Raw genomic sequence first — 490189 nt, 5'->3', positions numbered from 1 at the left:
TCATGTTATATGTTGTTGTTGTTTAGTCGTTTAGTCGTGTCCGACGCTTCGTGACTCCATGGAGAACACTGTCCAACCATCTTGTCCTCTGTCGTCCCCTTCTCCTTGTGCCCTCCATCTTTCCCAACATCAGGATCTTTTCCAGGGAGTCTTCTCTTCTCATGAGGTGGCCAAAGTATTGGAGCCTCAGCTTCAGGATCTGTCCTTCCAGTGAGCACTCAGGGCTGATTTCCTTCAGAATGGACATGTTTGATCTTCTTGCAGTCCATGGGACTCTCAAGAGTCTCCTCCAGCACCAGAATTCAAAAGCATCAATTCTTCGGCGATCAGCCTTCTTTATGGTCCAGCTCTCACTTCCATACATCACTACTGGGAAAACCATGGCTTTAACTATACGAACCTTTGTTGGCAAGGTGATGCGTAGCCAGGATTTATGTTAGATGGGGCAGGATACCCCCCTGCCGTCTTGTTCTGTCTAGCAAATTCGGAGTGAAATATCTCAACAACAGTTGCTTTATGGCCAGGGCACACCGTCGAGATGAGCGCATGGGAGAGACTTTGGAAAGTAGATTTGTAATTTACTGACTTCATGTTATAGACCTTGCGAGAAAGCTTTATGAAAATGATGTATAGGTAGTACTTAACCCCGTATAAACTAGTGTTCGTTGGTTAAAAGGCTGCTGATGAATCACCTCTAAATTCTTTAATGGGCTGCCTGCCTCAAACATGGAGCAGGATCACACCTTGCATTGATCCCATGTGACCACCAGAGGGAGCTCTGAAGCCACGATTGTCTCCTTGGCATTCCTAGAAATGGTTAGCTGGAGGCAGAAGCTCTGTATCACTTGCGTAATATTATTATTAATCTGTTACAGGAAAAACATCATTCTGCTTATTGCATTCTGAGAATCCAAAAGAAGTCTCTAGGCACCTCCAGCCTCCTTTTCTGGGTGGATTTCCCTTCTTCCGCTCTGCATCAAATGTTCACTTACTCATCTCTGTTATGTTATACTTTGATAAAGCCAGTTTGCAAATTGACTTCCCTTATGATTTGATTTACTTTTCTAGAAGAGAAAGGAGAAGAGAGCCCTACGTCTGCCTGACCTTGATGTACATCAAGGAAGCTTTAAAGCCAGGATGGGGAATCTGTAACTGCCCGACCACATTGTTGGACTACAACTTCCATCATCCCTGACTGTTGGTTGTGGATGATGGGTGTTGTAGTCTAACAACATATGGAGGGCCACATAGTAGCCATTCCTTGTTATTGATTGATGGATGGATTGCATTTCTAGTCAATTGTTTCCCAAGGAGCTGAAGCTGGTATACGTGGTTCTCTTCCCATGGGTGTAGCCAGGATTTGGGGGGGGACAGGACTTGCCCCCCTTGATTATGCCCATGTCTCAACCTGTTTTATCCTCACAATGTCTCTGTGCCGTAGGTTAGGCTGAGAAGCAGTGACTGGCCTGAGGTCACCCACAGACCTTCCTGGATGAGTGAGGATTTGAACTCTGGTCTCCCTTGTGGGATCTCCAGGATGACAACAGGCATTGATGGACATTGGGGAACGCAACCGGGAAAGGGGGGAGGGAAATTTGGAATCCAAAGGGTGTTAAATTATATTTTATTCTTTGTTCTATTTTCTTTTATTTTAATCTGTTCTGCATATTAAAGAGGGGAACTCGTGGAAGGGAGCGGGGTAGATTTTAGGGGATGGAAAAACATTCTTAACATTGGGTTAACTATAATAAGTTTAAAATTTGGGGTAAGAATTTGCTGAATCTATTTGAAGGAATTGGAATACAAGAGGGGGTGGGGTGGGGAAGTCCTGGCAAGATGCTAATGAAAATAAGGTTATAAAATGGATGTTTTTTTTTTTAATTTTTTCTGTTATATTTGAAAATGTTCAATAAATATTATTTAAAAAAAAAAAAATGAACTCTGGTCTCCCAGGTTCCAGTCCAACACTTTAACCACTAAGCCACTATTGCCTCTTTGGAACAAAAGAAACAGTTTGCGCATCCTGGTTTTAAAATGAAATGTGCGGAGTGTTTGCAGTTCAGCGTTTTTAATTTAATTAAATCACAATACCATCGTGACCACAGAAACGGTGTTTGCTTCTGATATCCTGATGCTTAAACACATTTATCTGGGAATCAGCAAATTAGGGAAGTTTTTAATGTCTGGTGTTTTATTGTTTTTTTAATATTTTGTTGGAAGCCGCCCAGAGTGGCTGGGGAAACCCAGCCAGATGGGCGGGGAATGAATGAATGAATGAATGAATGATAGCACTGTTTTGTTGCAGGGGCTTTTCACTCGTGGCTCCCCCTCTGTGGAATGCTTTCTGCAGTGACGCCTACTTGGCACCTTCATGTACATCTATTTGGTGATGGGTAAAGTGGGTGGTGCTGTGGGACGTGGGTGGTGCTGTGGGTTAAACCACTGAGCCTAGGGCTTGCTGATCAGAAGGTCAGCGGTTTGAATCCCTGTGATGGGCTGAGCTCCCGTTGATCGGTCTCTGCTCCTGCCAACCTAGCAGTGCGAAAGTACGTCAAAGTGCATGTAGATAAATAGGCGGGAAGGTAAACGGCGTTTCCGTGCGCTGCTCTGGTTCGCCAGAAGCGGCTTAGTCATGCTGGCTAAATGACCCGGAAGCTGTACGCTGGCTCCCTCGGCCAATAAAGCGAGATGAGCGCCGCAACCCCAGAGTCGTCCGTGACTGGACCTAATGGTCAGGGGTCCCTTTACCTTTACCTAAAGAGTTACCTCTCTCCACCCACCACCCAGGCTCTGGATGCCCTTGAGATGATGTCTGCAGTTAATGTGCTGCCCAGACTTCCTGTGACCAGGTGGCGGCGGCTTGATTTTCTTTTGTTGTTTTGCGTGCATGGCACAAATTATTCCTGAACACATATGATTACATTGCAGATGTTTTATACAAATTCTTTAAGTGGTATCATATATTTTTGCTGGTGCCTTTAAATGGGTTGGCTTTGGGTAACAAGTGTCTAAGAAGTCTATTATTATTATTATTATTATTATTATTATGGCTTTTCTTCAGCCAGAACTCACTGGAACTCAGTTCCAGCCCCTCTCAGGTAGGCAGCATTGCCATTATAAGAGAACAAGGGAGGCATTCATGGCAAGTTCTGGCCCCTCTTTCTCTAGAAAAGTACCACTGATGATGATGATATTTTTATCCTAAATAAACATGTGCAACTCCGGCCACTTATCTCTGTCTATAAGATATGTATTTTTAAATCAGAAAGGGTGAACATAGCAACCTCTGTGGACACACCAGGCCAACTGCTGCCGGTGGGCCTGTTTGAACATAGGAACAACAGAGCATCAAAAGCTGCCTTTGACCAAATCAGTTGGCCACCAGGGATAGCTCAGAGGGCAGAGCATGAGACTCTTATCTCAGGGTCCTGGGTAAGGGCAGAAGATTCCTGCATTGCAGGGGGTTGGACTAGATGATCCTCAGGGTCCCTTCCAACCCTACCATTCCATGATCTCAGAGCCTTGTCTACTCTGACTGGCAGCAGCTCTCTGTGACCCTCCAGTTGCTATTGGACTCCAACTCCCAGCAGCAGCAGCCAACAGGGCCGTGAGGCAGGGGTGATGGGAGTTGGAGTCCAGCAGAAGGCACAGAGCCACGGGTACCCTATTCTTGGGGTAGGAGCCTTTAGAAGAAAACCCAAATTCTCCCATTCGACCCCGGAAGCCTCCGGCTCGCTCCCGGGGCTGTTCGTTTGGCGGAGGGCGAGAACAGCAGCGCAAGCGCTCTGTGCATGTCCAGAGGCGCTCTTGACGCTTTTCTTTCACAGGTCCCGGCGCTTGTTTGAAACCTGGCCCGGATCCAGATAAGGTGGGAGGAGGGGAGAGAGGGAGGGAGAAAGAGAGAGGGAGAGACGAGAGGACCGGCTGGCTGCGGTTTCTGGCCGCCTCCGTGGGAGGGGCGAGGGATTCCCCCCCCTCCCCTCCCCTCCCCTCCGCTCGTTCCCACGGCTGCATCCAGCCTGCGCCATCCGGAGCTGGTCGCGGTACTAGGTAGGTGAGGTGGCGGGGTGAGGGACGCGCGCCCACCTGGAGGACAGGTGGCGGGGTGGGGTCTCTGCGGCAGGACGAGGCAGCCCCCCCCAGCTGCTAGGAGAAAAGCGATCTGCCCACCCCCTTTCTCTCCCCCCCCCGCCTCTAAAAACCTCCTCTTGACACACTCTCTCCAACAAACGAGGCGTTTTTACGCTTGGAACCGGGAGGGGAGGGGTGAATGGAGCTGTGGCGAGAGGGAGAGGGGAGGAGGCGATTTCGCGGCGATGTGTACAGAAGCTGATTGGGCCCCTCTTGGTCCCCCCCCCATCGTTCTCTCACCAGCACCCCCTCCAGCAGCGATCGGCTGCCCCCCTCCCCCCAATTCTCCTTTGTGTCTGGCTCTTAGAATTTCACCAGCCAGGTAAGAAACAGCTGGGAGTCCTTTCTTCTCTTTGTCGCCCCCTCCCCGCCCGCATCTTGATGCATTTTGGGGTATCTCGCCCCCACCGCCGCCTGTGTGATGTGGGCAGATTAAGCAAGGGGTGGGGGGTGGGGAGAGAGAACAGGAGATAGCATTCAGGAAGCCTCCCCCAACCACCCAAGATATTTCATTCTACCAGGCAAGACAATGGGCAGGTTTGGTTTCTGGAGGGGGGGTGGGGGGAGGGGGGAGGGTGCCAGACTGGCAGATAGACTGGCAGACCCAGCCACCTACTAGACAGATCATAGCGGCAGGAGAGGAGGTGCCACCACTGCTACCCGCTTGCCATAGGAAAGGGGGGGGGGTGCGTCGCTGGAGAGAGGAGAGTTTCCTCCTGACGTGAATTCATCATCCTTATTGTGGTTCCTTTTTCCCATTCCAGGCTGGCTCCCTCCAGTCCTTGCATCAGGCAGATTCGAAGGACCAGACCGAGCTGCGGAAAACAAGGATGACACAGCCTGGGCTGGTGGCGGGGGCGATCCCTGAAAGCCGGTGGGCTCTCCCCTGCCTTCTGCTCTGCTGCAGACCTCTGGTCTAAAGCAAGCAGCCTCTTGACCTGGGTCTCGCCTGTCGCCACCGCAGGCCTCTGATCTCCAAACCCTGTCCTTCTAGCCTGTTGTTGTGGCTGAAAGGGTGAGGACTCTGCCACAGACTGGCCTTAGGTTGGATCTGGCCCCATTCCCTGCAGAAAGCTTTGCCCTCTGAGGCCACAGGATCCTACGCAAAGGGTCAGTCTTCTGTCTCCATTTCTGCAGTGGGGGTCCCTAGAGCTGAACCTTGGAAGACCAGGTCAGACTGTGGGAAGCGTTGAGGAAATCTCTCGGGATGGAAGGGAGCTGGGCCGCCTGAAAACAAGACCAGGAAGGGAAAACAGGAGAGTCTGCTGAGAAGTCTTGGAGGCCTTGAAGGAAAAGACTGGAGCTCTTCATTCCCAGAGAAGGAGGTCTTCAGTCACCAGACTGAAGGCACACAAGGTGAATATTAAGATCTTCAGTGCCCCTGACTGTAGGCGAAGCTCAGAGGCCTTCGCTCCGCTGGACCGAAAGCACACAGAAAATTCACAGGCTTCCCCAATAATTTGGGAGATGTGCATTCATTGATAGCAGCCTCTATCACCACCCTCAGTGGTGGCCTGAACATCTCAGCTGGTCTGCTGTTGTTGCCATTTGGGGTGATTGAGACATTGCTCCTCATCGCCACATAGTCAGACGTGCCGCAAAAAACAATAGTTTTCCGACAAGACTGGCTCGCCCTGAAGAAAAGGTCACAAGCTCTCATCCTGCAAGGACTGTGTCTCTTGCTCTGCGTTCCTCAAGCCCCAGGTGACCTGGCTGTGGTAGGAGATGCAGCCTTCAGAACTGAGGATCACACTCTGAGCCCTGCAGGCGCTCCCAAACCAATGAGGGGGAGGGCACCCGGTTGGTGACCCCCGCCTGCCTCCCATGCCAGGCCGGCAGGGTCAGGCACCATGGCGCAACCTGGCACAGGGACCCTGGTCTTGGCGAACGGTTGGGGCTTCCCTCCCAATAATGTGGCCCGCGTCGTGGTTTGGGAGTGGCTGAACGAGCATGGGCGCTGGCGGCCCTACACGGCGGCCGTGTGCCACCACATAGAGAACGTCCTGAAGGAAGATGCCCGGGGGAGCGTCGTCTTGGGGCAGGTGGATGCCCAGCTGTCTCCGTACATTATCGACCTGCAGTCGATGCACCAGTTCCGTCAGGACACAGGTAAGGTGTAAAGTCACGCTGCTTTGTCCCCTTCGAGTAGGAGGGAACGTCATATGATGACTTTGGGGGGGGGTGAGGCTGTCCTGGATCTGCACTGGGTAGAAACAAGTGGCAACGCTTTTAATCATAGAATTGTTGAGTCGGAAGGGGACCCTCAAGGATCATCCCCACCCCCTTGGATGGCCAGCCAAGCTGTGTTTGAAAACCTCCAACAGAGGACAGCCCGCAACCTTCTGAGGTAGTCAGTTTCACCACTGAGCAGCTCCTCCCTTCAGAAAGTTCCCTCTAATGTTTAGTCGGAATCTCCTTTCTTATCATTTGAATCTGGTGGTTCTGGTCTGGAGCACCATCCTCCACGTGACAAGCCCTTGAGATATTTGGAGATAGCTATCATATGTCCTCTCAGTCTCCTCTTCTCCAGGCTGAACACACTTAAGGCCCTCAAACTATTCCTTGTAAGGCTTGGTTTCCAGACCCTTGATTATCTTAGTTGCCCCCCCCCCCCGCTCCACGTTCCAGCTTGTCAATATCCTCCTTAAATTGTGGCGCCCAGAAATGGACACAGGATTCCAGGTAGGAGATGAGCAAGACAGAATAGAATGTACTCTGACTTCCCTTGACCTGAACACTATACTGCTGTTGATGCCGCCTAGAGATGAAAAAGCTTTTTTTTTTTTTTGCTGCTGCATCACACTGTTGACTCTGGGTTGAGCACTTTCTATCGCAAGTGGAATCTATAAATATCTGCCAATTGCATAGAAAAGCAGCACATTGGGGACAGGTCTATGCTGGACCCCTATTCCCTGACATGCTAGATTTCTACATGCATGGAGGTGTATCCCCACACACACTCCAGTTTGGAAACATTCAAATGTTTGGGCTTCCCTCTGCAATCTGGAAGCAATACAGTCTGACTCAAGCTTCTGTTTCTTGAGTCTACTGATTTTATAAGTTGGCCCAGAGGTTCAAAGGTGGAAGCTGCTTTGGAAACAACTTAGGCTGCCAATATCACCAAGAATGATGTGTATGTGTGTAGGATTTCAGGCTTCTTGGATTTGCTTTGGGCTGGTTTTTTTTACTAGAACAGCCCCCAAATCTATCTATCTATCATCTATTTATATCTATCTATCTATCTATCTATCTATCTATCTATCTATCTATCTATCATTCAGAGTGAAGTGCAAAAGGCAGACACATGCCTTCCAACATTTCTCCAATGAAAATAGGGATGTCTTATTCAATAATAATAATAATACCCCAACTGTCTGACTGGGTTGCCCCAGCCACTCTGGGCAGCTTCCAACCTATATAAAAACACAGCACATTAAAAAAAACTTCCCTATACAGGGCTGCCTTCAGATGTCTTCTAAAACACTTCTAGTCACTTATCTCCTTGGCTTGGGGGTCGCCTAACTCTGTACCTTGCAACATTTCTCCTGTGAAAATAGAGATGTGCTTAGGAAAAGCAGGACATTCCAGGATCAAATCAGAAACCGGGAGGGCCTCTGTCCCTGAAAAATAGAAACACTTGGAGGGTCTGCCTGAGATGGTTAGGATGAAAATGCAGAGGAAGGTGCCTCTGGTCACATTCTTGGCCTGAGGGATTTGTTGTTGGGACTAGCGATGAGCTGAGCCCAGAGTCCTTTCTTCATTTCAGCCGCCTCCTTTGGGAAGGGAAAGTTGTTGTCGTATTGCTGCCGTTGAACCGTGGGGAGTCAGAAACCCGCTCTCTCAAAGGGCTGTGTTGGCTACCAGCTTGGATGGCTTTAAAAAAGGACTGGGCAAACTCTAGAAGGGGGCTCTCCACAGCCGCTAGCCACAATGACTCTGCTGCCACTGTCAGATGCGGTGAATGCCGGACAAGTGGGGAGCGTTGTTCTTATGCTCAAATCCTGCTTGCATCTGGTTGGCCACTGTGAGAACGGGGTGCTGGACAAGATGGGGCCATGCTCAGATCCGGAGGGCCTCTTCTGATGTCCGTTATGATCTGCAAATATATCCTGATTTACTTTCTCTTCACCCCTCTTTGCCACACAGGAGTTGATTTGAAGTGGGCTTCATTTTTTCAAAACACAGCTCTCTAATCTTTTTCTAAGCACCTCAGACGTTTCCGGGTGGGCAATGAACTCAGGGGAAATTGAACTGGAGTGAGGGGCAGTGATCTGGCTACTGGATAGGATATTAATTTGGGGGAATAAATTATTTTGAGATTACTAGGAGGGTCATGGCTGAGGAAAGCTGAAGAGCAGAGGGATTTATTTGGAGCAGGTTCCATCAGGAAATTCACTGGGGGTAAATAAATTGCAAAGGAGCTGATCTAAGATGGCTGGCAAACTAATTGAAGATTTTATCTGGGGCAGTTTGGACGGCTTGCCTTTGGTGACATTTAACATTCTACATTTGCATAGATATGCATTAGCATATGCAAACTTTGTGGCTTGCACTGTTGGTGTGTAGCTCCAGAGTCTTCTTTTCAGTGCCAGGGCCAGAGAGGGCATGTTATTGGGCAGAGTATTAAAATGCAAGTAAATGAAATAAATAAAAGGCAGGAGTGCCTCTGGGGAAATGCAGAGTGCTTTTGGCTTACTGCTGAAGATGTGCCCTGAGTCTCCATGTGTCTGATATGAGCTCTAAGGGTGAAGAGCAAGGGTGGGAAATATTTTCCAGCCCGAGGGCCGCATTCCTTGCTGGGCAACCTTCTGGGGGCCACCTGGTGGGTGGAGCCAGAGGCAAAAGTGGGTGGGGCAATGGATCTAAATGCTACTTTTGTACAGTAGGCTAATTTCTGCACACATCCCTGCCCACCCTTTATCCAGCCGACCAAGAGGCCTGGTCAGAGTTCAAGGACACATTCCAGCCAGGCAGAAACACTTGAGGAGGATGTGAAGCAGGGCTGGTGAGGGGCGTGGCCTGGGAGAAGGGGCGTGGCCTGGGGAGAGTGCGAAGGGCCTGATAGAGAGAGCCACCTTTGGTCCCTGGATGTGAGGATACTCATTCATGGTGCAGAGGCAAAAACAAAGAAACCAATTTCATCCAGAGTCGAGCTCCAGCATATGCATATTCAGAAATGCTTCTGAATACCAGTTGCTGGAAATCTCAGAGGAGGGGAGAGGGCTCTTGTGCTTGGATCCTGCTTGCAGGTTTCCCACAGGATTCTGGTTGGCCACTGTGAGAAAAGGAAGCTGGACTAGATGACCACTGGCCTCACCCAGCAGGGCGCTTTGTATGTTCTTCTGCACCACTGAGCCAGCGTTCGAAATTCACCAGGCGCATTTTGCACCTTGCTATTGGCCACTTGTGACCAGGCGAAGATGACTGGGTGCCAGGAAGGCGCCTGACGTCTCCACTCTTTCGAGGTGCATGCCTGGGGGTCCTTGAATCTTGACTCTTTCCACACGCTAGCAACACATCCTGTAGCGAATTCTATCATTATAGTCTATCTGCACAATCAGAATGAATTTCAGGAACCAGAAGGTTGTGTTGAAAGAAATAGGTTTTTCGAGCCATCCGGGCCCAAAATGGCAACTAAGCATTCCGTTTTGGCGACTGCAACCCCAGTTTAAGGAGCCATTTGGCACCCAGCTTATATATCTGAGTTTCTAACACTGTGCTGAGCCTGTGCTTCTGTTTTTAGAGTGTAGTACTAGGAGGAGAAGGGACGCGGGTGGCGCTGTGGGTTAAACCACAGAGCTTAGGACTTGCTGATCAGAAGGTCGGCGGTTCAAATCCCCGTGACGGGGTGATCTCCCATTGCTCGGTCCCTGCTCCTGCCAACCTAGCAGTTTGAAAGCATGTCAAAGTGCAAGTAGATAAATAGGTACCGCTGCGGCGGGAAGGTAAACGGCGTTTCTGGGCGCTGCTCTGGTTCGCTATAAGCAGCTTAGTCATGCTGGCCACATGACCCGGAAGCTGTACGCCGGCTCCCTTGGCCAATAAAGCAAGATGAGTGCCGCAACCCCAGAGTCGGCCACGACTGGACCTAATGGTCAGGGGTCGCTTTACCCTTTACCTTTACCTTTACTAGGAGGAAAGCAACCCAAATCTTTCATTCACCCAGAAGCTCCGTGGGAGATCTTGGGCAAGTCTCTCCCTCTCTCTGCCTGACCTACCTCTCAGGCTTGTTGTGAGAATAATTGTTGGTGGGAGAAAACCGTAGCTCTTGCCTTTTGCTCCCTGGAGGAAGAGTTGGGCAAAAATGATACAAATAAAAGGCCTCGTGATCTGGCGTTTGTTCGCCACTCCCTTCCCCCTCCTCCCCACACAGAGTTGAGCCAAATCAACAGAGGCGTTTGTTTTCCTTTTGCAACCCAGGTGCTGCAGAGATCCAGAGGGACCTGGGTGTGTCATCACCTGAGCCTCCAGTGAAGGCCTTTTGATTCCTTAGCCTAGAGACAGCCGGCTTGTTTTTTTTCTTTAAAGAGAATGGGAGGCAGTGCAATAAGGAAATCCGCTTGTTGATAAGGACCTGCCAGGCCAGTCGCCCCCATTCCTGTACTTAGGCCACAAGGGATTATATTCTGAAGCCACACAAGACAGTTGCCTTGCTGCCGCTCAGCAGGGTTAGGCTGGATGGGAGTCCAACTGGGACCCCCTTATACGAGTTCAGCTTTGAGGCTGATGGTGGTTGGACAGTTAGACATGGGAGTCATGGGTTTGTTATGAGAAAAAAAAACTGCTCCCTTTCCCTTATGGGGTATTCCAGAACCTGCATAGAGTCCTTGAGGGTTCCCTATCGCTAGGAGGAAACAACAAAAGCCAACCAGAGTACAGTGAAGGGGGAGAAGTATTTGATCCCCTGCTAAATTTGCCTGGTGGCCACCTACAAGAAACGTCTGACCTCTGTAACTGCCAACAAGGGTTTTGCCACCAAGTACTGTCACCTTTTGCAAAGGGATCAAATACTTATTTCACTCATTATAATGCACATCAGTCTCCGACTTTTGTCTTCTGGGTTTCTGGAGGTTTTCCTGTTGTTATTCTGTCCCTCACAGCTACAATAAACCTACCATTAAAATTATGGACTGGTCATTTCTTCGTCAGAGGGCAAACGGGCAAATTTAGCAGGGGATCAAATACTCCCCTCCCCAGTGAATATTGAGAAGCAAAGCGGCTAGTAAGCCTGATCTTTATTGAACTGTTGCAGCTGGGTCCCCACTCCCCACATGCAGGAGGGAGGAGAACCCTGAGCAATGGCGCACAAGCCCTTATATAGACTTTTGAAATTGCCCACCCTGTAGCCCAAGACTACCACTCCCAAAACATCATGCATACATCACAGAAGGAGGCGGTCTACAGCAGAAATCCTGTCTGCCAGGATACCTGATGATGGTGACTGATTGCATTACCTGAGCAGCCTGGCCATTCTGTTGTGATGGTTAATATTTTAGTTCCTGAGCCCAGGTCACAGGCTCACCCTATTCCTACGCAAATATGCTCTTAAGACAGGATTTGCAAGCAAAAAGACAATGGGAAGGCTTTCCCCATTTGCCTCCCTTACTGCAGAGGAACATTTGAGGTCACTGGGAGAGTCAAAATGGCTTCAGGATTGCTCTCCTGTGCTATTTCAGACACATGGTTTATACAGTTAGATATGTGTGCATTTATGAATATTCTATATTTGAGACCTTAAAAGTCTTATAACAGGTTCAAATCCACTCTCAGCCAGGAAACTCACTGCGGGACTTTGGGCCAGTCATTTCATAGAATCATAGAATCATAGAACTGTAGAGTGGGAAATAGGGCTGCCATACACCCAAATTTCCCTGGACATTACCGGGATTTCAAAGGCGGAATTGACGCTTTGTCCTGGATCTTGGGCAAGTTAAAGAAAAAGTGTGGGGGTTTTTTGGCGTTTCTGTAACAGCTTTTGGGGTCTTCCTAAAAAAAAGTTCAACAACTTTCAGGGCGTCTTGGTTTTTCACTTATTGAAATATGGCAACCCTGGTGGTTAGGGCCCTCCAAGGGTCATCCAGTCCAACCCCCTGCAATGCAGGAATCACAGCTAAAGGAGCCCTGATGGATGGCCATCTAACCTCTGTTTAAAAGCCTCCAATGAAGGAGAGGCCACCACTTTCCAAGGGAGTCCATTCAAACCGCTCTCAATGTTACTTAATGTTTAGTCGGAATTGCCTTCCTTGTAATCTGAATCCATAGGTTCAAAGTCCTGCGCTCTGGAGGAGCAGAAAACAAGTTTGCTCCATCTTCTGTGCGACAGCCCTTCTTATCAGCCTAAGCTACCTCTCATGGTTGTTGTTAGGGGTAATTGAACCTCTCTCATCTTTCCCATGTTAAGTTCAGTTGTCCACATTTTCACATCCATTTGCAGTTGTTGTGGTTGTTTCAAAAGCCCCCATGAAAATTCACCAGCATTTTAGCATTGTCCCATGCCCCCCCCTTTATTACTCCTGAATCTTCCACATTCAGCTTCCTTTTACCTCCACAAGTTCTAGGGCTATTACAGAGGGAGAAAACAGACCCTCCAAGTGTCCCTATTTTCCAAAGACACCCCAAATCTACAGAAGCTGTCTCAGTTTTTGATTTGATCCCAGTAGGTCCTGCTTTTCCTTAGGATGTTCCTATTTTCATTGGATAAATGTTGGAGGGTATGGAGTTATGCAACCCCCAAGCTAGGGAGATAAGTAACCATACAACCTTTAGAAGACATCTGAAGGCAGCCCTAGTTAGTTTTATGGTGTTTTTATATGTGTTGGAAGCCGCCCAGAGTGTAAGTATTATCATTATTATGGAATAGGACGTCCCCACTTTCATCGGAGAAACGTTGGAGGGTATGCAAATTCTGCAACAGTCGAAGTTTCCAAACTGTCCTGGGAGGCAGCCCTGCATATAACGCGTTGCAGTAATCTATCCTCAAGGTTACCAGAACATAGAGGGCAGAAGTTAGGCTATCCCTGTCCAAATAGGGGCGCAGCTGGGCCACCAGCTGAAGATGGTGGAAGGCAATCTTGTGCCACCAAGGCCACCTGAGCCTCGAGGGACTGCAATGGACCCAGGAGTTTTCCCCAAGCTACATACCCACTCCTTCAAAAGGAGTGTAACCACATCAGAAGCAGGCAACCTCCCATCCATAAGGCAGCTTCCCTATGTTCTTATCAGGTTACTCCAGACCCAGAACATAAGAAGAGCCTGCTGGATCAGGCCAATGGCCTGTCTAGTCCAGTATTCCATTCTTACAGCAAATACTGAGAAGCCTGTAGGAAACCTGCCAGCAGGACCTGGGTGCAAGAGCCCTTTCCCGTCCTGTGGCTTCCAGCAACTGGAATTCCTTTTTTAAAAAAAGTTTTTTATTGATACAACAAGAAAAAAGAAAAAAACACAAATCATAGAATCATAGAATCATAGAGTTGGAAGAGACCACAAGGGCCATCGAGTCCAACCCCCTGCCAAGCAGGAAACACCATCAGAGCACTCCTGACATATGGTTGTCAAGCCTCTGCTTAAAGACCTCCAAAGAAGGAGACTCCACCACACTCCTTGGCAGCAAATTCCACTGTCGAACAGCTCTTACTGTCAGGAAGTTCTTCCTAATGTTTAGGTGGAATCTTCTTTCTTATAGTTTGGAACCATTGCTCCGTGTCCGCTTCTCTGGAGCAGCAGAAAACAACCTTTCTCCCTCCTATATGTGACATCCTTTTATATATTTGAACATGGCTATCATATCACCCCTTAACCTCCTCTTCTCCAGTCTAAACATGCCCAGCTCCCTTAGCCGTTCCTCATAAGGCATCGTTTCCAGGCCTTTGATCATTTTGGTTGCCCTCCTCTGGACACGTTCCAGTTTGTCAGTGTCCTTCTTGAACTGTGGTGCCCAGAACTGGACACAGTACTCCAGGTGAGGTCTGACCAGAGCAGAATACAGTGGCACTATTACTTCCCTTGATCTAGATGCTACCAAATACCAAATTACACACAAGAACACATAGACACATAATTTTCTTAGCAAACATTAAAACATCTATTGGTCTTAACACTAAAGACCCAACTTCCCGTCTATTCCATATTTCAAATTCATATTACTTATTGCCAGAACACAGTTTTATCATGATTAAACTTATTCTTAGTAAATCTAATTTCTTATATCTACCTTGCAACCATTACTGAAGTTCCTCGAATGCTGCAACAGAATTTAAACTACTGTATTTATTTTTCAGATATTCTTTAAAAACCTCCCATTTTGAAACAAATTCCTCTTTTGATTTAGTCTTTATTTTTTCTGATAAACCGTCTAATTCTGCATATTCTGTCAGCTTTTGGATCCAATCTTGTATAGAGGGGATTTCATTACTCTTCCATTTTGCAACGATCAAAACTCTAACCAGCAACTGGAATTCCAAAGCATTTTGGACTCCAACTGTAGAGGCAGAGCATAGCCATTGTGGCTAGTAGCCAAAACCAGCCCTCTCCTCCGTTATTTTCCCCAGTCTCTTTTAAAGCCCTCTATCTAGGCAGCTGCCTCCTGCAGCAGTTTAACGATGCAATGCATGAAGAGCTCCTTTCTTTTCTCTGTCCTGAATCTTCTCACATTCCACTTCGCTGGATGGGTTCTGAGAGAGGGAGGAAAACTTTTCTCTGTCTACTTTCTTCATGCTACGCATCATTTTAAACATGAACGGAGGGCAAGCTTCCTTGGCAGACCACTCGCCCGTTATCACTAATCAATAAGTTGGGTGCGCTCCAGGGCGAAGTGTCAGTTCAGGTGGCAGAATGGAGAGGCCTAGCAGGTTTAGCCAGGAAGCCCCTGAAAGGCAGCATCTGCGTCAGCCTTATTCAGGAGTTTGTCCTCGTCCCCCTGCATGTATTTCCTCACATGGGTGGAGGGAAGATTAAGGATGAGGTTGTCAGCAATGCCCCTTTGTCATATACTTAACAGCCTGGCCCTGCTGCCCTCCATGCCTTAGGGCTTCATGTCTGCAGACGGGGAGCTGTCTTAGTTTGTGGGCATAATTTAGTACCCTGGTACTCCTCTAGACTAGACTAGAGGGACGCTGGTGGCGCTGTGGGTTAAACCATAGAGCCTAGGACTTGCCGATCATAAGGTCGGCGGTTCGAATCCCCGCAACAGGGTGAGCTCCCGTTGCTCGGTCCCTGCTCCTGCCAACCTAACAGTTCGAAAGCACGCCAAAGTGCAAGTAGATAAATAGGTACCGCTCCGGCGGGAAGGTAAACAGTGTTTCCGTGCACTGCTCTGGTTCGCCAGAAGTGGCTTAGTCATGCTGGCCACATGACCAGGAAGCTATACGCCGGCTCCCTCGGCCAATAAAGCGAGATGAGCGCCGCTACCCCAGAGTCGGTCACGACTGGACCTAATGGTCAGGGGTCCCTTTACCTTTACTCCTCTCTGGACTATGGTTTGGGGGAGAGCCTACCTCACAGGGTTGTTGTGAGGACTGGTGGAGGAGGGGGGAAACCAAGCACACCACTTTGAGCTCCTTGGAGAAAAAGTGTGATGCAAGCACAACAAAGAACCGAAATTCAAATTTCTTTGTGTCTTAGTGAGCAGCTATCTATCAGATGTCAAGGAGATAAAGAACTACATAACTTTTAGAAGACATCTGAAGGCAGCCCTGTATCAGGAATTTTTTAAATCTTTGATGTTTTTTATATGTTCAAAGGCCTCCAAAGAGGCTGGGGCAAGCCAGCCAGATGGGCAGGGTATAAATATGGTTGTTGTTGCTGCTGCTGCTGTTATCCGCGCTCACCTAAACACAGTTATCTTTCAAAATTTGCCCTTCTCTGAATTTTGTGGTGAAGTTCTCCAGCCGGACGGTGTTTACCCAAAATGCTATACTGGGGGTGGTAGAAGAATGCATAAAAACAAATACATTAGTGAAAATAACATATCACATTAGGGGAAAGTGGCTTGCAAATTTGGAAAACATCTTGGAAATGAAGAGAGTTCAAACATGCTCTGATGTTGCTGCCTTTGATTCTGACCTGTTCATCTCCCCGGGGTATCTCAATTACATGGTCTCATTAACATCCTTCCTCCTGAGGCTGCAGGGAGATTCTCCTGGATCTCTGTGTGTTTCCAGCTCTGTCCCTGAAAATAACAAATACAGTAGTAATCCATCAGTCAGGGTGGGCCAGTCTGCTGGGTTAATATGAAGGAGCCAGGAGGGAAGAATTGATGGTGAACGACCCCATCATGAAACAGATGGAGAATCATGAAGATGGGAGACAGCTCTTGCAGGCTTCCTTTTGAGGAATCTATGTGGGTATTCCTCCTGACCCATCAAGGCTAAAGCATGGTGTAGTGGTTAAGAGTGGTAGACTCGTAATCTGGTGAACCGGGTTCGATTCCCTGCTCCTCCACATGCAGCTGCTGGGTGACCTTGGGCCAGTCACACTTCTCTGAAGTCTCTCAGCCCCACTCACCTCACAGAGTGTTTGTTGTGGGGGTGGAAGGGAAAGGAGAATGTTAGCCGCTTTGAGACTCCTTAAGGGGGTGATAAAGCGGGATATCAAATCCAAACTACTCTTCTTCTTCTTCTTCTTCTTCTTCTTCTTCTTCTTCTTCTTCTTCTTCTTCTTCTTCCTTTGGGAAGCAGAATTGAGAAAGTTACTAGTGGTAAGAACTCCCAACTACCATAGTTGGAAGCACTGTGTCTCTGAATAGCAGTAATCTCAAATTGGGAAAGTTGGGTGCTGGACTAGGGGAGCCTTAGGCCATCTGGGAGAGCTGCCCTTATGTTCTCATTCATCATTCTCTCCTCGAGGAGCTTTAAAATGGGATTAGACAAATTCGCGGAGGATAAGGTGATCAATAGGAGAAAAGTACTCATGGTAAGAGCGTTTCCACCCCCATTGCTCAGCCCAGACCCTGGGGTCCAGCTCTGAGGGCCTTCTGGCTCACTGTGAGAAGTGAAGTTACAGGGAACCAGGCAGAGGGCCTTCTCGGTGGTGGCACCCGCCCTCTGGAATGCCTTCTCATCCGAAGTCTTCTAAAAGTTGCATCATTATTTATCGCCTTGACATCTGAAGACAGCCCTGTATAGGGAAGCCTTTAATGTACGATGTTTTGTTACGTTTTTATATCTGTTGGAAGCCGCCCAGAGTGGCTGGGGCAAACCCAGGCAGTTGGGCGGGGTGCAAATAATAAAATGATGGTGGTGGTGATGATGACCAGCTGCCATGACTATGTTCTTTTTTCTTCTTCAAATAATCTTTATTAGTTTTTGAATTAGATACTCCACACACACATATTGTATTACATTTATACTTACTCTTCAGAGCTGACTTCCCTCCTTCCTTCTTCTGTTTTTTTATATCACATATAAATTTATCGCATTATTTTCTTCCATTTTGTATATTGTTATTCATTTTCCTTATTTGTCCATAGTATATCCATAAACAAATAAGTCCTCATGTTTATACAATTCTTGTTGTCTGTCTGTATTCATTTACAACTGCTGTTAGTTATATTAGTTTCCTGATACATTTTGCTTCTTATTATTTTCATTATCCATCACTTTTCTAAATCTTTCCTGTTATGAGGTTTATTTCCAATTCTACTGGTTTCATTATTTCATCTTATCTTTCCTATATACAACATAAATTTTTCCCATTCTTTTTGAAATGTTTCCTTGCCCTGTTGTCAAATTTTCCCTGTTAATTTGGCTATTTCTACATATTCCATTAGGGGTGCAGGTGGTGCTGTGGGTTAAACCACAGAGCCTAGGACTTGCCAATCAGAAGGTCGGCGGTTCAAATCCCCGTGACGGGGTGAGCTCCCGTTGCTCGGTCCCTGCTCCTGCCAGCCTAGCAGTTCAAAAGCACGTCAAAGTGCATGTAGATAAATAGGTACTGCTCTGGCGAGAAGGTAAACGGTGTTTCCATGCGCTGCTCTGGTTCGCCAGAAGCGGCTTAGTCATGCTGGCTACATGACCCGGAAGCTGTACACTGGCTCCCTCAGCCAATAAAGCGAGATGAGTGCCGCAACCCCAGAGTCGGTCACGACTGGACCTAATGGTCAGGGGTTCCTTTACCTTTACATATTCCATTATCTTCTGTCGCCATTCTTCTACTGTTGGTAATTGCTCCCATGGTTATGTTCTACCTCCCTCGCTGTAGGTATTATGCTTCTGAATACCAGTTGCTGGAGACCACAGGAAGGGGAGAAGGGCTGTTGTGCATCATGGACCATGTTTTCTGGCTTTGCAGAAGTATCTGGTTGGCCACTAAGAGAACAGGATCCTAGACTAGATGGACCACTAGCCTGATTCCAGCCAGACTCTTATCTTCTTAAGAACCTGATTTTTCTTCTACCCACCCCTAGCTAATGTCTGGAGTTTGCCAGACAGGAGTTTGCCATTGGCCTGATCCAGCAGGGCTCTTCTGATATTCTTCGGTGGGGAAATGGCCAAATTTGTCTAAAGCAGCCTCAAAGAATGGTTGAGTTGGAAGGAACCCTGAGGCTCATCATTCCTGCAATGCAGGAATATGAAGGTGTCCCTTCCGGGGATCAAACCTGCAACCTTGGCATTATCAGTGCCCCACTCTAATAAACTGAGCTATACTGTCAGTAGCTGAGGCTCTCCAGATCTTTTGGACTTCAGCTGATGGGAGTTGGATTCCAAAATATTTGGAGGACCCAGCGTGGGAAAGGCTGGTCTAAGACAAGCGTGGGGGACTTGGGGAGCTGCAGATGGTGTTGGACTCCAACTCCCATCAGCACCAGCCAGTATGGCCCAACAGCCAGGGGATGCTGGGAGTTGTAGTCTGGCAACATTAGGAGGGCCACAGGTTCCCCAGTGCTGTTCCAGAAGGAAGGAAATTCTGCTTGAACAGAGCTCCCACACTTGGGCAGTTGGAACTTTTTATTTTTCCATTTTGCTGCAATTTGGAACTTGGCCACTTGTGAAGGAAAAGCAGCCAGCTTTCTTTTCTGATCTGCAGTATTCCTTCCTGGCTCATAACATCTTGGACTGGTTTTAAAATTTGGACAAATGAGTTCACTCTGCTGTTTGGGATGAGCGTAATGCATTTTACGCATCATTTTCAGATGACTGCTGTAATTGTGTTTTTCGTGCAGCTTCTCTTAAAGCATGCAGAGCTGTTGCAAAAGCTTTTGGGCTAGGTGGCCAGGTATGGGGAAAAAGGAGAAATGGTTAAGATGTGAGCAGTAAAATGTAATAAATACATAAATAATCTTTAAAAAGCTGTTAGGTTCCTGTAAACTGCAAACCCTAAGCACTATTTAGGATTTAGCATGCAGGGAGTTGGACTAGAACAGGGTTTCCCAAACTTGGGCCTCCAGCTGTTTTTGGACTACAACTCCCATCATCCCAAACTAGCAGAACTAGAGGTCAGGGATGATGGGAATCGTAGTCCCAAAAACAGCTGGAGGCCCAAGTTTGGGAAACCCTGGACTAGACAAAATTCTTCCTATCCAGTGCAGCCAGAGTTGCTTCTGAGGACCCATGTGGAGGTGTGGCTTGAGTGAGTGGGTGTGGCCTTGGGTGGGTGTGGCCTGTGGAGAGGGTGTGGCCTGGGAAGAGTCTCCAGGGCTGAATATCGAAGCATTCTCTTTCTGCGGGGCTGAAGCTTTAGGTCAGGGGTCACCAAACTTTTTCAGCAGGGGGCTGGTCCACTGTCCCTCAGACCTTGTGGGGGGCTGGACTATATGGGGGGGGGGAATGAATGAATTCCCATGCCCCACAAATAACCCAGAGATGCATTTTAAATAAAAGCACACATTCTACTCATGTAAAAACACGCTGATTCCCGGACTGTCCGCTGCTCGGATTTAGAAGGCGATTGGGCTGGATTCCGCCCCCGGGCCTTAGTTTGCTTATCCATGCTTTAGATCCCTGATCTTGAAGATCCCAGACTGCACAATCCCGTCAATAGAAGCCTCCCAGCTGCCCTTGCAAAACTATGGTTATGTCCACACCAAACCTTTAAAGTTCATAGCTTCCCCTAAAGAATCCTGGGAACTGTAGTTTGTTATGGGTGCTGGGAACGATAACTCCGGGGGGACTACAGTTCTTTGGGGAAAACAGTGTGACTAGATGTGCATTAAGTGCTTGGTGCAGATGTGAAGTTGATGCGGCAATTGCCCTCATCTGCCCTCTTTTTCTCTGCCTTACTAGAGTTTAGCGAGAAATCAATGGGGTTTAAAGTTGGAAAAATGCCCTGGCAGTTTGACGGGGCGTTGTTCAGTGTGCTGAGTTAATATTTTGCCTCCGGGAGGACCCAAGCACAAGAGCACTCTCACCTCCTGTGGCTTCCAGCAACTGGTATTACTGCCTCCGACAAGGGACAGTGGGTTCATTGTGGGACTTACTCCCAGGTAAATGTGTCTCTAATTAGAGCCTTAGCTAAAATCAGCCTCACAAAGGACTGAATGGCAACATCACCGGTAGCATTCTTATCAGCCAGCGTTGTAGTAGTATTGTGCAGTGGTTAATGCAGCAGACTACAACTGCAGAGACCTGGGTTTGGATCCCGCCCCCCGTCAGCCACTAGAGAACCTTAGACCAGTTGGTACCTCACACGGTGGTTGTGGTGATGAAATAAAGGAGAGAGGAGCATGCCTTGAACTCCTTGGAGGGGAAAAGTTGAGCGAAAATGTCCAAAGCAAAAACAGCATTGATCAGGATTTCATAGAATCATAGAATTGGAAGGGACCTTGAGGGTCATCCAGCCCAACCCCCTGAAATGCAGGAATCTCAGCTGTGATGAAAGAAAGAAATTCAGAAGTTTGGGGGCTCCCTTCAAAAAAAGAAACTCGAAACTTATTTGGAGCCGTGGGAAGGGGATACGGTGCCCTCCCTCTCCACCAACTTTTAGGACAGGATATTTGAGCTGAGGGCGAGGCTGAGGAGCAGAGAGGCTCTCTGCATGCGGCTGCCGGCACGGCAGGGAACGCATCTGGTGCGAGGAGAGTTGCAAGCGGGCACCTGAGTGCTGCATCGCCTCCGCTGCCAATATTGCAGGGGCTGCTGGCACGCTCCCTCTGAGCTTGGCTGGGAGGCCTGGGTCACCGGAGGAAGCTGCCAAGGGCTTGTTTTCAATCTGATGTTCTTTGGATTCCACCCCGAGCTCAAGTTCCAAAGGGAGATCACAGGATTTTAGAGCCCGAAGGGGGCTAACAGAAGTCACCTAGTCCACCCCCACCCCCACGCAGCTTGCTCTACGCAGGAACTGCAATGCGTGATGCAGAATTACAGCGTCCCTGAAAGGAGGTCACCCAGCCTTTGCTCAAAAGACGTGCAGGAAAGGAGAGCCCCAACACATCCTGGGGCAGGCAGTTCCGCAGTCCAAACGCCCTTTGTCGTTAGGAGGTTCTGTGTAATGTTTAGCCAAAATCTCCTTCCCCACAATTTCCATCCCCTTTTGCAGTCCTGCCCTTGAAAGCAACTGGACGAACATGGGAAGAGGCTGAGCATCTGTCTCGATACTGTCTGCATGGACTGACCAAAAAGAGGACAACTAAAGATGGGGGCAAAGCGGGGGGGATGAGAGAGCAAATTGGCAAAATCATATCTCTCTCCTTGAAATAACGGTTCTGCGCTTGGTTCATTCCTTTATTTCTTTTAGAGCACGAATCTGAGCCATTCTCCCGTTCCCCCACCCCAGAACACCATCAAAGGACTTAAAACAGCTGATTTTGGTTTTTTTAAAAAAAAAAAAAACAGCAACAAATAAATTTATAAAATAGTTTAAAACGTTGCAGCGAACAAGCGAAGCAGGCCATAACATTAATCTTTTGGGAAAGCTCCGGCAAACGTGCTGGAGAGATTTTGCTAATCCACTGCAGTCTGTGACCTATGCAAATGAATTGTTTGACATAATTTTCTTCTGCTTTGCTGATTAGGACAAAACACAGAGAGCTATTGAGGACACCAAAGCCCAACCCTCTAGAAATGTGTTAACTTCTATTCATTACATTTATATCCCTTTAAGGAGTTGAAGGTGACATAACACAGTTATTTGCTGGCCACTGCCATATTCATCTTCACAACAACCTTATAGGGTAGGCTAGATGAGTTGTCTTTGGCCTTCAGATGTGGAGCCCACTTTTAACTGAGGGATGTAAGAAGGCAGTGATTTCCCCGAAGACCTGTGCTTGTCAAAATCAGCACTGTTTCCCTTTTGCTGCAGTTCACTTTCTGCCAATGACTATACAGTGGTACCTCTGGTTGCAAACGGGATCCATTCCGGAGCCCCGTTCGCAACATGAGCAGAATGCAACCCGCAATTGTTCGTGCGCGGGTCGCGATTCGCCACTTCTGCGCATGTGCGTGACGTCATTTTGAGCGTCTGTGCATGCGCGAGCGGCGAAACCCGGAAGTAACCCGTTCTGTTACTTCCAGGTCACTGCGGGGCATATCCTGAAAGAATGTAACCTGAACTGAACGTAGCAAGAGGTATGACTGTTTTGGCTGCTATTTAACATGACCTAAGTAATTCCTTAGGGATGCGGGTGGCGCTGTGGGTAAAACAGTGCCTAGGACTTGCCGATCGCATGGTCGGCGGTTCGAAACCCCACGGCAGGGTGCGCTCCCGTCGTTCAGTCCCAGCGCCTGTCAACCTAGCAGTTTGAAAGCACCCCCGGGTGCAAGTAGATAAATAGGGACCGCTTACTAGCGGGAAGGTAAATGCCGTTTCCGTGTGCTGCGCTGGCTCGCCAGATGCAGCTTGTCACGCTGGCCACATGACCCAGAAGTGTCTGCGAACAGCGCTGGCTCCCGGCCTATAGAGTGAGATGAGCGCACAACCCTAGAGTCTGGCAAGACTGGCCCGTACGGGCAGGGGTACCTTTACCTTTACCTTTAAGTAATTCCTTACATATTTATCTCCACCTGAGCTCATTTCAGTGTAAAGTAACTGCCCAAACAATGTAAAAAGAATGGCATTAATTGTGCATTGTTTGTGGACTGAAAAACAACAAGAGCCAGTGTTTGTGTAGTGGTTTAGAGTGCTGGATCTGGGAGACCAGGGTTCAATTTATTATTAGTAGTAGTAGTAGTGCCCCACCTATCTGACTGGGTTGCCCCAGGCACACAACCATGAAATGCTCACTGGGTGTCCTTGGGCCAGTCACGGTCTCTTTCAGGCATACTTTTGCAATCCATAAGGACTAGAAACTTGCTTTTTAAAAAAAAAAATGAAAGAGAGTGGAGGTATCTGAATTCCATAACTGTTTCTGGCACATTTTCACCCACCGTAACCTTGACTGTAAGCACCTACTTGCTCCAGAATGTGGCCTGAAAGAATCGTCCATGAAAAACCTTGTGATGATGAATAATCTGGTTACAAGGGTCACCTCCAGGCCGAAGCATCCCTCCCAGTGGCCTCGATGCAGCAGCGTTTGCCTCGTAGGCCATCTGGCTTCCCTGGTCTTCCTCCTCCTCCTCTTCCTCCTGAGGAGCGCTGTCTCAGCAAAATGCGCTGCTGCCTGATTCAATTCCTCCCCTTGGGCTAGGCAGGCTCAGAAGGCAGCTGATTAATTGCCGTAATTATGGTAATTAATCGGGCTGGACAAACGGGCAGGGAGAGCTTTTTTGCGGGGATGTGGACGCCGAGTTGTGCGGAGGTGGACCAGAGCAATGTTCAGGCCAGGAGGAGGTTGTTTATGTGAGCTGAGCTTTGTGATACCCCCCCCCCAAGCAATAAGACTGGCGCTTTTTCGGTTGCCAACAGTGTGGGGAAAAGCACCTTTTTCAAATGCCAGCTCGCTGCTTCCATTGTTTAGGGCAAAACAGAGAAGTGGAAGGAGACATTGAGCAAACAAAACTACCAGCAGGCTTCCAGACTTTTACTCTCCCCCCCCCCATTTCTCTTTTAATTTGTATGCCCCCTTTCTATATTACTGTACGCAAGGCGGTTTGCAGCAGCAAAATATACGTCAAAGCTCATGCAGCTCATAATAATCCGACCCAGTACAAAATGAATAATAATCATAATGAACCGTAGCTTTAAAACAAACAACTTATATCAAATAAAGTAATGAAGATAATGGTACACAATGGAATTAACTCTCGAAATATCAGCAAATAAAAATTAATCAGGAATTCACTCTTAACAAGTACAATAAATAGCTACTAAACTGTAATCAGTAAAAATAACAGCAAGTCACAATGCATAAGATGCCACGATACATGCAAAACCGTGTTAAAGGGTCAGATTGAGAAACAAAGACACACAGCTTATGAAATTATTTATAATTTGCAAATAATTCCGCATGCAAATAGGCGCTCTGCCACTGAGGTACAGTGGTACCTCGGGTTACATACGCTTCAGGTTACATACGCTTCAGGTTACAGACTCTGCTAACCCAGAAATAGTGCTTCAGGTTAAGAACTTTGCTTCAGGATAGGAACAGAAATCGTGCTCTGGTGGCACAGCGGCAACAGCAGGAGGCCCCATTAGCTAAAGTGGTGCTTCAGGTTAAGAACAGTTTCAGGTTAAGAACAGACCTCCGGAATGAATTAAGTACTTAACCTGAGGTACCACTGTACAGCACATCTGTTAGGAACATAGAAAACTGACTTAGTGGTCCTTCCAGCCCAGTATTTCCTGCACTGACTGGCAGCAGCTCTCCAGGGTTTCAGTTAGGGGACATTCACAGCTCTACCTGCATATGGGATTGAACCCAGGACCTTCTGCATGCAAGGCAGATGCTCTATCTCTGAGCAATGGCCTTCCCTTAAGACCTAGGGACATAAGAAGCCACCTTCTAGGCAGTCAAACCCTGGCCCATCTAGCTCAGTATTGTCTACACTGACTGGCAGTGTCTCTCCAGGGTTTCAGACAGAGGGTGTTTTCCAGTGACCCTGGTCTCAGTTATAAATTTAAAAATGTGTTATAAAAATGTGGCACCAGAGGGCGCTGTAGAGCAGCGATACATTACCAATGGTAAATTGCATTGAGAGCTATGTTTTTATAGCGTTTCTCATCAGTGTAGATCCAGCCTCTATCTGGAGAAGCCAGGGACTTCTTGGATTCAAGCTGATGCTCTGCCCACTGAGCTATGGTGAGAGCAAGATTCTAGTCCTCAGTGTTCTGAATAAAGGGTGAATTAAATAGGAGCATAGGTAAAGGTAAAGGGACCCCTGACCTTTAGGTCCAGTCGTGACCGACTCTGGGGTTGTGGCGCTCATCTCGCTTTATTGGCCGAGGGAGCCGGCGTACAGCTTCCGGGTCATGTGGCCAGCATGACTAAGCCGCTTCTGGCGAACCAAAGCAGCGCACGGAAATGCCGTTTACCTTCCCGCCGGAGCAGTACCTATTTATCTACTTGCACTTTGACATGCTTTCTAACTGCTAGGTTGGCAGGAGCTGGAACCAAGCAACGGGAGCTCACCCCGTTGCGGGGATTCGAACTGCCAACCTGATCGGTAAGTCCTAGGCTCTAGGAAGCTGCATTATTCTGAGTCAGACCTTTGGTCCATCTAGTTCGCTAATCTCTATATTGACTAGCAGCAGCTCTCCAGGGTTTCAGACACTAGTCTTTTCCTAGTCCTACCTGGAGATACTGGGGGTTGAACCTGCAACTGTCTGCATGCATACAGCTCCATATCTGAGCTGTAGCTAACAATGGGTAGATCTGCCCATTTTAGTTTCTCTACTTTTTCTATTCTTCCAATCTTAAATTCCGTTCTCCCCATCAGTTTGTGACTCCCAATTCCCAGAGTGATTTAACAATGAACCCCTCTTCCCAGAGAACTTTCTAGGTCTGTGAGAGGAATAAGGGATCCCCTAATAAATCTCAGCACCTTTACCAAATTACAGCTCCCAATATTCTACGGGGGAAGCCATGGGTGGTTAAAGTGGTATCACAGCGCTTCAAATGTGTGGTGTGAACATGGCCTAGGTGGGCCCCGAATCAAACTGCTTCTTCTCAGCCTAACCCCCCATCTTTTATCTGCAAATAGGGATAATAAGTCTGTCTTTAAGTCTGAACAAAATGCTTGTTTAACCTGGAGGTAGGCTGTCTGAATTGTGCATTGCTTTGTAACGATTTGTTGGGTCTCTGGACCGTAATAAAGATTGATTGATTGATTGATTGATTGATTAATAATCACACTGGTCTACCTTGCAGGGTTGTTGAAAATGTTTTTAAGATGCAACACATGCCAATGTGCATCTCAAAGTGCTATATCAATGCTATTAGCGTTCATAGTGATTTATTACATTTGACCGCAGAACAGTGGCATTTGCACAAAGCATTACGTTTCTCGCCAAAGATTTACTGGTTTTTAAGCAAACTTATTCTCACGGAACGATAGGCTTGGCAGTCATGAACAGGAAGGGCTCACGGCAGACTTTCTGTTAGCAAGGCCAGTGATGACTCAGACCCAGGTTATGTCAACAACAAAATGAGGCCAGCTAGCAAAAACGAGGCAAACTCAGTTCCATGTGTCAGCAACACCAGTGATTTTGTTTCCCTCACAAGGACCCTGTGGAGGAGGATTGCTTGAGAGCATGTGAGAAAACCGTCCTAGACCCTCCAGATGTCCCGATTTTCCAGGGACAGCCCCCGCATTTACAAAAGCCATCGCAGTCAAATCAATCTACCATGCCCTCCAACATTTCTCCAATGAAAATAGGATGTTATAAGAAAAACTGCTTCCTTTTCCTTATGGGGTATTCCGGAGCCCGTATACGAGGCCTTAAGTGGGTTCCCTGTCAGTAGGAGAAAATAACAGAGGCCAACCAGAGTATATTGAGAAGCAAAGCGGCTAGTAAGCCTGATCTTTATTCAAGGAACTGTTGCAACAGGGTCCCCACTCCCCACACACAGTAGGGAGGAGAACCCTGAACAATGGTGTGCAAGCCCTTATATAGACTTTTGAAATTGTTTACCCTGTAGCCCAAAACCATCATCTCCAAAACACCATACATACATCACAGAAGGAGGCGGTCTACAGCAGAAATCCTGTCTGCCAGGATACCTAATAATGGTCACTGGTTGCATTACCCGGGCAGCCTAGGCATTCTTTTGTGATGGTTAATATTTTAGTTCCTGGGTCCCAGGTCATAGGCTCACCCTATTCATACACAAATACACCCTTAAGACAGGATTTGCAAGCAAAAAGACAATGGGAAGGCTTTCCCCGTTTGCCTCCCTTACTGTAGAGGAATATTTGGGGTCATTGGGAGAGTCAAAATGGCTTCAGGATTGTTCTCCCATGCTATTTCAGTCACATGGTTCATATATTTAGATATGTGTGCATTTATGAGTATTTATCTACATTTGAGACCTTAACATTCTTATAGAGGGATATTCCCATTCCATAATGATATTTTTTACTATTTATACCCCACACATCTTATTGGGTTGGCCCAGCCACTCTGGGCACTTCCAACACATATAAAAACATAATAAAACATTAAACATTTTAAAAAACTTCCCTATACAGGATTGGCTTCAGATGGCTCGGGGATTGGATAACTCCATACCCTCCAACATTTCTCCAATGAAAATTGTTGTTGTTTAGTCGTTTAGTCGTGTCCGACTCTTCGTGACCCCATGGACCAGAGCATGCCAGGCACTCCTGTCTTCCACTGCCTCCCGCAGTTTGGTCAAACTCATGTTCGTAGCTTCAAGAACACTGTCCAACCATCTCGTCCTCTGTCGTCCCCTTCTCCTTGTGCCCTCCATCTTTCCCAACACCAAGGTCTTTTCCAGGGAGTCTTCTCTTCTCATGAGGTGGCCAAAGTATTGGAGCCTCAGCTTCAGGATCTGTCCTTCCACTCAGGGCTGATTTCCTTCAGAATGGATCGGTTTGATCTTCTTACAGTCCATGGGACTCTCAAGAGTCTCCTCCAGCACCATAATTCAAAAGCATTAATTCTTCGGCAATCAGCCTTCTTTATGGTCCAGCTCTCACTTCCATACATCACTACTGGGAAAACCATAGATTTAACTATAGGGACATCCTAAGGAAAAGCAGGACATTCTGGGATCAAATCAGAAACCGGGACGGCTTCTCTAAATCAGGGACATCCCTGGAAAATAGGGACACTTGGAGGGTCTGTTTTTCTCCCTCTCTCATAGCCCTAGAACTTCTGGATGTCCAAGGAAGCTGAATGTTGGAAGATTCAGGACTGATAAAACAAAGCCCTTCTTCATGCAACATGTAGTTAAACTATGGAACTCACTTCCACAGGAGGAAGTGATGTCCCCCAACGTGGATGGCTTTAAAAGAAGATTAGACAAATTCAAGGAGGAGATAGGGCTATTCCAGGACCACCCCTGGAAAATAAGGATACTTGGAGGGTATGTAGAAGGCACCTTCCTGCATTCACAAGCCAGGCCAAAAGGGGAGGCAGTGAGGAGGACTTGCTGGTGCCCCTTGCGGCCTGTTCCAGGAAGACATTCGGTGCACCTCTTTTTGCTGGCGGGTGACTTCCTCTTCAGCAGTGCTGCAAGGCAAGAGCGCCAGGAGCCCTGCCAAGCCGGCCCTCGCTGAAAGCAAACACCACGGAAACCGCTGGCGTACGGCCGTTTAGCTTTATGAGTCTCCGGGGAGGGATGCATAGTTAACGTAACACTTCAAACATAATTATTGATTGCGCACACAGCCTGCTGTTCTGGCTGCAGCATCAGCATGCAGAAGGGAGAGACGAGATAAGCTGGGCAAGGAGGGCTGGCTCTGTGTGTGTGTGTGTGTGTGTGTGTGTGTGTGTGTGTTGGTGCCCTATTACATGGTGCCCTGGTGGGTTTCAGGCATGCAGGAGTCTCTTCCATGCCTATCTGGCCCATCTAGCTCAGTACTGGCTACACTGACAGGCAGCAGCATTCCGTGGCTTCAGGCAGGGCTCTCTCCCTAAGTGTTCCCACTAGCGCCTTGGGCCTTGTACCCTTTGCTATGAGGACAGCACTGCTGCACTCAGGTCCTAATTGTCACTGGGCTAGGTGAGCCTTTGGCCTGGTCCAGAATGGCTCATCTTACATTCCTATTTAGGGATGCAGATCTTGGCTAAGCAGTAAGAGACGCTTCCTAATGATGAGAGCGACTAACCATCTACGTTCTCTGTAGGGGTGCGGCTTGTGCTGTGGTCTAAACCACTGAGCCTCTTGGGCTTGCCGATCAGAAGGTCGGTAGTTTGAATGCCCATGACGGGGTGAGCTCTGTCCCAGCTTCTGCCAACCTTGCAGTTTGAAAGCACGCCAGTGCAAGTAGATAAATAGGTACCACTGTGGCAGGAAGGTAAACGGCGTTTCCATGTGCTCTGGTTTCCGTTACAGTGTTCCATTGTGCCAGAAGCGGTTTAGTCATGCTGGCCACGTGACCCAGAAAGCTGTCTGTGGACAAACTCCGGCTCCCTTGGCCTGAAGCGAGATGAGTGCCACAACCTTTGTCTGGACTTAACCATCCAGGAGTCCTTGACCTTTTTATGTTCTCTGTCCACTGTCAGAGGCAGCATGCATCTGCATACTAGTTGCTAGCATTCACAAGTGGGGAGAGTTGCTTTTGCACTCAGCTCCTGCTTGCAGGTTCCCACAGACATCTGGGAGGCCACAGAGAGATGTGCTTGTGCTATACTAGTTGCTGATATTTAATTTTACTACTACTACTACTACTACATACTACAGTGGTATGCTTCAGGTTACAGACGCTTCAGGTTACAGACTCCGCTAACCCAGAAATAGTACCTCGGGTTAAGAACTTTACTTCAGGATGAGAACAGAAATTGTGCTCCGGTGGCACGGCAGCAGCAGGAGGCCCCATTAGCTAAAGTGGTGCTTCAGGTTAAGAACCGTTTCAGGTTAAGAACGGACCTCTGGAACGAATTAAGTACTTAACCCGAGGTACCATTGTACTATTACATTTCTAACCCATCTTTTCTCCGAGGAGCTCAAGCTGGCATACCTGGTTCTTGCCACTCAACCATTTTGCCCTCACAACAACCCTGTGAGGTTGGTTAGGCTGATAGATGGTGTCCGACCGAAGTCTCCCAGTGGGCTGAGTGAAGATTTGAACTTGGGTCCTCAACGCTCTAACCACTAGGCCACATAGGCTCTCAGTCACAACTGGAGAGAGCTGCTGTCGCATTCAGGTCCAAGTGCCTGGAAGAAAATGGTCCAGTTATTGCCTCCCGTCAATCTGGATCATATTCCTGAAAGAATCCACCTCCCCCCTCCCAGTTGCCCATCACTGTCTCCAGATAGGCCTGTGTCCAGTATATGTGTGCAGGTATAGACTTGCTGATCAGAAGGTCGGTGGTTCGAATCCCCGCAACAGGGTGAGCTCCTGTTGCTCGGTCCCTGCTCCTGCCAACCTAGCAGTTCGAAAGCACGTCAAAGTGCAAGTAGATAAATAGGTACCACTCCGGCGGGAAGGTAAATGACGTTTCAATGCACTGCTCTGGTTTGCCAGAAGCGGCTTAGTCATGCTGGCCACATGATCCGGAAGCTGTACGCCGGCTCCCTCGGCCAATAAAGCGAGATGAGCGCCGCAACCCCAGAGTCGGCTACGACTGGACCTAACAGTCAGGGGTCCCTTTACCTTTACCTTTATATGGCTCATGAAGTGGGGCTGCCCAGCACCTTTTCTGAAATCAATTAATCCTGCCATATCTGACCTTTATCTGAACTGGAATATCCCTTTTCCCAAGCGTGTTAGCTCTGTTCACAGGGTGAAAAGGGGAGAAGGAAAAATTCTTTCCTAACAGAAAAAGAAAAAACTCCAGCTGTGGCCTCAGATGGAATCTGCTTAGTGGTGTCAGATATAAAACGGAAAAGGGATCAAACGGTGTGTGTGTGTGTGTGTGTGTGTGTGTGACATCGGCTGGAAACATCCAGAGAGAAAGCAGAGACTACTCCCGAGTCTGTTGGGTCCATGGAATAGGTGAACAGGAAGGCTCAGACTTGCCCCGGGCTGTCAGGAGGGCTTCCTGATCATCGAGGGGGAAACTGAGCAAGAACAATGGCTGGGCTGGACCGCAGGCTGGGCTGCGGAGCATAATCGTGTGACTAAACGTGGCCCGGTCCAAATTGGCTGAGCAGCTTGTGTTGAGAAGGGAGGACATTTGGGATGGGTGGAACCTGACACAGCACAATTAGTGCTTGCCTTAGCACCACAGTGCCAGCAACTCTGGGAGTGATGCAGGTAGCAAAGATATGCCCAGAATGCATTGCCAGAAAACGGGAAGGTGTTAAAAGCAGCCCTAGCAAGACCTCCCTTGCTAGGAAGAAGGGGAAAAAAAAGGGCTGTGGATCTACAATCGATGCAAGGAAATAAGATGAAACTACAGTTACATACCCTCCAACATTTCTCCCAGGTCAATAGTTTTCAAGCCCCATCATCATGGCCTAGGTTAGAGCCATAGATTGGTAGAGGAGCATTTGATTTTCATGCAGAATGTAGGTCTCAGGTTCAACAGGAATCTTAAATCCCCATAGTAATATGGTTCAGCTTGCACCTTTACCAGCTGCTCTGTTAAGACAATGCTGTTTCCAAGATGGCTTAAAAAACAAAACAAAACTAGAACCCCAAAAAATCTACCAATCAGAGTGAAGTGTAAAAGGCAGGTGCACACTCTCCAACATTTCTCTGATGAAAATAGGGATGCCAATAATAATAATAATAATAATAATAATAATAATAATAATAATACTTCACCCATCAGATTGGGTTGCCCCAGCCACTCTGGGCAACTTCCAACACATATAAAAACATAATTAAACATTAAACATTGAAAAAACTTTCCTATACAGTATAGGGCTGCCTTCAAATGTCTTCTAAAGGTTGTATAGTTATTTATCTCCTTGGCTCGGGGGCCACATAACTCCATACCCTCCAAAATTTCTCAGGTGAAAATAGGGGCATCCTAAGGAAAAGCAGGACATTCCAGGATCAAATCAGAAACCACGACGGCTTCTGTAAATCCGAGACTCCCCCTGGAAAAATAGAGTAATATTCTTCTTAGTTATATGTTTATGAAAATAAAGTTCCTTGGAATATGAAGAATCTGGACACTGTAGTCTTTACAAAGAAGCTATCAGTCACCTAGGAGTTATTTAGGTTCCTAGCTGTAAGCTACTCTGCTACTTTGCATATCATCAAGATTTATTTTACATACTGTCAAACCTCGGCTCCCAAACGCCTCCATTTTGGAATGTTTCGGCTCCCAAATGCTGAAAACCTGGAAGTAAATGCTCCAGTTTTCGAACGTTTTTCGGAAGTCAAATGTCCAACACGGCTTCCGCTTGAGTGCAGGAATCTCCTCCAAGCAATCGGAAGCTGTGCCTTGGTTGTCGAACATTTTGGAAGCCGAATGGGCTTCCAGAATGGATTATGTTCGACAACTGAGGTTTGACTGTACAGTGGTATCTGGGGTTACAGACGCTTCAGGTTACAGACTCCGCTAACCCAGAAATAGTACCTCAGGTTAAGAACTTTGCTTCAGGATGAGAACAGAAATCGCGCGGCGGCGGTGGCGCCATGGAGGCAGTGGGAGACCCCATTAGCTAAAGTGCTACCTCAGGTTAAGAATAAATAGTTTCAGGTTAAGAATGGACCTCCAGAACGAATTAAGTTCTTAACCCGAGGTACCACTGTATACGTAACACATGAAACTGCGATTCCCCACCTCTGATCCATTCCTTCTTTCTCCTTTGTTCTCTCCCAGGGACAATGCGCCCAGTGCGAAGGAACTTTTACGACCCCTCCTCTGCCCCCGGCAAGGGGGTTGTGTGGGAATGGGAAAACGACAACAACTCCTGGACTCCGTACGACATGGACATCTGCATCACCATCCAGAACGCGTACGAGAAGCAGCACCCGTGGCTGGACCTGTCCTCGCTGGGGTTTTGCTACCTGATCTACTTCAACAGCATGTCTCAGGTGAACCGCCAGACGCAGAGGAAACGCCGTCTAAGGAGGCGCATGGACTTGGCTTATCCTCTCACCATCGGCTCCATCCCCAAGTCCCAATCTTGGCCTGTGGGGACCAATTCTGGGCACCCTTGTTCGTGCCAGCAGTGCCTGTTGGTCAACAGCACCCGGGCAGCCTCCAACGCCATCCTGGCCTCCCAGCGCAGGAAGGTGTATTCCGGGAACGGGAACGGATCGCTGGCCGTCCGGCAGAGCAATACGTTCAACGGAACGGCGATGTGGTCGCTGGGCACGGTGCAAGCCAGCGGGACGGGCAAGATCGAGCAGGTCCGTTCCGGCAACGGGATGCAAGTGGCCACTTTTTCCCGGAGCCAGAGCGCACCCAGCCACACCCAGCTCCCCGGCCAAAACAACCTGAACCGGCCCGGTACGCAGCGAGTGGCCATCTTGAGTACTCGGGCTTCCATCCCACCAGGGTAAGTAGCTGAAAAGTATTTGCCACTTCCCCCTTTTTATTTTATTTTACCTATAATGAATATTAGGGATGCGGGTGGCAATGTGGGTTAAGCCACAGAGCCTAGGACTTGCCGATCAGAAGGTTGGCGGTTCGAATCCCCGCGACGGGGTGAGCTCCTGTTGCTCGGTCCCTGCTCCTGCCAACCTAGCAGTTCGAAAGCACGTCAAAGTGCAAGTAGATAAATAGGCGGGAAGGTAAACGGCGTTTCCGTGCGCTGCTCTGGTTTGCCAGAAGCGGCTTAGTCATGCTGGCCACATGACCCGGAAGCTGTACACCGGCTCCCTCGGCCAATAAACCGAAGAAGAAAAGCACTGACAGTGTGTGTGTGTGTGTGTGTGTGTGTGTGTATTTGCGCGCACACAGACACACACACAAACACAGAGAGAGCATTTTGGATTGCCATTTTTATCCAACGCTATCCCTACTCAGAACCCACTGGAATTAGCAGGCATGTCTAACTTTGGTCCATTCATTTCGGTGGGCTTACTCTGAGTAGGACTAGCACTGGGGTTTTCAGGTTAAAGAGTCAGCCTGTCTATCTGTCTGTCTGTCTGTCAGAGCCCCACACAATCACCCTCTACTCTCCTCCCCATCTTTGTCCAGCCGGCCAGTGTTGACATAAACAACAAAACAGGGAAGAAGAGGCCTCTGAATAGCAGCCCACCCAAGTCGCGAAGGAGACCGCCACACATGATTCCTGCGCGGTGGAGTTGGGTGCTCTCTGCCTCCCCTGCTCTGGTGCTCAGGGTGGCAGAAGCTGACGTCGCCCGTGGTTGCCCAGACACCTCGCCTGAGCGGCAGGCGCACCCAGAAGCAATGTGTCAGCTTTGGCCAGAGGAGAGCGGCCTTGTGTTGCCACGGCAACCAGGTGGCAGCGCTGCAGATTCTCTGAGAATAATTGGAGCCTCTGGGGCAGCGCTGGGAAAGGGGTGGCAGGGGTGGCAGGCTCTTTCCTCTCTGCTGCTCCCTCCTGTCATTCCCTTCCTCGCATTTGGTGTCTCTGGCTTTTATTCTCTGCTTCTCTTTCTGCCTAGGAAGACTCAGAGAGGCCACATTCGTACCCTGCACTGGAAGCATCACTTTAAACAGTCATGGCTTCCAAAGGAGTCTGGGAGTCATGGTTTGCTAATCCAGCCAGATGGGCGGGGTATAAATAAATTATTATTATTATTATTATTATTATTATTATTATTATTATTAGTGCGGAGAGTTGTGGGGAGACCTCCCCCTATTTCCCTCACGGAGCTACAATTCCCAGAATGGTTTAAGAATCAGTCCCTCTTTCCAAGGAACTCTGGGAATCGTAGCTCTGGGAGGGGAATGGAGGTGTCTCCTAAAATCTCTCAGCACCCTTAGCAAACTACAGCTCCCAGAATTCTGTGAGGGAAACTGTGACTGTTTAAAGTGGTGCTTTATGGCAGCATCCTAGTGTTTAAAAGGTATGGTGTGAATGTGGCATCTGTCTGAACCCTGAATTCTCATGTAACACTTGGTATTTGGGTACAGATATCTTGGGGACAAAATATACCTGATCTCATTGACCCTTCATGGAGGTCACCTGTGTGTTAAGAATGGCTGTTTTCCCACCATTTTTTTTAAAAAAACTTGAAAATATTTTTTTTAAAATCGATGTCAACGCTGCACTCTAAGGCTGATTAATCTCACCATTTGAAGTCTCTAGGGAAATGAGTCCATTTTTTCCACCTCAAAATGCTCTAAAATAGGGTATCCTATCGCGGTCGATACTGATTTGATGTGATTCTGCCAGGGGTTAATAAAGACCTCAGGGTCGATAGGGGTCTGGGCTTGAAGAGGCATAGTGTGAAAAAAAATAATTAGGAACAATGAACTTATGAAATCAAAGCCATGGGCATGTACAGAGTGTACTTCCTTTGCCCCTACTTTTTTTTTTTACTTTTATGATTCTTAGTCATGTTGATCAATGACAAATAAACCTGATTATACATTTATGTTTCTTATTCCATTTACATTCCTAAGAATCTGGGCTGGTGACAGCTTGGCAAGCTCATTGAAGGGTCAAGGGACACAGAAATTTGGGGGAAACCTGCTCTGAAAGACTTCTTTAGTCCTTGGCTAGAGAACATCAGACATTTTTAGCTGGTCCTCTGGTCACTCCCCACATGGCCACACACCGCCTTCCCAGGCCGCATTTCTTACCAGCCCTCCCAGTTTAAGCTTTCCAGGGAGGGGGCATGAAAGGGCTGCATATCGTGGCCCCCTGCTGGCCCACGAGTCAGTAGCAGAATTAAATGGGCACGTGGGCTACAAACACCTTTGCAGCGGATCTCAATCACACCCAGGAACAGCCAGCAAAACCATCTGTGTGCTGAGCTGCGGCTGCAGTTTGCATGAGCTTCCTTCCTCCTCATGAGTTTGCATTTTATTTCGTTTTTTTTTTTTTTTTTTTTTTTTGCTTTTACTGCTGGGGTACAGTAGTTTCTCACACATCAGGGAAGAGAGCCTCCTCACCTGCGGAGTTTGAGATGCCCACGGACAGGTAGGGTGGTCCTGTAAATGGCTGTTCTAGTGAGGGACCAGGCAGGTTAAACTTTATATGTGCTAACCCCCAGGCTGTCAAACGTTAGGGCCGGGGACCTCTGGTTCCTTTCGATGAAAAGAGAATGTTTGGGTTGGGGAATATAAGGAGGCTGCCTTAAACTGAGTCAGACCATTGGTCCATCTTGTCTTAACTGACTGGAAGAGGGTTTCCTGCAGGGAACATTCCCAACCTGCAGATGGCCAGGGGTTGAACCCAGGACCTTCTGCTTAATGCTGAGCTTAATGCTGCATTAATCTGAAGAGATTCATCAAAAATCAGAAAATATATGGAGAATATTTCTGTTCTCATCCTGAAGCAAAGTTCTTAACCTGAAACACTATTTCTGGGTTAGTGGAGTCTGTAACCTGAAGTGTATGTAACCTGAAGCGTATGTAAACCGAGGTACCACTGTATTTCTCTCCCAGAGAAGCTACTATTTTCAGAGTGGTTTAACAGCCAGCCCCTCTTCCCAGAGAACTCTGGGAATTGTAATTCTGTGAGGTGACCACACAACCTCATGGGGGAGGGGAGGCTCCTACTGCGATTGCAAAGATCAGGGCTGCCCTTCAGATGCTGTGGGACTCCAACCAGTTCCCAACATCCTTGACCATTGACAATGTTGGCTGGCAGGGTCACTGAATTTCCCCACCCAGAGAGAGGGGGGCGGAGAGTACACATCATTTCCTCTTTCTCTGTAATGCCCTGACTTTGTTTACTCTGCATGAACTTCTATCCTGCTGATTTGGGAGCAGAAGAGCGGAGTGTCTAACTCCAAGACACAGAAATGCTATACTAGATATACAGCAGTGAGTGGGGAAACAGAAACAGCCCATAATTGTCCTGTTATTATAAACATGTCAACGCATTTGTCAACAATGGAACGTCAGCCCCAGGGCATTGGAAGTGCAGCATGTGCATGACTTCGGTTTCCGAGCGCTTCTGCTTGTGAGTTCAGGGAGGGGCTGTAGCTCAGCAGCTGTGCACATATCTCAGATTCTGAGCGAAGGGAAGGGCCACCCTTTGTGAATGGTACCCTGGAGCACAGGACAAGTTGCTAAGTACCCATGTGGCTTTGAACCAGAAAGTCTGGCCCTCCAGGCCTCTCTGTTTGGCCCTTGTGACTCTTCCCTGGCCACGCCTCCTCTTCCCTGGCCACGCCTCCTCTTCCCTGCTTTGCACTCTGAGCGTTTTGCTCAGAGCTGCAGAAGGAGTCCACAAACTCTAACAATCCCTCCTGCATCTCTGAATGGAGGATGCAGAGCTGGAGGTGTGAGCATGTGTAGAAACTAGCCTATTGCACAAAGGCAAACTTTGCACCTCTTTTAGCCCTGGCCCTACCCACCACTGGCATGTGGGCCTCAGAAGGCACCCCCACTCCTGCCCTAGTGGGAGGGGCTGTTGGCTGGGCGGCTGCTTTGCACGCAGAAGGCCTCAGGTTCAATCCCTGACAGCTCCAGCTAAAACATTAGAGAGCGGGTCTTAAGAGTACAGTAGCTGGAGAGTAGCTGGCAGTCAGGGAAGGCTGTCCTGTTGCATGCAGATAACCCCTGTCTGAGGCAAAATGAAACTAGCGATTTATTAGAGACATGCCCCAGAAAACCAAGTGCATCCATAGGTGTCCAAGGAGCCTGTGCTCCATTAGAACACTCTGCTGGTGGTATATTCCGATGTGAGCCTTGAAGAGTACAGGCAGGGGACATAAATAGCTCTCCTTATAGGATTACCGCAGACAAGGCAACATTCTGGGACTGGGCTATAAGCTGGCACACATCACGCTACTACGTTTCACCTAAGACTATGCAGCTGACACAAACAAGATACGTAGCAAGAAAGTCACGTAGGACTCATGGCTGCAAATTTCTTCTGAGAAGTTGGAATGTTCATGAACATTCCTTGACCCCCTCAGCCACTGAGCCAGTAGTCTGGTTTCTAAATACTAATAGTCATTAGCAATGCGGATCTATCTATCTATCTATCTCTATCTATCTATCTATCTATCTATCTATCTATCTATCTATCTATCTATCTACTGTCTATCTATCTATCTATCTCTCTCTCTCTCTCTCTCTCTCTCTATCTATCTATCTATCTATCATCTATCTATCTATCTATCTATATATATCTATCTATCTATATCTATCTATCTATCATCTATCTATCTATCTATCTATCATCTATCATCTATCTATCTATATCTATCAGGCTGTATTTATCTCAGATTTGTATATATGTGGTAAAGCAGACTGCAACTTTTAAAGCAGATATGTAGGGCATGATCTGTTCCCAGTTAAGCACTTCCAAGACCAATTTATTTTGGAGCAGGTGAGACTTACAAGTGCCTAAACCACCGCCACCCCATTCAGATCAGTGGGGCTGGCATGTAGCAGAATTGTTGCCTATAGCCAGAAAAGGCTCCACCTTTTTTGCCGTCTGCTCTCCTAGCTCCACCCACCTGTGAAAAACCACCCCATCCTCGTAATCTCCATCCATTATCAGCGGTTGGCCTCCCCCTCCCCATATCCACCCACTGATGCATTACAAAGCCTTGAAGCCACTGACAGAGGAGCTGCGCTCTTCTGTCACTTTCAGAAGCAGATTATGCTCCTTTCTTAAACCGACTGACCTGCTGGTCTCCTAATCCCAACCTAGAGGGGCCACCCAGCCTGTTTTCTTTCTCAAAGGGGTGGGGAGACAGCTGTAGGAAGGAGCCATGAAGTCCAAGCTAGCAATCAGGTGAGTTTGGATGCAGCGTGTAGATGTGGGTTCAAATCCCGCCATGGCCAATTGCTATTTTTGTGAGGAGTGGCAGAACATCTTTGCATGCAGGAACTCCCAGGTTCAATCTCTGGATAACTTTCCCCCATACATCTCCCCTCGGTAATGACTCTCCTTACCTGGGCACTGCTGAGAGTCCAGCATGCCCTAGACATGCACATTGTCCATACTAAAAACTAGGCTTTTGGGGTTTCAGCTCCAGCCCTCTAGAATCAGTTACTGGGTAAAATTAGACAGAAATCCAGTATAATGATATTTAGGTGCCAACAGAAGATGCTTTTTGTTTAAGAAAGCTTTCCCTGAAGTGAGACAACCCCTAGGAATGGTTCTATTTGTGCTTGTAGGAATGGTTTTAGTTGTTTTTAGAATTCGTTTCCTTTCTCTTTGTGTGTTTTATTTTTGTGTATCACTTCAATGGCCACTGTGAAGCAGTTTACAAATTTGTGAGATAAATGAAATCCTCATATAGGGCTGGGGAAAGGTAAAAAAAAAGGGTAAAGGCCCCCTGGATGGTTAAGTCCAGTCAAAGGTGACTATGGGGTTGCGGTGCTCATCTCGCTTTCAGGCCGAGGGAGCCGGCGTTTGTCCACAGACAGCTTTCCGGGTCATGTGGCCAGCATGACTAAACTGCTTCTGGCACAACAGGACACCGTGATGGAAGCCAGAGTGCACGGAAACACTGTTTACCTTCCCACCACAGTGGTACCTATTTATCTACTTGCACTGGTGTGCTTTCGAACTGCTAGGTTGGCAGGAGCTGGGACAGAGCAATGGGAGTTCAACCCGTCGTGGGGATTCGAACCGCCAACCTTCTGATTGGCAAGCCCAAGAGGCTCCATGGTTTAGACCACAGCGCCACCCGCGTCCCTACTGCTGGGAAAACACCTCTGTCTGAATCCTTGGGGAGCCTCTGGAAGACAGTGTTGAGCAATACTGAGCCAGATCGAAATCAGGATCGAAATCTTGTTGGCCAGCTGAATGCCGGTTATAGCCAAGACAACAAGCGAGCGAACAGGTTGAAGCAAGCAAGCAAAGATAGTCAGAACAGCATGGACCAATGGTCTGACTCTGTGCAATAGACTCCTCCTGTGATAGGGGAAGGACTCCAGAACAGTGGTAGAGCATCTGCTTTGCACAGGTTCTGGGTTCAGTCTCCAATGGCAACTCTGGGTATGTGAATGGCTTCTTGTTTGAAATACTGGTGAGGCGCTGCCATTCGTGTGCTAGATGGGTCAATGGCATGGCTCAATAGACGGCAGCTTCAGAAGACAGGTGAAAGGCAGGTAGAAGCTGGCAGAGGCACCTGTCTTAAACTTCAGTCTGTGTGAGCAGGACTGAGCCAAATGAGCCAATGGTCTGTCCTCTTATGTCCCTCTTTAATGCAGCCATTTTTCAAAGAAGAAGCATAAGGACTAGAATCTTGATGTTTGTTTAGGGGAAGTGTTGTAGCTCAGTAGGAAAGCCTCTGATTTGTAGGCAGGAGATGCCAAATTCAATCCCTGGCATTTCTAGGTAGGACTGGGAGGAATTCCTGCCTGAAACGCTAGAGGGATGCTGTCAGTCAGGAAGGCAAACTAAAGCCTGGGGGCCGGATCCAGCCCAATCGCCTTCTAAATCCAGCCCATGGACAGTCTGGGAATCAGCGTGTTTTTACATGAGTAGAATGTGCCCTTTTATTTAAAATGCATCTCTGGATTATTTGTGGGGCATAGGAATTCGTTCATCCCCCCCCAAAAAAAATATAGTCTGGCCCCCCACAAGGTCTGAGGGACAGTGGACTGGCCCCCTGCTGAAAAAGTTTGCTGACCCCTGGTGTAGACAATGCTGAGCTAGAGAAACCTCTAATTAAGGCAGCCTTCTGTCATGTTGACAAGGTCTGCCACTGAACGGTCTTCATCCCAATGTTTATTTGCCTCCTCCCACTTCCTTTGCAAGTTTATCACAGCAGGGACATCCCTCTGGATTAACCTTCATGCGGTAATTCTAGAGCACTAAAATTGGTCCCCTGAGAAGTTAGCAGTTACCCCCCCCCCCGAAATATTGAAATATCAGCTGAGCCATGCACTCACCGAGTGCCCATAGGTAACCCTACACCCCCTCTGACTCATCTGCCACCCACATTTAATAATACAATCCTCTGATAAGATCGGTCTCTATGTGTTACTGATGATCTGTTATATGGAGCGCTTTGATTTCTTCAATCCTTGGACTGCAAAATGTAGTTGTCTGCGCAGGAAATACTGTCGGCGATCAGAAATGAGTCCTGTAATGAAAAGTCACCAGGAAGGGTTATAGCTCACAGGGGGAGAGCATGTGCTTTTGTGTGCAGAAGGTTCCAGGTTCAGTCCCCAATGTCTTCTCTAGGTAGGGCTGGGAGAGTTTCCTGCCTGAAATCCTGGGATGCTTCTGCCTGTCAGTGTAGAAACAAATGGTTCCCAAACTTCTTTTTTACTCCATTCAGGGCTCAAGACAGTATCATCTATACTTCAAGTTCAAACCATCAGTTGATTGAGATCTCTTGTTAAAAAAAGAAAGAAAGACATATTTTCCCCCTTGGCCCATAAGATTGGACCCTATTATTGTTTATTTCCCCTTCTTTTGCACTAGTGTTTTACTGTCTTATGTTAGTTTTTATTAATTACCGGTAGTTTGTTTGAATGATATTATTTATTACTTTTTATGTTGCTATTTTATGTTGATATTTTGAACATTTCAAGTGGATGTTTTTGAAAATTCCAAGTGGATATTTGTGCAATTTTCAAGCAGATATTTGTGAAAATTTCAAGTGGTTTGGAAATGTGTTTAAATAAATGAAAGCAAGAAAAGTATGCTTCCCCCTTCAGAATTTTTGTTTTCTTCATTTGCAGATATATGCATTTTTAATTGATTGCTTAATTGGCTAAAACCCATGCTGCCAATCAGCTTTCTTTCGTTTTAGAATGCTTTTAATTGTTTTTTAAATGTACTGAATTGTTTTTAGAATGCCTTTTATTTTATTGTTGATCTATTTGCAATCCTAGACTCCTTTGGGGAGGGAGGGCATGACAGAAATAATTACAATAGTGTCAGATGGCAAGGGTGGTTGCTCACGAGTAACCAGGCAGGACTCCGACCTGTCTTTTACAGGTTTTATTTGGTGCAAAAACTATTTACAGTGCAGAACCCCAAATTTCATGTCTGCCTCAATCGCTAACAGAATCCGGGAGTGGCTTTTTCCGGTTTTGTCCCCAACATAAGAACTTCGTCATCCCCAGCCTTTTTCTTCCTTCTTTGCGCTTTACCCCTATGCGCAAGGTGGGCAATGGAAGAGGCGTGTTTCCCTCCTGGCTGTGGGGCTCACAGCAGCATCCACTGATCCCTTTCCCTCTTCCCCATAGGAGGTGTGGCTTTCCCCACTGCAGGAAGAGGAACTGCTTTGCAAGACATTCAGAGGATCCCTGTATCCCAACGGCCCCTCTACCTCCCTTCCATGTTCCGATGGCAGATCCCTGACAAATAGCAATAACAACAACACTAATACAGTGGTGGGGATGCGGGTGGCACTGTGGGTTAAACCACAGAGCCTAGGACTTGCCGATCAGAAGGTTGGCGGTTCGAATCCCCGCAACGGGGTGAGCTCCCGTTGCTCGGTCCCTTCTCCTGCCAACCTAGCAGTAAGAAAGCACATCTAAGTGCAAGTAGATAAATAGGTACCGCTCCAGTGGGAAGGTAAATGGCATTTCCGTGCGCTGCTCTGGTTCGCCAGAAGCGGCTTAGTCATGCTAGCCACATGACCCGGAAGCTGTACACTGGCTAATAAAGCGAGATGGGCGCCGCAACCCCAGAGTCGGTCACGACTGGACCTAATGGTCAGGGGTCCCTTTACCTTTACTAATACAGTGGTACCTCGGGTTAAGTACTTAATTTGTTCCAGAGGTCCGTTCTTAACCTGAAACTGTTCTTAACCTGAAGCATCATTTTAGCTAATGTGGCCTCCTGCTGCCACCGCGCCACCGCTGCACGATTTCTGTTCTCATTCTGAAGCAAAGTTCTTAACCCAAGGTACCATTTCTGGATTAGCAGAGTCTGTAACCTGAAGCGTATGTAACCTGAAGCGTATGTAACCTGAGGTACCACTGTAATAGAGTTCAGTGTGGCACACTGCAACATAAAGCACTACAAGCTATCTGAAAGACCGTATTCCTTCATACGAACCTGAGATCTTCAGAACAAGTGGAGACCTTCTTATTCCTACGTGCTTTTGTGAATGAACTGCTTTTAATGAAAGGGCGGTGCTGTGCTGTTTTTATTGTAAGGATTTGTATATTTTAATAGATCTGAGGAAGAAAAAGAGAGAGAGTTGTAATTCTATTAATTTTGGGTTTTTTTAATGCTTTATCTCCTATGTTTTTAGCTGTTCCTATTTGATCTGTCTCGATAAAATAGGGAAAATATATGGGATAGAAATAAATAATCAACAACCATAATATTAATATGTGGCCATAGGATTGCAGCCCTGTGTTTCTTAATGGAACTGCATCGCTGATAATGATGCAAACTTAGAATCATAGAACTGAACCGAAATGGCGAAAATAACCGGGAAAATCAGAAACCAAGAAGATAGAAACTTTAATAAGGAATTGGGATTTATAGGTTGTTTAAGAGAAGACTGTAAACAACTAAAAACTTTGGCAGGATTATAGCAACACTTGCAATGTATAAAAAACTAAAGTAAAAATGGATTTTTAAGAAAAATGAAGAAGTTATATGATGCAGTAGAAAAAGTTTGATAATGGAAACCATGGAAGGATGGAGGGAAGTCTAAGGATTCAGGGAATCCTATATGTTTAGGATTATGATTATTGTTTGAATTCAAATGCATGTTGTAAATAAATAAATAAATAAAGAATCATAGAACTGAAAAGTTGGAAATGACCCAAAAGATCAACCAGTCCAATCCCCTGCAGTGCAGGAAAGTAAGTAGATGTTAAGTACAGTGGTACCTCGGGTTACATATGCTTCAGGTTACATACACTTCAGGTTACTGACTTCGCTAATCCAGAAATAGTACCTTGGGTTAAGAACTTTGATTCAGGATGAGAACAGAAATCGTGCAGCGGCGGCGCGGCGGCAGTAGGAGGCCCCATTAGCTAAAGTGGTGCTTCAGGTTAAGAACAGTTTCAGGTTAAGAACGGACCTCCGGAACAAATTAAGTACTTAACCCGAGGTACCACTGTAGATACTTATTTTCCCGCAGTTGCTGTTTATGAGAAGTCTGTGTCGGCATGCAGAGGGCCAGGAGGCCAGCTGGCTAGCCCCGGCTGGGCCGTCTCCTTCCATCCGTCCCGCTGCAAAGACCATCACTTCTGCTCTGACATAAATCAGTGACCCGAGCTTACTCAGCCAGGGCACGCTATCAGCAGATCGAACTGTGCACACAGAATAGGCGTGAGGCTTGTGGAAGCATACTACAACTACAGATTTATTAATCATAAATCAGGACAAAGAAACATGTCGTCTCTCTCTCTCACGTCGTCTCAGAGAGAACAGTCAAAAGCTATACACAACTGAAGTTCCCAGCAAGCTGTGCTGGAATGTAAACAGGCATGTGACACACAATTCCACACATCTGCCCCTGTGGAGTGGAAATGTCAACAGTCTGATCATGCCCATCCCTTCTCCTTTGTTTCTCTCGTACAGGGTTCCTGCCCTTCCAGTCAAGAACCTGAATGGCACTGGCCCAGTGCACCCTGCCCTGGCAGGTAAGAGCAGCAGGGACGGTCCTCAGCCTACCTTGATATGTGGAATGTTGGTGAATGTTTTCAGTTTATCGCTGGTTTTAGTCTTTTGAAGGTTTTAAATCAGTGGCTCCCAAAGTGGATGGTACCACACTCCCCTGGGGTGTGGCTTATATTTGTGGCCTTACGTATGAAGCCAGGAGATTGGGACAAACAGCATCGGGAGCGTGGTGAAGCGGTGCCCGCCCCATACGTAGTCCCCCATCCTCTCCCCCAAGGCTGGGAGGGGCGAGAGTGAGGAAAGCGAAAGGCCATCGGCAACGCAGCTCGGTCCCCCCCCCCCCAGGATGAAGCCAGGAGCAGCGAGGAAGGGAGCAGCTTATATTCAGATATTTTTTCCTTTTTCCTTTTCACCCTCCAATTTTAAAGCTGCAGCTTATAATTGGGCCAATACGGTATCTATCATATATCTATCTATCTATCTATCTATCTATCTATCTATCTATCATCTATCTATCTATCTATCTATCTATCTATCTATTATCTATCTATCTATCTATCTATCTATCTATCTATCTATCTATCATCTATCTATCTATCTATCTATCATCTATCTATCTATCTATCTATCTATCTATCTATCTATCTATCATCTATCTATCTACCTTATCTCTTGACTTATCCACACTTAAAGGAAGAGGTCTATGCTTGGTGTCCAAGCGCTATTGTTCTTGTTGTTTGCCCTGAGCTTTCCCCTTGAAAACCTGCTCTTTACAGCTGAATCAGAGCAAACGCCAATTTGGCTTTCCCATGAATTGACATTTGCTCCAATTCAGCTTATTCATGGGAAAAGTTCCAGAGCAAAAAAATATGGAGGGGTGGGGGTGGCATTCAGAAATGGAGTTTTAAATTGCGGGCTGTGCCTGGAAAGAGCGAATGATAATACTTCTCTCTCTTTCTCTCTCTCTTTCCTTGTCTTTATTGGGACCAGGGATGACAGGCATCTTGATGTGTGCGGCAGGCCTGCCTGTCTGCCTCACTCGAGCGCCAAAGCCCATCCTGCACCCACCACCTGTCAATAAGAGTGACATGAAGCCGGTGCCTGGAATCACTGGGATCTGCCGGAAGACCAAGAAGAAACACCTGAAAAAAAGTGAGTGAGTTTCTCTGCACCTCTCAATGAGGCCCTTGCCCCATATCTGACTGATACCACAAATACCTAAATTCAGGGCCAGGACCAGGGTCAGTTTCCAACATTTGTGGCCAGGCCCCAAGTCTGTGAGTCTGGGCGTCGCCTGCCATTGTAAATATCTGGTTTGCATATAATGCTAAACCGTGGTTTGTTGAAGCACACATCTCACGGGCGACCAGACAAACCATGGCTTGTTTCTCCCAAGTTTGGTTTGTTTTCCAGCTGCTCTTGCCTTGTAGTTCGGTGAGTGCCTGGAGTGAGATGACCAAACAAACCATGGTTAAGTAAGGGTGCCGGGTTTATACTCACAGCTGTCCATGGAGGCACAGGTCAATTTTGTGTCCAGGGCAGCTGTCTATCATTTCCATCTGGTACACAGACTGAGATCCTACCTGCCCGTGGACTGTCTTGGCAGAGTAGTGCATGCTGTAGTTATCTCCCGCTTGGACTACTGCAATGCACTCTACATGGGGCTACCTTGGACGGTGACCCAGAAAATGCAACTAATCCAGAATGCGGCAGCTAGATTGGTGACTGGGAGTGGCCACTGAGACCATATAACACAGGTCCTGAAAGACCTTCATTGGCTCCCAGTACGTTTCTGAGCACAATTCAAAGTGTTGGTGCTGACCTTTAAAGCCCTAAATGGCCTCGGCCCTGTATACCTGAAGGAGAGTCTCCACTGCCATCGTTCAGCCCAGACACTGAGGTCCAGCTCCAAGGGCCTTCTGGTGGTTCCCTCATTGCGAGAAGTGAAGCTACAGGGAACCAGGCAGAGGGCCTTCTCGATAGTGGCGCCCAGCCTGTGGAACACCCTCCCATCAGATGTCAAGGAAATAAACAACTATCTGAGTTTTAGAAGACATCTGAAGGCAGCCATGTTTAGGGAGGTTTTTAAATGTTTGATGTTTTCTTATGTTTTTAATATCCTGTTGGAAGCCTCTCAGAGTGGCTGAGAAGGCCTGGCCAGATGGGTGAAGTGTTGTTGTTGTTAATTGTTATTGATGTTGTTGTTGTTGTGTTGTTGTTGTTGTTGTTGTTGTTGTTATACAGAAGGCTAAGCCATGGTTAAAGCAAACCAAGGTTTGTAAGCCGCCCAAGACTTCACGTCATGGTTTACTAGGGCAGGAAATAAATCATAGTTTAAGGTGCTGACCGAATTTTGCACATATTGCTAAATGCCAAGCCAACATAGGTGAACCTACATTGCAGGGGTGTGGTGAGGATAAAACGGGGTGGGGGGGGCGACCATGCATGCCAACTTGAAGGGGATAGAAATGTAATACTGTTTTTTCTTATAAGAAAGGAAGGCTATATAATAGAGAATGATCTAGTTCCGGTGCTCTTTTATTCTGTACAGGCAAGAACCCTGAAGATGTAGTGAGACGCTACATCCAGAAGGTGAAGAATCCCCCAGATGAGGTGAGCTGGCTGCTATCTCTCAGTCTAACCTACTTCATGGGGTATCCAGTTATGTCACACTAAACTCCTTAGAAGAATACAAAACGTAAGAATAAAGACCCTGGGCAAAGGGCAGGCTAAGATCACAGAGAGAAGCCTGTGTAAGAATTCTTTCCCCTGATCCGAGTGGAGAGGGATCTGGAAGCCAAACTATATTAAGAAATGGCTGGAAGATCTGGGTGTGTTTGACCTGGGAAAAGAGGTGACTAAGGGGTGACATGGAAACTGTCTTGAAATAGCTGAAGCAGTGGTGTAGCGTGGGTTGCCAGCACCCGGGGCCACGTGGAGGGATGGGTGAGTGAGAGGGAAATGGATGAAGTACACATTCAACTCTCTAATGGCGTACGCATCACCCAGGAGATCACAGCCACAGAGATAAGAAAAGAAGAGTTATTCTGTTGTCTGGAGAGGCGGCTTCCTGGTTCGCACGGAGAAGTCATTTTCAAAGGAGCTCAATGGCGGAAGAGCACAGCCTTGTTGAGGCAGCACCGGGTGTTGAAATTTTGCACCCCTCACAATTTTTGCAAATGGGGCAACCACCCCTGTGCCCCTCACCCAAATGCTACACCACTGAGCTGAAGGGTTTGTCATGCAGAAGATGGAGCAGAAGAGCTCCAGAGGGGCAGGATTGGAACAAATGGGAGGAAATGGCAAGGAAAGCAGATTTCAGCAAAACATTGCTGGCTGTGGAACAGAGGTGTTGGGTGCCCCTTCCCTGGAAGTATTCATGCTGAAGATGTGCCTGCAAAAGAAGGAGCAGAAAGAGAGGGGTATCTCCTGGCTTCTTTCAAAATTGAAGACAGCCCTAGAACCCGTTTTATCCCCTGTGTTTACCACTCACCAGTGTTTGAAACTCCCACTGTTCTAGGTGCATTTTGCGACAGGGAGTTTCATTAGGGTGAGCAGTTTCTGAGCTCTGGGCGCAATACTGTGCCTAAGATTTCAGATTAAAACTGCCGAGTGGAAGGAAAGGAGGACCTTTTTCTGCCTCCCCACTTCCAGCTACTCCCTGAAGTCTGGAGAAGAGACCCTCTTAAGAATATTAGGGGGGTAGGCAAGGGAAAGACTAGACCATGTGAAGAATGAACATAATATTTTAGCTGCAGTTCATTCATTTTCAGTGTTGTATTCTTGTTATTAAAAAAGCGCGCCTAGACGTTCCGTTGTTGCTCCCATAACCTAGGTTGAAGGTACCATTTAGCTCCTAGCTTTCATATCTCGGTTGCTAACACTGCCACTCATGTCCCCAATTTGTCTCTCTCCAACAGGACTGTACCATCTGCATGGAGCGGCTGGTGTCCTCATCAGGCTACGAGGGGATCCTCAGGCACAAGGGGGCCAAACCAGAGCTGGTGGGAAAGCTGGGCAAATGCGGGCACCTCTACCACCTCCTCTGCCTGGTTGCCATGTACAACAATGGCAATAAGGTGAGAGACCAGAGGGGAATGGGTGGTTGGGTGAAGGGCATGAGAATGGACTTCTCCCTCCCAACACACCTTTCTCTCGTTTTAAGCCACACAATTTTCAAGGCCTGTTTTCTGCAGTAAATACAGTCGTACCTTGGAAGTCGAATGGAATCCATTCCAGAAGCCCATTCGACTTCCAAAATGTTCAGAAACCAAAGCGCGGCTTCCGATTGGCTGCAGGAAGCTCCTGCAGCCAATCGGAAGCCACGAAAGCCCCGTCGGACTTTTGGATTCCAAAGAATGTTCACAAACCGGAATACTCACTTCCAGGTTTACAGTGTTCAGGAGCCAAAATGTCCGATTACCAAGGTGTTCAGAATCCAAGATACAACTGTAAATAAATAAGAGTAGGGTTGCCACCTTTGGTCAGGCAAAATATGGGACAAGTTGGTGGGGGAATTGGGGAGCTAAAAATTACTTTATTTGGTGCAAAAATGACAATGGGTTGTTTCCAGTGTTGGTCATACTCAGAGTAGACCCAATGAAATGTATGGATCTAAGTTAGCAATGCAGGACGTGGGTGGCGCTGTGGATTAAACCACTGAGCCTAGGACTTGCTGATGAGAAGGTCAGCGGTTCAAATCCCCACGACGGGGTGAGCTCCTGTTGCTCGGTCCCAGCTCCTGCCCACCTAAGCAGTTCAAAAGCACATGAAAGTGCAAGTAGATAAATAGGTACCGCTCTGGCGGGAAGGTAAACGGCATTTCCGTGCACTGCTCTGGTTCACCAGAAGCGGCTTAGTCATGCTGGCCACATGACCCGGAAGCTGTATGCCGGCTCCCTCAGCCAATAAAGCGAGATGAGCGCCGCAACCCCAGAGTCGGTCACAACTGGACCAAATGGTCAGGGGTCCCTTTACCTTTACTTAGCAATGCACATTAATTTCAATGACTCACATCCTCCCCACCTGCTGAATTTCTGCCTGTCAGAAGAATGGTAAATGTAGAGAGTTTTAAGCGCCTTGAAGTCCATGGCTAAAAAAGCAACCTGAAGAATGAGCTTCTTCTACATCTGCCTGTTCCTCTTTCTTCTCCCACCCTGTCTTCCTTTTGCCTGGCAGGATGGCAGTCTGCAATGCCCCACTTGCAAGGCCATCTATGGGGAGAAGACCGGGACTCAGCCCCCTGGGAAGATGGAGTTCCACATTATTCCACACTCGCTCCCTGGCTACGTAGACTGCAAAACCATCCGCATCGTGTATGACATTCCTGCAGGGATCCAGGTGAGAGGGATGGGGAAGAGAGAAAGAGAAAGGGAGAGGAAAGGTTGTGGTTGTTGGTTCTTATTTATCTACAGTGGTACCTCGGATTACAGACGCTTCAGGTTACAGATGCTTCAGGTTACAGACGCTTCAGGTTACAGACTCCGCTAACCCAGATATAGTAGCTCGGGTTAAGAACTTTACCTCAGGATGAGTACAGAAATCGCGTGGCGGTGGCAGCGGGAGGCCCCATTAGCTAAAGTGGCACCTCAGGTTAAGAACAGTTTCAGATTAAGAATGGACCTCCAGAACGAATTAAGTTCTGAACCCGAGGTACCACTGTACTTACTTATTTCATTAAATTTATATGCTGCTTGATTTTTTTTAACCCCACAACCTCAAAGCAGTTTACAGAAAAGATAAAACAATAAAAACTATCAACGACAATAATTTAAGATGTTTGAAAAGTTAAAATAACAATAGACTAAAAGCAGACAGAAACTCACATGAGCTTTCTAAACATCAGGGCAGGCTTGTCTACACAAAAAATGTTTTTAGCAGGTGCTGATAAAAGTACAGTGGAGGCACCTGCCTGGTATCAAGAGGCAGGGAGTTCCAAAGTGTATGTAGGTGCTGCCACACTAAAAGACCAAGTTCTTACAAATGCCAAACAGGTACTATGTGGTAGCTATAATGGTGGTACTTCCGCCGATCAAAGCAGTCGAGTAAGCATCTATGGATTGAGGCGATTTTGCAGGTAAACTGGTCCCAAGTTGTTAAGTGCTTTATATACTAAGAGGTACACTTTGAGCTTGACCCAGTAGCAAACTGGCAGATCGCTGTGTTGATAGCAATTGTGCTGCAGCATTCTGCACTAATTGCAGCTTCGGCCCTCCAGATGTTTTGGGACTACAATTCCCATCATCCCTAACTAACATGACCAGTGGTCAGGGATGATAGGAGTTGTAGTCCCAAAACATCTGGAGGGCTGAGTTTGCCTATGCCTGTTACAGATCAAATGCAAGGGAAGTGCCACATAGAGTGCATTGCAGTAACCCAGTGTTTGATTTGTGAGTTGCAAAATACAAAATATTTCTAGGCAACTTACACACACACACACACACACACACACACACACACACACCATATCAGCCCGAATATAAGCCGTACCCGAATATAAGCCACACCTTTAAAATTCAAGGGGGGGAGAGACAATACCCGAATATAAGCCGCTTCCTTAAAATTCCACAGGCATTCACACCCGTTCTGTTTTACCGTATGTCTGTTTCAGCAGTGATATCTTAAAAGCCCATTTTTGTAAGGCCGCAAATTTAAGCCGCACTTTAACTTTTCACAGTCAGAATTTGGGGAGCGGGGAGTGCGGCTTATATTTGGGCCAATACGGTATAATTAATGAACTTTTCACAATATACCCAGGGGCAGGAAAACCGTGTTTCCCTGGCAGAATCCAAGACCAGGGAGATGAGTCGGTAGAAGAAGATTGGAAGAAATTCAAAGACTACTTACAGAAACACTGTTAAATTAAGGAATGTTAGAAGGATGCGGGAATGAAGTTATGTGGTTTTAGCAGTAATGTTATAGAATTAGGTAAAATTGGATTATGAATAGGTGAGAATGTAAAGTTACAATATATTAAGATAAATTATTAAGACAAAAAAGCAAAAATGGAAAGGATTTGCTGAAACTGCTAATTGAATTAGAATACAAAAAAGGGAGGTGTGAGGAGGTCAGGGAAACAAGTAAATGAAAGACAAGACATAGAAAGATTGAAATGTTTTTAATTGTTTTTATTTTTCTGTATTTTGTATTTTTCTTATTTTCTTTTTCTTTTTCATTTTTGTAATATTTATGAAACTTTAATAAATATTAATAATAATTAAAAAAAAGAAAACCGTGTTGCCCTTGCCCCGTGACTTTTGCTGGCGCAACATGTAACTGAGACCTCTTGCTTCACCAGGGTCCCGAGCATCCAAACCCTGGGAAGAAGTTTACTGCAAGAGGCTTCCCTCGCCACTGCTACCTTCCTGACAACGAGAAAGGCAGAAAGGTAGGCAGCTGAATTTCCCATGGGCTCTGGGTGGGGCCTTCAGTACAGAGGAGAACATTTCCAAGCTTCCCCTCGAAATCCAACTTAGCCGAGCGCTGAGTTTCTGGCATTTTGCTTCTTCAAGACCCCTTTGGGGCCAAAGCCCAAAAACCTGCCTCTGCTTTTCAAAGCCCATTTCTGAAGCCATGAGGACTAGGTGCTTGCCCATTTTGTTTTAAAAGGTCAGGATCCTCAGGGTACCTCATTTTGAAACCAGCCGAGTCATAGATCTTTGTTCCAAAGCTGTGCTCTTAGGACAGCAGGAAATGGTTGAAAAGGCACTGGTGTGCAGGGCCCCCGATCCAGCTAGTGCATAAAGGTGGTGGAAAGGATGCCTGCAACTTTGAGTGATGCTTTTAGTGTCAGGCAATAGTTTGGCCTTGAGCTAGCTACACCGATCATTTTCTGGGTGGGCTGCCTCTTGTTTTCTATCTGGGTTTTTATTCCCTGCCTGTGAAATAGTAGTTGGGCACCTGCTTCGTATGCAGAACGTCCCAGGTTCAATCCCTGGTATCGCCAGGTAGGGCTGGGAGAAACTCCTGTCTGAAACCCTGGAGAGCCGCTGTTGCTCAGAGTAGACAGTGCTGAGCTAGATCTACCAATGGCCTGACTCAGCGCTTTTTTCCAGCCTCTGCCGTGTCAGGGTTGGGATGTACGCAAGGGACAAAAGAGAAGAGTCATTGGTTTGGGAGCTGGTTCATGCCGGGCTGGCTCAGTGCCAGGAGTTCTTGTTTGTGGGCTCCGGAAAACGGTATCGGAACTGCACTCAAAGCCCTGGTTTGACTCAGTTGATTTATTTATTCTTTATTTATTATTCCTGCATCTTTTACTGTAATCTGTCTATTGTATAATCATAGTACAGTGGTACCTCAGGTTACATACACTTCAGGTTTAAGATGCTTCAGGTTACAGGCTCCGCTAACCCAGAAATAGTACCTCGGGTTAAGAACTTTGCTTCAGGATGAGAACAGAAATCGTGCTCCGGCGGCACGGCAGCAGCGGGAGGCCCCATTAGCTAAAGTGGTGCTTCAGGTTAAGAACAGTTTCAGGTTAAGAACGGACCTCCAGAACGAATTAAGTACTTAACCAGAGGTACCACTGTATCCTAAATTCATGTTACTTTACAAGTGTCATTCTATTCCTGCCAATGATTTCAACTGTTTACAGTGGTTTCTCAAATACCGTACTTTTCCGTATATAAGACTATGTTTTTTTCTTTAAAAATCATGCTAAAAACTGGGGGTCGTCTTTTACATGGGTAGTGCATAGGGTGGACATTTGATTAGCTGCTGGTGTGGCTGTCAGCTGCTATTGTGCATGTTATTGGTTGCTGTGTCAATGGGTGGTTGGCACATTCTGCTGGCGATGGGACAGAGAGGAGGCAGGTTTTGCGATGTGTGTTGGTGAGAGATTTTTGGCAATTCCTCCTCAAAAAAAGCTCAACAACCCTGGGTAATCCCCCCCCCCCAAAAAAGCTCAACACCTCTGAGCAATCCTCTACTAAAAAAAGAAAGCTCAACAGCTCTGTGCAATCTCCCCCCATTTTCTTAAAATTGAGTCCCCCAAAATAGGGGTCGTCTTATACATGGAGCATCTTATAGACAGAAAAGTACGGTATGTTAGAAAGTTACAGTAATACCTCGGGTTAAATATGCTTCAGGTTGAGCGTTTTCAGATTATGCTCCTCGGCGACCCGGAAGTAATGGAGCGTGTTACTTCCGGGTTTCGCCGCATGCGCAGATGCTCAAAATGATGTCACACGAATGGGTGGAAGCGGCGAAACACGAGACGCGCAGACGCACAGTCGCATGTTACGTTCTACTCAGGACGCAAATGGAACGGATCCCATTCGCATCTAGAGGTACCACTGTATTCCAGTCTTTTAACTTCCTGGTTTCTGATCTTTCCCTTCAGTCTTGCTATTTCTGCATATTCTATCAGCTTGGTCTGCCATGGTTTGGCTCAGTTTTAAGTAAGTCAGCTTCTTACGTTGCAGGTCTTGAAACTCCTGATTGTGGCCTGGGAACGCCGGCTGATCTTCACCATTGGGACATCCAACACGACAGGCGAATCCGACACGGTGGTGTGGAACGAGATCCACCACAAGACCGAATTTGGGTCCAACCTCACTGGCCACGGCTACCCCGACCCAAACTACCTGGACAACGTCCTAGCGGAACTGATGGCCCAGGGGGTCTTGGAAGCCAACCTGAAGGACTGAAGAGGCATCACAGCTGCTCTTTCCCAACCACACTTTTGCCATGGGCGTTGCGTGGAAGCACGAACACTGCCTGAGTCCGTCCGTCCGTCCGTGTGTGTGCGTGTGTGCGTGTCTCTGTTGATCAGCTCTCAACCAGCATATCGGGATAAGCCTGGTCTTCAAGACCTCTCATGTTGCCAGTCTTCACCTCTCCAACCTGGGTCTTCAGCTTGGGTCTTCAGCCGGGTCTTCACTTCTTCTCATGTTCTTGGTCTTCACTTCTCCAGTCAGATCTTCAGCCAGGCCTTCACATGCCATGTTGCTTCTGCTGCCTTGACTATGGACGATCTCCACACAGCGATGCCAGACATGGCCAAAGGAAACCACAAGGCGGTCCGCTCCCTCCAGGACCAAGGACTGTCTAGATCGTTCCCAAGTTTCCCCACTGGAGGAAGACCACCCAAAACTGCGCAAGTGAGCAACTGAAGCAATCTGCTCTCCTTTTTTCTTTTATATATGATATATACATACATAACACAAACCCCTATATATTCTTGGCAGTCTGCAATATTCCTCTTGTCCTGAATGTGTTTGCACATTACACTATCCTATATTACATATCCGCCGCTCTGTAACAGGATATCATATGTAATAGAGGAGATATATGAAGCCAAGTGTGGAAGCGTTGGTCCTCCTGCCCGCCCTTTCCCGGGAAAACTCTTGGTGCTTCCTGCATTGGTGACTCATTTTGCCTTTGTGAGGCCTTTGCCACTTTGCCAGGAGGCAGTAGGAAGGAATTCTGGCTTGGGAAGCTATGGGTTGTTGTATCCACCTAAGCCCTACTCAGAGTAAACCCATTGAAATCAATGGACCTAAGTTAGCCCGGTTTGTTCATTTCTGCGGGTCTGCGCTGTGTAGGACCTGGGATGGCCAAAGAGAGGTGTGACATCTTAATGACGGGCACGGCAGTGTTCCCCACCTCAGCTTTGCAAATTGCCTTACACACACAAGCACGCTGGTCTTTACAGCCAGCCCCTGGAGAGTTTACTGCCTAAAGCAAAGGATGAGATGATGCCGCCTCCTGTTCCATCAACTGTCCGCTAGCATTTAGGGCAAAACCCTCTCGATCTCGCTCTGCTGGCCTTCACCTCTCCAGCTGGGTCTTCGCATCTCATGTTCCTTCGGCTGCCTTGGCCTCCCAGCAATGTTTCTGAATCCCAGTTGCTGGAAACCACGGGATTGTGTTCGAATCCTGCTTGCTGGTTTCCCACAGACATCTGGTTGGCTCCTGTGAGAACAGGATGCTGGACTAGATTAGGCCACTGGCCGGATCCAGCAGGCTTTTCCTTTCAACTGGATCTGATTTCAGCACTGGCGATGGGACAGTGAAGTTGGTTTGGAGATGAGGCCATGTAGCGCTCTGTATTTCTAAGAGCTTGCTGCTGCTGCTCTCCACCCCGCCCACTACAGCATTTGCTGACTAAGGCAGGTGGCTCCCTGTGCCTAAGGTTAGGGCTGGCCCTGTTACTCTCAATCCATGCTATGGGATACCGCGTCCCCCTAAGAGTTGCTGGAAACCACAGGGGGAAGGAGAGGCCTCTTGTGCTTGGATCCTTTCTGGTTTCCTACAGGCATCTGGTGAGAAGAGGATGCTAGACTAGTGGGGACCCCTCTGGTCTGATCTAGAAGGCATTTCTTATGGTCTTAGGAAGGTCTTTGCAAGGGCAAAGAGGGAGTCCTGCACTTCAGATTAGATTCTGATTTGGGCACATTGGCCTTACTCTCAGAGAGGGGGGAAAGGGAATATGGCAGAGGTGTATAAAACAATGTATTCTGTGGGGGGGAATGAATTGAAAGAAGGCTTTCCTCGCTCTCTCATAATACTAGAACCCAGGGCCAGCCAATGAGGCAGAATGTTGGTAAAAACTCTGGAATTAGCTGCCACAGGAGATTACGCAGCCCGCCATCTTGGACAGCTTTAGAAGGGGATTAGACAAAATAATGGAGGGTAAAGGCTATCAACAGTCACTCGTCAGTGATGGCCCCGCATTAGTCCAGCAATTTTTTAAAATGTTGCTTTAATCAGAAGAGATAGTTACCGACACACACACACAAACACAAAACCTTCCTAAGATTGCAAAATGGAGGTTTTTTGAGTTTATAAAAAAGTGAGGTTGTGCAGGGATTTGATAGGTGTTCACGGCATGATGTGGAAGGGAGGGGGTGAAGCTGAATGTTGGAATAGCTAAAGTGGTGCTTCAGGTTAAGAACAGTTTCAGGTTAAGAACGGACCTCCGGAACGAATTAAGTACTTAACCCGAGGTACCACTGTATTTAGGACAGATGAATTGACTTCTTTACAGACTGGGGGACTTGCTCCCACAGGAGGCAAGCCACTCGGATGGCTGCCTTCTCCCAAATTTACTGTTCCTCTTCCAGGATCCACCTCTGCACAGTCTTGGGTGCGCCTGGCTTGACCAGCAGCCCTCAAGTGTTGAGCCTTGCCTGGACAGTCCCCACAGTTCCTACCACGCCCTCGAGCTGCTAGCCTCCTGTTGCCTTAATATGACCAGCAGAAAGGAGAACTGTGGGCAGCTCTGGCTTCTCCAGCCTCCCCAAGTCATTGAGGAGAGAAGCTGCCTTCTCATCCTCACTCCCTGCCACCATTAAGACATGGGTGGGGGAATCTATTTCAGACTGAGGGCCACATTCCTTTCAGGGAAGCCTGCCAGGGGCCATGTGTTGGGTAGGACCAGAGGCAAGAGGCTAGTTTCTGCATACACCCTTCTCTATCCTCCAAGGAGGAGGCAAGATGCACAATCGGTTCAGGGGCATGTTCCCAGCCAGGGAAAGGCATCCAGGGCGGTATGTGAATCAGGGCCAGTGAGTGGTGTGGCCTAGGAAGAGTCCAGAGGGCGAGACAGCCTGGATAGCTCATTGGTTAGAGCGTGGTGCTGATAACTCCGAGGTTGCAGGTTCGATCCCTGTATGAGACAGCTACTTATTCCTGCATTGCAGGTGGTTGATGATCTTCAGAGTCCCTTCCAACTCTGAAATTCTCTGGTTCTATGGTGGGCCAGATTTGGCCTGATGTTCCCCACACCAGCCTTAAAGGTAAAGGTAAAGGGACCCCTGACCCCTTAGGTCCAGTTGCGGACGACTCTGGGGTTGCGGCGCTCATCTCGTTTTATTGGCCGAGGGAGCCGGCGTACAGCTTCCGGGTCATGTGGCCAGCATGACTAAGCCGCTTCTGGAAAACCAGAGCAGCGCACGGAAACGCCGTTTACCTTCCCACCAGAGCGGTATCTATTTATCTACTTGGACTTTGACGTGCTTTCGAACTGCTAGGTTGGCAGGAGCAGGGACCAAGCAACGGGAGCTCACCCCATCGCGGGGATTCGAACCACCGACCTTTCGATTGGCAAGTCCTAGGCTCTGTGGTTTAACCCACAGCGCCACCTGCATCCCTTAGGACAGTGCTTAACAGCACAGCGATCCTCTCGCATACAGGATCTTAAGGTATCTGATGCACAGAAGGGAGAATTGTGGCCGGTGCCCCTTCTCCTTGCCCCACCCTCCAAATACCACTCAGGCCCCTCCACCACCCCATACCCAAGTCCCCCAACTTAACTGCTCTTTCTGCAGATCCAGCAGGAATGGGAAGCAGACGACATGCCCTTCAGGGCTGGATTCACCCATACGCTCCATCGTTTGCAGAGAGTAACGTCCCTGCTGTCTGGAGTTTGCCCAGGCACAGTGCGTGCCCATCTCCCTCTAAACTCATTTCACATTCCTGGTGCTCATAACTCATGCCTGCCCTTTGTTGAAAGACAAGGAAGAGGGAACAGCGGCTGGCGTTTTGGTTTTATAAAAAAATATTATTTCCCCTTTTTGCAAAGGCAGGTTTCTGCTGCAGTGATAAAATCAGCAGGGAACGGATCCACCTTTTTGCATTGAAATCCTGCCAAAGTTATCTCTCACCTCTGGGAGAGAAGGAAGGGGGGCTTGATTTCATTAGGCAACACATCCTTCCCCAACCTGCGCCCTCCAGAAGTTGTGTGCTACAGTTTTCATCAACCCCAACCCAACATGGCCATAAGATGCCAGGGGCTGATGGGGGTTGTACTTCAAGAGGGTGGGGCTGATGGGAATAGGAGTCCAAACACCTGAATGACTCCAGGTTGGCCAAGGCTGATGTAGTAAGTTTGATTGTCCAGCTATCAGTGTTGGGACTCAGCTACATTAGCCAAGAAACAGCGTTTTGAATGCATTATAAACATGCAGCACCAGAGGGCGCCAGAGAGCAAAAAAATATTTCTAAGCCATTTTCCATAGCGTTTTTCTTTTCTTCTGATATAACAATTTAATTTCTTACTTTTTATAGCTTTTTCCCCCTGTGTGTAGATCCACCCTTGGTAAAAAGGCATATATTTGTGAAAATGGAGTACAAGAATGCTTTAAACTGGGGGACGTGGCTTGCAAAGAATGTGTCCATTAGGAGAAACATGCACTAAAATTCAGATGGAATTCCATGAGGGATTTTTTTCAAACTGTGATGAGGGAGCTAGGTATGTTTAGGCAGGAGAAGAGAAGACTGAGAGGTGAAATGAGAGCCATTTTCAGATATCTGAAGGGCTGTCACATGGAAGATGGAGCAAGCGTTTTTTCCCCTGCTCCAGATTGTAGGACCTGAACCAGTCAACTCCAGTTACCAGATTCTGACTGAAGGTTAGTAAGGCCTTTCTGATGATAAGAGCCACCTGACCATAGAATGTACTCCCTCTGAAGATAGTGGACTCTCCTTCGGGGGGGGGGTAGTTTAAACAGAGGTTGAATGGCCATCTGTCAAGGATTCCTTAGAAGTGATTCCTGCATTGCAGGGGTGGGTGGAGTAGATTGCCATCGGGCATCCCTTTCAACCCTATGATTCTAGGATGCAGATTGTGGAGGCTAGACTTAACAACTGGAAAAACGAGAAACCAAGAAAAAACAAACAAAATGGACAGATTTGTCAATCCCTGAAAGGGAGATTCCCAGAATTTACTCCCCATTTGCCAGTCTGGGGCAAGAAAGCATAGGGGCAAGTCTGGGGCAAGAAACCATTTCATCCTCTGTTCATTGGAGGCAAGGCTGTTTCCGTTCTGCTGCAGTTCATTTTCTTCTCAAAGATACATTATTCACCTCACTGTCGTCTGTAGCAAAAATCATGTAACCTGAGACAATTTAAGTAATCAGTTGCATTAATTACATTGTTATTACATTGTTCTACCACATTCATTTGAATGCAGGGGGAACTTAATGCATTTTTTTGTGGGGTGGGGTATAATCAATTATGTATCATTTACAAAATGAAGGCAACAACAGCCAGTTGACTGTTTTCCGTTCTGGATACAGGACCAAAAAGCAAACATAATCAAATTCCTTCTTCATTTCCGTCGGAATTTTCCAACATCCCTAGTTGCAACTCAGACATTTGGGCTGCATCTTTAAACACACACACACACACACACACACACACACAACTCAGCGCAGTTTTCTCTGCTGTTCTTTTGCTGCTCCTGCTGGGCTGTGCACCTGGAGTGATTATTCCACTCCACGTCAAAATTGCCGCCTCCGGCGCTGTGACAACCCCCCACCTTGACCCAGCTGGTCTCATTTGGTGTATGAGAATCAGTATGGCTTGATGATTATATTATTGTTATTACTGTTATTATTGAAGTCTCAAGGTGACTCGCAAATGGAGAAAAGGTACAATGTATGTTAAAACAAGATGAGCACTAAAAAGTGGTCCTCCGTCAATTCCCAAGCATCGACGCTGCACAACATCAAAATGATCATACTAAAACATCTGGCTGAAATAATCCCAGGGCAGCGAGGATAAAAAGTCACCATCAGATGCCCAGGAGAACAGGAAAAGTCTTTGCCCGGTGCCAGGAGTACTTTAGAGTCAGCACCAGGTGAGTCTCCCTGGGGAGAACATCCCATAAATCAATCCCACACACCCACACCCTCCAGGCAAGCAAGAAGCATGATCAGAATTCCTGGGGACACATTGCGGGCAAAAGTAGGGATCAGAGCAGGGCTCATGGGAGGTGTGGCCTGGAGGCAAGGGGTGTGGCCTTGGAAGGAGGCGTGGCTAGGGAGACCTCAGATGATGGTGCCAGGTTGGTTCGTACGGGAAGAGTTGTTGCATGAGGTATTGGGGTCTTGAGCGTATATGAACCAGAGTTTATTTAGCATTATGTTATTTCTCCTCAACCCTCCTTTTCTTGGCTAATAGCAAGAGCTTGAGCCTTGCTTGCAAGAGTTTCTAAGGATGTGCCAAGTGCCTTTCTCCTCCCACTGTGCCACCACAACTTCCCTAGACAAAACCACACATGCCCACGGCTAGATTGGAAGGGCATCCAGGCCACGTCCCTATCAGGAGTACATCTCCTTGGAACTGGCATCTGTGTGATGCTCCTTATGCCAGGTGAAAAGGGTAAGAAACTCCTCTGTACTGTTCCTCTCTTCTCCCTGCTTCCTTAATGGTTAGGATCCAGTTTGTTGCCGGAAGCAGTGACAGTGTTGTCTTCTAAACCAGCAGAGACCAGAAGGCACCCATGCAAAGGACGCTTGCTCCTATGCCAGCCTGAAAGACTTCTTCTGCTACTTATCAAACTGCACAAAAATGTGCGCCAGCCTCACTACTGAACCTGTCAACGGAGGAGTGAGCAAGCTCACTGAGTGACACAGAACTCCTCATTACAAGCCCAGTTTATGCAGGCTTATTCTTGATCCTCCCTTCATCCAAATGAGCATCACCAGAGTCCCAGTTCTTCCCACAGATCACATAGCTCAGTTAGTTACAGCATGGTGCTGATGATGCCAACATCACAGGTTCGATCCCTGTCCAGAACAGCAGCATATTCCGGTGCTCCAGGGGACTAGATGATTTTCGGGGCTCCCTTCTATGATTCTATGAGTTCAAGGATGCTTTTCAGCCTGGCAAAACCACTTGCCCAGGGGTGGGGGGGAGCAGGGCTGGTGAGGGGTGTGGCCTGTGGAGAAGGGGTGTGGCTGGGAAAGGGGGTGTGGCTTATTGAGAAGGGTGTGGCTGGGAAAGGGGGTGTGACCTGTGGAGAGTCCCAAGGGCCCGACAGAAAGGTCTGTCTGGAGGTTCTCATCTGATCCCTAAGTCTGAGATTCGCCACTGTGTCCTATGGTTTGAATGCACATATGACCTGAAGCACAGTAATAGCAGGGGCATGGAGGATCTATGGCCCTGTCAACGACTCCCAACACCCACCAGTCCCAGCCAGCATGGTTGATGCTCAAGGATGATGGGAGTTGTAGTACTGACAGCATCTGGAGGGCCACTGGTTCTCCACTGCTGGGTTATTGGGTGGAGGAGAGTCAAGTCCCAACAGCCTCACATGGGACAGGTGAGAGAGGTTGCATTTCTGAGCATGTCTAACTCTGGGTGGGGCTGCTGGGCGGCGGGGAGGAAAGTTGCCATGTCAATGGCATGGTCAGTTGAGGTTCCTGTCTGGAGATCCCAAAGGGCTTTGTAATTTCCTTGGTGTCTTTCTCTGTTCATGCTCAGCATGTGTTGATGTCTTTACAAATTTATGCAGTAAATGTGGAATCCAAATGCTATCTCTGTGTTGCATTCTTTCCTCTCCAACCGAAAGCACCTTGGCTATGTTCGGCGCATGTTAACTGTCGGGGAGTGGCTGGGTGAGGAAGAGATGTGGGCGCTGCTTGCCCTGGAGTTCCTCAGGGGTGACATAGAAGATGACCTAGACCCTGGATCATGGTGGTGGGACACTGCGAGGCAGTCTGGGAGAAGGGGTGAGCTAGGAAGCAAGTGCACTGCCTTGCCCCTGTGACTGAGAGGGCTGGTGCAGATGTGGATTTGAAACACACACACACACACACCTCCTTTCCCCATTTTTAATTTGAAACGGACAGTTTTAAACACTCCCCAGAGGCTCAGAGAGCAACAACATTTAGAAACAGATAATAAAAAACTTCAATATAGTTCAGTTATTTATAAATATGATTGTTTGTTTGTTTAAAAAGGAGGCACTGACTCCATACATTCAAAACGACATTTAATTAAATTTTGGCTGCCTTGGGTGTCAAGATCCCAGCAGTTCAACCAGCTTTCCAGTGGTAAAATCTGACGTTCAAATTTGCTCATGTGTGACAGAGCCAGCTCCAGGTTTGATGGAGCCCCCAGCAAAAGGGGGTGAAGTCCCTCCCTCATGATATCGCCTCCCCACTGTCCCTATGGGCTTGCGTCATGACAACAGCTGAGAAGCTACCCGCCATTTAAATTCCCCCATGATGCAGTGCTCTGGAGGGATGCTACATTGGGTGCCCAGGGCATTGTTGGAAAATACAAAATGGCGGCGAGCTCCCTAACCACTGCTGCCATTAGTCTGCAGCCAAGGGAATAGGCAGATGAGAGAGACAAAAAATAGCTTCGGCAAGCCCTCATGAGTTACCTGGACCCCAGCAGCTGCTTGAGGGTGCTAGACCACCAATGCTGGAAAGGAAAAGGGGCAAATACTACATTGTCATTTATTCACATTTACAGTCTTCTCTTCTTCTAAGGAGTTCAGGGTAATGTACATGGGCCTCTCCCCTCTTTTTAATCCTCACAGCAGCCCTGTGAGGTAGGCCAGGCTGATTGACCAGTTCAAGGTCCATCATCTTCCCAGCACAGAGTGCGCAACTACCAATATTTCTCTGATAAAAATAGGGATGTCCTATCCCATAACAACAACAAACAGCAACAACAACTTTATTGTTCATACCCCACCCATCTGACTGAGTTGCCCCAGCCACTCTGGGCAGCTTCCAACATATATAAAAACATAATAAAACATTAAACATTTTAAAACACCCCTTATACATGGCTGCCTTCAGATGTCTTCTAAAGATTGTATAGTTACTTATCTCTTTTGGTTGGGGGGGGGGGTCACATAACTCCATAACCTCCAACATTTCTCCAGTGAAAATAGGGGCATCCTAAGGAAAAGTGGAACATTCTGGGATCAATCAGAAACTGGGACTTCTGTAAATCCCTGGGGAAAAGGGACTTGGGGGGGTTTGAGAGTGATAGGGTGTGGAACCCAGGTTTCCCTCTCTGGGCTCAACGGTTGGGGGAACCACGTGACAAGCAAGCTTTGTGCTTTTTGCCATGGCAGCACACATTTGGGTCCCTGGTGGCCTCTCTTGTTAGAGGGGAAGGGTGCAGGACCCAGAGTTGAAGACTTAGAAGGCCTTGTCATAGCTTGCTGGCTTGTTCTCTAAACAACACAACCACAGCTGGCTAGTTGAAAGTTGCTGGAAACCACAGGAGAAGAGATGGCTCTTGTGCTCAGATCATGTTCACCAGTCCCCCAATTTGGGCATTTGGTTGGCCACTATGAGAACAGGAAGCTGGACCAGGTGGCCTGATCCGGCAGGTTCTCCTTAGGTTCTGGACTGGATAAGAAATGCCCAGAGGTTCCTAGGAGATCTTCTTCTGTTCGGGAAGCAGGAAAAAGGGGAAATCATCTCTCAGGGCTTAAAGATTCCCCACCCACCCAAGGGAGACTGTGCCACAGATGCTTTGGTGCAAGCCATGATTTATGGGGCCATTTAGTGCTGCTGTGCCATCAGCTTTTGGCAAGGCTTCCCTGGGGAGCTGGGCTTTGTGGCTTTTGCTGCACTCAGAAACGTGGTTCGTGAAGCTATTATCTCTCTGCACTCCCAGCAAGCCAGGAGCCTGGTCGGACAGCCTTCCCCACTCCCCACTGACCCAAATATCACTCCAGCAGCAAGGAGGGGCTGTGTGAGCCATGTGCCACATTGCAAATATAATGTCCTGCCTGATGGCTCCCCTAGTGCAAGCAAACACCTGCTTCCGGTGGCCTGTCCTAAGCCTGCCCTCAGCTCCCTGGGGGGAAACCTATTTCTGGTCCTTTCACTAGACTGCCCCTGTGTGAGTCACATCTGCCTGCATTTACAGTAAAAACAGGCGTAATGTTTTCAGAGCGGTGGGAGGGCCGCCATCGCTGCCCTCAAAACACAGAGACGTTTCTCTCCAGCCTTGGAGAAGGTGGGGGACAAAAAAAACAGTTGAATAGGCAGGTTTTCAGTGAGATTTGGGTTGAATCAAGCTATCAGGGGGCTGGAGCTCATCCTCTTTGAGTGCAGAAGGTCCCAGATTCAATCCCTAGCATCTCTAGGTAGGGGTGGGAGAAATCCCCTGTCTGAAACCCTGGAGAGCTGCTGCCAGCCTGTGTTGACAATACTGAGCCAGATGGACCAATGGCCTGATTCCGTATGGGACAACTTCCGAAGTTGCTAAACTAGCAGAAAAGGGAAAAAAAAGAAATGGAGGGGAGTAACAAAAAAATGAGAGGGTTGTATCCAAGATACCACTAAGGGCAGATTCATACTGTAATGTTTAATGGTTTGAAAGTGCTGTATTTCCCAGCGCCCTTCACAAACTTCAGTTCCCAGGATTCTGCAAGGGAAGTCACACGCTTTCCATCAGTAGTGGATGCACTTTAAATGCATGATGTGGAATCTGCCCTGAGTTCGTCACTTAGCTTGTTCTGGTAATGAAACATTTTGCTTCGTGGGCCCGTTGCTGCGCAAGAGACAGATGAAGGTGTTTGCTGCACAAAAGATTGTGCGGTCTGTTGCCCAGAGAGTTTGGGCTAGTGCAACTGCTGTGTTGAATTGCTGTGCAACTTTAAAAACTTGGGCTCGTGGGCAGAAACACCGGACAGAGCCCAGAGAGGAAAAGAAGATCTCTTCTAAAACAGTGCAAAGAAATCTCTGTGTCTCAAGGTGTTCCCTGGCCTCCCAGAACCAGCTGCCACCACAGGAAATAGGGTTAGTTAACTGCATTTTGTAATCTGCGCACCGCTCTCTTTGTGGGGGGACAGGTAGTGCTGTTTTCATTTCCCATATATTCCAAGCAGTGGCAGCCAGTGCCCCTTGGCATTGGAGGTCCAACAGTAGGTGGCGCCAGAGCCAATGACAGGCAAAGCAGTTTAATTATAACTTTGTCCACATCCTCCTCCCTGTTAAGTCTTGCAAGGGATAACCGGTGGCAGCCAACACCTTTCCCTGGACTGGGTGTAAGTAAGAAGCCAGGGAGGTAGGAGGCTTGCCAAGGGCAGACTGAGTCTGGCAGGGCTGTGCCCCATTCACTCCAAAGGACCGCCCATCCCTTTCTGAATCTCAGATTCTCCAACAGAGTGCTTAAGTTATTTAAGGCTGAATCCTTTATCTAACAAGACATCACGGCGTTTGAAAGACTGTGTTTGGCTGTACACCAACTAGCTTGTTCTGAATCCACCGGATCAAAGGAGTTCTTGCTGTTTTCAAACTGACAGTCCTGGGCTGTTTGCTTGCTGCAACCGTGTGATCAAATGCAAAGGGGCACTCAATGCTAAACTAACATATGTTATACAGGCGCTGGGGAATCACAGGCTGAACGTTCACAGTTTCCACAAAAGCTTTAACAGGGTGAGGAAGAGGCACACCTGCAGCAGGAGAAACTTTCTTGCACTGCAAGAGTTTGGCAAAGAAACCAGGAGATGTGATCAGGAGGACCCCACCATTGTTGTATTACACACACACTGCTCCTAGCACCGTGGCAAATTGCTGGGGCATGGCCCCAATCCACAGTGGGGCAGAGTTGCACACCAACAAGGGGGGCACACACTGGGGACAAGGAACCTGCCTCCTGTGCTACGAAAGAAACTGCCAATTCTGAGCCGGGAATAGATTCTGCGATCTCAGTTATACAAAATGGCCACAATATCCCCTATTCCCACAGAACATATTCTCCGATGTGCTTTTCTAAAATTAATTTTCTACAATTTATTGCAAATCAGCTACGTGCCCACCAAAAGTGAGATGCAGCGAGACACCTCCTTGACTTCTACGGTTTTGGTGGCCATTGTCTGTGGGCTTTCAAGCCTAACCCTAAGGGATAGAAACTTGTTCTTTTAAAATAAGGATTGGGGAATGTTACTGGAGTCCCAACTCCCATCGTCCCTCACTATGGGTCATGCCAACTAGAACCGGGAGTCGAACAACCTATAAGGGCCACAGATTCCTCACCCCTTTTATAAACACCCAACAGCTGAATTTTTCCAGGATGCTGTGCCCACAATCTGTGCTTCTACAGATTTGTAACATGCACCCCCCCCCCACAAAACCACGGGACTAAGTGTGCCCCATTTGTAAGGAGAAAGTGATCCAAGAGAGGACACTTCAGGAATTACTTGTACATCTGGCACAGATTCACGCAAGTGCCCTCAAGATGCTGTTGAACTACAACTTCTACTGTCACAGACCATTGGCAATGCTGGCTGGAGCTGATGGGAGTTGGAGTCCAACATCTGAAGGGCACCATGTTGGATATAGAGCGTAGACTGGGTGCAGCTAGGAGGAGATCAAAGACATTTGTCCATCCTCTGTCTGTCTGTCTGTCTGTCTGTCTGTCTGTCTGTCTAACCCCCTCTCTCTCCACAACCAACCCAACTCTGCCTCCCAAGCCCCAACTCTGCATCCAAAGCCATCCAACTTGCAAGGCAGGCAATGGATCCCCTTACTTATGTAAACACACCATTACAATACGGAACAAACATGGGGTGCGTGTGTCCCACCTAAGGGTGGTGGGGCACCAGGTCAGTTGCTGCCTTTGCTTCCTCTTCATGGCGCTCAAAGTCATCGTGGGCCTTCTGCAGATCCTGAATGACTTCTAAGAGTTGGGCAGTGGCTGCCATCCTCCGAGCACTTGCATCTGGGGGTGGGGCCAGAGAAGTGGAGGAGAAAGCGAGAGAAGATGCAGAAGATTATTTGCGGCCTTGGAGGTACATATGCTCCATCGGGTGTCCTCTCCCGTCACCTGTCAACAGAGGGCAGCCATTCCACCAGGCTGCCTTGGCAGGAGAGGTGGGAAACAGGTCTTGTTTCATCAGCTCCACCAGGCGCCTCCTGCCCCTGAATTGCACCAGCTGGTCATTGTAAGGTAAAGGTAAAGGTACCCCTGCCTGTACAGGCCAGTCTTGCCAGACTCTAGGGTTTTGCGCTCATCTCACTCTATAGGCCGGGAGCCAGCGCTGTCCGCAGACACTTCCGGGTCACGTGGCCAGCGTTTACCTTCCCGCTGGTAAGCGATCCCTATTTATCTACTTGCACCCGAGGGTGCTTTCGAACTGCTAGGTTGGCAGGCGCTGGGACCGAACGACGGGAGCGCACCCCGCCGCGGGGATTCGAACCGCCGACCATGCGATCGGCAAGTCCTAGGCACTGAGGTTTTAACCACAGCGCCACCCGCGTCCCATCTGCTGGTCATTGTAGGAACAGCTATTTAGAAATCAGTGTCTGAGGTTTTTTAATATACCGTACTTTCCTCTTCCTTCCCTGTCCCTTTTTCCTTGTGTGCCGTGTTGTGGTTGTGGTTGTGAGCCTGCATGGGCAGGGTTGTTCTGACTGCACATAAGCCACTCTGAGGAACAGGGTACCTATGCTCTAAACAAATGAATGAATAATCTTCCAGAGTCCTGATGGATCCGGACACTAACAGGTCATTGCCACAGTAGCCAACCCGGGGCCTTGTTTTGTGAAGATGTAAAAGTAGCATTTACTTACATAATCTAGTTCTTGAAGCAGCCATTTCAGTAGCAAAAATGAAGGCAGGTTCATAACTATTATCTAAGTCACAAAAGTTAAGCTCAAAAATGGTGTCTGAGCTGCAGAGCTCAGACATGCCTATAAGGTCAGCTTGGATGAAAGCACAATGAAGAAAGAGAAGACTGCCTGGGCAGGAAGGAAGTATGTAGTGTCACAGCTTCCTGCTAAGGCAGATAAAGGAAGTGATCTCACAGAGTTCTCTCTAGCATATTTTACAGAAAAGCTCTGTGAGCCTCAGCCCCTTCATGTGCCTATTTGGCAAAACATGAATTGTTGGTTTCACTGCAATGATGTCCCACAAATCCCACACACGGAGTGTGCTGCGAACCGCAAGGGATGAGAGGGCTCCTGTGCTTGGGGTTTTGGTGGCCACTGTGAGAACAGGAAGCTGGACTAGATGAGCCCCTGGCTGATCCAGCAGGCCCTGCTTATGTCTTTATGGTGGGGCAGAGCCCCATTCACCTTTGTGGACCAGTCTCCCTTGGCAATAGTCAATCCTCTGGCACAATATGTGTTATGTACTGAGTTGAATAGGATCCAAAACGAAGCAGTCTGATTGGTCCTAGAACAATAGGACCAATTCAGAATGCCGCAGTCTGATTGGTCCACAGCAGCCACCCAATCCAGAATTGGTCCACAGCAGCCACCCAATCCAGATTCAGAATGCCGCAGTCTGATTGGTCCACAGCAGCCACCCAATCCAGCTGCAGGTGGAAGTCAATCCATAACCTGATTGGCCTACAGGAGAATCCCAGAAATAGCCAATCACGTGGAGCCCATTGTGTAAATAATGTATATAAAGCAGACATTCTGGGGGAACTTCCATTCCTCCTCACCACTATGAGCTGAATAAAGAGCATGAAATCCACTCTCGACTCCGAGTATATTTCAATATGTCAATCTGAGACTGGCCAAATGGACAGAACCTGGACAGAGAACGGTGAAATGCAAGATTCAACTGAGGACGCTGTAGATTCAGATGCAGAAGATGCATCTAAGACACATCTAAGAGCCCACCGGGGATGGGAAGTGGCCTATGTGGCTTCGGTTCTCAGCACAGGAGCTACATCCTGCTGGGCTCTCCTAGGAACTGTCAAGTCTTGTTGAACTTCAGAGAAGCCCCCATCCCATTGGCCCATCGTCAAGACTTTCATCTGGAGGCCACCACCTCGTCCCTCCTTACTACCTCAAGGACGCTTTGCTTTCCAGCCTCCTGAACATTGGTCAACCATCCAGGAGATGGAATTGTTCACACTTGATTAAGGACGCACAGAGCCCTCATTGTCATGCGATGGCAGAGCGGAAGAGACCTCATCATTCCCATGGACCTGGGAGACCCACTGGGGAGGGCCAAGGTCCTTAATTTCCAGCTTTCAGGAAACCGAGGGAATGCTAAGTTGAGAGTTTAGAATTTGTCAGTTGGACACACAACAGAGCGTAAACAACAGAGCCCCACACTACAGCACGGATTGGCCGAGCTGCTGTGATATCACTCGGCTTTCCCAAAGGGGAAGGGGAGAGAAGATCCGGCAACAAAAGGCTGGCAAACAGCAGCTTTTGTGAGGGGAGTGAAAGGTGAATTTGCTGGGAGTGCATCAGCGTGCCTCTTTTTGCTTGGTAGCACAATGGTCTTGAAACCATGAGGCAATTCTTTCCCATGAGGGAGGTGCTGCAAGCATAAAGATCTACAGAGAAAGGAGATCCTGAAGCAAACTGCAGTTTGTTGAGAGTGCTGAGAGTTGTTAGGAGACACCCCCCCCCCCAGAACTACAATTCCCAGAGTTCCTTGAGAAGAACGATTCCTTGTTAAACGACTCTGGGGATTGTAGTTCTGTGAGAGAAGTAAGGGGTCTCCTAACACTCTTCTTCTTGGGAAGAAGCCAAATGGAAGCCCTTGGAAAAACTCTCCCAGAACTACACAGTCAATCAGAGCATGTGCTACCTCAACAAGGATCATGTCAGTGCCTCGTTGCTAAGCAACACCTCCACTCACCGGCTTGGCTAGTTGACTAACACAGAGTTAACCCTTAAGTTGCACTTGGTATGATCTCCGCTGTTCTTAGTTAAGGATTCTAATGACTGTTAGTGGGCTGAGAAGGCAGTAAATTTAGGAGGCCTTTGTTTAAAGCATAGTGATGACCACTATGACCAATGACCACCAGACATCTTCTGTTGAGGACCACCGAGGCAAACCAGGACAGTTGGAGAGAGAGGCAGAGAGAAAGCTGGCTGCGGTAGTGAGACCTGCCAGCAACTCGCATCCTTATTACTCATTTCCTGCTGCTACTCAAAGCAGCTCACAGCTTTACATAACAGGCAGGATACAACAGGGAATAGGAAAAGGGAAATCAGCAGAATTTGGGTCCTGGAGCTGCTGACATAGGCTGCTCTGGGAGGGGAGCATCCAAATGGCAGTGGGTCCCAGGGATGCTGACAGAGGAGGTTTCACTGCTTCCTCTCTTCCATCTGAGGCAGCCAGGTGGACACCAATTGGATCAGACCCTCTACCCAAAGGAGCTGCCCACCTTTTTAGGCCTGTGGGAACCCGCAGAGCTGAAGGAGGAAGTGAGATAGAGTGTCCCTCTTCCAACTTCCTCCTTCAGCTCTATGGGCTTTTTCAGGGGGTGGGGGAGGAGGTAACTATGCTAACTAGTTTGTGACCAAGGGGGCAGGGAGTGGGGTGGGGCTCATAGGCATAAGGAGAAGACCAGAAGAGTGCCACTGTGCCCAAGGGCACCATGTTGGAAACAGCTGCTGGCTCGCTCACTCTTCCTCTTGATACGGAAGGGGGGGGCATGTCTTCTTCACCTTCTTCTTCGCTGCAATATATCAATTTATTTCCAATTGTCAATGTCAAAAGGGACTAAAATTTATAAAATTCATAGAAAATCAACATGCCAGTTTGCTCAATTTCTCTAGGACTCCATCACACCTCCCCTGTCCAGCATAATCCCTCAAGCAAGGTGTTAAGACCCTAATCCTGTCAAATCGCTCTGATCAGCCTTTCCTCCAGGCAATGTCAGGTGGCAGGCTATGCATATTTGAGACCATTGTTTTCTCATCCCCAGGAAGTGTTTATCTGTGCATATCTCCAGCTCTGCATATTCCCCCCTCCCTCCTCCATATGTTAATCTGTGTAACCCAACCTCCCTTTAATATACAGATAGGTAGCCGTGTTGGTCTGCCATGGTCAAAACAAAATAAAAAAATTCCTTCCAGTAGCACCTTAAAGACCAACTGAGTTAGTTCTAGGTATGAGCTTTCGTGTGCATGCACACTTATCTGAAGAAGTGTGCATGCACACGAAAGCTCATACCTAGAACTAACTCAGTTGGTCTTTAAGGTGCTACTGGAAGGAATTTTTTTATTTCCCTTTAATATATTCATGATGTAATCTGTGTAACCAAACCTCTCTTTAATGTATTCATGACGTGTTTTGCACTGTATTCTGGGACATGGAGGGAGTTTCAAAAACTCATGTCACCCCTTTCTCACTGTTCAATCTCGCCTTGAACCTGTTGCGCAATAAACTTGGATCTTCTGCTGCTTGCTCCTGTCTCCGGCTGAGCTCATTTTCCTCCGCAGGGACCCACGGACTTAGTCCGATGAGCTGGGTGGCAGAGCAGCCTCGCACCCAGATTTTAGCCGTAACACTCTAGAGGAACCTTCTAAAAGCAAGTTTTTTAAATCACTATGCTGAGCGCAACAGCAAAAACAGAGACATGAAATCTGATAAGGGTATCAAATTCCACTTCCCCACTTTTGCTCACACAAAAGCTGGCAACGTTTAGTGACAACACCCCTCCCCAAAATGTCACGGGAACTGTTTATTATTTTATTTTAAAGGATTTTAAGCAACGCTGTTTAACCAGAAAGGCCCTCAGGATGATGAGTCGCAAGTCAGCCCCAGTGCTGTGACCAAAAGGAAAAAGGAAGGAGGAGGGAGGAGGAAAAAGGCAAACTCGGGCTTAAAGTTCTTGTAATGACCATAGGAGATGAAACGAGCAAAATCCAGGCGCTATGGCGATGGGTGGAAGGTAGTTCCAGAATGAGCAACGTGAAAGCCTCACAGGCTGAGCCGCATCGCACACATCATCCAAGCATAATCACAATGCCAGGAAGTCTAACCCTGGATTCGGAGGCAGAATTACAGTTTTCTGACTCAACTTACATCTCTGACAACAGAAGAGGAATAGAGACCTACCTTTCTGGGCCCCGCTGCTTTGCTCCTGTGTGGCCCCCGTGCTTGAAAACTCCAGGTATTTCTCCCTAGGGAAAGGCAGGAATAATTTGATACAAGGCTGCAAGCTAATTGATCGGCGCAATCAAACTCCCAAGGGCTGCAACCCAATACACTACAGGCAGGGAAGCTTCTTCAGTCAGGGGACCGTATTCCATTCTGGGCAACTTTCTGAGGGCCACATGCCAGGGGTGGGTGGAGACAGAGGGGAAAGTGGGTGGAGCAATGGATGTAAATTTTACCTGTGTAGAGTAGGCTAGTTTCTATGCACATTCAGATATCTCCATCCCTCCATGCAGGCAAGCAAGAGGCTTCATCAGAGTTCAAGGGCACATTCCAGCCAGGCAAAGAACACTCAAGGAGGGTACAAGGCAGGGCTGGTAAGGGGTGTGGCCTGGTGAAGGGGTGTGGCCAAGTATCAGATGAAGAGAAGATGAATTGACTATTGAGCTCAAGGTTCCCTTCCTTGCTATTTACACTTCCCAGGGAGCCAGTATCATGGAAGGCAATGGGGCTTCTGAGAAAACATGCAAAGGACTGCATTTTCAATCTTTAAATTGCAGGCTTTGAAAAGCAAGCCAACATGCAATAATTATGCCCCCAAAGAAGCCCCAAGTGTCTATTTATTTAAGCTGATTTATTTAAGTTGATTTTTTTTTTTTTTTGTATAAATAAGTGAAAAAATATATTAAAAATTGGGGGGGATCATGCTAGTTCTGTTTTCACGGGAAATAAGTTACCAACTCTAAGAACCACCTTCACTTTAAGGCAAAGGAACAAGGCATTCACACAAACGAAACCCTTTTTATTTAAAAAGAAAAATATATATACTCTATTTCTTTATTGCAATTTTGCATTGGGAAATGTGCTGAAGGCCCAACCATCAGATCTGGCGGCAGGAAGCCATCCGCTCCGCTCGCTTCTCTAGCAGATCGATGCTATCAATCACGCGGCTCATTCAGATGGGAGCGACGTCACAACAGGCGCAACAACAGGAGAATGAAGCAGCAATCAAAAGCTCCATCACTCATAGCCCTGAAGGCCCGGGCCCTCCGATTATCCATTACAGTTTTTACTTGAATTGACAAGACAAGTAATTAAACTTGAGAACCAGAGGAAATTGCCGTTCATTCTACAGCCCAGCTCATGTTCCTCCCTTAACAGGGTGCGGGATGTTACTTCATGGGGAGAGATGACCACAAGCTTTGCATTATGGTTTGCAATGCCAAAGGTTGGATCCCTGCCATCTCTTGCTAAAACGGAGATAGGGACATAAGGAGAGACCTTCTGGATGAGGCCAGTGGCCCATCTGGTCCAGCATGCACCAATAGCGGTTTAGCCATGCTCAGCGTTTTCTGGAGAGGGGGGGTACGCAGGGGTACGCATACCCCTAAATATTTTGTGAATCTTTGTACTTTTGTCCATTTACTGTACAGTGGTACCTTGGTTCTCAAACTTAATCCGTTCTGAAAGCCCGTTCCAAAACCAAAGCATTCCAAAACCAAGACATGTTTTCCATTTGGAAGTAATGCAAAATGGATTAATCCATCCCGGACTTTAAAAAACAACCCTTAAAGCAGTAATTTAACATGAATTTTACTATCTAACAAGACCACTGATCCATAAAATGAAAGCAATCAACAGTGTACTGCAGTCACACAATCAATCCGTAGCTGAACTGGGTTCCAACACAGTCACAAAAACAAAACAAAAGCCGCAAAAACAAGAACGCAAAATAAATAGCAAAAACAGACAAACCTCAGCGTAACACTCAAAATGGAAGCGTGGCCCTCAAAACGGAGCACTTTCGGCTTCCAAAAAGTGTTCGCAAACTGGAACACTTACTTCTGGGTTTGCAGTGTTTGGCTTCCAAGTTGTTTGAGTACCAAGTCGTTTGAGAACCATGGTACCACTGTATTTATTTTTCCCCATTTGAACTATAAAATTGTGATTTTCTTGAGACAAAATGAGAGTACCCCTAAACATTTTTTAAAGAAAAAAAGCACCGGCATTGCTGGCCACTGGCAAAGCTGTCTGTGGACAAATGCCAGCTCCCTCGGCCTGAGCGGCATACTCCATAGTCGCCTTTGACTGGACTTCACCGTCCAGGGGTCCTTTACCTCTACCTCTCAGCGTGGCCAGCCAGATGCCCCAGTGAAAAGCCCACAAGCAGGGCCTTAGCACAAGAGTCCTCTCCCCTCCTGGGGCGTCCAGTGTATTGTGTGGCTGCCACCCTTAGCTGGATGTCCCAGGTGTTTGGCATGGATTATGATGAATTTTCTGTTTCTTTTTCAATAGGTTATTGTATGTATGGCATTTACTGTAATGTATTCCCACCACCACCACCCCAATTTTATGTCATGCTCTTACAATTTATAAAGTCACTTAAAGATTCCTGAAAGGTAAAGGTAAAGGGACCCCTGACCATTAGGTCCAGTCGCAAACGACTCTGGGGTTGCGGCGCTCATCTCGCTTTATTGGCCGAGGGAGCCGGTGTACAGCTTCCGGGTCATGTGGCCAGCATGACTAAGCTGCTTCTGGTGAACCAGAGCTGCGCACAGAAATGCCGTTTCCCTTCCCGCTGGAGTGGTACCTATTTATCTACTTGCACTTGACATGCTTTTGAACTGCTAGGTTGGCAGGAGCAGGGACTGCGCAACGGGAGCACACCCCGTCACGGGGATTCGAACCACCGACCTACTGATCTGCAAGCCCTAGGCTCTGTGGTTTAACCCACAGCGCCACCCGCGTCTTAATATATTAATAAATTAACAATAGCAATTTCAGTCCGAGAAATCCAGAACGATTGAAACTGGCAGGCTGACACAGCCCTAGCCAAGGTTAGTCCAGGATCAGATCTCGTGCACTAAAGCCAACAGTAAGCGAATAAATCTTGAACCATTTGGTGGTCAAATACTGAGCCATCGCTTGGCTCCCTGACATTTTTAACTGGAGCTGCTTTGGGTTGAATTTGGAACCTTCTTAGTACGAAGAATGTGCTCTGCTATTGTGCAGTGATGTTTTCCTCAGGCTTGAGGCCCCCTATGTGATCTGTGATGAGATCTTGACCTTTTGATTTTTGAAAGCCAAATTGCCCCATCTTCCTCTTAGAAAATTGAAGAACGGCTGATGTTGATAGCAGGGGAAATTCCTTAATGAAGAGGTGGCCTCTGGTGGGGACATCTGGTATTGCATGCCTGACTTTGGCTCCCTTAGGGTATATCTGACATGTTTATTGGCACCAGGAAGGCACCTTCATAGAATCATAGAATTGTAGAGTTAGAAGGGACCCTGAGGATCATCTAGTCCAACCCCCTGCAATGCAGGAATATGCAGCTGTCCCACAAAGGGATAGAACCTGCAACCTTGGCGTTATTTGCACCACGGTCTAACCAACTAAGCTATCCTCTTACGTCACCCCTACTTGGTTTGTGCGCTCTTTGAGTTGTAGATGCATTCAAATTAATGGTTAAAAGGTAAAGGGACCCCTGACCGTCAGGTCCAGTCACTGACGACTGGGGTTGCAGCGCTCATCTCGCTTTACTGGCCGAGGGAGCCGGTGTACAGCTTCCGGGTCATGTGGCCAGCATGACTAAGCCACTTCTGGCAAACCAGAGCAGCGCATGGAAATGCCGTTTACCTTCCCGCTGGAGCGGTACCTATTTATCTACTTGCACTTCGTGCTTTCAAACTGCTAGGTTGGCAGGAGCAGGGACCGAGTAACAGGAGCTCACCCCATCACGGGGATTCGAACCGCCAACCTTCTGATCAGCAAGTCCTAGGCTCTGTGGTTTAACCCACAGTGCCACCCGCGTCCCAAATTAATGGTTAGAGCATGGCAATTTAAGGAGGCTTCCTGTTTTGACTTCTGGTATAGTTCAGTCAGTAGAGAATTGAGATTCTTCAATCTCAGAGTCGTGGGTTCAAATCCCACGTTGGGCAAAAGCTCGCTGCATTGCAGGGGGCTGGACTAGATGGCCCTTGTGGTCCCTTCCAACTCTGCAATTCTATTATTCTAAGGCTTTCTTCGTACGCAGGATTTCCTGCAACGGCAAAGGGTTAGACCAGATGTCCTTTGAGGGACCCCCTAACTGTATGATCTCATGATAAATAGCTGACACCACAAAAAGTAGACTTTTGGTTGCGTGTCCTTTTCTCTTTGCCGCACCCATTAACTCCAATGGGTCTACTCCGAGGAGAGCTAGCCCTATGCCTCCAACATGACCACCACTGCCACCAGCATGACTGTGCATCGCCTTGCACACACCTGAGCTTGTCTCTGCCCAAGAGAAGCTGCCGGTACACCATCTGCGCCTCTGTGTCTGGGTCCAGTGGGTCACTCCAGTCGCCGAGGGTCACCGCCGAGTGCGTGCGGCTGCAGCCCCGAACTGTAACCAAACCACAACCCATGAGGGAAGCCATGAGTGGCTGCACAGTGCAGGGCCTGATCTGGATTTGGGCAACTCACTTGTCCCAAAAGGATCTTGTTGGGGGGTGGGGAATCCTTTAAAATAAGGTGGATCTGCCAAAATACTGGTGACCCGGCCTCTGCTCAAGGGTGCTGAATACCTAACACCAGGCCTGGAAGTGGATGGTGCTCATTGGGCAGATGCCAGGGAGCCCAACAGTAGGGGGCGTCAGAGCGAGTGAGAGGTTGGAAAATAATAGTAATACGGTAAATTATAAAATTGTATTTTTATCCCGTCCTCCCCAGCCGAAGCCGGGCTCAGAGCGGCTAACATAAAGTAAAAGTAAAACAGCATTCTAAAATCAATTCATTCTAAAATCAATTCAAAATCAAATTAATGGCAACCATTGGGCTAGAGTTCTATGAGGATTACCAAAGGAGGGGGGTCAGGCTGTGCCTTGGCCAAAGGCCTGGTGGAACAGCTCTGTCTTGCAGACCCTATGGAAAGAGGTCAAGTCCCGCAGGGCCCTAGTCTTTTGTGGCAGAGCGTTCCACCAGATCGGGGCCACAGCCGAAAAAGCCCTGGCTCTGGTTGAGGCCAGCCTAACCTCCCTGTGGCCTGGGACCTCCAATATGTTTTTGTTTGAAGACCATAAGGTCTTCAGTGGGCCATTCCAGGAAAGGCGGTCCCGATTCTAGTTTTAAACCCAACCTCCTCCTGCTGAGTATTACAAGGGGCAACACTGAGAATGAGCTGGCAGTTAGCACCCCTCTCTGGGCTGGTTGTACAGAAGAGGGGCAGGCAAGTGGGAGCTGGCCGATGGCAGCCTAGATCGGTGGGGAAGGGCCTTTGCCCTAACTGTCCACACCTTCAAAGAAAGCAGGTCAGGCGACAACCTTGAGAAGAGGGGTGGGAGGTGGTGAGGGAGAGGGGACAATACCTAGGGAGGGAGGCTCCATCCCAATTGCACAGCAAACAAAGCTTGGTTGAAATTCAGATTTTAAAAACCACAACACCCTGAGAGCCAGCGTGGTGTAGTGGTTAAGAGCGGTAGACTCGTAATCTGGTGAACCGGGTTCGCTTCCCCGCTTCTCCACATGCAGCCGCTGAGTGACCTTGGGCTAGTCACACTTATCTGAAATCTCTCAGCCCCACTCACCTCACAGAGTGTTTGTTGTGGGGGAGGAAGGGAAAGGAGAACGTTAGCCGCTCTGAGACTCCTTAGGGTAGTGATAAAGCGGGATATCAAATCCAAACTCTTCTAAATGCACAAAGAGGGTAGCTTTGCGTTAGCCTCGCTAAGGTGCCTTTGGTGCCCCCAGGCCAGCATATGTGAACACAGGCATGAGCTAAGTTACCTGCTCGGTCGGTCTGTAAACAGCAGGTCCAGCGGCTGCCGCGGAAGGCACCCGGGTGGCAAAAGGGCAGCAGGCACTCGTTGGAGACCATCACTTTCCGGATAGCTGAGAGCCACTGGTTGAGCTCGTTGACGTTCTGCCGGAGAAAAGAGAGCAGCGGTCAGTAGGTGGCGCCATTTCCCCTCACTCATTTATTTGCCACTGGTACAGTGATACCTCAGGTTAAGTACTTAATTCGTTCCGGAGGTCCATTCTTAACCTGAAACTGTTCTTAACCTGAGGTACCACTTTAACTAATGGGGCCTCCCGCTGCCGCTGCGCGATTTCTGTTCTTATCCTGAAGCAAAGTTCTTAACCCGAGGTACTATTTCTGGGTTAGCGGAGTCTGTAACCTGAAGCATCTGCAACCTGAAGCATACGTAACCCGAGGTACCACTGTATTCTTGATTGCATTTCTGGGTAAGGGCTGTAGCTCAGTGGCAGAGTGACTGCCTGGCCTCAGGTTCGATCCCCAACAACACCTCTCTGTAGGGTTGGGAATGTCCCCCGCAGAGTCAGTGTAGACAATATGCAGCTAGATGGACCAAGGATCTAAAGCTCAATATAAGGAAGCCTTCTCTGATAAGGGAAGCTCTCAGTGGTTAGACAATGTGTTTTCCATGCAGTAGGTCCCAGATTCAGTCCCCGGCAACTCCAGGTAGAAGCCTGCCTGGAAACCCAGAGAGCCACTGCCAGTCAGTGCAGGTAACACTGAATTAGATGGACTTGGGATGAGGCCGCTTTCTAGGGCTTCATTCTTCTATGTTCAAACATGCCTGGCAGCAGTGCCGAGGCTGCCATGGGTATCCCAGTGCCCACTGAGGCTGCTGGCGCTGTTCACAGTCACATCCTTTTCCGTATGCAGGGAAAAGCTTTGTTAGCAAGGACAAAACGGAACCTGTAATGAAATTTAACAGAGAAGGATCATAGCGCCGTGCTATGACATCTGCTTCACAAGTGGAAGGTTCCTGGCTGATACCCTGGTGAGCTGCTGCCAGCCAGTATCAGCAATAGTAATAATAACCATAATTTTATTATTCGTACCCTGCCCATCTGACTGGGTTGCCCCAGCCACTCCTGAGCTGGATGGACTACTGACTTTCAATTTTTATATTTTAGAAGCTTATACTTCACCTTCCCTGCTCCCCAAAATGCTTACAAAAACCAATGTGTTGCAGCAGTTATTGTTTGTCTAGGGCAGGCATCCCCAAACTCAGCCCTCCAGATGTTTTAGGACTACAACTCCCATCATCCCTAGCTAACAGGACCAGTAGTCAGGGATGATGGGAATTGTAGTCCCAAAACATCGGGAGGGCCGAGTTTGGGGATGCCTGGTCTAGGGCCTGGGGTACCAGGGTTCGAATCCCTACTGGGCCATGAAGCTCACTGGGTGACCTTGGGCAAGTCACTGACTCTCAGCCTAGCCAACCTCACAGGGTTGTTGTGGGGATTAAATGAGGAAGCAAGAGCCATGTGCGCTACCTCGAGATCCTTGCAGTAAAGAAAGATGACGTACAAATGCAATCAGTTAATCTGTACAGAATAAACTATAGGAAAACATAGATAGCAACAAACTCCTAACGCAAGAATTGTAAGTTCACAGCAAGCCAAGATGCGCAATGAAAACTCCATCAGTTTTATTCGCCACTCCTCCTTCATTGGTAATTCTTCCAGTTTCCATCGTTGGGCTAGTAATACTCTCGCTGCTATAGTTGCATAGAAAAACAGATTTTTGTCCTGTCTATTAATTTCTGTATCTACAACACCAAGTAAAAATGCTTCTGGATGGAGTATGCAGAAGTGGCAAAGTTGACTGGGAGAATCTGGAGCCAGAAAGACCAGGACTTCCTTAAGGATTGGAAGAAATATATGACTTATTTGAAAGACAATTGCATTAATGTAATATTGCTTGTAGGTTTACAATAAGTTTCGTAAGGAGGACTATATAAATTCTTGTAAAATGATTTAGGAAGGAAATAATTAGGAAATGAAGTTTAAAAGCATTAATTATAATAATAAAATGCAAGATCAGATAGCAAATTTGAAAATCACTAGACAGGATTGATGGAAGTCTCAGGCTATAATAGCCAAAATGAGGATGATGTGAAGTTTTGTTTGGAAAACATATGCAAAAATTAATAAAAATTATTTTAGAAAAAAAAGATGAGCAATGAAAAGGGAATTCCTAAACAAAAAGAGCAGCGATCACATTCTCAAAGCCAGATTAACGATGGTCGCATCCACATCCTACCTTGCACTGGATGTACATGGTGGACAGCTGCCCTCCATTTTCCCGCGTTGTGATCTGCATCATGTGCGACTGCTGGAAGGCATTCTCATCCACACGCTCCACGGCGCAGATCTGCTGGACGGGGATGGATGTCCGAACCTGGCCATGGGGGAAGAAACCCAACACACCACCCTGTTCATCAAGGGGGAAACACAGCTCTCGATTCTCCAGCCCTTCCTCAGAAAGCATTTTGCCAATTTACGGGCACCACCCCAGCCAACACGGTGAACTGAGATCTGAAGAAGAGCTTGCAGGATCAGGCTAATGGCCCATTTGATTCAGCATCCTGCCCTCACAATGGCCAGCCTGTGGGAAGCCAGCAAGCAGGATTCGAACACAAGAGCCCTCTTCCCTCCTGTGGATTCCAGCAGCTGGTATTCAGAAGTATTATTTCCTCTGACCATTGGGCCAGAGCATAACCATCATGGCCACTGATAGCCTTCTCCTCCATGAATTTGTCGCATCCTCTTTTAAAGCCAGCTAGGATTGGTGGCCATCCCTGCCTCCTGTGGCAGTGAGTTCCACAGTTCAACTGTGGCTGACGAAGTCCTTTCTTTGCTCTGTCTTGGATCTCCTAGGACACTGAATGTCTGCGATTTCCAGTTGTTATGCGAGAGGGAGAAAAACTTTTCTCTCTCTCCACTTTCTCCACCCAACGCAACATTTTACCAGCCTCTACCAGGTCGCCTTAGGGACACGGGTGGCGCTGTGGGTTAAACCACAGAGCCTAGGATTTGCCAATCAGAAGGTCGGCGGTTCGAATCGCCGCCACGGGGTGAGCTCCCGTTGCTCGGTCCCTGCTCCTGCCAACCCAGCAGTTCGAAAGCACGTCAAAGTGCAAGTAGATAAATAGGTACCACTCCAGCGGGAAGGTAAACGGCGCTTCCGTGTGTTGCTCTGGTTCGCCGGAAGCAGCTTAGTCATGCTGGCCACGTGACCAGGAAGATGTCTGCGGACAAACACTGGCTCCCTCGGCCTATAGAGCGAGATGAGCTCGCAACCCCAGAGTCGGTCACGACTGGACCTAATGGTCAGGGGTCCCTTTACCTTTACCTTTACCAGGTCGCCTTAACAAAAATGCAAAATTTAACCAACCCTTGCCAAAAATGCTTAGGTTCAAAGCAGAGTTTGAAGTGGACTTGCAAACTCGACAAAACTTACCGTGTTTAGTGTTACGATTGAGCCAACTCTTAATACTGACCACATTTCGCTCCAAATACAGGATTTTAAAACGGCTCTTTCCTTACAATGCTATCTATGATCTTTGGCGGGGTGCCAGGAGCACTTTCTGCTACCTGAAATTGCTCCTGGAAGTCCTTTGAAGGAACCAGGCCTTTCAGAACAGCTGAGGTCCTCTCAACGGACTGTGATTTTAACTCCTGTGGCAGTTAAAAAAGGCTTGAGACCAGCTCACAACTCATTGTACCTTTCAACATTTCTCCAATGAAAATAGAGACAGCCTAAGGAAAAGTGGGACATTCTGGGGTCAAATCAGAAACCGGGACAGCTTCTGGAAATCTGGGACTGTTCCTGGAAAATAGGGACACTTGGAGCGTCTGCAGTGCAGATTTTAAGGAATGTGTTCCAGATAGTGATGGGGCTCTTCGGATCTGAAGCCCAATTTCAGCTCTCTAGGCCCCTCTCTCAGGCAACACCCCTTATCCACAAGCCACACCCCTCATTGGCCCTTATTTACACCCCCTTTGAGTGCTTTCGCCTGGGTGGGATGTGTACTTGAACTCTGTTCATGCCTCTTGCTTGCCTGGGCAGAGAACAGTGTCTGTGTAGAAGAACTAGACCACTGTACAAAAGCAAATATGACCTCATTGCTCCACCCACTTTTGCCTTTGGTCCACCACACTTTGGAATGTGGCTCTTGGGGTGTTGCCTGGAAGGCAATGCAGCCCCTGGCTCAGTGGCGTAGCGTGGGGGGTGCAGGGGGGGCCGGCCGCACCGGGCGCAACATCTGGGGGTTAGGTGGTGCAAATCCACGGGTTAGGGGGCGCAAATCCACGGGTTAGGGGGCGCAAATTACTTGCCTTGCCCCGGGTGCTGACAACCCACGCTAAGCCACTGCCCTTGCTGGAAAATGTTTGTCACTCCTGGCCCAGGCGCAGCTCCTGACAAGCAATGCTTCCTTGGGCAAAAGCTCTCTATTATGTATTTCGTGGTCTGTGTTTGCCTGAGCCTGGACTAAAGATTCTGAGCCTCTATGTTCTGATTCGATGCATGATATCCAATCACAGAACATTTCAGGATTTGGGCCTCTGCCATTGGCCCTTAAACTCTGAGTCATGATTCGCAGCTTGGAAGTTTAGACAGCCAATCACGTTGGGAGTGGGAGTGGCCCAGGCTTTCAGAAATGTATATAAGCAGTTGCTTTGCCCCTGTTGTCCAGTTCTGTTAGTTCAATAAAGGTTCTTGCTGTTATCACTGTGTCTTGCCTCGTGGGAACCCACCTGCACTTCACTGCCCTTTGACACACCTTTGAACGGCCTGCAACTCTGAGTTTTTGCCTTCCCCTTGCATCCTCCGCCCTCTCCTCCCCGGAGAAAGGTGCCCACCTGCCACTCAGGAGATTTGGAATATGAAAGGCTCTCGTTGCTCAGCCAGAAGTAGCGTTTTTTGAAGGTGAACCGTGAGACCAAGTGGAGGCCCTCAGCCTTGCGCTTGTTGAGGTAGCCCTCCTTGATGGTGGCCGAGGGGTGGAAGAGCGTCCAGGGCTTCTTCTCACTTGCTCCTGGGAAAAAGAAAGGGGGGCACGCTGATTTCTCAGATGCTGCAAAACCTTGGAACCCTGTGAACACCCCTCCCGTTATTGTTTTGGCCAGAGCTAAAAACCACCCAAGACTCCTGTATAAGGTAAAGGGACCCCTGACCATTAGGTCCAGTCGTGACCAACTCTGGGGTTGTGGCGCTCATCTCGCTTTATTGGCCGAGGGAGCTGGCATTCAGCTTCCGGGTCATGTAGCCAGCATGACTAAGCCGCTTCTGGCGAACCAGAGCAGTGCACGGAAACACCGTTTACCTTCCCGCCGGAGCGGTACCTATTTATCTACTTGTACTTTGAGGTGCTTTCGCACTGCTAGGTTGGCAGGAGCAGGGACTGAGCAACAGGAGCTCACCCCATGGCGGGGATTCGAACCGCTGACCTTCTGATTGGCAAGTTCTAGGCTCTGTGGTTTAACCCACAGCGCCACCCGCGACTCCTGTATACATGCATGCAAATTGTACAGGGCCGGCCCTAACATTAGGCACAATGAGGCAGTGGCCTCAGGTGGCAAATGCTGGAGAGGAGTCCCCTGGCTGCAACTCCTGAGCTCCCGGTCTAGAGATTGAAGAAGACATCATTTTCTGTTCCAACTTTACCACTAAGAAGGGAATAGGTGTCCCCAAAGTAACCCAGGAGTCATAGTTTATTAAGGGTGCTTGCTGAGGGTTGTGAGAAGACCCCTGGTCTCCTCACAGAGCTACAATTCCCAGAGAGGTTGAACAATCAATCCCTCTTCCCAAGGAACTCTGGGAATTGTAGCTCTGGGAGAGGAATAGGGGCCTCCTAACAACTTTCAGCACCATCAACAAAATACAGCTCCCAGAATTCTCTGGGGGAAACCACGAGTGTTTAAAGTGGTACCATAGTGCTTTCCACGTACGGTGTGGATTGGGCCTTGGTCTTGTGGTCTCTGCAACAATGTGTATCTTGGTATATATTTTATTCAGGTGCATGTATTGTTTTGCAAAGTGTGAATTAGGTAAGTTTGCATTTAGTACTTTTCCGAACGCAATTCGAAGGGTGCTGACCTTTAAAGCCCTAAACGGCCTCCGCCCTATGTACCTGAAGGAGCATCTCCACCCCCACCGTTCAGCCCAGACACTGGGCCTTCCAGCTCCGAGGGCCTTCTGGCGGTTCCCTCACCATGAGAAGAGAGGTTACAGGGAACCAGATAGAGGGCCTTCTCAGTAGTGGCGCCACCTTGTGGAACGCCCTCCCATCAGATGTCAAGCAAATAAACAACTATCCAACTTCTAGAAGACATCTGAAGGCAGCTCTGTTTAGGGAAGTTTTTAATGTTTGATGGTTCATTGTGCTTTTAATTTTGCTGGGAGCTGCCCAGAGTGGCTGGGGAAACCTAGCCAGATGGGCGGGGTATAAATAATAAATTTATTTATATTTATATTTATATTTATATTTATATTTATATTTATATTTATATTTATATTTATATTTATATTTTTTATGTTTTTATATGCAAGCCGAATCAAATTCCCACCCGTACTCTCAGTCCCAGCTTCCTGGACACGTGGCCCATTAGAGCTCACCGTTCTCGCAGTCCACGTTGATGAGCCAATCCAGGAACTCCTTGACTTGCCCAATGCTAGACAGGATGAAGGGGTGCAAAGGTTCCATCCACTGCTCCTTGCCATGACCCAGCTGAAGCCCCAGGTTGCCAATGCTCTGCACTGCCTGCCGGGGGGGGGGGGGGAGACAGAAATAGGCAAAGAGGTGACTCCAGGGGAAGGGAAGGACCAGTTCATAAAAGTCTAGTGGGAAGAGTCTCTAAAGCTTGGCCTGCTGTGCCCTCACAGAAACCGAAATGATCAAAGGGATGAAGTGGCTCCCATGCAAAGAAAGGGCACAGCATTTAGGAATTTTTAGTTTAGAGAAAAAGCAAGTATGAAGTGGCATGACAGAGGTTTATAAAATTATGCATGGAATGGAAACAAGTGGTGGTTTTCCCTCCTCTCTTGTAATACTGGAACTTGTGGGCATCAAATGGAGCTGAATGTTGGAAGATTCAGAAGAGAGAAAATGAAGTCTTTTCTTCACGCAGTACATAGTTAAACAGAGGAACTTGTTCCCACATGAGGCAGTGATGCATACCCTCCAATATTTAACCAATGAAAATAGAAATTTCTGTCCAACATTTTTCCAATGAAAATATTGTTGTTTAGTTGTTTAGTCGTGTCCGACTCTTCATGACCCCATGGACCAGAGCACGCCAGGCACTCCTGTTTTCTACTGCCTCCCGCAGTTTGGTCAAACTCATGCTGGTAGCTTCGAGATCACTATCCAACCATCTCACCCTCTGTTGTCCCTTCTCCTTGTACCCTCCATCTTTCCCAACATCAGGGTCTTTTCCAAGGAGTCTTCTCTTCTCATGAGGTGGCCAAAGTATTGGAGCCTCAGTTTCAGGATCTGTCCTTCCAGTGAGCACTCAGGGCTGATTTCCTTCAGAATGGAGAGGTTTGATCTTCTTGCAGTCCATGGGACTCTCAAGAACTCTTCCAGCACCATAATTCAAAAGCATCAATTCTTCGGCGATCAGCCTTCTTTATGGTCCAGCTCTCACTTCCATACATCACTACTGGGAAAACCATAGCTTTAACTATACGGACCTTTGTTGGCAAGGTGATGTCTCTGCTTTTTAAGATGCTGTCTAGGTTTGTCATTGCTTTTCTCCCAAGAAGCAGGTGTCTTTTGGAGACGTCCTATTCCATACCCTCCAACATTTCTCTGATGAAAATAGAGACATCCCCTCCAACGGTTCTCCAATGATAATAGAGACATCCCCTCCAACATTTCTCTGATGAAAAAAGGGACGTCCTAAGGAAAAGTGGGACGTTTCAGGATTGAATCAGAAAGCAGGACAGCTTCTGTAAATCCAGGACTGTCCCTGGAAAATAGGGACATTTGGAGGGTCTGGTGATGACTAACAACCATGATGGTCAGAGGCAGCAATTCTTCTGAGTACCAGTTACTGGAACCCCCAGGATGGGAGAAGGCTCTTGTGCTCGGATCCTGCTTGCAGGCTTCCCACTGGGGCATCTGGTTGGCCCCAGTGAGAGCAGGATGCTGACTGTTACCTTGGCCAAGAGCAGGAGGGTCCGGCTGGTCTGGGTGTCTGCATGCTGGTCTCGGAGGTTGAACAACTTGGGGGTCAGGATGGCCGGAGCAAAGAAGCGGAGGAAGAGGAACCCACTGATGGCAATGTATTTGGCATCCTGAAAGGAAAACAAAGATGCCCAGCGTGGGTCACATCCAGAAGTTAGGACTGATCACAATTATTTAAAAAGTTTTCCATTGCCAAACAGCCATTGCTAAAGCACACCACACACCCAAACTGAACTTTTGGTTGCATCTAAGGGTTCCCTGCAAAGAAGGATTTATTGTTGAACTACTCTGAGAATTGGGATGCGGGTGGTGCTGTGGGTTAAACCACAGAGCCTAGGACTTGCCAGTCAGAAGGTCAGTGGTTCGAATCCCCACGACGGGGTGAGCTCCCGTTGCTCTATCCCTGCTCCTGCCAACCTAGCAGTTTGAAAGCACGTCAAAGTGCAAGTAGATAAATAGGTACCACTCCAGCGGGGAGGTAAACGGCGTTTCCGTGCACTGCTCTGGTTTGCCAGAAGCGGCTTAGTCATGCTGGCCACATGACTCGGAAGCTGTATGCCGGCTCCCTCGGCCAATAAAGTGAGATGAGCGCCACAACCCCAGAGTCGGCCATGACTGGACCTAATGGTCAGGGGTCCCTTTACCTTTACCTTTACCCTTACTCTGAGAATTAAAGCTCTGTGAATGCGGTCTCTTAACAAATCTCAGCACCCTTAACAAACTACAACTCCCAGAATTCTTTGGGGGAAGCCATAACTCTTTAAAATGGTATCATAGTACATTCGTACCTTGGAAGTCGAACGGAATCAGTTCTGGAAGTCCATTCGACTTCCAAAGCATTCAACTTACAAATCACAGCTTCCGATTGGCTGCAGGAAGCCGCGGAAGCCCCGTCGGATGTTGGGCTTTCAAAAGAACGTTCAAAAACCGGAACAGTCACTTCCAGGTTTTGATCGTTCAGGAACCCAATGTTTGAAAACTAGGCTGTTCAAAAACCAAGGTATGACTGTGCTTTAAATGTATGGTGTGAATGTGGCCAATGATGTGCTTACAGAAAGCACAAAGGGAGGGGTAATCACTTTGCTGAAGGGGCCCTGAGCTGTCTCTGCCTATCGTTGGGTCCAGCGCCACCTACTGTTGACCTCCCTAACTGTTGCTTAACCAACCCCCGCAGAAGCAGCTTGGATCGCAGAACGCCAAATCCCTTGGAAACATGGATGATGAATGACCTCCCCAAGACTTGCTGTTTGGCGGAGGGAGTGGTTATGGAATAGAAAATGTCACACCTGATTCTCTGCCTCTGGGAAGTGGTCATCCACTCGCTTGTGCAGCTGTTTGAAAGCCACTCGCATGATGGGGGGACATTTTTCCGTAGAGCTCACAATGGACTCCACAATGTCACCCAGGTATCCTGTCAGCACCTCCAGGCTGCTTTCTCGGATCTGGGCCTCGGACAGGGAGCTTTTGAAAGAGATCCGCCTGAGAGAAATGGAAAATGCAGGGTGGGCGACATGCACAAGAGACCCTTGACCCACCAACACATAACTCAACCACCACACAGTGCTGCCCCCTGCTGATTGTTACAAGCTCCTGACACAGAGAAGATATTGAAACTGAGCTCAGTTACTCAATGGAGCAGCTTTTTGGTATGTGTATGGCTTGTGAATTTGACAAGAGATTAGACTACCTGCTGCAATCGCCCACAGAGATGTTTGCAGAGTAAGAAAATACCAGCTCCATCTGGTCCGCCAGCTATGGCTGTCCCTGGACTCGCCACTGTAAGTTCATGCATTGTTAACCTCAAGGCTGAGTTATTGTAATGCACTGTATATGGTCCCTTACTCTGCTGGTTTTAACCCACTGCAAACCCCTCTCAGCAAGCTGGGTTCCACCCAAACTTCCCTGCTTTTCAGCAGACAGACCCTCAGCAAATCCACGTTGAGCATCCCTGCCAATGTCACACACTGGCAGCATCCCGGAGATGGTGTTGCCTAGCAACCTGCACAAAGAGCATCTCTCCCAGGAAGGCTTCTATCTCTAGAGCAGCCGGAATCCTTTCCGTGAGCCAGCCCCACATCCTCAGTGCTAATGTCCTATTAGCCATTTCAGCAGAAATACCCTCTGTCTGTATGATGCTCTTCTGCAGGCACGACTGAGGCTGCCGTCCATCCCATAACACAAGCATAGTGTACAAATATGTCAGCTGTTAACACTTGCCACACCACAGCGGCCTTATCACATGATGTTGTTCTTATCTACATCCCACCTTTTCCCCAGACCGAGACTCAAGGCAGCTTAACCAAATGAAGACAACACAGATAAAATACAGAAGGCTAAAACATGTACAAAAGATAATTGGAAAAAAAGTAATTAAACTATAGAATTAAAACAAGATAAAAGCAGATTGATTAAAATGCAGCACGCCACCGTTTAAAAGCTCGTTCCTTTTTTTTTTTAAGCAAGTCAGTGATTTCACAAAAGTCTGTTGGAATAAAATAGTCTGCACCTGTTGGCAGAAGGACAGCAAGGAGGGAGCCAGTCTGAGTTCTCTAGGGATGGAGTTCCAAAGTCTGGGAGCAGCCACCGAAAAGGCCCTATCCTGCATCCCCACCAAGTGTGCCTGTGAGGGTGGCAGGACTGAGAGAAGGGCCTTCCCCAAAGATCTCAGAGCCTGGGTAGGTCCGTATGAGGGAATAGTCTTTCAGATAGCTTGGGGGTAGCTTCGTACTTTTCTCAAAAAGCCTTGAACTGTATGAAACACCCATGTATCAACATTTAGAGAAAACAATAGCGGTGGTATCTACCCTCAGTGATACAGCTAAGATTAAATATATGTGTGTCGTCCAGTTCAGAAAGGTCTGCAATGTTTAATGTAGCTAAATTCAGAGAGACGAACATAAGAAGAGTGAAGTGCAGGCGGGTGCTCACGCGACAAGACACAGTGATAACAGCAAGAACCTTTATTGAACTAACAGAACTGGACAACAGGGGCAAAGCAACTGCTTATATACATTTCTGAAGGCCTGGGCCACTCCCACTCCCAACGTGATTGGCTGTCTAAACTTCCAAGCTGCGAATCATAACTTAGACTTTAAGGGCCAATGGCAGAGGTCCAAATTCTGAAATGTTCTATGATTGGATATCATGTATTTATATGAACACAGGAGCTCAGAATCCTTAGTCCAGACTCAAGCTCAGACCACTGAATACATAACAATTAGACCCTGCTAAGTTGTTTATTTCGGTAGACAACATTCTGACAAATTATTGTTGCATGCCACCCCAATCTCTGAGGCGGGTGAGATTCCACGGGTTCCCGACGCTTACCCAGGGTTTGGTTTGCTTGGAATGATGGGCGGTAGAGATTGTGGGTTTTGTGGGATATCAACAATGTGATGCAGTCGCAAAATAGCTAACACGATTCTAGGCTGCCTCAACAGAAGTCTAGTGTCCAGATCAAAGGAAGTAATAGTACCACTCTAGTCCGCCTTGGTCAGACCACACCTGGAATACTGTGTCCAGTTCTGGGCACCACAATTTAAGAAGGATGTTGCCAAGCTGGAACGTGTGCAGAGAAGGGTGACTAAGATGATCAAGGGCTGGAAACCAAGCCTTACAATGAGCGGTTGAAGGAGCTGGGTACGTTTAGCCTGGAAAAGAGGAGGCTGAGAGGAGATATGATAGCCATCTTCAAATATCTCAAAGGTTGTCACATGGAAGAGGGAACAAGCTTGTTTTCTCCTGCTCTGGGCGTTAGGACTCGAACCAATGGCTTCAAGTTCAAAAAAAAGAAGATTCCAGCTAAACATACGGAAAAAACTTTATGACAGTAAGAGCTGTTTGTCAGTGGAACAGTCTCCCTCGGGAGGTTGTGGGCTCTCCTTCCTTGGAGGTTTTTCAGCAGAGGTTGGATGGCCACCTGTCATGGATGTTTTAGCTGAGATCCCTGCATTGCAGTGGGTTGGACTAGATGACCTTTGGTGTCCCTTCCAACACTAAGATTCTATATACAACCTGAGCTGGAAGGGCTCACAGAGTGAACACCCCAAGAAGGCCTTGCTTCTCCCGTAGCCACAGCCTTGCATCCCAGCAGAAATCAGGCATGGCTTTGTCTCTCAGCTGCGCAGCCTGCCTCTAGCTTCTAGCTGTCTCTCACCCACAACTCATTTCTGGCATTTGACCTTCTAACTATAGCTGTCCACCTACAGATTTGAAAATAGGGGACCAGCAGCCTCGAAAATAAGGGATCAGCAGCCAAAATAAGGGATTTTGCTATTGTAAAGAGTTACATACATTGGTAGGATTGACAGATGCTGTCAATCCAGTATGAGGCAGTTGCGGCACCGCCGCGGCCGCTGAAGCGCCGCCCTTCTGCGTCCCTCCCCATCCCCTCCTCTTCCTCCTCCCTCAGGCCGCCTCCTCAGCTGCCACCACCGCTGCCGCCTCCGGGCTCACGGGCGGCGTGGGCGAGAGTCTCTCTCCCTCCCTCCCCCTCTTGGGTGGGGAAGGGCCGATGGAACTCCTTGCGCCAGGACAACGGCGCCAGCGCACGCTCTCTCGCGCAGCGGAGGACCTCGAGACACTACTTCCCTCCCGAGCCAGCGAGCATGAAACCCGGGAAATTTAAGAGACATCATCAATAAGGGACAGCAGCAGGACACGGCGCTGGGATAAGGGAGTTTCCCGCCAAATAAGGGACGGTTGACAGCTATGCTTCTAACCAACAGCTGGGAGGGGGGCATCCATTTGATTTCTAGCACAGAGCCACTTTCTTTGTTACCTTAACGGCCCATACTTAAGGGACCATCACGGCTAATTCAACCATTGAACCCTTGCAGGAATTAGAAGGGTCTCAGGCATGCAGCCCTAACAGACCCAACCTCCAATTCACAACATTATTTTTGGAGTCATAAATCATCTACCAGGCAGGCTCTCTTGCTTCTGTTTTAATTAGCACTGTTGGGTGAGGAAAAAAACCGCTACCTGCGAATGACACCCGTCCCGATGCACCACTGTTTTTTAAACATTTTTCTCATCGCGTTTGGCACCCTACCCCCCATTTCTCAGCAGGCAGCCTCGTCTCTCCTACAGTCTTGCCCTGAATGTCACAGTGATGTGCTCTTCTCACTCCTCCTCTTCTCAAACTCTTTCCATTCCAGCTGTCCCTCTCAAGGAATCCTTTCCTCTTCCCTCCCAGCCGCTTTTCCTTTTCTGTCCTTTGCGAAACACACCTCAGCTCCCACTTGAGTGTTCTTCCTCTTACCTGGTCCGGCTCGGCTCAATCTTGCAGGGATCCAGCTCCACGTACTTCTTCTCCTCAAAGATTCGGTTGATGATGGCCTTCAGCACCTCGTGGAGGTAAGGCATCCCCACCACCTGACGAATCACAGAGATTAGGATTAGGTGGAAAAGAAGGGGGGGTACGTTTTCCAAAACACACATCCGGGTGGAAAGTAAAAGAATGACTAAAAACATCTCATCGGTGCTGAAATGTTCAAAGGGTATATAGATCCTTACTGCAAACTTGTATACTGGATATACATGTTAACTCACATTGTTTACCCCAAAGAATCCAGAGATTTCTTATGTTATTAATAGTCAGAGATCCCACATCTTTTGCCATAGGAACTGCAGTTCCCAGGGCGTAGTCAGAGGAATAGTCAGAGGTTCCCCTTCACTTGCCATGGGAACTCTACAATTCTATGATTACTGTATTTTTCTGTGTATAAGTCGATTGGGGGCTGCGGCAATCGCCCCAAGAAAGCTCAACAACTGCCACCGCTGATTGTCCAGATTTTCACTTCTGTTTTAGGGTTTAAGTAAAGGTAAAGGGACCCCTGACCATTAAGTCCAGTCGTGACCGACTCTGGGGTTGCGATGCTTATCTCGCTTTATTGGACGAGGGAGCCGGCGTACAGCTTCCAGGTCATGTGGCCAGCATGACTAAGCCGCTTCTGGCGAACCAGAGCAGTGCACGGAAACACCGTTTACCTTCCTACCAGAGTGGTACCTACTTATCCACTTGAACTTTGACGTGCTTTCAAACTGCTAGGTTGGCAGGAACAGGGACCGAGCAATGGGAGCTCACCCCGTCGCAGGGATTCGAACCGCTGACCTTCTGATCGGCAAGTCCTAGGCTCTGTGGTTTAACCCACAGCACCACCCGCTTCCCTGTTTTAGGGTTTAGGCAACCCTAAAATATTGTTTTCTTCATTCTGGGTTAAAAATAATAGGGGGCATCTTATTCATGGGGGCATCTTATACACAGAAAAATATGGTATTCTATTATTATAATTACATTGTAATGAGAGAGAGATATTTGCTTGCTCTTTTTTTTTAATAGGAAAGATGCCTTGAAACCCAGACTGGGGGAAAGGCTAGAGATCTCTCTCTCTCTCTCTCTCTCTCTCTCTCTCTCTCTCTCTGTGTGTGTGTGTGTGTGTGTGTGTAAATACAAGCTGATTTGTTCAACGCAACACACCGCCAACACTTCTCCCTTTTCCTTTCACCAAGTGCTTGCAAAAAAAGAGAGAAAAGGGGGGGGGGTTGTCCTGTTTGCTGTGAAAATATATATTTTTTCTTTCCTCTGCAAAGGGTGGTTCATCTCATTTCATGGCAGGTGTTTTGCCACCCCGCCTCCCCCCCCCCCAATGGCATCATTCGCACCCGAAACCAAACCTCATGAAAATGTGGCACATGTTGCAGATTTGTTTATTTACCACCACCCTAGCGGCTCAGGGACAGCCCCTTCTGTTTCACAGAAACTCACACACAGAGTGCAGAGAGGGGGGGGGAGGGAGGGAGATGGTACTCAGCAATACCCACCTGCTGGTTCTTCCTCCGGTATTTACTCACCTTCATGAACTGCTCCATGGATTTAGAAGCCAAGGAGTTGGAACGGAAGAGGGTGTTTGGATCGGCTGAAAGAACACAGAGGGGGTTTGCAATTAGCACCACGAGTGAGAAAATCTACCTGCGAATGACGCTGGCCCCCCTACATTAATGCGTTGGATTTTTCTCACACCATCTGCTCTCCTGCCCACTGGCCAACTCTGCAGAAGCAGTCTGCTCCGTGTCTGGGTCCCAAACCGAACTCTTTAGGGACGGCGAAGATGCTCCCCCAGAACTGCTGCTTCCAAGCTTCGCTCTCTGCAACCTTAGGGGCTAGAAACGTGCTCGTATGGAAGAATGAAAACCAAGGTTTTCAGAAACCCAGGTTCTCTCTTTCGTGCTATGGAATTGCAGGGCTCACACCCAGCCCTAGGCGCCCACCTGGTCGTGCTGCCATAATCCTGGGCAACCAACCTCAAACAGCGCACAAACACACAAAGTGACATATGAAGGAACTACTTACTGGTTCTTGAAACCTCACGGAGGTTCACATAGTCCAAGAAAGGCAGCACCAAGCCTTGGCCAAGGAAGATCTTGACTAATTTGGTGGCTACGTCCTGGCGACTCTCCAATGAGCAGACCTCCTCCAGCAGGGCTAAGGGTGTGACGTCCTCCTCCTCCTGTAGTGAAGCAGAACATCTGCAAATGGCATACATATATATGTGTGTGTATGTAAATCAAATCAAATCCGTTTATTGTGAGGACCATGCCTGTGCACAAAAATCAACACTAAAATCAATAGTTAAAAATATTAAAATTCATTACATACTATGCCAACAAAACCTTCTTCCCACAAAGTAGAAAAGGAGGGAAAACAAACAGCGAGTTAAACAGACGATGAAGGGGTCTTTACATTGTCATTCATAAATCTTTCCCTGGCTTTCATGGCCTTCATCACAAAGACCACTACCACATGGGTAATGCGTGGGTTTGCATCAACTAACAAAAATTTTACTCTGTCTTCAGAACTGGTTATAGAGATGGGTATAATTTGCAGCAATGCGTCTCTAAAGCCCGAGTAAATGGGGCAATAGAGGAAATAATGTGTAAGATCCTCTTTAATTTTCATAGGGCAAGGACATAAACGATGTTCAACTGGGGTTTTTGTGTGTGTGTATGTATTTAAAACAGGTGTGGTGAACCTTTCTCAGCCCGAGGGCCACATTTCCTTATTTGCAACCTTCCAAGGGCCACATGCCTGCAGTGTTAGAAACACAGATACAGTGGTACCTCGGGTTAAGTACTTAATTCGTTCCGGAGGTCCGTACTTAACCTGAAACTGTTCTTAACCTGAAGAACCACTTTAGCTAATGGGGCCTCCTGCTGCCGCCGTGCTGCCGTAGCCCGATTTCTGTTCTTATCCTGAAGCAAAGTTCTTAACCTGAAGCACTTCTAGGTTAGCAGAGTGTGTAACCTGAAGCGTATTTAACCTGAAGTGTATGTAACCCGGGGTAAGACTGTATATAAGTTAGGCCCAAACAGCTTTTTAAATCAGGAATACAGTAGAGTAGCTGCTTAGACCACATAACACCGGTCTTGAAAGACCTATATAGGCTCCCAGTACGTTTCTGAGCACAATTCAAAGTGTTGGGGCTGACCTTCAAAGCCCTAAATGGCCCAATATACCTGAAGGAGCGTCTCCACCCCCACCGTTCAGCCCAGACACTGAGGTCCAGCACTGAGGGCCTTCTGGCGGTTCCCTCACTGGGAGAAGTGAGGTTACAGGTAACCAGGCAGAGGGCCTTCTTGGTAGTGGCACCCACCCTGTGGAACGCCATCCAACATGTCAAGGAAATAAACAACTAAAGTGGTACCTCAGGTTACAGACGCTTCAGGTTACAGACTCCACTAACCCAGAAATAGTACCTCGGGTTAAGAACTTTGCTTCAGGATGAGAACAGAAATCGTGCTCCGGTGGCAGCGGGAGGCCTCATTAGCTAAAGTGGTGCTTCAGGTTAAGAACAGTTTCAGGTTAAGAACGGGCCTCCAGAATGAATTAAGTTCTTAACCTGAGGTACCACTGTATCTGACTTTTAGAAGACATCTGAAGGCAGCCCTGTTTAGGGAAGTTTTTAATGTTTGATGTTTTATTACGCTTTTATATATGTTGGAAGCTGCTCAGAGTAGCTGGGGCAACCCAGTCAGATGGACTATTATTATTATTATTATTATTATTATTATTATTATTATTATATAGGATGTCCCTATTTTCAGCGGAGAAATGTTGGAGGGTATGAATGAATAGTTGCTGTGTGGGGAGTCACACAGTTCAAAAGTAGTGTTTTTCAACAAGACTTTTCGGTTCCTGAAATTCATTCTGATTGCGCAGATAAAATATCACGGGTAGAATTCTACAGGGTGTGTTGCTAGCGTGTAAAAACAGTCAAGATACAAGGATCCCCAGGCATGCACCTCCAGATGGTGGAGACGTCAGGTGACATTCCCCACCCCCCAAATTTCCTCCAGTGGAACAACCCCCCCATTTTTGCACCCATTTTTTCCACAAAACACCCGCCTTGACTGTGCCTGCCTCTTTTTAACCCCGTGTCTCTCTCATGCACAAAAAAGGAGGGTATACCACTAAGTGCCCACCTCTGCTGGGCACATGACGGACTCCACCATCAGGTCTATGAGTGGCTGGTAGTACCGGGAGGGCAGGATCCGATCCTCGGCGAGTCGCACCCGCAGTCTCAGCGCCCCCAGCTTCCCCCTGCAAGCAGAGAGCACAATCTACACCAGGAGGCTTAGTTTGATCAGAATCAATTATACACTTCCGGAGTTCACGCGAAATAGATGACTTCTGGTAAACAAGTCGCCACAGTCACTAGAGGGCTGTGAAAATTTGTGTCCCTTGCTTTTTAAACTCCTCTACCCATGTACTAGCTGAAAACAAAGGGGCGTATTGGCATTATTGAAATATATTGGCATTATTTTGAGCTCCCCCACCCCACCCTTGTTAAATTATCTGCACTGGCTGCTCATCTACAAAGAAAATCCGCCCTGAACTATTTACAGAGCCCTGAGCAACTTAGGTTCAGGGTACCTTAGGGGAAGTCTAATTCATCTGTGGGTGAGTTATTATTGACAAGACTCATTTGGCAGCAACAAGAAGCCGAGCTTTTAGTGGCATCGACCCAGCCGTGTGGAATATCCTGCCAATAGGGATCTAGCAAGCTCCTTCTGTGCCAAACTTTGTACGCCTGCAGAATTTTTTTTCCTGTGCCGCCAGGCCTACGCAGGCAATTAGGAAGCCATCTTTTCATAACGGTTAGCTGATTGCCTGTGGTTTCAAATTTGTATGCATTTTTAATATATAGAGATATCGTTGTAAGCAGCCTTGACTTTTTTAAAAAAATGATATAGCGGTATTTAAATCACTTTACAAACAAAATAAATGCATTTAAATTTTAAAACACAACACTGAAAGCAGTTGAAAATAAACTGAGATTTAAAAACGCAACATTGAAAGCAGTTGAAAATAAATTTAATTTTAAAAACACAATATTAAAAGCAGCTTAAAACAAATTACAACCACAACCCTAAGGTGAGTCCATCTATTTCACCATCCTGTTCTCACAGTGGCCAACCAGGTGAGCTCCCATCCACCTTGGACTACGATACACCCCTGGGCCCTCAGTACCACAGCTCAGCCTCTGCCCACCTAGGATCCTGCTGTTCACCTCTGGCCCCTCAGCCTGACAACCTGTCAGTAGACCCCAAACCTGACCCCTGGCCACCTGGCCACACCGAGCCCTGACATACTTGTCAGTTCGCATTTCTTAGTACAGAAAGTATTGATCTGATGTGTAGAGGTCTTTCCTATTCTACTTAATTCAAGAGGCTTCTGGAAGCTTCTCTGTGTGAAAGAAGCAAGAAGGAGGTTCATGATGTTTGGGTTATTCCTTCAGAGAAGCTGAGTACAGCTGCCTTAAACTGGTTCTGTTATCTCTTTCTGTCATGGTCATGCGGACTATAAAAGTATCTATATCTCTCTTTCCTTCTATCTCTCTTTCCTTCTGGTGTGGAGTTCTGCACATAATATGCTTAGTGTTAAGGTTTAGGCTTATTATAAGTTATTGTAAGTTTAAGTTAAGTCTGCTGCAACTGGATTTCTCATAGACTGTGCCAATCCTGAATGTATTGGATTTGTGATCATTATGCCTTCAGTAGCAGTAAAGCTCTGCTAGATGAAATACAACTGCCTCTGATCTATTTGGGGGGAATATCGGGTCCACTTCTGGGTGGGGCTGGGTTCTGGTGCGGCCTCCTAGACACTCCCCTCAGCGGGACAGTGTCCCGTGTCATGCTGGGGGACACGTCAGGTTGCCAGGTGGCCAATCAGGTCGCTTGGGGAGCGTGGCCGGGGGCGATTTAAGTTTTCACTCTGCTAACTATACATCTGGAATCTACTCTGGATCGATACTGAATAGAATTCCATGACAATGCCATGACCCAAAAAGGCCAGAAGAGGTCCCACATTTACCCTGCATCTCCCTCTGTGCTGGTGAAAGGCAACAAGCGGTACCAGCCTTTGACAGGGGCCTTCTGCAAGGCATCCAAGGAGAACTCAACCTGCATGGATCAGAGAAAGTGACAGGTCAGTGCGGAGGTAAAGGAGTGCTGGAAGTGCAACAGCAGGGATCATTCTGTTTGCGACTCAAGGGTTAATTCAGGTAGGTCTAAAGGCTGGATTGTGCCTCTGATTATACAACTGGCTTGCAGGGATGGAGGCAGTGAAGTGATATGAGACTGTGTAGAAACTACCCTCCTGAGGTAAAATTCACATGTCTTGCTCTGCCCACCTTTGCCTCTGGCCCCGCCCACCGCTGGCAGGTGGCCCCCAGGAGGTTGCACAGAAAGGAATGCGGACCTCAGACCTTCCCCGTTCCCTGATTCAGTTCCTCAAGTTATAGTTTGACCCTAGATAGCTCAGTTGGACAGAGCGTGGTGCTGATAATGCCAAGGTTGCAGGTTTGATCCCCGTAAGGGACAGCTGCGTATTCTTCTTTGCAGGGGGTTGGACCAGATGATCCTTAGGGTCCCTTCCAACTCGACAATTCTTTGACCCCTGTCAAAGCAGCAGCCCAAACCCCTCATGTGAGATGTAACGTCACTGAAGCAGTCAAATACAACATTTCCTGTTTGCCCAGAGTGGACACACAGGGGAATGTTGCTCCAGCCAGGAGGACTTCCTGTCACACCTGGTCTGGAACAGGTGTGACCAGGTAGATGGACGTGACCCTGGCAGGCCCTAAAAAAAGGGCTAGCCACGCAGCCATCTTCTTCTTTTCGCCTTTTCCATTTTTCCTTCAGGACTCTTTTGCTGGCTCTTAGCACATGGCTCATCCTTACAGACAATGGAAGCCACAAGGCAGAAAGTCTGTGGCCTAGCTCATACGTCTTTTCTCTATGCATGTACCTGTAACCACAGTGGTACCTCGGATTACAAACACTTCGGGTTACAGACGCCGCTAACTTGGAAGTAGTACCTCAGGTTAAGAACTTTACCTCAGGATGAGAACAGAAATTGTGCGGCGGCAGCAGCAGGCCCCATTAGCTAAAGTGGTACCTCAGGTTACTGTACAGTACTGTATTAGCTAAAGTGGTACCTCAGGTTACTGTACAAAATTAAAGGCTGCCTTCAGGACCATACTGTGTACTGGATGTAAGTAAACTTTACCATTACTTTTAAAAGACGACTGTTGTGTCATTGTTGTTTTTAAGAGGGAAATAAAGGGGGAATTTACCAGGAACAATCCAATCTGGACAAGCCAGACTGGATTGCTCAACTCAAATGATTCTTACGAATCCATCAACTATCTTCCAGCAATGTGCAAGGGAATGTGCTGTGCTACTAGCTCGCTAATGTGCTTGAGGAAGGATAATATTTAATCAATATATCCTCTCCTACTATCCACATTCCCACACCTCAGAGCTTGCATAAGAGGGACCCAGGCCAGGCCAGCCTCCTGTGCCCACCACTCACCCGTCCCAGGAAGTCATTCTTGCCCACCATGTCCCAATCCCACACTTCTACAATCAGCGGGGTTTCCCCAGAGGTCCCCTCCTCCAGGACAAACTCGAGCATCTCATCCCAGCGCGGGAAGCGAGTTTTCTTGATGATCTGCAGAGGCAGAAGAATGTGTAAATGCAAGCAGATAAATGCCCCATTTAAGAGCAAACTGTTAAAACACCACCACAATCACCCCTGCTGCCTTGCCCATAGTGAGACACCTGCCTGTTTGTGCGCAGCCACGATGGAGTTAGGCAGCTTGTGGTGCAGCGGTTAGATTGCCAGACTAGGATCTTGGAGACCCGAGTTCAAATCCGCCACTCAACAAATAAAGCTCATTGGGTGATCCTGGGCCAGCTGCTGCCTTTCAGGCTAGCCTACTACACAGGGTTGTTGTTAAGAGGAGAATAGAGATGGGGGGGACCCTGTTCCTAGAGGGTGTGCATGTCAAAGACCTGTTAGTATTTCTGCATCAGGATTCCAGCAGGGAGCCTGTTTCCAGCATCCTAGAGATACCAAATCAGCACAAAAGAGGACTTTGTTTTAGCCACTGAGAAGAAGCCTTCTTCTCACCTTTTGTGCTGATGGGAGCAATCAGAATGAAAGGAAGACAGTCAGTCACTGAGGATTGGCTCCTAGGGTTGTTCTGGATAAGGTGCACCAGGAGAAGACCAAGGAGGAGTTGTTCTGCCTGCTCCAAATCTAAGCATTTGGGGACACTTGGAAACACAAGGAGCTTCAGTTTCAAGAGAACAGTGTGCAAGTTATGTTATGTACAGTGGAACATGATGGAAAACGCAGCTGAAGACACCCTTCAAAGAAGATTTTTGGAGCACTCCAAATCATTTGCCTAGGTACTTGCACAGAAAATAGTGAAACTAGCTGCATCCATCTCCATGAAAGTAAAACAAAAATACATTTATATTATGGGAAATTGCTTTGCAAAAATGTGCGTGCGTTGGGCAAAATTGCACCAAAAAAATGTGTATATTAGGAGAAATTCATACTAATATGCTGGTGAATTTTCATGAGGGTTGAAAAAAAGCAAAACTCCTACACACAAGCTAATGCAAAAACATGAAGTACTAAGACAGGAAAAATGAGAAAGAGAGAAACTGAAAATGGGTAAGATTCCCCAGTCCTCACTTCCTGTTCAGACTCAGACTTTCCCTGGGACACAATAGCCTTTCTGGGCTTTGACTCCAGTTCTTATTTCCCAGGTCTTGGATTCAAATCCTACCATATGGTTCTGACACTTGAAACGCATCAGGGGCTATACTTACAGCTGTTTCGAGCACCTGTCCATTCCACAGGACACGGGCAAAGGGGTCTGAGGTTCCAGAGGTGTCCCGCGGAGCAAGGTCTCTATGTGGAGGAAGATGGCAGGCGGATATCAGGAAGTATATTCCAACAGGGTTTTATTTCTTTATTTTTAATTTAACAAAAATGATATGCAGCTTTATCAACAAAACTTCTTAAAGTGGGCTCGCTGCTGAGGTTGACAAAGGAAGGCCTTTCCTGGCATCAGAGGGTTCATTTCAGCCTTAGGTGTGTGGCTGTCTTCTAACAGCAAACTCGAACTCGGGTGCTGAGTGACGATGGCTACGTAGCCAAAACAGGGCTACTGAAAAACCAGAGTAAGGTGTCAACAGGTTTGGGGGAACCTCAAGATTTGCAGAAGTGGAGAAGATGTTGGCAAGGTAAGGGGGCAAAACCACCCCAGTGGTTGTCTGAGCACGCAAAAATTGCCACAAAATTCTGCCTGCAGGTCCTGTTGCTTGTATTTATTCAGCATTATATACATCACAAGTTGAAAACTCTTTTTCAAGCTGCCATAAACTCTCTGACAGCATAACACGGCTACTGCTATCACTACCAACAGACATAGGAGCCAACTCCTAGACACCATGGGGGCTGCGGCCCCCACAATAAAATATTTTAAGGATCTGCCCCCGCCCCAGCTGATGGACATTCCCATTCAAATGGTGTGTGTGCACTGCATCATGTGATTGATTATGCAGGGTGGGGCTTACCTGGGCCCCCACCCTATTTTATTCAAGTTGACACCCCTGCCCATGTAGTGCAGGGAGCCTATTGAATTTGCACAGGGGAGTTCTGGATTCCAAAAAACCCTTTCTCTGACACAAAGCTTCCTGAGGAATCTTGGGCCAATCCCTGTATCTCAGTCTAACCTACCTTGCAGGATTGTCATGAGAATCAAGGGAGAGAGAAATATTGTCTGCTAGCTTGAATTTGTAGGGAGGGTGCTATAAAAATGTAAACAGCACTACAGTTGTACCCTGGATCCCGAACACCTTGCTAGTTGGAATGTTTTGGCTCCCAAACACCGCAAACCCCACTGGTTTGCAAACATTCTTTGGTAGCCAAATGTCTGACGCGGCTTCTGATTGGCTGCAGGAGCTTCCTGCAGCCAATCGGAAGCCGCGCCTTGGTTTCCAAACGTTTTGGAAGTCGAACGGCCTTCCGGAACGGATTCCGTTTTACTTCCGAGATACGACTGTACTACTAACACCACTAATTTTATTTCATAAAATTTATATACTGCTTGGTTATTAAAAACAAAACAAAACCCTCAAAGCAATACACATAAAGTATAAAACAAGGAAATGATCAGTCGAAACAGTTAAAAACTATTTAAAGCATTCAAAAAACAATTAAAGTCGCCGATAAGCTAAAAACCAGATTAAAATACCTGTCAACATTCTACATATGTATCTGAATACTTTTACCTGAAAAAAAGAGTTTTTAGCAGGTGTAGAAGAGAGTACAGTAAAGGGGCCTGTTTGATGTCAAGTGGCAGTGAGTTCCAAAGTTCAGGCCCTGCCATGCTAAAAGATTGATTCCTTACAAATGTGGAATAAGTATTATGTGGCACCTGTAACAGGTATATTGTTCTGTATATTGAAGCAGACGAGTGGACATTTATGGGGTAAGGTGACCTCACTGGTAAACTTGTCCGCAAGCTCTTCCAAGTAATAGTAATAATTCTATTCTGCTCCCCTGTTGTCATACTCAAAAGGGCTTAACAGCAACTGACTAAAGAGGAGTAGAGAACAAGAAAATGTGCCTCCGTCAACAATTTAAAAAATCTGTTTCCAGCCTAACAGAGGTCCCCCTGAGCATGCACAGAGTGCCATTCCCCTTCACTACTGACCAACTCCAACCTGTGCCAAAAACACCTAGAACTCAGGCAAGATTCGCTTTGCAAATAAGTATTCCCTTCTACCTGCATTCTGAGGACTGTGCCAGTTCAAAATGAAGCAGAGATGTGTTTAGGCAACAGGACTTATGTTATTACACTCACACCACTGCCAACCCCTTATTCCTTGACTGCAGCCACTCATTCCATTCCTTTTCCCACTCAGCCCTATGATCCACCCATTTCCTATTGGCTAACCGGTTGCCTAGGTTCCCAGTTGAGCATCCAGGAGAGGAGGATGCTTTTTCATGGTCTCTGACCACCCGTTCCTTTCCCCTAACCCTCTCAGTTCCCACGCACTGAACCCTTCAGCAGCATTGCTCCTGCAAAGTGGAGCATTGAGAGAAAGGCAGCGATCTCATCCAGAATGGTATCTCTTGCACTGAGTTAGCATGAGGTGGTTAGCCTTCTTTATGGTCCAGCTCTGACTTCCATACAGTAGTGATGTATGGAAGTGCGAGCTGGACCATAAAGAAGGCTGATCGCCAAAGAATTGATGCTTTTGAATTATGGTGCTGGAGGAGACTCTTGAGAGTCCCATGGACTGCAAGAAGATCAAACCTATCCATTCTGAAGGAAATCAGCCCTGAGTGCTCACTGGAAGGACAGATCCTGAAGCTGAGGCTCCAATACTTTGGCCACCTCATGAGAAGAGAAGACTCCCTGGAAAAGACCCTGATGTTGGGAAAGATGGAGAGCACAAGGAGAAGGGGACGACAGAGAACGAGATGGTTGGACAGTGTTCTCGAAGCTACAAACATGAGTTTGACCAAACTGCGGGAGGCAGTGGAAGACAGGAGTGCCTGGCGTGCTCTGGTCCATGGGGTCACGAAGAGTCAGACACGACTAAACAACAACAGGAATAATACCCAGCAATACCCCAAGCAATGCTTCGCTATTACCCTGTTTGGAGGGACTACAATGGAAAAGACCTCTCTAGGCAACTGTGTGATGCTGATAGACCATAAGGACATGTTTAAGAGGTTGCTGATTCAATACAATATATGAAGGGTTCAATATTCTCCCAGGGAAGTTCTGCTCTAAAGTCTGTCGTTTATCTGTCTACACAAGCATATATATATATATATATATATATATATATATATATATATTTGCTTTCGTAGATTTTCACGGGTACAGGAATGCAGGTTTTGGTGTCCTCGGGTGTCTTCCCGTGTAAAAGTTGGGGTGTCTAGGCACCCCAACTTTTACACGGGAAGACACCCGAGGACACCAAAACCTGCATATATATATATATATATATATATATATATATATGCTGGAGATCAGTCACTTTCTTCTCTGAAGGCACAACTTCTGATCATCAAAAGCTCCTTCCATCCATCCCAAGCAAGTAGCATTTTAAACATAAAAACACCAGCCATAGGTCAGTGGTTTAAATGTATGGGGTGGAAGTGGTCTTGGAGAGAGTCCTGAGGGCCAGGCAGAGAAAAGTGGGGAGAGCTGCATTTGGCGCCCAGGCCTGAGGCTTGCCATTTGTGAACATCAAAACTTGGACCTCCCTGCATCTTCCTGAGGACTAGCACCTTGACTCGAAAAGCAAAACCTTCAAAAATGGCACAAACCACCACAAGGGCTACCGTTTTGTTATCCATCCCAGCCAAATATCCATCCCAGCTAAATATTTGAAAGAAGTATTTTGTCACAGAAAATCTAAAGCCTGACCCGAAAAGAAAATTCACCCCAGACAACATTTTTTAAAAATCAAGATAAATGTAAGCTGTCCCTAAATCCACCACCCACCCAACCCTCCTGCCAAATCTTTTCACAGCCCCAGTGTTCATTTTTATTATGATTATTCATAAGGTGTTAATTATCTCACTTTCTAAGGGACTGGGAGGCAGCCAAGAGTGCATGAAGATTTGCACTCGCTTTCAGCAGCCACAACACCTTTTTATTACAGCCACCTTTCTTTTTCTCGCTGGGAGAGGGGGAAGTGAGGAAAGTGAACACCTCCAAGCACTCTTCTAGCTTTTCAACTTTTTAATTTTTAAAAATCTAGCATATAGCATCAAAAAAGATGTTCCACAAACAGCCACACACACCCTGACATTTTCTAAGCCTGTGCTTTGGGTTGCATCCAATGTAGCACTAAGTTGAAGCTATATATTCATTTCAAAATGCACAGGCAAGTTACCGGAAACTTTTTTGCATGTTCCTTTCCCCTCCCCCCCCCAAAATATCCTGGGAACCGTAGCTCTGTGAAGGGCATGCTACAGTTCCCTCAGGTTTCTTTCAGGAGATGTCACAACTGACAAGACTGCCAGTGTATTATAGTGGATAGAGTGTCAGTCTAGGACCTGGGAGTAAAGGGACCCCTGACTATTAGGTCCAGTCGTGACTGACTCTGGGGGTTGTGGCGCTCATCTCACTTTACTGGCCGAGGGAGCCGGCGTACAGCTTCCGGGTCATGTGGCCAGCATGACTAAGCCGCTTCTGGCGAACCAGAGCAGCGCACAGAAACACCATTTACCTTTCCGCCAGAGCGGTACCTATTTATCTACTTGCACTTTGACATGCTTTCGAACTGCTAGGTTGGCAGGAGCAGGGACCGAGCAATGGGAGCTCACCCCTTCGCAGGGATTCGAACCGCCAACCTTCTGATCGGCAAGTCCTAGGCTCTGTGGTTTAACCCACAATGCCAGAGTTTAAATCCCCACTTGGCCCTGAAGCTCACTGGATGATCACTGTCTCTCAGCCTAACCTACCTCACTGGGTTGTTGTGGAGATTGAATGAAGAGGGAGGGAACAATTCATGCCACCTTGAGCTCAGGGAGGAAAACAGATGCACAGTTTAAATCGAAGCAAAAGCATTCTAAAAAGCAGTTTTAGTTCCCTCCCAACCAGTGATCTCGGGATGGCCAGGAACAATATTCTTCAGCCACCAAATACCTGGGTTGACAGGGATGTTTTCAAATCCACCCTGAAAGTTAGTAAGGATGGAGACAGGGTGCACCTTGCTAAAAAGGACATTCCACAAGTGAGGAGCCCCCACTGAGAAGGCCCTGCCGTGGGTCAGCAGCAAGCAGGCAGCACCAACAAGGCCTCATCTGCCAGTCATAGGATACAAGATGATTGATATTGAGGAAGGCACTCTTTGAAGTATAATAGTGCTTAGTTTAAATGTAAGGTGTGGTGTGACAACAGAGGCCTTCCATGCAAGCAGATGCTCTCAAGGAGGGCCTGACACAGGGCCTGTGAAGGGTATATATCCAGAAAATAATCCCCAGGCTTCAGATGCACTCTCCCATTTGGAGGGAGGGAGGGAGGGAGGGAGGGAGAGAGAGAGAGAGAGAGTTTTCTATTTTACAATTTAAAGTACTCATTTCTACATCCTTAAGATATCAATGACTTCCCTTCTTCTCTTTCCATGGTTCATTTACATATCATAAGTCCCTGCATATTTTACAGAAACTATACCATTCAGTGTTCCACTATTGCATCCATCAAAACTTATTTACACTGTTGAATTTATCTTAAGCATTTTCAGCTGTACACAGTTATTTCCCATATATTCAATAAACGTTTTCCAATCTTCTCTAAACATATGCTCTTCTTGTTGTCTTATTCTATATGTTAAGTCTGCAAGCTGTGCATATTCTGTCAACTTAAGTTACCATTCTTCTTTGGTTGGTACTTCCCTCGCTTTCCATTTTTGCGATAACAAAACATGGACCGCAGAAGTGGCATACATAAATAACCTTTTTTGACACCTGGGAATTTCAGTCTGAATTCCCTGAAAGGGATCTGGGTTTTTTGGGGGGAAAGTACTTTTTAACATTTTTTTCCAATTCATTATGGATCATTTCCCAAAACTCTTTTACCCTTTTACAAGTCCACCACACATGAAAGAACGTTCCCTCAACCTGTCGGCTTGAGATGCACTCTTGAGCTAGAAAGGGGAGAGGGGGAGAAGGACACACAGAGAGAAAACCCTTCTTCTACCTTGCTTCAATGACATGGCAGCACAGCACCCTCTTGTGGGATTCCTCCACCACCTGCAGCTCCACTGAGATCTCCCCCTGCACCTCTTCGTTGGGATCCACAGGGCTGAGGTTGATCCAGCTGTCAATTCCTGCATTGGAGGAAGAGAGGGGGGGGAACACAGCAGAAGTTTGCAGAAGAACTATACATATATATATATACATGTGTGTGTTTGTGTGTGTGTGTGTGTTTTTCCCTTTCCATATGAAAATTGTTGATGGTCTTGGCAGATAGTTTAGGGATTTTTCTATCTGTTAACAACAACAATTGCTTGTTTGTTGGCATCAACATTTGCTTGTTTTTTTGTTGACGTTTGTTTGCTTGCTTGCTTGCATGCTGCCCATCTGACAGGGATACCCCAGCCCCTCTGGGCGGCTTCCAACAAAAAATAGTAGGAAACACAATACAACATCACACACCCCACCCCCGCAGCCATTGGTCACCCTTCCCACTAGGGTGCCCACTGGCACCTACCCCGAGAGTGAGATGAGATGAAGTCTTTGCTGAGGGAGATTTTGCCGATGGCATCATCATGCCTGCAAGGAGACAAAGAACAGAAATGGTATAAGACGGGACTGAAAGAGGAGCACCGGAAGCTGCCTTACCTGGCAGGGTTGTTGTGGAGTTTGTGCAACTCTGATTTTTAAGCAAATCATTTGCCCTTCCCAGACTAATTTGCAGAGTGGAACAGTTACCCTTCTGTCTTTGCACTCCTCTGAATTCTGCAATGCAATATCTGGCAGATAGATATAACCTACACAGACACACATATCTAAAAATGCCTATACACATACAAAAATGCCCATTTTTTGGTGGTGGTGGGGAATACAAATAATAATAATAATAATAATAATAATAATAATAATAATAATAATAATAATTTATTTATACCCCGCCCATCTGGCTGGGTGGCTTCCAACAGAACACTAAAATACAATAACCTGTTGCTGTTGTTTAGTCGTTTAGTGGTGTCCGACTCTTCATGACCCCATGGACCAGAGCACGCCAGGCCCTCCTGTTTTTCACTGCCTCCCACAGTTTGGTCAAACTCATGCTGGTTGCTTTGAGAAACCTGTCCAACCACCTCGTCCTGTCGTCCCCTTCTCCTTGTGCCCTCCATCTTTCCCAACATCAGGGTCTTTTCCAGGGAGTCTTCTCTTCTCCTGAGGTGGCCAAAGTATTGGACCCTCAGCTTCAGGATCTGTCCTTCCAGTGAGCACTCAGGGCTGATTTCCTTATACAATAACCTATTAAACATTAAAAGGTTCCCTAAACAGGGCTGTGTTGTATCCACTGTATCCACTGTCGTGCTACGTACCTCATCCCACCAGTGAAAAAATTCATGTCTGCAAAATGGAACTTCCCTTTGTATGCCTTCCCCCAGATCTGCCCCACAGAGGGGACCCCTAGGAGAGATGTAACAGGCCTACAGGGGTGGGGAGGAAAATGGGGAAAGTTCCATTGCACAAGATTAAATCCTAGCGCCAGCCAAACAAGTTATCTGGATACTGCCCAATGGGTAGGGAAAATGCAGATTGTTGTCGCGGAAACAAGGCTTTTGAAGAGACGAACTCAAAACAGGCATTGGGAGGAAACAGATGAATCCACCTGTTCCTAGTCCTTCTCATGCAATACATCTTCTTCTCCAGGAGGCGGCCCACAAAAGAAGCCTATTCTCTCCAGAGCAACGCAAAGCCCTGTAGAAGCAGATAGAGGCAGAGGGTCTCCCCTCACAGAGAAGGCTTTGCATCCCATTCAGCCCATCCAAGAACGTTTGAAGGATGTCAAGGTAGGCAGCTCCTTGTGTCGCCTCCAACTCCACCACAGCAGTAATGGGTTAATCAGTCAGTTTTTGGTTTCTGTCCATTTTTCATTTCACCAGCCTTAAATCCAGTTCTTGGCATTTCTGCATCAGTGTGCAATTTTAATTTTTTTAAGGTTTCGATGAAAACTCACCAGCATTTTCATGCAAATTTCCATCCTGATGTTCTCATTTGTATGTGATATTTCTCTTAATATAATGCATTTTTGCAACCAAACTTCCCATAATATTGTTTACTGGTTTTGTATTTGTTTCAAAGCAAACAGAAAATGGTCAAATCCCCCCCTAATATAATGCATTTTCGTATGTTACCCTTCACTCCAGCAAATGTAGTTCTATACACACAACTTGACTGGAGAATAAATCATTGGGCCACAACCTGCAGTACTGTCCAGGGTCCTGAACCTTCCCTGTTCCTGATCAACACCAGCTAACATCCTTACCTTGTGCAGTCTCACCTGAGCCATTGCCTTGATGGGGCGACGGGAACCTTGGTGGATCAGGAAAGTTACCAGTGGCTATTAGCCATGATGGCTAGACATAGCCTCCAAGGACCCTACGGAGGCGACACCCCATCGCTAGCCACACACACTGCATCGGACCAGCAATGCCCCATCCTTGTGCGTTTTTGCCTAGCCAAAAATGTGTCCTCAATCTCTTGACAATGATTCTTGCCTGCCTGGGCGGAGGATAGAGAGCGGCAGGTGAGTGCGGGAAGAAAGTAGCCTACTATACAAAGGTAAATTTTGCGGCCCCGCCCACTTTTGCTGCTGGCCCCGCCCACCACTGGCATGTGGCCCCAAGAAGGTTTCCCCAAGTGGAACGTGGCCCTTGCACTAAGTTAATGAGAGTTAAACCATTCCAGGGGGTGAGGCGGAGAGACAGCACCCAGCCCAAGGTCACCCAGTGAGCTTCATGGCCTAATAATAATAATAATAATAATAATAATAATAATAAATTTTATTTATACTCCACCCTCCCCGGCCAGAGCCGAGCTCAGGGTGGATAAAATTACAATAAAAATATAATGGGGGGAGCCAATTTAAAATACAGGTTAAAATACAATTTAAAATGCAGCCTCATTTTAAAAGGAGCCCATAGATCAAAACCATAAGGGGAGGGAAACATAAGGGTTAGACTGAGTCCAAACCAAAGGCCAGGCTGAACAGCTCTGTCTTGCAGGCCCTGCAGAAAGATGTCAAGTCCCGCAGGGCCCTAGTCTCTTGTGACAGAGCGTTCCACCAAGTCAGGGCCAGTACTGAAAAGGCCCTGGCCCTAGTTGAGACCAATCTAACCACCTTGTGACTTGGGACCTTCAAGGTGTTGTCATTTGTGGAAAGATTTGAATCCTGTGCGCCCCCCCCCCTCAATCCTCGTCTGACCTAACTGCTACACCACACTGGCTTTCTAATTTGCTACCCAAAATGAGGGCTCCTCAAGTTCTCTGCAGGTTCAGGCTGCAAATATTAATTAAGCAGCACAACTTCCTTCTTGCACAATAGGATTACCCTCCAAACTACAACTCCCCCAGCACGCGCATCTCCAAGCATCTGTGTCATCTCCATTGACACAGAAACAGTTGTGCTTACAAGATAATGCAAGAAGCAGAATAATCTCATGGCCTGGTGGTCAGACCTGTGTCCTGGGCCTTAAAATCCAGTAAGGTATTGCCCAGGAATGGGAAAATTTGTGAGTCATTTCATGCCATTCAGTTTAAGCAAAGCTGTTCAGGGTTGTGCTTTGCAGGCACAAACTTATCACCAGGGTAGAAATTGATTTAAATCATAATTTAAATCACTAGTCAATAAGGCTTGATTTAAATCACTAGTGAGGAAGACTGGATTTATTTATTTTTCCTTTTTTTTTACAGAAAGACTCATTCTTGCTGGTATAATCTTAATATTTACAACCAGATGAAGGTTTCATTTTTGGAATAATAAATTTTCAGAGTAGTTTTTACAGTTATATCAAAAATTACTGATTTGGTTATACTATTAGAAATACATAGACTGATAATTATGAAATTATTGTGAGGTTTAATAAGTTAACTGTTTATATTTGGACAATTTTTCTGCTGTACTTTATTGGAAGGAGAAAAATAATAATTTCCTTAATAACAATTTAAACAATTTATTTAACTAAAGCAATAACATTGTAGCAAATGTATCCATGTTTGTTAACTGATGTGGTTAAACTTTTTTTTAAAAAAAAACTTAGACTGAGTTTTAGCACACATGAAAAACTTAAAACAAATCCTTATTTCCTGATGAATAGCCTCTGGACTACTGTATAATGTAATTTAAATAGAAAACTATCTTTAGAAAGATTTTTCCTCAAAAAGCATTTTATTTTAAAAATCCAATTTAAATAAAAAATATCCAATTTACCATAATAACACAAACCAATAAGCAAAACAATACACAAAAACAGAAAAGGAAAAAGAGAAGAAGAGGGGGGAAAAGGAAGGGGGAAAAAGGGGGGAACAATAAATAAACAATAATAACAAACTTAATTCTTCACAAATCCAACTTTTTAAACATCTTGATTGACTTCCTCAAATCCCTCCCTTCTGAGTTTCCTTGTAATTTAAAAGTAACAGCTTTCCAATATCATTATTAAACTAAAACAATTTCCAATTATAGTCATCTTATTCACTGGTGGAAAAATGTAATAAAAATTTATTTTAAAAAATATATCCAATTTTTAAAAAAAATATGATTTAAATTTTTAAAAATCTGAACATGAACATAATTTTGAGATTTTTAATGTGGGTGGATTTGTGGAGGGGTTATGTTATGTTGTAAATAAAAGTCCGATAATTTGTTTTTTAAAAAAACAAAAAAAGAAGGGGGGAAAATCAATTTTAAAAATTTATTTTAAAAAAGAATCATTGATTTTTATCCACCCTGCTTGTCACTTACAGAGCAACTGTAGCTCTGGTGAATTGTTTCATTGTTCTTAAGAGATTTGTAAAGGTGGTTTTATTGGAGTCTGCCGAAAGGATTTCATCACTGTGCTCTCAACCCAGCCTGCCTTACAGGGTTGTCGTGAAGACAAAAGGGGGGGGGCAGGGAAAGACGCATGCCACCATGAGCTCCTTGGAGGAGAGGAGGAATATAAATGCAATGAGTAAATAAACATAAAGTAATGCTACAAGGGAAGTTATCAGTGACTCCTACCCTAAGGGGCTCAGGAAATGCAGTCCTCAAATCCAAGAACAGGAGAGTGTTATTCTGTCATATGTCTTAAGGCAACCAGATATACTACCTACACTAATCACGCTGAGCCTGATAGAACCCATTCACCTTTATCAGTTGTAAGAAGTTTGATCTCCATTGAGTCAAGAGCCATCTCAGCTCGTGTTGACAGATAAACAACAGACTTTAGAGCAGAACTTCCCTGGGAGAATATTAAAACCTTCATATACAGTGGTACCTTCAGGTAACATGTGCTTCAGGTTACATATGATTCAGGTTACAGACTCTGCCAACCCAGAAATAGTACCTCGGGTTAAGAACTTTGCATCAGGATGAGAACAGAAATCGTGCTCCGGCGGCGTGGCAGCAGCAGGAGGCCCCATTAGCTAAAGTGGACTTCAGGTTAAGAACAGTTTCAGGTTAAGTACAGACCTCTGGAACGAATTAAGTACTTAACCCGAGGTACACTGTATTGTATTGGATCAGCAACCTCTTAAACATGTTCTTGTGATCTATCAGCATCACACAGTTGCCTAGAGAGGTCTTTTCCATCGTAGCCCCTCCAAACAGGGTAATAGCGAAGCATTGCTTGGGGTATTACTGAGTATTATTCCTGTTGTTGTTTAGTCGTTTAGTCGTGTCTGACTCTTCATGACCTCATGGACCAGAGCACGCCAGGCACTCCTGTCTTCCACTGCCTCCCGCAGTTTGATCAAACTCATGTTCATAGCTTCCAGAACACTGTCCACCCATCTCGTCCTCTGTCGTCCCCTTCTCCTTGTGCCCTCCATCTTTCCCAACATCAGGATCTTTTCCAGGGAGTCTTCTCTTCTCATGAGGTGGCCAGAGTATTGGAGCCTCAGCTTCAGGATCTGTCCTTCCAGTGAGCACTCAGGGCCGATTTCCTTAAGAATTGATAGGTTTGATCTTCTTGCAGCCCATGGGAATCTCAAGACTCTCCTCCAGACCATAATTCAAAAGCATCAATTCTTCAGCGATCAGCCTTCTTTATGGTCCAGCTCTCACTTCCACACATCACTACTGGGTATTATTCCTACCTCCTCAAAATACAATGGTCTTCTGCATACACAGCCCATTACAACCCACCTTCTCTGGTGCCCATTCCACTACTTACCCAATGGTGTCTTCATCCAGAACATAGAAGGAGAGGTTGTGGAACCCCATTGGAAGGTGCAGAGTATATTCTTCCCCCCAGAAAGGATTGAGGTTCTTCCACACCGTGGCAGTTCTGCAGAGGGGAAGCAGAGAACACTGGATGTGTGGCAGTCTTTTGAGGTGTCAGGAACCCAGATTCTCAAGTATATATATAGCGTGGGGAACCTTTGTCCCTCCAGAAGTTGCAGAACTCATAACTCCCATCATCCCAGACCACTGGCCATGTTTGCTGGGGCTGATGGAAGTTGTAGTTCAGCAACATCAGGAGGGCTAAAGGTTCCCCATGCCTGATATATATATATGTATGTACCCACTTTATTTTTGTAGCTGCAGGTTGTTTTTAATCTTGTGATTTAATGTTGTAACACACCCTGGGACCTTGGGGTGAAGGGTGGGTGAAATAATAATAATAATAATAATAATAATAATAATTTCACTTGTTATTATTATTAATTAATCAACCTTCCTCAAAAGAGCCCAGAATGATATACATAAAACCTATGGGCAAAATGTATTTTTTTATTTTAAAAAAAATTATTAAATTTATATACTGCCCTGTCATTGTGGAAAGATGTGTGGATCCAGAATTGGCCTCCATGGTCACTTATGGACTCACTGTTAAAACTGTGTTTATGGGAGACAATCTTACTTGGCTATGAGTGATCACAAAAAGAAGAAGACGACTGCCGTTCATCATAACATCACAGGGCAGTTCACAGAATAAAATACAGTAAATAAGAAAAACAAAACAGCAAAACAATACCCCCACAAACACACACTTCCCACAGACACATTTAAAAGGTGGTAGAATATGAATCAGCCAAAGGCTTGGTTGAAGAGGAACTTTTTCACATGATGCTTAAAAATATATAATGAAGGTACCAGGTGAACCTCCCTGGGGAGAGTATTCTGCAAATGGGGAGCCACTGCAGAGAAGGCCTGTTCTCGTGTTGCTGCCCCCTGGACCTCACGTAGAGGAGATACACAAAGAAGGGCATCAAATGATGAACACAGAGTCTGGGATGGCTTATACAGTGAAAATACAGCAAAACAGCGCTAAAACCATATGCACATTAAGAAGAGCCCTGCTGGATCACATCAAAGGGGGCCCATCGAGTCCAGCATCCTGTTCTCACAGTGGCCAACCAGGTGCCTTAATAGGAAACCTGCAAATTAGAACTCATAACCCACCTACTTTCATCAGCCAGAAGCATCATAGCCAGACACTGGAGAGACCTGTCATGAGTAAGCATGGACCAATGGTACCAAATAGTATGGGAAACAGCCCTACTAGAAAAATTAACCAATAAACTGAAACTGACACGGGGACAAACAGAAGAAGACGCCTTCACCCCGGTATGGCTCCCCTTTATCACATACACAGCCCAACAAGACGACGACAAAAACCAACCAACAGCACACAAATCAATATGGCTAACCTGATCCAAAACACCCACCCACCCCACTCACACATGAAAACAAAGACCACCACAGCCAACCACAAATGAAAAACCACACCCTAGGCCAACCCCAACCTCTCTCACCACCAAAGGAACACAAGCGAACAGCAAAGAACCTGCGCAAGCGACGCTGACACCAAACCCTACATATAGTAAGTAAAATAGTAATTCTCTCCTCGCCTAGAATTCCTACCAACTGGTATTCAGATGCATACTGCCTCCAACAGTGGGTGGAGAATATAGTTTCAGCGGCTAGTCACCACAGAAAGCCTCTTCCTCCACAAAATGGTCCAATCCTGTTCTAAAGGCCTCCAAGTTGGAGGCCAATTGCTACACCTTGTGTGGGTACGAGTTCCGCTGTGTGAAGCGGGTCTGTCCTGTATCTTTCAACATTTAGGATGTCCCTAAGGACGTGGGTGGCACTGTGGGTTAAACCACAGAGCCTAGGACTTGCTGATCAGAAGGTCAGCGGTTCGAATCCCCGCAACGGGATGAGCTCCCGTTGCTCGGTCCCTGCTCCTGCCAACCTAGCAGTTCGAAAGCATGTCAAAGTGCAAGTAGATAAATACGGTAGGTACCGCTCCGGCGGGAAGGTAAACAGCGTTTCTGTGCACTGCTCTGGTTTGCCAGAAGCGGCTTAGTCCTGCTGGCCACATGACCCGGAAGCTGTACGTCGGCTCCCTCGGCCGATAAAGCAAGAAGAGCACTGCAATCCCAGAGTCGGTCACGACTGGACCTAATGGTCAGGGGTCCCTTTACCTTTTACCTAAGTTCTACTATCCGAACAGTGAGAGAAAAATCATCTCCCTATCTCCATTTTTCCCCACATCATATGTCATTTATACACCTAATTTTATACAGGAAGCATTGCCAGATCATCAGTTTGCAATCTCTCGTGTTTCCTCTCGTTCTTATTCACCATTTTTAGAGCTAACCAGGGAACGCTTTGTTGGAGAGGGCGGTCAAGTCAGGAGTCTGCCCAGAAGGAAGGTTGGTGCTTAATGCCTTCTATGCAACACATTGTTAACCTATGGAACTCCCTCCCACAGGAGCCAGTGAGGACCACCATTTTGGATGACTTTGAAAGAGGACTGGACAAATTTGCAGAACAGAAGGCCATTCAAAGTGTTGGTGTTGACCTTTAAAGCCCTAAACGGCCTCAGTCCAGTATACATGAAGGAGCGTCTCCACCCCCATCGTTCTGCCTGGACGCTGAGATCCAGCGCCGAGGGCCTTCTGGTGGTTCCCTCACTGCGAGAAGCAAAGCTACAGGGAACCAGGCAGAGGGCCTTCTCAGTAGTGGTGCCCGCCCTGTGGAACACCCTCCCATCAGATGTCAAAGAGATAAACAACTACCTGACATTTAGAAGACATCTGAAGGCAGCCCTCTTCAGGGAAATTTTTAATGTGTGAAATTTTAATGTATTTTAAATCTTTGTTGGAAGCCACCCAGAGTGGCGGGAAACTCAGCCAGATAGGCCGATAGGCGGGGTACAAATAATAAATTATTATTATTATTATTATTATTATTATTATTATTATTATTATTATTATCAGTGGCTATGAGAACTGCATGTTGGACTAGTTGGGGCATTGGCCTGATCCAGTAGGCTATTGATTGATTGATTGATTGACTGATTGCATTCATATCCCGCTTTTTCTCTAAGGAGCTCATTTAATCCCCACAACAACCTGGGGATTAGGCTGAGAGGTAGTGATTGACTCAAGGTCACACCCAGTGAACTTCATGGCTGAGTGGGGATTCGAACTCTAGTCTCCCAGGTTGTCCTAGTGCAATTCTCTAACCACTGCACCACCTTGGCTTTCTCTTATTCTTCTGTTCATATGTCTTTTCATCTCTCTCCCCCACCCCTCAGCACAGCCAGGGACTGATTCAACCGCCTCTTCCCAGCCTGGTTAATCGTTCACCATCCTAAGGAGCAAATCTTTACAGAGCCATGTTGCTCTGTCTTCGAGCTACTTATAATGTTGTCAGTTTGCTCTTGATTAAATATTTGAGGAGGGATAAGATGAGAAGGGTGTGTCAAGGCTGGAGGGATCAGACAGCCTGAGGCTCTCTGAGGTTCTTGCCAATTCTCCAGCCCAGGAAGACAAGCACAGGGTTCCTTAACACCTCTGGGCACCGGGCAATGTCAAATGGCTGACAAGCTGTCAATCATGCTAACAAGCTGCCAGTATGGTGACCCTACCACATATTCCACAGGAGAGAAAGTGGAGGATGAAGGAATACTGTAAATGGTGCTAATAGAAGCTATCAGGACCTGTAAAATAAAAAACCTTTTAAATCCCAAAGTACACAGCATCTTTGGGATGGGTTGTAGCTCAGTGGTTAGGACACTTGCTTGGCATGCAAAAGGTTCCAGGTTTGGCCACTGACATCTCCAGGAAGGGCTTGGAGACACCCCCTGTCTGTAACCCTGGAGAGCAGGTGCTAGTGAGTATAGAGCATTGTGGTCTAAACCACAATGCCAATCAGAAGGTCAGCGGTTCGAATCGCTGCAACGGAGTGAGCTCCCGTTGTTCGGTCCCAGCTCCTGCCAACCTAGCAGTTCGAAAGCACACTAAAAAGTGCAAGTAGATAAATAGGTACTGCTCCGGCGGGAAGGTAAAGGGCATTTCCGTGCACTGCTATGGTTTCGCCAGAAGAGGCTTAGTCATGCTGGCCACATGACCCAGAAAAACTGTCTGCAGACAAATGCCGGCTCCCTTGGCCAGTAAAGCGTGATGAGCGCCGTAACCCCAGAGTCGTTCACGACTGAACTTAACTGTCAGGGGTCCTTTACCTTTACCTTTTAAAGCTTGATGGACCAGTGCTCTGATTCACAGAGTTCCCTGGGAAGAGGGATTGGTTGTTAAATCAACTCTGGGGATTGTAGCTCCCAGAATTCTTTGGGGGAAGATATACCATGCTGCTTTAAACAAATGCATCCTTACTTTGATGCAACTTCATCTAAACCATATCCTCCAACATTTCTCCGATGAAAATAGAGACGTCCCAATCCATAATGATAATTTTACTATTTATATGCCACACATCTTACTGGGTTGCCCCAGCCATTCTTGGCAGCTTACAACATATACAAAAACATAATGAACCATTAAACATTTTTTTAAAAAACCTTCCCTATCCAGGGCTGCCTTCAGACGGCTCGGTGAGTCGGCTAACTCCATACCCTCCAACATTTCTCCAATGAAAATAGGGATGTCCTAAGGAAAAGTGGGACATTCCTGGATCAAGCCAGAAACTGGGGCAGATTCTTTAAATCTGGGATGTCCCTGGAAAATAGGGACACATGGAGGGTCTGCTAACCTTCCTGCCCACAAACCAGGAGGAAGACTTGCTAAATGGCCAACATCATCTAAACTTCCCGCAAACAGAGCTAACAAAATCTAGATAGGCCATCAGCCTGATACAGCAGGCTCATCTTAGGTGGGATAACAAGGGCTTTTTTTCAGCCAGAACTCACCAGAACCCAGTTCCAGCACCTCTCAGGTGGGTGCCGTTGACATTAAAAGAGAATAAGGGAGGCGTTCATGGTGACTGCCAGCATCTCTTATTCTAGAAAAAATAGCACCTTGCTTTGATGCAACATTATCTAGTCTCCTTGCAGACGTTATCTGGTCTCCCTGGAGGTGCTACCTGCTCCCTTGGCTATGTGCAGGACCATGGGCCCTTAAAATAACATAAGCAAAAATCCCAACTGAGATGTCTGGCCTCCTGCTCTCAAACATTAAGCTGCGGAAAACCTCGTGGCGGATTAACATTCCTTGTGGATATTAGCGCTCACCTTTTAACGGCACATCTGAATCTCTCCTTTGGCAACCAGGGAGGCTGCCCCACGGCTGCCAACCAGGCACCAACCGCCACAGATCTGCCTTAATTGCCCAGGACAACCCCTTGTTTTCGTTAATCCCCATGGAAGGGAGTTTAATTTTCGGCTCAGGCTTTAAGTGGGGCACGTCATGGACAAAGCCTGGATTTGGAAGCCTGACAATGACAAGCTTTCACAGAGCAATGCTTTTCCCAAGGGAAGCAGAGTCCAGACCCTGTTGTTGTTGTTGTTGTTTGCTGCTGCTGCTGTTGTTTGCCTGCCCTTCACCCCAGGGCAAAGTTGTGAAATTGAAACACAACATCAAAAACAGTTTAAAATAACTTACAGTCACAAAAATATACACCTCAAGTGTCAAAAGCAAAGAGGTGTCTTTTCAGCATCCTCTGGAAGCTGTATAATCAAGGTGCCAGGCGCACCTCTGTGGGGAGGGAGTTCCACAGCTTAGGGGCCACCACAGAGAAGACCCTCTTCTGGGCCGCCATCACCCTGAGCCTCTGAAGGTGAAGGAACTACCAAGAGGACCCCCTCTGCCTGTCTCAGCACCAGGGAGGGTCTGTCAGGATAGATGCAGTCTTTCAGATATTTGGGGCCTGAGTCATTTAGGGGTCTGAACACTGGCATGAGCTGCTTGGGGTGGATCTACACACAGGGGGGGAACCCCCCACTATAAATAAGTCAGAAATTAAATCGTTCTAACAGAAGGGGGAAAACGCTCTGGAAAATTGCTTAGATTTTTGTTTTGCTCGCCAGCGCCATCTGGTGTTGCATGTTTATAATGCATACAAAACGCTGTTTTTTGACTAATGTAGCTGAGTCCTTAAACTGGGCCTGGAACAAAATTCCAACCAGTGCATCTGTTCTAAAACAGGGGTTATGTGAAATCTAAACGGAACCCCAGCTAGTAATCTGGCTGCGACAATCCAGTCTGGAAGTTCACAGAGCACAGAGTACAATGGCCAAGTCACCTCCGTCCAAAAGAGGTCATAGTTGGCAAGGCTTACAGAGCTGGCACCAACCTTGTGCCCTCTGGATGCTTTTGAACTACAACTCCCATCAGCCCCACCAAGCACAGCCTTTCTGGACTACAACTCCCATCACAGCTGGCTGGGGCTGGTGGAGTTTTAGTCCAAACATCTGGATGACATCAGGTTGCCAAAGGACAGTCCAGACTTGAGCACGTTTGTAACAATAGTCAGATAAATCTTAGAACAAGAAGAGTCATAAGAACATCTGGACCAAAATTTCCTACAGTCCTCTACCAAAACCAACAATGACCAGATGGATACTTCTGGGAAGCCCACTATTTGTGCCCAGCGTGTGGCATGTTAGAGCTATACAGGACTGCCTTCGAACATGGAGGTACTGTTTTGCTGCCATGAAGAAGCCTCTTCCACTAATATTTCTGATCCTGAGGCTTGAGATACTGAGTTCAATGATTCAGAAAAGGGCAACCAAAATTATCAAGGGGATGGAGGGAACAACTGTCCTACAAGGAAAGCTGGCAGTGTTTAGGGACGTTTTGAGGAAATCTCTAAATCTGGGAAATCTTTAAAACTGGGAGAGATGTGGGCGTTCCAGTCCTCTCTGCCTCTACTTACCTTGCCACGACCTCGTTGTCAACCTTGATGATGCAATAAGGGTCGCTGGTGCCGGACCTTTGGGAGAGAGCAAAGCAGAAACATGGATGAGAATTAAACGCTCCCCACACCAATGCAAATAATAATAATAATAATAATAATAATAATAATAATAATAATAATAATAATAGGTTGGGGGCATCACTGGTTTCGAAAATGTCACAAAAGCCGTGGGTGGCAGTAGTACTGGTGCCCACTGAAAATCCTGATGGGATTTACCTACAGAGGAGAACAGGAATTTAAGGGAATTTAAGCTTTTTTAGCCTAAGAGTCACATTCCATTCTGGGCAACCTTCAGATGAGAAAACAATCCAGCGGCACCAGTCTCTATGAGAAGAAGTCCAAGCAAAAGAAGAATGGATACAAAAACTTGTGGAATATGCAGAAATGGTGAAACTTACTGGAAAAATAAGAAATCAAGGTAACAAACTTTTTATAAAAGAATGGAAACGGTTTATTGAATATTTACAAACAAACTGTAAACAGGTAAGAACATTGGCAGGATTATTATAATAGCCTGACGTTTTATATGAGTATATATTTAAAGGAGATGAAGAAAGGAGCAAATTAAGTGAATTTGGATACACAGAAAATATTACAAAATAAATTTCAGGAACCGCAGAAAGAGGGGGAAGGAAGTCAAGCTTTGAAATGTTAAAATGATTGAAATGTATGAAATTGAAAAGCATAAATAAAATATTTAAAAAGCAGTACTGGTCTCTGTGGAAGCCGGAAGCTGTGTGAGGGTTCCTGGTTTGCAGCCCCTCAAATTTGTGTACCCGTTGGCCATAGTCCCCCTGCCCCTCCACACTACGTCCCTAAGCTGGGGACAGCATATAGCCTGGTAGGGAGAGAGATTGAAGGGACAGATTGATTCAAGAGCATAAGCAGAGCTCTGCTGGATCATGCCAATGGCCCATCTAGTCCAGCACCCTGTTCTCACAGTGGCAAACCAGATGCTCAAGCAGCAGCTGAGCACAAGATCCCAGTCCTCTCCTGCAACTGGTATTCAGAAGCATCACAGCTTCCAGCAGGCCATGCAGGCAGAACACAGCCACCATGGCTAAAGGTAAAGGAAACCCTGACCGTTAGGTCCCGTCGCGGACAACTCTGGGGCTGCGGCACTCATCTCGCTTTATTGGCCGAGGGAGCTGGCGTACAGCTTCCGGGTCATGTGGCCAGCATGACTAAGCCACTTCTGGCAAACCAGAGCAACACACGGAAACACCGTTTATCTTCCCACCGGAGCGGTACCTATTTATCTACTTGCACTTTGACGTGCTTTTGAACTGATAGGTATGCAGGAGCAGGGACCGAACAATGGGAGCTCACCCCGTCACGGGGATTTGAACCGTCGACCTTCTGATTGGCAAGTCCTAGGCTCTGTGGTTTAGACCACAGCGCCACCCACATCCCTGCCACCATGGCTAGTGGCCATTTATTTATTTTAAAAGCCTTTCTAAACCACTTCCCAGTTTGAAAACCCCTCTAATCAGCATGCGCTATGTACAATGCAAAGAACCAATATCCGTTAACACGCAAATACAGCTGTAAAGTCAATAAAAGAGCATAAAAGCAAATAAAAAGAATGAATTCATAGGATTTGCGCATATAAATCAGAGTCTAATCTTACGGGTCATGAAAAGCCCAGGCCAAAGAGATAAGTCTTTACGAGGCGTCTGACGCAACTGCTGGTTGCTACTTGACACAAGGCAGGGGGAAGGTCGTTCCACAGGATGGAGCAGCCAGGAGGACCACTCATTTTGGTTCTGGGATGTTGAAAATAAAACTGCCAGTATCATAATGCCATTATACAGATCTACGGTGCAACCACATTTGGAGTACTGTGTGTACAGCTCTAGTTATCTCCCACTTGGACTACTGCAACGTGCTCTCCGTGGAGCTACCTTTGAAGGTGACCCGGAAACTGCAACTAATCCAGAATGCGGCAGCTAGACTGGTGACTGGGAGCGGCCGCCAAGACCACATAACACCGGTCCTGAAAGACCTACATTGGCTCCCAGTACGTTTCCAAGCACAATTCAAAGTGTTGGTGCTGACCTTTAAAGCCCTAAACAGCCTCAGCCCAGTATACCTGAAGGAGCGTCTCCACCCCCAACGTTCAGCCTGGACACTGAGGTCCAACTCTGAGGGCCTTCTAGTGGTTCCCTCCCTGCGAGAAGTGAGCTTACAGGGAACCAGATAGAGGGCCTTCTCAGTAGTGGCGCCCGCCCTGTGTAACACCCTCCCACCAGATGTCAAGGAAATAAACAACTATCTGACTTTTAGAAGACATCTGAAGGCAGCCCTGTTTAAGGAAGTTTTTAATGTTTGATGTTTTATTGTGTTTTTAATATTCTGTTGGGAGCCGCCCAGAGTGGCTGGGGAGACTCGGTCAGATGGGCAGAGTTTAAGTAATATTAATAATAATATAGGTAAAGGTAAAGGTACCCCTGCCCATACGGGCCAGTCGTGTCCGACTCTAGGGTTGTGCGCCCATCTCACTTAAGAGGCCGGGGGCCAGCGCTGTCCGCAGATACTTCCGGGTCACGTGGCTAGCATGACAAGCTGCATCTGGTGAGCCAGCGCAGCACACGGAAATGACATTTACCTTCCCGCTAGTAAGCGGTCCCTATTTATCTACTTGCACCCAGGGGTGCTTTCGAACTGCTAGGTTGGCAGGCGCTGGGACCGAGCAACGGGAGCGCACCCCGCCGCGGGGATTCGAACCACTGACCTGACGATCAGCAAGTCCTAGGCGCTGAGGTTTTACCCACAGCGCCACATGCATCCCATTTATAATAATATAATAATAAGTAAAATAATAATAATAATAATAATAATAATAATAATAATATAAGTATAATAATAATAATAATAATAATAGCAACAACAACAACAACAACAACAACAACAATAATAATAATAATAATAATAATATAAGCTCGAATATAAGCCGCACCCGAATATAATCTGCACCTTTAAAATTGGAGGGGCAAAAAGAAAAATACCCGAATATAATCTGCTCCCTTCCTCGCTGCTCCTGGCTGCATACTTGGGGGGGGGGGGAGCTGTGCTGCCTTGCCGGCAGCCTTTCTCCTTCCTCACTCTCTCCCTTCCCAGCTGTGGGGGAGAGGACAGAGGACTACGCATGGGGCAGGCGACACTTTGCCGCTCTCCTGGCGCTGTTTGCCCCGCGCTCCTGGCTGCATACTATAAGGTTGCAAATATAAGCCACACTTTAACTTTTCACGGTCGGAATTTGGGGGGAAAGTGAGGCTTATATTCAGGCCAATACAGTACAGTGGTACCTCAGGTTACAGACGCTTCAGGTTACAGATTCCGCTAACCCAGAAATAGTACCTCGGGTTAAGAACTTTGCTTCAGGATGAGAACAGAAATCGCGTGATGGCGGCACGGCGGCAGCAGGAGGCCCCGTTAGCTAGAGTGGTACCTCAGGTTAAGAACAGTTTCAGGTTAAGAACGGACCTCCAGAACGAATTAAGTTCTTAACCCGAGGTAACACTGTATTACAGTTCTGGTCGCCTCGCCTCAAAATGGATATTGAGGGATGGAAAGACTCCCAAATAAGGAAATGTGCAGCATTTGGGGGGACTTTTTAATCTAGAGATAAGGCAAGCAAGAAGTGACATGGCAGAGGCTTATAAAATTAAGCGTTGCCTGGGTGGGAGGGAATAGATAGAGAAAAGCATTTCTCCCTCTCTCATAACACTAGAACTTGTAGACGTCCAACGAAGCTGAATGTTAGAAGATTCGGGACAGATAAAAGAAAGTCTTTCTGTGGAACTGGTTCCCACAAGTGGCAATGATGACCACCAACCCTGACAGCATTAAAAGAGGATTAGACAAATGCCTGGAGGAGAGGCCTATCAATGGCTACTACTCATCCACAGTTGGATACAGTCACTATGCTTCCAAATACCAGTTGCTGTAAACCGCAGGAGGGGAGAAGGCTCCTGTGTTCGAATCCTGCTTATAGGCTTTCCACAGGCAATTGGTTGGCCACTGTGAGAACAGGATGCTGGACTGACTAGATGGGCCATTGGCCTGATCCAGCAGCCTCTTCTGATGTTCTTAAGCTGCAGCCTTAAATGCTTAATTCTGCCATCACCTCTGGTGTTTTCTCATCTCTGGAGGTTACCATTCCTGCAGTTTTTCTTTGTTTGTTTTTAAATTCAGCGCAAGTCACCCAGAAGCCAGAGAGCTACAAATCGGGAAAATGCAAAATGCAAAATGCCCCTCTCTTCCCAGCCTCGCTGCCACATGCATGGCTGAGTTCTCATCGGCTGCCATCGCAGCGCAACATATCATTATGGCAAACCTCTCTGCCCCCTCTATTATTTATAGATTAATATCAGCCTGGATTGTAACTTGATAACTAATAATAGTAACTTAATTCAGTCTCCTGAACTCCAAGGGGTTAGGCAAGATCGCTGCTCAAAAAGAGGATTGTAGCTTAGAAATTAATATCCAACTAAGGCCTACTCAGAGTAGACCCACTGGAAACAATGGACTGAAGTGAACTGAGTTCATTATCCTCAATGCGCCTTCTCTGAATAATATGAATGTTGGATATACAATCCAATACAGTGGTACCTCGGGTTAAGTACTTAATTCATTCCGGAGATCTGTTCTTAACCTGAAACTGTTCTTAACCTGAAGCACCAATTTAGCTAATGGGGCCTCCTGCTGCCACTGCGCTGCCGGAGCACAATTTCTGTTCTCATCCTGAAGCAAAGTTCTTAACCCGAGGTACTATTTCTGGGTTAGCGGAGTTTGTAACCTGAAGCGTACTCGGGTTACATACGCTTCAGGTTACAGACTCCGCTAACCCAGAAATAATACCTCGGGTTAAGAACTTTGCTTCAGGATGAGAACAGAAATCGCGCGGCAGCAGCTTACCTGGGACCCCTCCACCCAATATTTTATTCCAGTTGGCACCCCTGCCTCTCCCCACACTCTTTCTGACACCCCTTTTCCCTCTCTCTCCCCCTTTGTCTCCGACACACCCTTCTTTCTCCACTTCACCTACTACCCAGTAAGAGCCCTGCTGAATCAGGCCAAAGCGGGGGCTCCATCTAATTCAGTATCCTGTTCTCACAATGGTCAACCAGACCCCGCCCTGCCCAGGGGAAGCCCACAAGCAACAGCCACCATCCCCGCTGGCAGCTCTCAACAACTGCTCTACAGAGGCTTCCTGCAGGTTACCAGAGGCCTGAGCCAGCCAGTGGCACAGGCAGGGGCCTTTTGAAATTCACTCGAGGGCCGCATGTTGCCGATCCCTGCTTTGAAGAGGAACCCTTTGTTCCCTCCTCCCCTGAAATCTTGTTAGCTAGCCTCTGAAGCAAGCAGCTCAAGGAGATGTCACTACATCCATGGAAACAGTAAAATGCCAGGAGCCCGACTCACAGCAGTTTTCTACTTAGCTAGCTAGCTTGGGAGACCGCAAGTGTGATTGTGTGTGTGTGTGTGTGTGTGTGTGTGCGCGCGCGCGCAAGCCCTGTTTTGTGCCACCCCCGCCCCCAAGATCTGGGTTCAGAGCCTGTCCTTAAAAACAGAACTACTTTAAAAACAACTCACATGCTGAGACTGATATACAGTGGTACTTCGGGTTACATATGCTTCAGGTTACATACGCTTCAGGTTACAGACTCCCAGAAATAGTGCTTCATGTTAAGAACTTTGCTTCAAGATGAGAACAGAAATCATGCTCCGGCGGCGCGGCGGCAGCAGGAGGCCCCATTAGCTAAAGTGGTGCTTCAGGTTAAGAACAGTTTCAGGTTAAGTACGGACCTCCGGAACGAATTAAGTACTTAACCTGAGGTACCACTGTAGTCACATTCAGAACACACATTTAAAGCACGTGGCTAGCCCTCCAAAATCCTGGGAACTGTAGTTTATTTGTATTGTTTTAGTTTTAAAAGCAGTACTGTGGTGTATTTTAGTTTGATGTCTTGTTTATTGTATTTGCAAATCTTATTTATTTTAAAAAAGATTTTTATATACACCACTTGACTATAAAACAGCTTCCTATGGTTCTATATCATGGAGGCAAAAAAGGCTAGGCCTGCAACCCTGTACGCACTTACTTGGGAGTAAGTCCCACTGATGTCCATGGGGCTTACTTCTTAGTAGACACATAACATGCCTCTGGACAGGGATAGACTACCATATTTTTCGCTCTATAACACGCACCCGACCATAACACGCACGTAGTTTTTAGAGGAGGAAAATCCGTAGGCATGCCACCCGTAGGCATTCCCTCCATAACACGCACAGACATTTCCCCTTACTTTTTAGGAGGAAAAAAGTGAGTGTTATGGTGCAAAAAATACGGTTAACTACTGTTGTCTATGCTCTGGTAACTTCAAGGTTAGATTACTGCAATGCGTTATAGATAGGGCTGCCTCTGAAGATGCTTCGGAAACTTCAGCTAGTGCAGAATTCAGCGGCCAGGCTGCTCACCAGAGCAGGACGGTTTGAGCATATTACACCAATCCTGGTCTGACTGCACTGGTTACCAATTAGTTTCCGGGCCCAATTCAAAGTGCTGGTTTTGACCTATAAAGCCTTTAAAAGCTCAGGACCGCAGTATCTCAAGGACTGCCTCTTTCCATATGAACCTACCTGGACCCTGAGATCATCTTCGTGTGCCTCCTCCTCGAGAGGTCAGGAGGGTGGCATCACGAGAACGGGGCCTTCTCTGCAGTGGCTCCCTGTCTGTGGAATGCTCTCCCCAAGGAAGTTTGCCTGGTGCCTTCATTACACACCTTTATGTTGTGATCTTTTTTGTGAACCGCCCCGAGACCTCCGGGTATAGGGGAGTATACAAACTCAATTAATAATAATAATAATAATAATAATAATAATAATAATAATAATATTTACTCAAGCATTGGTCTCCATGTGTTCAACAGGGCATGGTAAGCAGACACAGGATTGACCCTTCGGTAACGACCCTTTGGTGGCAACAGGGAACCTGCCAAGCAGTGTTTGAATCTGTGCTGAAGCTGGCATAGAAGCATAGACTTGCAGAGTGTTGGAAGGGTTCCCCAAGGGTCATCTAGTCCAACCCCCTGCAATGCAGGATTGCTGGGCAGCTGCCAAAACTACTCTGCTTCACACCCTTAAAAGTACAGAATTGAGGAAAGGTTGTGGCTCAGAGGTAGGGCAAACTGTTTTGCATGCAATGTCCCAGGTTCAATCCCGGCATGTCCAGCTCAAGGTGGGAGAAGCTCCCTGTATGAAATCCTGAAGAGCTGCTGCCAGTCAGTGTAGACAATATTGAGCTAGATGGACCCATGATCTAATTGGACTTTATATCAGGTGGCCGTAGTGACAGCTGCCAACCTGGGATGGCTTCCAAAGGGGATTAGACAAATTCATAAGGACTATCAGTTGCCTTGTACGACATCCGTCCATCTAGCCCAGAACTGTCAGCACTGACTGGCAGTAGCTTTCCAGGGTTTCAGATAAGGAGTCTGTCCCAGCCTTACCTGGATACACCAGGGTAGGCTGTGGCTCTTCCCTAGAGACATAGAAACACAGAAAGCTGCCTTATGCTGAGGAAGACCTCTGGTCCATCTAGCTCAGCATTACCTACACTGACTGGCAGCAGCGCTCCAGAGTTTCAGGCAGGAACTCTCTCCCAGCCCTACCTGGGAGATTGGGGATTGAACCCGGGACCTTCTGCATGCAAAGCAGATGCTCTACCCACTCAGGTATGCCACCTCCCCTGTCACAGGAGGCTTCCTTATATCGAGCCAAATCTCTGGTCCATCTAGTTCAATGCTGTCTGCACTGACTGGAAGCATCTCTCCCAATTTCTGAACAGGGTTTTCTCCCAGTGCTACCCAGCAGTGCAGGAATTGAACTCGGGACGTTCAGCATGCAAGGCAGATACCACTGAATGACAACATCTTCCTCTTGCCATATTACAGTCCTTAACTAGTGTTGCTTTTACTGTTCTTGCCCCAGTAACTTTTGTTAATAAACATTGTAAGCAAAAAAAAAAAAAATTAAGCTTTCCATCGTCACCCATCTAATTTCTAATGGTAGAGTTGACATGGAGGAACTTTGCATTTGAATATGGTTTGTTTTGGGGGTGGGGGTGGAAACTATCTACTTTAATAATGAACCAAATCCCTCCAATTATGTGTTGTTCTTATTTCTGCACTTTTGGAAATGTATTAACTTAAATAAAAATCCATCTTCAATGGATTGAAGATAAGTACAAACTCTCTACACATAAACAAGTTGTGTACAAACGTAGACTTGCCATGGACAAATTTAACAATATTTGGAATTCGTTGTTATAAATACCGTATTAGATTAAGGTCTGATTAACTACAACTCCCTTTTTTTGTAATGTGCACAATATCTTTTTTTCTGTTTTGTTTGGGTACTATTTCTTGTTTCTTCTTTTTGTGTCTTACTCTGTGCCCTTGTAAGTTTCTACTTTTTATTTCTCAATAAAGAATATGAAAAAGACTATCGGCATTAAAAAATAGTTTAAAACAACTATTTTAAACATTTTTTAAAAAAATAAATAAATTAAAATCACACCCAAACTCAGAGCAACCTCCTTAATATACAGAATCAAACCCGTCAGGACTACACTGACTGGCAGCCATTTCAGGCAGGGGACACTTTGCAGAGATGCCATTGGGACCTTCTGCAAGCCAAGCAGATGTTCCACCCCTGAGCTAAAGCGCTTCCCTTAAGACACAGGAACGCAGAAAGCTGCCTTTTCCTGAATGAGACCCTTGCTCCATCTAGGTCAGCACTGCCTACACTGACTGGCAGCGACTCTCCACAGTTTGAGGGAGGGACTCCATCCCAGCCCTAGCCTGGAGATGCCTCAAATTGAACTTGGAGCCTTCTGCACGCAGAGCAGCAGGCGCTCTGTCAGTATCAGCAGGATGGAGGAAAGCCACCGACAGGACAGCTCAGCCGCGTGGTGCTGATGATGCCAAAGTTGCAGGTTCGATCCCCGTCGGGGGCACCTGCATTATATTATAGCATTTCAAGGACCGAGGGTCCCTTCCAACTTTACGAATCTATGACATTCCTCGGTTTTCTGAGGGACAGGAGGCTGGAGAGGGTCCGGGCTCGCCTCTCGCCTGCTGGATCCCCCGGAAGCCCTCCGCTCCCTCCCCTCGAGGAGATACAGGAGAGAGACCTTCGCTGTGACCCAGCAGCGGGGCTCGTCTTACGCTCCCGAACGGTCGCCACCTACCTCCCCGCGCCCACGCAGTGAGCAAGAACAGAAGGAACTCCCCACTCCCAGCCACCACCTACTCAGCCTTCTGGAGTCGTGGGGATCGGGGACCATAGACGGGGGGGACGACGACGAGGGAGTGGGCGATGGCCAGGAGAAAGCTGCCAACTGAAGTGAGCTTGCCAACACCTCCACCCCGCCCGAAAAATAAACGGGAGTTTGCCCCGGCAGTGCTGCCGTCGGGGGGCAAGACAGCCGCGGCCCTGCAAGACAACCAGTGCCCTCCAGCAGCCGGTCATGGAATCATAGAAGGGATCACCAAGGATCCTCTAGTCCAACCCCCTGCAGTGCAGGTCCAAAAGAGGCGCTTGCTAGCCCTGCCGCCTTCTAGGACCGTCGAGGTTGGGTGGGGAGGGAGAAGAGCCAGGCGACGGCAAAAAAAAAAAAAAACCACTGTGGGGGAAAACAAAAAGAGGCGCCGTCTAGTCGGGTCCGCGCAGTGGAGAGGAACTCGGCTTCGGACGGCAGGGGGGCCGTCCGGAGGGGTTTGGCGGGGAAAGGAGGGGGTCTCGACGGCGCGGGCCGGCACTCACACGTCCTTGGCCGGCAGGTCCCTTCCCTCCACCACGCGGAAGTGCAGCGACGTGTTCTTGGCCATGCCGAGGCCGGCGGAGGCGCGCTGGCAGCGGCCGCTGCAGCAGCGCTCACCGACGGTCCGCGGGCTGCATGGAGCGTTGATCCTCGACGGGCGTCCAGCCGCAGCAGCCGCGCCGCGCCTGCCTTTGATCCCTCCCGGTTTGCAAGGCGAAGGGGCTTTTTCCAGTCAGCAGGAAAGCCGCCTCCTCCTCCTCCAGAAGCCAGGCAGCCAGGCAAGACGGGAGAGAGAGGCAGACAGGCTGGGGAACCGGTCCGGCCAGGTGGCGATCTCCTTCTCCGCGGAGTTCAGCAGGCGAGAGCGCCCGCCTGTCGAGCTGGCTGCCTTCGCTCGCCTTGTTAAATGCCAGGCGCTCCTCGGCTGCCTGGGCTGCGGCTACAGGTGGCCGGGCGGAAGAGTGTGAAGCTGGCCCGCCTCCTAGAGGCCGAAAAGGGAAGCGGCGGAGCTCCGTTCCGTTGGTTGTTGGGGGTGGGGGGCGTTTGTTCCTTTGCTTTCTTAATAATAATAATAATAATAATAATACGTCTGCTTCTTGGGAGAAAAACAATGACAAACCGAGACAGCATCTTAAAAAGCAGAGACATCACCTTGCCAACAAAGGTCCGTATAGTTAAAGCTATGGTTTTCCCAGTAGTGATGTATGGAAGTGAGAGCTGGACCATAAAGAAGGCTGATCGCCGAAGAATTGATGCTTTTGAATTATGGTGCTGGAGTAGACTCTTGAGAGTCCCATGGACTGCAAGAAGATCAAACCTCTCCATTCTGAAGGAAATCAGCCCTGAGTACTCACTGGAAGGACAGATCCTGAAGCTGAGACTCCAATATTTTGGCCACCTCATGAGAAGAGAAGACTCCCTGATGTTGGGAAAGATGGAGGGCACAAGGAGAAGGGGACGACAGAGGACGAGATGGTTGGACAGTGTTCTCAAAGCTACCAGCATGAGTTTGACCACACCGCGGGAGGCAGTGGAAGACAGGAGTGCCTGGCGTGCTCTGGTCCATGGGGTCATGAAGAGTCGGACACGACTAAATGACTAAACAACTACAACAAATAATAATAATAATAATAAGCAACATTCTCCGGAGTGTTAAGAAACTGCCCTGCTGGATCTGATCTCCCAGCCCCAGTGTTCTGCTTCCAGCAAGGGGTAGCGGGATGCCCCCAGCCATGGACTAGGGCTGGCGTGAAAGCAAAACACAGAAAAATCGAAAACACCTTCATGTTTTTTTTAAAAAAGGCAGGGCTCAGGCATCCCGCCAACCCCCAACCAAAAGAGGCCAGATTAGAAGCCAAACGACAGAAAAGAAACAGTTTTGCTTGGTGTTTAAAGATAAGTAATGATGGCGCCAGACATGCCTCCCTGAAAATAGCGTTCCTCAAGAAGGGGGCCACCACTGAAAAGGCCTTTGAGTTGCTGTCCTGTGGATCCTTCCATACAGTGTTATTTTTCTAGAAAAAGAGGTGCTGGAACTCATGGTGAATGCCTCCCTTGCTCTCTTATAATGGCAATGGCACACACCTGAGAGATGCCGGAACTATGTTCCAGCTGAAAAAACTCCCTGCTCCCATAGAAGATGTTCAGAGAGAAGGCCTTCAGAAAATGATCACAGGGTCCACGTTAGAGGCTGCTGCTGTAATGTGTCGCCAGAGGGGCTGCCCTTGAAAAGCTAGATCTGAACAGTTATGAGGAACTATGTGCCGCAGACCAGTCAGGGTATTAGAAACTGCACTGGCTACCAGTTTGTTTCGAAGCTTGATTCAAGGTGCTGGTTGTGGCCTTTAAAGCCCACAGGGAAAACCTGTGCTTCTCCATATGTTGTTGGACTACAACTCCCATCACCCCCTGACCATTGACCATGGTGGCTGGGGCTGATGGGAGCTGGAGTCCAATAACATCTGAAGGGGGGCAGGCTCCCCATCCCTGTTCAGCTAAGCATCCTGGACCTGGACATAGGGTCAGAAGTATGTCAGCAATAGAAAACAAACACTGGTGTCAGTGAATTTACCTTTAATTCAAAGAAACCAAAACAGTGCAAGCCCAGTGATGACAGCAACTCTTCCCTGTAGGTCTTGCCCCAATGAGGCAGTTGCAGTTCCCCTCCTTGCAGTCTAAGGCTCCTTTTTCTTGTCTCTCTTTGCTCCCTGGCTTCTTCAGCAGCCTGCCTCATCTCTGTTTCTTGGCCCCCGTCCTCTCCTGTCTCTGATCGTAGACTGCTCTCTTCCCCAGCATCTACCTGCTCACTAAACCCTGTCGCCTCTTCAACTTCCGACATCTCCTCCTTCCCGTCTGCTCCTTCTTCACCCTCTGATCACTAATAGTCATTCCACCAGCACTCCCCAGGCTCTAAGCCTCCTTCCCCTGGGGGTTCCTCAGCTGGTGACCCCCACCACTCTCGTGCATCCAGCCAGTCCGTGAAAAATCGGTTTTCCAATGACTTCTGCCAACAGATATTCAGTGTTCTGGGTTTGCTAAGAATTCTCAATGCTCACTAGGCTGCTTAGGGGTCAGTGTCCCCCTGGTTTGGTTTTCCCCTAACGTTTTGTATGGCTGTTGCACTAGTGCAAGGGCAAAAGGAATGGTGTTGCAATAGCACTAGATTTCATATTGCAACAATATTCTTCTTGCCTTTGCGCTAGTGCAACAGCCATGCAAAACGTTAGGGGAAAACCTAACCAGTGGAAGTGTGTTGCACAACCAGTTATGCAACAGGGAATATCTAGGAGACAGCAATCTGATGTGTAACCACCCACAAGAGCCATGTTCTTCTTCTGCCTTCTCTTGCACAAGCAATTATCCTAGTCTAGTGCAACTAGTACACCATTAACAGACTTAAACTTAGTGGTATGTTGCATTCCTTTGATTATTAGTATTATTATGAATAGATGAGGTCTATGCATGAGGTCAGGGACGCGGGTGGCACTGTGGGTTAAACCACAGAGCCTAGGACTTGCCAATCAGAAGGTTGGCGGTTCGAATCCCCGTGACGGGGTGAGCTTCCGTTGCTTGGTCCTTGCTCCTGCCAACCTAGCAGTTTGAAAACCTGCTCTGGTTCGCCAGAAGCGGCTTAGTCATGCTGGCCACATGACCCGGAAGCTGCACCCCGGCTCCCTCGGCCAATAAAGCAAGATGAGCACCACAACCCCAGAGTCAGTCACGACTGGACCTAATGGTCAGGGGTCCCTTTACCTTTTATGCATGAGGTCTAATGGACTGCTAATTGTGGTATTTTCTCCTATAGCTGTTGTTCTCTTGACTTATATCAGAGCTGGCGAATCCCAGGTGTAGGGATTGGCGAATCCCAGGTGTAGCCAAATGCAGCCCTCCAGGGACTCTAAGCCATGTCTCCCCACAAGCCACACCCCTCCCCAGTCCTCCTCTGCAATCTGGAGTGCTATTGTCTGGCTGGACTCTGGAATGTCTCCTGGAACTGTGAAAATGGCTTTTGCTTGCCCAGATGAAGGATGGAGAGATGGTGTGTGTGTGTGAGAGAGAGAGAGAGAGAGAGAGAGAGACAGAGAGAACCTCTGTCTTTTGTGTGGCTGGTTCCAGCTGGCTCCAGAAAGGCGTCATGTCTGAAGGACAGCTCCATTGGTAGAGCATGAGTCTCTTAATCTCAAGGTTGAGGGTGCAAGCTCCACTTTGGGTGAAAGATTCCTGCATTGCAGGGGGTTGGACTAAATGACCTTCGGGGTCCCCTTCCAACTCTACTATTCTATGATTCTATTCCTGTGGCTCGGTTCCTGCCAGACCTGGCATGCGGCCACCAAACCATAGCTGTCAAGTGTCCCTTATTTGGCGGGACAGTCCCTTATCCCAGCGCCATTTCCCGCTGCTGTCCCTTATTGATGAGGCTTCATTTGGCTGCTGGCTGGGCTTTCTGCCTTTGGCTCAGAGGGGCTCAGAAGTCGAACATACCTGTGCCTGGAAAATCCCTTATTTTGGCTGCTGATCCCTTATTTTTGAGGCTGCTGGTCCCTTATTTTCAACTCTGTAAGTTGACAGCTATGCCCCAAACAGTTGCCCATGGGGGGGAAATGTGACCCTTGTGCTGACTTCCACAAAACCATTTTGCTACAAAAAGAAGACGTGAAGAGTTAAATTGCCCTTGCTTCCCTTCCAACTCTGTGTTTGGCCCTGTGATCTTTTGCAGGAGGAGGAATTGAAAGGACAAACATCCTGTTTTCTTCCTGGGCCCCGGAATCCATTTCTCACTCATCATTAGTGGCATTCTTAATTGCAGTGCGTGGGTGAGAAACTTTAGAAGACGCACTCAGGCTTGAGACTGGTGTCTAACAGGAGACTTATTAATTTCTGACATGATCCAGCCAGCCTGGATCTCTCAGCTGGGTTTCTCTCCCAATTATCTCTGCTTTCAAAAGTCTGGTGCGAAAAATATTTTGATTATTATTTTGGATTTGATTTGATTTTAAAAAATCACCCTACTTGAAGTGGGAGTAGGCCAAATAATAGTAACCTGCCATTTCCAAATTATTTTAAGTTACTTAATGAATGTATTGATCACACCACTAGAATGATAAAAAGGACATGTTTACCATTACAATAAGCAAATCATTCTAATCTAAGCCTTATATTCAGTCAGACCCATGGTTCATCTAGCTCAGTATTGTCTACACAGACTGGCAATAGCTCTCCAAAGGTTTTCAGACACTTCCCCAGCCTAACTGGAAATACTGGGGATCGAACTTGCAACTTGAACCTCAACTTCTGCATGCAAAGCGGATGCTCTGACCACTGAGCCACAGCCGTTCCCCTACATTCTGAGCTATAAACATTTTGCATGCTTTACATTTTCCTAACGAGTCCCAAAGGAATCTGAGGAGCTTCAGTTTGGTGTGTGTCAATTTTAAAGCGCCCCCCGCCCCCGAATCCTGAGAACCGTAGTTTTCAAGAGTGCTGGGAAGGATAGCTCTGTGAGGGATAAACTACAGTTCCCATGATTCTTTGGAGGGAGTGTGTGTGCTTTTCGTAAACAGTGTGTATTCAGCATCCAGAATTCCCTCTAGGTGTTTGTTTTATTTCACCAGATTTATACACCGCTGCATTGGGGGTGGGGACGGACCTCAAAGCCGTTTACAAATGCTACCAAGCTACAACTCCCATCACCCCTAGCTATTGGCCACACTTGATGGGGCTAATAGGAGCTGTAGTTCTGCAGACCAAAAGGCCATCCACCCCTGTTCTAGAGCGAAACAGCGGTTCTCAACCTGTCTGTCCCCAGATGTTGTTGGACTACAACTCCCATCATCCCTGAGCCCTGGCCTTGCTAGGGGTGATGAGAGTTGTAGTTCAGCAACATCTGGGGACACACAGGTTGAGAAAGGCTGTGTTAGAATGAAGCCAGTTTGGGCAGCGGTGCAGGAAAAAACACTCCGCATTTATAATAGAAAAATAAATGAATAGATGAATAAATGTTTAAAAAGTGTATGCATAATGGGGGGTGGGGGGGGAGAGACTGCGAGAAAGTCGCGCCTTCTTTCGCCATTCAGCTATTTTACTATGTTGCACAAGCGAGGGGGGAAAAAAGACTTCCACGCGTAGCTCAGCTCTGGCGGACGCGTCGCCATGGCAACAGAACGTTGTGCTGGCCGTCTCCTTAGCAACGGGCAGCTGGGTCTCGCGCTGCTCCGGCAATCAAAAAAAAAAAGTCTGCTTCGCTTATTATTGTTTTGTTCCTCTTCTTACACGGGCTGCAAGTTCGGCCGCAGGAGAGGAAAAGGAGACTTTGGACAAGCGGCGATGGATTCGGATTTGGAGGAGAGAGTGCGCGCGGCTTTGTTAGACAAACTGCAAATGATGTAAGTGGGGGTTGGGTTTTTTGGGGGGGGGAAGGGTCAAAGAGAGAACAGGACACTGGCTTGGAGACTGTACTGACTGTACAGTAGCGGGCGAAGTTTCCGCAAGGGTTAAAAGGAAGGGCCTCAGCGGTAGAGCAACGCGCTTTGCTAGTGCAAAAAGTCCCAGGACGCAGCATCGATTCCCAGCACCTTCAAGGGAGGCATGGAAGTAATCATGGGCGGAGCCAAGGGGGAGGGGCAGGGGGAAGCTGCCCCCCCAAATCAGGGGGAAAAATACAAATCAATACAAATCTAAGGTTCTGCCCCCCCCAACAAAAGCTTGCACCCCCAACAAAAATCCTGGCTACGCCCATGGAAAAAATCCCCCCTAAAAACACTTGCAGACTAGGGGTGATTTGGGTATTGTGCATCTGTACCGCTTTAACAAGCAGAGCTTCGCTCAAAGAATGCTGGGAACTGAAGTTCGTTAAGGGTGCTGAGAGTTATTTGGAGATCCTCACTATTCCCCTCACAGAGCTACAATTTCCAGAAAGTTTTTGCAATCAATCTGCCTTCCCAGGAAACTTTGGAACTGTAGCTCTGTGAGGGGAATGGTGTGTGTGACAGCACCCTTAACAAAGCACAGTTCCCAGGATTCTCTGGGGGAAGCCATGACTGTTTAAGTGTCATAGTGCATGAAGTTGTATACAGTGAATGTAGCCTACAACTTTGACAGATGATAATAAAATAAAATTTTTTAATATTTATACCCCACCCATCTGGCTGGGTTTCCCCAGCCACCCTGGGCAGATCCCAACAGAATATTAAAACCACGATAAAACATCAAACATTAAAAACCTCCCTATGCAGGGCTGCCTTCAGATGTCTTCTAAAAGTCAGATAGTTGTTTATTTCTTTGACATCTGATGGGAGGGCATTCCAGAAGGCCCTCTGTCTGGTTCCCTGTAACCTCACTTCCCACAGTGAGGGAACTGTCAGAAGGCCCTCGGAGCGGGACCTCAGTGTCCGGGCTGAATGATGGGGGTGGAGAGGTTCCTTCAGGTATACAGTGGTACCTCTGGATGTGAACGGGATCCGTTCCAGAACCCCGTTCGCATGCTGAGCAGAACGCAACCCGCGTCTGTGCATCTGTGGGTCATGATTCACCGTGTCTGCGCATGCACATGATGTCATTTTAAGTGCCTGCGCATGCGCAAGTGGCGAAACCTGGAAGTAACCCGTTCTGTTACTTCTGGGTCACCACAGGATGCAACCTGAAAAGATTTAACCCAAAGCAACTTTAACCCGAGGTATGACTGTACAGGGCCGAGGCCGTTCAGGGCTTTAAAGGTCAGCACCAACACTCCGAATTGTGCTTGCAAATGTACAGAGCTATAGTTCCTAGCGTCCTTAACAAACCACAATTCCCAGGATTCTCTGGGGGAAGCCATGTGCTTCCTGTGTATAGTGCATGTGACCTTAGACATTGCAGCCTGCAAGATATGTAACAGCAGATGCAGTGGTGTGACGCTAGACCAGCCTGTCTCCCTCGATGCATTTCCTGGACGAAGTTTGGACAGGGCTTTTGACACCCTTCTGTGTGCCTGTTTCAGGAAAATTCCTGAAAGAGAAGAGGACTTTTTGCCCCCTGCTTGCTGTCTGCTGGAGAAACAAAGGGAACTGGCAGAGGTGGAACAAGCTCTATTGGCCCAGAAAGAGGTAATGCAAACTCTTTGGAGAACCACTCCAAACCATCTCTTGGACCAAGTGGTGGTTGGTGTGCCAGTTGGGAGTGGTTGGGGAGAAGGCAGGGAGTCCAACAGTAGATGGCACCACAGCCACTGACAGGCAGGTCTGACTGATCCTATTTTGTCCTCCTCCTCCTCTCTGCTGAGTTCTAGAAGGGCAACACAGAGATGGAGGAGAAGGAAGAAGATGACAGCCAGGGCTAACTTTTGGACTGGTTGTAAGAAAGAAGGTAGTCAGGGGAGAGGACTGATGAGGTTAGTGAGGCAGTTGCTCCTTCACCTCATGGACCAGCCCTCACTGTTTGGCTTCATATAAGAAAGACCTACATCAGGCATTAGGGACGCGGGTGGCACTGTGGGTTAAACCACAGAGCCCAGGGCTTGCTGATCAGAAGGTCAGCTGTTCGAATCCCCGCGACGGGGTGAGCTCCCGTTTCTCAGTCCCTGCTCCTGCCAACCTAGCAGTTTGAAAGCATGTCAAAGTGCAAGTAGATATATAGGTACCACTCCGGTGGGAAGGTAAACAGCGTTTCCGTGTGTTGCTCTGGTTTGCCAGAAGTGGCTTAGTCATGCTGGCCACATGACCCGGAATCTGTATGCCGGCTCCCTTGGCCTGTAAAGCAAGATGAGCGCTGCAACCCCAGAGTTGGTCACGACTGGACCTAATGGTCAGGGGTCCCTTTACCTTTACATCAGGCATAGCCAAACTCAGCCCTCCAGATGTTTTGGGACTACAACTCCCATCATCCCTGACTACTGGTCCTGTTAGCTAGGGATGATGGGAGTTGTAGTCCCAAAACATCTGGAGGGCCGAGTTTGCCTATGCCTGTCTTAGACTTTGGAACAAGCATAGGAACCTGCCTTATACCAAGTCATGCCACTGGTCCATGTACCTCAGTATGGTCTACGCTGATCGGGAGCCCTCGATGAGGGTGGTTTTCCAACCAGCTCCAGCTCCATGTGATGATGTTATTATTTAATAATAATAATAATAATAATAATAATAATAATAATAATAATAATACATTTTATTTATACCCCACCCTCCCCAGCCAAGACCGGGCTCAGGGCGGCTAACAACCAATCATAAAAACAAGTTGATTAAAATACAGTTTAAAAAACAAGATTAAAATACAACATTAAAACATTAGGATGCAGCCTCTTCACAGGAGGAGAAAGGAAAAAGAAAGAGGGGGAGGGAATCAAACTGATTCTAAGCCAAAGGCCAGGTGGAACAACTCTGTCTTACAGGCCCGTCTGTCTTACATTTAGCTTGAATGTGCCCAGTTGGCTAACTATGACAACAACGCAGGGAACTTTGAGAAATGTTGTGCTGTAACCAAGATAAATTACAGTGGTGCCTCGCAAGACGAAATTAGCGGATTAGCGCTATTAGCGGCTTAGCGGCTATTAAAGGCTTAGCGGCTATTAGCGGCTTAGCGGCTTAGAAAAAGGGCGGGAAAGGGAAAAAACTCGCAAGACGTTTTCATCTTGCGAAGCAAGCCCATAGGGAAATTCGTCTTGCGAAGCGCCTCGAAAAACGGAAAACCCTTTCGTCTAGCGAGTTTTTTGTCTTGCGAGGCATTCGTCTTGCGGGGCAGCACTGTACATCCAAAGCATTCCCACCGTCTACTGAGGTAGTAAGCCAATAAGAAAAAGAGAAAGAGAAATCTCTCCTGCCTGACTCCTCCCCGACTGACATTCCTTTGCCCCCCCTTCCAAGGAATTCCAGTTGAAAATGGAAGAGCTGCAGCAACGGCGGAAGGAACTGGAGCTCAAAGAGGCCCAGCTCAAAAAGTCCATTTTAAAGTTTGACAAGTTCCTGAAGGTCTGTAAGTGCTCAGGGGATGAGTGATGTGGTGTTGTGGTTGGCAGGGGTGCAGCTAGGCCTCTCTGTGCGGCTCTTGTGATCCGTAGGCCCATCTCCCGTAGGACAATGATGCCAAGCGGAGCCGGGCTCTGCGCAAGGCTGGCGAGGAGAAGCAACAAGCGGCCCAGAGAGTGGTGGAAGCCCAGCGCCTCAAGGAGGAGATTGCACACCTGCTGGCCGTGAAGGACAAGCTGCAGTGGCAGCTGGAGAGACACAAGGCCTTCCCAGAGTATTTGCAGAAGGTTCTGGAAAAGACGGAGCAGGTGAGAAGGTGGGGAGATTGAGAGAGCAGGAGCCTGAGAGGAGACGCTAGGAGGACCCCCCAAAACCCTCCCCGTGTGAAGTTTGTGGCACAAGTCAAAGCCTTCAGCCAGAACATAGGAAGCTGTGCTATACTGTATTGGATCCATTGGCCCATCTAGCTCAGTACTGCCTGCACTGACTGGCAGCAGCTGCCCAAGTCCTGCCTGGAGTTGCCAGGGATTGAACCTGCGACCTTCTGCATGCAAGAAGCTCTACGACTAAGCTGTGGCCATCATGACATAGGTGGCTGGCTTTTACCAAGTCAGAACACTGCCTGCACTGTATTGTCTGTGCTGAATGGCAGCTGTTATCCATGGTTTCAGACATTCCCGGCTCTACCTGCTGGGGATTGGATCTGAGGCCTTCTGCACACAAAGCAGATGCTCCGGCACTGAGCTATGTGTCCCTGGATGCTTTCTGTTATGTACTGAGTTGAATAGGATCCAAAATGCAGCAGTCTGGTTGGTCCTAGAACAATAGGATTCAGAATGCAGCAGTCTGATTGGTCCACAGGAGGCACCCAATCCAGCTCCAGGTGGAAGGGAATCCGCAACCTGATTGGCTTACAGGAGAATCCCCGAATTAGCCAATCACGTGGGGCCCGTGGTGTAAATAATGTATATAAGTCAGACATTCTGGGGGAACTTCTATTCCTCTTCACCACTATGAGCTGAATAAAGAGCGTGAAATCCACTCTCGACTCCGAGTATATTTCACTTTCCCATGGCTAGTACAGTCGTACCTCGGAAGTCAAACGGAATTTGTCCTGGAAATCTGTTTGACTTCCAAAATGTCCGGAAACCAAAGCGCGGCTTCTGATTGGCTGCAGGAAGCTCCATCAGCAATGGCTAATGGTCAGGGATAATGGGAGTTGTAGTCCTGTACAGACTGTTCAAGGATGCCTTTACTCTCCATCCTCTTATCCATCCCAGTTTCAGGGCATCCCAGAGCTGATTGCCCAGTTCCAGGCTCTGGTGGCCACCCAGGCCACCTTGGCCCAGAGGGAGCTCTTTGGCCAGGAAGCCGTGGAGGAGGAGCGTGCCCGCCTGCAACGCTACACGGAGGAAAGCAGCAACCAGATCTTGCAGCAAAACAACCGGGTGGCCGAACTGCAGGCGCAGCTGGAGCAAGCCCAGACCAGGGTCCTGGAACTGGTAAGACGATGGGATCCAGGATAAACGGTCAAAAACCTTTCTATTCCGTCAGAGATCGGCAGGCTGCCATACATCTGGGTTTCTCCAGATACTTCTGGGAATCACTCAGAAAAATGGTGTTCAGGCGGGTTTTTGCCGAATCGGCAAAATATCCGGGGAAACCCTATGTCAAGTTGAGCTATTTTTGTTTTTTAAAAAATTCTTTAGAAGTTCCCCCCCAAAAGCTGAACAACTCTGTGCCTGATCTTCTCACATGGCATCCCTAGGCAACGTAGAATACATCTTCCCGTAATAGCTAAATGATTTCTAGAATATGATTTCTAGAATGCATATGGGGGATGTTGGGGGGGGTAGTAACTTTTGTGGGGGACACGTCCTGCTCCTTCTGGGGTAGTTTGCTCCCACCATGTACAGCGGTACCTCAGGTTAAGTACTTAATTCGTTCCGGAGGTCCGTACTTAACCTGAAACTGTTCTTAACCTGAAGCACCACTTTAGCTAATGGGGCCTCCTGCTGCCGCTGCGCCGCCGAAGCACGATTTCTGTTCTCATCCTGAAGCAAAGTACTTAACCCGAGGTAATATTTCTGGGTTAGCGGAGTCTGTAACCTGAAGCGTATGTAACCTGAAGCGTATGTAACCTGAGGTACCACTGTACTCAGAAACTCTGTACATAAAAGTAATGTGGCCATTTGGGTAGAGCGGTTAGAGGGTCAGACTAGGACCTGTGAGAGACCAGGGTTCAAATCCCCACACAGCCATGAAACTCAGTGGGAGTAACCTTGGGCCAGTCAAGGCCCCTCAGCCTAACCTACCTCACAGGGTTGTTGTGGGGATTAAAATGAGGAAGGGGCGGACCAAGCATGCTGCCTCAAACTCCTTATAGAGAAAAAGGTGGGAAATAAACAAAATACGCAAAGCCTAGGGACATGCAGGGCAGATGTGGGGTGCCTTTGGCCCTCCAGATGTTTTGCTGAACTACAGCTCCCACAATCCCTGCTCATGGGCCACGCTTGCTGGGGCTGATGGGAGTCGTAGTTCAGCAACACCCGCAGGGCCAAAAGTTCCTTACACATGCATGAAAGAGGCGAGAGGCACCCCTAACTCTCTGTTCTTGCTAGTAAGCTTGATCTTTATTGATCTGTTGCAACAGGGTGCTCCCCTCACCCACAGGAGAGAGGAGGAACCCAGAAAAATGGTGCACAACGCCTTATAGAGACTTTTGAAATTGCCACCCTGTAGATCAAGACCACCCCCAAAAATATCATACCTACATCACAGAAGGGGTGTAACCTAAGACCACCCCTCAGATACATCATACCTACATCACAGAAAAGGCGGTCTAAACAGAAATTTGAATGTTGTTTTTCTCGTGTTGGTGTTTATCTCCTGTCTGGCAGGTTACTTGATTAGATTTCCTGGGGAGCCTGGCTAGTCTTTTGTAATGATAAATACTTAGTTCCTGGGCCAGGTCACAGGCTCACACCCTATTCATATCTTAAATGTGCCCTTAAGGCAGGATTTGTGAGGAAAGAGACAATGGGGAGGTTTCCCACTTTCACCTTGCAGAGAAAACATTTGCTCAGTTTAGGAATCAAAATGGTTCCAGGTTGGTTTTCCTGTGCTGATCTATGTACATGCTTGGTTGGTACACTTATGAACATTACCATCTATCTAAGACCATAAAATTCCTATCGCACTGGCCTGCTGCAGGAGTCTGTCTGGGTTTGCATCCAGAACACCGCGGCCGACAAGACGCTGGAGCTTGGGCGGATCAAGCTGGCAGCTTTAAACCTCTTCCAGATGGTTGCCAAGCACAGGAAGCTGCCAGCCGACGTGCCTATGGAAGACACGGCAGCCCAACTCGATGTGGTCAGTGGGAAGGCACAAGTGTCCCCCCCCCCCTTTTAAGCAGCTCATTGGGAGCTTTGCAAGCAGTGGGCAACTTAACAGGGCCCAGAAAGGTCCATCATTCAAACACCAATCTTGGGCCTCTCTGAGGTTGATGGGCCTGGACTGCTGCCATTTTAAATTCCCACACTGTCCTTGAATGCCCGGCACTGTGCCTGCTCTGTTGGCAGTTTAAAATGGCAGCTTTCCAGCTACCTGAGCCTTTGGTCTGATTCAGTAGAGCTCTTACATCCACTCCTTTCCTCTTTAATTTCCTTATTTACCCCACCCTCTGCTCCTTACCCAAAAAACCCCAAAGCCTTCCCCAAGAATTAGTCGAAAAGAGGTCTTGTTTGTATGAATCTACTTCAGAATGGGGTGGGGTAGGGGGGTTGCGTTTACCACCCCCCACAAAAAAACTGTTCCCTCAGCATGGCAATAGGGTTTGTCAGCAGGGGGCGGGATTTATTCAAATTATTTCATTTCACAAAAATTGGTATCTCAGTTGATTTTTTAAAAGAACCCCAGAAACCCACCCTCAGAGTGGTTTACAAAAAGAATAAAACAACAAAATGTATATACACGTTTAAACAACAACTATGGAAAACATTTAAAAGTAATTGACAATAAGCGAAACAAAAAAAGCTAGTTTAAAATGCTTGCCGGCGTTCTACATATCTGGGTACGCTTCCCTAACCAAAAATATTTATAGCAGAGTATAGCAAAGCACCTGCAGGGAGTTCCCAAGTTGGGGTGCTGCAGCATTAAGATATTGATTTACTATGATGTGCAATCTGCACAATCATGCGAGTTCTGCAGATTGGAGCTGTCAGGTGGGCGCATAAGGAGCAAGTAAACTGGTTCCAAGCTGTTAAGGGTTGCTTTTAAAAATAGCAAACGCCTTGAAGTTGGCCTGGCAGCAAATTGGCAAAATTTAGTCTATTGTTATTTAACTTTCCAAAGCTCTTTCTGTTATTATTTGTTCTTATTGATAATTTTATTCTTTTATCTCTTTAGTTTGTTTTTTGTTTTACAGTCATGAAATAAATGTTTGCCCCAGACTGAATCTTTTTACGAATCTCTGTTGCACTGATGCCAACAGGTTAAGCTTTGTGTGGTGGACTTGAACGACATCCTGGCCAACTTCCGCAAAGGGGAACCCACGCAAGTCCCTCAGCCAGAAACAACAGCAGCATCTCGCTCCGAGACAGACCCCAGCTAACCACCTCGACCGCCTGGGGTGAGTTTATTATCATCACCATCTAATTTATTACCAGTCCTTCAACCAGCAGGCACCAGGGCAGGTTACAGCCCTTTAAAATTCAGAATTAAGAAAAGTTAAAACAGGTTACGAAATTAAAAGACGCCTGCTTCTTGGGAGGAAAGCAATGACAAACCTAGACAGCATCTTAAAAAGCAGAGACATGACCTTGCCAACAAAGGTCCGTATAGTTAAAGCTATGGTTTTCCCAGTAGTGATGTATGGAAGTGAGACCTGGACCATCAAGAAGGCTGATTGCCGAAGAATTGATGCTTTTGAATTATGGAGCTGGAGGAGACTCTTGAGAGTCCCATGGACTGCAAGAAGATCAAACCTATCCATTCTTAAGGAAATCAGCCCTGAGTGCTCACTGGAAGGACAGATCCTGAAGCTGAGGCTTTGGCCACCTCATGAGAAGAGAGGACTCCCTGGAAAAGACCCTGATGTTGGGAAAGATGGAGGGCACAAGGAGAAGGGGACGACAGAGGACGAGATGGTTGGACAGTGTTCTCGAAGCTACCAGCATGAGTTTAACCAAACTGCGGGAGGCAGTGGAAGACAGGAGTGCCTGGTGTGCTCTGGTCCATGGGGTCACGAAGAGTCGGACACGACTAAACGACTAAACAACAACAAAACAGGTTACAGTCACAGGAATAAGGTGGGCCCTGAAACCTCAGATCTCGGCTGCCAAAGGCCAGGGAGAAGACCTAAAAAGAAGGGGGAATGGAAATGAGTGTTCAGAATCCTGAACAAGGGACACTTTGACACACAAGTCCCATTTGCTTTATTTTAATGTCTGTTGCCTTGAGGCCCCCGCTCCAAACCCCAGGACAGAAGCACTAGCATTATAACCAGGAAAACTGATGCACTCTTCCTCATGTCTAAATGCACCCTTATAGTTCTAATCAGAGTAAACCCCCTAGTCTGTCCCCAGCGTTTTCTGTCCACTGGCACGAAGAGCTATTGGACCAGCAGGTGGGCAAGTGTTAATGTTGTGCAACTGATGAACCACGCAGAGCAGCTGTGCTGGTGGGAGCTCGCTGTACAATGGATTGCATAACCCGTTGCTCAAGCAAAATCGCTGGTCCTCTTGCTCAGGCAGTCTCCGTTCTGTTGGCACAAAAACATTTCACCAGCAGAGAAAGTATAAAGCTAGGCAACTTTGCTGTGGCGCTACATTGGAGACAACCCATTGACGTTAACAGACGCCAGATGGCGAGCTCCGTCAATTCCAACAGATACATTTTGAGTGGGACTAAGGTAAAAAGATAAAGGACCCCCGGATGGTTAAGTCCAGTCAAAGGCAATTATGGGGTTGTGGCGCTCATCTCGCTTTTCAGACCGTGGGAGCTGACATTTGTCCACAGACAGCTTTCCGGGTCATGTGCCCAGCATGACAAAACCGCTTCTAGAGCAATGGGACACTGTGATGGAAGCCAGAGTGCACAGAAATGCCATTTACCTTCCTGCCGCAGCAGTACCTATTTATCTGCTTGCACTGGTGTGCTTCTGAACTGCTAGGTTGGCAGGAGCTGGGGCAGAGCAATGGGAACTCACCCCGTCACGGGGATTCAAACCGCCGACCTTCTGATCGGCAAGTCCAAGAGGCTCAATGGTTTAGACCATAGCGCCACCTGCGTTCTGCAACAGGGGCATTCCGATTAGAACTAAACATATACAGGATGAGCACTTCCTCCACGGCAGTTTGCTCCTAAGGGTTCTGCACATAGGTGAAAATCACGTATACCCAAACCCCTGGAGCTGTCCCAGTGGACTGTGGGCAAGGGGCAGAAAGAGAGAACCCCCAGAGCCAGCCTGCTAAGCAGGCCTTGCCCAAAGCAAGCGAGGCTGAGAGCTTCAAAGCTCTCTTTGAGCTGGGTCTGCTGAGGGTAGCTTGCAGGGGCAAGGTGCGCAAAACCCGGGAGGCTATGGATGCTCGTGCCGGGTGTCACATATGCATTCAAGAGCTGGTACACCGAGCAGGCCTTCCCCCCTGCCCCCGAGTGAGGCAGAGAACTTAAAAGCTTTTTCTGCTCCAGGTAGCTCCAAACGGGCCCCAGTGCAAACAGAGCTTTTAAGCTCTCCACTTTGCAGAGATCCAATTTGTGCCGTTGCAGCCGGGTGCATGGTTGAAATTGCACAGGTGAAAACACATGTCAGATGCAGCCCACTGTCTCCCCTTTTGTTAATTTTTCAGTGGTGATTTTTTTTTTTTGGGGGGGGGGGGCTCAGTAACTGATGGAGAACAGGTGAGGGGTGGGGGAGACCTGCAGGATAAATGTTCAGCCCAGGCCAGATTCAAATTCAGGGCAGCAGCTGTGGGTACAGTAGAGGAAGGTTTGGGGGTGGAAGATGGCATCGATCCAAACAGATTAACAGAAAAGGTAGGAGGGAGAGAGGAACACTCGTAGAAGCTTGGTAAAAGGGTGCTTTTAATCTTCCCCAGAGTTTACACAGCAAATAAATGACTGTTGTCGGCGGAGCTCTTGGAAGCCAGCTCACACTGGCTTTGCCCCCGCCTACATCCTCTTCCGCATCTTGCCCTTCTTGGCTGCCCCCCGCCCAAAGGCCGTCTGGCGCATCTCTTGCACCCGCTGCCGGTTGCGCGACTTCAGGCGCTTCAAGCTGCCGCTCTGCAGGAAGCGCTGTTTGGCTGCCTTCTTCCGTTGCCTCAAGATCTGCTGCTTGGTTTTCAGCTCGGAGCGGACCTTCCCCTGCTGGGGGCCGCGGCTGCCGTGGGAAGATGGGGCAGGGTGGGCACCTTCAGAAGGAATCACAAGTGTGTGCATTATTATTGCATTGAAGTACAGTAAGAATGCAGTGTGTGTGTGTGTGTGTGTGTGTGTGTGTGTGTGATGTTCTGGTGACTGTAGGCTTGAAGTGGCCGAGACCATATAACACCGGTCCTGAAAGACCTACATTGGCTCCCAGTACGTTTCCGAGCACAATTCAAAGTGTTGGCACTGACCTTTAAAGCCCTAAACAGCCTCAGCCCAGTATACCTGAAGGAATGTCTCCACCCCCATTGTTCAGCCCAGACACTGAGGTCCAGCTCTGGGGGCCTTCTGGTGGTTCCCTCACCGCAGGAAGTGAAGCTACAGGGAACCAGGCAGAGGGCCTTCTCAGTAGTGGCACCCGCCCTATGGAACGCTCTCCCTTCAGATGTCAAGGAGATGAGTAACTATATAACCTTTAGAAGACATCTGAAGGTAGTCCTATATAGGGAAGTTTTTAATGTTTGATGTTTTAATGTGATTTTAATTCTGTTGGGAGCTGCCCAGAGTGGCTGGGGAAACCCAGCCACATGGGTGGGGTATAAATAAATTATTATTATTATTATTATTATTATTATTATTATTATTATTATTAGGTCCACAATCTGCTGTTAGGATTCCTAGAACACTTGAAAGCTTGAAGAACTACCCTGCCTCAAACATGTTTCTCCATATGCCAACACGACGACCTCTCCCAAGAGCAAAATGTTTTGACTTCTACCTTAAAAGATGGGCCTGCCAAAAGTGGTAGGGTGAAGGAAATATGGTCCATGATGCCTTTTCTTTAGGGATGCTGAAATAGACTCTTAAGTTGTAAGAGGGAGCCAGGGGAAACTACACAGACACACAATTCATCCCCCTTAGACTTGTGCAGTGCTTCAGATGGAGCCGGGGAAACCACTCATATACCATGTCCCCTCCCTGGGAAAACACTCACCCCTGCCTTTCCGCCTCTTCCCGGCTCTGCGATCTCCTTCCCGATCTGAGTCCGAATCCTGATCGTCTATCTTGTTCTTCTTTTTCCATTTGTCGTAGCTGGGGTATGCGAGGTCAGGAAACCACACAGCCAATACTCTTTCCACGCAGTGCACCTATACGGACCGTAGGCTGCTTGCTCACCAGGCACCCTTTCTCCCCAGTCTCATCAAAAGAGTAGGTGGCTTCCCAGTGGGTGCTTGAGGAGCTCAAGAGGGCAGCAGCAACTCTTTTGCAAGTCTTGTGGGGAACTGCTGCCCCTGCCAAACTTCTCTCGACATTAAGAAGCTTGTCCTCTCGTTCACCCGAAATCTACCCTGCTATAATCTAGTACAGAACAAGCCACTGCCCTCTTCAATATGACAGCGCTTCGGGTTCTGAAGAAGAGGACTATCGCCTCCTGTCCTCCATAATCTATTCTCCGGGCTCATTTCCTCTATCCCCAAACCAACAGCTATGTGGCCCCTATCTGCTCGCCCTCTCCACTCTTCTGTACGACACAGGAATTCTATAGGAAGCTGCCTTATACTGATTCGGGCCATTGGTCACTCTAGCTCAGTGTTGTCTTCACTGACTGGCAGCAGCTGCCCAGGATTTCAGACGGGGATGGACCTGGCATCTACTGCATGCTCTACCATGGAGCCATTTGCAGCTGGAAGGATACAGGTTGCCTTTGTAGGAGCTGCTGATGTAGGCACCACTTTCCGTTCGGATCTTCTTCTTATTCTCCTGGCCCGTCTGCCCCACAAACCTCTTCCTTTTGCGATCCCTGGAGAAGAGGAGAGAGAGAGAGACACAAACACAAACACAGTGGGGCCTAGGGTTAAGAACTTAATTCGTTCTGGAGGTCCGTTCTTAACCTGAAACGGTTCTTAACCTGAGGTACCACTTTAGCTAATGGGGCCTCCTGCTGCCGCTGCACAATTTCTGTTCTCATCCTGAAGCAAAGTTCTTAACCTGAGGTACTGTTTCTGGGTCTGTAACCTGAAGCGCCTGTAACGTCTGTAACCCGAGGTACCACTGTAGAGCAAAATGCTCTCCTCAAGGAGATTCGGCTGGCACCCTCATTATACACTTTTATGCGCCAGGAGAAAACATTCCTCTTCAACCAGGCCTTTGGCCAATTGACATCTTTAAATGTGTTTGTGGGGAAGGGACTGTTTGGGGGCGGGAACAGGTTTTATTGGATTGTGTGCTTTTTGTTGTTCTTGTTTTGATTATGTATTTTGTGTTTTCATCCTGTACATTTGTGTTGTGAGCCACCCCGAGATCTACGGATGAACGGTGGTTATACAAATTTAATAAAAAAAATGGACCACCACCTGTTGGTTGAACTGATGGAAAATCTTTTAGGGCAGGAACAGTTAGGCCTGGGGCTCCCTCAAGATGTCGCTGGGACTCCAACTCCCAGCAGCCTCAGCGGGCGTTGGGAGGACAATCATAGCTGTCAACTTTTCCCTTTTCTTGTGAGGAATCCTATTCGGAATAAGGGAATTTCTCTTAAAAAAGGAAAACGTTGACAGCTATGAGGGCAATTGCAACATCTGAAGGGTCTCCTCAACCCTTGCTTTCGGGTCCCACCCCTGTCATTCAAAGGAGTGAACTGCTCACCCCTTTGAAAGAAGAATTTGTACTTGCAAATTAAAAAAAAAAAAGGATTTTTAAAGAAAATAATCTATGAATAATACTAAGAAAAAAGAAGAAGCCACCATCAGTTTGCATTATGGATACACTAACTATCAGTTAACATGCATCTTAAGCTAGGCCCCATTCATGCCATACATTGAAAGCGGGGCAGTACCACTCTTAAACAGTCATGGCTTCCCCCCAAAGAATTGTGGGAGCTGTTTGCTCAGGGTGCCGAGAGGGCCGTCACAATCCTGGCTACAAACGCAAAATGGCACACAAGCAGCTTCAGAGCAACCTAGCAAAGGCTGACTGGAAACCCAGGCTAATGTTTTATGTATCAACAGATGGCCTTGTGTGTTTCCCCCCCAACAGCCCACCAAATTTATTATTCGTAGCTCATTGTGGGAAGTATAAGACGGTGTTTGTTGTTAATCAAGCTTTCACTGAAGTAATAGGTTACCGTTAAAGGTTACCCGCCCATGCCAAACCTTGGAAACCTAATGATGATAAACGATAAAACCATTCAAGGTCATTTGAGAATAGTGGTGATTGTGCGTGCGTGTGCACACACACACATTGTGATGTTCTTGCTGCTAGATAGCACCGACTTCACTGTAGAGATTACCAAATGAGATCTGAGACAAGGTGCGTTGTGGGGGTTCTCCTGCAGCCAGCCAGGCCCTTATCCAGAATACTCCATTACACACACACACACGTACGTTAAAAACCCTGTTTTTCTCCCCCTACCCTCCGAACAGCCAGACGTTTTCCGTAAGCAAGTGGAGTCCTCAAGTAAGCTGTTTTGTCAGGATTTCCCCCAGCTAAAATTTTTATTTCTGAAAATCTTCGAAACCTGCCGATACCATCCAGATGGTGCTGTTTGGGCTACATAATGATCTTACGTAGAATAAGTTTGCTGTACAGCACAGCTCCCACTCCAAGCTGTTTGGTGCCCAGAGTCCCGTTAGAAAATCTAAAGAACTGTTGCGGGCACCACAAAATACCCCACAGAAACTGGAAGTGCTCAGAACCGCCACCGCTCTCCTCCCCACAAATAGGCAGAATACCTACATCTCTCTTTCTCCTCCCCCCCCCCCCCCCCGCTCAAGAGCTAGTATGGTGTAGTGGTTAGAGTGTCGGACTAGGACTCTGGGGGAGCAGGGTTCGAATTCCCACTCAGGCATGAAGCTCACTGGGTGACCTTGGGCCAGTCATCTCTCAGCCTAACCTACCTCACAGGGACATTGTCGTGAGGATAAAATTGGAGGGGGGGGGAGAAGTATGTAGACTACCTTGAGCTCCCCGGAGGAAAGGTGGGATATAAATGAAATAAATAAAAAAGGTAAGACTAAAAAAATCCCCAAACAAACAGGCAAACCTCCATAACCAACCCCTGCAGAACCACATTCAATGTGGGAGGGGGGAGGCTTAAAATATGTGTGCTTGAAGAGATGAAGGAATGTTTCTAGAACGTTCTGGAATGATTGATTTGGTTTTCAGTTGTGGGTGCATTTTCCACCCCAGTCTTCTTCGGTGGTGGCGGGGGAGGACATAAATTCACCATACACAAATTCGGTCCATCAAATATCAATATTAGGAGCCCTCTGTTGACAAAAAATGTTTTTGAACGGTAACATTTCTGCCGCCCTGCCCCACTTACAAAAACAAAACAGAATAGCCAAGCAAACCCCTTTGATTATGAGTCCTACTCACCATTTCAAGAGCTGCTTGCTGTTGCTCATGTTCCGATTCTCGTCTCCCATCAGGTCAAGGACGGCTCCGGAAGCCTGTTGCTCGAACGCCGTGCCTTCCCCACCGATGCACAACCTGGACATTGAGAGGAGGCTGAGGTCAGGAAGTAAAGCCACCAGCTGTACCCCGGGTCAAACCACTCGCCCGTTCTCCTCAAAGCTGTCTGCTCTGACTGCCAGGAGCTCTCTAGGGTCCCAGGTGGAGACAGGTCTCTCCCCATCACCTGGACTCTTTTAACGGGAGAGGGCAGGGGTCGAACCTAGGACTTTCTGCAGCCGAAGAAGGTCTTCTGCTTGGGAGAAGAGCCGCAGCTCTGCAGCAGAACACCTGCTTTGAATGCAGAAGGCCAAGGTTCAATCCTTGGCATCTCCAGGTAAGGACAGGGAAATGCTCCCCTGTCTGAAACCTTGGGCAGCTGCTCCCAGTCTGTGTAGACAACACCAAGTTCAGTATAGAGAGACAGCATCCTGTGAGAACGCAAGCAGAGCAGAGCCCTGCAGGATCAGGCCAATGGCCCATCTAGTCCAGCATCCTATTCTCACACCAGCCAAGCCAGATGCCCAAATAGGAATCTTGACCCCGGGACAAGAGAGGAGGAGGAACACGTTTCTCTATCCCCTTTCCGCATGCTATGCATAATTTGTATTCTTTCGCCTCTTAACTCTCCTGGTCTCTAAGCTAGAAATCCTGCCCTATGTTCTCATGCTTTATCACTGAGCTAGGACCCTTCGGACTGGAGACTACACTAGTGGCTCACAACACCACTTTTTCATATTTTGAGTATCAATGGAAAGATAATTTAATGAAGAATGTAATGCAACAAAGTTAAATAAACCTTGTGGAGCGAAAAGCGTGAATGTATATAGAGTTGTACATATGGTTGATTTGAGTATGTTATTATTGATTATGTATACTCAAGGTATCAGCCGCCTGGGGGGTTTCACTGTTGGGTTTTGGTTGTTGGTAAAAAATAAAAATAAATAAATAAATAAATGGAATGCAACAAAGTTTGTTCAATTACCTGTATTCTATCAAAAGTTATAGCCAAATAACCAGAAAAAGGAAGCACAACTTGCTTACATTGATAATATGCAACAACTTTCCTTCATTTGAATGTAGCCAGTGATCATGGGTGTTTAGAGAGCCGATCAGGTGTTATGAGCCATCAAACCTCGGAAATACACTTTCCCCAAAAGGTTTCCACAATTTTGGCCGCTAGCGTTCTCCCACTGCTGCCACCTACCCTCGTTCGCTCTCAAAGTCCTTCGGCCGGTATGGGATGTAGAACTCTCCTTGCTGCTGTGTCGCCAGCCTCTGCTTCTTCCCGTTGTCCTTTCCATCCAGGGGCTGCTTCCGCTTCCTTCCCACCACGCTGGAGAAAACATCCTGGGTGCGTGTGGAAATGTTAAGAACGGTTAGCAACCCTCGATATTCAGGAAGGTGGGCCAGTTCCACTGGGTACATGGTTCTCTGTGGTTCTGCATTACTCCTAGGGAGGGTGCCATCAGGCCTGTGCTTTCCCCAAGCACACCACCAGGGGCGCCAACTATAGGGGATGAAGGGGCTTCAGCCCCCTCAATATTTTGGGACAGGGGTCCGAGCCCACCCCTCAATATTGAGGGGGCCGCCATCCTACCCCCCGTCTCCAACAGGCGAGTGCTTGTGTGCTGCACAGAAGGCAAACATCACCATCCACGCTTGAGAGGAACACAAACACATCTCCCAGCAGCTTACAAAACTCTCCGTCTGCTATGAACATTTTGAGGACTAGAACCATGATGCTTCTTGATGGGCTGTACTGACCAATTAATGTTTTTGGATTTCTTGTTTTTAAAATTTTACTATAAACTCCCATTGTTTCCTCTAAGGGGTGGGAAAGGATTGTTTTGTCCTGTTAAAATTGAGTTGGTAAAATAATAATAACAATAATTAATTATTTATACCCCACCCATCTGGCTGGGTTTCCCCAGCCACTCTGGGAGGCTCCCAACAAAATATTAAAATACAATAACCTATTAAACAGTAAAAGCTTCCCTAAACAGGGCTGCCTTCAGATGTCTTCTAAAAGTCTGGTAGTTGTTTTTCTCTTTGACATCTGATGGGAGGGCGTTCCACAGGGCAGGTGCCACTACTGAGAAGGCCCTCTGCCTGGTTCCCTGTAACTTGGCTTCTCGCGAGGGAACCGCCAGAAGACCCTCAGCAATGGACCTTCGGGCAGAACGATGGGGGTGGAACCACTCCTTCAGGTATACTGGACCTAGGCCGTTTATACAACAACAACAACAACCCCCACCACCTTTAAAAATAATTTTCAAAAGTCAACGTCAGGTGTAGTCTCTGATTTCCAACCACTGGAGGAGGAGGTGGTGGGACTGTCACCATCTTAAAGTAGCTCTCAGACCCTCGCCATGGTCAGCAGATTAGCGTTAAGGTTCAGAGGTTACGGGATCCAAATTTTCCTACTGTGAAAGTTATTTAAACAATTTATATACTGCTTGACAACAAGCTCAGATCCTGGTGGACATAAGCCATGCATCCAAGCCTTGGGAGACCACTAACAGCAGCTCCCCCAATGACCTCCATGATCTGGCATGGATTTAAGGAATCTGGAGGTCCCTCAGGTGTCCTGGACCAGAGTTGTTAAAGGCCTTGAAAAAGAATGCAAGAACCCTGAACCTGTCCCAGTAGCCTATGGGCCACCAGTGCAGATTTTGGGGCACCAGAGTCACGTGCTGGCAATATGTCTGTCCACACCAGTAGTCCAGCGTTTTGCTCCAGTTGGAGCCTCCAGAACAGGCGTCCAAGGGTAGCTGCAGGCGTCCAAGGGTAGCATTCCAAGGATACGGGTTCCCCAGTCTGTCCTGAAGCCGAGAGGAAGCCCACCAGCCCTGACCGCATCCCTACCTGAATGCGTTCCTCCTCTTCCTCTGGGTCTTGCTCTGCAGTCGCCGGCACAGGAAGACGTTGGACCTTCTCCACCACCAAGGAGAGCCTCTCCTGCTGCTTCCGCTGGTGCCGGTCGATGAGCTGGCGGTCCCGGTTACGTTTGGCCCGCATGATGTCGCTGGCCAGAGTCTTGTTGGTGGCATTGATTTCAAAGATGGTCTAGAAACAGCAGTGGGGGGGGGTGGCGATGTTCGTCAGGGAAAAGCAGAATCGAACCCTGCCCTGGCGCCGGCATGCAGCTCCACCGGGCACGTGCCAGGGCTCCCTTAATGCCAAGAGGCACGGGGTCTGCTGCTAGGGGTCCCTCGCGACACTCACCGCCTTGGAACGGTAACTTTTGATGCTGTCCACGAATTTCAGCCGCTCCATCTCTTCCCCCTCAAAGCGAAGACCTTCGGGGAAGCAAAGCAGGGAGGTAAAGGTTACACCCGTGTGGTGGAGCTGCAGCAGACTAGGAATGGGGCAACTCAGCCAGATGGGTAGGATAATAATAATAATAATAATAATAATAATAATAATAATAATAATAAAAAAAAAAAAAAACAACGTTTATTTATATCCCGCCCTCCCCAGCTGAAGCAGGGCTCAGGGCGGCTAACAACAATAAAATAATACAACATTCTAAAAGCATTTCATTATAAAATTAATTCAAATCAAATTGATGGCAACCATTAGACTAAAGTTCTGTGAAGATTGCCAAAGGAGGGAGTCAGGCTGTGCCGTGGCCAAAGGCCTGGTGGAACAGCTCTGTCTTGCAGGCCCTGCGGAAAGATGTCAAGTCCCACAGGGCCCTAGTCTCTTGTGACAGAGCGTTCCACCAGATCGGAGGAACAGCCGAAAAAGCCCTGGCTCTAGTTGAGGCCAGCCTAACCTCTCTGTGGCCTGGGACCTTCAAGATGTTTAAATAATAAATTTATTATTTTTTGGTAAGCCACTCACTGAACAAGGGGTGGATGCCCAGCAGGCTGAAGTCCATTTCCTTGACCCTCTTAATGGACTCGGGCGATGGAGCAGGCCGCGACTTCAGGTACTGCTTCTGGGCATTGTCAGAGACTCGCCGGAGGCTCTGCAGATCCAGCGAGCGCTCGTGGTCCGTCTGCAGCAGGCTCTCCTCGTCGTCGAGGATGCTCTGGGGGACACGGCCAAAGATGCCATCTGTGTCTGAAAGGGGGGAAAGTGAAGCAGTCAGGGAGCTGTTTCAGGGCCCCTGCCAGAGGAATGGGTGGCTACCATAGAAGGGCCTTATTGGTGGTGGTGCCACAGCTGTGGAATGCTCTTTCCCCAGGTATTCACCTTTTTTTTTACCATCCCAAAATTTTATGCATACATCCTGCTGATTTTGTGTAGCATGCAACCAAAAATGTAATGTGAGGGTCATTCACTAAGTGCAGGAGTCATAAAAAGGAGAAAAATGGTGTATAAAGTTGGGAGGGGAGAGGAAAAGGTTCTCTCTCGCTTTCAAACTACAGTGGTACCTTGGGTTACATATGCTTCAGGTTACAGATGCTTCAGGTTGCAGACTCCACTAACCCAGAAATAGTACCTCGGGTTAAGAACTTTGCTTCAGGATGAGAACAGAAATTGCATGGCGGTGGTGTGGCAGCAGTGGGAGACCCCATTAGCTAAAGTGGTGCTTCAGGTTAAGAACAGTTTCAGGTTAAGAACGGACCTCCAGAACGAATTTAGTACGTAACCAGAGGTACCACTGTACTAGAAACTCAGGGACTTCCAACAAATTTGGGAAGATTCAGGACAGGTAAAAGACAGGTAAACTTCTTCCTGCATAGCTAAAACTCTCTCCCAAAGTGATGGCCACCAACCTTTGAAAGAGCATTGGGCAAATTTGTGGAGGTGAAAACTTTTGATGGCTACTAACCATGAAGGTTAAGGGCAGTAATGCTTCTGAATAGCAGTTGCTGGAACAGCAGGCAAAGAAAGCGCTCTTGTGTTCAGGTCCTGATGCATGCAGACTTTCCTCAGGCATCTGGGTGGCCACTGTGAGAACAGGATTCTGGACTAGATGGGCCACCGACCTGATCCAGCAGGCTTTTGTAACCTCAGGACTAGGTTACCTAAGGGACCACCTCACCCCATATATCCACATCCGGGAACTGCTTTCCTTAGATGGAGCACTGCTGATATCATATGCCCCAGTATTGTTCCCAGTTTGTGTAAAAACAAGGCTTTTAGTGTTGCAGCTCCAGCCCTCTGGAATGTGCTTCCCACAGAAATTAAGAAAGCACCCAACATCACCATATTGAGGAGTCTACTGAAGACGTTTTTGTTTAAAAATGTGACCTAGTCATTTATAAAATATTAATTGCACTGCTGTAAGGATGGTTCTACTGTTTTTAGAATTTGTAGAAGCGCTTTCAATTGTGAGAATTTGCATTTTGTCTTCTTTTAACTGTGTGGTATACTGCTTTGATGGCCTCAGGGGATAAAGAGGTTTATAAACTTGCAAAATGTAACAGAACAAAGGAATAAAACATGCAACACATTGAATGATAGCCCTGTGAGCAATTGCGGCAGCAACCTTTTTTGACCAATCTATTATACTTGCAATAAAGATAAATCAATTCCCAAGGGCACGCCTGCTAATTATTGCCACCTAACGAGGGCAGACCTACCTGTGGGCTTCTCATGAGGATTGGCAAGGACGAGGGGCCGGCCTAGGAAGAGGTGCAAGTCAAAAACATAGGGGGTCTCATCCGGCGCCACCAAGGAGTAAGCCGTACCACTTCTTCCTGCCCGGGCCACTCTGCCTGGAGAGAGCAAAACAGAGAAGATAAATGTTGGATGGAACAAAAGGTTTGTTTAATCTGTCTTCTAAGGTTGAATCTCCAACCAGTGCTGTAAAAAAGAGTGACCATTTGGGCAAAGCTGAACAGCTACAGAGCCACATGGGTTGCAGTCAAAGGGTCCCAGTCTCTATGCAGTTTGACAAGCGCTTCCAGTTCCTGGTTGACAGTAGTGAATGGGGGGTGGAACACTCATAAAACACCATGCAAAGTGTGTGCTTTACTCCCTAAGCTGTAGTTCCTCCCACCTTCTGCACCCAGGCCCCATAGACGCGGGCCTAGATGAACTGACTTAAGGCAGCTTTCACAAGTTAAGCTGCACAAGGTGCCAGACCTCAAGAACTCACCGACACGGTGCAGGAAGAGCTTGGCCTTGGCCGGGAAGCTGTAGTTGATGACGTTGTCCAGGAGAGGGATGTCGATGCCCCGGGCGGCCAAGTCGGTGACGATCAGCACCGAGCACTTGCCATGGATGAACTTGCCTACGTTGATCTTCCGGGCCGTCTGGTCCAGGGAGCTGTAGACATGCGTGCAGTTCACACCCTGGGCTGTCAACAGCTGCAGGGGCATCCGTGAGAGGAAGCAAACTGAAGGTCAGTAAGTAAGGAGAAATCAAAAGTACCACTCGAGTTCCCCAAGTGGGGACTGAATTGGGAATGGAGCTTTAGAACTTCTTCACCCTTTTCTTTTAAAACCCGGCAAGTTTCTAGTCCTCATCGTTTCGAAGAAAATTCATTTTGCTGCTGTGATGTTTTTATTGTAAATGTGTTTTTAATAGATATTTTGCTTGTATACACAATAAGCCTGAAACTTAGGTGGGGGCTATGTTTTGGGGACTGTGCCTAAAGCCAAAATCGTGTGTAGTCAAAACACCTTGGTTTCAATGATGGGTGAGGATTGCCAAAGTCATTTTTCCTGAAACTCTCCATCCCTTTTCTATTCTTTCCTTTTTTTGGCCATGTGCCTAAAGCACATGTGTATAAGTTGTGGGCCTATTGTGTGTACATAAAGAGACAGATAGGTTTAATTTTATTAGTGTTTAATAACTTTTTAATGACTCCCCCCCCCAAGTTTTGACTTGTTTCTATTTTATCTGTAAGCCGCCTTGAGTCTGGGGAAAAGGTGGGAGATAACAACAACAACAACAACAACAACAACAACCTGTCCTTGTCCTGTGTAGACAATCCAACTTTTAAAGGAAACCTTAAAAACATAACCATCAAATATGAAAGGGGTTACGTGGAGACTCAGCCCCATGTCAGTCCTGTTTATTAGAGGATAATATGCCTACCGACCTGAAATCATTAGTAAGGACCTTGCCGACAGCAGCAAAAATGGTGTGAATCGCCATGTGAATGCCGCCAATGACACAAAACTCAAGAAGCCGCATACCTCTTTCAGGTATTCTGTATGATGTTTCGTGGCCACAAAGACAATCGTCTGGTCCTGTGGTCTTACGACTGTCCTCAGCAGGTACAACAGGAGGGCTGGCTTGTCATCAGCACGCACGTGATAGAAAGACAGCTGTGAGGATGATTAGGTGTTTAATTGTCAGCATTGGTGCCTTTCTCCCAGCTTGGAAGGGTCTAGCTCAGTCTTTGCCAGTCTGACACCCTCCCCACAATAAGACATTTTTGACAACTGCAGGGTGACAGATTGGCTGAACCAGGGCTTTTTTTTCCCAGCCAGAACTCACCGAAACTCAGTTCCAGGATCATTGCTATGATAAGAGAACAAGGGAGGCATTCATGGTGAGACTTTTTGCTAGAAAAATTGCCCTGGGACTAACCACTCAAAGTCAACCTAATCTGGTATAAGGCAGCTTTTTATGCCTCCTTGCAACTTGGGATATACAGTGGTACCTCGGGCTAAGTACTTAATTTGTTCCGGAGGTCCGTTCTTAACCTGAAACTGTTCTTAACCTGAAGCACCACTTTAGCTAATGAGGCCTCCTGCTGCCACCGGAGCACGATTTCTGTTCTCATCCTGAAGCAAAGTTCTTAACCCGAGGTACTATTTCTGGGTTAGCGGAGTCTGTAACCTGAAGCGTATGTAACCTGAAGCGTATTTAATCCGAGGTACCACTGTAGTTAGATACACACACATGGGCTGCTACCCCTGCTCACCAACCCCTACCACAGCAGCCAACGTTTCCCTTTTTTTAAAGGGAAATTCCCTTATTCCAAATAGTATTCCTCGCAAGAAAAGGTAAAAGTTGACAGCTATGACCCCCAATTACTCACTGCTTGTCAGCCCCCCACCCTGCCCCATTACATTCCCCCCAAACCTACCATCTCCTCACAGCTACTTCAAGCCCCTGTATTATCTTCTGTGCTCCTCCATCCCTGCTTTCTTCAGACCTCCACTGTTATTTAAAGCCACCATTTTAAAACCTCATTTGTTCCCTACACACACACATGCAAACACCAAACTCAGGGATGAAAACTGGCATTTTTTACAAGTGCCAGAAAAGAATAATAATGATCTGTCAGTACAGCAAAGCCTGCATTTTTTGAAATCCCTGCCCATTGATACTGGGCAGACGCACAAAAATATAGCTTCCTCTCTATCCTCCATTCAGACAAGGGAGGAGCAATATTAAGGGCACACTCCAGCCAAGCAAATAATACCTGAGAGAGCTGTCAAGGCCGGCAGTTGGTCACTGAGGCAGAGGTTCCCCAGCCCTGAGTTAGCAGAACTGCCAAGCTGGCTCAAGCAGACTAGAGGAGCAGCAACAGGGAAGCCATACAAACGGCCACGTGTGCTGCGTTACCCAATTTCGGCAGATCCCAATGCCAAACTCCTCCCCCCTTCCCCAAACTGCCCCTTCCAAGATATCCATACAGTGGTGCCCCGCAAGACGAATGCCTCGCAAGACGGAAAACCCGCTAGACGAAAGGGTTTTCCGTTTTGGAGGTGCTTCGCAAAACGAATTTCCCTATGGGCTTGCTTCGCAAGACGAAAATGTATTGCGAGTTCCTGCGGGTTTTCCCCCCTCCCCCCTTTTTCTAAGCCGCTAAGCCGCTTATCAGCTGATCCGCTAAGCCGCTTATCAGCTGATCCGCTAAGCCGCTTATCAGCTGATCCGCTAAGTCGCTAAGCCGCTTATCAGCTGATCCGCTAAGCCGCTTAACAGCTGATCCGCTAAGCCCCTAAGCCGCTAATAGCGCTAATCCGCTAATGGGCTTCCTTCGCAAGACGAAAAAACCACAAGACGAAGAGACTCGCGGATCGGATTATTTTCGTCTTGCAAGGCACCACTGTACTTCCTGGTTACCTTGAGCTGCTCGCTCAGCTTGGATTCCACATCCAATCGGATCAACACCGGCTCTGTAAGACCTGTAGAAAGGAAAGGCAGAGGGGAAAGAATATGAAGCTACATCTCACTCTGGATTTTCCAGGTGTTCTCAGCAGGGTGGATTTGTTTTAAATCAAATCAATTTACGTCACGATTTAAATGACTAGTCAGTAAGACTTGATTTAAATCACTTTTTTTTTTACAGAAAGACTCATTCTTGCTGGTATAATTTTAATATTTACAACCAGACAAAAAGGTTTCATTTTTGGAATAATAAATTTTCAGAGTAGTTTTTACAGTTATACCAGAAATTACTGATTTGGTTATACTATTAGAAATACATAGACCGATAATTATGAAATTATTGTGAGGTTTAATAAGTTAACTGTTTATATTTGGACAAGTTTTCTGCTCTACTTTATTGGAAGGAGAAAAATAATAATTTCCTTAATAACAATTTAAACAATTTATTTAACTAAAGCAATAACATTATAGCAAATGTATCCATGTTTATTAACTGATGTAGTTAAACTTTTTTTTAAAAAAACAACAATACCAGACTGTGTTTTAGCACACATGAAAATCTTAAAACAAACCCTTGTTTCCTGATGAATAGCCTTTGGACTATAATGCAACTTAAATAGAAATCTATCTTTAGAAAGATTTTTCCTCCCAAAGCATTTTTTTTAAAAAAATCTGATTTAAATTTTAAAAAATCTGATTTAAATAAAAAAGAATCTGCTTTTTAAATTTTTAATTATTGATTTTTATCCACCCTGGCTACATCTCACTGTGGAATGAGGATAAAGGTATTTTCCAGATGCTCTTAGCAATCTAGATCAATGGGACCGGGGGATTTATTTAAAAGGACTCTATGACCACTAAAAACAGTCATGAATCCCAGGAAATGCTGCTTGCTAAGGGTGCAAAGAGACCTCCCCTATTCCCATCACAGAGCTACGGTTCCCAGAGTGGTTTCACGGTCAATCCCTCTCTCTGGGAAACTGTGAGATTGGGCCTCTGGTACGCAAAGGCAGCCCCCGAGACCAGGTCTGTCTCCTTACCAGCTCGAGCAAACTCCACGAGAAGTTTTGGCAGGGTGGCAGAGAAGAGAACGGTCTGGCGGTTCTCAGGCAGCCTCGAGATGATCTCCTGCAGCTGCTCTGCAAAGCCCATTTCAAAGAGCCTGGCAAGGTAAGTGGGAAAAGGCGTTTTGAGGAGACACAGAAAGCAAACAGGAGAAGAACAAGCGGCAGGGCAGAGGATCTGAAAAAATATGCAACAAGATTCAGCCAAGCAAATGCCTGGCTTACAGATGTGGTACAGCCCTCTCCATGTACGTGGTACAGCCCCCTCCCCAGGACTGTAGCACTTCAGAGCACCCACAGGGAATCCTTTTTATTTTTTTAAACAAAGTGTTCTTCTGTTACCTATTTTGTAAAGTTGTTTGCTATGTGTTTATTGATCAAAGTATTTCTACATCTTCCACTCACAAACCACCAGAGCAGTTTACAGCAACATTAAAACAGATTTTTTTTGGGGGGGGAGGGGGGTTCTTAGAATTCCAGAGTGGCGCCACCGTAGAAGAAGTTTCTGGTTTCCTATACAAAGATGGTTGAAGAACAGGGACAGGGTTGGGATGCGAAGCTGTAAGAATATCTTGCAAACCGAAGTTTCATTTTTAAAAAGCCACACACTATGGAAGGAATTCCACGGCAACACATACATCTCACAAAGACAAAAGGTACTTCATTAAAAAGAAAACCTATATAGTTTTAAAGGGTAAAAGGTAAAGGTAAAGGTACCCCTGACCATTCTGTCCAGTAGTGGACAACTCTGGGGTTGCGGCGCTCATCTTGCTCTATAGGCCGAGGGAGCCGGCATTTGTCTGTAGACAGCTTCTGGGTCATGTGGCCAGCATGACTAAGCCGCTTCTCGCGAACCAGAGCAGCGCACAGAAATGCTGTTTACCTTCCCGCCGGAGCGGTACCTATTTATCAACTTGCACTTTGACATGCTTTTGAACTGCTAGGTTGGCAGGAGCAGGGACCGAGCAACGGGAGCTCACCCCGTCGTGGGGATTCAAACCGCCGACCTTCTGATTGGCAAGTCCTAGGCTCTGTGGTTTAGACCAAGCATCCCAGTTTTAAAGGGTAGCCTTCATCAAATCTACAGATATTTTGGACTACAAGTCCCATCAACCCCAGCCAGCTAATCTTGGAATTTGAATGGTTTTGGCTCAGAAGTTCCTTTTCCACATGGAGTACACACACCACCAAGAATTCACAACTGAAAAAAGCCAAAACTGTCACCAGGCTTCTCTTCCCTAAATGGAAGAACCAAGCAACACTGCTCAGAGGCAGGACATCTGCTTTGCATACAGAAAGTCCCAGGTTCAATCCCCGTCATTTCCAGGCAGGACTAGAAGAAATCCTTCTCTGAAATTCTTGATAGCTCAGTCGGTAGAGTGTGAGACTCTTAATCCCAGGCCTGTAAGGTCTAGCCTCACGTTGGGCAAAAAGCTTCCAAGGGGTTGGGCTAGATGACCCTCGTGGTCCCTTCCAACTCTACAAATCCAGGAGAGCTGCTGCCAGTCAGTGTGGAGAATATTGAGCTAGATGGACCAGGAGGCTGACTCAGCATAAGGGAAGGGAAGTTCAGTGGTTAGAGCATCTGCCTTGCATGCAGAGGATCCCTAGTTCTATGCCCAATTGCATCTCCAGGTAAAACTGGGAAAGATTACCTGTCCAAAATCCTGGACAGCCACTGCCAATCAGAGTAGACAATATTGACCCTGATGGATCGAAGGCCTGCCTCAGCAGAAGCTGGATTCCTATGTTCCCGTTTCCGAATGCTGTGGCCTGATCTCCTGCCTGGGAAAATAGGCGCTCTCCCAAGGGGCCAGGAACTCACCTGTCTGCTTCGTCAAAGACCACGTATTCCACACTCTGCAGCTTGAGCTTCATCTCTATGGCCACGTGCATCAGCCGGCCAGGAGTTGCAATGATTCTGTGGGAGGCAAGCAAAGGACACAGTGGCTGCAGGGTTTTCTTACAAGTTCAGAAAGAATACTGCATTGTACCTGTGCGAGCCCAGCAGATCGAAATGGGCATATACACACCTTGTTATGGAAGAGGCATCAGGATGAATGCAAGGGGCACCCAGGAAGCCTGTTAAAATGAGCCCCTTGTTTCCTAGTCACCGGCCCAAGTTTTTAGACTTACACAAGGCTTTTTTGCTTTAAAAAATGTTTAGGGGTACTCTCATTTTGACTCAAGAAAATCACCATTTTATAGTTGAAACTGGGAAAAATAAATACAGTAAATGGACAAAAGCACGAAGCTTCGCAAAATGTTTAGGGGTATGCGTCCCCCCAGAAAAAAAATCACTGGACTTACATATCAGGGTTTTCATGCAGAGCTGCAAACTGGTCTTCCATCCTGGAGGAGAGGAGAGGCAGAAGGCAAATTTAGTTTTAGAGAAAGCAGGAAAACCTCCCCGCCTCCCCTTTGTGCCTAACTTTGACTGCCGCGCTCAGATCTTACGTCACATCTTTTTTTAAAAAATAAATTTTTATTACATATAACAATAGGAATGTTAGAAAGGACAATGGCTTGCCTGCTTAACATCATATGGTCCACAACTTCAGAAACAAAATGTATTGCTTCAACGGCACTTTTAAGCATCAAAGCAGGATATTTATTTTTATTTATTTAGATTTCCTTGTCAGCAATCAACTTTATGGAAGGCTCATTCCCTGGAAAGGCAGGGGGATGAGTTACAATGCTGAATCAGATGGACCTCAAGGCCACAGTCACACCAAAAGTTTAAAGTAAATGATACTACTTTAAACAGTTGTTACTCCTCGCCCCCAAGGATTCTGGGAGTTGTAAGTTTGCTCAGGCCAAGAGTTGTTAGGAAACCCTTATTCCCCTTCCCAGAGCTACAATTCGCAGAATGGTTTGACAATCAATCCTTCTTCTCTGGAAACTGTAGCTCTGTGTTAGGGAATAGGCAACCTCTTAACTACTCAGACCCATTACGAACTACAGTTCCCAGGATTCCTTGGGGGAAGCCGTGAATGTTTCAAGTGGCATTATAGTGCTTCAAACATATCTTGTGAATGTGGCCTTAGTTCTTCAACAATGTGACTTCCTGTGAGGCCTAAACATGGGGCAGGTCAAAAATCTCTCCATGTGTTTTTTAATGTCAGACTTACTTGTCTCCTCCAAGGATCAGGGCCGTTTTCAGGCCTGTGTATCGGCCAAGCTGTAGTGGAAAGTGGGGGAAGAGTGAAAAAACAAACAAAAACCAGTCAAAAACTTGCATTTGGTCCCAAGATATCCTTCCAGCTATCTAATAACCAAAAGAAAGCCAGGGGCTTGATGAGCCTCATGCTTGAACAAGCCCACCTTCACTTGACCCCAAGCCCTGCTAAACTCGCAACAAAATCCTGTGGCGGTATGTTCCTCTGGTCAACTGCACATTGTCCATCGATCTCTGCAGCCTCAGAGAGCTTCAGCGGCTGCATCCAGACATCAGGCTTATAGCGTTCATTTTGCTGGTTATACTGCAAGAACATCTCCCCTGTCTTCTAACCCTTTTGCACTGCCGCACCTGCTGAGTTATAGAACTGCGGCTTTTCAATTAATATACCGCCACGTAGTGCGGTTTAAACAACGAAGACCCTCATATGCTGGGATAACTGCTCCAATTTTTTTTTTTAATGAAACTGCAACTCGAAAAAACTCCCACAATTTCTCAAGCGAACAGGGTTGCAAGCAGATTTCCCCCCCCTGGGAAACAGCACGGATATGAACATTCATTTTACATTGGTATTATTATTATTTATTAAATTTCTATACCACTCTTCATCCGAGGATCCCAGGGCAGTTAACAATATAAAAACGCAAAAATAAATAGCACAGTAACAAACAAAAACAACAACCCCAAAAACCACTATTTAAAAGGCCATACATTGGCTTATTAACCAAAGGCCTGGGAGAAGTGGAATGTTTTTGCCTGGTGCGTACCTATATGTGGGAATTAACAAGTAAGGAAACGTGGGGGAAATGGAATAAAGCACTGCCTAAATACAGCTAGCACAAAGGCTTCTATGTGACCAAAACTGTTTCTGCCACTCTTGAGTCCCATCTTAACCACATCAAGCAACACAAAGGCTAATAATATATTGACAATATTCATATAACACTATCAAACTGTTTCAAAATTCATAAACAGAAGACATGTAATATGTGCAGGGAGTCACAAACAAAAGAAGAGTCACGTAACTATTCCATAAGCAGAACGATTTAAAGGCTTTAAAGCAGCCTTTCTCAACCTGCGGGTCCCCAGACGTTGTTGGACTACAACTCCCATCATCCCTAACTAGTAAGGCCAGAGCTCAGGGAGTTGTAGATGATGGGAGTTGTAGTCCAACAACATCTGGGGACCCACAGGTTGAGAACCGCTGCTTTAAAGACCCTTTAGTCTTTAAAGTCCCAGCCTTCCCTCCACCCATCTTTGGCTTACCTCCTTGGTGAACTTGAGGGTCTGCAAGGCAAGCTCTCTAGTCGGAGAGAGGATAAGAGCCCGTGCCCCCGTCTTGGCACTGTGCACCTTCAGCTTCTCAAACATGGGGATGAGGAAACAGGCCGTCTTTCCGCTGCCCGTCCTCGCCATCGCCACCACATCCTTGCCGTCCAGGATCACGGGGATGGTCTGCAAAACAAAGCTGATTCAGAGTGGAGGCAGGGGAAGTCAAACGACAGCAGCAAACCTGAAGTCAGGGACTATGCGAACTCATCCAAGAGGATGAGGAATCTCCTCACAACTCTCAGAACCCTTAACTACAATGTAGAGTTAGGATGAGGCCTAGGAAACACACAACGAAGTTTACATGCAAAATGTCATGAAGATGATGATGAAAAAACAACTTGATTGTCCACATATTGCAGATTTTGGGGTGAGGGGAAGGAGGCTAGACAGAGAGAGAGAGATCTGAATAAAATTTCATAATATTGTAGAGTTGGAAGGTGGAACAGGCTTTCTTTTACTCCTGCTCCATAGGACTCGTACCAATGAGGTCATGTTGTAAGAAAGGAGATTCCAACCAACAACAACAACAACATTTTATTTATATGCCGCCGCCCCCCCAGCCGAAGCCGGGCTCAGAGAAGCTAACAACAATAAAAGTAACACAGCATTCTAAAATCAATTCAAAATCAAATTAATGGCAACCATTGGGCTAGAGTTCTATGAGGATTACCAAAGGAGGGAGTCAGGCTGTGCCTTGGCCAAAGGCCTGGTGGAACAGCTCTGTCTTGCAGGCCCTGTGGAAAGATGTCAAGGCCCCCAGGGCCCTAGTCTCTTGTGACAGAGCGTTCCACCAGATCGGGGCCACAGCCGAAAAAGCCCTGGCTCTGGCTGAGGCCAGCCTAACGTCCCTGTGGCCTGGGACCTCCAATATATTTTTATTTGAAGGCCGTAAGGTCTTCCGTGGGACATACCAGGAGAGGCAGTCCCGTAGGTACGAGGGTCCTGATCCTGTACTCCACCGGGAGCCAGTACAGCTGGTATAGCACTGGGTGAATATGATCCTGCAGTGAAGACCCCGTAAGAAGTCTCGCTGCGGCATTCTGCATCTGCTGGAGTTTCTGGGTCAGTCTCAAGGGCAGCCCCATGCAGAGTGAGTTACAATAAGCATCTGCTTAGCTTGGCGGAGGTGAAAAAATGCTGCCTTTGTTGTAGCTGCAATCTGCGCCTCCATGGAAAGGGAGGTGTCGAATATTTATACCCCGCCCATCTGGCTGGGTTGCCCCTAAACATCAGGAAGAACTTTCTGACACTAATAGCTCTTTGACAGCGGAACAGCCTCCCTTGGAAAGTAGTGGACTCTCCTTCATTTTTAAACAGAGGTTGGATAGCCATTTATCACAGATGCTTTAGTTGACATTCCTGCATTGTAGGGGGTTGGGAGTAGATGACCCTTGGGGACCTTTCATAAAATCGTAGAATTGTAGCGTTGGAAGGGACCCTGAGGGTCATCTAGTCCAACCCCCTGAAATGCACGAACAGAATATTTCTAAAGCAAAAATGAAGAGACTGGCTTAGATGGACCCTTGATTTCCAATCCAGCAGGACATTTCTTGGGTCCTCACCTTCCTCTGGATGGGAGTTGGTATTTTGTACCCTTTCTTCATGATCCCTTTGAACACAGGGTAGCCCAGACCTAAGGGAGAAAACAGTTAATTGAAATTCACCATTATTTTCAAATCTGGAGCGCAGGGCAGGGAGGACGCTGGACCAGATGGGCCCTTGGCCTGATCCAGAAACCTACTGCCCATGACCCGTACAAAAACCTTATAATGCAATCTCTTATCTGCATCTATAGCATGCCTTGCCAAGTAATATTTCTGAATATGGCTCACTGGAGGTGAACACCCCAAAAGAATCTGGTGTACACATTTGCCTCTGGCATTTGGGCATAGCCTTTGATCACTATCCGCAAGACCCCATAGAATCGGATGCTCCAATCATCAGGTGAGCACTGAGTAGCTGATAATCAGCTACAGAGATTAGATATAGTGTTTTCAGCTAATCGGAACTAAAACTATTCAGTTTTTAAATGAACATTTTCAGCAGTGCCGAGAACTGCTTACCTAATTTCGGTGCATTTCAGCAAATGATTTCTCATTCACTAGCATTGCCCTTCATTTGCCTTCGCTTTCAACAGCCCTCAAAGCAAAATAATTATAAAGAACCGAATTAATTAACATTAGTGTTGAGGCAAAATCCCTTCCTCGCTGCATCGCCACAACTGCATTTGTTTTATTTTGAAATCTTTAAGATAATATTTTAGTTTTCCGTTATATTGCTTTGACTGTATATTTTATATTTGACTTTCTTAAGATTGTTTTGTTTATGTTTTATTTATTTAATATGCTGTAAACAGCTTTGAGATTTTTCTTAAAAATGTAAAGTGGCATAGAAATTAAATCAATAAATAGGCCAACCCACCTAGGAGAGTGGAGGGCACTTTGCTGTAGGCTGCCACAAACCTTGTTCTGGCCCCTGCAAGCATACAAGAACAGCCAATTTTGTAACATTAAAAAAGCTCTCCCTCACTCACCCATGGATTGAAAGCCTCCTGATTTCTTCTTTTTCTTGTTCTGGGCCCGAACCATTTCCTGGGTGTCTAGCTCGACATCAGAAGTGCAATCCGCTGCCGGAAAGGATGGAACTGGCATCTCATAGTCCTTTGAACCACACCAAAAAAAGAAAGAACGAGTGTTTGAATACAGAGCAGCAACAAGAAGAACCAACCCTGAGTGGGCTATAAGTCAGTGTTTTCTCTACCCTTTATTATCCTCACAACAACCCTGAGAGGTGGCTGTTGTTGTTGTTGAGTCATTTAGTCACATCTGACTCTTCGTGACCCCATGGACCAGAGCACGCCAGGCACTCCTGTCTTCCACTGCCTCTGGCAGTTTGGTCAAACTCATGTTCGTAGCTTCGAGAACACTGTCCAACCATCTCGTCCTCTGTCGTCCTCTTCTCCTTGTGCCCTCCATCTTTCCCAACATAAGGGTCTTTTCCAGGGAGTCTTCTCTTCTCATGAGGTGGCCAGAGTATTGGAGCCTCAGCTTCAGGATCTGTCCTTCCAGTGAGCACTCAGGGCTGGTAGGTTAGGCTGAAGAGCTGTTTTCTTTGTTTTGGGCAAAGGGTTGCTTTGCCATTTTCTTACCATTCATGTCCCAACTTCTCCTCCAAGGATGGCTCTACCTCACCTCATTTCATCCTTACAACAACCCAGCGAGGCAGGCTAGGCTGAGTGGGGATTTGAACCCTGCCCTACCAGGTCCTAGTCCGACAAGCCACTATACAGTAGTACCTCGGGTTAAGAACTTAATTCGTTCCGGAGGTTCCCTTCTTAACCTGAAACTGTTCTTAACCTGAAGCACCACTTTAGCTAATGGGGCCTCCTGCTACCGCTGCGCTGCCACTGCACGATTTCTGTTCTCATCCTGAAGCAAAGTTCTTAACCCGAGGTTCTATTTCTGGGTTAGCGAAATCTGTAACCTGAAGCGTATTTAACCTGAAGCGTATGTAACCCGAGGTACTACTATACTGGCCCCAGGTTCCCGATCCTTGCCTAAAGCCCGGCACTTGTGAAGGGAGGGGGTCTCCCACCGACCTGCTGCTCGTCCAAGTCCCGATCCTTGCACCGCCGCTGCCTTTTCCTCCGCCGCCCCGTGGCCTGGGCAGGAGCCATGGCAGAAGCGCCGCAAACAATCTCCCGGCCGAAGAAGTCACTCCGGATCCAGGAAGGCAGGGAGCCACGTGCGTCGAATGGGCGGGGCCCCGGTGATCGGAGGCGGGACATCCATTAAGCCCCGCCTCTTCTCCCTAGCAAGCGCTCCAGGAGTGGCTGGCTTTTCTCTGCCACTCACGGCTTGGACGCCAGGCTCTTTAGAGATAAAAAGGTTAGATCAGCTGATTTCGTGTTTTGAGGAAGGACCTCCGGGTTCAGTTAGAGCCGCGTTTATTTGTTGGTTTTAAACGCAAGCATTTGATGAAATGGGCTCCGATCCATGAAAGCTTTCGCCATAATAGCGTGTCAGGGCAGATCCACACCATATATTGAAAGTACATGGAAGATCCAGCAGACATTTAAAGCGCTTGCCTTCCTTTATTATTATTATTTTGTAAAAATAAATCATAGAAGCGTAGTTTTCCTCACACGGATCTACAATCTCCAAAACACATTCAAAGCATATATAATCCCCAGCATAGGAACTATAGTTTTCACCTCACGGAGCTAGAATTTCAGCATCCTTAACGAACTACAGTCTCCATAATTCTTTAGGTGAAATCAGGCGCTTTAAATGTGCGTTAGATGCGCTATAAATGTCCACTGTGGTCTTTATGAGCCACATACACAAAACTTTATTGTTTGCTTTTCTGCAACAGACCAAGGCTGCAAATCCTAATCCCGTTTACCCATACGTAAACCCATACTGAACTCACTAGGGATTACTTCTGAGTAGACATGGTTAGGATTGCAGTGTTAAGACTGCTACTCATCTGCAAGCTTCACGCCGCGGAAGTGAGAGGTGGTACTCATAGAAATCAATGGAGGATTGCTCACGATAGCCCTGGAAAGGTGTTGGCATTACACTTTAGAGATGAGATGCTCAAATAATCCTGCCCCACGTTGCAGCCAAAGCCAATTGCTTTGCTCCTAGCCCAAACCCGGCGAGTGTTGCATGTATAAGGCTTCTTTCTGCGCTATTGGTCTGCATGTTTTAATATTGCAGGTTAACTTAAAAATAAAAAATAAAACCCCACGTTTCAGAAGACAGGAGAAAAACTGGGAACTCCTGATGGTACTGCAACAAGAAAGTGGAGGGGGCGGCGGCAAATCCTGTCCACACGCCCATCAAACTCTAAAGCCCTACATTTCTCCAGGGATTTCTATGGGACGTTCTTCCTTCCTGTTTAAAAGAGGGGGGAGTCTTGAGCAACCGGAAGCCACTTAGACTATGTGAGTCGATTGATTCATTCTCCTCTTGGGAGTCCTTGTCCCCTCCGTAGAATGGTTTCGCCCAGTCCTCTCTTTTTCCCCCCAGCCCCGCAAGGCGGCGCAGTCTCCACAGTTTTCATCCTACATTTCGGGTTCCGAAGTAAAACTCGTAAGTACTGGAGAGGGAGTATTATTGGTGATAGGAGGCGATTATATTCATCAATATTTTGGGGCGGAATCAAAGGAAATTTCTCGCTGCAGTGCTTTGGAATAATATTTCTACACCAACGGTGGTTGGGCTCTACGTTTGCGTTTCTGGCTGCGAATGGGCACCGGAAAGGAGGTCCGTATTGACCTCTTTGCTAAGGCATTTCTTTGGTTGTTTGCTGTGCTGGGGAGGAGAAAGGAACGGCAAGCAGGACGAGGAGGAAAGCTGCAAATCCGTAAGTCTAGGAGGGGAGGCGACCAGGTTTGCGGGGCCCGTGCCCGGTTGCAGAAATGTGCATTCCTTCATGCAAATTGCCGCTTCGTCTTCTGCAACTGCATTTTGCATTCAGAGCGGGCTGTGATGCTTGCGTCTCCCAGGGAAGCGAGATCCAAACAACGCAGACAGCAGAGGGCAGTTAGACAGATCCTACGTCTGCTTATCGGAGAGCAAGCCCCGCTTGATTTTGACGGGGCGTACTTCCAAGCGTGAGTGACTTGGGAATCAATAAATCATAAATCAGATGTCAAAGAGATAAAACAACTACCTGACATTTAGAAGACATCTGAAGGCAGCCCGGTTCAGGGAAGTTTTAATGTGTGACATTTTGATGTATTTTTAATCGTTGTTGGAAGCCGCCCAGAGTGACTGGGGAAGCCCAGCCAGATGGGTGGAGTACAAATAATAAATTATTATTATTATTATTATTATTATTATTATTATTATTATTATTATTTTGCTGGAAGATTCAGGGCAGATGAAAGAAAACGCCTCTCCAGGCAGTACAGAGTTAAACTATGGAACTCCCTCCCACAGGAGGCAGTGATGGTCACCAACTTGGATGGCTTTAAAAGAGAATTGGACAAATTCAACGAGAGGAGAAGGCTATTGATGGAAACCGGGCAATGCTACTAGCAATGCTTCCAAATACCAATTGCTGGGAAACCCAGAAAGGATGAGTTGGTCTTGCACTAAGGTCCCACTTGTGGGTTTCCCATAGAGGCATCTAGTTGTGGCCGCTGTGAGAACAGGATGCTGGACTAGATGGGCGATTGGCCTGATCCAGCAGGCTCTTCTTATGTTCATCGTAGTGTAGTAGTTAAAGCGTGTCAGACTAGGACCTGGGAGACTGGGGTTCAAATCCCTGCTCAGCCACAAAACCTGGGTGGGCCACAGTCTTCTCTGTCTAACCTACCTCACAGGGTTGTTGTGAGGATTAATCGGGAGGAACAGAACTATGTTCTACCACTTTGACCTCCTTGGAGGAAAGGTGGGGCACAAAAGAATAAGCACAACAAATCTCTGCCGAAAACCGATTCTAAGCAACTCTTCATATCAAGCCAGAGGGTTGAATTTGAATTTCTGCCTCTTGTGAGGCTTTTAAGGAGCCTTTTCGCTCGCAAGCAAAGTGTAATTTGTGTCTAAATCCTATAAGACTTCTCTATTTTGGCCCTCAGGACTTTCCCCAGGCCACATCCTGCATTTGCCCTGGTCGAAATTGTGTCCTTCAACTCTGATCAGGCCAATTTTTTACCAGGATGGAAGATGAAGAGGTGAGTGGGAGCCAGCCTACTGACATTGACATCCATTGCCCCAACCCATTTTTGGCTCTGGCCCTGCCCACCACTGCCATGTGGGCCCTGGAAGTTCAGGGATATTTATTTATTTATTTTTCGCAAGTTGTGTGTCCTTGTTTCTCAGTTTGATCCTTTTACATGGTTTTGCATGTTGTGTGGTATTTTATGCATTGTGACTTGCCGTCATTTTTATTGATTATAGTTTAGTAATTCTTCATTGTAAGCTGTTTAATTACTCTTCGCTGATATTAAATTTTACCATTTACTAATATAATCTAACAGATTGTTGGAATATTGCTTTATTTGATATAAGCTTATTTTAAAGTTATTGTGACTTTCTTTTCGGTATTGGATCTGATTGCTATAACAGGTGAGATCTCTGCTGTCAATTTTGTTGTTTGTTCAGCTTGTGAACCGCTTGTGTAGTGTAATATAGAAAGGCGGTATACAAATTGAAAGCGAAATGAAATGCCAAAATGGCGAAACGTGTCCTCACTTCTGCTGTACCCTATCAGTCTGACTTGGCATTCACCAGTGACTTCTTGCTTCATTCAGATCTTGCTTATGAACCTGTAAGTCTCCTGCAGACCTGGATGGCAGGGCCTGACCCGGCCGGCGTGGCTTAACCGGATCCATGAAGGCATCTGCTGAGCTGGGGATCCAGCCCCGCCAGTTCCAACGCAGTGGGAGGAGAGGCTACAGGGTCACGGCCAAAGCCTCCTACGTAGACGAGTCGCTCTTCGGCAGCCCCGCAGGACGACTGAACGCCAGAGCAGAGTTTGACCCTCCGTGGGTGTGTAAGAAAGCTAGTTCTCCGAGACCCCTTTTGTGGAGTCCCAAGACGACACAATGGGAGGTGGACACCAGCCCCTCGACAGCCGCTCCACCAACCAGCACTCCGAGAAAGGGAAATAAATACAGGTAGGGGAGGTTTTTATATGCCTGTTGTCTTTGTCCATGGAGTTTTCTTGGCAGGGATACTGGAGTGGCTTGCCGGTTCCTGCTCCAGGTGGATGACGTTTGGTCAAAACTCTCCACTATGACCTGTCCATCTTGGGTGCCCTGCACGACATAGTTCATAGCTTCTCTGAGTTATTCAAGCCCCTTCGCCACGGTAAGGCAGTGATCCATGAAGATCCGTATAGTTAAAGCTATGGTTTTCCCAGTAGTGATGTATGGAAATGAGAGCTGGACCATAAAGAAGGCTGATCGCAGAAGAATTGATGCTTTTGAATTATGGTGCTGGAGGAGACTCTTGAGAGTCCCGTGGATTGCAAGAAGATCAAACCTATCCATTCTGAAGGAAATCAGCCCTGAGTGCTCACTGGAAGGACAGATCCTGAGGCTGAGGCTCCAATACTTTGGCCACCTCATGAGAAGAGAAGACTCCCTGGAAAAGACCCTGATGTTGGGAAAGATGGAGGGCACAAGGAGAAGGGGACGACAGAGGACGAGATGCTTGGACAGTGTTCTCGAAGCTACCAGCATGAGTTTGACCAAACTGCAGGAGGCAGTGGAAGACAGAAGTGCCTGGCGTGCTCTGGTCCATGGGGTCACAAAGTGTCGACAAGACTAAATGACTAAACAACAACAACAACAGGGGAGGTTTTGAAGGAGCTGTGACAGTCCGCAAAAGTGAGATTGCCCTGCCAGGTTATTATTATATTTACGGTATATCCTGCCTTTCCTCCAAGGAGCTCAATTTGGCACAACAGTTGTGTCTGCCCCCTCATTTTACTCTCCCAACAATTGGTGGGTCAGGCCAATTTTCTTCAACCTTGGGCCTCCAGATGTCCGTGATGGAATGTCAGAGCTAGCAGTGGTGTAGCGGTTAGAGGTGTCAGACAAGAACCTGGGAGATCAGGGTTCGAATCCCTCACTCGGCCCAGAAGCTCGCTAGGTGTGGTCTTGAGCCAGATAGGGTCTCAGCCTAATCTACCTGGCAGGGTCGTTGTGGGGAACTAAATGAGGAGTGGGTGGCGAGAACCACTCATGCCACCTTGAGCTCCTGGGATAAAAATGCAATAAATAAGTAGCAAACTCCCCATCATCCCTGAACATTGGGGGTAATGGGAGTTCTAGTACAGTAACAGCTGGAAAACCAAGGTTGAAGAATGCTTGGTTAGGCTGAGAGACTGTGGCTGGCTCAAGGTCATGCAACACTGCAAAAAGAAAAAGACAAAAAGAAAAAGAAAATGTTGATGTTCCCCACCTGATTTAATACATGAGTAATTTCTCTTAAGATTTGTCCCAATATTGACTTCTGAGGCCCTTATTTGTGTGCCTCCTCCATGAGGGTTGCAAAACCAGAATGGGTCTTTTCTGCAGTGGCTCCCCGTTGGTGGAATGCTCTCCCCAGGGAGGTTCACGAGGCGCCTTCATTATACACCTTTAGGTGATAGGCGAAAACATTCCTCTTTAAACCAGGCCTTTGGCTGACTGACATCCAGTGCTCTTTAAAAATGTGTTGGGGAGGGAGGGATTATTGGGTTATTCTTGTTTTTTTTTATTATGTATTTTGTGATTTTATGTTGTGAACCGGCCTGAGACTTACGGATATAGGGGACTATACTACTACTACAATGGTACCTCGGGTTAAAAAATTAATTCGTTCTGGAGGTCCGTTCTTAACCTGAAACTGTTCTTAACCTGAAGCACCACTTTAGCTAATGGGGCCTCCCGCTGCCGCTGAGCAATTTGTTCTCATCCTGAAGCAAAGTTCTTAACCTGAGGTACTATTTCTGGGCTAGCGGAGTCTGTAACCTGAAGCGTCTGTAACCCGAGGTACCACTGTACTGTTAATACTCCACCCATCTGGCTGGGTTGCCCCAGCCACACTTTATGCATGGTAATAACTTTGTGGTACTTAGAGTGATTTCTCTAGGCGTGACTCCTGTTTCCAGTAAACATCTCTCTCTTTCTCTCTCCCCTCGTCTTTCAATGAAGGCTGAAAAGTCACACCCCATCCTACTGCGATGAGACCTTGTTTGGACCAAAGCCAGGGGGCTGGGAGCAGGCGACTCCCTGGATGGTGAAGGGGGAAGTGGCTAAGCTCCGTCCTTTGCTTTTGACTCCACCTTCTGCTGCAAGGGACCGGCCAGTCCTTTCCCCTCGTCCGAAGGACACGCCCCTGAGAGCCTTCCATCGGGAGACACCAGACACCCAGGGCAAAGAGGCATTTGGAACCTGGCGTGGAGGAGAAAGTTCTTCTTGGGGGCACCCTGAGAACTGCTTAGACGCAGACAGCCAGGAATTTCTGGGGCAGCCGCCCCCCCAGCCCATTATCCGGCTGTATAAAACTTCTGAGGGTTCCCAGGCTCACCTAAGCAAGCCAAGGACAAGTGTGGAGCAGGATCACCAATGCTCAGTGGCTTCCCCAGGGTCTCTGCCTAGACCACATTTGAATAATTTGTCCGGGTCGTCGTCTGCCAGGGTCATAAGAGCTACAAGCTCATGTAAGCCCAGGCCGCCCTGGAAATAAATAAATAAAAAGATTGCTGTTCTCACATGTTCTGCATGCAAAATGACCACCAAAAGGGCTATGCTGTTTGCCCATGTTCCGTAAGGAATCTTAGCCGGTGGACTAGCTAGCCATAACAGTCTTTGCCTGTTCCTTTCATGCTGAGAGTGGTTGTGACAGCAGTACTGCCCTTCATTCGTAGATTTCAAGGTGGTTCATAATTTAAAATATTAACACAAACAGAAAATGACCTCTCATATCAATCGTATTCCTGCAGTAATAATGATAATAATCCCAAAGGAGCCCAGGATAGCATAACTGTTTAAAACCTTCTCTCAAAACGCTTGCCAGGAACAGTGTTTTTTGGCCATCAAATACCTGGGTAAACAGGAATGCTCTTAGATTTCTCCTGAAAGTCAGTAATAAGGACGACAGACGCACCACACCAAGAAAGGTACTCCACAAATGGGGAACTGTCACTGAAAAGGCCCTGCCATGGGTCAGAGGGGATGATGGGAGTTGTAGTCCAGCAACTTCTGGAGGACATAATGTTGGCCAAGGAGACTGGTTCAGATCCCTGCCTCATGCATGTTGCTTATTGGGATGGTCTCAGGCAGATCCATGTTTCTGTTCAACTTGTTCTGGGCATAAAAAGCTGAACTTCTTGGAGAGGTGAAAAGGATATGAACGAAGAAATAAGAGGAGGTAGGAGAGAAGTTTTTTTTTCATCCCAAGGACCACATTTGCTTCTGGGGGGGCCACATGCCAGGGGTGGGCAGGGCCACAAGCAGAAGTGGGTGGAGCGATGAATGCAAATTTTACTTTTTACAGTGGCCTAGGTTCTCACACCCCCCCCTCTCCTCCATCCATGCAACCAGGAGGCATATCCCAGAGTTCAAGAAGACAGTACAGTCAGGCAAAAACATTTGGGAGTGCAAAGCAGGGACCCTAACGAATGCGGCTTGGGGAAGATTTCTGCATTGCAGGGGATTGGACTAGATGATCCCTTCCAACTCAACAATTCTAAGATTTCTGTGGGCCAGAGAGAGACCTTGGGTTCCCCACCCGTGAAATATGAGTTTTGCCCCTGCAATTCTTGAGCACGGTTAGAACAAGTTCTGTGCAAAGCTTCCCCTGCAGTGTTCTTTCAAACCTGGAGAAAGGAGAGAACAGCTATTTTACAACTTTGCCTACCTGGCTGATAGTATTTATTGAGGAACGACAAACCTCCCTTGGGAGTGCTAAAATACCCATTCTGGACGATCTGGAATGGACTTGGTTGCCTGTGACCGGGGACGGGGCAGGGCAGGAAGCGGTGAAGGCTCACTTCCTCCCTCTCCTCCCTTTGCCCTTCTTCTTCCTCTTGGACCGTAGCAGTGATCTAACCAGGTAGCCCTTCCACAAGGCTTGGATGAGGGTGGCAGCTCGGACCAGGATGGCCAGCTCCTTCTCGGCCTTCTCCTTCTGCTCCTGCTTCACCCTCCTCTCCTCCTTGATCTGGCTGTATTCCTGATCCAGCAGCGCAAACTTCTCTCTCAGCTCTGCCAGCTGTTCCTTCTCTACCACATAGACCACGTCAATCTCCTCGATCTCCTCCTGGGGGTGGACAAAGGCCTGGCATTTAAGCAACTGCCTCTACATCTAATGGAACTGATCTCTGACATATTCTGAACCAATTCGGACATATTGTGAGCTATAGGAGGTGGCAGGATGTGATGCCCCTTGCAGCAAAGTGTCTTGTGGTGCTTAAAGACGAGAGCCCCATCTGCACTGTGCTTTGAAAGTAGTATTATGTGGTGACCACGGCAGGTTCTCAGATTCTCAATTCATGTCCCCAAAGGGTTGGAGACCTCTCCTTTAAGTTGCTACAAGATTTCTGAATTGTGAACCAAGAAAGAGATGGGGAACCAGTGGTTCTGCCCACCGACCTGTTCTCTTACAAGCCCGAATAGGGCAAATAGAGTTTTTTAAGCCCCTCTTACCCAATCTGAGCAGCAGAAAGGGCCTTGGCAAACCTCCTTTTGTAGCCTGAGCGTGCTCCCTAGCAGGTAGCAATTTGCCAATGATGCAGTAGCGCAACAGGACCCTGTATTTGGTTTCCTTGTTAGCCATCAATGAAAAAGTCAAGGACAGGCAACATGGTGCCCTCCAGATGTTGTGGATTACTACTCCCATCATCCTTGACCATGCTAGAGTCCAAAACATCTGGACGGCACCATCCTTTTTTTTTTTTTGCACACCTGTACAAGCTCACATTCCAGCTTGAAAACAAAACAAAACATGAACCGAAGGATGCTTTTGTTGTGGTCCAATTAACCAAACCAGCAATGCCAGACCATCTGGCTGAGCAATTTCAAATAATTTGTGAGGAGGCTGAAACAGCTCGGTTTCCTAGCTAATGTTGCAATCATGGAGGTAGGAAAGGAAACCCGGCTGATGTAAGGAAATTGGGAGTTATCCTACATCAGTGCCCTGGGAGGTTTTGCTGCTTAACGTTTGTGAAATGACCTCTTATGGGCAAAAAGAATTGGCAGAGAAAAGGCTCAGACTTGGGTTGACAACAGTACCTGCTTTTCTAGCATCTCAATATCATACTTCTGGACCCAGTTCTCTATTTCCATCTCCACTTTGTATTTTTTCTAGAATAAATAAGAGAAGAAAATCATTTCCAAAGTTTCAGGGTTAAGCTGGGGTGGCTGGCTATACTAGAAGATGACATTTTCATTGAAGGCAACCAACAGCCTCTGGACAGCTTTAAGTGTTCAGATATTCTGGGCCTGGTAACACAGTCAGCTGGTTCACACAACCACACTGAACCAAACTCTGGCACCATGAGACTGCGTGAAATTGCAGGCTTCTGGGGATGAGCTCAGCTCACAATTACTTGGCTCCCCACCCCCAACCTTTTGGGGGCCAGAGTTTACTACGCTGAGTAAACCAAGGTTTGGGCTTAGCAGGTTGTCTGAGCAGAAACTAATGGTTAAAGCTCCCTCCTCAGTTACAACTTGTGGTTAGTGAGGAGAGAGCTACGATTCTGACAACACACTCAGTCAAACTCAGCACATTTGTGTAGCCTTGCTAAGTCAAGTAAGTGGCTGGCTGCAGTTGCATAGTCATTTAGTTACAACAATGGCAACCAGCTGAGTTTATTAACCTGATAGATGCTGTTTATCCCATTTATATGCACCAGAGATGCCCATCTTCTGTACACTTGTGGTTTCCATTCTACAGCCAGCAGCAGGCCATGGCTGGGTCTTTTCTGGCATAAACGGACTCCTGCAAGACTTCTCTAGAGCCAGAAATGGTTTTGCAGTTGAAGTGTTCATGCAGGTGCACAAAACCCAATGTGTTCTGAAAATGCATGGAGGCCTCCCAAGGGAAAGCTGCTTCTTCTTTTTAACTCATTAATTCTAGCCACCTTCAGAGTAAATCAACTTGTTCAATAGGTATGGAGTTTAAATGCACAACAATCCTTTCCAGTCATAAAGAAATTGTTGTCTTTTACGTTTGGCTGGGAGACAATTTAAAAATCAGAAAGTATTCTTAATTCAGATACTGAGTACCACCACCCCTGGAAGAATGTACAGTTTACCAGTTTGATAACATTGGTTGCAATGGAGGAAGGGGTTTGGCCCAGGTGGCTGTTTGATTCCAGCTCTATCCCAGGCTTGCACTTCTAAGCCACCGTGGCCAAATCAGTCCACCAGATGTATGCTACAACCTGCCATGTGCTAGAATCAGGGATGTCCAACCAGTAGATCACAATTTACCAATAGATCCCGGCTGATCCTGGTAGATCGCGGGATCCTTATCGTGTACAAAAAGTTAAGGGGGGAAAGCTAAAAAAACTCTGCCAAAAAGCTCAACAACTCTGGGCAATTCACCCACACAGGCTTCTCCCTCCAATGAGAATGGGTAGATCACTGCCAGGTTTTTTTTATTCTGGGAGTAGATCAGAGTCTCTTGGGAGCTGGGCATGCTTATGCTAAATGATGCCCTTTCTTCCAGCATCACTTGGAAACACATCTCTATATTAACTACAGAGGAGCTCATTTTCTAGGGCAGGGTTCCCCAAACTTGGGTCCCTGGCTGATTTCGGACTGTGATTCCCATCATTCCTGGCAGGTCCTGCTAGCTAGGGATGATGGGAGTTGTAGTCCAAAAGCAGCTGGAGACCCAGGTTTGGGAAACTCTGGTCTAGTGCGGTTTTTGCTAACCTGGTCTCCTGGTTGGGCTATGTTTGGACTATGATTCCCAGCTGCATTGGCTGGGGCTCATGGGACTTGCAGTCCAAGATATCTGGAAGGCATTGGGTTGTTCTAGTAAGAACGCTCGGACTGGCAGCCTTGTGAATTATTCTCTTCTGAGAATAATTGCTTTGATCACCTCTGCTTACCTTCCGGAGAGCAAGTTCAGACTCCCGGTCCTCCACAATGAGGGCATTTAGTGCGGCTCTGAGCTGATTCAGCTCCTGCTGCAACTTGGCACACTTGCCCTGAGACCCACGTAGCTCTGTCTTCTGCGCCTTCTCTGCTTCTGTTCGGGTGCGCAGGATTTGGTTTTCGGAGACCTTGGAGAGGCTGTGCAAGTGGGTTTTGAGGTCCTTGATTGTGGCGTTCTTCCTGGAGATCTGAATGGCACCAAGCTGGGTCAGCAGGACTTTGCAATCCAAGGCACAAACACCAATTCATTTCAAATGACAACACAAGTCAAGAGAACAATTTAAAATAATGCTGCTGAGGATCTGGGAAGTAGAGACCGGATATGGCAGAAACCTACTGGAAGTAACATGGAGGGCCTTTTTGATATCGGCACCCCAACTATGGAGAACCTCCCTAAAGAGGCTTACTTAGTGCCTTCTCTGTCTTTCTGGCACCTCTTTATTCACTCAAGCTGTGTTTTAAATCTATTTTATTTCCTTGACTTTAATTAGGATATATTATATAATTATTGATGGGCAGCTGCATAAGTTTTAGGAAATCAACAATATCAACCAATGGCACCTCTAGTCTTTATTATACTGGAGCTGTCTACCAATTCTATAGCCCTGCAAAAGGCACAGCTGAAAGCTGAAGCTGGGAGATAACTCCTGTTCTAACAGTGGGTAGCCAATGTGGTACTCTACAGAAGTCGCTGGTCTACAATTCCCATCACCCCTCACCACTGGCCATGCTAGAGCAGCTGGGAGTTGTAGTCCAACAACATCTTTTTTTTCTGCCAGCAGCCTTTCTGGCTGTGTGATATTTTGCAATTCTTTTGATACAGTTTTGGGCTGGATGACTGCTCTGGACCAGTCAAATCCCAAACTGCCTGCCCCACTGCTGCCCCCCCATTGTACCTCATCATCACGACTCTTGATCTCCGCTGCCAGTTCCTCCTCCAAAGCTGCAATCATCTCCGTGTTTTTCTTGTCTCGCTGACTTATTTCATGTATAAACCGATTTCTTTCTCTTTCTTCTAACGGGGTAGTCAGAAGCTTCTCAAGCAGGAACCCCCTGAGCTCCACAAGGCCTTTAATGAACTGTGAGACAGCCAGCTGCCTGAAATTGGCAATATCTTGTATTGCCTGATAAGCTAAGGGATGAGCAAAAAACAGGCGTACAATATTTCGAACAGAAGACCTTAAGCCTTGTATGTGCAAGACAAGGTAGCCACTTGGATCCTCAGTGTCAATGAGCCACCCCCTGGCAGTGCCCTTTTGCAAAACCCCTTCCTCTTCAAGGCGGGTGAGCGTAGCCTCCATAACGTTTGAAAGCCGCAGATGTTCCTTAAGAGCCCCTGTAAGTTCAGGTCCCAACACTGGACTCATATCCTCAAGGTTCTTGATGATGTAAGAGAATGCGCTGACCAGCTCCACCTTAAAGATGGTATCGTCCATCACAGATATAATTCTCTTGGTCTCAACAGTGGATAGCTTTGACCGACCAGGCTCTAGGATCTTCAGGGGCATTCTGAGGTTCACCTTTCTGGTCAGGTTGACATCTGATTGGTTGGACAGTTGGACTACTTGGGTTGCCATGTTTTCAGCCAGGTATCCTCACAGGGTGTGCTTTCAGATCCACAAGTAGCTTTAGTCTTCAGTACCAAGTAAGCAGGTGCTCCGGCGCATCTGACGCTTCAATTTCTGTGGGGAAATGGACTATAAAAAACCCGCACATGCACACATGTTGGTCCCAGAATCACAAATGCAGAATATATAAAAAAGAGACTTGACTCTAGGGCTGGATATCTGGTTTTCAACATCGCAATATATCTCCTGCTAAAAATTGCAATATGTTGGTATATCACAATGTATGGAGCTATGTAGAGGCATTGGCTGGCTTCATGGTTTTCCCTGCATCGTGACTGTTGCACAGCACACACAAACACACATCATGATTCACAATATATTGCTAGGTCAAAAATTATGAAACCAGTATCTCAATACGGACTTCAAACTAGTTTCGGACAATATATTGATATATCGCCTAGCTCTACCTGACGCAAAAAAAGAAGATGAGGATACTATTTGCCATTTGTGGTCCTCATGCAATCCAGGACAGAATAATGAGGAAATATGGTGCTTCATATGCCCTAGAACAGACAACTTAGAAGGGGGTAAGTGAGGAGAGAAACTGAAGAATGGGAAAGCAGAAGAGCTGTAATAGGTAAAGGGATGATTTAGGGTCCATGAGAGGTAAAAAAACATTTACTGGGTATATGGGGCACTACCCTAGAAACCTCGGGCTTTACCCTCAGCCAGCTCTCCCCCTCCCTCCACCTGCTGGCCTTCTTACTTAAAACTAGTCCAGCTCAGTGGTATGGTATCTGTTTTCCTGGGGTGCCACACCCCAAACTTCACTACTGAGCCACTACTGAAACAAAGCCAAAGTACTGTAACTGCATTATTCATCTCTTGCTCCTTCCTTTATCCTTCTGTGGCTCTTCACACACACCACCCTTGTTAAAAAACAAACAAAACCCCCAGTCCTATACAAATTACATTTATTCAGAAGTCCCATAGGGTCCAGGCAGTTCCCGACACAGTCTGATGCATCCAGGAATCCAGCAAGCAAGGCATAAAAGGATAAGCCCTCTCTTGCTGTTGCTCCCCATCCCCACAAACTGGTGCTATACTGCTGCTTGAACATGGAGGTTTCAGCACAGCTAATAACCCCTAACAGACCTCTCTCCATAGATTTGTCTAATCGTCTTTTGAAACCATTAAAGCTTGTAGATATTGTCACAGCGCACAGCAGCTACCCAGTTCCACACCTTAACTTTCTTTCATATATATATATATATATATATATACACACTGTATAGAGTGTTTTCTGGTCAGCACACTCAAGGCGGCTCACAGTTGCAACCTCCTCCAAGCAACAATCTTGCCAGGGAGGTTAGGCTAAGAGATACAGAGAGCTTCCTAAATTTATGCATGTTGCTTATTAAGTTTGTACAGATGCCCACCCATAGATTTCAGAGATAATATTTAAATGTAAAACATAACCTATAATAACAATATAATATACAGTACAAAATATAATAATCTATTATTAAAATAATTTAGACTTTCCTTAAACTCACCCCAAAACAAGCCTTGCACCCCACCCCCCGCCCCCAAATGGGTCACCGCTCCCACCGCCTAGTTTTTTCAAACAAGGCCCAGCTTGCTTGTTGCTTGGCAACTCCAATTAGCGTGGTGGTGGGAGAAGCCACCAATCACATTCTCCGACGCTTCTTTGCCTATGGTTGGCATCATATAAAAGGGCTGTCCAATAGCAGTGCGGAAACCATATGAGAGTATTCTAAGCCCGCCCCCAACCCTCCTTCGACATTCCACTCGCTACCAAGGGGTCATAGACGCAATAGAGCGGCGTTTTGCGGTTCAGGTTCCTTCTTGAGTCTTGACCGTATGGGGAGGGCAACCATAGAGGTGAAAATTTCTAGAACGACACACATACGCTTGAGCGTCCATGGGCGGGCGGGGGTGGGACTTGAGGCTTATGATTCTCTTATCATAGCAAAGGAGCTACTGTGGTGGTGGGGAGGAAAAGAGAAGAAACTCTCTATGGTCTCAGGATGATACCGCTCTACCCCGTACAATCTCTGTGGTGACACCTTTACTTCGAAGGAAGTTCGATTTTAGAACGGAAGTGCCCTAAAGACGGCGCTGGTGGCTCTCAAATTTTCCCTGACCGTATGCCATAGACTTAGAGACTTTGGAAGCAACCAGTTCAGAGATTAGGAAAAGGACACTACGCAGGTGGGGGCAGAGCAGCTCCCCTGCTTAGTCTTCACAGGGTGAAAAGTTTGCTTTGGACTCTCCTTGCCACTCATATGGTGGAGTTCAACATATGAGAACCGGAAGTCTGAAAATTTGTGTCTTACCTCTATACCAGCTCTTTAAGAACTCAGGGGTGGCTCAATAGGGCCATCTCTCGCCTATCACAGAAGAGCTCGGTTGGGTTTTGCGCACGCGTGTAGGGCGGAGCTAAAAAGTTTGCGGGCGTGTAAGCGGATGGTGCGTGCGCACGGGTTGTTTTTCCTTGTACGTAGAGGGCATGGGCGAGGGATTTAGAGGTAAACCATCATGAAATGCATAAGCAACTTCCGGTTTCTACTTATATCCTGCCCTATGATGATTTGGGCAGCAATTCTAGACGGAGGCTGCAATCCTGAAAAACATTCACTTGGGAGTAAGCGCCAGTGAAACCAATGGTGTCTTCTTCCTAGTTGTCATATATAGGATCGCACGTGAAGTTAGCCTTACTCCACTTACGTAGAAACGTAGGATGCTGGCTTTTATTGTTATAATTATTCTAGATTCAGGTAGGTAGCAGTGTTGGTCTGACGCAGTCGAAATAAATTTTTAAAAAAACTGTCCAGCAGCACCTTAGAGACCAACTAAGTTTGTTGTTGTTGTTGTTGTTGTTAAGTCAGACCATTGATCCCTCTTGCTCCCTGCCATATCCGGAGACGCCAGGGATTGAACCCGAAGCCTTCTGCATGCAAAACAAATGCTTTGCCACCGATCCACTACAAGGAAGATGGTCCAGCAAAGAAATAACACAAAAAATATAAAATCATCGATAATGATAACCTTTACTTGAACTTTTCTTATTTTAACCCATGTGTAACTGTACTCACTCCACGTGCCTATTTTAGAGTTTTGTTTCCCACCTCTGTTGTTATAATTGCTCTCTCTGTTTTATATACCCTATAAGATGATTTTTTAAGCTTTCAACTTTCATAAAGGCACCACGAGAAAAAAAACAACCCCAAAATTAGGGCAATTAGGAAGGTGTTCCTCTCCCCGCAGTTTCATATGGCGTGTTTTGTTTTATTTGCGTATTTTATGTGCATGTGTCGCTGTCTTTAAAAGAGCGGTATTCAAGCCTGAGGGGGCGGCCTGAGGCCAGGTGAGGGGCGGCAGCGACAAGCGAGGGAAGGGGGCGGTTTCAGACAACAATCGTGTCCCGTGTCGTCGTCGTCCCAATACTCCCGCCTTCCAAAAAGGCCTAGGAATTGCTTCCGCCGGTAGCAAGAAGTAGGACAGCGGGGAGGGGGAAGGTAAAGAGAGCCCCTTCCCCTTCAGCGGCCTCGCAGGCAAGGAAGGCTGAGCCGCATTATCCCCTGTAAAAGTTCCGACCTTCCATAACTGATAGTAAGAATAAATGGCAATCATATAGTTGGGGGGACGGGACAGAATGGCGTATATACCAAACGGGGTTCAGAGGTTGGAGTTGAAGTGGTGGCGACACGATCCAGGTGTTAAAGTGCCGAAGGCTGGGCGGCACTCTGCCCATGCCTAGAGGGCGTTCTTCTTTATTAAGAGGGCATCGTTTGGCAGGTAAAGGAAAAAAGAGCCTCTTAAGAAGCAATTCCGTCTTAATAAAAGAGGACGCCCAGAGGAGGAAGAGCTGGGGGTGCAAAATCAAAAATTTGAACAGTGGCTACCAAAAGTGGCTTTTAACATCTGGTTAAGGAAAGAGGGGGTTGAGGGCGTGCAAAATCGAAACCAAACAGTGTTGGCGAGAAGGGTACCCCCCCCCCCCCAAAAAAAAACCCAGCCCGGCAACAACAGTAGCCCACCTTTTACTGTTTTAAGAGTAACGCGTGCAAAATAAAAGACGCCTGCGCTTTTATTATACTGGATTAGGGGGGGGGGAGAAAGGGATCTCGTTGCAAAACCGATCGAGCCCTGAAAACAGGGTGGGCGGAAACATTTCCGAGTTCAAGGTAGTCCCGCTGCAATTGCGAGAGGCCTCCCCCTCTTTCCCTTCCCCAAGTTTTGAAACGGATCTCCCTGCTTTTTGCGCGCAGCAATGGACCACCGAGGCGCTGTTCCGAAGAGAGGCGCCTAGCGATGCTGGCTGGCCCCGGGCCGGCTAAAGCAGAGCACCATCTCTTTGCTTCGCCTCCGCTCACTCTCTCCCCGCCTCCCTCCCTTTCCCTCCAGGGATGATCCTCCTCCTAAGTCGGAAGGGCTGCTGAGGTCAGAGACAGACGCCAGCTGAGTTTGGGACGCAGCAGCGACGGCCGAGGCGTTTTTGCGCGGAAAGTGAATGACGGCGCAAGTCGAGAGTTGACGCTCCTTTGGCAACAAGAGCACCCAAAAAGCCAGGCGGGGGACCTGGTGGGGGCTCCATGATGCGGGCCAGGGTTCCGCCGAGATGGGTGCCGTTTCCTCCACGCAGCCGGGACAGTCTCAGGTCTGCAAGATGCGCCTGATCTTGGACGAAGCGGCGACGAGAGCCGGGGTTTAAAGGGATTTCCTGGAGCAGAGCAAAAGTCTTCTTGGGGATGGCTGTGAATCCGGAAGATGACGACGTCCCCCTCATTCTCACCTTGGATGAGGGCAGAAGTCATGGTCCCGATCCGGAGGGGCTACCCAGCGAAAGTAAGTTCAACTCCCTCCCTTCATTTACTTGCTGCACAGTTTGCATCCCCTGCAACGAGGCTGGTGTCCTTTGGCAGTTGCGTAAACACACCGTACTTTTTAAAGCCCATTTTCTCCACCAAAGGATCCTGGGAATTGTGGTTTCTCCATCTTCAGAGCTACATTTCCCAGCGCCCTTGACAAACTACAGTTCCCTGTAATCTTTGGTGGCCACGGCGAAACAAAACTTTAAAAGTATGGTGCATACACAGCTTAGCGGTTGGGCAGATATGTATGACAAGTTGTTACTTTTTAAACGAAGCTTTATATCAAGATTTTGCTGAGATCTCAGGATGCAAGGGCAACCGAAAACAATTTGAGCAAGGGCAAATCAAAATTAAAAACATGCAGAACCACGCTAATGATGAGCAGAATTGATGTTTCCTTACCAGTTAAAAGCCTGGGCAGGGGGAAGAGGGGAATTATTGGCCCCTTGGCTCAAGTGTAATAGACTAGATGCCAGGTAAACAGTTTTGCGGAGCGTGTTCCAAATTCAAGGCACTGCTCCAAGAAAGGCCCTTTCCCCAATGGTGTACATCTCGATGGGGGCACCCAAAGGCCCGTAGCTCGGGGAAAGTTCTGCAGCTCCATGGTAGAACATCTGCTTACTCCATAGAGGCTGGTCCTTTAAGGCAAATGGGACACAGCCCCACCAGCCTGAGTTTGCCCTCAGCCAGCCCTCACCTTCCTGCCTTCTTAGAACCAGTCAAGGGGGTGGTTTTGCCTGCCGTTAGTTGCTCTGGCTTCACTCATTGTTGTTCTCTTGGCCTTCTACCTTTCTAGCCTCCACTGTCTGTTTTGCATTCAGAATTCTGGTCCCAGCTTCAATCCCTGGTGTCTCTGGGTAGGGATGGGAAGGAGACGCCAGTCAAAAACCCTGGAGAGCTGCAGCCAGTCAGTGTAAAAAAAGTACAGTGGTCCCTAGGTTCTCAAACTTAATCTGCTCTGGAAGTATGTTCCAAAACCAAGGTGTGCTTTCCCATAGAAAGTACTGTAATGCAAAACAAATTAATCCATTCCAGACTTTTAAAAACAACCACCAAAACAGCAATTTAACATGAATTTTACTATCTAACGAGACCATCGATCCATAAAATGAAAGCAATAATCAATGTACTGCACTATAAAATAAATAAGACAGTTTTGTAGATGATAATAATAATAACAAATTCTTACCTGCACTGATGATAGTCATTGTTTGGATGGGGGGCTTTCATCCATTTCTGCAGTCACTCAATCAATCAGTAGCTGAACTGGGTTCCACACAGTCGCAAAAACAAATTAATCGAAAAAGCCTCAAAAACAAAAATGCTAAATAAATAAATAAATAAATAAATAAATAAAAGCTCCAGACTTAATCAGTTCCAGAAGCCCATTTGACTTCCAAAATGTTTGAAAACCAAGGCATAGCTTCTGATTGGTGCAGGTGCCCTGGAAATAATAGCCGACAGCCACATTGGATGTCTGGCTTCCGAAAAACTTTGGGGTTTTTGGAGTTTGAGAACCAAGGCGTTTGAGTACCAAGGTACCACTGTACTGAGTTAGATGGGCCAAAGCTTTGCATCTTCCTGTGCTATGCCTAGATTGGCCACTGATGGTGAGCTGCCTTATGGGGAGGTCCATAGAGAGTAGACACTGCACGCTTACTGTTTTTTGTGTACACGTGTCAGGGAGTCATAGCAAGTGAATCCTAACTTCACATTGGTGTGAGCCTGCACAATAGATAGGTTTGTGCGTGCTCGCTCTTGATTTACCTTTCAGAAGCTTTCTATTCTGCCTTTGATGGAATGATCTTCCAGGCAGCTGGCTCTTGTGCTTGAGTCCTGCTTGCAGGTTTCCCACAACCATCTGCTTGGCCACTGTTGAGAGCAGGATGCTGGACTACATGGACCATTGACCTGATGCAATAGGCTCTTCCTATGTTCTTAGATTGCAATAATGCATATAGACACCCATAGACAGATCCCACACCTGCACCATCCAGCCGTAGTTAGTTCCATGGATGGGGTCAGAATGTGCAGCTCTCAGAGTTAGAAACTCAGATATATATATATAAGCTAGGTGCCAAATGGCTCCTTAAACCAGGGTTACAGCTACCAAAACAGAATGCTGAGCCCTAATGTTCAACACGACTTCTGGATTCCTGAAATTCATTCTGATTGTGCAGATAAAATAGAATCATACGGGATGTGTTGCTAACTGTGTGAAAACAGGCAAGACCCAAAGACCCCCAGGCATGCAGCTCCAGATGTTGGAGATGTCTGGCGCCATCCTGGTGCCCAGGCATCTTCACTTGGTCACAATTGGCTGGTAAAGGTAAAGGTAAAGGTAAAGGTAAAGGGAGGGACCCCTGACCATTAGGTCCAGTCTTGACCGACTCTGGGGTTTCAGCACTCATCTTGCTTTATTTGGCCGAAGGAGCCGGCGTACAGCTTCCAGAGCAGCGCACAGAAACACCATTTACCTTCCTGCCAGAGTGGTACCTATTTATCTACTTGCACTTTGATGTGCTTTCGAACTGCTAGGTTGGCAGGAGCTGGGACCGAGCAACGGGAGCTCACCCCGTCGTGGGTATTTGAACCGCCGACCTTGTGATCGGCAAGTCCTAGGCTCTGTGGTTTAACCCACAGCGCCACCCGCATCCCAAGTGGCTGGTAGCCAAGTGCAAAATGCGCCTGGCACCTGGCAAATTTCGAACATTGCTCTGCAGTCTGTGGGCAACTGGCAATTTTAGCTGGGTGCTCTTTCTAGAGGGGCGTAGGGTGTTTAATAAGCTTGTTGTGGCTTGATTCATTACTGGCAGATGGATTAGGCTGATCTCCCCCTTGCTGAAAAGGTTCAATCCTCTCTTCCCTTGTCCCTCCCCAGCCCTTGGTTCAGCAGAGAACCTCTTTCGACCTAAAGTTTCACTTCCAGTTGGTCAAGATGCCATTCGACTTGTAGTGCAATGAAATACTTTTTGCTGATGTAGTCACATTAATTACAGTGAGAATCCCTGGGGTACCTGGCCTGAATTGGGGTTTTCTATTCTGCGTGAGATAGTTAATTAGAATTGGAGGTTAACTTCAAATGTTCCCAGACACTGAAATACATTTTAGTGGATAATGTGGGCAAACTGTAGTGTGAGCTTTGGCTCGCTTGCTGGAGTTATCTGTCCGCTCTGCAGCGGCCAGAGCCACTTCCTTTTACTAGCCAGTCCCTGTGGGTTTTTGTGCTAATGCCTGCTTCAACCTCAATATAGTAATAAAAATAAATCAGGACATTGTGTCCTGCTTTAAGTACATGGGACTAAGAGAGGAAAGTATTTGCGAATATTAATTTTGCTTGGGGACGTGAGGTGGTCATTGTAAAATTGTTCCTTGGTCTTGGGTCTTCAGGGTTCATTTCATGCTCACTGTAGGGATGCGGGTGGCGCTGTGGTCTAAACCACTGAGCCCCTTGGGCTTGCCGATCAGAAGGTTGGCGGTTTGAATCCCCATGACGGGGTGAGCTCCCATTGTTTTGAACTAGCTTCTGCCAACCTAGCAGTTTGAAAGCATGCCAGTGCAAGTAGATAAATAGGTACCACTGCGGTGGGCAGGTAGGCAGCATTTCCATGCGCTCTGGCACTTGTCCTCCGTGCACCAGAAGCGGTTTAGATATGCTGGCCACATGACCCAGTGTGCTGGTCCTGGGGGGAGGTTACCATGGGGTGAGGTCCAGGACCTGAGTTGAGGGTCGGCAGACAGTCCTCCACGGGCGAAGCAGGATCTAAAGTGAGGAGCCGGGAAGGACTGGAACTCTGGGGGAACAGGACTGGGTGCTGGCCGAAACAGCTCTTCAATGACGTTGCTCCCGCAACCTGGGACCGGGCTGACTGGCCTTTATCTTCTCTGAGGCCAGGGGCGGTCCCGGCCCCCAGGAGACCCGCCTCTCCTGGCCTTAAGGCGAGCACTCCTCCTGGGAGAAACCAGTTCCTTCCGCCTCTCTGCCCTGAGCCTCTGCAGTTCAGGAGAGGCTGGAGGGTTACTGGACCCAGGGGGAGACTCACCTTCCTCTGACAGGGCTGGGAGAGACGCACCTGTAGGCACTGTGTCCTCAACCCCCTCCGGAGCCAGAGTGGATTCACCTGGTGCCTGCTCCTGAGGATCCGGCACAGGTGCAGGCGCTTCAGAATCAAGGCCCTGCCCCAGTTCAGCTGGTCCTGGAGGCGGGGACTCCTGTGCAGGCTGGGATTCCTCCAGTTCAGCCTCTGAATCAGATTCCCAGACCATCACACCCAGAAAGCTGTTCTGTGGACAAGCACCGGCTCCCTCAGCCTGAAAGCGAGATGAGCGCTGCAACCCCAGTTGCCTTTGACTGGAGTTAACCGTCCAGGGGTCCTTTATCTTTTTTTTACCTTTTTACCATGCTCACTGTGATGAATGAAGGAGTCCACTTTTCTAGGAGTGACACAAAATGTAAACAGAATCCAGTGTGTGGCAAGCACCTTAGGGCCTTGGAGCACTTGGTTGCAATTAAGATAGGGACCAGCAATGCTGCTGTCAGCAGATATTTTCACTTATCAGGCCTATTAGCAGTGAGGATCTAGACATGCCAAGGATCCAGGTTCAGAAGAAACACAGGGACATGATTGCAGGAAGGGAAGCGATAAATTCTCAGTAGCATTCTCAATAGGGATTGTATGCAGAAGAGAAACCAATGGAACAATGTTTTGTAAGAAAAGAATGGATCTTGGAAATGATGAAGAGTAAGGTGAAATGTGGAAAAGACTGGATATTGAAGAAGAAGGAAATAAAAAACTATCTTCCCCTCCCTTCTAAAGCTGTAGACATGGGAAACTAGGAATACAATTGCAAGTGTGTGTTTGAGGTGGGTAGTTTTGAGAGGCAAGAAAACACAGGAAGGACCTTGGCTCCATTGCATGTCCCCCTTAAATGTAAACAATGTGAGGAAAGCATTTAATATTTTACAAATATTGCAGTAAATGCTTCTCTATAATGTAACATGTAAACCACATTAAGCATGCTTTAATTTTCCCTCTCATATATTTTGGGTCTAATACTTGTGATGTATTGGGATTTTAAAAAAATATATCATGTGGTACTTTTATCTTCTTTTTTAGCTTTGTTTACTAAATACAAGTAAAATAAACAAGAAATACTCTCCCCGATGCTTTTCAACATCTTTATGCGCCCCCTCACCCAGCTTGTCCGGAGCTTTGGTTTGGGTTGCTATGAGTATGTTGATGACACCCAGCTCTATCTGTTGATGGATGGCCATCCTGACTCTGCCCCGGACACACTGATCAGATGTTTGGAAGCTGTGGCTGGATGGTTACGTGGGAGCTGGTTGAAGTTAAATCCTTTGAAGACAGAGGTCCTTTGGCTGGGTCGCGACGATATGGGATTGGGGGGCCAACTCCCATCTCTTGCGGGGGCGCAATTAGTGCTAGTGCTGTCCATTAAGAATTTGGGTGTAATCTTCGACACCTCCCTTTCTATGGAGGTGCAGGTTGCAGCTATAACAAAGGTGGCATATTTTCATCTCCGCCAAACTAAGCAGTTGGCTCCTTACCTCTCTCGCCCTGACCTAGCCACTGTGATCAACACGATGGTCACATCCAGGCTTGATTATTGTACAGTGGTACCTCTGGTTACATACACTTCAGGTTACATACACTTCAGGTTACAGAAGCCCCTAACCCAGAAATATTACCTTGGGTTAAGAACTTTGCTTCAGGATGAGAACAGAAATTGTGCAGCAGCGGCAGCAGGAGGCCCCATTAGCTAAAGTGGTGCTTCAGGTTAAGAACAGTTTTGGGTTAAGAACGGACCTCCAGAATGAATTAAGTACGTAACCAGAGGTACCACTGTAACTCCCTCTGCATGGGGCTGCCCTTGAGACTGACCCAGAAACTCCAGCGGGTGCAGAATGCTGCAGCGAGACTCCTTACGGGGTCCCTGCCATGGGAGCATATTCAGCCAGTGCTTTACCAGTTGCACTGGCTCCCGGTGGAGTATAGGGGCAGGTTTAAAGTGCTGGTTTTGACCTTTAAAGCCCTATACGGCCTAGGACCCTTGTTCCTACGGGACCGCCTCTCCTGGTATGTCCCACGGAGGACCTTACCATATATTTCTAGTTACAGGTAGGTAGCCGTGTTGGTCTGTCATAGTCGAAACAAAATTAAAAAAAATCCTTCCAGTAGCACCTTGGAGACCAACTAAGTTTGTTATTGGTATGAGCTTTTGTGTGCATGTGCATGTATCTGAAGAAGTGTGCATGCACAGGAAAGCTCATACCAATAACAAACTTAGTTGGTCTCTAAAGGTGCTACTGGAAGGAATTTTTTTATTTTGTTTTGACATATAGCATATATTCAACACAAAAAACAGTGACAATTTGTTGTTGACAAAGGACAGCTGGACATTTAAAGGCCCCCATTATCTTCAGTAGCTTAGGGCCTCATCAAATCTAAATCCAGCTCTGGTTGCACACATGGGGAGCCAATACCGAGGAGGCCCTGTTCCAATATGAATGGAGTGCAAGGGAGGAGGAGGAGGAGGAGAAGAAGAAGACGACGACGACAACATTCCAGGGACTAGCCTGGATTATCTCCCTCCTGGCTGACTTCCAAAAGGTACACCTAATATTAGCTTTCGTTCAGACTACCAGCTGGTTTTCAGAAGTATTCATCACACACGCAAACACGAAAGAGTGACGCGTGGATTCTAAGTACCAAGGCTTCCCAAACTAATTTCATGTCCTTCCTGTTCAAAAAGCACAGAAATGCAGTGTTCTGGCTCATAAGCTCGACTTGGAAGGAGCTTGCGCTTGGAACCCCTCAGGCACTGAAAGTGGAAGGATAAAAGAGAAGGCAGCAGCAATCAGCCACAGCTCTAACCACTGGACAGATGTTTCTGTTTGGTTTTTATACAACACTATGTATGGAACTGGGATGGGCAAAATGAGATTTCAAGGCAGGGGGGCTACCAGCAGCAGGATAAATCTTCTGCCTGTTCCTCCTTGGGCAAAGGAGTTTCTTACGAGCGCCCGAGTGACTAAGGCAACTAAATCCAGCAGGCCCATGTTTTGCTTTCATGCTGGCCAAACCCATCGTTTTTCTCTTTAAAAATAAAAAAATAAAAAAATCCAAAATGCCCTGAAAACTGACAAGAAGCAGAAACATGGCAATCAAACCTTGCCAAACGGATGCGTTCCCTTGGAGGCCATGAAAATCTAATCTCTGTTTGTTTTCTAGCCGTTGTTCCGCTCTGTGCGTCAAATGTTCCGAGTCAGCGTCGACGAGCGAAAAGCAGCCAGACGCAGTTAAAAAAACAAAGCCCGTTGTCATCTCAGAACTGCAGTTTGAATGTCTCCTAGTGCTTTGAAAACCTTTTATCGCCTCACAACCACCTGTTCCCACAACACGGAGCAGTTTAACGATAGCAGTCGTATATTAACATTTCTACCCGCCCATCCCTCAGTGCAAGACAGAAAAGGGGAAATTCCTTTTCTTTTTCAACTATAGCAATGGAATGCACTGAAGTATAGTGTTTTGAAAGCGCCCAAGTTATGCTGCCTCTGCATGCAAGGATCCTTTTCCATGTATTCTGGATAAAGTTCTCAAGGACAGCTGAATATGGATTTTGGTCTGTTGTATGAAAGCAACAGCCTATCTAGTCATACCAGTGTTAGAAACTCAGATATATAAGCTAAGGCACCAAATGGCTCCTGAAACCAAGGTTATGTTTGGTTGCCACTGGGGGGTGGGCAAGTCAGCTCTAAAGTCTTATTTTCAAATGATTGACTGTGATTGATTTGCAGTTAAATATCTGGCTTGTTTAGATGGTAGACTTGAGCTAGGTTAGAACTTTGGAAACTCAAAGAAGAAAAGCTAGTTTATCCTGTCCACCTATCTATTGGCCTATTATTCTAACCTCATTTTTTCTTAATGGTGACACAGACCATTCATAATGTAGGGATATTCTTCACAACTGCGAGCAGGGCAGTGAGGTGGAGTAAATGAAGACAAGCTACAACAATTAACGATAACGTTCTTCACTGCTCCTGCTCAGGCTGCACGGAAAAAGCATTTTGGGTTCCTGTGTGGAGAAGTGCTTTCTTTCACGCATTCGCTTTGTACAGCATATTATAGCCTTACTTCATAGTCCTATAAACGCAACACATGTGCTGAATCACCAGGGAATTTTCACCTTTTCAAAGAAGTGGGTGAGTAAAGTCTTAAGTGGCGTGCTGTACTAGAATTTAAACTAGGCCGACAATAAATGAAATAAAAATAGATTTGTTGTCTGTACAGTGGTACCTTGGTTCTCAAATGCCTTGGTACTCAAACAACTTTGAACTCAAACACTGGAAACCTGGAAGTAAGTGTTCCGGTTTGCGAACTTTTTTTGAGTTTTGAGTGTTACTCTGAGGTCTGTCTGTTTTTGCTATTTATTTTGCATTTTTGTTTTTGTGGCTCTTTTTTGTTTTGTTTTTGTGACAAACCAGTTCAGCTACTGATTGATTGATTGTGTGACTGCAGTACATTGTTTATTGCTTTCATTTTATGGATCACTGGTCTCATTAGATAGTAAAATTCATGTTAAATTGCTGTTTTAGGGGTTGTTTGTTTGGAACAGATTAATCCATTTTGCATTACTTTCTATGGGAAAGCGCGCCTTGGTTTTGGAATGCTTTGGTTTTGGAACAGACTTCTGGAACAGATTAAGTTTGAGAACCAAGGTACCACTGTAATTGCAAACATCCCCACAGAAAGATGTGCCTTGGAAGTGTACCGTTGTAGCTGGGATAGATCTTCAGAGTGGTGTTTGATTGAGTAAATGAGCTGGGAATTCCATATAAACAACACCAGCATCTTCATGAATTTAAAAGGTAAAGGTAAAGGACCCCTGACAGTTAAGTCCAGTCACAGATGACTCGGGTTGCAGCGCTCATCTCGCTTTACAGGCCGAGGGAGCTGGCGTTTGTCCGCACACAGTTTTTCCGGGTCATGTGGCCAGCATGACTAAGCTGCTTCTGGCGAACCAGAGCTGTGCACAGAAACACTGTTTACCTTCCTGCCGGAGTGGTACCTATTTATCTATTTGCACTTTGATGTGCTTTTGAACTGCTAGGTTGGCAGGAGCTGGGACTGAGCAACGGGAGCTTAATTTGAACCGCTGACCTTCTGATTGGCTAGCCCAAGAGGCTCAGTGGTTTAGACCACATGAATTTAGGACAGAGCAAAAAACTGGGAGTTCTTGGATTAATGCCTCAAGAGATGCAAACTGTTTAAAAATATCTATATCTGTAGCTACCATTTTGGTGTCTGCCTCCCTGAAAGTTTAAATCCTGAAAGATGCCACGGGAGTTTTCCAAAATAAATCTCTGTGTTGTGGTTCTGTCAGCCAAACAACCGCTTTCAAACAGGTCGATCTGCTTCTGTCATCTTGTCTTTCCTCTGTATGTGTTCAGAAGAAGAAATCCTGACTCTGCGGTGCCAGAGACAAGCAAGCCTGTTGCATGATCTCTCTTTGACAGACCCGCCCAAGTTTGGCCCATTTAGTACAGGGTGGAGAGAGAGAGAGAGAGAGAGAGAGAGAAAGAGAATGTGTATGCTGGACAGAATCGATTGCATTTGGAAAGCAGGAACTATTGTATTTTCCCTTTGGCAATCGTTTCTGCATAGGTTTGAAGAATTCCTGCTTACTTTGGCTGCCAAATTCTGACAGCGAGCTACAAGTACTTCCCATCTGTTTGCATGTACAGTGGTACCTCGGGTTACATACGCTTCAGGTTACATACGCTTCAGGTTACAGACTCCGCTAACCCAGAGATATTGCTTCAGGTTAAGAACTTTGCTTCAGGTTAAGAACTTTGCTTCAGGATGAGAACAGAAATTGTGCTCCGGCGGCGCGGCAACAGCAGGAGGCCCCATTAGCTAAAGTGGTGCTTCAGGTTAAGAACAGTTTCAGGTTAAGTACGGACCTCCGGAACATAACATCAAGTAGTGTTATGAAATACCTAAGTTGATCAAAGATTGTTTTGCCTATTAATAAAATGCAGTAGTCTTAACTGGGAACCATGAGGTATCTGAAAGTCTCAAAACACAATTGGAAAAGGCTGGAGGTTTCTGTGCAGGGACTGATAAAGAAGCAGTGCCCAGTGACATGATAATTTTGTCTTTGTCCTCCACCAATTACTCCATCTCGTGCTCCATCATATGGACAGTTTATTTTATTTTAGTATTCGGATTTATTGCACTGTCTACGTGGCTAGGCGCCTAGACCTAAATTGGGAACAGTGCGTGTAACGTTTTGTTTGAATCTCAAAGGCAGGGGTTTGTTCAGCCTGTTAGCCAGCTGAACATCGTGAGTTAGTAAACATTTGCTTTTCCCTTCCTTTTTTATGACGGCATATGGAAGCTGTTCCTATCTAGAGGCCTGCCAGAACAGCTTCCAACGTTCAGATGAATGGGGATGCTTGCATCCCTCAACTATCATTCCACAGGCCTGGCGTAAGTGAGACAGCTGGCTTGGATAGACCTCTTGGGATAAGTCAGAGGGGCGTGAAGGCAGTGTTGCCATCTGTGCGACGGATCATTCCGCGTTTCCTCGCAGCTTCTCTCCCTGTGTTCCACAAACTTTGCAAGGCTTTAGCTCGGGGGTGGGAAATGATTTTTTTGTGTGTGGGGTGGATGTGGCCAGAGGCAAAAGTGGGCAGAAGAACGAGTGTAAATTTCACCTTTGTTCATTAGGCTGGTTTAAACACACACATACACACACCATTTCCTCCACCCTGTCTAGCAAGCTGCATTGTCAGTGTTCAAGGATGCAGGCTGGTGTCATTGTGGATGCCTTTATAAAAAGTGAGTGAATGAAGATTGGCAATTCCACCTAATAATAATAATTTGCTTGCTTGCTTGCTGCCCATCTGACTGGGTTTCCCCAACCACTCTGGGCGGCTTCCATTAAATTATAAAACCACAATAAAGCCTCAAAACATTAAAAACTTCCCTATACATGGCTGCCATCAGATGTCTTCTAAAAGTAAAATATTTGTTTATCTCCTTGACACCGGACAGTAGGGCGTTCCACAGGGAGGGTGCCACGACCGAGAAGGCCCTCTGCCTGGTTCCCTGTAACCTCGCTTCTCGCCGTGAGGGAACCGCCAGAAGGCCCTCGGCGCTGGACCTCAGTGTCCGGGCTGAATGATGGGGGTGGAGATGCTCCTTCAGGTATATTGGGCCGAGGCCATTTAAGCCCTATTAGGCTTAAAGCGTGACAATAAAGAGACCTTTCCCCTCTCTTTACCCCCTTTGACCCAGATGGAGGCAACTATGACTTGGTCAGTGACACGTCCAGCCCAGCCACTGGGGACTGCCACCCTCGACGGAGCTGTGGAGGACAAAATTGGGAAATGAACTACCAGGAGTCGGCAATTTACCTCCAGGTGGGCCCTTTTCTTTGCATTAGCTGGCAGAGAAAGGAGAGGGTGTAAATTAAGAGGGTGTATGGCTGACAAACTGAATTCCACCTTACAATTCCACCACCTATGATCAAAGGTGCCTTCTTTTCCTTTACATTTCGAGCATACATTTGAGCATGTTTTATACATAAAGGAAGTATTTTCTTTTATCTTCCAATGTTCATCTTCACGGGCTGCCTACAAGTTGTAGCGTTATCAGATAAGGAGAAAAGCTTTTTTTTGTTCACCTCACAAAGTGGTCTGCCAAGACCCTCATGTGGTCCATATGGAAGAAAGGTTTTGGGAACCGCTGACTTACATACTACATTGGGCTTGCTGTCTCTAGCGTATTTATGTGTGTGTGTGTTTTGTTGATTAAAACCCTAAATCAGGAAGGAGAAAACAACGACAAATTCTTCACGCACCCCAAGGATGCCAAAGCGCTCTCTGCCTACCTCTTTGTACACAACCATCCCTTCTACCTAATGGAACTGACCACAGCACTGATGCTCCTGATGCTCTCCCTCTGTGAGGCACCTGCGGTCCCTATGCTTCGCCTCGGTATCTATGTAAGTATCTTAAGAATCAGGTGGAGGGGAAGGGCTTTAGCGGACGTGGGCAGGACATTGAAGATTGGCTATGCAATGCAATTGACGGGCCAATGCAGCCACTGGTGGAATCTAGACACATTAAAAAAACGTTGTGAAAATGCTTTAAAAAAACCCCACATTTTGAAAAATATATTGAATTTGCCATAACTCACCGTTGCCATCTAGTGTCACATTTGTGTACTGCAATTTACAACACACTTAAAATGTTTTTATTTGCAGCTGTATAGCTGAGTCTGCTCTGTCTGTATCTTCAAACCAGGTTTATTCGTAAAATTTGGGTGATATACAGGGGTACAGTGTAACTAAAGGGCCTTGTGCTCCCAGTGTTCCCAAATATTTAGCTCCGGAGCATAGAGAACAACTCCTTTTTGGTGTTCTTCCTGCACACCTCCTCCAGAGTGACCCTAGGAGCCCATCCTCTGTGGCCGACTCACCTCCTTTCTAATTATTATCAGCCTCCCACCTGCCAACAGCTGCTGTTTGAATAATAATAATAAAAATTGGCGTGTTAAATGCAGGACAACATTTAACAACAACGATACCCCACTCACCCGACTGGGTTGCCCCAGCCACTCTGTGTGGCTCCCAGCATAATATAAAAACACAGTAATACATCAAACATTAAAAGCTTCCCAGTGCAGGGCTGCTTTCAAATGTCTTTGGAAAGCTATGTAGTTGTTTCCTTGATATCTGATGGGAGGGCGTTTCACAGGGTGGGTGCCACTACCAAGAAGGCCCTCTGCCTGGTTCCCTGTAACTTCACTTCTCACAGTGAGGGAACCTCCAGAAGGCCCTCGGAGCTGGACCTCAGTGTCCGGGCTGAATGATGGGAGTAGAGATGCTCCTTCAGGTATATAGGGTTGCATTTAACATTGCATATACAGTGGTACCGCAGGTTACATACGCTTCAGGTTACATACGCTTCAGGTTACAGACTCCGCTAACCCAGAAATAGTACCTCAGGTTAAGAACTTTGCTTCAGGATGAGAACAGAAATCACGCGGCGGTGGCACGGCAGCAGCGGGAGGCCCCATTAGCTAAAGTGGTGCTTCTGGTTAAGAACAGTTTCAGGTTAAGAACGGACCTCTGGAACGAATTAAGTACTTAACCCGAGGTACCACTGTAGTTTGGTCTTCTAAAAATGGAAAGGATAATTCATATTGCTAATATATATCCATGTTTTCCGGCTCTGGTGGTGGGGGTGGGGAAGAAGAACAGATTTCTGCAAAATGATGGATTTCTACTTGAGCACTAGGTTTTTAAAATTTTAAATTAGTGAAACAACAAAGCCAGCTTGTTGAACTGATGTTGTTGTTCTTTGCCTGCCTGGTTACAGATCCACGCAACCTTGGAGCTGCTTGCCCTGACTGTCGTGGTGTTTGAGCTCTCAATGAAGATGAGATGGCTGGGCCTTCACACCTACATTCGACACAAAAGGACCATGGTCAAGGTAGACTGCTGGTAACCTTCTTGCCTAACTGATCTGTGCTGTTGCAGGAATCAGAGTGCAACACTCTGGAACATTTTTTTTTTTTAACTCAAAAGCAATTCCCACTCTTCCCCCACCTTCTCTTTCAATTTAAACAATGTATTGCCTTCTAAACCAGTACAGTTGTACCTTGGTTCCCAAACGCCTTGGTACTCAGACAACTTGGAACCCAAACATTGCAAACCTGGAAGTAAGTGTTCTGGTTTGCAAACTTTTTTTCGTAAGCTGAATGTGCTCCATTTTGAGTGCCATGCTTCCGTTTTGAGTGTTTCGCTGCGGTCTGTCTGTTTTTGCTATTTATTTTGCGTTTTTTATTTTTGTGGCTTTTTTGTTTGGTTTCTGTGACTGTGTGGAACCCAGCTGAGCTACTGATTGATTGTGTGACTGCAGTACATTGTTTATTGCTCTCATTTTATGGATCAATGGTCCCGTTAGATAGTAAAATTCATGTTAAATGGCTGTTTTAGGAATTATTTTTAAAAGTCTGGAACAGATTAATCTGTTTTGCATTACTTTCTATGGGAAAGTGTGCCTTGGTTTTGGAATGCTTTGGTTTTGGAACAGACTTCTGGAAGGGATTAAGTTTGAGAACCAAGGGACCACTGTATCAGTTAAACATGAGAATAAGAAATACCTTTAAAACAAGACTAAAACCCCAACAGTGGTAAAGACCCATTTATTCAGCTTGAAAAGCCTGTTGGAACAAAAAATGTCTTCAACTGTTTCTGGAAAGTGCAGCTAGCTTGTTGTATCTTGATAGGAATACCGTTCCTGTAGCCTGGAACTGTTAGTTGCTTCTGAGCCATGTGGTTTGGCAATTTGGGGAGGGGTGTGTGTGTGGCAAGATGTCCCATGCCCTGTCCTTCTGAATCTTAGCTTATCTGAACTAGCCATTTGCACCTGCAGCTCTTTCTGTTCCTACTGACGTTGATGGGTTACTCTGCAGAGCAAAAGGTGGTTTCTGATTACGATTATCAGTTTTAGGTCCAGCCTTTTACTGTCATCTTTAGGGACTCTTTGTTATCGTGTATACCAACCCTCCCAAACAATTGCAACCTTACTTTTGGCCAATTATTTTCAATAGATGCTACTTTTTTCTCTGACTTTGTTTATTACTGGATCAGAGGAACTTATACTGAAGCAGACCATTGGTCCACCTAGCTCAGAAGTTGTCTACACTGGCTGGCAGCTGCTCTCCAGGTTTTCAGATAGGGAGTCTCTCCACAATGCCAGGGATCGAACCTGGAGACGCTGACCTTTCCGCAATTATGTTGGTCCCTGCAGCAGTATATGTCCTAAAAAACTTTGGGTTAAATTGCAAAAAAAACTCGACTACTTTGGTTGGCCCTCAGGCATGTTCACCTCATCAATTCTGGCCCTCTTTTGAAAAAGTTTGGGCACCCCTGAGTAGGGTCTTTGTTGGACTTACCGTATTTTTCGCTCGACAAGACGCACCCAACCATAAGACACACCTAGTTTTTAGAGGAGGAAAACAAGAAAAAAAATATTCTGAATCAAATGTTGTTGAAGAGGCTTTGTGCGGCTATCGCTGAAGCCAGAACAGCAAGAGGGATTGCTGCGCAGCAATCCCTCTTGCTGTTCTGGCTTCAGCGATAGCTGCGCAGCCTGCATTCACTCCATAAGATGCACACACATTTCCCCTTATTTTTAGGAGGGAAAAAGTGAGTCTGATAGAGCAAAGAATATGGTAGGTTTCAACAGATGCCTTCAGTGTACTTAGAGTAGAGAAACCTTGGAATACCTCCTATGGAACGGAAATGCATTTATGAGTGTAATCAGGTTGAGAATATCACACACTATTTGTTGATGTGCCCAGAGAAATTTTTAAATCTCCTACAGTGGTGCCTCGCAAGACGAAAAGAATCCGTTCCGCGAGTCTCTTTGTCTTGCGGTTTTTTCGTCTTGCGAAGCAAGCCCATTAGTGGCTTAGCGGATTAGCGCTATTAGCGGCTTAGCGGATCAGCTGATAAGCGGCTTAGCGGCTTAGCGGATCAGCTGATAAGCGGCTTAGCACCTTAGAAAAAGGGGGGGGGGGAAAAACCCCGCAGGAACTCGCAAGACATTTTCGTCTTGCGAAGCAAGCCCATAGGAAATTCGTTTTGCGAAGCACCTCCAAAACGGAAAACCCTTTCGTCTAGCGGGTTTTCCGTCTTGAGAGGCATTCGTCTTGCGGGGCACCACTGTATTCTTAATTGGTTCTCAGACCGATCCCACCAGGAAGTGATAGTTGACCACTTCGCTGATAAATATCCACAAATTTTGCATCTGGTAGCCAAATTTTCTCTGGCAGCTAAGAAGCTTCGCTCCAGTTACGTTAATGCATTGTAATTCAAAAAATTTATGTCATAATTTTTTATGCTGTAGACTTTTACTCTGTAGACATTCTAGGTTATATGTGTGTTTTCAGAACCCACCCTATTCCTGCGATACTAATTTGTTTAAACCTTCCTCCCCCCCACTGAACTTTGACTTGTTATAGCCTAGCATGGGGCCTGCTTGTGAAGGGCAGGTAATAAATTTTATTGCCACCATCTCTTGTCTTGTTTCTTTGCAGAGCTGTGTTCTGCTGCTGCAGTTTATAGAGGCAATTGTAGTGTTGGTGCGTCAGACATCCCATGTCAGGATCACGAGAGCCTTGCGATGCATCTTTCTGGTGGACTGCCGTTACTGTGGAGCTGTCAGAAGGTAATGGGATGGCCGGCCTCCATTGAACTCTGTGTAGCACTCCTGGCCATAGCTGTCAACTTTTCCCTTTTCTTGCGAGGAATCCTATTCGGAATAAGGAAATTTCCCTTAAAAAAAGGGAAACGTTGACAGCTAGGGTTGGGCATAGAGATGGGAAGGCCTGGAAAAAACCCAGAAAAATTGGAGGGGAGGACAGATTTCTCCCTGTTTTTTTCTGTCCCCCCCCCATGCCTTTTCCCCCAGAAAAACTGAAAAAAAAAATCAGTTTGATATAGTTTGAATATTCTAAACCCCCCCCCCATTTTTCTGGGGAAAAATGGCTTTGGAAAAAGAATGGGGGGGGCCTCCCCCCCCATTTTTCTGGTTTTTCTCCAGGTCTTCCCATAATCTGGTTTTCAGCTTCACAATATATCACCAGCTAAAAATTGCGATGTACCAAAATTTCATGATGTCTGAAATAAGGATGGGGCTATGTTGAGGCGCAAAGGGAAAAACCAGGGGTCTTGCAGACATTGTTGAACTACAACTCCCACTATCCCTGTCTATTTGCTGGGCGGACTTGGGTTGATGAGTGTCAGAGTCCAACCACATCTGGAGGCACCCCACTGGCTGCCCTTGTCGTACAAGCATTGGGAAGGAATATTAAGGAAGAACGTTTTCCTTTGAGACAATTCCTGGTTCAACTTTCATTTCAGGAACCTACGGCAGATTTTCCAGTCTCTTCCTCCGTTCATTGACATCCTCCTGCTGCTGCTTTTCTTCATGGTCATCTTTGCTATCCTTGGTGTGTACCTTTAAGAGTTATCTGTTCATGAGCAGTTTCGCCCTCGCAGACGCTTTCAGCAAAGAAGGCAGAACTGTGTCCGACAGGCACAGGCTGCCAAGGAAATAGCGTCTTTGCCAAGGTGAAAACAGGTTTGGGGATGGGGACAGAAGATGGTGTAAGAGGCTGAAGCTAAGGAGCTCAGGTCAGCAAACAGATAAGTGTTGCTTTTTAAAAAACATTCTAGAACAGTTAAACAGTCTAAAAACCATTACCTTTAAAAGCATCTAAAATCAGTTTCAGATAAAAATATTCTAAAAGCAATTACAGTGGTACCTCGGGTTAAGTACTTAATTCGTTCCAGAGGTCTGTTCTTAACCTGAAACTGTTCTTAACCTGAAGCACCACGTTAGCTAACGGGGCCTCCTGCTGCCGCTGCACCGCCAGAACATGATTTCTGTTCTCATCCTGAAGCAAAGTTCTTAACCTGAAGCACTATTTCTGGGTTAGCGGAGTCTGTAACCTGAAGCGTATGTAACCTGAAGCGTATGTAACCTGAGGTACCACTGTACAGTTAAAAGCAGGCTTCCACCCAACGATTTCAGGGTGGCCAGCGGCGGTATTCTTGAGCCACCAAACGCCTGGGTAAACAGGTGTGTTTTCAAATTCCTCCTGAAGGTTAGTAATGATGGAGATGTGTTCAGGATGGGAGGAGAGGATATATTGTTTATTAATATCCTTCCTAACTTGCACTAGCAAGTTCCTTTATGTAGCATAGTTACATCCCCCTTTTTACATGCACAGTAGATAACTGGTTCCAGGCTCGTGTGAGCCGCTCACTATTATACCATTCCGTCTGTCTCAGATTGAATTGTATGTTCCTGGTAAGTTCCCTTGAATCCCTCTTAAAAGAATAGAGACGCGACAATCTTATTCAAAGTCAGTTAAAGAAGTTTACTCACATCAGTTCACAGGTGGATCCCTGAAGGCAGACTTAGTTACAAATATGTATCTATCTACCTCATATGGGGGAATAACCCCAGTGCTTCTGCTAGCTGAGAGCTAGCAGAGAAGTCCTAGCTAGAAGCTGGTCAAACGAAGAAGGAAGTCAAAAAGAGAGAGATGTGCTGCGTGACTCGTCCTTTTGTTACCTGGACAGGTTAAGTCACACCCACCTTCTATCACATGCAACAGGAAGGATGCTCCAGTCCAGGAGGAACAGGAAGTTTCAACTGGCTGGACCAAACATTCCCTCGCATGTCTTCTCTAGCATTACAAGGAATGTTGTACTTGGCTGCCTCTCATGGATCACATCCCACAGGAGACAGGGCACCTCCCTGAGAGAGAAGTGCATTTCCACAGGCCAAGGAACCCTGTCGTGGGCCTGCATGGGAAATAGATTCCACAAAATGTGTGCTGATTGGCAAGGACTCTCCTATTGTGGGCCAGAACCAACCGGGCCACCCCTGGTGGGTGGCACCGCTAACAAGGTGTCAAAATAAACTTGACGCAGGCCAGATAGATGAGACTCGTTAAAATGATGGTGCAACATTGCTTCTACTTGCCAGCTGGTTGAATGTCCCATTTATGCCTTTATCATTTTGATGCTTATTTTTCCCCCTCTCTCTCTCTTCTCCCCCTTTCTCCCTAGGCTTTTATTTGTTCTCTCCTAACAAGTCTGATCCTGTAAGTAAAGCATCAATTCATGGGCTCTTGAAGGTTTGATCTTTGGGGGTCCTTTGCAAAGCATGATGGGCGCGCGTCAATTGGCAACTGTCTGCAACTCTTGGCTGCGGCCTCCGTGTATGGGGAAGGGCAGGGTTGCCATCCTGCCTGAAACTAGGTGTCAGCAGCTGTCCCTTTTGCGGCCAGAGGGTCTTCTAATTAGGGAAGGAAGCTCTCGCTGTTGCTCTTGCATTTTTGTAGGGGACTTCCCTGCAGTTTGTATTGGAAACAAACGCCATGGGGATTATTATAAACACAGCCTCTAAGGGAGCCCTTGGAAGCAATGTGTTGTTTTATGATTCGGGACGTGTTGTGCGACAACAATCAGCAGTAGTTCCGTCATCTCATAGATGTTCTTCTTCTGCAGTATTTCAGCACCTTAGAGAACAGCCTTGTGAATCTTTTCGTTCTACTGACTACAGCGAAGTAAGTTGCTTGAGCTCGAGAAATGTTTCTTAAGTCACATGTTATTTAAAGCACACGACTAACAGTTGTGGCTCGCCCCCCCCCCCCAAAAAAAAGAATCCTGGGAGCTGAACATTAGAATCCTGGGAACTGAACATTCTTTTAAAGCCATCCAAGTCGGTGACTATCAGTACCTCCTGTGGCAATGAGTTCCATAGTTTAACTTTGCACTGCCGTGAATCTCCCAGCAAACGATTCCTAAGTCACGCATGCTTGGAAATAAGCTCCATCAAAATAAGTCCTTTCTTTTATCCAACCTGAATCTTCCAACGCTCAATTTCATTGGGAGTCCACGAGTTCTAACATTATGAGAGAGGTAGAAAACCCTTTTTCTTCCCACTTTCTTCATGCTGTGTATAATCTTAACAAACGTCTGTTGTGTCACCTCTTACTTGCCTGCTCTCTAAACTAAAGGGGTTGTTTGTTAAGCGTGCTGGGAATTGTAGCTCTGTGAAGGAACAAGCTACACCTTCCACGACTTATTCTGAATAAACTAGATTATCTCTCTTTTGGGTTTCAGTTTCCCAGATGTGATGATGCCCTCTTATGCCAGAAGCTCCTGGTCCTGTGTCTTTTTTATTGTGTATCTTTCCATTGAGCTGTACTTCATTATGAACTTGGTAAGTCCAACTTCTTTGTCCATCACCGTTGAGCTTCCAGTTGGCCACTCTCTTTAGAACAGGGGTGAGGGACATTTTGGCCCATCACATGTTGCTGAACTACAATTCCCATCTGTGCCTCCCCCCACACCAAGAATGGCTAATGGTCAGGCATGATGGGTGTTGTAGTTCAGCAACTTCTGGAGGGCCAAAAGCTCACCACACCTCCTTTAGAACAACTGTTCTTTCCAGACTTGCCGTGATTTCTTGGTGCTTAACTGCAAAAGTCGGGGGCAGCCTTTGATCTTTGGAATAGCTGCAACTTCCAAAGGGGGAGCTGTGTTCATCTGCAGAAGCGAAAATGAGGGCGTTTTGTAGCATCATAAAGATGAGCATACTTCGTTTGGCCTATGCTTTTGCGAACTAGATTCACTTCCAAGTATCTAGTCCATGAGGGGTTATGCTGTAATGAATTTGCAGGCCTTGTATGGTGCCACAAGACGCTTTGCCATATAGCTACTCCTGGATTTTTGTTTTATGGATAGGGCTCATTTCCTCATTTTTTGATACTTTTTATTTCATGCAAATATTCCAGCAAAGTCTGTCATCAGACACTGCTTATTTTTGAACTGTTATGATTTATCAGGTGCCCTCAGAATCCAGCATGCTTGCCTTCCTTCCTTCCTTCCTTCCTTCCTTCCTTCCTTCCTGGGATAACGGTGGCTTTCCATCATGGGGCATCTCTGGGAGATTCCCCTTCAAATATTCTTCAGCCAACCAATTGCCTGATTTGATTTTTTTTAAAAAAAACACATTGATTTCTATCCACCCTGCTCAAAGTGCTTCCTGTTCTGTTGATCAATGGGTCGTTGCTGAATAATGGGGAAAAATTCCTTCTTAGGGTGCTCTTTCCATCACATTCTGGTGCTCTGTAGAACTTGACAGCTGCCAGTTGCAGACTGTAGTTAGACTTCTCCTCCCGCCCCCCTTTGTTTAGCTACTCGCCGTTGTGTTTGATACTTTCAATGATATTGAAAAGAAGAAGTTCAGATCACTGCTGCTTCACAAGCGCACAGCCATACAACACGCCTACCAACTGCTTGTCAGCAAACAGGTATGTGGCTCTCTGCATGTTTGCACGCGTGTGCATGTGAACGAGGTAGCCATTCTTTGTCTGTGGCAGTCAGCACTCTTGCTAAGTACCACTGCTCTTATAAGCTTTGAGTGTTCCAGGAATCCGGTGCTTTCAGTGAATCTGAAGCTCCAAGATGCTCATGGATCTCAATATATAGAGAAGGGTATATTTTACCCTGCTGATGATGCTCATCGACTGATACGGCTGACATCAAGGCAATATAATCAATAAAAACAGTCAATAAATGATAAAATCAGAGCAGTTTTTAAAAGTGTCATTACAGCCAAGATTACTACAAAAAATGTTTTTTAATCCATCACAGAAAAATTTCATTAAAATCCTGGCCTTTGAAAACAAAAAAGGTTGTCACATTGTGCAGCAAATGAAAAAAAAACCTTATTAGAAAACATGCAGGTGAATGTGCTGTTGATAGAAAAATTGTTGTAACTGGCATATCAGTTGTATTGCCAAAATATACAAACAGCCATTGGATTTCTTGCTAGATTTGGTTTCTTCATGTGCACTTCTGTTGAGCGTCTGATAATGTTCCGCTTCATTTATACTTAAAAAAGAGAGAAAGAGGACTTACTTATTTAGCTTTTATAAGCATTCAAACAGTAAGTGTAACAGATCAGTCTGATAGGCAATTACAAGAAATCAATATCATTGATATATGCACAGTCTCATTACAGTAAGGTAGCACAAGGAACTACGTATTTAGATCTGAGAACGAAATAGAAGATAATATGTTTAACCCAAAAGCTCCCTTTATGTTTGATAAACAGTGTCTTTTATCGTTGGTCTCAATTGCACACGCAGTCCTCCATGAGCAGAGTGTTTAGGTGTGTGCCTTTCTATCTTGATGTCTCTGACTGGTTGGATGCTGTGGAATGATGGGAGGAACCAGCTGGGGAAAGAAGACTCAGAGCCAGGAGATTGGTGGTGGGACAACGATGAGTGGTCAGAAGGAGCAGAGGGAAAGGACTGAAGGTGGGGAGGTGTCGGAAGCTGAAGAGGCAACAGGGTTTAGTGAGCAGGAAGAGTCTGGGGCAGAGAGCAATCCAGAATCAGAGGCAGAAGAGGAGGCTGGAGAGGAGGCAGGCCAAGAGGCAGAGATGAGGAAGGCTGCTGGAGAAGCCAGGGAGTCTCCCCCTCCTGCTGCAACCAGCTTCCCTCTTCCCTGGTCTCCCAGAACCAGAAGAGGTATGAAGAGGGTGGAGCAAAGACAGGCTAGAGGAAGGAGCCTCAGATTGCTTGGGAAGGAACTGGGGGAGGAGGAGACTTTGGGAGCACTGGGAAGGCGGGGACCTTCAGTCCTTGCAACTGCCTCATTGGGGCAAGAGCTACTGGGAAGGTTTGCTGTGCTCAATAGGCCTAGCTCCCTGAGCTGCCTTGTTTCTTTGAATAAAGAGTTAACTTCACTGAAGATGTGCGAGTCCTGGCTGACCTGCTCCTTGCAACCGCTCGCCCGACCTAATTCTGAACACGGAGGGCATATTGCTTTGCACATATTATCCTCCAGTTTCTTTTCCTGGGTGTAAAAGGAAGGCAGATTGAGAAGTTTCTGTGGCAACTCACTTAGGGAAACCCCTTTTCTCCCTTCTAGAGACCCTCTGGAATCTCCTTCAAGCAGTTTGATGGGCTGATGCGGTTTTATAAACCTCGGATGAGCGCTCGAGACCGTTACCTTACCTTCAAAGCACTGAATCAAAGCAATACCCCTTTAGTCAGGTGGGGACCCCTCTATTTGTGTTGGGTGGTAGGGGTGGGGCAAAGGGGTGGGAGTTAACAGAAATGGATGCCATGAAAAATTAAAAGAGCATCAAACACCCCTAATTCTGAAACAAAGGATGGTGTTCAACTAAACTTTACTTGGCCTGGTGGCAAATCGGCAACGAGTTCAGGTTTCTGAGCAGTAATGTTAATATGCAGATGGCCTATGCGATTACACAGTAGAAGCTTTCATTGAGGTAGGGTAGAACCTGGCTTTTGCAAAATCTTAATGAAAACTTGAGGGAGCTTCAGCCGAGAACTCTCAGGTCTTTGGACTGGATAACTTAGTGAATTATTATTATTATTATTAATAATAATAATAATAATAATACCCATCTAACTGGGTTGCCCAAGCCATGCTAGGCAGCTCCCAACAAAACATTAAAAACACAATAAAACCTCAAACATTAAAAACTTCCCTGTATGGGGCTGCCTTCAGATGTCTTCTTAAAGTCACATAGTTGTTTATCTGTTTCAGATAAACAACAACAAATGGAAGGATGTTCTACAGGGTGGGTGCTGCTACTAAGAAGGCCCTCTGCCTGGTTTCCTGTATTTTCACCTCTCTCAGTGAGCGAATTGGCAGAAGGCCGTAGGTGCTGGATCTTTGTCCAGGCTGGATGATGGGGGTGGAGATGCTCCTTCAGGTACACAGGGCCAAGGCCATTTAGGGCTTTAAAGGTCAGCACCAACACTTTGAATTGTGCTCGGAAACGTACTGCAATGTGATTTCACAGGAGCGATGCCCTGATTGTAAAATCCAACTCTTATAGAGGTCAATCTTCTCTTTCAGTCTAAAGGATATGTACAATTTCTATGAAGTTGTTGGTTTAAAATGGAAGGTAAGTATTGTTGTTGTTTGTTTATGGGTGTGGGGTAGCTAAGGATGGGGGAGACATTCTATGCAGTTCTTATTTAAAGGTGAAACCTACCGTAATTGATCATCCTGAAACCATACGCAAATCGAAACAAAGCCATCCTTTGAAGTTCACACTTCTCTGAATTTCACAGTGCTGAGTAAAACGTGTACAAAAACGCATATACCAGGGTGAGGTGGGCACTGAAAATAGCACACAAAATGCATGCTATTAAAAGGAATTGCTTTGCAAAAACGTCTACCTGAGGCAAAAATCGCATGCAAACATATATTTTAGGAGAAATTAACACCAAATTGCTGGTTAATTTTCACTAGGACTTAAAAAAAAACCCATAGCAGACTGATGTGGAAATGAGGAGAGCTGAAAAATGAGGAACCGAGAGAGAAAGAAATTGACAGATTTGCCCATTCTTAGGAAAGGGGAAGGATGAGGGCATTGATTTATATACTGTCAAAGAAGAGTTGTGTTGGTGGAGATAGCGGAAACTCCTTGTGCAGTTTTGTTTTAGCTCTTGTTACTGCCAGTAATGCTACAGTGTGGAATCTTAAATAAAGGCTGTTCTGTGGGCTGTTCCATTTCCAGGCTAAAAGGAACCGGGAACATTGGTTTGATGATCTTCCACGGACAGCGTTCCTTATTTTTAAAGGTAAAGGCCTGGGGTTTCAGAGCCGATGCAGTTGGAGGCCCTAGCGTGGTTAGAGTCTTGGACTAGGACCTGGGCCTCGAACCCCCAATCAGCCATGTTGAAATGGGTGACCTTGGCCTAGCCTCTCGCTCTCCGCCTAACCTACCTCACAAGGTTGTTGTGAGGACAAAAAAGAGGAGGGGGAGAGCTATGTACGCCGCCGTGAGCACCTTGGAGATGCAGAGCGATAAAAATGTGATAAATAAAGAAATTTCCAAAGACAAGGCTTCTTAGGAGCTGCCTTCTCATCCTACGTGGGAAGAGGAACTGGCAGGAGTGAGTTCAAGCTAATAATAATAATAATAATAATAATAATAATAATAATAATTTATTACACCCCGCCCATCAGGCTGGGTTTCCCCAGCCACTCTGGGGGGCTTCCAACAAGAGATTAAAAATACATTAAAATATCAGCCATTAAAAACTTCCCTAAACAGGGCTGCCTTCAGATGTCTTCTAAACGTCAGATAGTTGTTTATTTCCTTGACATTCTGATGGGAGGGTGTATCACAGGGCGGGCGCCACTACCGAGAAGGCCCTCTGCTGGTTCCCTGTAACGTCGCTTCTTGCAGTGAGGGAACTGCCAAAAGGCTCTGGATCTCAATGTCTGGGCTGAACGGTGGGAGTGGGGACGCTCCTTCAGGTATACTGGGCCAAGGCCATTTAGGGCTTTAAAGGTGAGCACCAACACTTTGAATTGTGCTTGGAAACATACTGGGAGCCAATGTAGGTCTTACAGGGCTGGTGTTATATGGTCTCGGTAGCCGGTCCCCCAGTTGCCCCATTCAGGACCAAGATGGATTCAGTACAGGTGTTTTCCTTACCCAGCAAGCTCCCAAGTCTTTGTATGATTGCACTGTCTAGTGGGTTCCTGGATGCAGCCCAAAAATGTCCTAAGGATAAGCTCTGAGCCCTTTTGAATGTTCACTTCAGCTTGAGATGGCTTATGAAAGGCTTTCCCAAACTTGGATCTCCAGCTGTATTTTGGACTACAACTCCCATCATCACTAGCTGGCAGGACCAGTGGTCAGGGATGATGGGAATTGTAGTTCAAAAACAGCTAGAGACCCAAGTTTGGGAAGCGCTTGCAGGTACAATAGATTTAGCAGTGCTGCAGACTAAGGTTGTTGTTTTTTAAACCCTATGTATGTATGGAAAGTCGTAGTGGGAAGGAAGGGTCTGAAATCAGGATTCTAAACATGTTTTCCCCTTAACACGTTCCTTCTTTCAACAGGCATTAATATACTTGTGAATTCCCGGGCCTTCCAGTATGCCATGTGTAAGTCTGATGCAAACTCTCTTAATTTCACCCCATTAGCTGCCCAGAAACAGGGTGTTCTCCAGGAAAATTAAATATCCTAAACCTGCAGTAGCTTGTGGAGCTATGTCCTTCAGATGTCACTAAGGAGTGTGGGAATGGTAATGCAATAAAATGCAATATATAAGAAATAAGATGCAATTGAAAATCATATAGCGTCGAGCACAGTGAATTACCATTGCTATGACAGGGATAAAAATCACAAAGGGATCTGTCAAGGTCCTTAGAATTTTTCAAGTGGCCCATGGAGGAAAATAGTTTGGGGACTACTGCTCCAGAGCTCAGCAGGGCTGGTGAGAATCAGCTCTGCAAGTAGAAGATCAGTAGAAGATCTTTTAAGAACTGTTGCCTGACCGTGCTTGTTCGAAAAAATTTATTGACCACCTATTGTCAAATTATTTCAGGGTGGTGTTTGCTGCACCTCTTCCCTCCCCATAACTCTTTCCTTTTGTGTCATGCTGTTTCGACTGTAAGCCTTAGAGGGTAGGGACTGACTTGTTTTGCTATGCAGTGGTACCTTGGTTCTCAAACTTAATCTGTTCCAGAAGTCTGTTCCAAAACCAAAGTGTTCCAAAATCAAGGCGTGCTTTCCCATAGAAAGTAATGCAAAATGGATTAATCCATTCTAGACTTTTAAAAACCCATAAAACAGCAGTTTAACATTAATTTTCCTATCTAATGAGATCATTGATCCCTGAAATGAAAGCAATAGTCAATGTCCTGTACTGTAAAATAAATAAGACAGCTTTGTAGATGATAAAAATTAAAATTATTATTATTTTTTTTACCTGCACTGATGATAGTCGTTGTTTGGATGTGGGGCTTTTATCCATTTCCGCATTCACTCACTCACTCACTCAATCAGTAGCTGAACTGGGTTCCAGACAGTCACAAAAACAAATTAACTGAAAAAGCCTCAAAAACAAAAATGCAAAATAAATAGCAAAAACAAAAGCACCAAACTTAATCTGTTCCGGAAGTTCGTTTGATTTCCAAACTGTTTGAAAACCAAGACACAACTTCTGATTGGTGCAGGCGCCCAGGAAACAATAGCCGACAACCGCATTGGACGTTTGGCTTCTGAAAAATGTTTGAAAACTGGAACACTTCTGGGTTTTCGGCATTTGGGAACCAAGGTGTTTGAGAACCAAGGTACCACTGTACTGATCTTATGTATGCTGCTCTGGGGTCCCGGGGGGGGGGGGGGCTGAAGTGCTTTTAAAAAGCTTAAAAGCTAGGTTAAAAGTGCTTAAAACCAGTCCTAATTTTGGTTCCTGTGTGAAGCTACCTAAAGGTGACATCTTAGCTGAATCCATGTGTTTGGATGTTCTGTGCTGTGTCTGAAAGATGGGCTGATGGGGTTTTGTTGTGTTTTGTAGATACTCTGTTGGCAGTGAACGGCCTCTGGATCCTAGTGGAAACCTTTATGTTGCGAGGTATGGAATAACACGGCTCTCTTCTGTTTGCTGACCCTCTTCCCTATCAAGGTTTCAGTGCCCCCATCTGATATGGTATTTTCCCTCCCCCTCTCTCTGCTTTTTCAGATGGGATCTTCTCACGAGATGTCCCTTGGAGTTACATTGTCTTCCTTACAAGTAAGTCTCGGTGCTCCCTGTTATGATCTCTGAATATACTCCTTCCAAACATTTGTGCTTGTTGGGATATTTGTATGCATTTATTTAAAATATGCATATAACAGTATTCATTTAAAAAACAACAACCCCAGAGTGGTTTACAACAATTGTGCTTAAAACCGTAGAACAAAAACCCTATAAAAAAGTTAAAATCCACACAACCTTTTGCCCCACAAAGGCCCACTCTCTAAAGCGCATTTCTTTTTGTCCCAGAGCTTTCCCCACAAAAATGAGCTCTTTAAATCTGCACCACAACCAATGATAATTGGGGTTTTCTGCAGATAGTTGTTTGCTCTGATTCAGCTTTAAAGAGCGGGTTTTCACGGGAAAAGCTCTGGAGTAAAAACAAGGTGCTAGGACACAGAGTTTTAGACTGAACCGTACCTGGAAACACAGAGGGAAGGTAAGTGTGGATACTGTTATGGAAAGATATATTCTTAATTGCGCGCAATAGAAAGTGTTCAGCAGACCTTTAAAAGTTTGCATGGAAGGTGTCTGCTGAATCTCTGTTGGCAGAGCATCACATGATACTGGGCCAGTTATGAGAAAGGCTTAGTTTCTTGTTGTTTTCAAATGAGCCTTGCCAACTCGGGGAACAACCCAGCTTCTTAAGCCTGTTGCCTGTTGTCTCAGTGGCGGTATCTGCGTTGTTGCTTGAAACTATCCAAGCAAAGCTCCTCTGGGGAAGGGCTGCAGCTCAGTGGTAGAGCATCTGCTTTGCATGCAGAAGGTCCCAAGTTCAATGTGCAGCATCTCCAGGAAGGACTAGGAAAAGACTTTTGCCCGAAACTCTGGAGAGCTGCTGCCAGTCAGTGTGGACAGCACCAAATTAGATGGACTCGACTCTGCATAAGGCAGTTTCTTATGGTCAAGTGGAGGGGTTTTCCTGCTTATACAGTGCTTTTGTGTTTTTGTATGTGCTGGAAGCCGCCCAAAGTGGCTGGGGAAGCTGGTTAGATGGGTGTGATAAAAATAAAATAAAATAAAATTATTATTATTATTATTTATTACACTATGTTAGAAGGTCCTTGTTAGAGGCCCAGTTCTTGATGCCCTCCTCTTTTGAGGGGAGGTGGGTTGAAAGGCAGGATAACTAGGTTGTAAGAAAACCCTTCTAGATCAGTCTTTGGGAGAGGATGTTAAATGACAGCTCTTTGCTTTCACTGAGTCCTAGAAGAGCTTTAATAGAGGTCTCTATTAAAGGAGCTCCAGATTCTTCCATGTTGGCTGCTGGTCTACTTTCCCCTCGGACATGGGTTGCTTTCCTGAGCCAGTGAAGGTGTGTGTTGTTGAATTTAATGCCAAAGGTCACATCTGATCTTCAGCCTGCATGTGAAAGATATTATGTTCTCTTGTGTCCACAGTCTATGGGGTTGAAGTGCTACTGAAGATCACTGGATTGGGGCCTATTGAATACCTGTCGTCTGGCTGGAACCTGTAAGTGTGTGTCGTCATTCTGTGTCATAAACTATTTTTTTTTTAAAGTTTATATTTTATTGACATTATTGTAGTAATTTTTTAAAAAAAGAATAGAGAAAGAAAAAAAAGAGAATATATAAAAATACATTTTAAAAAAGCAGAGGAAAACAGCAATAACAAAATAACTTACATAAAATGTAAGTTTACGAAAATATAAACTTAAGAAATGTAAGTTTACAAAACAGTTATATATGTAGATGAATAAACTAACTGTTTTGGCAAATACATTCCAAATACCATTACATTTGTCCAGGCATATTCTTCATCTGAAAGTGATTCGTTCATGGGCTGCAAGAGCTGTTGTGTCATCTATCCACTGATTGAAGGGAGCTATATTTTTGTCCTTCCATTGTACCAGTATCAATTTTTTTGCCGATGTGAGGGGATAGAGAATCCAAATGTCAAGCCCTATATATTAGGTGCAGTCATACCTCTGAAGTCGAACAGAATACGTTCAACTTCCAAAACATTTGGAAACATAGGTGTGGCTTCTGATTGGCTGCAGGAAGCTCCTGCAGCCAATCGGAAGCCGCAGAACCCGCTTTGGATGTTCGGTTTCCAAAGAACGTTCGCAAATCGGAACACTCACTTCCGGGTTTGCGGCGTTCCGGAGCCAAAACATTCGACTCGCAAGGCATTTGGGATCCAAGGTACAAACTGTATGTAGTTTATGCGTCAGAGACTAAAGCAGGGATAGGGAACCTCAGGCCTGAGGGAGGGGCTGGATGTGGCCCTTTGAGTCTCTCTATTTGGCCCTCGAGAGTCTCTCCCAAGCCACACCCATCACACTTCCTGCTTCGCACACTCCTTGAGCATTTTTGCTCGGTTGCTGCACCCATTTTTCCTTCCGGCCCCACCCACCAACTCCCTGTTGCCCCGGGGGGGGGGGTGTTGCCTATAGGGGAATGCAGCTCTTGGACTGAAAAAGGTTCTCCCCAGGGTCACAGGCTTACAAGTTCATTCCTGAAGATGTTTCTTCTTTCCCCCCTCTCTCTTTTCCAGCTTTGATTTTTCTGTCACCTTGTTTGCATTCTTGGGCCTCCTGGCATTGGCGTTAAACATGGAGCCATTCTACTTCATTGTAGTCCTGCGGCCTCTGCAGTTATTGAGGCGAGTAATTGGTTGAATTTGTACAGAGGGAATGGCAAACCAAAGAGCTGGAATGATTCGTTCCTAACTGAGGTTTGATGAAGGCCTTGGCTGACAGGATGCCGAGAGGCCAGTCTGGGGTCAGGAGAAAGGGGAGAGCAGTTGTATTATTGTTCATTTTAATTGCGTATGGACGCCGTTGTTGCCTGCAAATGGTTTAGAAGCCATTTTGGCATGTAAGTGGTATAGAATAAAGAATGTTAATAATCATATTGCGTCCCAGTTCTGGGCACCACAATTTAAAGAGGATGTTGACATGCTGGGATGGTGTGCAGAGGAGGGCAACCACGATGATCAAGGCTCTGGAAACCAAGCCTTATGAGGAACGGTTGAAGGAGCTGGGTATGTTTAGCCTGGAAAAGAAGAGACTGAGAGGAGATAGGATAGCCATCTTCAAATATCTCAAGGGCTGTCACATAGAAGAGGGAACAAGCTTGATTTCTCCTGCTCTGGAGGGTAGGACTCGAATTGATGGCTTCAAGTTGCAAGAAAGAGGATTCCGACTAAACATCAGGAAGAACTTTCTGACAGTAAGAGCTGTTTGACAGTAGAACAGCTTCCCTTGGGAGGTTATGGATTCTCCTTCCTTGGAGGTTTTTAAGCAGAGGTTGGGTGGCCGTCTGTCAGGGATGCTTTAGCTGAGATTCCTGCTTTTCAGGAGAGTGGACCCTTGAGATGGATGCCTTCTGACTCCACAATTCTATATTGCAACAATTGCATCCTTCTGCAACTCATGCATGTTGCTGCCCACTCCCTTTTTGTTGTTGTTGCAGGCTGTTTAAGCTGAAGAAACGCTACCGGAATGTCTTGGATACCATGTTTGAGCTGTTCCCCAGAATGGCCAGGTAACTGAGAGCGGAAGGCTCAGGAGACAGTGATGGCCACCAACTTGGATGGCTTTAAAAGAGGACTGGACAAATTCATGGAAGATAAGGCTATTGGTGGCTACTAGCCGTGATGGCTGTGCTCAAGAGGTAGTTATGGCCACAAACTTTACATTAGCTTGAAAAAAGATTTGTGGAGGATTATGCTATCATAGGCTACTAGCCATGATGGCCATCTTCTGCCTCTGAATACCAGTTGCTCGAATCAGGTGTGAACACCTCTGTTGCACTTGGGTCTTACTTTCAGGCTTCTGTTTGGAGTGTCTTGTTGACCATGTGAGAACAGGAAGTCGGACTAGATAGGCCTTTGGCTCTTCCTATGTTCTTAAAGACCACAGTAAACAATGTCAACATACAAAAACTCACCAGGCCCTTCTGATGGCAGGTGGCTCTAGGTCAAGAGGGCTCCGAAGCCTTTCTTGTTGGCTCCCTCTTTTTCTCCTGGGATCCCTTCCATGTCTTGCACGGTCGAGCTTTAGAGTCCTCGGGCTTCTCTGCTGAAGGCATAGGAAAGGAGCAGATTTCCTTAGATCACCATAAACTCCCTAACAGAAAAGCCTAGCTGCCCATGATTTTAGCTTCGCTTAACCTTGGCTTTTTTCTCCTTTAGCCTAGGTTTAACATTGCTTATCTTCTATTACTGTTTCGCCATCATTGGCATGGAGTTCTTCTCAGGAAAGCTCTTCCCAAATTGCTGCAAGTGAGTGCCCAGCATTTTCCTTCCGTCTGGAAAGTATTTACCGTGCCTTAAAGTTGGGAGCCTTTAAGATGTGTCTGAATGGAAGTGGGGAGAGATAGGTTAAAATTCTGCATTGTTTATCTTGAAGGATTGTTTTGAGGATTCAAGTGGGCTGGGCTGGGCAGGGCAGAGATGGGTGGGTGGAATGGGAAGAACTCTATACAGCATCCTAAGCACTTTTTGGAAAAGGGTGATAAAAATATCATTAGTTGTCCATTTGTTTCTGGGCCCAATTCAGGATACTCCCATTGGTGTTTAAAGCCCTAAACTTGGGCCCCAAATATCTGAAGACCACCTCTTTCCCTGCAGAACCTATCAGGTGTTAAGATATGCAGAGGGGACCCCTCTTGGTAGGTCCACCTGCCCCTGAAGTTTGGGGAGGGCCCACAGGGGAGGGCCTGGGAGAGGGCCTTCTCTGTGGGAGCCCCTAAGCAGTAGAATTCCTTCCCCACTGAGGTGCTCCTGGCACCTTCACTAAACAGCTTCCAGCCACTGCGGAAGGCACACTGGCCCTCGACACTCACTGCAAGAAGTAAGGTTACAGGGAACCAGGCAGAGGGCCTTCTCGGTCGTGGCACCCGCCCTGTGGAAGGCCCTCCCATCAGATGTCAAAGAGATAAACAACTACCTGACATTCAGAAGACACTGGAGAGGGCCTCCTGCAGGTACCGTCGTATCAGGAGGTCCATTTTGTGTGATGTCATAAACAGGGCCCTTAGTGTGGTGGCACCTATTCTTTGGAACGTCCTCCCTTTGCATATAAGTCTGGCACCGTCTCTTTCTGTCTTTAGAAGGCTTTCCTCTTTCAACAAGCCTTCTAAATGGAGATTTTTAAAAAAAATGCTAGTGGGCATTTATATCAGATGTGAGTCGTCCCCCCATAAGTGGCACAATGTTTTTTCAATTGTGTTTATATAGGTGCTTGTTTTATATAAGTTTTTATTGTCTTGTGAAATTGCTTTGAAATGTTTCATGGAAAGTGATTCATAAATAAATGGATAAGGGTATATTTTCAAGCTACTGTGAGCCATTTTGTAATATTATTTATTATTATTATTTCAAACATTTTCACAATAACCTTCATACCAAATAGTTGCATTGTTTCATCAATTCACTTCCTGCCCCCATTTCCGCAGTGTTTTTACTCAGACCCTTTCTACTGCATTGTATCTTTTATCTACTACACAAATTTTATCATTTTTCTCCCCCTGCTTTTATCTCAAATCCTGCCTGTGATTTCATTTGACTATAGTATTTTTTTTAAAAAAAAATAGTCCACAAAAACATTTTGTACCTGCTTCTCCGTTCAGCGCCAGCACGGTGGCAGATTCCTATCGCTGGGTCAACCACACCGTGGGAAACAGGACGGTGATGGAAGAAGGCTACTACTATCTCAACAACTTCGACAATGTTTTGAACAGTTTTGGTAAGAGCACAAATCCAAGCGCCCTCTGCTGATGTAGCCAGGAAATGCCACTGGGGAATTTGGTAGGGACTTCTGCAAGAGACCGTTGCTGCCCGTGAGCAGGGTGAATAAAAATCAACGATTAAAAAAAAAAAAATTAAATCGGATTTTAAAAAATTTAAATCAGATTTTTTTATTTAAGTCAGGTTTTTTTTATTTAAATTGGATTTTTAAAATAAAATGTTTTTGGAGGAAAAATCTTTCTGAATACAGTTTTCTGTTTAAGTTACATTATAGTCCAAAGGCTATTCATCAGGAAATAAGGATTTGTTTTAAGTTTTTCATGTGTGCTAAAACTTAGGTGTTTTTTTAAAAAAATCGTTTAACCACATCAGTTAGCAAACATGGATACATATGTTATTGTTATATGTCTAATGTTATTGTTTTAGTTAAATAAATTGTTTAAATTGTTATTAAGGAAATGATTATTTTTATCCTTCCAATAAAGTACAGCAGAAAAGTTATCCAAATATAAACAGTTAACTTATTAAACCTCACAATAATTTCATAATTATCGGTCAATGTATTTCGAATAGTATAACCAAATCAGTAATTTCTGATATAGCTGTGAAAACTACTCTGAAAATTTATTATTCCAAAAATGAAACTTTTGTCTGGTTGTAAATATTAAGATTATACGAGCAAGAATGAGTCTTTGTCTAAAAAAAATGATTTAGATAAAGTCTTGTGTTGTGCTGGCTTATGATTTTCCTTTGGCCTTTCCCACCACCAGCTTCTGGTTAAGTAGGATAAACCAATACCAGCTCAGGATGGAGGGAGAATTTGTTTAGTCTGCTTTTTGCAGTGGATCGGCCCAATCCAGCACTCCCAAGCTGAATTGCAGTTCGGAATGCAGCTCCAAGCAGGAGTGCAGATTTTATCTTCTCATAAAACAATGCAGACAAGATGCATATAATTTAAATTTAGAATTTTCATACATTCTTTAAAAAAAATGCACAAAGTGGGATGGAGCAGACCTATGATTGAGCTCTGCTCGGTCCACCCCTAGTCTAGACTTAGATTCCTTCTCCCATCAACTGTGCTGCCTAGGTCTGATGGGAATTGTAGTCTCAGTACATCTGGGACACATCTGGTTGGAGAAGGCTAATCTACATAGATTACTTGGCAGCAGGAGTCTATACAGTCGTACCTTGGAAGTTGAACGTCTTAGTTGTTGAACAAATCGGCTCCCAAATGTCCCAAACCTGGTTTGCGAACATTTTTTGTGTTCCAGTTTGTGAACGTTTTTTGGAAGCTGAACGTCTGACGTGGCTTCCGATTGGCTGCACCTTGGTTTTCTAATTGTTTTGGGAGTCGAACGGACTCCTGGAATGGATTAAATTCGAGAACCAAGGGACGACTGTACATGATTCCTGCAAAACAGGCCCAGCCTGGGAGTTGTTCAGAAACATGGACCATCTCCATGATGGCTGCCCCTGTTGCTTTCCTTGATTGGCTAGTGAGCCAGCCACACATGGCCAATCAGAGATAATGGCCTAGTGCTCAGTTCTCAGCTGGGCAGTGATCCCCGATTCACCACGTGGGATTGGCTCACTTTTGCCCAAGAAGGTCCATTCGCAGGAAGTGACCCTGTGTTCCAGTTTCACATAGCCCCCAAATTCATGACTGCTGAGGGGGAACTGAGCCACAGCAGTGATCATACAAGTGTTTGTTCTTTCCGTCTTTTTTTCCTTTTTGCAGTTACCCTGTTTGAGTTGACAGTCGTCAATGACTGGTACATCATCATGGTAAGTAGCACTCTGCTGCTCCCTGCCAGGAGATTTCTTCTGTAATAATGTGGCTCGTGATTCCTTGGTGTCTGCGCTACTGTGCACTGGTTCATCACTGGCCATTGGTCATTACAGGGAATATGCCAAACAAATGGGCACATGGAAGTGAAAAGTAGAGGGAGCCAGCGCAATATGATGCTGGTAGGAACGCTATACTAATGCTGGGAAGACCTGGGTTCGAACCCGCCACTCTCAAGCCTAAAGTCCACTGGGCGAACTTGAATTAGTGTCCCTCAGTTCACCCATTGAGGGGATGAAATGAGTGTGAGAAGAGATAGAAAGAAAAAGTTAAGTGAGTGAAACCCAGGCTCCTACTGGCCTGACTATTATAGTCAGTACGACCTTGTCAGAAACATAACAGTACCAGTTTAAACCAGCTGTACTCAGCTTCCCAGAAGAAATAACCGAAACATCAGAAACCTCTTTCCTGTTTCTCTCACATAGAAATAAACCTTCTAGAATCCTCCTGAACCAATCAGAATAGGAAAGCTCTCTGCACATCGGATCAATGCTTTCTGCGCTAAGAAATTACAACTGGCAATATTTTCCTTTTCAGGAAGGGGTGACATCAGAGACTTCGCACTGGAGCCGCCTCTATTTCATGATTTTCTATATTGTGACCATGGTAAGTGGAGTTGCCAACTGCGCTATTTTGTGAAGCAGTCCTGTGGCTACAGTCTGTATGTTGTGGTGCAGGGGTTGGGGCCTCCAGGCGTTGTTGGACTCCAACTCCCATCAGCCCCACACAATAGTCAGGGTTGATGGGAGCCGTAGTCCTGCAAATTCAGCAGGGCCACATGCTCCCTGCCCTATTCTGTAGCCTTCACAGTCACTCCCAAGGACCAGAAATATAGTTTGCCAGCAAAGCAGTCAAACTTTCCTTTTTGATTCATTGTCATCTGATGAAAGGTTGTAGCATCATTTATGGTTGATCCTAGAGCAAACTTGGGTCTCCAGCTGTTTTTGGACTACAACTCCCATTCTTATTATTTAGAAGACATCTGAAGGGAAGTTTTTAATGTTTGAAGTTTCATTCTGTTTTTAGTCCTCTGTTGGGAACCACCCAGAGTGGCTGGGGAAACCCAGCCAGATGGGCAGGGTATTTTTATTTTTATTTTTATTATTATTATTATTATTATTATTATTATTATTATTATTATTATCCTTGACTAGTAGGACCATTGGCCCAGGGATGATGGGAATTGTAGTCCCAAAACAGCTGGAGACCCAAGTTTGGGAAACCATGATCTATAGCCTGGTTTGTTCCCAGAGCTCAGAGTGGGCTACATTGTGCTAACCTCCAGTGACTGAACTGTCACCTTACCCTATTCCATAAGTCAGCTTGAGTAGAGCAGCGAAATAAATAATTTGGGTGAGCTGTTTTTGCATTGCACCGACCTTTTCCTTCCCCCACAGGTGGTGATGACAATAATTGTAGCCTTTATATTGGAGGCGTTCGTGTTCCGTATGAACTATAGCCGGAAGAACCAAGATTCAGGAGGTCAGTTGGGTCAGCCTTGCAACCTGTTTGTTTCCTTCCTTATTTATAATAATGTTTTCAGACCACCTCCCAGGCACCATATCAAAATGATGCACAAAACATAAATAAACGTGTGAGTGCAAAAAGCATAAAAAACTGTAAAAACAATGCAGAATAATCGTTAAAGGGGCTGGCTCATCCTAAGAGAGTGGAAACCAATGAACAGGCCTGTCATAGAATCATAGACCTGTAGAGCTGAAAGGGACTCCCAAGTTTTATCAAGTCCAACCTCCTGTGTTGTAGGAGTCACAGCAGGAATCAACTTTTTAAAAGTGCCTTCAAAAGATTCTGTACATTAAAAGCAACAGTGCCTGCTGAAAGATTGGGACTACAGTGGTACCTCGGGTTACATACACTTCAGGTTACATATGCTTCAGGTTACAGACTCTGCTAACCCAGAAATAGTAAGAACTTTGCTTCAGGATGAGAACAGAAATCGTGCTCTGGCAGCGCGGTGGCAGCGGGAGGTCCCATTAGCTAAAGTGGTGCTTCAGGTTAAGAACAGACCTCCGGAAGGAATTAAATACTTAACCCGAGGTACCACTCTAGGGGCATTGAATGGGTGTGGAAGCACTTTTGAGCCTTTTTATTTATTTATCCAACAGCCATTGGCCTTCTATGGGCCACACGGGACAGGCAGGCAGGACTAGCAGTCGCCTGATGTCATCATATATCAGGTCCCCCAAATGTCAAGCCAAAATTCTTCAGCAATGAAGCATCACATTGCGGATGCCTTGTGAGCGAGCTCCCCCATTCTTCCTCTGCAGCCACGTTTTGAACTCCACCTCCCCCCGCTGGGCGCTGTGTGATGACGTCATGTGTATGGCCCGGTGGGCGTGCGTGGCTTGCCCAAAATGGCCCTGTGGGCCAAGTCAAAGAGGCTTGGGCAAGCCTGATTTTGCCTGAAGTTTCCTTGCCACTTTCCCCTTCCGTTACCCAGACAAGCCTTGTCCTTGCCTTTCTCCTCTGCAGAAGACATGGGCATTGTTTTCGAGAGAGAAGTCTCCAAGGAAGAACTGACAGCTGTCGCAGAGCTATATGGAAGGAACTGCATTGCCTCGGCTGTCAGCCAGCTGCTCAAGGTCATTTCCCAGATGGACAGGCACAGGGTGAGTAATGGGGACTGGAATTCCAGCATCTTCTGTTCGCTACTTTCCAGGTATCCTCTCTCACCTCGCCACCACTTGGCTGGTCTTGTTCAGAATGATAAGACTTAAGTTACTTCTGATTTAGAATGCTAGAGGGTATCCCTCTGTGGCCACTGGTCCTTGAAGAGGAAGGTAACAGAGCAATTCAGATTCCCCCATGCTCCACATGTTGCATATTTTTCCAGCACAGATTATTGGGGGGGTGGGGGGGTGGAGATGCACACACTAGAATGCCACAATAAGCATGTACAATGGTACCTCGGGTTACATACGCTTCAGGTTACATACACTTCAGGTTACAGACTCCGCTAACCCGGAAATAGTACCTCGGGTTAAGAACTTTGCTTCAGGATGAGAACAGAAATCGTGCTCCGACGGCGCGGCGGCAGCAGGAGGCCCCATTAGCTAAAGTGGTGCTTCAGGTTAAGAACAGTTTCAGGTTAAGAACGGACCTCCGGAACGAATTAAATACTTAACCTGAAGTACCACTGTAGTAGATTTCTTCAAATAACCACACCATTGTGATGTTTATGGCAACTTCGTTTGCCCTTAGTCATAGCAGTGGCTGCTTGGGGACTCACAAAAGTGGAGTCCCCAAACCTTTATTTTACACAGGATCATATAGAGAGGCATTCCCTTTACACAGGTGTAGAAATTAAGTCCCATTATCAGAGGAAAATCACGCCTGCATTATACAGGCTAGATGCCTGGTTCAGAAGAACAGGATGCATCCTCTATTAAACTAGCCCGAGGCTGAGTTTTTCTTCCACAAATGTTCTCAACACCATTTTACAGTTGGAGTAAGCAGATTCTCCTAACAATATAATTTCACGTACTTGTTTTTACATCCCTTCCAGCATTCGAAACCTCCATTGTTCTAGGCAAATTTAGAGACAGGGAATTTCATTACCACAAGCAGTTTCTGAGCTCTGAGCACAGTACTGTGCCTCAGATTTCTGGTTAAAACTGCAGAATGGAAGGAAAGGAGGACCTTTTTTTGCCTCCCCACTTCCAGCTACTCTCTGAAGACTGGAGAAGAGACCCTCTTAAGAATATTAGGGGGGGTAGGCAGGGGAAAGACTAGACCATGTGAAGAATGAACATAATATTTTATATAAAAGCGCACCTAGACATTTCATTGTTGCGCCCATAACCTAGGTTTCAGGTGCCATTTAGCTCCTAGCTTTCATATCTCATTTTTGAACACTGATCGCTTCACATGTAGGCTATCTATCAAGCATATACTATAATTCCCCCTACAGGCACCAGGTTCCCATAACTTCAGCTTCCTGACAAACTCATGTAGGTGTGTAATATTCACATCTTAACAGTGTGTACATGCCCCGCCCCCAAATGCACACAGAGCTGCATAGGAAAAAACCAAAACCTGTCCCCCTGTTTGGCCTGCGGATTCCAACCATCAGTTTCATTTATTTGTATCTAGTCATCAGAAAATTCCAAAACTAACATTTAACAGAAGGGAAATAGCACAAGGTAACATCATTGGGAGTTAACTCTGATCTTAATAAGGTACAACATGAACAAGTTTAAATGCTGAATTTTAAGCAAATCACACCAATGTTTCCATTTAATTAAAAGGATTGTTCTTGCTTTAACTAATATTAAAATTAAATGAATTTATGCAAATCCGAATAAAATCATGTAAGACATAAATGCCCCCCGTTTTCAAGAATTTATCTCCTCTTATCTGATAGAAAGCCTGCAGCGGTCACAGTTGCGCATTTGTCTTGAGTTCCCTGTAGATAAAGTTAGGGATGTGCTCAGGTCTCTCTTGGTGGCGAGATCCCTGTGTGCTTCTAGCAGCACCTGTATTAACTATGACCCAACTCTGGCACCCTTCAGAGGCAGTTGCCTTCTTCCTTCCTCTTACTGCTTCTCTTCCATCATTTTAGCAAACGTCCATGCTGTTCCTGGGGCGGCGATCGAGGACCAAAAGCGATTTAAGCATGAGAATGTATGAGGAAGAGATACAGGTAAGATGTGTGAAACTGCTCGCATCCTAGTTATGGTTATGCAATGGTCCCTGTAGCTTGGTGGACTCAGGGATCTTCTCGGAGGTGCTGCCAGCCCCATAAAAAAAGGTAAAGGTAAAAGACCCCTGACAGTTAAGTCCAGTTGCAGACGACTCTGGGGTTGCGCCGCTCATCTCACTTTACAGGCCGAGGGAGCAGACATTTGTCCACAGACAGTTATTCCGGGTCATGTGGCCAGCATAACTAAGCCGCTGCTATCACAACGGAACAGCGAAACCAGAGCAGCACACAGAAACACCGTTTACCTTCCCGCTGGAGCGGTACCTATTTATCTACTTGCACTTTTTGGCATGCTTTCGAACTGCTATGTTGGCAGGAGCTGGGACCGAGCAACGGGAGCTCACCCCATCGCAGAGATTCAAACTGCCGACTTTCTGACCGGCAAGCCCAAGAGGCTCAGTGGTTTAGACCACAGCTCCAAATAAATACTGTCTAGGAGAGTGGGCAACTTTCCCTAGCTGCACACCTTTAAAGCAGAGGTGGGGACTCTGTCTTCGCCTCATGCTGTTGGGGCTACACTACCTTTCTATCTTCCCAGACCATTGGCTATGCTCACTGGGGCGGATGGGAGTTGGAGTCTAGCCAGCTGTTCTTAATGTTGTAATGCGCCCTAGGACCTTAAGGTAAAGGATGGGCAATAAATGGCCCAGAACCACAATACCTCAAGGACCGCCTCTCTCCTGGACCCTCAGGTCATATTCTGAGACCCTCCTTCGTGTGCCCTCCTTCATGAAATGTCTGGAAGGTGGTAACACAAGAACAGGCCTTTTCTGCAGTGGCTCCACACTTGTTGAATGCTCTTCCTAGGGAAGTTCAACTGGCGCCTTCATTATACACTTTTAGGCGCCAGGAGAAGACATTCCTCTTTAACCAGGCCTTTGGCTGATTGACATACCGTGTATAAGAGGCCACCTATTTTTGGGGACTCAAAATTAAGAAAATTGGGGGAGATTGCCCCCGTGTATAAGACTACCCCCCTTTTTACCATTATTTTTTAGTAAAAAAAAAACCCCCTGTCTTATACAGTAGCACCTTAGCTTACGTTACCCTTGGGTCATGTAAACGTCAGGTTGTGAAAGTGGCAAACCCGGAAGTGTTTCACCACATGCGCATGCGCAGAAGCGCTCTACCGTGCCATGCTCAGAGGCAGTCCCTCCGGTTGCGGAAACCTTGGGATCTAACTGGAGCTCTGGAACGGATCCCGTCCGCAACCGGAGGTACCACTCTACATGGAAAAGTACGGTACCTTTTAAATGTGTAGTGGAGGGAAATTATTGGTTTGTTTTTGTTCTTATTTTTATGATGTGTTTTGAGTTTTTTAATAATGTTTTTTGTTGTGATGTGCCTTGAGATGATGGTGCTTAAGAATAACAACAACAACAATAATGCTATTATTATTACAAGCAGAATATTGGGTTCGTGCACAATTCATTGCAGACCTTCACGATTTGAGGGCAGGTTGTGGGTGTGGGAAATGAAATGATCCCAGTATTGTTGCCTCTTCCCCCCCACAGGAGTGGTATGAAGAGCACTCCAGGAAAGAAGAAAGGCAGTTTCCCTGGCAGGATGACCAGTCGCTCCATCAGCCCTCGCCGTTTCCAGGCCTCCGCCAGCGCTCTCAGACCATTATCTAAGCCCAGCTAACCTAAGCTGCTTTGTCTGCTATGCATTAACCACCCCATTTACTTACTTTGCAAAGTACGTCTCAAATTAATGCATAGCGTAGCCTGGCAGAAGAAGGTCTCCTAGCGCTCTTGTGTAAGAGAGTTTCGGCTCTCCCTTTTGCAAAAGCTCATCCCTGTACTAGGGCCTTTAAGGCATAACCAGAGTACTGCAAGATGGCTGGGCATTATGCAAGGGACTGGGGCTGGTTAACAGGGTAGCCACAGTGAATGCTTCTGGGATTTGTCTAGTGTAAAGCAGCCTGGGGTTAATTTGGCTATCTTTCCCCAGTACAGCTGGATAAAATAGTCAGCGGAAGTTATACAATCAGGCTGCTTTCCCCCCGGGCATTCCAGCCTCCCAGAAGTGGGTGGTTGGCATCAGCAGAAAAAACAAAACACCACCATTTACTGCCACAATTTGCCTGTCTGTAACTGTTACTAGGCTGCCCAGTTTTCAGCAGGACTGCCCTTTTGAGGTTCAGTTCTGTCCTCATCATCTCCATAATGGTTCAATAAGCTGCTGTGGCTCTACAGCATTTTCCCTTCTCCAACAAGGTTTGTTCCCTGTTGGGCAGAAGTCCTCTACTCACAAACTGGCTGAAACCTGGGAACTGGTGAATGAAGGAATCCTACCACTGCAACTAGCAGAGGGCTGCTCGTCGTGGTGGAAGCAGCTCAGCCTGTGGGCATGTGTTAAAAGCAATAACTTTGAAAGAAGGAAAACTGACCAAGGTGTAATCCTGCAGTCACTGCACAGCAGGGTCCAGGTTGATCCTCATCACTTGCTGCAATTTAATATTTTTTTTTTTTAAATTACCAGCTCCTTATTAGCCGTTGGCTCTGTCTGACAGCCCTCCACCACACAAGCTAGAGGTAAACAGAGATGCAGCAGAGTTCTCGTTTGGTTTGCAATATAAATATTTGACAACATGTAATGCTTGCCGCAAATATGACGGTACTGCAGCCTTCCCAAATTCTTCCCCGGCTTAGAATGTTACTCTGAGCTGGAGAAGAATTCCATGCCTCCCACCTACCTACCTAAACTCTGTTGCTTATAAGCAGGGGGGAAAGGTCTTTCTCCCCATGAACTGTTAATATTCCCAGGAGCACTGGGAAATGGGAGCTTTCCTTCTCCTCTTGACTATATGCCATAGCAGCACAAAGTGAAGGTAAAGGGGAAGAGACAGAATTTCCTGCTGCAAGATAAACAAGTGTGAAGGTGCTTTTATTTGTCCAATTTTAACTTTAGTAGGCTCATAATAAGCCAAGCTATTTCCCAGGTGGTTTTTTGTTTTTTTTTTTTTTAAAAAGAATAAGGGCTTATTCTGAGCAAATCTGTGTTACCACAAGTGAGTAAGACAGCGTAGCGTGTGTTTGCAGAATCCTGAAGACAGATGAGGCGCTTTCCCTATGGTGGTCAGGGAAGATGTTCCCTTGAGACAGAAGCAACCATTGGTCTTGCAGAACCTGCCTCTAGGCAGATTCTAAAACCCCAGATAGTGGCCTGCTCAGGGAAGCCATGCCTGTTTAACTCAGTTCCAGCCTTCCTTAAGGAGAGATCGGATATGTACAGCAGTACCAAGTGCTGCCTAAGATGAGGATGAGAGTTCTGTGGAAGTTTGGGGTTCACGCACTGCAGAAAACATCAACCACCAGTGATTGCTGCTCCTGCCTTTTTTTTGGGGGGGCGCATATAACTTATTTGCTGATGGAAGGCAAATTCCGACCTCGTAATGGTGAAATGGAAGTTTTGTGCCCCTTCGTGTACTAGACCACTAACTAGCCCAAGGCTAGCCAGTGTGTCGGCCTCTAGATGTGGGTGAGCTCCATCAGCCCTGCATGGCCAGAGATGATGGGAAATGGAGCCCATCCACAGATGGAGGGCGCCGTGTTGGCTACCCCTTGAACTAGACTAAGGATCAAACCTGTGTGCAGCATATATCTGGGCCAACAGCCACCTCCACTGATTATAGACACTTGGGGCCACTATTCTTAAAAAGTGTTTTTCTCCTAATAGCTGAGTACAGTTTCTGCTGCTCTACAAAGCTGGAGTCGGAGGCTTTGAGGGAACACAATTGCTCTCTGCAGAATATTGCTGTTGTGGTTTCAGAACCGAGAAATGCTTCCTGAGCTGTACTGCTAACTAACTGACCTGTCACTCAACTTGCACTGTATATGCCCCCCTCCCCAACTCCTTACCAGAATAAGCTAGTGATAATTCCAGAAACTGCTTCTTGCAGGATGGAAGGGAAAACAAACCTCAGCGAGTCTACCTTCTAACTTGTCTTTTCTCCTTGGCTTCCTCCAACACTTAACTCCAAAGACAATCACTTGCAGGAACGTAACACGATGGGAGGTTTTGTTCGCTGCGAGTTTGTATGGCAACTGTAATGATGACGTCTGAAACAGTGTTATAGAGATATTTACAGGCACATTTAATAAACCTTTTAAAGTGTTCCTTTCTTCGTTTTCTGCATTTATTTGCAAAGGGCATTGGGGTAGGTGAAACAGCTACTGAACTGCACAGACCACTTCCTGTGGCCAGAGTGCTTCTTTTCAAAGAAGTATGCAAGCCAAATGTAGAGCTTTCATGTTTTCACAACTGCACATGCCGTCTACTCACAGAAAAAATAAAATAGAGACCTAAGTGTTAAGAAGCCTTTGTCTCCCTTCACCTTCCATCTGCTTACATGTCTGCTTACATTTAAAGCTCCTCCTTACGGAACCTGTTCACCCCACCCTTCCCCCTTTTCCTAAATTGGAGGTGGTTTTTGGTCACTGCCTCTATTTAGTTTGTAAGCCAAAAGCAATGGCTGTTCAATTCTTCTTTTGTACAGTAGCACTACTAAGCAAGCTTAGGCATTTTATGGAGAGTAACTCTTCCTCTACAGTGCTCATGCAGACCCTCCAAGTGTCCCTATTTTCGAGGGACAGTCCCAGATTTACAGAAGCCATCCTGGTTTCTGATTCGATTCCAGAATGTCCCATTTCCCCCTTAGGAAGTTCCTATTTTCATCAGAGAAATGTTGGAGGGTATGGAGTTATGCTACCCCCGAGCCAAGGAGATAAGTCATCTGAAGGCAGCCCTGTATAGTTTTATTATGGTTTTTATATATGTTGGAAGCCACCCAGAGTGTCTGGAACAACCCAGATGGACAGGGTTTAAATAAAAAAATTATGGAATAGGACATCCTTATTTTCATCAGAGAAATTCTGGATGGTATGCTAATGCACAACACACTATTGATGGTTTGCATACTCCTTGCACATAAATCCTCTTTCAGCGTCGGAACTGTGCAGCGGCGTAGCGTGGGTTGTCAGCACCCGGGGCAAGGCAAGTAATTTGCGCCCCTAACCCCTAACCTGCCGCCGCTGCCAGCTTCTTCTTGCTGCTGCCTGGGCTGGGGTATTTACGGTAAGGTAGCCACGGCGGCGGGTCCGTGTCAGGTGATCTGAGGCGAGTTGCCGCTGGTGCTGCCGCCCAAACGACGCCGCTTGCCCGGAGGAGGGCAGAGAGGCGAGGAAAATGCAACATGGCCCAGCAGCTGCAGCAGCGGCGGTGGCGGGGCTGTGATGAGGGGCTGCCTGGCACGCCCTCTGCGGCCCTGACGCACGGGGACCGTGGCGAGCGCTGAGAGCCGCTTCCTGCCGGACGCCTTCAGCCCGGACTCGCGCACAGCTCGTCGGTTACGCAAGACATGGGGCTCTGCTACAGCCTGCGCCCGAGGTTCTTCGGCGACTCTGGAGGCGGCAAGCGCCCCCCCCAGATGTTGTGCCCGGTGCGGCCGGCCCCCCCTGCACCCCCCATGCTACGCCACTGGAACTGTGGTAAAAAGTGAGGTGCGTGGCCTGGACAAACTCCTGTGGACCGGAGACAGGTTTGATTTGGTCTCTAGCATTGAAGTTCCCCAGCCCCAGTACAGCACTGAAGACAAGTAGTAGTAATTGTGTTTTGCCTTTATTAACATACCAGATGTTATGCTGTGCTGAGCAGAGAAAAGGGTTTAACAGGAAGGGAGAGTACTGCATGTATTGGCACCTGATGCAAATGCCTGATATGCAGTTAAGTCTTAAGGTTGAAGGAGATTCCTTAGAATAGCAAGCAACATTCAAGAAAGCACTGGCTACTTTCCTTCAAAAAACCTGACTGTGTATACTTTTAATGATGCACACAACTCATATCCATTTGGGTTCATGGTCCAGAAGTTGATTGCAGCAACTCTTGGCTTCATATAACAACCCTAATCTCTAGCTCCCAGCACCAACAATTCATATAACAAAGCAAATTTTACAACCCACTCCCCAAGGAGATTCCTCAAGCACAGCTTTCTCGCAGCTGTAAGGGAAAGAACAAAAAGAGCTGGCCGAAATCTGCTTAGTTGCCTCCAGTAGGTTTTTAATAACAAACAAATAGAATTGGCCACTCAAACTAGCCCTGTAACAGCTTATACCCATTATTATTCATAGCGATGGCTCAGGGTGAGTTCTCTCTTCAGTGTTATCGTTCTGAGGTAGATTTGTTAAATAGAGACAACACTTGTCCGAAGCTACACTTTGCTACATAAGACGAGAGGGGTTTTAAAAGTATAATCTCCTAAGCATAAAAGAAGTCTACCTTGTTCTGTTGTTTGGGATCCATTACAATTAGTGGTGAGGACATGTGACCTGAAACAGAAGTTTGCTGTCGCTTAGCTTCCAACTTAGAAATGTGTCCTCTCTCTATTTGCCATTTTGGGAAACAGCAGAATGCAGTGGGGATGAAACATTGGGTGGCAGAAAGCAGAACCACTGAAGTTAATGAACATACCTAACTTGGGTTAATTTCATTGGGCCTACTCTGAGCAGGAACTTCATTGAATACAAACCTCCCACCAAAAACAATAAATTGCATGGAGAGCAGCAATCGGGATTCCTTCAGGATTTCTACTACCATTATTTCAGGATTCTCCCAGCTGACAGATTTAAGAGCCTTTGTATACACTGACATAAAAGCAGCAAACCCTTCCAGCTTTCTGTCCTTCAACTACAGGCTGCCATTTGCACCAGCTGGTACCCTGGAGCAGCTATCAGGGCTCCATCAGCATCTGTCAGCACTAATGTCTGACCTGAGAAACCAGATGGGTAGGCAGCCATTTTAATTTCCCATGGTGCTACAGTGTGGGCATAGTAGGGACCCTATCGTAGAGCACTTTGCCAACCCTGTAGTGACTTTGCTTCTGGGTAATGGTTATATGTGATAATTTCTGCATAGGGTTTGCACAGACACAGAAGGATTCCTTGGCAAAACTCCTCAGAACGGAGAATGGTTCTACTTGAAGGTGCACAGAGCTTAAGAGCACAGAACAACTGAGGTACAAAACGGTTGCTATAAAACAAATTGGCAATGAAAATCACAGGGGGAGGAAATATTATAAAAATACAGATGTCTTTGTTACAATAAAATCATCACCATGCAGATAAACACTCCAGTAATAAATCCTGTATGGTATACGTTTTGAATATGCCAAATACTTCCCACCACAAATGTCTTCCATCAATGGTGTCATGTAAAACAAAGAAAATGACAAATAGCTAAAAACATTTTAAAAACAAACAAAAAAACACCTACCAATCCAGGATAAACAAACAAGCAAACAAAACCCAACCTTGGTTTTGGCTCTTGCATACAAAACTTTAGAGAACAAAACACTTCAAAACTTCCATTGAAAACATCAATCTTGAAGAAAACTGTCAATTTCAATAAGTCCTAATTATGCTAATACAAACTTCAGCCTTACCAAATGTCTGCATTAACTTGCAAAGTCTTGAGAAGGTTAAATCTGAATCAAAGCCTACTGGTATCAGCTTGTCATTATTTATCCAAGACGCGCTGACATTTTTAAAGAGAGCTAAATCACATTTATTTATTCATTTCCTTCCCAACCTTCACCCTAAGGTCCCTGGGAGGGTTACAATATTAAAACACAATTAAAAACATATTTAAACAACATGCAATCATAAAAATAAGGTGGACCCTAAAAGTAATTTAGTTTCCCTGATGCTATCTTAGGCCTTTGCAGACCTTTTGTTCTGAAATGTATTTGGCACATGTTGAAGAAGACTTTACAAGATTTGCCCTACTAAGTTCATTACTGGGTGTTTCCTAAATATGATAAATTTTACTGTAATAAAGATTTATGTATTTAATCTATTCTCCCCCTTAACTCTCAGAATCCTTTTTTAAAAACACCTAAAAACATTTTAAAACATCTTTAAAATTGCTGACGTTTCATCAAGTGATAAAATTTGTAGTTTGCAGGTACACCAAAGTAAGGAATAAATGGAGTGTGATACCACTAAGAGCTTCTTCCCAATATATGAGTTTGTCTACTGTAGATGTGAGGAACCTTTAGCTCTTCAGACATACCTGAACTATAGCTCCCATCAGCCCTGGCAAGCATGGTCAATGGGCTAGGGGCTGATGGGAGTTGTAGTTCAGCAAATAGCTAGAGGACCAGAGGTCATCCACCACCCCACCACCTGGGTCTATTGCTTCTGGTTAGTAACATTTAAACCTAATAGCGATACTAGTGAGATGACTTCCTAGAGCAGGGATGGAGGAAACCAGTGGCCTTCCAGAGGCTGTTGGGACTTCAACTCCCATCAGGCCCTCACAGCACGGCCAGCAGAGAAGAATGATGGGAGTTGAGGTCCAGAAACACCTGGAGGGCCCACAGGTTCCTTCATCCCCATCACAGAGAAACACTTGGAAATGGATACAGTCATACCTTAGTTCTCGAATGGCTTTGTTGTCGAACAAATTGGCTCCGGAGCACTGAAAACCTGGAAGTAAGTGGTCCAGTTTTCGAACGTTTTTTGGAAGCTGAACATCTGATGTGGCTTCGACTTCAGTGCCGGAAGCTCCTGCAGCCAATCGGAAGCTGCACCTTAGTTTTTGAACAGTTTCGGGAGTCAAACAGACTTCCGGAATGGATTAAGTTCAAGAACCAAGGTATGACTGTATTCCCCAACCACAGGCCATAAATAATAATTGAATGCCAAGGAAGATACTTATGAGTAAAATAGCATAAGAGAAGCCTGCTGGATGAGACCAGTGGCATATCTAGTATAGCATCAAGGGCCGCCCAGATGTCCCAGTGCGACACTGGCAGCCAGGACCTGAGCATGAAAGCACTTTCTGTCCTGTGGTTTCCTAGCAACTGGTATTCAGAAGCACCCTAAGTTAGCTGGATGGAGTTTGCTATCCAGTTTTCCTTTTGCCTTTGAGTTCTTGTGTTGCACAGCAGGACTTAAAGCGCTGCCCATGTCCAGTTCTCCACCTCCAAAGAACCTACTAGCTGTAACCATTCAGACATTCTCTGTGGTTTTCCCATTGTGTCACTCTGAATGAGGCAAGTTAAAACAAGGTAGTGGGAAAAGTTATAGGTTTCCAAACACTGATGAATGAAACATTCTGAGATCGGATACCAGCAGACAGAATTGCCCAACGGAGAGAAACCGGCAGGGCCCTTTTTTTGAGGAACAACGGGACAGGGGAAAGCTTTTTGGGACGTCTTTGTCCAGTCCCACCGTCTGGGTGGATTAACCAAGCTGGCCAACTGTGCAAGGCTCCCAGACTTCCTGTTGCTCAACACGGGTGCTGAAAAGCTTGTGTGATCCTGCGGCGCATTGGTCAAGAGCTGATCCCAGGAATAAAACTGCCTCGTCATGCCTCTGGCTCCCAGGATGAAAGTGACTGGAAATCAGCAGCGAGTCATCAAATCACATGCAGCAAGATGCACTTGTGCAAACTCAGCTTACAATTTTGCTGGCCCGGAATGAAACAAAATAAAACAGGATTGCTGCAAAAAAAGTGTGTGTGGGGGGAAGTGACAATAACACAGCAGGCCACAACACACACAAGTGCCTCAGGTTGTGCAAACATGCTCATGATGCCACAACTTTTGCAGTCTGTAGTTGTACCCTGGGCTATAATCTGAGTACTCAAAGGGCATCATTTCCACCTCCCAAAAAACCCTCCAGAGAACAAAGCAGTTAATAGTGCAATCCGATCCACGTCTACGTAGAAGTAAGTCTTAATTCAATGGGGCTTGCTCCTAGGTAAAATGAGGTTAGGATTGCAGCCTTAATGATTCAGCCAGCATTCCTCCCCGCTTTTTGAATGGAAATGATCAAAGGCTGGGATGATACAGACGCCCCACTCAGCCCAGATATTCTTAAAGGAATGCCTCTGAGCACGTTAAAAGATAGAAGCAGCTACATCCAACACCAGCTCTACTGAAAGCAGCCCCATTGAAATGAATGGAGCTAAGTGAGTTCTGTTTGATGACTTCAATGGGTCTACTTCTGTGCAGAAGCAGCCTTGGATATGAAAGCCAAGAAGTTTCCTGGCACAATGGTGAAGGGGGTGGGGGGGAGAGGCCAAGAATAAATACGTTTTCTGAAAGGCAGAAAAAGGCATCCAACGTTCCTAGTGAGAGTTTTGACAGAAACCAGAAACGACACACAAGGTTGGAGGCCAGTAACTTATGAGCATGGAAAGTGGAATAGCTATGGTGCCCTTGCATTTAGACCACATCTGGCAAAAGAGGAGGGTTGGGGGGGGCACAAAATACTGACCAAACCCATTTGCCAGACGACGACCACATTGGCACCATTCATTTAAAGCACTATGATACCTCTTTAAACAGTTATGGAGCTCCCCCTCCCAAAAAAGAATTTTATTAAGGGTACTGAAAGTTGTGGGGAGGCCCTTATTCCACTCCCAGAGCTACAATTCCCAAGCTTCCCTGTGAAGAGGAATTGACTGTTAAACCGCTCTCAGAATTGTTGCTCTCGGAAGGGAATAAGGGTTCTCCTAAGAACTTTCGGCACTATTAAGAAACTACAGCTCCCAGAATTCTTGGGGAAGCCATGACTGCTTAGAAGTGCCACCATAGTGCTTTTAAATGTGTGGTGTGTGAATTTGGGTAACAAATGGGAGCATTTCTGCTGAATCCACTACAACGTTGCAGCCTGGAATTGTTCCTGTCCCAGCCTCTAGTCCATTCCCATGTTTTCCATCCCACTTCCAAAAAACTCACAGCACTCAGTGACCACCAATGACATTCAGCTGGGCTGCCTGCAGTCATGGGGACCCCTTCGCAACCAGCAAGGAGGTCTGGGTAACCACTGTTATCTCTTCAATGAGGTTGGTCCATGACAGATCACCACATTAAAGGGGAAAGAATACATTAACTGCTAAATCTCTGTTTTGCTTAAAATTGCTGTACCCTTTCACTCCAACTGTACAACATCTGTGCTACCGAATCTCAAACTTTTGAACTGTTGAAATATATACAACAAAAAATTAATCCATTTGAGTTGGGCGACTCAAATTGGGTCTTTAAACCCGAAAATGTTAAGCAATGTGGATTAAAGTCATTTCAGGGGCCCCTCAGGGATTAGGGGCCCTGGAGCTTAAGCTTCACTCATTTCATAGTACAGTCGTACCTTGGAAGGCGAACAGAATCTGTTCTGGAACTCCGTTCAACTTCCAAAACATTTGAAAACCAAAGTGTGGCTTCTGATTGGCTGCAGGAAGCTCCTGCAGCCAATTAGAAGTGCAGAAGGCCCGTCGGACATTCGGCTTCCAAACATACTTCGCAAACTGGAACACTCACTTCCGGGTTTGCAGTGTTGAAGATCCAAAACGTTCAAGAACTAAGCTGTTCGAAAACCAAGGTACGACTGTAGATCCGCCCCTGGCACTCACTGCTGAATACTGGAAATAAAAGGGTGTTGTGTGAATGGTTGTTTTTTTTTTTTAAATGCAATACCTCTTAGTTGTAAATTTGCAGTTTCCAACCAAAACTTGAGAAAACTAAGAGCCACGAGAAGTACATACTGGGAGCAGTATGCTTTACCATCTTTCAACACAGACAGGATCTAAAAACCACTCCTTGCAAAACCCATCCCGAAAAAACCTGACAATGTTCTTTTCTTTTTTTAAAAAAAGATTTTGTTTAAAACCTAAATAATGCCTTTCCTTATAAGAAAAGTTAATACTGATTGGGGGAACTGGTGGCCTGTCCCCAAGACCAAATGATCCCTGACTTATAATATAGGTCTTTAAAAGCAGGTGGCACCCTTGTGCATTGAAAGACCGCAGCAACCTAACAAGATCTTGCCCGGGGCTCTGCATAAGTTTCCGAGGTTTGAGTTGTGGTCTTGCTTCCCTCCGAGCAGCGGGTAACAGTCAAACCTGACAACCAGGTCCCTTTGGGCACTCGCCGGAGGTGTGTGCTTGTTGCAAGGCACTGTCTTCAAGTAGAGCAGCTCGGTCGCAAGAGGGGGACATGTGCAACCCCATCACTATTCCGCGACAACGTCAGAAGGAGGTCCATGATGAGAGATGTCTTCTTCAGATGGAGGCAAGCCGGATCACTCTGAACTCTGTCAGCAGCGCAACGGTCAAGAAGACTAGGTAGTAGACAATGAGGCAGCAGCCATAGCCATGCCCCAGATGGAAGCACTGAGCCGGCACAGAGAGGAAGGAGAAGATCAGGCTGAGGCCCAGTGCGCCAGCCAGGATCCACACCAGAAGGCCCTCGGATTCCAGCTGCAAAGGGGAGACCGGAAAAGGGGAGTGAGCACACCAGATGCCATGGAGGACTAGACCTCACACAGGACAGCCAAAGTGGGCAAGGGCTGTGGCTCAGTGGTAGAACATCTGCCTTGCACGCAGAAGGTCCCAGGTTCAAAGCCTGGCATCTCCAGGTTGAGCTGGGAAATACTTCCTTGTCTGAATTCCTGGAGAGATGCTGCAAGCCAGTGTAGACATTGCTGAAATAGATGGGCTGGCTCAGGGTAAAGCAGCTACCCATGTTGTGCCCTCCAGATGTTGTTGGGCTACATCTCTCATCATCCCTGACTGTTGGACATGAACATGGCCAGCCTGGCTTCAGTTGTCTATGCTCTGGTAAAGACTATTGCAAAGCACTGTACTTAGGGCTGCCTTTGAACCATCAATTGTCCCTGACTGGGAGTTGGGAGTCTGATAGCATTTGGAGGACTGCAGGTTCCCCCCCAACCCCCGAGTGGAAGGAGAAATGGCAATGAGAGCGCCTGTACCCTCACGACTAGCTTGCTGCTCGTCATCTGAAGGAGGCAGCCGAGTCCAACACCAACGAGCATATCTGCCGGCAAAGTTCAGGAGACAATCTGGCCAGGAAAAGCACTCAATCAGTGACCGACTGTCCTCCCTTCCCTCCCCAGTCCCACAGAGGCCATGGACCTAGCCAGCAAACCCAGGCTGAGAGCAAAGTCACGCAAGGAGTGGATGTGAAATTGAGCCAGCTGGCTTCTTGCTGCTGGAAGCCCCAGGCACCGGTTTGTAACACAGCAAGCAAAATCCACTGACTTTCTCTGACGAAGGCACACAGACCTAGGATCTGCATGCAACAGTTTGTCCAGGGCAGCTTCAATGGAGCCTCTCCATCCAGAAGCAGCATACCTTTTGAGCACATTTACTCTCCTGCAAACAGGAGACTGGGGGGGTACTGCCTCCATTGTTTTGCTCATGAGCTTCCCAGAGGGATATGGCTGATCAACAAAACAAGGGCAAAAGGAGGAAACATGCAGAGTAGGTGTTGGGAGCCTTTGGTCCACCAGTCGTCGTTGGACTACAACTCCCATCATCCCTGTCCGTGGGGGCCAATGGGAGTTGTAGTCCAGCAACATTGGGAGGGCAAATGCGGAGGCCAGTCCCATCCCCAACTTCTCAGCATGTGGCAAGTGTACCTGCTCCACCCAACTTTCCTGGGTTAAGTGGGGAGGTCTTGAGGGTTAGGGTTCTAGGTGCATTCAGACCTTAATGTCAAGTTTGCAGAAGGTGTGCATGCACTCACGTTTTTTAATTTATTGCCACTACTGCTACGCATCCCAGGTCAGTCTTGAGGACCAACACAGGATGCCTATGAAGGCCTTCCAGGGAGTGCAGCCCCAGTCTGGCAAGGCAGACTGCAACCCATCAGGAGATCACCCGCAAAGTCTCACTTTGGGTCTCATAGAATCATAGAGTTGGAAGAGACCACAAGGGCCATCGAGTCCAACCCCCTGCCAAGCAGGAAACACCATCAGAGCACTCCTGACATATGGTTGTCAAGCCTCTGCTTAAAGACCTCCAAAGAAGGAGACTCCACCACACTCCTTGGCAGCAAATTCCACTGATCTGATGTGTAGAGATCTTTCCGAAGTCTACTTAATTCAAGAAGGTTCTGGAACTTCCCTGTGTGAAAGAAGCAAGCAGAAGGTTCATGATGTTTGGGTTATTCCTTCAGAGAAGCTGAGTACAGCTGGCTTAAAACTGGTTCTGCTATCTCAACTGTGTCAAGGTCATGCTGACTATAAAAGTCTCTATCTCTCTTTCCTTCTGGTGTGGTGTTTTGTACACAGTATGCTTAGTGTTAAGGTTTAGTCTTATTATAAGTTATTGTAAGTTTAAGTTAAGTCTGCTGCAACTGGATTTCTTATGGACAGTGCCAATCCTGAATGTATTGGATTTGTGACCATTATGCTCATTTGCCTTCAGTAAAGCTCTGCTGGATGAAATATTAATTGCCTCTAGTCTATTTTTTGGGAATCCCGCAACCTGTTTAATTTTTTACTCTGCTAACTATACATCTGGAATCTACTCTGGATCAACATTGAGTAGAGTTTCAATGACACAAGGATACTGAAGATGATGCCACCAAAGCAGGCAGAAAAGGCCATGCGGGGGTATCCCTGCCGAGCCATCGTGAGGTCTGAGAAGGTGTCTGAAAGACAAGTAAGGGAAAAAGGGGGACACACACACCAATATATATTAACTTTAGCTCCCACAGATTGGATTTGTTGATGCAGGTTCATTTTGTGGGGAGGAAACAGTGTCAGGGTGGGTTCCCAAACTTGGGTCTTTGGCTGGTTTTGGACTACAATTCCCATCATCCCTGACCACTGGTCCTGCTAGCTAGGGATGAGTGCCTCATAGGCTTAGGAAACGGTTTTCAACCAGGCGAGTTTTCGCCATCTGAGCCTAGTATTGTCTACGCTGACTGGCAGCAGCTCTAACACAGCCTCGGTCAGAGGAGAGCCTTTTCCTCTCGCCCCCACTGTCTAACACTTTTAAGCTGGAGAGATCGGGGGTTGAACCCGGGACCTTCTGCATGCAAAGCAGATGCCCTGCCACTGCACCACGGTGTTTTCCCATCAGAAAGCTGTGCTATACATGTGGTCTGTTTGTGGGGCTTCCCAAAGGCATCCGATTGGCCAACTGGGTGAAAAGGATGCTGGGACTGCATAGGCTGCTTGACTGATCTGTCATGCAGCCCATCATAACCAAAGCAGAGCTATTCTGAAGTGGTGATGGGTCGCAAACTTAGGTTTCTTTTTTGAAATGAAATGGTGGTGCAGGGATTAGACAAACTCACAGAGGAAACAGGCTGTCGGGTATGTTTATATTTATATCTGTCAGGGAGCTGCCATCAATGCAGGAGGGGGAGAGCAAAAGCCAGATGGATTATAGAGAGCCTCCAGGGATTGGGAGAAGTAGCTCATCTTCTGGGGAAGAGAATAAACGCAGCTCCAGGAGTCGGAAGTGGCGAGGCGGTCCCAGGACTCCTTGCTCAGGAGAAGCGGGGAGGGAAGGGGTCCTCCGCTGCCCACGCCCTCTTTGCGCAGAAGGCATTCGCGCAGAGAGGGGAGGCGCAGACTGGGCATCAAGGAGCTTCTTTGCTGGGGGAAGTTTAAGAAACGCCCACTCACAGATTCTGCCAGCGATTGAGTCGGCCACGGGTGAGTGGCGCTCCGGACAGATAAAGTTTACTTTGGCAGCCAAGCCAGGTATTCACAGGTATTCACCTATTTGCTGGGTATAAAAGCAGCAGGAGGGGGCTATTGTTCCTTTTTCCTGCTCTGGGGGCCTCCACTGCTTGTAAGTGACTGCGGGTCTCCTCGGGGGTGGGGCAGGATATAAATGCAATACATACATAAATGCCCAAGGCCTCTTTCCCTCACCTCCAATGCTGTTCCCCCAGGCCAGCAGCGTCAGCCCCAAGACAGTGTTGCTCAGTCGGAAGATCACCCCCAAAGTCCTCAAGACGTTCACCACCTCTGTGGCAGCAGCGTTGATCCACAAGGCGCTGACCAGGAAGCCCAGGAAGGCAAATAACTGTTGTGGCAACATGAGAAAAAGATCCGGGGGCGGGGGGGGCGGGAAGTAGAGAATTATCAACAAGAGCCTTCACAAAGCTACTTTCCTTTGTTGTCAGGGGGCAACAAACATCTCCTTGCCCCTTGGTTGTGTCTGGCTGTTAAATGGGCTGCTGCCGTATATGTGACAGTAAACCTGCATCACCTGTTTTATGCTATCTGTAAACCCACAGAATACGTGGTACAATAAGCCCACAATTTACGTGGGGTTTGCATTCCGGGGATCATGCCTGAAGCCAAAACTGCATATACTGGCCCAGTATACCTGAGGGAGTGTCTCCACCCCCATCATTCAGCCCAGAAACTGAGGTCCAGCTCCAAGGGCCTTCTGGCGGTTCCCTCACTGCAAGAAGTGAGGTTATAGGGAACCAGGCAGAGGGGCTTCTCGGTGGTGGCGCCCGCTCTGTGGAACGCCCTCCCATCAGATGTCAAGGAAATAAACAACTATCTGACCTTTAGAAGACATCTGAAGGCAGCCCTGTTTAGAGAACTTTTTAATATTTGATGCTTTATGGTCTTTTTAATATACTGTTGGAAGCCACCCAGAGTGGCTAGGGAAACCCAGCCAGATGAGTGGGGTATAAATAATAATTTATTATTATTATTATTATCATTACTACTGTGGTACCTCAGGTTAAAAACACCTTGGGTTACAAAGACTTCGGGTTACAGACTCCGCTAACCCGGAAGTAGTACCTCGGGTTAAGAACTTTACCTTAGGATGAGAACAGAAATCGTGCGCTGGAGGCACGGCGCCAGCAGGAGGCCCCATTAGCTAAAGTGGTACCTCAGGTTAAGAACAGTTTTCTGGTTAAGAACGGACCTCCGGAACAAATTAAGTTCGTATCTAGAGGCACCACTGTATTCCCAAAACATATTGAGTTCAGTGGCAGGTGTGATTGCTAAAGTCCTATTTTCTGGACGCCTGCCCCCTTTCAGCCCTCTTTCTCTTAAAAAAATAAAGTTTTTTGGTCAAGTGTGTAAAAGCTGAATGCGCACAAATCAAATACACATAAGTTGTGGGCTTGCTGTATTAAACTACAATTTACTCAGAGAAGACCCATTGAAATGAATGAACATGACAAGAGCCACATTTGCACCAAGTGTTTATAAAACACTATGATGCCACTTTACACAATCATGGCTTCTTCCCCCCAACAATACTGGGAGCTGCAGTTTGTTCAGGGTGCTGAGAGTTATTAGGAGACACCACCACCCCTATCCCCCCCCCCCACAGAGCTACAATTCCCAGAGCTCCCTGTGAAAAGGGACTGATTGCTAAACAGCTCTCGGTGCAGGATGAAAAGGTTCACGAGAGAGATTTGAGCAACGGTGCTCACCCAGTGATATCGGGGTGGCTCTTCGTTCTTCGTAGTGCAGAAGACGACAACAGCCAAGGCAGCCGCCAGAAGGACCACCAGGCCCCAAACTGGGAAGACCCCGTGGATTTTATGAAACCCATCTGCAAGACAGCAAGAGAATGGAGACACTAAGTTAGCCTTCTTATATTCAACGAGGTTGATTCATTCCCGTAATTTGAAACGGGGAGGGTGGTGTTGGGGTCAGCAAACTTTTTCAGCAGGGGGCCGGTTCACTGTCCCTCAGACCTTGTGGGAGGCCGGACTATATATATATATTTTTTTTTTTTGGGGGGGGGAATGAATTCTTATGCCTCACAAACAACCCAGAGATGCATTTTAAATAAAAGCACACATTCTACTCATGTAAAAACACAAGGCAGGCCCCACAAATAACACAGAGATGCATTTTAAATGAAAGGACACATTCCACTCATGTACAAACACACTGATTCCTGGACCATCCACGGGCTGGATTTAGAAGGCGACTGGGCCACAAAGCGAACTGGACTCCTTGGTAGGTTTTGAATAAACATTCACAATTTTTTTACTGATAATAATCAGCTAAACAGTTTGAGGATCTATACAACTTTGTAACATGCAGAAAATAGCATTATTGGAGAAACCAAAGACTGGAACTGAGGGAAGTCGGGGGGGTGGGGTGGGCGGATGGGTTCTGTGGGGGGGAGGGAGGAGGGAGGGAAAATGGGGGGAAATAAGGATATGTATTTGGATAATATGTTTTGTTATAAAAATAAAAATAATAAAAAATTAAAAAATTAAAAAATTAAATAAAAAATAGAAGGCGACTGGGCCACACCTGGCCCCCAGGCCTTAGTTTGCCTACCCATGGCTGACGGAGTAACGATGAACAATGGAGTAATGAAGGAGTAACAACATGCATTGCATTCGTACATCACTTTAAGTGGCCCAAAATGCTTAGGAAGCAGCCTTACACCAGATTGGACTGTAGCCTTGTTCAAGCATTCTCTACAAATACACAAAGGGCAAAAAGGGGATCAAAGGGCCACACTGCCCTTGGGAGGAAAGGCGGGTGCTTACATGTGCCAGACTTCAGTGTGAGGATGCAGACAAGGGGCCCAGTGATGAGGTGAAGGCAGTTCAAGGGCCGCCTCCAGTTCTGATCTTCCCTGTCAGGGTCCACAATGGGCACAGTCAGCAGCAGCACAAACTCCACTGGCAGCTGGGGAGGAGAGAAAACAGGGGGTGGGTGAAAGTGCTATAACATGTGGAGGCGATTGCCACATCTGCAAAAACGGGTATATCAACAGCAGGGACTCTTAGGTGCCTTTTTAAAAATTCGAATTTGTTATTTAATTATTTCATTAAATTGACTGTTAAAAAATTAATAAACCTCAAAGCGGTTTTTTTAAAAAATAACGACTAGAACAATAAAAACACTTGAAAGCAACAATTGAGTAAAACAACAACAATTTAAACATTCAAAGAATTAAAATCAGCAAAAAACAGGCTAAACCACATGCCAGCATTCTAGATAGCTAGATAGGCCTGCCTTGAAATGTTTTTTAGCAGGTGCCTAAAAGAGTAGAGTGAAGGTGCCTGCTTGATACAAATAGGCAAAAATTAATGTTTTTAAAACAATGTTTTTAATAATACAGTGGTGCCCCGCAAGACGAACGCCTCGCAAGACGGAAAACCCGCTAGACAAAAGGGTTTTCCGTTTTGGAGGCGCTTCGCTAAACGAATTTCTCTATGGGGTTGCTTCGCAAGACGAAAAAATCTTGCGAGTTCCCGCGGGTTTTTTTCCCTCCCCCCCCTTTCCTAAGCCGCTTATCAGCTGTTCCGCTGATAAGCCGCTTAACAGCTGATCGCTAAAAGCCGCTAGACCGCTAATAGCGCTAATCCGCTAAGCTGTCAATGGGCTTGCTTCGCAAGACGAAAAAACCGCTAGACGAAGAGAATCGCGGAATGGATTCTTTTCGTCTTGCGAGGCACCACTGTAATAATAATCAGTGTTTTTTTCTGGGGGTACGCATACCCCTAAACATTTTGTGAATCTAAGTTTGGCCTCATTGAGGGGCAGTATTTCAATATGAGTAGGAAAATGAGAGTACCCCTAAACATTTTTTTAAGAAAAAAAGCACTGATTAATTATTATTATTATTATTATTATTAATAATAATAATAATAATAATAATAATAATAATATGCCTATCTGAGTTGCCCCAGCCATTCTGGGTGGCTCCCAACAGAATACTAAAAATACATCAACCATAAAAAAACTTCCCTGAAAAGGGCTGCCTTCAGAGGTCTATAACAATAAGGGTGGTGGGGGGGGAATACAAACATGATTTAAAATTCATATGTATCGACCCAAGGGTGGCCCAAGTAATCTGTCACGCCTGGAGTCTAGCCACTTCTGGCCTAGGGGCAAAGATGGAGGACTTGAGGAGTCCAAAAATATACTGAGTAGAGGACACAATCCCCACCAGCCCTTTCCAGTTACGGCCAAGAGACAGGGAAGGGCCGCAGGTTCCTCCATCTCTGGCCAAGGTTCCCACACAACTGTCATCATCAATGTCTAGACTGTTATTTTGTGCTGAGGTAACTTCTGTGCTGTTTCATGCATGTCACAAGGGACATGCAAAAGCCACCAGAAAAGTGAAGTGGCTGTGACACTGTCTGCAGACCCTTTACACCTCAGAGACCATGGGTGTGAAAGTTGGGCTTTAGGTGGTTGTTCATTGCCGCCAGCCATGAAGCAACCTTCTCCTCAGACAAGAGCTTCACAGACTGGGGGGGGGGAGAGAAGGGAGAATAGTGGAAGTAGAAATGTCCCAGTGTGAGGGACATGAGGCTCAGGCCACATTCACACTATGATATCACTTTAAACAGTCATGGCTTCCTCCAAAGGATTCTGGGAGCTGCTATTTGTCAAGAGTTTCTGGAGATTGTAACACTGCGAGGGGTAATACTACAGTTCCCAGAATTCTTTGAGGGAAAGAGCGTATCCTTCGGAGGTGCTTTAAATGTGGACACCACATTCACACATCAAACATTTAAAGTGCCATGATACCACTTTAAACATGGCTCCCCCCAAAGGATTCTGGGAGCTGTTGTTTGTTAGGTGCCCTGAGAGTTGTGAGCAGCATTCCAAGGGGAATAGGGTGACTCCTATTTGAGTTGTTTTGTTTGGCATTATTGTACATATTGTACATAATGTGCAAAGTCCGTTCCTGAATGCCTGTTGCTGGCTGAAAAAAATAAATTGATGGAAGTAAAAAAATAGAAAATAAAAATGCATTTAAAGAGAGTAACCTTGCAGATCTTGAGCAGCCGCCAATAGCAGGGCTTCCTCCTCCATTTTCGGTAATCCAGAGGATTCAAGGAGTGTGTCAGAATCTGGAGGGTGCTCTCTTCCGAAGGCAGCAAAGGTCGGTATTCTTCCCCTATGCGCAGAGAGAGGGTAAAGTGAGATAGATAGAGCCGGCCCAGAAAGGAGAAACTGACAGAGCTGTCAGCCAACTGGAAAATGTTTGCAGGGAGGGTGGCACAGAAATATTATTTATGTGTGGAGGAGGTTGCAAGGCTATCGAAGCCGCTCCCCCCAGTCACACACATTCAACGCACACCAGGAGTTGCTCTATGTGCAAATGGTTGTAGAGCCTCAGTCAGGATGCATGCACAGAACTCCTTCCGACAGATGTTGAAATGGCAGGCACTGGGAGATTATTGGATCATGGCGCAATGGGAACAGTATACACTCCCCCCCCCCCAATTCTTTCTATGCATGGAGGGCTGTTTTATCACCCGCCTCTTGACCCATGAAATTTAAAACAAAATTTGCAGTGCCAAACACCTTAATATAGGCTGCGAAATAGTAAAGAGCAAAGATGGTCCACAAACGAAAACCATACTTTTAAAATCATCATCATCATCATCATCAAATAGAAATATATATAAAAATTTGTCCAGTGGCACCTTAGTTTGTTCTTGGTATAAGCTTTTGTGTGCCACTGGACAATTATTTTTTTTAAATATATATTTCTACTGCGCCAGACCAACACAGCTACCTACCTGAATAATAAAATACATTCATCTTTATCGTTTTTGGCACCATCCCCTATTACAGTAACACACCAGAATAAAAAAAAGCTTCAAGCAATAAGCTAGTGTTTTCTTAATACACAGGTCCCTTAATTATTATCATATCCTCCAACCAATGCATTAACTAAGACCTGTTAGTAAACAGTTGTAAACCGTTAAAATTGTCAGTAGAGTTGGAATATCACTTGTCGTTTAAGGGTGAATTCTAGATACAATGGAGATGTAAAAGATTTGGATCATCATGAAAGATGCAGGAGGAAATGATTAATAACAGGACCCACAAAGGGGAGGATGGAAGTCCAGGAGATTCATTGGAATCTTGTTTTTATGGATCTATGTTTGATATATGACCTTAAAATTTTAATCTGAAAAACCAAATAATTTTATTTTTAATTTTTTTAAAACCTGACTTAGTTTTGATTTTCTGATCAAAGGGTTGCATCACTTGTCGTAAGAGTTGGTGCGTTATCTGTTCAGCCCTCGGGAGAAACGGGCTCAAATGCGACTCACCATATTCGCCTCCATTGGCACTTGAAGTGTCCCCATCTTCAGAGTCTGTTGGCAGCTCTGCAGCAAGACGAGGAGAGGAAAGAATAGTTACCAGTGGTACCTTGGTTCTCAAACTTAATCTGTTCCGGAAGCCCATTCCAAAACCAAAGCGTTCCAAAACCAAGGCACGCTTTCCCATAGAAAGTAATGCAAAATGGATTAATCCGTTCCAGACTTTTAAAAACAACCCCTAAAACATGAATTAAACATGAATTTTACTATCTAATGAGATCATTGAGTCATAAAATGAAAGCAATAAACAATGTACTGCAGTCACACAATCAATCAATCAATCAATCAGTAGCTGAACTGGGTTCCGCACAGTCACAGTCACAAAAACAAAAGAGCCGCCCAAAAAACACACCACAAAATAAATAGCAAAAACAGACAGATCTCAGCGTAACACTCAAATCGGAAGCATAACACTCAAAACAGAGCACATTCGGCTTCCGAAAAAAGTTCGCAAACCGGAACACTTACTTCAGGTTTGCAGTGTTTGGGTTCCAAGTTGTTTGAGTACCAAGGCATTTGAGGTACCACTGTATAAGGGTTGGGAGGGTCTGCATGCAAAGCAAGAGAAGAATTTTCCTACATGTCTCTTTGCACCCCTCACCTGGCTCTGCAGGGCTAGAAGGTCCCGGCCTCTCCCTCCGCTGCCTCTTGTGGAGCCACGTAGAGACGACGACCGTCAGGACGTAGAAGATGTAGAGACAGAGGTAACCTGCAGGGGAAGCCAACCCTTCACAACAGCCCGTTTGCCCTGCTCATCCTGCACCACACCACACAATTTAACACAGGCCCCTGTCTGCGTACCCACAGTTACTTTTAGAGCACATCCGAAGAACATCCTTTCCCTCAAAGAATTGTGAGCACTGTAGTTTACCCGGCAGAGTAAGGGTAATCCACAGCAATCCTTAAACAAACTACAGTGCCCAGAATTCTTTGAGGGAAAGGATGTGTTTTCAATGTAGAGGTCCCAATCCTACCTATATTAAAAGCCCTATGATAATACTTTGAACGGTCATAGCTCCCCACCCCCAAGAATCCTGGGAGCTGTAGTGTGTTTAGGATGCCAAGATATTCTTATTACCCTCACAAAGCTACAGTTCTCAAGAGAGATTTAACAGTCAATCCTTCTTTCCAAGGGACCTCTGGGAATTGTAGCTCTGAGAGAGGAGTAACTCTCAGCATGTGCAATAAACTACAATTCACAGCTCAGAGAGAGTTGGAAGGGACCCCCAACAGTCATCTTGTCCATTGCTCTTGCAACCACTGCCAAAGAATCCCTGGCAGATGGCCACTAAAATCCTTCAGTGAAGGAGAGTCCAAAACCTTCTAGGGTAGATCATTCCACTGTTGAACAGCTCTTGGCATCAAAAAGTTCTTCCTAATGTTTAGTCAGAATCTCCCTTTGAATCCATTGGTTTGGATTCCACCCTTTGGAGCAGCAGAAAACCAGCTTGCTTTATCTTCCATTTGATAGGCCTTCAGATAGACAGTTATTAATTAATTAATTAATTAATTAATTAACAACAACTATTTGTATACTACCATAGATCTCAGGGAAGTTCACAACAAAAAAATCACAATATAAAAAACACCTCTCAGTCCTCTATTCTCTATGCTAAACATACCCAACTCCCTCAACTGTTCCTCATAAGGCTTAGTTTCCAGACCCTTGATCATCTTGGTTGCCCTCCTCTGCACACGTCCCAGCTTGTCAATATCCTTCTTAAAATGGGGTGCCCAGAACTGGACAGAGAAGTCCAGGTCAAGTCTGACCAAAACAGACTAGAGTAGGACTATTACTTCCCTTGGACACTAGAAACCTGTTGATGCAACCTAGAATTGCCTTAGCTGCTTTTTGCTGTTGGATCACACTGTTGACTTATGTTAAGCTTGAGGTCTATTAAGACCCCTAGATCCTTTTTCGCATGTACTGCTGTCAAGCTGGGTGCTGCCCAACCCCTGGATGTACATATATAATCCTGAGACTCCAGTCATTTCTCGATTATCAGCTAGGCTGATGGGATGACACTGGAGAAAGCCACAGGTTCCCAAACGTCCTGGGACTTAGAGGGACCTTTTGCCCGAGCTAGGATGGCACTCGCTTCCCTTGGCCCTTGATATATACTCACTCAGGGCCTCTGCCAGGCTGACCTCCTCAAAGTAGAGGGCCACGAAAGTGAGGAAGACAGCGACCATGTAGAAGATGGCATCCCTGAGGAATGGCCTGGAGGCCGCAGTGAATGGCCTCACCAGGGCTATGCCACCGGCTACGACGGTGGTGACAAAGATACCGGCACCTGGAGAAAAGGAAAGGAAGGGTAAGTTCCCACATAGCTGGAAGACTGGCAAGGCATGACTGCCAAGCAACCAGGGAGCCACGATCAAGGGTCTGCTGTTAGCACAGAAAGCCCTGAACCACTTAGGGCCAGGATACTTGGTAGATGGCCTTCTGCCATACAGAGCCAGGCAATCTTTATGATCGTTGGACAAGGCCCTGCTGGTCATGCTATGACTGGCGGATTTCCATCCGGCAATGGCACAGAATAATAATAATAATTTTTATTTATTTCCCGCGCTCCCCAGCCAAGGCCGGGCTCAGGGCAGCAAACAAACAATAATAAAAACAAGTTGAATGAATACAACTTAAAAACAAGATTAAAATACAACATTAAAATATTAAAATGCAGCCTCATCACAGGAGGAGAAAGGAAAAAGAAAGAGGGGGAGGGAATCAAATTGGCTCCAAGCCAAAGACCAGGCGGAACAACTCTGTCTTACAGGCCCTGCGGAAAGAAATCAAATCCCGCAGGGCCCTGGTCTCCACCAGGCCGGAGCCAGTGTAGGGAAGGCCCTGGCTCTGGTTGAGGCTAATCTATCTTCCTTAGGGCCCGGGACCACTAGGGTGTTGCTATTTATGGACCTTAAGGTCCTCCGTAGGCTGTGAAGGGCTTTAAAGGTCAAAACCAGCACCTTAAATCTGACCCTGTACTCCACCAGGAGCCAGTGCAGCTGGAAAAGCACTGGGTGAATATGCTCCCATGGCAGAGACCCCGTGAGGAGCCTCCCTGCAGCATTCTGCACCCGCTGGAGTTTCTGGGACAGCTTCAAGGGCAGCCCCGCATAGAGCAAACTACAGTAGTCAAGCCTGGAGGTGACCGTTGCATGGATCACTGTGGACAGGTTGGGGCGGTAAAGGTAAGGGACCAACTGCTTGATGCGGCAAAGGTGGAAAAATGTTGCCTTGGCCATGTCTGTAACCTGCGCAGAAGCAGGCCTTGCCCCCCACACTAAGGCACATGGGGGTTTGCAGAGGGGAAACTCTGGCGACACGTACCGAAGAGCGCTCCAACAGCTAAGCCCGCTGTCCGCGGGTCGGAGAAAGCCACGACGGCGCTGAAGACATCAGGTGCGCCATTCCCAAAAGCCAGGAAGGTGACACCATGAAGGAAAGGGCTAAGGAAGAAATGGAGACAGCAGGCCCAGTGGAGGGAATGGGCCTCATTCCAGGATGTTGGCTTTGTTCTTTCAGATTTTGCGCAAGGCCAAAATTCGGTGTGGCCAACGCCTCTCGCCTTTTGTTCTGCTCAACTCGGTACAGTGGTACCTCTAGATGCGAACGGGATCCGTTCCAGAGCCCCGTTCGCATCTAGAAGCAAACGTAACCCGTGTCTGCGCATCATGTTTCGGCGCTTCTGTGCATGATGTCATTTTGAGCGTCTGCGCATGCGGTGAAACCCGGAAGTAACGCCATGGAGTGCGACTCGAACACGCTCATCCCGAAGCACATTCAACCCGAGGCATGACTGTACAGTCATACCTTGGGTTACAGACGCTTCAGATTGCGTTTTTTCAGGTTACGGGCTGCCGAAACCCGGAAGTACTGGAACTGGTTACTTCCAGGTTTCGGCGGTCGTGCATGCGCAGAAGCGCTATATCGTGCTTTGCGCAGAAGCACCAAATTGCAACCCGTGCGTGCGCAGATGCGAGTTGCGAATGTGCATCCCGCACGGATCACATTCGCAACCCGAGCGTCCACTGTACGCCACAGTTGCGATGCCCTTCAGCACCCAGCGCAGGGCTTTGTAGTTGATAAAAAAACCTTCTAACAGATTAAACCTGGGGTGGGAAATCTCAGGCCAAGGGGGGCAAAGGAAGTCCTTCATGCATTATCTGGCCCTTGGGACTCTCCCAAGAACCGCGCCACCAGCTCTATTGTGTGCCCCACCCTCCCTGCCAAAGGATTTTGTGCCTGGCCGAAACTTTGGTGCCTGTCTGTCTGGTGAATGGAGAAGAATGTGCTGGTGTAGAAATCTCCCTGGCTGGTATGGGGCATACTGTAGAAAGGCCAGGAGCAGGGGTAGCCAACATGGTCCCCTCTGGATGCTGTTGGGACTCCAGCTTCCATTAGCCTCAGTCAGCATGGCCAATGACCAAGGATGATGGGAGTTGTAGTGCAAATTTAAAAACTACAGAGCACCATGTTGGCTACACCCGTGGGCTAAGAGTCCCACCTGATGCTCCGCCTTCTTTTTGCCTCTGGCCATGCCCATCCCTGGCATGTGGCCCTTGTGAAGTTGCCCATGAGGGAGAATGTGCCCCCTCCCTGTGTGGAAAAAAAAGGATTCTTCCACCTCTGGATTAAACCATCGTGATCTGGGGGGGGGGCATCAGACCACTCCCAGGTTAGATAACAGGAGACTGAAAAGACCCAATGAGATTCCCCACTATTCCACCCTTCTCTGGTGCCTCTGAGGACCCAGAACAAATTCACCAAAGGATACTGCAACATTGTGTGCCAGCTTCAGCTTGGTGGAGATGGCAGATAAGTTGGGGCAGAAGCTTAAGGGTGGAAGGAAAGAAAAAAAGGTTAAAAGTTTGATGCATTGCTCTTCCCCATATGAAGAATATAGGAAGCTGGTTTTTTCCCAGAGTCCCATTATTGGTTCAGTATTACACTGCAGAATTTCAGACTGAGGTCCCTCCCAACACAACCTGGAGATGCCAAGGGGAATGGACCTTTGCCACTGAGTCATGCTCCTGTGACAAGGGGAATTGCTGTTCAGGAGGGCAGAGTCAGGCCCAGTCTACATGAGCAGCAAACTACAGTTCCCAGGTTTATAATTTTTTTGCAGGGGGAGCCATGCTTGTTAATGTGGCAGAAGAGTGCTTTTAAATGCACGGTGCAGATGAGTCTCGCGACTATTTTTTAGCAGCATGCACTTAATAATAATAAAATATGAATGAATGACAAACTGGAGAGGAAGTAGAGAGAACCATTTCTGAATGACAACATCCCATTTCCAAACAAGCTTATATCCTGTTATGCCCCCCCCCCCCATTGAAGGCCAGGAAGCCACCTTTTAGAAACTTGCGGCGGAAGAGGAAGTGGGAGACAGCTGGCGTTGTTGTTACTTACAATTTCTCGGCTGTGACCCCAAGGATGACAAAGAGATAAACCAGCCACAGAGCCTGCGGGAAACCCAGAGACAATTCCGGTCGTGAAAAAGGGAGGGAAAGGGAAGGACTCCAAAACATTCTGTGGCTTGAACAAAATGTTTTTCAAAAAACTGTACATAGTTCTGATAATCCAAAGTCTCAATAAATCAATCAATTTGCTACTGAACTTAAACACTCTTAGAACTCAGCTGTACCCTAAATTCTCAGAACAGGTGTCAGTCCTTTCCCTTTATCTTATATTTAATTGCAGAATACTAATTTAACTTGTTGCAGAACCTACAGCCCTGGGTCAACTTCTGGGAGTGCAGGAAGCTGTTTTATACAGAGTCAGACCATCAGGCCATCTAGCTCAGGATTATCTGCCCTGATTAGATGTGGCTCTCCCCCAGTCCTACCTAGAGATGCCAGGAATTAAAATCTGGGACCTTCTGCATGCAAAGCAGGTGTTCCAAGCACCAAGCTGTGGTCATCACAAATAAACTCAACTTCTGATCCTTCTTCAGACATTTGGTATTGAACATGCAGATGCCAAGAATATGCAGGCTAACTCTGTCTGCTAAACTGTTGACCAATGTGCTCAGCATGCTCCTCCAGATTTTTATTTATTTAATATATATACATACACACACACACAACACATACACACACTCTCCACTTAATGGGGGAGACCCCTTAAAGTGGTTTACAAAAAAATAAAATAACTATTTAATAAAATGATAAAACTGAAAACAGGTCAAAACATGCATGCATTCTACATATCTTGGCAGGCTTGTCCAATTGTCATACAACTGATCAATTACTAGCCCAAAGGGGTGCCTATGTATCCCCACCATGGGGATAGGAATCCTGGTCAATAACAGTTCCCATTCTTGATTAGATAGAATCATAGATTTGTAGAGTTCGAAAGGACCCCAAGGATTGTTTCATCCAACCCCCTGCAACACAGGATATATATTTTTTGAGCAATGTGGGGCTTGAACCCCCGAGCCTGAGATTAAGTGTCTCATGCTCTATCCTAATGGAGGGGAGCCACATATGCACCTTCTGGGGTGCGCAGGTGGGCAGCCTTTTCACTTCCTTATTCAAAGATGCCTGAGGAGAACTCAGTACAGATCCTGCAAAAGCAAATGCAAGTCAGGCAATTTGCCTCAGGCTAAAGTCACAAGAGGAGATTCTCTGAAAAGATACCAAAATGCAAGTTCTCCTGCTCCACCTTCCTCATTCCTAAGGCTGCCCTTGCCCTGACCCAGCAAACACCCTTAGCTGCAGCGTCATCCCTTCCTGGTCCCTCTTCCCAGAAAAAAAAGGCAGATCCTCTTTCTTAAAAGGAGCCGGTTCCTTGCGCTTGATCAATCCGCCTTCCCACAGCTCCACCACATGTGGCTGCCATTCCTTCCCCCTAAGTAGCTGGCGTCTGTTGCACAGCCAAGCTGAACCAGCTCACGTTTGCTTGTTCTTGCTCAAAATCCCCCAGTGCCACATGCAACCTGTCGGCACCATGTGCAAGACACAGCTAATACAATGCCTGCTGGATCAGTCCAAAAGCCGGAATAGTTAATAATAACAATAATTTATTATTTATACCCCGCCCATCTGGCTGGTTTCCCCAGCCACTCTGGGCGGCTCCCAACAGATTATTAAAAATAGAATGAAACATTAAAAACTTCCCTAAACATGGCTGCCTTCAGATGTCTTCTAAAAGTCAGATAGTTGCTTACAGTGGTACCTTGGTTCTCAAACGCCTTGGTACTCAAACAACTTGGAACCCAAACACTTCAAACCTGGAAATAAGTGTTCCGGTTTGCGAACATTTTTTGGAAGCCGAATGTGCTTCGTTTTGAGTGCCACACTTCCATTTTGAGTGTTACGCTGAGGTCTGTCTGGTTTTGCTATTCATTTTGTGTTTTGTTTTTGTGGCTCATTTTTTGTGTGACTGTGTGAAACCCAGTTCAGCTACTGATTGATTGATTGATTGTGTGACTGCAGTGCATTGTTTATTGCTTTCATTTTATGGATCAATGGTCTTATTAGATAGTAAAATTCATGTTAAATTGCTGTTTTAGCAGTTTTTTTTTTAAAAAGTCTGGAACGGATTAATCCATTTCCCATTACTTTCTATGGGAAAGTGTGCCTTGGTTTTGGAATGCTTTGGTTTTGGAAGGGACTTCTGGAACGGATTAAGTCTGAGAAGCAAGGTACCACTATATTTCCTTGACACCTGACGGGAGGACGTTCCACAGGGCGGGCGCCACTACTGAGAAGGCCCTCTGCCTGGTTCCCCATAACCTCAGTTCTCACAGTGAGGGAACTGCCAGAAGGCCTTCGGAACTGGACCTCAGTGTCGGAGTGAACAATAGGGGTGGAGACGCTACTTCAGGTATACAGGACCGAGGCCGTTTAGGGCTTTAAAGGTCAGGACCAACACTTTTGAATTGAGCACAAGATCACTCTCCCCTCCTGCGGCAACTGGTATTCAGAGGAGTCAGGTGGCCCTCATGACATCTCCCAGGCTCTGCTGTCAACCAGCAACGCAACTAAGGGGGGCTCCTAAAATCCCTTCCCACCCACCCAGATTCCTCCACTTTGGTCCTTACATAGAGGGTCACTGCAAGAGGTTGGAGAGCAGCAGGGAAAACGCAGAAAGCTCCATTGAGGTAGTTGAGAAACCCGCCATCCATCTGGCAGTCTGGGTTGTTCCGGATGAAGAAGCAGCGTCTGGAGATGTTTTCCTTCCCCACCTCTCTGCACTGGAGGGACAAAAATAAAAGAAATAAAATTAAGAGACCAGAAATCCCACCGTGGGGGTCCAGTCGCTGCCAATCATTTATTCACGGAGGGCCAACAGTGGTTGGACAGTCAGATTTTGGACCTGGGAGACCACGTTTCCAGTCCCCACTTGGCAGTGAAGCTACCTTGGTGACCCGTCTCTGCCTCTCAAGCCTACCTCACAGGGTTGCTGTGAGGATATAATAGGGGAGATGGATGCATGCTGCCTTGAGTGTGCTGGAGGAAAACGGGAAACGTAAATGTACAGATAAATAAAAGTTAAGTCTGCTTTTATCTTGGTTAGGGCATCTGTCTTGCAGGCAGAAAGTCCCATGTTTAAATCTCTCATCTCCAGGTATGGCTGGGAGAGAACCCTGTCTGAAGTTGCTACCAGTTTCTGTAGATGGAGCAATGGTCTGACTCGGTTTATGGCAGCTTCCTACGCTCCTGCTGTGTTCTCAAGTCAAATCTACTGCATAGGGTGGTTGTTGTTGTTGTTGTTGTTGTTGTTGTTGTTGTTGTTGTTGTTGGAATTAAGTGAGGAAGGGGAGAACTATGTACGCCATCTTGGGCTCCTTGGGGAAAAAGGTGAGATATCAATCAATCAAAAAATATAACGAATAAAATAAAAGGCCCATAGGAGGGCCTAAGACAAAGGGGAATCTGAATCTCCCTTATATAAGAAATCAAGGGATCCTTTTGCCCTGCTTGGGAGAAGCTCACAAGGAAGAAAATGACGGAAGTGCCAACCTCTCTTCCCCAAGCTTTTTGCACGTTTCACAGGTGATTTGATAATTTTAGATCATTTGGGATCTTAGAGGCCATCCAGCCCAACCCTCCACTCAGTGCCAGAGCTGTAAAAGAACGCCAGATGAAACTACAACAGGAACTAGGAACAGAGGGAAAGGTGTTAACAGCGAGCACCAACAGTTAGGAAACCAAGTTAGCATTTGGGTCCCGCAGTATTGCAAAAAAGCTAAACCACCACCTCGGATTGTTCCCAGGAGAGCACAGGAGGAGCAGCTGACAGACCCCAGAACGCTGGCATGCTGTGTTCCTGGCTGCCCAGCCCCATTGTGAGGCAGGCTGCTGCATTCTACACCAGCTGAAGCTTCCAAACAGTCTTCAAGGGACGCCCACATAAAAGTGCAACGCAGTAGTTCAGCCCTGGGATGAAAGAGGACCACAGAGGTCTTCTTCAATGAATTCCTTCTCATACCATCCCTGAAAAGGGTTACTATAATACACATGCAGAACTACCCCCCAGCTTGGCTCCGAGTAGAGTGAGGCCAGGAGTCAGGACTAATTCGGATCTGGGCTTGAAAGCAGCTGCAAGATAAGGGTGGAGGGAGATCTGTGGGGCAGGCCCTCCCGCTGCAGAGTGAAATAACCGGCTCTGCCACAAACAGGCATTCTTGGCTCCCTTCAGAAGCATTTTCACTGGCTGAGCAGGCTTGAGCTCAGCTAGGTGTCCTTGCTGGGCAAGGGCAAAGCCCCGTTCCAGTCATAATACAATGGCAAGGAAGGGAATCTCCTTAGGACCTGGAAAATTCTGGGAGGCTTGCTGAAGAAACCCAAGTCACGTTCACATCCTCCCTTTAAACCACGGTAATACCAGTGCTTTAAAGTTGCGGCTTCCCCAAAGAATTATGGAAAGTCACGCTGAGAGCTGTTAAGAGGCTATTCCCCCTCCAAGAACTACAATTCCCAGAGTGGTTTAACAATCAATGCCTCTTCCCAGGAAACACTGATCCTTTTGCTTGGAGACTCCCTGTGGGGGCAAGCAATTAATAAATGCAAATAGTCAACCAAACAGCAATTTTGGTGGCTTCTTTCTGCCCCTTCGGCTACTCACGTCCACAGCTCGTCCTGAGCTCAGTATCCTGTTGAGCTGCCCACTGGTGTCCAAGTGAAGAAAAGATGAGATCTTGGGGTCCTCTGAGCTATTGGGATATCCTACTGCGCTGGCCCCCTCGGCTGCCATGCAGGCTACTCCAAAGACCCAGAAAGTCCACATGGCAGCTGGTCAAAATTTTCTCCGTCCAGAACTGAAGAGGCCAGCCACCTTACAAAGCGAAGATGTCCACACTTTGTCCACGCTTTACGGCATCACCTGTCCGGGAGCCGGGGGTACGGAGAGAGGGGAGGGGAGTAAGAGAAGCCCCCCTGCTCCAACCAGCAGGAAATTTCACAAACTGCAGCCGTTGATGGAAATGGAGAAGTAGCCCCCTCTCCGTTCAGGCTGGAGAATTCTCTTGCAGCGGTTTCCCTTTGTGGAGAGAACTGGGACCTGGGGAGAAGCAAAAGGGCAAAAAAACCGCTTTAAAACCAGCAGATCAAACCACCAAAAAGATTTTCGCAACTACTAAGGGGAGAATCGATTTCATCCGAGAAGGTGAAAAGCTAAACCCCTTTTTTTACATTACAGTGAGTCGGGGTTTTTTTTTTTTTTTTTAAAGAGATTCAAGCTCCTTCTCAACCACCAGGGTGGAACACATATGAACATTTCAAAAAATGAACGAATTAAAAATTGGGGAGAAAAAGGAGAGGAAGAAAGAGAAATCATAGGAGTTACAGAAGGAAGACTATGCAGAAGGGCTGTTTCTGAGGGTCAGCAGCTGGCCACTTCCACTTGTTCCTGCACCTTTCTCCCCCTGGAGCAAAGAGGCTGGAATTTGGAGGGTGTCAACAGAGGCTAAAAGGAACTGCCCCTCACTACACACACTGCCATTCCCCTAATTATATCTTTATATGGATTTTAATTATAAGCTGCTTTCTGGTCTAATCCTCTGCTGAAAAGCAAGGCATAAATAACTCATCTATTTCATTTATTTTAGTAAATGTGCATTTCAGAAGGAGCCAGGATGGCAAACACCTACGCGATTTAAAAAAATAAAAAATGCATCTGAAAGCTGTTAAAGGACACAGTAAAACATCTAAAACAAATTTACAAACAGATGTAACCTAAGCAGGTGTCTGGATAGGCCCTGCTGAAACAGGAAAGCTTTCAGCAGGTGTACAGTACGGTGATGGTGTCTGCCTAATGTCAATCGGCAGGGAGTTCCAAAGTGCAGGTGCTACAACATCAAAGGAAGGACTCCTTACAAGTAATAATTGCCCTTTCTGTTCCATCACTGTGAATACCATTTCACAGTTCCAACTGGTGCTTACAGGCTATTTTAGCACAAAGCTTCTTCTCCGGTGGATCAGGAGACACCCTCTGGAGTAGGAAGGGTTAAAAAAATGTTCTGCCCAAGGGCCGCATTCTCTTCTGGGTGACCTGCCAGGGGCCACATGCATGCGGTGGGCGGGGCCAGAGGCAAAAGTGGGAGGAGCAACAGATGTAAACCAACACAGAAGGCTGGCTTCTCTAAGAGGGCAAGGTTAAAAGGGGTGTGGCTTGAGGAGGGAGAGGGGCGTGGCCTGCAGACAGTTCTGAGGGCCAGGTAATGTGGAAAAACCTATCCCTTCCCCTAAAAAAAAGATTCCAGTCCTCATTGTTCCTCATAAAAAGGGCTGATTTAAAAAGGAACACAGGAGGTTGAATTGTCCCGAATCAGATCATTGGTCCACCCAGCTCATCGCTATGCAGTGAGACAGGTTTAGCTGCAACATTTCACCCAGATGCAATCAAACTCTGTTGACACTAAAAGGCATCTTTTCTCGGGGAACTCCTTTCACCACCACCTAGCTAGCAAGGTACAAATTAGCATGAAACCAGGTGGTGTGGAAGGAGAGTGACAGAGGTCACAAAGTCAAATGATCCTAGAAATTCTGGAGGATTTCTTTTTTAAAAAAGAGAGAGAGAGAGAGAGAGAGAGAATTCTTATCAGCCACTTTGTTTACCCAGGCTGGCCTGTTCCAAGATAACAAAGGGAGGGTATTTGAAAACCTGAAGAAGGAGTTCAGCGCATCAGCCCTTCTGCTCCTAACACTATTTTTAAAACACCTTCTTCTGCCCAGACCTCTGTTTACAGCCGGGGCGAGGATTCCGGTACACCTTGGGTTTTATAACAATTTCTTGAGTTGATGAATCACATCTGCTTTTTCTCCAGCCGGTCAATTATATTTTTAGATAAAATGTGCAGATGGCTGAAACCTCAGTAGAAATGCTGGTTGTTTTCCCCCCTGTTGAGGAATTAAGGAAATGCAAAAGAACTTCCTAATGCTTTAATAAAAACAGGGGTAGTTCATCGAATCATAGATATATAGAGTCGGAAGGGACCCTAAGGATCATCTGGTCCAAACCCCTGCAATGCAGGGATATGCCTACGGGGATCAAACCTGCAACTTTGGCATTGCCAGCACCCTGCTCTAACCAACTGAGCTACCCATCTTCACCTGGTGATGTGCTGCGGCCCCAGTTGCCCCCTGACTATTGGTCATGCTGGCTGGGGCTGATGGGAACTGGAACAGAGACACATCAGAAAGGCCACTGGTCCCCTATCACCACCTGTTGGGATTGCCTTAGTTCATATGGATTTTCCCTCTGTGTTCAAGCAAGGAGAAAAGTGTGTGGACTGGGGAAAGATGCCCAGAGGCCTGCTAGAGAGGCTTATAAGGGCCACATTTGGCTGGAAGCTGCCTTACATACAAAGTCAGACTACTGAGTCCATCCAGGATGGGTAAAGGTAAAAGATAAAGGACCCCTGGACAGTTATGTCCAGTCAAAACCGCCTTTGGGGTTGTGGTGCTCATTTCGCTTTCAGGCCGAGGGAGCCAGCGTTTGTCCAAGACAGCTTTCCGGGTCATGTGGCCGGCATGACTAAACCGCTTCTGGCGCAACGGGAAACCGTGACGAGTGCCAGAGCACATGGAAACGCTGTTTACCTTCTCGTCGCAGAGGTACCGATTTATCTACTTGCACTGGTGTGCTTTCAAACTGCTAGGTTGGCAGGAGCTGGGACAGAGCAACGGGAGCTCACCCCATCGCGGGGATTCGAACCACTGACCTTCCGTTCAGAAACCCCAAGAAGCTCAGTGGTTTAGACCACAGTGCCACCCGCGTCCTTAGTGGGTGCATCTAGCTCAGTACTGTCTACACTGACTGGCAGTGGCTCTCTAGGATTCGAGACAAGGAGTCTTTCCCTAGCCATACCTGGAGATTGAACCCAGAATGTTCTGCCTGCAAGGATGCTCTACCACTGAGCCAGGACCATTACCCTATATGTTAAGTTTTCAATGCAGCAGTTAACAAGGACTGGAGTAGGTAATGGGTTAAAATGCACATGTGCAAAGTTTGATTTTGACAGTGTAGGTGTGATTGTGAGAGGAGAGAGAATTGGAATCACATGACCCCTTTCAGGAAGTGGTGGTGGGTTTAACCACTTCCTCCCATACTGCAGTCCTGATGAAAGTCTCCCCCGAGGAAATGAGTTCTAGCAGGGAATCCTCCATTGGGGCCAAATACTCAGAGCAAACTGCATCAGAGGGGAGCAGCTCCTGACAGGACCACGATATGGGAAGAAAGGGTTAGCCCTCCCATCATTCTGCAGGCATTGCAGTTGCTATTTTCTAATTATTATTATTATTATTATTATTATTATTATTATTAATAATAATATTTACGTATACCCTGCCTATCTGGCTGGGCCTCCCCAGCCACTTTGGGCAGCTTCCAACAGAATATCAAAAACACCATAAAACATAAAACATTAAAACTTCCATCAACAGGGCTGCCTTCAGATGTCTTCTAAAAGTCAGATAGTTGTTTATTTCCTTGACATCTGATAGGAGGGCGTTCCACAGGGCGGGCACCACTATCGAGAAGGCCCTCTGCCTGGTTCCCTGTAACCTCACAGTGATGGAACCTCCAGAAGACCCTCGGAACTGGACCTCAGTGTCCGGGCTGAAAGATGGGGGTGGAAACGCTCCTTCAGGTATATTTAAATAACAAAAAATCAGAATTGGGACCCCCCAAATGCATGTTTGGGTTAATGGTGGGTCCTGGGCCTAAAAAGGCTGAGGACTAGTGGGCTACAGCACCTAAATTACTAGAGGCAGAAGAGAAAACACCAGGTAAGAGGAAAGATACAAGAAATTGATCTTTCAGTGTAGCCGCACCCACACTTTGGAATTCCCTGCCTGTTGACCCCAGGCTGGCACCTTCACTGTATTTTTTTTTGGTGCCTACTAAAAACCTTTTTTTATTCAGGCATACCTATACAGTGGTACCTCGGGTTACATACGCTTCAGGTTACATACGCTTCAAGTTACAGACTCCGCTAACCCAGAAATATTACCTCGGGTTAAGAACTTTGCTTCAGGATGAGAATAGAAATTGTGTGGCGGCAGCAGGAGGCCCCATTAGCTAAAGTGGTGCTTCAGGTTAAGAACAGTTTCAGGTTAAGAATGGACCTCCGGAACGAATTAAGTACGTAACCAGAGGTACCACTGTACTTAACATGTAGAATGCATTTTAATCTGGTTTTTGGCTGATTGTTGCTTTAATTATTTTTTGAGTGTTTGAAAGAGACATTTTAAACTCTCTCTCTCTTTTTTAACCAATATTTTTATTCTTTTTGCAAACTGCTCCAGGGCTTTATTGCAATCAAGTGGTATATATTTTATTTTGCAAAATAAAAGAATGAAAATGATCTATAATTGCCTCTATGACTAGAAGGATGATGTACCTTCACACCCACCAAACCCCCTTCAAGTTAGACAGAACTCAGAGACATGAAAGCCAAAAAACAATCCTATGCAGCTTGCAAAGCTTGCATCACCGCCCTTCATACCACTGGCTGGAAAAATACATCCATTCATTGATGGGTCAGCAGCCTGAGTCCGCAGTAATGTAGGTTTCCCGACACAAAGGAAATGCATTATCTCTAAACACACCCCATAATTCTTTTACGTAATTCACAATCACAGGACTTGGCAAGGTCCATTAGGCTTTCAATGACTTAATGTTGCTTCGCTGCCACCATTTGCACCCGCTTTTAACATGCAATTGGGGGGGGGTCACCTGAACCCTTCTAATAATAGGCTAGTTCAGTCTTCCCCAAATTTGGTGTCTTCCAAAAGTCTTGGTATATGGACTCACCAGCCCCAGGCAGCAATAGGGAGTTATGGCCCAAAACGCCTGGGAGATGCTAAGTTGGGGTGGGGAGAGGTAAAATGGCCAATAGTAAGAGCATCCACCACTGCCAGTCAGTGCAGACAATATTGAGCAGGGTGGATCTAACTTGGTACAAAGCAATATTCCCTATAGTTTTTGTCTCCTGGCAGTAGTAGTTCCCATCCACTGCCTAGGTTGTGAACTTTCTCCCCACCACCAAAATATCAGACACTCTGGCCTGAAATACCAGCTAAATTCCAACTGTACCTTTGGGGAGGAGAAAGGAAAGGTGAGCTACAAAAAGAAAATAAATAAAGCGATCTGGCCACAATAGAACCTCCATGGGCAAAAGCAGTTTACCTCTTCCGAGTGTCAGATCCCAGGCACAAAGGGGGCATTCCCCTCCTGTTTTGTTCCCCTTCCCCCAAACAGGCAGAGCTAGTAGCAAACGACCCAGTGGCCTCTACACTAGAGAAAGCCTAACGGGATGAGGCCGTTGGTCTGATCCTGCAAACAAAGCCAAGTGCCATGCGCGCGCGCGCGCAATTTCCCACCCACCGTTTTCTTATCAATGCCCACCCCTGCGCCCATCTCCACGGTCCCGGAAGGCCAACACGCAGCCTCAGCAAGTAAACAAACCCTGCCCCGATTCGGATTGGCATCCATTTCTCCGGCTCTTGCCAAGTAGCAGCCAGGCAGCGGAGTCCTTTGCCCGCCGTCTTCTTTTCCCTCCCGCTCCGCTCGCCTTGGCACGACGCGCGGGGCGCCTCCGACCTGAGCGCGCAAAAGAGGAGCCAAGAGGCGAGGAAGCGCCGCGCGGGATCGCGCCCTCCGTCTCCACGCCAGAAGCTGCGAGGCTCGGTTAGCAAGATCCCCCCGCTCCCGGGCGATCGCCCTTTGCAGCCGGGCGCGCAAGGCGCTGCTCCCTTGCAAAAGCCCTTACCCGCCGCACCTGTGCGCTTCAAGCCACCGGCCTCCGCTGCAACTCACCGGCAGAAGCAGACAGCCCACCCGCTCCGGCAGCAGCAGAAGCACCGCCGATCCCCCCCTGCCTTTAGCCGGCCAAACAAGCCGCAACTCCGCCCTCCCTTGCCAGCTCAGCCCTCCTTCCCTCGCCAGCGGCTTAAAGAGACAACTTGCCTTTCCCCCTTAAAGGCGAACAGCCGTATTTCTGTTGCGTCCAAAAATCCGGACCACGAGGGACGCCTAGCGCAGTCCGCTGCAAAGCAGGCCAACGTGGAGCTCGAAGACTCGAACTCAGGCCCCTGAAATTGAGAGCCTCATGCTCTATCGACTCTCCCAGCAGTCTTGTTGCAGCGCTTGGGCAGCCCCTGTCTCGTGTTTACTAAGATGTAATTTTCTCCGAGTTAAACGGGGCTGGTTAAAACTTAACTAGCTGTATTGACTCTGAGGGATTATTGCAATTATTGCAATTATAATATTTAGTAATACTAGTATAATTATTATAATATCTTAATTATAATAACTTTTTTGTTGTTCTTTCGATTCATTAGTCCCTTGCCAACATAAGAAATTTCAAGCAACTTGCACAATTTTAAGAGCATCTGGTGGACCATTGTGAGAACAGGAGGCTGGACTAGATAGGCCTTGAGCTTAATCCGGTTTATATTGGCCAAGCACCCCTGTTCCCACGGAACACAGTCTCTCCCTGGCCCTGAAGATAAAGGCTATCCATCATACTGAATGGAACTGTTAAATCGTGGATGTAAAAGAAATGGCTTTAATATCACAGTTTCCCAAAGTGGTCAATATTGGCCCCCATGGAGTCACTGTACAGGGGTTGAAAGGGGACTAAGAAAGGCCTTCTCGGTTGCTCCCAGAATTTGGAACTCTCTCTCTTAGGAAATTATACCGACTCCCTCTTTGTTGCCTTTCTTTTAACAGGTGAAAATTTGTTCCAACACACTTTTGGGAACTGGTGCTGTGCTGTTTTTATTGTCATTACTGGTATAGTTTTAATAGATTTTAAATACCATGTGTACAGTTGTACCTTGGTTGTTGAATGCCTTGGTAGGCTCCCGAACGCTGTAAACCCGGAAGTGAGTGTTCCGGTTTGTGAACGTTTTTTGGAAGCCGAACGTCCGACATGGCTTCTGCGGCTTCCGATTGAGTGCAGGAAGCTCCTGCAGCCAATCGGAAGCTGTGCCTTGATTTTCGAACCGTGGAATGGATTAAGTTTGATAACCAAGGTACCACTGTGGTTACCTCGGGTAACACTGTGGTTACCTCGGGTTACAAATGCTTCAGGTTACATATTTTCAGGTTGTGGACCAAGGGAAACCCGGAAGTACCGGAAAGGGTTACTTCCGGGTTTCGCCGCTTGCGCATGCACAGCACCAAATCGCATCACGTGCGTGCACAGATGTGGCACTGCAGGTTACGAACGCTGCGGGTTGCCGACGTTCCTCCGTCATGGATTACGTCTGCAGCCAGAGGTTCCACTGTATATAGTTTTATTTCTATCAATGTTTTTTAATTATGGCTTTTAGTTTTATCTGTAATCTGCCTTAAGTCCCATCAGGGAAAAGGGTGGGGTAATAATAATAATAATAATAATAATAAAAGACATAGTACAAAAAATAATAATTTGGAACCATTTTCACTTGTTTATTTCCCTTTTTTATGTTTTACCATTCCTAGTAATGGTGATTGATGATTAATAAACGTTGTTTATTTCTTAATTTTACTTCACATTCTTAAGGATTAAGATGGGGGGGGGGTTCAATGTGAACTTTGTAAGTCCATCAAAGTGGTGGATGAACTCAGACATCGGGGGAAGCCCTGCTCTGTATGATCCTTCAGCTATATCCTACCAGTCTCTCCCACGCTGCATTCCACCTGATAGGCCAAAAACTCCTGGGAGAACAGGGGCCCTGTTACCTGGGGCTGGTGACATAACAGCCTTAAGAGCTTAAAAGATCAACACGGCATCTTGTGAAATTGCCCCACCAGGATCACATGAGACCCACTGAACTCAGCCACCCACGTTCCCATCGCCGTGGCCTATCACAGCTCAGGAAAGCTGCAGACTTTTTAATTTTTTTGCTGAAATAGCCAAGGGCCCTTCAAAACTCAAGAGTCCTGTGTACTTTGGCAAGGCCGGGGTCTCCGAGTGCAGGTCTCCTTTGGAAGCTGTACTGTTCGCTTGGGGCCACGTGGGTGGGCCACAGAGTTTCTCTCTGCAACGGCAAATCCGTCCTCCCCTGAACAAAAGTCACTCTTTTCCTGAAAGCATGAACTTTGGAGTCAAAACTGCTATTTCTCTCTCTCTTATAGTTAACGTAGATGGGGGTGGGTGGGAATCAGAAGTCATTGGGTGGCATCTAAATCCTTGTTACTGCAAGAATTTTTTCTATACCGCCATGCATCCCAAACGCATCATTGAGACTGGAGGCAAGTCTCACTTCAGTAGAAGTACAGACTTGGCAAAGAACTCTTAACTTCTGGCTCTGCCTAAACTCAAATCCCCCCGGTTTACTATCCCTAGTACTTCAAGACTCCCATAAAAGTGCCTGGCTTAAAACCGTCTATCAAAAACTTCACTCTTGTGGCCTATCCCCACAACACCTACTCACTATGGGCCCCACTAAAGCAAACAGTCTAATTGGTCAATGTCTAAAAGATATCAAGCATCAGAACAACCTGGCCACTATAAGGAAATTCTGCCCTTGGTATGTTCAGTTTCCACCTCTCCATTTTGATTCTGTGGCCCCATATCCGCACAAACTCATTATCCCAAAATACGGACATGCTTTTACACTTGCAAGACTGGATGTTTTGCCATCTGCGGTACTTGAGGGTCGATTCCAAAAGATCCCACCTGAGAAACGTCTTTGGCCCTGTGGAGGTGGTAGCACCAAAACAGCGGCACACGTCCTCCTGCCCTGTACTCTCTACAAAGACCTGAGGAATGAGATCATCACCCCACTTGTACTAACCATCCCAGGGCGCTCAACCACTGCCACAATCTCCTTTCTTCTATCAGTTCAAAATGAGCAGGTAACAGCAAAGGTTGCTAGGTTCATAGCAGGGGCAATCAGAATAAGGGCCACTAACTGACTGCTGATTCAGGACTTTAAATTGTGCTTTTATATCAAATTTCATTTTCTGTGTATATTGTAATGTTTTACTGTTGCTATAGCCATTGGCTAATGCGAATAAAGTTTTTCCTCTCTCTCTTGTTACTGCAAGGATTTACACTTGTACAGCGGAACCTCCCCTTCACATAATGACATGAGAGCCTGCTGGATCAGGGCCATTGACTCATCTAGTCTCATTGGCAGCATCTTGTTCTCACAGTGGCCACCCGGATGCCCCAATGGGAAGTCTGCAAGCAGGAGCTATGAGCAAGAACCCTCTCCCATCCTGCAGTTTCCGGCAACTGGGATTCAGAAGCCAACTGTGGAGGCAGAGCATAGCCATCATGGCTGGTAGACAGCCATGAATTTGCCCAGTCCTCCCTTAAAGCCATCTAAGTTGGTGGCCATCACTGTCTCCTATGGGAGCGAGTTCCAAAGAGCAGGAAAAGTTCTGTTGTGGGAGCAGAAATCCTTGAGCCAATAGCATGAGCAACTTGGCGCAACTTTGGATACCATAATATCCTAGCATATCGTAAGACATCAATTTTTATTCTAGCATATCAATTCCAAATGGAATACGCGCACACACTTAAACATAGTTTTCCTATGGTCACCATATAAAGATTTGCTGTCTATATAAAAAGCATCACTCCCCCAAAACAACAGGCTCTTATTTATGAATATTTCAGTTGCTTTGTTAAACAATAAAAAGTCCAAAGAAGTTAATCAAGCAGGCTGTACCCACAAACAGCTGTTCTTTCCCTTCCTCCAGATTGATAAATATAAAAATAATAATTAAAACTTGCTTGTAAATGGGAACTACAGTGGAACCTTGGTTCTCGAACGCCTTGGTACTCGATCATTTCAGCTCCCGAACGGCAAATACCCAGAAGTGTTCCGGTTTTCGAACGTTTTTCAGAAGCCGAACATCCAATGTGGCTGTCAGCTATTGTTTTCTATTGGCCTGTGCCAATCGGAAGCCGCACCTTGGTTTTCTAATGTTTTTGAAGTCCTACGGACTTGCAGAATGGATTATGTACGAGAACCAAGGTACCACTGTACTGCTCCATGCTGCTTAAAGACACCATTTAAGTTTCCCACAATGCCTCTGGTGTAGGGTTTCTCCAAGGCATTATGGGAAATTTAAATGTCAGCTCCAAGCCAGCCATCGCACTGCCTCAACGCAAGCCCAGCTTACCCTCTGCCAGCCCCACTTCGCACCAGAGATTTAAAGCACTATGAGCAGTTAGAAAGAAGGCTGATCACCAAAGAATTGATGCTTTTGAATTCTGGTGCTGGAGGAGACTCTTGAGAGTCCCATGGACTGCAAGAAGATCAAACCTCTCCATTCTGAAAGAAATCAGCCCTGAGTGCTCACTGGAAGGACAGATCCTGAAGCTGAGGCTCCAATACTTTGGCCACCTCATGAGAAAAGACCCTGATGTTGGGAAAGATGGAGGGCACAAGGAGAAGGGGACGACAGAGGACGAGGTGGTTGGACAGTGTTCTCGAAGCTATGAACATGAGTTTGACCAAGCTGAGGGAGGCAGTGGAAGACAGAAGTGCCTGGCGTGCTAAACGACAACAGAGAAGTTAGGGCTTCCCCCAAAGAATTCTGGGAGTTGCAGTTTGTCAGAGAACCTTTTCCCCCTCCCAGAGCTACCATTTCCAGAGTGGTTTAACAAGCAATCCCTCTTCCTAGGGAGCTCTTAAGTGGATGGTGTGAATGTGTCCTAAATCTCACTTGTTGGCCTTGTTGAACTCAGCAGGGAGGACGATGGGGTCAGAAACAGGCTGGCTCCCCTTGTCCCTGGCTCTGGCAGTCCCTACTGCTGGCCCTCCCACCCTTCTGCTTCATCAGTTCCAATGGTCATCAGCCAACCTGGGTCAGGGAGTCCAGTAGATCCCCCTCAGACAGTCCTAATCCCCAAAGTCTGAATTCTCTCAAAATAATCCAGGAGAAATGAACTGAGATGGAAAAAAATATGTTAGGCACAAGGCAGGAATGTTTGTTCCCAGGCAGGGGCTTAATCACCTAAATTCAGAGCTCTCTCTTTACAGAAGGGTTCTCAAAAAGCCATCTAGTCTCAGTGAATTTGCAGGAAGGCTGCAGCTCAGTGGTTAGAGCATCTGCTCTGCCTGTCTGAAACCCTGGAGAGACACTGCTGGTCAGTGTAGAGTCGACAGTAAGAAACTAGATCAGGGTTTCCAAACTTGGGTCGCCAGCTGTATTTTGGACTACAAATCCCATCATCCCTAGCTAGTAGGACCAGTGTTCAGGGATGATGGGAACTGTAGTCCAAAAAAATTAGCTGGCGACCCAAGTTTGGGAAGCCCTGAACTAGATGGGCCAATGGCCCAACTCAGTATAAGGAAGCGTCCTATGATGACAAGGGAAGCACAGTAGTGCAGTGGTTAGAGCCAGTGCCGGATTTACGTTTAAGCTAAGCAGGCTATAGCTTAGGGCCCCACTTTCTTGGGGCCCCCAAAAAATTTAAAGTAAAAAAACACTGGATGTACATTTCCAAAATATAAGATAAAAAACAAATAAAATAAAACCTATGTACAGAAACAGTGTTTTGTGTTGTGTAGGCTCCTATGCTGTACATATTTTGTTATGTGCAAATGGCTTTAGATACATATTTGTTGTTGTTTAATCGTTTAGTCGTATCCGACTCTTCGTGACCCCATGGACCAGAGCACGCCAGGCACTCCTGTCTTCCACTGCCTCCTGCAGTTTGGTCAAACTCATCCTGGTACCTTCGAGAACACTGTCGAACCACCTCATCCTCTGTCGTCCCCTTCTCCTTGTGCCCTCCATCTTTCCCAACATCAGGGTCTTTTCCAGGGAGTCTTCTCTTCTCATGAGGTGGCCAAAGTATTGGAGCCTCAGCTTCAGGTTCTGTCCTTCCAGTGAGCACTCAGGGCTGATTTCCTTCAGAATGGAGAGGTTTGATCTTCTTGCAGTCCATGGGACTCTCAAGAGTCTCCTCCAGCACCCAATAGATACCTATTAGGTCCATAAATTACCATAGAGCATATATTCAACACAAAAAACGGTGACAATTTGTTGTTGACAAAGGACAACTGGACCTATAAAGTACCCCATTACCTTCAGTAGCTTAGGGCTTCATCAAACCTAAATCCGGTCCTGGTTAGAGCACCTGCTTTGCACGCAGAGGGCTCCGGGTTCAATCTCCAGGAAGCTCTAGGGAAAACGCCCGGGTATGGAACCCTGACTAACTGCTGCCGGTCCGTGCGGGCAATACCAAGCTGGCTCAGAACGAAGGCGGCTTCCTGCGCGGGATTGACGCCCAGGTTCAGCGGCCACAACCTTAAGGTCACCAAGTGCCGAAGTTTCCAATCATCTCACCTTGGGACGGGAGGTAGGCATGTAGACGCGCGCTCCGATCCTTCGCCATCGCGGGCCTGGGGCTCCCCCCTGGGGCCGTCGCGGGGACAGCGCGCCGGTGGCGGCGAGGGGCCGTCTCTCCTCGGCGCTCCTCCTCCTCCGGCTGCATCAGCGGTTCACGTGGGACTTGGACGCGCCTCCGTCCTGGGCCGGTGGGGACGTTCCTCGATCCGGCCATGGCGCGACTTGCGCTCTTGCTGACCCTGATCCTGCCCGGTATCGCGCAGCAGGCCGCCCGGCCGCCTCCCTTCTTCCCCGCCGCCGGCTCGGAACCGACCCGCAGCTGCTCCGTGGTGCTGGATCCCGTCTCCGGACAGCTGGAGACTGTGACTGGCTGGGTCCCCGCGGCCGTCGCCTGGGCTAACCTGACCGAGGGCATCAAGGAGACCGGGTAGGTAGGCAGGCAGGCAGGCAGACGGGTGTCCGCCCACTGCAGCGGGTCAAATCGGTGTCTGGGGCAAGGCTGCGGTCCTAGACGGGTTTCCTTTATTGTTGGGACCACGCCCTATTGGGCGTAGGTGGGCTTACTTGCGAGTAAACAGGCTGCTAGGACTGCCTTGCAAAGGCGCGCGTGTTGTGATGAGCAAACCCAGAGGAAGGCAGTAGGGTTTGCTTCCGAGTAAACGCGCATTGCAAGCGTCCCATTCTCGTGCACGTTTTTACCGGGTGCAAGCTCAAATGAACACCGGGTGTTTTTGTTTTGTTGGAGGGGGTTACTTCCGAGTAAACGCGCAAAGGGGCCGCGTTGCAAAAGCGCGCAGACCCGGAGCAGGTACAAAATGAAGGCAGTGGGGTTGAAGCTCGTGCGTGCCACACTGCGCTGCAAAAAGCGGTGCCCTCGGGGGCAGGAATCCAGGGCCGCGTTGGGTAGAATGAGCAGGAAGGCGCCACTAACGCGAAAGGGTCGGATTGCGACATTTCAAAGTAAACAGTCACAAGACTCAGAAGGGACTTAACATGAAGTCCAGAGTCTTAGTAAGTTATGTGCAGCATTTATTCAAAAGCAGGACGCAGCAGGGAGGAGTGCGGTTTGCTGACCACCAGTAGGACTACTGAGAAACTCTTATTGGGTATGCTGGCACACATTGATTACCACGAATTCGACACTACAGACTGTTCGACCCACATCAATTCAATACAGGGCCAGTTGTGTTACAATTAGGATTAAGACTCTTTTGTTCAACATACTCTTCAGTCTCCTATAATATATAATAATGGACTAATTTTTCCTTTACAGTGTTCATTTTTTAAAATAACCTGTTATCAACACAACTGACTCCATTAGCTAGATCCACATTTCATTTTTCTTAATTCATCTCACCTTTCTTCAATTGATCCTATTTCCCCATAAAAAAGACCAAACCGTTCAATATGTAGTTGGAACTATTCTACCAGATGCCTGGCTATTTTTTAAAACTGTTTTTTGCTAAGGCCTCAGAGTTGTTAGGACACCCCCCCCCCACCTCCCTCCCTTCCCCTCGCAGAACTACCAATTCCCAGAGTTCCCTGGGAAGATGGATTGAGTGCCAAACCATCTGGTTAAATTTCATTACAGTGGACGCTTGGGTTGCGAACGTGATCCGTGTGGGAGGCGCAGGTTGCGATTCGATGCTTATGTGCAAAGCGTAATTTACCGCTTCTGCGCATGCGCGACTGCCGAAACCCAGAAGTACCCGTTCCAGTACTTCCGGGTTTTGGTGCGTCCGTAACCCGAAAAAACACAACCTGAAGCGTTTGTAAACCGTGTGCTGGAGGCCAAAGCGGGCACAGCACACTTACACACCCCTCTCTACTCAGGCAAGCAAGAGGCACGATCAGATTTTAAGGACATATACCAGGCGGGCAAAACAAAACACTCCAGGAGGTTGTGAAGCAAATCTGGGGAGCGATGATGCAGCCTGGGAACGGAGGAGAGAAGGTGTGTTTGTGAAGATGGTATGACCTGGGGACAGTTCCAAGGGCCAGTTAGAGATTCCTGTTGGGCAGGATTGGGCTCCCCCAGGCCTGAAGTTCTTTCACACTAAAGTTCACGTGATGGGTCTTGAGTTTGCATTTGAATTTTCCACACTCAGCAAACTTGACAGCTGATGACCCCGGGTCATGGAGTTGGTAGGAAGCCTTCATACTGAGGACTAGAATAGGCTTCCTCAACCTCAGCCCTCCAGATGCTTTGGGACTACAGCTCCCATGATCCATAGCTAGCAGGACCAGTGGTCAGGGATGATGGGAATTGTAGTCTCAAAACATCTGGAGGGCCGAAGTTGAGGAAGCCTGGACTAGAAGCTTGAAGCCGATTTGAAGTGTGACGGGAGCTCATTTAAGGACTCAAGCAAAAGGGTGCTGTAGTGCAAGGAGGGGAAACTTGACAGATGGATTCCTTCGCCGGTCTTCTCAATACTTTTTATTCTCTCTCTTTCTGTCTCATTTATAGATGGGCCTCCCTGGAACTAACCACCAATGAGAAGTATAATGACAGCCTCCAGGCCTACGCGGCAGGGCTGGCAGAAGCAGCTGTGTCTCAGCAGGTAAGTGTTGGCATATGGCCTCCACCCTCCACGTTTTCCAGCTTTATTGAAGACCCTTATCCCATTGCTTCAGCTCTCTCAGGACAAAACCATTTGAGGCAAGCATTAACCTAGAAATTAACCTTCCATGATGGCACTTATGGAGGGTGAATACAGATGCGGTGGTCTCTGAACAAGGGCAGAGTGCCGGACCCGGAAGCCATTGTTACATGTTACCTGGAGCAGCAAGGAGCTACCCCCTGCCTGTTCTGAATGAACTTGAAAGATTCAGGAAGGGCTTCCAAACTCCCACCGAATATGGAAGGTTTTACTCGGGAGGATATTAAAATTAACATACAGTGGTACCTCTGGTTACTACTTAATTCGTTCTGGAGGTCCGTTCTTAACCTGAAACTGTTTTTAACCTGAAGCACCACTTTAGCTAATGGGGCCTCCCGCTGCCACCACACGATTTCTGTTCTCATCCTGAAGCAAAGTTCTTAACTCGAGGTACTATTTCTGGATTAGCGGAGTCTGTAACCTGAAGCGTATGTAACCTGAAGTGTATGTAACCCGAGGTACCACTGTACCTAACTTAAGTTATAGGTCCCAATCCTGGCCAATGGGGATGAATTAAACATAGGAAGCTGCCTTACTCTGAGTCATACCGCTCGTCTATCCAGTTCAGTATTGTCTACACTGACTGGCAGCAGCTCTCCAGGGTTTCAGACATTTCCTGTCCTACCTGGAGATGCCATTGGGGATTGAACTGTTAGTTTCTGTTTATGCCACTGTGCAGTGCTTGGAGTCATATTTCTCGTCCTTCCCTGCATGCTGGAGACTCTGCGTAATGGGGGAATGTGCCTGGAGCCTCCTCAAAGGCTCAGGTCTTTAATCACATTGGAGGAGCTTGGTCGAACACAAGTCCGACATGAACCGGGGACCTTCTGCATGCAAAGTATGTCCTACTGCTGAGCTACAGCCGCCTTTCGCTGTGGATCTAGCTCAGCCGCCTTAAATGTTTGTGCCTTTGCAGCTCATCTACATGCACTGGATGAACACGATGGTGGGCTACTGTGGGCCGTTCAAGTACCAGACCAACTACTGCCAGAAGCTGAAGAAATACATAGAAGCCAACCTCGCCTGGATGATGCAGCTGATGGAGGCAGCGGACGATTCCGAATACTGGTACCAGGTGCGGTGTTCTGTTCTGAGGCTAGGGTGCCACCTGCATCAAACCTTTAAATCGGTATCATTCCACTTTATAAACAGGCACGGCTTCCCCCAAAGCATCCTGGGAACTGTAGTTTGTTATAGAGTGCTGAGAGTTGTTAGGAGATCCACACACACACACCCTGTTCCCCTCACTGGGCTACAATTCCCATCATTCCCTGGTTAAACAACAATAAAGGGAAATGAAAACATGCCAGCAAAAGCGTGTCGGTTTGTGATACCATTTTGCAGAAGCAGGCACTGTGTGATGAAAACCACGAATCAGAAAGAGGAGAGGGGGTTGAGTGGTGGTTTCAAGGCCCACTTTGTGGGTGGAACTGTGCAGTGAACTTTTAAACAACAAGCCGGATTTAAAAACACAACTTAACTTTTACGAGGATATAATAGAATAAAGAGATGGGGTGCTGTGTTTTTACATGCATTGTGTGTGACTACTGTATATCATAAGCACAAAATGCCTCTTAACAAACAGTAACTTACTAGGTTGCCAAATGCACAAGTTGGCCCTAGTGCTTCTGCTTACTAGGGTTGCCAACCCACTAAAACTAGGTTTAAAGATACAAGGTGGCATCTTAATTGTGACATTGGGAAGGCTCTAGTGGAGCTCATACTGTTGTTAGCCACCAGCTTGGGCTGGGGAGGGCGGGATATAAATAAAATTTATTGTTATTATTTATTATATGACATGCATACCACACAAATAACGCAGGAATGATTGTGCTCTCTGCAACTCTGAGCAAAAGTCCCTTTTTTTGCATGCTGCAAGAGAAGAAAGGGTCCTACCAGCTATGAGAGGACTTGTCTGGTCCTTCCACTGCTGGAAAAACCAGCCGCTTAGCCACTAAAATGCACATATTATCCAGCTGCAGGGTCCCTCCTTCAAGTCCCAAGACACTGGGCTATAACACCTTATAACATGAACATTAATGGTTGCTAATTTTGGTTCATTTCATCTTGTGCAATTGTTTGAATGAATTAATATTCAGTCTGCAAGCTGGCGGGTTCATTGCCTTTCATATGGCAGCGTAATTGCTGTTAGCTTTTTCTTTTTTCCTGATCCGAGGACCAAACTACGCCTCGGATTGTTTCTTGGCTGCTTTTAAGGTTTGACTCTGTGAGTGATTCCTGTGTGTTCTCCATCAAAATGCCCAGGTACGCCTCGCCCTGCTGCAGCTGAAGGGCCTTGAGGATGGCTATAACGGCCGGGTGGCCTTCCCGATCGGCAAGTTCTCCATCGCACCCTTTGGCTTTCTGTAAGTCTGTGGTTCTTTTGCACATGTGAGACAATGCAGGAGGGGGGACATTTCATGGGTGCCTGGATTCTGCACAGGACTGACAGTGACACATGATGTTTAAGCCTGGGGTCATCAACCATTTTGGGCCCATATTTAAACTGTCCTGGGCACCGTGGACATAGCACTAGTGTGCACACACACACTCACGACAACTGCATGCAACACACCCGCACCACAGTCACAAGTACACACATAGAGTCCTACCGCCATCGGCTACACTCCATTTTGAGAAAAAAAGTTTTCGCTTTTTAAAAAACAACCAATTTTTTTGGCTAATTTGGAAGCCTTATTTTTTTTTGACAAGCTGATTTTCCTGGAGACTGCAGCTGAGGAATATTTGAGTTTGTTCCTGTGTAATGTGTGACGTGTTTCTTTTTTGTTTCATTGGCTACGATGAATTTTAAGCCGCTATCCCTCATTAAGAAGCAGCTAGAGTGTAAGGAATGGAACCATTTGGGTCTTTACCATAAGTTATTAGGGTTTAAGTCTTGTTTTTAAATGTATTTGCTGCTTTTGAGGTTTTTAACTGTTTCTAATTACCTGACATGTAAATCTCCTTGAGAGAAGGGTTGAGAAAGGGGTTGGTAAATTAATTATTAATAATTAATTATTAATAATTACAATACAGTTATAGGTAAAAATACATAGGAACATAGGTCAGTAGCCCATCTGATCTCTTCTTTCTTCTTTGGCGATCACTTGTAGCCAAGTAAGATTGTCTTCCATAAACACGGGTTTAACAGTGAGTCCGTAAGTGACTGTGGAGGCCAATTCTGAATCCACATGTCCTTCCACTATGGAGACATAGGTTTCTGGATGGGAGTTGATAATGGTGAGCGTTTGCCAAGTGTGCCTTCCTCTTAGCACATTTCTCCCTTGCGTCCTGAATTCGAGTGTCTTCAAAGCCCATGACTCCTTTGATAAAGGCTGTTCTCCAACTGGAGCGCTCGCAGGCCAGTGTTTCCCAGTTGTCGGTGTTTATACTACATTTTTAAAAGATTTGCCTTGAGAGAGTCTTTCAACCTCTTTTGTTGACCACCAGCATTATGCTTTCCATTTTTAAGTTCAGAATAGAGTAGTTGCTTTGGAAGACTATAATCAGGCACCCGCACAACATGACCATCTGACCTAGCTTCTTGTTCTCACCGTAGCCAACCAGATGCCCCATTGGGAAACCTGTAAGCAGGATTTGTGCAACTGCATCCCTCCCTACTTAACAATTCCCAGTACAGTGGTACCGGTTTAAGAACAGCTTAATTTATGAACAACTTGGATTAAGAGTGCTGCAAACCTGGAAGTAGGTGTTTTGGTTTGTGAACTTTGCCTTGGAAGTAGAACATGTCCCACTTCCTGTTGTGTGTGTTCCATTGGTAAATTGAGTCCCCCGCTGCTATGGGAAAGCACATATTGGTTTAAGAATGGACTTCTGGAATGGATTAAGTTCGTAAACCAAGGTACCACTGTATTTGGGCGTTGTTGGACTACAACTCCCATCATCCCTGGCCATTGGCCACGCTGGCTAAAGCTGCCTATTTCCCAAAAAGAACTACCCTGCTGGATGAGAACAAAGGCCCATCTATTCCAGAATCCAGGTCTCTTAAGCCCCTTTTCCTAAGATCCTCTGAACATAGCTGTCAACTTACAGATTTGAAAATAAGGGACCAGCAGCCTCGAAAATAAGGGATCAGCAGCCAAAGTAATGGATCAACAATTACTTTGGTAAAATACATATTTTGTTGCGTGCAAATGGCTTTAGATACCTATTAGGTCCATAAATTACCATATAGCATATATTCAACACAAAAAAACAGCAACAATTTGTTGTTGACAAAGGACAGCTGGACATAGAAAGGGCCCCATTACCTTCAGTAGCTTATTTAAGGCAGTGTTTCCCAACCTTTTTTGGGCAAAGGCACACTTGTTTCATGAAAAAAATCTCGAGGCACACCACCATTAGAAAATGTTTAAAAAATTAACTCTGTGCCTATATTGACTATATATAAAGTAACTCTCTTTAATAGGAATCAAATAAACACAAAGAAAGTATTTTATAATTACTTTATTATGAAATAGTAAGTACCGTATTTTTCGTCCCATAGGACGCTCCGTCCCATAGGACGCACCTACTTTTTTGAGGGGGGAAATAAAGGAAAAAATTTTTTCCTTTATTTCCCCCCCAAAAAACCAGGTCGGGGAACAGTGGGATGGCGGTGCTGCGCCTCCCCGCTGTCCCCCGAGCTTGTGGGGCTGGCCCATGTCTGCCTGGCGCGAGGGGCGCTCTGCTTCAGGGCGCCCCGCGCGTCCGGCGGCAGGCTACAGTCCGCAGCATGGGGAACCCTCTGTTTCAGGGCGCCCCATGCGCCCCCCGGGTGCGCAAGGCTTGCCAACACGAGCGCGGAGCACGGGGCGTCCTCCGAAGGGCGCCCCGTGCTCCGCGCTGCCAGCTGCCGCCCGCAAGCCTTGCGCTCCTGGGGGGAGATCCCCCGGGTGCGCAAGGCTGGCCAACACCAGCGCGGAGCACGGGGCGTCCTCCGAAGGGTGCCCCGTGCTCCGCGCTGCCAGCTGACGCCCGCAAGCCTTGCGCTCCCGGGGGGAGATCCCCCGGGTGCGCAAGGCTGGCCAACACCAGCGCGGAGCACGGGGCGTCCTCCGAAGGGTGCCCCGTGCTCCGCGCTGCCAGCTGACGCCCGCAAGCCTTGCGCTCCCGGGGGGAGATCCCCCGGGTGCGCAAGGCTGGCCAACACCAGCGCGGAGCACGGGGTGGCCTCCGAAGGGCGCCCCGTGCTCCGCGCTGCCAGCTGACGCCCGCAAGCCTTGCGCTCCCGGGGGGAGATCCCCCGGGTGCGCAAGGCTTGCGGACACCTGCGTGGAGCACGGGGCGTCCTCTGGAGGGCGCCCCGTGCTCCGCGCTGCAGGCTGCTGCCCGCAAGCCTTGAGCTCCCGGGGGGAGATCCCCCGGGTGCGCAAGGCTGGCCGATACCAGCGCGGAGCACGGGGCGTCCTCCGAAGGGCGCCCCGTGCTCCGCGCTGCCAGCTGACGCCCGCAAGCCTTGCGCTCCCGGGGGGAGATCCCCCGGGTGCGCAAGGCTGGCCAACACCAGCGCGGAGCACGGGGCGTCCTCCGAAGGGTGCCCCGTGCTCCGCGCTGCCAGCTGACGCCCGCAAGCCTTGCGCTCCCGGGGGGAGATCCCCCGGGTGCGCAAGGCTGGCCAACACCAGCGCGGAGCACGGGGTGGCCTCCGAAGGGCGCCCCGTGCTCCGCGCTGCCAGCTGACGCCCGCAAGCCTTGCGCTCCCGGGGGGAGATCCCCCGGGTGCGCAAGGCTTGCGGACACCTGCGTGGAGCACGGGGCGTCCTCTGGAGGGCGCCCCGTGCTCCGCGCTGCAGGCTGCTGCCCGCAAGCCTTGCGCTCCCGGGGGGAGATCCCCCGGGTGCGCAAGGCTGGCCGATACCAGCGCGGAGCACGGGGCGTCCTCCGAAGGGCGCCCCGTGCTCCGCGCTGCCAGCTGACGCCCGCAAGCCTTGCGCTCCCGGGGGGAGATCCCCCGGGTGCGCAAGGCTTGCGGACACCTGCGTGGAGCACGGGGCGTCCTCTGGAGGGCGCCCCGTGCTCCGCGCTGCAGGCTGCTGCCCGCAAGCCTTGCGCTCCCGGGGGGAGATCCCCCGGGTGCGCAAGGCTGACCGACACCAGCGCGGAGCACGGGGCGTCCTCCGAAGGGCGCCCCGTGCTCCGCGCTGCCAGCTGACGCCCGCAAGCCTTGCGCTCCCGGGGGGAGATCCCCCGGGTGCGCAAGGCTTGCGGACACCTGCGTGGAGCACAGGGCGTCCTCCGAAGGGCGCCCCGTGCTCCGCGCTGCCAGCTGCTGCCCGCAAGCCTTGCGCTCCCGGGGGGAGATCCCCCGGGTGCGCAAGGCTTGCGGACACCTGCGTGGAGCACGGGGCGTCCTCCGAAGGGCGCCCCGTGCTCCGCGCTGCCAGCTGACGCCCGCAAGCCTTGCGCTCCCGGGGGGAGATCCCCCGGGTGCGCAAGGCTTGCGGACACCTGCGTGGAGCACGGGGCGTCCTCCGAAGGGCGCCCCGTGCTCCGCGCTGCCAGCTGCTGCCCGCAAGCCTTGCGCTCCCGGGGGGAGATCCCCCGGGTGCGCAAGGCTTGCGGACACCTGCGTGGAGCACGGGGCGTCCTCCGATGGGCGCCCCGTGCTCCGCGCTGCCAGCTGACGCCCGCAAGCCTTGCGCTCTCGGGGGGAGGTCCCCCGGGTGCGCAGGGCTGGCCTACAACAGCGCGGAGCATGGGGCGATGGGATGTGGGAGGGAGCTCGCTCCCCGCCCCGCGTGTGCTCGCCGCCCGACTCGCCCGCCTCCCTCCCACGGCACACCAGGCAACGTCTCGCGGCACACTAGTGTGCCGCGGAACACCGGTTGGGAAACACTGATTTAAGGGACATCATCAATAAGAGACAGCAGTGGGACATGGCGCTGGGATAAGGGACTGTCCCGCCAAATAAGGGACGCTTGACAGCTATGCCTCTGCAGCACACAGGAGTTTTGTGTCTTGGCTGATGTACTGTTGTTCCCTCCCAATACTGTACTTAAATCTTAAAAGAATATAAGAAAACCCCTGCTACATCAGGCCAAAAGGACCATCTGCTCCAGCACCCTGCTTTTTACAGGTGCCCCAATGGGAAAGCCCCAAAGCAGGACATGAACACAACAACAACTCCTTGCTTGTGGTTCCCAGCAACCAGCATTCAGGGACATTTACTGGCTCTGGCAGTGGAGGTAGAAAAGTATTGCCTCCCTGGTGTGAGCTAGATGAGTTTTGTGAGCTGCAGTCTCTTGGGCTGAGGGTTGTGTGTTGGGCTCATAGCTTATCTCTCCTAAGATAAGCAGGCAAGCTTGCTGCAGACGCCACAGAGTCCGAGGGGAACTCTTCCAACTTCCCCCACAAATGCAAAGGTTTCCAGGAATCTTGAGTCTGCATCAACAGCCAGGTCAGAGTGGGGTTGGGCAGCTGTGTAGCAAAAGCTTTTTTTAACTCCTGGGAGGCAGAGTGAGGTGGAGGTCAGGTAAAGCTCCCAGGAGACAAGCAAAGTTAAGCAACGAATTCCCCTTTCTAAGATCCCTGCCTATGCTTTAAAATACACGGTTTGAGTGTGGGATGCCCCACCTTAATAATAATCCCTCCTGGAAGAGGCAATGATGGCAACCAACTTGTTATTGTTGTTGTTTAGTCGTTTAGTCGTGTCCGACTCTTCATGACCCCATGGACCAGAGCACGCCAGGCACTCCAGAGCACGCCAGTCTTCCACTGCCTCCCACAGTTTGGTCAAACTCATGCTGGTAGCTTCCAGAACACTGTCCAACCATCTCGTCCTCTGTCGTCCCCTTCTCCTTGTGCCCTCCATCTTTGCCAACATCAGGGTCTTTTCCAGGGAGTCTTCTCTTCTCATGAGGTGGCCAAAGTATTGGAGCCTCCGCTTCAGGATCTGTCCTTCCAGTGAGCACTCAGGGCTGATTTCCTTCAGAATGGATAGGTTTGATCTTCTTGCAGTCCATGGGACTCTCAAGAGTCTCCTCCAGCACCATAATTCAAAAGCATCAATTCTTCAGCGATCAGCCTTCTTTATGGTCCAGCTTTCACTTCCATACATCCAACCAACTTAGATGGCTTTAAAAGAGGATTTAACCTGCCCTCAGGTCTTATGGTAAAGGGCAGGTAAGAAATCAAATATATAATCAACATCATACTTTGGAACTCCTTGCACGTTCAATTTCGGCACCTGTTTAGTTCATCCTGTGCAGACGTGTGGAACGCTGACATGTGATTTAGCCTGGTTTTATCTTATCGTTGATTTTAATTATCTTTTTGAATTCTTTAAAAAAAATTTTTTTTTATTCTTTTTGTAAAACACATTGAGGTTATTATTTTTTTTTTTTTACAATCAAACAGCATGTAAATTATGTGAAATAAATAACAACTAAAATCATTGTCATGTGAATTGCCTCTGCTAGTTTGTTCCAGCTGGGGGGCGATTTGGAAGACCTGGAATCGGCCTTCAACAAATCTGGAAACCACCGGGTCCTTGGCTCTGGGTCCTGCTCGGCATTCATCAAGCTGTTGCCTGGCAACCAGGACCTCCTTGTCTCCCATGACACCTGGAATACGTACCAGTCCATGCTACGCATCCTCAAGAAGTATACTTTGCCGTTCCGGACTTCAGCCCGCAGTGAGTAGCAGGAAAAGGATGTGGGGTGGAGCAAGGGACCTTTGACCTCCAGATGTTGTTGGACTACAGTGCTCATAAGCCCCAGTCAGCATGGCCAATGTTCAGAGATGATCCAGCAGGCTTTTCAAAGGTCTCTTCTTTTTTTCTTTATTTTGACAAAGTAATAATCATAAATAAATAAGAATAAAAATGTGCACCCCGCCACCGAGACCGTTCCATTGTAACTATCCAACCTCCCAAAATTTCAACACCTCTTGCGATGGTTTGACCCCTTTCCATTTTAACAGTACAAATTCTACAAACACCTTCCATATCTCCTCAAAATCATTTCTCCTGCGTATTCCCCATCTTACCTTAATGGCACATGTTAATTTATCATTTAATAGCTATATCCTGCACCTCTTTATACCATTCTTCTATTTTATATTCTGCTTGCCCCTATCACTTCCTAGCTATCATAATTTGTGCAGCTGTCAATAAATTTGTAAGCAAGTCCTTCATTGCCTGCGAAACTTCCACCCCAATGTAAATTGATAATAATGCTACCTCTGGACTTTCGGTCCAGCTTTAACCCAGTGATTTCTGTTATCTCCCTTAACACCCTTTGCCAGAAAGAAAATGTACATATTTACACCCGCACCACATGTGAACATAATTCCCAGTTTCCTGGCATCCCCCCCAACATAACACCAAATATTCCTTGTTTATTCGAATTAATCCGACTGGCGTTAAATACTGTTACAAGAAAAAACTGCTCCTTTTCCCTTATGGGGTATCCATGAGCCCATATAGAGTCCTTAAGTAGGTTCTCTATCGGTAGGAGAAAATAACCAGAGAATATTGAGAATCAAAGCAGCTAATAAGCCTGATCTTTATTAAACTATTGCAACAGGTTCCCCACTCACCACACACAGGGATGGAGGAGAGGAACCCCAAACAATGATGTGCAAGCCCTTATATACACTTGAAATTGCCCACCCTGTAGCTCTAGACCAGCCCCCAAAACATCATACATACATCACAGAAGGAGACAGTCTCCAACAAAAATCCTGTTTGTCAGGATACCTGATAATGGCCACTGATTGCTCCACCTGGGCAGCCTGGTCATTCTTTTGTGATGGTAAATACTCAGTTCCTGAATCCAGGCCACAGGCTCACCCTATTCATACACAAATACACCCTTAAGACAGGATTTATGAGCAAAGAGACAACGAGGAGGTTTTCCCCATTTGCCTCCCGTACTGCAGAGGAATATTTGAGGTCACTGGGGAAGTCAAAATGGCTTCAGGATTGCTCTCCTGTACTATTTCAGACACATGGTTTATATACTTAGGTATGTGTTTGCCATGAACATTTATGAACATTTATTTTCTATTTGGGACCTTAGAATTCTTATAACAATACCATCTCCAAATAATTTATAATGATTTTCTTTTATTCGTATAAGAATCGAAGGTCTTTACTAGAGGGGGCGGGGGGCGGTGTCTGTTGCCATGGAAGCGCTGACGACTGCTTGCAATTGGGCTCCCCAGGTGACAGCTTGATCCCCGGGTATGTCCAGTCTTTCTCCTCCTACCCGGGCGCCATCTTCTCTGGCGATGACTTCTACATCTTGAGTAGCGGCTTGGTGAGTGGCCCCTGTCTCTTCCACTGCTGTCCTAGATAAAGAGTTGTTTGACCTACAGCCAGCATACAGAACCTTCCTCTGCTGCAAATGTCATCCGAGATGGGTTCAAACTGGAACCTCAAGAGACTTGGCTAAATATAGCTAGTAGCATGCAGAATAGTAGGTCCTGCGCTACGACCTGGTGGAATGCTCTGTCCCATGAGACTAGGGCCCTTCAGGATTTAACCTCCTTCCATCAGGCCTGTAAGACAGATCTATTCTGCCTGACCCTTAATTTGAATTCAGCCTGATCTTTTATTTCCCTTCTCTTCCCTCCCCCTCCCCTTTTATGAAGATTACCCGCTCTGAGACCCCACAGCTAATTCTCCCCTGGCCTCCTCAGTGGCCCAAGTAGGACTAATTCAGCCAGCTAGCCCTGGTGATTATCTAATGCTTATTAGATGGATTTCCCCTAAATTGATTTCTGAACTTTGAATTTTATTGTTATTCATGTTTTTATACTGTATTTTATGCTGCTTTTACAATTAAGTGTTTTAAATTTGTTGTTAGCAGCCCAGAGCCCGGTTTTTGAACTGGGAAGGGCGGGATACAAATAAATTATTATTATTATTATTATTATTATTATTAGGCCCTGCACTCAGGGCAAACACAATTCAGTAGGAATATAAAATATCTATTGATTCAGGCCTTTGGTCTATCTAGCTCAGTATTGTCTACACAGACTGGCAGCAGCTTTCCAGGATTTCAGACAGGGAGTCTTTTCCAGCCCAAAGAGAGCCAGTGTGGTGTAGTGGTTAAGAGCGATAGACTCGTAATCTGGGGAACCGGGTTCGCTTCCCCGCTCCTCCACATGCAGCTGCTGGGTGACCTTGGGCTAGTCACACTTCTCTGAAGTCTCTCAGCCCCACTCACCTCACAGAGTGTTTGTTGTGGGAAAGGAAGGGAAAGGAGAATGTTAGCTGCTTTGAGACTCCTTAGGGTATTGATAAAGCGGGATATCAAATCCAAACCTCCTCTTCTTCTTCTTCAATGCTAGAGATTGAACCAGGGACACAATCCCCACTTCCAGATCCCAGGTCGAGAATCAAATTGGTGCTACTGGGACAGTCATAGAATTGCAGAGTTGGAAGGGACCCTGAGGATCATTTCGTCCGACCCCCTGCAATGCAGGAATATACAGCTGCCCCATACGGGGATCGAACCTGCAACTCTGGCATTATCAGCACCATGCTTTAACCAACTGAGCTATCATTGGCCCTGTTGAAGGACACAGAGGCTGCCTTGATGACCTTTGAAAATTCCTCCTGTTTGGGAAAACATCAAGCAAATGGCTTTATTTCTGCGCTTCTGGAAATCACTGAATTCTTGCAGATAAACTCATAGGAACACAGGAAACTGTATTGTACGGGGTCAGATCCATCAGTCCATTTGACTCAGTATCGTCAACACTGACTGGCAGGGGCTCTCCAGGGTTTCAGACAGGGTCTTCTCTCGGCCTTATTAGGAGATGCCATAGGGCAGCCTTTCTCAACCTTGGGTCCCAAGTTGTTGTTGGCCTACAACTCCCATAATTCCCAGCTCGCAGGACCTGTGGTCAGGGATGATGGGAGTTGTAGTCCAGCAACATCTGGGGAGGTTGAGAGGTTGAGAAAGGCTGGCGTAAGGGTTGAACCTGGCACCTTCTGCATGCAAAGCAGGTGTCCTCCCACTGAATTCTGCATCTGGGAACCCCCCATCAGACAACTTGGGGTTCCCAGATGCAAGGCTTGCTCAGGGCCTTTTCCCTCTGCAGGTATCTCTGGAAACCACCATTGGTAATAGCAACAGCAGCCTGTGGACGTTCATCCAGCCCAAGGAGAGCGTCTTAGAGTGGTTGCGCAACATCGTGGCCAACCGGCTGGCAACAAGTGGAATGGAGTGGGCGGCCATTTTCCAGAAGTTCAACAGCGGCACGTGAGTGAAGGAGCCATAGCTCCGTAGATAAAGCACAGGTCCTGCATGCAGAAGGTCCCGGGTTCAATCCTCAATGGCTTCTCCAGTTTTACAGGATCAGGTAGAAGCTGGCGTTGTTAAGGTTGCGAAACAACGAAGCACGGGACGAAGAAATGGATATGTTTCTGAAACAGCAATGGGATATCAGCTCTGCCCAAGGCGTGGTGGAGAACAGCAACAACCGGGGGAAAGAGAGACATAACATTTTACAAGGACAGGAAGAAACACCACAGACAGAATAATTGCCACACACAGGAAGAACAAGGATATAGTGTTGTATTTCTATAAATCATTTAATGTGTCAACACAAATAGAAGTTATTAATATTGCAGTTGTTGTATAAGGGATTATTATTTTGACCGGATTGTAATTGAAATTAGTAAGATTTTGGAACACAGAAATAAAGAAAAACATCAAACCATCGATTCTAGCACGCGGGGGGGGGGGGGGGCACCTAAATTATATAATTCAGTATTTGAATGATAGGTATTAGTAATTGTATTATAATTTGGAATTGTTGTAATGAGGCTATTGGATGGTAATTGAAAATTAATAAAAAATATTATAAGAAAAAGAGAGAAGAAGCTGGTGGGCGTAGCTTGTTGCTGCCCGAGATCCAGTTAGACTACGCAAAATGAAGTAAGATGGATAAATCTTGCTCACATGTGTTTCATCTTTAAAATCTTTACAACAGTCCTGCAAGGTAGACTAGTGCTGTTATCCCTGTTTGCAGACAGAAGGTGTGGATTAGGCTGAGAGGGAGCAGTTTGGTTCAGGGGCCCCTAGCTCACTTTCACACCACTCTTAATTCAAAAAGCATTGTGCATGTTGGCACTCACCTGTTCTGCTTCTTTGCCACAGGTACAATAACCAATGGATGATCGTGGATTACAAATCTTTCGTCCCAGGGAAGGCCAGCCTCCAGAAGGGAGTCCTCACGGTGCTGGAGCAGATCCCGTAAGTGCTCTAAACTGTACCTCATTGGACAAGCAGGGATGCCCAGCTTCGCCCTCATCTCCACACACCTTTAAATATTGCACTTTCCCTGCTTAATAGCTGCCAGGTTCACATGTAACACTGAACCCAGCATCCTGGCTTACTGAGCTAGGATTAGTGCAAGCAGCTGTGAACCAAGAAACTATATTATTATTAGCCTTGCATCGATTTTATAGCCCACACTTTGTCACAAAGCGGAGGAGAGAAACCACATCGCTCAGTGGCAGATCATCTGCTTTGAATGCAGCAGGTTTCAATTCCCAGGACCTCCAGACCTGCTGCCTGAAACCTTGCCTGTCAATAGACAATACTGCACTAGATGAATCAGTGGTCTGACTTAGTATAGCTCAGTGGGTGAACATCTGCTTTGCCCCCTAGTTGAATTCCAGTTATGGCTAGGGGGAAAAACCCTGGCTGAAGCCCTGGACAGCTGTTGCCAGTCAGGGCAGACAGGTAAAGGTAAAGGACCCCTGGACAGTTAAGTCCAGTCAAAGGCGACTATGAGGTTGTGGCGCTCATCTCGCTTTCAGGCTGAGGGAGCTGGCGTTTGTCCACAGACAGCTTTCTGGGTCATGTGGCCACCACGACTAAACCGCTTCGGCCACAACGGGACACCATGATGGAAACAAGAGCACATGGAAATGCTGTTTACCTTCCCACCAGAGCAGTACCTATTTATCTACTTCCACTGGCGTGCTTTCGAACTGCTAGGTTGGCAGGAGCTGGGACAGAGCGACGGGAGCTCACCCCGTTGCAGGGATTCGAACCGCCGACCTTCTGATTGGCAGGCCCAAGAGGCTCAGTGGTTTAGACCACCCGCGTCCCTCAGGGCAGACAATACTGAACTAGATAGCAGTTGTTTGATTCACTATTATTAGACAGTTTACTATTTAATTCAACTATTTAATTTGGCAGTAGCTCAATGGTTCCAGCATTTGCTTTGCATGCAGACAGCCTTAGGTCAATCCCCAGGGATGTCTCCAGATAGGCGAGACCCCCTGCCTGAAATCCTGGAGGGCCGCTGCCTGTCATTGCAGGCAATACTGAACTGGATGGACCAGTGATTTGATTTGGTATAAGGCAGCTTCCCAAGGCACCTGGGAGGAGGTGAGAGCTTTGCAGGATATTCCCAGCACTGAGACTTGAGTGCCAGACTTTCCCCCTGACCTCAAAATAACAATATTTTGATCTCTCCAGGGGGATGGTGGTTTTTGACGACAAGACCGAACTGCTCTACCAAGAAGGCTACTGGGCGAGCTACAATGTGCCGTAAGGATTTAATTTCATTGTCATTTCACTTTTAATTAGTATACCGCCTTTCTCTGTTGCTACGCACGACGTGGCTTATAGCAACAAAATATACAACAAGAACGCACAGCTGATCATAATCCGATCCAATACAAAAAGTCATAATGAAGCATAACTTTAAAATGGATCGACTTATATCAAATGAAGTAATATTCAATAATCTGTTAGAATGTAATAGCACACAATAAAATCAACTCTCAAAATATCAGCAGATCATAATTAAACAGAAATTAACTCTTAGCAATAAATAATTGCTAAACTACGATTGATAAAAAGAACTGCACGTCACAGTGCATAAAAGACCACCATACATACATGCAAAACCATGTTTCTCTTTGCCTCTCGCTAACCTGGCTCCTTCCACTGCCTGATCTGTCTTGCTCCCTTGGGAGGCAAAAGGCAGCTCTGGTCCTGGGCTGGGGGCTACGAGAATCAGTGACATAGCATGGCATCACTCTGAATCCAAGCAGTCTTTGAAATTATTATTATTATTATTACAGATTAAAAACAGTCGAAAATGACAAATGCTGTTAAAACAAGACTAAAACCCTAATAAGCAGGCACTCATGGAAAAGATACATCCATCAAGCTAGGAAAGCCTGTTGGGAAAAAACGTCTTCAGTTGTTTCAAGACAGTGCAGATAGTAGGTGCCTGGCAGGGGCAGCCATGCTAAAAGCCCTACAGGTATTTATTTATTAAATACCTGTAGATTTCAGGGCGGTTCACAGCAAAAATCACAATGAAAAAAACACAGAATACATAATAAAAACAAAATAACCCAATAAATCCCCCCTTCCACAACACATTTTAAAAGGGCATTGGATGTCAATCAGCCAAAGGCCTGGTTAAAAAGGAAAGTTTTTGCCGAGCGCCTAAGGATGTATAATGAAGGTGCCAGGCAAACTTCCCTGGGGAGAGCATTCCACAGATGGGGAGCCACTGCAGAAAAGGCCCCTTCTTGTGTTGCCACCCTTCTTGAGGAGGAGGCACACAAAGGAGGGCCTCAGAAGATGATCTCAGGCTCCAGGTAGGTTCATATGGAAAGAGGTGGTCCTTGAGGTATTGCGGTCCTGAGCCGTTCCAAGTTACTGCAGAGTGGGCTTCTGAGATCTTTGGAACTTGGAACAGAGACTCTCCCACAGACCACAGCAATCTACTGGGTGTGTTAAGGGATAAGGCAGTCTCTCCGGTAACCTGGTCCTAAACTGTATGGGGGCTTTTACATTCATGCCAGCCCCTTTAACTTGGCCCGGTATCTGATTGACAGCCAGTACAAATCCCACGAGCAAGGGGTTACCATATTTTTTGCTCTATGACTCACTTTTTCCCTCCTAAAAAGTAAGGGGAAATGTGTGTGTGTCTTATGGAGCGAATGCAGGCTGCGCAGCTATCCCAGAAGCCAGAACAGCAAGAGGGATTGCTGCTTTCACTGCGTAGCGATCCCTCTTGTGTTCTGGCTTCTGAGATTCAGAATATTTTTTTTTTGTTTTCCTCCTCCAAAAACTAGGTGCGTCTTGTGGTCTGGTGCGTCTTATAGAGCGAAAAATACGGTATATGCTGGCTGAAATTGCCTTACAATTTGTCCTGCCTCTGAGAAACCTTCCTTCAGGAGCTAAGTGACAACCTCTGGATTGAGCCATGATCTAGTCCCACACCAGCCAATGTGTTATAGTGCCAAACTAGGACTTGGAGAAACCTGAATTCAGGTCCCCACTCGGCCGTGAAGCTCACTGGGTGACCTGGGGCCACTTGCTTCCTCTCTCAGCCTAACCTACCTCACAGGGTTGTTGTGAGGATTAAATGGGGAGGAGGAGAGCTTTGTGTACCACCTTGAACTCCTTGGAGGAAAGTTAGGCTGTAAATGCAACAAATAAAGAATAGGCTTCCCTCTAGCCCCCCAACATTGCTCAATGGCTTTTTCTCCACACCCAGATATTTTAAAGAAATCTTCAACACCAGCGGCATTCCTCAGCTAGTTCAGAAATATGGCGACTGGTTCACCTATGAGAAGAACCCCCGAGCCCAGATTTTCCGGCGCAACCAGACGCTGGTCCGGGACATGGGCTCGATGATCCAGCTCATGAGGTAAGACGTCAGCCTGTGCTGCCCCCTGCAGGCTGGGAGTTGCATGAACAAATAACGGATACTACACCACTGTCTCCTTGCTGTTGAAATGGGGTTAGGGTACAAGCTGGACAGCACGTTTTTTGGAGCAAGGCATGAATTGGAGAAAACGTTGACTTAGGAATTGGATTGGGTGTTCACCGGCTCATGTGAAACACTGTCCCTGGTTGGGATGGAGAAGATCTTTGCTTACTTTGCACTGTAAAGTGAATCCATGTAATTTGTCAGTCCCAGGCTTATTTTCAAATCGAATCACAGCCATTGGTTGGATTGCCCAAATCTTCTATTATTATTATTATTATTATTATTATTATTATTATTATTACTACTATTTTATTTATTTATTTATTTATTTTATTATATCAATATTATTGCCATTGCTACTGTTATTGCTGTTGTTATTATTGCTGTTACACTTAAATTTATTAATCGCCTTCTATACCACCATCTCAACATGATTTTCATATAAAATAATTGAAAACAAAAACACATGAAAACATATTTAAAACAAGACTAAAACCATAACGATTGAACCTTCATGGTAAAGGCCCATTTATCCAGCTGGGAAAGCCTGTCGGAAGAAGAAGGAAAAACCAACTATTTCCCGAAAGTGCAGATTGTGGAGTAGTATTGTGACAGGAATATTATTTCGCAGAACAGGGGCAGCCACACTAAAAGCCCCACTGCGAGTTACTGCAGTGCAGTTTCAGGTTGTTGTTTTTTTAAGTGCATTTATCAGAAGAAAAGCAGACAAACACGTGTACTTTGGAAGAGGCGAAAGCCATTGAAAACATGCGGAAATGTGTATTTAAAATGCATTCAAAATGAATGCTTTAGGAGCCACAGGAAACTGCCTTATACAGTGGTACCTCGGGTTAAGTACTTAATTCGTTCTGGAGGTCTGTTCTTAACCTGAAACTGTTCTTAACCTGAAGCACCACTTTAGCTAATGGGGCCTCCTGCTTCTGCTGCGCCGCTGGAGCACGATTTCTGTTCTCATCCTGAAGCAAAGTTCTTAACCCGAGGTACCACTATATGAGTCAGACCATTGCTCTATCTAGCTCAGTATTCTCTGCACTGACCAGCAGAGGCTCTCCAGGGTTTTGGACAAAGGACATTCCCAGCTATAGCCGGCAATACCAGGGATTGAACTCAGGACCTTTTGCATGCAAAGCAGGTGCTCTGTCACTGAGCTACAGCCCTTTCCCTTTGGGGCAAAGTTCATATATTCAAATTCCGCATGCGTTTTTCTGTCTTTTTAAATTGGGGAAAATGGGAGTGGAGGGGCCTATGATAGAGTGCATGTGAAACTGACACAGGAATGGAAATTGACCAATCCACCCACCCCTACTTCCTTTGGCTCAGATGCTGAAAAGATAATGCTCTCCCAATTTTATACTAGTCCATATACGGATTCACGCCGGGTCTCTCTGCTGTAGCAGCTCCTTAGTTTGCTCTTCCCAGTCCACACAAGTGTTTCCCCCAACAAAGACGGGGGTTTTTCACCCCGAAGCTCATCCTGTGGGGAAGCACAGCTCCAGGAAATGTTCAGAAAAGGAGCAGCCCTGTCATTTTTTTTGCTGGAACGCCAGGATAATTGACGACTCCTCCTTGCTCTGTCAACTGAAGGAGTTGATAAGGAGAACAAGCAATACAGTCAAGCAGAGGCTGGGTACTTCTTTCTCTTTCTTGCACAGGGTTCCCGCTTCATGCTAGTGGTATATAGATGGTCACCCTTCTTTACAAGATGGCTTGCGTTTCCAATTAAATGTGAAAGGTTGCGTTTCAGTGGGCTGAGGACCTTTTGTCCAAACTCACTGTGTTTTGCAAGTTAAGTATCTTCCAAAACCATCCAGGCCATAGGCAATAGCTGATCCTAATGAATTTGGTATAATTCCACCTGCTCCATCTCCTTTGGAGCTCTATGTGTGTATATGGACCAATATAGTGGCCAACGTTTTGGGTGAGTAGCTAAGAGCAGTGTTCCCCAACCTTGGGCCTCCAGCTGTTTTTGGACTACAACTCCCATCATCCTTGACCACTGGTCTTGCTAGTGAGGGATGATGGGAGTTGTAGTCCAAAAACAGCTGGAGGCCCAAGGTTGGGGAACACTGGCTAAGAGGGCCATCACAGTGAGCGCTTGCATTTCTGCATCTCCCACTATGCCATCGCTTGAAGCCCTGACTGCCCTGTCCCCATTCACATCCTCCCTGTGCTCTCCGTGCAGGTACAACAACTTCCCGAAGGACCCACTGTCCCGGTGTCAAGGCTGTGATCCGCCACAGAATGGCGAAAACGCCATTGCCGCCCGCTCAGATCTGAACCCTGCTAATGGCACCTACCCCTTTGGGGCCCTGCGTCAGAGGCCACACGGAGGCACTGATATGAAGGTATGGGGTTATGAATATCATAATATCAAAAGAGCCTGTTGGATCAGGTCAGTGGTCCCATCTAGTCAAGCATCCTCTTCTCACAGTTGGCCTAGAATTTTTTGATTTTAATCATGTTTCAATATTAATTACACTTAACGTTGATGATGATGATATTGATTGATTGACAAACAAACAATTTTTATTATTCTTATTAAGAATAAGAATAAGAAAGTACTGTACAGTGGTACCTTGGGTTACATACGCTTCAGGTTACATACTCCGCTAACCCAGAAATAGGGCTTTAGGTTAAGAACTTTGCTTCAGGATAAGAACAGAAATCGGGCTCTGGCGGTGTGGCAGCAGCAGAAGGCCCCATTAACTAAAGTGGTGCTTCAGGTTTAGAACAGTTTCAGGTTAAGAACGGACCTCCTGAACGAATTAAGTACTTAACCCGAGGTACCACTGTATTATTTATACCCCACCCATCTGGCTGGGTTTCCCCAGCCACTCTGGGTGGCCCACAACAGAATATTAAAAATATGATAAAACATCAAATATTAAAAAGCTTCCCTAAACATGGCTGCCTTCAGATGTCTTCTAAAAGTCAGATAGTTGTTTATTTCCTTGGCATCCACAGGGCGGGCGCCACTGCCAAGAAGGCCCTCTGCCTGGTTCCCTGTAACCTCACTTCTCGCAGGGAGGGAACTGCCAGAAGGCCCTTGGCGCTGTACCTCAGTGTCTGGGCAGAACGATGGGGGTGGAGACGCTCCTTCAGGTATACTGGGCCAAGGCCGTTTAGGGCTTTAAAGGTCAGCACCATCACTTTGAAATGTGCTCGGAAACGTACTGGGAGCCAATGCAGGTCTTTCAGGACCGGTATTATATTGTCTCAGTAGCCGCTCCCAGTCACCAGTCTAGCTGCCGCATTCTGGATTAGTTGCAGTTTCCAGGTCACTTCAAAGGCAGCCCCACATAAAGCACATTGCAGTAGTCCAAGCAGGAGGTAACCAGAGCATGTACCACTCTGGCGAGACAGTCTGTGGGCAGGTAGGGTCACAGCCTGCGTACCAGCTGGTAATTTAACCTTGATGATGATGATATTGATTGATAAACAAACAAACAAACAAACAATATTTTAATTATTCATACCCTGGGCGGCTTCCAACACACATATAAACATAATAAAACATCAAACGTTAAAAACTTCCCAATACAGGGCTGCCTTCAAATGTCTTCTAAAAGTTGTGTAGTTCTTTATCTCCTTGACATCTGATGGGAGGGCATTCTACAAGTTGGGTGCCACTGCCGAGAAGGCCCTCTGCCTGGTTCCCTGTAACTTCACTTCTCACAACGGGAACTGCCAGAAGGGCCCTCGGATAGAATATATTAGGCTTGATTTTGTGTGCCTGCATTTTTATGACTTCTACGCTGCATTCCTTCCCTGTCTGACCCTGAAATTGGCGCAACTGGTCCTTTGGGATGTTTTGCTATGTCTATGTTTTGAGTTAACACCAGGGTGAAGCCGAGCATCTCCTTGAGATGTTCCAGGGACACAGATGGGAAAAGAATGTCAACAGCCTCCACTGGTGGCTTGGTTGCTAAGATAACTGAGGTTAAAGTGTGATAGTTAGGGCCAAATGTTTTGGGGGCACCCCAAGGTAATTGCAGGGGAGTCAGTTTTAAACAGCTATTCTTTGATATTCCCATTGCAAATGTAACAGCAAGGAAAAAGGTAATGTCTGCTCATGTTCACAATAAGAATAAACCATGAATCAAGATGGCGGCGGATTGTATTGAAACGTAGACAAAATCCTGCTCCTTCATCTGAGGAACCATCCTGCCAGATTTGGTTTTCAAGTGGTTGGAGGCAGCAATTTTGGGAAACGCTAGCACAGGTCATTGCGTCCGTGACTCTACCTCACCTTCTTCCTTTTGCCAGGTCACTTCCTTTGAGATGGCCAAGAACTACAGTTTCATTGCCACCAGCGGGCCAACCTGGGACAACCTACCTCCTTTCCAATGGACCACCTCTCCCTATCGCAATCTGATACATATGGGCCATCCTGACCTCTGGAAATTCTCGCCCATCCAGGTCCGCTGGGGCTGATGCCTCATGGGCTCTGTGTGTGTCTCAAACTTTTCCCATCATGCTCGACAAGACCCCAGCTGGTGCTGTGGGGCTTTGTGGGTGAGCGTGTCGCTTTTTATTCTCGAAAGGGCAAAGGTGCTTGATAATGAATGGATACAATCGGGGTTATTCAAAAACTGTGATTCCACGGAGACACCAGGAGGGGGGAGCGCTGGATTTGGCTGCCTGCAAATCCCAACTTTCTGTTAGTTTGCTTGTTTGCTTTTCAAAGTTTCTAGTCGTTATGGACGCAACAATAAGCCTTGAAAGAGTCCAGCCAAACGCCTGCTTCCAGCCAGATGGGTGGCTGAATTAAGATTGCTGGTGTTCGCGAGTAAAGTGAATTATTGGGGGTGGGGGAAGAAGAGTGAGGGGAGTGTGAAATCCACAAGCCTCACCTGCTGAACCATACTCCCCTCCCCCAGTTTTAGCCAAATCGCACTTCCCCCTAGAACAGCCTAAAAACAAGAGTTAAGGGGGTTTCTCAAAAAGTAAAAGGGGGGCATTCTTCCATCTCCTACCCCTCCATTAATTACGCCATGCATAATTCCTTGCTATTTCTATAAGAACTTCCAAAAATTACTCAAAATTGCAAGGTCAGCCGTGCGGATTAAGGTGAAACGGCTTGTATCATAACCAGCGCTGGTTGCAAGATTCTGTTCTCTGTGCTGCAGAATATTTAGCTCGTTTTAGCACAAGATACACCGCAGCCCAGGACTTGAGTGTGTGAGTAAGATAATAGGGAGGAAGTGTCCCTGTTTTTCCTCCCCTTGCCTAGGCAAGAGAGTAAGATTTGTTCTGCTTTACCCAAGCTGCTTCTTCCTGCTTCCTGAGCTAAAAACTCCAACCCATCTCCCTGCAAGGTTCAAGACTTCAAACCTCTCTCCTGCCTGCAGGAATCTTGAGCTCCTACAGAGCTGCTCTTGCTAGTTGCAGCTGTTGATGTTGTTATGCTCAGGTGTGAGTCTTGAGCTCTCAAGAGCTTTGTAGAGGGAAGATGCACAGCCCTGACTCCTGGGGATTTTCCTTCCTTTGTGGGTTGTATACCAAAGGTGTGGGTGCCTGAGATCTGCACACTTAACTCCAACCGGCATGGCTTTCCCAGACAACGCCGAATCTCCCATGCAGAGATGGACATAGCAGGGAAGGGTTGTAGCTTAGTGGTAAAGCATGTAGAAGGGCCCAGCTTCAATTCCCAATGGTCTCTCCAGGTAGGGCTGGCAGAAAACGGGCTGAAGCCCTAGGGAGCCTCTGCCATTCAGTGCAGACAATACTGAGTTACATGGTGCAATGGTGTGACTCAGTTTAATGCCATTTCCTGTGTTCCTATGTAAACCAACAGGAAGGGGACACGGATGAAGCATGTGCTTTGTGTGCAGAAGGCCTCAGGTTCACTTCCTGGCATCTCCCAAGTGGGATTAGGAAACACCTCCATCTAAACCCATGAATAGTTGCTTCCAGTCAGCATAGACAGTATGCACTAGATGGACCAGTGGTGGGATTCAGTACAAAGCCATTTATCCTGTGATCCTTGGCACACGCACAAGAGGCTCGGATTCCCAGGATCGTTCTGGGAAGACCTGGGCAAAATCTAAGCCATTTCCTATTTATATAGTCCGTTACCTATTTATATGGATGCTCTTCCTGGGCTAAGCAGCTCTCTCCCATGGTGAGCAAAACGACTTCCCAATTTTCGTATTGCCATTTCTCTCTGATTGTTATGTGTACATACATATGGTTGAAAGTCAGGGTGGAGAAACTCAAGCCACCACGGGGGCCCTGAATGTAGCCCCTGGACCTCTCCTTATGTCCCCTAAGCTGTCCCCAGGACACAGACCCCACCAGCCCTCCTTTTGTGTTTTTGCCTGGCCAGAATGTGCCCTTAGTGTCTGATAATACCCCTTTTTTGTTTGCCTGGATACAGAGGGGTATATCTGAGAGCATGTAGAAACTAGCCCACTGTCCAGGGGCAAAATCTACACTCTGTGCCCTGCCCACTCTTGTCTCTGGCCCCACCCAACACTGGCATCTGGCCCCCAGAAGATTTCCTGGGAGGGAATACAGCCCTTTGTATGGAAAGAGCTGCTCTCTTCTTGCTGTAGATCTCGGCTGCATAGGCCGTTGCAATGATGAGATCCTGCCCTTCTTCGTATTGCTATTTCTCTCCTGCATTTATGTGCATGTGTGAAAGCGAGGTACTTGGCTTCCTGCCTTAAAAGCAACCCCTTGGCATGACAGGAAGCGTTTGCTAACGGTTTGTTTTGCTACTGTTGCCTTGACTCTGCTTCCTCTATCAAATCCTTGGACTTCGTTGCAGAGCAGGGATCCTCCAAGATCTTGTTGATTTGCAGCTCCCTATCAACCCTGCCCATTGTCCATGCTGGCTGGCGCTCCCAGCGACTTCCAGAGAGGCACATGTGTCTCAACCTTGTTACAGAATTGAAGCAAATTCTGCCGAGCATGGGCAAAGTGCCTTTCCTATCATCATCGAGTAGCCACAAATTCCCCCCCGCAACCCAAATATCTGTAGGCGATTAACAGGCATTCTGACAGATAATCTGCCTCTTGGCTGTTTCCAACTGGCTGCATTCACACTGCAGTTTTGGTTCCGTTTTCCAGACACTTCCCTGTTAATTTCTGCATTATATTTGAGCTTTCAGAACTGTAGTGAAATATAGCACAAGTTTGGAGCTTGTTTTCATGTTAATCTGCAGATGGATTTCTTTTTCTCCCCTGGAAGAAAACTTGTGCTATATATTCTAGGAAGTGGCTTCTAGGTCATGTGAAAGCTCAAGGTATAACATGGAAATTGTCAGTTATGGGAATGTTGGGGAAATGGTATAAACCACTCCCGAAGTGCTTTTTATGTCATGTGGAAACTGAACAATAATGCAGGAATTAACATTTAGGGAAATGTCAGAAAAATAGAATCCCCCGTTGTGTGAATGCAGTGTATGGGTACAGAGACCTCTCTACGTATAAAGCACAGAGTTGGTATTTTCTATGCACGGGCATCGGGGGGGGGCAGGCTTTTCAGCGCACAGTGCAACATGGGAGCAGAAAGTGCTGACGTAGAGCTTACTTGTTCCAGCTCAAAGATGAGCAGAAGAAAGCGGATCTGGAACTACTGAGGGATCTCCACCTCTCCAGTTGTTTAACCATAGCAACAACCAAACAACTCCTTCCTCCCCTAAATATATTGCTCAGTTGAAGAAAGCTTGGAGCAACCAGGAGTTGCATTTTTGTGTGGAAGGACTGTAAATTCAGTTCTGTGTGGATGCTCCCAAAAAACTTCCAGGGCTCAAATTTATTTCCCCCCAGTCTCTGTCTTTTGCACTAGTCTCCAGTTGGTGGTTTAGAAAGGGGTGTCTATTTAAACAAAGCTTGCCCACCCCCTGCTTGAGCCAATGTGGGCTTTATATTCTAATTACAAGCATGAAAAACACAAAGGAAAACCCGAAAAAACAATTTGCCTTCAATGCTTAGGAGTTGCAAGGGACGTCTTTCCTCCTTTTTTCCTTATACTTGAGCCAAAAAGGATATGAATCAGTCTGTTGGTAGCATAAACTCTGTCCCTGTGGATCAGGGTATATGAATGTATTGGTCAGCTATATGAAGGGAATTCGGTCTTGCCTTGTATGATCAAAAGTTATTGTTATGATTTATTTTTGGTTTTAATAAATATCAACACTAACTTGACATCCCATGTTCTGCTTCAAGGTCTTTGATATTTTCCCAGAGGAAACAAGGCGGGAATTGTTTGAAATCACCAGTTAGGTGTATACAGTCACATCCCCTCTATCACACACACATGCACACACACTTCTCTCTCCCACACACCCTTGCTTCCTTCTTTTGCTCACACATTTTACCTGTTTCCATCACTCACACACCTTCAGGCCAGTGTCATCTCAGGTTATGCTGGCAGAAACAGGTGCACCAATCTAGAGGAAGTTGGCTGTGCAATTTTAAGATTCTCGGGATCAGAGCTTTTTGTTTCCATGAGCTGGGATCTCGTAGTATTGTTTCATTGTCCCATCAATACAATTCTGACTGTCAGGGACTGAACAGAGAAGGAAGGGTGAAGACACCTCCCCAGCCTGACCCTTCCAGAGAAGAAGATGATGACAGTTCAGAATCACAACAGGGGTTTGAGGGAGATCACGGCTCAGAGGCAGATGAGAGGAAAAGCTGGGAAATAATAGGAGATGAAGAAGCAGCAGCACCAGCTGACGGACTCAGTGTCTTTAGAAAACATTCCAGACCTCACCTGTCCCTGAACCCGGCGGACATTAAAAGTAGGAGAGCAGACGGCTCAGAGGCAGAGGGCACTTTTCAGCAAGCATAGTGATGACACATGAAGAGGAGAGAGGGAGGGGGTGGAGACTCACTCAGGGCAACACCATTATTCCAGGCATTCCCAGGCCTGTGTGAATATTGAATAAAAAGCAGTTGGTAATAACTTTCCCTTGTCTATTTGTGACAACCAGCCGTGGGGGTTGGTTCCTCGGCTGCCTGACGCTGACTGGGGAACTGACTTCAGTCCTGATTTCCTAGGAGAATGTTTAGAAGTTTGAAAGGCTGAAGTGGTGCTGCGAAGAATTCCAGGGCAGCGAAAGCCATGCGCACCCTCCCAATCTCTGGATTATTGCTGTCCAAACTTTTTTCAAAGAGAGCCAGATTTGATGAAGTGAAGGGCCATGAGAGCTGACCAAAGGGCCAACCAAAGTTGTTAACCTTTTTTTTTAGGATTGAAGTTGTTGATTTTTTAAAAAGGATTTTCTCCAGGAAATGAACTGCCGCAGGGGCCAGCTTAAACCGACCAGTGGGCCAGATTAGGCCCCCGAAACGCACTTTGGACATGCCTGCTTTATGGAGATAATCTGTTGCTGGGGGTCAGGGGGTGGGGTGATATTTGTCAGGACTATGGTAGGGGACAAGAGGGCTAATCCCTTTCTACTGAAATTCATCCCCCTCTTTGAAGCAGCTCTTTACCATTTTAAAAACCACCCACATAAGTTTATTATTACTAAAAAAAATATTTAAAAATTATATGCCACCTTACTGGATAAGTTCTCCAGGGAAGTTTACTGGTTAAAACTACATCAGCTGTTATAGAACAGCACTCCCAGAGAGTAACAGTTCAAATAATAAATCCTGTAAGATATAAATCGTTGAAAGAAAAAGAAGTACAAAATCCCCACAGCTGAACATCGTTGGCTATCTAGAAGTCACCTGAATTGGCTTTCTAGAAAGACTGTAGAGCGAGCTGAAAGGCAAGCCAGAAGTTAGGGTTGAAAGGTACATGAGGGCAAGACAGGAGGAAGCCAGAAGTCATTGTGGAAAGAAGCTAGGAGGTAGCATCAAGGACAAAGGTCAAACCGGGAGGCAGGAATAAGCCAGAAATCAGGGATGAAGGTCAAACCAGGTGGTGGAATTCAGGAGCAAAAGATGCTGCAATAAACTTAGAGCTGAGGAAGACCGCACTTCTCAAAACTGCATTGAAGCCCTCTTTTTCTATGCCCTTAGCTCAATTGACAGATCATGAGACTCTTAATCTCAGGGATGTGGCTTGGAGCCCCATATCGGGCAAAAGATTCCTGCATCGCAGGTGGTTTGACTAGATTACCCGGTCTTCCAACTCTACAGTTCTATGATTCCATGGCACTCTTTCCTATTCAGGAGCCAGCCCACACACAGCCTGGGCATCCCATACCGCCCATGTAGAGGCCAAAATGTGCAGTTCAGCAACTCGCCACGAGGGGCAGCTGCACAGAAACCCAAACCACCTCCTGCGAATCTAGCGATCCCTCCTGGGATCTAGTACTCTCGGTTATCTGCTGGCGATCCAACCAAATCCTGAGGCACCAAGGTATATTGCAACCCAGTTTTCCCGTCCGCCCAACTCCTCTGCTCCCACCTGGGGGGTGACACAGAGCTCTGGGAGAGCAGGGTGGGTGAGGCAGCCGTGAGTTTTAATGAGCACACGCCCCCATGGATTTTTGGAGCGAAGCCGCGAAAATGTTGCATGGATTGTTCCATGTTGCCATGGCAAGCTCACACTCCACGAGATCACCATTATCCGAGCACAGCTGCTCCTTCAAGCAATCCAGTTCCTCCAGGGTGATGTTGTTGCCGCCGCACACAATGATGACTATGGATTCCAGCTCGTTGGGGAGTTTACCATCCTTTTGCAGCGTTTTGGTCAGCTCGCAGTAGACGGCTGCCAAGGACGCCCCGCACGCCGGCTCCACCAGCATCCTCTCCTCGTCTGCAGGCAAAAGGGTTGTTTAAGTTTTCTAGATGTTGAATCATAGCATCCTAGAGCTGGAAGGGACCCTGAGGATCATACGGTCCAATCCTTTGTAATGCAGGAATATGCAGCTATCCAATACAGGGATCAAACCTGCAACTTTGGCATTATCACCACCATGCTCTAACCAACTGTGCTGTTTCTCCTTGCCATTAAGGCATGAGTAATCTGTGGGTTAAACCACAGAGCCTAGGACTTGTTGATCAGAAAGTCGGCAGTTTGAATCCCCGCGATGGGGTGAGCTCCCGTTGCTCAGTCCCTGCTCCTGCCAACCTAGCAGTTTGAAAGCATGTCCAAGTGCAAGTAGATAAATAGGTACCGCTCCGGCGGGAAGGTAAATGGCATTTCCGTGCGCTGCTCTGGTTCGCCAGAAGCAGCTTAGTCATGCTGGCCACATGATCCGGAAGCTGTACGCCGGCTCCCTCTGCCAATAAAGCGAGATGAGCGCCGCAACCCCAGAGTCGGCCACGACTGGACCTAATGGTCAGGAGTCCCTTTACCTTTTAATCAGTAGGGGAAAAAAGAAAGAAAAGGTAAAGGACCCCTGACAGTTAAGTCCAGTCATGAACGATTCTGGGGTTGTGGCGCTCATCTTGCTTTACTGGCCAAGGGAGACATTTTGTCCTCAGACAGTTTTTCCAGGTCATGTGGCCAGCATGACTAAGCCACCTTTGGTGAAACCAGCGCACGGAACTGCCATTTACCTTCCTACCGGAGTGGTACCTAATTATCTACTTGCACTTTGATGTGCTTTCAAACTGCTAGGTTGGCAGGAGCAGGGACTGAGCAATGGGAACTCGCCCCGTTGCAGGGATTCGAACTGCCCAACTTCCGATCGGCAAGCCCTAGGTTTAGATTACAGTGCCACCCACGTAATCAGTAGTAGAAGTAATTCATGCCATGCATTTGAAGTGCAATATACCACTTGATCCTCAAAAGAGGATTGAACAAATAAGAGGATTGGACAAATCAATGACTACTGGTATTGCACAGTTGGAAGGGACACAAAGGCTCATCTTGTGCAATCCCCTGCATTACAGTTCTGCACAAACTCATAATAGCACTTGGAGCACAAGAGCCAGTGTGGCGCCTTGTAAGAGTTTATTTGACTCCAGCACCCATCAGCCCCAGCCAGTATGGCCGATGGTCAGAGAAGATGGGAACTCTAGTTCACCATATAAGTGCACTGACTATCCAGACACGGAGAAAGAGTTCACAGTTAGTGCTTTAATACAGGATGGCTGTCTTGCGAATACATACCCAGAAACTTCCCGATGGCTGCCACTGTGTCACAGTCGTTGACAACCTGTGATATGACGGGGTGTTCTTGCGCCAGCTTCAAAGCTTCCTCTGCCACAGTAGCTGCCCCAAGCGTGGTAGCAATGCTGGACCCAGAACAGGAAAAGGAAGATCAGTGGGCTGGATTTTGCTTGTTGGATTTGGCTCAGGCGAACAATGAGGCCATTTTATTTATCTGTTGCATTTATACCCCTCCAGTCTTCCCCTCAAGGTGGGGCATGTGGTTCTCCCTTTCCTCCTTGAATCCCCACAACAACCCTGTGAGGTAGATAAGTCTGGCAGCCAGTGACTGGTCTCAGCCACTGAGCTTCATGATCAAGTGGGAATTTGAATCCTGCTGTCTGACACTATAACCACTGCACTGTCTCCCAGTATTGTATTGTATTGTATTGTATTGTATTGTATTGTATTGTATTGTATTGTATTGTATTGTATTGTATTGTATTGTATTGCATTGCATTGCATTGCATTGCATTGCATTGCATTGCATTGCATTGCATTGCATTGTTTCTTCTGCCCTCCATCAGCCCTCACTTGCCTGGCTATCTGCCACCTCCTCCTTCGTCTCAGTGTTGCTGCTTATAGAACTCCAAAGGGAGAAGGATGGGGACAAAACTAGGAGAAGGTTGGCTCTGCCTGTCATTGGCTCTCACGCCCCCTACTGTTGGGCTCCCTGTCTTCCGCCCTACCAGACCCAATGGGCACCAGCCCGCATCAGCTGTCACACTACCAGTAGTGGCTTCTGCCCTGAGGCAAGTGGTAGTCTTTTACCCTCTTAGTCCCCCACCAAATGTGCTGTAATCACCTGGTAATTTCGGGCAGTGTCACCAGCTTCTTTTCTTCCAAGGAAGCATTCAGACTGTGGGCTCCGCGGGTCTCCATGGCGATGATGGGTACCGTGTCCCAGCCCACCTCCCGGAGGCCCTGGATCACCCCACAGAGCATGCCGCCCCCTCCAACAGAGAGAATAATTGCTCCAGGTTTGGACTCCATCTGCTCCTTCATCTCTGTGACCATGGTCTTGTGCCCTTCCCTGTGAAGCAGAGGGGACCCAGAACATCAAAACCAAATCTCAGGGGTGGAAAAGAGAGAGTTGGGGGGTGGGGGTGCTGAGAGAAGAGCACATTCAAAACTTCTCATTTTCATTTGTGGGGAGGGGGAGAAATCTGGTCTGGTTTTTTCCTTTGCAGAAGTCCATTTTGGCAGGAAATCCCTGCCATATTCCCTGCTTCCTGCACACCAAGCCCCAGCTGAAATTCCGGGGCATTGTGGGGGAAAATAAAATGGCCACCAGGTGGCCAAAATGGCCGCACTTCAGTTCAGGTATTGCTTCAAAATGGCTAATCTGGTACTGTTTTGAACTGAACTGTTATGTACTGAGTTGAATAGGATCCAAACTGCAGCAGTCTGATTGGTCCTAGAACAATAGGATCCAAAATGCAGCAGTCTGATTGGTCCTAGAACAATAGGATTCAGAATGCAGCAGTCTGATTGGTCCTAGAACAATGCAGCAGTATGATTGGTTGGCAGGAACCACCCAATCATGCTCCAGATAGAAGTGAATCCACAACCTGATTGGCTTACAGTAGAATTCCGGAATTAGCCAATCATGGGCAGCCCATTGTGTAAATAATGTATATAAAGCAGATACTTTGAGGGAACTTTCATTCATTCCTCCTCACCACTATGAGCTGAATAAAAAGCATGAAATCACTTTGCGACTCTGAATATATTTCATGAACTGAACTGAACTGAATTTCTCCACTGGAGGAAAAATTACATCACATACCAGATGAGAGGGTCATCGAACGGAGGCACGTAGGTCGAGTTAGAGCTTCCCTTTGCCATTTCCTTGGCTATGTTTTGGCATTCCTGCAGTGTCTAGAGGAAAGGAAGTTTGTTATTAGGCTAGGATTCTAAGAAATATTTATTTGATGATGGTGGTGATTTTTAAAGGCTTCCAACTTTTGTTCTTCTGTGATAAGCCAGGGAAAGGGTTAAGGCTGATCTTCCTTCCAAACTTACCTGTTGCATGCATACCGTGGCTCCCTCATCTTCCATGCGCTCCATAGTTATAGCTGGTGTGGATTGGGGCACAAAGATGATAGCCGGGATCCCCAACTGTTTTGCAGAGTAGGCAGCTGCGAGGCCGGCATTTCCCGCTGGAAGAAAGCCCATTTGACACCACTATGATGCTAGACCTTATGACGGTTGCCTTCCCTCCCAGGCCAACCCAAGTCATACTAGACTTCTGGATATAATCTAGGATGTCCTACCTAAGGTCATCTAGTTTGTGGGAGAGGTGAAATCTGAACTGGGGACTTTCTGATTTGCAGCTCAGCCTCTAAGCCACCATATTGTTGTTGTTAATTTAATTTGTATACTGCCCTATACCCACAGGTCTCAGGGCAGTTCACAATATAAAATCACAATCTAAAAACACAAAATACATAAGAAAAATAAGAAAAAAAACACAAATGATTCCCTGCACTACTTCAATTTCTCTCATTTTTCCAAACTTAAATTCAGCTCTATTTCCATGTTGGCTTGTGGAAACATTTTTCCAAATCCTAGCAAAAATTACCAGCATTTTAGTGTAATTCTTTCCCCTGATGTACACATAAGAACATGAGACGAGCTTGCTGAATCAGGCTAGTAGTCCTTCCAGCCCAGCATCCTGTTCTCACAGTGGCCAACCAAGATGCCCCAAAGGGAAACTTCCACAAGCAGGATCCCCCCCACCCCTGGAACACTGACAGTGTCTACAGAAAACCACATTACCTGAGGCACAGACAAACTGCTGGCAGTGTTTTTCGGCCCACTGTGAAAGCAAAATAATAGGAATGTGTGAACAGGAGCCATCTTAACCCCACCACCCACTGTTCATTCCAGGCAGGTCTGGACCAGATTCTGTCCTCTTGACCTCATAACGAAACCTTTGCAGAATGCCCAAAGAACAGCTCTTACATTAAGGAAGTTTTTTTTCATATGTTTGGTTGGAATCTCCTTTCATGTAACTTGAAGCTGTTGGGTTCGAGCCCTATCTTCCATGTGACAGCCCTTTAGTTGTTTGAAGATGGTTATCATATCTCCTCTTTTCCAGGCTAAACATACCTAGCTGCTTCAACCATTCCTCATAAGGCTCCTAGACCCTTGATCATCCTAGTCACCCTCCTCTGCACACATTTCAGCTTGTCAACATCCTTCTTAAATTGTGGCGCCCAGAACTGGACACAGTATTCCAGGTGTGGTCTGACCAAGGCGGACTAGAGTGGTACTATTACTTCCTTTGATCTGGTCACTATACTTCTGTTGAATACTTCGTGCCTGCTCACTGCCTGATTTGATTCTTCCCAGAAGGAGCCTTTCCCCCAAACAAAGATGGCACCTGCCAGACTGAGGAGCAGCTTGCTTCAAGCTCTTTCCCTAAGCTGATTAAACAAGATCCATTATGTGCAATATCACTTCCCACCAGAAGGTTCCCATCGTAGGAACACCAAAAGCTGCCTTAACCTGAGCTACAGCCTATCCTAGGGCAGTAGAGAAAACCAGAAGCAACCTTCGCCATTCTTTCTTGTCTTATATGGGAATGTACCTTATAGTAAGCCGACAAGAGGATCAGTCTTCCCTACACTCACTGGCAGCAGCTCTCTAGGGTTTTAGGCAGAAGTCGCCACCAGCCCCACCTGGACAGGCTGGAGATTGAACCTGGGACCTTCTGCACTCAAGGCAGCTGCTCTGCCACTGAGCTACGAGCCTTCCCCATTTAGCTTTCTTCTTACCGATTTGCAGAAGTTCCCTATGCCTCGTATCTTAAAGGAGCAAGTGGGTTGGGTATTTTCAAGCTTCAGGTAGACCTTGGTACCAGCCAATTTGGAGAGGTGGGGGCTGACCCGCAGCGGAGTGACCACATGGAAGGGCTTGGAGGAGGCCATTGTAGAAAGCTGCAGGTAGAATGGGGATTAGGTACAGAATAAGCACAGTGGAAGAATAAGGGGGGAAAGACTGTTTTGCTTCCTCCAGACTTCATTTTGACACTTTCTTCATGGCTATGTAGTTAAAGTCCGTTGATACAGTCACAAATAGCCATGGCTGTGAGTGCTGAGATCTTAGAATCTCAAGGCTCATTCTATTTAAATCAATCAGGTTTCTAGTCCTCATGCTACATATACATTCTTGAAAGTGCAGGCAGTCATGGTTGCTGATGCAGTAAGCTGTCCTGCGACTGCAATAAGGCTTCACTGCTTAATTCCTTGTCCCTCTTTGTAATTGGCTGCTAGTGTGTGAATTTAGAAACTGACATTTCCTTATTTTTTTTAAAAAAGAAAACAAGCAGGTTCCTGGGCCTCATGGCTAAAAACAAATGTTTGAAAATGTGAGTACAGTAATCCTTTATTAACTTTAATAAAGTTTCTTTATTTTATTGCATTAAAAACCAGATTCTCCCTGCAAGCAAATTTTCCGTCTTTACCTGAACCTCAATTATCCAACTCTCCCAAGGATCCAAATTTGCAGTGCAAGTGGCCCATACCTTGCTTATCTGGAGGCTAAAGGTGTGCATTACATTATGATGCACATTGTCTAGTAGACCTCCAGCCAGACAATGAGACGCACTTACTTGTCGAGGGTCTTAGAAGAGGCTTTGGAGCTTTGCTTGCAAAGCGGTTGGACAGCAGAGCTGGGTGCTTGCGGTGGTGTTTTGGAGGAAGCCGCTGGTGGACTCAGAGGGGGGTCTCCTCCTTCTCCTGGGGGTGGGCTGCCTGGATGCTGTGCTTATCTTCACGACTCTGGTCTCATTGGGGGAATGTTGGTTTCTCTTGGCCCCACTTTATAAGCCGGTGGTCTTGGCTTGGTGCTGGCCACTTATGGGAGGCGTGGTGCACTCCCCACAACCACTGCCCTCGCCTCTGAGGTCATCTCCCTTCCTCTCCACCAACCAGAGATCCGACCTAAGGGAAAGGAGCAGAATCAATGCTTAAAAGGATGTCAACCAGAGAGGAAATGGGGAATAGTGTGTGTGTGGGGGGGGACATATTTCAGTCGCTCTGATGGAGCAAACGAGGGACAGACAAAGGATTTTATATCTGTATTATTATTGTCTGTAATTGCATTAGGGTAAAGTAACTGCCTTTTGGTTCCAGAGGGTACAGCTACGATTGGTTCATTTAAGCTGCTGTATTTGGATCCTCTGTCTTATTGGTTGCCTCCAAAAGGCAGGACTGTGATTGCCTGATATTGTTCCCTCCAAAATGTATCCCTTCTAGCTAGTTCCCTGTCCCTATAAATGTAGCTCTCCCCTCCTCAGGTTTCAGTCTTGTTGCTTTAATAAAGAAGTGTTACTAGAGAACTGTCTCCAGCATAATATGTCAAGAGAGCTGAAATCACAAACCCCACGTCACAACAACTGGCGACGAAGGTGGGATCCGGAATGCTGAGGAGCGGTTAAACGCAGCCCTGCCTCAGAGTCCGGATGGTAGCTAAGAACAAGACTCACTGGCCAGCTGAGAAGACGACCCTGCCCACAGGACAATGGAGAGTCTAAGGGTATTGGAGCCCTTCCAGCCATCAGAGCCCCACACATGGGAAGACTACGTCGAACGCTTCGAGTTCTTTGCAGTGGCTCGAGGGATAACTGATGCCAGCAAAAGAAGGGCCACATTCCTGAGCTACTGTGGGCCTGAGACCTTCAAGCTGGCCAAGGCATTGCTTGCCCCAGCGAAGCTAAGTGAGACATCTCTCAAAGATATTCTTGCCTGCCTAACAAGCCATTTAGCGCCTACTGAGACCAAGATGGCCCAGCGGATGGAGTTTCATAAGCGGCAGCAGCGTGCTGGGGAGTCTGTATCTGCATTTCTAGCTGAACTGCGGAAGCTCGCTCAGCACTGCGACTTCCAAGATCTGGAAGAGACTCTCCTGGATCGGTTTGTCGGTGGTCTGAGCAGCAAGAAAGCCAGAAGACGCATCGTGGCTAAAGAAGAGGTTACCCTTGCTTCAGCCTTGAAGGAGGCCAGCGCCACGGAGAATTATGAAAGAGAGGAGCTTGATGCCAGTCGCAGGGCCCCTAAGCCACAGATAGAAGTTGCGCATGCCATGGACGAGCTAGAGGCTACTCCGAGCCAGAGCCCAGTCCGTGGGGTCGAGTCAGTGCGTCAGGCCTGCACAGTGCACAAAGATCACCGAGGCAGGTGCCCTGGTTGTGGCGGAAACCATGAGTGGAAGAGTTGTCGTTTCTGGGATGCTATGTGCCGGACGTGCGGAAAGACAGGTCACATCGCCAGGGTCTGTAGATCAGCGGCGTTGGGAGCGACAGGAGCACCTAGACTGGAGCATCGCAGATCGCCCACAGCAAACCATGTTCTAAAGGACTGCCACTACGTAACGGAGATCAACGGGAGGGTCGTGCAGTTTCCAGCGCAAGGCAAGGCACACGTCAAGGTGAAGATTGAGGGTCAGCTGTGCGACATGGAGGTGGACTCCGGATCTGGATTCACTATCGTGTCGGACCAGACTGCGAGGACATTCTTCCCCAGGGGTAAGTTGCCCCCTCTGGAGCCCTTCCCGGCAACTTTGCAGTCATACTCAGCGGGCCGCATCCATGTCATGGGAATGTGTGCTGTGAGAGTACAGTTCCGGGACAAACAGGCGGTACTCAAACTGGTGGTTGCGAAGGGCAGTCGCCCCAGTCTCCTGGGCACTGACTGGCTCCCCGCCCTGGGACTGAGTATATCAGGGCTTAATTCAATCCAAACCTGCCCTGAGATGAGCGAGGCATTATGCAAAGAATTTGCTGGTCTCTTTAATGGAAAACTGGGTTGTTATAAAGGGCCCCCAGTTGACTTCGAATTGGACCCTGGGGTGGCCCCAATCCGACTCAAACCAAGGCGAGTGCCATTTGCACTGCAACCCAAGATCGAAGCAGAGCTGGATAAATTGGTCAAGCAGGGAGTTCTCTCACCCGTGGACTCCGCTAAGTGGGAGACTCCAATCGTCACGCCCCTTAAAGCAAATGGGGAAGTCAGGATCTGTGCTGATTACAAATGTACTATCAATAAGGCACTCAGGGGAAACTCATACCCCATTCCAGTCGTATCACATCTGTTGGCTAAACTGGCTGGGGGCAAGGTGTTCGCCAAAATTGACCTGGCACAAGCTTACCAACAGCTGCCAGTAACCCCACAATCAGCGGAAGCACAGACTATTGTCACACATAAAGGGGCGTTCAGAGTTAACAGATTACAATTTTGAGTTTGTGTGGCCCCAGGGATTTTTCAAGGGCTCATGGAACGCCTGTTAAGAGGTCTGCCGGGGGTCTTGCCATTTTTTGATGACGTTTTGATTGCTGGAAAAGACCCACAGGAACTGGTTGCGCATGTCCGTGCAGTGTTGCTCAAGTTCAAGGAGGCGGGGTTGCAACTAAAAAAGGAAAAATGCAGTTTTGGGGTGCCAACTGTGGAATTCTTGGGGCTTAAAATTGATGCATCAGGCATCCACCCCACAGATGCTAAGGTTAAGGCCATCATCGAGGCACCATGACCACAGAACAAGACGGAGTTGCAGTCATTCCTGGGACTTATTAACTTTTATCATTCGTTCTTACCCCAGAAAGCTTCAGTAGCTGAACCATTACATAGACTGTTGCAGAAAAAGAATGTGTGGCGATGGGGGCAGGAGCAGCAGAAGGCTTTTGACTCCTTGCGAGGAATGCTGAGTAGCAAGAGCGTCCTGGCTCATTATGATGAATTGAAGCCACTGGTCCTGGCATGTGATGCCTCTCAATACGGCCTGGGGGCGGTGCTGAGTTATAGGGAACCGGATGGGTCGGAAAAGCCCATCTCTTTCTATTCCCGTACGTTGTCACCCACGGAGCGCAACTATGCTCAAATTGACAAAGAGGCGCTTGCAATTGTGGCAGGAATCAAAAAGTTCCATGATTATGTGTACGGTCGTCATTTCTCCATTGAAACGGACCACAAACCACTGTTGGGGTTGTTCAACCCGAACAAACAAACGCCACAAATTCTCTCCCCCAGAATGTTGCGTTGGTCTATATTCCTGAACGGGTTCCAGTACACCTTGACCCATGTGCCGGGGAAACGGTTGTGCCACGCTGATGCGCTGAGTCGATTGCCCCTTCCTGGCGGGAGCAATGAGGATCCTGCTCCAGCGGAGCACATAATGATGCTGGAAACACTTCCGGGGGCTCCTGTAACGGCTACTGATATTGCTAAGAAAATGAGGAAAGATGCTGTTCTCTCCCGTGTGCTCACTTGGGTGGGGAGGGGGTGGCCAGGTGGTCCGCATGAAGACAAATTCAGGCCTTATGCAACAAGGCAGCACGAGTTATCCATGCATAAGGGTTGTCTCCTGTGGGGAGATAGGGTGATCATCCCAGCACCACTGAGAAACAGGGTTCTTGAGACGCTTCACATGGGACACCCGGGAATGGTCAGGATGAAGTCGCTAGCCCGATGTTATGTGTGGTGGCCTGGAATGGACCAGAACATAGAACAATGGGTACGAACATGCAAGGCATGCCAAGAGGTGCGGCCAGAAGTGGCCAGAGCACCAGTTCACTGGTGGGAGCAGTCCAGATCTCCCTGGAGCCGGCTGCACTTAGATTTTGCTGGGCCATTCCAGGGGAAGGTCTTTTTGGTTATCGTCGATGCATATTCCAAATGGTTAGAAGTGGCGATGGTCCCTAGCATGGCATCAGCTGCCATAATCAAGGTGTTGAGGCAGCTGTTTGCAACCCACGGGTTACCTGAGACCATTGTATCAGATAATGGGGCAGCTTTTGTATCCCAAGAATTTAGGGCATTCTTGGCTGATAACTTCATAAGAGGGGTCACATCCGTGCCCTTTCACCCATCCTCCAATGGTAAGGCGGAGCGCATGGTAAGAACAGCCAAAGAATCCATTGCGCGCTTAATGGAGGGTAACTGGTCAGCTCGCATCGCGCGAATGTTATTTTTGCAGCATGCAACGCCGTGTACTGCGACGGGCAAGTCGCCAGCTGAGCTGCTCTTGGGTAGAAGATTGATAACGGTGCTGGATTATGTCCACCCGGATAAAATGCCAAACCGTAATTCAAGAGCAAACCCCCAGGCTGAGACTGACACAACAAGGTATTTCGCCCCTGAAGATCTGGTCTGGGTGAGGAACTATTCACGAGGTTCGCGGTGGGTGGCTGGTGTGGTCACCCGGGCTAGTGGACCGGTGTCCTATTATGTGACCTTGGAAAATGGGCAAGTTTGGAAGAGACATATAGATCAGCTGAGGCGCCGGGCGCTCAGCAGGGAGGAGTCTGATAATTCATCCCTGGCTAATGACGCAGAGCTGCAAGACGAGAGTGAAAATGGCCCAGAGGTGCAATCACCAGGGGCTTCAGGAAATGAACCAGGGTCTGCTAGTCCTCAGGATGACGAGGTACAGGTAGGGGACCCTGAGATGTCTGGGACTCCATCTGCTCCTGACGAAACCCCTATAGCAGCCCCCCTACCACAGGTGACACCCAATCCAGAACCGGCAACACCTGTTGTCAGGAGATCAAGTAGAAGTTGTAGGACCCCACAGTACCTGAGAGATTACGTCTGCTGTGCTCACTAGGGGGGGAGGGGTGTTGTGTATTGAGTCAAAGGATTTTATATCTGTATTATTATTGTCTGTAATTGCATTAGGGTAAAGTAACTGCCTTTTGGTTCCAGGGGGTACAGCTACGATTCATTTAAGCTGCTGTATTTGGATCCTCTGTCTTATTGGTTGCCTCCAAAAGGCAGGACTGTGATTGCCTGATATTGTTCCCTCCAAAATGTATCCCTTCTAGCTAGTTCCCTGTCCCTATAAATGTAGCTCTCCCCTCCTCAGGTTTCAGTCTTGTTGCTTTAATAAAGAAGTGTTACTAGAGAACTGTCTCCAGCATATTATGTCAAGAGAGCTGAAATCACAAACCCCACGTGACAACAGAGGGGCTGGGGGGACAGTCTGGGGTGGCTTCTTCAGACAAAGGGCCCTTCACTTAAATGGTCCAAAGCAGGCTCAAACCACACAATTCCTTCAATTCCCTCACACCCAAAGAATCCTGGGAACTGTAGTTTGTGAAGGTAGGACTTTGCAGACAATGAAAGATTCGTTGCTTCATGATGCCTGTAAAATTCAGGGGGGTGGGGGTGGGGAGGCCATGCTGGCAGCATGCTATATTCAAAATAGGCTGTGGTAAATAATACTCCTATCTCCTCCATGGTAAAAAGCCTAGCATCTCCCATTTGAGAACTTTTGGCGGCTATGCCTGGGTTAATATCCCCAAGGCACAGAGAAAGAGTGAAACTGATTTTTGTGGGTTATCAGCCGGACTGTAAAAGTTCCGGGTTTTCTCTTGGCAATGGAAAAGTGGTCCTGAGCTGCAGTGCTGTGTTCTCAGAGCGAAATAACTGGTCCAGAATCCATGCGAATTCGGAAGTAGTTTTGCCTCTCATTGAGCCAGTCCCAGAACCACAGGCCCAGCCGTTACCACGGCAACCAACGGCAAAGTCCTGTGAAACGGGAGACTCTTTCTGCCAAAGCTGAAGGAGAGGAAGAGAGGGACAGGCAGTTACATAACTAAGACAATGGGTAGGCAAACTAAGGCCCGGGCGCTGGATCCAGCCCAATCACCTTCTAAATCCGGCCCGCGGACAGTCCGGGAATCTGCATGTTTTTACATGAGTAGAATATGTGCTTTTATTTAAAATGCGTTTCTGGGTTATTTGTGGGGCATAGGAATTCGTTCATATTTTCTCCCCCAAAATATAGTCCAGCCTCCCACAAGGTCTGAGGGACAGTGGACCATCCCCTACTGAAAAAGTTTGCTGACCCCTGACTAAGACGATCAGAAGGGGCTACCCAGGAAATCCCACCTCTTAAGATATTCTGAAGAATACTCTGTGGGGCAAGTTAAGGTTTGCAGCGTAAATTATGAACCTCAGACTTTTGAGGAAATCCCGCAGCTCCCACCACAACAGAAGGAGCTGTGGTTTGCTGCAGTGGAACAAGAAATGCAATCTCTGGCTGATCACAAGTTTTTCTCACTTGTTGATCTGCCTGAAGGGGAGAAATCTGAGGGGTACCTTTGGGTCCATAAAAGAAAAACCCTAGCATCTGATGAAGTAAAGTTTAAAGCAAGGCTTTGTTGCAAAAGGATTCATGCAGAGAAGGGGTTTAGATTAAGTATGAGAATGCTTTTAACCCTTGCAGCATATTGTGACAGCATATTTAAATGCAGGGTTAAAAGAGGTGGCTTATATATATTTTTTAAAACCTCATGAATTGATCTCTTATTTCTTTCCACAACTCTACCTCCTATGTTAATTGTATTTATGCAGGCTTTCTCTTGCCTTTTTTAAATTTGCCATGCTAATACTTTCCCTGGTTTTATTAGCTTGCTCAAATTGTTTATGTTTTAAATCTTTAATTTACCACTCTATTTCTTGATTTATTATCATTAAAAACTGTGTTTGCAATAATTTAATATCCTGTTTAACTATCTCTTTTCTACGGGAATTTATCAATTCCTTTTCTTTCCTTTTTATTGCTACCTTTTTTACCTTAATGTACAAATTTCTAAAGGTCCATACAGAGTCCATTCAGCTCACCTAATTATTTGTGGGTGAATAAAATGTAAATTGTCTATCCAGTGGGTGTATTTCTCTCCATATATCAACTAAACTGAAATTTTCTGTCATCTGAAAAAAAGCCTTGGGTAGCTTCCCTTGCTTTTGTGTCACATCTTCTTATAGTTCCTATGCCATTCCAGGGAAGCTACACCGTCCATATCTCCCATCAAATTATCTTTTTTTTTCATATATTCAAATAGGATTTCTTCAAGCCTCTATTAAAAGTCATGTTTTTTTCTCATTTGGTACAAACAAACAAATTCAGGAGTTTGCCCAGCACTTGGGGCAAGAGTTCCAGCTCAAAGATTTAGGAGCTACTATAAAGAGTTACCTGGGAGTTGAAGTACAGAAAGTAAATGATGGGAGTTTTTCTACTAAGCCAGAAAAAGAAAATTACACAACTGTTAGAATGTTTTGGTATGCAGAATTGTAAAGGCGTTCAAACTCCTATGGTGACAGACTTTCAAAAAACAGAGAGTAATGTGGAGTTTGAACACCAGGAGCTATGCTACTCTGCCATTGGCAGTTTGTTGTACAGTTCACAGTAGGTCCAGACCAGATGTAAGCAATGCTGTGGGTGTTCTTAGCAGGTTTGTTTCAAAGCCAACCACAGCAGAGTGTTTCACTATTTAAAAGCAACACAGGACTACTGTTTAAAACAGTCATCCTCTGGGACAGAGGAGCTAACGTGTTACTGTGACTCAGACTTTGGAAATGATGTACGAACAAGAAGGTCTACTACTGGAATAGTAGTAGAATTGGGATAGTCTTTGGTGGTTTGGAAATCCCGGAAACAGGGGTTGGTATCTGTGTCTAAATCCGAAGCGGAATATGCTGCTCTGTCTGAATTGAGCAACGAGCATCCCTATTTCATGCAGGTTCTTACTGATATGAATGTAGAATCCAAGCTACCTGTGACAGTTTATGGAGGACAATCAGGCCTGCATTTCCATGGCAGGGCCTGAACAATTCAAGTCTAGGACAAAACACGTGGATATCAAATACAGACATGTTGGGACAATGTGGAACAAGGACTAACAAAACTTGTATATTGCATAGCTGTCAACTTTTCCCTTTTCTTGTGAGGAATCCTATTCGGAATAAGGGAATTTCCCTTAAAAAAAGGAAACAGTTGACAGCTATGGTATATTGTGAGTCAAGCCAGAACATCGCTGATGTAATGACAAAACCCAATAGCTTCGAAAGACACAAATAGTTGAAAAGTTGAGATTAGTGAAGCATACTTTATAAACACTTCACACATGCTCTGGTGCATGTTTTTTCTTAGAATTAAGAAGGGGTGTTGAGGTTCCTTTAATTGCTGTTAAGGAAAATCTGGTGCATGTGCCTCCCTTATCTTGCACCTGCAGGTCTTGTGATTGGTGTTTGAAGGTGACTGCGACTTGGCAACCAGCCAAATAGGTCACTGTGACCTGGCAACTGGCCACGGGTGTGGTCATTCTTGGGTATATTAAGAGGGGGCTGCACATTGCCTCTGCTTCGCTGCAAGGAAGCTCTGCCAAATTGATGCTGAACTCTGTGCTGTTTGTATGCTGTGAGTTGTACTTGCTCTGCATTTGAAGCCTGCACCTCCTACAAGGGATCTAATGGAAGCCTGTATATAGTGAAACTGCCTTAATGCTTTGGACCTGTCAGTAATGGACTGAGCTGACTGAAGAGTTGGGAGTCTGAATGAATATCTTCTGGCGCAAAAGTGCACTGCCACGAACCTACACACTTGGGGAGCTGTACACATTTGGTACATGCCATACGCCAATAGGTTTCTTGTGGACATCTGGCTGGCCAGTGTGAGAACAGGATGCTGGACTAGATGCACCACAGGCCTGATCCAGCAGGACTTTTCTTACATTCTCAAGTCCCATGCTGGGAGGTGGGGACGGGGAACAGTGTACAAACACAAGGTGGGATCTGAAACAAAATCTTGTATTGTATCCCTCCTCCCTTTCCCAGTGAATCAGCTCACTGAGAACAGTTCACTAAGCCCAAGATGTTCTAGCTGCTGGAATTTTAGGTGTCGGCCAGACATATGCATATTTTGCACCTCCTTGAGGTCTGGGAACTTAAAACAAACAGCACAGATTCTCAGAAAGCCGGATTTTCGTAGAGTTTCCATAATCTATGCACAGTCCTGGAGAAATCATCAAACAGCCAGCTGGCTGTTTCCAAGGCTCGGGGGAATTTATGAATTGGTGGTACTTCTTTGTGGTATTCGGTGGTGGTGGTCCCAAGTTTAGGAAACTTGTTGCTAAAGTCCAAGAGGCTTTTTTTAGGTTGATTAGCAAAGGCTGTAAATTTGAATTACCTGGGAGGGGGGCAGTGTTCCCTTGGAGGTCTGAACCGACAGTACAATCACCCAGAGACTGTTCTTAGTGCATCTAGGAGAATAAGGCAGGAGCCCCTAGAGACTCCCAGTGTCTCTGGGCTTCAGGTGTCTGTTACTGCAAAGTAGATTCCAGAATCCCCTGGCTTCTGGTTGGCTGGAGGGGAAAGGTCAAACTCCAGGGATTGTGACATCCACTGACACCAAGGCAACAGAGCCAGGCACACACAGGGGAGCCAGATCAGCAACCTAGGGAGCCCCTTGACCCCTCTAAGCCAGTTTTCATAGGAATATAGGAAGCTGCCTTATTACTAAATCAGACCATTGGTCCATTTTGCTCAGTATTGTCTACACTGATTGGCAGCAGCTCTCCAGGGATTCATGCAGGGAACGTTCCCAACCCTACTGGGAGATGGCACTAGGGATTAAACCTGGGACCTTCTGCATGCAGAGCAGATACTTGTACCCCTGAGCTATGGCCCTTTTGCCTACCTAGATCATCGATCATAGAATCAGAGTTGGGAGGGACCACGAGGATCATCAACTCCAACCAGCTGTAACGCAGGAATCTTTTTGTCTAGTGTGGGTCACAAACTGATGGATCCTGATGTTAAGAGTCATGCTCTACCAACTGAGCTATCCCTTGGGTCTGGGGCCCTCTAGATCGTTTATTTATTTTACCACATTTATTTTATAAATATTATCTGCCGCTTGAGTGTAAAAGCAAACATACACGGCCTCAAAGTTCAGTGACTGGCCACAATGGGCAGCTGCACAGAAACCCAAAGCCCTCCCACCTTCCCCTGGCAATCCCACCAGCCCTGGGATCTAGCACTCTCAGATATTTGTGTGCAATCCAACCAAATCCCGAGGCACCAGGGCCTACGCAACCCAGTTTTCCCATCCGCCCACTCCTCTGCTCCCACCAGGGGGTGACACAAAGCTCAGGGACAGCAGGGTGTGTGAAGCAGCCGTGAGTTTTAATGACCACACGCCCCCAAGGATTTTTGGAGCGAAGCTGTGAATGAGCCTGAGTTGCTTGCATGGTTCCATTTTGCCAGGGTAACCTTGCACTCCACATATTCTTTCATTCTATGGTTCATGCACAGGTCATCCTTGAGGCGATCCAGTTCCTCCAGGGTGATGTTGTTGCCACCGCACACAATGATGACAATGGACTCCAGATTGCGGGGGAGTTTGCACTCCTTTTGCAGCGTTTTGATCAGCCCGCTGTAGATGACTGCCAAGGTCGCCCCGCACGCTGGCTCCACCAGGATCTTCTCCGCGTCTGCAGGCAAAAAGGGTCATTTAAGTTCCCTGGATGTTGAATCATAGCATCCTAGAGCTGGAAGGGACCCTGAGGATCATCTGGTTCAACCCCGTGTAATGCAAGAATATGCAGCTGTCCCTTACGGTTATCGAACCTGCAACCTTGGCATTATCAGCACCATGCTCTAAGCAACTGAGCTATTTCTCCTTCTCACCATTAGGGCACGAATAATCAGTAGTAGAAATAATTCACACCATGTGTTTGAAGTGCAATATACCACTTGATCCTCAAAAGAGGATTGGACAAATAAGAGGATTGAACAAATCAATGACTACTTGCCACAATGACTATTCTCTGCCTCCTCGGTCAGAGGAAGCAATGCTTCTGAATACCAGTTGCTGGGAGCCACAGAAGAGGAGACTGCTCTTGGGCTTGGGATCAGCTTGCTGGTTTCCCATTGGAGCATCTGGTTGGCCACTGTGAGAACAGGATGCTGGACTAGATGGGCCTTTGGCCTGATCCAGCAGCCTCTTCTTAGACAGTCATGACTTGGGATAGCTCCATTGATAGAGTATGAGACTCTTAATCTCAGGGTCATGGGTTTGAACCCCATGCTTGATTCCTGCATTGATTGGGGTTGGACTAGATGATCCTCGTGGTCCCTTCCAACTCTACAATTCTTTGATTCCCCCAAAGAATCCTGGGAGCTGTAGTTTGTTGAGGGTGCTGAGGGTTGTTAGGAGACACTTTCCCCCTCCCAGTTCCTAGAGTGGTTTAACAAACAACCCTTCTTCCAAGGGAATTCTGGGAATTGTAGTTCTGTGAGGTGCCCCACCAACATTCCAGGCCCACTGAGCATGTTCAGTCCTAAGTGGGCAGTTTTTGGGAGTTACTCCTAATCTCCCCCTGCCCCGCACATTAAAGAATGTTGTATTTCTGAGAACCTAGGGATTTGTCTAAACCTGCTGGTGCCTCCCCTCTTGTGAGTGGATAATGCTGAATACATATGGATTTGATTCAATTTAATTATTTGCATTCCGCTTCTCCCAACACCCAGGTTAATCTTGCAGCAGCATTAAACCTTAGCAAACATGTCAACAAATGCCATCATATCAAAAACACTGTTGTATAAGGCAGAACAGACAATTCATATAGATCACAGACTCAGCAGACAATTCATATAGATCACAGACTCAACTGCATTGACTATCCAGACTTGGAGAACAAGTTCGCTGTGCATTAATACAGGATGAATGTCCTGCGAATACATACCCAAAAACTTCGGAATGCCTGCCACTGCCTCCGGGTCGGTGACGACCTGTGATATGACGCAGTGTTCCTGAGCCAGCTTCAAAGCTTCCTCTGCCACAGTAGCTGCCCCAAGCGTGGTAGCAACGCTGGACCCAGAACAGGAAAAGGAAGATCAGTGGGCTGGATTTTGTTGGTTGGATTTGGCTCAGGTGAACAATGTGTGATGACAATGAGGCTATATTATTTTTATTTATCTATCATCATCATCATCATCATCATCATCATCATCATCATCGTCACCTACTATCACTGAATCCCCCAAACAACTCTGTGAGGCATGTTAGGCTAACAGCCAGTGACTGGCCTCACCCAGTGTTCTTCATGGTCAAGTGGGGATTTGAACTCTGCTGCCCCAGGTCCAAATCTGACACTCGAACCGCTGCACTAGCTCCCAGTATTACATTGGTCATTTGCTCTGGCCTCAGTCAGCCCTCGCTTGCTTGCTTTAACCAACCCAGGGAGTATCAGCCTAATCCTCCGTCTCAGCGTTGCTGCTTATAAAAGTCCACAGGGAAGAGGATGGGGACAAAACTAGGAGAAGGTTGGCTCTGCCTGTCATTGGCTATGGCGCCCCCTACTGTTGGGCTCCCTGTCTTCCGCCCTACCAGACCCAATGGGCACCAGCCCACATCAGCTGTCACACTACCAGTAGTGGCTCCTGCCCTGAGGTAAGGGGTAGTCTTTTACCCTCCTAAAAGGTAAAGGGACCTCTAACCTTTAGGTCCAGTCACGGACGACTCTGGGGTTGTGATGCTCATCTCGCTTTAATGGCTGAGGGAGCCGGCATACAGCTTCCAGGTCATGTGGCCAGCATGACTAAGCCACTTCTGGCGAACCAGAGCAGCGCATGGAAATACCGTTTGCCTTCCTGCCAGAGTGGTACCTATTTATCTACTTGCACTGCTAGGTTGGCAGGAGCATGGACCGAGCAATGGGAGCTCACCCCATTGCGGGGATTCGAACCGCTGACCTTCTGATCGGCAAGCCCTAGACTCTGTGGTTTAACCCACAGCGCCACTAAATGTGCCATGTGCTCACCTGGTAATTTTGGGAAGTGTCACCAGCTCCCCCTGTTTCAAGGCAGCATGGAAGCTGTGAGCTCCCCAGGTCTCCATGGCGATGATGGGTACGTCGTCCCAGCCTGCCTCGCGGAGGCCCTGGATCACCCCACAGAGCATGCCGCCCCCTCCGACAGAGAGAACTATCACTCCAGGTTTGGACTCCATCTGCTCCTTCATCTCTGCGACCATGGTCTTGTGCCCTTCACTGCAAAGCAGAGGGGACCCAAAACATCAAAACCAAATGTCAGGGGTGGGAAAGAGAGAGCTGGGGGGTGGGGGCACTGAGAGAAGAGCGCACTCAAAATTTCTCATCATTTTTATTGATGAGGGGGAGAAATCTGGTCTTTTCCTTTGTTGCAAGAAATCCTTGCCATATTCTCTGCTCCCTGCCCCCCAGGCCCCGGTTGAAATTCCGGGGCATTGTGGGTAAAAAAAAATGGCCACCAGGTGACCAAAATGGCTGCACTTCGGTTCAGGCATTGCTTCAGAATTGTTAATTTGGTACTGTTTCAAAGCTGAATGGAGCTGAATTTCTCCACCATTCCAAGTGGCAGAGGTCAGAAAGGGAAGATTTCTGTCTCTTGTTTTTAAAAGCCCTTATCTCCTCTCTTCCCCTTTTTAATATTCCTCTTATTTACAAAAGATGTGTGTCCCTTATTTTAAAAATTATTATTATTTTAGTTTATTACCTGCCCTTCACCCTAAGGTCTCTGGGCAGGTTACAACAATATAAAACACATTAAAAATAATGTTTAAATCTTTGAATTACAACAACAAAAATCTAAGGTGCGTCCTGAAAATATACCATATTGGCCTGAATATAAGCCTCACTTCCCCCCCAAATTCCAACCGCAAAAAGTGTGGTTTATATTTGCAACCTTACGGTATGCAGCCAGGATCCTGGGACAAACAAGGACCAGGAGCACGGCAAATCAGTGCCCGCCCCGTGCATAGTCCCCCATCCTCTCCCCCAAAGGCCGGGAAGGGAGAGAGCAAGGAAGGGGAAAGGCTGCCGGCAAGGCAGCATGGCTCCTTCCCACCCACCCCCAGTATGCAGCCAGGATCAGCAAGGAAGGGAGCGGCTTATATTCAGGATTTTTTTCTTTTTCTCCCCCCCCCCCTATTTTAAAGGTGCAGCTTATATTCAGGCCAATACGGTACATATCAAGTGCCAAAGGTCAGGGTAAAGAATATAAGATGAGAAGAGTTTGTTGGATCAAGCCAATGGCCCATTTAGTTTAGCATCTTGTTCTCACAGCAGCCGACCAGATGCCTGTGAAAAACCCACAAACAGGACATGAGCTCAACAGCAACTCTTCCCTCCTGTGGTTTCCTGCATTAATGCCTCTGGCCGTAGAGGAAGAGTGCGTAGTAGCCACTGACAGGCTCCTCCTCTGTGGATTTGCCTGACCCCTTTTTTATTTTTTACTGTTTCATATTTATATTTTATTGATAGTTTTGAAGTGAATTCGAATGAAAAAGAGAAGAAAAGATCTTCTTTTTAAAGAAACAACCCCCCCCCCCAAAAAAGCAGAGGAAAACAATAACAACGAAATGACAGTAAAATTTAATTAAGGTAACAAAACTATATAGTGATCAGTGGTACTTTGGTTCTAGAATGTAATCCATTCTGGAGTCTGTTCAAGTTCCGAAACGTTCAAAAACCAAAAACTGAAAGCGGAAGTCTCAATACGGAAAACTCAAAACGGAAGCCGCGTTTCTTGTTTGACTTCCAAGCCGCGTTTGAAAACTGAGGCATTTGCTTCTGGGTTTTCAGCCTTTGAGTTCTGAAACGTTTGACTATGGAGGTATTCGAAAACTGAGGTACCACTGTATATGTAAGTCTAATCCCCTTTTTAAGACATCTATGCTGGCAGCCATGGCTGCTTCCTGAGGGAGTTCCATAATTTAAGCGCAGTGTGAACAAGTCTTTTTTTTCATCCTTCCTGAATCTTCCTAAACGGATGTCCACTAGCTCTCACTCACTCATACATCACATACCTGATGAGAGGGTCACCGAAGGGAGGCACAAAGGTCCAATCAGAGTTTCTCTTTACCATCTCCTGGGCTTTGTTCTTGCATTCGTCCAGCGTCTAGAGGAAATGAAGTCATGTTATTAGACTAGGATTCTAAGAAAGATTTGGTGTTGGGTTTGCTTAAGGCTTCCAACATTTTTTCTCCTGTGATAACCTCCCAGACCTACCTGCCCAAAGCACACCGTGGCTCCCTCGTCTTTCATGCGCTCCACTGTGAAAGCTGGCGTGGATTGGGGCACGTAGATGGTAGCCGGGATCTCCAACAGTTTAGCACAGTAGGCAGTTGCGAGGCCGGCATTTCCCGCTGGAAGAAAGCCCATTTGACACCGCATGATGCTAGACCTCATGAGGGTTGTCCCCATTCCTCAGCCACCAAAGGCGTACAACACCTTATGTGTGTTTGAGCAAAAAAACCAGGAATATAAAGAGACCCAGAGCAACAGCATTTATAATAATATGAAGTTGGTCATGTCCATTAAGTTCAATGGGTTTCCTTGGAGTATGACTACTTCTGGATATAATCTAGGGCGTCCTGCCTAAGGTCATCTAGTTTGTGGGAGAGGTAAAATCCGAACTGGGGACTTTCTGATTTGCAGCTCAGCCTCTAAGCCACCAGACTGTTGTTAATTAAATTTGTATACCGCCCTATACCCACAGGTCTCAGGGCAGTTCACAATATAAAATCACAATCTAAAAACACAAAATACATAATAAAAATAAGAACAACCCAATAATTCCCTGCACCACTTTTGCATTTAGACTGCCAGTAGTTTGGTCCCCAAGGCTGTTGTTCGCATCTGTATAGGCACAGTAGGGTTGGGCAAATTGGTCCCTTTTGGTTTCTCTCATTTTTTCCAAACTTGGGTTCAGTTCTTTGCATTTCCATCTTGGCTTGTGGAAACATTTTTTTCAAATCCTTGCAAAAATTCACCAGCCTTTTAGTGTGATTCCCCCCCCCCCGCCCCATGTACACATAAGAACATGAGACGAGCCTGCTGAATTGGGCTAGTAGCCCTTCTAGTCCAGCATCCTGTTCTCACAGTGGCCAATCAGATGTCTCAAAGGGAAACCCACAAGCAGGGCACAAGCAATTGAGCCCTCTCCCCACCTGAGGTTTCCAATTCAGGCACATTGCTGCCTCTCACTGTGGAGCTAGAGTACAGCCATTGTGGCTTCATTTTTATTTATTTATTTTTTTGCAAAGCACTTTCGCCTAATGCATTTTTGTATGTTATTTTCACTCTCTCACACACAGACATGCATTTTTATGCCCATTCCTTAAGAACTGCGTAGCAAAATTCAGAAAAGTGCAAATTCCAGAGGGTGGCTCTGGTTTTGTTCTCGTATTATTTTGGAAAGTGAAAGCGAAATTTGGAGATTCCCCTTTATATGCAAACTCAGTTGCAGTTCTCCTCCAGCCCTCATCTCATCTCGCCATTCTCCATCCTGGAACTAGCTTGCAGGGGGGTTGCAAGAATACCATCCTACAAAGCTGGCGAAGGCTCCCCCTACCCATGGAACCCTGACATTGTCCGCAGAAAACTATATTACCTGAGGCAGAGACAAACTGCTTGCTGCCTTTTTCGGCCATCTGTGAAAGCAAAAGAAGAGGAATGTGTGAACAGAAGCCATCTTAACCCCACAGCAAAAACAACCCCACCACCCACGGTTCTTTCCAGGCAGGTCTAGACCAGATTCTGCCCTCCTGACCTCATTATGAACCTTCGCAGAATGCCCAAAGAACTCTGCTAGATCAGAGCAAAGGCCCATCTAGTCCAACATCCTGCTTCCAGCACTGACTAGGTCCCTAAGATCCCCCAAAGCATGCTATAAATCTGTTAGTTCTTCATGAAGATCTCAGCTTTTAAAACCCCCATTTAAGTCAGGCAGTTAAGGGAGGGTGAATCATGCATGTTTAGTGCCCGATTTGATTCTTCCCAGAAGGAGTCTTTCCCCCAAACAAAGATGGCACCTGCCTGAATATAATTGATGTAATTGAATATTTAGAAATGAAATGAAAAGCAAGCAGCCTTAATGTTTTTAGATGCAGAGAAAGCATTTGATAATGTCTCCTGGGACTTTATGTTGGAATATATGAGCTGTGGAGACATTTTTATAAAAGAGGTAAGGCAATATATATAGAGCAGTCAGCAAAATTGATAGTAAATAATGTGTTAACAGAGAACTGCAAAATAAACAAAGGAACTAGACAAGGCTGCCCACTGCCACCTTTATCGTTTATATTAGTTTTAGAAGTTTTGGCGCAAAAAATAAGAGGTAACCAAGAAATTAAAGGAATAAGGGTGGGACAAAGACAATATAAATTAAAAACATTTGCAGATGCTGCGGTGATATCTGTAGAAGAACCAATAGAGACAATTCCAAAAGCACTAGAAGAGATTAAAAATATAGAGAAGTAGCAGGTCTTAAAATTAACAAAGATAAAATTGAGCTCCTGGTAAAAAATATGAATAATGAGAGGATGAACACATTACACGATATATCTGGTCTAAGGATTGGGGGAGGGAGTTAGATATCTAGGTGTATGATCAACAGCAAAAAATATAAATTTGTACAAAGATAATTATTTTAAAACACCTGGGAGGATATGAAAAGAAATTTTCAAATATCGGGTAGAACAAAACTTTCATTGTTGGGCAGTGTCAACCATAAAAATGAATGTATTACCAAGGATGTTTTTTTTGCTTCAATAAATACTGGTGATCAGCAAGACAGGTTGTTTCAATAAATGGCAAAAATATATTTCTAAATATATCTTGCCAGCGGAAGAAACCGAGAATAAAATATAAAATATTGATAGATGTGAAAGAGAGAGGAGGTTTTTCCCTGCCTGGTATGAGATCATATTATGAAGCTTCCTGTCTGTGCTGGTTGAAGGAATGGTTGTCACTGAAGAATCCACATATTTTAAACTTGGAAGGTCATGATAATATATTTTGGCCGGCACATGTATTTGTGGTATGAAAAGGTGAAAGTATAAAAAGTATTTACAAATCATATAATTAGGAAAAAATTGTGTAAAGTATGGGACAAATATAAAAATGTATTTGAGTCAAAAACACCACTTTGGCTTTCACCACTGGAAGCCGTAGCAGTGAAGAAGAAGGAGATGGTGGAAAATTGGGTAATTTATAGAAATTTGTTAAGAGAGGAAGGTGGAGAATTCAAATTCAAAGAAAGATTCAAAGAATTCAGAGAATTCAAAGAAAGTAAGGAATGGTAACAACATGGATACAATATCATCATTTGAATGAAGTATTCAAAAAAATATGAAATGAGCATTTGGGGGACAAGTATCTCAGTTAGAGAAAGAGACTGTAATGTTAAAGTGATGTTTCAAATGCATAAGATGTTATTGGAATGGGAGACAAAAGATGAACAAGTGACATCTTCAATGATACATTGGGCAATAGATATTGGTCATAACATAGAAATGGAGGCATGGGAACGATTGTGGAATATAGATATAAAATTTACAGATATAAAATTTACAGCACGTTATGCTTTAAGAGAAAATTATATGAAAATGTTATACAGATGGTACTTAACACCTAGCAGATTGGTAAAAATGTATAAATCAAAATTGAATAAGTGTTAGAAATGTAAGGAGAAAGAAGGTACCTTTTCCCATATGTGGTGGTCATGCAATAAGGTTAAAACTTACTGGGAAATGATATATAATGGAATGAAAAAGATGTTTAAGGTAACATTTGTAAAAAACAACAACCCAGAATCTTTCCTTTTAGGGATTATGGGATCAGAGTTACCTAAATAATATAGAAATTTATTTATGTATGCAACAACAGCTGCAAGAATGATATTTGCCCAAAAATGGAAAGAAGAGAGAAGAATGGCTACAGAAATTAATGGACTATGCAGAAATGGTGAAATTTACAGGAAGAATAAGAAATCAAGACAACAAACTTTTTATTCAGGAATAGAAATGGTTTATCAGCTCTTTTTACAAACAAATTGTGAACAGATTAAGACATTAGCAGGATTACTGTAAAAAACCCTCGCAGTTTCTAAAGCATATATGAAAATAGATCAAGAAAAGAATAACTTAAGATAATTGGAATGTGCAGGTAAAGATTAAAATAAATTTATGGAACCGCAGGATGAGGGAGAGGGAAGTTGGGGTTTGAAATGTTAAATTATTGCTGAAATGTTTATTTGCTCTAAATGAAAAATTAGAAATAAAATAAATAAATAAATAAAAAGATGGCACCAGCCAGACTGAGGAGGAGGCTTCAAGCTTGTGGCAGTGAGTTCCCTAAGCTGATTAAACAATATCTGTTATGTGCAATATCACTTCCCACCAGAAGGTTCCCATCATAGGAACACAGAAAGCTGCCTTTACCTGAGCTACAGACAATCCTAGGGCAGTAAAGAAAATCAGTGATAACTTTTGCCATTCTTTTTCATCTTCCATGGGAATGTACCATCTAGTAAGCCAGACAACTGGCTTGTTGTCTACACTGTCTACAGTGTTTTCTCTGCACTGACTGGCAGCAGCTCCCTAGGGTTTTAGGCAAGAGTCGCCACCAGCCCCACCTGGACAGGCTGGGGATTGAACCTGGGACCTTCTGCACTCAAGGCAGCTGCTCTGCCACTGAGCTACGAGCCTTCCCCATATAGCCTTCTCCTTTCCTTACCGCTTTGCAGTAGTTCCCTATGCCTCGTATCTTAAAGGAGCCGGTGGGTTGGGAGTTTTCGAGCTTCAGGTAGACCTTGGTACCAGCCAATTTGGAGAGGTGGGGGCTGACCCGCAGCGGAGTGACCACATGGAAGGGCTTGGAGGAGGCCATTGCGGAAAGCTGAGGGTAGAATGGGGATTAGGTACAGAATAAGCACAGTGGAAGAATAAGGCGGGAAAGACTGTTTTGCTTCCTCCAGACTTCATTTTGACACTTTCTTCATGGCTATGTAGTTGAAGTCCATTGATACAGTCACAAACGGCCAAGGTTGTGAGTGCTGAGGTATTAGAATTTCAAGTCTCATTCTATTTAAATCAATCAAGTTTCTAGTCCTCATGCTACATATACCGTACATTCTTGAAAGTGCAGGCAAGTCAAGCTTGCTGATGGGGTAAGCCAGGGGTCAGCAGACTTTTTCAGCAGGGGGCTGGTCCACTGTCCCTCAGCCCTTGCGGGGGGCTGGACTATATTTTGGAGGGGGGGAAATGATACAAGGGCACCACAAGCCCTGTGTCTTGCAAGCGGCAGGGGCTGGCGGTGGTGGGGGGACGATGAGCGGTGAGCAAAAGGGCTCTGGAGAGGGGCTGCTTAAAATGGTGGCCGCTCGAGCGCTGCTGCTGCTGGCACCAACAAAGACCAGCCCCCCTTCCTCCTCTAGGCAGGGCAGGGAGAAGCCAGGAGGAGGGAGGGAGGAGACACCACCGCTGCCATGTGAGGGAGAGGGAGGGAGAGGGAAAGAACACACACACGCTGACGTCCATGCGGCAATTCCTGGACCCTCTGTGGGCAGGTTCCAGAAGGCAATTGGGCCTGATCCGGCCCACAGGCCTTAGTTTGCCCACCCATGTTGTAAGCTGTCCTGTGACTGCAATGAAGCTTCACTGCTTACTCCTTGTCCCCTCTTTGTGATTGGCTTTTAGTGCTGTGAATTTAGAAACTGAAGTTTCATTATTTTTTTAAAAAAAGAAAACAAGCTGGTTCCTGAGCCTCGTGGCAAAAAACATACTTTTGAACGTCTGAGTACAGTAATCCTACCGCTTTATTTTACCATCTTATGAAAATTCTTTAATAAAATCTTTTTTTTTAAGGGCAGGAATGAGGAAGATTATGGCAAAATGGGACATTGTGCAAATCATCAATTTGCATAATTTAGATACGTCTCAGAATTCATCCGAAATTTTGATGGGGTTTTACTTTTAATTTAAAGAAAGTGTGTACAACCCTGCAGACAGACAGCTGAACTCTCAGCCTGCTGCTAGTGAATTGCTTTTTCGCACCCTTCTCCCTACCCGTTCTGCTCACTTTCACCCTGGCAGTGCCCATCTCTCCGTCTGGGGTCCCTGCCAAGCTCATTTTGGGTGGTTGAGGTGGGGAAACTGCAGGGTGTAAGGGGAAGGCTCTCTGCTGCTCCCCATATCACCTACCGTATTTTTTGCACCATAACACTCACTTTTTTCCTCCTAGAAAGTAAGGGGAAATGTCTGTGCGTGTTATGGAGCGAATGCCTGCGGGTGGCGGGGGGGATCTGCTGCAGTCGTGAGCAGAGGATCCATGGTTCCCCTTCCTTCCCTCCTCCATGTTTACAAAGCATGGATCCACATGGATCCTCAGGATTTTTGCATTGGGCTACTCCAAACTCACTGTCAGATCACGTCTGTGGCCACAGCATGAACCACAAAAATCATATATCCACTATTTTGTTTAGAATATTTTCTTTCTTGTTTTTCTCCTCTAAAAACTATGTGCGTGTTATGGTCTGGTGCGTGTTATAGAGCGAAAAATACGGTATATTAATGGGTGATATATATACTATATTAATGGGTGATGTGCCTGAAGCTTCCTGTCTTAACAGCTGGGTTTGCACACATGCATAGCTCTTTAAAGAAAGCTGACATTCTACCCTTCACAGCTGTTCAGGCTTGGGGACAGTGGGGAGCTGTGATCAGCCCCTTCCTTCCTTCACTGCCAGACATTTTATTTGTCTTTCACATTTAAAAGGCTACAGACACATGCAGCTCTCCGGGTGCTCTGTGTGTGTCGGTTTTCCACGTTGCAATTTGGCCACAGGATTCCGACCATGACGGAGAAGAATTCAAGGCAACTTCAGCACACGGCCCAGGGGTACTTCCGTTCCCATAGCTTGAAGTCATCGTTGGGAGTTCCCAGCTGGCTTCTCTAGTTCAGAAATGGACTTACATAGCCAGGCTGAGAAACACGTCTGGTTGAAATCCTGGGAAGTTATTCTAGGCTTGAGAAGACAGCCCTGGGCAGAGGGTGTTGCCTTATATCAGGTCAGAGGATTTGCTCCTCTTGACCCAGTATTGTCCACTCTGACTGGCAGCATCAGGTGGTCTTTCCCATCACTTGACCCTTTTAACCAGAGATGATAAGAGACTGAACCTGGAACTAGGGACGGGCAAATCTGTTCCTCCTGGTTTCTCATTTTTCCAGTAATAAGTTCAGCTCTCCACACTTTGCATTTTTTTAAAAAGTCCTTTTTAAATTCATCAGCATTTTAGTGCTAATTTTCTCCTCATCTAAATATTTGTATACCATTTTACTTCATGTGCATATATCTTTTTCAGCAGAGAAATCTCCCCTAATCTAATGCATTTTGTATATTGTTCCTCTAATACGTGCATTAATAATAGGCACACTTTAGCATGTGCATTTGGAGACGCATCACAATATTCAGAGAAGTGATGAATTTCCACAGATGGCTGCCTTTCGGCTGGCATATTGTTTCAAAAAGAATGAATTAGATACGTTTGCCTTTGGATGAATTGAATTTGTCCCCCTCCCATCCCTACATGGAACCTTTTTTTAATTTATTGCATTTATACCCCATTTTTTTTCCTCCAAGGAACTCAAGGGATGCAGTGTACATGGTGCTCCCTTTCCTCATCCCTTCCCCACAACAACCCTGTGAGGTAGATTTGGCTGAGAGGCAGGGACTGGCCCCAGATCACCCAGTGAGCTTCATGGCCAAGTCGGGATTTGAACCCTGGTCTCCAAGATCCTAGTCAGACACTCGAACCACTATGCCACACTGACTCTCCACTGGATAACCATCTTTCCCTAGCACCCCACTGTGCTCCAAATCAACCCAAGGCAGTGCTTTAACATTCCTGTCTACAGCACTGCTAAGACCTCTGAGTATAGGGCAGTGTATAAACAAACAGACTCTCCCTGCAAGCAAATTTTCTGTCTTTACCTGAACCTCAATTATCCAACTCTCCCAAGGATCCAAATTTGCAGTGCAAATGGCCTATACCTTGCTTATCTGAAGGCTAAAGGTGTGCATTACATCATGATGCACATTGTCTAGTAGACCTCCAGCCAGACAATGAGACGCACTTACTTGTCGAGGGTCTTAGAAGAGGCTTTGGAGCTTGGCTTGCAAAGCGGTTGGACGGCAGAGCTGGGTGCTTGCGGTGGTGTTTTGGAGGAAGCCGCTGGTGGACTCAGAGGGGGGCTCTCCTCCTTCTCCTGGGGGTGGGCTGCCTGGGTGCTGTGCTTATCTTCACGACTCTGGTCTCATTGGGGGAATGTTGGTTTCTCTTGGCCCCACTTTATAAGCCGATGGTCTTGGCTTGGTGCTGGCCACTTATGGGAGGCGTGGTGCACTCCCCACAACCACTGCCCTCGCCTCTGAGGTCATCTCCCTTCCTCTCCTCCAACCAGAGATCCGACCTAAGGGAAAGGAGCAGAATCAATGCTTAAAAGGATGTCAATCAAAGGGGAAACGGGGAAGGGTGTGCGTGTGATTCATTGCAAAAGGGGGGAAGCCTATTTCAGTCACTCCACTACCAAAAGAAGAGGAGCAAATGAGAGACAGACAAGGCTAGCTGGTGGAGGAAGGAGGGGCTGGGGGGACAGTCTGGGGTGGCTGCTTCAGACAAAGGGCCCCTTAACTCAAATGGTCCAGAACCGGCTCAAACCAGGTTGGCAGGCTGGGTCTGGAATGACGATGAGGCAGCGTTAGGAGTGAGGCGCAGGGAAACACATTGACCCCAGCAGATAGCTGTGTACACACCAGGCATTGCAAGCAAATTTCCTCACACCCAAAGAATCCTGGGCACTGTGCCCTCGGGTTAAGTACTTAATTCATTCCGGAGCTCTGTACTTAACCTGAAACTGTTCTTAACTTGAAGCACCACTTTAGCTAATGGGGCCTCCTGCTGCTGCTGTGCCGCCAGAGCACGATTTCTATTCTCATCCTGAAGCAAAGTTCTTAACCCGGGGTACTATTTCTGGGTTAGCGGAGTCTGTAACCTGAAGCGTATGTAACCTGAGGTTCCACTGTAGTTTGTAAAGGCTGCTGGCGATGGTAGCTCTATGAGGGGGTCAACTACAATTCCCAGGATTTGGGGGAGGGAGACGTTCCAAGCTCCTAATAAGGGGCATTTTGTAGGATCAGCAGAATGAAGGGCTGCAGCTTCTGCAGGGAGAGTGAACTATGAAAGGGAGCACGGGAGGGAATTCACGAACACAGAAACACAGGGAGATGGCTTTTCCTGAGTTGGTCCATCCGGCTCAGTGCTGTCTACACTGACTGGCAGAGGCTTCAAGCAGGGAGTCTCAGTTCTACCTGGAGATGCCGGGGATGGGAGCTTCTCCATGCAAAGCAATTGCTCCACCACTAAGCTATGGCCCTTCCTTTGGAAGCTGCCTTATACGGAGCCAAGCCACTGATCCATCTAGTTCAGTATTGTCTACTCTGACCGGCAGGAGCTCCCCATGGTTTCAGACGGAAGTTGCTGAGCATTGAACCTGGGACCCCTCTGCATGTAATGCAGATGCTACCCCACTGAGCTGCAGCCTTTTCTCTGTGACTCTCCATCCCCATACATAAACAAAGTGTGTGGGAGAATGGTCTCTTTGTTCACAGGGTATAGAATGATCTTCCCTCCCCAAAAGCCTCTTCTTCTGCTCATGCTCCATCCACTGACTAGCTGGGTCACCTGTTTTCCTTGGTTTCGGTGCTTCCCCTATGAAACAACACTTGGCTGTTATGAGATATCTCCAAGCAGTGAGAGATTCCAGCTCATGCTCAGAGTTACATTTGCTTAGAATGAAGGTCAGCAGAGACCGAGGTATCTTTAGGAAATATGGTTCTATTTTCACTTATATACAGTGGTACCTCGGGTTACATACGCTTCAGGTTACACACGCTTCAGGTTACAGACTCCGCTAATCCAGAAATAGTGCTTCAGGTTAAGAACTTTGCTTCAGGATGAAAACAGAAATCGTGCTCCGGTGGCGCAGCAGCAGTGGGAGGCCCCATTAGCTAAAGTGGTGCTTCAGGTTAAGAACAGTTTCAGGTTAAGTACGGATCTCTGGAACGAATTAAGTACTTAACCTGAGGTACCACTGTACAACCTGAGCATAAGATCTTGCTGGGGTGGGACGGGGCGGGGAGGCTCACAACATTAATACTCCAACAGATCTTGTGTCTATGTTCATTACAAGTTTGGATCCAGCACAGAGCGAGCGGGTCTTTGTCTCCAGCTTCCAGCCTGCCTCCAATTCCACTCTCTCACACTTCCACCAAGCAACTAGGTACTGGAGATCAGGGAAGGCCCACCCATTTCTTCTATGGCCACGGGACAACTTCTCTGGTTCTGCTAACCATGGTGCTTAATTAGTCAGACATCGGATCAAATAATTGTAGAGTTGGAAGGGACCCCAGAGGCATCTAGTCCAACCCCCAAAAGAATTCCCGAGAGATGGCCATACAACATCTGCTTAAAAGCTTTCAGCGAAAGAGGTTCCACCACCTTCTGAGGTCACCCACCCAACGTCAAAGAGCTCCCAGTGTTGTGGGTTTGAGTCCCACATTGAGCAATATATTCCTGCATTGAGGGTTGTTGGACTAGATGACCCTTGTGGTACCTCTTTCCAATTCTGCAAGTATATGATTGTGCATCTCCTTGAGATCTGGAACCTTAAAACTGAAAAGAAAAGCACAGATTCTCAGAAAACACCGGATTTTCATAGGGTTTCCAGAATCCAGGAGAATCACGTCTACTCACAGCCCTGGTGGAATAATGGAACAGCCAGCTGCTGGCTGTTTGCAAGGCTGTAAACTTGGGGGTGCTTGTGGTGTTCGGTGGTGGTGGTGGTTCCAAATTTAGGACATTGATTTCTAAAGTCCAGGAGGCTTTCTTTAGGTTGATCAGCAAAGGCTGTAAACTTGAATTACCTGAGACGGGGCAGTGTCCCCTTGGAGGTCTAAACGGACCGTAAGATCACCCACAGGTTGTTCTTAGTGCATCTAGGAGAAAAAGGCAGGAGCCCCTAGAGACTCCCAGTGTCTCTGGGCTTCAGGTGTCTGTTACTGCAAAGGAGATTCCAGAATCCCCCCGGCTTCTGGTTGGCTGGAGGTGAAAGGTCAAACTCCAGAGATTGTGACATCCACTGACACCAAGGCAACAGAGCCAGGCACACACAGGGGAGCCTGATCAGCAATCTAGGGAGCCCCGTGACCCCTCTAAGCCAGTTTTCATAGGAATATTGGAAGCTGTCCTATACTGAATCAGACCATTGGTCCATTTTGCTCAGTATTGTCTCCACCCCCATCATCTAACTCGGACACTGAGGTCCAACTCTGAGGGCCTTCTGGTGGTTCCCTCACTGTGAGAAGTGAGGTTACAGGGAACCAGGCAGAGGGCCTTCTCGGTAGTGGCACCCTCCCTATGGAACACTGTCCCATCAGATGTCAAGAAAATAAACATCTATCTGACTTTTAGAAGACCTCTGCAGGCAGCCCTGTTTAGGGAAGTTTTTAATGTTTGAGGTTTTATTGTGTTTTTAATATCCTGTTGAAAGCTGCCCAGAGTGGTTGGGGAGGTCTGGCCAGATGGGTGGGGTATAAGTAATAAATTACAGTGTGGTGTAGTGGTTAAGAGCTGTAGACTCATAATCTGGTGAATCGGGTTCGCTTCCCCGCTCCTCCACATGCAGCTCCTGGGTGACCTTGGGCTAGTCACACTTTGAAGCCTCTCAGCCCCATTCACCTCACAGAGTGTTTGTTGTGGAGGAGGAAGGGAAAGGAGAATGTTAGCCGCTTTGAGACTCCTTCGGGTAGTGATAAAGCAGGATATCAAATCCAAACTCTTCTGTTGTTGTTGTTGTTGTTGTTGTTGTTGTTGTTGTTGTTGTTGTTGTTGTTATACTGATTGGCAGCAGCTCTCCGTGGATTCAAACAGGGAACATTCCCAACCCTACTGGGAGATGTCGCTGGGGTTTAAACCTAGGGCATTATGCATGCAGAAGGTAACACCTTGAACTTGGCCTGGGAGCAAATTGGCAACCTCTGAGCACAAATGTTCTACTCTGAGAGGGTCTCTTATCAGCAATCACACTGCAGCATTCTGCACCAACAGCAGCTTCCAGGTCAAGCACAAGGGAACAAACAGCACTGATACAATGAAAGTTTCCTGCCCCCACAAACATTGGACACAATTGAGCATCTCAGGATAATGGGTATCACGAGTTCTGCAGAGATGTCATGGAGGGGGTGGGCAGATTCTGAGGTGCGGGGGGCGGGGAGGAGGAAGAAGAGATCAGGAAGCTGGCATTAGACACCTTGCAGGAGGGTCCCTGCAAGATGAGGGGGCAGAATTGAGACCTCAGGAAATGTCAGAGTTGGAAGAGGGAGCCAGTGGTTGGGAGAGTCACAGGCTAGAATCTGGGGAAGGTTCCGAGAGGCGTCCTGCCCCTGTGATGGTGGAATGGTGGACACTTCTAGACAGGTTCCTCCTAAAGGGCCACAACTGACCACCCTGAGGCCAGTTCTGCAAACCTCACAGGCCCAGCCCACTCCCAGAGAAGGGCACATTTCCCTGCCCAGAGCGGAAATGCCTGCCATTTGCAGCACAGAGGCTTGTGCCTGCCCCTCTCTTCAAAATAATAATAATAATAATAATAATAATAATAATAATAATAATAATAAATAATAATTTTTATTTATATCCCGCCCTCCCCAGCCGAAACCGGGCTCAGGGCGGCTAACAACAAAGGAAGAGGTTTGTGTGTGTACAGTGGTACCTCGGGTTACAGATGCTTCAGTTTACAGACGCTTCAGGTTACAGACTCTGCTAACCCAGAAATAGTACCTTGGGTTAAGAACTTTGCTTCAGGATGAGAATAGAAATCGCGCAGCGGCAGCAGCTGGAGGTCCCATTAGCTAAAGTGGTACCTCAGGTTAAGAACAATTTCAGGTTAAGAACAGACCTCCAGAACCAATTAAGTTCTTAACCCAAGGTATCACTGTAGCTTGTTGAATCAACATCTCAGCTACTGGTGCAATTCACCTTGTGTTGCTCAGATCTATGCATTAAAGAATCTGGTAGAAACAGAGATCTGAGTTTGAGTTCTTCATCCAGCAGTGAGGCCCAGGACTATGAGTGCATCCTCATTTTATACTTGACATTGGGGGTCCTCCCCCCCCCATGTCAGCGGTGGGGAACCTCAGACCCAAGAGTGAAATGTGGCTCTCGGGATTCTCCTGAGGCCACACCTCCAGCACCAGCAGGCGCACCGGGTTCTGCCCAACACTAAGGGGGCCTGGAGTGTGAGTGTGGCATCACGCACCTGGGGCACGTGATGCCACACAGTTGGAGGAGTCCCAACAGGGCCTGGCGCAAGAAAGAGGATGGACCACTGATGCCAATGGGCACCCTTTCTTCCACTTGGCAACACTGGAGCAAAGACTTCGTTGCCCTTAGAAGCAGGGTCATTCCCTCCACATTGTCCTCAGAATGCAAGACAGTTCCCTGCATTGGCCAAAAAGTGGCTGAAAGTAATTATGAGCGTCCTTTGTGTTGTCCCCTTTTGTCGTTGGAAGGCTGGGCTTCCTGGCCCTTTGGGTCCTCTTTTGAACATAATAAGACCCTGCTGGATCAGGCCAGTAGCCCAACTAGTCTGGTATCCTGTTCTCACAGTGGCCAACCAAATGCCTGTGGAAAACTTGCAGAAGCAGAGCCTGAGCACAAGAGCCTTCTCCCCTCCTCTGAGGTTTCCAGCGACTGTTATTCAGAAGCATTGCTGCCTCTGATTGCAGAGGCAGAGCACAGCCACTGTAGATCCATGAATTTGTCCAATCCTCTTTTAAAGCCACCCACACTGATGGCCAATCCTGCCTCCTGTGGGAAAGTGTTTCATAGTCTAACTATGTGCCAGAGGTCTGTCTTTTATCTGTCCTGATTCTTCCAATGTTCAACTTCGTTGGACACCCACAAGTTCTAGTGCAGTGGGATAAGAACCTTCCTCTATCCAATTTCTCTGCGCCATGCCTCATTTTATACACTACTATCGTGCCACATGATCACTGCAGATGGTGACAGCAGCCACGAAATTAAAAGACGCCTGCTTCTTGGGAGAAAAGCAATGACAATCCTAGACAGTATCTTAAAAAGCAGAGACATCACCTTGCCAACAAAGGTCCGTATAGTGAAAGCCATGGTTTTCCCAGTAGTGATGTATGGAAGTGAGAGCTGGACCATAAAGAAGGCTGATCGCCAAAGAATTGATGCTTTTGAATTCTGGTGCTGGAGGAGACTCTTGAGAGTCCCATGGACTGCAAGAAGATCAAACCTCTCCATTCTGAAGGAAATCAGCCCTGAGTGCTCATTGGAAGGACAGATCCTGAAGCTGAGGCTCCAATACTTTGACCACCTCATGAGAAGAGAAGACTCCCTGGAAAAGACCCTGATGTTGGGAAAGATGGAGGGAGAAGGGGATGGCAGAGGACGAGATGGTTGGACAGTGTTCTCGAAGCTACCAGCATGAGTTTGACCAAACTGCGGGAGGCAGTGGAAGACAGGAGTGCCTGGCGTGCTCTGGTCCATGGGGAGTTGGACACGACTAAATGACTAAACAAAAAACAACATCGTGCCACCTCTTCCCCACCTTTTCTCTAAACTGGAAATAATAATAATAATAATAATAATAATAATAATAATAATAATATATTATTATTTATACCCCGCCCATCTGGCTGGGTTTCCCCAGCCACTCTGGGCGGCTTCCAACAGAACACTAAAATACAATAACCTATTAAACATTAAAAGCTTCCCTAAACAGGGCTGTCTTCAGATGTCTTCTAAAAGTTTGGTAGAAAGTCCCAAATCTTGCTACCTTTCCTCATGCGGAGGGTCTTTGAACCCCCTGATCATTTGGGCTCCCCTTTTCTGAGCTCCTTCTCATGACTCAGCTGACCTCTTTGAGCTTGCTTCCCTCCACTCCATAGCTGCCTCATCTAAGACCTGGGAGATAAGCAGCAAGAGAGAGAGAGAGAGAAGAGAGAGAGAGAGAGAGAGAGAGACGCATAATCAATATTGCTACTGTACTAAGTCCGGAAACAGAATGCAAATGATTGAGCCCTGTGCCTCTGATTCCGGGAAAGATTTCTCCCGGTTCTTTCCCTTTGAAAAGGCTTAATGAGACGGCAACACGGACAAGTCCAAAAGCTGCATAATTGCTTTTGGATGGATTGCCTAAGAGAGTGCATCACATGGGCAATCAGAGTTGAACGTGACATTACACAACAGCCTGCCACTTGGCTGACCCGTGTGTGTGTGTGTGTGTGTGTGTGTGTGTGTGTAACCCTTGCCAAATGTCTCAGGCTGGGCTGATAGCCCACTTTCTTCTCTTCATGCACATTTGCTAGATGGATGCATTTGTTCAGAGCAGGGATGGGGATCCTCTGGCCCAGATCATGCCCACCTGCTTGTCATAGGTGATGTCAGGCGTAGGTAGGGCCAGGAGAGAGGCAGGAGCCTCTGAGTGCACTCCTGGCTGTGCACTGGCAGGAGCTGGCTCTATCAACTGATGGGCAATAAAACTGAAACCTCAGGAACTTCAACGCCTCCGAAAGCACCTTGAGTATTTTAAAGCATCTGCAAGCACCACACGGCACTTTGAAGTCCCATTTTTCAAAAGTAACCTCACCCAGAGCACATTACAGTAGTCCAAGCAGGGTGCAACTAACACTTGTATCACAGCAGGTAAAGGTAAAAGATCATAGAATCATAGACTTCCGGAGGCGGCGCGAAACAGCGATGGCGGTCCTCTTCGTCGTCTGAAGAGGGGCTCCGCAGAAAAGGGTCGTTCGCTGCGGCATAGCGACGACCCGCTTGAAAAAACCACGGGCAGAGGGAGCCCGTGGCCGTGGGACTCGGCGGGCGCCAGGAACTTCCTCAGAAGTGCGGAAGGGACCCCGTAAGGGGCTCCGGAGCGCGAAAGGGGGAGCGGCGCTGTGAGTTCATCGCTCTTTCTGCGGGAGGCGAAGCCGCGCAGCTGCTGCTGATGAGCGTCGACCTTTCTTCCTGTGAACATCAATTCGGCAAGCAACATACCCGTGAGTAAAGTGAACTACAATTTGGACTTTAAATATCCTTTCTCCGGGTTTGAAAACGGGTGACGAGTAAAAGGAAGTCCGTCTCCCGATACTGCTTACAAGATCAAAAGCAAAAGTACAGAGGAGCGCTGAGGCGCTTAATGGGAACTTTGTAAAGTGGAACTATCGTGCATTTACAGAATTTGCAGTCTTCTTATTTAAAAGATCAAGAGAGACTTTATTTTTTGCCTATGGGATTTAAATTTGGGACTTTATTTTAAGAACGCAAGTCGTCGGGCTGTCAGTATGTAACTGAGCTGTCAAACTGCGGACTACAGTAACAAGATTTTAAGCTGCTACATATATTGAAACTTTAAACGTTTGAAATACTGTTGCAATTACCAGTCTGGCTCCTAGTGGCTTTAGCTTAGAAAGTAAAGGACTCTGCGAATCTTCCTTTTTGTCTTGGAATTACAAACTAAAAAAAGAGATTACAGAAACTTTAAATGGCGGAAAAACCTTTTCCTTCCCTGAAATTTTAAGATACTCCCCCTAGAGGACTGTGGAGCTATAGAGGCCTGGGAAACTTTTTTTTGTTTGGAATTTCTGTGGTTTAATTGTGTGTACTCCGGACTTGCTTTCTCATGGAATAAAGGATAACTTGACCTTGAACAAGAGGCAGGTGTGGAATGAGTGGCACAGGGAAAACAAGAGCAGCCAAAGCTAAAGAAAGAGAAAAAGAAAAAGAAAAAGAAAGGAAGCCTGTGCAACTCGTCCAAACAACTTTAGCTCATCATCGCAGATCATCTGTTCCAACCGTCCTGATAGCACAGGAGGTGGAGGCCGAACAGCCTGCTGAAGAGGACATGGCAACAGGAGGATCTGACACAGTTTTGAAACAAATTCTAGAACAACTAGCAATTTTAAATCAAAAGGTGGACAGTCAATCACTAAAAATAGACCAAGCAACAACTACTATTGGCGTACTTTCTGAAAAGGTCTCTCAGAACACACAGGCAATTGAGAATCTACAAGGAGCTACAGCTGAAAATCATAAATTAGCTGTGGAAGCCTATCAAAAAGCGGAGCAAGCAAGTAAAAAAGTTGATGAGATTAAAGGCGAAATCAAGCCTCTGCAAAGACAGGTAGGGGAACAACAGGCCTACCTGTCGATGGTGGAATTGAGAAACAAGGAGAATAACCTCAGGTTGAGAGCTGTCCCAGAATTGGAGGAAGGCAACTTGGAGGGATTTTTGACACTTTTATTCTCCAAATTTTGGGGAATTGAAGAGGATAAAGACTTCAAAATTGTAACTGCATTTAGACTGGGCAGATCGGTGAAGAAAGACAAGTCCAGAGATTGTTTGGTTATTCTGAAATCAAGAGAGGAAAGAGACAAGATACTAGGCCTACACTTCAAAAAACCTCTAGAGATAGAAGGTAAAAAGGCTGAAATTTACAGAGATATACCTAAATTGTTATTGGATCTTAGAGCCTCATACTTGGAACTGGCAAAGTTGCTGAGAAACAACACAATTCCTTATAGGTGGGAGTTCCCGCAAGGACTATCATTTAGCTATAAAGGAAGGAAAACTAGAATCAGAACACCAGAGGACCAGCAGAAGTTTCTTCACGACAACGGGGAAGACCTCCAGAAAGGAGCAGTTGCGTCTTGGCCACCTCTACCACCAGGAACTAAACAGCCTGGAGCTGGACCATCACTGCCACCGCCGGGAACGGGAGATCTAGACACCCCATTGTAAGGCCTATAAATTGACTCAGGATGTCTCTGCAACTTCTTAGTTGGAATATAAATGGCGGAAATTCCCCAGAAAAAAGAAGGAAAGTATTCCATATATTGAAGAAAGAGCAATTGGACATTATTTGCCTGCAAGAAACACATGTGACAAGGCTTCATCGGAAAGTGCTAATCAATAAAAGGCTAGGCCAAGAATTTATTTCTTCGGACAGAGTTAAGAAAAGAGGAATAGTGATCTACGTAAAGGAGAGCCTGTCACCGAAATTTCTATTTAAAGATGAACAAGGCAGAATTTTGGCTATTGAAATTTACATACATGGTGAAAAATTTTTGATTTTAGGAATTTATGCGCCAAATGATGGAAAATCGGAATTTTTTAAGAAGCTGCATGAGACTTTATTGGACTATTTGGATTATGACAACATTATTATGTTGGGAGATATGAATGGGGTTGTCTCCGTAAATATGGATAAGTCGCAGAGTGTAAATATAACAAAAGAAGGCAGACTACCTAAAACTTTTTTTGAAATGACAGACAATATGGATTTGATTGATATATGGAGAGTCAAGAACCCCCTAGGAAAAGAAGGAACTTTCTTTTCTGAAGCTCATTTGACATGGACACGAATCGACCAAATATCTGATTATGGTCGGGTGGCGGGATTTAAGTTGAACAAGCAAAAGACTAAGGTCTTAGCTAAGAACCTAACGTCTACAGAAACAGATGAGTTTTTGAAAGAGACAGGATTAAATGTGGTTAAAAAGGTAAAATATTTAGGGGTGTTCTTGACTTCTAAAAACTTGAATTTGTTTAAGGACAACTATGAGAAATGTTGGTCAGAAATCAAAAGGGATTTGGAAACTTGGACAAGACTAAAACTTTCCTTGTTAGGCCGAATAGCAGCTATAAAGATGAATGTTTTGCCGAAAATGTTATTTTTGTTTCAGACCCTGCAGATTGTGGACAAAGTGGTATGCTTCGAAAAGTGGCAGAGGGATATTTCTAAGTTTGTTTGGCAGGGCAAAAAGCCCCGAATTAAGTTTAAAATACTAACAGATGCGAAAGAAAGGGGGGGATTTGCCCTGCCAGACTTGAGGTTATATTATGAATCTGCAGCCTTCTGCTGGTTGAAAGATTGGTTTTTGTTAGAGAACACCGATGTCCTAGATCTGGAAGGGTTTGATAACGCTTTTGGGTGGCATGCGTATTTGTGGTATGACAAGGTTAAAGTTCATAAAATGTTCAAAAACCATATTGTTAGAAGAGCAATCTTTATGGTCTGGACAAAATATAAAGACTTATTGGAGAGTAAAACTCCAAGGTGGCTTTCACCGGCAGAGGCCAAGGCACGTAAGAGACTTAACATGGAGGCCTACTGGCCAAAATATTGGGAATTAATAGAAAAAGATGGTGACAATTGGAAGCTGCAGAGTTTTGAAAATGCAAAAAGTAAGGTGCGAGACTGGTTGCATTATGCCCAAATTCGAGAAATTTTCAAAACAGACAAAAAGGTTGGGTTCCAGGTGGAAAAATCGAAATTAGAGACAGAATTGTTAGAACCTAAAGACAAATTACTTTCAAGAATGTATAACTTGCTGCTCAAATGGAATACACAGGATGAGACAGTCAAATCCGCCATGATAAAGTGGGCACAGGATATTGGACATAATATTTTAAAGCATCTGCAAGCACCACACGGCACTTTGAAGTCCCATTTTTCAAAAGTAACCTCACCCAGAGCACATTACAGTAGTCCAAGCAGGGTGCAACTAACACTTGTATCACAGCAGGTAAAGGTAAAAGATCATAGAATCATAGAGTTGGAAGAGACCACAAGGGCCATCGAGTCCAACCCCCTGCCAAGCAGGAAACACCATCAGAGCACTCCTGACATATGGTTGTCAAGCCTCTGCTTAAAGACCTCCAAAGAAGGAGACTCCACCACACTCCTTGGCAGCAAATTCCACTGTCGAACAGCTCTTACTGTCAGGAAGTTCTTCCTAATGTTTAAGTGGAATCTTCTTTTCTTGTAGTTTGGAACCATTGCTCCGTGTCCGCTTCTCTGGAGCAGCAGAAAACAACCTTTCTCCCTCCTCTATGTGACATCCTTTTATATATTTGAACATGGCTATCATATCACCCCTTAACCTCCTCTTCTCCAGGCTAAACATGCCCAGCTCCCTTAGCCGTTCCTCATAAGGCATTGTTTCCAGGCCTTTGACCATTTTGGTTGCCCTCCTCTGGACACGTTCCAGTTTGTCAGTGTCCTTCTTGAACTGTGGTGCCCAGAACTGGACACAGTACTCCAGGTGAGGTCTGACCAGAGCAGAATACAGTGGCACTATTACTTCCCTTGATCTAGATGCTATACTCCTATTGATGCAGCCCAGAATTGCATTGGCTTTTTTAGCTGCCGTGTCACACTGTTGGCTCATGTCAAGTTTGTGGTCAACCAAGACTCCTAGATCCTTTTCACATGTACTGCTTTCAAGCCAGGTGTCACCCATCTTGTATTTGTGCCTCTCATTTTTTTTTGCCCAAGTGCAATACTTTAGATAAAGCACCCCTGGACGGTTCAGTCCAATCAAAGGTGACTATGGGGTTGCGGCACTCATCTCGCTTCAGGCTGAGGGAGCCGGGGTTTGTCCACAGACAGCTTTCTGGGTCATGTGGCCAGCAGGACTAAATAGTAATAATAATAATAATAATAATAATAATAATAATAATAATAATATATTTCTACCCTGCCCATCTGACTAAACCGCTTCTGGTGCAACAAAACGCCATGGCGGAAGCCAGAGCACATGGAAACGCCATTTACTTTCCTGCCACAGTGGTACCTATTTATCTAGTTGCACTGGCATGCTTGTGAACTGTTAGGTTGGCAGGAGCTGGGACAGAACAACGGGAGCTCACCCCTTCGCAGCGATTTGAACCGCCGACCTTCTGATTGGCATGCCCAAGAAGCTCAGTGATTTAGACCACAGTGCCACCCATATCCCTAATATCACTATATCACTGATATCTCATGTGTGTACACACACATACACACACACACACACACACACACAAAATCACTGATATACAGTAATGTATCACTGCATGTTCTTATTAGCTAAACAGCACTCTCCCACCCCAGAAAATATTCTTATTAATGATTCCTGTGACTTTAAATGGATGACTTGCAGTTTCTGTTGATGGACTGTGACATTGTAGGTGTGTGTGTATGTTACATATTAAAAAGGCTCTCACTAGCCCCAGATCTGCTCAGATTCCAAGGCTCAAAGTGCTTTCCAAAGGGGCTGGGATCAAGACTCACAGTGGCAAGTATGATAAATGAAATGAGCAGTGCAAATTCTTGAAGGCCAAGCAAGAGATGGCAGTGTTCACTGTTGCCCTCTTTTGAAGAAAGCTGGGGGTGTCAATAAAGCTCTCCCCCACCCTCTCTATCCTAACAGTCATCATTCCCAGCCTTCTGAGGAGCAACTTTGCAACTCTGCAACTTTGCAACTCAGGACTGGTGAGAGCCGGTTGCTAAGGTTCCTTGAGCACTGCCCCTTGGCATTCTTCCCGGTTCCCTCCTCCAAATAAACTTTGCTCGCACAGCTGAGGGTGGCAGGAACTTTCTGCGAGAGAGAAACTCCTCTGGAACGGGAGAGAGAAGCTCATTGTTTCCTGGGGAGTCCAGATTGTGAGGTACCTCTTCAGTGGTGGACGTGGCCACTTGGGATGGATGTGGGGACAGGGGATCCTCATGGGCTGAATTTCCTAGGCGGGCAGTGGGTGAGGGAAGAATAGCCCGTGCTTCCTGTTATTTGTGCACTTATGTGGCCAGAATTTTAATACAGCTGATTTTAGAGAAGTGGAGAACTCATTTCCTTAGTAGGAAAACAAAAGATTTGCAGGGAAATGTTGTTTGGCTTGAAAAGGGAGTGCCAGGCAGATACTAAATGCTGTGGAAGGAATTATGTTCCCCACGGTCCAGGATCATAGCTGTCAACTTTTCCCTTTTCTTGAGAGGAGTCCTATTCGGAATAAGGGAATTTCCCTTTAAAAAAGGGGAAAGTTGACAGCTATGTCCAGGATGCCAGGTGAGAATAGAAGTTCCAGGCTGCATATGAACTGTAAATTTTAAAGCACGCGACTCCCCCCAAAGAATCCTGGGAACTGTAGTTTCTGGGGGCCTTGGGGGAATTGTATCTCTGTTTGGGGTGAGCTACAGTTCCCAGGATTCTTTAGAGGGGCAAGTAATGTGCTTGAAACGTATGGCTTGTACGCTTGTAGGTGGGCAGGAGCAGGGAGTGAACAACAGGGGCTCACCCCGTCGTGGGGATTTGAACCGGCGACCTTCTGATCGGCAAGCCCTAGGCTCTGTGGTTTAGACCACAGCACCACCAGCGTCCTCTTTTAAAGCTGTCCAAATTGGTGGCCCCTTCCAAATTTGCATCGGATGGTGTGCTTGCAGAGTGCTGGAACACGGGAAGCTGTCCTCTGCAGATCCTGACCGTTGGTCCAGCTACCTCAGTAGCTCCTGGTTTCAGGAAGGGTGTCTCTCCTGGAGATGCTCAGAATTGAATCTGGGAACTTTCCCATCACTGTCTTTCATCTCCGTTGACAATGGAAGGCTGAGAAGCTTTTGCAGCAAATTGCTTGGAGGAGTTGCTGGATATGAGAAGCCTATGGCAACCTGGGAGCCTTTTATAACATTTAGTATTAGACAAGGTGGCAATTTAATACCTCTGGAGTCCCAGAAGTCTTTTGGGAAAGATTTATTGCCACCGCTACTTTCATCGCTATCTAAGGACACATGATCTATGCCATATATTTAAAGCACTATTAGGCTACTTTAACAGTCACAGAGAATCCCGGGAACTGTAGTTTGTTGCAGGTCCTGGGAACTGTAAGGTCTGTGAGGTCAGCACCCATAACAAACTACAGTTCCCAGAATTCTTGGGTCGTGGTGGGGAACCATGACTGTTAAATAGTGCTTTAAACGTATTGCATAGATGTGACCTTAGTTACTTTCCTGCTTTTAGTACTCTAGATATTTTGAATTTGCAAATAACAGGCATTGTTTTGTTGTTTTAATTTAAATTCAGTTTTTAAAATAAATAAATCAATATTGGGAAGGAGTGCACTGGAATTCTGGCTAGGACAATCAGAAGGTGTCTTATACTGAACCAGGACATTGGCTTTCCAGGATTTCTTCTTGGGTTGTTGGTTGCACAGGCTGACACAGCTGTGACTCTCTCAGTGCGTAAAGACCAGACCTTGATAAGAGCTTGCAGATCTATTCACAGTCCTTAGCCCGGCTGCTGTGGTTTTGCTCTGCCTCCACAGCTGCAGGCAGTAACGCTTTTGAATATCAGTTATCAGAAGCCACAGGAGGAGAGAGGGCTCTTGTGATCAGATCTTGCTTGCAGGCTTCCCATCTGGGTGGCCGCTGTGAGAACAGAATGCTGGACTAGGTGGGCACTGGCCTGATCCAGGAGGGATCTTCCTTTGATCTTATGTTTGAAGGCCAGAGCAGTTTCAACAATGAGTCCAATTCACCAATGGTGTGGTGAGCTCTCCCTTGGTGGAGATCTTCACACAGTCAACTGTGTTTGGCAAACAACAACAACAACAACTTATTATTTACCGTATTTTTCGCTCTATAAGACGCACTTTTCCCCCTCCAAAAATTAAGGGGAAATGTGTGTGTTATGTACTGAAGTTCTCACCCTGGGCCAGCAGGGGGATACTGTAGATAGTTATGCAAATAAGGGATCGAAAGTGACGTTCAGTGATTGGATAGTTAGAAAATTGTTACAGTTACATTGTACTGGAGCTCTATATATGCAGGCTGACTGAACCCTTCAGTTCAGTTCAGTTCTGTCCTGGCCTGTGAATAAACAAGAGCTGTTTGAAGAATCGCTGTGTTGTCTGATATGTTCACCCACAACTTAACAGTGTGTGCATCTCATGGAGCGAATGCAGGCTCCATGGTTTCAGCAAAAGCAACACAAAGCCTCCGAAGCACAGTGGGAGCGCTCCCGCGCGCTCTGGAGGCTTTGCGTTGCTTTCGCTGAAGCCAGGAGAACAAGAGGGATCGGTGCGCACCGATCCCTCTTGCTCTCCTGGCTTCCCTTCGCTGGAGAGGCACTGCACAGCTTTCCCTCTCTGTGCAGTGCCCCTTCAGCAAAGCGGGAGGAGAAAGGGAAGGGGCTCCGTTTCTCCTGCCGTTTCGCTGAAGGGGTGCTGCGCAGAGAGGGAAAGAATTTTTTCCCTTGTTTTTCCCCTCTAAAACTAGGTGCATCCTATGGTCGGGTGCGTCCTATAGAGCTAAAAATACGGTATACTTTGCCCATCTGGCTGGGTTTCCCCAGCTACTCTGGGCGGCTCCCAACAGACTATTAAAAACATGGTAAAATTAAAAACATGATAAAACATAAAGCATTAAAAACTTCCCTAAACAGGGCTGCCTTCAGATGCCTTCTAAAAGTCAGATAGTTGTTTATTTCCATGACATCTGATGGGAGGGCGTTCCACAGGGCAGGTGCCACCACCAAGAAGGCCCTCTGCCTCATTCCCTGTAACTTCGCTTCTCACAGTGAAGGAACTGCCAGAAGGCCCTTGGAGCTGGACCCCAGTGTCTGGGCTGAACGATGGGGGGGGGGATGATCCTTCAGGTATACTGGGCCGAGGCCGTTTAGGGCTTTAAAGGTCAGCACCAACATTTTGAATTGTGCTTGGAAACGTACCGGGAGCCAATGCACTAGGTCTTTTATTTCCATCACCAAGCATTCCAGCTAACCTCCATCTCTCCACTTCTGTGTTTTAGGCAATCTTCATGACAGCAACAGGGGACCATTTTGGTGGCAGGGATGGAAAACCATTCCACGTTGTGACGCCTGTCCTGGAGAGCATCGCCCTTTCCCAAGCTGCGGGCACCAAAGTCTATATGAAGATGGAGAATGTCCAACCCGCAGGTTCCTTCAAAATCCGGGGCATTGGCTACTTTTGCCAACAGGTGAGTGGCTGCCAAGTACCCTGGAAGTTCCTTTGTGGAAGAACAGCAGCTTTGACTATGGGCAGCTCCCCAATACAAAACAGCTGATCAACCAACAAGGCAATGTGGTGTAGTGGTTAGAGTGTTTGGCTACAAGCTGGGAGACCAGGGTTCAAATTCTCACTCAGCCATGAAGCTCACTGGGTGAACAACTCAGCCTAATCTATCCTTCCCGGGTTGTTGTGATAACAACAACAACAACAACAACAACAACAACAACAACAACAACAATTTAGACCCCGCCCATCTGGTTGGGCTTCCCCAGCCACTCTGGGCGGCTTCCAACAAAATATTAAAATACAATAATGCATCAAACATTAAAAGCTTCCCTAAACAGGATAAAATGGGGGAGTGTGTGTTGGCAGGTGTAGAACCACATGCCCCGCTTTGAACTCCTTGGAGGAAAGGTGGGATAAAAAGGTACTAAATAAGTGCAGAAATAAATAATAAACTACGTAAGAGAGTCACAAATATGGGGATCCAACCCTGTAATGGACCAGGATAACAAACTCTAACCCATATCTGCTCAGGCAACACTGTTACAGGGCTTAATAACATGTGGCACACTGTGCTCATTTGCAAGCTTATCTTCCAACCTGATGTATATTCTCACAGTAACACAATGTCCTATCTGCATGACACAAATAGAACATGCCAAAATAAAAGAAAAGGACACATTTTTGGCTCGGAAATGGCAACATTCAGAAACCAGGGGAAGAAAAAAAAAGGAAAAAAGGGGGAATGGGGAAAAAAGAAACCAGGGGAAGGTCGTTTAAGTCACCCAGGAGGAGAAACTGGGCTCAGCCCTAGAATCACAGAAACTGTGGAGCTGTAAGGGACCCAAGGGTCATCTAGTCCAACCCTCTGCAGTGCAGGAATCGCTGCTGTCATTTCATCTAAATAGGGAGCTTCCTGTGCTTCTAATAATACTCTCCAAGTTTCCATATGGCATTCTCCTCCAGATCAATGAATTCTCACACCTTCCCCTCTCTCAGACTGAACTCCCTCTCCTGTTCATTTCAGGTTGCCAAAAAGGGTTGCCAACACCTGGTCTGTTCGTCAGGTAAATAAATATCCATGTGCCTTTTTGGTCCTTCTTTCAGCTTCCAATGTTTCTCTTGTAATTGTCAGGAAAGCCCAAACAACACCCTGTGTGTGACTTAGTTACTCCTCTTGACCTTGATTCAGTTTGTACGGTGTATTTAGAGGGCCTGCCCTGCCATTAGGCAAAATGAGATGACTCCAAACTCAGGCGGCAGATGCAGATGTGGTGGTGGTTGTGCAGCCCCCTGTATATTCCTCCCAATCACCCTGACCCATCTGCACTATACATTTAAGGCAGTGTCACCTCACATTAAGCGGTCATGGCTTCCCCCAAAGAATCCTGGGAACTGTAGTTTGTTAAGTGCGCTGAGAGTCGTTAGGAAGCCATATTCCCCACCCAGAGCTACAATTCCCAAAGTGGTTTAACAGCCAATCCCTCTTCCCAGAGAACTCTGGGAATTGCAGCTCTGTGAGAGAGTTCCCATAATTCTTTGAGGGAAGCCATCACTATTCAAAGAGATATCTTAATACAGAAATCACTGGGGTAAAGCTGGACCAAAAGTCCAGAGGTAGCATTATTATCAATTTACATTGGGGTGGAAGGTTCGCAGGCAAGGAAGGACTTGCTCACAAATTTATTGACAGCTGCATGAATTATGATAGCTAGGAAGTGATAGGGGCAAGCAGAATATAAAATGGAAGAATGGTATAAAGAGGTGCGGGATATAGCTATTAATGATAAAGTAACATGTGCCATTAAGGTAAGATGGGGAATATGCAGGAGAAATGATTTTGAGGAGATCTGGAGGGTGTTTGTAGAATTTGTACTGTTAAAACGGAAAGGGGTCAAACCATCGCAAGAGGTGTTGAAATTTTGTGAGGTTGGATAGTTACAGTGGCATGGTCTCGGTGGCGGGGTGCACATTTTTATTCTTATTTATTTATGATTATTACTTTGTCAAAAATAAAAATAAAAAGAGGTATCTTAGTGTAAAATGGAGCCATATCCTCCCTTGGCATGATGAGGGGTGAGGAATGGGCAGCAGTGTGTGTGCCACATGCCCCCTAAGCTAGTCTGGGGTCCTCGGGTACAACATAGGCCGCTCTTCTGTGGCCAGTATTGAAGGTGCCCTGTGTTGCACCAAAACTGTACTTCAACTCTGGTGGAAATGTTTTCCTCTTCCTTGCTGCCACTCATTCCTCACAGGTGGCAACGCTGGACTTGCCGCAGCGTATGCTGCCCAAAAACTTGGCATACCTGCCACCATCATCGTCCATGGAAGTACTCCACTGTCAACGGTGAATAAACTAAAGAAGTTTGGTGCAGAGGTGGAGATCTTTGGGAAGGTGAGTGGAGGGACGCGTGCCGAATGCTTCTGAATCACAGGTAAGGTTGGAGCAGACCTGGTGCCACCGCCGGGCACACTTGGGCAGTTGCCAGTGCCCAGGCACACTGAGAGGGCCCATCCCTGATGCCTAACCTGGGTGGCAGGGGGACCCAGTGAAGGAAGAAGCCATCCAGGACAATGGCCATAGGTCCCCTCATCCACGGAGCTGGTGCTGAATTGGATAATGATGATGATGATGATGATGAAGATGATATAATTTTTATTTATACCCCGCCCTCCCTAGCCAAGGCCGGGCTCAGGGCAGCTAACAAGCAATAATAAAAACAAGTTGAATGAATACAATTTAAAAACAAAATTATAATACAACATTAAAATATTGAAACATTAAAATATTAAAATGTAGCCTCATCGCAGGAGGAGAAGGAAAAGAAAAAAGAAAGAGGGGGAGGGAATCAAATTGGCTCCAAGCCAAAGGCCAGGCGGAACAACTCTGTCTTACAGGCCCTGAGGAAAGAAATCAGATCCTGCAGGGCCCTGGTCTCATGAGGCAGAGCGTTCCACCAGGCCGGAGCCAGAGTTGAAAAGGCCCTGGCTCTGGTTGAGGCTAATCTAACTTCCTTAGGGCCCGGGACCTCTAGGATGTTGCAATTTATGGACCTTAAGGTCCTCTGTGGGGCATACCGGGAGAGGCGGTCCCGGAGGTACGAGGGTCCTAGGCCGTGAAGGGCTTTAAAGGTCAAAACCAGCACCTTAAATCTGACCCTGTACTCCACCAGGAGCCAGTGCAGCTGGAAAAGCACTGGGTGAATATGCTCCTATGGCAGAGACCCCGTGAGGAGCCTCGCTGCAGCATTCTGCACCCGCTGGAGTTTCTGGGACAGGTTTAAGGGCAGTCCCGCGTAGAGCGAATTACAGCAGTCAAGCCTAGAGGTGACCGTCGCGTGGATCACTGTGGCCAGGTCAAGGTCTCCTCTCATTTCAGTGGAGGTCTTCCTGTTTCTTGTTCCGGCAGGTGTGGGACGATACTGAAGAAAGAGCCAAGAAGCTTGCTGAAGCTGACGGCTGGGTCAAGATCCACCCTTTTGACCACCCATTGGTGTGGTAAGGTCCTTGGGAAGTAAATTTTGGGAGAAAATCCCCTTTGGGGGCCCAATACAGAGGCTCACGCCAGATTCCTAATTAGTCAGACTTTATTCAGTACAGTGGTCCCTTGGTTCTAAACTTAATCTGTTCCGGAAGTCCGTTCCAAAACCAAAGCTTTCCAAAAACCAAGTGTGCTTTCCCGTAGAAAGTAATGCAAAACGGATTAATCCGTTCCAAACTTTTAAAAACAACCCCTAAAACAGCAATTTAACATGAAGTTTACTATCTAACGAGACCATTGATCCATAAAATGAAAGCAATAAACAATGTACTGCAGTCACACAATCAATCAATCAATCAATCAATCAATCAATCAATCAGTAGCTCAATTGGATTCCACACAGTCACAGAAACAAAACAAAAAAGACCCACAAAAACGCAAACGCAAATGCAAAATAAATAGCAAAAACAGACTTCAGTGTAACACTCAAAATGGAAGTGTGGCACTCAAAACAGAACTGTAACACTCAAAAAGGAGCACATTCGGCTTCCGAAAAAAGTTCACAAACCGGAACACTTACTTCTGGGTTTCCAGTGTTTGGGTTCCAAGTTGTTTGAGTTCCAAGGTGTTTGAGAACCAAGGCACAACTAACACATATCTGGACAGAGTCCAAAGGAGTCTGTGAGAGCAGTCCCATTAGCACACACTCTACTATAGGAATAAATACATCATATTGGCTGTTTATTCTCTAGCCAATCCCCTCCTGCCACCCCGGCACCTCATAATCCTTGGGTAGGCAAATTAGGGCCCGGGGGCCAGATCTGGCCCAATCACCTTCTAAATCCGGCTCGTGGACTGTCTGGGAATCAGTGTGTTTTAACATGAGTAGAATGTGTGTTTTTATTTAAAATGCATCTCTGGGTTATTTGTGGGGCATAAGAATTCATTTGTTGTTTTTTTCCAAAATATAGTCCAGCTCCCCACAAGGTCTGAGGGACAGTGGACCTGCCCCCTGCTGAAAAAGTTTGCTGACCCCTGTCATAATCGCTTCATCCAACCATAGTCCTTAAAAACACTTGCGCAACCCAAGTTTTTTGCTTTGCATTAAGAGCCCTCCTTGTCCCTTATTTGGACTTGATTTTCACTCTGTCAGATAGGTTCCTCCTAAACTGGTTCTTACCCGTTTTGTATTTAGGATGCACTCTTGTGTACCTGAAACTGACCTCACCAATAATGTGTTTTGCAGAATTTCCACCTCAGAATCCATAAAAGGTTGTTGTGTACTGGGCTCTCTGTCAAGTAGATGGGGCTCTCCACACCCATCTAACTCAAGAGTCCTTGTTGGGGACATAGAGTTGTGCCCTTTCCACCTACTGCTGGGGCCCAGTTGGTCCAATTTCCATTGGTTCCAAAACAAATGAGGAACAAATGGGTAAAAAGGGTTGTGCTTTATGTCCTTGCTGTTTGAGCTCATTCATTCTTCATTTCCCCTAAATGCTATATTTTGTTGTGATCAGCACCTTGGAGAGGGACCTAGGGGCGAGTTTCAGGACCATGGATAGCGATCCTTAAGCTGAGGTACAAGATACAAGTTGTCTCAGCACTGTCCTGGAACACCAGGAAGATTTTTATAGCCTGCCTTGGACAGTGCATACTGGGGGACAGGGAGCAGTGACAATGTGTCAGAGGATGGAACTATGTGTGCCATGTGGATTCCACTGCACTCCCTTAAATACGTTTCTATCCTCAGGGATGCAGCAAGTCCCCTATGAAGCCTTTAGGACTTTTTAGTTTGAAGGAAAGGCAAGCAAGATGCAACATGTTAGAAGATAGAAAGTGGATAGAGAATTTTTCTGCCTGTCTCATAACACTAGAACTCCTGAACACCCAATGAAACTGAATGTTGGAAGATTCAGGACAATGCTTCTTTATGTAGAGCATAGTTAAGCTATGGAGCTGGCTCACACAGAAGCAGTGATGGCCACCAACTTGGATGGCTTTTAAAGAGGATTGGACCAGTTAATGGAGAAGGCTATAAATGGGTATTAGTGTTGGTGGTGTGCTTTGTCTCTACTGTCAGAGACAATAATGCTTCTGAATATCAGTTGCTTGAAACCACAGGAGAGGAGAGTATTCTTGTGCTCAAACCTGTCTTGTGGGATTCTCATAGACACCTGGTTGGCCACTCTGAGAAGAGGATGCTAGACAAGATGGGTCATTGGCTTCATCCAGTAGGCTCCTCTTATGTTCTTAGCTGTCCCATCACCAAACAAGATTTATCTACCAGTCTAGTCAGCTTCTGCCTGCACGACGCCCTCTTCTCCTTGCCTCCAGCAGCAAAATGTCTTGGGCCGTCCATGGCTCAGAGCATCCTTCCCACAAATGTCAGTCTCTCAAAGATGTCTCTTCTCCACACAGGAAGGGCCATAGCACTATTATCAAGGAGCTGAAGGACTCCCTGGATTCCAAGCCAGGAGCTATTGTGCTCGCTGTGGGCGGAGGTGGGCTGCTGTGTGGGGTGGTGTCTGGTCTGCAAGAGGTGGGCTGGCAGGATGTGCCCGTCATCGCTGTGGAGACAAGAGGTGCTGACAGCTACAATGCAGCCCTCAAAGCAGGACGGCTCGTCACTCTGCCTGACATAACCAGGTGAGTTGTGTGCACTGGAGATGGCAGCAACCCCAGCTTGAAGGAAAGAGCTTCGGTATTGAGACGAAATGTTCTCCTTCTTTCTTCTCCTCCCTTAAAAAAAATGAGTTTGGACTCCTGAAAACTTCAGGGTTATCCTGAGCGTGCTGGCGCTTCCTTCTTGTCCCCCGGGGTCCCTGTTTTGGGTTTACCTGTTAGCACTCCCCACCTAAGTTTGCCATTAAAGGGACTTCCCCGTCTCACTTCATAGAATCAGAGAGTTGGAAGGGGCCCTGAGGATCATCTAGTCTAGCCCCCTGCAATGCAGGAATATGCAGCTGTCCCGTACAGGGATCGAACCTGCAACCTTGGCATTCTCAGCACCATGCTCTAACCAACTGAGCTATCTAAGCTAATCTTCCTCCTCCCATTTTTCTAGCTGTGGTACAAAATGTAGGCTAGTTCCAATAAGCTGCCTTGCTGAAGCAAAGCAGGACCTGGTGTCAGCATCGCCCTTGAGCCAGTGTACCAACTGGACTCATGCACTACAGCCCCGACTGGGCTAGGCGAGCTGGATAGCACTGCCAGAGACCTCCTTTCCCACAGGAACAGGTCACAGTGCTGTGGACTCACAGCTTGGAGCTGAGAGCACCGGATTCACTGTCACAATAATACAGTCGTTGCGCAGCAGCCTTTTGCAGAGTCTTGCAGAGTATAAACCACTCGGAGAGCAGCTCTGTAAAGTATCCTCCTTTTATTCTATAAGTACAGCTATAATACAAAACTATATACAGAGCTAAATAATCTGAGCATAAATCAATGCTATATTCTGAGTGCCTGCAGCTGCTCTTAGCAGCAATCTTATCTATAAACACGATCTCTTGCACTCTCTCTCCGACACACTGACTGACTCTCTCACACACACAGAGACTGACTCACTCACTTGACTAATTAAGTAGAGAGCAGTACATTGCTCCTCCTCTCTGTAGAGTCAGCAGAGACCTCAGGAGATCATCAGGAGATTCTTGGGTATGGGAGGGGTGAAATCTCCTCACCTGGATCTCTTCAGTGCCTCAATGGAGACCTCCTGGTAACCCTTGTTATACTGTCTAGAGTTCCATCCTGGAAAAGGGTTATTTGTTTGTTTGTTTCTAGCATCCATACCCAACTTTTCAGCCAAAAAGTCTCCCAGAATGTAGAATCACAGAGCTGCAAAGTTGGAAGGAACCGCATGGGTCATCTAGTCCAACCCCCTGCAAGGCAGGAATCTTTTGCCCAATATGGGGCTCAAACCCAAGATCCTGAGTTTAAGAGTCTTGTGCTCTACCAACTGAGCTATATGACAATCAGTTAAAACGAGACAGCTCTCTCTGCCCACAAGCTTACAGTTAAAACAAGAACAACCCACGTCACACAAGGGGAAAGGGGCAGGGTGTGTGGAGAAGGGGCTGGAATCAAACTTGGGCAACAATTCTTGAACAGTTGTTATAATGCATGGGTAGGCAAAGTAAGGCCAGGGGGCCGGATCCAGCCCAATCGCCTTCTCAATCTGGCCCATGGATGGCCTGGGAATCAGCGTGTTTTTACATGAGTAGAATGTGTGCTTTTATTTAAAATGCATCTCTGGGTTATTTGTGGGGCATAGGAATTCGTTCATTATTATTTTTTCAAAATATAATCCAGCCCACCACATAGTCTGAGGGACAGTGGACCGGCCCCCTGCTGAAAAAGTTTGCTGACCCCTGTTATAATGAGTAACTGGTGCAGTTCAGGGGCTGGAGGTCTTTTAGTGAAGCTGATAGGATGAACCCCACTTCCCACGTCTCCCACTGAGGCAACCTGATGGAATGCCTGCCCTCAGCTGGCCGCTGACGGGTTTGGAGCCCCAGTGGAGCTGGTCTGTCACAACACAGATGATGATGACGATGGTGGTGATGGCGATGATTCATATACCACTCATACCCGTAGGTCTCAGGGTGGTTACAACATAAAATCACAATATAAAAACACAAAACAAATTATCAAAACGGAAACAAAAACAACCCAATAACCCCTCACCAACACAATCAATCAATCAATAGACTTTATTTGCGTAGCCGACAGGCCATAGCATCTCACCAACACATTTTTAAAGGACGTTGGATGCCAATCAACCAAAGAGGAACATTTTTTGCCAGGCAGGCACCTAAAGTTGTATAATGAAGGCACCAGGCAGACCTCCCTGGGGAGAGCATTCCACAGACGGGGAGCCACTGCAGAGAAGGCCCCGTTCTCGTGTTGCCACCCTCTGGACCTCTCGTGGATGCAGCACACGAGGGCAGGCTTCAGAAGATGATCTCAGAGCCTGGGAAGTTTTTATTAAAGTTTTTTGTGATGCAATACGTACAAACAAATAAACAAGGGAAAGTACATATTGCGTCTCCACTTTCAATTCATAGAGTCTCTCCCCCGCTCCAGACTAACTCATGATTCCTACCCTCCCGCCTTCCCTGGGCATGGGTGCAAACTTACCTTGCTCTTTACTGTCCATTCTGCAGTGTGGCCATGTGCCTGGGAGCCAAGACAGTGGCACAGAGGGCTCTGGATTGTGCCCGCGAGTGTTGCATCATCTCTCATGTGCTAGATGATGTGGAAGCGGTGAAAGCCATTGAGCAGTTCCTGGGTGAGTTTTCAAGGGTGCCGCAGACAGTGATTCCACCCCCCACCCCCCCGTGGTTCCGATGAAAGTTGCCACCCCAAACAATTCTTATCAACTTTATTTTATTTTTAAATCACTGACCACACTTGCACGCTCCACATTTAATGCAATGCTAACCCTGAAACACTGGAAGCATAGAGCTGTGGTGAAGGCAGGCAACTGGTAGGCAGACAGCTCCCTCTAGTGGCTTGTAGGAGCTCTCGTTTTATACTGCATCAGACAATCTGTCAGTAGAGATCATAGAGATAATTCATAGGTTCTCAAACCTTTTCGGGCCACTGTCCCTTTGCTTTCATAAACTCATCCCCAGTGCCCCCAACTTTTCCCTACAAAAAAGGCATTATTCAGAATAGAATTAGTGGATAGAACAATAAATAAAACCAACTAACAGATCCTTCTGGGATTTGGGATCAGGGCAGCTGGTCTTTTACCTCTCCATTGTATCCAAAATTCACCACTAAACTACAAGTGTCATTCCAATCCTACTAACGATTTTAACTGTTTAGGATGGTTTTTAAGATAAATTATAAATTTTCCCCATTCCTTATTAAAATTTTGGTCTTCCTGGTTTCTGATTCTTCTGGTCATTTTAGCCATTTTGGCATCACCCATTAACTTCACCTGCCATTCTTCTCTGGTAGGAACTTTATCTTCTTTCCATCTCTGCGCCAATAACATCCATGCAGCTGTGGTCGCATACATAAATAGTCTTTTCTGCTCCTGTGGGATTTCGGCACCTAGTATTCCTTCAGTGGTTTTTTTTTATAGAAAAGGTTATTTTAAACATTTTTTCCAACTCATTATACAGTCATACCTTGAGTTGAATGTGCTTCGGGTTGAGCGAGTTAATGATGTCACGCGCATGCGCGGAAGCGCTGCCTTGTGTTCCATTCGGGATGCGAATGGGGCTCTGATCCTATTCGCATCCCAAGGTACCACTGTATATCATTTCCCAAAATTCTTACATTTCCACCATATATGCTGAAAGGTGCCTTCTTTTTCCTTACTCTACCAGCATACATTTGACCTTGTTTTATACATTTTTTTGCTGTTTTACTGGGAGTTAAATACCAACGATACATCATTTTCACTTACTCCCTTATTTCTCACCCCTTTCCAGATGACGAGCGCATGTTGGTGGAGCCTGCCTGTGCTGCCACCCTGGCTTTCCTCTACTCAGGCTACCTCCAGCAGCTGCAGGAAGAGGGGCGGCTGAGCCGGCAACTGCACTCCATTGTGGTTATTGTCTGCGGTGGGAGTGCCATCCATGCCAAGGAGCTCCAGGCCTTGAAGAACAAGCTGGGGATGGAGTGAAGGAGGGCAGCTCTTGACATGCTGGCAAATGAACTTTTCGCTGGCCAGGATATTTTTTAGTGGGCTTAGAGCAGGGGTGGGGAAGCTTTTCCAGCCTGAGGGCCACCTTTCCTTCTGGGCAGCCTCCCAGGGGCCACGTGGCAGTGGTGGTGGCAGAGTCAAAATCGGGGAGAGCAAGGGAAGCAAACTTTCCCTTTGCACAGGGGGCTATTTTCTACACACACACACACACACAAACACACCTCTATCCTCCATCCAGGCAGGCAGGGAAAAGGCATTATTAGTGCTCAAATGCATTTTCCACCTATGCCAAGTATATTGGGTGGTGTTCTTCCCTCTCCCAGAGCTACAATCCCTAGAGTTCCCTGTGAAGCAGGATTTGTTTGTACAACCACACAAAGCAATAGAGGTCTTCTCACAATTCTTGGCATCCTTAACAAACTACAGTTCCCATTATTCTTTAGGAGCGGGGAAGCCCTGACTGTTTAAAGCAGTATGGTCCTGCCTTTATATGTATAGTGCAGACAAGCCTCTTTGGCTTGATGATAGGAAGGTTGGCGGTTCGAATCCCTGCGATGGGGTGAGCTCCCATTGCTCTGTCCCAGCTCCTGCCAACCTAGCAGTTCGAAAGCACGCCAGCGCAAGTAGATAAATAGGTACCTCTGCGGCAGGAAGGTAAATGGCGTTTCTGTGCGCTCTGGCACTCATCACAGTCCTCCATGTGCCAGTAGCAGTTTAGTCATGCTGGCCACATGACCTGGAAAACTGTCTGTGGACAAAAGCTGGCTGCTTTGGCCTGAAGCGAGATGAGTGCCGCAACCATAGCTGTCAACCTTTCCTTTTTTTTGCGGGAAATTCCCTTATTCCAGTGCCGTTTCCTGCTGCCTCCCGCTGCTATCCCGGATTGTTAGATATCCCGTAGACTGTCCCCAGGACAGGTGAGGCTGCTGATCCTTTATTTTCAAGGCTGCTGATCCCTTATTTTCAAATCTGAAAGGTGACAGCTATGGCCGCAACCCCATAGTCGCCTTTGAGTGGACTTAACTGTCCTGGGGTCCTTTACCTTTTACCTTTACCTTTAGTGCAGACTCCTGAGAGGCAAAATGTGCAAGCACCATTCTTCTCAATTCTATGTGTAGGTGAGAAACCAGTCAGCTCCCCTCTTTCAGTGTTGTAAGTCCCCCACTACTTACCCCACCATAAATCTTCCCAAGGATGCCCACGAATGGCTCGAAATGGCAGATATTGGCTAAACGTTGGGGGAGGGCTTCTTTAACAGTAGGAACTGTACAGCAGTATAACAGCCTGCCTCAAGAGCAGGGGGTCAGCAAACTTTTTCAGCAGGGGTCCACTGTCCCTCAGACCTTGTGGGGGGCCAGACTATATTGGGGGGGGGATGAATTCCTATGCCCCACAAATAAACCAGAGATGCATTTTAAATAAAAGCACACATTCTACTCATGTCCAAACACCAGGCAGGCCCCACAAATAACCCAGAGATGCATTTAAAATAAAAGGACACATTCTGCTCATGTAAAAACATGCTGATTCTTGGACTGTCTGTGGACTGGATTTGGAAGACGATTGGGCTGGATCTGGCCCCTGGGCCTTAGTTTGCCTACCCATGCTCAAGAGGCTGGGAAGCAATCTGTTAGAGCTGCTGTTGTGGCTTTTTGCGTCACATACCCTGCATTGGGCTGGTGTGTGTGTGGACCAGCTCACCGCAGGGATCCTTTCCATCTTGACAATTACAGTGGTACCTCAGGTTAAGTACTTAATTCGTTCCGGAGGTCCGTTCTTAACCTGAAACTGTTCTTAACCTGAAGCACCACTTTAGCTAATGGGGCCTGCTGCTGCCACCGCGCCACCGGAGCCCGATTTCTGTTCTTATCCTGAAGCAAAGTTCTTAACCTGAAGCACTATTTCTCGGTTAGTGGAGTCTGTAACCTGAAGCGTATGTAACCCGAGGTACCACTGTATTTCATAAGTATATGATTCCAGTGACTTACCTCGCAGGGTTGGGGTGAGGATGAAGGTGACCAGATGTTGTAGAAACCATTGCTGCAAATAAAAACCAGCTACTTCTAATTTGTCCTGCATGTGACCTTTTTGGGGGGGCGGGCGGGGGTGTAACAATTTCTTTTTGCATGGTTTGAACAGGGTATAGATCCACTCTCCACATGCAGCAAAATGAAGCACTGGCATTCTGGATCCCTTCAGACTGCATGAGTGTGGCAGGGTGGGGAGATTTGTCTGTGCTCCCCCTTGCCAAAGCTCCCTGCAAATAATTGTTGTTATTGTTAGAATTTATATACCACCCTATACCTGGAGGTCTCAGAACAGTTCACAGAACAAAATCAAAATATGAAAGCACAAAATATATAATCAAAATAAAAATAACAACCCAGTAACCCAAACTGCTACTACTACTATTCTTTTCAGGGCCGGCTCAACTATTAGGCAAAGAGAGACATTAGCCTCAGGCAGCATATCCTGGTGGGCAGGGGACTGCAGTCCTCTGTTCCTCCTCAACCCCTTGCCCATTCTCTTCCATTGTGTGTGCCTTGCACCCCCTAAGCTAGCCTGCTGCCCTCAGGCATAGAGGTGGATGATGATCTCCCATTGCCAGTGCTGGAGTCCGAGTCAGCTTCCAGTCCAGCGATTTTCTGTATTGTGTGCTTCAGGCAGCAAAACATCTCAGGCCATCCCTTAGCACTACTTTCTCTACTGCAACACATTAGAGAGAGGGGGATTTCCATCCAGGCAGCTGTGCTAGCTTTCTGCTTGAAAATGCCAAGGTTCCATGTTTGATCCTCGTATGGGGCAGCTGCATAGTCCTGTGTTGCAAGGCGTTGGATCAGACCACACGCAGGGTCCCTTCTAACTCTACAATTCTGTGATTCTAATTATTCCCTGGCTATGCTAGCTGTGGTGCTGTGGGTTAAACCAAAGAGCCTAGGGCTTGCTGATCAGAAGGTCGGCAGTTTGAATCCCCGCGACGGGGTGAGCTCCCATTGCTCAGTCCCTGCTCCAACCAACCTAGCAGTTTGAAAGCACATCAAAGTGCAAGTAGATAAATAGGTACCACTCTGGCGGGAAGGTAAACGGCATTTCTGTGCGCTGTTCTGGTTCGCCAGAAGCGGCTTAGTCATGCTGGCCACATGACCCAGAAGCCATACACTGGCTCCCTCGGCCAATAAAGCGAGATGAGCACCACAACTCCAGAGTCGGTCACGACTGGACCTAATGGTCAGGGGTCCCTTTACCCTTTACCTTTATGCTAGCTTCCTATTTCAAGGGCTTCCCTTAAGGGCTGCGGCACACTAGCAGAGCATCTGCTTTGCATACAGAAATTCCCAAATTCAATCCGCAGCGTCTCCTGTCTGAAAAACCTGGAGAGCTCCTGCCAGTCAGAGTAGACAATACTGAGCTAGATGAATCAGTGGCCTGGCTCCGTATAAGGCAGCTTCCAAAGGAAGCTTAGTGTCAGAGCTTCTCTGCTTTGCATGCAGAAGGTCCCATTCCAGGCATCTCCAGGTAGAACTGAGACTCCCTGTCTGAAACTGACTCTGCCAGTTAGTGTAGACAGCACTGAGCCAGATGGTCCAACTCAGGAAAAGCCATCTATCTCCCTGTGTTTCTGTATTGATTACAATGGTACCTCAGGTTACATACGCTTCAGGTTACAGACTCCGCTAACCTAGAAATAGAGCTTCAGGTTAAGAACTTTGCTTCAGGATGAGAACAGAAATCGTGCTCTGGCGGCGCGGCAGCAGCAGGAGGCCCCATTGGCTAAAGTGGTGCTTCAGGTTAAGAACAGTTTCAGGTTAAGTAAGGACCTCCGGAAGAAAAGCAATGACAAACCTAGACAGCATCTTAAAAAGCAGAGACATCACCTTGCCAACAAAGGTCCGTATAGTTAAAGCTATGGTTTTCCCAGTAGTGATGTATGGAAGTGAGAGCTAGACCATAAAGAGGGCTGATTGCCAAAGAATTGATGCTTTTGAATTATGGTGCTGGAGGAGACTCTTGAGAGTCCCATGGACTGCAAGAATATCAAACCTCTCCATTCTGAAGGAAATCAGCCCCGAGTGCTCACTGGAAGGACAAATCCTGAAGCTGGGGCTCCAATACTTTGGCCACCTCATGAGAAGAGAAGACTCCCTGGAAAAGACCCTGATGTTGGGAAAGATGGAGGGCACAAGGAGAAGGGGATGACAGAGGACGAGATGGTTGGACAGTGTTCTCGAAGCTACCAGCATGAGTTTGACCCAAACTGCGTGAGGCAGTGGAAGACAGGAGTGCCTGGTGTGCTCTGGTCCATGGGGTCATGAAGAGTCGGACACGACTAAACGACTAAACAACAACAACAAAGGACCTCCGGAACGAATTAAGTACTTAACCTGAGGTACCACTGTAATTCTTTCCCTCGCTGTCTTTCATGGGAGGAATTCACCCCTACACCTGCACAATTTTGCTGAGCCTATAAGGTGCCTCTTATTAGGAAGAGCCTCTGAAGAGCCTCTCGGGTTGAAGCATCAGGGCTCCCCATTGTTCCAAGGAAAGCTCGGTCGGCTCCTCTTCCCCCGCCCCCCTTGCCTTCCGGATCTTTGCCTCCCCTGGATGAATCACAGCTTGCTCACTCTCACCTGTTTGCAAGCCCTCCATTGTGTAGAGGTGTGAAACTGATCTCCGCGCAGCAGCTGCGTCCTGTCGCATTCGGTGCAGAGCTCGTGGGGTGGCGGGCGGGTGTTGTTCCTTGTTGCGCCACGCTTGGCCAGGCAGATGTCATTTTCACACAGGCTAGCAGGGAAAAGCACACAAAGTGTGCGCGTGTGTGTTTGCGCGCAACAAGGGAGAAAGAACGTGCCGCATCCAGGGGTCAATCAGTCCATTTCGATTTCTCTCCGCCTCTTATTTCCCCAGCCTTAAATTCAGTTCTCCGCATTTGCACCTTAGGTTGCAAATTTATTTATTTTATTTTTATTTTGTGGAAATACATCAAGCTTTTAGTGCAAATTTCTCCTGATAGTTGCGTTTGTATGTGTAATGTTGCCAAACATTACCAATATTACAAATATTACCAAGGCAATTGCCCCCTAAAATAATGACAACAAGGATAACAGCCACAACAGCAACAACTCACCCTTCACCCTAAGGTCCCAGTAATTACAACAATAATTACAAAATGATTAAAACACAGCTGCCAGTTTGTTCCCAGCCCCAGGCCTCAGCTACATTGGCAAAGAAAAAACACTTTATATGCATTGTATATGCATTATAACACTGTGACACCAGATGGCGCTGTGGGGTTCCGTTTTTGCCAACCTGATTTCTCATACAAAGTTTGCAACATGCTTCTTTGATGTGTCTAGATGCAGCCCTAGTTCAAGGTGCTCACATTGTTAGTGTTTAAAGCCCCAAACCACTCAGGACCTTAATAGCTGAAAGACCCCTTCCTTCCCTTACAGACCCTCTCAAGTGCTGAGTTCAGCATTTCTCTAATAAAAATAGGGACGTCCCATTCCATAATGATAATTTACTGTTTATACCCCACCCCTCTGACTGGGTTGCCCCAGCCACTCTGGGCAGCTTCCAACATACAGTAGTACCTCGGGTTACAAACACTTTGGGTTACAAACTCCGCTAACCCGGAAGTAGTTGCTCCGGGTTGCAAACTTTGCCCCAGGATGAGAATGGAAATTGTGCACCGGCCATGTGGCAGCAGCGGGAGGCCCCATTAGCGAAAACGTGCCTCAGGTTAAGAACGGTTTTGGGTTAAGAACAGACCTACGGAACAAATTAAGTTTGTAACCCAAGGTACCACTGTACATTAAAACATAATAATACATTAAACATTAAAAAAACAACCTGTCCCTATACAGGATTGCCTTCAGATGACTTGAGGGTTGGATAACTCCATACCCTCCAACATTTCTCCAGTGAAAATAGGAACATCCTAAGGGAAAGTGGAACATTCCTGGATCAAATCAGAAATCGGGATGGCTTCTGTAAACCAGGAACGTCCCTGGAAATAAGGACACTTGGAGGGTCTGTTAGGGTGAAGAGCAATGTGCGTTTATATGTGGGTGTTTAAAGCAACTTACAATGACAGAAACAAGATGGGAGCAAAAATATACATTTCAAGTGTCAAAGGGGTGAGTCTTCAGGAATAGCTAAAATGTCTGTTTTCCCTAAGATTTGCGTTCTTATCACACTTTGTTCTCAAAGTGTGTGATGCGCTACACTGGTGTGGCAGGAGAGGAGAGCAAGTGTAGCTGGAAGATTCAAGGACAGTGAAAGAAACATATAAACATTTCAGTGCAGTATACTATAGTACACACACACACCGTACTTTGCCGTGTATTAGACGAGGGTTTTTTATTTTAAAAATTAAGTAAAAAATTGGGGGTCGTCTTATACATGGATAGGACATAGGGAGGACGTGGGATTGGTTGCTGATGCAAGCCGGAGATTGTCAGTGGCTATTGGCCGTGTTATTGTTTGTGGCGGCAAGGGCTGGTGTTGATTGGCTGTCGCTGCGTCAGGTGGCTGGGTGATTGGTGGCTTCTGCTGGCGAGGGGACAGATGAAAGGCTGGTTTTGCGACGTGTGCGAGTGGCAGCACTGGTCATGCGTGTGAGCGTTTTTCGGCAACCTCCCCAAAAAAGCTTAACAACTCTGGGCAATCTCTCCCCATTTTCTTAAATCCGAGTCCCCCAAAATAGGAGGCGTCTTATACACAGGGGCATGTTATACACGAAAAAATATGATGTGTGTATGTGTATACACACACACACAACCAGAAACAGTATCCACACCTCTCTTCAAGAGCGTTGGCTATTCTCCTGCAGTTTTCCATGACATATTGTTGTCAAAAGGGATTTTAAGCTCTGACAAATATGAAAGAGCAGAAAAGAGAAAGGCTTCTTGTGTTAATTAGGAGATGAGAGTGTGTCTGTCTCCAGTTAGACCTATTATAAATGAGATTAACTGGGAAAAGCAAATTCACGCCTCCCTTTGAGTTTTTATAGATACTTAAGTTACATGTGTAAGAGGCTCGCTTATAATTACATTTTGGGAACGATTCATGCTCTTCGTTGTTGTATACTTTCCGGAAGTCCCATGAGCATATTATAAAGTAGTTGTGTTCTGTGTTATAAAGCCAGCACTGCTAGCTGTTGTTTCGTTTGGTTTTCCGATATATTTCTTATCAATAAAAAAAAAATCGGTGTGGCACAAGAAACTTTTGTTCTGTGACCCAGAGAGATAGAAAAAAAAGAGAGAGAACAATTGCCCTAGTTACAGTGTATGCAATTTTGTACACATTACTTTGTTAGAGAACTGGATTTCAAAATTCAGGGAAGTTTGAATTTTGTTGTTTCATTTTGCCTACTGCTCCCCCAATCCAGTTCAAGCCCTGATCCACCACACTCTGATACAGAATGACCCAGGGTAACCCTGACCTAAATCAGAGCCCCAAACTGAATCGGGAGCCTTGCACAGTCTTTAATTAAGGTTTAAAATTCTAATAAAACCTGTGGGTGGGAGGTGGAGAGAAACAGGAGACTCACACAGGCTTCCTGCCCGCATCTCTTTCTCCCCTGCTCTCTTCTGCCCACTGTTTTGCCAGCCCCATGTTGCCCCCAGGTAGCTCCGAGCCAACCCACGGCAATTCAGGTCTGCTTCAACCTGCTTTAAGTCAAACCAAATTGGCCCATTTCAGTTCAGGATCTGGGATTCAGCCAGAGTGCCGGTGCACAGCCCTAGGTGAATATTATATAAACAGCGACACTGGATCTGCTACCAGATTAAAAGGCTCTTGGTGATGTCAAAGATCAAGGGGCAAAAGGACCAAATTCTCTGCCAGGGAGAATTTGGATGGGTGAGTTGAGGGACCTGAGTTGAAGAAAACTCAGGAGACGACAGTAGCGGACGTGGTCCATGCAGTGCTTTCCAAATGAGCCCGCCTTCCTATTTACTTAATGAAATTTCTATTTACATTTATTTCTATTTATTTAAATTGATGCGCTGTCCCAGCGGTTCTGCCAGCCCCCTGGCTCATGCACTGGTGCGAATATTATTATTGTTTATCCCCATCAATATTTATCCACAGTCAGATTGTTTTGACTGCAACTCTGCGCTTTAATTAGCAAGCGCGCCTTCTCGGGCTTGTTTCTTTGCTACTGTCTTCATGCATTATTGTCATAATTACTTTTAATTACGGCCCGTCCTCCGCCGCCACCGGCTGTTGCGTTCGGCGCTGGGTCCTAAGGGAAGCACGCCAAACCCACACGCCTGCTTAGAAGAGCGATGGAAAGCAAGAAATCTTCCTTTTGTCAGCTGTGAAATGACAGGCTGGCAGCTAATTGTAAACACTGGGTTTCAAACACAGTATTGTAGTCCGTCTTTCTTCTAGTGCTCCAGACTGTTCACAATAAAAAAAAAACCAAAACAAACCACAGGTAAGGAACCTTCTTCAGCCCAAGAGACACATTCCTTCTGGGACAACCTTCCATGGATCACATGCCAGCAGTGGGTGGGGCCAGTGACAAAAGTAGGTGGAGCAACAAATGTAAATGTTACCTTTGCACAGTATTTTTGTCTTATTCATTGGGTGTCAAGGACTGGCTGGAGGAGGAGAGGCCTGGGGAGAGGGGGCGTGGCTAGGGGAAAGGTGTGGCCTGCAGATAGTGTGAGTATCAGTGGTGCTGTTATGGTTATCATGTTGAACTAGGACCAGGGAGACCAGGGTTCAAATCACCACTTGGCCATGGAGCTCACTGTGTGTCAAGGCCTATCAGCCTGACCAACCCTGGAAGTAGTGTCTGATCAGAAATGGGGGGGAAAATGTCCTGGAACATCCAGACTATGGCAAGCCATGTTGGCCGTGTTGCTTTCCCCTGATATTCCTAAAATATATCAAAAACAGCAAAAAAAAAGGGGGGGGTTTGCAAAGAAATATCAACAACTTTGGGCAAAACTAGAAAAAGCTCAACAACTTTAAAAGGTAAAGGGACCCCTGACCATTAGGTCCAGTTGTGACTGACTCTGGGGTTGTGGCGCGCAACTCGCTTTATTGGCCGAGGGAGCCGGCGTACAGCTTCCAAGTCATGTGGCCAGCATGACTAAACCGCTTCTGGTGAACCAGAGCAGTGCACGGAAACGCCGTTTACCTTCCCACCAGATTACCTTCCCACCTATTTATCTACTTGCACTTTGATGTGCTTTCAAACTGCTAGGTTGGTAGGAGCAGGGACCAAGCAACGGGAGCTCACCCCGTCGTGGGGATTTGAACCGCCGACCTTCTGATCGGCAAGTCCTAGGCTCTGTGGTTTAACCCACAGCGCCACCCGTGTCCCTCAACAACTTTATCCCCCTGAAAAAAACACATCTCAACAACTTTGGCCCCCCAAAAAAGAAAAAAAGAAAAGAATGCTCAACAACTTTTGTATCCTGATGTTCACTTTTTGAAATATGGCAACGCTAGCAGATGAAGGCAGTGTCCTTGGAGGAGAGGGTGAGATATAAAGGCAATAATAAACACTAATTCTGCAAGACCAGAGGGAAGATGCTAAATAAAGGGAGAGGTAGTCTCTGAGGTTATAAAGCAAGTGTGGGCAACCTGTGGGCGCATGCAGGCCTTTGTCTTAATGTCATGCAAGCGGCAAGGAGGGAGAACGAGTATCAGAAAGAGAAAAAAAGAGGGTTCCCTGCCCATTTTGGGCCAACCACCAATGGGTGGCCCTTGTCAAATTACCCACGAATGAACCCCCCCCCCCACTTTAAAGACTTAAACCACCACCTTGAATTGAGTCTGGAAGCAAACTGCCAACCAGCGCAGCCACTGCTTTTGTGGTGAAATATAACCTTGCCCTGTATGTTCTTCCTTCATTCCATGCTGGCGGCAGCTTCCAAGCAGTCTCCAAGGGCAGCCCTACTTGAAGTGCATTGCAGTGGTCAATCCAAGACGATGAAAGTGGCCCCAAGGAATGTGCAGGAGACATTGCCTCAGCCTCAGACTGAAAGGAGAAGGAGCTGCTCTGAGCTAGCATTGTTTTTCGAAGCAACCCAGGATCAAGGAGCACCCTTAAACGCTATGGGCCTGCTCCGGTTTGGAAGAAGTTACCACCCTGTATTGTGAACCAAGAAAGGATCAATGGGCCAGCCAATCCCCTCCCAAGAAAGCCAAAGGCACAAGTGGCAGACTCCATGTGCTGACAATAGCCTTTCTATGGGTGATCTTGGGAGAACGGCAAAGTCCCATCCAGGGACATTTCCCTCCTGCCTCTTTGGGTTTTTCTTTTTCTTTTTCTTTGGTTCTTGATGAATTGCAGTGGCCAAACCACCCCAGGAGATGTTTTCAGGAAGATGGAATCTCATAAATCAAAACTCTGGGCAATTCCACCCCCAGTTCCTAAAAAAGAAAAAGGCACTCCCAAGAACTGTTGGGGCTGCTGAACCCTATTACTCGAACTCCATTAATTATAAGGCAGTCAGCCGAACATAGTCTGGACCATTTTTTATCTTAAGTCTCAAAACTGATTACTTTCCGCCTTCCGCCACCCCTTCACCTTCGAAAGAATAAAGCAACACCAGACTTAGAAAAGGGAAAAAGTTGCCAAGGGGGGAAAGCTCAGGCTGAGCTGCACAGATCTTCGTGATTGGGTGAAAGCATGTGACAAAGTCTTTTGGGACTGTACCATTTCAGAATGCAAGAGGGAGACTGGGACGAGATTCCAGGTTTGATTGCTTCCCTCCACCCCTGAGTCAAAAACTCATTGTATATGGAAAACTAGGGTGTCAGGAGGACAGCTAGGCACAGGAACTTTAACCCCTGAATTGCTAACTTTCAAACGGCAGGGTAGTTTTTGATGTGGGGGTAGTGGTATAGCAGCAATTTCAGAAGTGCAGCCTTCATGGTAGACACAGCAAACATCTGCTTCTAATATATTACAATATTCTAAGATGATACAATTATTATTATTATTATTATTATTAATAATAATATTATTGTTTAATAATAATAATAATAGATGCATTGCAATGTTCAGTGCAGATACTGAGGTGTTGCATTTCAGCTAGATCTACTATTTTCTACGTGTGTAGTAGTAGTAGTAGTAGTAGTAGTAATAATAATAATAATAATTTATTATTTATACGCTTTCCATTGGCTGGGTTTCCCCAGCCACTCCGGGCAGCTCCCAACATCATCATCATAGCGATGAAAGATTAAACATTAAAGACTTCCCTATACAGGGCTGCCTTCAGGTGTCTTCTAAAAGTCAGATAGTTGTTCATTTCCTTGACATCTGATGGGAGAGTGTTCCACAGGGCAGGCACCACTACTAAGAAGGCATACATGGGCAAATGATTCAGAGTGCTCCAATATCTTATATTGGAGGGACTTAAATTGTTTTTTCCATTACGTTCTATTGTACGAAACAGAACTTGCACACCATTCTCTTGAAACCAAAGTGCCTTGTGCTTTTCTGTGTTCCTAAATGCTTAGCTTTGGAGCATACAGAACGACTCGGTGTTCTTCCAGTGTACCTTCTCCAGAGTGACCCTCGGAGCCGATCCTCAATGGCTGACTCACCTCCTTTCAACCTGATTTGCACCAGTCAGCACAAAGGGTGGGAAGATTTCTTCTCAGTGGCTAACCCCCCCCCCCCACTTCCTTGCTTATTGGGCGGCTCTAAGATGCTGGAGAAAGGGACCCTGCTGCAGAAATAGTAGCAGGTATTTGACACCCCCCACTGACACCATCGCATAGGGAAGAAGGGACTGCAGACTCTCAGTCCTCTGCCTGTAACCTGAAATGGAACTACTCAAGGGTAACTATATGTTTAGCCTACACGTCTTCAGAACCTGTAGCTTCACAATAAACAAGTCTTGGTTTCCTCAGTTTTCAACCAACACTGCAGCCCAGGGTTTGCCAGCACTGTCATTATTATTATTAATGAAATTTGTATTCTGTCCTTCATACATGTTTGATCCTTGTATTGGACAGCTGCATATTCCTGCATTGCAAGGAGTTGGATTAAATGATCCTTAGGAACCCTTCCAACTTTACAATTCTATGATTCTACCTCAGGGCGTTTCCCAGCACGGCACTTGTGAATCTCAAAGCGCACTTGAGGCCCACAAAGCCTTCAGTCCTTCTCCCTGCTCACTGCCCATTTGGTGGCGAGGTGGTCAGGGTAGTTAACCTTTTTCCCCTTGAAAGGTCCATTGAGCTGAAGAAGAAAGTTGAAAGAGTGCCGCTCTTTCCCACTTCCTCTTTCAGCTCTATGTGCTTTCCAAGACCCTGATTAATTCTACTGGATCTGACTTTTACACAGACACCACATAGAAAAGTGAAGCTTGTGTACTGGCCTGTTCTCACTTTCTTGGGGTGGAGTAGCAGAATCAAGGTTGGCAAACAGCCTTTCATAGCCTATTGTCCTCCAGATATTTTGGACTACAATCAGTTCAGCCCATCACAGCTGTTGCAGAAGGCTGCTCTAGCCACTACACCATGCTGTCTTCCATTCAAACTGGACAGCGCTGACTGAGCTAGACTGATGGCTTAGGCCCAGTAAAAAGCAGTTTTTCATAGGGACAGAGTTAATATTCAAAACAGCAGCCAGGTTTTCATAAACCCAGTGGTTTACAATGCCACAGAGTGGGTTGGGAAGTTAACATTCCAGTCAGGAGACTGGTTGTCCGATAATCCACTTAGGGAAAAGCAATTTGGTCTGTTTATTTCTTTTTACTGCAAGAGAGGAAACTGAGGGGGTTAGCACTCTGGAAGGGTCCTGCATTTTCAATACGAGTTGGGGGCTGCTGTCCACCCTAGATCTCGTTTTTCTCTCTGGAAAAAAAAGGAGGAACATCAGCACATCATTCCGAGAAGCTTCCCTGCCACAGGAATAAAGGAAACTGCATTACACAGTGCCAGATCCTTGATACTTGATATCTCAGTATTGCCTACACTGACTGACAGCAGCTGTCCAGAATTTAAGGGAAATCATCTTTCTCAGCCCTAGTGTCAGGAGCGAGCCAGCAATAAATCACACAGAGGAAGTGAAGTTAACTCTTTATTAGAAGAAACAAGGTCTCTCAGTTGTGCCAAGCCTATTGAGCCCAGCAACTCTTTCGGTAGGTCTTGCCCCATGAGGCAGTTGCGGAGGCTGAAGGTCCCCACCTTCCCATAGCTGCCTACATCTGTTCCTCTCCCAGATCCTTCCCAAGCAATCTGAGACTATGCCGGCATGCCTGTCTTTGCTCCTCTCACTTCATACCTCCCCTAGTCCTAGGAGATCCGGGGAGAGGGGAGCTTGTTGCAACAGGAGGGGGAGACACCCTGACTTCTTAACAGCCTGACTTAACTCTGCCTCTTGGCCTCTTTCCTCCCCTGCGTCAGTTTCTGATTCCGGATTTCTCCTTGCCACACCTAGCTGGGGATTTAGGTAGTCATTTATTTGATATATATATATTTAAAATACTGCCTTTCTCCCAAGCTGGGATTCAAGGCAGCTTCTAACATTTAAAAACAGGAGAGGCTGTGTGGTGTAGTGGTTAGAGCACTGAATGAAGGCCTGGGAGAGACCAGGGTTCACATCCCTCCACTCAGCCATGAAGCTTACTGGCTGTAGGCTTGGGCAAGTCAGGCAAAAAATAACACTCAATGACGTTGTGAAGCAGGAGTGGTGAGGGGGTGTGACCTGGCGAGAGAAGGTGTGGCCAGATGAGAGTTTCAAGGGCCTGATCCAGCTTCTGGGGCTGAGATCCCCCATTTCCATAATAGATATGTACCGTAAAGGTAAAGGGACCCCTGACCATTAGGTCCAGTCGTGGCCGACTCTGGGGTTGCGGCGCTCATCTCGCTTTATTGGCCGAGGGAGCCGGCATACAGCTTCCGGGTCATGTGGCCAGCATGTCTAAGCCGCTTCTGGCGAACCAGAGCAGCGCACGGAAACACCGTTTACCTTCCTGCCAGAGCGGTACCTATTTATCTACTTGCACTTTGATGTGCTTTTGAACTGCTAGGCTGGCAGGAGCTGGGACCGAGCAACGGGAGCTCACCCTGCCACGGGGATTCAAACCACCGACCTTCTGATCGGCAAGCCCTAGGCTCTGTCGTTTAACTCACAGCGCCACCCGCATCCCTAGATATGTACTGTACCTTACAGCAAATATTCATTTCAGGCTCCACTTCAGGATTGTTGTTGTTTTCCAGAGGTCATATCTCTGGCCTCGTGCAAAGAGAAGTCAGGCAGCACAATGATATGAGTTCTGTTTCCTTTAACTACTGATCTGAAATAGCAATGTTCCTTTAAAGCCATTTTCTGCAAGCCAACTGCGAGCTCCACCTCAGCCAGAAAAACGCATTGGTTCAACCCTAGTGGGGCCACAACCCCTGCTCAGACCTAAGACAGAGGTTTCCAAAATGTGTGCCTTTGTTGTATGCTTCCAACCTCCCCACGAGCCCTTTCCATTGGGACCTTCTGCATTCAGAGCAGATGTTCTGCCACTGAGCTATGGACCTTCCACTCATCCTAAATGAGAACCAAGCATCTCACCCAGCGCCCTGCTCTCACAGCGGCCAACCGGGTGTTGACAGGAAGGCACATAGTTTAACTACAGATGCAGTGCTGCAAGAAGACGTGGTGATGGACACCAGCTTATCTTACCTGTCTGAGGGAATCATAAGTGGTGAGAGTTGTTACACGCAGGTGATGCTTGTGGGTTTCCTAGAAGAGGCGTCTGCTTGGCCGCTGTGAAAACAGGATGCTTGACTAGGTGCCTTTGGTCTTCTTATGGGGATGAGGCAAAGTCATGGAAGATAAGGCTACTGGTTGCCGCTAGTCATGACGGCTCTATATTAACTCCAGGAAGGACCAGAGGCAACAGAGGCGGCCAGTTTGCTACTATGACTGTACAAAGCTCCTAACAGCTCGGGACCAGTTTACCTGCAAGATCACCTAACCCCGTATATGTCTTCTCAGTGGCTTCGATCTGCAGAACAGGCACGGCTGCAGGTGCCATGTAATACCCCCTTTCAGGTTTGTAAGAAATTGATCCCGCCCCCCCCCCCCCCCCCGTGTGGCAGCACTAACCCTTTGGAACTCCCTGCCTAGTGACGCCATGCAATTACCTTCAATTGCCAAAAACATTTGTTTAGGGAAGCTATCCAGTCACACGCTGGCATGTGCTTTTATCTGGGTTTAAGCTTATTGTTGATTTTAATTACTTTTGAATGTTTTAAATAACTGTTTTTACCTGGGGTTTTGTTTTCATTAAAAATTATAATTTCATTGTTTTAGTCTTGAGAGTTTTTTTCTTCCTTTTTTTTAACAGGAGAACATTATATAATTTTTTTTATGAAATAAATAAAATAAAACCTTGTCTCTGAATTGCTAGGGATGACAAACTGGAAAGGCTATAATTCCTGTGTTTCAGGGGCTGGATTAGATGACTCTTGGGGTCCCTAGAATTCTATGTTTCTACTGTAAAGTCCTGCTTGCAGGTTTCCCAGAGGTATCTGGTTGGCCTTTCTGAGAAGAGGATGTGGAATTAGCTATGTTCTGCCCTCTGCCAAGTCCCACCCGCCTGCCTTTCTATGTACTTCCACCCTGGTGGATTGGCATTGTGCGCCAGTTTCCTCCTTCTTAGCCTCAGTGTTGCCAAGAAGGAGAACTCATCAGGAAACAGGATGGGAGCAAAACTGGAGATATTTGCTTCAGTGGACCGGACTCCACACTTGCATAAGGAGGTCTGAGCTAACCAGGCATCTTGTTTAAAAGGCCCTGTGTCAGCCTTGGAAAGCATAATTAAAAACAAGCATCTTGCATTTCTCTTTCATTTTTTCCTCAAGCTGTTATACAAGTCTCGACTTGTCCTCCTAGGTTTTGCCATTGCTGGCCTCTCTTTCGCCCGCCCTCCTTTTCCTCCATCCTCTTTCTGGGGAAGAGAGGTGACAGTCACAACATCTGTTATCACCACTGAGCTGGTAACTTGCTGATCGCTGTGTAAGATTAGAAACTGAAGGTTGGCCAAAGAACAGAATACACGGCATCTGAAATGAACAAAGAGGACACATAGTTGCACCCCAGCGCACACATCTTTGCAACTCACTGCTGTAAGACACAGTAAAGGCTCGCGGTATAAGCACCGTGGTGTATATGCATAGTGCCTTCTTAAATAATAATAATAATCATGATGTTATTTTTTTATTAAGTATACATGGTGCCTTTTTAAAAGCCTCTTAACATTCTGCATCCTGGAAATTCAAATTCTGCTCCAAGAAAAACTGAATTCTGCAAGATGTGTAAACGACACAAACAGAGAAAATGTACAGGATGTTTCTCATTTTGCCCATTAAAAAAATTTTTTTTTGCTGGTATTTGAGGGGGAAAGTAATGAGTTGCGCTGGGTGGTGAACCCTTCAAGCTGGGCATTATACAAATTTAATAAATAATAATAATAATAATAATAATAATAATAATAATAATAATAATAATAAGTGCTTTTTTTTAGGGAAAAAAAGATGCCATGAAGTTACTGCAACCATGAAGTTGTTGCAGTAAGTGCCACACTCTGAATATTTAGGGGTGGGCAGGTGCCAATACTGTGTACCCAGAAAAAAAGCACCAACTATTATAATTTATTTAATTTGTATACAGGGTGCTCTCAGGGTGCTCCACACCATAAAACCACAGTATAAAAACACAAGATACTTTTAATCCTGCGGATTTGTGCAAAAGTCAGAAGACTGCACAATCAAATTAACAATTGCCCAACTTGTGCTTTTTCACACTTTGTGATGGGACGGGGAGTGTTTCATTTTTAACCATGTAATTATTTGCATACATGCATACATGCCCTGACGGTACTTAATGGACATAACAGACCCAACAACAATAGGGTAATGCCTATTGGACCAAAGTTGCTCTCAGATGCAAAATCAAATGCAGATGAGTGTGGGTGACTCTGGCCTAATTTGAAGGGGGGTTGGATTAACAGCTAAATAACCCGGGTGGTGCTGTAGGGACATGGGTGGTGCTGTGGTCAAAACCGCAAGGCCTAGGGCTTGCCGATCAGGCTGGAAGTTTGAATTCCTGCGACAGGGTGAGCTCCCGTTGCTCGGTCCCAGCTCCTGCCAACCTAGCAGTTCAAAAGCACATAAAAGTGCAAGTAGATAAATAGGTACCACTCCGGCAGGAAGGTAAACGGCGTTTCCATGCGCTGCTCTGGTTTTGCCAGAAGCGGCTTAGTCCAGCCACATGACCTGGAAAAACTGTCTGTGGACAAACGTTGGCTCCCTCGGCCTATAAAGTGAGATGAGCGCCGCAACTCCAGAGTCGGCCACGACTGGACCTAATGGTCAGGGGTCCCTTTACCTTTACCTAACCCTCAAATGTGGATGAGCTGTTGGGACTTACATTTGAGTACATGCCTGAGATTGAGGCAATTCCTAGAAAGTGGGACTATCATAAGAATATCAGAAGAGCCTGCTAGATACCCATGGGAAACCAGCAAGCAGGACCCAAGCAGAAAGGAACCCCCTCTGCTCCTGCAGTTTCTGGCAGCTGGTATTCAGAAGCATAGCCATGATGGCCAGTAGCCACATCAGCTGTTATCCTCTTGCTAAGACAAGTACCTTACAGCAAAAGTCTCACAAATGTGGGGCTTGTCTTTTAAGGGGGACTCTGGCGTGAAACGACCGAACCAGATTTTGTTGGCAAGGTTGAAGCTGTCTGTTTAGGACTCATTCTGGAGCAGGGCTTTCGCTCACACACTCCAAAGGTTAAATTAACACACCCAAAGTAGGAAGGTCATTTATTTTCATTGCACTTATCTGGGATACCTGTGTGTTTTTGCATAGAAACATTGCAGACTGTATACCTCTTGGGTCTGAGGCCTTAATGGCCTGCCAATTTACACACACACACATACACACACACACACATACACACACACACACACACGAAAGGGGGCAGTGTGTGTGTATCTGAGCCGACTGAGGACATGCCAAGGATCTGACGAGATGGACTCTGGTCCATGAAAGCATCTGCCACAGTAAATCGGACCAGGATCTTCAAGACAGCACAACACATTTCCTGGCATCTTATCTATCACCATTCCTTTCATCACTGTTCTACATTGCTGTGAGCACCACTGATTGTGTAGCTAAAACAGACGTCCTTGTTTTCATGGGAGAAATGTTGGACGGTATGTAAATGCACATTATGGAGCTAAAACCCACACACAGGTTGAAGGTTATCAAGAGGGTATGGGATTTCAAATTTTGCAGAAATCTCTTTCTCTCCTCTCCCCCCACAACTGGGGAAAATAAATTCTCAAATCAGCTCAATAGGAGCAGAACACGCTTGCTACTTAGGGAATAATGGTGTGTGTGGTTTTTTTTGGGGGGGGGCAGAAAACCAGGGAGGAAGATAATGGATTATCCTGCAGGAAGTCATGGCCGACTTAACTGGGACCTTAGACAGAAGTATTCCATGCTGCAATATTTTATTGTAGCTCCCACATGTCAGGCAGCCACCACCAACCTTTGCAGACGCAAGGCCCGCTTTTAGCTACAACCTGTGCAATGAAGCCACTTCTAATTTTTGGACCAGCGATCTATGCCCCTGTTCCTGTTTTGTTTTGCTTTTCTAAAACCTAGGATGACTGGATGCAAGAGAGGTCAAGGAAGAAATCTCAGCAAGGTCATCTTGTCATTCAGGAAAGAGAAAATCTACACCTTCTGGGATTTCTTCTAGAAGAGATGAGGAAGCCATGGTCCTCCAAATGTAGCCGAGCTACAGCTCCCATCACCCCCAAGCATAACCCACACTGGCTGGACCTGATGGGAGTTGGAGTCCAGTCGCAGATTCTCCATTCCTGAATGAGATACACATTTGGCCTATGTTGTCTGGGATGTTTTAAAATATTTGAAAGCTGCCGCCATGTGCTAAATTGGCTCAAAGAAACAAAAAGCGTGTTTTAGATAGAGCTAGCATATTTTTCCGTGAATAAGATTAGTTTTGCCCCCTTAAAAATAATGTCAAAAATTAGTGGGCGTTTTATACACTGATACATCTCTCCCCCCATTTTCTTAAATTTGAGTCCCCAAAAACAGGGGGCATCTTAAACATGAGGGCATCTTATAGGCAGAAAAATACGGTACTTTCTAATCTGAACATTTCTTCAGAAGTAAGTCCCTTTAAGTTTTAGATCTCTGGGGTTTACTCCCAAGTTGCTGTATATGTGTTAAAAACAGAGGCATTTTTCTCCCACTCTTTGAGGCAGATCATGATTACTCTGAGAAATGCAGCACCAATTAATTGCAATTAACAGTAATCATTTTTGCACTGAATAATAATAATGAGAATTATTCCAATTAATAATAATTGTAATTATTATTGTTGTTCTTAACCGCATTAAATGATAAAATAATCAGCAGTAGAATGAGAATCTTTCCAGTACTCCTACTTATGCTGTTACCTCATTTGCAAATTGACACTTCAGATGACTAAGGTACAATAAATAACCAATAAACACAAAAACATACTTTATTTGTTTCTTCTTTATACAAAATAAAGAAACTAGGAGCAAAAAACTATAATACATTCTTAAACAGGTGTGTTGCCTCCGAGAAAGGTTTAGACTGGATTGGCGTTTGCTAGTGGCATTCCAAAATTGGGTTTTTAAAAAACTTTTATTGGTAGTTGTGGTTATATTTCCGCCAAAATAATTATAATTATAATATAATAATATTAATAATAATAATAATAATAATAATAATTAAGAAAACAAAAAAAAAGAACACCCTCCCCAAATCCCTCTCAACATATTTAAATAAGTCCTGCAAGTCATTCCAGCACTTACCACGAGGGGGCGACGTGTCACCAATGAAACATTCCTCCTTTCCGGAGATCTTTTCCCAAAGTCCCTTCTCCTGCCACCATCGAACACGCACAAAATAAACCTTTTAATTAAAATAAACTGGTTCTCTCTCTCTTTTTTTCGGATTTAGGAAAAACAAAAACCCAAAACAACCCAAAAAAAAACAACAACCCAAGACGCAATCCTGGACGGGGCGGGGACAGGTGATGGTCGTTTTGCTCCCCAACCTCTTTCTCACATCCTCCAGTCTGTGAAACAGGCGAGTCCAGCTTTGGTCCAACGAATGGGCGAGTTCCAGAGATTCGCTGCCAGAGGTTCCTCGAACAAAGACGGCGAACCACTTCTGGGCGCTGCAACCGGGGTGGGTGGGTGGGTGGGTTGGTTTGTTGGTTGGGGGGGCCCGCCAGCCATGTCCAGCGTCCCCACTGTGAGCCCACCCGGGGCCAGACAGCGGGCCGCGCGCGGTCCTTGAGCGGCCCCCGAGGGGCGTGGGGGAAAGAGGAGGTCTGGCGAGGCGCGATTTGGCATCACGGTGGTGGCGCTTTTGGTAAACGGAGTTTTCGCCCCGACGGAGCGGGCGGAGCTGGACAAAAAAAAGGGGCTACTCTTCTTTCGGTCCGGTGAGGTCAGGCGCGCGCCCTCCGCCAGGGGGTGGCTCTACCACACGGCCGTCTCGTTCAGCTCCTGGTTGGGGTGCGAGAGGGGCCCGCTGTAGCTGGACATGGAGAAAGGGGGGCTGGGACCCCCGCTGAAGACCTCGCCCGGGATGGGGTGCAACGAGCCTGGCAGCCCGGGCTCCGGGCTGGGCGTGTCGGGGTGAGAGATCATATCCGTATACCTTTGGTTCTCGGAAGCGTGGTGCCCGGGAAGAGGGGGTTCCAGGGGTCCGAGCGGCGTGGATCCGGCCCCCGAGGTTGGGATGTAGCTGGAATCGGCGGGGGACTGCGCCTGCGAGGGGGGGCCGTGCGGGAAGAAGTCGTAGTTGCCCCCAGGGCCGTAGTAGTCGCCTTGGTAATCTGAGCGGGGAAGGGAGGGGAGAAAGGAGAAAGCGAGAGCAGGTGAGAGGGATCTAAAACCGGGTTGGCGAGATCCTACAAGGGGAAAAACCCTCCTCCCCTCAAAACCAAAAAATTCCTCCCAGTAGCACCTTAGAGACCAACTAAGTTTGTTATTACAGTGGTACCTCAGGTTACATACGCTTCAGGTTACATACTCCGCTAACCCAGAAATAGTGCTTCAGGTTAAGAACTTTGCTTCAGGATGAGAACAGAAATTGCGCGATGGCGGAGCGGCGGCAGCAGGAGGCCCGATTAGCTAAAGTGGTGCTTCAGGTTAAGAACAGTTTCAGGTTAAGTACGGACCTCAGGAACGAATTAAGTACTTAACCTGAGGTACCACTGTAGTGATGTATGGAAGTGAGAGCTGGACCATAAAGAAGGCTGATCGCCAAAGAATTGATGCTTTTGAATTCTGGTGCTGGAGGAGACTCTTGAGAGTCCCATGGACTGTAAGAAGATCAAACCTATCCATTCCTCTGGAAATCAGCCCTGAGTGCTCACTGGAAGGACAGATCCTGAAGCTGAGGCCCCAATACTTTGGCCACCTCATGAGAAGAGAAGACTCCCTGGAAAACACCCTGATGTTGGGAAAGATGGAGGGCACAAGGAGAAGGGGACGACAGAGGAGGAGATGGTTGGACAGTGTTCTCGAAGCTACCAGCATGAGTTTGACCTGCGGGAGGCAGTGGAAGACAGGAGTGCCTGGTGTGCTCTGGTCCATGGGGTCACGAAGAGTCGGACACGACTAAACGACTAAACAACAACAAAAGTTTGTTATTAGTATGAGCTTTCCTCCCCTCAGTTAACCATTAAAAAATCCCATGGATGGAGAGGTGGTGTGGTGCAATGGTTAGAGCTCTGGACCGAGGTTGGGGAGGTCCGGGTTCAATTCCCCGCTAGGCCATGAATCCCTAAGTGAGCGACCTGTGACAAATCACTATTTCTCAACCTACCCTACCTCACAGGGTTGTTGTGAGGATAAACTTGAGGGGTGGGGAGACAGAGCAATCTCCGTGGAGGAAGGGATAAGCAAGCAAAGAAAAAAGCATTACATCAGCATATCGATGCCAACGGGATTTGCCAGCCCTGGGCTAGGAAACAGAAGAAGACACCGCTGGCTTCCTGCCACTTCTCTCCTGGACGACCTGGGCAGGTGGGCAGCCGCGCCCACAGAACTGCCTTGCCTTGCCAGTTTGGGGAGTTGAGACCATTGCGCGTCATGCAGTTCAGTGCTGCGCGCAATGGCTGGCAGAGGCTCCTCTCCGGGGTTCCGGGCAGGGAATATTCCCCAGCACTAACCCGGAGATGTCACCGGGGATCGGACCTGGGACAAAAGCCCTTCCGCAAGCATAGTTGGCCATTGACATCTCCCGGAAGCAAGAGCCATTTATGTTAGTCTTGCTTTACGCGCAACCGAGTTCAAGCATTAGCTCCGCCACTGAATCCAGCTCGACTCCTTTCCGGAGAAACACCTCGGAGAGGTAAAGCTGCAGGCCTGCGCATTTTTGGGCTCAGAAGCAAACCCTCTCTGCTCCACACCCCCTGACCTCCCCCAAATAAGCAGAAGGAGGCTCATAAAGACGTCTGCAGAGGCCAGGACAGTCGTAAAAGAATGAAGGACACTCAGGAAGGCCCGAGAAGGGTCAAACGCATAGCTGTCAACTTTTCCCTTTTTTAAAAAAAGGGAAATTCCCTTATTCCGAATAGGATTTCTCGCAAGAAAAGGGAAAAGTTGGCAGCTATGGTCAAACGCCAGGCAGGATTCATACTTGAAATTATCCACAGTGGGCCAGATGAAACAGGCCAGGACATAACCCCAGGAGAAGTGCAAAGATTATTAACAACCACGATTATTGCAAATAGTAGAAATGTGGCATAGAAATATATTATTATTATTATTATTATTATTATTATTATTATTATTGGTAGTAGTACAATAACAGCTGATATTTTATTTGCATGCATTATCAACAACAGCAAGAACAACAGCATGCTGTAATAATAATAATAATAATAATAATAATAATAATGGTATACTACTAATAATTTTATTATTAGTATAACATGGTAATAACAACAACGTACAACAACAACAACAATATACTGCTACTAAATTTATTGCTTGGGTGCTGCATTTTCACATTGATCTGCCCCCAAAACAGCTCACAGCACAAATTATAAACCAGTGAGCACACACACACACACACACACAGAGAGAGAGAGAGAGAGAGAGAGAGAGAGAGAGAGTGAGAGAGAAACATACACAGAGACATTTATACAAAGGATAAACTTCTACCACAGAAACCTAGGCATGGACACGGCCTTTAGGCCAGAAAACCACTTATAGCTCGATGCTGTACAGGTAAACTCAAAAGTTCCACTCAATTCAATAGCGCCCCCCCCCCAAGTGAGTGGGTGTAGGATCGCAGCCATGGCGCGCAAGACGGTTGTGCCATTTCCCGCATGAGGATGAGGGTCTGTGATCAGCTACTGTGGGGTGGGATCGGTGTGCGCGCGCACGGAGGCGGGGGGTGGACGGTTTGGGGTCACCGAAAACAACACAGTGTGAATCTACGGCGATTATTCTTTACAAAGTGTGGGGTTTAAAAACAAGAAATAAGTAAATGCATTCAATAATAAATTAAGCAATAATTTTGGTGAGTTTTGTCTTAATCATTGGGACAATTTAATGGCGGATGCCACGACGATGAGTTGCCGGAGCTCAAAAACAAAACCTCCATCTCCAGAGGCAGTATACCGCGAAATAAATACGGCAGAAAGAGGACAGTGAAAAGCCAGCTCCTTTTGTTTTGCTTTTCTTGCCTAAGCGCTTTGCTAGCGTGTTCCGCGGATGTGGGAAGCCAAAAACTGGATTTTTTTTTTGCCTGACGCATCAGACAGGCGCCTCCACCCTCCATCTACCTACTACCGCCTGCCTAAACTGTCATGGAACAGTTGAAAACGCCCCACAAACCTCTCCCGATTTTATGCTTCAGAAACAAACACCCCTGACGACACACTCAAGCGGTATAAAAGCATCCTCAAAGGACATCCGCCCCCCCCCGCATCGAATTCTATTCGATACGTCACGGCGTCCCAAACAGAACGTTCGTGGAGAAAGTAGCAGAGACATCAAAGCCCGGAGCCGCCTTAACGTTCGTTTGTTTATGGACTGCTATCAGATGCGCACCTGATTCTATACGCCCCTTCCATACGCTCCGAGCCTGAAGAAAAAAATACACGCAGGAGGGAAAGATGGGCTTGTAACATTTTTTTTTTAAAAAAATACAAAAATCTTAAATCTCCAGAAATTGGGGCTTCACATTCAAATGAGTTAACCTTTACTAGCAGGAACCCGGGTGGGAGGAGAAAAAAAAACTTCTTAAAATGCGGTGGGACTTCAACGCAGAGTAAACGCGCTTAGGATTGGGCTGCAAATTTAGTTTCGGAAAACTAGGAGGAAGCAAGGGCAGAAGCAGTCGCTTTAAACCGGCTGGAGTTAATCAATTCTGTCCCCGCCTGCACCTTCCTCACCCCCCCCCCCCGCCCATCATCCTCCGCCAGTGGCGGATAGGATGTTAATTCGATTAAAGATACACCCATTCCTTAAAAAAAAAAAAGGGGGGGGGAGAAGGCCCACACAAGCCTAGAACAAAGGTGTTCAGCCGGAGCCAAGTCCGCACGCTTATCCTCTAGAGGGGAAGACGTTACTCGCATTATCTTGCCGCTCTAATTATTGTTATTGCTTTTCATAAGAATAATTTTAAAAATATTTCATCACTCGCCCTTCACCAGCAGGTCTCGGGGCCAGTTGCAACTATTTAAAATTCAGAGTAAAAGACACAGTTGAAAACATTGATTCACAAGAACAGGGCGGGATCTGGAAACACACACTAATTTGTCAAAGGCCACGGTCTTCAGCATTCCCGCAAAAAGCTGCGTAGTGAAGGCGCCAGACGCACGTCTCTGAGGAGGGCATTCCACAGCTTAGGAGCTGCCACAGAAAAAAAGGCCCTTTTCCCGGAAGTATACATTTATATTACGCACACTCACACAGACACGTTTTTTTCTATGAGAAGAGGGCATTTCCTGCACATAATTTGACACATACACTCTCAGAAATACTAAAGGGAGAAACTTCTGGGAACAGCTAGAATTCGCCAGCGAACAGGACTTTCTCTTCAGGCAGCCCGAAACCCCCGCAGGGCACCACGTTGTAGCAGTGTATTTTAATATATCTTATTTGACATCACTTCTCATGCTAAATATCCAACGTACAGGCTGTTCCCGTTCCTCTCGGATGCTTAAATTGTGGCTTTATTAGTTTGCATGCTTTTTTTATTTCTGACACCAGAAGATAGTTCCATAGAATGTACATTGAATTAATTATTTACTTAATTGTTTAATAACACTCGTGTATACCTCTTCCTAACAACACCCGCGCCCGCGCGCACGGAACAACAAGAGCTAAGGAGACGCGTAAAACACACGAGAAAATCCTCTGAAGTGCTTACTGGAAAATAAGTCCCGCTGTGTTCAAGTAAGTTTACTTCCCAAACCAGTTTAACATCATTCCCGTCACTACCCGAAAACTACCCCTGGCGATTTAAGGGGAGAAGGAGCACACAGCCATAAAAACGGCCTGATGCCGAGTCCGACCACTGACTGGCAGCGACTCTCCACGGTTTTAGACAAGGGATTTGGAGGTACCATTTGGGATTGAACCTGGAGCCTTCTGCATGCCAGAAAGATGCTCTGCCACGGAGCTACAGCCCTTCCACGGGTACCAAATTGAATAAAATATTGGGGGGCCCAGGCAAGCCCCGCCCTGCCTAATCGATCACGAAACACGGGGCGCACACCATCTGAGGCGCACACCATCTGAATGGCAATGCCTGTCAACTTTGGAGGGCCCAGCCCCCGCAAATATTTTATGGGGGGGGGGAAAGGATCTCGACCCCTAGGAGTTGGATAAGCCCCTTTCCTGTCTTTGGAAGTGTTTTGGGGGGTGAGGAAGAGTGCCAGATAACACCCCCTACCTCCAAAGACGGGGTATAAGGAGCAGGAAACCAGATAGACCTCGGAATCCTCGGGAAAATGGGGTTTCCAGGTTCCCTCCAGGCGAACCTTGCTCAAAGAAGTAAATAAATATTTTCCCTCCCGGGGGTCGTTTTTTTAACGGGGTTCGCCTTCAGGGAGCTGGAAGGTGACGGGGTGCGGGGAAACCGGGACGCGGTTCCTGGAAGACATATGTCCGGGGCCCTGGCCAGAGGCGGCGGCCGCCTTCCATACGCGCCTGGGGTTCGGCCGTAATTGGAACAAATGCCGTCTGAAAAGAGTACAAAGGCGAGGCAGCTGGAGCTTTGTTCGTCGCAGCGCAGGGCGAGGGAGCGCGGGGCGTCAAAGGGGTCGGGCACAGCCGGACCCTCCCGCACAAAGCCCCCTTTCTCGGGCGGGGCGGCGGGAAGGAGGAGGAGATCCAGGCAAGGACCACGCCTCCTCCCCGTCAAGGAAAACCGACGGGGCGGAGGGAGAGGCTGGCCTGAAAAACGTCGGGGAAGCCGTTGGAAAGGGTTAGACTGAGGAACCAACTAGGGGGCGGGGGTAGGGGAAACAAGGGGGAGGGTAAGAAGAGGAACCAAGGGGAAGAGGAACCAACAAGGGGTGGGGGCAACTATGGCGGAAGAGGAACTAAAAGGAGAGGAACAGCAAAAAAGCAGGGGAAGGGTGTATTTTTGGGGGGAGGGGGCGGGCAAATTCAAGCAACCGGCGGCCCTGGTTTCCGAGCACCCTCGGATTTTCAGTGATTTTGCAGGAGGGTTAAGGGAGGAAAGGGGAAGAAAAGCGGAAGACAGGGAGAGGTGGAAAAGGAAGAATCTGTGTGTGGAAGGGAAGAAAGAAAGAAAGGATTTTTTACTCTGTCTCCCTCAGGAAGCAAGAGGTTCGGATTCTAAAGAGGCTGGTTCCAAAGCCAAGACTGGTCCAAGTTTTACTCAAAGTAGCCCCTAAGTTATTTGCTCTAGTGACTGATAGATAAAACTTTATTCGTATTAGCCAATGGCCACAGCAACAATAAAACATTACAGTATAAGCAGAAAGGGGAAACTGGGCTCTAGTGATTATTTATATGTGTATTTATATACAGCTTCCTTGTCAGAAAATGGCTTCTAAGCGGTTTACAAATGTAAACCCAATGATAAAAATTATATCCGCCCGGTTAAAACGCACAATGAATGAAACCAGTTAATCAAACCAGCCATAATCGCAATATACCAGAGGACAAATTCATTAAAACAGCATGGCTGAAGAAGCAATTAATACGGTTAAACAAGGAGGTTGTGGCCAGGAGATCAAGGATGGCTTGTCTAGAGAGGCGCGTCTTCAGGAGGTGGTGGGATGCCCCAAAGGGGCGGGATTTCAGCAGCGAGAGTATTGACTTCAAGTTAGTCCCAAAATGCACATTTACTCCGAAGTAAAATCTGGCTGTGCTCGCAACATTCAACCCCCTTTTAAAGCACAGCACTTCTACTCAAGGAATCATGGGAATTGTAGTTCCTCACTCACAGACCTACTGTCTCCGGTACCCCGAGGGGGGGGGGAAAGGCTCCCAGGGTCCTTTGGGAAAAGTCATGTGCTTTAAATGTAACTAGTGTGGATCTGCTTCAGGTAAGGATGCCCAGGTAAATGCCTCTAGGATGGTGATCCTTGTTTGATTGGGAATCTAATATGTTTTGGGGACAAAACTCAGAAAAAAGTCAATGGATGAAAGGAAGGAAAAGCGCCCACCACGATTCCGCCCACCCCCAATCGGGGGTGGGGGGACCTTCTTACCTCCGTAATAAGTATAAGGGGTGGAGCCTAGCATTTCGGATTCATCCAAGCGGCCTCCCAGAGGGCGCATGCGTCGAGGACTTCTGAAAAAAGCGTGTCTCCGGGCACCCAGCGCGCTCAGTTGTTTCATCCGTCGCTCCTTGGACCGTCGGTTCTGGAACCAAACCTGCGGGGGGCACAGAAGGAGAGAGGCCACGGTAACGCCCTCCGGCCGGACTGAACCCGAACAGACACCCAAAAGAAAGGCCGACGGATGGAGAAGCAGGAAATTAAGATTAAAAAAACGCACACCACACAACCAAACTCAAAATATACATAAAGGGAAGAGAAGTTGGGGAAGCGGGGAGGGGAAGAGAAAGTGGGGGAGGGCATTCAATGACAAAAAGATACCCCCTCCCCCTGCTTGCAGAAAAACGTAAGGGTTTTCTTTGTAGGTCCATCAAGAGGAAACCCGGTTTGGAGGAGAGGGCTTCAGGATCTGCCCATGAAGACTAAATAGTTGAGATTCCTGCATTGCAGGGGGTTGGTCTAGATGACCCTTGGGGTCACTTCCAAGTAACTCTACAGTTCTATGACTCTAGGACACTGAAAAGTCCCTATGTAGTACTGTGCTAATAAATGATGTTATATTGCCATGGACTGTTAGTAGGGTGAGTAGGCCTGCTAATTTGTGGCGTGAAAGGTTGCATGATGGCTCTGCTGCTATGACTGCTGCTGCTGTTTTGTGCCCTAATTAAGCATCAGTCTACTACTACAACATAGAAATGTCTGTAGTAATAACTACTAGGAGTAACAACTACTAGGAGTAGTGTGCACTAAATGGTACAATTAGCAGTGTGGGGAAACAATCCAAAATATCTCCTGTTTCATCACTTTCCCCGCCTTAAAAAAAGCATGTTGACGTGTACTAGAATATCCTAGAGATTTCCTACTGCATTTTTAATACTTCTTGGTGGTGCTTGTATTGGTTTTGCTCCGGAATCCCCCAAAACATGGTGCTTTAAAGTACCAGAATGGGATTCCCTTCTGTCCTATGTTACCCATAAGACTATTCCTGTTAGATGGGATCAAAGGTCCATTCGAACTGGAGATGGGGAATCTGTGGACTGCCAGGTCAGGTTGGACTGCAATTCCCATAATGCTTAGTCATGGGTCATACTGGCTGAGGCTGGTGGGTGTTGGAGTCCCACCTAAAAGGCCACCATTTCCCCATCTTTGATCTAGACCTGCATCCATTTAGACCTTGCAGGTGCTTTTGAGAATCAGATAAGCAGAACATGAAGGCAACACCCTTCTCTCTTTTCCTTGGCCTCAGCAGCTGAACTTAAGAGGTATACTGCCTCTGAACTTGGAAGCTCCACTGTCATTCTCTATTAAACTGTTCCAGAGAGAGAACACACACTTGCAAGATACAGTGGTACCTCAGGTTAAGTACTTAATTCGTTCTGGAGGTCCGTACTTAACCTGAATCTGTTCTTAACCTGAAGCACCACTTTAACTAATGGGGCCTCCTGCTGCTGCCGCGCCGCTGGAGCCTGATTTCTGTTCTCATCCTGAAGCAAAGTTCTTAACCTGAAGCACTATTTCTGGGTTAGCGGAGTCTGTAACCTGAAGCGTATGTAACCTGAAGCATATGTAACCTGAGGTACCACTGTACTCAGTCCTACACAGGCTGTTTCATTCATCATGGACAGGAGGAAAAGGCAGGGGGAACTAGAGGAATCTGATCTGTAAGCTGCCCAGAGTGGCTGGGGAAACGCAGCCAGATGGGCAGCATATAAATAAAATATAAAACTACTGCTAATAAAAATAGTAGGGTTTGCTTCAGTAGACTCCATGTGGCATGATGCTACCGGACCACCCAGATGGGTGCTACATGGCATCGTTGCAAAAGAACACTGATCCCATGTTTCAAATCCACAATCCTTGAAAAACCCGGGGGGGGGGGGCTGTCGTTGGATTATTCATTTTCAGCCTTGGCCTCTGAATTGAGGTAAACATCAAAGGATTGGATCCAGTGCAAGCCTTACACAGAATACATACATTTCCATAGGTCTACTTTGAGTAGGACTATCAACAGTTACAACCCATCTTTTCCACCTTGGAGGTCTCTCTCTCTACATTTCTATGGCTAAATTCTGATGACTATATTTTTTATTAATGCCTATATGATTTTATGACTTTTCCCCAGTCCTCTGTCCACTTATCTGGGAGTAAGCCCCACTGAACTCAATAGGATTTACTTATTAGTAGGTAGAGATCATATTGTACTATTTTTTTTAGTCAGTAATTTTTTTAACCCACTTTTCATAAGCTACCTTATGTGATGATATTCTAAAATCCATGACATTAATCCATATTGCCATCATAATGTATTGATAACTGGAGCCAAGTTGATGGATTTGAGGGCTGTATCCAGCTAAGTTAGACTAGATCCATTGAAAATGATAGACTTAAATTAGCCATGTCCATTAATTTTCAGTGGGTCTACTCTTGATACAACTGATGACCCTGTGGCTCAATTAATGTTTAATTTACAACTCGGGATCGAAACAAGTCATTGTAAGAGAGGCTGCTTTATAAGTCAAGCAAGAGTCCTTGAATCTCACCAGAGCTACTCGTCGTTCTTTTGGCCTGCACCCCATCCCAATTTAAAACATAAGGCAATCATACAGGAGTGTGATAAAAATTGCTGAAATGCCCTGCATAGGAATGCTACCAGGTACCACTGTTCCATTTTGAGTTCCTTCAAATTCTGTGCACAATACAAATCAAAACAAAAAAACATGTAATATTAATTTGCTATCCTTTCACTTGCCTCTATATTATTGCAATATTGCATTTATATAATGTTTCCCATTGTTTAAAATGGCTTATCAAATCCCATAGATTGCTTGCAATGCTGGAAATATTTCCAGCAGAACAGGGTTGTGTTAAACTGAGACATACTCAGCATAGACCCATTGAAATAAAGGGGCATGACTAATCCAAGTCCAATCAATCAATCAATCAATCAATAGTTTCAGTGGGTCTCCTCTGAGTATGACTTACTTGGACAGAACAGATAAATAGTAAACTTACAACAACATCATGGCTGTCTTAACACCAGCTCAAAACCATGCATGTTTACTCAAGAGGAAGTCCTGCTGATTTCAGCAAGACTTACTGGTAACTTCATAATTATTGTGCCCAGGATTGCAGTCTAACCTCCAACCTCATGGGGGCAGTGTACATTGCTGGGGGAAGGGCCATAGCTCTATGGTGGAGCATCTGCTTCTCAGGCAGAAGGTCCTGGTAGGTCTGGGCTGGGAATGTCTCCTTCCTGAAACCCTGGAGAGCTGCTGCCCAGTCAGTGAGGATACTGAGCTAGTTGCACCAAAGGCCCAACTAGGTATATAAAGCACCTGTCTATGTGTTGATTTCAATGGGAGAGCACCAAACTGAGGGATTCATTTTCCTGTTGAAATCAAGGGGACTAGTGATTTAACTGAGCTGAGGCTCCAATACTTTGGCCACCTCATGAGAAGAGAAGACTCCCTGGGAAAGACCCTGATGTTAGGAAAGATGGAGGGCACAAGGAGAAGGGGACGACAGAGAACGAGATGGTTGGACAGTGTTCTCGAAGCTACCAGTGTGAGTTTGACCAAACAGCGGGAGGCAGTGGAAGACAGGAGTGCCTGGTGTGCTCTGGTCCATGCAGTCACAAAGAGTCGGACACGACTGAAGGACTAAACAACAACAAGTGATTTAACTTTGCCGGGCATAAGTACTGTCTGTGCACTTTAAGGACCAAGGCTGCAGTTCTCTGCACATTTACCCAAAAGTAAATCTCACTGAAATTACTAGGAAACGCTTCTCTGCAAACATGGATAGGGCTTTACAATTCTAGGCATGCATCCTTATGAGGAATATTGACTGAGCATTCGTAGCACTTATTACTTCAAAGTAAACATGAATAGGCTGGTTTGTTGTTGTTGTTTAGTTGTTTAGTTGTCTCCGACTCTTTGTGACCCCATGGACCAGAGCACGCCAGGCACTCCTGTCTTCCACTGCCTCCCACAGTTTGGTCAGACTCATGTTGGTAGCTCCGAAAACACTGTCCAACCATCTCGTCCTCTGTCGTCCCCTTCTTCTTGTGCCCTCAATTTTTCCCAACATCAGGGTCTTTTCCAGGGAGTCTTCTCTTCTCATGAGGTGGCCAAAGTATTGGAGCCTCAGCTTCAGGATCTGTCCTTCCAGTGAGCACTCAGGGCTGATTTCCTTAAGAATGGATAGGTTTGATCTTCTTGCAGTCCATGGGACTCTCAAGAGTCTCCTCCAGTACCATAATTCAAAAGCATCAATTCTTCGGCGATCAGCTTTCTTTATGGTCCAGCTCTCACTTCCATACATCACTACTGTACTGGGAAAACCATGGCTTTAACTATACGGACCTTTGTTGGCAGAATAGGCTGGTATCCACATTCATTTTAAAGGGACTTGAGCATACATTTTCCCTTAACTTATTTTTAGCCAGGTCTGCTGGGAAGTAAATCTCATGAATTTGGTAGGGTTTACTTCCTCATAAAGTGTTCCTCAGGTTGGGCTTTCCTAGGCAGCTAGCATGGTGGGACAATAAGAATAATGGGGTGTACGATGTCCTTTTGATGAAGCATGAAAGTTTTGCCCTTTCTACAAAAAGAGAGAGGGAGGTGTCACATAGCCTGCAACAAACAAAAACAAAAACAAAAAACCTATACTTTAGTACTACCCATCCGGATTTCCACTATCCATAAAAACAAGTATTCTAATATTCCACACTTAAGTAAACGAAGGTTTCCCAAAACATTTCAGGATGAAGAACGAAGGTAAAATGACGGCCACCTTCTGGTAAGAAGGACAAAAAGCTTGAAGATTTCTGTAGCTCCTTCCAACTTTCCTGGTTGTTGCTGGGTGATGTGAGTGAGTGAGTGTGTGACATCATCTGCAGCTCAGATGACATCACATCACAGGAGACCCTTTGCCGATGTCAGTTGTGACAAGCTATGATGCAATCTGCAACATGTAGAAGATCACCCCCTTTCGGTAGACGAGTGTGTGGCTGGATATAGAGAACGCTGCATTCCAAAGAGCAGTGGCTCTATCATCCCCTAAGGGCCACCAAAATGCACAGAGATGAGCAAACCCCTCTATGGTCTAGTGCAGAACAGGTAAGGTGATAGTCCCATCGGAGCTCGGACTCAACAACCGGGCGCGGGTCCTCTTACCTGGATGACTCTCATGTTGAGTCCCGTTTCTTGGGCTAGCTGCTCCCGGATATGCCTGGTGGGCTTCGGGGTGGCAGCAAAAGCTGCTTTGAGGGTCTCCAGCTGCTTAGCCTTGATGGTGGTCCGGGGTCCCCTCCGCTTGGTCCCCGAGTTCTGCTCCTCATTCTCGTTGTTGGTGGTCTCTTTGTCGGAGGAGGTGGAGTTGTCGGTCTCCTTTGTGTCGTCCTGCATCGGGTCCTGGATGTCTGGAGACAGACTTCGGTCGGTACAAGAGGACACTGACAAGGAAAGGGGAGAGCGGGCGTCACTCGTTGGGAAGAGAGGGCTAGCAGCTGCACGGGTCAGATTTACAGAAGGAAAAGGGTATCAGTCTTTCTCTTTCCCAAAGGGATCACTTGGCAGGACAGCGTTCATCAGTCACCAGGCTTAGGTATGCAAAGACCCCTCCCCTCCTGCAAAATCAACATCAGATTTCATCCTGTTTGGACCTAGGGTAGGAGAGATGACAGGCCTGGAAAGGAAGGTGGAAGTGTGGTGTGGTGGTCAGACATGGACCTGGGAGACCAGGGTTCAAACCCCCACTCAAACCATGAAGCTCACAGGGCGACCACTGCCTCTCGGCTTATCCTACCTTGCAGGGTTGCTGTGAGAGCAGGCAAGAGATCTTTGCGCGCCGTTTTGGCAAAGGAGGGCGACACAAACAATTCAATCTTACTAAGGAGGGAGCCACCAAGTACTGCTTTCAGAGAAAAGCAGTTGTCTATCTCTGGTTGGGCTCCCTCGAAAGAAATACGCAGAAGGTGAAAAGAAAAGACAGGAGGAAGAGGACACAGGCTGCCCTGAGGAGCACCGAGGATCCCAAAGGCGGAGGGAAATGCAATCAATTAATTGATTCATTAATGAATCAAACAAACAAATAAAGCCGTCTGAAAAGCAGAGGCCAGCGGCGCCCCACCCCCAGTCCTCTTGATCCCTTTCCCCCATTTTCTCCCCTAGATCTAACCCAACCCAAAGCACCTGGGTCCCGATCCTGAAGAAGAAGAAAAATGGAAGGAGGGAGGGATATGGGCAGGTCTGGTTTTGGAAGGGGTGTTGCAGGACCATTGGGGCGGGGAAGAATCCCAGACTATGTGCTCTCTACACACCTTAATCTGAGACGCACGTTTCTGGGAAGGCGGCTCTGTTGGAGGTAAGGGGAGTTGACTTCTGAGCAAAGGGAAGCATGTCCCAGTTGCAGGAGGTGTGAAATAAAATGAGGTTTATTTTTCAAAAACGTCACACCGTCAGCAACCTCTTCAGTACGTTGCCTCCTAATTTGCTGCTGCTGCTGCTATTTGCATTTATATCCCACCTTTCCGGCAAGGAGTTCGAGGTGGCACACATGGTTCTCCCTCCACAACAGCCCTGTGAGGTAGGTTACTCTGAGAGGCAGAGACCGACGCAAGGTCAGTCAGTGAGCTTCATGGCCGAGCGAAGATTCGAACCCTTATCTCCCAGGCCCAACACTTTAACCGCTACACTACACTCGCTTTCAACCTACTTTCAATAGGAATTTTATTGTCTCCCCGCTCTAAAAGTTCTAATTTTATTCCTGCTCACTGGTAGAACATTTGCTCTGCATGCAGAAGGGAGCTAGCTGCTTGAATTTCCGCCCCCCCCCAATACAGCTGAGACTATTCCCCTGCCTGAATCCCTAGAAAGCCGCTGCCAGTCAGGGTAGACAATATAAGGCTGCTTCCTACGTTCCTGTGAGGTTTGGCTTGCTATGCAAGGCCCCGCTCTCATCAGTAACTTCCGCTGCTGGCCCTATTAATCGACGCCCGCCCCGTCTAAAGAGAGGGAAGCCGTTCTGAAATCTGCTTTGCGCTTATTGATACCGCTGGAAGGAAGCAAAAAGGCTCTGGGAGGCGTTGGAGACACCCCCACTGGTTTGTAGGTCTCCTTGAGGCGCCTGCTTGGACGCTCTGGAGACAACACGCGAGATTGGAGGGTCTTTGGTCCTATCCTATCCAGCAAAAGCAGTTATTGTATTCAAACGAATGCAACGTGTCTCCGGGGGGGGGGGGGGAATTGGACCGCCAGATGCCTCCCCCTCGACGGCTGCTGCAGGGGACCAGGGTCATATACCCCCACAGATGGAAGCGGGAAGGCACTCCTAAACAGGGTGACTTCCAAATCCCCTCTTTTACAAAAACAAAAAACAAAGACGGAGAAGGAAGGGGACAAATTCGACAGACCCCAAGCTTTATTTTTCTGGGTAAAGCTTTAGAAATAGACAAATACAAGGTCTTCCTTCTCTCCTTCACTCTCCCTTGTTGCTAGCACACACACACACACACCCACACCCACCCACACACCCACAGCCCTAATGCTGTGCAATCCATTTCGGCACCGACGGGTTAATTCCCCAAACAGAAAGAACTGGAACCACGGTCTTCACCGCCGCGGCTCATTCTTCTGTTCCCTCCCCATGCGAAATCCTTCCTTCACTCTCCTCGTCCCTCTTTTGTCTCCCTTCTTTCCCCGCTTCCCTTTGTCTAAAGTTAAACTGTAAGCTCCTCCAGGCAGAGACCCGCCTCGCGCAGAAATCCTTCTGCGCGGCGCCTGGTGGGATATAGAAAAGGACCTTCCAATAGGCGGAAGAAAGGCGCGATAGAAATGCAACGTCGAAGGTCCTCAGAATCACTCTGAAGGTCTGGGCTGGGGGCTGCGCTCGTCCTCATGTGTCCCTTCTGACCCATCCATCTCCGCTCCCTTTGCTCGTTCTCCGTCCAACGTAAGTTTGCAAGCAACTCGGGGCAGGGACCTGAGTTACAGCGTAAGCCTCTGCGCCTTTACTGGGAAATCAGTTCCACCCAGTTCAACGAGTCCTACTTCCCAAAGGAGTGTGGCTAGGTGTCCACACATCAGCAATCAATCAGCAAAAAATAAATAACAGGAACAGCAAAATCCTTAGTACCACTCACTAAGAGCAACAGTACAGTTGTTATAGGAGATCGCCCCTATCTAGCAGCAAATGCACGCTTTCCAACTGCAGGCCGTTCGAGTTACTTTTGCAGCTGAGGCAAAAAGCAAAGGAACCTATGAAGCTGTCTGATAATGAATCAGACACAAATTGGTCCATGTATTGCCTCTGCACCGACCCACAGCTTTCCAGGCTTTAAGACATGGCATCTCCCCCAGCCCTATACAGAGATGCCGGGGACTGATCCCGCGGACTTCTGCACACAAAGCAGATCCTCTACCACTGAACTAAGGCGCTTCTCTTCCTCCCTGGCGCGCGCCCGCGCTCGCACACACAGAGAGAAATCGCGAATCAAATAGCTAACAAAAGGCTGTTCTTTCCTGACACTCCATATCGGTTGCCAAAGGCGACTCCTTCCCCCTGCCCTAGGGTAGGGCCGGCTCCGTCGGCTCACCTGAGTTGAGACTGCCTTCTTTCAAGCTGGCCGAGCTCAAGTAATCGTCCTTGCAGACGAATTTGTTCTCGTCGATGATGTAAAGCTCCTCGCCCGTCGAGAGCTGCTTGTTACACACCATGCAAGTGAAACAGTTCAGGTGAAAGACTTTGCTCCGGGCTTTGCGCACCAGGTCCGACGGGGAGATGCCTTGCGCGCACCCGGCGCACTTGGTCCCAAACCTCCTGGATACAAAAGAGATAGCGTAAGAGTGGGGTGAGGAAAAGGGGGGAGGTCAGAGAAAGAGAGGATGAGGACCCACTAAGGAAGGAAAGGAGTCTTAGCGGGGAGCCGCTCTCCATGGTATTTTTGCGCGCTGGGAACTTCTAGACCTTCCCGGTAGACGCTGCCAAATAATTTTGGGACGGAGCGGGGAGGAACAGAGGGGTCATATTATTACCTAGCCCTGGAGAAGTTTTGGCGACGGGGAAGGAACAGGATCCGACCAACGCAATCTTTCCCGCCTCCAGTCCAGAGGAATTGGGCCATCTCGGCCGATTTTGCGCAGGAGAACCCCCGTCGGATCCAGTCCCGGGTGCTTGATCTACTTGAGGCCTGTAGCAACACTCTCACTAGGTGCTTTTTTGATTGTTTGTTGGCAGCCTGGGGTGCTTCCCCCCCTCCCGCGTGTGTGGTGCGTTGGACTGAATCGGGGCCGCAGTAGAAAGACCCAAACTGGGGTCCTTTAGATCTAGGCATTAGGAACCACCCCCTCGCAGTCGCAAAAAGCAAAGCGCGCTGCGTTAGGGGAAACGAGAGCTGTGGAAACGCTTTTAATTTTCCTTATTGCAGCGAGTTGTGTGGGTAGCTAGGCATGCGTGTGTGTAACGTGTAAGAATCGCCTGTTGAAATGTGGTCCAAAAACTAAAATCGAGGTCTCTGTATCGATGTGTCAGTGTGTCTGCCCCCGCATACACCTCGAATTTGGGCTATAGAGCGCACAAGGCTCCAAGTCATCACCTCCTCCTCCGCTAGGCACCATTTTCTCCCCAGGATGGCCCACGGTGACGTGGATTTAGTGAAAACATTACAACCCATAAATCATTTTGGTGCGGTTAGTTTGAATGGCGGTCGCCTCATCTGCACCCTATTATTATTATTTTTTTAAAAAACAAACCGTTCAAGGGGTTTAAAGTTTTTAAAAAGTGGGGGTGGGGGAGGGAAGAGGCTGGAAAGTCTAAGAATTCAGAATGGCCATTACAGGCCCGTTTACATGTGCAAAGCCAGCTTAGCCTTCCATTCATTCATATGCGTTTGCCTTGGGGGGCCCTATGCCCGCAGAGCTGAAGTCACTTCGGCTCCCCCTCTCTCGCCCTACAGCACCGCACCTTCCCGTGCCTGCCATTTCCATCTCTAAACAGATAGGCGCTTTACCTCCAATTAATGCCCGAAAACAAAAGGCTGGGATGGATTTGCATTTGCAAAATGAGGGTTTATTTGTTGATTTTCATTTTCCCCAAGACAATAAGGAAGGGAGGTGGGGTGGGGGAGTGAGAAATGCGGGTGGGCCACAGTCAAAGGAGGCGAAGATTTCCACCTCCTTCTCCGAAGGTTTTTGGCGGGGTGGGGGGACAACACCTGAAAGCAACTGGCTTTTAAGATCTAGGGGGCCTTGAAAAATATTATTGTATAATAATAATAATAATAATAATAATAATAATAATAATAATAATAATAATAATACTGGGGGGGGGGACTTGGACCCCTTTCCTCTGGACGAAAAAATAATGTGCCTCTATGAATAGTCACAAAAATGGATTCCCCTAAATGTGTATATATTAGGAGGTGGGGGTGGCGAACAGGTACCGCTCCCCCAATACCCCCGAAACTGTCATCCTTTGCTTATATAGGCTGTAATTGCAGCCCCACTTACCTGGGAGTAAGCCCGGTTGAAATCAATAGGACTTTAACTTCTGCGCAGACAGCTGTAAATTGTGAAGGAGACCGTTGAAATCAATCGGACTTACTCCCGAGTAGGGTCGGACTGCATATATTTAAACCTCGGCTGCCCAGACTAACAGGGGGTGGAGGGGGGGGCCTCTGCTGGTTATATTTTCAATGAAAATATAAAATCAAGGGGAAGGGGATTGCGTCGATTTGGCATTGTTGGGGTGGGGACGCAAGAACTTCAGGACCAGCTTCTGGGCCTCTGTCATGCTGACAAATATTTGTACCGTGCCGCCGGGAAATTCATGGGCTTTGGCGCGCCTAAGCCCACTTTGGAGCGCAGCCTCGACGTCAAAACAGCAGACCTGAGTTTACTCGGAAGGAAGCCCTAGTGAATTCGATGGGTTGGTGTTCTTCCCACGGAAAGCGCGCACATAATGGTAGGCTAAATCTTCTTTCGACCCTTTCTCTAAAGGAAGGAGGCTCTTCTTGCCTGTGTCAAAATGGATATGGAGTATTCCTTTTTATTTCAGTTTTTCCTGGGTAATTCGGGTAGCCCGATTTCTCGCCCTCTCGGATAAATCCATCGCTGGTGGAGAGAGCAGGTTTTGACCTTGCTACCCCCCCCCCCCATTTGTCAGTATTTTCCAATACCAAGCTATATAAAAACCTTTAAAATAACAAAATAAAAAATCGCAGGACATCCCCCCTCCTTTCTGTCTTTGGGCTGAGTTTCTAAATCAAAGGATGCAAGCCTCTTCCCCTTACTCGGTAGTAAATCCCATTGCCTCCCCCTCCCATGGGACTATCTTCCCTAGGAACCGAATTTAGGACGGCCTGATCCTATGCCCCTTTGTTCAGCAGCAAGCCTCTATTTCGATGGAACTTACTCCTGGGTAAAGGGTGCATGCTTAAGGAGCACGCTTGGCGATGGCTGGCTTAACCCCAGGGAAACAGCCATAGAGGGATCAGGCCTTTGTGTGGGGTGTGAGTGGGGGGCGTTGTTCAGAGTCAGGGTCCTTAGCGTCTGTTTACAAATTGGCTATACAGAACTAGCAACACTTTTTGGAGAGCCGAGAGAAGAGTAGAACCGCAGTTCTGAAGGGGATGGAATATGGTGTGCAATTTTCCAGGGTGGGTGGGGGGGAAGACTTCAGGGGCTGCAATTCTAAACTCTGAGGTGTCGCACTCCATTTAGTGGGGGCTCAGACCCTAAGGAAGTGGGGTTACGACTACAACCCACACCATCCAAGAGGGACTATTGGGGTGTTGGTGGGGGTGGGTTAGAAAAGAGAGGGGGGAGACTTAAGGGTGGGGGAAGGAGATGGAGAAACGTCGCCCCTCACCTGAAAAAGTCGTTCTTACAGTAGAGCTTGCCTTCCCGGGAGAAACATTTCTCGGTCAGGTTGCATTTGCAATCGCAACACTGGACGCACTTGATGTGCCAGGCCCGGTCCAGTACGTTGAGCAAGAACCTGTCCAAAATCGGCCGCTCGCAGCCGGCACAGTGAACCATCATAGCCGCGGCCGGATGGGGGTGGTGGGGATCTCGCCGCGCCGCGCCCCGCTGCCAGCCCACCTCGCCTCTCCGCGCGCTCCCTCTCCGGCGCGCTTCTCGGTGCGCTCTCGCTCTCTCTACTTGCCGTCGGGGCAGCGCGCTAGCTCCTCTCTCCGCCTCGGTCCGCCTGCAGGGCGCAGTCCGGGCAGGTCAGCAGCGACGCATCCTCGGCCCGGCAGGGAGCCTCGACGGCAGCGGTGGCGGAGAGAGACGAGGCCCAGCAGGCCCGGCGCTTCCTCCCCTTCCGCGGTCCTCTCCGCCGGCGTGTGGGTGGCTGCCCGGGACTTTGCTCCACTTTCATGCTGTTCCCATCGCCCAGCTTTGTCTCCCGGCTTTAGTAATTCGCGCATCCTTATTCAGATTTGGTGACGTCGGGCGCCACGTCGGGTGGGCGGCGGCCAATGGCGAGCCGGTGGCTATGGCAACCTCTTAATTTATAGCATATCTAAATTGGCTCCAGCCTTGCGCTTGGCACAGAGGGGGAAAAAGAAGGCAGCCCTATTGTTGAGGGGCGAGATTTTCACCTGGCTTGCCGGGGTACTCTGTGAGTATTTTGCCTCCTCAGGAGCCTTGGGGAGGAGGGGGTGCTCGCGGATCGGGGCCCACGGGGGGCTGGAGGACGCGTGTGTGTGTGTATCGGTAGATCGGTCCTGGGGAGACCCCCACCCCAAAGAAACAAGCCAGCTTTAGCAATAAAATGCGCCCTTTTATGCCCCCTTCTCGAGAAATCTCTAAAAAGGTATCAGGTGGGGGGCAAGGAAGGCATCCAAGGATAGTTTTCCTCGCGGTTTCCTTTCGGGAGGGGGCTTGGGCTGCGAACCGGCAGGCGGCATTACCTGTCTGAAACAGTTGCGCGCGAGGATCTGGACTGTAAAGTTTGTGTGAAATCGAGCCATTTATTCGGGACTCTGTATGTAAAACTATTATATTATATTTACTATATTACTGATGACGAATCCACCCCGGCAGTAAAATGAAAAGGGACCGGTAATTCTCGGAATGCCCATCCTACCACGTTCTGCTCAGAGTAGACCCGTTGAAATGAATGGACTTGCGTTCGTTGTGCCCATTCTTCCGAGTGGGTCTACTCTAAGGAGGACTGGCATGCAACCCCGGAATTTTTCTTTTTCACTCTTTCTCCCTCCCCCTCATTAATAATAGTAATATTAATAAATAGGGAAAATAAAACCTTTTGGGACCCCCTCCTTCTTTATCTTCTCGGGAAAGGGACTGGGAATCATAGAATCTCCCCCTCCCAGTGAATAATACTAATGCGAATAATTATAGCAATAAAACTTTGCCAATTAGTCCGCCCTTCCCCCGCACGCCGCCGCCCTCCAATTCCAGGGTCTCGAAAATTGTCCAAGGAAGCAATTGCAGAGGCAGAAAATGAAATGGATAAAATAATCTTCGTGCGAAACAAGCGTTCGAATAGAATTTTCACCTAGACTCGAATGCTTAAAGTTGCTACTCGGAGGCTGGGGGCGGTGCGAAAAAGCGAGAGTGTGAATAGAGCTCGATATATTTCGTGTTCCCCATTAACTTCTCCTGTGTGGATTGGATTTCTCCGAGCCCCGATTCTCTCAAGGCCTATCGGTGGGGTGGGGGTGGGGGAAGGGGAAGGCTTACTTGGAAGTAAGGTCCATTGAAACGCCACATGGCCCAGTTAGGAAGGTTTGGGAGTGTGTTGGCAGGGTCCCTTCCCTTCAAAAATAAAATAAAATTCCTAATATAGGAACACTTTGGAAGTGTATGATCCAGGAGTGGGGAGGAGGAGGGGGTCGTTGGCCTCGTGCGCCTGTTGCCTAGGAATTTGGAGAGAGGGCTTGGCACCCCCCTTCTTTTTGTCATGCAAGGTGCACGGACAATAGGGGGGACAGGAGAGATTAACTTACAAGGTTCTCTCTCCTCCCCCACACCCCAAACCATTCCTTGCTCTCTAGAAATGGGAGGGTTTGACAAGCCTCTCACAAAGCCGCCGTGAATGGTCCGAGCCCCAAATACATAGTTAGTCATTTCATTAAGTCTGATAATGAAGAGAGAACTCTTCCACCCCACCCTCATTTGTACGACAACATTAGAAGTGTGGGTGGGTGGGGGGTGCGGGAGCTGAGAAGCAGAGCTTCAAAGAAGAGCTGGGGGGGAGGGCAGAAACCCAAATAAATGCCCCTTCCTTCCTTTTCCCCAGAACTCGCCATCTGAAATAGATGCCATCTGAAAAGAGAGAAAATGGGAACCGTTCGTTCTTCCTAATGAAAATCTATTTCCTCGACGTGAGCTCGGTGCGTTAGGAGGCCAGACGGGGACTCAACGGGATCCTTCCCACATCCTTACTCTAGGAAGACCCCCTTCCTCTTTCAAATGGAATCTAATTTTTCGTAAGAAGAAAAAAAAACAAAACAAAAACCCAAGCCACTTAATTTGCCTATTGGCCAATTTCTAATTTTGGAGGGGGGAAGGAGGAAGTGCTCTGGGCTGGATAAGGCCCCGATTTTAAAATACGCGTCGGAGCAAGAGGGAAGGGGGGTGGGCAAAGCTTCGGTGTGTGAGGGTCGTGTTTGCGTGTGTGTGTGTGTGTTTATGAAGTCGGTGGCGAAGGGAATATTAATGGCCCTTCCTGGACCCAACGCAGAAAAATCAGTTCAAAACAAAGGACTGGTGTGTTGTCCTGTGAGTCCAGCAGCCAATACTTTTGTTCCCAATGTGAGTGAGAGAGACCAGCTATAGAACAAGGGAGACAGACATTGGACTTTGACCGGAGTGGAGAGTTCTAAAAATGGAATGTTATTCAGTCTGGCAAACCTATTTTTTAATTATTAAAGCAGAAATCGTTTCCTGTCTTGACTATATGCAGTGAGATTTTAAAAAAGGAAAAGGGTTGTGTGTGAATGATTGTAAATTGAGACTCTCACCCTTAAGCTTATTCCCTTTGGCAAGATCTTTCCAGGTTTCCACCCGTTTGAAGGGGTTCTCTGTGTCCAAGGAAAGGTCTAAGGATGGTAGAGGGGTGGGGGTGGGGGTGGGGAGGTAAATTCGACTTAAAGCAGAGTACTTCGGTTTTAAGATTCTGGATTGTTTTCTTTGGGTCTCTGTGTGAGATACGGCCACCCCCCCACCCCCAATATTTAGCACGGTGCGAAGGTCTTTGTCAAACGTGGGTGTATTATTCCTAGAGAAAGCTTTTCCAATCTAAACGGAAATTCAATTATATGTACCGTCCAGACACATATATCACACACACGTGCACTTATCTCCATCCCTTTTATTAACATACCGCTCACACAACTGCCATGTAAGACGTGAAGTTAATCCGTATCCTACCTACTGACTTTGTTGGTGGCATTTAATGTTGGCGTTCGTATCTCCCTTTACCTTCTGGTCTCAAAATCTTTTTGAATCTTGAAGAGACTCGGAAAGACTCCCACGCAGAAACCCATGGCCTCGAGAAGCATTTGGAGGGCGGGGGGAGATCCGTGGATAAACACTCTAGATATTTGTTTCCTTCCAAACACAAGGCAAAACAAAGACCTTTATGTACACATACATTTCCAAAGGCTCCCTGCGCGCCCTTCCTTGCAAATATTTTCTATTGGGTAAAATATATCAATAGGACTTGCATTTATCTGCAGGTTGTTGTTTTGTTGTTGTTTTTTAGGGAACGATTTAAAAAAATTCTTTCCAGTTTTAAAACTATGTTTTTATCTGCGTAGGGAAAATCGAGTCCCGCATATATACACGGATACGTATACAATATAGTAGAACATGCATTGTTACTCGTGGGTTGTGTGTTTTTTTAGTGTGGTTTCGCCTGTGGTAGTGTTTCCTTACCTATGAATAAAACCCCGAGGAATTACCTTGCGTTTATATTTACCACGCACCGCAGAAGTTTAGGTTGTTATGTACCAATAAACGAGGTGTGTGCTGAGCGCGGAGACAGGGTAGCGCGCACGTTCACGCACAGACTTCGCCATAAATCTATATGGAACGAAGGAAAAACGAGTAGAGAACAAGACATCCAAACCCTGATGGTGCGTAGATAGAAGGGGCTTTGGACTGAAAAAGTTCGCAAGCCTGAAAATTAATGCACCCCCCCAAAAAAGCCTTCAAGGGTCGTTTCTAAAGCTTTAGACTAGAGATGTGTACTCGAAGGTGGTTGAATCTGGATTCCAGTTTGTGCAACTTCAGTGTAATTCGGCATGAAGAACGTCCTACCTAGAGAGCCTTCCTTATACGGAGATATCTGTGGAAAGATACGCAGTTACTCGGTCATGCGTTTATGAATGCGTAGAATACCCTGAACCTCACCGTTAATATCTCCCGGCCACGTGCTTCCGTCCTCTTTTATCGTCTATAAAATATTTGATATATGTAGGGGTTCTTATCGTTTTCACCCAACCTTGGCAGCTTCTTCTTCCAATTTATTCTTCGGTGTTATGGGAAGGAGGTGGAGGAGGAAAAGAGCGGGCAACGGCCGCAAGAACCACCTTGATTTCTTTTATTTATTGCCGCAATCCTAATCGCATTGCATTTACTTCAAAGTAAGTCCCGATGACTTCAGGGGGTTGCGCTCCTTCCTTCAGCGCGGCTGGGATCGCAGCCACAGCGCAACGGAGGAGTCCTTCCTTTATGGCGCTAGCATCCCTCTCGAATATGGTTGGCCATATTAAACCCAATCCTCTCTCTCTCTTTCTCAGAAACGCGCACACGCACAAATCCTCCACCCCCGAACCGGACCTTCTGCCGTCATCACTATCGGCTACTCAAAAATCTGCATGGGGGAGGCGAAAGCCCCTTTCCCACCCAGCTACGGTTCCTTACACATCACCGGGCATCTATACATCAGAACTGATAATGCCCACAAAATCGATAATTTCCCTCCCTATCAGCATCTGGGAAGAGGAGATAACTCTTTCTCCCACCCTTTCAGTTCTCCCTCATCCAGGATGGAATAGGCTTTTCACCCCTCTTCCTCATTTTAATGCACTGGGAAGGAAAGGGTGTGTGTGTGTGTGTGTGTGTGTGTGTGTGTGAGAGAGAGAGAGAGAGAGAGAGAGAGAGAAAGAGAGAGAGAGAGAGAGAGAGAGAGAGATCTTTTCTCCTTCCATTCCCCGAACTGTACTACATTGGAACCAACACCCCCATTCCACTCGCACAAATCTTCAGCTCTTTTTCACTCCTCTTGCACTTGGAAGAAAGAGGCGAGTGTGTATGTTTATGTATATTATATATACCTCCATTCCCCAAACTGTAATACATTAGATTAGAACCTCCCCTCTCCCCAATTCCCTCCACACAAATCTTCCACTTTTTCCATTGGAAAGAAGGTGTGTGTGTGTGTGTGTGTGTGTTTCTGTGTGCGTTTTTGTGTGTGTGTGTGTCTGAGAGAGAGAGAGAGAGGAATCTTTTTGCTCCCGTTCCCCAAATTGTACTACATTAGAGCTCCCCCATAACCCCCCCCCCGAAATCTCTAGCTCTTCCTCCATTGCTCCCTCCCCCGCTAGGCCTATTCCGGGGTCCCGAGCGCGCTGGAACAGATGGTTAGAGAGAATCAAACCCTACAGTCTCTCTCTCTCTCTCTCTCTCTCTCTCTCTCTCTCTCTCTCTCTCTCTCCTTAATTCATAAAGCGACTGCGCGTTGGCAACTGCGGCGGTGACAGTAATAAGAGGCGCGCGCGCTGTTGATGGAATTTACTATATAAAAAAAAAACAGAAAAGGAAAAGAAAAGAAAGCAGCAAAGCGCCCCTTTGAAGAGAGTAAAGTGTATCAACATTACAGCGCAACAGACGGCGGAGGGATAAAGGAAACAGCGAAAAGACAAACAAGATAATCATCTGTTTCCAATCAGTTAAGCTCTGTAGAATTTGTAAGGCTGCACTCTGCATATCCCCCCTGAGTTTTGTAATTAATTACCTATCTGTTTGGCATTGCGACGGGTTTTTTCTTTTGTTGATATTCCAAATTATTCCCCACTCCCCATCGCCCCCGCCAACCTTACAGGAGTGTTGTTTAAAAGACACATGGGGGAGGAAGGGAGGGGGAAAGACGTGGGCGCGCGTGTTAGTGGCTTCGGCGGCTCCAAGCTGTCCATTATGAGGGATGGGGAACGCGTGGCCTTCCAGATATTGGGACTCTAATTCCCAGCAGCCCCAGCGGCAGCAGCCAGGACCAGGGCCAAGAGGTCCGGGATGATGGGAGTTACACTTCTGCGGGGTCTGGTTCCCTGGTGCTGCTGCTTAGTCTAAAGGCGCACCAGCGCGTTTCCAGCAAAACCCCCAAAGGAATGTGTCTCTTTGTTGTGTCCAATCTTAGTCCTACTCAGTGTAGACCCGCTGAAGTCAATAGACAAAAATGCCTTCGGCCCATTGATCTCAGTGGGTCTACTCTGAGTAGGAGTTAAAGCTAGACTGAAAGGCGCTTTTTTGGGGGGGCCAAAATCCAACGCAGGCTTGTTTGTTTATTTGTTTGCTTGTACGATGCTTTGCAGGGAGCAATAAAGCAAGTCTCTGCCTCCAAGGAGCTTACAATCGAGAGAGAGAGAAGTATGACTCAGAAATCTGTCGAATGGGGCCTAGTCTTTGACATTTATCTCCCCGCTCTCCTGTATACGCACCCCGCCCTGCACTGAATTAACAGATCTCACAGCATCCAGTGGGACTTTCTCCCAAGCAAACGTGCGCAAGGGCGCAATCCCCGCAGAGTTAGTGTACACCGCTCTGTTCCACCGGCTTTTCTCTCTAAGCAGCCTCGATCAGGAAAATAAAGCCTTCACTTTCCATTTATTTTAGCTAGGGTGCATGTGTATGCGCGCGCGCTTTAAATCCCTCCCCTGTTCCAAAGGCGGGAGGGAGAGTCTCTAAATAAAAAATAAAATAAAATAAATTTAGATTGCATTTCCACACTTCTTGGAACCAAGTCCCAGGGAGTCCAAGCGGGGCTTATTCGTTCCCAGGAGGAGACAGCCTTAAAAATGATTAACCTTGGCAGGATCGTGTCTTTGATTCCTGCACACACACACACACACACACACACACACACACACACAGCGCGCACATTGTAGGTGCGGAATGGAATGTGCTTGTTTCTGCAAAGGAGGCGAGGAGTTTTGAGAAAAGGGCAAGCGAAGAATAGGCTTGGCAACAATGAGAGTGGTGGAGTGTTGGGGTGCGTGTATGGATGACTTCTGATTTTCCTCATTAAAATCTCCTTCTGGAAAAATAAAAGAATAGGTAGGGAAGGAAAAGATGTTGGAGGGGGAGGGTTCCTTTTTGATATATAACATTAAACAACCTCACCAAACCCAGCGAGGTTCTCGGGGCTTGTGGGCTGTGGGGCTCTTTCTGAGTGGCTGCGTTACAAATTGTAAATTTAAATTGCTCGCCGGATTCATTACTGCCTCCCTTTGATTTCAGTCAGCCGTGAAAAATTGTTACTGGTGTACCACTGCGAAAGTGTTTTGCCGCAAAGAGCAACAGCCCTAATCACCCAGCTTTCTCTCTCTCCCACAAAAGTGTAATTATTTTGTTTTGGGTGTAAATATAACCTACGGTACAAAAAGTCCAGCGGCGTCTGAATGCATTACGGAGCGCATTTAAAGGAGATCCGTCCGAAATTAATACCAAGGTTAAACAGGAAAGAGAGAAGGGGGGGGGGGGGGATAAAGCAGGCAGCTTGAAACGACACCTTTTTATAATTATTTTTAAAAGGAGAGTGCGAGCGGGGGGAAAGAAAAAGAAGAAAGCGAGAAAGGAAAATTTTAAATAAAATAAAACGTAAAAGAAAGCTGAAAGGGGTTCATTCACACACTTTCACAAGCTTCCTCCGCGAACAAAGAGATGGAGAAGGAAATCCCCTCTCCAAAGCTGGGGGCTGAATCTCCTGCCGGGAGGCCCTTCGGGAAAGAACAGGGTCTGGTCAGTTGCGCAGGAGACGTTCCCACCAGCTTGCGCTCCGGAGACCTCACTCCAGGCTCTTGCTGGCTCTGAAACGAATGATAGGAGGCGACCCTCGCGTCTGTCGCCTCCGAAATAAATAATGCCCCCCCTTCCCTCCCTCCACCCCAGCCACAGACGTAATGCCAGGACTCGCTTTCTCTTAGGGACGCCCACCGGCGTGCGCAAAGAATCTTGGCGTCTGTTCAATAATGTCATTTATAATGCCACCCCCGCCTATACACACCGGGGTTTGTAGGTGCTGGTTCAGACATGCATATTCATCACATGGCGACTGCCAAAACAAACCAACAAACAAACAAACTGTGATGACTCGCGTGTGTGAATGAGCCTTCACGAATCCAGGACCTCCAAATCTCATACTTTCCTTCCCCATCCCATGGCAGCAAAGTGCACGCAAAGTCCCCCAGCCCACCGTTTCTGTTCCATTTTTACACACCGCTCACCAGCCCACACTTTTACCAAAACAGCGGCCACCTAGAAATTATTTCACAGCTTTTCGAAAGGAATCTCTAGTCCGCAGAGCTTGGAGAGAAATGGAGCGACTGTACCCCCTCCTGCGAACCGCTCACCAACACCGGAAAGTGCTATAGAGTTGAGCTGGGAATAGGTTGGTGTAGAAATCTGAAGAACGCAATAGAATAAATAAAGAGAATAGTAAAATTATTATTATTATTATTATTATTATTATTATTATTAGCGGTTTTGGGCATTGGATATCGAATTCTTAAATGGATTTCGGGATCGTTATTTCATAAGTAAACGGATTGTGGTACACTCAGACAGTACACGCCTCTGACCTCTGGAACTCTGGAATCGTTTCTCTGTATATTTTAGGATAAGCTGGAAGGGTATTTCCAATTACGCGCGTTAAATTTGGGCGCGTTTATACATCCTGGCCCCCCTTCCCACGCGTTCCGCACATATGCAGCTTACGCGGGGTTACCTCGCGAGTTCGAGTGACTTCCCCACATCTCCCACGCCCGGGAATTGGGCTGGGATGCGTGGATCCAGTGAGCTGCAGGTTCCTTCCAGGTTTCCCCTCAAACTTCTAATTCCATCAAGCCTACTGGAAACGGAGGTGTGCGTGTGTGTGAGAGAGAGGGAGGCGCGCCTTGAGGAGCAGGCGGGCCGAGTTCATGGAACCCTGCTAATTAATTGTGTCATTAAAGAAGCATCGTCTACCCACCCAAGGAAAATAAAACGGGTTGCTTGGTATACGAGGAAGCGGTGCTAAAGAAGGAGAGCGCTCATTTCGAGTTCCTCCTCCGCTTCCACCCCACCCCACCCCTTCTCCAAATCCCCCCTCCCTCCCCCCGCCCTCAATTCTTCTCTCTGAGCTGCACAGACTCTCCGCAGTTGGTTGGAAGGAAAGGAAGAGAGGGGTGAAGAAACAGAAAGGACACTCGAAGTCGGATAAACTGCGTACCTGGAACAAGGACCCGCCGGGTGCCGTCGGACGGCAAGAAAGAACTGCAGAAAGAATCCCCCGTCTCTCTCTCTTTTTTAAGAGGAGAAGCGCAGCCTCGAACCCATAGCGTCTGCCCGCCCACCCACGCCTCGAGGGGGTATAAAAAGCTAAGAAAAAGAGGGAGGTCCTCCTTTTTTAAAAAAGAAAAGAAAAAGAAAGAAGCAATAGAATCACGACTGATCTCAGACGAGACTGCTGCGATCGACGGATTGTTGCTCCGTTCGTCAGCCAAGGGACCGGGGAAAAGGAGCCGGTCGTGTGCAACACGCGGGGGGGAACTGTGCCCGCGTGTGCTGAGCTTGTCTCTGTGCGGCAGCCGCTACTGGCTACTAAAATTAGAGGCGAACTTTTCCAGATCCGTCTCTGAAAAGAATCTGCTCTCTGGCTAGAAGCGACTGCGTAGTAGTGAACGAAGTAGTGAACGTGGCACGTGTGAATGTGCTGCTCCATATCAAAGATGGGGGAGAGAGGTTTCTGCACGTGAGGCAGAATGAGAGGGTAGACATCTGGACCCTGCCATTTCAGAGTGTGTGTGTGTGTGTGTGTGTGTGTGAGAGAGAGAGAGAGAGAGAGAGAGAGAGTGAGTGCAGAGAGCAGGAGTGATTTGTGTTATCTTTGTGCAAGTTAAGAAAGATTTTTTTAAAAAAAACGTTTTGCGTGAAATAAATTATCGTTATCAGGCTGTGCTAAATCCTATTCTCAGATATGTTTATTACGCGCAGATAGTTTTAAAAACTTGTGCGCCTTCATACCACACTTTTTGAAGCGGCTCAGTCCAGCGATCTATCTTCAGAAGTTTATCGCTTTCAACTTCAAACACAGATCGGTTTTTCAGCTGGAATGCGCACGTGTCTCCAGACACAATGATTTTCCATGGAATCGGTTCACACCTTATCTGCCAGCAATCAAGCGATGTACAGAAACGTGTGAGCCAGCCTGACGGACAAGCATTCTGGGTTGGGTGGGATACAGGGTGAATCGGGTTCTGCTTTGGATATGGGTCTCTACTATGAATGTTGGTCTCTACTCCACACCATACATTTAAGGCACTATGATAACACTTTAAACAGCTTCACCCAAAGAATCCTGGGAATTGTAGTTCAGTAAAGGTGCTGAGAGTTGTTAAGAGACCCCTGAATTCCGCTCACAGTTATAGTTCCCAGAGTAAGTCCTTTACCTTTTTTTTTAAACCTCTTTCCAGTGAACTCTGGGAATTGAGAAGGTCTCCTACTTTCTGCACCCTTGCAAGGCCACAGTGGCTTAGCGTGGGTTGTCAGCACCCGGGGCAAGGCAAGTAATTTGCGCCCCCTAACCCATGGATTTGCGCCCCCTAACCCTAACCCCCAGATGTTGTGCCCGGTGCAGCCGGCGCCCCCGCACCCCCCACGCTACGCCACTGCAAGGCCACAACCTCCAAGGTTCTTTGGAGGAATCCATGACTCCTAAAATGGAATCCTAGTGCTTTAAATGTATGGTGCAGGTGCAACCTAAAGAATGTAAAATGCCAATGTTTAACCTCTCTGGCTGACTTTGGTAAGAGGGTGGGCTTGATTCCCACACTTTGCCCCTACCTCCTTCTGGATGAGGTGAAGAGCCTGTGGATGTCATACCAGGGTTCATGATAAGCTTTGCACATTCATTGGTACAAGGTTGTGAGCCAGGCCTCATTTGCACAGAAGCAGCAGTGTCAGGGGTGAACCACTGCAATGCCCTACTAGTGGGAACTTGTATGATGGAATGCTGCACCACAGGGGAGCAAACGAGGATAACATCCATGTAGGTAGAAATCTTTATCTAGGATAAAGATTCAGACCTAGCCTTCTGCTTGATCTATCCATTTTCTTTACTGAAAGGGTGGTGGTGGTGGTTGGGAGCGGCATCAATAATAATAATAATAATTTTTCAGTTTATGGTTTTACAATTGATTATCCAACAATCACCATAAAAACAAGATTCCAAAGAGTCTCCTGGACTTCCTCCCTCCCCTTTGTGGGTCCTTTTGTTAACCATTTCCTCCTGCATCCAAATCTTTGACATCTCCATTATATCCAAAATTCAACATTAAACTACAAGTGTTACTCCAATCGAGAGGAGCATTTTGTTATGCTAGTAACCAGCAGTGCCGGTTAGCTACCCCATTCTGAAGTGTTACAATCTGGGAACCTCAATGAGAACTAGACCCTTATATTAATGACCGAATGAGGTCAGTGTGCACATGAAATGGCTCATGTATACTACTAAACCGTATGTTATGCTACCCCTCCATCACTGAAGTGTGTCTCCCCCTGTCCATCCCTTGACAGAGAAGGCAGCAAAGTGAACTATATATCCTACCTGGGAGTATTTTCCATTGAAATAAACAAGTTTTTTTTTTTTTTACAATCTAAATAAACATGCCTAACGCTTGAAACTCTGGAAACCAACCCCTTTGACCTGGAAAACAGCACATACGCATCCTAGGTGAAAACTGAATGTCAAGCATGTTGGGTTTCTTTTTAGTGATGGAGGTGGTGAAAATATGGTTATGCTTCTGCACATGCTTAGAGACACTCTCAACCACCTCCTCATATCCCACAATTAAACCTTGACGTTACAAACACGTTCTGCTTTAAATCTGTATTTCGCTCGTTCCTATTAAGTCATGGCTATGTTAATGGAACAGTCTGAAATTAGTGGCGTTAATGTTATACAGAGGTTTAGAGGACACCCCACCCCCTGCATTTCTCTTTGGGTTGAAGGGAACTGGAAGCAGTACAAGCAGAGGCCCCACTCTTCTGCTCCATGATAATCAACCCACAAGAACTACCATGCCCAGGTTCCCAACTCACCATCACTGGAGCGCCTTAGAAAGTTCACAAACAGTACTGAAAAGCCAGTGTTCAGTAGCACCAGGTGGGTAGTGTTAAGGCAGGCTCCCTCAATCTCAGCCTCCAGGTGTTTTGAGACTACAATTCCCATCATTCCTGACCACTGGTCCTTCTAGCTAGGGATCATGGGAGTTGTAGGCCAAAAAAACATCTGGAGGGCCGAGGTTGAGGAAGCCTGTGTTAAGGGATCATAACTGAGCCCCATTATCCAAACTGGAGTATGCAACTCAGATTGGAGAAGCAAGCCCTGACGCCAAAACCCTGGAGGGAAGACACTGATTTTTATTGGATAATTCTGGCATAGAGCTTCCGAGAGGGAGTGGGGAGGGCTCAAGTGCTTTCTCCCCCTCCCCATTCCCCAAGAGAGCTCTGTGGCACTCAGGTTCTGGTTTCCCGCAGGCATCTGGGTGGCCGTTGTGAGAACAGGATGCTGGATGAGATGGGCCATTGGCCTGATCCAGCAGCAAGGCTCTTCTTATGTTCTTAACTTGGGTCTCAAACTGTTGTTGGACTACAACTCCCATCACCCCTAGCTAGCAGGACCAATGGTCAGGGATGATGGAGATTGTAGCCCAACAACAGTTTGAGACCCAAGTTTGGGAAACCCTGCACTCAACAAATTCATGAAGGATTTGGTTAACATTGGCTGCTTGTTATGATGGCTATTCTCCCCCTCTGCTGTGGTGGCCTGCTGGGAATTACAAGTGAAGAGAGGTCCTGCTTGTGAGTTTCCCACAAGGCATCTGGTTGACCTCTGTGAGAACAGGATGCTGGAGGAGATGGGCCACTAACCTGATGCAGCAGAGCTTTCCTTCCTCCTCTCAGAGGCCAAGCTCTCTTTGCTTTAGGCAACCCCTGACCAGCAACATTTGAAAATAATGCAGGCGGGACTGGATCCTGGGAAACATATGGTTTTCATCACACCTGATGAAGTTGTGTGCATCTACATACTGTAGTGTATACCTGTGAACCCATCAGAGGACCAGACCACCCACCCATTCATTTTCCTGTGTAAAGTCAAGAAACCTTTCTATTAATCTCACTTGAGTCTTTCCAGCACCCCTCCCCCAATTAAACAGAGTTTTGTTCATCTGGCCCTCTGATCACCTCGTTCACAGCTGAATGTGTTGCTAACATCCACCTTCCTTCTTTAAAGCTAATAATTTGGTTTGCACCAGAAGTCTCAGGTCTCGCGGGAGTTGGCTTTTTGTGTGTGTAGGGGGCGGGGAGAAAAAGTAAATAGCCACAGGGCTTTTCTTTATCTTTGTTCGGATTATTTCCCAAACTTCCGGTTCCTTCTTCCGACGAAAGTCTGTAGACGAATTCCAGCGCAGCAAAATAACCCGGACAAAGGAAGCGCTGAAGGAGTCCCCTGAATAATGCGGGAGCGCTGTGTGTGTGTGTGTGTATATATATATATATATTACCACGATGTAGGAAGAGCTTTTCAGATAAAAATATAAGTTGCAAGATGTCTCTCTGATCAGACCATTTGTGTAGAAATAAATCTTCTGCAACACACACACACACACAAAATCACAAACTTTACTTGCAGAACTTAGTTTAAACGTTCCGAAAAGAATAATTCTGTTACATTTTGTTTTAGTCTTAGAACAGTGTCCGCTTAACAGTATATTTTACTAAAATGTAGCTTTTCCAGCTAGAAATCCACAATACTCTGTCTCTCTCGCTCCCTCTCCTGCTTCAAGCTATATACATGCTGAACCACACCCAGCTAAGCACTGCTAAAAACTCTGTGATGGGGGGGGGCAACTTTATTAACATATGCAAACAGTATGTAGCTCTATCCAAACCTTGTGGTTTGGTCCTAAGGTCTAATTCACATCGCCTTCTACACAAGCCTCATGGGAAAATATTGACATGCGCTTAAGCATTCTTTACAGTGTTGGACACAATTTAATTAGAATTCGCAGCCTTTTATGTAATTTTAAACACAACGTCAACATTCTCTTCCCCTTCCTCTGTGTTTCAGACCAATGTGATCCCCGCCCCGCACCCTCTACACCTCATATTTTATAGATAGGACCACTGCAGAACTAGATGGTGTGTGACGGTGGTTACAAAAAACTGAATGGGTCAGTGTAGCCAGCCTTGGCGCATACACAGAAGGTGACTATTAATTTGTTGTTATAACTCTGCTGAACTCCGGCCTTCAACAAAGAAATCACTTATTAGTTTAAACCATCATTAAAAACAACGACAACAAGTACTCATTAAGACTCATTTTCCTTTTCAACTTTAGGTTGAATTTAAAGGGGCTTTTAAAACTCTGCTGAAAACGAAGTCCCCAAATCTGAAGTGGCGTCTCTCTCCAAAAGACCCCCGTTTTTTGTTTTTGTTTTGCTTTAGTTTTCCGAGAGAGGAAGGGTCATTCTCAAATGTTATGCAGAAGTGTCCAGGCTGTCGGCTACCTGGAAGTCTTCCATGACAAGGAGCCTCTAATTCTTGACCACGAGTGAAAAACATTGAGGAGACCTAGAGATGCCTTAAACCCAGCTATGAAGATGAAGTTCTAGCCTGTTAGGGCTACGATTTCACCTTTCACGCTCTCTCTGTCTGAGCAGGCTTGGAATATGACTGCTACACTACTGCTCCTAAAACAAGGATCTCGCCACCCAAACCCTAACAGCTTCTCGTCAGGGTTATTTTAACCACATTTTATTTTAAATAATAAGCCTACAGGAAGGGACATACAATGGCAGAGATTGGTGAGAAGCCTGGACTTGCTGATTTCATTAAAGCCCCCTCCCAAATAACCAGTGCTTTTTGGGGGTACGCAGGGGTACGCAAACCCCTAAACATTTTGTGAATCTAAGTTTGGCCTCATTGAGGGGCAGTATTTCAATATGAGTAGGAGAATGAGAGTACCCCTAAACATTTTTCTTCAAAAGCACTGCTAATACCTATCCAGGCCCCCTCTAATTCCAGCACCAAGAGATACCCTTAGTCAGATATCTTCTTACGTTAGCTGTGCCAGCTGATCCTCCATGTTTAGGAATAGTGTACCTGCAACAAACAGTTGCGGTGGCGTGGGGAGAGCAAAGAGGAAGTCCTGCTTCTGGAGCTTCGGCAACTTCCGGAAACAGGAAAGGGGGGTGGACCGGATGGCGCCTGGACGTCACCCAGCATGGCTCTTTTTATTTTTAATGTTTCATTCCTAAACTATTGTTGAGGCTCATTCAACCATCACACACAGATCATTGAACCCAAACAGCTATTTTAACGCCCAGCAAACCGGCATCAGATAACCCCATATAGTTACAGGAACACGGGAGGCGGCCTTATCTCGAGTCAGCTCAGCATCGCCTACACTGACTGGCAGCGGCTCGCCGGGGTTTCAGGCCTTTTTCAAAACCACCCTGGAGACGCTGGGGATTGAACCTGGGCATGCTCAAACCACTGAGCTTTAAGGCCTTCCGCTTCCCCAGCTGAAAACAAAACAAAACAAAACAAAAACAAAAACAAATTCAGCAGCATGATCCTACAACCATCACGAAAAGCAAGATGGAGTCAGGGGTACCAAGTTGAATAAAATAATTTTGGGGGGGGGAGGTAAGCCCCGCCCCACATAATCAATCATATGATGTGGCACGCGCACACTATTTGAATAACAATGCCCATCGACTGGGGGCGGGGGGGGGGAGCGCGGCGGCAGACAGAGCGCTCCAATATTTTATGGGGCGGGGCCGAAGGACCTCGGGTCCCTAGGAGTTGGCTTCTATGGATGGAGTAGATTTAAACAAACACCACCCCCTCCAAAAATCCCGAACGGAAGGGGGGCAATCGTACGTCATTGGGCCAAGGGTGTCATAGACCTGTGGGGCCACCACCACCGGAGCCAACCTCTACGAGTCAATATAAAATATAAGAGGGGGCTGCCCTCCCCAAGTTGATGGGCATTCCCATTCAAATGGTGTGTGCGCATTGCGTTATGTGATCGATTGTGCAGGGCGGGCTTACCTGGGCCCCCACAATATTTTGTTCAAATTGGCACCTGTGGCCACCACAGAAAAGGCTCTGCTGCGGGCACGCCAACCCAGGCAAGCTGTCACTGGAATGAAGGAAGGTGAGCAGTTTTTCTTCATTCGTTCCGATGGGCCGTGGACAAGAACAAATCTATCTATAACACACAAACTCTCTCTCTCTCTCTCTCTCTCTCTCTCTCTCTCTCTCTCACACACACACACACACACACACACACACACACACGAGCTGATTCTGGCGAGCTAGGCGAATGGCCCATGGAACATTCTGAGTTGCCTGAGCTGGGTGTGAGTGGAGGAAAAGAGAAATCTCCTTCTTGTTCTCCCTGCCAGGCTCCAGCTAATGACTGTGTGTTGATCCTGCGCGGCGGTGCCCTCGTTTGCCTTTGTTTAGAAGGTGAGAAAAAGGGAAATCCGTGATCGACGACTCACCGGCTCTCCAGCAGTAGGGGAGGGGGAGGGGGAGGGAAAGGCGGAGAGGGTTGGCCGAGCTAAGCAGTTGCCCCTCCAGGGGGAATCCGCAACAAGGGTGGCAGAGGTGGGGAGGCGGAGGAGGGGCCTTCTGGAGTCCTCTCCCTTCTCCCCCGGAGCTGGAACTGCACCCCAAAGGGCCGTCTCAATGTTAACAGGCTGGGAGTGGGTAACTGGGAGGTGACAGGGGTGGGGGGGACGTCCTATGTTGCTGTTTCGTGTGGCTTGTGGGGATTGTTGCATGGGTGGGGGTGCGGGTTGTCGAGCAGTTCACGTGGACGAGGCGATGCCCACTCCTACAGTACTCCCCCTCCCCACAATACCACCCCGCTCGCGAGAGAGCCCAGCGGGGAAGAAACGAAATCAGGACTGAAGCATAACGCTGGGGAATTTTGGTGTGTGTGTGCCACGGGTCTCCTAAAAAGCACCCGAGGGATTTGGAGGGCTTGTGACGGGGGCAGGATGCTGGGCGAGGTGGAAGTTCTCGCGCAGAAGAGTCCCATCGAAATAAAAGGAAACGGCTCTGGGTGGGTGGGTTTGCGCAAGAGAAGCTCCAGCCGTATTGTTGGGTTTTAATGTAAGCTTCTTTTTCTCTCCAAAGTGACAGAGCACGTGCCTTGCCAAGGCAAGGCGGTCCTAGCTTCTATTCCTGCCATCTCCATTCAGGAAGAGATCCTGGGTTCAAGGGCTGCCAGTCAGAGTAGACAATAGCAGACATCGGTGGACCAGTAGTGAGACGAGTTTCTCTCCCTCCTCCCTTCTGCCTATTATAAGCGGGAAACCAAACCAGATCTTTTTTTGCCTCTCTTGGAACGAAGCTGCTTGGAGGAGTGGGGTGGTGGTGACGGTGGTGAAGGAAAGGGTTATTATGGGTAGCAATCTTTTGCGTTAGATTCAATGAGGCCGGTTCTCTGGGAGGCCGATTGCGCTCGGAGTACGGGCTTTGCACATAAGTAAATCCCATGGCGTTCAATGGGGCTTACACTCTTGTAAGCGGGCAAAGGATTGCAGCCTTTCATTTCTCTGGACATAGAGCTCTGCCGGGGAGCCGGCGAAGGAGCTGTCTCTCCTTCTCCCCCAGCCGCTGTTAAATCGCACAGCCTGAGCAACGCGGTCTTTCTCCCGGCTTAGTTTGAACCCCTCGCATTTTCACATTAAATATCCGAATGACGCTTCACGTCACATCCTCACATATTTGTTTTCGGGATTCATTCTCCTGTTTCCTCCATTTTCCCCATTGTTGAAAAAAAGGGGAAGAATTCTACCATGGAAAGTGAAATAACCAAATCCTTCCAACGAATTTTGAACCTGTAGAAATCTGGCAAATTTTGCTGAGACCCCAAAATAATCTTTTTGAAAACCTTCATATTGTAGTTTATTCCCTCCTTTAAAAAAAACCAAAACCCAACAACAACCCAAAACAAACAAAAAACCCAGAACAACCAGGCGGTGAATACCTAGGGATTTAAAAATCTGCTGTATCCCAGAAGGAAAGTGTTTAGTATTAGTATTTCAAGTACAGAAAATCCCATCCATTTAAAGAGAGTTTGTATTCCCTTGGACCATGCCATTATTAGTATAAATAACAATATTTTAATATTCATTATTGTGTTCAGAAACATGGGTTTCCTACTTTAAAATATTTACTTTAATATTTAATATTTAAGCTTGCCAGGGAATGAGCCCCTAACCAAAGCAGCCTCATGAAGAAACGCGCGCACACACGCCCCATTGGTCTGTAATTTAAATCTTTTGTTTGTCGTGAAGCCCTAATCTGAAATAGATCTAATAATTATTATTCCTTTCCATCACAGCTGAACACTGCCGGAGCGCTGCTGGTATATAAATACCTGAGTTTCCTCGCCTGGCTGACAATAATACCCTGCGCCTTAAAAGAAATAAATAACATACCGCCCGCTTTCTCACTGCCCCAAAGAGGAGGGAGGGAGGGACATATCCCACCCCTTCCTGATAGCTTTTTGCGGAGGGGTGGGGGCGCGAATGGACACAGATCCATCATACTTCCATGCCTTTATTGCCGGCGCGCTCACGCAGAGCGCTCGGGAGCTGACCAGGGTGCTGAAGTCGTTCTATTGACCGTAATGAGGATTCCATAAGCTCATCCCTTCCTTCCCTTTTGGGGTCTGTGCGTGCGTGTGTTTAATCTTTATTTTAGCCTCATTATTTCAGTTAGGCGACAATGAAGCCACAGAGTGCTCCGTGACGTCCCTAACTTTTATTGCCTCATGGCTTAGCTCATTCCCCCACCCCCTGCATAATGTTTATGGTAGGCAGCGTGTCGTTCATTAGCTGAACCACGCTAATACCCTTAATGGAAAAGGGGAGGTAATCAAAAACAAACGCCGGGAAGTTGTATAACTACAACCCGGAAACATAACGGACCGCTTGTCCTAGAGGGAGTTTTCAGAGGGCTGGAAAATTAAGGTTCTGGAATACAAATGTGCAAACTTTGGGTCTCGAGGGCCCAGAGGATGACAATCCTACTGCTGCTACTACTAAAAACAGGAACGTTAACTCTTACGTGTTGCTGATATCTTCGGGGGGCAGCGGAAGCACTGAGGTGTAGGGAAGAATTCAACATCTTCCCGGCTGAATTTCCAGGGCCCAGCTAGACGTTACACTGCAGACGCCAGGACTTTTTTTCCCCCCGAAGAGGGAAGGCGATTGTTGAAGGGTGGAGTTTTAGCTAAGGAGCAACTCCATGGAGGGGAAAGGCTACGTGACCCTTTCCTCCTGGTCATTCCTTCCCTCCCACTCTGCGTTGGCACCCGCAGGTGAAACAAGTGCTGGCGGAGGAGGGGTCGTGCGCCTGGAGCAGAAAACGACCGGAGGGGAAAGGGCTAAGTGTTCCCCGATGCCATGCTTCCTTGGAAGGAAGGGAAGAAGGAAATGCCAGGAGACCTTAACACGCGTCTGCTTGTAGCTTTTCATCTGGTCCTTCACAAGTGACGCGAAGAGCATCCAAGATGCTAAGCCCTAGAAGAGACGGAGTTTAGGGCAAGGAGGAAATAAATACTTCTTTCTTTTGCAGGAATTTGTGAGATACGTGTGTATATAATGCAGAAAGTTCCAGGTTCAATCCCTGGTGTCTCCAGGTGGGCTGGGAGAGACTCTTGCCTGCAACGCTGGAGGGTCTCTGCTAGTCAGTGTAGACAATATTGAGCTACATGGACCAATACTATGACTCAGTATAAGGCAGCTCCTGGTTTTCTAGGTTCCTTAACTATAACGTCCGCAAAAGAGGGACCGACCACCAATAACGCTCTCTGCTTTCTCCAGATTTCTTGCAGCGTGACCCACCCCGCCTCACGTTCCTGGCAAGATAGGCTAGACTGAGTTGCTCTGCCCATTCCCATCAGAGCAAACAGTAAGCGGTGTTGGTGAAACCTCAGTTAAGTTCGGGAGCATTGCTGCTGGCTGTGACCCTGTGCACGCTTATCTGAGAGTAAGACCCCTGAGCACAGTAGGACGTACTTCACAAAAAACATGCAGAAAAGATTGGTCTGCAGGTATAATAACTTCTGATCATTCATAAAGGACATGGGCAATCCATGGCTAAGTTCTGCCATACAAACCCCATTGAAATGAAAGGAGCAGGAACGTGTGTTTCCTACTACATCGTGGTTCGAATTCATTTATTACTTAAGCTATAATCCTGTGTACAGCTTCCTGAGATTGTCTTATTGAATCCAGTAGGGTTGACTTCTGAAAAAAACCCGTACAGGCTCGAGCTGTTAATCAGCTGGTAAATGTGTATTTCTTTGGATCTGAGTAAAAACAATACTTCTGAAGCTCACCCCTCCATTATATTTTGTGTTCTCAGTTTGCATTTTTTCATTGTGAACCACCCTGTGATCTTTGGATGAAGGGTGGTATACAAATTTAATAAATGATAACAACAACAACAACAACAATAATTTGTTTTTAGATGATGAGGCATTCTATGTCAGAGATAGTGGTTTTTTGGAGGATAAGTTGGAGAAAATGGAATCTCCTCACTTAGCTGGGCACTTCCTCTTCGCTCTTTGCTCCTTTGCCTCTCTACACTCTTACTCTTCATCTCATCACCAAGCCGGAAACGTGAAGAAAAATCTGCTATGTCTGAGCTCCAATGGTCAGACCCCATCTTAAGCTAGATTTAAGCATGTCTTTATAACTGAATTACCATCTTAAGCCTGACTGAACAAAGCTGCTGTATCTGTTACTCTTCAAGTATTCCGAGTGAGTAAATGTTATTTTTACCTTTTACAAGATTGTTTGTGTCATTATTAAGGGAAAAAAGGGGGGAAATAGCAGGAGAATCTGGTCTGCCTTAAAGCATCCTGGATTACTTAAACGAAAAGCCTAGAACTAGCCTATCTAAGCTTCTCTTTTAAGCTCACAAATGTGAGGAAGAGTCAGGGCTGGATTTAGGTTTTATGAGGCCCTAAGCTACTGAAGGGATGCGGGTTGCACTGTGGGTTAAACCACAGAGCCTAGGACTTGCTGATCAGAAGGTTGGCAGTTCAAATCCCCGCTATGGGGTGAGCCCCCGTTGCTTGGTCCCCGATCCTGCTAACCTAGCAGTTCGAAAGCATGCCAACGTGCAAGTAGATAAATAGGTACCACTCCGGTGGGAAGGTAAACGGCGTTTCCGTGAGCTGCTCTGGTTCGCCAGAAGTGGCTTAGTCATGCTGGCCACATGACTCGGAAGCTGTATGCTGGCTCCCTCGGCCAATAAAGCGAGATGAGCGCTGCAACCCCAGAGTCGGCCATGGCTGGACCTAATGGTCAGGGGTCCCTTATGGTCAGGGGTCCCGTAAAACATGTTGCCATGCAACCAGTCCATGCAGAATGTAGGCACCCTATATATAGAAATGAGCAAACCAGTGATATTTTAGGGAACAGGCTAGCAGGCGGGGCCCATTACTTACATCATAGGAGCCTACACAACACAAAACACTGTTGCTGTATGTGTCAGTATATGGAAACATCACCGCTGCAGACAGCCAGATTGTTGACATCACATGATGCACCTATCTGTGGGAAAGAAGAATTTCCCAGGACGTTCACAGGCTGGATAAGTCTTTGTGAAGAGTGTAACTTGAAACCTTCCGACTGCACATGCTCAGGAAGTTTGTCAGACCTGCTGGAAGAACTGAACTGAAAGGACGTGTTTTTTCTCAAGTGCTGTAATGTCAGAAATAAACATCATGTAAATAGATTTCTGACTATTTTTCTTTCCCCTGCGGACGCTTGGGAAAATGTCGCCTATTAAAATCTCCCTGGTCTGTCTGGATATCAATGCAAGCTCCAAGGACAGTGAGAGGGGCCAGCCTCTGTGGAGGGGGCAATGCAAACCAACAGTATGTAGGTTTTATTTTATTGGTTTTTTATCTTATATTCTGGAAATGTACATCCAGGCTTTTTTCCTTTAATTTTTTGGGGGGCCCCCAAGAAAATGGGGCCCTAAACTCTAGCTTGTTTAGCTTATACGCAAATCCGGCACTGGGAAGGGTAATATCTAATAAATGTATTCTCTCCTAGCATCTATTCACATACAAACTTCCAACCTTCGGCTTCAACTGGATGCTTGCAAGCTCTAGTGCTATGAGACACACAGAGAAAAAAACTTTCCTTTATCCACTTCCTTCATGCCATGCATCCTTTTATAAACTTCTGTTCTGTGGGATCTTCTAAAAAGTCCCAAATGCTGCAACCTTTCTTCATAGTGGAGCTGCTTCACCTGCTTGGTCATTTGAGTCACCCTTTTCTGAACCTGTCTGAGCAGCTCATGGTGAACTGTCTGGTAGCCACAGAGAGCAGTTCCCAAAAGCTGAAAGACTTGAGCATTTCCGACATTGGGTTGCAAGTTGCAAGTGGTATTCGTCACCTTTCAAGAATCAAAAGCAATTATTTGGGGTTTATTTATAAAGCCTGCCACCCACTTAGACTGGTTTTGCTACCCACTTGTGACAGACTCCAAGCAAGGCCAAGAGGAATCAAGGTTGCCAGTTACTCTGCGTGGGCATCTCCTCCTGGACTATTCTTCAGTCAGGAAGAGAACTCTTAACATGCAGAGGATGAGTCAAAGGAAGAAGTCCTACAAACACCATGCTTGCAGGTATAGTGATCAGTCACTGTAAGATCAGGATGCTGGATTAGATGGTCCATTGGCCCCATCCAGTTCTCAGTTCAAAGGTCACCCAATGAGCTTCATGGCTGAGCGAGGATTTGAACTCAGAACTTCCCAGTTCTACCCTGACACTCTTAATACACTTCCCCAACCAAGTGCCCTCTATTTATCCTTGACTAGGGTCCCCATTGGGACACGGGTGGTGCTGTGGGTTAAACCACAGAGCCTAGGACTTGCCGATCAGAAGGTCGGCGGTTTGAATCCTCACGACGGGGTGAGCTACTGTTGCTCGGTCCCTGCTCCTGCCCACCTAGCAGTTCGAAAGCATGTCAATTCCGTGTGCTGCTCTGGTTCGCCAGAAGCGGCTTAGTCATGTTGGCCACATGACCCAGAAGCTGTACGCCGGCTCCCTCGGCCAATAAAGCGAGATGAGCGCCGCAACCCCAGAGTTGGTCACGACTGGACCAAATGGCCAGGAGTCCCTTTACCTGTAGGGTCCCCATCAGCCTCAGATGGCATGATTGTGCTAGCTGGGGCTGATGAAAGTTGTAGAAAAAAACATTTGGAAAGTACCCAATTTGGAAGCAGGGAGGAGGAGGGTGCTCTAACCACTATACGACGCTGCCTCTAATTTCAGGTCAATCCCAGGATTTTAATTTTTAATGTTAAGAAGGAGGTTCCACCACTCCTTGTACTTTTAGAACTATAAGGGAAGGCATTCCTGCAGGATCCTGCCTTGTTGAAGAACATAAGAAGAGCAGTGCAGGATTAGACCAAAGACTCATCTAGCCCAGAATTCTGATTTCACAGTGGCTAACTAGATGCTTTAAGGCTGCAAGTTTTTTATTTAGTTGGTTTATATCCTGCCCTTCTTCTTCCAATCCCAGCCAATGATGGCAAATACAGTTAGGCTGTGTACACACTGCCCATTTAATGCACACTTAAAGCAGATATCGTCCTCCGAAGAATATTGGGAATTGTAGGTAATTGCACCCCTAGGAGGGGTAAACTACAATTCCCAGGATAATTGGGGGGTGGGGAATCATGTACTTTAAATGTGCTTTAAATGTATTGCATATACACAGCCCAATATCTATTTATCTATCTGCCTGCCTGCCTGCCTATCATCTATCTATATCTATCTATCTATCTATCTATCTATCTATCTATCTATCTATCTATCTATCTATCATCTATCATCTATCATCTATATCTATCTATCTATCTATATCTATCTATCTATCTATCTATCTATCATCTATCATCTACCTACCTACCTACCTACCTACCTACCTACCTACCTACCTATGCCACTTAAATACAAGATTAGATTGCATTTTATTAATACTCAATTCAGTGAATTCACTTTAAACACATTAGGCTGTCTGCATTTATGTTCTTGTGGCTCTGCAATGATTCATTGCCACCTTAAGCCTCCCCCACAGCAAAAGTGCCAAATCATTTCCACCAGCCCAGTGGAATCCAGGGATAACTTTTTATTCAGCTGCTTTGCTGACCGCATGTCAGAATGATCTCTGAACCTCTTATAATCTCAGTCAAAGAGAAGAGGGAATGAAAGAACATTATACAGCAGCAGAGTCTAGACATTTCATATGTGGGAAGTCTGAGTGCAGTTCAGAGCCTCAGAAACAGGAGAGGAGTCCGGCCGATTTTCCTGAAGGTTTACACATGGGGAGCTATGGCAGCTTCAGGAGTTCTTCTCATGCTAAATGCTTCAGACAATGTCCCAAGTGCTTAATGCTTTTAAAGAGAGAATACCAGGTGTTAAGGAATGTATGCTAATCTTCCTTGACGTTTTAGTCCCAGATAAATTGGGGAACAACTTTCAGTTACTTAGTGGTGAAGAAAATGCACTCTTGACATACTTAGAGGATTCTTCTCTGATTATTACTTCCAGTCTTCTAGGACAGGGTTTTGGCATGGAAAAAGGAAAGTCTCCAGACAAGAGGCCATTACTCTGAGGACTCTCAAATCCTGAATTCCAGTGTGGCCCTGAACCTAACACACCTCACAGGGCAGTTGTGAGGATAAAATGGAATCTCCCCTGAGTTCCTTGGAGGAAGAATTGCATTTTGAAATAAAGTAGTAATTCAAAGATATTACAAAAAGGTCTGAAGGTACACACACACACGCTGGGACGCCAGTGGCGTTGTGGTCTAAACTGCTGAGCCTAGGGCTTGTTGATCGGAAGGTCCGCGGTTCTAATCCCCGCGATGGGGTGAGCTCCTGTTGCTCGGTTCCAGCTCCTGCCAACATAGCAGTTCGAAAGCACATCAAAGTGCAAGTAGATAAATAGGTACCACTCCGGGGGGAAGGTAAATGGCATTTTCGTGCACTGCTCTGGTTTTGCTAGAAGTGGCTTAGTCATGCTGGCCACTGGAAAAACTGTCTGCGGACAAATGTCGGCTCCCTCGGCCTGTAAAGCAAGATGAGTTGTTGAAGACTGGACTTAACTGTCAGGGGTCCTTTCTCTTTTTACACACACACAGACACACACAAGCTTGCCATTGGTTCCTTTCTTTTGAGCATAAGCCTGGATAGTGCAGTTGGTTAAAGCATAGTGCTGATAACACCAAGGTTGCAGGTTCAATCCCCGTATGGCACAGCTGCATATTCCTGAAGTTGGACGAGATGATCCCCAGGGTCCCTTCCAAATCTACAAGTCTATGATTCTGTGAGGACGTGGTTTGAGGGCCAACAATGCAGCATATTTGTCTTGATTTCTTCTCCAAGAAATCTGGGGTTTGTAGTTTGGCAGTGGCACTAAGATTTCTGTTTAGAAATCCTTAGACTCATAGAACCACTACAGTCCCCAAGGTTTGTTTGGGGAGAGAGAATAATTGTTAAACCAATGAAAGTATATGATGTAGATGCTCACTTTAATGCTATGATAATTGTGTCAGATTACCTACTTATTGAGCTTCCAGCCTTGTTCGCTTGCAGGGAGATTAGATGATGAGTGGCTATTTTATGACCATTCATTCTGATTCTTTGGCAGGGAGATTAGATGATGTTGTGTCAAAGCAAGCGTCATTCCACATTTTCTGTTGCATTCCACCTTCACTCTCCTTATCATGCAAAGCCTGATCTTTCGAGGAAGCAGAAGATAAGACTGGAAGAAGAGACTGCTGGATCAGGCCAATGGCTAGTGGCCAACCAGATGTCCCAATGGGAAACCCATAAGCAGGATCTGAGCACAGGGCCACTCTCCCTTCCTGTAGTCTTCGGGAAGCATTACTGCCTCCAACCATGGAAGCTGAGCAGAGCCATAATGGCTTGTAGCCACATCCTCCACGAATTTCTCCAGTCCTCTTTTGAAGCCATCCAAGTTGGCGGCTGTCACTGCTTTCTAGGGGTGCCCACTTGAATAAAATATTGGGGTGGCCCAGGTAAGTCCCACCCCACAAAATCAATCACATGACGTGGCACACACACACCATTTGAATGGCAATGCCCATCAACATTTGGGGGGGAGACCTCAGCCCCTAGGAGTTGGAGCCCATGCTGCCTCCTGAGGAAGAGAGTTCCATAGTTTATGTGCTAGGTGAGTAAGTCCTTTCTTCTAGCTGTTTTGAATACTCCAACATTAAGCTTTATTGGATGTCCATGAGTTCTAGCACTGTGAGGGAGAAAAAACTTTCCCCTATAGCTATAGCTATCTTCCCAGTTAAGGATCTGACCAAATGTGACTACCCATCTACAGAGTGGAGTGCAGTGGAGACAGACACCTAGCATCCCTATGGAATTCCAAGTTTGCTGAGCGACCCTGGGTGAGTCATTCTCTCCCTCCTTAAACCTATCTTGAAGACTTGTTTTGAGGATAAAATGAGGACGTGGTGGGGAGAGAAGGTTGTGCGCCACTCTTTGTGTTCAGGATGAGATAGAAACATAGGCTGCACTCCTATGCGCAAGCACATCAGTGGGACTTACTCCTGGGTAAACAGGTACAGGAGGGCATCAGTAATAAATCACAGCAATCTGTAAGCCTCGTGGAGAATCTTGCAGCCCCACTACCCTCCCCACCGACACCCAGGTCCCAAATCTGAAGTCATACCCCTGCTAATTCCTGCCATTGAATTCTCACTGATTTTGATGGAACCAAAAGGCAACTTCCCTTTCTTGGAATATTTAGGATTTTCCATTTGATGGTGGAATGTCAATAAAAGCATACCCTCCAACATTTCTCCGTTGAAAATAGGGACATCCCCATTCCATAATGATAATTTTACTATTTATACCCCACACATCTTACTGGGTTGCCCCAGCCACTCTGGGCACCTTCCAACATATATAAAAACATAATAAAACATTAAACATTTAAAAAACCCTTCTCTGTACTGGATTGCCTTCAGATGGCTTAGGGTTGGATAATGCCATATACTCCAAGATTTCTCCAATGAAAATAGGGACAACCTAAAAGTCAAAGTGACAGCTCCTACTTTGTCAGAGGGTCTTTGGGAGAAAGAGAGAAAGAGAGAGAAAAGGGGAATGTTTCAACCAAAGGCCTTCCCAGAGAGTTGTGAGGGAAGAGTAAAAACACAGGTCCATTAAATTGTAGTTAGCCTCACTTTTCTGTGTGTGTGTGGTTAGGAATATGAACTTGATGAGTTAATTAAGCCAGAGCCTGTAAAAACCAGTTTATTTGCATAGCAAACTCCTGGGCCAGCGTGTAGCCGGAGCAAAACGTGTACAGGCAGACAATTCCGGGGAAATTACAACCTCATTAATATGCTAATCTGGTTGCAGGCCTGGAACGCGTTTTGGCTTTCTGGTGCTTGCTTGGGGGGGCGGTGGGTGTTTGGTTGCCTAGCAACCCTTCTCTCCAGGTAACCCTTCTCTGGCTTGCCCTTGATATCCCCAAAGGATTGCAATGTGGGAAAGAGGTAAAAAGCAGCAGGAATATATATATATAATAAAAGCTCCATCCCTCTCTCTCTCTCTCTCTCTCTCTCTCTCTGCTCACTGTTGTGTGACAACAAGACAGAAAGTCAAATGCAAGCATGCACTGGCTAGTGAGCCTGGAACCCACACATTTATGTATTGGGGGTGAATGGACCAACAACATAGTGGAACTGCCCCTAGGCCTGAAGGGAACTAGCTTCCTGAAATTCTCCAACCTTTTTGCAGATAGCAACATAGGAAAAGCTCTGGTGAATCAGGCCAATGGCCCATCTAGTCCAGCATCCTGTTCCCACAGTGGCCAACCAGATGTCTGTAGGAAACCTGAACACAAGAGCAGCTCTCCTGTGGTTTCCAGCAACTGGCATTTCAGAAGCATTGCTGCCTTCAGCTGCAGCTTGCAGAGCACAGCCACCATAGCTAATAAGCATTGATGGCCCTCTCTCCTCCATAAATGTATCTAATAAAATTGGGGAGCAGTGGCAAGCAGGAGCATTTCACTGAGTATTCGGGGCGGGGGAGGTTCTCCAACAGTTGGAGACTGTTGGGGGTGGGGACTCTGAAAAAGACAGAACATTTCTCAGAAATGTTCAGCTCAGTGAATCCTGAATGAAACCCGATCACAGAAACATAGGAAGCTCTCCCAGGTGGGGGACTGAACCTGTGACTTTCTGCATGGAAAGCAGGTGTTCTACCACTCAGCTGTGGGCCTCCTCTTAATACACAGAAACCCAGGAAGCTGCCTTGCACTGTGTCAGGCCTTTGGTCCACCTAGCTTGGTATTGTCCACACCAGTGTTTTTCAACCTTTTTGGGGCAAAGGCACACTTGTTTCATGAAAAAAATCACGAGGCACACCACCATTAGAAAATGTTAAAAAATTTAACTCTGTGCCTATATTGACTATATATAAAGTAATTCTCTTGAATAGGAATCAAATAAACACAAAGAAAGTATTTTATAATTACTTTATTATGAAATAGCAAGTAAACAGAAATATGAAAATTATAAAATACTTTATTCAGTGCGCAACCTGGGCCTGTTTGGCTGAACACAAAGCTGATATTCTGGCTGGAATTGAAGAAAGACACACACAAAGCTCTTCGTCAACAGCTCTCAGTCTCTCTCTGTATTTAGTTTTTATAGCAATCATGCTTGAAAAGCTCATCTCACACAGATATGTAGTGGAAAATGGGAGCAATGTCAAAATAGCTTTGTTTGCCAGAAGGGGGAACTCCTTGGCAGTATCCAACCAAAAACTGTCCAAAGGTAGATCAGCAAATCTTAGCTTGAAACCACAATTTTGTCTCAGTTCAGTTAGTTCCTCCTGCTCCTGTAAAGTCATGTCCTTTCCACCAACTGATGCTGAGCTATAAGGGTCCCTAACCCAGTCAAGGCATTCAGTGGAGACTGAAGAGAAATAAAATGACAACTTCTCCGGTCCTCCTGGTGACTCGAGTCGCGACGTCTTCTTCTCTCCGCTGCTGCGCATACTGTGCTCGGGCGGGAAGGAAGTCGGAAGATGATGTCCTACTGTGATAGGTCCAGGCTGGAGTCTGGACCAATCACATCCCGGACATCAGAAAAGTGGAGGGTGTCCCCCTGAGGAGCACCAATCGGCGCCCCTGCTGGCCGAGGGTGGGGTCAAAAACCCCACCCCCCCATACCCAGGACACAGTCCGGCGCCCGCCTAGTGGGCGAAAATTTGAATTTTTTTAAAAAAATCTTTCGAATTTTTCATTTTTCCCCACGGCACACCAGGCAACATCTCGCGGCACACTAGTGTGCTGCGGAACAGTGGTTGAAAAACACTGGTTTACACTGGTCAACAGCGGTTCTTCAGGGCTTCAGGGAAGGAACATTCCCAGCCCTACCTGGAGATTCTGGGGAGTGAATCTGGGACCTCCTGCATGCAAAGCAGATGCTCTACTACTGAGCCATTGCCCCATAAAGACCTCAGGTTCCAGATAATGAAAGTGACACCTACTGCTACATCATCTAGAGGTGTATCCCTCATCTATGGATGAGGAAACTGTGGTCCTCCAGCTGTTGCTGAGCAATGACTCCCATCATCCCTGGCTATTGGACATGTTGGCTGGGGCTTTTGGGTGTTAGAGTCCAGCAACATCTGGAGGGCCTTAGTTTCCCCATACCTGGCCAAAGTCCGATGTACTCTAACCAAGTCCACAAGTCACTGCTAGGCATCTCATCTCTTTGCCACTGAATGCTCCCATGATGACCTGTAGTAACTCACTCCCAAGAGAGGGACTGACATTCTGCTGGTGCTGATAGAAGCTTAAATATTTGTGATTCTCCAAACTGTGTTAAAAAGACAAGGTGGGAAGAAGAGGAAGGAATGTGCCATGGATTGCATCCACCCTTTACCTTACTGTGGTGCTAAAACAGTGTTCACATTTGCAGATGTGCTCTGCCTGGGGGAAAGATGGGGGCATAGGTGCCGCCTCCTAGGGGCCAAGCTCCCTTCTTCCCCCCAGTAAAATATTTGAGGGGGCCAGGCCCCCCCAAAGTTGATAGGCATTGCCATTCAAATGGTGTGTGCATGCCATGTCATGTGATCAATTATGTGAAGCAGGGCTTACCTGGATCCCCCAAATATTTTATTCAAGTTGGCACCCTAGGTGGTGGCCTAAACCCGTATTGGAGTGAATAGCAAGGACTGGTAAACAAAACAAAACAAAACAAAACAAAACAAAACAAAACAAAACAAAACAAAACAAAACAAAACAAAACAAAACAAAACAAAACAAAACAAAACACAAAACAAAACAAAACAAAACAAAACAAAACACAAAACAAAACACAAAACAAAACACAAAACAAAACACAAAACAAAACAAAACACTAAAGCTGATGATCTCATAAAGTTGGGGACTCATTTGGGCAGACACCACTGGCTCTTTCCCAATCAATATGCAACTAAGGGTACCAACCTTGGCCTGTAGGACTTGGCTCCTATGGATGCAACTGTGTTCTCTAAACATATTTGCCACATCCTTCATCTTTCACTCCATTCTCTCTCTCTCTCTCTCTCTCTCTCTCTCTCTCTCTCTCTCTCTCTCTCTCACACACACACACACACACACATCCCACAGCCCTGGCAGGTTCTTGATCCCACAAACCCTTCCCAAATTAAGATGAATGACAGGAATATGTTTTGACTGAGCTTGATTGTGTTAGTTCTGTGAACAGAGAGTCACAGTGAAAAGCTGGAAGCGAGGTCCACTCTGCTAATCCAGGCTTTCAGCAAGCTGACAGTTGGCTTTCCCAGGAATGGGGAGAAATTCGATTCAGGTTGCATTGAAAGTCAGAGCTACCTTGTTTGTACTTTTCCCGAAACAATTCGTGAACCGAAACACAGCCATCCTTTGACACCCGCACTTCTCCAAATTTTGCAATGCAGTTTCCCCACAAAGGAATGTGGCACAAAAATGCACCTACAGAGGGAAGGTGTGCATAAGAATGTGAAAAAATTATTAAAGAAATTCCCAAAACGCATTCTATTAGAGAAACCCATTTTGAAAAATTGTGTATATTAGGTGTTTATCCAGCCTAAAATGCTGATGAAATATCATGATTTTTTATTTAATTGCAAACTGATGTGGAAATATGAAGAACTGAACTGAAGGTTCTTTTGGGGGTGGAAATGAGAATCTCAGCGAAAGCAAATTTGGCAGATTAGCCTATCCCTACTTTTCATTTATGACCTTAAAAAAACAACACTTTGTCATTATTAGGAGGACTGGGAAGCTGGATCAAGCCAGGAGGCTGAGTCCTTCAGCTCCTTCAGCTCTTATGGTCTGCTACTTGACAATGACAACAATGTCAGATGACCCATTTCCCTTTGCCCATTCTTTTTGAATTTAGATCGGCCCAAGTTCTTATGCATTTTCAAGCTCCCCCCCCCTTTTTTGGTTCCCTCCCCAGTAAACATTCTAGTTTGTTCATTTTCTTTATGAGTAAGGTAAAGGTAAAAAGTTAAAGGACCCCTGGATGGTTAAGTCCAGTCAAAGGCGACTCTATGGGGTTGCGGCACTCATCTCGCTTTCAGGCCGAGGGAGCTGGTGTTTGTCCAGTTTTCCGGGTCATGTGGCCAGCATGACTAAACCATGACGGGAGCCAGAGCACACGGAAATGCCATTTACCTTCCTGCCGCAGTGGTACCTATTTATCTACTTGCACTGATGTGCTTTTGAACTGCTAGGTTGGCAGGAGCTGGGACTGAGCAACAGGAGCTCACCCCGTCACAGGGATTCGAACCGCCAACCTTCTAATCAGTAAACCCAGGAGGCTCAGTGGCTTAGATCGCAGCGCCACTGGCGTCCCTCTTTATGAGTATTTATGAACAGCTTAACACAAAAAATCCAAAGTAATGCACACAGAAATTAAAAACACAGAACATACAGCACCCCATAGAATTATTATTATTATTATTATTATTATTATTATTATTATTATTATTATTAGTAATAGTAGTAGTATTACTATTATATCACCTTCCTCTTCCCTTACAGACCACATTCCCAGTTTTGGATCCTGTTGGATATTGAGGTGTCCTTTTCTAAATAATAACAATACGGAATTTGGCAAGTCAGTCATTAACATTTGTGCAAAACTGGATCCTGTCTGAAATTCAAAAGGGCTGAAATTTTGCCCAATTTCAAATTTGTCTGCAATTGCTCTTCGGCTCTGCTCTAAGCAGGCCTTTCGCCATCAGGCAATGTGCTGGTTTTGGATGTATCTTTAATGATGTGATTATCTCCTATCTCCCAGAGGGCAGTTGTAGGCTAGAGAATGTAATAAACTGCCAAGGAGAATGTTTTTATGGTTCTCTTTCAGTGGCTTGAGAATAGCTGATAGGTACAGCCTGTTCATCTTCATTTCCCAGCATAATCTACCTCACTGATTCATGGAATCATCGAACTGTAGAGTTGGAAGGGCCACAAAGAGTCATCTAGTCCAACCCTCTGCATTGCAGGAACCACAGCTAATGAATCCTTGACAGATGTCCAGGCAAACTTTGTTTAAAAACCTGCAATGAAGGAGAGTCCACCACCTTCAGAGGTTGTCCATTCCACTGCTGAACAGCTCTTATTGCCAGAAAACTCTTCCCTAATGTTTAGCTGGAATCTCCTTTCTTGTACAGTGGTACCTCGGGTTACATATGCTTCAAGTTACATACGCTTCAGGTTACAGACTCTGCTAACCCAGAAATAGCGCTTCAGGTTAAGAACTTTGCTTCAGGATGAGAACAGAAATCGTGCTCCAGCGCCGCGGTGGCAGCAGGAGGCCCCATTAGCTAAAGTGGTGCTTCAGGTTAAGAACAGTTTCAGGTTAAGAACGGACCTCCGGAACGAATTAAGTACTTAACCTGAGGTACCACTGTAATTTGAATCCAGAACTCCAGGTGGAAGTCTAGCTAAGGCAGAATAGAGCAACAGCCAAACTCACCCAATGAGCTTCATGGCAAAGAGGGGATCTGAACCCTGATCTCTACAGTCCTAGCCCAATGTTCTAACTATGGCACATGTTGACTCTTGTGAGAGCTCTACACCACAAGTTGACTCACTGCTATGTGTTGGTGTGACAGAGCATAATATCCAACTCCCTGCAACAGGTGTGGACTAGCTTTGGCCCTCCAGATGTTGCTGAACTCTCATCGGCTCTGGCCAATGGTGAGGAGTAATGGACATTGTAGTTCAACAACATATGGAGGATCAAAGCTTTTCCACACCTGCCTTACAATCTGCTAGACTACAGATTTTCAAACTATGGTCAATGGTGGTCCAAGATCCATTCTAGTGGTCCACAGAAATATTTTTTTGAACCAGCAATGCCTGTCAACAGTGTTAGCTCACCCTGAGCTTCTTGGCTCCCTACTGCCAGCATGCAGCCCTCAACAGATGACCCCTCAGGAAATCCCTGTGGCCTTCTAGATGATGTCAGACTCCACCTCCCATCAGCCCCAGCCAGCACGATCAATGGTCAGGGATAATGGGAGTTGTAGTTCAACAACATCTGGAGGGCCACAGGTTTCCTACTCCCGCTCTATGGTGTAGTGATAGATCCTTTGAGTTTTGGAAGAGTTGTCTATTCACCTGGAAGCCAAGGCAGAGAAAACCCCTTGCCCTCTCATTATTTAAGAAGCAGAACATCCTTTGAGGGCTTGCCCTTGCCCCATTGCTTTCCCTAGGAAAACATGCTCTTTAGTGATAGATCAGAACAAAGGTCTGTCCGGCGAAAACCCGATTTACATTTACTCCAATTCAGCGGTAAAGATCAAGTTTCCCTGGGGGAAGGCAGTGGGGCAAAGGCAAGTTTGCGTAGGCCCAGAGTTTCAAGCCTAGTGCATTGCCCAGTTAAGTCACAACAGTATATCAGGGTTAAACTATACCTGAGTGCATTTTATTTTATTTTTTGCATCTAAATTGCAGGTGTTAAATGTAAACCACTTTCTCTTTCTCTTTCTTTAGGAGCGTAGTGTTAATTAATGGGATCAGAGCAGGCATGGAAAGGAAATCTAATCCTCTCTGTGATTGCTGAGATCCCCAGGAAAATCCCTTTTCTGAAGCTGGTATTTGGTTTGGTGGTGAGGGTTCCTCATTGGCACCCATGGTGGGATTTCCAAACCAATGTAAACAATACTTTCTGAAGAGGGATTTCAGAGTTGTTTCATGGTGCAGAAAGGAAACTGTGGGCATTGATTCTATGAAAAAGGTTAATACACCAACAGGAGGGAGTGCCGGTGGGTAAATTTTGCTGCGAGGAGGAGAAAAGGTTTTACCTTGGAAGAAATCAAAGGGTTTCATATATTTCTCTAGTCAGCACTGAGGCAGAGTTAGCCTGTGTTAGGCTGTCAGGGAAACTGATGTGGGATGTAAAACACAGGAGCAGTCAATGACAACATTCCTAGAGTGTACATGTTAAGACATGGGGAGGGACGTCTGTCCAGCAAGCAGGTAAACTTCCTGGGACAGACTTCCTCCGCATGTGACCAGAGGTGGGTGTGGCCTCACCTGTGCAGGTAATGACAAAAGCACAGGGCAGGCAGCCATCTCTCTCTCTCTGCCATCTTCCTTCGAGGAAGCAGCATCTAAGGATGCCCTCTTGGCTCTCAGCCAAGAGAGGAGGACAGGACTATCTTCCAATAGAATAGATTCTATACGTATTTTACCTTTTTAAGCCTGTCTGCCTTCTGGGATCATATTGTGAAGAGAACGTGAGTAAACTCTTTTCTACTTTTATAAAGACTGTGTCGTGTCTTGTATTTTAAGAGGGAACAAAAGGGGAAATTGCCAGGGTAATTATTATAGAGGTTCTAGTGAACCTGTGCAGACATTACCGTTGCAAACTTAAAGGGGAATGTCATAAACTCTGCTGATATTTTGGGAACTTGTTAGCACAAGTTGGATTAGGATATAATCTCACAATATATCCTCTCCTGCACCCCTGAACATTCCCACAACTGACACAGTGACAGAATTATTTATAAGCAGCTGATGGGCTGTTGGTATTTAACTGGCAGCTTCTCCATCACTAGAGAACAGAGAAGGGGAACAGGCGACTGTCCATATGTCACTGGACTCAGACTCCCAGCAGCCCCCCAGGAAGCAGGGCCGATGGGCAGGGTTGATGGGAGTCGTAGTCCAACAATATTTGGAGGACCACAGCGGCTCAAGGTTGCTGCTTCAAGTCTTATCTATGGGCTTTGGGGAGGCAGCTGGCTGCCTACTGAAGGATGCTGAACTGGACAGAGCTACTGTCCAGTCTTCTTAACCACATTGTTATTGAGTTTTATTCCATTACAAATCACTTTCCATAGGATCTCTGTAAGCAATTTCACAGTAGGAACATCTGGTCATGGCTCAGCAGCATACCCTACAACATTTATCCAATGAAAATAGGGACATCCTAGTCAATGATGAGGATGATGATGATAGCAACAACAACTTCTTTATTATTTTTACCCCGCCCATATGACTGGGTTGCCTCAGCCACTTTGGTAGCTTCCAACATACATAAAAACTTAATAGAAGATTAAACATTTAAAACCTTCCCTATACAGGGCTACCTTCAGATGTCTTCTGAAGGTTGTATAGTTACTTATCTCCTTGGTTGGGTGTGTGTGTGTCATATAACTCCATACCCTCCAACATTTCTCTGATGGAAATATGGACGTCCTAAGGAAAAGCGGAACTCTGGGATCAAATCAGAAACTGGGATGGCTTCTATAAATCAAGTACATTGGAAGGGTCTTCAGCAGTGGTGTGCAGAAGGTCTCAGCTTCTGCCAGGTAAAATTGGGAGAGAACTCTGCCTGAAACCCTGAAGAGCCTCTGGCAATTGACGTAGAGAAGACTGAACTAGATTGATCCATGGGTCAGTATGCGGCAGTTCCCTCTGATCCTAAACAACCTGAAGGAGCGTCTCCACGCCCATCGTTCTGCCCGGACACTGAGGTCCAGCGCTGAGGGCCTTCTGGCGGTTCCCTCACTGTGAGAAACCAAGTTACAGGGAACCAGGCAGAGGGCCTTCTTGGTAGTGGCACCTGCCCTGTGGAACACCCTCCCACCAGATGTCACAGAGAAGAACAACTACCACACTTTTAGAAGACATCTGAAGGCAGCCCTGTTCAGGGAAGCTTTTAATGTTTAACAGACCACTGTATTTTAATTCTTTGTTGGAAGCCGCCCAGAGTGGCTGGGGAAACCCAGCCAGATGGGCAGGGTATAAATAATAAATTATTATTATTATTATTGTTGTTGTTGTTGTTGTTGTTGTTGTTGTTGTTGTTGTTGTCAGGGGCTCAGGAGCAGAGACACAGGGGAGAGAGGAAACGGAGAGCGAAGGGGAGGAATCTGAGGGCAGTTTAGGGGAGTATGACAGTGGCTCGAGAGATTCCATGAGCTTCTCCAGCGATTCAGAAGATTCCCAGAGGGGAGCGCCGGTGGCCAGGGCGAGGGGGGTCCCAGGGGGGACACACCAGAAGCAAGGGGCCAGCGGGGACTCCCAAAGCAGCAGTGAGAGATCAGGACCAGTTCCCCCACCAGAGCGGAGTGGGGGGGAGGAGTCCCATGAATCAGGGCTAGCGTCTTCTCCAGTAGGGAGAGAAAATGAGTCAGGGCTGGCCACGCCTCCATCGGAGAGTGAGGGAACAGAGGGGAAGTCAGGTCCAGCTACCCCCCCCCCGAGGGGGGAAGCAGTGACAGGAGCAGTGAAACGGTCAGAAGGAAGGTTGCCGGCTGGGCGCGGGCGCCAAGTTCAAATGTACAGGCGCGCGGGACAGCTGGAAGCCCGGATTGGGAGCCAGGTCCTAAAGCACGCTGGAGGCAGGGGGAAGAATCCGGGGACTCAGCATCAGAAGAGTCCAGAAAGGGCAACACCCCAGCGGGCAGACGGACCCAGAGGAGGAAAGAGCAGAGGAAGAGGTGGAGCAAGGCTAGAGTCTTAAACTGGTGTCTGGGGGGAGGAGATTCAGACGGAGCTTCAGCGGTCTAGCGTTGAGACGTAGAGCTGCACGCCATGACTTTGAAATCGTAACTGAACTTCAATAAAGACTTTTGTATATAAGAACGAACTGGTGTTGGTCCTCTGTGAGCTGGAACCTCGGGCAGCCCTGACAATTATTATTATTATTATTAAAGTGTTAGCCCCCCTGATCATTTTTGGTTGCCCTTCGAAAGGAGCAGAACACATTTCCTGGTCCAGCGTTATCACTGTGGCCTCAACAACACAAGGTGTGCTTTATAGCTCAAGGTAGGGAATGAACACAATCTGGGTCATCAAAGTGTCAAGCGAAGGGTGTGTCCTGGGTTAGTTTTGCCTCCCAGCCCCACTGTTCCACAGAGCTGTTCGCCCTCTGCTTCCTGACACTGGTGAAGTTATTAGGCCTCATTATGGATAGGAGTTTAATCTACTGCAAATAGCCCTGCCATTAGAGTATCATAAGAAGCAATTATCTCTCTCCCCCCCCCCAACTTGCCGCCTTGCATGTGGGGGAGCTCAATGCTGCTTTCAAATGCAGAGGAACTTCATGCCCACCCGCAGTCAGCTGAAGGCTCCTTCTGAGCAGGGCTGTGCTTGCTACATCCTCATGGAAGTCTCTCTCCAGTCTTTTGTACCACCCTCAATTACCTGTGCAGGTAACTGTCTCATACTGAGTCAGACCATTGGTCCAGCTAGTTCAGTATTGCCTGCACTGACTGACAGTGGCTCTCTGCAGGGTCTCAGGTGGGGGATCTTTCTTTTCCACTCCTGGGACCTTTGGCATGCCAGGTAGATGCTCTGAACGCTGAGCCACGGCCCTTCCCCGAAAATAATAGAGAGAGAATAAGGTTCTAGTCCTCATGGTTCTAAATAAAGGACTGAATTAAGCAGGAACACAGGAGGCTGCCATATACTACCCATCAGTTCATTGGTTCATCTAGTTCAGAATTGTCTATGCTAACTAGCAGCAGGTCTCCAGGATTGCTGGATGGGGGCATTGTCAGCCCTACCTGGAGATGCCAGATGTTTTGATGATTCAATATATGGCAGCTTCAGAGGTCCACATGAACTATGAACCAACCTTCACCATGCCTGTAGCCATCCTCTAGAGCAGTGTTTCCCAACCTTGGGCCTCCAGCTGTTTTTGGACTACAACTCCCATCATCCCTAGCTAGCAAGACCAGTAGTCAGGAATGATGGGAACTGTAGTCTGAAAACAGCTGGAGACACCAGGTTGGGAAACACTTTCTCAACCTGTGGGTCCTAAGATGTTGTTGAACTACAACTCCCATCACCCCTAGTTAGCAAGGCCAGAGCTCAGGGATGATGGGAGTTGTAGTCCAACAACATATGGGGACCCACAGGTTGAGAACCGCTGTTCTAGAGTTTAGCTATTGTGGACTACAACTTCTATCAGCTCTAGCCAGACTCTGCCAGGTGGAAGGCTGGTGGCAACTGTAGTCCCAAACCATTAGAGGGCACTGGATTCATTAAAGCTGGGCTAAACTTTATTTATTTACCAATTAATTAATTAATTTTTAGGTAAATTAATTAGGTAATTAATTACCTGTCCTTCACCATGAGGTCCCAGGACGGGTTACAGCATTAAAACACAACATTCAGGCCCGTTTTAAATGTTGTGTTTTAAAGATGGAAGAAACTACCCCCAGCCAGAGAAGAATGGCAAACCAAGTTGATGGACTATGCCACAATGGCAAAATTAACTGGGAAGCTCAGAAATCAAGAAGACGAGAACTTTAATAAGGAATGGGAAAAGTTTATAATTTATTTATGAGACCACTGTAAGCAGGTTAAAACATTAGCAGTATTTTAACCACACTCGTAAAGTAATGGAAAGTATGGATAATTTAGAAGGATAAAATTTTTGGGTAAGTATTGATATGCAGTTGAAAATAATATCACCAGGACCCATGTATATAATGTTTATATATATATATATATATATGCAGGTTTTGGTGTCCTCGGGTGTCTTCCCGTGTAAAAGTTGGGGTGTCTAGGCGACGTTTCGACGAGGTCTCACTCGTCATCTTCAGGCTGGTGCTTTCGGCTTCTTGTTACTGGAACAGAGCAGGATCTCAGTGTTTGAGTTCCTATAAATACTGTAGAGGGGGTGTGGTGTATAGCCTCCAATGTTCTGGGCAGAGAGGAAGTTCCCAGGCTAGTGTGCCTTTTCTTCTTTTGTTCCTTAATTACTTGAGAGGAACAAAAGAAGAAAAGGCACACTTAATTACTTGAGAGGAACAAAAGAAGAAAAGGCACACTAGCCTGGGAACTTCCTCTCTGCCCAGAACATTGGAGGCTATACACCACACCCCCTCTACAGTATTTATAGGAACTCAAACACTGAGATCCTGCTCTGTTCCAGTAACAAGAAGCCGAAAGCACCAGCCTGAAGATGACGAGTGAGACCTCGTCGAAACGTCGCCTAGACACCCCAACTTTTACACGGGAAGACACCCGAGGACACCAAAACCTGCATTCCTGTACCCGTGAAAATCTACGAAAGCAAATATATATATATATATATATATATATATATATATATATATATATATATATATAATGTTTATATATATATATATATAATGTGTGTGTGTATATATATATATATATATATATGTATATATATAATGTTATATATATATATATATATATATATATATATATATAGTGTGTGTGTGTGTATATATATATATGAGAGAGAGAGAGAGAGAGAGAGAGAGAGAGAGAGAGAGAGAGAGATAGTGTTTTGTTTTAATGCTGTAACTCGCCCCTCACCCTTACAATCATAAAAACAAGACAGGTCCTAAAAATATAGCCCACGTGTCAAAAGCGGAGGTGAAGAGCATCTTCCAGAATCTGTATAATGAAGGTGCCGGGCGCACCTCTGTGGGTAGGGATTTCCACAGCTCAGGAGCCACCACAGAGAAAGCCCTCTCCTGGGTTGCCACCAGTGGCGGAGCTTCAAGCTCTGGCGGGCGGCGGCGAGGGTGGAGGAACTGCCATGAGGGCCTCCTCTGCCCATCTCAGCACCTACGAGGGTCTGCAGGTGGTCTGAGTTATTTAAGGCGCTGTGGGTTAAACCACAGAGCCTAGGACTTGCCGATCAGAAGGTCGGCGGTTCGAATCCCCGCAATGGGGTGAGCTCCCGTTGCTCGGTCCCTGCTCCTGCCAACATAGCAGTTCAAAAGCACCTCAAAGTGCAAGTAGATAATAGGCACCACTCCGGCGGTAAGGTAAGCGGTGTTTCCATGCGCAGCTCTGTTTCGCCAGAAGCGGCTTAGTCATGCTGGCCACATGACCCGGAAGCTGTACGCCGGCTCCCTTGGCCAATAAAGCGAGATGGGCGCCGCAACCCCAGAGTCGGCCACGACTGGACCTAATGGTCAGGGGTCCCTTTACCTTAATGATGAGGAACTCAACACAGACTCTTTCTCTCTCTCTCTCCCCGTTTCTCTCCTTCTCACACATGCTCAGTTTCACCCCGAAATGCATCCACAAAAGGGTCTCTAAGGCAGCCAGAAATTCCCATGTGAGGCTGGGGTATGCGGTGGGGAGGGGGAAGAGTGGAGCGTGGAAGAAAGGGGCGGGGGAGAAGGATATTAAAAAGAGGTGGGAGCTTGGTAATTACTGAGTAAGAGGCATCTCTGAGTGCTAATGGGAGAGTCTGACCTGGGTTAGCCAGTTGTGCAGAGCTGTGAAATTCACTAAGCATTGAGAAGAGGGCATAGGGGCTACTTGCCCCGGTTACGCTGAAATGCTGGTTTCACAAACAAGATGAAAATTGGATGCAAACATCTAATTAACCTTCTCCCTTATTTTCATACGGGAACACCAGTCAGCGTCAGTGCCATCCGCAAGGCTTTGCCCACACACAGTAGTGTGGGCTGGTGTGGAGAGCGAAGCTGGGCTGCTCTTGCCTCTCATCTCTCTCACCGTTTATTGTTATTATTTTCTAATGCCGTCTTTTGTTCTGTTACCTATTGATTTATTGCACCACTGTTTCAAGGAGATTTGCATGCAAGATAATTAAAAACACAACAGCAGCAACAACGTTTCATTATCGTCTTTGTTATTGTTGTTATATTTATTGATGTTCCACCAAACTGGGAACGACACAACATACGAAAAGCTATAAACATATAAAAGATCATCGTTTAAAAGGAACGCTAATAGAATTTGCACAATATAAAAACAAATATCTTACAATACGGATAGGTAAAACAGCACAGCACTATTGAATGTCATTTCATTCAATATAGTCAGTTCCCAAAGGCAGTTGGAACAAGACAGTCTTCGCCTGCTGATGGAAGAACAAGGAGGGAGCCCGTCTAGCTTCTCTAGGAGAGGAGTTCCAAAATTTGGGAGCAACCACCAAGAAGACCCTCGCCTGCACCCTCATCAAGAGTGCCAGTGAGGGTGGCAGGACTGAGAGAAGGGCCTTCCCCAAAGATCTCAGAGATTGGGCCGGTTCGTATGGGAGAACAGGGTCTTTCAGATTGTGGGAATGTTCAGGGATGCAGGAGAGGATGTATTGTCTGATTACAGTGGTGCCCCGCAAGACGAATGCCTCGCAAGACGAAAAACCCGCTAGACGAAAGGGTTTTCCGTTTTTCGAGGCACTTCGCAAGACAAATTTCCCTATGGGCTTGCTTCGCAAGACGAAAACGTCTTGCGAGTCTTGCGAGTTTTTTCCCTCCCCCCCCCCTTTTTCTAAGCCGCTAATAGCCGCTAAGCCGCTAATAGTGCTAATCTGCTAATCCGCTAATACGGATGCTTCGCAAGACGAAAAAACTGCTAGACGAAGAGACTCGCGGAACGGATTATTTTCATCTTGCGAGGCACCACTGTATATCCTTATCCAACTTGTGTTAACAAAACAAAAAATTCCTTCCAGTAGCACCTTAAAGACCAACTAAGTTAGTTCTAGGTATGAGCTTTCGTGTGCATGCACACTTCTTCAGATACACACGAAAGATACACATCTTCAGATGCACACGAAAGCTCATACCTAGAACTAACTTAGTTGGTCTTTAAGGTGCTACTGGAAGGAATTTTTTGTTTTGACTATGGCAGACCAACACGGCTACCTATCTGTAACTTGTGTTAACAAGTTCCACAATATCAGCAGAGTAACATTCCCTTCTTTTAAATTTGCAGTGGCTGCGTTTGCTCAGGCTAGCTAAAGCCTCTATAATAACTGTTCTGGTATTTTCCCCTTATTCCCTCATAAAATAGAAGAGACGACACTTTTTAGAAGAGAGAAGATACTTTTTGTAAAAAAGTATAAAAAGAGTTTACTCACATTCTGTTCACAATCAGATCCCAGAAGGCAGACTTAGCTTAATGAAGTAACATACACTTGGAATCTATCTCTTAAGAAGACAGTCCCTTTGTCCTCTCTTGGCTGGGAGCCAAGAGGGCATTATTCACTCAGGAGATGTTGTGTCTTTGATGCATGTGGTGAAAGAGAGATGGCTGCCCTGCCCTGTGCTACTGTCATTACCTGCACAGGTGAGGCCACACCCACCTCTAGTGGGTAAACATGTGTGTAAACATGTTCACTCTAGGAATGTTGTACTTGACTGCTCTTATGTTTCACATCCCACACAGATAGCTTGAGTCTAAGCCACGTAGGGCTTTATAGGTCATAACCAGCCCTTTGAACTTTAAACAAGACTCAGCTTTATGATTCTATAATTCTAAAACCCTAACAAATGGACACTCATTGCAAATGCCCTTTTATTCAGCTGGGGAAACCTGCCAGCCTCCCCCCACCCCCGTGAACCCTATGGACAAAATCCTAGATGCATCTGTTCAGCAGTTAAGCCTCACTGAGTTTGGACAGGTCTTACTAGTAGGGAGTGCTCCCCCCCAATAAATAAACAAATATTTAGGGATACTCTCATTTTGACTCAAGAAAACCACCAACCATCAAATCGGGGGAAATAAATACAGCAAATAGTTAAAAGTACAAAGACTCACAAAATGTTTAGGGGTATGTGTACCCCCCATGTATACATTTTTAAAAACTATTTCATAAAATTTATACATGCAGTCTATGTAAACCACTTGCCATGCAAGGAGGAAAGAAAGGCAGTGTTGTATAGTGGTTAGGCCAAGTGTCAGGCTAGGGCCTATGGGTATGAGAAAGGGCAGGATGGGATTTGCTGTTAACATCAATTCATTGACCACCTCTTAAACCAGCACCTCAAGGCGATTTACATGTACAATAATTAAAAACAGTCAAAAACACCAAAACAACAAATAGATTTGAAGCAAGACTGAAACCCTGATAAGTGGACATTCGTGGTAAGAGCCCATTCATCCACACAGGAAACCGTGTCAGAACAAAAATGCCCTCAGTTGTTTCCCGAAAGTGCAGGTGGCATGTGCCTGACATATTCCACACAACTGGCGCAGCCACGCTAAAAGTCCTGCTCCTCTGAGTGACTGCAGAGGGGGGACTTCTAAGATCTTTGGATCTTGCAGGAGAAACTCTCCCTTATTTCCTGTTAAGCATCTTAGCCAATGTCTCTTTTGTTCCGGCTCTCAAAGGTGCTTGTGAAGCAGGATTGATTGTTCAACTGCTCTGAGAATTGTCACTCTTTGAGGAGAATAGGGGCCTCTTAAAAGCTCTTAGCACCCTTAAGAAACCACAGCTCCCATAATTCTTTGCGGGAAGCCATGGCTGTTTAATGGTGGTATCATAGTTAGGGTTACCATACGTCTGGAATTCAGCTGGGATTCTGTCGTCGGAAACAGTGTCCAGGCAGGAATCGCTTAAATGTCCAGGAAAATCCGGACGTATAGCAACCCATGTCAGAAGTGTAAATTTTGGCAAAATTCTTTAAAAATACCTCAAAAACTTCATTTTTCTTTTGAGACTCAGCTCAACAACTTTTGTGTCTGGATTTTAAAAATATGGCAACCAAAATTAAAGTGCTTAAGTCTATGGTATGAGCTTGGCTTCAGAGTGGTTGAACAATCAATCCCTCTTCCAGGGAATTACGGGAATTGTAGCTCTGTGAGGGGAACAGGGATCTCCAAGCAACTCTCAGCACCCTCAGCAAACTACAGCTCCCATAATTCTTGGGGGGGGGGGGAGAGAGAGAAGCCATGGCTGTCTGAAGTGTTATCAGAGTGATTTAAAGGTATGGTGTGAATGTGGCCTCAACTGTGACTTCTGTGATAGCAGGCAATCAGTTTTGAGAGGTTTGTGGCCCAGCGGATGTTGATGGTAGCCAGTCTCCTCAGCCACGCCAGCCCCATCTTCCTGCTTGCCCCTCAACCTCTCACTCTCCCCTCCCCTTTCTCACCCCAGCTCCCTATGGGGCATTCAGCCAGCCTGAACGGTCCCCAGGCGGCGATGATGAAGACGGATGACTGATTGATTCTCTCCCCTCTTGCCCGCCCCACTCCCCATGCCCTTCTGGCAGAAAATTAAAAGCCTATTTGTTAAAGGGTGAAAGCCCTCAGGTGCGGGCCCCCGGCTGGACAATTTGTCTCCATGAAAAGGAAGCTATTATGAGAGAGGCTGCTAGCAGGCAAGAGGGGCTGGGGGGGGCAGCAATGGGGATTTTGCCAGGAGAGCGAGTGAGCGAGCAGAGGGGAAGGCTGCTTTGGGAGACAATGGGGGTACGAAAAATTTAAAAAGCTGCCTGTGATTGTAAGGGGGCTTGCCATTGCTCAGAGGGGTGGGGGTGCCAATTCTCTGCCTCTTGATGAGGCCTGCCCCACAGCAGAAGTGGACTCTGCCAGAAGTGGGTCTCTTTCCACAGCTGGCTCCCTATAACAAATTATCTACAGTTAGGGACAGGTGCTGGAATAACATCTCCCTCCCCCCACTGCCAATAATCATGGCAAGGGCTATGGAATACCAAAGACAGAAACACACTGAATATAAGAACATGAAAAGAGCCTTCTGGACCCAGCCAATGGCCCATCTAGTCCAGTATCCCAGTGGCCAACCAGATTAGGTCTACATTGGGTAAGGGATGTATCTTAGGGATGCCAGACAGCCCATCCCACCTCCCAGGGCCAACTTGGAAGTCTCCAGGTTTGCCTGCCTACACCCATTCCCCACCCCAGTTGGTAGGGATAAAAGACTTGAATCTCCAGGTGTGAGAGAGCACCTTCCCTAGCCAACCTTCCTAAGTAGATGAGATGGAATGAACCCTGTGCTCCTGCTGGACCTGGGAACACCTGCTTTGGTTGAGGTTTCCATCTTGATTTCCAACCAGCGACGTATTTGCTCATTTCATTTATTTAATAAAATTTATACGCCACTTGATTAAAAACAACAGCAACAACCCCAAAGCAGTATACAAAAAAAGACAAAACGATAAAGTTATTGATGAAAAAAGCAATGAGAAACAATAATTTACATCATTCAAAATATGAAAATCAACAATAAATGAAAAAACAGCTTAAAACACTCATCAGCATTCTAGATACCTGGGTAAAAAAGTAAAGGACCCCTGACAGTTAAGTCCAGTTGCAGACGACTATGGGGTTGTGGAGCTCATCTTGCTTTACAGGCTGAGGGAGCCGGTGTTTGTCCGCAGACAGTTTTTCTGGGTCATGTGGCCAGCATGACTTAACCACTTCTGGTGAAACCAGAGCAGTGCACGATAATGCCGTTTACCTTCCCATCGGAGCGGTATCTATTTATCTACTTGCACTTTTTGGCATGCTTTTGAATTGCTAGGTTGGCAGGAGCTGGGACCGAGCAACAGGAGCTCACCCCGTCGCGGGGATTCGAACCGTCAACCTTCTGATCAGCAAGCCCAAGAGGCTCAGTGGTTTAGACCACAGCACCACCTGCGTCCCTACATCTGGGTAGCCTTGCCTAAACAAAAATGCATTTAGCAGGTGCAGAAAAGTGTACAGGGAAGGTGCCTGACTGATATCTAGAGGCAGAGAGTTCCAAAGTATAGATTCCAGGGCGACCCACCCATGAGGCCAGGTAAGACAACCGCCTCGGGTGGCAGAGTACCCAGGGCAACAGATCCAGATGTCGATCTTTCTTCCCCGCTTGTTCCTGGTGCAGATCTTCTCCTTCTTACTTGGCAAGGAAGGAGGCACCATTCTGAGGTTTGCCTACATGTATTGGCCTGGTACTGATGTTGCCACACTATAATCTTCTCCTGATTCAACGTTCAGCTTCGTCGGATGTCTCTGAGTTCTTGTGTTACGAGAGAGGAAGAAAAACGTTTCTGGACAGCTATAGATAGACGTATTCCCAGTTGAGGATTTGACCATGTGACTACCCACTTACCGTATGAAGCAGTGTTTCCCAACCTTGGGCCTCCAGCTGTTTTTGGACTACAACTCCCATCATCCCTAGCTAGCAAGACCAGTGGTCAGGGATGATGGGAATTGTAGTTCAAAAACAGCTGGAGGCCCAAGGTTGGGAAACACTGGTATGAAGTACATAATAGGGTGACCCTGCCTATCAGATTCCTCCTCCACCTTAGTCTCAGCGTTGCTCCTTGTGGAACTCAGCAGGGTAGAGGATGGGGACAAAATTATAATAAGTTGCCTCTGCCTGTCATTGGCTCTGACGCCCCCTACTGTTAGGCTCCCTGCCTTCTGCCCTACTGGTCCTAATTGGCACCAGGCACAACTAGTGAAGTGGTCCTGTCCAGAAATAGCTTTTTCATGGCCACATCTGTTGACCGTATGAAGTAGTTCTGGCTACGAAGGAAGCCCTCCTTCGCCCGCAGCCTCATTTCAAATTGGGCAGAGCTGCCGCAGAATGCATTTGCCTCCAGGGGGCACTTCCAAATGGAAGCTTTTGGTGAGTGACAGGTGCTGAGCATCAGTGGGATTCGGAACACCTGACCCCCACATTCTACACTGGGAGGGGGGCAGGAGATGGGCTGTGCTCATCCCTATCCAATGTGAGTTGTTTACCCAGGAAAGACCAGTGGCAGGATGAGTGTTGCTGGTGCCTTGTGGGCTGTCAATGTCAATAGAAGCAGCGAGCTTAGATTAAGGCAGGGCTGAGGTTTATTTGCCTGTTTATAAATTTGTTATACTGCTTCATAGAATTAAAACAAACAAACAAAAGCAGTTTACATAGAGGAACATAAAAGTACAAATGGTCACATTCAATAAAATTCTGAAAAGGGAGGGACTGCATTCAACAAGGACTCTTGCGCTAACAGAAGGGGGAATTTTACTGTTTTGCAAAGCAAAGGAACCCAGGGATTATCTGAGCCCTTTTATCCCAGCTCGATCACCAAGATCATCTGCAGAAGCATCACTGGTCATTCCAACTTTTCTATGCCAGCTTTTAAATGCCTGCTGAAAACCTCTCTATCCTGCCTGGCCTATGCAGGCAATTAAGAATACATCTTTCTGCAATAGTTAATTTATGACTGTTTTTAATTTATTTGTATGGTTTTTATGGGGCTGCCATACATTCAGATTTTACAGGATTTCAAAGGAAGAATTGACGAAAGGCAGCGCTTTGTCCTGGATCAAGTCAATTGAAAAATCAACAACTTTTGAGGTGCCCTGGTTTTTTACTTTTTGAAATATGGCAACCCTAGTTTTTATCACATACTGCTGTAAACCACTTTGATTTATTTTTTTTAATGACACAGTGATATATAATTATTTTACTAAAAATATGAACAAACTCACTGCACAACAGATAGCACAATATATCATGCCACAAAGGCATGGCAGTTTATTCCATTTCCCTAAATGTTACGTTCTGCATTGTATTCAAGCTTTCACACAAGATAGAAGCCACTTCCAGAAACATTGTGGAATGCAAGTTTAGTGCTCATTTCTGTGTTATTTGCTTCTAGGAAAAATCCATTTGCAAATAATATGGAAATGAGTGCACTATATTTCTGGAAGTGGCTTTCACATTGCATGAAAGCTCAGATACAGTGGTACCTCGGGTTAAGAACTTAATTCATTCCAGAGGTCCGTTCTTAACCTGAAACTGTTCTTAACCTGAGGAACCACTTTAGCTAATGGGGCCTCCCGCTGCCACTGTGCAGGCGCCGCACGATTTCTGTTCTCATCCTGAAGTAAAGTTCTTAACCCGAGGTACTATTTCTGGGTTAGCGGAGTCAGTAACCTGAAGCATCTGTAACCCTAGGTACCACTGTATACAGTAATGCAGAAATTATTATTATTTTTTCAATAGATTTTTATTGAGATTTTAAAGGTTACAAAAAGAAAAAATAAAGAACAATACAAGAACAAAGAAAAAAACACACGAAAAAAAGATGCAGATAATTAAAAAAACACAAACCAATCCTTTACATAACTTTCTTTCCTTTGCTTATTTCCTTGACCTCCTCACACCTCCCTTTTTTGTATTCTAATTCAATTAGATATTTCAGCAAATCCTTTCCATCTTTATTTTTATCCTAATGATTTATCTTAATATACTATAATTTTACATTCTGTTCTTTCACCAATTAACATTCCATTTTTACTTAATCCTTTATATCATTTCTGCTAAAACCACATTACTTCATTCCAACATCCTTCTAACATTCCTTAATTTTACAATGTTTCTGTAGATAAACTTTAAATTTCTTCCAATCTTCTTCCACCAACTCTTCTCCTTGGTCTCGGATTCTGCCAGTCATTTCCGCCAGTTCCATATAGTGCATCACCTTCATCTGCCATTCTTCCCGGGTGGGTAAATATTGTGTCTTCCAGTACTTTGCAATAAGTATTCTTGCTGCTGTTGTGGCATACATAAAGAAAGTTCTATCCTTCTTTGACACCAATTGGCCAATCATGCCCAGGAGAAAGGCCTCTGGTTTCTTCTGAAAGGTATATTTAAATACCCTTTTCATTTCATTATAAATCATCTCCCAGAAAGTCTTAATCCTTGGGCATGTCCACCAAAGGTGAAAGAATGTACCTTCAATCTCTAGTAATGCAGAAATTAACAGTTAAGGAAATGTTGTGAAAATGAATGCAGCCCAAGTTACCAGCAACCTGTTTATGCATTCTCTTGTGCAGCAATGTTCTGCTGGTGCAATGCATTTTACCAGTGGAACAAGTATAGCACTAAGTGACTTGAGCTTAGCATTACATTGGGCACAATCCTAAGTGCTTTTTGTTGGCATCTGTCTGTCACGAGAGAAAATGGATTGTGCCCAAGGTCCTGCTTGTGGGCTTCTCACAAACATTTGGTTGACCACTGGGAGAACAAGATTTTGGACTGGATGGGTTTTGGCTTGATCCAACAAGCTCTTCTTAGGTTCTTTTTTGTTTTTGTTTTGCAAAGCTCTAGCTCTGAGAAAGAGCCTAGTTTCTCCTGGCTATGGTTCATCCACTCTCAGCTGAATAGACCGTAGACAGAGCCCATTGTGGACTTCTCAGTGAGTTATTAAATTAGAAACAATGCAGTTATTATTCCTTCCTTCTCTTTCTAAACATTGGAACTTGGAGCCATCCAATGAAATTGGTTGCCAAGAGGTTCAGAAACAAGGAAAAGAAAGTTATGACTTCATCCAAAGCATCTGTACAAGCCTTCCTAAGAATCACAGACACTGTCGTATCCTGAGTCCTTATCCTGAACAAGTTGTAGCTGCTTAATCAGTCAAATCTTGTAAAACACACTTGGTGCTATCCTGGATAACCCTGATTTCATGAAAAACAAGCAGCTTTAATGTTTTTAGATGCAGAGAAAGCATTTGACAATGTCTCCTGGGATTTTATGTTTAAGGTTTTGGAATATATGGGTTGTGGAAACACTTTTTTAAAAGGAGTTAAGGCAATATATACTGATCAATCAGCAAAATTGATAGTAAATAATGTATTGACTGAGAATGGTAAAATAACTAAAGGAATTAGACAAGGCTGTCCGCTGTCACCTTTATTGTTTATAACAGTTTTAGAAGTTTTGGCACAAAGAATAAGATGTAATTTGAAAACTCAGGAGGATATTAAAATAAATTTGCAAATATGGAGTGGAATGAAACTTTCATTACTAGGTAGGGTGCTAACCATTAAAATGAATGTATTAACACGGGTATTATTTTTGTTTCAATCAATACCAGTGATAGGCAAGACAAATTGTTTCAACAAATGGGAAAAAATATTTCTAAATATATCTGGCAAGGGAAAAAACCTGAGAATAAAATATAAAATATTGATAGATGAGAAAGAGAGAGGAGGTTTCTCCCTGCTGGATAGGAGATTATATTATGAAGCATCATCCGTGCTGGTTGAAGGAATGGTTGTTAGTGAAGAATCCACATATTTTAGATTTGGAAGGTCATGATAATATTTTTGGTTAGCACACTTATTTGTGGTATGAAAAGGTGAAAGAACATAAAGGTTTTACAAACCATATAATCAGAAAAAAATTGTATAGAGTATGGGATAAGTTTATGGAGATCAAAACACCACTATGGCTTTCACCTTTGAAAGCCATAGTGGTGAAAAAGAAAAATATGATGGAAAATTGGGCAACATGGAAATTTATTAGGAGAAGGTGGAGAATTTAGATTAAGAGAATATAAGGATTTATCAGAGATGTTAATAACATGGTTACAATATAATCATTTGAATGAAGTATTTTAAAAGGATATGAAGTGGGGGTTTGGGGAACAAACATCACAACTAGAAAGAGACCTGTTAAACTGTAATGTTTAAGTGATATCTGAAATGTATAAGATGTTATTGGATTGGGAGACAAAGGACGAACAAGTGAAATCTTCAATGATACATTAGGCAGTAGATATTGGTCATAGTATAGAAATGGTTGCATGTAAACATTTGTGGAATGTGGATATAAAATTTACAGCATGTTACAGTTTAAGAGGAAACTATATGAAAATGTTATATAGATGGTACCTAACACCCAGTAGATTGGCTAAAATGTATAAATCCAAATCAAATATATGCTGGAAATGTAAAGAGAAAGAAGGTACATTTTTTCATATGTGGTGGTCTTGTAATAAGGTTAAAACTTACTGGTAAATGATATATCATGAACTGAAAAATATGTTTCAGATAACATTTATTAAAAAACCAGAAGCGTTTCTTTAGGGAATTATGGGATCAGAACTACCTGAACGTATAGAAATTTATTTATGTATGCAACCACAGCTGCAAGAATGTGATTTGCCCCAAAATGGAAGGAAAATGAGGTCCCAATGAGAGAAGAATGGATACAGAAGTTAATGGACTACTCAGAAATAGTGAAACTTACTGGGAGAATAAGAAATCAAGATAGCAATTTTTTAAAGAAAGGAATGGAAATGGTTTATTAAGTACCGTATTTACAAACAAACTGTAAACAGATTAAGACACTGGCAGGATTAATGTAAAAACCTGCAGTTTCAAAATATATATGGGATATATATGGGAATAGATATATAAAAGAATATACTGAGATAATTTGGAGTATACAGTAAGCTGAAAATAAATGTAAACAACCACAGAAAGAGGGGGAAGGGAGTCAGAGTTTGAAATGTTAAAATTTTGATTTAATAATTGTTGTTTTTTTTTTAAATAATTTTTATTAAGGTTTTCCAAATTAAAACAAATTAAATCCAATTTATAGACTTTTTCCAATAACTAGGACTTCCCCTCCCCACCCCCTCATGTATTCCAAATCTTCCAAATAAACAATTAGGTTCAACAAATTCTTATCTCCAAATTGCAATCATCCTCCATTACCCAGTTTAGCGTAATTCCCATCCCCCTAAGATCGATCTATTCCCTTCCACGAGTTTCCCCCTTTCAAACATAATACAAAAAACAACAACAACAACAACATAGAATTAAATAATAATTTTACAACCTTTGGATTCCAACTTTCCCTCCCCTTTTTCCCTGTTACGTTCCTCCTAACCCTCCATCCCTAATATCTTCCTGGAGTTCCCACATTGCGTTAAACCCACATCCCTCTGATTCTTTGCCAGTCTTATTAATTGCGAATGTCCAATCATTAAATTACGAATGTCCAATCCTAAAAGAAGTCTAACGAGAAGAGGGTCCATTTCTTCTATCCAGATTTTTATATCCAGGAGTAAAGACTCCAATTTTAAATCCATAAGCTTGTCAAATCTGGATATCCCAAATATCCCCTTTCCCATTTCTGTCCAGTTCTTGTTATTTCCTTATTCTTGTCGGCCATTCTCCTCCTTTTTGTTTCTCTGTTCTCCCACAGAAATGTTCTTTCTCCAAAAGTTTCTAATATCCCTGCAGAGGCTTGTTGTTCAGGAACAAAACATTACATCATGATCCTTTCATTTTCCAACAGATAGTTCCATTGTTTCCTGTAGTGTGTAGACCTCTGTAGACAAAATAGTGTTCCATTTCTGCAGTTTCCCAGGAGATTAAAAGTTCTATTCAACTGCACAAGTTTCCTGACAAAAACACATGCAATATCCCTCAGCTCCTCTAGATGGATTCCCGTAACAAAGTTCCCTTCCAAAGCCCATCCACCAGTCCAAATAGCTTGTTTATCCTTATTTGAACAATTTGAAACAATTTATACCCAACTTATATCAAATGTAACCGGCAAAGTCCATAACCAAGTCTCTGTTACATTCTTCCGTTTTGACAGCTCCTTGACAGCTGTCAAAACCTGTCAAAACCTCCGTTACTCTTCTCCAGGCATTTTCACGAATCGCTCCAGGGATTCCGGGGGGGGGGGGGTGTTGCTTTTTAGTACAAATTCCACTTTTCTCCTCCGGCTCAATCTTATAAATTTCCCTCGCGAAGTTGCTAATTCGGTGAAATAAGGTTACTCTCGATCTTAGTTATCCATTCCTTTGTTTTGGCTCTTCTACAATTTCGGGGGGGGGGGCTGACTTCCTTTTTCCCACCTCCCCCGTTCGCTCCAAATTTTAAAAATTTGTCCCCTTTTTTTAGTCCATATTCCAATTACTCACGGGTTCTTCTTTTAGATCCAAATTTTCAATAGAAGAAGTCAGCGCTCTCCGCCGAATGGCATGCGGCTGCGCTCGGCAGGGATAGCAGAGAACTCAAGCACCACGCTTCTCCCCGGCACCCGATCCGGAGCCTTTAAAAAGGCTCCTTCACGAGTCGGGAGGGCGCTAACGGTGCCAGCCGAGTCTCCATGTCCACGGCCTCCTCTGGCCGTGGTTTTTAAGGGTCCCCGCATCGCCGGTGCGGTAGGACCCAGCCCCTGCCGAGCAGACTCCCTCCGGAGCTCGGAGGGAGTCCGCCATTCGGCGATGGCACCAACCCGGAAGTCCTGATTTAATAATTGTTGTAATGTAATATATATAAATGAAGATTATAATTTTATTTTATTTTTTAAAAAATGAATTGACAACCCTGGATCTAGGAGTACCTCCATATGTACATACTCTTTTAGGGGATGTGCAACACTTTCTGGTGTAGGGTTGTGCTTGTGGAATGTGATCCATAGGTAGCAGTCAAGTACAACATTCCTTGTGATGCTAGAGTGGACATGCAAGGGAACGTTTGCTCCAGCTAGTCGAAACTTCCTGTTCCTCCTGGCCTGGAACATCCTTCCTCTTGCATGTGACCAGAGGTGGGTGTGACCTTACCTGTCCAGGTAACAAAAGGACGAGTCACACCCCCCCTTCTTTTTCCTCTTTCTCCTTTCGTCTGCTTTCAGCCAACAGCAGCACGGGGACTGTCCCCCATATGGGGTAAATCCACATGTTGCTATTTGTAACTTTAAGTCTTTAAGCTTGCCTTCAGGATTGATACTGTGTACTGCCTGAACGTGAGTACAGTGGTGCCTCGCAAGACGAAAAGAATCCGTTCCGCGAGTCTCTTCGTCTAGCGGTTTTTTCGTCTTGCAAAGCAAGCCCATTGACGGCTTAGCGGATTAGCGCTATTAGCGGTTTAGCGGCTTTTAGCGGCTTTTAGCGGCTTAGCAGCTTAGCGGCTTAGCGGATAAGCGGCTTAGCGGCTTAGAAAAAGGGGGGGAGGAAAAAACCCCACAGGAACTCGCAAGACATTTTCATCTTGCAAAGCAAGCCCATAGGAAATTCGTTTTGCGAAGCACCTCCAAAACGGAAAACTCTTTCATCTAGCGAGTTTTCCGTCTTGCGAAGCATTCGTCTTGCAGGGCACCACTGTAAACTTCCTTTTTGTTGACTATGAATAGGATTGTGGTGTCTTTATTCTTTTAAGAGGGATTCAAGGGAACTTACCAGGAACTATAAAATTCAATTGGAGGCATATTGAATTTCATAATAGTAAGAGGTTCTAACGAGCCTGCAACCAGCTTTTTGCTGTGCGTGAAAGGGGAATGTAACTCTGCTAAGTAAAGGAACTTGCTAGCGCAAGTTAGGAACGATATTAATAAACACTATATTCTCTCTTGCCACCCTGAACAGTGCTCTTAATTCCTGAGCATGGGAAAAACTAGTGTCAGCCCAATATATTTGGACGCCTAAGCCGATAGACAAGATGATGCCCACAGCATTGCCATTCAACATACAGAAACTAATCAGATTGCTAGTTGCTTCTTACTTCAGTACCAGCAATGGGACTGTGTTCTTTGCTATATCTGAGGGCAGGGAAGGGCACCTAGCACACCCAACCTAGCAAATAAAGGAGAACATCTGCTGGTGGGACGTAACTGGTGCCCACTCTACACCACCAATCATCTGCTGCCTAAGGTAGTTGCCTCATTCTGCCTAAAGACAGGGCCGGAGCCTGAAACCACCTACCTACTGAGCTTGGAACATCCATTTTTAAAAGAGACTAATTCTAAGTTCAGGTGTGGGGGGAATTTAGCTGTCCAGATTTTGCCGAACCTCAGTTCCCAATGTCGTTGGCCATTGGTCCTGCTTGCTGGGGCTGATGGGAGTTGTAGTTCAGTGGCATCCAGAGGGCAAAAAAGTTCCCCACACCTTTTCTAGTTCAACATGTCCTAAAATGAACAAATTCCAGATTACATTTGTCCCATCACACAGCTAAAAAGCTTGGCTCATGTCCAGTTTACAGTCCAACTCAAGTTCATCTGAATAATCCTCAAGAATTTGCACACCCCCCCATCATTCAGAATGGTACAAGCTACTGTGCTGAAGTATAAAATATACTATGGAAGACTAAGTAAACATAAACACACACACACACACACACACACACACAGTGGAATGTGAATTGTTGAATTTATTTCTCTGAGTAATTATGATTCATTAGCTCATGATTGTTAAGACTACAAAAACACGTGTAAGAAAATGAACTTGAACTAGAAATTGTTCAAAATCTTAATCCAAAAGGAATTTATGATCAGTTCAGCCAGCAATTATGGCAACTACTTTAAGGTGTGCTTCAGATATCTTTGAGTGAATTCAGTGAACTTTGCTAACCAAACAAGTTCAATTCTGTCTTGCCAGAACTGAGCTTCTGTTTATTGGCTCTCACCCATTTCTATGAGCAAACTGGGGAGGTAGTGGTGTAAACAATTGGGGTGGGGAATAAAGCAAATAAATCCCAAGACATTTTCAGGGAGCTAAAATGTAGAACCAGGTAGATAAACAAATTCAAACTTTTGCAAGTTTCTCTTTCCGCATTGTCCAACCTTTCCTGTCTTCACCAGATGTCAACACCCATAATCCCTCCCCCAATATCGGCCAAGATTAATTACCCGCTTCACTGCCTTTTTGGGGGCTTTCCCCATCTGATAAGATGTGAAGGAGACTGACAGAGCCTGCCAAGGGTCTCTGCAGCTCCGCTCTTTCTGCCTTGGCAGAAACAAATTGTCTGTGAATGGCACCCGTGGCAGTCTTTTGCATAAGACATGAGCACCCTACTCAGTTGTCCTCTCCTCAACCTGAGGCCTGCTGCTGGTTGCCATAGCAACCAAGCCACAACTAAAGTTCCGCCTGGAGTGTGGCTGCTTCTTTGACTGGAACGTTTTTACTCTGGTTGCTGCTAATATACTGCTTCTAGGGTTGCTTCTAGGGTTGCCAAATAATAGAAGGGGAAAAAATGGAGGCAGTGAGAGATTTTACTTTCTTGGGCTCCATGATCACTGCAGATGGTGACAGCAGTCACGAAATTAAAAGACGCCTGCTCCTTGGGAGAAAGGCGATGGCAAACCTAGACAGCATCATAAAAAGCAGAGACATCACCTTGCCAACAAAGGTCCGTATAGTTAAAGCCATGGTTTTCCCAGTAGTGATGTATGGAAGTGAGAGCTGGACCATAAAGAAGGCTGATCGCCGAAGAATTGATGCATTTGAATTATGGTGCTGGAGGAGACTCATGAGAGTCCCATGGACTGCAAGAAGATCAAACCTATCCATTCTGAAGGAAATCAGCCCTGAGTGCTCACTGGAAGGACAGATCGTGAAGCTGGGGCTCCAATACTTTGGCCACCTCATGAGAAGAGAAGACTCCTTGGAAAAGACCCTGATGTTGGGAAAGATGGAGGGCACAAGGAGAAGGGGACGACAGAGGACAAGATGGTTGGACAGTGTTCTCGAAGCTACAAACATGAGTCTGACCAAACTGCGGGAGGCAGTGGAAGACAGGAGTGCCTGGCGTGTTCTGGTCCATGGGGTCACGAAGAGTCGGACACAACTAAAAGACTAAACAACAACAAGGGTTGCCAATTTCCCAGACATAGCCGGGATTTGTCCGTCTGTAACAGTGCCCAGGCGGAAATCACTTAAATGTCCAGGAAAATCTGGACATACAGCAACTCGTGTTGGAATTGTAGATTTTGGTGAATTTCCTTAAAAATTGCTCAAAACTTCATTTGTTTTGGTTGACTTTGCAAAATATGGCAACCCTAACTGCAGGTATTGCTGCTTTTATTTCTTGTTATCTATTTAACACAATCTTTATACCACTCAGTCACCAAAATCTTCTGTTTTGCATGAAACAATATCAAATACGCATTAACCCCTGCCCTGCACAATAAAATCAAAAGTTAGAAACAAGCTGATCTAAAATTCATCAAAATGTAAGAGTTGTATCCTATCTCAGCCATTCTCAGAGGAAGATTCAGGATGGGCAAAAGAAAATGCTTCTCCACACAGTGCATTATTGAAAGTATAGCATTCACTCCCGTAATGTGGGGCAGTGATGGCCACCACATTGACCTGCTTTAAAAGGGGGTTAGAGTTAGACAGGTTCATGGAGGATAAGCTATGTTCTACCTCCACTGTTGGAGGCAGTATGCCTCTGAATGCCAGTTGCTGGGAATAGAGAGCTATTGTGATCAGGTTCTATTTTTTGGCTTCCAGTAGGCATCTAGTTGTCTGTTGTGAGAACCTAGTGCTGAACTAGATAGGTTTTGACCTGATTCTGAACTTCTTATGCTCCTATTCTCACAGTACCCCAGAACAATCCCAGAATGAGTGTTCTACCAAGATGCCACAATTTCTACTTGTAGGTTTCCCAGGGGCATGTGGGTAGCCACTGTGAAAACAGGATGCTGGACTAGACGGGCCATTGGCCTGATCCAGTAGGCTATTCTTACGTTCTCATTTGTAGGCCCACCACTGATGCCAGTATAATGTGGTATTATCTTAAATGCATGGTGTGAATGTGGCCTAAGTGTCTGTTGTGGAAAGGACAGAAAACCACAGGGAGGTGACATGGAATGGAGTATCCTGAAGAAGGGCATGCAAAGCACAGACCTTCCATGTGTCCCTATTTTCTAGGGACAGTTCCGGATTTACAGAAGCCATCCTGGTTTCTGATTTGATGCTGAAATGTCCCACTTTTCCTTAGGACTTCTCTATTTTCATTGGAGAAATGATGGAGGGTGTGGTAGGACGTCTCTATTTTCATCAGAGAAATGTTGGAGGGTAAGGAATAGAACATCCCTATTTTCATTGGAGAAGTTTTGGCATGGAAGTCCCTATTGTCCCCAGAGAAATGTTGGAGGGTGTGGAATAGGATGTCCCTATTGTCATCAGAGAAATGTTGGAGGGTAAGCTCTTCCACTGAGCCCACAGCCCTTCCCCATACTGCCTCTGGTTTGGGGGCAAGGGTGAAATTGCTGAGTCAGTGGTGGAGGGCTGGAGACTGAGGAAGTTGCAGTGGGGTAGCATGTGCAGAACAGGGTCAAGAATGACCAGTCACTTTAACCTACTCTACCTACTCCCCCCAAAAAAGAGGTGGGGTGGGGAAAGAGGAGAGAGAATGTGAAAAGGAAGGGGGGGCGAGGGGAGAGAGAGAGAGAGAGAGAGAGAGAGAGAGAGAGAGAGAGAAGCTCTCTGCTTGTTCCTCTCACTTGGTTCCAGCTGCTGTGCCTTTCCAATGTCCTTGACCCTTTTGTGAGGGAGGTCAGTGTCTCATCTGTATTGCTCACTACAGAAAGCCAGCAACGGCTCACAATGCATCACAGCAGCAGTCATGCTGGAGCGCCCGTGTCATTTCAATTCATCTTTCTCCAAACGCTCCTTGTCACAGCCTGAATCTCTGACTAGAAGGGGGGGTGGGCAGGGAGGTGGGCGGGTGGCAAAGACAGAGAAGGGGGAGCAAGAGAGAGAGATTGAGAGAGCAGGAAAACTCAACCCCAAGCAAGAGAATGCATGAAGGGGAATGGGCGCAAAAATGAGTAGATTGAGGGGAAGGGGTAGCTCAGTGGTAGGGCATCTGCTTTGCATGCAGAAGGCCCTAGGTTCAATCCCCGATGTCTTCAGGTAGGGCTGGGAATGTCCCACACCTGAAATCCTGGAGAGCTTCTGCCAATCAGCGTAGGAGATCCTTAACTCGATGGAACCAATGGTCTGATTCTGTACAAAGGCAGTCTCCTATGCTCCTTTTTCATTCATCCTTTATTTAAAACCATGAGGACTAGAGCCCTCCCCCTCTGTCTGGGAAGAGCCACAGCTTAGTGGTAGAGCTTTGCATGTCCCAGCTGAATCCCCAATGGTAGGGCTGGGAAGAGACTCTTGTCTCCAACTCTGGAGAGCTGCTGCTAGTCAGTGTCAGCAAGCAATGATCCAAATGGATTAATGGTTTGATAGCAGCTCAGTGGCAGAACATCTGCTTGGCAAATGAAAGGTTCCAGGTTCAGCATCTTTAGGTAGGGCTGGAAAGAGGCTCCCTGTCTGAAATCTTGGGAAGCCACTGCCAGTCAGTGTAGATGGAGGCAGCAGTGGTCTGACGTGGTAGATGGCAGCTCCCGCCATGTTCCTAGATCAGGCACCCCCAACCTTTGGCCCTCCAGATGTTTTGGACTACAATTCCCATCATCCCTGACCACTGGTCCTGTTAGCTAGGGATCATGGGAGTTGTAGGCCAAAACATCTGGAGGACTGCAGGTTGGGGATGCCTGTCCTAGATTCTCTGTTAACTCTGAGATCTGCAGCTTTCAGCATTTAACTAGGACCACACCACTTTCAGAAGGTAACCATTTTGCAGGAAGGAGTTCAATGGCATACCAGCAAATACACGTCAGTTCTTGCACATCAAACCCATTGCTTCCCACTTCCACCTCACCCAATCAGATTGGGGTTTTTTTGTTGCTGTTGTTTTTTGCAGCAAGGAATGTGATTGGAAAATGCACTGGGAAGAATGGAATAAGTATTGCTTGATATGATGCAATTATTTATTTATTTAAATATCTATAAACTGCACTTTCGTTAAAAACAACAACACCCCAGAGCAGGTTAGTATACATTGTACAAAATTGCAATAAGATCAATAGAAACATCAATAAAAACATATGTAAATACTGGATGATAAAAATAATTTCACACTGCAAAGACCTGACCAAATAACATCATTTTTAGGAGATGTCTTAAAAGAGACAGATTCCCACTGAACCTCTACTGGCAGGGAGTTGCCACACTAAAGGTGCAGTCCTTAGTAAAGGCCAACCAATCATTGGGGGTATGGGAAATCAGTGGTGGAGAGCAGGAGTGGGCGTGGCGTGGCGCACATCCTGGGGGTGTGGTGCCCAGTGAGGGTGGGGGGGGCAGTCACGATGGCACCCCGCCGGGATCACGCTGCCGGGAGCGGTGCACTCCCCCTGCATGCCTCTTCCTCCCCCAGTGTGGGAAATCCCAAGATGTGCCCCATCAGAGGATCTCAGTGATCAAGATGGAGCAAAAGGATCAGATGGTCCTTATGGTATAAGTTCCATGCCATCAGGAATTGACCTAAATTAGTGGATCAGTTAGTGTTGTGCTGATCAGTTTCCTGTAGCAGGACCAGGTAAGATCTGGTCAGGTTCCCAGCTTCAGATTCTCTAAAATAACCCCCAGGTGCAGAGTGTAACTGGAAGCTCAGATCAGAAACTGGGTCATAACTACATCTTCTCATAACACTGATACAAGATTAGAACTAATCCCCTCCTCGTTACTCTCTCAAAGTCCTTTAAACATTGTCCAGTCTTGCTCAAATCTGTTTATCTTCTTTCTCCCTTGTCGAAACCCAAAAAGTTTAAGTGATTTCCTTCCAAGCTGGCATTCCCCACTATTTAATATACCATTCTCTAAGACGTGGAAGTTATTCCTCCCCACCCTCACTATTTTGCATATAAAATCTTTGCTGCCCCTAGTATCATATGAAACAACAGGCTTCGCTTCATCTCCCATCAGCCTCGGCCAGAATGGCCAATGGCCAGGCACAGGGGGGTGGAAGAGATATCTGATTCAGTTCACATTGAAAAACAAAGCTCCCTAATTCACACTGCCCAAAATCATATGGGAAATAAAAAAAATGGCCAGCCTTCAGATTCTGTGTTTCTCAGAATTTTGCAGTTCTCCAGCTAAGCAATGCATATAAAAATGCATATGCAGTTGTAAATTGTGCTTTAAAAAAATTGTATATTGGTCAAAATAACATACCACCTTGGAGAGCGCTGATCCTAGCATTTCAGGGCCTCCAATATTTTCTTTAAATAACATATTCAAGGAACTTAATCAGTCTGATTCAAAAACTGACTGCGTTTCTGTTGCCCTGAGACACTGCGAGCCAATGCCCTTCAGATATCGTTGGACTGTAAGTCCTATCATCCCTGACCATTGGCTGTGTTGGCTGGGGCTGATGGCAGTTGTGTCCTAGCAACCCTTGAAGGGCCACAGGTTCCCCATCCCTGGACTCAAGAGTCCACTTCATCAGATGATTCAGGCCAAGCCAGACATTAAGTTAATGGTGGCTACACATCTGTTGCTCTGCTTCTCTTAAAGCAGGGATGGGGGACCTTTGGCCCTCCACATGTTGCTAGACTACGAATTCCATTATCCCTGACTGTTGGCCATGATGGCTGGGGCTTAAGGGAGCTGAAGTTCTAAAAATTAGAAGGACATTGCATTGGCAATTCCTGACCTGAGATCAGGTATGATGAAAACAGGAGAGTTTAATAAGAAAAAAGCTTCAGGCAGGTGGAGTTCATCATTCTATAGAGCCTTGCCAGCTTGTGTTGGAATCCAACACACGCAGAAGCTCCAACCAGCACAGTCAATCGTCAGGGTTGTTGTGTGTATGTGTCTGTGTTAAGTGTATGTGTATATTAAGGGTGTGTGACTGAGTGTGACTGTGGTGACAGCCACTTTTGGAATGTGGACCCTTGCCGGTTTCCATCAGGGCAACATGGCCCTCAGCTTGAATATCTTTCTCTAACCCTGCTTCAGCTGCTTGGAACATTGAAAGCTGAGTCAGATCCTAGGTCTAACTCATCACTGTCAGCAGTGGCTCTCTAGGGTTTCAGATGGTGTGTGTGTGTGTGTGTGTGTGTGTGTGTGTGTGTGTGAGAGAGAGAGAGAGAGAGAGAGAGAGAGAGAGAGAGAGAGGATGCTAAATATTGAACCAGGACCTTCTGCATGCAACGTGGAAGCTCTGCTACCGAACTCTGACTCTTCCCACTATACCACACAGGCTTCCAATCACTCTACAGGTAAAGGCAAAGAGATTTCTCTGGTCTTCTCTGTGTACACCTGAGCTTTCCTTAGTAGGGCCCTGCTGGAACAGGCCAAAGACTCATCATCAAGCCCAGTGATCTGTACTCACAGTAGCCAGCCAGATGCCCCAATGGAAAGCCTGCAAGCAGGACCTGTACACAAGAGCCTTTTCCCCTCTTGTGGTTTCCAGCAACTGATATTCAGAAGCATTACTGCCTCTGACAGTGGAGGCAGAAAACAGCCCTTGGGGTTGATAGCCATTCATAGCCTTCTCCTCTTCCATGAATTTGCCTCACCCTCTCTCTTGCAGGGATAGGACTCCTAACCCTTAAAAGCAAGCCATACCCAAGAAGCATCTGAAGTGGGCAGCTCAAAGGATGCGTTAAAGGCCTCCATTCAAAGCCACCTAAGCTGATTTCATTATTTGGGAGCCACACGATGGAAGACCGTGCAACAAAGAGGCGGCCTTCAATGTTGGAGGCAAAAGGCCTGGATCTCTGGCTGCCGTCCTCATCACCAAGAGGAGCCAGTTGGCAGGAATCTCTCCTGGCCTGCTTTGTTTGGCACTGGAGTCCTGCTGAGAAACTCGAAGTCTTCCATCGCAGGGGCCTTTTCTTCCCATTCCCCACGGAGATGAGTTTGTTTGTTCCATTTTCATGTAGGCTCTCGAGAAGAAAAATAGAGAGTCTCTAATAGGCCAAATGCTGAGGACAACAACAACATCTGCTGGAACACAAATGATTGCAAGCGGAGCCCACTTCAGGGTGTGCAATGAATGCCCTCTGTTTTTTCAGTGGGGGCAGTGCTCCTTGGCAGCGCATGCTGGCATCACAAATCCACCCCTTCCCGAGGGGCCATGGCATGTTCTCCTGGTGGCTGCTGCTGCTGCAATGGAGCCCATTCTCATTGCCCTCTCGAAAACAAACAGCACCACCAAAGGCAAAGCCATGGCAGAATTAAAGTACACCAGACAATCCCAAGAGAAAACCTAATATGGGTCCCATATCACAAGCTCCTTACTATAATCATTTGGTATTTTGGTAGCACTTTCCCCTAATTTACAGGGATGGCTGGATCTGTCTGTTTTGGTTTCTAAGGGTTTCTCACTTTGCCAACCTGAAATTTCGTTTGCAATTTTTTCTCTTTTAAAAAAGAAAATTAATCTGCAAACGTCTCCTGAAATATATGTGTTTGTATGCAATTGTGCCTAATTGATGCATTTTGGAAAAGCAATTCCCCTAGTTATGATGCATCCCCCCCCCCATAATAAGTTGATTTTAAGTTCAGTTTTGCACATCTCCATATCACTTTGCATTTTTTTTAAAAGCAATTTCTCATGAAGATTCACAAGCATTTTTGGCAGGCAATGCACACATTTTTGCAAACCAACTTTTCCTTACACAATGCATTTTAGTATGCTATTTTCATTAAGATTTGCATTTTTATGCACACTTTACCTTAGTATATGTGTTTTTGCACACACTATTTGGTTGGAAAACAGCACTGTGAAATTTGGAGAACCGCTGTGTTTCAGTTTGCAAATTGTTTTGGAAAGTGTGAATCAGGGAGGTTTGCCTCCCTAGGATATTTGGAGTAGAGAGCTGGTGCATAGATGGCATGCAACCAAACCAGATCCATTGCATACAGCAATCTGTTAAACATTCTGGAGCTTTAAACACATCACCCCTGCAAACTAAGAACCCTGGCAACTGTAGTTTACCCCTCATAGAGCTACAGTTTCCTTGCACCCTTGACAAATTACAGTTCCCAGGATTCTTTGGGATGAAAAGTATGTTTTACATTTATGGCGTAGAAGATGCAAAGCAGCAGTGGGATGCATCCTACTTTAAAAGCCAGGGATTGACAGATATATATATATATATATATTTGCAGATTAAGTGAATATAATGGAAAGAAAAAAGCACCACACAGTGGAAAGTAACCTCAAAGGTAATCTATCCCATCTCCAACTCCGACTGCGGAAATCTGCTGCTGCAGTAAATGAACAGATTAAGTAAAAGAAAAAGAAAAAGAGAGAGTCTCATTGGAGTGTATAATTGCAATGGTGGGTGCAATCTCTACTTGGTGTGATACAACAGGGTGTACAAGAGCACTCCTTTACTGGAGTGAAAATTGCTCTGGGGCAGGGTATGGTGTGTGGGTCGACCTGCATCTCTTCAGGCTTCATGCTTCCGTGGCTCTCCTTCCTGAGTTCTCCGCCATCGCCATCTTCTACCTCCTTGCCGAGCCCAAGACAGTCCCGCTCGCTGTCCGATATGTTATCACTCCTCCAAGCAAACATAAATAAATACCTTGCCATCCCACCCCATATTTCCTCCCTCCAGTGCAGAGTGCGTGATGAATACGCTAACACTGGCCCTATTGTTCCACCAGCAGAGAATAACAGGTCTTCGATTTCTGGGCTCTGGTCATTAGTGCTTTCGCTGACATCCGGCTATATTTAGACCCCGTTAAGAATGTCCTTTCTGAAAGCCTTGCGTTGCACTGGAGCAGAAGCGTGAGGCTGTCCTGCGCATTCTGATGGAAGGAACCATACACAGCTCGGCTCAGCCCCCTTAGCTAAGCTGTCAATATTAGTGATCAGGGCTGGCATTTCTCTCTCTCTCTCTCTCTCTCTCTCTCTCTCTCTCTCTCTCTCTCTCCACACACACAGAGTTGTGTGGCATTGTGGTTACTTCCTGAAGTCCCTTCTAAACCCTATGCCCTATAGTATAAACACAGACCCTCCAAATGTCCCTATTTTCCAGCGACACTCCCAGATTTACAGAAGCCGTCCAGTGCCTGATTTGATCCTGGAATTTCCCGCTTTTCCTTAGGCCCAGCCAGAAGGGTCGGGTATAAAGAAAATAATAATAATAATAATAATAATAATAATAATAATAATAATAATAATGTGGTAAAGGATCCCTGACAGTCAAGTCCAGTCACAGATGACTCTGGGGTTGCAGTGCTCATCTCTTTTACAGGCCAAGGGAGCAGGCGTTTGTCTGCAGACAGTTTTTCCAGGTCATGTGGCCAGCATGATTAAGCCGCTTCTGGTGCAATGGAACACCGAAACCAGAGCAGGGCACGGAAACACCGTTTACCTTCCCGCCGGAGTGGTACCTATTTATCTACTTGCACTTTTTGACGTGCTTTCTAACTGCCAAGTTGGCAGGAGCTGGGACCGAGCAACGGGAACTCATCCCATCACGGGGCTTCGAACCACTGACCTTCTGATCAGCAAGCCCAAAAGACTGAGTGGTTTAGACCACAGTGCCACCCACGTCCCCTACAATAATAATAATTAGGACATCCCTATTTTCATCTGAGAAATGTTGGAGGATATGTAAATGCTTGCACCATCAGCACTGACATTAGGTCAAAGCTCCAATTTGTACCTTGTGACCTCATTTTTAAAGTCAGACAGCCAGTGCTGGAGCAGAGGAATAAAGAAGAGGACCCACCCCATCAATGTCCCAGAATATGGTCTGAAGACTCATGTTACAATCACCCTGCTGTTAAAATCATGCTGCTGTTGTGTAGCATGGCTGAGTCCAGTCTGTTCCTTGATGAGAGAGGAACCTTGAGGAGCCTTGAGTTTCTCTGGAGGCAGGGATGCCAACCAACTTTGATGGCTTCAAAAGAGGATTGAAAAAATTCATGGAGGAGAAGGCTATTACTAGTCATAATAGCTATGCTCTGCCTCTATGGATGGAGGCAGAAATGCTTCTGAATACCAGTTGCTGGAAACCACAGGAGGGGAGAGTGTTCTTGCACTCAAATCCATCTTGTGGGTTTTCCATAGGCATCTGGTTGGCCACTGTGCAAACAGGATGCTGGAATAGACACTGGTCAGATCCAGTAGGCTCTTCTTACATTCTTATGTTCCGTGCTGGGAGATGGGGCTGGGGAACAGGATACAAACACAATGTGGGACAAATTCATGTGTTATATCCCCCTTCCGTCTCCTAGGAAAAGTACTCCAGGGTTCTAGCTAGCATGGAACAGAAGCCTTGAAGTTGTTCCTCTGCTGCAATCAGGCCTCAACCTTAGGTTTTTTTTAAAGGAATTGAATGTTATGCACCCTCCCCACCTTGAATACCCCTTTTCAGATACTTGCTATAAGGTGTCAGAGATTTGAGAAGGCCAACTCATTCCTCTTCTTTCCACCTCCACTTTCAGTTCATTCTTCTTCTTCTCACCTGACATTTCAACATTCTGAATGTCTTGGAAACTCACAGGACCTTCTGAAACCATTGGTGGGTTGGTTAAATTTTATTTCTATTTTAAGGTATGAATGCATGCACTTCTCTACATTTTCCCAGTTCCTCCCATTTCTAACTGAAAATCCCAGGACAACTAAGTCCTGCTTGGACCATTGCCCACTGATATGGTTTCATCATTCTAATCTAGCTATTTTCTGTCTTTTTTTTTAATACTGGAAACCTCAAGATTCTCCAAGTCCCTAAGCATGTGGATATTGTTGCTAAGTAGGGTAGCCAGATTTTTTTTTAATAAAAAAAATGACAGGGCTCTTACACCTTTAATAGCTTTGTTGAAGAGGAGCAACTATTAAAGGTACAAGAGCCCCCATCCTCTTTTTTCATCTGGCTAATCAATTTCTCAATGGCCACAGTTTTGGCTCTGCATCTCTTGGGATTTGCTACCTGTGTTCAACATTTGTGGGAGGGATGACAGGCAAACAATTGCAGAGTTCTTATCACTATGTTGAGTAACCATAGCTAGCCAGCCACATTATAGCAATTTGTCTTTTCTTTCTTCAGAATGGCGGTGGTAACACACAACCTTCACTTCCAAATCCTATTTTGCAGCCAACACTTGGGTAGCAGGACTATGATGCAGCTAGCGGAGATAGTAATAGTGTGGTTTCACCCACAGTATTCCAGTCCCAGTGCAGTTTGATTGGCAGTGCTTGTTTCCATGTGAGCACAGCCACCCTGGAGATCAACACCAGGCAAGTAGCGCTGTACAGTACAGGGAATATAGAGGACTAAGGCTTAATAGAGGATACATAGGAAGTTGCCTTCTACTGAGTCGGACCATTGACCCTTATAGCTCAGTATCTTCTCTACACTGACTGACAGTGACTCTCCAGGGTTTTGGGCAGGAGCTATTCCAAGCCCTACCTGGAGATGCTGAGGATTGAACCTGGGACCTTCTGGACGCAAAGCAGTATCAATGAGCTATGATCATATCACGCAGGAGGTCTTTATACGAGCAAACAGAGCTAGGCACCCTGCAACTTAGGAACCTAGGAAGCTGCCTTATACTGAATCGGAGCATTGATCCATCTAGATCAGTGCCTTCTCCACTAACTGGCAGCAGCTTTCCAGGCTTTTCCTAGCCCTATTTGGAGACACCAGAAATTTCATCATCTGCATACAAAGCAGATGCTCAGCCATTGACTCCTAGTCCTTCCCCTATATAAGGAGTGTGTAGGGGCCTACCTGGAGTACTTAGGGCTTGAACATGAGAACTTTTGCATGCAAAGCAGGCACTCTAAGACTGTGCTACAGCACTTCACCCAACGTAGAATATCTTCTGTTGCATCATTTAAAAACAGAGACAACCATTTTTTTTAAAAAACAAACAAAAACAGAAGCTCAGTGGAAGAAGAATATTACCAAGTTAACACCTTCTTCCCCTTTCGCCTGCCCCCTCACATTGCCGCCTTCTCCCAGGAAGACTTTCGGTCTGGCACCCTCCGCTCTTCTTCTCCGAGTTTAGATACATTTCTCTCCTCTTCCCTGAGCACCACTTGAGCCCCCTCCCCTTCTCCCTCCGCCGCTGAAAGTCATGAGGCCTCCAAGCGAGGGCTTCTCCCACTTATGCGCCTCATGAATATTTAACAGCATCTGCTCTGCAGGCGATAAAGCCTAGCAATCCTTGACAAATATGGCCTAATCTTTTCAATTTCGGGGTGCAAATATTCCTTCGGAGTCCTGTTTGTCACCTAGATTAATGGCCGCAGGTCCCATAATCCATTGGTGCTAATTCAGGTGGTGGCTACTGGGGATGTTTGCAGCCGGGAGGATGCCGGGAGTCATAGGAAGGAGAGATTATGCTCGCCAGAGGTTTTCCCTCACCTGCTTTGTGGCTCTGCTGGGGCAGCTTCCTCTGCTTCCTCTTCACAGCAACCTGCGGAACAATTGAGCAGGATCCCAGCCCCCATCACTGGGTGCGGGGGGAGCGGTGGTGGATGGTCAGAACAAGGGTATTATTATTATTATTGTTAATCCACCCTTCACCCCATGGGCCCAGGGAGGGTCACATACATACACACACACAGACACACACGTTGCAAACTGGTCATTCGTGCTCTGGAGCTGTGCTTTTTTTATTCTACCTTTTCATATCTGTAATGTATAACATGGCAGTTCACAGCCAAATATGTAAATAACACAAAGCAAGTATATACTTAAAGTAATACAATAATAATCCAAAATAAAACAGTATCTCTTTATCTTAGACAGATAGATAGAAAGATAAATTGAATTAAACTATATGACAATACAAACAATAGAAGACCAAGAAGTGTAACACAACAATGGAGGACTGGTACATCAATTGTTATATCACAGAGGTCAAAGTTTGACAAGTAAGCTATTTTTACTACATACTTTGGTAACCAAACCAATATAATAATAGTTCCATTTCCTTCCTTCCTTCCTTCCTTCCTTCCTTCCTTCCTTCCTTCCTTCCTTCCTTCCGGGTAAAGAGGTGTAAAGAGGTGTGTCTTCAGTATTCAACGAAAACTGTATAGAGAAAAGGCCAGGCACCTCTCTGTGGGGAGGGAATCCCACAACCTAGGGGCTACCACCGAGAAGGCCCTCTCCAGGGCTGCTGCCCCCTGCACTTCCAAGGGTGGTGGAGCTACTGAGAGGTTCTCCCTCTACTGATCTTTATACTTGAGAAGGTCTGTAGGGAAAGAACCCTAGATAACTTATCTAAAAAGTTCCTTTCAATTCTCTCCTGCCTTTAAGCTGGAGGTCGCTACCTAGAGATAGAGAAATTTGTCAAATTCAGTACCTACTCTCACCCACAAATCTTAAATTCACACTTCTACATCAGTTTGCACCCGATGGCTTTTTTTTTTTTTTAAATTGTGTTCATCTGTGCCTTACTGCTATTAAGTGATTGCCTTCAACAGAATGCACTTTTTGCATATGGTAAGACAAATTCCTCATTAATATGTGCATTTGTGTACACATGCAATGGAATTGCCTTCCATTGCCCTCAGATGCACCATCACCTAACCAAATCTTATTGGTTGGTTATGCTGCAACCGTGCTGTCATTTCCATTCACTGTGTCTCCCATCTGAAACCCTGGAGAGCAGCCGACTGGAAGCAGCAGCTCACCAGGGGACCTTCCCAGATGATGGGGATTGAACCTGTGGACTCCTGCACGAAAAGCAGATGTTCTACCACTGAGCCCTTCCCCAATGCATTTAATGTAAATCAGGGTGACTGGATGGTTTGCAGCCTCACCTTAAATGATGATTTGAAAACTCCATTGGATGCTTCAGTCAATAAAGTGTCAACTGCAAAAGTGTTAAATGAGGAGGAGAAAGTCAGTACACTTTCCCTGCACATGTCCTTCTGAAAGAAACAGGGTCTTGCCTAAGAGCACAGCTGTGGAGCTTTCTACTGACTTGTTGTTGTTACTATTACTGCTGCTAGTGCTATTATTCATTTCATGTATGAATCACTTCCTATAAAGCATCTCAAAGTGATTTCACAACACAATTAAAATCATAAGAACTACATGTATAAAAACAGTGATTTCCTGTTTATTTGTGTATTTGCATACTGTTTTAAAACCATAGAGTTGAAAGGGACCACAAGGATGATCCAGTTCAACCCCCTGCAATACAGGCATATGCAGTTATTCCATATGGGAATCAAACCTGCAACCTTGGCATCATCAGCACCACACTCTAAGCAACTGAGCTATCCAGGCAAGGCAGATTATACTGTAGGTGATATTCAGCGGAAGCCATACTCTTAGTAAACCCAATTAAATTGAGAGGCATAAGTTATGGAAGTCCATTGACTTTTGTGGGTCTTCTCTAAGTATGACTGACATTGTGTTTCTGTAATGTACTGAGGGGTGTGTGTGTGTGTGTGTGTGTGTGTTTAAGTGGGAAATAGTTAAATAATTCCTAACATTATCAAATAAGCCGAAAGCATGCTGGGATTTTTTTTCTTTCCCTCCTCTGAGATGTGTGTGTGTGTGTGTGTGTGTGTGTGTGTGTGTAAGAAGATAAGATTTAAGATGACCAAAGCAGGTTGATTTCACATGCTTTGATTCCACCGGGTCTCCAACCTTCCAATAGACTCTTTTTATCTATTTCCCTTGGCTGAGATTTCACAACAATAATAACATAAATTCATCATCCCACAGAGAGAAACTGCAGAGGTGGCGAAAGCATTCTTGCCAGCCGGCTCCCGGTTCCCTTTAGCAGGCGGCGCTTGGGACCGATACGTCTTCCAGGGCTGTGCGGTTGTGATGAGCGACTTTGGGGCCCGTAAGGACATAGACCAATGTTGAAAGAGATTAGGCTGTCTGTGCACAGACAATCGTTTTTCAAGAGCGATGGGGGGAGACTTCCCCTTTAACAGGACCCTGGCACAAGCCTTCATCCGGTGTACAAATTGTACAAACATAGAGCCTCACTGTGGGAGGTGTGTGTGGATTGCTAATCAGGGAATTGCTAGCATTTAGTGGAGGCTCGTTCATTAGGGCAAATGAGACAATGCCCCATCAGCGGTGGCTGGTGCCAGGGCCAGCCCCTCCATTAGGCAGAATGAAGCAGCTGGTTCAGGCAGCAGATGTTGAGGGGTAGCATGAGATGTCCATGTGGCACATGCCTCATCCTACACTCCCTTAAGCTAGCCTGCTGCCTCATATATGGTGGAGGATGTTGCCTTGTTGAAATCAGATTCAACAACTAGTCCAGTGAGTTCCTGAACCTGGAGTGGAGAGTGGGCTCCATCTTGTCCTTTGCATCAGGCAGCAAAATGTCTTAGGCCAGTCCTGGTTGGTACCCATGGGAACTGGTGAGGTGGAAGACAGGGAGGCCAACAGTAGGTGGAGCCAGAGGCAGTGACAGGAGGAACCAACTAATTAACAAATGGACACCAGAAGAGCCCTGCTGGATCATGCCAATGGCTCATTTGGTCCAGCACCCTGCTCTCACAGTGGCCAACCAGATGTCTGGTTATTCCTCCAAAAGAGCTTTGAATAGCTAGTTACAAATATAAATGCATGCTTGTGAAGTTTCATTGATACACCAATCCTGTAAGAACATAAAAGCCTGCAGGATGAGGCCAGTGTCTCATCTAGTCTAGCATCCTATTCTCACTGTGGCCAACCAGATGACTGTGGGAAACCAGCAAGCAGGATTCGAGCACAAGAGCTCTCCTCCTGTGGCCTGATCCAGTAGGCTCTTCTTATGTCCTTGATGTTAAGAGGTGGGGTAGTTTCTTTCTTTTTTCCTTTTCTTTAAAGCATTTTGTTGTTTTCCAGCACATACAATGCAAACAAAGAACCAAATGCCAAAGTGCTGCCATGTTGACCAATTCCTTGTGTACTTGGAACAAACATTATATTTCACTCGTAAAAGTGCATGTTCCACAGATCAGAGAGGTCAAGTAAGCAGCTATGGGGTGAGGCAATCCCTCAAGTCAGCTGTTCCCAAGCTATTAAGAGCTTTATATACAGTAGTATCTCGGGTTAAGAACTTAATTCGTTCTGGACCTGAAACTGTTCTTAACCTGAGGTACCACTTTAGCTAATGGGGCCTCCCGCTGCCGCTGCGCAGCCGCCGCACGATTTCTATTCTCATCCTGAAGCAAAGTTCTTAACCTGAGGTACTATTTCTGGGTTAGCGGAGTCTGTAACCTGAAGTGTCTGCAACCTGAAGCGTCTGTAACCCGAGGTACCACTGTATTAAATAACCATACCTTGAACATGGCCTGGTACCAACTTGGCAGCCAGCACAGATTTTTGAGAAGAGGTGTAATATGCTGGCAGTGTCTCACTGTGTGGTGTAGTGGTTAAGAGTGGTAGTCTCGTAGTCTGGTGAACCGGGTTCGCGTCTCCGCTCCTCCACATGCAGCTGCTGGGTGACCTTGGGCTAGTCACACTTCTCTGAAGTCTCTCAGCCCCACTCACATCACAGAGTGTTTGTTGTGGGGGAGGAAGGGAAAGGAGAATGTTAGCTGCTTTGAGACTCCTTAGGGTAGTGATAAAACGGGATATCAAATACAAACTCTTCTTCTCTTCTTCACCCCTACCGCACCAACCATACTTCAGCATTCTGCACTAACTGTAGTTTCTGGACCAAGCACAAAGGGAGCTCCATAAAGAGTGCACTGCAGCAATCTCAGCCCTGAAGCACGAACTGCTGTGGCCAACCTTTCCTGGCCCAGAAACGACTGCATCTGTTGTACCATCTGAAGCTGATGGAAGGTGCTCGAAGCCACAGAGGCTGCCTGGGCCTCCGGTGACAAAGCTGAATCCAGGAGCGTACCAGCTCCTTCATGAGATGGAACAATGGGACATTAGAACATCAGGACATCGGTCTTCTGGAACTGATTCAAGGCCCATCTACTAGTCCAGCATCCTGTTCTCACAGTGGCCAACCAGACGGCCATGAGGAAGGACCTGAGGGCAGCATCAGCACTCTTCTCACTTGTGGTTCCCATCATCTGGTATTCAGAGGCAATACTGTATTCAACAGTGGAGGCAGTGACCATTGCAAGCCTTATCCTTTAAGAATTTGGCTCAGCCTGTTTCAGAGCCATTCAAGTTGGTGGCCATGCTGCTCCTTGCCGGAGAGTGATTTCCTTTGTTTAACTATGCACTGTATGAAGAAGTACTTTCTTTTGTTTGTCGCAACAAAATGCCTCTTCTCGGATGGTGGCGGCTGTAACACCCACACAAGTGCCATCGAAACAAAAGAAGGAAAAGAAAGCATGCCCACCTCCCCCTCTGGACCCATTGTTTTTTCTCATGTTCAAACTTATGCAGATTTAATTGATCCATTGATCAGTTGCCTAAGACTCATCATAGGATTCATTGACTAACAGTGCCGTCCTTTGATGTTGACTCAGAAGAAGCTAATCTTTCATGGTGGCATTCCAGAAACCTCTGAAAAGACTTCCATGGGTGTATGTGTTGGAGAGGGGTGGTGTTGGGTTTGGGAAGCTTACTTTTTATCAAGTAAGCAGCTGGATTTCTGCTCCCCTCCCAACTCTCTCCCCCCCCCCCCGCCGCAAGCAGACTCCCTTTCTGCCCACCTCACCTCCTTCCTCTCTCCAGACCCTCGGCAGCCGCAACGCAATTTACTGTCCAACAGCTCCGTCCCAATTTGACAAACAACAGGTGATTTTGCTAATGAGGAATAAATGAGATCCACAGGATGAGAGAAGGGGAACAGCAGCTGGCGTGAGGGCTGGATGTGCAGGTTTTATTAAAATAATAGATGGCCACATGGTTGGGATTAGAGGGCTGCATTTGAGAACTCCCATCTCTCCAGGCCCCCCCCTTCCCCTGCCCTTGATCAGGCACCCGCTTCCCTCCCTCCCTCCCCCTCTGTCTTTTTCTCTCTCCACATCCCTTAGCTGGAACATTTTCCAATCAGCAAATTACTGACTGGAGAGGCTCAGAAGCTCCCAGGCCATGCATACAAAATGCAGCCCCTCATATGATGCTGTGTGTGTGTGTGTGTGTGTGTGTGTGTGTGTGTGTGCATCTGATGCTGGAAGGAGGAGGGGGAGGTGATGATTTGGGGAGGGGTGCAGAATGTGTGTGTGTGTGTCTATCAGTCTGTCTATTTTTGTGTATGTTGTTGTAGTTCTTATTTTATATACTGCTTAATTGCCAAGGCGGCTTCTAAGCAGTTTACAAGTATCTATTATTATTATTATTATTATTATTATTATTATTATTATTATTATTATTATTTATTATTATTATTATTATTATTATTATTACCATCATCATTTTATATACCAATTTACAGTGGTACCTCTGGATATGAACGGGATCCATTCCGGAGCCCCGTTCGCATCCAGAAGCAAACATAACTAGCGACGGCACGTCTGCACACTCACACGTCGCTTTTCACCACTTCTCCGCATGTATGTGATGTCTGCACATGCGTGAGCAGCGAAACCCGGAAGTAACGCGCTCTATTACTTCCGGGTTGCCGCGGAGTGCAACTTGAAGGTGCTCAACATGAAGCATATACAACCTGAGGTATGACTGCATTGTGAAGATGGCTTCTAAGCTTTCAGCAAATACACACACACACACACGCACGCACACACACACACACACACACAGTGGAACCTCGGTTGTCAAACATAATCCATTCTGGAAGACCATTAGACTTCTGAAACGTTTGACAACCGAGGTGCAATGGGCTGTCAATAAGTTCAATGGGAAAAATTGAGAAACACGTCTAAGAAGCCATTCGACCTCCGAGGCACACTAGAAAATGGAAGCAATTACTTCTGGGTTTTCGGCATTTGGGATCTGAATCGTTCAGCTTCTGAGACACTCAAAAACTGAGGTTCCGCTGTATCTCTCTCTCTTCTAAACTTTCTACAAATAGGTATATCTTTACCTACCCAGCTATATAACAAAGGTGGGTACTTCAGGACAGGTCAAATGTGGCCTTCCAGGCCTCTTTCTTTAGCCCTTGGGACTCTTCCCAGACTATACCCCCTCCCAAGCTGCACCCAATGCTGGATTTATGTATAGGCTAAGTAGGCTGAAGCCTAGGGCCTCTAACTCTAGGGGTCCTCACCAGCCCTCCCGCTCCCCAGCGGGCGGACTCCCCTCTCCCAAAATTGCAAACCCAAGACTTCACGTGAGGGCAGGACAACTTAGGCCTCTAAATCTAGGGGGTCTTGCCAACCTGCCCGCTCCCCAGTGCCGCAGTCTCCCCTCTCCCAAAATAGTAAACCCAAAACTTAATGCAAGGGCAGGGCAACTCAGGCCAGCAACTATTAGACTCAGGGCTAGCCAGTGGGGTCCAATTTGAAGCAGTGGGGCACAACTTGATTTTTTTTTTTGTAGGGCCCCAGTTCACAGCCAAAGTCTGCAAAATATTATATATATAAATAAAATCCATCTAGATTGCTCTGGTGCAGGGACCCCCTTAGCAGCGGCCTGCGGGGCCCAGTTTGACCCAATTGCTCCAATTGCCTTAAGGTCAGCCTAATGAGACTGTGCAGAGGTTGGACTGACAAGCCCTGCACCTTCTAGGTCCCTGGTGTCATCATTCAGAGTACAGACTCAAGGACTTGTTATGGAAATAAAGGGGGGCACTTATTGGAAATCAGTTTTGTCACCTCTTCCCCCACCCAAACCTCAAGACAGTGAGCCCAGCCACCTTTTATTCACAGTCGCATAAGCACTACACTACAGCATGGCCATAAACTTGTATGTTCAACTGCTGAGATATACACCCAATATTTAGCAATGGAGATTTATGTTACTGCTTTATGAATGAACACTGTGTTTTAGGAATGGACTCTGTATTTTGTGAATTACCTAAGAGCCACCAACAGGGAGCTCTAGAATCTGACAGCTAACCAATTTGGTACAGTGGTACCTCAAGTTACATACGCTTCAGGTTACGTACACTTCAGGTTACAGACTCCGCTAACCCAGAAATAGTACCTCAGGTTAAGAACTTTGCTTCAGGATGGGAATAGAAATCGTGCTCTAGCGGTGCAGCGGCAGCAGGAGGCCCCATTAGCTAAAGTGGTGCTTCAGGTTAAGAACAGTTTCAGGTTAAGAATGGACCTCTGGAAGGAATTAAGTACTTAACCCGAGGTACCACTGTACTACCAAACAGCGACCCCTATTGCTGAAAGTAGGTAACCAGCAGGGAACACTTCATCTCAGCCTTTGCACTGTTGACTGAACACTCCCTGCTGTGCAGATAATGGAGAAAGCTCATAAATTGTATCCCTTCTGGCATCCTGGCCAACTCTATTACACTGGTGTAAACCCTGGTGCACCAGAAGCACAGAATAGCAGCAAATAATATCCGCTCATATGTCAGCAACTGATAAGACTTGTCAACCAGTTCTTCCCAAGTCTTCCTAAATTATAAAGCTCCAAAATACAGGCCAAAAGAGAGCAGGTCTGGGAAGAGTGAGGCATACAATGGGCACCACCAGTGAAAAGGCCCTGCTCCGTGTAACTCCTGCCCTGTCATTTCATAGAATCATAGAATCATAGAGTTGGAAGAGACCACAAGGGCCATCGAGTCCAACCCCCTGCCAAGCAGGAAACACAATCAGAGCACTCCTGACATATTTCAGCTTGTGCTACACATTCCAACCTGCACATCAGTTCAGAAGATGCGGATCAGGTAAGCTCTCTCAGAATGTGTACCATATTCCACCCCTAGTTCAGCACAAACCACTATACTGGGGAGAGGAAACCTGTGGCCCTTCAGATGTCATTAGTCTACAACTCCCATCATCCCTGATCTTTGGCCATGCTGGCTGCGATTGATGCAAGATGGAGTCATGAGAATATAAGGAGACCATTCTGTTCTCACAGAGGCCAAACAGATGTCCGCCCCAAAGGGAAGCCTGAAAGCAAGACCTGAGCGCAACAGTACTCTGCCTACAGGAGATTACCAGCCACTGGTATTCAAGATGTACAATGCCTCTGGTAACAGCAGTAGAACATAACCATCATGGCTAGTCCTTCAACATTGGGAGGGCCACAGGCTCTCACTCCTTCATCTTTTTGGTGCCTGCTAAAAACATTCCTATTTAGACAAGTCTACCTGGATCCTTGGGATGCGGGTGGCACTGTGGGTTGAACCACAGAGCCTAGGACTTGCCGATCAGAAGGTAGGTGGTTCGAATCCCCGCGATGGGGTGAGCTCGCATTGCTCGGTCCCTAGAATCATAGAATCATAGAATCATAGAGTTGGAAGAGACCACAAGGGCCATCGAGTCCAACTCCCTGCCAAGCAGGAAACACCACCAGAGCACTCCTGACATATGGTTGTCAAGCCTGTGCTTAAAGACCTCCAAAGAAGGAGACTCCACCACACTCCTTGGCAGCAAATTCCACTGTCAAACAGCTCTTACTGTCAGGAAGTTCTTCCTAATGTTTAGGTGGAATCTTCTTTCTTGTAGTTTGGATCCATTGCTCCGTGTCCGCTTCTCTGGAGCAGCAGAAAACAACCTTTCTCCCTCCTCTATGTGACATCCTTTTATATATTTGAACATGGCTATCATATCACCCCTTAACCTCCTCTTCTCCGGGCTAAACATGCCCAGCTCCCTTAGCCGTTCCTCATAAGGCATCGTTTCCAGGCCTTTGACCATTTTGGTTGCCCTCCACTGGACACGTTCCAGTTTCTCAGTGTCCTTCTTGAACTGTGGTGCCCAGAACTGGACACAGTACTCCAGGTGAGGTCTGACCAGAGCAGAATACAGTGGCACTATTACCTCCCTTGATCTAGATGCTATAGTCCTATTGATGCAGCCCAGAATTGCATTGGCTTTTTTAGCTGCTGCGTCACACTGTTGGCTCATGTCAAGTTTGTGGTCAACCAAGACTCCTAGATCCTTTTCACATGTACTGCTCTCAAGCCAGGTGTCACCCATCTTGTATTTGTGCCGCTCATTTTTTTTGCCCAAGTGCAATACTTTACATTTCTCCCTGTTAAAATTCATCTTGTTTGTTTTGGCCCAGTTCTCTAATCTGTCAAGGTCGTTTTGAAGTGTGATCCTGTCCTCTGGGGTGTTAGCCACCCCTCCCAGTTTGGTGTCATCTGCAAATTTGATCAGGATGCCCTTGAGTCCATCATCCAAGTCGTTGATAAAGATGTTGAATAAGACCGGGCCCAAGAAAGAACCCTGTGGCACCCCACTAGTCACTCTTCTCCAGGATGAAGAGGAACCATTGATGAGACCCTTTGGGTTCGGTCAGTCAGCCAGTTACAAATCCACTGAGTGGTAGCATAGTTAAGACCGCATTTTACCAGCTTCTTTACAAGAATATCATGGGGCACCTTGTCAAACGCCTTGCTGAAATCAAGGTAGGCTACATCCACTGCGTTCCCTTCATCTACCAGGCTTGTAATTCTGTCAAAAAACGAGATCAGGTTAGTCTGACATGACTTATTTTTCAGAAATCCATGCTGACTATTGGTGATCACAGTATTCCTTTCTAGGTGCTCACAGACTGTTTGCTTAATGATCTGCTCCAGAATCTTCCCTGGTATTGATGTCAGACTGACTGGGCAGTAATTTGATAGAGTGCCCACTTGCCCTCCTTCATGATATGGAATGCTTTCTATTGGAGTCTCCAGGTCCAGTACAAAGACCAAAAGAAGGGAGAGCAGGGACCTTGAAGTTCCCAACAGCTGTTAATCAAGCAAGCACACAGGTCACCTTTGTCACAGTCAGGATGCCTATGTCCTGGCCAGGCCTGCACCCAACCTTGTTTTTGTACAATCTTGTTTGTCCTCAGTAACTAAAATTATATTATCAACATATACAAACAGAAAAGTTGTTTTCCTTCATTTGCAAGGAATCGTAAAACACAAAGTGGCACTAATAAAGAAAAGTTCCAGGTTGGCAACTTCCATGCACATGACGCGTGATCCTAATGATTTCCACCAAGATTCAAATGATAAGTAATCATAAGATGAATGTATTGCCAAAAATGTTGTTTTTGTTTCAAACACTACAGATTGTGGACAAGACGGAGTGCTTCCGGAAGTGGCAGAAAGATATATCTAAATTTGTCTGGCAGGGCAAAAAGCCCAGAATTAAGTTTAAGATATTAACAGATGCGAAAGAAAGAGGGGGCTTTGCCCTGCCAGACCTAAAGTTGTACTATGAAGCCGCAGCTTTCTGCTGGCTAAAAGACTGGCTACTTCTCGAAGACACTGACGTACTGGACCTGGAAGGTTTTAACAATGCTTTTGGTTGGCATGCATACTTATGGTATGACAAGGTTAAGATCAATAAGGCCTTTAAGAACCATATTGTCAGGAAAGCAGTGTTTAATGTCTGGACAAAATACAAAGACTTATTGGAAAATAAAACTCCAAGGTGGCTTTCACCTCTGGAAGCTAAGGCCCGAAAAAGACCCAATATGGAGGCCAAATGGCCAAAATATTGGGAAATATTAGAAAAAGATGGAGACAATTGGAAATTGCAGAGTTTGGAGAAAATGAAGGATAAAGTGCGAGACTGGTTACATTATGCTCAGATTAAAGAAGTCTTTAAAAATGACAAAAAGTTAGGGTTCCAGGTGGAGAAATCGAAGTTAGAAACAGAATTGTTAGAACCAAAGACTAAGGTACTTTCAAGAATGTATAACTTGCTGTTAAAATGGAATACACAAGACGAAACGGTTAAATCAGCTATGATAAAGTGGGCACAGGATATAGGCTATAACATCATGTTTGAGGACTGGGAAAGGTTGTGGACCACTGGGCTGAACTTCACTGCATGTAATGCTTTGAAGGAAAATGTAATGAAAATGATATATAGATGGTACATGACCCCAGTTAAACTTGCCAAGATATACCATTTGTCTGATAATAAATGTTGGAAATGTAAAGAAAATGAAGGAACATTCTTTCACCTCTGGTGGACTTGCCCTAGGGTGAAGGCCTTCTGGGAAATGATATATAATGAGCTGAAAAAGGTATTTAAGTATACCTTCACCAAGAAACCAGAGGCCTTCCTTCTGGGCATTGTCGGCCAGAAGGTGTTAAAGAAGGACCGAACATTTTTCATGTATGCAACAACGGCAGCAAGGATACTCATCGCTAAGAATTGGAAAACTCAAGAACTACCCACACTGGAAGAGTGGCAGATGCAACTGATGGACTATATGGAACTAGCAGAGATGACTGGCAGAATCCGAGACCTGGGAGAGGAGAGGGTTGAAGAAGATTGGAAGAAATTCAAGATTTATTTAAAAAAACACTGTAATTTGGTTGAATGTTAAGAAAGGATGCTAGATCATAAATAATTGTGCACCACTAAATTAGAAAGAATTAAGATGATAAGTAAATTTGAGAAAAAATTATAAACCTTTTGGAGAATTTATAGATTATATTTAAATGAATTTGACACAAGAGTGTAAACAAGATGATAAATTGCTGGCAAGAATTGACAATGATGCAAATGGGAGCGGGAGGCGTGAGGGAGTCCAAGGATGTTATGAAAAGATGTTATGATATTTGTTATACTGTTCTTTATTTTTGCATTTATGTTTAAAAACCCAAATAAAATATATTTTTTTTTAAAAAAACAAATGATAAGTAATCAGAGGCAGCTACAGGAGAGCTATGAGATTCAGGTGAGGGTCAGATGCCTTGTCAATCCTAGCGGGTATATAAGAGGACAACCTGGCCTGCGGCCTGCCCAGGTTGCGAGCAAGGAATGACATTTCTAAGGAAAGACTGTAAGTTCAGGTCAGTTCAGGAAACACTACCTAGGATCGGAATGTGCTCAGTGAGAACAGGTACCGAGCAGGAAGAGGGTTGTACATTGTGTGTAATCCAGGAATATTAAATTAGACATATCATAGGGACCATTTTTGGGGTATGGGTGTGTGTGTTACTGGGTTGTTGTTTTTATTTTGATTATATATGTTTTTGTTTCATATTCTGATTTTGTTCTGTCAACTGCCCTGAGATGGTATATAAATTCAATAAACAACAACAACAACAACAACAACAACAACATACTTGTGGGCAGGCTTGTACCTGTGGGCTTTGCGTTGACATCCCCTGACTAAATTTTTCATTCCGTCTTTGTTTCTCTCTTGTCTGTGTGCATACCCTGGGGTTGGCAACAGACTCAGGAGAACTGCAACAGAAAGGTGGGGAGTAGGACTGAGGAACAGAGGAAGCGGCCTTATACTGAGTCAAACCATTGGTCCATGTAGTTCAGTATTGTCTTCACTGACTGGCAGCAGCTCTCCGGGGTTTCAGGAATGAATATTTCACAGCCCAAACTGGAGATGCTGTTGGGGATTGAACCCAGGAACTTCTGCATGCAAGGCAGGTGCTCTGTCCCTGAGCTATGCCCCTTCCCTTAAGTCATAGGTACACAAGATGCTGCCTCATGTTGAGTCAGTCCATTGAGCTCAGTATTGTCTACACTAACTGGCAGGAGCTCTCCAGGGTTTCAGGCAAGGCAGCTTCCCCCGTCCTACCTGGGGGTTGAACATGGGACCTTCTGCATGTAAAGCAGTTGACCTACCACCGAACTACAGCCCTTCCCGCAGGCATGGAGGGAGAAACATCAGTCGGAAAGTTCTGTTTCGAGTCAAAACTTCCTAAAAGTTGGGTTCATTGGGTGAAAGTTTGAACTCCCGTGGAAGTGAAATTAAAGAAGAAGGAGAAGAAGGAGGGGGGGGGAGAGCCCCTTCCAATCTCCAACGTGTTCCAGGGGTCAGCCCACCTCCCCTGCAGTGCCTGCTGAAAAGCCACTCCATTTCATTATCATTCCGTCGAGCAATTAAATATAGTATTATCTTATTTATTTTGGCTTGCCTTCTTGCCAGTCCCCTGCTGTAAATTAAATGATTGCCGAGTTAGATTAACAGAAAGCATATGTGGAAATTACCTTTTAATTTCTTAATTACATTGCACTCACCCGCAGCTCAACCCACCTGTATGGAAGAGTGTGATGTTAATTTCCATTGATATATTATCTTCATTCCACAAATTAGGTTCCTGTTAAAGAGAAAGCACGTAGGAATTCGTGGCTTCCTAGAGCACTGGAGGGGGCTCTGCTTTGCATTGTGCCCCGGAATGGACCCCTCGACCGATCCCAGTGGGGTTGTGGGAGCCCTGCTTACACCCCACTCATGGCACCCCAAATTGCAGCCTCGAAAAACAACACACAATCTGATGGTTCTTGAAAGGCTAATGCATATATTGCTGCATGAGCTTTTCATGTTTTAAACAACCCCCTCACCGGATGTGTAGAAGTGGAATTAAGAAGAGTCCTGCTGAATCAGCCCAAAGGCCTATCTGACACTACAGGGAAGTTCAGTGGCAGAGCACCTGTCTTGCATGCAGAAGGTCCTGGGTTCAATCCCCAGCATTTCCAGGTAGGGATGAGAGAGGCTTGTGCTTGAAACTTGGTAAAAACAAAACATTATCTAGGATGTATGACCTCTTACTGGATTGGTATACAAAATAATAATAATAATAATAATAATAATTTATTATTTGTACCCCGCCCATCTGGCTGGGTTTCCCCAGCCACTCTGGGCGGCTTCCAACAGAGATAAAAAATACACTAAAATGTCACATATTACAAAAGACGAAGAGGTGAAGGAGGCCATGATAAAATGGGCCATAGATATTGGTTACAACATTGACTTTGCAAAGTGGCAAGAATTGTGGAATGTAAATATGAAATTCACGGTGTGTACGGCACTAAGGGAGAACCTCTGGAAGATGATTTATAGGTGGTATCTCACACCAGTGAAATTGGCTAAGATTTATAAACTGAAGATTAAGAAATGCTGGAAATGTGGAGAGGGGGATGGTAAGTTCTATCATATATGGTGGACATGCAGTAAAGTAAAAGGCTTTTGGGAACTGACTTACAACGAACTTAAAAAAAAAATTAAGTATACTTTTCCCAAAAAGCCTGAAGCTTTCCTGCTAGGAATAGTTGGCAAGGAAATCAAAAAAGAGGACAAAAATCTGTTTCTATATGCCACAACGGCCACTAGAACTATGTTAGCCCAAAGCTGGAAAATGGAATTAATACCTACTATAAATGACTGGCAGATCAAGATGATAAATTATGCTGAACTAGCTAGAATAACAGGAAGACTAAGAGACCAGGATGACCAGAAGTTTCATGAAAATTGGAACAAATATCTGACGTATATAAGAGATAAGTATAGAACTTCAATGACTCTGGCAGGGTTGGAACAACTCTAACAGTGTTTGGCAAATATGTAAAGGAGATAAAACACGTAACTTTAGAAATTATCTGATACTTACCAATGAAGTGAAGGGAAGTCCGAGGCTCGGCGGAGCCCAAAATAACTGTGTACTATATATATGATTCTTGTAACAGCTATGTTATATGCAACTTATGTAATCTAGACTGTATATATGTATAATCAATGGAAAACCAATAAAAAATTATATGAAAAAAAAAAGAAACTTGGGAGAGCTTCTGCCAGCCAGTATAGGCAATACTGAGCTGGATGGGCTAGTAGTCTGACTCAGAATAAGGCAGAATTCTGCAGTCAATCTGATGCATCTTAGAAGCCCACCTGTAGTGCATGAGGACATTTTCCACGATTCTTATACAGTGATGTGCTGCTTATGATCCTGGAAGCATAAACTTCAGGACAAATGTAGCCCTCCATAACTTTCCATCTGGTTCTTGGGACTCTTCCCAGGCCACGCCCCTCCTTGAGTGCTTTTGCCCAGCTGGAAAGTGTCCTTGAATAGTGGTAAGAGAAACTAAATATTTGGATCAGCACGAGTTTCAAAGGCTTCAATCTGCTCTTACCTTGGGAGGTGGAGCTGAACGACAAGGCTGATGTTTAATATCCACTGCTTTCCCCCCTAAAAAAAATATTTAGGGGTACTCTCATTTTGACTCGAGAAAATCACCATTTTATAGTTCAAACAGGGAAAAATAAATGTAGTAAATGGACAAAAGTACAAAGATTCACAAAAATGTTTAGGGGTATGCGTACCACTGCGTCCCCCCCAGAAAAAAAGCACTGTTAATATCTATCCTGGGATGGGGAAAAGTTTTCAGTGTGAGGGCCACATCACTACATAAGGAACCATCTGGGGGCCACATACCACAGCAAACGGGGGACAGAGTAACAGTTGTGACTCTTCCCTTTGCACTGTAAATCGCACACATCTCTACATCTTCCATTCAGTTAAGCAAGAGGCACCTTCACAGATCCAGGGCACATCCCAACCAGGACAAAACACTTTAGGTAGTGCTGGGGCAGTGAATTGGGGGGCTTTGGGTGAGTCCCCAGGGTCAGATAGAGACATCTGGAGTGTCTCCATCTCTGATCAATATTTGTATGAAAAAAGAGTGGGATTTAAATTAGGGAATGACATGGAAGAAAAGGGTTAAACACCCCCCCTTCCCCATATTCAGATCAGCTGCCTTTTTTTGAGGGGGTGTACTAGTTAGTAACAGGGACGCGGGTGGCGCTGTGGGTAAAACCTCAGTGCCTAGGACTTGCTGATTGCATGGTCGGCGGTTCAAATCCCCGCGGCGGGGTGTGCTCCTGTCGTTCGGTCCCAGCGCCTGCCAACCTGGCAGTTCGAAAGCACCTTCAGGTGCAAGTAGATAAATAGGGACCGCTTACCAGCGGGAAGGTAAACGGTGTTCCGTGTGCTGCGCTGGCTTGCCAGATGCAGCTTGTCACACTGGCCACGTGACCCGGAAGTGTCTGCGGACAGCGCTGGCTCCCGGCCTGTATAGTGAGATGAGCGCACAACCCTAGAGTCTGGCAAGACTGGCCCGAACGGGCAGGGGTACCTTTACCTTTTTTACTAGTTAGTAATTAATGAAAAGCAAAAATTAAAAAATGGAAGATCCAAATCATGCTGAAGTCACACGCAAGTTGTCCTTCTCAATGGAGTTTACAAGGAAAACAGCCAAAGTCTTGGCTGAGTGGTGCTGACCATGGTGCTGAAAGGTTCTTATGACTGTGGCGCTTTCAGGGTACAGATAGGTTAGCCCAGCAATAAGCAGGCTCACCCGCTCTCAGAGGTGGCCAACGTAGATGATTCATTTTATTATTTATTTTTTTGTAACATTAATACACCGCTTGATGGGGGAAAGACCTCAAAGCTGTTTGCAAAAGGTAAAACAGTAAAATCAATAAAAACACAACCCTACTTTACAACATACACAAATTAAAATATTGAAACATTGAAATTACGTCAACTTTCTAAGCATCTAGGTAAAGGTAAAGGGACCCCTGACCATTAGGTCCAGTCATGACCGACTCTGGGGTTGCGGTGCTCATCTCGCTTTATTGGCCAAGGGAGCCGGCGTACAGCTTCCAGGTCATGTGGCCAGCATGACTAAGCCGCTTCTGGCAAACCAGAGCAGCACATGGAAACGCCGTTTACCTTCCCGCCGGAGCGGTACCTATTTATCTACTTGTACTTTTATGTGCTTTCAAACTGCTAAGTTGGCAGGAGCAGGGACCGAGCAATGCGAGCTCACCCCGTCGTGGGGATTCGAACCGCCTACCTTCTGATCGGCAAGTCCTAGGCTCTGTGGTTTAACCCACAGTGCCACCCGCATCCCAAGCATCCAGGTAGACTTGTCTAAACAGGAATGTTTTTAGCAGGCACCAAAAAGATGAAGGAGTGAGAGCCTGTGGCCCTCCCAATGTTGAAGGACTAGCCATGATGGTTATGTTCTACTGCTGCTACCAGAGGCATTGTGCATCTTGAATACCAGTGGCTGGTAGGCAGAGTACTGTTGCGCTCAGGTCTTGCTTTCAGGTTTCCCTTTGGGGCGGGCATCTGTTTGGCCTCTGTGAGAACAGAATGGTCTCCTTATGTTCTCATGACTCCATCTTGCATCAATCGCAGCCAGCATGGCCAAAGATCAGGGATGATGGGAGTTGTAGACTAATGACATCTGAAGGGCCACAGGTTTCCTCTCCCTGGTATAGTGGTTTGTGCTGAACTAGGGGTGGAATGTGGTACACATTCTGAGAGAGCTTACCTGATCCGCATCTTCTGAACTAATGTGCAGGTTGGAATGTGTAGCACAAGCTGAAATCTGTACCCATATTGAGCTGGAGCTAAGGTGGTCCAAGGGCTGCATCTATCTATCATCTATCTATCATCTATCTATCTGTCTATCTATCTATCTATCTATCTATCTATCTATCTATCTATCTATCTATCTATCATCTATCTATCTATCTATCTATCTATCTATCTATCTATCTATCTATCTCTACCTATCATCTATCTATCTAATGATCCATAAAAACAGAGAATTATTAACACTGTTTGATGTTGCTGGACTGCAACTTCTCTCAGCCCAATCAATGGCCAGGGATTATGGAAGTTGTAATCTAGAAGCACAGGTCCCCTAGCTCTGACTTCTAGATGATGGTGAGACAAGAAGCTTGAGGTGTTTGTTTTGCCTGTGACTTTCAGGGGGAATACAGGGCTAAACTCACCTGAGGAGCAACATCTATAGAAGAAGAAGAGTTTGGATTTGATATCCCACTTTATCACTACCCAAAGGAGTCTCAAAGCGGCTAACATTCTCCTTTCCCTTCCTCCCCCACAACAAACACTCTGTGAGGTGAGTGAGGCTGAGAGACTTCAGAGAGAAGTGTGACTAGTCCAAGGTCACCCAGCAGCTGCATGTGGAGGAGCGGAGACGCGAACCTGGTTCACCAGATTACGAGTCCACTGCTCTTAACCACCACACCACACTGGCTCTCAGGCAACTTCAGTGCTGTCTGGTGCCCATTGTCCTCAGGGGAAGCCTTTTCTCAGTCCTACCACCCTCACAAGCATGCTTGGTGGGGAGAGGGCCTTCTTGGTGGCTGCGCCCAGTCTTCAGAACTCTCTTCCTAGAGAAGCTAGACCAGCTCCTTCCTTGTCATTTTATTCCAACATGCTTCTGGGGCCTGACTGGTTTTTCTTTTCTTTTTTCTTTTTAAGAAAAGGGTTTTTAAATAAGGCTGTGCTGTTTTTACCAACTGTTTTTTTTTAATTATTAAAAAAAAATCTGTTTTCATATTCGTATATTGTAGTTGAATTACTTTTAAACAATTAAAAATGCTTTTATTATTTAAAACATGTATTGTTTTATTATCATTACCATTATTATTTCCATCCCACGTTTCCCCCATCTACATAAGCTGCCCATAAGACATTGTGCAATCTGTTAAAAAAAACTTCAAAATAAAGCTTTGAACCTTCTACATTACGGGGGGGGGGGACTGGGTGTCTGATGTGCTTCTTTGAGACAGGTGATGGGAAAAGGTGGGATAGAAATAATGATGCTGATAATCAATGCTATTTTTCTAGAAAAAGAGGTGACAGAACTCACCATGAACGCCTCCCTTGTTCTCTTATAATAGCAATAGTGCCCACCTGAGAGGTGCTGGAACTGAGTTCCAGTGAGTTCCAGCTGAAATAAAGCCAGAAGAAGAAGAAGAAGAAGAAGAAGAAGAAGAAGAAGAAGAAGGAGGAGGAGGAGGCAGAGAGACCAAACAGCAGGCGGGGCCAACTCATTCAAGTCTGTCGCCATTTTCTTCCCCGCTGAGTTCTACAAGGGTACAGTTGAGACTGAGGAGAAGGAAGCTGTCAGCCAGGGTCTCCTCCTGGACTAACTGTAAGGAAGACAGCAGGCAGGTGAGAACTGGCTGAGAGCAGACTAAGGTTGGTGGATCAGTGCCCCAGCCATCCGAATTGACCCACCTCATAGACTGAGTAAAACCCACTGACATCAATGGTCTTAAGTCTATAGATTTCCATAAGCCTATGGCTAACATCATTTTCATTTGTTCCTACTCTTGCCTTGCCTATCTATGGATGGAGGGGACCACCTTGGGGTGTCTTTGCTTTGAAATGGCTCCACCCAAATATATACCCCTGGTTTAAACCCCCTAGTGGCTTTTCTAGAGTTAGGGCACTTAAGGTAAAGGTAAAGGTAAAGGTAAAGGGACCCCTGACCATTAGGTCCAGTCGCCGCCGATTCTGGGGTGGCAGCGCTCATCTCGCTTTATTGGCCGAGGGAGCCAGCGTACAGCTTCCGGGTCATGTGGCCAGCATGACTAAGCCACTTCTGGTGAACCAAAGCAGCGCACGGAAACACCGTTTACCTTCCCACCGGAGCGGTACCTATTTATCTACTTGCACTTTAACGTGCTTTCGAACTGCTAGGTTGGCAGGAGCAGGACCGAGCAATGGGAGCTCACCCTGTCATGGGGATTCGAACCTCTGACCTTCTGATCGGCAAGTCCTAGGCTCTGTGGTTTAACCCACCGCGCCACCCGCGTCCCTTTGGGGCACTTAAGAGAGCACACCTGTTCCTGGAGTGACAGGAGAACTGGAGAAGGAACGTAACTCCATTTGCGCAAACCCCCTGTGATCAGACATCTTTCACATTAATATTCCTTTATTATGATTATGGTTTTTTAAAATATATAAAAAACACACCCACCACTCTCTCTCGTTCACAGCAGGGAGTCGCGTTTTACTTTAATTGCCTGTGTTTGAATCAATTTAGGCTCAATTATCACTTTTCCATAGGTGTTACTAAGAAGCTATATCTCGACTTCAAGTAGGCAGATTGACACCCCTTTCTGTTCTTCCAGCTGTATGTCCAAACAGAGCCTGGGAGCTGTGTGTATTCTCTATAAGTGGGCTAGGCCCGTCTCCTCTTCCTCGCTATCCTCTTCTTCGGTGTCTTCAGAACCAGCAGCAGAGGCCAAACCTGCCTCTCCCCATGGATGGACGGAGTGTGAGGGGGCTTGAGGTCCCCCCCCCAGAAGGCAGAGTCATTATGGAGAGCTAGAAACTGAACTCATCAAGGCCACAGCACGGCTGGACAAGGAGCCTCCATGGGTTCCCAGAAACCTTTTGGAATAAAGAAACATGAGAAGCTGCCTTATACCGAGTCAGACCCTTGGTCCATTTAACTTAGTGTTGCCCACACTGACTGGCAGCAGCTCTCCAGGGCAGGCATAGGCAAACTCCGGCCCTCCAGATGTTTGGGACTACAATTCCCATCATCCCTGACCACTGGTCCTGTTAGCTAAGGGTGACAGGAATTGTAGTCCCAAACTTCTGGAGGGCCAGAGTTTGCCTATGCCTGCACCAGGCTTTCATGCAAGGAGCCTTTCCCCGCCCCTACCTAGAGATCCCATGGATTGAATGTGGAGCCTTCAGCATGGTCTGCCCATGAGCTACAGTCAGTCCCTTTGGGTCCATCTAGTTCCGTATTTCCTGCACTGACTGGAAGCAGCTCTCCAGGGTTTCAGTCTCTCTCAGCTTGTGCACGATTGAATCTGGGACCTTCGGATGCTCTGCCACTGAGCTACGGCCAATTCTTTGATTTGGGATTGGCGGTGCTGGGAGGGGAGGGGGAGCCTTCTCCATGCCCCTTCCTCCTCCTCCTCCTCCTCCTCCTCCTCCTCTTCCTCCACAGGTGGCCTTGGCCTGCTTCCTCTGTCCCCAGGAAGGCTGCAGTTGTGGCTCCAGCCTCCCCCCACCTTGCCGCTCTCTCCTCCCAAGCTCTGCTGCACCCAACGCTGATTAGATCACTGTCGCTGGGGACCCCAGAGGTTAATTGCCATCCTCTTTGTGTGCCGCCCGGCGAGGAGCCCCAGTGTGGTTTGGGGGCCTGGATTATTCCTCGGGGCTTTGAGCCTCTCTGTGTCTTGTCTCGCCCAGCAAAAGAGGAGTGCTTAACAAGTATTAAGAGACACAAATAATTCTCCCTTTCTCCCCCAGCCTTTTCTTCCCTCTCTTTCTCTTGCCTTGTAAATCCTGCTTAGCGTAGCTGAATAAGCCAAAGGCTTCACACTGCACCTTTATTCAGGGCCAAAGTGGCTGCGGATTACCTCCCTCTCTCTCCCTCCCTCTCCCTGTGCCCCCCCTCGCGCCCTCCCCACCCTCATGTTTTCTTGCTCGACATTTGTTCTTGGAAGAAGGGAGCAAGGAAGGCTTAAGGGGGGGCAGGAGGGTGGGTTCCCCCTATTTAAGGGGATCTCAGCCTATTCAGGGCAACTTGTCCAGAGCCCGGCAGCTTTTGTTCCCTGGCCATTCTTCAGATGATTTCTTCACTCCAGTAAAAGCACTTTAATTCCTTTTTAGATACCGAGATTCCATCCACCTCCTGTCCTCTCTCTCTCTCTGTGTGTGTGTGTACCCCTCCCTCTCTCCGGTCCAGCCCCCCCTTCGCCCCCACCAACTCACACACCCCTCACTCACTTTCTCAGCTTCTTTTTATCAAGGGTCTTCCTGCAGACCATCAACAAAGCCAAAAGGAAGAAAGGGAGAAATAAAAGAAGGACGGCAGGATGGTTGGGAAGACGGAAGGAGGGAATCGGGGGGCCTGGATGTTTGTGTGTGCATGTGTGTGAGAGTTAGCGAGAGAAAGAGAGAGAGAGAGAGAGAGAGAAACGAGATCAGGAGAAGAAGGGATGTACACATTAAGTAAGACCCTATCTCTTTCCTGGATCGATTGATGTTCGAAATGCTGGGAGCATTTGAATTACAGAGAGCTCTTTTTCAGCTTTAGGTGTTTTGAAAGGAACTGAAAATAATTGTACTACTTGCATTAGGGTGTGGGTGTTGCGCAAGACTTCTTTCTCAGACCGTTAGTATTTTACTGGTGCGGGTTTTTGGGGTGTGGGGGCGTGGCTCTGCTGTTAACAGTTATGGGGTCTATGGGCTATGTGTGTGTATTTTAATAAAATTAAATAAAATGGAATGGGATATCCCAACCCTGGAAGCACAAAGGCACCAAGTTCTTGAAAAACAACCCACCAGTGGAGGGGCCCTTTAATTTATTTTAAGTTGCATCCCTATTGTGTACCACATAGAAATGGTTATATTAAGCAGTAGACGACTGGAAGATTCAGGACAGACAAAAAGAATCATGCAGCACATAGTTAACCTATGGAACTCCCTCCCACAGGAGACAGTGATGGCCACTAACTTGGATAGCTTTAAAAGAGGATTGTACAAATTCAGCATGCCAAATGTACACGTTGTTGTTGTTGTTGTTGTTTATCCACCTTTCACCCTAACATCCCAGGGCAGGATACAACATTGAAGCCTGGGTCTTCAATATATATTGGTATAAAGCTCCTGTTCAGAAGAACCCCAAATTGCAATGGGATGTTTCCATCTAAATCCTATTGTAGCCCCATCTCTGCACCATCCATTTAAAGCAATATCACCCCACTTTAAACAGTCATGACTTCCCCCAAAGAATCCAAGGGACTGCAGTTGGTTAAAGGTCCTGAGAGTTGTCAGAAGACCCTCTGTTCCCCTTTCAGATCTACAATTCCCAGTGTGGTTTAACAGTTAACCCTTCTCCCCAGGTGACTCTGGGAGTCGTGGCTCTTCTGTAAATTTCTCATTTTCCGGTCATTCTAAGGCTTCAATTAAAAAATATATGAAAAAAGATCTTATTTGAAATCTGGGTGGGTGGGGCTGCTGAGGACCAGTTGGCTTGGCTCTGGAGCCTGCAGTTTGGCCAATCCTGGCCTATACATTTAGTGCCTGTGCCATCTCATGAGCCTTTGGCAAGCTTTGCTCTTTGACATGATACATCCTGATCCCCTGTGTTCAGAACATATGAAATAAGAGTTGTATCCCCCTTTCCAAGCCTGCAATATTTTATATATGAAAATGGGGTGTGTGTGTTATCTTCTCCCCTCCCTTTTACCACCACCTCCTCTTCTAATTAAGTCCAGCTTGAAACCTCTTCCAGTTTCCCAGCGCCTTATTTGAGATCTTTAATGTGCCTGGAGCCTTTAATGACTCCATAAAATATTAAATAAATACTGCTTGCTTTGGGCAATTCACTCCCTGACTTCCTCCTGGCTCACCTTCCCCCTTTCTCATCACCAGCAAGAAGCAGTAACCTCTGTTTCTGAAAACCTTTTATCCAGCTACCAGTTCCTCTTCTCGATTAAGCTGCGGAGGAACTGGGGAGCGAGGGGTGTTGGGTCAGTGGAGGGAGCCAGGAATGTTTGCCAACAAATAAAGGTCTGTGTGGTTAGACCCTTCTGCAGCCTCCCCCCAAACCTGGCAGTGTTTGCTCAGCAAACAGTGCTAATTCAACTACTTCCCTAGCTTGGATTCAGCCGGTGACAGCATGTCTTCCTCCTCCATCCCCTGGAAGCCCCAGTTCCCAGATCTGTCACTCAGGGCCACACAATGCTCCCAGACTTCCCATGTGCTCCGGCAAAAATGATGATTGGAAATATGGGTCTGCACAGAATCAAGGATGGTTCAAGGCCCGTCTCTTAATAGATGCTGACAGTTTCAAGCAGAGGCTAGAAAATATTGTTGTGGGTTTGGGATGGAGTGGAGGGGTCAATCTGAATGATGCCCTGCGTCCCTTCCAATTTTAGGGGTCCTGTACCCAATGTAGATTAGAATCTAATCATAAAATCCTAGAGCTGGAAGGGACCTCTATTGCTGAACTGGTCATAGAATCCTAGAGCTGGAAGGGACCTCTATTGCTGAACTGGTCATAGAATCCTAGAGCTGGAAGGGACCTCTATTGCTGAACTGGTCATAGAATCAGTTGTTGAACTGGTCATAGAATTGCTGAACTGGTCTATTGCTGAACTGGTCATAGAATCAGAAGTTTCTTTGCAAGACCCTGACCTTAAATGTCCTCATCAGCATCCCAGAAGAATGAGCCATGTTGCAAAAGCTACCACTAAGTGATGGCGCCCTCCAGGCTAATGAGTGGGCCTTTCCTCCATCCCACCCACTTAGTTGCTAGGTAGGAGATCAATAGTCAGAGTAGTTGAGAGTAGCTGAGCTGGAAACAGGCTCATTTTAAAAGTCACTTCCGGGTAATGTGTGAAGCGCGTCAATTGAACGCACATAAATTGGTTGTTGCCTGTAAGCCCTTTGTTTGATCTGTCCTGAATCTTCCAACAGCCAGCTTCATTGGACATCCCCAAGTGCTAGTGTTATAAGGCTCAAGTCAATTATTATCAGGGAGGGGGCTGTAGCTCAGTGGTAGAGCACATGTTTTGCATGCAAAAGGTCCCAGGTTCAATCCCTGGCATTTCCAGATAGGCCTGGGAATTATCCCTTGCCTGGATCCCCAGAGAGTTGCTGCCAATCAATGCAGACAGTGCTGAACCAAATGGACCAATGATCTGATAAGGCAGCTTCCTATGTGCCCCCCTCCTAGCAAACAGTAGAGAGTCACATGTTCTACATTTTACATGTTTACAATCTTTGCATGAGAGACTAAGGCGAGACCAGCAAGATCAAGGGGCCCTCTTCATTGTGAGAGGTTTTGGGATGACCTCTGAGCTGGCTTGGTCCCTGGGTAAGAGCCAGGGTAGAGTTCTGGGTGAGAGTCAGGAGGCATGTGAGCTGAGACCTGCTGAGCAGGGAAGGAGAATTGGTCATCATCAGTACTGAAATTATAGTAGTGATATCAACACCTATTTATTAGCTATTTGCCATGATGGTTTCATTGCATAACCACTTAGATTTTAACATTATGTTAAAAGAGACCTGCAAATATATAATAATATAATAATAATTTATTATTTATACCCCGCCCATCTGGATGGGTTTCCCCAGTCATTCTGGGCAGCTCCCAACAAATAACAAACTTCCCTAAACAGGCTGCCTTCAGATGTCTTCTAAAAGTCAGATACAGTAGTTGTTTATTTCCTTGACATCTGAAGGGAGGACGTTCAACAGTGGGCGCTGCTATCGAGAAGGCCATCTGCCTGGTTCCCCGTAACCTCACTTCTCGCAGTGAGGGAACCACCAGAAGGCCCTCGGAGCTGGACCTCACTGTCCAGGCTGAA

At 46.6% G+C, this 490189-nt stretch overlaps 12 protein-coding genes and 3 long non-coding RNA genes across 22 annotated transcripts; 9 read left to right on the top strand and 6 right to left on the bottom strand.

The window, feature by feature from the left end:
• Nucleotides 1–3919: 3919 nt before the first annotated feature.
• DTX1 (deltex E3 ubiquitin ligase 1) lies at nt 3920–55117 on the top strand. Of its 2 annotated transcripts, none has more exons than XM_081841907.1 (10): nt 3920–4050; nt 4896–6240; nt 32845–33526; nt 44582–44643; nt 45611–45772; nt 47172–47233; nt 48541–48699; nt 49799–49960; nt 51918–52007; nt 54043–55117. In XM_081841907.1, the coding sequence occupies exons 2-10, from the start codon at nt 5982–5984 to the stop codon at nt 54265–54267; spliced, it is 1863 nt and encodes a 620-aa protein (XP_081698033.1). In that variant the 5' UTR covers nt 3920–4050; nt 4896–5981; the 3' UTR covers nt 54268–55117. The 2 variants fall into 2 exon arrangements, with proteins under 2 accessions (XP_081698033.1, XP_081698034.1); XM_081841908.1 differs by lacking the exon at nt 3920–4050 and adding an exon at nt 4361–4453.
• Nucleotides 55118–62325: 7208 nt separating this feature from the next.
• On the bottom strand, nt 62326–129720 carry RASAL1 (RAS protein activator like 1). 2 transcript variants are annotated; one of them, XM_081841807.1, is made up of 21 exons: nt 129280–129720; nt 119407–119463; nt 112454–112567; nt 106774–106835; nt 106261–106390; nt 100358–100439; nt 99048–99185; nt 97545–97633; nt 95654–95771; nt 93525–93681; nt 93026–93090; nt 91434–91546; nt 87457–87649; nt 86143–86280; nt 84598–84742; nt 82842–83017; nt 80239–80376; nt 77949–78084; nt 76449–76569; nt 72146–72210; nt 62326–67048 (listed from the first exon to the last, which is right to left on the bottom strand). In XM_081841807.1, exons 1-21 carry the CDS (start codon nt 129342–129344, stop codon nt 66912–66914), a joined length of 2439 nt encoding a protein of 812 aa, XP_081697933.1. In that variant the 5' UTR covers nt 129345–129720; the 3' UTR covers nt 62326–66911. The 2 variants fall into 2 exon arrangements, with proteins under 2 accessions (XP_081697933.1, XP_081697934.1); XM_081841808.1 differs by having other exon boundaries at nt 93525–93678.
• A 5229-nt stretch (nt 129721–134949) lies between these two features.
• On the top strand, nt 134950–147013 carry CFAP73 (cilia and flagella associated protein 73). Of its 2 annotated transcripts, XM_081842043.1 has the most exons (8): nt 134952–135159; nt 136752–136857; nt 138610–138714; nt 138819–139019; nt 139992–140213; nt 141925–142083; nt 143204–143341; nt 146733–147013. In XM_081842043.1, the coding sequence occupies exons 1-7, from the start codon at nt 135101–135103 to the stop codon at nt 143321–143323; spliced, it is 972 nt and encodes a 323-aa protein (XP_081698169.1). In that variant the 5' UTR covers nt 134952–135100; the 3' UTR covers nt 143324–143341; nt 146733–147013. The 2 variants fall into 2 exon arrangements, with proteins under 2 accessions (XP_081698170.1, XP_081698169.1); XM_081842044.1 differs by lacking the exon at nt 141925–142083 and having other exon boundaries at nt 134950–135159.
• On the bottom strand, nt 145777–168937 carry DDX54 (DEAD-box helicase 54). The gene is made up of 20 exons (XM_081841784.1): nt 168734–168937; nt 167669–167795; nt 166698–166768; nt 165070–165258; nt 163757–163806; nt 162936–162977; nt 162451–162546; nt 160602–160723; nt 159517–159578; nt 157632–157763; nt 156587–156797; nt 156069–156203; nt 154378–154599; nt 153757–153830; nt 153397–153597; nt 151736–151878; nt 150454–150567; nt 147776–147880; nt 147074–147171; nt 145777–146123 (listed from the first exon to the last, which is right to left on the bottom strand). Exons 1-20 carry the CDS (start codon nt 168920–168922, stop codon nt 145882–145884), a joined length of 2625 nt encoding a protein of 874 aa, XP_081697910.1. The 5' UTR covers nt 168923–168937; the 3' UTR covers nt 145777–145881.
• A 1294-nt stretch (nt 168938–170231) lies between these two features.
• On the top strand, nt 170232–175352 carry RITA1 (RBPJ interacting and tubulin associated 1). Of its 2 annotated transcripts, XM_081842104.1 has the most exons (4): nt 170232–170505; nt 171725–171820; nt 172400–172765; nt 174791–175352. In XM_081842104.1, exons 3-4 carry the CDS (start codon nt 172479–172481, stop codon nt 175323–175325), a joined length of 822 nt encoding a protein of 273 aa, XP_081698230.1. In that variant the 5' UTR covers nt 170232–170505; nt 171725–171820; nt 172400–172478; the 3' UTR covers nt 175326–175352. The 2 variants fall into 2 exon arrangements, with proteins under 2 accessions (XP_081698230.1, XP_081698231.1); XM_081842105.1 differs by lacking the exon at nt 171725–171820 and having other exon boundaries at nt 170391–170505.
• A 1128-nt stretch (nt 175353–176480) lies between these two features.
• DRC10 (dynein regulatory complex subunit 10) lies at nt 176481–183754 on the bottom strand. 3 transcript variants are annotated; one of them, XM_081841985.1, is made up of 5 exons: nt 183675–183754; nt 180643–181428; nt 179701–179934; nt 177872–177943; nt 176481–176900 (listed from the first exon to the last, which is right to left on the bottom strand). In XM_081841985.1, the coding sequence occupies exons 2-5, from the start codon at nt 181321–181323 to the stop codon at nt 176628–176630; spliced, it is 1260 nt and encodes a 419-aa protein (XP_081698111.1). In that variant the 5' UTR covers nt 181324–181428; nt 183675–183754; the 3' UTR covers nt 176481–176627. The 3 variants fall into 3 exon arrangements, with proteins under 3 accessions (XP_081698111.1, XP_081698110.1, XP_081698109.1); XM_081841984.1 differs by lacking the exon at nt 183675–183754 and adding an exon at nt 182871–183082 and having other exon boundaries at nt 180643–181443; XM_081841983.1 differs by lacking the exon at nt 183675–183754 and adding an exon at nt 182871–183082.
• Nucleotides 183755–185460: 1706 nt separating this feature from the next.
• On the top strand, nt 185461–229826 carry TPCN1 (two pore segment channel 1). Its single transcript, XM_081842191.1, has 27 exons — nt 185461–186186; nt 197537–197661; nt 198069–198245; nt 199624–199737; nt 202352–202482; nt 203178–203266; nt 204897–204931; nt 205338–205396; nt 205956–206055; nt 207032–207148; nt 208776–208900; nt 209736–209784; nt 210403–210466; nt 211740–211784; nt 213203–213259; nt 213368–213418; nt 214822–214894; nt 215939–216046; nt 216859–216930; nt 217580–217669; nt 219019–219134; nt 220875–220921; nt 221520–221588; nt 222380–222464; nt 223476–223612; nt 225565–225645; nt 227220–229826. Exons 1-27 carry the CDS (start codon nt 186090–186092, stop codon nt 227337–227339), a joined length of 2433 nt encoding a protein of 810 aa, XP_081698317.1. The 5' UTR covers nt 185461–186089; the 3' UTR covers nt 227340–229826.
• Nucleotides 229827–231308: 1482 nt separating this feature from the next.
• Nucleotides 231309–264164, bottom strand: SLC8B1 (solute carrier family 8 member B1). Its single transcript, XM_081842192.1, has 16 exons — nt 263877–264164; nt 257682–258116; nt 255655–255807; nt 253020–253072; nt 252385–252442; nt 250938–251043; nt 249733–249900; nt 248208–248315; nt 247556–247612; nt 246257–246387; nt 244019–244160; nt 242939–243060; nt 241404–241557; nt 240086–240166; nt 238482–238546; nt 231309–237969 (listed from the first exon to the last, which is right to left on the bottom strand). The coding sequence occupies exons 2-16, from the start codon at nt 257841–257843 to the stop codon at nt 237772–237774; spliced, it is 1758 nt and encodes a 585-aa protein (XP_081698318.1). The 5' UTR covers nt 257844–258116; nt 263877–264164; the 3' UTR covers nt 231309–237771.
• A 6356-nt stretch (nt 264165–270520) lies between these two features.
• PLBD2 (phospholipase B domain containing 2) lies at nt 270521–297904 on the top strand. The gene is made up of 12 exons (XM_081841933.1): nt 270521–270789; nt 272830–272923; nt 273939–274097; nt 275288–275388; nt 281443–281657; nt 283190–283284; nt 285077–285237; nt 286138–286233; nt 287470–287541; nt 289514–289666; nt 291933–292095; nt 294017–297904. Exons 1-12 carry the CDS (start codon nt 270575–270577, stop codon nt 294182–294184), a joined length of 1692 nt encoding a protein of 563 aa, XP_081698059.1. The 5' UTR covers nt 270521–270574; the 3' UTR covers nt 294185–297904.
• A 2255-nt stretch (nt 297905–300159) lies between these two features.
• LOC309329767 (uncharacterized protein) lies at nt 300160–332567 on the bottom strand. Its single transcript, XM_081840778.1, has 17 exons — nt 332408–332567; nt 329564–329895; nt 326161–326322; nt 323036–323075; nt 321652–321788; nt 321450–321541; nt 319426–319653; nt 318349–318473; nt 316791–317094; nt 315789–315861; nt 305600–305761; nt 304599–304638; nt 303843–303979; nt 303607–303698; nt 302623–302850; nt 301779–301903; nt 300160–300476 (listed from the first exon to the last, which is right to left on the bottom strand). The coding sequence occupies exons 3-17, from the start codon at nt 326311–326313 to the stop codon at nt 300181–300183; spliced, it is 2232 nt and encodes a 743-aa protein (XP_081696904.1). The 5' UTR covers nt 326314–326322; nt 329564–329895; nt 332408–332567; the 3' UTR covers nt 300160–300180.
• A 10253-nt stretch (nt 332568–342820) lies between these two features.
• Nucleotides 342821–358559, top strand: SDSL (serine dehydratase like). Its single transcript, XM_081842085.1, has 8 exons — nt 342821–343002; nt 346130–346318; nt 347381–347420; nt 348609–348748; nt 349763–349851; nt 352253–352480; nt 354997–355121; nt 356278–358559. Exons 2-8 carry the CDS (start codon nt 346139–346141, stop codon nt 356469–356471), a joined length of 996 nt encoding a protein of 331 aa, XP_081698211.1. The 5' UTR covers nt 342821–343002; nt 346130–346138; the 3' UTR covers nt 356472–358559.
• Nucleotides 358560–376092: 17533 nt separating this feature from the next.
• LHX5 (LIM homeobox 5) lies at nt 376093–396710 on the bottom strand. 2 transcript variants are annotated; one of them, XM_081842004.1, is made up of 5 exons: nt 396193–396710; nt 392921–393144; nt 389502–389746; nt 384256–384421; nt 376093–377382 (listed from the first exon to the last, which is right to left on the bottom strand). In XM_081842004.1, the coding sequence occupies exons 1-5, from the start codon at nt 396363–396365 to the stop codon at nt 377024–377026; spliced, it is 1167 nt and encodes a 388-aa protein (XP_081698130.1). In that variant the 5' UTR covers nt 396366–396710; the 3' UTR covers nt 376093–377023. The 2 variants fall into 2 exon arrangements, with proteins under 2 accessions (XP_081698130.1, XP_081698129.1); XM_081842003.1 differs by having other exon boundaries at nt 376095–377382; nt 389502–389779; nt 396193–396706.
• LOC309330524 lies at nt 389341–390444 on the top strand. The gene is made up of 2 exons (XR_014151472.1): nt 389341–389444; nt 389994–390444. It is a non-coding gene; the product is annotated as an uncharacterized lncRNA (long non-coding RNA).
• A 126-nt stretch (nt 396711–396836) lies between the features above and the next one.
• LOC309330504 lies at nt 396837–399240 on the top strand. Its single transcript, XR_014151453.1, has 2 exons — nt 396837–396948; nt 398593–399240. It is a non-coding gene; the product is annotated as an uncharacterized lncRNA (long non-coding RNA).
• Nucleotides 399241–412994: 13754 nt separating this feature from the next.
• Nucleotides 412995–416222, top strand: LOC309330522. Its single transcript, XR_014151470.1, has 2 exons — nt 412995–413093; nt 415963–416222. It is a non-coding gene; the product is annotated as an uncharacterized lncRNA (long non-coding RNA).
• Nucleotides 416223–490189: the final 73967 nt, after the last annotated feature.

The sequence above is a fragment of the Podarcis erhardii genome (genome assembly GCF_964252035.2).
Source record: "Podarcis erhardii genome assembly, chromosome: 15".
NCBI classification, from domain to species: Eukaryota; Metazoa; Chordata; class Lepidosauria; order Squamata; family Lacertidae; genus Podarcis; species Podarcis erhardii.
Note: the sequence above shows the minus strand (reverse complement) of the source record. Positions and strands in the feature narration are given on the sequence as shown.

Bases quoted from the DNA above. Each gene is read 5' to 3' on its own strand.
- DTX1 (XM_081841907.1), top strand. From the start codon at position 5,982: ATGGCGCAACCTGGCACAGGGACCCTGGTCTTGGCGAACGGTTGGGGC. The intron at 6,241-32,844 runs GTAAGGTGTAAA...GTTCTCTCCCAG, and splicing joins CCAGTTCCGTCAGGACACAG to GGACAATGCGCCCAGTGCGA. The intron at 52,008-54,042 runs GTAGGCAGCTGA...CTTACGTTGCAG, and splicing joins ACAACGAGAAAGGCAGAAAG to GTCTTGAAACTCCTGATTGT.
- RASAL1 (XM_081841807.1), bottom strand. From the start codon at position 129,344: ATGGCCAAGAACACGTCGCTGCACTTCCGCGTGGTGGAGGGAAGGGAC. The intron at 84,743-86,142 runs GTAACAGTCAGC...CCCCCCCGGCAG, and splicing joins CCCTCCTGCTCTTGGCCAAG to GCAGTGCAGAGCATTGGCAA. The intron at 78,085-80,238 runs GTAGGATGTGGA...TTTCTCCGGCAG, and splicing joins CCATGTACATCCAGTGCAAG to AACGTCAACGAGCTCAACCA.
- CFAP73 (XM_081842043.1), top strand. From the start codon at position 135,101: ATGGATTCGGATTTGGAGGAGAGAGTGCGCGCGGCTTTGTTAGACAAA. The intron at 138,715-138,818 runs GTCTGTAAGTGC...CATCTCCCGTAG, and splicing joins AGTTTGACAAGTTCCTGAAG to GACAATGATGCCAAGCGGAG. The intron at 140,214-141,924 runs GTAAGACGATGG...GGCCTGCTGCAG, and splicing joins AGACCAGGGTCCTGGAACTG to GAGTCTGTCTGGGTTTGCAT.
- DDX54 (XM_081841784.1), bottom strand. From the start codon at position 168,922: ATGTCCCGCCTCCGATCACCGGGGCCCCGCCCATTCGACGCACGTGGC. The intron at 150,568-151,735 runs GTAGGTGGCAGC...CTCAATGTCCAG, and splicing joins GACTTTGAGAGCGAACGAGG to GTTGTGCATCGGTGGGGAAG. The intron at 146,124-147,073 runs GTGAGTGTTTTC...TTCCTTCTGAAG, and splicing joins GAAGAGGCGGAAAGGCAGGG to GTGCCCACCCTGCCCCATCT.
- RITA1 (XM_081842104.1), top strand. From the start codon at position 172,479: ATGAAGGCATCTGCTGAGCTGGGGATCCAGCCCCGCCAGTTCCAACGC. The intron at 172,766-174,790 runs GTAGGGGAGGTT...CTTTCAATGAAG, and splicing joins AGAAAGGGAAATAAATACAG to GCTGAAAAGTCACACCCCAT.
- DRC10 (XM_081841985.1), bottom strand. From the start codon at position 181,323: ATGGCAACCCAAGTAGTCCAACTGTCCAACCAATCAGATGTCAACCTG. The intron at 179,935-180,642 runs GTACAATGGGGG...GGTGCCATTCAG, and splicing joins TCAAGAGTCGTGATGATGAG to ATCTCCAGGAAGAACGCCAC. The intron at 177,944-179,700 runs GTAAGCAGAGGT...TATTTATTCTAG, and splicing joins CTGAACTTGCTCTCCGGAAG to AAAAAATACAAAGTGGAGAT.
- TPCN1 (XM_081842191.1), top strand. From the start codon at position 186,090: ATGGCTGTGAATCCGGAAGATGACGACGTCCCCCTCATTCTCACCTTG. The intron at 202,483-203,177 runs GTAATGGGATGG...CTTTCATTTCAG, and splicing joins TACTGTGGAGCTGTCAGAAG to GAACCTACGGCAGATTTTCC. The intron at 216,931-217,579 runs GTAACTGAGAGC...TTTCTCCTTTAG, and splicing joins CTGTTCCCCAGAATGGCCAG to CCTAGGTTTAACATTGCTTA.
- SLC8B1 (XM_081842192.1), bottom strand. From the start codon at position 257,843: ATGTGGACTTTCTGGGTCTTTGGAGTAGCCTGCATGGCAGCCGAGGGG. The intron at 249,901-250,937 runs GTACGTGTCGCC...CCTTTTCTCCAG, and splicing joins AGCTGTTGGAGCGCTCTTCG to GTGCCGGTATCTTTGTCACC. The intron at 240,167-241,403 runs GTGAGGGAAAGA...CTTGTCTTTCAG, and splicing joins CTGGGGGAACAGCATTGGAG to ACACCTTCTCAGACCTCACG.
- PLBD2 (XM_081841933.1), top strand. From the start codon at position 270,575: ATGGCGCGACTTGCGCTCTTGCTGACCCTGATCCTGCCCGGTATCGCG. The intron at 270,790-272,829 runs GTAGGTAGGCAG...TCTCATTTATAG, and splicing joins GAGGGCATCAAGGAGACCGG to ATGGGCCTCCCTGGAACTAA. The intron at 285,238-286,137 runs GTGAGTGAAGGA...TCTTTGCCACAG, and splicing joins CAGAAGTTCAACAGCGGCAC to GTACAATAACCAATGGATGA.
- LOC309329767 (XM_081840778.1), bottom strand. From the start codon at position 326,313: ATGGCCTCCTCCAAGCCCTTCCATGTGGTCACTCCGCTGCGGGTCAGC. The intron at 323,076-326,160 runs GTAAGGAAAGGA...TTGCTTTCACAG, and splicing joins TAGGGAACTACTGCAAAGCG to ATGGCCGAAAAAGGCAGCAA. The intron at 319,654-321,449 runs GTATGTGATGTA...TCTGCTTTGCAG, and splicing joins TTCGGTGACCCTCTCATCAG to TGAAGGGCACAAGACCATGG.
- SDSL (XM_081842085.1), top strand. From the start codon at position 346,139: ATGACAGCAACAGGGGACCATTTTGGTGGCAGGGATGGAAAACCATTC. The intron at 346,319-347,380 runs GTGAGTGGCTGC...TGTTCATTTCAG, and splicing joins TTGGCTACTTTTGCCAACAG to GTTGCCAAAAAGGGTTGCCA. The intron at 347,421-348,608 runs GTAAATAAATAT...CATTCCTCACAG, and splicing joins ACACCTGGTCTGTTCGTCAG to GTGGCAACGCTGGACTTGCC.
- LHX5 (XM_081842003.1), bottom strand. From the start codon at position 396,365: ATGATGGTTCACTGTGCCGGCTGCGAGCGGCCGATTTTGGACAGGTTC. The intron at 393,145-396,192 runs GTGAGGGGCGAC...TTTTGTATCCAG, and splicing joins TGTAAGAACGACTTTTTCAG to GAGGTTTGGGACCAAGTGCG. The intron at 389,780-392,920 runs GTGAGCCGACGG...TTTCCTTGTCAG, and splicing joins AGAAGGCAGTCTCAACTCAG to TGTCCTCTTGTACCGACCGA.